Here is a 576716-nt window from a genome sequence, read left to right as displayed (position 1 = left end):
CCTGTCCCAAGAAACCTCAGAGGACAAAGTCAGGCAAAGTCCGGGAGGAGAAACAAGGGGAGGGGAGTGAGTACTCCCCGCAAAACCTAACCCCTCACCACAACAGGCAGAAAGAGTTAAACATAGGTGACAGACACAGGTGTGGCACTTCTGTGAAATAGGGAGCCTGATCTGAGTTGTTTTGACTGGGTTTTGCGGGAAACCCACAGTAAAAGGGAGGTGGTCATTGACTGCACAAGGTGGAAGCCTTTTCCAGTATCCTCAGATCACAAGAGCAGGAGCACTAATCCCAGTATCCTCAAGGAATCCTGCTGGTTTCTCCCTCCAGCATTGTGATCAGAGGACTGCCCTTCCCGAAACCGCCTCCCCTCCCCTGCCCCGTTCTCGCTGTTGCTCCCCCCACCCTCCCTTGCCAAAATCTCACTCCCTCACTCTGCCCACACCCACTTCTCTCCTCCCCCTCCCCTACACAAACCCACCCTCACCCACCTCCCTCAGCTCCCCTGCCCTGCCCCATCGCACTCCACCCCTCTTACCCAGTCTCCACTCATTCCCTCCACTCTCCCCTGCCCAAATCCCACTCTCCCCTCAGCTCCCCCTCCCCAGCCACATTGCTTGTCCCCACCGCCTCCCACCCTCCACCTCCTCTCTCCGCTCTCCCTGTACGAACACCATTCCTTCATTCTCATTCCTAGTCCAAACTCCATTCCCTCACAGCTCCTTCCCCTACACTCTCCTGTCCAAACCCTACTCCCTCCCCTTCCCTCTGGTTGCCTTCCACCCCTCCCCCACCCCAAGTGGGTGGTTGTCGGCGTGGACTTAGTGGGTCAAAGGGCCTCTTTCTGTGTGGCGTCCGTGACCCTCCAATGTACGTCCTTGGACAGAGGTCACGTGTGAACAGATATTACACACAGAGTGACAACTGACTCTCCAAATCTTTCCTCCATGTGTCTAGGTTAGTGGCCGTGGGATGGAAACCCGTCAGTCGTTGGTCAATGCTGGGTAAGCTGACCAGCCTGCAGTGCGCCCAATGTTGGGAGAAGGGTCAGTTCACCCAGAGTCCACACCTGATCACTGCCCAGGAACGTGGGCTTTCTACAAGGACAACTTATCCAAAGGGAACAGGACCAGAGATCCCTTTGCGCAACACCCGTGCGCTGCCGGTGAATGAGGCCTCTCCAGGGGCCCTGGAAGATGGCAGCCGTCCCAGCCCTTCAGCCCAGTATGAAATTCCACCTCGATCTTTTGGCCGAGCTCTTTGCACCGGCAGCTTTCATTCAGAGCAAAACTCCAGATAACATCAGTAGTGCAACAGGCAGTATCCTGACAGGTTGCATCAGGGTCTGGTACGGTAATTCGAATGCGTAGGAACGTAAGAAGCTGCAGAGAGTAATGAACCCAGCCCAATACATCACGGGCACATCCCTCCCCTCCATGGGTAGTATCTACTTGGATACTACCATGGATATGGATTATTGTTGTCACTTGTACCGAGGTACAGTGAAAAACTTGTCTTGCACACCGATCATACAGATCAACTCATTACACAGTGCACTGAGGTAGTACAGGGTAAAACAATACAGAATGCAGAGTAAAGTGTAACAGCTACAGAGGAAGTACAGTGCAGAGGAGTCCCAGGTCTTGGAGTTTGGTGATGAGTTTGCTTGCAATTATAGTGTTGAAGGCAGAGCTGTAGTCGATTAACAATAATGTTGGTGTCTTTACTGTCCAGATGCTCCAGAGATGAACATAGGGCCAGGGAGATGGCATCTGCAGTAGACCTGTTCTGGTGGTAGGCGAATTGCGGTGGTTCGAGGTTGTCTGGGAGGCTGGAGTTAATGCGTGCCATGACCAGCCTCCTGAAGCATGATGGTGGATGTCAGAGCCACCAGTCGGTAGTCATTAAGGCATGTTACCTTGTTTTTGCAAGGTCATTACAAGATAGATTGTGAGGTCAAGACTCCAGCTTATCGTACTAGGGGACCGTTCAATAGTCTTATCACAGCGGGATAGAAGCTGTCCTTGAGCCTGGTGGTACGTGCTATCAGCCTTTTGTATCTTCTGCCTAATGGGAGAGGGGAGATGAGAGAATGTCCTGGATGGGTAGGCTTTTTGACTATATTGGCTGCTTTACCGAGGCAGCAAGAGGTATAGACAGAGCCCATGGAAGGGAAACTGGTTTCTGTGATGTGCTGAGCTGTGTCCACAACTCTCTGCAGTTTCTTGTGGTCCTGGGCAAAGCAGTTGCCATTCCAAGCCGTGATGCATCCGGATAGGATGCTTTCTATGTTGCATCGATAAAAGTTGGTGAGCGTCAAAAGGGGACATGCCAAATTTCTTTAGTCTCCTGAGGAAGTAGAGGCGCTGGTGAGCTGTCTTGGCCGTGGCATCTACGTGGTTGGACCAGGACAGACTATTGGTGATGTTCACTCCCAGGAACTTGAAGCTCTCAACCCTCTCGACCGCAACACCATCAATGCAGACAGGAGCATGTGCTCCGCCCTCCTTCCTGAAGCCAATGACCTGCTGACGTTGAGGGAAAGGTTGTTGTCATGACACCATGTCACTAAGCTCTCTATCTCCTTCCTGTACTCCGACTCATCGTTATTTGAGATACAACCCACTACGGTGGTATCATCTGCAAACTTGTAGATGGAGTTAAAGCAGAATCTGGCCACGCAGTCATGAGTGTATAGGGAGTAGAGTAGAGGGCTGAGGACGCAGCCTCGTGGGGCACGAATGTTGGGGATAATTGTAGTGGAGGTTTTGCTGCCTATCCTCACCAACTGCGGTCTGGATCCAGTTGCAGAGGGAGGTGTTGAGTCCCAGGTCTTGGAGTTTGGTGATGAGTTTGCTTGCAATTATAGTGTTGAAGGCAGAGCTGTAGTCGATTAACAATAATGTTGGTGTCTTTACTGTCCAGATGCTCCAGAGATGAACATAGGGCCAGGGAGATGGCATCTGCAGTAGACCTGTTCTGGTGGTAGGCGAATTGCGGTGGTTCGAGGTTGTCTGGGAGGCTGGAGTTAATGCGTGCCATGACCAGCCTCCTGAAGCATGATGGTGGATGTCAGAGCCACCAGTCGGTAGTCATTAAGGCATGTTACCTTGTTTCTTAGGTACCAAGGTGATAGTGGTCTTCTTAAAGCAGGTGGGAACCTCAGACTGAAGCAGGGAGAGGTTAAAAATGTCTGCAAATACCCCTGCCAGCTGATCAGCATGGGATCTGAGGACACAGCCAGGGACACCATCAGGGCCAGGGCTGTCCGCAGTTTCACTCTCCGGAAGACTGATCTAATGTCCTCAACGGTGACCATGGGTTCAGGTTCATTGCAGGCTGTCAGGGTGGGTGGTGACATTCCAATCCCTTCTGTTCAAAACATATGGCAATAAATTCCACACGACTTTACCTCAGTGAGGTTCTCACCTTCCCTGTCCAACATTTACAGACAAGTATACAAATTAGGAGCAGGAAGAGGCCACTCTGCCCTCGAACCTGCTCTGTCATTTAATACAATCACAGCTGATCTGAATGTAACCTCAACTCTGAATTCCCACTTACCTACACTAACCTTTGATCAGTTGCTTATCGCAAGTCTATCTAACCTTGCCTTACAAATATTCTAAGGCCACTCACAATAAACAATAACATTCTGTTTGCTTTCGTAACCTTTTGCCTTTTGGGATTCTTGCCCTGGAGCACTCAGTTCCCTCTGCATCAGAGTTCTGCAGTCTCTCACCATTCAGATAATATGATTTTTTTTGTTACTTTTTCTGCTAAAGTGGACAACTTTACATTTTCCCACATTACTCTCCATTTGCCAGACCTTTGCCCTCTCACTTAACCTATCTCTTTGCCTTTCTAGCCTCCTTAAGTCTCTTCACAACTTACTTTCCTACCTAAATCAGCAAATTTAGCAACCATGTCTTCGGTACATTCATCCAAGTTATTCACATGAATTGTAAAAAGTTTGAGTCCCTAGAACTAATCCCCGTGGCACACCACTCATCACGTCTTGGCAACCAGAAAAAGACCCCTTTATGTCTGCTTCCTGTTAACCAGACAACCTTCCATCCAATACCCATAAGTCACCTCCTACACTGGAAGCTTTGTATTTTCAGCAACAACCTTTGATGTGGCACCTTATCGTATGCCTTCTGGAAATCTAAGTGCACCCACAAATTCCCCTTTATCCACAACACATATAACTTCTTTGAAAAACTTTAAACAACTGGTCAAACCTGATTTCCCTTTCACAAGACCATGGTGCCTTTACCTAGTTACCTTGAATTTTCTAAATGCCACATTATAATGTCTTAGTAATACCTATAATGGTTCCCCTCTGACAGATATTAAACTTAAAATTTTCTCTCCTTCCTTTTTTGAATAAAAAAGTTAGGTTTGCTTTTTTCCAATTTAATGCAACCTTCCCTGAACCCAGGGAATGTTGGAAAATTAAAATCATTGTTTTATACCCTGAAATGAAGGCCATCAGGTGCCAAGGACTTGATCGGCTGCAGGTCCAACTATTTACACAGTACCACTGACCTGGTGATTGTAATCTTCCTGAGTTCCTCCCTTCCTTCCAATTGCTGAGTTACAGCTATTTCTGAGATGTTACTTGTATCGTCTGAGGTGAAGAATGCTGCAAAATACCTGTTTAATTCATCTGTCACCACCTTGTTCATTCCCCAGACTCACTTTCCTCTGGACCAATGTTTTTAATACCTGTAGAAATTTTTACGACTTATTTTTACATTTCTGGCGAGCTTTATTTTATAGTCTAATTTTCCCTTCCTCATTAACCTTTTCATCACCTTTTTGCTGTGTTTTTTATATTCCATACAACTTTCTAACCTGCCACCTGTCCTTGTCTAATCACATGCATTTTCTTTAAGTTTAATACTTTTTTACCCTCTAACCATGGATAGTGGGTCCTCCTCTTGGATTTTTTTCTTTCTCACTGGAATGTTTCTATTCTGTTTTTGGAAATATCCCCTTCAACGCCTGCCACTACATTTTAACTGACCAATCCCTTAACCTAATTTGCCATTTCACTTCAGCCAGCTCTGTTTTGCCCTCATAATTGTCCTTAGTTAAGATTATTATACTAGCCTTGGGCCCATTCTTCTCTCCCTCAAACTGAATATAAAATTCAAATGTATTATGATCGCTGCTACCTCGGGGAGCCTTCACAATGAGGTTATTAATTGATCCTATCTCGTTGTGTATTGCCAGGTCTACTAAAAAACTGCTCTCTGGTTACTTCAGAATGCGCTGTTCCAGAAGTCATCCCAGAAATACTAGGAACTCCTCACTTAGACTTCCATAGCCCAGTCCCCACAGGACGATTGTCTTAGTTAGTCACAGATCTGTGGCCTGATATGAGTTCAAACGCAGCCTTACACATCTAACTGGACTCCTTGCGTGCGGTGATCAGGGTCATGGTCTCTCTCAGGACTATTCCAGGCTGCTACAGCTCATCTCTCAGTTTGCGGCTCACTGTTCCAGAAGAGGAGACATCACCTGCTTTTCCTCCAGCCCACAGGTAGAGTGGACGCTGGTGTTCCCTGAAACGCACCCATTCAGAGACAGCACATCCCATGTTATCCTTTGCAAAAAAAGACAAACTGCTGGAGGAACTCAGAGGGTCGGGCGGCATTGGTTGAGGGAAATGAACAGTTGACGTTTTGGGTGGAGACTCTTCGTCTGTCCATTTCCCTCTACAGCTGCTGCCTGACCTGCTGAGTTCTTTAAGCAGTTTGTTTGTTGCTCCAGATTCCGGCACCTGCAGTCCCTTGTGTCTCTAGTATTATCCTTTACTGTGACTTCCCTGGCACCTCCCTCCAGGAGACGCTCAGGAGGAGGGCAATGCTTGTTTACCAGCCTATCAGTGTCCCTCTGACTTTTGGGGGCACTCTCCCTTCCTTGTTCCATCATCCAACCTTGAAACACCAGCACTGCCCAGGAGCTTGCCTTATGGTTGGTCTGTTTAAAGGCTAGCAGCCGAGATCGCAGCTGTGAGGCTCAATGCCGGCAGCTGTGAGATCTCACAATAGAATGAAAGAGTCACACACTGGCACCCAAGAAGCATGTATAAACTATGTGGGGATTTGCGTAGATTTTGGCTGTAAACTCAACACTAAGGACAACAGAAACTAGGCGCAGGAGGCGGCCACTCGACCCCTCAAACCTGGCCCACCATTCAATATGATCATGGCTGATCTGACCCAGGCCTCATCTCTTCTGTGCTGGTTCCCCATGGCCCTCAATTCCCCAATGTTTCAAAAACTAATCCCCCTCCTCTTAAACTACCCAAATAATGTATCCTCCATAACCCTCCGGGGCAAAGAATTCCAGAGGCCCATCACCTTCTGTGAGACTTCCTGCAAGGACCCCATACCCCTGGATTCCCTTAACATCTAAAAATCTGTACAATGATACCACAGTACACAGAAACCGAACAACCCTGTTCACAGAGACACCCAACTTATAACAACAGTGAGAAGGAGCAAGGTAGTTTCTCGACCAACAACACTCGGTGCTGTTGGAAAGATGAAGTTGCAATTCTATTCTACAACACTACAGTTAATGAGGTACCTTTAAACTGTGATATGGAAACAGGACAGCCAATTTGCACAAAGCAAGATCCCACAATTAGTAATGCATTAATGGCCCACCTTACTGTTGAGGGACAAACCTTGCACAAGATGACAGGAGTTTTCTTCAAACAGTTCCAGTGACGGGGCAGACAGCAGAATCCCTCACTGCAATACAGCAGCATCGGTGCAGAGGGCTGTGTCTGAGTCTGCAGAGTGGGCCTCAGTCCTGTAACCCTACAATCCAGAAGGAGACTGGCAGCCACCAGACACAGCTGAGCTGGTGGGGAGCTGGGATGGGCTCGGCAGTGGGGTTTTTCTGCTGCGCCCACCAACATTTCCCCACACCACCGGCAACACGTGAGGAAGGTGGGCAGAAGGACATGGGCCCTAGGAAACCAGGAAGGGAGTGAGGAAGAGGAGAGATCATAGTAAAAAACTGGTCAGGGGTGGTTCAGGACCACAGGACAGGAGTGAACTGACTCAGAGAACTCCTGCCTCCGGTCAGGTGTGCCTTTAGCTGCATTTACTGAGAGGAGTATGTCACCGTACATTTTACACACAAACCTGACATTTCAGGCAGGATTTTAAAACCTCAGAGTGTCATATTGAGGTGAGCCATTTACCACCAAGAAGACTGAGGTTTTGGTTCAAAACCTTATGTGTATAAAGGTCTCAGTATTATTTCTATTATCTCAGCTGCTCACAGTCACCCAAACATCAGCAAACAGCGAAGATGGGGAACTCAGAATGGTGATTAAAGCATGCGTTCTTTTTAACGTCTAAGATTCCCCCTGGACCCTGACTTGATAATCCTGGTAAAAATTGAATGACCCCTAATACAGTCCTGTTTCATCACTAAGACCAGCCCAGCCTATACCCCTCCTTAAACATACGCCCTCTGGTTTTAGGCACTTCTGTTGGGAAAGGTTTCTTACTATCTGTCCGATCTATGCCCCTGATAATTTTGATCACCTCGATCAGGTGTCCCCCTACCATCCTTCAAACAAACTTAGCCTCTCTGGTGTCTCAACATTGGTGGAATTTCCATCCCAGGCAACATCCTGGTGAATCTCCTCTGCTCTCTCTTCATGTCCTTCCAATAGTGTGGTGACCAGGACTGTACACAGTACTCCAGCTGTGGCCTAATCACACTGTGAACAGCCCATTCTAAAGCCTGTCACAGGCCCTGAATCCATAATGTGATTATTGTTGTTGATGTGTTCCCAGGAACTGTCAGGTGGAGGGGTCACTATTCCAGCACCATCACGGTTTGATACCTATGTGGCTTCCTGTGTTGAAGAGGCTTTGTACGTGTTCTGTCCTGCTGCAGACTCCAAGAGTTGGGTCTCTGGACCAGCTCCCAGTCTTCACAGTGCTACACTGCATTGGCTAATGATGTGCCTTTAAACTATGATGTGCAAAACAGGCTTTCAGACACAGGGTGGAATGACATTCACAGCTGACTCACAGATTCCAAATTCTAACCCAGACACGAAGTGAGGCTCTGCCATTCCCCACAAATATCTCTGGTCTTTCCCTAACACACTGGGAATGATCTGATGTCATTGAAGTACAACAGGGACATGAGATCCCCAGCCAGGCAGTGAGACCAAACTCAGCTCACTGTGTCTTTGGCCCAGGGTGAAGTTCTGGGCTCCTGACAGCCAGACCTTCTATTAGATGCAATACAAGAGAATTGTTCCCATTCATGGAGAAACAAGAGATTCTGCAGATGCTGGAATCTGGAGCGACGCACACACAATGCTGGAGGAACTCGGAGGGTCAGGCAGCCCTCCATAGATGCTGCCCGACCCTGCTGAGTTCCTTCAGCACTGTGTGTGTGTTGTTCCTACTAGTGCAGCCGGCCTGGGTCACTGTCAGCGGCCAGCTGAGGCGAAACTCCTTCTCCTGCTCCTGCTCCCAGCAGCCATTTAAACTAACTGAGTGTCCACATATCTAGGAACACTTGTATTCAACTGTTCTCTCTTCTCTCCTCTTCCGTCGGGTAGAAGATACAGGAGCCTGAGGGCACGTACCACCAGACTTAAGGACAGCTTCTACCCCACTGTGATAAGACTATTGAACGGTTCCCTTATACAATGAGATGGACCATGACCTCACGATCTACCTTGTTGTGACCTTGCACTTTATTGCACTGCACTTTCTCTGCAGCTGTGACACTTTACTCTGTACTGTTATTGTTTTTACCTGTACTACCTCAATGCACTCTGTACTAACTCAATGTATCTGCACTGTGCAATGAATTGACCTGTACGATCGGTATGCAAGACGAGTTTTTCACTGTACCTCGGTACAAGCGACAATTATTAACCAATTCCAATACCACTGATGTCATTGCAAATTTCTTGAATAAAGCCCATCAGGTTCAGTGACATCTTCCCTGTTTATAAAGCTAGTTAAATCTACAAAATGCTCACAATTTATGTGTGAGTCGAACTTGTTGTTAGTTATACACGTCAGCCTCTGTCAATCTGAGCTCAGCAACAAAGTTTCACCTAAACACAAACTTACTGTGAGCAGCTCCTTATGATCAGGTTCTGACAGAGGAACCCCACCCCTCTCCCCACCGCCCAGCCCTCTCTCAACCCCCCATCCCTTTCCCCAACCCTCAGCCTTCTCCACACCCACTCAACTCTCTCCCTACCTTCTACCCCGATCCCAACCCTCTTCGCCCCCACCCTCCCTCCCTCTCTCCTCCCCCACCCCTCTCCTCAGCCCCCGATCCTCACCCATTCCTTAATGCACCTGATAAATTTTCCACAATCTGGGATGATCCCGATTTCCAGGGCTAGCTTGCTAAAGGATCTGAAATGTTAGCGCTTCTTCCTCTCTGCAGACCGTTGAGTGTTTCCAGCTTTTTCCCCTCTTGGTTCAGATTTCCGGGTGCAGCCCTGACCCAGGCATGGTAACGCCACCCTCCTGGTACTTACCATACACCAGGGAGTGGCCCACAGGTGAAGCCTCCCGCTTCATCACGCCCCAGGAGCTCAGAGACTGACCTGATTTCCACACCGATTCTGGGGTCAGACTCAGTGCAGAGACGGCGGGAGGTTAGTGGGGAAAATACAGCACAGTAAGAATGTTCAGCAGACACCAGGGACTGCCGATGCTGGAACCTGGAGCAACAAACCATCTGCTGGAGGAACTCAGTGGGTCGAGCAGCATCTGTGGGGGGGAAGGAATTGTTGATGTTTCGGGTTGAGACCCTGCATCAGAATCTTCAGCAACGTGTAACTGTGCCCGTGTACCGTAAACATGTGAATAATTACCACAGATGTGAAGCCATACTTTTAAAGCCAACTCAGGCACCATTTCTAACCATTAAAGTAACACAGCTCAGCTCGGCCAGGAGCACAGTGAGTAATGTGGAGCGCTGTGTTTGGGAAACTTGAGGAGCCCAGGTTGGTTGTGCATTTCTCCACATCAGCTCTTTACTCCCTCTTAGAACACAGAACATGTTATGCCCAACTAATTAGACTAGTAATTAAACACCTAACTAAACTAATCCCTTCTGCCTACACAATGTCCCTATCCATCCATTCTCTGCACATCCATGTACCTATCTAAGAACTTCTTAACCGCCTCTATCGTATCTGCCTCACCCCTGGCAGCACATTCCAGGCACCCACCACCCTCTGTGTAAAAAACTTGCCCCGCACATCTCCTTTGAACTTACCCCCTCTCACCTGAAATGCAAGACCTCCAGTATTAGACATTTCAACCCTGGAAGAAAGTTTCTGGCAGTCTACTCAATCTATCTTATCAGGTAGATAAATCCCCCGGGCCTAAGATATTTCCTCGGACCTTGAGAGAGACTAATGTAGAAATTGCAGGGGCCCTGGCAGATATACTTAAAATGTCCTTAGCCACAGGTGCGGTGCCGGAGGACTGGAGAGTAGCTCATGTTGTTCTGCTGTTTAAAAAAGGATCTAAAAGTAAACCAGGTAATTACAGGCCAGTGAGCCTGACATCAGTAGTAGGTAAATTATTGGAAGGTGTTCTGAGAGATCGGATATACAAGTATTTGGACAACCAAGAGCTGATTAAGGATAGTCAGCATGGCTTTGTGCGTGGTAGATCGTGTTTAACAAATCTTGTAGAGTTTTTCGAGGAGGTTGCCAAGAAAGTAGATGAAGGAAAGGCTGTGAATGTTGTCTACATGGACTTTAGTAAGGCCTTTGACAAGGTCCCACATGGGAGGTTAGTTCAGAAGATTCAGACTAGGTATCCATGGAGAGGTTGTAAACTGGATTCAAAATTGGCTGTGTGGGAGAAGACAGAGTGGTAGTGGATGATTGTTTCTCAGACTGGAGGCCTGTGGCTAGTGGTGTGCCTCAGGGATCTGTGCTGGGGCCATTGTTGTTTGTTGTCTATATCATGATCTAGATGATAATGTGGTGAATTGGATCAGCAAGTTTGCTGATGACACTAAGATTGGAGGCATAGTGGGCAGCAAGGAAGGCTTTCAAAGCTTGCAGAGGGATCCGAACCAACTGAAAAAATGGGCCAGAAAATGGCAGATGGAATTTAATGCAGACAAGTGTGAGGTGTTGCATTTTGGAAGGACAAATCAAGGTAGGACATACACAGTAAATGGTAGGGCACTGAGGAGTGCGGAGGAACAATGGGATCCAGGAGTTCAGATACATAATTCCCTGAAAGTGGCGTCGCAGGTAGACAGGGTTGTAAAAAGATCTTTTGGCATCCTGGCATTCATAAATCAAAGTACTGAGTATAGGAGTTGGGATGTTATGGTGAGGTTGTATAAGACATTGGTGAGGCCAAATTTGGAGTATTGTGTGCAGTTCTGGTCACCTAACTATAGGAAGGATATCAGTAAGATTGAAAGGGTGCAGAGGAGATTTTACTAGAATGTTGCCGGGTCTTCAGGAGTTGAGTTACAGGGAAAGATTGAACAGGTTAGGACTTTATTCCTTGGAGCACGGAAGAATGAGTTGAGATTTGAGAGGTTTACAAAATTATGAGGGGTATAGACAGAGTTAATGCGAGTAGACTCTTTCCACCTAGATTAGGAGAGATAAGTACGAGAGGACATGGCTTTAGGGTGAAAGGGGAAAGGTTTAGGGGGAACTTCTTCACTCAAAGAATGGTGGGAGTATGGAACAGGCTGCCATCTGAGGCTGCCATTTTAAGAATAAATTGGATAGATACATGGACGGGAGAGGTCTGGAGGGTTAGGGACTGGGTGCAGGTCAATGGGACTAGCAGAATAACATTTCAGCACAGACTAGAAGGGCCGAATGGCCTGTTTTCTGTGCTGTGGTGTGCTCTGGTTCTATGCCTCTCACGACCTTATAAACTTCTTTCAGTTCTCCCCTCAGCCTCCACTGCTCCTCTGTCCACCTCTCCACCCCACCCCCCCCCCCAATCCTCTGTCCATTCCTCTTAATTCTCCCCCTCCAGTGAGTTGACCAGCCAAGCCCACCAGGAGCTTCACCTCTACCAGCTCCTGCTACCTTCCTACTGGACCTCTCCACCCTCTGTAGAAACAGATGGCATCGCATCAGTAGCGTCACAACTAGTGTAACGCTGGCACGATGCATGATTCACAAGTATCTGCAATGCCTCTGTCTACAAATACTACACAATCTGTTTTAAGTAACTCACTACAACCTACGTCAATCAGCCTAAAGCTGGGAGTGTGTGGAAGGTGCGACAGTGTCTTTACTTTCTGAGAAGGTTACGGAGGTTCAGCCTGTCACCGAACACTCTAACAAACCCCTACAGATGTACTGTTGAAAGTATCCTGACTGGTTGCGTCGTGGTCTGGTACAGCAATTCGTATACACAGGAATGTAAGAAGCTGCAGAGAGGAGTGGACTCTGCCCAATACATCACGGGCACCTCCCCACCATCGGAGGTATCCTCAGGAGGCGCTGCCTCAAGAAGGCAACATCCATCATCAAAGATCCCCACCATCCGGGCCGTGCCATCTTCTCGCAGCTCCCATCGGGCAGGAGGTACAGAAGCCTCAAGTCCCACACCGCCAGGTTGAGGAACAGCTACTTCCCTTCAACCATTCAGTTCTTGGACCAACCGGCACAACCCTAATCACTGCCTCAGTATAGCAACACTGTGACCACTTTGAACTGAAATTGACATTTTTTTTGTTCTAATTGTGTTCTTTCTTGTAAAAATTGTGTATAATTTATGTTTTTCTTGTGAATGCTGCTTATCTGATGCTCTGTGCCTGTGATGCTGCTGCAAGTAAGTTTTTCATTGCACCTGTGCACACATGGACTTGTGCAGATGACAATAAACTCGACTTTGTGTGTTCAGCAGTGCACTTTCTCTGTAAAATATGTTCCCTACTCTCTCTCAATACTTTCAGGGGGCTAATTACATGACCAGCAGACACTTCATGTGATCAAACTGCCTCCACTCCCACATGTCCAACCATTTTAAAACTAATAAATAAAAATCTTCAAAGGAATTTGAATAATTTTCTCCCCAGACACTTGTCCCAGTGTCCAAAAGGTCATCTATGAATGACAGGAGAAGTTGAATGGTCTCCTCCTGTCCCTTGGTTCTTACACTGCAGGGTTGAAGCAAGTTTCCCCTGAGTTCTGTTCATGTGTGACTTGTAATAAAGCACTTGGACACCGCTGATAGGGGAAGGACCCAGAAATGATACAGATCTGCCTTTTTCTTAAAAAAAGAGATTTACTTACATATTTGCATAACTTTCTTCGGAACATTTACAAAATTCTCAAATTAAAACATGACCATCTGTGGCACCCACCAGATCCACTCAGTAGCCAGCTCTCAAATGGTGGCAAGTTTCCTTTGGAAATGGTATTGGTTGGACCCAGGGATGGAAAGACAATGCTGCACTCAAAGCATTAAAAACCAGTCTAATCTCAGCTCTGAGGAACCTTGAGCTGAGCTAATGTGGAGATTAGTAGTGTCAGTAGAAACCTGAGTAAGATTAGCACCTGAACAGGTGAGACCTGCCGGGCAGATCATCAACAATTGACAGCCAGTCACTCTGTTGTTACACAAAACAGGCCAGGCTCCCACGCTAATGGCTTGGGCTTCACTGCGTCTGTGTGTCTGAACAGGGAGCCCTGAGGCGCCGTGTCTGCACCAGCAAGAGGCGAAGCAGCAGAAATGGTCACTTCGACGGGCCCAGGGCTAAAAACAAAAAAGTAACAAAATGAAAATTGCTCCTACACTAACTCCAGGGAAACCTTAGTTTTAAAATTCCCTTCTCTGTGTCTATGGTTTCAACCCCCTCTCCATCCCTCCTCCAGAAGTCTATGCTCCTCCAATACTGGTTTCTTGATCACGCCAGATTTCCAACATCCATCACTGGTCCTTTGCTGTTGAGTCTCCCCCCTCCTCCTCCAGCTCTCTCAACCCACCTTTAGATTTTCTTAGAGACACATGAGACTGCAGATGCTGGAACTTGGAGCAAAAAAAACAAACTGCTGGACAAACTCAGCAAACTGGGAGGGAGGCAAAAAGGCAGCTCACTGTCGGCTGGTTAGCCGAGCATCTAATGTTGGAAAAATGTGAGGATCTGTTATTAGGGAGGTAATGCCGAACATTTGTAAGGTCATGATCTGATCTGAGACAAATGGTTTCATGAAGAGGATATCCTGTTTGATAAATTTATTAGATTTCTTTGAGTCAGAGTGGAGGGAGGGGAACCAGCAGGTCTAATATGTTTGGATTTTCAAAAGCTATTTGAAAAAGTGTCACACAAAAGGTCACTGCAAGATAAGATGGTGTTGGAGGTATGGATAACCGATAGATAGGTAGAGAATTGGCTGACTAGCAGGAAGGAGCTAGTGGGACCAAGGGGGTCATTTTCAGGTTGGTGACCTGTGACAGGTGAGGTACAACAGGGATACATACAGGGACCACAACGTATATTCATGACTTAGAAGGCAGTAAACGTACTACAGCCAAATTGTGAATGACACAAAGCCAGAGGAAGGCAGGCTATGAGGAGGGAGTCCCAAATGGGTGTCTCCCTTCTCCTGAAACCATGCTCCCAGTTCTACACCCACCCCCAATCAGGGAAACACCTCTGCTGCACTTATCCTAGGAAGCCCCATTGGGGTTCACAGAGGGATCTTCATTCTGACGTCAGCTCCACTTCCCACCCTGATCCTGTTGAGCTTTAATCACCACGCAGTCTGAAAATCTCTCTCCGCAGTTATCAAAAAGCAAAAAAACACTGTAGATAGTGGAAAATATGAAATGAAAACTGAAAAATCCTGCAAACACTCAGTAGGTCAGGCTGCCACATCCTGCCTGACCTACTGAGTAGTTTCAACATCATCTGGTTTTATTTCAGTTCCACAGTTCCTCAGGGTAGAGAATAGAAGAAAATTCTCAACACACTGAGGGAAGAAATTCTTCCCCTCGGCAGTCCTTAAATGGGTGTCTCCCTTCTCCTCGTACTGTGCCCCCAGTTCTACGTTCCCCCATCAGGGAAGCACCTCTGCTGCATTTTGCTCAGGAAGACCAATTGGGGTCTTATATATTTCGGTAAGGTCACCTCTCATTCTTCCAAATACCACGGAGTATTGACACAAGCTAGTGCATCACTCTTCGCGAACAAAGAACTCAGAACAATTCAGCACAGGAACAGGCCATTCAGCCCATGATGTTGGGCCAAACTAATTTAACCAGTAATTAAACACCTAACTGAACTAATCCCTTCTGCCTACACAATGTCTATATCCCTTCATTCGCTGTATATTCATGTGCTTATCTTAGAGACTCTTAAACCCCTCTGTTGTATCTGCCTCCACCCCCACCCCTGGCAGCGCATTCCAGGCACCCACCACCCTCTGTGTAAAAAACTTGCCCCACACATCTCCTTTGAAATTTCCCCCTCTCACCTTAAATGCACGCCCTCTGGTATTAGACATTTGGACCCTGGGAAAAAGATACCAACTGTCTACTCTATCGATGCCTCTCATAATCTTATAAACTTCCATCAGGTCTCCCCTCAGCCTCCGGCGTTCCAGAGAAAACAACCCAAGTTTGTCCAACCTCTCCTCATAGCACATGCCCTCTAATCCAGGCAGCATCCTGGTAAACCTCCTCTGCACCCTCCCCAAAGTCTCCAAATCCTTCCTATATTGGGGCGACCAGAATTGAACGCAATGCTGCAGAAGCAGCCTAAACAGAATTTTATAAAGCTGCAACATAACTTCCTGACTCTTGACCTCATTGCCTTGACTAATAAAGGCCAACATGCCATATGCCTTCACTACCACCCTGTCAACTTGTGCAGCCACTTTTCAGGGAGCTATGAACTCGGACCCCAAGATCCCTCTGTACATGAAACAACCCATCATCTCAGGAATCAGCCTGGTGAACCTGCTCTGAGCTGCTGGAGTACATCCTACTGTAAATAACAATAACAGAACCTGCAATACTCCACACACAGCCTCACCAAACTCTGCATGGTCACCACAAACCTACTCTGGCTAACATTCCATTTCCCTTGTTCCTTACTTTCTGTATCTGCATGTTAACTTCCTACGACTCCTGCAAAAGGGTATCCAAATCTCTCTGTAGACCATCATTTAATTGTCTAAATCCATCAACACACTCTGCTTTAATTCTTCTTACTGGATAACCTCACATTTCCCCACATTACGTCCACCTCACATTGCTTCGCTCTCTCAGACTGATGATAGAATCCTTGGGTCCTTCTCACGTCTTAATTCCTACCTGTTCTGATGAAGGGTCTTCAACCTGCAAAGGTTCACTGTTTCTCTCTCAACAGATGCTGCCTGACCTGCCGAGCGTTTCCAGCATTTTCTGTTTTTTTATTTTCTTCCTTCCTTTGTCTTATTAGCAAACTTGGATATTATGTTCCCTCATTTGTGCCATTAGCTAGACTGTAAGCAGCTGTAGCTCCTCTGCTGAGCTCTGTGACACACTAGTTTCAGCCATACCAAACCGAAAATGACTCATTTATCCTGGTTCTCTATATTCTGTCAATTAACTAACCCTCTATCCATGTTAGTATGTTGTCCTCCAAACCACAAGCCTGTATTTTGTTGAGTAATCTTTCGTATTGCACTTCATCAAATACCTTATGGAAGTCCAGGCCACAGCATCCACTGGTTCCCAAACAAGATGCTGGAGAACTCAGTGGGTCAAGCAGCATCCATGGAGGGAAACAGGCAGTTGATGTTTCGGGTCGAGACCCTTCATCTGGACTGAAAGATAGAGGGGAGGTGGCTGGTATAAAGAGGTGAGGGGAAGGCGTGGGGCAGGAGCTGGCAGGTGATAGGTGGATCCTGGTGAGGAGGGTGATAGGCAGACGGGGGGTGGGAGTGGAACTAGCGACCGAGGCTGGGAGGTGTTGCTCCAGCTTCCAGCATCTGTAGTCTCTTGTGACTCCAGTCCAGTGGCCAGTTACAAGAAGCAGAGAAGGCCGATTGAATTTGCCATCCACATACTGGGCCCACCATCGCTGGGGACGGAGATGTTACTGGTGCCTCCTCTACCCACGAGATACTTAGTTGCCACCATCATCCATACCTAGATATGGCGGGGCACTGATTTGATCCATTGGCTGTGCGGTCTGCTGCTGTTCAGTCCTGAGCAACACTTCATCAGACCACTACCTCATTTTTATGTACGCCTGCCATTGCTCCCGGCATGACTGCCAGCCCTCCACGTGGAACCAGGGCTCATCCTCACCTGATAATAATGATACAGTGAGGGCTATACCGGGCCAAATAGTTGTGGTGTCGATCCCCACCGCTGCAGATGGCCCACAGCACCCCATGGACACCCAGTTTTGAGCTGCCAGATCTGTTTGGAGTCTATCCAATTTAGCACATGCATTACTACACAACACAATGGAAGTTGTCCTCAGTATGAAGATCGACTCCATCTCCAGAAGGACTATAGGTGATATGATATATAAGATAAGATAAGATCTCTTTATTAGTCACATGTACATCGAAACACACGGTGAAATGCATCTTTTGCGTAGAGAGTTCTGGGGGCAGCCCGCAAGTGTCGCCACACTTCCGGCGCCGATATAGCATGCCCACAACTTCCTTACCCGTACGTCTTTGGAATGCGGGAAGAAACCAGAGCACCCAGAGGAAACCCACGCAGACATGGGGAGAACGTACAAACTCCTTACAGACAGTGGCCGAATTTGAACCTGGGTTGCTGGCGCTGTAAAGTGTTACGCTAACCGCTACACCACCGTGCCTGCACTAAACTCCTAAATGATGTTGTTGACCAATGAATCACCAGTGTGAGGACCAGGCCTGCAGGTTTATCTCACTACCTACTGGAGAGCCAGTCTGGGACCACTGTCCTTGGGCTCAGTTAATGGTGGGGCTACCAACCTGCCGTTGGTGTTCGGTATTGAAGTCTCCACCTGGAGTCCATTCTGTGGCCTTGGTGCTTTTCAACACCAAGGAGTACTGACTTATCCTGACTCGCCTTTCTCTGTCCAAGGGCTGGTGCAGCAGATGGTGCTGCTACCTGACAGCTCCAGTGACTGGACACTGAAGCTGTGAGACTTGTGGGAACGTCTGGCCCATGACTGCTTGAAGTGGAGAACAAGCCCTGTGTAGGTGAAGGGAGGAGAGCACCACCACACAGACTCCCCACCTACCTTTGGCCCTAGCAGTTGAAGAGTCTATGGTTCTCACATCAGCCTTGTCAACCACCTCTGAACTCACAAAAACAAACAGGAGGCAAGTCAACCTTGATTCCAAGGGACTACCTGATGTGATGAAGGTGATCTAAAATCTGGCAGGTGATCTTGGTGGTAAACACAGAAATCTGCAGAGTTTACAGAGAAGTGCAGACTTCCCCTAAGTTATCTTCATGGAAAAAAAAGTCTTCATTCTCCTTGACATAATCATGCACACACTTGGTTTCTCGTCCCCTCCCACCCGCATTTTACTTTGATATTTACCCACCACCAGGCCGATGACCAGCCCAACCTCAGAGGAATGGGATCAGTCAGCAGTCTGCATGTGTGCTTGAAAGCTAAGCGCAGTGTTCTGAAGACAAGGGGTGAATTCTGCACCAGTTTTATTGGTGAAGAGAAAGAATTTCCCCAAGTGGCAGTGCAGGTAAGAGCAGCACACCTCCCTTCCAAGGAGACGTTAGTGAACCAGATGGGTTTTTGAACAATGATCCAGAAGTTTCACGATCACCATCACTACAACTTACTTTTCTTCACATAGTTTTGTTAATTAAATTTAAATTCTCGGCTGGCTCACTGGGATTGTAACACAAGCCCCGACACTACTAATCAAGGTTACTCATCCTGTAAATAAACCACCACACCATCATTCCCACAATTTGCGCTGAAGATGCAAACTCTCTGCAGACTGGGAATGTCCCAGATTTGATCTGCTGAGTTGGTGGCTTTCAGCCGGGCTGCTGTTACTGGCATTCTGCAGTGACCCACTCTGATCACAATTACCGGCCTGCACACACCCAGGGGATCCCTGTACAGCAGGAGCTCACTGAGTCTTCCTGCTCCTCCCGGCCCACACGCTAATGGGCACACTTTGAGTCGGCCTCATTTACGGAGGATGTTAGCAGGGATATCGTGCCCCCTGCCCACACCCTACTTCCTCGGGTCTCAGGGACATTTCAGATCCCTATGTATGATGTGTAGCACCCAAACTGCCTGGAATTTTAAGGCATCAATTTGATTCAGGTGGGCCCCCAGTGGAAAGCCTGGTATTAGTGGAGTTTAGAATGTGCCAGTCAATTGTCCACCTCAGTTTCAACACATCACCCCCAAGTGAAGGGGGCTCTACACACACTCAAACACATACATACTCACATACCACCACACATGTGCACACATAAACACATGGTATACATACACCTTCACACGATACACACATACATGCACAAGTGTGCATACATAAACATGCACACACAAGAGTGTGCACTCTCACATGTAGGCACATGTGTATATATACATGCATGCAGACATGCACACACATACACATTGTCTGCTCAGTGGTAGCACTCCCACCTCCTGATCACTCACCTCACAGTGTATCAGCCATGGAAAACACTGGGCTCCAGCACTCCAGTGGAGTACTGAAGAACCATTGTAGGGATAGTTGTCCAAACTTTCACCCTCTCAGCTCATCAGGAAATATTCACTGGTGCTATTTGAAGAGCAGGACAGCTTATCACGGTGTCATGGACAATATTCTTCCTTCTACCTACTGGCTAAAATAAATCACCTGGTCATTTTGGTTGCTGTTGCCTGTACAGTGTTTACTTGTACCTTTGATGTAGTAAATCAGCCCAGAGCCTTCAAAGGAACATTACTGAGCAAAGGGTGCATCTGAGCCACAGGAGATGTTCAGACAGATGACTAAAACCTCGGTCATAGGGATTGTTGGGTCTTATGTTGGAAGGAGATGGAAGTAGGCAGAGAGGATTAGAGAAAGATTCCAGAACTAGATCCAGGCAGCTGAAGGAATGTTTAAGGCTGGGGATGAACAGGAAGCCAGAACTGGAGGGTATGGTGACCAGTATTACAATTGCAACTATGCTGGCTCTCACAAATTATGCTATTGAAATGTAAATCTTTCTTCAGCACAAATACGTAAGTCAATCTCTTTGGGGTTTTTTTCAGAGAACAAAATAGAACTGCAGATGCTGAAATCTGAAGCAAGGACAGAAATGCTGTCAGACACATCTGTGGAAAGAGAAACCAGGGCAGTGATCCTTCCGCATGAGCACAGGTACAAAATAATGTACAAAGTTATGAGGGGCATAGGTAGGGGAAGACTGTTGGAAACTTTGCCCCATGACAAAGATTTTTAAAACTAGAGAGCATATTTTAGAGTAAGGGCAGTGTGGTTCAGGGAGAATTTGAGGAAGAATTTTTCACAAAGAGGACATAATGCACTATCTGAGAGGGTGGTGGACCAAGGTATCCTCACATTTAAGAGTTATAGGGTAATACAGCAGGGAAACAGGCCCTTCGGTCCAACTCTTCCATGGTGCCCACCAAGCTAGTCCAACCTCAGAGACAGTCAGAGACTTTTTCCCAGTGCGACAGGGGATGTAATTTTAAGGTGATTGGAGGAAGGTATAAGGGGGATATCAGGGGTAAGTTTTTTACACAGAGAGTGGTGGGTGCGTGGAACACACTGCCAGCAGAGGTTGTGAGGGCAGATACATTAGGGACATTTAAGAGACTCTTAGATAGACACATGAATGATAGAGAAATGGAGGGCTATGTGGGAGGGAAGGGTTAGATAGATCTTAGAGCAGGAGAAAATGTCGGCACAACATTGTGGGCCGAAGGGCCTGTACTGTGCTGTAATGTTCTATGTTTTAACTTGCTTGCGTTTGGCCCATGCCTCTCTAAAATTAGCAAGGCAAAGAGTTGCATAGACTAAATGTTGGAAAAAGGTAGATGGTCGGCACGGATATGACGGGCCGAAGGGCCTGTTCCTACCCTGTATGACAGGCGATTTCTCGGCAGCCAGCGTTCACTGAGCTGCTGGAATGGAATGGGCACCGTCAGGATTGTGGAGAGGGGGATCTGTCAGCAGGGCATGACAGAAGTAGGGCATCCCAGCTTGCGAGGTGTGGAGATTCCACACATCAGCCGTTCACTCCAGCAGTGCAAGTTCGCAGCCAGGCACGTCAGGAATGCGGGCTGTGAAGCTCATTGTCGGGAGGGAGTGTGTGTGACGTCGGCCAGGCTGTGCCTTTGAATGAACGCTCAGCCTTCAGTGACCACGGGCCGCCTCTTAAATGACCACCTTTCTAATGCAGAGACGGGCGCCTGCAGGGGGAGGTCGCGGCAGGGGGAAGGGTCGTGTGTGTGTTTGTGTGCTGGGGAACGGACACACAGGCGCTGCCCCCAAATCACAGCCACCGAGTGGGACACGAACACCCTGTCCCGTTCTATCCGGAGCCCCGCGGCAATCTGTCCTCAACAGTTTATTGTTTGAAAGTGAAACTGAAAATTGCATCTTGCGTTTTCCCCACATACTGGAGGGAGTTTTGTCTCAGAACGGGCAGGGTGCCAGGGTTGTATTAATCAGGAGTTTTTACTCACTGCTGCCAAGCCTCAGACCTGGTACGATTCGGCAATTTGACCCTGGACTACAGGACTTGCCAAACAGTTTGTGAGCGATCACTAAACATTTCCCTGGCACCCAGAGGGGCTTAGAGCTCGCCAGCACCAGACACACTGCCCATCCCTTGTTCGCCGAGAGCTGACGTCGAGGAAACTGCTCCTTGACTGCGGGCCAGATTTACAGTACTGCATCCCGCACTTTTGAGTATTGTCGTGTCAGAGGGTCCAAACAAGAAAGAGTTGCATTTCTATAGTGCCTGTGGTGATCCGGGCTACGCCAAAGCCAAGGGAGTGTGTCTGACGTGGAACTATTGAAAGCAACAGCCCCAGCAAACTCCACAAAACACTCAGCAGGTCAGGCAGTATCTGTGGAGAGAGAAGCAGTTACCGTTCTGATGAGGGAAGTCAACCTGTTTCTGTCTCCACAGACGCTGCCCGACTTGCTGAGTGTTTCCAGCATTTGGTATTTTAATTTCAGATTTCCAGCATCTGCAGTTTTTAAAAAAATTTCATCCGGAAGGAACAAAATAGTGTCCAGATTATCCCTCTTTCAGGATTAGTGGTGGACAGGTTACTAGAGATACCTCCTCTCTCAAACAGTTGGGATACTTTACCTTCAGGGGGAGGGCAAGCAGCCCTTCAAAGGGCAGCATTACCCCTGCAGTAACAAGGCCCAGCCCAGATGTTGGGGCTCCAATCTCCAGAGTGTGACTGGGACTCCTAAACCCTCTGGCTCAGGGGCCTCAGTTCAACTCAATGAGCCTGTTTTCAGCCATACTTCAAAAGGAGAACAGTCTATCGTCTCCCCTCTCACAGACACACATTATACTGGGTGCAAATGACCCTGATGTAGAGTCTCAACCCGAAACATCGACCACCCCTTTGCCTCTTGTTCAACCCACTGAGGTTCTCCAGCAGTTTGTTTTTGCTCCAGATTCCAGCATCTTCAGTCTCCTGTGCCAAGTATTATACATTATGTGGTTCTACGTGTGTGTGTCTGTGTGTCTATAGCATGTGTCTGTGTGTGTAAGCATTTGTGTGTGTCTGTGATTATGTGTCTATAAGTGTGTGTGTATGTAAGATTGTGTGTGTCTGTGTGTGTGTGCATGTGTGTGTGTCTCTGTTTGTGTGTGTGTGCACATGTGTGTGAGTGTGTCTGTGTGTGTGCACGTGTGTGTGTATGTGTCTGTGTGTGTGCACATGTGTGTGAGTGTGTGTGTGAGTGTGTGTGTCTGTGTGTGAGTGTGTGTGTGAGTGTGTCTGTGTGTGTGTGAGTGTGTGTGTGCACATGTGTGTGTGGGTGTGTCTGTGTGTGAGTGTGTGTGTGTGTCTGTCTGTCTGTGTGTGTGTGAGTGTGTGTGTGTGTGTCTGTGTGTGAGTGTGTATGTGTGTGTGAGTGTGTGTGTCTGTGTGTGAGTGTGTGTCTGTGTGTGAATGTGTGTGTGTGTGTGTGTGTGAGTGTGTGTGTCTGTGTGTGTGTGAATGTGTGTGTATGTGTGTGTGTGTCTGTGTGTGTGTGTATGTGTGTGTCTGTGTGTGTCTGTGTGTGTGTGTGTGTCTGTGTGTGTGTGTGTGCGTGTGTGTGTGTGTGAGAGAGAGAGAGAGAGGGAGAGAGACAGTAAAGCAGAGCAGTAGACTCTGAGCAATGGTATAAGGAAGACATAGGAAGTGCAGTGACAGTTCTGAACCTGAGCAGCCAGTCGAAGAGATGGTGGAATGCCCCAGAGGCTGGAGTCGAGGGCAGTGGACAGGGTTAGAGGTGCAGAGAGAGGTGAGGCCATGGAGGGACCAGAGATCTAAGGTGAGGCAGGGACACACACCCTGAGCAAATGTTAGGGGGACAGAAGAAGGGAGGCCAGTCTCCAGCCGGGGGATTTCTTGACTATTCAGATGTCAAGGTATCAAAGGCTCTCAGGAACAGACCGACAGAAGAAATACGAGGAGGCTATTCAGCCCCTCAAACCTGTTCCACCATTCAATATATCATGGTGGATCTTTCAGTTCTTCAAAGACAGATGAGCAGAGCAGTGAGATAATGTTAATCATGGTGAAAATAAATTGTCTTGGTAACAACAAAGATGTGCATGTAGTCACGTGTGCACGTGTATGCCCAGCTCAGGGAAATTGTGAATTGTTCAACTGTAGTAAACAAGCTCTGTTCAACCCTGTGCTTGCAGTGGAGACATATTAAATGGAACAGGACTCTTACCGTAAAAGTGGGTAAATATGGATCTTCTGAGCATTGTCGGGGGGGGGGCAGAAACACACAGATCATCACGTTATCAGATGGTGTGAGAGTGGGTACATGTGAGAGATGAGAGAGAGAAAGTATTTGAAAGTGAAATTGTGTGAGACAGTGACCATCAGTTTGTGATGGTGAAAGTGTATGACTGAGACTGTGTTTGTGTGCGAGACCGAGAGAGAGAGAGAGAGAGTGTGTGTGTGTGTGTGTGTGTGTGTGTGTGTGTGTGTGTGTGTGTGTAAGAGTGCTGGGGCTTCATGTGTATGGGTGTGTGTGAGAAGGTATGCATCAGAGGGTGTGTTTGAGTCATTAATTGTACAGCATTGAAACAAGCCTTTCTGCCCACAGTGTCAGTGCTGACCACCATGCCTATCTGTACTAACCCCACTTGCCTGCATTAGGTCCATATCCCTCTGTGCCCTGCTCATTCATGTACCTGCCCAGGTGCCTTCGTTGTTACTGTTCCTGCCTCTACCACCTCCTCTGGCAGCTCATTTGTTCCTCAGATACTGTTTAAACCTCCTCCCTCTCATCTTAAACCTATGCCCTCTAGTTTTAGACACCCCAACCATGGGAAACAGACACTGGCTGTCTACCCTATCTATGCTGCTCATCATTTTATGTACCCCTATCTGTCCTATCTTGTCACTTTTCAGCCTCCTTCACTCCATGGAAAACAGTCCCAGTTTATCCAATCTCTCCTGATAACTCAAGGCCTCCAATCAAGGTAACACCCTCATGAATTGTTTCTGAACCTTCTCCAGCTTAATCGCAATCCTCCTATAGCGTGGTGACCGAAACTGACCACAGTACTCCAAGTGTGGCATAACCAACGTTTTGTACAACTGTAACCTGATGTCCCAATTCTTATACTCAGTGCCTTGGCTGATGAAAGCAAGCACGCCACATGACTTCCTTACCACCCTGTCTACCTGTGTTTCCATTTTCAGGTAACTGTGCTCTTGTATCCCAAGGTCTTGCTGTTCCAAAACAGTCCCCAGGGCCCTGTCATTCACTGTGTGTGCCCTGCCCTTCCTTTCACTTCTCAAAATACATCACTTTGCACTTGTCCAAGTTAAATTCCATCTGTCATTTCTTTGCCTGATTTTCCAGTTGATCTAAATCCCATTGTAACCTTAGACAAACTTCTTCACCCTACCATCAATTTTGATGTCAACTGCAATCTTTCTCCAAATAGTTGATATACATGATAAACAACAGGGGACCCAGTACAGATCCCTATGGCACACCACTGGTCATGGACATCCAATCTGAAAAACAGGATTGTTATTCTGATTGGAGACCTGTGGTGCCTCCTACCACCAAGCCAATTATGTATCCAATTGGCTAATTCACTCTGGATCCCATGTGTTCTAAACTACTGGATCAACCTACTATACAGAACCTTCTCAAAGGCCTATACTACCCTACTATCGTGAATGCTCTTGGTCACCTCCTCAAAATACTCAGTCAAATTCATGAGACTCTCCCATATCAGTCCTTTCCTTTCCAGATACAAATAAATCCTATCCCTCAGAATCCCTTCCAATAGGCAGAGGAGATTTACTAGGATGTTGCCTGGATTAGAGAGCATGTCATTAGAGAGCAAGGATAGGTTGAGTGAACTAGGGATTTTCTCTTTGGAGAGAAGCAGGATGAGAGGTGACTTGATAGAGGTGTACAAGATTGCTGAGGCATAGATCGAGTAGACAGAATTGATAGAGAAGTAGGGGGCGATGTGGGAGGGAAGGGTTAGATAGAACTTAGAGCAGGATAAAATGTCAGCACAACATCAGGGGTCAAAGGGCCTGTACTGTGCTGTAGTATTCTATGTTCTAGAACTTTCCCACCACTGACATTAGGCTCACTGGCCTGTACTCCCTGGTTTCTCCCTGCTGCTCTTCTGGAACTTTAGTTATCCTCCAGTATTCTGGCACCTCACCTGTGGCTAACAACCGTACAGAAGTCTCTGCCCATGGCCCCAGCAATCTCCTCTCTTGCTTCCGATAACATCCCAAGATACGCCAGGTCAGGCCCCGGGGATTTATCCACCTTCATGTCTTTCAAGAAGTCCAGCACCTCCTCCTTTGTTATTTTAACTGCTCCCGGATAGTATCGCTCCCTCCCTGAACCCACTAGCTGCCATGTCTTTCTCCATAAGTGTATTAGGTGAATGTGAGTACTGTGTGCATTATGTATTTGCTCTGAATGAGACAAGTGTGTTAGAATTCACATGTATGTGAGAGTGTATGTGGGAGGATCTGCATATATGACAGTGAGCATGCATACGTGCTTGAGTGTGAACCTGCTTCTGTTCTTACCTCTCCAGTCGTGGCAGAGAGCAAATGTCTTGACTTCCTGCCCCCACACTGTTACCCTGGTGTCACTCGGAGACACGTCCATCCTCGGCCTCCTTCCATTTCTCATCTACACCATCTGAAATAAATGACACCGTTTCCACAAAAGCTCTACCTCGTCACCACCCTTCTTGGATCTTCTGCTCTCTCTATATTCGTTTGACTCTCTGTCAGACATCCAGTTGGGAACAGGCCAACGTTTCCTCCTGATATAATGTTGGAAAGATTGAATCCGTTTCTTTGGTCTCAATTACAAATTCTGTTTCCTCACTGCAATTCCTTTATACCCCAGGCAACTGCCTGAAGTGTGTGTGTGTGTGCGTGTGTGTGTGTGTGTGTGTGTGTGTGTGTGTGTGTGTGTGTAATTGTGAATGTGTGCATATTTGTGAACGTGTGAATGTGTGTGTATGTGAGAGAGAATGTGTGCCTGTACATGTGAATGTGTGTATATGTGTGTGTGAATGTCCAGGTACCTCTGTATATGTGAGTGCTTGTGTGGTGCACTCTCTATGTGGGGATGTGTAGGAGCGTCCCTGTGTGCTGGATATATATACCAACCTCACAATCCTCCCCCGGGACAACATTCCCACACTGAGGTCCCAGTTACATTCAGTTCGGTCCATTGGGTCAACCAAGTGCCCGACACCACACTTCCAAATCAGCCATTCTGTTCCAAGTTCTGTCACGGCAAGAGTTTACCCGGTGGACAGAGTAAAAGTCTTCTTGGAAAAGTGTAACATCCTGGGAATCCCTGGCCTGGCCCATGAGATCTCAGAATGAGCAGGAGTAATCAGGATGGCACCGAGAGCCACCGGGCTCCCTGCCCAGGACCACATGGGAAGTTCTGTGGAAACTGCAGCAGGAGTGGACCACCTCACTAGCGGTCCACCTGCAGAGTCTGCACTTCCCACCTTGACCTCAGAACCCGTGGGAGCAGCTGGTCCTCGATCCCGGGGGACTGCCCAGGAAGAATTTCTGAGCGGCGTTAAGTGGAGGTGAGGTGTACCTGTATCTGAGGGGGACCCTTTAAGAATGTGTGAAAGGCGGCGAGGGAGTGAGGGCAACACTGGCTCGGTGTGTGTGGACGGGAGCACCCTCTGCCGAGAGTGTTCGGCATTAACTTTTCCCTCTGGATTTTCACGCGTTGAATAAATGACGCTCACATCAACAGACACAAATCGCCAAACAGCAATTATCTGCACTGCACCGGGCGCCCACGGCAAGCGCCTGGGTTTCATATATTTAAAAATGCGTAGTTCAGAGTCGGTCCAAGACAGAACTTAAAGGAAGCAGAAGAGCAAAATGATTAAACTCTGGTCAGTTTGGAGAGTTAGCTCGGAGAGGTGGCACTTCTCTGCAGCAGGACTCCCTCCGCCTGAGACCCCGAACCTAAACACAGCAGTCCCTTGTCTAAATCACTCCGTGTTTTCACTGCATTGTTATTTTTAAACTCGGTCGACCTGTGCAGACTTCAGACGCCAGCAACATGTTATTTACAAACATAGGCTGGGAGAGCCCGAGGTGTATTTATAAATCCCTCTCTCTGTGAATTCTAACACACGGTGGATGTGTGTGTCAGCATTGCCTGAACTTGTCCTGCGTCACCTTGGCGCGGTCCATCCGTACTTTTGGACGTGTGTGTGTGTGTGTTACTGCGTCCCCATGGAGACGGAGTAATCCTGACAGCTTTTAAGAAGGGAAGGCGCCGGGAGATGGTTCAGTGGACTTCTTTCTCTGCCGACCAGTGTTCGCTTTATATACTACTGCTATATTAGGACATTTACTCGCGTACGATTCTCATCCTGGACGTGTTTCCTGAGGCAGCTGCAATTGGCTCAAGCTGACGGCTATATCCTACCAATCGTAGGTCCCGCAGCACAACTCAAAAACCAGTACTTAATACGAGCGCGCACCGTGCGCTGCTAAAACTGTGCAGAGACTCTCAGACAAGTGTCGTACCGACTTCAACGTTCATGCAAACATTTTTTTCAAAAAAGAGAAACCTTTTTTGCCAGAGGCAGTGATGGCTTTTGAGCGGCACGATTTTGCCGTCCATCTCAACATTCACAACCCCCAAAGTCTATGACAAGCAAGAGTTTTGTGATGTAAGTAAACTTTTAACAAATTTTACACATGTACACACATGTACACCGACTTAAACACGTATCGGTTGCAGTGATTTTTTTTGAAAAAGAAGCATATATTCATGCAAGATTCTTGCACTGTTTCGGTGAGGAGTGGTGTTTAACGCAGTGCCTCTCTGATTCGTTTTCACAGAAGTGGAAATGCGACCCTGGAGCCAAACAGGCTGCAGCCCTGTGCACACTGACGGACCTTCCGCACAACTCGGGGGGTTTCACACGAGACAACAATCGCGACGACGATCTCAACCTCCTCGATATGGATTTTATCCTGTCCCACTCGACCGGCACCAATTCCGCCGGACACCCGGGACTACCTCCTGCCCACGGAAGATAACAGCCAATACTACCAGAAGAGTGACTGCGACGCCTTCGTCCCCCAAGATCAGTTCAACACCATGAGCTTCCCTCCCTGCAGCATGATGGAGGAACTGATGTGCCCTGAGGCCACCCCGGAGTACTGTCAGCCCCACACCATCCAGGGGGCACTTCGTGTTCACGCAGGCTTTCCCTGCTGAAGCTTTGACCAAGATTCCCAAGGCCGAGCCGAGCATGGGGAAACTACGGGGAGTCCATGGGCATGATGTCACGGCCCGCTTGCCTCAGGATCAAACCAGGAGACCCCATGTCGTGCATGGTGGCGTACAACGAGCAACCATCAGCAGCCGCGGCTGGGCAGCCCGGCCCCCGGCGGCGGCACCGTCACCCCCTCCGCTCAGCCCCGGCGACCTGATGAACTCCGAGGGCCACCAGTCCCAGATGATGTGTCCTCCCGGCTGCCCTACCAGCCCGGCTACACCTTTCCCCCACCACCAGGTGCACTATCCCAACCAGTACGGCCTCTTCGACGAGTCGGTCAGCCTGCAGCCCAGCCCGGCCCCAGGGCCATGCTCACTCCGCCGTCCTCGCCTCTGGAGCTACTGGACAGTAAACCCAAGCGAGGCCGGCGCTCCTGCCCAGGAAGCGGACAGCGGCGCACACCTGCACCTACGGCGGCTGGGGGGGGGGGAGGAGGAAGACTTACACCAAGAGCTCGCACCTCAAAGCTCACCTCAGGACACACACAGGTAGGCTTCTCCCCTGACCCACCCGTGGGAGGCGGAGGGAGTCTGTGCACGTTCAGTAACGGGAGGAATCTCCACTCTGCACCAGTTTAACATCCCAAAGGTGCCTCTGGAGCGGAGGTGCATTCAGTACCTTACTGTCAATCGGCGATGGTATTTGCAGAGATTTAATTTTAGTGGGAAACGGTTTATTTTTTGATTTCACGAGATTCTAACCAACTTGTGTTGCGTCTGTGTCTAGGTGAAAAAGCCCTATCACTGCACTTGGGAAGGATGCGGCTGGAAATTTGCCCGTTCCGACGAGCTGGACCCTCACTACCGCAAACACACGGGCCACCGACCATTCCAGTGCCAAATGTGCGAGCGAGCCTTCTCCAGGTCCGACCACCTCGCCTTACACATGAAGAGGCACATCTGAGAGAACAGAAACTCTCGCTTAACTTAAGAAACTTAAGACATTTACCAAATGTGTCTCTTCACAAGACGTTATTTAAGAACATACGAACGGCGAAAGCGAGGCGAACATTTCATTGGGGATCTGTAGCTGGTACTACCGCCCTAGAGATGGGCTACGATCGGAGACGTTGGGACGGAGGGAAGTGACACAGGGCGTGCTGTGGACAACTGGAGCTCGCCACAGTCCAGAGACCAGCCCGCAGGAGCCGGTCATTAAAGACGCGGTCCCCGAACTCGCTAGGTAAACCAGTGGTTGTACGGAACTGGGTCAGGAGTTTATATCTCCAAAGCAGACCCTGCTATTTGTTTGAAGGGCTTTGACGAGGTTACGCAAAGAAAGTTGGCGGTATTGTGCCACTTCCAGTAACTGAGGGAATTCCGTTCATGTATGGAACTCGGCTCATCTCACTGCCCCAGTTGTAGCCGCGTAATAAGCTTCGAAACGAATTTTTATCTTTAATGTGTGTTCTTTTGTCTTGAGTTTTGAGGTGACCCTACGACGGGTCTGAGCGAATGTTGACTTTGTCCGACGACCACTGGGTTGAAGTTTCCTTTGGACTTCAGCCCAGCAAAGAGCAGAGAGTATCTGTGGTGCAATAGAAACATTGCCCATCTGCCCACCTCCGAGTTACACTATACAGGGCTAGATGTCTTGTAATTGAGAATTGTATTTTTCACGTTTCTATAAATATATTATTTTCTATTAAAATTATTGTATTATATAAATATAAAGAGTGAGTTAATTTCAACCCCGTCTATCTTTTTTTTAAGAGCAACCACTACATTTCACATGAAATCTCCAGCACAACACCATGCACATTTTCTGCCTGCTTCAGAGAGATGTCAAAGCTTTTTTTTCGCGCCACTATCGATATAAATAAAGATTAGATCTCAGGACAATAGGCATTTATTTGGACCAGCTCTGTCAAAGAATAGGGGGTAAATCGACGGGCCGAATGAACGCCTGTGTTGTCTTCATCTGGGAAAGCCACAACGGCATTTATAGTCAGGGGAATAAACGTGGCCGGACAATAATGTGCAGGCCCTGGGTTGTCGGTGCAGGCGGCCGAGGGCTTGGTCATCTCTCTGGCCTTAGTGCGTGTGTCTCCCGCCGAGAAATCCACACATCCCCGGATCCTTGCACCGAAAGTCACCTCGGGCAGTCAACAACACTACTTTCTAAATTTAAAAATAGTCTCAAATGAGTGGCATCCACTCTTTGAACTGCCCATCCCATAAACTTAAATGTTCATTACACTCCTCCAATGAACTGAAAATAAGGACTCATACTCATAGTCAAAAATAACCTAAATCTATAAAGGTAGATGACAGCTTTCTATGAAATGGGCTGTGGGTTAAAGTTCAGAAGTAACATAACTAGTTAAAACATTTGTAGCTGATGTTTACTTTCGTCTACAAAAGCAAACCAAGATTATAGACGCCCCCGGACTGGTTAAAGGCAGGGGCAAACAGTAGGTTTGTGGGAGGGTTCACTAAACTCTTGAAATTGTTACAAACACATTTCTCCTATCGATAGCATCTCAGTTCTATCACTGATTTATTGTTGATCCCACGAGTGTGAAAGTGCGCAGATATTATTGTGAAGACTCACTTCCCTTTCTCACAATCTCCAGGTGTGGGCGATGGCAGAGGGACTGCCTGTTGAGAGCAACTCCACCTTCCCGCGGGCAAACCTGTGTAGAATTGCTCAACTTACAAGGAGGCCGTTCGCCCCGCAGTGCATATGCTGGGTCTTTGAAAGGGCCAGCCATTTTCTTCCACTTTTCCCCTCCATCAAGGCCATCTCCTTTGACAGCCGCTGCTGACCGTACCTCTACCGTCCTTTCTGACAGCCCGTCCACTGGGGTCAGCAAACCAGAGCCACCCCCAGTGCACGAAAGGAGAAGTTAGGGGTAAGAAAAAAGCTAATTTGCAAACAAAACTCACAAATATTTTCATTAATGATGACACTTGCAGTTTCAGTGGGATGTTTTTCGGGGTCAAGATCTCCGTGAATTTTAATGAGCCTCTATATTACAACTGTGAGTTAATGTAATCTGCCACTCTTGAATCTGGAAGCTAAGGTTTGTTGGGAGGCAGAGCGAACCTCGCCCTTTCTGAGATAAATGCTGCCTAGAGCAGAGCCACAAGAAGTTAACATAAAAGATTAGATCGCAAGATAAAGATCTCATCAGCAGAGAGTAAACAGCACGGTTACAACATGTAAAAAACACACAGGAGAAAGAGAGGTCCATTACATTTGTCACACATTTGACGAACCATTCTGTTTGCTGAAGTGTGGTCCTTCAATGCACCCAGGGATGATTTGGACCTCATGTGCCAACTGGAAATGTTCATGGAAATAGGAAAACGAACAGCAGAGAAAGGCATTCTGCCAGCTGTGCTTGGGACGGTTTCCTTGACAGACTGATCCCAGTACTCCCGGAACCCCAGCCCCCACACACCCCGCCCTCCCCTGCTCTTCCCCTATAATGCTGTTACCAATTCTCTTCGTGTTTTTCTAACTTCCTTCTGATGAGTACTATTGAATCAGCTTTCACTTCCACCCCGGGCAGCCCATTCCAGGTTACAACATTGTGTCAAAGAAAATCTCCATATCTACCCCAATCCATCTTTCCCCTCAGTGACCTGAAACTCCAAATCCCACACTTCAACCAATCCAAACATGTTCATGAGAATCCAGGATTTATCAAGCTTCTTCCTAAACTTCTCTCCTCCAAGGAGAACAGTCCAAATTCTCCAGCCCCTACACATGGATAAACATTATTTTTCAACCAATATTGCCAAAACCAATTGACGTCATCTTCCTACATAACTATCATTTATGGGATCTCACCGTGCACAGATAAATTCTCATATGCGATCCCAAAGCAACATTGACTAATCTTCAAAGAAATTGTAAAGTACTTTGGATTATTCTGAAGGTAGTCAACATGTGATGTTTTGGTGTTGTTAATTGCTTTAAGCCTAGGATCAGATCCCCCCAAAAATATGGGAAGACTAAAAATATCTAAGCCGTTTTTCACATTAAAATTTTAATTTTGGAGTTTAATTGTGGATCTCAGCCTGGAACAGACCTGTCAATCACCTCTGCCCAGATACAACCCCACTGCTACACCCATGTGTACGTTGACTGTGTGCATCACTCTGCCCCTAGGTGGAGTTACAAAATCTTTAACCTCATTGCACAGACAGGAGCCTTCTCTTGCTCTCAAGTACTTCATGATCTTGCATTACCATTCACCTTTATCATTCCTTCATGTGATACTTCCATCTCTCCACCATCTTCTGGGAGAAAGACATACTTATACAGGACCTTTCATAGCCCCAGAACTACCCAAAGCAAGCCTTTTAATGCTATCTCAATTGTTGTGGAAGAAATCTTGCAGCCAATTTACGTACAGCAACAGCCCCAAACGTTAAAGTGAAGACGGACCGATGTTTCCTGGCAATTTCGGGATTGTTCTAATGGTTTTGGTATCCTCCCACTGAAATTCCACTCAGACCAGCTGGCCAGGAAGTCCTCAGCAATTGGAAAGGATTCCTGACACCCTACCTATGATTGGCTGCGCCTTCATATCCCAAACTCTCCAGCCTTCTTTCAAAATTGGTGCCACCACACAAAAACAATATCACTGATGTTTCCAAGATCAAATCGATCACTGGGGAGGGGGGGGGGGGGGGGGGGGGGGGGGGGGGGGGGGGGGGGGGGGGGGGGTACGTGAAGGCAAGTTCAAGATGATACTGGATGCTTATGGTCCTCAGCCAAGGAATCACTGTGTCCACCTGCTGGGCAGGAGGGATCACTCACAGAATACCAGTCCACTATTGTGTACCTATACCCTGTTCCAAACACTTCAGTGACCTAATCTGTGAGGAGTTTTTTTAAAAAAAGCTATTTAAGTAACACAATGATAGCAAAATGTAAGTTAATTCAATGAATATAAAATTATAACTAGAAAAATCAAGTAACTAAAAAATCTCCTGCATTTGCAAACTTATACCAGCTAAAGATCAAGGTTTAATGACAGGTTTTCGGCATTTTCCAGACCCTGGAGTACATTGTCCCTCATACATACACCAGCACAAGCATTGGTTCAATCTGGAGAACGTCTCCTCTTGCAATTAAATTTGCATTTCCCAAATATCTATTTGATGTAAATTAACTTCAAGAACACTCTCACCAGCAAGTGTTCTTTCAAACATAAGTTAGAAGGTGGTAATTATTTATTTGCCCTGTGGTTGGGTCTTCACAATTCCTTCCCCACTAGACATATTATACCTTCAGTAAAATGACGAACAGCAGCTGAAATTCTGCTGCTGAAAGAGAGTTGGCTTCATTGCACACCTGAACCTTGTTGAGGAAGATCTAAACACACTTGTTAAGGAACATCAGTGAGGGAATATCTCAGGAACAGTGATCATAATACAAGGTTTAAAATGAAATGGAAAAGGATACATGTACAGCACCCCACAGTAAAAACGGTTAATTGCAGAAGGGGTCATTTCAATGGGATAAAAAGAGATACGGCTTGGGTAAAATGGAATGAAAGTTTGGCAAACAAAGACGTATTGAACCATGGGAGGCCTTCAAGGTGGAAATGTTTCATCGACAGTCGAGGTACATTTGTAAGTGGGATAGGGTGCGATAGTTAGAGCCAAAGCTCCATGATGGCCAAAACATTCCCCGAATCCCTCCAATGCAAGCTCTGGAAGCTCTGCCAGGTGTACATAAAACAAGAGGGACCATAGTTGGCCTGAAGATAACTGGACATCATATTAGTGAACAGCAAATTATTTGAAGTGTGGGGACTTTCTCCAGGTTATGTACCAAAGCTGGTGCTGGTGTATGTAGGAGATTTGCAGATGTCTGGAAAATGCCATCAACCTGCCATTACACCTTTCACTTCAGTTAGTTGGATCTTCAGAGCATTCCTCGGGTGCCCTAGAGTTGCAATCCAGAGAGAGCCTCCCACTTTGTTTACTGGCTTCTCCACAATGTGGACACAGTCCTTGCCCATTGATCGTCAGCACTTAGTGAAGAGTTAGAGGAAGAGGAAGATGAAGGACAGGGCAGGACGAGTTAATGTCAGGGTCCGGCTAATCACCCTGCAGTTCAGTTGATGATACCTACTCCAGTGAGAGCAACAGCGACAAACCAGGAAATTATAGGCCAGTAGGTCTTACATCCTGGTAGGGAAATTACTGGAGGAGATTCTTAGAGATAGGATTTACTTACATTTGGAAAAGCATGGACTTAATCGCGATAGTCAGCATGGCTTTGTCCAGGGAGGACATGTCTTACGAACTCAGTCAAGTTTTTTGAGGAGGTGACAAAAATGATTTTTGAGGACAGTGCAAGTGGGTGTTGTCTACAGGACTCGAGCAAGGCCTTTGACAAGGTCCCACTTGGTGGGCTGGTCCAGAAGGTTAGAATACACAGGATCCAGAGAGAGATAGTAAATTGGATACAAACTTGTCTTGGTGGCTGGAGGCAGAGGGTGAGAGTGGAGAGTTCAGATTGGAGACCTGTAACCAGTGGTGTGCCACAGGGATCAGTGCTGGGTCTTTTATCATTTTTCATACATATTAATGAGTTGGAAGAGAATGTGTGAGGCATGGTTAGTAAGTTTGCAGATGACACCAAAATTGGTGTATAGTGGGCAGTGGAAATGGTTGTCTGTTACAGCAGGATCTTGATCAACTGGAAAGTGGGCAAGAGACTTTAAACTCAGACAAGTGTGGTGATGCACTTTAGGTAGTTAAACCAGGGCAGGACACACAGTGAATGGCAGGGCCCTGGGGAGTGTCAGTGAGCAGCCAGACCTTGGGCACAAGTACATAGTTCACTGAAAGTGGTAACATAGACAGACAATGGTGAATAAGGCATATGGCATGTTTGCGTTCATCGACCAAGGCATTGAGTGTAAGAGTTGGGACATCATGTTACAGTTATATAAACCATATGTAAGGCCGCTCTTGGAATATTGTGCACAGTTCTGGTTGCCATGCTACAGGAAGGATGTGATTAAGCTAGAGAGGGTGCAGAAAAGGATTCACAAGGATGGAGGGCTTGAGTTATAAGGAGACACTGGATATCCTGGGGTTGTTTTCCCTGGAGCGAAGGAGCTGAGGGGTATAAAGCTTTATAAAAATATATGAAGTGCATAGATAGGCTAGATATCCCCAGTCTTTATGCCAGGGTAGGGGAGTCTGTAACTACAGGGCATAGGATTATGGTGGGAGGGGAAAGCTTTCAGGGAAATCTGAGGGGCAAGTATCTCACACAGAGGGGGTGGGTGTATGGAACAAAAAACAAACTTGTGGAGAAACTGATCCAATTGAGCAACAGCTGTGGGGGGGAAAGGAATTGAAGCATTTTCAGGCTGAGACCCTCCATCAGGTCTGAGAGTGGAGAGGGGAGATGGCCAGTATAAAGGGGAGAAGGGAGGGGGGTGAGACAGGGGCCAGTCGGCGATAGGTAGACTGAGGAGGGGTGAAGGATGACGGGCAGATTGGAACCGGGAGGGGTGGAGTTGGGAGACAGAGGCAGGTGGGTGATAGTTGGATGCAAACAAGGGGAAAAGGAGGCAGATGGAGGGAGGTGGGGGAGTGGAAGGAAGGGTGAAGGTGGAGACAGCTGCTCGAGGGAGATAGGCATGGACACAAAGGCTCCCAGTGCAGGAATCGATATGTAAGGAAGGTGAACCATTAGGGGAGAGGAGAAGGGCAGGTGAAACCAGAGGTTGGTGGTGGGTGGGGGGGGGTAGGGGGGGGATCCGGTAGGTGAAATGTGTGGGCGGTAGGTGGGGGGGACCAAGCGGGGGAGGGGGACAAGAATGGGTGATGGAGGATATATGGAATCTGCCAGAGGATGTGGTGGACAGACAACCGGATCGGAGAGCTTGAGAGGGATATGCAGCATAGATAGGCACCTTGGTCAGCATGGATATGTTGGGCTGAAGGGCTTGTTTCTGAGCTGCATACGTCTGTGAATGTCCATGAACCTCTATGTCATTATGAGCACAGGCTAATACATTGAGTCTTGGTGAGGATTAACACCATCTCTGAAGCATTTGCGGAGATATTCTCCTGCCATGTGTTGTGTTGCAGCACTCTCACACAAAGGGGAAAGTAGAGTGCTTCTGTTGATGGTCTGGGATGTCTCTCTCTCTCCCTCTGTAACCCCCTGCAACCCCTCAGTCTCTGGGAGCTCACTCTGGCCTCTTTCAATTCATCACTTTCGCACCATTGCCCATCAGCCCTTTAATACATAGAACATAGAACACAGAACACTACAGCACAGTACAGGCCCTTCGGCCCACAATGTTGTGCCGACATTTTATCCTGCTCTAAGATCTATCTAACTCTTCCCTCCCACATAGCTCCCCATTTCTCTATCATTCATGTGTCTAAGAGTCTCTTAAATGTCCTTAATGTATCTGCCCCCACAACCTCTGCAGGCAGTGCGTTCCACACACCCACCACTCTCTGTGTAAAAAACTTACCCTTATATCTTCCTCCAATCACCTTAAAATTATGTCCCCTCATGTGAGCCATTGTCGCCCTGGGAAAAACTCTCTGACTGTCCACTCGATCTATGCCTCTTATCAACTTGTACACCTCTATCAAGTCACCTCTCATCCTCCTCCTCTCCAAAGAGAAAAGCCCCAGCCTGTTCTCCAATCCAGGCAGCATCCTGGTAAATCTGCTCCTGGAATTATCTCCCCAAAACTTTGCACCTTTCCACCTCTCTTTCCTCCTTCCATAACCCCTATTTCTTTGGGAAAACCTTTCCTATTATCTCCTTTGGCTGGGTCCAGATTTTGTGATGCAGCCTCTGTGAACTGGCACGGGAAGTTTATTCAGGTTAAAGGTGTGATACTGGCTGCTGCCTGGTATTGACTAGCTTCATTCGGTGGGTGCAGAGTGACATTGGCTGACAGATCGACCAGGGATCAGCACTCTCAGAAGGAGAAGAAATGGGAAGGAACAGGAGGGGAAGGGAATTTGCGGAGGTCTCAAAAGCCCCTTGACGAGGCATTGGTTGTGTAGCGCTGTATTTTCAGTGGGAGTGGAGTAGGATACAGAAGCTTGTCAATGAGAGAGTTGGATGAGAAATTAGACTGTGTACCTTGGTCATGATGCCAGTCTGAGCCCTTCAGTCTCTGGTGTGGAGAATGCTATCCTTGTGCAATGCTCCTTACCACATTGTCAGGAGATGATGGTTCTTGCTTTCCCCGAGACCTGTCTCTGTCATCTGCCGATTGTGAACCCTTTTCCCATTCACCATAGCAGCTCTGTTAGTTCTACACAGAATCTCCCTGTGGTGAGGGCCCCTGTGGTGGTCCGTCAAGGTGTGTTGTATGAGCAGGTGCTCTGTCAGAGGCAGGGGACCCAGGCAGGGGCCCTGAACCCCCGCCTCTCCAAGGAGCAACCTCTCTGGTCTTTGAAGGTCATGGTGACAGAGATCAACGGCCCTGGAGAGGTGAGGGGGCCAGGCCAGTGAGTGTACCCAAGGGCTAAGGGGGGCAGGCAGGACAATGGAACTGAGATCATGATCAGATCAGCTATGATCCCACTGAACAGAGGGCAGGATCGTGGGGGGACAGGCCTGTTCCCATTCACATTGGCCAGCTGGTCACGGCCAATCCATGCCATTCCTCACAAGTTTCTCCTCTCTGCCGTAGGGAGGTGACTGAGGTTCCACCCTCCAGGAAGAGGGGGTGACAGACTCACTCACGTGGTGCTCTGGCTGCCCTTCAGGGACTGCAAGGGGCCCAAAAGTACAAGCAATGGTCAACCAAGGCACGGAATTTCTCATCGCCACTGCCAGGTATCTGGGAAGTTCCCATCACTTTTATATTCTTAGCCAATCCACGCCGTCTGCCATATTTTCGGGGCAACACCGCCCCAAAGGCTGGATCCCTCCTTGGACGGTGCCTGCCTCCTGCCTGTGCTCCAGTGCTAGAACAAAAGCCACAGAGGCTCCAGGGGCCTGCAGGAGGATGTCACTGGGCTTCCTGGAGATGTGGTTTTGGTGCCTGAACCAGAGGCTTTCCTACCTTATGCGTCTTTCTTTTCCTCCCCCTCTGCCTCTCCCCCTCCTCCTTCCTTTCCTCCCCCGTCCTCTCGAACAGACGTCTCACACACTAAAAGCTGAACTCTTCATCTCCCTATTTACCTCGCCGTGGCCCTTGCACTTTATTTATCCACCTGCATTTCTCGTTCTCTGTAACTGCAACATTATATTCTGCATTTTGTTTTCTTTTTACTACCTTGATGTACTTACAAATGGCACGATCTGTCTGGATGGCACGCGAACAAAGCTTTTCACTGTATCTCGGTACACATGACAATAATAAAGCAATACCAATACCTTCCATCCCTCCTCCTCCCCTTCCTCCTCTGTCCCCTGATCTTCCTTCTCCTCCACACACATGGTCCCACTCTCTCCAGAGTTTGGGATATCTCACTGGACCACGAAAAACATCAGTGGCTGGGCTTGCCCCAGTGGGTGCCAAGATGTGGTACCTCTTGTGGTATCACAACCTCAACATAAGGAGGCAGCTGTTTGGGACTGAAGTTTATTCACCCACAGAGGGGTGAATTGTTGGAGAATGCTCCACCCAGCACGGCTGTGGGCACTCAGTTGTTGAACATACTCAAGAGAGATGGATAGATTTTCAGACCTTGATGGAATCAAAGGAATATGGAGCTGTTGCAGGAATGTGGCCCTGAAGGTCAGCCAAGACATTACTGAATGGGCAGCAGACACAAGGGGAGGAATAGCCTGCTCCTGCATCGTGATTCGCTGCCTCCTGCACTGCCTGGATAGCAGGAGAGAGCAGCCTTTGCTTCTCTCTCCCCCCACCCCTTTGGAGAAGTGGGGGAGAGACCCTGCTCCATGGGCTCTCTGCCAAGACATTGTGGAACCCAGGGTCTGCACCAACCCTAACACAGCTCCAGTAGTCCTTGCATAGGGACCCTACTGTCTTTGCCTGCAGAGGAAGTTTCACAAGTTAGATGTGACTGATGGGTAGCTTGTACTGACGGAGCATCACCAGACCTCCTCAGCAAAGATCTGGAACAGATGAAGTGAGACATATGTTTACAACTGCTCTGCAGATCCTAACCAGTGTGGTAGCTGATAGGAGCTGGGCAGATCACCAGGTAATGTAAATCGTGTGAGGAGATGGAATGCTCTGTCCAGTGCCTAGGAATGGCGACCTAGTGTACTAGCTATTAGTTAATTTTACGGATAAAACTTACTTCTGAAAGGGAAGTGAAAGATGTCCTGGCTTGTTGCCCAGTTGATGTGGTGGTCCAGGCTTAGAGCATGACCAAATCCCAGGAAAACTGCAGGCCTGCATCTGTCCCAGTGGGCACATCAGCAGCAGTCTGCTGCTGGAGGGTCTGGAATGAGAAGAATCACCTCTCCTGATGCGAGGCTGTAATGTGCTGCAGCTGATTGTGAGAAGCGAAGGGGTTCCCCTGTCACCGGATACTCCAGATGGGTGTGTGGAACGGGTTGCAGATGGCTTCTCCCTCGGTTTCTGGACACACAGAGGCCACTCCACTCACTGATACAGACCACCATGGTTCCAGATACACCCCACAGACGCCAGTGGAAGCTCAGTGACAACGTTCCTCTCCACAGCCCACTCTCACCACTGCTGCTTCGTGTTAAAGCATGGATTCCACGGACATTATCTCTGAAGGATGATGACCTTCCAGCAGAAGGTCACTCTCCTCTCCACGGATGCTGCCTGACCTGCTGAGTGTTCCCAGCATTTTCTATTTTCATTTCTGATTTTTGGCACCTGCAGCTTTTTATTTCACCTTTACCTGCCCTATCAGTGGCGGCCTTAGATGAGCGGTTGTATCTTGGCTCTGTCGGATGGAGTGGGTATAGGGCATACACCAGAGATAAACTGAGGCCTCTCGGCCCTCATCAGTAGATGGAGAATGGTCCCATCATGCAGCGAGTATCCTTGATGTCCTGCCAACATTTGCCTCTCAGCAACCATCACCAAGATGGATCATCTATCTGCTCACATTGTGGGAGCTTTCTGTGTGCAACCTGCCTACCGCATACATATCCAACAGAAGTACCTCAATGACTGTAAAGTGCTTTGGAACACTGTGAGCTTGTTGCCAGAGCTATTTAAATGGAATCTCTTTCTCTTTCTCCTCGGTTGTGATCCCAGACAAACTTGTTGACAGACTAGTCAGCTGACCCTGTCTCCACTTGCACACTTGCCAGCACAGGCCATCGAAAGCGACCAGTGAGCAGGCTCAGACTCTCTGGTGCTTGTGCTGCTCAGAAGGTCACAGGGCCACACATGGATCTGGATCCCAAATGCTCATCTCTCTTGGCTGGGTCAGTTATCTCTGTTGACTGGTCAAGTATTCAAGGCTCCTCGGTGACAAGCTCCAGTCCTGACTGCACAAAGCACCACGCAGTACTGTGAAAACAAACAATATTTTTGCGGTTTGCTCAATCGGTCCCACTGAAACACTCTCTCCAGCTGTTCTGCAGGAAGCCAAACCAAACAGTCTGTTCTGACTTATCACCACCCCAATCCATGTGCCTGCAGGGTAACTAGAAGAAATTCTGGGGATTTCCTAATTAATCTGATTGTTACACACAATAAGCTGCAGTCACTGCCTGACAAAAACTCCTTTCAACTGGGCCAGAGCAAGTGTGGTCAGCTCCAACTGTGACCAGCTCAGTGTGATCAGTGGGGTGGGAAGTAATGTCACAGTAAAACTGTCTCCGCACAGCCCCTGTCCTCCATGTGGCTTCTATAGGGGTTGAGGGTGTCACTGTTAGCAACATCAAGTGACAAATTCAGCTGGAGGAGGAGTCAAAGTCAAAATCAAAGCCGAGTTTATTGTCATCTGCACAAGTCCATGTGTGCACGGGTGCAATGAAAAACTTACTTGCAGCAGCATCACAGGCACATGGCATCAGATAAGCAGCATTCACAAGAAATTAAACACAATTTTTACAAGAAAGAACACAATTAGAACAAAAAAAAACAAAGTCCATTTTAGCGCAAAATGGTCAAAGTGGTCACAGTGTTGCTATACTCAGGTAGTGATTAGGGTTGTGCCGGTTGGTTCAAGAGCCGAACGGTTGAAGGGAAATAGCTGTTCCTGAACCTGGTGGTGTGGGACTTCAGGCTTCTGTACCTCCTGCCTGATGGTAGCTGCGAGAAAATGGCACGAACCGGATGGTGGGGACCTTTGATGATGGATGTTGCCTTCTTGAGGCAGCGCCTCCTGAGGATACCACCAACGGTCCCGGTTAACATTTACTCAGGGAGAATAGTCCCTGAAATAGTGATGTGTCGCCAGGTGATTGTACAGGGTGGACAGGTGGTCCTTTGTGTGATGTATGAAGTGTGGGAGTTACCTGTAAACATCATTCTGTGACATGTGAGGAAGGGAAGTCTGGGGTCACTATACACATAATTCAATTACTGCAGAGGAGTCCCTGCAAACACTGACATGTGGGTTCTTGCAAACTTTGGTGTGCATGTGAATTCCTGTCAATATTGTTGTGAGATTTCTAGAAGAAGATTCCTCTTAACCTTACCAAGTGAGTTACAATATATCCAAGTGTACTTGTAAACATCACTGCACACTCTGAACAAGGCAGCTGACTGTAAGTAATGGGAATTAGTGGGAACATGTCGGAAATGTACGCATTTGTCTGGATAACTTTGACTGGAAAAATCAGGCAGATGAAGGAAGCCTGGATGAAGAGATCAGAGTGTATTCCAAAGAGTTTTGGTTTACTTCAAATTATACATCATTTGAAAATTCAACAGGACATAATTCAGAACATTCCATTCAACATTTTCAAGTTATTCTATTATTAGCAAGTCCTCAGTTAAGGGATGGGTGAGTTAACTACAAAATAACTACATCCTGATGCTAAAGAAAAAAATGGACCCACCATCTATGGTCAATTAAGAAAGTTAAAAGGAGTATCCAACTTAAAGAAAAGGCATGATTAAACAAAGATGGATGATGGATCAGAAGGTTAGAAACTATAAAACACAGCAAAAGTGACTAAAAGATTAACAAGGAAGAAAAAAATTAAAGCATCCGATAATGGCAGCCAGATAGAAAAGGTTTGTATAGATATTTAAATTAAAAAAGTTTTAAAGATGAACGAAAATCAAAACTCTTGCAGATGTTGTAAATTTGAAGTAAAAATAGAAAATGCTATAAACACTCAGCAGGTCAGGCAGCATCTGTGGAGAGAGAAAAACAGTTAATGTTTTGGGCCCAGGACCTTTCATTAGAAATGGGAAAGAGGGGAAAAGTGTTTTTTCTCTTTCCACAGATGCTATTTGACCTGTTGAATGTTTCCAGCATTTTCTGTTTTTATTTTAAAAAGTGAGTGCTGTTCTGGAAAGTGTGTTGGGAATTAATAATAGGAAACAAGAAACTGGACTGATGAATTAGACACAATAGAGCAAACAAGTGACAAGTAACATCTTAGCAGTAGCTGTTAATCAGGGGCTGGATAGGAGGGAGGAACTTGGTAAAATTACTAACACCATGGAAATGATACTGAGCAAAGCGTTGGAGATGATATCTCGAGGCTCTTAAAGATTACAACTTGCCTTTAAAAAAAGTGGCTGGCGAGAGAGTCAATGCAGTGAGAGAAGGTCTCACAGAACTCCCATCGGAGACAGTCAAGGCATTGGTTTTAATTTCCCCAAACTCCCTAGATTTGGGGTAGTTTCATTAGGTTGGAAAATAGTGAATGTAACATTTATTCAAAAAGGGAGAGAGAAAGAAGGACACTACAGGCCAGTTAGTTTGTGTGAGTGGTAGATGCCTGGAAGTGGTCGGTGCCTGGAACACCCTGCCAGGGGAAGTGGTGGAAGTAGATGTGGAAGCAAGGTTTAAGAGGCATTTAGACAGGCAAATGAACAGGCAGTGAACGGAGGGATGATGCCTAATTCATCGGCCATTTTCCTTGTTTTCCATTATTAATTCCACGAGCAGACAGATGGAATTAGTTTGAATTGGCATCACGGTTGGCAAAGATATTGTGGGCTGATGGGCCTGTTCCTGTGCTGTGCTGTTCTATGTTCCATGTTCTATGGTCCATGTTCCATGTTCTATGGTCCATGTTCCACGTTCTACGTCCCATGTTCTATGGTCCATGTTCCACATTCTATGTCCCATCTTCTATGTTCCATGTTCTATGTCCCATGTTCTATGTTACGTGTTCCATGTTCTATGTTCTGTCATGTAGAAACTTTTCAAAGCCAAAGGTAAAGACGTTGTAGCAGAGCACACAGAAAAGTTCAAGGTAATCAGGCAAAGCCAACATGGTTTTATGAAAGGAACCCATGTTTGATCCAGTTATTCAAGTCCTTTAAAGAGAAGACCATGCAGCAGATAAAGAGGAACCAGTGGACATACTATGCATAGATTTCAAGAAAATATTTAATAAGCTGCCGCATCAAAGGTTATTACTGAAAATAAAAGTTCACAGTGTAGGAGGTAACATATTGATGTGGATTGAAGGTTGGCTGCTAACCGGAAACACCAGGCAAAACTGGGTGTTTTTCAGGTTGGCAAGCTGAGACAAGCAGTGTGCCACAAGGGTAAATGCTGGGCCTCAATTTTTACAATTTACACGAATGACTTGGATGAAGGCAGCAAAGGTATGGTTGCTAACTTTACTGACGGCACAAAGATAGGCAGGAAAGAAGGTTGTAAGGAGAGATAAGAAAGCTACAGAGGGATAGAGGTAGGATAAGTGAGTGAGCATAACATAGTTAGTGGAGTACAATGTGGGAAAATGTGAAATATAAAAAAAGAAGCATATTATCTACATAGTGAAAGTTGGCAGAACTCTGAGGTGCAGAGGAACCTACATATCCGACAAAAGGTTTTGCAAAAGATTTTCTGGAGCTGGACATAACTGGTGAGGCTGGCTTATATTGGTTGTCTTATGGATAATTGATTTATGCAGAGTCCCCGTGAACATTAACAGGACTCATGCAAAAAAGTTCCTGTAAACTCTGACACCTCAGTTACATCGCGGAGTCTCTGTGAACACTGGCAGGTAATTTAAATTTTTTAAAAATTTTAGAATTTTAAAAAAATTTTATTTACAGCGTGGTAACAGGCCCTTCCGGCCCAACGAGTCCACGCTGCCCATTTTAAACCCAAATAACCTACCCATACGTCTTTGCAATGTGGGAGGAAACCGGAGCACCCGGAGGAAACCCACGCAGACACGGGAGAACGTACAAACTCCTTACAGACAACGAAGGGAATCGAACCCCGATCGCTGTGGAGTCCCTGTGAACACTGGCATGTAATCCACAGAGTGAAGTCTCTGTCAACACCACCATAAGATTTATACATGGGAGTCACAGGAAACATCACAGTGTGATTTACACAGAGAACTCGCTTTAAAAATTAGCAATTATTTATATAGGAAAGTGCCTGTAAACAGTCCCTTGTGACATCTACAGAGGAGACTCTATGAATACTGCTGTGTGTTTAAAACAGAGAAGTCCATGTAAACATTCCCAGATGATTTAAACAGGAGAGTTTTTGTAGACTCTGATATTGCATTTATAACTCAGAATCCTGTACAGATTGGCATGTGATTTATACAGGGTGCCACTGTAAAAGATGGAATGGGATTTGCACAAGTGAATCCCTTGAAACCATGCCATGTAAGTTATGCAGTGGGGTTCCTTGTAAACATTGGCATGTCATTTATACAGTGGATCCAGAAGTCAGACAGCTGTGATTTACACAGGGTGGTTATTCAAAACATGGTTATGTGATACATGCGGGGGAGTTCCTCTAAACACAGTCATGTACCCTGTGCAGAGGAGTCCCTGAAAACAATACCATATTGACTGGGACTCCCACACTGTAAAAGGGCTGGATAGCTTGGAGTTTGTCAAATGTGTTCAAGAAAGTTTTCTAAGTCAATATATAGAGGTACCAACGAGAGAGAATGCAGTACTTGATCTCCTATTAGGGAACCAGACAGGTCAGGTGACAGAAGTATGTGTAGGTGAGCATTTTGGGTCCAGTGACCATAATTTCATTAGTTTCAAGTTAATTATGGATAAGGACAAGTCTGGTCCTTGAGTTGAGGTTCTAACTTAGAGAAAAGCCAATTTTTTGGAAATGAGAAAGCATCTGGGAAGAGTGGATTTGGATAAGTTGTTTTCTGGCAAGGATGTGTTCAGTAAGTGGAAGGCCTTCAAAGGCAAAATTTTGAGAGTGCAGAGTTTGCATGTTCCTGCCAGGATTAGAGGCAAAGTTAACAAGCATAGGGAACCTTGGTTTTCAAGGGATATTGGCGATCTGGTTAAGAAAAAGAGAGAGGTGTATAGCAGGTATAGGCAACTAGTAACAAACGAGGTACTTGAAGAGTATAGAAAATGTAAGAACATACTAAAGAAGGAAATCAGGAAAGCAAAAAGAAGACATGAGGTTGCTCTGGCAGTTAATGTGAAGGCAAACCCGAAGGGTTTCTACAAGTATATTAAGAGTAAAAGGATAGTAAGGGACAAAATTGGTCCCCTAGAAGATCAGAGTGGTCGGCTAAGGTATGGAGCCTCAGGAGGTGGGGGAGACCTTAAACATTTTTTTGCATCAGTATTTTACTCAGGAAACTGGCATCGTGGATATGGAAGGAAGGGAAATGAGCAGTAGGGTCATGGAACATATAGAGATTAAAGAGGAGGAAGTGCTTCCTGCCTTACCGCGAATAAAGTTAGATAAATCCCCTGGGCCTGAGATGATATTTCCTTGGACTCTGAGAGAGACTAGTGTAGAAATTGCAGGGACCCTGGCAGATATATTTAAAATGTCCATAGCCACGGGTGCAGTGCCAGAGCCCTGGAGGGTAGCTCCTGTTGTTCCGTTGTTTAAAAAAGGGTCTAAAAGTAAACCAGGTAATTACAGGCCGGTGAGCCTGACATCAGTAGGTAAATTATTGGAAGGTGTTCTGAGAGATCGGGTATATAGGTATTTGGACAGCCAAGGGTTGATTAAGGATAGTCAGCATGGCTTTGTGTGTGGTAGATCGTGTTTAATGAATCTTGTAGAGTTTTTCGAGGAGGTTACCAAGAAAGATGAAGGAAAGGCTGTGGATGTTGTCTACATGGACTTTAGTAAGGCCTTTGACAAGGTCCCACATGGGAGGTTAGTTCAGAAGATTCAGACACGAGGTATCCATGGAAAGGTTGTAAACTGGATTCTAAATTGGCTGTGTGGGAGAAGACAGAGTGGTAGTGGATGATTGTTTCTCAGACTGGAGGCCTGTGACTAGTGGTGTGCCTCAGGGATCTGTGCTGGGGCCATTGTTGTTTGTTGTATATATCCATGATCTAGATGATAATGTGGTGAATTGGATCAGCAAGTTTGCTGATGACACTAAGATTGGAGGCATAGTGGGCAGCGAGGAAGGCTTTCAAAGCTTGCAGAGGGATCCGAACCAACTGGAAAAATGGGCCAGAAAATGGCAGATGGAATTTAATGCAGACAAGTGTGAGGTGTTGCATTTTGGAAGGACAAATCAAGGTAGGACATACACAGTAAATGGTAGGGCACTGAGGAGTGCGGAGGAACAAAGGGATCTGGGAGTTCAGGTATATAATTCCCTGAAAGTGGCGTCGCAGGTAGACAGGGTTGTAAAGAAGGCTTTTGGCATCCTGGCATTCATAAATCAAAGTACTGAGTATAGGAGTTGGGATGTTATGGTGAGGTTGTATAAGACAACGTGAGGCCAAATTTGGAGTATTGTATGCAGTTCTGGTCACCTAACTATAGGAAGGATATCAGTAAGATTGAAAGGGTGCAGAGGAGATTTACTAGAATGTTGCGGGGTCTTCAGGAGTTGAGTTACAGGGAAAGATTGAACAGGTTAGGACTTTATTCCTTGGAGCGCAGAAGAATGAGGGGAGGTTTGACAGAGGTTTACAAAATTATGAGGGGTATAGACAGAGTAAATGCGAGTTGGCTCTTTCCACCTCAATTAGGAGAGATAAGTACGAGAGGACATGGCTTTAGGGTGAAAGGGGAAAGATTTAGGGGGAACATTAGGGGGAACTTCTTCACAGAGAGTAGTGGGAGTATGGAACAGGCTGCCATCTGATGTAGTAAATATGGGTTCACTCTTGTTTTAAGAATACATTGGATAGATACATGGATGGGAGAGGTCTGGAAGGTTATGGACTGGGTGCAGGTCAATGGGACTAGCAGAATAATGTTTCGGCACAGACTAGAAGGGCCGAATGGCCTGTTTTCTGTGCTGTAGAGTTCTATGGTTCTAATGCCATGTAATGTGTGCAGGAGTGTCAAAGCAAACACTGGGGGTGCTTTATACCGGGAAGTTATAGTTAACACTGGCAGAGGGTTTAGACAGGGTAGTCTGTGTAAACATGTGATTTATGCAGGAGAACCCCTGTGAACGTCACTGTGTGATTTATAGAGGAGAGCGCTGTAAACATTGGAATGTGATTTCCACAGGAGAATCCTGTAACCCTCATCATGTGACTTATACAGGAGACTCCTTGAACAAATTGGTCTGTGATATATAAAGTAGAGCCGTTGTAAACATCTCCATGTGCCTCGTACAGGAGAGCCTCCGTAAACACTATCCTGTGTTTTATACAGCAGAGTCCTGAACATTACTGTGTGATTTACACAGGGCAGTCCCTGTAAACATCACAATGTGATTTCTACAGGACAGCCCTTGTAAACATTACTGTGTGGTTTATAAAGGAAAGCCCCTGTAAACATCACCATGTGATTTATACAGGAGAGCTCCTCCTCCTATAAACACTTATATGTGATTTGTACACGTGAGTCTCCGTAAACGTTAGCAGGTGACTTCCACAGGGGAGTCCCTGTTAACGTCGGCACATGAATTATCGTTGAAGAAAGTCTTCCTCAGTTCGGTCTGAAGCGATCTGTGCCTCTGCCGCTTTCTCTCGCTGCCTCACTGTAATCACTCTCAGAATCACTCGTCCATTCCCCTCAGAATTTTTCACTAAAATCTCTCCTCAGTCCTCAACACTCCACTGAGTATGGGCCCGATCTGCTCAAGCTTTCTACATGTGACAAACCCTTCACCCCAAAAATCGACCCACTGAACCCCCTCTCCACTACCTCAAATGCAACTACATCCTTCGGAGACCAGAATTGACCTGGTGTAATGTCCACATTTATTTCCTAGACGGGTGGCCCCTGAAGTGCATGTGATTTCGGCCGTGCTGCACTAGCTCGACATTACCACAGTGTTCCGTATAAACATCAGCCTGTGATTTGTAAAGGGACGGCCTGAAGTGACAGGCGATAACGTACAGAATCGCTGCTCGAAAAGTTTCTTGAATTATACGGGCGAGTCTCAGTTAACTTCATATGTGATTAATAATATGCGGCTGTGATAAGGTTCGTCTGAATTAAACAGGTGTTCCCCGCACACACCAACATATGCATTGTGCAGAACAGTCCCGAAAAGCAGTGCCAGGTTATTTATATACACGGGATTCGCGGTGAACATTGTCTAATACACGAGACACCCGGTTAATGTCGCCGGGCGATTTATTAGAGGGCAGATCACATTGCCTGTGATGTCAATGGGGCAGATCATCTCCGCATTACCATGTGATTTATACAGTAGAGTTCTTGTATATATTGTTATGTGATTAACTGTAAACTTTACCGGATGATTTCTGATGAGTAATGATTCCTTGAAATCACTCCCATTTGTACAGGAGAGCCCCTGACGCGATTTATATGGGGCGTGGGGGGGAGGGGGTGGTTATGTTTACATAGACATGAGACATATACAGGAAAGTCCCGGTGAAAATCGCCTCGATGTTTAATCAACACTATATGATTATATAGGCGTGCGCCTGTGAAGATTGGCACTTAATCTATACAACGTTTTCCCAATAAACCTCGACACGTGTTTCACACAGGAGAATCCTTGAAAACATTGGCAGGGGAGTGGAACACTGAAATATACAGGACATGTCCTGTACACATCGCCATGTGATTTATACGGGGTATTTACTAAAACATTGCAATGTGATTTCTTAAGCATAGAGGAGAGTCACTGTAAACACAGCGATGTGATTTACACAGGAAAAGCATCAGCGCGGGGTGTATACAGGGAGGCAGAGCGTTGTGATTTCTCAAGGGGAGTCCCTGCAGCATTGCCACGAAATTTGTCCGGGGGGAGTCGTATAATCATCGCCATTGGATTATACAGGTCCGTCCGTGGAAAGTCGGCACCTTGTTTACACAGGGGAGTCCCTATCGACATCGCCATGTTCGTTATCCGGGGAGACACCCTGAAAGTATTGGCTTGTGGTTTATCCAGGGGATTCATAGCTACAGTATTTCTGTAAAACTGACGCGTGTAGCATGCACTCGGCGTAAACATCGCTATCTGGTTAGTACAGGGATCCCTGGGTTCTTAAAGTCACCACCATGTGTTTCAGACGGAAGTGTCCCTGTAACCATCTCCATGACATTTATTCAGAAGGTGTCTGTAAGTTACGATTAATTCCTCATAAACCTTGGCATGTGATTGAAAATCCAAAATCTACGGATGTTGGAAATCTGAAATAAAAGCAAAAATATACTTGAGACACTCAACGCGTCAGTCTGCATCTGTGGGGGAGAGAAACAGGGTTAGCGTTTCAGGCGAGAGGCTATTCATCAAAGTGAACCGCCCTGAGTTTTATGTTGCCCACGTTTGTGGGCGGGATGGGCAAGGAAGAGAATATCTCCGGTAGGGCGAGACCAGGGCTGCCTGGATGATCCCGAAGTTTAAGGAGGCGTCTTTCAATAGGTTATCGACAACATGCCCAGCAGTTATAAACCAGCGAATGGGAGAGAATCATTGACTTGGTCTGTGACCGTGCACTTCAAACCCTACCGACGTCGTCATTGATTTACATTGGAGTGCAAACATCACCACTGAATTGTACAGGACGATTCCTCTGTTCACCAGCGCATGCTTTAAAGGAAGATGTCCACCAAATAACACTCCGTGTTTTAACCTCTGTAAACATCGGCACGTGGTTTACACATTGCACAGCGCCGGCAAATGGTTTACCTGAGGCTGGAGTGACTGATAGAAATCGCCGTCTGATTTGTACAGAGCGAGTCGCCTCCATCGTCACTTGGAGAGACCTTCTCTAAGGTCTATATTCTATGGAGGATTCTCTAGAGGATTGCCTTGTGTTTGACCCAGGGGAGCGGCTGCCGACATTGTCATGTGAATCACTGAGGGGGATTCACTGCAAACAATGCGGAGTGTTTCCTACAGGGAATCCCTGCAGGAATCTCCATGTGGTGCCTTCAGGTGAGTACCCGTGAAACATCTCGCACTGTCCCTGTACACCATGTCGTGTGGTTTATGTCCTGGAAACGCCGGCAAGGTATTTATACAGGGGCGTCCCTGGGAACATCGACACGACAGAGGAGGCCCTGCACACGACGCCATGTGATCTATACAGAGGAATCCCTCAAACAATTTCTCAAGAAGAGTTCCTGTGAATATTACTATGGAATTCAGTGTAAACGTTTTAATGTTGTTTCTAAACTCGAGCCCTGTCAGTATTGGTATAGAACGATAAATACCGCCACGTGGTATAGAGATAAAATCCTTATAACCATTGGCACAGGATTATACAACTGAACATCTTGTTGTTAACACAAGCTCATCCTTGTCATCAATGTTATTTGATTTATACAGCGGTGTCTGTGTAAATACAGCTGTATCATTACACAGGAACCTTTTATGTCAATATTCCATGTCATCAGTACAGGTGATCTTATGGTTTCCTTGTTGATTCTGCAAGGGGTCACTGTCAACGGGCCGATGCAATTTCTCAAGAGGAGTCAACACCGTCATGTAGTGGGTACAGGTCAGACCCCAAGGACAGGGTCATGCCTTAAACCTCGGCGTGCGATTTCTATGGGAGAGTCTCTGCACACATTGGCGTGGGATTTGTACTTGTGATCTCAGAAATTCAGCTGTAGAAATTGTAAGGACCTGACGCTTGATTTATGCTGCGGTTCCCCAATAAGCGTCGCCATCTCTGTTATACAGCTTCATGGCAGTGAGTGTCGACGTACGGATTAGACAGGGATTCATCCAGGGGGAGTCACCGCAAACATCACCGGTATTGCCGCTTGATGTGTGCCTGTAAACATCGCCGCCTGATTAATACGGGTGTCCCTGAATCAATTAAGGGGTCCCCGAAGCATCACCGTGTGATTTATACAGACGTGTCCCTGCAATCACCACCGTTATTTACACGGAAAGTGTCTGTGAGTAATGCCACGAGATTTATACCGAGGACTCCCTGTAAACATCAGCATGTGTTGCACAGGGGTTTGTTCAAAAACTGCATTGCCCCTGTAAGCTGCCAAGTGAACTCTACAGGCATGGACCCCACGTTCTCATTATCGGGGAGGGATTGGTATCGGTTTATTATTGTCACTTGTACCGAGGTACAGTGAAAAACTTGTCTTGCATACCGATCGTACAGGTCAATTCATTACACAGTGCAGTTACATTGGGTTAGTAGAGTCCATTGAGGTGGTACAGGTAAAAACAATAACAGTAAAGTGTCACAGCTACAGGGAAGTGCATTGCAGGTAGACAATAAGGTGCAAGGTCACAACAAGGTAGATTGTGAGGTCAGAGTCCATCTCAACGTATACGGGAACCATGCAATAGTCTTATCACAGTGGGGTAGAAGCTGTCCTTAAGTCTGGTGGTACGTGCCGTCCGGCACCTGTATCTTCTACCTGATGGAAGAGGAGAGAAGAGAGAATGACCCGGCTGGGTGGGGTCTTTGATTATGCTGGCTGCTTCACCAAGGCAGGGAGAGGTAAAGACAGAGTCCATGGAGGGGAGGCTGGTTTCTGTGACCACAACTGTGTCCACAACTCTCTGCAGTTTCTTGCGGTCCTGGGCAGAGCAGTTGCTGTACCAAGCAACTGCTCTGCCCAGGATGCATTCAGATAGGATGCTTTCTATGGTCCATTGATAAAAGTTGGTGGGTGTCAAAGGGGACATACCGAATTTCTTTAGCCTCCTGAGGTAGTAGAGGGGCTGGTGAGCTTTCTTGGCCATGGCATCTACATGATTTGACCAAGACAGGCTATTGGTGATGTTCACTCCCAGGAACTTGAAGCTCTCAAACCTCTCAACCTCCGCACCATTGATGTAGATGGGAGCATGTACACCGCGCCCCTTCCTGAAGTCAATGACCAGCTCTTTTGCTGACATTGAGGGAAAGGTTGTTGTCATGACACCATGTCACTAAGCTCTCTATCTCCTTCCTGTACCCTGACTCATCGCTGTTTGAGATACGGCCCACCGCAGTGGTATCATCTGCAGACTTGTAGATGGAGTTAGAGCAGAATCTGGCCACACAGTCATGAGTGTATAGGGAGTAGAGTAGAGGGCTGACAACGCAACCTTTTTATGGTTTTGCTATGGAGGGACTTCAGTGAAGGTTCTTCAGTGAAGGTTCACCAGGCTGATCCCTGGGATGGCAGGAGTGACATATGAAGAGAGATTAGGTCAGTTCAGTTTATATTCACCAGCGTTTAGAAGAGCGAGAGGGGACAGAAGCCAACACAATTCTAACAGGACTGGACAGAGTAGATGCAGGACGTTCCTGATGCCAGGCGTCAGGGTCTAAGGATAATGGGTAAAACTGAGATTTCTTCTCTCAGAGAGTGGGGACCCCACAGAATTCTCTGCTGGAGAAAGCAGTTGAAGCCGAATCATCGAATCAGTTCAAGAAGCAGTCGGATCTTGTTCTTGGGCCTAGAAAGACCAGTGGATATGGGACAGAAGCTGGAACAAGGGACTAAATTGGATGATCAGCCTCGATTGTTGAATGGCCGAGCAGGCTCAACTTCTGGTCAGTTTTCTATGTTCCTATGTGTGTCTCTATACACGAATACATTTGCTGAGAAAATTGCTATGTGGTGTGTGCGAGAGGCCCAGAGACATCATTTTTATTATACTGGAGGGCGTTCTCCTAAACATCACTATGTAATTTATACAGAAGACTCTGTGCAAACATTGACATGTGGTTTATACAGGGGGTCACTGCAAACATCACCATATCATTTTACCGTAGCACCCAGTTGGTGCAGAGAGAGGAGTTCCTGTAAACATCACCACCTGATAAATGCAGGGGCTCCCTGAATTAATACAGTGATCCCTTAGCAAGCACCATGTGATTTATATGTGGAGGGTCCCTGTAAACAAAGTAAAACAAAACTGCCAATACTGGAAATCTGAAATAAAAACAGAAACATCTGAAGCACTCAGCAGGTCAGGCAGCGTCTGTAGAGAGGGAAATAGAATTAATGTTTCAGGTCAATGATCTTCATCAGAACTGGGAAAATGAGAAAACAGGTCAGGTTTAAGATTGAGGGAGGGATGGATAAAACAACCAGAGCATCTCTGACAGGGGGAGGCAAGGGTTGCCTGGGTGACCCTGGTGTTTACAGATCCACTGGTTAATAGATTAATGATGGAAGTTGTACAGAGAAACACAAGAGATGTTAAAGTTGTGAAATGCAGGTCAGTGTTGTACCTAAAACCTGAACCCAAGGGAGCACTGGAAATGACTGGCAGATTGGGCCGTGCCTGAGGCAGTGACTCAGCCTGCAGTTGACACAGAGGCATCCCCGAAAGCATGTGATTTACATGGGAGGGTCAGAGAGAGGCATTGAGCCACACAACAGAACCAGGCCCTTTGGTCCAACTCATCCATGTTTATCTGCTCTAATCCTGCATTTGGCCCAGATCCCTTGATCCATTTCCCATCCACGTACCTGTGTAAATGCTGTAAATGTACCCACCTCCTCTGACAACCCATCACCCTCTGTGTGAAAAACCTGTCCCCTCGATCCCCTTTAAATCTTTCCCCTCTCACCTTAAACCTTTGTTGTCTAGTTTTAGACTCCCCTGCCCTGGGACAAGACAGTGACCATGTACCCCATCTATGCCCCTCATAATTTTATAAACTTCTCCTCAGGTCACCCCTCAGCCTCCAGTGCTCCAGTCGGAACAATCCCAGCCTATGCAATGTTGCCTTATAACTACAGCCCTCCAGTCCAGGCGATGTCTTGGTGATTCTCTTTCCAACGCTACCCCATCCTTCCGTTGTGTTGACCAGAACTGTAATATTCCACCTGTTTGACCTCACAATCTACCTTGTTTGACCTTGCACCTTATTGTCTACCTGCAATGCACTTCTCTGCAGCTGTGACACTTTGCTCTGCATTCTGTTATTGTTTTTACCCTGTACTACCTCAATGCACTGTGTAATGAATTGACCTGTACGATCGGTATGCAAGACAAGTTTTTCACTGTACCTCGGTACAAGGCACAATATTAAACCAATTCCAATACCAAATCGCCACCTGAATTATCCCGGGAGTGGAATTTGGACGTTGTGTTGCATCAACATTAAATGATTTACATGAGGACGGAGTGACTATAGAAAACTCCACCTGACAGGCGGGTCAACTGTAAACTTCGTCATAGCCGAAACATAAGGATGTATAAGGTTGTAAACATTGTCCTGGGATTTACACCCAGGGTCACGGTAAACATTGCCGTGTGAATTATACATGGATGGCATTGAATATAGCCACGTGTTTTGTACAGGGAATCTCTGTCAACATCACCCTGTGGTTTACACTGAGCCTGGACTCCGCGTCGCACCGTCCACTGATGTGGAGCAGGGCGGAGCGACGCTGCAAGCTCGGCGCCTGGGTTGTCCAGTCGGTCACTGGTGGTGTCCTCAGCAGGTGAAGGCGCCGTGTGACACCCGGTAAACATTGGCAGTTGAAATAGACAGGTGGTCCCCATAATCGTCTCCCTGAGATGTGGCAGAGTCCCGGTAAACACAGCCTTGTGTTTTATTCAGGGGATCTCCGTGTTGCGGTCCACACGGAGCGGTACCGCTCACTGGTTTACACTGGGGCGGACACAGACAGTTGCAGAGCGGGTCGCTGAGACATCGTCCTGAGCCCGTGTAAACATCGCCGTGTGATGTACACCGAGTGCCTCCGTTAACACCGCCACCTGATTTATACAAGGCGCTCCCTTTAAACATTGCCTTTATTTTAAACAGGGACGTCTCTGTTGGTTCAATTATGTTGCAATTGGTATACCAGATAGTAGATGCAAACATCGCCGCGTGATTTATACACGGGCATCTCTGTAATATCGGCATTTAAACTGAGCGATCGCTGTTAACATTGACAATCAGATTTCCTGCAGCAGTGACCCTGAGGGTTATACAAGGGAATCAGACGAAACATCGATGCCCAGGAGGATTCCGCTGAAGATTCTTATGTGGGTTTTGTAGGGTTGTACCTGTAAACATAGCCACGTGTTGTATCCAGGGAATCTCTGGGAACATCGCCCTGAAGTTCGCACAGCGCGGGGAACGCGCCCACCAGCAGTGGACTCTGTACAGTAAGCACCGCCGTGTCTGCTCACAGGGAGACCATGTGCGTAACACCACGAGATTTATGCAGAGGGGTGGGATCCCAGTTATCACTGCCCTGCCGTTTATACAGGGCCTTCTCTGTAAACATTGCCAACGCGGAGACCTTGAAACGATCGCCATGTGATTTCTATGGCTGGCCCTGAAAACATAGGCACGGATTTAGGGCACACACACACACACACACACACACACACACACACACACACACACACACACACACACACACACACACACACACACACACACACACACACACACAGGGAGAACCAGCGGGGTGTCCCGATTGTGTGAAGGGTAAAGCAGTAGGGACTGGGATAACGTAACGGACGGAAAATTGGTTCACAGGAAGAGAGTGGGATTGATGGTCTGTCCATGTGGTAGCTGGTGATTAGTGAAGTGCCTTGGGGATCGGTGCTTGGGTCCTAGCTGTTCACAATATGCATCGGCGACCTCGGTGAGGGAACTGAGGGTCATATTTCTTAGTTTGCCGATGACACAAAACCGAGCGGGACTGTGTGTTGTGAGGAGGATGCAGAGAGGCTTCAAGGTGATTTGGACAAGTTGAGCGAGTGGACAAATACACAGCAGATGCAGTAATAACATGATAAATGTGAAGTTAGGGAAAACAGAAAGACAGAGTTGTGTTTAAATGGTGTAACTGGGAAAGGCTGCAGCACTAAATGGCCAGTCACTGACAGCAAACATGAGGCGCAGCCAGCAATTAAGGCGGCAAATGGCACATTGGCCCTCATTGTAAGAGGATTTGAGTACAGAAGCAAGGATGTCTTACTACAATTATACAGGGACTTGGCGAGACCACACCCGGAGTATTGTGTGCACTTTTTGTTTCCTTGCTTAAGAAAGGTAGAGGGAGTGCACTGAAGATGTCGATTGAGGGTGAACACCACAGAACCAAAACCTCTCTCTTCAACTTAAATAAGGGCAATTAAAACAGCATGAAGGTACCATACTGGCAGAAGTATTTGCGGACATATTCAACCTCTCACTGCTTCAATCTCAGGTTCCCTCCTGTTTTAAGAAGACCATTATCATCCCAGTACCAAAGAAAAGCAAGGTAACATGCCTCAATGACTACCGACCAGTGGCTCTGACATCCACCATCATGAAGTGCTTTGAGAGGTTGGTCATTGCACGCATCAACACCAGCCTCCCAGACAACCTGGACCCATTGCAATTCGCCTATCGGAGAAACAGGTCTACAGCGGATGCCATCTCCCTGGCCTTACACTCAGCTCTGGAGCACCTGGACAGCAAAGGCACCTAGGTTAGACTATTGTTTATTGACTACAGCTCTGCCTTCAATACAATAATTCCAAGCAAGCCTGTCACCAAACTCTGAGAGTGGGGACTCAACACCTCCCTCTGTAACTGGATCCTTGACTTTCTAACAAACAGACCACAATCAGTGAGGATAGGCGACAATACCTCTGGCACGATTATTCTCAACACTGGTGCCCCACAAGGCTGCGTCCTCAGCCCTCTAGTCTACTCCCTATACACTCAAGACTGTGTGGCCAGATTCTGCTCTTACTCCATCTACAAGTTTGCAGATGATACCACCATTGTCGGCCGTAACTCAAACAGCGATGAGTCGGAGTACAGGAAGGAGACAGAGAGCTTAGTGGAATGGTGTCATGACAACAACCTTTCCCTCAATGTCAACAAAACTAAAGAGCTGGTCATTGACTTCAGGAAAGGGGGTGGTGTACATGCACCTGTCTACATCAATGGTGCTGAGGTCGAGAGGGTTGAGAGCTTCAAGTTCCTGGGAGTGAACATCACCAACAGCCTGTCCTGGTCAAATCATGTAGATGCCACAGCCAAGAAAGCTCACCAGCACCTCTATTTCTTCAGGAGGCTAAAGAAATTTGGTTTGTGCCCTTTGACTCTCACCAGCTTTTACCAATGCACCACAGAAAGCATCCTATCTGGATGTATCACAGCTTGGTATGGCAACTGCTCTGCCCAAGACCGCAAGAAGCTGCAGAGTTGTGGACACAGCCCAGTGCATCACGGACACCAGCCTCCCCTCCTTGGACTCTGTCTTTACCTCTTGTTGTCTTGCTGAAGCAGCCAGCATAATCAAAGACCCCACCCATCCGGGACATTCTCTCTTCTCTCCTCTTCCATCGGGTAGAAGATACAGGTGCCTGAGGGCACGTACCACCAGACTTAAGGACAGCTTCTATTCCACTGTGATAAGACTACTAAACGGTTCCCTTATACAATGAGATGGACTATGACCTCACGATCTACCTTGTTGTGACCTTGCACCTTATTGCACTGCTCTTTCTCTGTAGCTGTGGCACTTTACTCTGTACTGTTATAGTTTTTACCTTATACTACCACAACGGTAGTAAAACCAAAACCAATACCAATACCAATGCACTCTGTACTAACCCAATGTAACTGCACTGTGTAATGAATTGACCTGGACGATCGGTTTGTAAGACAAGCTTTTCACTGTACCTCGGTACAAGTGACAATAATAAACCAATACCAATAACATACCATCAAACCCAGTCAATATGTTTTTATGAAAGTTAAATCATGTTTGATAAATTTGGTTGAATTCTTTGAAGATGTGACAGGGAGTGTTGATTGAGGGGGACCTGTCGATGGAGTGTATTTAGATTTCCAAAAGTTATTACGTAAGAGGCTACTGAATAAATTAAGATGCCAAGGTACTGGAGGAAGTGTGTTAGCATGGACTGAAAACTGACTGTCACATCGAAAACAGAGAGTTGGAATAAATGGGTCCTTTTCAGGCTGGAGGGATGTAACTGTTGGAGTACTCCAGAGAATGTACAAGGCATGGTTAGTGAGGTTCCTGATGACACTAAAGGAGGTGGTATCATAGACAGTGAAGAAGGTTATCAAATAATTACGGGGGGAACTTGATCGGTGAGGTAAGAGGGCCGAGGAATGGCAAGTAGTGTTCAATTTAGGTAAGTATGAGGTGTTGGACTTTGGGAAGTCAAACCAGGGTTGGACTTTTACAGTGAATGGTAGGGCCCTGGGGAGTGTTGTAGAACAGAGGGACCTAGGAGGACAGGTACATGGTATCACACGTAGACAGAGTGGTGAGGAAGGCATTTGGCAGGCTGGCCTTCATCAGTCAGGGCATTGAGTATAGGAGTTGGAACATAATATTGCAGTTGTGCAAGATGCTGGTGAGGCCACACTTGGAGCACTGTGTACACTTTTGGTTACTCTGTTATAGGAAAGACATCATTAAGCTGGAAAGACCACAAATAAGATTTACAAGAATGTTGCCACAACTGGAGGGCTTGACTTACAGGGAGAGGTTGGGCAGGCTAGGACTTTATACCTTGGAGACTGAGGGGTGACCTTATGGAGTTGTATAAAATCATGAGGGGCATCGATAGGGTGAATGCACACCGTCTTTTTCCCAGGGAAAGGGAATCAAAAACTAGAGGGCGTAGTTTTAAGGTGAGAGGGGAAAGATCTAAAAGGGACATGAGGGGCTACTTGTTCACGCAGATGGTATCTGGAATGAGCCGCCAAAGGAAGTGGTTGAGAGAGGTTCGATAAAAAAAACATTTAAAAGGCACTTGGATAGGTACATGAATAGAAAGGTTTAGGGGGATTTGGGCCAAATGTATCGATGGGCAACTTGGTCAGCTGTAATACTCTCTACTCCAGTGATCAGTTCTCGGCCCCCAATTGTTATCATTTACATTACTGACTTGGAAGAGATAACAAAATGTAAGTTTTCCAAGTATGCTGATGACACGAAAGTAGATGGAAGAGCTTGTTGTGATGAGGACATTGTGATCTGCAACAGGATGAAGGCAGATTGAACAAATGGATGAAAACCTGGCAAAGGAGTTTAATGTGGGTCAGTAGTGTGAGGTCACGCTCTTCGGTAAGAGGAATCAAAATGGAGAGAGACTGCATGAGAGAATTACAGAGGGATCTAAATGCATGAATCACAAGAAGTTAGCAGGCAGGTCCAACAAGTAGCGAAGAAGGCAATTGGCTTGTTGGTCTTTATTGCAAAGGGGTTGGGGTTTAAGAACAGGGAGGTTTTGTCACCAGTTGTACAGGGTGTTGGTGAGGTCTCACCTGGAATACCAGACACGGTTTTGGTCCCCTCACCACCAGGACATGCCGCCATCCGATTTCTGAACAGTCCATGAAACCCATGAACACCACCCATTATTCCTTTGGTTTTACACAATTTTAGTCATTTATAGTAATTTTATGTCTCTTCCGCAAAACAACACATTTCATGACATATAAGTCTGTGATAATAAATCTGATTCTGATTCTGAAAAGAACACAGTAGCATTGGAGGCAGTCCAATGGAGATTCACCAGGCTAATTCCTGAGATGAGAGGGTTATCCTATCAAAGGAGGCTGGACAGTTTGGGTTTATATTCCTTGGAGTTCAGAAGAATAAGGGGTGACCTTATTCAATCTTATAAGATCCTAAGGGCTTGACAGTGCAGATGTTGGGATGTTTTCACTAGTGGGAGAGCCATGAACAAGGGGACACAGCTACAAAGTAAGGGGCCAGTCATTTAAAGTTGAGGTGTGTAGAAATTTCATCTCTCGAAGGGTGCGGAGTCTCTGAAATTCTCTGCCCCTGAGGGGGGTGCCGGTCAGATCATCAGATATCTTTAAGGTGGAGATAGGTAAATATTTGAAAGATCAAGGAATAGATGGTTATGGGGAATGGACAGAAGAGGAAGATTGGTGCAGCAAAGGTCAGCCATGATCATATTGACTGGTAGGGCAGGAAGGACTGTAGCGTGAGGAGGGACTGGGTCAACTCGATCTGTAATCACGGGAGAATGAGAGGAGTTCTCATCAAAACATAAAAAACTCTAACAGGGTTTAAATACTGGATACAGGGAGAACATTTTCACCTAAGGTTTACCCAAGAAGGATGGGTCATAGTCTAGGGTATGGCACAGGACATTCAGGGTCTAGGGTAAGGTAATTAGGGTATGGGGTACGATATTCAGGACTGAGACGAGGCAATATTTCTCCACTCGGAGGGTGGCAAAGCTGAGGAATTCTGTACCACAGAAGCTGTGAAGTCACTGAAGATATTTAAGATCAATTTCTAGACACAAAGAAATCTAGGTCTGGGGAGATTGGACGGAGAATTAGCCATGATCTTATTGAATGCTCAAATAGCTGTGCCTGCTCCTACTTTCCGATGTCGTTACACTTCAGTATGAATCCCTGTAAACATTGTCGTGTGATTAATATCACGGGAAGCCTAAAAATATATCGTTTATACAGGAAGTCCCTGCAAATACTCCCGGGGTGTTCCTGTAATTACAGGGCACAGGTCCCTGTGAACATTGCACCATAATGTATACAGGGGAGCTCATGTCAATGTTGCCAGATAATTTCTGTACTACATCAATGCACTCTGTACTAACTCAATGTAACTGCACTGTGTAATGAATTGATCTGTACGATCGGTATGCAAGACAAGTTTTTCACTGTACCTCAGTATAAGTGATAATAATAAACCAATACCAATTTACACAGGAGAGTTCCCATAAGTATTGCCTTGTTACTTATGCAGGTGGGGTTCTGCCCACATGATTCTGCCCACAACTCCCTGCAAACATCTGCAAGTGACTTATCCGTGTAAGTACTGCTGTGTGATTAATATGTATCATATTTTATATTTTCTCACATTTTCTTAGATCATTGAAGGAGGCCATTTGGCCCATTGAGTCAATGCCAGCTCTCAGAGCAATCCCATCAGTTCCATTCCTCCACTTATTTCCATGTAACCTATTCCCACTCTCATGCCCATCAACTCCCCCTCCCCCCCACCCCTTCTCCCCCACCCACCTACAGTATGGAGGGACTTACAACAGCCAATTAACCTGCCAGCACATGATTGGGATGTGGAGGAAACCCACGGGAAAACACGGAGACAGCGCTGGAGGTTCGGGTCACTGGAACTCTGCGGCGGAAGCATTAATAAGCAGCGTCTGCGATCTCCTGTGTCTCCCTGTGAACATTGCCATGTCACCTGTTGAGGACAATCCCAGTGAACATCACCATGTGCTTTTAACATGGTGGAGCAGGACGAGCACCATGATTGTTGTACTGAAGGGTGGATGAGGTGGAGGGGGCAGAAGGGAGAGGTGGTGACATTGGTACAAAGCCATTCACCATCCACATGGTGGGCTGAAACACAGGAGACAGGACGCCTCATTATAGGAAGGATGTGGAGGCACTGGAAAGGGTGCAGAGGAGATTTACCAGGATGCTGCCTGGATTAGAGAGTATGGATTATGAGGAGAGACTAAGGGAGCTAGGGCTGTTCTCATTGGAGAGGAGGAGGATGAGAGGAGACATGATAGAGGTGTACAAAATATTAAGAGGAATAGATAGAGTGGACAGCCAGCGCCTCTTTCCCAGGGCACCAATGCTCAATACAAGAGGGCATGGCTTTAAGGTAATGGGTGGGAAGTTCAAGGGAGACGTCAGAGGGAGGTTTTTCACCCAGAGAGTGGTTGGTGCATGGAATGCGCTGCCTGGGGTTGTGGTGGAGGCTGATACGTTGGTTAAGTTCAAGAGATTGTTAGATAAGCGTATGAAGGAATTTAAGATAGAGGGACATGTGGGAGGAAGGGGTTAGATAGTCTTAGGTGTGGTTTTAAGATCGGCACAACATGGTGGGCCGAAGACCCTGTATTGTGCTGTATTGTTCTATGGTAATTCATTACACGGTGCATTGAGGTAGTACAGGGTAAAAACAACAACAGAATGCAAAGTGTCACAGCTACAGGAAATGATTTATACAAAACAATTTGAGTTAGGAACATAGGCCATGGATAAAGGGAAACCAGTATTTAGATACCAGGACTAGAATTAGATCTCCAGAAGGAATTTATAAGGTTCTGCATCAAAAGTTATTGTGGAAGGTAAAGTTCCTGGTATAGGAGGAAACATATCGGCAGAGATGGTTGTTTAGTTGATTTACAGGAAACAGGGTATAATCATAAATGTTTTTGTTTCTAGTCAGGAAGATGTAATGACTGGTGACCCACGGGGATCAATGCCGGACTCAGCTTTTTTATGTAAATGACTTCCATGTAGGAACCAAAGTTGAGGTTTGCTAAGTTTGCCGATAACCCACAGACAAGTGGGAAATTATCCACAAAACTGCAGATGCTGGAAATCTGATATAATATCAGAAAATGCTGGAAACACTCAGCAGATCAGGCAGCGTCTGTGGAGAGAGAAGCAGTTCACATTTCAGTTAGACACCCTTCGTCATATCTGGAAAAGGTCATTTTAAATCACAGAATAGTTGGCAGGAGGGATGGATAGGAGAAAGGGAATATCTGTGATGGATGAGATCAGATAATATGGGCAAAGTGGACACCTAGTTATTCACTTTGTCCTCTCCATCTTTCCTGCCATCATCTCTGTGACTATGGGAGGAAGGGGTTAGATAGTCTTAGGCGTGATTTAAAGGGCGGCACAACATAGTGGGCCGAAGGGCCAGTATTGTGCTGTATTGTTCTATGGTTCTAAAATGACTTTTTTGCCTTCCTTGTCGGTTCTAATGAATGATGTCGGACTTGAAGCGCTAACTCTGAGGGAGTGAGAGAGAGAGTGTGAGAGAGAGAGAGAGAGAGAGAGATGTGAGAGAGAGAGAGAGAGAGCGAGGAGCGAGAGAGAGAGAGAGAGAGCGAGAGAGAGAGAGAGTGTGTGTGTGTGTGTGTGTGTGTGTGTGTGTGTGTGTGTGTGTGTGTGTGTGTGTGTGTGTGTGTGTGAGTGAGTGAGTGAGTGAGAAAAAGAGAAAAGCCAAACCCGGTCACCATCCCTGATCACCCTTCACCAGCGCAGACTGTGGAACAAGGCAGGTGACTGTGTGGTACCAATTCCTACCCCTAACGCAGACCTCAGCTGAGGTCCAGTACTGTAAGAAGATACCCGCTGGTCCATGACCACAGGCTGCCTTTGTTGTGTCAAAATCCAGTACGTAGGTCAATGCTCAGTTCTGTTTCTATCACTGGACTACTTCAGTTTAACAGCCAGCTGATGCCTGTACACAGGCTAAACCAACTAGCAACTGAAGGTTGCCTTCCTGAAGCATATTAGTGACCCCATGGATCTTAACAAGAATCTGATAATTACACAGCCAGCATTGTAACTACATATTCTCCAACCCAACGACAACCTCAGCTGGGGATGTACCCAAACCTGCAGCAACAACATCTGATGGTGAACTGAAGAGTTATGAGGAGTCGTTATGCAGAGAAACATACAAACTAACCCAAGGACATAAATTACTTACCTGCTACCTCCACAGAGCTTCTGCAGCTTGACTGGTCTGCACAGGCAGCAATGTGTGGACGTGGAAACACGCTCGGACCAATGTGGTACAACCAAAATGGAGTGGTTGGTGTCAATCAGTTTTTCATGGGTGTGGTTTTTTGTGTTATGAATTGGAGTGGTCTGGGGGAGAAAGCTTAAAGAAAGTTGGAAGGAAACTGGGCAGGATTGATAATCTGCACAGATGGGGATGGGTCCATTTGAGTGATCGCTAGAGTGAGTTGTGTTTAGAATTAGAGTTGGAGAGAATTACTCGAGTTGAAGTTACAGTTAAGGGTTAAGGTTGGTAGGTTGATTTACAGTAGGAAGTCCATCCCAGTACACAATATTTGGCAGTGTAGTATTTTTACATCACCTGATGCTTTTGTAGTTTCTTGTAATATTTTAAGTTTTGGTATTTGTAATAATTAAGATTACGTTGGTTGTAGTGTTTACTTAGTTTTGATAAACTTTGGGTTCTGGGCTGTGGCCTGACAAGTTTTACACCAACCGGTGGGTCCAGCTCCAAACTCAGAGAGTGGAGGCATGGACAACTAACCCCAGGGACTCACGTTGTAAGTATCTCCCTTCCCAGCCGCTGCATCATAACGTATGAACTGAAACCAACATTACAAGTACTCACCACTGCTGGCATACTCACACTGGATCCTGCACCCTCAACGTCACAATGTTGATCTGCAGACCCTCAACCTCACCCACACTGCCCTCTGACCCCTCTGACCCTCCAAATAATCACCCTCCTACTCCTGACATCACAAAGCTGCCTATTGGCGAAACAGGTCTACAGTGGACGCATGTCCCTGGCCCTACACTCAGCTCTGGAGCATCTGGACAGTAAAGACACCTACGTTAGACTATTGTTTATTGACTACAGCTCTGCCTTCAATACAATAATCCCAAGCAAACCTGTCACCAAACTCCAAGACCTAGGACTCAACACCTCCCTCTGTAACTGGATCCTTGACTTTCTAACAAACAGACCACAATCAGTGAGGATAGGCAGCAATACCTCCGGCACGATTACTCTCAACACTGGTGCCCACAAGGCTGCGTCCTCAGCCCTCTACTCTACTTCCTATACACTCATGACTGTGTGGCCAGATTCTGCTCTAACTCCATCCTACAAGTTTGCAGATGATACCACCACTGTCGGCCGTATCTCAAACAGCGATGAGTCAGAGTACAGGAAGGAGATAGAGAGCTTAGTGGAATGGTGTCATGACAACAAACCTTTCCCTCAATGTCAACAAAACAAAAGAACTGGTCATTGACTTCAGGAAGGGGGGGGGTAGTGCACATGCTCCTGTTTACATCAATGGTGCTGAGGTCAAGAGGGTTGAGAGCTTGAAATTTCTAGGACTGAACATCACCAATAGTCTATCCTGGTCCAACTACGTAGATGCCACGGCCAAGAAAGTTCACCAGCAACTCTGCTTCCTCAGGCGTCCCAAAGAAATTTGGCATGTCCCTTTGACACTCACCAGCTTTTATCAATGCACCATCCTATCTGGATGTATCAAGGCTTGGTACGGCAACTGCTCTGCCCAGGACCGCAAGAAATTGCAGAGAGTTGTGGACACAGCCCAGCGCATCACGGACACCAGCCTCCCCTCCTTGGACTCTGTCTTTACCCCTCGCTGCCTTGGTGAAGCAGCCAGCATAATCAAAGACCCCACCCACCCAGGTCATCCTCTCTTCTCTCCTCTCCCATCAGGTAGCAGATACAGGAGCCTGAGGGCACGTACCACCAGACTTAAGGACAGCTTCTACCCCACTGTGATAAGACAGTGATTATACGATGAGATGGACAATGACCTCACGATCTACCTTGTTGTGACCTTGCACCTTATTGCACTGCACTTTCTCTGTAGCTGTGACACTTTACTCTGTACTGTTATTATTTTTACCTGTACTACTCAATGCACTCTGTACTAACTCAATGTAACTGCACTGTGTAATGAATTGACCTGTATGATCGGTTTGTAAGACAAGCTTTTCACTGTACCTTGGTACAAGTGACAATAATAAACCAATACCAACATCGTCACAACCTACCCTCTGACCTCTCCACACCTGACACCAGCACCATCAATGATGACCCTCCCTACCATCACTATCTACAGTGCGTGACCCCTCCCAACACAGCATCACTATCTGCCCCCTCAGGCCTCGACCATTGCTAGCTCCCCTCAGCCACACTCCCTCCCACATCATCACTGCCGACCTGGTCCCACAGATCATCAGAACCAAACACCACCACCACACATCTTTGCTCTGACACCCCATATCATCATTATCTACCTTCTGAGCCCATCCACAACATCAGCACTGCCTCCTCTGGCCCCTAACCTCATCACGATCTACACTCTGCAGCCATCACAGACTGCCCGGACCCCACACACCATCACTACCGACCACCTGAGAACCACAGCTCCCTAACCTGGAGCTCACTGCCTCAGCCCACTCCCTCGCCTCTGCTCTCCATCCACACACACACCCTCCCCTCTGCTCACCATCCCACACACACCCTCCCCCTCTGCTCTCCAGCCCACACACTCCCTCCCCTCTGCTCTCCAGCCCACACACTCCCCCCCCTGCAACTTCAAACACTTTTCTCCTGTTCCGACGGCGGCCCGTCGACCGTGAAATGTTAAATCTGTTCCTCTCCCCACAGATGCGCCTAACCTACTGCGTTTCTCCAACATTTGCCACTTTAGATTTCCAGAATCTACATTTTATTGTTTTTCAATTACAATTAACTTTGCCAATGGACTTTGCTGCCATACCAAATTACTGTTTGTGGGATCTTGCTGAGCACACAATCGGTCACCACTTCACAACAGGTACTTCCTTTTGCAGTAAACTGTTGTGAGCAGCTGAAGGGTGCTAGGGGAATGCAAGTCTCTCCTTCCCTCTTCTTCACTTAGCTTTCAGTTACTGAGCTGCCCCAGGCTGCCAGGGCTCACATCTGTGGCTGGTTAACTGTCCCTTACAAGCTGGCCAACTGACTGTAAATATTTAGCTCTTATTGCACTGTCCAAGTGATTGGCTTCCCCTTGACAGATCTGAACAGCTGTGTTAAAACAACACCATTTATTGTCAGAACCTGAGGTCCATTGCTGATGATATCAATGTCTGGGAGCAACGATCCAACTGAATGAGTCAGCTGAGCCCAGCAGGGATTTGACAGCGAAGGAAGGGCAGCGAAGCCCAGAAATATCTGATGCAGTCCCAGAGCTCAGAATCCATGAGCAATGAGTTGATGAAGAGATGTTGTGTTGTCATGGTAACCAGTACCTCCCCCTTTTTACTTACGTCAGCCGGGGCCCAGTGATCTCACTCAGCTCTGAGAGAATGCTGAGGCTTCAAGTTACACTTTGCTAACCACTCGCAGTCTAGTGACGCTCCAGTGCTGCAGGGGCTGTCTTCTGGTTGAACTGTCAGCCCACCTGCCTGCTGAAGTGGCTGTAACTATGACCAGGGTCCTGGGTGTCGGATTCGACTGTTTTAAGTAGATTTTTAACATGTACAGTGTTTAATACGCCTCAAGTGGCTGCACAAGGAATGGCCACTTCCTAGCTTATTGGTTCGTCCATCAAGTGAATATGCGTTCTTCTTACTGGTTGGTTTTGCCACAGGTATCTAATAGGTTTTCTGATTAGACTATTGTTAGCTAAGGAGTACATCTTATCTCAGGTATAAAAGGTGTCATTTTTTGTTAATCTCTCTCTTGCTCTCTTTCACGCCCCCCCCGGTCCTAGCTCATTTTTAGTTCCTTTTGTCTCGGCTCATCTCCTAGTAGTTAAAGCGAGTGCCATGTGCTCTGTGACTGTTTCTTTGTTTCAAACTTTTCCAATAAAACTTTCTGAAGCACCAAGTTGTTTTCAACTCATTCTTGGGCTCCTGAAAGAACCTGCGGATTCGAAAATAACTGGATCTGACATGGGTGAAGAAGAGCTTGTATCCCAGACAGGAATTTCTCCTTCGCCTAAAACCAAAAATATATTATCCGGATCTTGCTGAGCAACTGCCTGTGTTCCTACACAGCAGCAGGGGCTATGACTCTGGGTGTGAGGTATTTTGAGGCAGGATGGGGAGAGATTTCTTTTCCCTGTTCGTTCTCCTGAAGACAAGATGTCCAAAGTTCCAGTGACCTCACTCAGACACCACGCCTCACCCAGGATTTGGATAGTCAGCATATTCTAGCTTTTCAAACAGGGTGATATTCCAGCTGAGCTGGATTCTGTTCGGCCAAATTCTACACTCCCAGTGTCTGTAACCAAGGTCATTCTACTACTATTGCCTCAGCTAATACCAGCTAATGTCCACATCTGGAAACTGATCCTGGGTTTCCTTGTGCTGGGATCTTGCCAGAGCTGAGGACTCAGCCTATGCACCCTCTCCACAGCTGCCCCCCCCCCTCTGCTTATACTGTTTGTTTTTCTCTGCATCACACTGGTTCACTATGTGTGTCTCCTCTCCAGCTGTTTCTACCTTGTTTCCTCTTCCTCCCTCACACCTCTCCTCCATCCTGTGTGCCTGCCCCTACCTCTCACACCCTCAGGCACACTCAGCCACAATTTCCCCAACTTCCTGCGACTGCTGTCGTTAAAGCCCCTTTTACAGCCACGAGTACAGTTCCATTAATTAGCAAAAGGCTTTTTCATCACAGAGTAATTCAAATTCACTTGAGATTCATGATTGTCTAACTTTACTAATGATGTATTTTAGATTATGCCAGTTTATTCCTATCCTGCCCACAAACACACACACACAATTAATGCCCACACACAGATAAATGCACACACTCAAATGCGCTAACATGCACAAACATACTAAAGATAAGCAACGTAAAATGCAAGCACACATATGTACATGCATACATCTCACACACATGTATCATGGTAAATTTGTATGAAAATATGCAAGAATTGGAGTCCATTATTCAATATTTCCATATGATATAAGCAGACCTTTTCGAAATCCCCTTCAATAACCTTTGAATATAGAGGAGTGGAGCTGATGACATAATACTCAGACATAATACATAATACTTAATACGACATAATACTGACGACACCAGCCTCCCCTCCTTGGACTCTGTCTTTACCTCTCGTTGTCTTGGTTGTAGCAGCCAGCATAATCAAAGACCTCACCCACCCAGGACATTCTCTCTTCTCTCCTCTTCCATTGGGTAGAAGATACAGGTGCCTGAGGGCACGTACCACCAGACTTAAGGACAGCTTCTACCCCACTGTGATAAGACTATTGAACAGTTCCCTTATACGATGAGATGGACTCTGACCTCACGATCTACCTTGTTGTGACCTTGCACCTTATTGCACTGCACTTTCTCTGTAGCTGTGACACTTTACTCTGTACCCTTACTGTTTTTACCTGTTCTACATCAATGCACTCTGTACTAACTCAATGTATCTGCACTGTGTAATGAATTGACCTGTACGATCGGTTTGTAAGACAAGCTTTTCACTGTACCTCGGTACAAGTGACAATAATAAACCAATACCAATGATAATAAATAATGATGTGTTTATTTTAATCGAAGAAACATCAGTCAGTTTTTTTCCTTTGAAGTTTTTCATCTGCTTTTGTCTATTATTATACTTTTTTTTTAAATTTGGGGGACTTCTTTTCATATAATCAAATTTCTTTTCAATTTTTTTCATCATGTACACTTAGCAAGCGAGCAGGAGGTCTAGATTACATATTTTTACTCCTTGTGAGTATAAATATTAACTGTCATTATTGTTACCCCGATCTCTTTGCATCATATGTATAATTATTGTTATGTACATCAATTTGAATTAATCTGAAATTCAATAAAAAGATTGAAAAAGAAAGAAAGAAAATATGCAAGAAAGTCATGTGGATATATAACGTAAGGAGATCATCGAATGTGTGACATAAGTACATGTGTTAGTTTGTAATGAAATACACAGCCTTGTTCCAACTTACCAGCCCATGAGACCGCTTCATAGATCACCTTCAAAACCTACAACTGGCAACAAGGTCGGTCCCAACTGATGTGACGGATCGACGTGGAGGAGAAACTCGCTGCGGTTGGAAGTTGTTCGCTGTAACACCATTCTTCACAGGGCCAACAATTCCACTGGCAAAAAAGGCAAAATGGTTCAGCCTTCTCGGGTTTACCATGAGTTAGTGAATTCACGCAGGCAATGGCTCGTTGAATGTTGAGAGAAAGTCTACAGGCAGCAACAGTGGAATGAAACAAAAGCAAGGAAGGCAGAGAGATCCTCAGCACGCACAGAGACTGGAATATTGTGTCACTGTTTAGGTGGGAAATGGGACAAAATGGCAGCTCAACCACAGACAGGGTACAAAATGGCAGCTCAACCACAGACAGGGTACAAAATGGCAGCTCAACCACAGACAGGGTACAAAATGGCAGCTCAACCACAGACAGGGTACATAGCCAGTGTGGGGAGGGGTGTGGAACTGGTAAGAGAGCCATCCATTGACCTTCTGGAAAGGATGCACCTGTTCTTGTGGCTAATAATATTCTTGAGGTAGAGGTTCAAGGTGCTGAATGCTGCAGTGAGAGCTCAACAGTAAACTGTCTCCAAACCATGAGACATCCCGCCAGTCTGGTTGCCCCACAGGAAGCCAATGGTCACACAGGTAAGCAGAGGAACAGTACTTTTGTCCTGCATACAACCAATGATGGAACAAAGAGTTGGTGACTAAGTGGTACATTGAAACACTGATCAAGACTCTGCAATTTTGTAGAGTTGTTAGACTGTCTGCTCTGGGATGGATCCATGTGTAGTTTAAATGATGAATATACTCAGTCTAGGCTGGATTCCAAAATTACAACCTCAGTGGAAATAGTCAAAACTGTGGTCGCCCATGGTCAAAAGGCAGCAGCCATCGTTCCATCCCAGAAACAGGGTCAGCTCCATGTGTAAGCAAGTGAAGCAATTTCTTGTGAGGATGTAATGGCAGCCATTTCCATATGCCTGTTCCTTTAAGAGACAACGTGCTGTATGTGCCAGGGAAAAGGGCACATAGTGACAATATGTAAAACCGAATACAGACCAACAAACCGGAACGCTGAGAACACAGAGAGGGAAGTTGTTCTACAACAGGAGCGAGACTAAAAACATCAAAACTGATGCAAACGGTGCAGATCTTGATTTGTGCACTGTCACAGGGGCAGGAGGGAAGCCACAAGATTGTACAGTCAGTGCTGACCAGCAGCAGGTTGTCAGTAATGCAGCTTGACACAATGGCACATTGTTCCATTGTGGGGAAGGTTAAGAATGGCAAGAAATTCAGTCACCTAACCAACTATGGAGAGCCATCAGTTTTGGGTCGAGTTCTTCAGTCACTGGGCCAAATGCAGGGTGTGGTATGTTGCAGGCCAGAGACTAGAATAGACCACAGTTGTAGATGACAACATCAACTGACTGAAATCGCCAGGACAGGATTGTTGAAGTAGACCAGAGATCACTTGGGCAGACGTCTTCCCTGCTCAATCTGATGTTCTATAATAAAATAGCGGGGCAGACAGCCTCTCATACCCGCATCGCCATTCAATAAGATCCCAGCTTTTACCTCAGCACCACTTGATTCCATTAATATTCCGAAATCTATCACTTCCCCAGCTCTCTTGGGTAGAGAATTCCAAAGATTTGTTGCCTTCTGCGAGAAGAAATTTCTTCTCACCTCAGTTGTGAATGGCAGGTCCCTTATTCTGAGACTGTGATCCCTGGTTCTAGACACCTCAGCCAGGAGAAACATCATCCCTCCTTCTCTCTGTCAAGCTCCATAAGAATATCTTATCTTTTAATGAACTCAGCTCCCACTCTTTTAAGCTGCAGGAGAATAGGCCCAGTCTACTTAAATCTCTGCTCAGATGGCAAACCCATCATCTCAGTAATCAATCCAGTGAACCGTCCCTGCACTCTGTGAACCTCAGCTAGGTCGTTCCTCAGGTAGGGAGACCAGACCTGTACACAGTGAGCCATCTGGTCTCACCACTGCCCTCTATAAATGCACAAGACATCTCTACTTTGGTACTCAAATCCTTTTGCAATAAAGGCCAATACAGCACTTCCCTTCCTAATCACCCACTGTTCCTACGTGATAATTTTCAGAGGTCTGTGAACGAGGATGCTCAGCTCCCTCTGAATAACAACACATTTAACTAACTCACTAATTAACAAATATTCCACTTCCTTATTTCTTCTACCGATGTTATGTCCTCAGGTCTTTCACATTATACTCCGCCTGCCTGGCCCTTGCCCATTAATTTAGCCTGTCCATATCCCTCTGCAGCCACTCTGCATCCTTGTATCACCCAGCAAACTTGGATATATTACACTTGATCCCCTCATTCAAATCATTGATCTAAATTGTGAACAGCTGGGCCCCAGCACCAATTCCAGCAGCAGCCCACTAGTCGGAGACTCTCCCAACCTGGGAATGACCTGCTCATTCTCATGTTCTGTTTACTGTCCCTTCACCCGCCAGCATTTTACCTCAAATGCCATGTGCTCTAGTTTTATTAACTGATCTCTGGTGTAGCTACTCATGGAAGGTCTTCTGGATGTCTAAACACACCAGATCAATCAGTTCCTATCTTTAGTTTGTTAGTTACAACCTCAAAAACCCTAACAAATTTGTCAAACATGATTTCCTTTTCATAAATCCGTGTTAACTCAGTCTAATCCTATGATTACTTTCTAAGAGCCCTGTTCACCCTGCCTTATTAACAGATTCCAGCATTCTCTCCACTACTCCCCAAATGGTCTGGAGTCCCCTCTTTTCTCCCTCCCTTCTTACTGAAATAATTTGATTACATTTGCTCCCTTCCAATTTGTGGGAACCATTCTAGAGTCTATAGAATTTTGGAAGATGATACTAGTGCATCCATAATCCCTGTAGACATCTCCTGGGATCTACCATCTTCCTGTCTCGTAAATTTCTCCAATAATATTTTTTTTACCAAAGTTAATTGCTTTCAGCTCTTCCTTTACTCTAGACCTGTTGTTCTCCACTTTTTCCAAAAGGCTTTCTGCGCCAGACACAAAATATTTGTTTAATTCCTCTGCCATTTCCTCATTCCCCATTTTAATTTCTCTTGTTTCAGTGTGTGAAGGAACCATGTTAACTGTTGCCAATCTTTTCAGTTTTTAAACATCTCTACAAGTTTTATATTTCTTCTTGATTGTTCATATCCAACTTTCCCTTTTCTTACCAAATTTTGGTTCTCCTTAATGAACTTCTGAAGCTTTCCCCATCCCTGAGGATTTTCCTCTTTTTGGTAACATTTTAAGCCCTTTCCTTTAATTTATTTCTATCTTTAACTTCCTTGCTAACCTTAAATTGGTCATTTTTCCTGTTTGGCATCTGTTTTATGGGGATATATATTTGCCATAAACTACGTTAGGCATTGCTCATTTTCTGTTATGGCTTTCAATGTAGTTTCCAAATCTACCATGGCCAACTCATGCCTCATACCTTAGAAGTTTACTTAGTTTAGATTTAAGACCCTAGTTTCAGATTGAACCAAATCACTTACAGTTCTGGAGTCATACCTCACAGAATCAGGCCCTTCCACCCACCATGTCCATGCTGACCTTTGAGTACCCATCTATCCTAATCCCATACCAGCAACTGGTCCATAGCCTTCTATGCCTTGGCAATTCAAGTATCTAGATACTTCTTACCTGTAGTGAGAGGCAGTGTGTTCCAGATTCAACCAGCTTGGAGTGAAAAAGTTCTTCCTCACATCCCCTAAACCCTGTCATCCCTTGCTCCAAACCTGCTCCAACCCTGATTGGAGGTACATCCTAATGTTTGCAAGCTGTGTCCCCTCCTGACAGACCCTGGCTAACATTACCATTTCACTACCCTGCACTATAGCTTGGTCCTTTCTCTAACTTACTCTCTCCAGAAGCTTCTGCCCAGGTTAAACCCTTATCTACAACCCTGGTATTCATCGGGTCAAGATGAAAGGTCTCAACCCGAAATGTTGACTGTCCATTTCCCTCCACAGATGTCGCCTGACCTGCTGAGTTCCTCCAGCAGATTGTTCGTTGCTCCAGATTCCAGCATCTGCAGTCTCTTGTGTCTCCTGGTATTTCATTTTACTAGAAGCCTGTCCCGGCCATCCCCCTTCCCCAGAACTGGTCCCAGTGTCCCAGCAATTGGAACCCATTTCTCCCAACACTAACCTTCCAGCCACAAGGTTCTTCACCCAGAGTACCACACTTAGTTCTGATGTGCACAACTTTCATATTATGACTCATGGATAATGAATTTTCAGAGACAGTTGAACAAATTGCTCAGGTAACTCAGCACAACCTGTTGGGACAGGTGACCAAATGCAGAGCTGGGACCATTTTGTTGCAGGAGGTTTGATCAAGTAAGTCAAGAGTAGAGACATGACACTGTTGACCCAAACACAGCACAGGAGAACATTCAAACTCTGTGCAGTCAGCACGGGGTCAGGATCAAGAGTTATATTTGGACATTGCACTGACATTGTAAATATGAAGGCCAGGGGCAGAAACTTTGTAAATTGGCTGAGTATGGATGAGTCAGGAGTGCAGAGCATGCAAAGTAGCTGAAACGTTCGCCCTCGAGAATCCATGTTAATTTTGGTCAGAAAGGCAAAGGCAACTTGCTGGTCCTTATTGATACAGCTGAATGGTCTGAAGGTGCTTACACTCCAGAAAAGTAGGAAGCCATTCATCCATTGTGTTCATGTTCACTCCCAGCAGAGTAATCCCCTCAGTCCCATCCCCTGCAACTTACTCCCCCTCACCAACTCCCCTTTGGAACTTTTACCATTAACCTACACTAGGGATAATCTAGAGTTGCCAGTTAATCTACCAGCACGTCTTTGGATGTGGGGGTATCCATGATCAGTAGAAACACAACACAGGAGAACGTGCGGTCAGCACATGACGTCAGGATCAAACCTGGGTCCCTGGAGCTGAACACAAATCACTGCACCACTACATCAGCTTGTTAGACAAGGGGGATCCTGTACAACCAGGAATATACAGCTAACAACTGAGATGGATCTTAGCAACACGTGGTGTACCTGAGTGGTTAGAATCAGAATACTGTGATAAGAAAAATCCGCCAGTGAGAGGAATCAAATAGCAGATTATTATGTAAATGAAAAGTGACTGCACAGGGCTCTGGGTGTTCTGGTGCATTAATCACAAAAATCAGTAGGCAGGTGCATCAGGTGGCTAAGAAAGCCTCCCCTGACCCTGGCACCAGGGAGGCAACAAACCACCCAGGAGTCTGTTCAAGGCCATAGAAATGCCTGCCTGTGGCCCTCACTATCGAGTCACCCACCACTGCAGCTCATCTGGACATTCTCCTCCCCTGGGGTCCAGCTGAACAAACTGTGGTGCCGTAAGTCTTGCTTTCCCCCACGAGGCCGTCCCCCCAAACATACCAGCACAGTGTATCTGTTTGAGAGGGGAAGGGCTACAGGGGACTCCTGCCTACACCTGCGGCTCTTCCTAGTGTCTACCCGCCAGCTTTCTGCCTGTGGTTGTGGTGTGATCGTTCACTGAGTGTGCTTTCCACTGTTGTATTCTGCATGCGGACGCTCCACAGAGAGTCAGTGCAGTCAGTCGGGAGCTACAGCTGGACACACTTCCCACATACATGGTCACCAGGAAGCGTTTTGAACACCAACAACTATGCTAGTGACCTTCCAATTTAAAAACTAACCACCACAATCTAAAGCCCCGAAATGATTAAAGAAAGGAGATAAATACTGTACCAGCCGGCTGGTCCATGTCACTTTCTGACCAGTGCCATCACTCTGAGGTTTCCAGGTGTTGTCCTGAGCTGGGATGGGTGTGTACGACTGGTGTTTGTTTTAAACTCTCACGCCGTTCCCGTCTCTCTTCCACATACTCGTTCCCACCTTTCCAGCTCTCTCCCACACTCGGTCCCACCGTTCCCACTCCCTCAGTACGGAAGGCTCGGATGCTCAGGCCGAACACTGAGTGACCCTTCCTTGGCCACCTTTCCAGCATCCTCTGCCTGCAGACAGAATCACACACAGCTGTGAACAGTGGCCACCATCTGCACATCTGGCAAATGGTCCTCTGAATGATCCGCCTCCCAGCAACTGGAAATACTCAGCCGTCAGCAGACATATTTTCCCTGGAGGTGACACAGCTTTGACCAGGGGACTCGGTGAGGTGAAGTGTTTGCTCTGTTTGAACCTCTGTAGGTAGCCTCAACCCTTGCGTTTCTGCATCTGGCCCCAGATCTCTGGTTCATCCCCGGCCAGTAGAATACTTCTCCCATCTCCTCCTGTTTGGCAGTATCCTCGCTCTCCTGCATCAGTGGCTGAGGGATTAGAATACCCCTCACCTTGTTGACAGTCTCCAGCTCAGATTCCTCAGCATCCTCCACGTCCGTGAGAGGGGCTCACTCAGAGTGTTATCCACACCTTTGACAGCCAGCACTGAAGCTTTATGTTTTCTGCCTGTATCCTCAGGAGTTACCTCTCTGTGGAGGGGTGTAACAGCAGTGATCTGGAGTGGGTTGTGATCACCAATGCACAGGCACAGTCTCCCATCCATTGCTGGTGAATCAGGAGCCCCTCCCCCAGTCTGTGCCCAGCCAGGGCTCTGCTCGTTGGCCGACCCTCCTGTGGGATCGTTGCTCCGCAACCCCGTCCTGAGACACCTGACCACAGCGTTCGCCTCCCCTTCCTCACCAAAGCATCACAACATGGAGTCCGCGGTGCCCACCTCCTTCATCCATTTGGTCCATGTTCACCAGTAACCGGCATTGTTCCACAGCCTGGGAAGCAAAAGTTTGCAGACGCTGGAAATCTGAAAATGCTGGAAACACGCTTTAAGTAGCGCAAGTAAGAATAGAGTTTGTTTTAAAATGGATTATCCAGGTTAAAAGTTTTAAGAAACTCGGCAATTTTTTTTTTTCAGAATAGGGAAAGGGATGTTACATAATTACAGGCATGATCTATATTGTCGTAGATGCAAGCATAAACTTGTAGGTTTTGTACCTCATCACTCACTAACACACTATATTCTGTGTAGAAAGCACATGTTGTACCCCATGGCAGCACGACTTTGGGATGTGGAAGGAAATCAGAGCATCCAGGGGAAACAGGGAGAATATGCAAACTCCGCACAGACTGCACCAAAGGTCAGGATCAACCCTGGTCACTGGGGCTGGGAGGCAGCACTGTTAACTGCCGCACCAATGTCCTTCTCTAGATAGGGATACAGAGAGTGGCATATAGGGAATGGGCATATCGTAGGGTTAAGTATAAGGCTGCCTGGAGAGTGGAACATGTATAGAAATGCAGAGAATCGGTGCAGAGGAAATGAGATAGGTAGGTTTCCAGAGGGAGTGGAGGATGTACAGGAGCTACAGTGTGCTGTGGGGAAGCAGGAACAGAGAGAATGGGCTTGCAGAGAAGGTGAGGTATTTATTAGAGAATGTAGGCCATGTATAAGCATGCAGCAGAATAGAGAGGTGACCACAGTTGGGCACAGAGAGTTGGGGAATATGTGAGGTACAGAGTGTGCGTGTACGGGGAATACCAGGGGGGATGAGGAAGGAATGTGGGATTACATGGAAAGTGAGCCTGTCTCAGGGAGACAGAGGGAGCTGTGTTGTCGCTGCAAACCAAGGTACCACACGTGTAACAGTGGGGATTTACAACTGAGAAAAACAAGTATTGAAAACTGCTTCCAGAGGTGATGCTGAAGTTGAGGTTTGTTGCTGGTTCAAGATTCAGACAAGTGAGGCGGAGATTGATGGGACTGCCAGACATGGTTTGCAGACAGCTACGTCAACGAACAGAGACACATAATCTTCAGATGTGGCTATAGATAAAATCCTAAACAGCACACCGCCCCACTTCTGCCTCAGCTACTGAGGGACCCAAAACAAGTCCCTAAAATCTCTGCTGAAAACAAAACTGAATGTTGAAGGTATTTGGCCATTGGGAGGATCAACAGAGGATTGGCCAACTAGGAGGATCAATAACTCACAGATGCACCCTTCGGGAAAGCAGATACTCTGGAGTACTAAGGAACAACAACCTTGCAGAGAGGATAATCAGATTGTATCTGTATTATATAGCTCCATTAAGGTAGCAAAACATCGCAAGGCACCATCACATGGGTGCTATCAAAATAAACCTGGGAGGCCGCACAAGTGCAGTCACAGAAGGCCGGTCAAAGAGATGGGCTTTAAAGCTGCTCTTAAGGAAGAAGAGGGAGGCAGGGCGTGTGAGGAGCGGAAGCGGTGGAATGTTGGTCAGTGGTGACCAGAAGGCCCAGGTACCATGGAGTGTGGTGGGGCTCGAGGAGATAACACAACAGGGTGGGCAGGGCACGGAGGGATGAAGATTGATGACAATGGGAGCCATGGAAGGTGAGGAAAGGGTGGGCACTGAAGTGATACATGGAGTGATCCGGCCATGCTGGAACAAGCAGCAATGACACATCGAGTGCCCTTACACTGCCGAGTGAACAGGTCACTCCACCACAGGTAAATACTGCGGCCACTGGAATCTGAAGACACTGGAAATACTTCCTGCGATGAAGGAAGGAAATTGAAACGTCTCAGGGTGCGACCGTGTATCAGAACTGAGTAAAGTCAGAAATGGGACAGCTGTTTAATGATGAGGTCAGAGAAGAATAGTATGAAAGGGAAGGTCTGTGACGGGGTGCAAACCACACACACACACACACACACACACACACACACACACACACACACACACACACACACACACACACACAAACCAACACACTCGCCCCCTCAAGGACACTCCACCATTTAATAAGATTTTGGCTGATCTGATTGTAAATCCAACGCCATGTCCCACACATCCATGGTGATCTTACACCACTTGCTTATCAAAGTTTTAGTCTACCCCTGCCTCAAAAATATTCAGACTCTGCTTCCTTTGAGGAAGAGTTTCAAATTCTCGTGATCCTCTGGAGGGAGAAAAGTCACCTCACTTCTGCCTTAAATGGACAACCCCCTTATTTTTAAGCCGTGACCCCCCAGTTCTATAATCTCCCATAAGAGGCAACACCCTCCTCCACATCCACACTGCCAAGACTCAAGATTTACTGTATATGTTCCGTCAAGTCCCCCTCTCACTCTTCTAAACTCAATCAGACACAAGCCCCGCCTGTCCAAACTTTCCTCACAACACATCCATTTTAGTCAAGTAAACTTCTCTGAACTGCTTCCAGCACAGTTACATTCTTCATGAGATAAGGGACCAATAGGTACACAGTGCTCCAGATGTGGTCTCACCCTGTGTACTGAAAAAACCTCCTATTTTTGTATTCAGTTCCCCAGCAATAAAACGATAACATTCTGTTAGGTTTCCTAATTACTTGCAGTACCTGTACACTGGCCTTTTGCAAACCACATTAGGACACCCAGAACTCCACGAACTTCTCCACTTGTACTTTTTTATTTTTTCCCTCAGGAGGGAAAGAGGAAAGATAAATGATGAACATGAGAACTAGGATCAGGAGTCGGTCATCAGCCCCTGAGCCTGCTCTTGCCGTTCAACAAGATGATGACTGATTTGTCTACCTCAGGGCCATTTCCAGCATTATCACCGTATTCCTTGATTCCCTTAATGTGCATAATCTATCCATCTCTGTTTTGAATGAATGTAATGACTGAGCCTCCACAGTCCTTCAGGACAGAGAATTCCAAAGGCTCAGCATTCGCTGAGTGTAGAAATTTCTCTTCATCTCAGTCCCACATGTTATTCTCAAACTGCACTTTCAAATGATGTTCCATTCAGAAAAGCACAAGGTGTTGCATTTTGGGAAGTCATACCAGGGTAGGACCTTCACAGTGAATGGTAGGGCCTAGGGAGTGGTGTAGAACAGAGGGACCTTGGAGTTCAAGCACATAGTTCCCTGGAAGTAGTGTCGCAGATGGACCGGGTGGTGAAGAAGCTGCGCTGGCCTTCGTCGGTCAGGGCATTGACTATAGGAGACAAGGGAGACTGCAGATGCTGGAAATCTGGAGTGCACACATGAAATGTTGGCGGAACTCAGGGGTCAAGCGGCACAGATGCTGCCTGACCTGCTGAGTTCCTCCAGCACTTCATGTGTGTTGCATCGAGTGTAGGAGTTTTGGCCATTATGTTGCAGTTGCATTGGTGAGGCCCACACTTCGATTATTGTGTATAGTTTTGGTTACCTTGCTAGAGGAAAGATGTCGTTAAGCTGGAAAGAGATCAAAGAAGAATTACGAGATTTGTGCCAGCAACTCAAGGGCCTGAGCTGTAGGGAGAGGTTGGGTAGGCTAGGACTTTATTCCTTGGAGTGTAGGAGACTGAGGGGTGAACTTATCGAGGTGTATAAAATCATGAGGGGCATAGATAGGGTGAATGCACACAGTCATTTTCCCAGGGAAAGGCAACCAAAAACTAAAGGGCATAGGTTAAGGTGAGAGGAGAAAGATTTAATAGGACCTGAGGGGCAACTTCTTTCACATGTGGAACGAGCTGCCAGAGGAAGTGGTTGAGGCAGGTATAATAACAACATATATAAAAGAACTTTGGACAGGTATCTGGATAGAAAAGGTTTAGAGGGATATGGGCCAAAGGCAGGAAAATGAGAGTAGCTTAAGTGGACATCTTGGTCAGCACGGATGAGTTGGGCCGAAGGGCCTGATCCCATGCTGTGTGACTCTATGCAGTCCCTGGACCAAGACTCCTCAGTCAGAGGAAACATCCTCCCTGCATTATAGCTTCTCAAACTCTTTGACAATTATCACCCCAGTCTCCCCTCTCTCCTCTTCAGACCTGCCATCCTGGAAAGTGACGATGCTAAGACAGAAATGGAGGCGATGAGACAAAGCACAGGGTGAGTCTAGAGGAGACACACGTAGCAACAGCAGAATCATAAACTGCTGCCTGATTACATAGGAGCTGCTTTCCTGTCTGAATGTGTTCAATCATTTTGAGCCTCAGAGAGTGTAAAACATTGAATCGAATGATACAGTGCTGCCCTTGAGCTTACGGTGAGAGATGGACTTGTTTGTACAGACAGGACTGGGAGTGATTCTCTGAGCGATACATGTACAGTAACAGCGCACAACTTCTGCCCCACTGAATATGAGAGATTGCTCATAATGGCTTAACCTACGGGAGAGAATAAAGCAAACAAAGCCTGGGGCCACAGGCCAAAATGGGATTAAGGACAACATTGATCATTCAACATAAAACCCATCACATCTGATAGTTATTTTTATGCTGGATCAGTCAAAATCACTGATCAGCCAGAGATAGCCTGGCGGCACAGCTAGTTTATGTGTCTTAATCTAAGTAGATAACTATCTTACACAATGTACCTCTGACGTGTCTGTACCTACCTACAACCATCCACGTTTCCTTCAAACACAGGAGGCCATTGGGCCCAACAAGTCAATGCCAAGGAAGTAATTCTATTCAACAGTAAAAATCCTTCACCACACTGACTTTTCACCTTACCATCTCTACCAGTGAACACACAAATACATTGGAATGCACACACAGATGCTATGCATCAAGATCCCAGCCTTGACGTTACATCAGTGCTCATTTTTCACTGCTGATCAGAAATAAATCAGGCACGTTTTGCCGTCTGTGGCGAGTCCATGACGTGCATCATTGCAACATCGGCCCTGTAGCCCATGCACCTGCACCAGTGACCAACTCCAAGAGTCCCAACAGAACTTTAAGATCTTAATCTTAAAACATTTTAAAAAGAACATCCACAGGAGGTGTGGAAGACAAGTGAATCCAAAACCCAACGTAACCCTTGGACCACACTGGCCTGAGGTGGGGGCCCCAAACTGTGTGGGTGTGAGGCCACTCTAGGTGCAGGTGGAGGGCCTAGTTGTCTGTTTGGGGAGCAGTCTGGTTGGAGGTAGGGGGCCCCCCAATTTGTGTGCCGGTCAGGACAAAGTTTCCCGTTCCTTTTAATGGACAGGATACTGAATCAATCTGGCTAAATAGATCAGCCATGATCCCACCAGATGGTGGGAACACTCCAGTGGTTTATGCCTGATTTTGCTTTAAAAAACAGAAATGACTTGGAATGAGTGCAGTTGAGCAGATGTCCCAGAACCACAGAACTCCAGTTTTGTCCTCAAGGTGACCTGTAAGGAACAGCCATCCACCACTGATCATTCCAGGCTCTGGGAATCTCCACCAGAGAGAGAGACATGGAATAACCTCTGTAAGCAAACAGGCATTTCCTGGAGTCATACAGCACAATATCAGGCCCTTCGGCCCACCAGGTCCATGCTGACCATCAAGTACCCATCTATGTTAACCCCATTGACCAACACTTGGTCCGTAGCAGACTATGTCCCAGTGATCCAAGTGCGCGTCTGGTCACTGCTTTAGGGTCTCTGCTTCCACTGCTTCCTGAGTGTGCTTCCTGATTCCAACCACCTTCTGGGTGAAAAAATTCTTCCTCAAATCCCCTCTGAACCTCCCCCTCACCAAACCTATGCCCTTTGATGCCCTCTGCTATGGGGAAATGTTTCTTATTATCTACCCTACCTGCATCTCTCATAATTTCAAGCCCCTCCCTCCCCCAGTCTCCTCCATTCCACGGACAACAGATCCAACCCTCCTCGTAACTGAAGCACTCCATCCCCGGCAACATCCTGGTGAATCTGCTCTGCACCCTCTCAGTGCAGTCACATCCTTCCTACAGCGTGTGGTGACCAGAACTGCACACAGTCCTCCAGCTGTGGTCTAACCAACGTTTTATAAAACCTGAATATGCCATCCTGAACATTAATCTGTTCCTCATTAATAAACAGTCTACTAATTTATAGCTTACGCCACAATTCACCTGAACTGAAGCAAAATATGGAAGGATATTTGATCCGAGCTCTCTGCCCAAGCACTATGCCTGAGAACATCATGGGAACAAAAGGATGGCCAATCAGCCCATTGAGCCTATTACCTAGAGACACAAGAGATGCTGGAATCCAGAGCAAAAAACAAGCTGCTAGAAGAGCTCTGTGGGTTGAGCGCTAGCATCTGTGGAGGGAGATGGAAACTATGGAGGGGCAGTTGACGTTTCAGGTCAAAACCCTTCAATCCGGCCTAAATGTCTTGACCCGAAGTGTTGAATGTCTATTTCCCTCTGTAGATGCTGCCTGACCCACTGAGTTCCACCAGCAGCTCATTTTATGAGCCTATTGGCTAATCATCTGGATGATAACTGACGTGCATCACCTTCCAGTTCCATCATCCAACCTGAATATCAGAAGGTCTGAGAATCTGATTTAATAATTTTACCGGGACTCTGAGGGAACCCCCCTGCCTTTCTTTGAAGGGTGTTGTTGTATTTTTTAGAAGCAACCTCATCTTACTACCTCACTCAGAAGCCAGGGGCACTCCCTCAGTCCTACTTTGGGGATGTTCTTGAGAGCCAAATACAAGGTAAGAGCAACGATCACCATTTCTTCCATCTGAGTTGTGAGATATGTAACCTCACACATATATGTTCCCCGACAAAGGATGAGAAGCCCCACCTTGGACCAGTTTGGTGGCCTCTGGCTGAAGGAAACAACCACTAAAGGTCATGACTTTGGTTCCTCCAATCACCATCTCCAAGTGGACAGTGCTGACCTTGGCCTTGTGGCCACAGAATTCCTAATCAATGGGCTGGCAAATCCAGGGGACCGGCACTGCACAACTAGCAAATCCCAAAACCTAACTCTCCACAATGCGAGGATGGCATTGGCCAATGTATCTGGGGATGGACACACAGGTTACCCACGAAAGCCTCTGAATTGTTGGCCAACAGTAGCCATTTAAGGATTTTGACTCACTCTGGGCTGCAATCGGTTACTAGACTAAAAGGCGTCACTCAAACCAACACTTCAAAAAACAACTCAAAGAAAACTCCACCATAGTTGAGGGCATAAAAGAATGTTTTAAAGGGATTTGATCTCTCTGTGGGATCTTGTGGCAATGAAAAATGAATGTGGCCCAAGGTAATATGTATGGAGCACACAGAGAGCATTCACCTTCTGCCTGTGGAGGATGTGTAGTCATCTCCCGTCACACCAGAGAGGGAGAGGCAGAGTGCTATGAGCTTCAGCCTGAGTGGAGCTTGAATCAGGAAGGGAAGAGTTAAAGCACCCACTTCCAGTCTCTGTGAAGTCAATTAATCACAATGGGCTGGGAAAATGATGATTCCTAAGGATCAGGACTGAACCCTTTCCTCCTCCAGTCCCAACAGACAATGAATGATCTGCAACCCCAATCACCATCTGAGAAAGATCTGCTGGCACAAGACTGGTGGCATCTGGAGAACTTTAATCCCAGTCCCCCTGAAACTCCAATGTAACTGTTGGAAAATCCTACTCTGTGCCAAGACTCTGAAACCTCCCTTTAGCCCAATTACTCACCAGTGACCAATAAACTGAAAGAGCAGCTGATTAAATACATGCCTGCACAGCGATTAACATCACCAAATAACTGGCAAAAGGCAATCTGCAAAAAATATTCAATTTTCAGCTTATTAAATTCTTTAAAATGTCATTAATGTGGAACATATGTTTGGATCAAATGGGAGATCTGGTGATTCTTGCCTCACCCAGAGTCCTGTAATCTTCAACTGCAGCCAGTTATCCAGTTCTTGTAATTCACAAGGATTTATTCCATTGTCATTTTCATCTGGACTAGTTCATCTTGTCGAGATGCTGGATTGTAATCCAGGTGCTAGGAATGGGCTCAAATCAGCGCAAAGGCTGACTGGAGCAGGGCCTACCGTGCCTGAAGATTTGATGTCGACGGGTAATGCAGGGAGAGTGAGAGGGAGAACCAGAGATGGTGTTTCTGCACTCTGGGAGTAGAAAGGACCTAGAGCTCCAATTTAGGTCGCGAGCAATCAAGTGACTCAAGGCCAGCTGTGGTAAAATGAAAGGGTATGGGCTGGAAATGTTTTCTCACCACAGATGCTGCCTGATCTGCTGGGTGATTTAAGCATTTTCTGTTTTTAATCCAAATTTATCCACACCCTGATGTGCTACTGCCTTGGTTGGCTGGGGAACTGAGGATCAGGTCCAGAGCCTGGGGTCAGTCATTTAAAGTGGAATTGCGTTGAAACTTCTTCTCGCAGTGAGTGGTGAATCTTTGGAGATCTCTACCCCAGAGGGTTGTAGAAGATGGATCATTGAAGTATTTAACGTTTTTGAAATATTGGTGAATTGAGGGCAATGCGGAACTGGTACAAAAGAGGAATTGAGGCCAGCGTAAATCAGCCATGATCATATTGAATGGTGGGGCAGGTTTGAGGGGCCGAGTGGCCTACTCATGCTCCTAATTTCATGTGTTCAGCACCAATTCCTGTGGCACTCCATGGTCATATGTTGCCAGCCTTAAGATCTTATCCCTATTCGCTGCAGTCAACCTATTCTGTATTCATGGAAATTTATTGCTCTAGCACAATGAGCTCTCATGAAGGAACCTTTCGTGTGGCACCTTTTGAATGCCAGTTGAAAATCCAGGCATATGGTGTCTACTGGTTCCCCTCCCTCCACTCAACTGATACTTCCTCAGGGAACTCCAATATATTTATCAGATATGATTTCCTCTTCATGGAACCACGCTGACTCAGATCAGATCGTGACTTCCCAAATGTTCTCCTATTACCTCAATAGCTGATCCTCACAATTTTCCAACATTAGATGCGAGGCTGATCAGCCTACAGTAAGCTGTTTTTTGCCTCTCTCCCTGTTTGAATAGGGCTGTCACATCGATGGTTTTCCAATCCTCTGGTTCTGCTCAGAATCTGAGGATTTTTGGAAGATTACAACCACTGTGTACACTATCTCCACAGCCACTTCTTCTAGGATCCTAGCATCTCACTAGTAATTGATGTTAATGTAATTGGACTTTTCCTATTTTTGTCTTCCTCCCTTCTTGAACAAAGGAGTCACATTTTCTGTTTTCCAATCCACTGGTACCCTCCCAGAACTCAGTGAGTTTTGAACAGCTTCAACCAGTGGGTCCACCATCTCTGCAGCCACTTCCTTTAAAACCCGTGGGTGCTGGCCATCCAGTCCTGGCAACTTATCTGTCTTTAGTCCCATGGGTTTTTCTAATACTTTGTCCTTTGTGATTGGGAATTTTACAGAGTCTTCCACGCTATTTGAAACTACCCATCAGTTATCTTCAGAATACCTGCAGTGTCCTCCACCGTGAAGACCAATGCAAAAACCTTGAATTAATGTATCTACCATTTCCTTGTTTCCTGATGTTAATTCCCCAGCCTCATTCTCTAGAGCTTCTGCATTTACCTTAGTCACCCTCTTCCTTTTTATACATCCGGAGAAATTTTTACTGTTCTTTTTGAAATTACATGCAAGTTTCTCTCAAAATCCATTTTTACCTTTCTTATGAGCTTTTTAGCCTTTAGCTACTGGGTCCTGAAAACTTCCCAATCCTCCGGTCCATCGCCAGCCCTTGCTAATTTGTATCTCCTACTTTTTGATCTAATATTTTTTTTAAATGTAAAAAAAAATTTTATTTACAGCGGCCCAACGAGTCCGCGCCGCCCATTTTAAACCCCAAATTAACCTACCCGTACGTCTTTAGAATGTGGGAGGAAACCGGAGCACCCGGAGGAAACCCACACAGACACGGGAGGACGCACAAACTCCTTACAGACAGCGACGGGAATCGAACCCCGATCGCTGGCGCTGTAATAGCGTCATGCTAACCGCTACGCTACCGTGCCCTTCTTTGCTAACTTTTGTGCTGCAGCTTTCTACATTTAAATAATAACCTGTTTACCATTCTTCCTTCCAAAGTGAAAACCTTCACTTTATGGTTTGGTTGACAGCTCTTATTCCTGCTCACTTTATCTGTCAACACCTCTCTGTAAACAGTTGGCCTTCCCCTACCTTTATATTATTTGTACGTTTGGTTACAGTAGATTCACCTTCCTAATCTAAATCCTAAGTATGCATTGTAACCAGTTGGAGACCCGTGAGTATTTGAGATGACACTGGGAGCACCAGAAGCACAGAATTAGTGGTGGATGGAGCACACCACCTCCGTAACTACCCACTCACCCACCTCCTGCCCCTTCTGTGGTTCCCACTTTGGCCTCATCAGCCACATCAGAACCCGGAAATTGGAGTGGATGAATGTCATCCTAGATTGGGAGAAGTGTGTCAGCATGTCTGAAGACGGAGAGATGGAATAAATGAGTCCTTTTTCACACTGGGAGGATGTAACTAGTGGAGTACACCAGGATCAGTTCTTGGTCCTCAGTTATTTACTATTTATATTATGGACCTGGAGAAAGGGGCAGGGTGTAAGGCATCCGGGTTTGTCATCGAGTCATACAGGCCCTTCGGCCCAACTCATCCATGCCGACTGTGTTGCCCAGCGAGCTAGTCCCATCTGCCCGCGTTTGGCCCAGAGCCCTCTAAACCTCTCCTCTCCATGTACTTATCTAGATGGCTTTTAAATGTGCCTGCCTCAACCACTATTTCTGGCAGCTCATTCCAAATAGACAATGACACGAAAACAGGTTCAAGGATAGGTTGCAATGAGAACATTTGGGTACAACAGGATACAGATAGATTGAGTGATCGAGTGGGTGAAAACTTGGCAGGTGGAGTTTAATGTGGGGAAGTGTGGGGTCATGCACCTCGGTAGGAGGAATCAAAATGCAGATGATCTAAATGGATAGAGACTGCATCTGGGTGAAGTTCAGAAGGATTCTAGGCGTTCTTGTGCATTAAATCACAAAACGTTAGCAGGCAGGTCCAACAAGTAGTTAAACATGAAATGGCATGTTGGCCTTTGTTGTGAAAGAGTAGGAGTTCAGAAATAGGGAAGTGTTGCTACAGATGTACAGATGATTGGCGAGGCCACACCTGGAGTCTGCACACAGTGTTGGCCTCCTTATTTAAGAAGGGACATAATACTGTTGGAGGCAGTCCAAAAGAAATTCGTTCAGCTAATTCGTGGGATGAGAGGGTTGTCCTATCACAGGTGGCTAATAATGTTAGACCTGTATCCTTTGGAGTTTAGAAGAATGACACCTGATCTTACCGAAACATACAGTATAAGAAACTGAGGGGCATGACAGGGTAGATGTCGAAATGTTTCTACCAGTGGGAGAATCTCAAGCAGGGGGACGTAGTTCCAAGATAAGGGACAATCATTTAATGTGGGGTGATTGAGTCATACAACATGGAAACAGGCCCTTCAGCCCACAAGTTTTTCCACTGTACCTCGGTACAAGTGACAATAATAAACCAATTCCAATGACCATGCTGACCATCAATTAGCCATCCACTCTAATCCCATTTACCCGCCTATGCTTTGACAATGCAAGTGCTCATCTAGATCCTGCATAATACCTTCTTCTGACAGAAGGTGGTGAGTCTCTAGTATTCTCTATCCTGGAGGTTTGCGAAGGCTCAGTCACTGAGGGTATTTAAGGAGGAGGTAGATACATTTTTGAAGGATCAGGGAATTGAGGGCTATGGACAACTGGTACAGGAGATGAGTTCTGAGACAGATCAGCCGTGGTGATATTACACAGAACAGTTCCTTCTGCCTACAAGTTTGTGCCAACCATGACGCCAATTTTAAACTGGATGACAGGACAGGCTTGAGGGGTCAAGTGGTCTACTCCTGCTCCCATTTTCTTATGTTCTATGATCATGAGCATCTGTCTAAAACTGAAGTGTGTAAGTATGTATGTGTATAGGTATGCATACATGTATGTCTGCTTGCACATATGTCTTCTTAAGGAGTCCTCCAGATCAAGGATAACTTTCTTCCCCTCTAGTTCTGTGGGTTTTTAAAACATTTTTTTAAAAATTTTATTGACAGCGTGGTAACAGGCCCTTCCGGCCCAATGAGTCCACGCTGCCCATTTTAAACCCCCAAATTAACCAACCCGTACGTCTTTAGAATGTGGGAGGAAACCGGAGCACCCGGAGGAAACCCACGCAGACACGGGAGGACGCAAAAACTCCTTACAGACAGTGACGGGAATCGAACCCCGATCGCTGGCGCTGTAATAGCGTCGCGCTAACCGCTACGCTACCGTGCCGCCATACCGTACTGTTCTGAGGTGACTGATGAGGACAGTGTGGGAGTGGCTGGTAGAACAGGAAGGAGGGTAGTTTGTGAAGTGGTACACTCCTCCTGCCACTTCTGCAGGGACTCTCTATCCTTACGACGCACAGGCCCAAGTTTCTCGGTCCCACCCAAATGCTCCTTCTCCATTTTGAGCGGTCATGGGCCAGAGATTCCCAGGAATCAGTGGGGATGTTGCATTTCTTCAAGGAAGAGCTATCCCACAGAGTGGTCAAGTTACAACCTGAATTAAGTCTAAAAGTCAATGTGCCGGACTGCTCCATCACAAACCCTGAGTACACCGTGCACCACCAACAGGTCAGGCCCACCAGGGATGGCAGCACAGAGGTGTACTGGTAGGAGGGAGAAGCCCTGGGAATTCTCAACACCAACTCCAGACTCCATGGTGAAACATGGGCAAGAAAACCTCCTGATTCAAACCTTCTGTCCTCCCTCATCTGATAAATCCATGCTCCTCCATGCTGAAGAACACTTGGAAGAAGCACAGAGAGCAGCAAGGGCACAGAGTGTTGCCTGGGTGGAATCTTCAATGTCTATCACCAAGAGGAGCCTGCAGCACTGCTATTGACTAAACTGCTTGAGTGCTGAAGGACACAGCAACTGAACTGTGTCTGTAGCAGGTAACGAGTGGATTAACATGAGGAATAAACCTGCTTGACCTCATCCTCACCAGCCTATCTGTGGCAGATGCTTCTGACCATGATAGCATTGGTAAAAGTGGAGACAAAGTCCCATCTTCACTACAAGGACACCCCATTGTGTTGTGGGCACTACACTTGTGCTAAGTGGGACAAACTCAGAACAGCTCCGGCAGCTCAAAACTGGGCATCCATGAGACACTGCGGACCATCAGGAGCTGCAGAAAAATCCACCCCCTCAATCTCTAACCTCGTGGTCCAACACATCCCTCACTCTGCCATTACTGTCAAACCAGGAATCAAGCTCAATGAGGAGTACAGAAGGGGATGTGGGAGCAATGCCAAGCATATCGAATAGTGATGAGGTCCCAGTCCAGTGAGGCTGCAAACCAGGAACACATGTGTGCTGAACAGCAAAAACAGCAAGCACTAGACAGAGCTTAGTGATCTCACTATCCATGCTCCACATCAGTCCTACCACATCTAGTCCTGAATAGTCATGGACAATTCAACACTATTGGGAACAGAAGATTCCAAGAATATTCCCATTCTCATCAATGGTGGAGCCACGGCTGACGTATGTTGAACAGATTACCTACCGTGGCTTCTCCGAGATGCCCACCATCACAGAAACAGATCTCCAGCCACTTCATAGTCAGAGTGACTGAGTCACACAGCATGTAAACAGTACCTTTGTCCTATAGAGTCAGCACTGGCCAGCAAGCACCCATTTACACAAATCCCATTTTAATTCAATTCACTCCTTGTGGTATCAAGAAACAGCTGTGAACACTGGATGTAGCAGAGGCTACACGGCCACTGGTACTGAAGGCCTGTGCTCCAGAATTAGCTGCATCTGACCAAGTTTTTCCAGTACGCTTACAACCCAGGTACCTACCTGACTATGTGAAAAGTACCCTGGTGTGTCCTCTTCACAATAAGTGGAACAAATCCAATCTAGTTATGACCATCTAGTCCATAAGATCATAAGACACAGGAGCAGAATTAGGCCATTCAGTCCATCAAGTCTGCTTTGCCATTCAATTATTTTTCAATCCCATTCTCCTGCCTTCTCCCTGTAACCCCTTCAAGAACCTATCAATCTCTGCCTTAAATAGACCCAATGACTTGACCTCCACTGCCCTGTGGCAATGAATTCCACAGATTCACCACCCTCTGGCTGAAGAAATTCCTCCTCATCTCAGTTTTAAAGGGCCGCCCCTTTATTCTGAGGCTGTGCCCTTGGATCCTAGACTCTCCCATTGATGGAAACATTCTCTCCATGTCCACTCTATCCAGGCCTTTCATATTTGGCAGGTTTCAATGAGATCCCCCCTCATACTTCTGAACTCCATCAAGTTCAGGGTCAGAGACGGCAAACACTTATCATACATTAAGCCTTTCATTCCCGGGATCATTCTTGTGAAAACCTCCTCTGGATCCTCTCCAGGGTCAGCACATCTTTCCTTAGATACAGGGCCCAGAATTACTCACAAGCAGTCATGAGCAAAGTGATGGAAGGTGTCATCATACTGCTACCAAGTGGTGCCTACTCACCAATAATCAACTCACCAATGCCCATTTTTTTGTTTGACCAGTATGACTCATCACAGCCTTGGTCACATTATGAATTCTAGAAGTGAGGTGAGAGTGACTGCTCTCAACCGCAAGGCAACATTTGAATGTGTGGTATCAAGGTTTCCTGGTAAAACCAAAGTCAACAGGTATCAAGAGGAGAACACTCCAGTGGGTGAAGTCACAACACATGCACAAAGGAAGATGGTCGTGGTTAACTGGAGATCAATCACCCCAAGACACGACTGCAGGAGATCCTCAGGGCAGTGACCAAGGTCCAACCATCAAAAGCTGCTTTATCATTGACCATTCTTGCATAAGGTCAGAAGTAGGAATGTTTGCTGATGATGGAACAATGTTCAATTCCATTCATAAATGCTCAACAAATGCAGCCCATGCCAGCAAGACCTAGACAACAGTTGGGCACTGGCTGATAAATGGCAAGTAACAGTTGAGCCACAGAAGTGCCAGGCAATGACCATCTGCGAAAGAGAGAATCTAATTACCCTTGGTGTTCAATGGCATTGCCCCAACCACCAACATCCTGGGAGTCACCATTGACCAGAAACTCAACTGGACCTGCCACATAATTACCACAGTGACAAAAGCAGGTCTGAGGAGTGACCAACTTACCTCCTGACACTTTGAGCCCTTCTACCATCTATAAGCAGAGTCAGGAGCATGACAGAGTACTCTCCAGTTGCCTGGATGAGTATAGCTCCAACATGTCTCAAGAAGCACAATACCATCTAGGAGAAAGTAGCCTGCTTGGCTGATACCCCATCAGTTGCTCTAAACATTCACTCCCTCCACCTCTGCTGCACCATGGCTGTAGTGTGTAAAAATACACTGCAGTTACTTGACTCAGCTCCTCTGACAGCACCCTCCAGACCCACAACCTCTGCCAATAAAAGGGACAAAGGCAGCAGGTGCAGGGGCACACCACCACCTGCAGGTTCCCCTCCAAGTCCAACACCATCCTGACTTGGAAATCTATCACCGGTCCTTCACCGTCACTGGGTCTAAATCCAACTCTGCCCAACAGCACTGAGGGAGCACCTTCAGCAGAAGGACTGCAGCAGTTTAACAAGGAAGTTCATCACCGCCTTCTCAAAGGTGATTAGGATTGGACGATAAATACTGGCCTAACCAGCAATGCCCAGATTAAGAAAATTACGTCACAAAAGCACACACATACGTGATGTCTACAAACATACACATATGCATGTAGATATACACATGTAGCTATACATTTGCATGCTTGCACACATATATACACAGATATACCTCATATACACACGTGCATATGACACATGCTGTTGTGCAGTAGCCAAGTGTTATGGTCAATGTCTACGCTGAACTAAATTGTGAATATTGTTTGAATTTGTGGAACAAAGATAATTGATTCAATTGGAAATGAACTGATCTATACTGGAAAGATTAACCACAGGAAGTGTAGAGACAGTAACACAACCATCAGGAGACATGATCTAACAGTGATTATTGTGAGAAAGGAATATTGAAAAAAAACACGTGTTCATGTGTCACAGCCTCATCCACCATCTCCGGATGAAAGATTCTGCCTTTTCAGAACCCAGCAGCCCTCTCAAGGTTATGGAAACTCTCCAGCTCTGGTTTCCATCGCTCCCCAACTTCTGGAGAGTTCCCAAGGCTGCCGAGATTCCCTCACGATAGGGCACCGGCCAGTCAGAACAGCCCATCGGCCCTTGTGGCATCAGAGCAGGCCAATCACTGCAGCCACTACCTGCCTCAGTAATAATCATTTTGTTGGTGCCTGGACAACATGCAAGATGAGACCATAAGACATAGGAGCAGAATTAGGCCATTCGGCCCATTGAGTCTGCTTCACTATTCCATCATGGCTGATTTATTTTTCCCTTTCAACCCCATTCTCCTGCCCTCTCCCTGTAACCTTTGACACCCTTATAAATCAAGAACCTATCAACCTCTGCTTTAAATAAACCCAATGACTTGGCCTCCACAGCCGTCTCTGGCAATGAATTCCACAGACTCACCACCCTCTAGCTAAAGAAATTCCTCATCTCTGTACTAAAGGGACGTCTTTTTATTCTGAGGCTGTTCCTCCTGGTCCTAGACTCTCCCACTACTGGAAACATCCTCTCTATGTCCACTCTATCCAGGCCTTTCAATATTCGGTAGGTTTCAATGAGACTCCCCCCTCATCCTTCTAAACTCCCGCGAGTACAGGCCCGGAACCATCAAGCGCGCCTTATACATTAACCTGTTCACCCCTGGGATCATCATAGGGTAAACCTCCTCTGGACGCTCTCCAATGCCAACATATCCCTCCTTAGATATGGGGCTCAAAACTGCTCACAATACTCCAAATGTGGTCTGTCCAACACCTTATAAAGATGTTGTTGTAACCCCACCAAGAGGAACATGAGCCAATCAAAACAGCCCTGCCAGCGTGTGACCAAAGCATGAGGTCTGCTCCAGTTCCTCCAGCCCAACAGTGGAAAACTGATCTCCACCGCTGGACCAGCAGCTAGAACACACACACACACGTGCACACACAGGCAGACCCATGCATATATCACACACAGTTGTAGTGAGTCTCCACGTGGCCATATGTGGGGCCAGTCATTACCGGAAGCAGGGAAGACAGGAATTTACAACAATCTCACAAACAATTACATCCAGAGTGAGGCAAGAAACAGTCAGGAAGAACAAAATGTCCAGTCAGCTAGTCTCAGCCTTCCCAAGTCAGCTCCTCCCTGGTGTGGAAGGACACCACCACCATGTCAAACATACATCCGGACTGGGATATTTATGGTCATTCCCTTCTCTGCCTTGCTGGCTCAAGGCTCTTGGTGTTGCTTTCTAACCAGCATTGTGGTAACACCCTCACCACAAGGGGGTCAGCTCCCCAAAGGCATCTCGAGATCAGTAGTAGTGCAAGTGCATAAAGCAGCAAAGGCACGGGGAACACCACCACCTTGAAGTTGCCCTCCAAGCCACATACCACCCCGACTTGGAATTATAATGCCATTCCTTCACCTTCACTGGGTCAAAGTCCTGGAACTCACTCCTTAACAACATTGTGGGTCCGCCCACACCTCAATGTTGTGGGTGGACCCACAATGCAGTGGTTCAAGAAGGCAGCTCACCTCCACCTGCTCAATGGCAACTAGGCATGGGCAATTAAATGCTGGCTCAGCCCGCAAAGCCCACACCCCTTGAATGAATATATAAATAAAACCATAACCCTGGAGTGAATTAAAAGAAACAAAGGTGAATCATTTATTAAATACCCAATAATTTATTCGACTGGAAGTCACTGAAGTCTCTCCCCGAACAATTAATTCTCCCAAAATCATTTTGTAATGCATGAGATTCATGTTAACAGACACCTCCCACAAAAGGGTCTTGTTTATGCCAATGTATCTTGAAAACAAATCTGTTAGTTTGACCAAGGCTGTGAAGCTTTTGTTTGGGGTAGGGGCAGCACGAGAGACCAGGAGCACAGGTCTCGTGCAGTACAAGAGCTGCTTTAAAAGTAAACAGGTGCAGCAAGTGTGGCTTTCAGAGCAGGAAGCAGGTTACGCATGGTTGGAGAGGAAGTGCGTACTTGACTGAACGAGGCCTTCTGCCTGAGACTAGACTTCTTTATTTTATTTGAACAGACGCTAAAATTTCAAAGCTAAAAATCAGAGGTGAGAAATGGGAAGGCAGACTTCTTGACATCAATCTGTCTCAGCACCCCTGTAACCGAGCCTGAACTAGATGTTGAATGTCCCCAGTAACATGAACCTCTCGCCCATATCAGGACCTGTCAATCCTCAGGTAAATCATTGTGGGAACAGCAGATCCTTCATTTGGTAAATTTGTCTCACTGATCTGCTCACTGATGCTTTAGGGAAATTGAATGCATGTCCCAAGACCTAAATAGATGGAAAATTATCCAGACTTGTAATTCCACTGATACAGAGCAGGCGGCATCCCAGTTGTGTTCCTATCTGCTAAAAACGATCTTTTGATTCAAACAGAAAACTCACTGAGTTAAAATTTAAATTCCTACCAGCAGACACAAACTGACAATCGAGCCAGACCCAGACCCTTTAGACTAGCCCATGGACGTGCATCAGTCGTAAGGGTGAGACACTAAAATAGTTCTCAGCTATTTTGGCCCATTGACCCTTATCCTGTGGTGTCTTGTCCAAGAGATTCTATAATTTAAAGTATTCAGGTTTTATCTTGCTTGAATAATTCAATAGTTTACATATTCCTATAAGCATTACCTACAGAAGAGGTTGTACACGGTCAGCTTGAGAGCCAAATGACATTCTAGATGCTGCATTGCTTCACATGAATCACTTCAGTGGTGTCATCAACTCAGTGGTGCAGGGACCCGCGGCACCCAATATATCCATGGCACGGTCTCACAAACAGCAATGAGATGAAAGACAAGGTAACGTGGATGAGTGCTGTTGATTGAGGAATACACCGTTGACTAGGGCATTTGAAAGACCTGCCCTGCTCTAATTCACATGGTGCCATGATAGCATGGCATACCCCTGAGGGAGAGAAGCAGGCTGTTGGTTTATTGTCCCACCTGAAAAATTGCTTCCCAATGGTGCAACACTGCACTGGGCTCAAGTACCGATGGCCTATGGCTCGGGGACCGGAGTGGTACCACTAAGCCAAAAGAAGCACTCCAGTTATTGTGGATTGGAACAATAAGACTCCAAGCATTAAACCAACTTTCCAAGAATTCCAGAATTTGGGCATGTACAGCCAAAGGCAAGGCCTCCAGTGGTGGGGTGTAGGATATCAGGATCCACCAGAGGCCCGAACTGGAGAAATGCAGAGTTTTGGGGATGAGGTTGAAGGCCTGAAGTAGTTAGGGGGGAAAAGGGAAGCTTGTACCCAGAGGTATGTGAATAGATAAGAAACTTAAATGCTTCAGCATGGCTGGGTGGGAGGCAGTACAGGTCAGAACGCACGGTGCACACAGGCTGTGCTGAAATGGGTAGCTGCACAAGTGTGATCCGTGCCAATTCTAGTATTTGAATACTTTCTGACAGCTCACCCACACACGCAGCCCTGAAGGGACCACATCTGATGGAGCAGTGCAGATCTGAACAGATGGCTTTCACTGTCGCATGTGTTGCTACCCAGGCCTTTCAGACATCATCATCCCTCTCACAGTACAAGTAGAGAACATGGGACAAATAGACTGGTTTCTCTTCATTATCATCGATTACACCACCTCCAGGAACTCCTACAAACCTCACACCATGCCAACTTTCCTTCAACAGTAGTCAGTCAAAATCCTGAAACTTCCTTTACAGTAGCATTGTGGGTGTCCTTTCATATAGAATGCATGATTAAAAACAGCAGCTCAGCACCTACTCAAGGTGTTGCCAGCGAAACATGCAACACCGGATGAACAAAAGTGAACGCTGAACTTTCATTCTCTTCCCTTCCTTCTATGGGCGGTTCCCACAATGAGTGGGATATCACCTGGTGCAGCCACTGGGTGGGAGATCTCAATCCCAAAGTTCAAAAAGGCTAGATCATCACCTTTTCACTAAAACTGAAGTATTGAGAATGGTGAGGTCCACCAATGTTTATCCATGAATTGAGAGTAAACTACCTGAAGGAATCCCCATCTACATTTCAGGAACTAAAGAGGAAATTCAAAAATTGGGCTTCAATCACGGAATTACTCCCTGTTCTATGGGCCAGTGAGAAATTAGAGGAATCAAACGTATTAATGCGTGACTAAAGACACAGTGCAGGAGGAAGGGGGTGGCACTTTATCAGGACTTGTCCAACGTTCTGTTGGGGAGGTTCCTAGTGTGGCTGGGGATGGTAGAAACTATATTGGCAGGGGTGGATACCACTGTATAATGGTAGAAAAGGGGATTAAGTTGCACAGAAGAATATTCAATAGTATTAGAAAAAGGAATTAGTTGAAAGATCAAACAATATAAAAAGACATTTTTGGACAATCATATCTTGGAATGGCTCCAGAATTTTCAGAAGGAATTTCAGAAGTTGCTTCTTAAAGAAAACTATTTGAGAAGGACATAAACAGGGTTAGACACCTGTGATCAATGGTGCACTACAAGGATCGGTGCAGGGACTCTCGATTTTTGTTATATACAATAATGACTTTGATGTGATGTGTGAGATATGAAAAGCGAATTTGCAAATGTAAAAACTGATGGTGTTGTAGATAGAGAGGAAAGTTGTTTACAGCTACAACATGATATATATTGGCTGGATAGTTGGGAGGAGCAAACAGCAGATGGAATTTATCCTGACAATGCGAGGTGAAGCATCTTGAGAAGGTAAACAAGGGTAGAACATCCACAATAAATTATAAAACTTTAAAAACTTTATTTGTACAGCACGGTAACAGGGCCTTCCAGCCCAACGAGCCCACGCTGCCCAATTACACCCACGTTAACCTACTAACCCATACATCTTTGGAATGTGGGAGGAAACCAGAGCACCCAAAGAAAACCCACCCAGTCACGGGGAGAACGTACAAACTCCTTAAAGACAGCGGTAGGAATTGAACCCTGATCACTAGCGCTGTAATAGTGTTACGCTAACTGCTATGCTACCATGCCGCCCCAAGAAGCATTGATGAACAAGATCCCTGAAGCTGACAGTACAGGTGGATAAGGTGTGAAGGAGGCTTATAGAATGCTTGCCTTCATTGGCCGTGGCATAGAATATAGGAGCTGCAACATCATGTTACAGCTTTATAAAACATTGATTAGGTCACACCTGGATACTGTGTGCAGTTCTGGTCATCACACTATAGGAAGGATGTGATTAAACTGGAGAGAATGCAGAGGAGATTCATCAGGATGTCGCCTGCATTGGAACATTAGTTATGGAGAGAAATTGGATTGTTTATTTTTCCTGGAGTAGAGGTGGCCTGATAGAGGTAGATAAAATAATGACAGGGATAGAGACATAGTAAAAGTGGGGAGTTGAAGACAAGGGGGCATAGGTTTAAGGTGAAAGGAAGGAAGTTTAGAGGGGATCTGAGGGGGAAATTTTTCAAGGAAGGATGACTGGATTGCACTGCCTGAGGAGATGGGAGACAGATATTCTCATGATCTTTATGCAGCACCTCGACAAGTACTTGAATTGCCAAAGCACAGATGGCTATGGGTAAATGGGATAGCTGTAGATAGGTATAATGGGCAGCTTGGATGTGCTGTGGCTGAAAGGCTGGTTTCTGTGCTGTAGGGCTCGATGACTGAGACCAGGGTTGTAACTGGGTTGTATAGAATAGGGTGTGTGTGCAAGAACTGAAAGGGGATAACAACCAATGGTGTCTCTGAAGATGTGTCCCTTTGGGTATTCTAAATGAGCCACTGTTCAAGGAGACAGAGAAGATTGTTAATCAGCCTCTGGTATGGTCCACCTCGTACCTGAAGGTGCTTAGCAGTCATGAAGTTAACCTAGGTCAGCAGAACTTATATCAGCAAACAGCCCGACATAGAAGTTTGTAAGTCCCGACTTCTTATGAAGGGGTGGGCAGTGACAAGTGAAAGAGAACTCTTTGGCCAAATTTGGTAATAGATGAGATCGTCAAATGTGGCCTAAGTGCTAAGGAAAAGTATAACACCTGCTGTTGTGGGTCACTAAGGCAGCTGAGGCTAGTCATCTCAGTCCAGGCCTAAACCCAGCGCTGGATGTCTTACCAGTGAGTGGCTGCGAGTTTCAGTGAAATCATAGATCTACTAAGTTTATTTTGAAATTGGAAACTTAAATTAACAAAGTGTAATGCTCAATTATTAACAAAGTGTAGTGCTGAATTAGAAGTTTAGCACTGGTCATTAGTTTGTTCCATCCACGCAAGTCTGAGGGAAGGTCCCATGAGTACAGTGCAGCAGCAGAATAATAGAGCCCATGAAGATTACAAAATGGGTTTAAATTGTATGTGTATAAACACCCAAACTGTGGTAAGTAAGTCAAGGAGCTGCAAGAACAAAGAGCTGTGCAGGATGCCTTCCTGAAGTGTGTTCAGAAGCTCCCTGATCAGTATGTTTCTGTCCCAGCGATGAAGGAAACATTGCTGGATCTGATACATGGCCCAATGCCAGTGGAAGAAGACAGAGGGAACAGTGAATTAACAATGGAGAGGGGCAAGGAGAAGTCTAAACCACCTCATTGGAAGTGGGCTGATTTTAATGGAATAAGAAAGGATCTGACCAGGACAAAGTGGAAACAATTATTTGACGGTAAAACTGTGACGGAACAATGGTGAGTCCTACAGAGTAGATACTTCAGGTGCAAACTAGGTACACTCCCACTTGCAGGGGGGATGGGTGCCAGCATAGAGGAGATTGTCCAGGAAGGTCAGGGAATCAAAGCAGATAGAGAGATGCGCATCAGGCGAGTAACTCCAGTGGGAGCCAGGCTGCATTTATTACATTGACAGAACTGAAAAGGAAATTAAGACAGGGAAGTATGAGAAAATAATCAAACGTAAAAGGAAGTGCGAAAGTCATAGTCATACAGCAGAGAAACGGGCACCATCAAGTACCAGTTACACCAATGCTTCATTAATCCTATTCTATTCTCTTACTTTATCCTACATTCTCTTCAACTCTCCTCAGGTTTCTACCACTAGGGGCGATTTAGTGGCAAATTAATCGACCAACCTGCACATCACTGGGATGTCGAGGAAACTGGAGCACCCGGTGGAAACCCACATGGTCACAGGGAGAACGTACAAAATCCACACAGGTAAGGATTGAACCTGGGTCACCGGAGCGGAGGCATTGGCCCTACCAGCTGCACTGCCGTGCTGCCTGTCTTCGTGAGGCAGGAGTGAGTAAAAGGAGACGGCGCGGCCAATTAGAGATAAAGAAAGTGACCCAAGCATTAGGACAGAAGAAACACTTGGTATTAGTCTTTGTTGAGAGGATGCTGTGAAAACCTCAGTAGAAAGGGAGGTAATAGAGGAAAAGGATGGGATAAACATTGATAAGGAACTGAAAAGGCCACTCACCCAGTCTGGATAAGGCCCATCCTAGGCTGCTGTAATGGTGAGAGTGAAGACTGTTTGCCATAATCATTCAACCTGCCCTAGAAACAGGGGAAGGGCTAGGAGTGGAAAACAGCAGATGTAACACCCTTATACAAGAAGACATGCCTAGTGTCTACAGATCAGTTGGATTAACCATGGCCATAGGGAAGCTTTTGGAAACAATAATCAGGGTAAAACTAACAGGCAATTGGTTTGAGTTAACAAAAGACAGTCAATATGGATTTATAAAAGGCCTTTTTTTTTGGCCAATCTGGAATTTTTAGTCATCGACAAATACAGCACAAGAACAGGCCCTTTGGCTCATCAAGTTCATGATGATCATCATCCACCCATTTTGCTGACCAGGAAGGTGGATGAGGGGAATGCAATAGATGTCTACATTGGCTTTTCAGAAGGTTTCCAATGCAGTCCCACATAAATTTAGCATAATTGAGGCCCATGAAATTATATGGGACTGATGGGAATAACCTCCCGGATTGAATGGTCACTTTTCGTGGAATTTCAATTAAAACCTTTTACATCATCCAAGGAAAGATCTCAACACAATTTTAGAATCAACTTAGTTTATCATTTCATTCAATTAATTTGCAACTACATGTTGTGCAAACAAAATAGCAGGTTTATATAGGTATCCCACTTAGCACAACTCTGCAGAGCATAGATAGGTTATAACACTCTTGGACCTCCAACTTGAACACTCACAGGTACATAGACACTGTACTTTAAAAAAGGTACATGCTTGCGCTGAGCACTGTTGTGCGGAGAATCCGACATGGATCTCTGCCCTCCACTGGTGTTCTACCAGCAATGAATTACCTAAGAGCTCAGTGCGGAGTGGCTGCCTCCAAGGGCTAATACTGGGCAGGCCAGGACAAATATACGGCCATTCAGTGCTGAGGCACACACTGAATGCGGCCATTGATGGGGATTGCAGCATGTGCTCCATGTGTTGATGGACCTTTTGGATCCTAAACAAAAACAGAAATGCTGGAAGAACTCAGTTAATCAAGCAGCATCCGCGGAAAGAAAAAATTATTAATGTTTCAGGTCAATGACCCTTCATTAAAGGTGAATCCTATGGTCCCTCTCACCACCTCCCCTTGAAGCTGCAGACTTCCCCTCTCTCCACTCAGTTTGTGACAGAAGCTGCTGCTCACCCTCTCTTTCTGCCTGCACAGTTCTCCCGTGCCTAGATAGTTCTCTCTAGTAACCTCCTGATTTATTCATGCCAGTCAAGACAAAAATTCCAAGAAGGGAAGTTGAATAAACGGAGAGGGGTGAGGAAACCCCAAGTAACTTTCATGGATAACATCAGCTTGCAGAATTATAGAAAAAGCAAGATGGTGCTGGAGCGTGGCGACACGTTGCAAGCTGCTCTCTGCAGATCTACTCATTACCCTTACTATGATCATTCTACACTTTTAAATTTAAACGCTATGTCACTAACTACCACACTCTACTCTGTACTGTTATTGTTTTTACCTGTACTACATCAATGCACTCTGTACTAACCCAATGTCACTGCACTGTGTAATGAATTGACCTGTACGATCGGTATGCAAGACAAGTTTTTCACTGTACCTTGGTACAAGTGACAATAATAAACCAGTACCAATATAAATAAATTCACAGGAGGCAGGAAAAGGTTAATGGAGAGAACTCGACAGTTGGAAGAAATCAGAGCAAGTGGAAGGGAGATGGGGAGAATCTGACTTCAGATGGAATTGAGCAGCAGAAGCAGCTGGGTCTGAACATCAATGTTTCCTTGCATGTTATTATCTAGGGGTGAGTCTGTGTGAGGGATGGAGTGTGAGGAGAAGTGTACAAGTTGGAGGGGTAAAATGAGCTGGACTGTGGTAGAGAAATAAAGTTTGGGGATATTTTGGATTATAGAACAATATTAAAATAGGAAAAACAGAATGAAACAGAAGACCACGATGTACTCAAGCTATTTCTCAGAAGGCTAAGTGAGTTATGGGTCAAGGACATTCAAATTTGTGCCTTTTGTACCGCAGAAGGTTGAAGATGGGCATGACCAATCAGGGGAACTGGTTGAGATGCAGTAACCAGGCTTTGCTGGGAGAAGGACTTGGACAGTGCTGGTGAGAAAGTGGTCAAAGAAATCAACAGTTAGCTTGGTGACTGAAGAGATAAAGTCAAGCATCCTCCCTTGCTGAAGGAGATGAACCCTTGATCTCCCAATCTACCTCGTCGTGGCCGTTGGAATATTGTGTTCAGTTCTGGAAGGATGTGGAAGCTTTGGAGAGGGTGCAAAGGAGATTTACAAGGACGCTGCCTGGATTGGAGAGCATATCTCATGAGGACAGGTTGAACAAGTTAGGGCTTTTTTCTTTGGAGCGACGGAGGATAAGGGGAGACTTTCTAGAGGTGTATAAGATTATGAGAGGCATAGACAGAGTGGACAGCCAGCATCTTTTCCCCAGGGTGGTAATGGCCAATACCAGAGGACACCCGTTTAAGGTGCGTGGAGGAAAGTTCAGGGGAGATGTCAGAGGTAGGTTTTTTTTTACACAGAGTGGTGGGTGCCTGGAATGCACTGCTGAGGGTGGTGGTAGGGGCTGATACAATAGGGTCATTTAAGAGACTATTAGATAGGCACATGAATGAAGCATCTACAAGTCTGCAGATGATACCACCACTGTAGGCCATATCTCAAACAGCGATGAGTCAGAGTACAGGAAGGAGATAGAGAGCTTAATGGAATGGTGTCATGACAACAACCTTTCCCTCAATGTCAACAAAACTAAAGAGCTGGTCATTGACTTCAGGAAAGGGGGCGGTGTACATGCATCTGTCTACATCAATGGTGCTGAGGTCGAGAGGGTTGACAGCTTCAAGTTCCTGGGAGTAAACATCACCAACAGCTTGTTCTGGTCAAATCACGTAGATGCCACGGCCAAGAAAGCTCACCAGCGCCTCTACTTCCTCAGGAGGCTAAAGAAATTTGGTTTGTCCCCTTTGACTCTCACCAACTTTTACCGATGCACCATAGAAAGCATCCTATCTGGATGTATCATGGTTTGGTACGGCAACTGCTCTGCCCAGGACGGCAAGAAACTGCAGAGTTGTGGACACAGCCCAGTGCATCATGGACACCAGCCTCCCCTCCTTGGACTCTGTCTTTACCTCTCGTTGTCTTGGTGAAGCAGCCAGCATAACCAAAGACCCCACCCACCCAGGACATTCTCTCTTCTCTCCTCTTCCATCGGGTAGAAGACACAGGATCCTGAGAACACGTACCACCAGACTTAAGGACAGCTTCTACCCCACTGTGATAAGACTATTGAACGGTTCCCTTATATAATGAGATGGACTCTGACCTCACGATCTACCTTGTTGTGACCTTGCACCTTATTGCACTGCACTATCTCTGTAGCTGTGACACTTTACTCTGTACTGTTATTGTTTTTTTTTACCTGTACTACCTCAGTGCACTCTGTACTAACTCAATGTAACTGCACTATGTAATGAATTGACCTGTACGATCGGTTTGTAAGACAAGCTTTTCACTGTACCTCAGTACAAGTGACAATAATAAACCAATACCAATACCAATAGAGGATTATGGGAGGTGAAATAGAGAGGGGGATAGATAGAATGTGGATAAGGTTAATATAGGTTGGCACAACATTGTTGTTTGAAGGGTCCGTACTGTGCTGTACTGTTCTATGTTCTACTCCAACAGAATATAAATTAAATTCTAACTATTTTAACTTCTGTACCAAATGAAATCTTCATAAAATGTTAACTTTGATATGCACACTTAGATCAATTAATCCTCAATCTAAAAGAGAGTCTAACCACGTATTTCTGATATTTCATTAAGGCATTGGGAGTCTCCAGATGGGAATGGGATTGCTCTGTGAGCCAACAAGAACTCAATGGGCTGCAATGGCCTCCTCCTAATCCATAAGAAAATATGAAATATGAATAATTACCTGGCCCTTCTCAACATCACTGATGGAGTGTTTAAAGACACGATTTTGCCATAAAGTGAACGTATTGAATTGTTTGTACAGTGAAGATAATGGCATGCCCTGACTGTATTACTGTGTACCTTATGAGTAATTTTTTAAATATTTTAAAATTAAGTTAACTGGTCCCACAGAAGCACTGTGAAATACTATGGCCACAAGAGTAGGTCAGAGGCTGGTATCCTGTATTGAGTGACTCACCTCCTGACATCCCAAACTCCTTCCATCACATGCAAGGCGTAAATGCACAGTGTGCTGTTCTAATGAAACTATCCAGCCCCATTCACTATCCTTCACATTCATTCCCTTCACCATCAGTGCATTACGGCTACATTGTGTACCATCTACAAAATACATCTACATCAAGGCTAATCCATCAGCACCTTCAAAATCAATAACCTCTAACCAAGGCAACAAGCCTGGTGGAGACACCATCAACACAAGGTTTCTCCCCAAATCACACATGATCCTGACATGGAAATATATTAATGCTCTTTCATCATCGCTGGGTTTAAATCTTGTAGCTACCAACTCAACAACACTGGAAGCATCTTCACTAGAAAGAAAGCAGCAATTCAAGAAGGTTGTTCACCACCAATTAATAAATACTGGTCTTGCCAGCAGCACCAAAATCCCATTGGAAAACATGTTTAGGGAATGGTTTAGTTCATCACATAGAATACCTGTACTATTAAACCTCTTAATTCATTGAGTAAAAGACAGACAGAAAGTATAACTATCAGAATCAGAGAGTGTAATAAATTACTGTAAGTTTGATCTTCCCCACCTTACCACCTCCACATTTCCTACAAATATCTAACATAGAGTCAGAACCTTTCGCACCAGTCCGACCACCTGTGCTTTGTCGTGACTCACTGAGTAGCTAGTCCTTGATTCTGAAAGTGCTATGAAGAAAATTTGAAGTTCATTTGTTATGGAAAGGATGTCATGGAAGAGGCCATGGCCATTGACGCTGCTCTTCGTAAGAGCTGTCCCACAAGCTCCACTTCCTCAGCCCTTTCCTCACAATCCTGTAAAATATCTCCTTTTGAAGATTTTCAATTCTTGAATTCCTTTAGAATCTACTTCCACTGTCTTTTCTACAGGTGTACTGCAAGTCACTTGGGCCACCTTCTCACACCTGAGAGAGGTTATTCGCACAGATTTGAGGGTCAATGATCTGATGAAGGGACATTGATCTGAAACATTAACTGCTTCCCTCTCCACAGACATGCTGAGTAATTCCAGCATATTGTTTTAAATTCCAGATTTCCAGTGTCCACAGTTTCTTGCTTCTCAATTACCTGAGAACTAGTGCGCTCCATGCAGATTAGTTTAAGGAATGTGGTGATACCAGAACTCCTTTCTGAATATTGAGAAGAAAAAAGATTAAAAGTGGAAATAGTGACAAACCATTAAACTAAAATCTTACTCTATAAAATGAAGGCATAACATAGTTCCTGAGGCTTAAAATTCAGAAAGAAATCAAAATCATCCACAGAAATGGGGATTGGTGTGAATGGCTCTGGAGCCTGTTATTAACATCATGCATATCAAAAAGATCTTGTAGAGATGGGTACAAATTGACCTTCATATAGAATCAACAAGGAGAATAAGCTGAGAAAGGTTTAACACAGAGTTATACAGCATGGAAACATGGTATCGGCCCATTGTGTCCATGCCGGCCATCAAGTTCCTATTTATACTATCCCATTTTTCACAGTGTAGCCTTCTATGCCACACTGTTTCAAGTGTTCATCTTAATATTTCTTAAATGTGAGAGCACCTGCCTCCATCAACCCCTCAGGCACTGCATTCCAGATTTCAATCAATCACTCTCTGGATGAAAAAGTTCTTCCTCAAATCCTTCTAGATCTCTTAGCCCTTACCTTAAACATATGCCCTCTGGTTATTGACACTCCTGCTAAAGGGAAGAGTTTCTCACTACCTCCCCTATCTATACCCTCATAACCTTGTGTACCTCAGTCATCCTGCTGAATCTCCTCTGCACCCTCTCCAGTGCTATCACATCTTTCCCATAGTGTGGCAACCAGAGCTGCACACAGTAGTTCAGCTGTGGCCTAACGTATGTTGTATACAGTTGTACCATAACCTCACTGCTCATATATTTATGGCCTGTCAAAGTCGAGTTTATTGCCACATGCACAAGTACATGTATGCACAGGTGCAATGAAAAACTTACTGTGCTGCTGCCTTCAGGAGTCCTTGCACACCTCTTCTAGTCCCTTTGTTCCTCAGTACTTCCTAGGGTCCTACCAATCATTGTATCTATCCCAACCTTATTTGTTCTCCAAAAAGGCATCAGATCACATTTTTCAGAATTAAATTTCATCTGTCAACACTCTGCTGATCTTACCAAATCATCAATATCATTCTGTGACTCTCTATCAACAGCACCACCAAGTTTCATGTCACCCATGAACCTCCTACATTCACATCCCAATTGTCAATGTATATAACAAACATCGAGGGTCCCAGCATCAGTCCCTGTAGTACACCACTGGTCATAGGCATTCATTCACAAAAACCCTTGACCAACAGCCTCTACTGTCTAAGCCAATTTCTGATCCATCCTGCTATTAGCGAAGTCTTTTCTAATAATCGAATCACTACTGCAAAAGTAACACACAATATCAAGTAGGAGTAAATGTACGTCAACAATGACAAGGACAGAAAGCAAAAACTTGTCACTTTTTACTCAAGTTGTGCAGGTACTGATATGAACGGTATTCTCTGGGACATCATCAGCATGCCAAAGTGGAAATGGAAGTCTCTGCACAGTATTCACAAACTTGAAAGTTCCTTACGAGTGAAACCTTAATCCTGTGAAGCTCCAGCCATGTCTGGTGAGAATATTTTGAGCGGTCCTAAACTGATGAATTGCATTGCACAAGAATTCCAGTCAATTCTAATAAACTACAATATTATTAATATCAAACACTTAACCCTGAAGCAACTTCCTCCCTCTTTAAAAATATCTGCAGCTTTGCTGTCTAACCCAGTGTGCACAAATGACCCCTGATGAGCTGAGGTTAATGAGCTATGACCAGGTAACCATCATTCATGGTATGACTAATCAGTTACACATATTATTAACAGCCACTTTGAGAGTCCTGCTGCTGAACTGGTGCAATCTGTTCAATGGAAAAGTGAGATAAGGAGTAACCAACAACATTAGATAATTCAGTAACAGGTCAGAGAATATTCATATTACAGTAGAGATCAAGTTGACTGGAATCAAGAACCTTTGAAGCTGTTCTTAAACATTATTCATCACTATTACATCACACAACGCAAAGGGAAATACTTTAACTAAAAATGCAAAGAAAAACAGTTTTGGAAGTGTATTGAAGCGCACAGGTACCAGAGAAGTACTTAATGCCACTTATTGATGGCAGAAGTAATACTTCAAACAGTAGCAAAGGCAACTTTCTGTATTGGAAGCATTATATTTAGAAAAGTTGTTAAACAATAGGTAGCACCTGACCCTAAATGGAGTTTCATCCCAGTTGTGCAAAGTTCAAGAGCAATGCCATACCTTTTCTCACAATTTTCTGCAGTTCACTACTGAGTGTTCTAGTTTCTATTATATTCAGGTTCCATCTGTTCTCTTTGCAAAAGGCTCAAAATTCTGGGCATATCACGTCGTAAGGTATCATACTGAAGACAAAGAATGCACACGTTCATATGGCATACCACAAGAATACACAGGACAATGAGAAAACTTGGTTACTCTGCACACATTTTCATTATGCTACAATCAAAAAATAGTGAAACTTCAGGGAGTTCACTGAATTATCCAGTTGTACAGGAATGTCTCCTCACATTTATTATATTAAAGAAAAGAAATGTGCAATGAATTAAATTGGATAGGTTTTTCAATTACACAACAGTGTATCAGACAAATATAACTGACATAATGTACAAGTCTTTGCAGATTAATAAGCTGCACTGGAACAGGGTGATTCCTGCCCAGGGTTTACTGCAGTCACGCAGTAACACTAAGGCATGTTTGATGGAAAGGTGTGGGAGGGTTATTATAAAACATGAAATGGGACACTGTACATTTAAAGTCTGTGAAAATACCACTAGGCATTTTGCAACACAAAGAGACTAACAAACCAGGCAGTTTATACATATATATTATATCATTTTCCTTTGGGAGAGAGTGTGGGAGGGGTTTGGCTTTTTTTCTCTTCAATATCGCAAATAAAGTTAGTTAGCATCAGCATCAAAGCTTTCAAGTCTTTCATGTGCATGAACACAAGAGCTGGGACTGCCGATTCACTGAGAATGGTAAAGGATTCTCTCTCCTTTTTAATTACACGGTACATTCTTTGTGCATCATCACCTTCTGCATCTCCAATGGAGTCCATGTAATTGATTCAGTACCATTTAGAGAAGAAGTGGGGTTTTGAGCCAGTTACTCTCCAGTACATTCAGAACACCCAGTGTCCAATCATTTCCTCTTCCCTTCCTATTTCTCTGCCCTTTGTTCTTACAGCTCGCATGCTTTTGATTGAGTGGGCCATGGCACTATTTACACATCTGACATTTCTGCTTTGCTGAGTGCTATGGCAAGCTCTAGGTCTTCTTGTTCTTGCCTGTGTAACCGCTCTAATCTCTCACGTTCTGCTCTTTCACTCTCCCTTTTTGCCCATTCCAGCTGCTCCTCTTCATTACCAAACTGGAAAGAAAAATACAAATGGGGAAAACATTAATGCATGTTTAAGTTGCTTCTGTTATAACAAAACACACACCACACTCCCACCGAGATAGAAGGATTAGTAACCACCTGTGTGACGAACACCAACGGTACAGGTCCTCCCCAGTTTACGAGCACCAGACTTATGTACAGCATATACATATGAACAAGCATTTGGGAGACTGGCGGGACGGAGTTGCCGGCTGCTGTGGGGCTGCAGGCATCTTCTGCTGTGTGGGAACTCAGTTTGTGACTGCATTTCCGTCTTACGAACTGTCCAGGTTATGAGCAGTTCGCAGGAATGAAACCCTGTCATAACCTGGGGGCAACCTGAAGTGAGATAGGAGCAGGAGAATTGTCTGCTCAATCTCTACAGCTTCCATACATTATCCAATATTATTCTGTGGACCACTGAATCTGACCCACATGAATTAAAAAGACAAGTTGAAGCTAATGAACATAATCCTGCTGCATGATCTTGGCAGTTACGGGTTATATTAACTCTACCCCACCTATCAGATTTTGTAAGTCTGTACAATCTGCTTTTAAACTACCTCTACCCTGTCCATTTTACTGTGGCAGCCAACTAACCACAGTTCAATGCCCAAATGATTAAGGTCTATTAATCTATCCCTAACACTTTATTTAACAAAGCTTTAGGACCACTCAAACTTTATGGAACTCTGCACAAAATTCATTCCACCTTTCCTATTTTGCTACTGTGACTGCACTTCAAAGTGTTTTAGGACAATCCCTCTGAGATGACAGGCACTATAAGCAATGTTTTCCTTTTCCTTATAACACCAAAGTATTCCACAAGGCTTTTTTTTAATACTTCTACTTAATTCTGTCCTAATCAAATATCAAGGTAAGATAGAATTGATCCTAATTTATTTATCCAGTTCATTGAAGGCCGGGCTAAAGATCAGAAATTCTTGCTTAAGGTTTAATTTGTGATTTCACTTCTGCAATCATATAGTCTTAAAATTTTCTTTCTTCAGGTTCCTACTTTTGCATCACTGAACAGAAGTGAAAGTACCAGTACACTGATCTTACTTTACTGAACACTTTGCACTTAAAATTATCTTAAGAATAGGAGTACGACATGTGGCCCCACAAGTCTGCTCTGCCATTCAATAAGATCATGGCAGATCCAACTTTCTTTGTCCACTTTCCCCATCTAATTTCCCACCCTCTCCCCATAACCCTTGATTCCTCCACTGATTAAAATCTATCTGTCTCAAGTTCGAATAAATTCAAGGATTCAGCCTCGGCAGGAATTCCAAAGATGCGCACCTCTTTGAAATAAGAAATTCTTCCTCATCTCAGTGTTCAATGGTTGCCCCCTTATTCTGAGAATATACCCTCTTGTTTGGGGTTCTCCCATGAAGGGAAACAGCCTCACAGCATTTTCCCTGTCAAACCCAATAATCTTTTATGTTTAAACAAGATCGGCTCTCATTCTTCTCAACTCCAATCAGTACAGTCCCTAGTGAACCTTCTCTGAACCACCTCCATTGACGATATCTCTTTCTTAAGTAAGGGGACTAAAACTGTATACAGTATTCTGCTTTTACCAAGGCAATCCACGGGGATGGAGGATGACTTGTTTCCACTTGGTCTGAGGGTTCCAGGGTGGCTGATGAGAATAGTGGACAGACGGGGCAGGAGGTGCCTGCTGGGGCAGGTGGACAGTTTGTGAGATGGTGCACTTCTTCCACTGCTTACCCAGGGCTTCTGGGTGCTCTTAGTGCATGGATTTAGTGTTACAACATAGAACAATATGGCACAGGAACAGACTCTTCAGCCCATGATGTCTGTGAACGTGACACCAAATTAAATGAATCCTTTCTGCCTGCACATGATCCAGATCCCTCCATTCATGTGCTAGATTTCAGCGGGGTGGTATCCCCGCTGAAATCCTATGTGAAGAGCTTCAGTCTCTGACAACATCTGGGAAGAGGAGGATAGACCAGGAAACCTCACAGATGCCATGACTGTAACCATCTCCAAGAAAGGAAACAAGTTTGACTGTAGTAACTACAGAGAGATCTCCCTGCTTTTCCCGGGACCTTCTGAATCTCCTCTGCTCAACGGCCAAAGAGCTGCTCCTCAAATCAGAGTGTGGACCCGTCCATCAAGATGCACAATGGACACAGTCTTCATGCATGACAATTCCAAGCAAAGCACAGGGAAGACCACCAACCATTATCCAAGGCCTTTTGCAACCTCACAGTACTCCAAATGTTGTCACATTTTTACAAAGTCTTCCCTACTTTTATACTCCAACCCTCCTTGAAATAAAAGCTAGCATTCCATAGCCTTCCTGATTATGCTAGCCTTGTATGTTTTATGTATGCAGACTTCCAAAGCCCTTAGTGCTGCCACTAAAATAATCTGCTTGATCATGTTTTTGCTCCAAAGTGAACAATTTCACATTTTCCCACATTACACTCCATTTGCCAACTTTTTTACCCACTCCCTCATCTTATCTGTAACTGTATTTTCTTCACAGCTCGCCTTCCCGTGATTTTGACAAACTGTCAGAAACCAGGTTCAGTTCACACTGCACTGTACCACGGAACAATATCCCAAAGAATTTGCTATGGCTTTGAATACCGACGTTTCCAACTTCACAGCCAACAGCTGGGTCTGAGGGGAAGAAATATTGGACTCTTTTATTCAAAACGAAACTCATTTATTATACGTGGAAGTTTTATGCAACCTGATCTAACATGCAGTTATCAAAGTTAAAACCTAACTGCATAACTTAGTCTCATAAATTTACTTCTGTAGGATGTTATCAGTTACTGTGAGCACTTGGTAGCTCAGTTTGGTGGTGTCAAACCTTGCTCTATTTCCCTTTTGAATTGCTTATTTGGATTCAGGTTTGCATCTGAATTCCAGACATTATTGTTCAGTACAATGGATGTTTGATTTCCACAAATAACTATATATATAAACATACGCAATTCCATTGTTACTCTACAACAGTGACGACAAATCTAAAGTACCTATTGGTATTGGTTTATTATTGTCACTTGTACCGAGGTACAGTGAAAAACTTGTCTTACAAACCGATCGTACAGGTCAATTCATTACACAGTGCAGTTACATTGAGTTAGTACAGAGTGCATTGATGTAGTACAGGTAAAAACAATAACAGTACAGAGTAAAGTGTCACAGCTACAGAGAAAGTGCAGTGCAATAAGGAGCAAGGTTACAACAAGGTAGATCGTGAGGTCATAGTCCATCTCATTGTATAAGGGAACCGTTCAATAGTCTTATCACAGTGGGGTAGAAGCTGTCCTTGAGCCTGGTGGTACGTGCCCTCAGGGTCCTGTATCTTCTACCTGATGGAAGAGGAGAGAAGAGAGAATATCCTGGGTGGGTGGGGTCTTTGATTATGCTGGCTGCTTCACCCAGACAATGAGAGGTAAAGACAGAGTCCAATGAGGGGAGGCTGGTGTCTGTGATGCGCTGGGCTGTGTCCACAACTCTCTGCAGCTTCTTGCGGTCTTGGGCAGAGCAGTTGCCGTACCAAGCCGTGATACATCCAGATAGGATGCTTTCTATGGTGCATCGGTAAAAGTTGGTGAGAGTCCAAGGGGACAGACCAAATTTCTTTAGCCTCCTGAGGAAGTAGAGGCGCTGGTGAGCTTTCTTGGCCATGGCATCTACGTGATTTGACCAGGACAGGCTGTTGGTGATGTTCACTCCCAGGAGCTTGAAGCTGTCAACCCTCTCGACCTCAGAACCATTGATGTAGACAGGTGCATGTACACTGCCCCCTTTCCTGAAGTCAATGACCAGCTCTTTAGTTTTGTTGACATTGAGGGAAAGGTGGTTGTCATGACACCATTCCACTAAGCTCTCTATCTCCTTCCTGTACTTCGACTCATCACTGTTTGAGATACAGCCTACAACAACGATGGTATCATCTGCAAACTTGTAGATGGAGTTAGAGCAGAATCTGGCCACACAGTCGTGAGTGTATAGGGAGTAGAGTAGAGGGCTGAGGACGCAGCCTTGTGGGGCACCAGTGTTGAGAATAATCGGCCGGAGGTATTGTTGCCTATCCTCACTGATTGCGGTCTGTTTGCTAGAAAGTCACGGATCCAGTTACAGAGGGAGGTGTTGGATATAAAGTCCTCTTGAGATATATGGTGCTCTTCTTGCTGGCATTCGACTTTGCATCCTCTGTAGATCTGAGTTCACCTAAAAGTGCTGTTTGCTCATCACCCGTGATCACTGATCTACACTGGTTCCTGACCTTGCAATGCTTTGATTTTATAATTTGGTTAATAGAGTTCAGTAAAGTACCTTGGAACATTCATTACTTTAAAGGCACCATATAAATGCAAGTTGTTACTATTGTAACAATATGCACTAGGTATTTGTTTAGATCTTGAATTTAACAGAGTGGAATTTACAGGAGCAGATTTTAACTTACCACATTTTGTGTCTGCTTATTAACTATGTAAAGAAATAAAGATTGCTCCTTACCTTGGCATCTGAAAGGACAAATTATTATTCAGGGTCAACACTACGATGCAGATATGCACATTCAATGTTCCATTCAGATACGTCATCACCCTGATACAGGGTACCGCAGTCTCTGTTGCTTTAAGAATATGTCAACGTGAGACAGCAGATTGTTCACATGATCTTCCTCCATCTTACTGTATATTTGCCCATTCATAGTGATGTCTCATTTCCTTCATAATGTTTTACAATATGGGAGGCCATTCGCCCCATCAAGTTTCTGCCAACTGTTGAAGCAACCCTATTCTTGCCCCCCACCCCACTAATTTCCCTGCAACCTATTCTCTCATGTACCTCTCAACTCTGCCCTGATTGTCCCACCACATCTACACTAGAGGTAATTTACAGTAACTAATTAACCCAGCAACCAGCATACATTGCAATATGATCACTTGAAAAGATTGCAAATTGGATCAAGTCTCCTGCACACCGTGCGATCACCATAGCCTCATATTTCCCCAGCAGGTGCTGCTTGAGCAGGGAGAATTCAGCTAAATTTATAATCTCAAACACTACAGTCAATACGCCCTTTGTTGAAACTGCAGGGAATACTCTGGACCTGTAAATATCTGCAAGTAAATGTCATTTTTTCCAACAGGAAATCTGACAAGGCAGCAGCAACACATTATCTCAGACAAATCTCAATAGCATAAATTTTCAATTATTACCAATAAGCTAAAAGAACCAGAAGTGCAGTGGCATATATATGTAGTGATGTATATACCACAGTAGGCAGAAGCTAATACTTATGTTGCTAACCTCAGCAGAAGCAAGGCGTTGGAGGTGGGCTGAATGCCTAGAAAGATGGTTCATCAACAATTGTTTCAATATGCCTATTTGCCTTGAAGTGGGTGAATCTTGCACGAGAAACAAGATCATACCAACACAGGATCTGAGATGACGAGAAGTTCAAAGGGAGACTAACAGGAGTTTGTGCAGAACAGTCTTAAATCCATGACCTCGCTTTTAAATATTTAATTTGCCACCTGCCTTTCACAAAATATTTTTACTATTGAAAGTTTACCAAGTAAACAGCTTTCAGAGGACTAGCGATTATTCACACGTTCTTCAAAGCCAGACCTACTTTAAGACATCAAAAAGATTTCCATTTTTGCAGAAATATTGTGCTGATACTTGTGCCGATTCATGTGGTAAAGACTGATTCTCTGAATCCCTTGTAGTTGGATCTTCTATAATTTAATATAGGTTACGACAGTCTCCTGGACTATTCTGACTATCTTAAAGGGCTTGCAGAGGAATGACTACTACAGTCTGAATAACCCTCTGTGCCTGCACAGTTCCTGTACAGTTACAACACTGGTATCTCCTGACAATGTGGAAAATTGCCTAAGTATGTCTTGTTCACATAAAGCAGGATAAATACAATCTGACTAATGGCTACCCAACCTACTCAATCATCACCAAAGTGATGGAAGGTGTCATCAACAGTGCTACCAAGTGGCGCTTACTCATCAATAACCTGCTCACCAATGCCCAGTTTGAGTTTTGCAAGGATCACTTAGAACATGGAACATAGAACATTACAGCACAGTACAGGCCCTTTGGCCCACGATGTTGTGCCGACATTTTATCCTTCTTGAGATCTATCTAACCCTTCCCTCCCTTCCACCATCACGAAGTACTTTGAGAGGTTGGTCATGGCACACATCAACTCCAGCCTACCAGACAACCTGGACCCATTGCAATTTGCCTATCGCCAAAACAGGTCTACAGTGGATGCCATCTCCCTGGCCCTTCACTCAGCTCTGGAGCATTTGGACAGTAAAGACACTTACGTTAGACTATTGTTTATTGACTACAGTTCTGCCTTCAATACAATAATACCAAGCAAGCTTGTCACCAAACTCCGAGACCTAGGACTCAACGTCTCCCTCTGTAACTGGATCCCTGACTTTCTAGCAAAACCGATGCACCATAGAATGCATCCTATCAGGATGTATCATGGCTTAGTACGGCAACTGCTCTGCCCAAGACCGCAAGAAGCTGCAGAGAGTTGTGGACACAGCCCAGCGCATTATGAACACCAGTCTCCCCTCCTTGGATTCTGTCTTTACCTCTCATTGTCTTGGTGTAGCAGCCAGCATAACCAAAGACCCCACCCACCCAGGACATTCTCTCTTCTCTCCTCTTCCATCAGGTAGAAGATACAGGAGCCTGAGGGCACGTACCACCAGACTTAAGGACAGCTTCTACCCCACTGTGATAAGACTATTGAACAGTTCCCTTATACAATGAGATGGGCTATGACCTTTGACCTCATGACCTACCTTGTTGTGACCTTGCACCTTATTGCACTGCACTTTCTCTGTAGCTGTGACACTTTACTCTGTACTGCTATTGTTTTTTTTCTTGTACTACATCAATGCATCCTGTACTGACTTAATGTAAGTGTGTACTGTGTAATGAATTGACCTGTAAGATCGGTTTGTAAGACAAGTTTTTCACTGAACCTCGGTACAAGTGACAATAATAAACCAATACCAATATCACATAGCCCTCCATTTCTCTATCATTCATGTGTCTGTCTAATAATCTCTTAAATGTCCCTAATGTATCTGCCCCCACAACCTCTGCCGGCAGTGTGTTCCACGCACCCACCACTCTCTGTGTACAAAAACTTACCTCTGACATCCCCCTGCACCTTCCTCCAATCACTTTAAAATTATGCCCCCCTCGTGTTAGCCTGGGAAAAAGTCTCTGCCTGTCCACTTGATCTATGCCTCCTATCATCTTGTACACCTTCAGTTCAGAACTGCCCTTGACATCTAGGCAGCATTTGACAGAGTGTAGCAACAAGGAATCCTGCTAAAACTGATGTCAATGGACACCAAGGAGAAAACATTCTGGTCACTGGAGTCAAACAACCATCCTAGCCCTTGGACATTACTGTAGAAACTTAGGGCATTATCCTAGGCCCAGCCATCTTCAGCTGCTTCATCAATAACCTTCCATCCATCATAACGTCATTGGTGATGTTCACTGATGATTACACAATGTCTAATTCTATTCGCAACAGCTCAGCAAATGAACCTATCCACACCTCCATGCAGCAAGACCTTGATGATCTTCTTCTTAGGCTGTCCCTTGGGATCAAAGATGATCCACTTCCACTGAGGAGTGGAAGGTGCCCATGCATGATTTCTTTTAATATGGGATGGCTTTTGCATACCAGCTGCCATATGGTCTTCAGGCATATGGTCTTCAGGCTGAGAAGTTGCAAGTAATATTCATGCCACAGAAGTACCAGGTAAGACCATCTATAACAACAGAGTTTAACCACTAGCATTGCCAATGCTGATCCCCCAATATCAAATGGTAAATGGTTTATTATTGTCACATGTACTGAGATACAGTGAAAAGCTATTTGTTCACATGCTATCCAGATCATTCCATATGTAAGTACATTGAGATAGTATAAAAGGGGGGAAAAAAACAGGATGCAGGATATAGTGTTACAGTTACAGAGAAGGTGCAGTGCAGGTAGACAGGGAAAGGGCCACGACAAGATTGAGAGATCAAGAGTTCATCTTTATCATATGAGGTCATATAACAGTGGGATAGATGCTGTTCTTGAGCCTGGTGGTATGTGTTCTCAAGGTTTTGTATCTTCTGCCCAATGGGAAAGGGGGAGAAGAGAGAATGACTGGTGTGGGAGGGGTCCTTGATTATGTTGGCTGCTTTCCCAAGGCAGCGGGAAGTGTAGACAGAGTCCACAGAGGGGAAACACAACCAGAGTCAGACAAGTAAGTATCATGGTTACAAGAGCAGGCCAGAGGCTGGGTATTCTGCAGTGATAAATGCATCTCCTGAAATCCAGAAAAGCCTTTTTACCATGTACAAGGCATAAGTCAGGAGATCATTTGCCTGAATGAATGCAGCCCCAAAAGTTCTCAATGAATAACATGATCCAGGTCAAAGCAGCTGATACACTATCCAAATCATTCAATTCTTACATCACTGACACACAGTGGCTGGTGTTTGTATCATCTATATAATGCACTGCAGTTACTTGCCTGATTGCATCTCCAAAGCCCATGACCTTTACTACCAAGGAGGACAAGAGCAGCAAGTACGTGGGAACACCACCTCACTTCAAACCCCACACCATCCTGATTTGGAAACATATCGCCCCATCCTTCATCCTGGAACTCCCTGCTCAAAAGCATGTGGGTCTACCTTCACCAGAAGAACTGCACTGGTTCAAGGTAGCACCTAATCAATACTTTCTCGAGGACAATTAAAGATGGATAATGAAATTGAGCCTTGCTAGCAACACCCAGATCCCAAAAAGTGAATCAATAGAACAAAATTTAGAACTGCTTATGCCTGAATGCGACACAGGTCTGATCTACGATGATGATGTGTTGTTCTATATTTAGAAGTGGCATACAATTATGAACGATACTGACTGAAGGTGTGATTACAATAGATGTGCCAACACTGTGAAGATGTTTCACTTTTCTCTGAAGTACTTGTTGTGAACATACGTAACGCTTCTGGGGTTGTGCATTAGTCATCTGGAGGACAATGAACAAAAAGCACTGAGGTGGTCCCCTCAATTCGGTGAGCAAGGATTTTCTACTCCTGATCATCATCCAGTGCCAACTGTATAAGTGTGTTTACTTAGATGCTGAGGAGACCAAGTCTTGGGACTGTTATGCTTCTATGTTCACAATAACTGCAGTTCAGGCTCATAAAGGACACCTTGGTACTCTTCATTTGCTTCATTCACTGAAGTATTATTTTAGTATCCACGGCATAGATTTAAACTTTACTCAAAAACAAAGCACATTATCTGGGTTAATCCTCCAATGTACTGGCAGAGTTGCTGTCTTTCAGATGACAAGGATCTGATGAAGATGGTACCTTAGTACCAATGAAAGATCAAGTGAGTTGTTCTCATGTTCTGGCTGACGCTTGATGCCCAACTACCATCACTTGCATGTTTAGCCTCTACGTAACCCCACATCAAAAGGTACTGTGAGATACCCTGAGACTTTGAAAGGCACTGCATAAATGCTAGTTCTCTTCTGAATGTCAAGCTGCTAGAAAAGAAGTAAAATACCCTATTACGCACCACACCCCCAACTGCCATGACACAATAAACAAAAATGTGAAGGCACAAATGTAATGATAGTTTTAAGTCATCCACAAAAGATGTACTTATCTCTAATCAATCACTGCGTAGTGTAAGAAAAACATTCACCTAAGTAACATAAAAACTATTTTATACCACAATGAGAACATACAGGTAACTCCGTGGCTACTGAGTGAAGAAGATCAAAACAACCAAGTATCATTGCATTCTACTGCCAGGGCTCATATCAGAACGCACATAAAAACCTTCATTATTCATAGCGGAGTAGAGATTTTGTTTTTAATACTCCCTCTAGGTCTCAGCGAAAAGAAAACACTGCCCCTTCCCCCACCATTTCAAAATCGCTGTAAACATGGAAACCCCATAAGGGAGTTCATGCACTACATAATGTTTTTTAAAAAATCTGTCTGCATGTGTAAGAGTCAGATGTGAAGGGAGAAGAAAAGTTTGGCTTGAATTTGAAGCAAGAACATGTGCAAAACTGGACAGATTGATTAAAGCTTTCACTTCGGGCTGCTGGAAGGGAGACCTACATTGCCATCCCTCCCCTGTCAGCCAACATCCAGACTGGACTGCACTATCTGGATCCCAACAAAAACCATCTTTCAGAACCAATTTGTTATAGAAAAGCAGTGCACTTTGACCTGGATTGTGAGTGGTGACTAAATCTGCACTATTAGGGAAATTGTTGTTGTTGGGACTGGTGAATGATCAAACGATTATCTTTATTGGTTTGAAACTTTGCTCTGATGGGTGTCGGTCCCCCAATAATAACACACACAACCCGTAACATGCGGCTTGGCTTAGCACACCGCCACCATCAGAACTTTACGGCGTTGTGTGTTACCACATTAAATTGTGGTCATGAGGCCTTATCACATTATACCAAATAACTGGGACTCCCACGCCAGATAGCTACAACCAGCTCGAAAGAATTTAATGCTAAAATGATGACAACTGTTAAGTCACCACAATGTTGCCTACGTGGTGAATGTTTACAACCTTCAAGCACATTTGGGGCCCCTCCATAACTTGAAATTTGGCTTGTCTTTTTGATTTGTTTTGTTTACATCAAAAAATTGATGCTTCAAATCTCCAGCTTAGTATCTTCACCAACAGATGAAAACCTGGTGCTTTCCCATACCACTGGTGATGTGAATAGAAGTTTTAATAACAGGTTGACAGGAGGAAATTCAGCTGGATGGAATAAATGTGTAAGCAGGCTCTAAAGCTTTGTTATGAAGTGCCATTCAAAGACTTGATACTTCCCAGTGGAAACTGTTCTTCGAGATACGGAAGGATCATTTATAAAGCATTCAGAATTTTAAGAACTCATAAACACTGAAGTGTGAACTGAAACATTAGTGATAAAACTCAACAAGGACCCAAAGGCAACCCACTGCTTCATGGTGGACAAGAGAACTTCTGAAACATCTTGCAAGTTCTTAAATAAAAACAGAAAATGCTGAAGACAGAAAGTTTTATACACCTCAAATGAAACTCCCTTCAGCTCCACAGGAAAAAATTCCAGGCTAGCCAAACTCTCCTCATAACTACATTCTACATTTTAACCACATAGTTGTTTTCTCTTTTTCCCAGTTCAGACAAAGTGTTTTGGACCTGAAATGTTATCTCTATTTCCTTTCCCACAGATGCTGCCTGACCTGCTGAGTATCTCCAGATTTTAGATTTCCAGCATCAGCATTTAAAAAAAAATTTAGCAAAGTCTTAGTTTTTTTTGGCAGGATAGAAAAGGGTGTAAAAAATTGAAATGACATAAAACAAGTTTCATGTAGAAAAGAAGAAACTGATAGTTCTGAAGGCTCACATATTCTCAGGTATAGTACTGACCTATTCAGATTTCAAGCTCAGCCACTGGAAGGTTAATTGAATGGCATGGTATTGGGGGCAATACATGTGGTCAGCATCCATGAAGAAACTACTGGAGGAACTCAGCGAGTCAGGCAGCATCTGTGGTGGCAGAGGGATGGTCACCGTTTCGGTTTGAGGCCCTGCACCAGGACTGAGAGTGTAAGGGGAGGTAGCCAGTATAAAGAGGTGAGGGGGATGGATGAGGCAATGGCTGGCAAGCAATAGGTGGATCCAGGTGAGGACAGGTTGATATGCAGAGGGAGACAGATGGGGGAGGGAAGCTCCACCTCTGTTCTCTCTGGGGGAAGGGGAGGGTGAGAGCAGAAGAGTGGGAAATGCTATAGCTGTGGGTGAGGTCTCCATCAACCACAGTCGAGTGGAAGTCATGTTTCCTGAAAAAGGACATCTCAGATGTCCTGAAGTGGAAAGCCTCAACTCAAGAGCAGATGCAGCAGACACAGAAAAACTAAGAGATAAGGATGGCGTCCTTACAAGAGATGTGGTCTAGCTGGCTGTCAGAGTCAGTTGGTTTGTAGTAAATGTCAGTGGATAGTTTGTCTCCTGAGATGAAGACAGAGAGATCCAGAAAAGGGAAAGAAGTATCAGAAATATCGGAGTGTCAAATTATGGAGGCAGCACCAATGCAGTCATTGATGTAGCGGAGAAAGAGTTGTGGAGTGCTGCCAGAGTAGCTCTGGAACCAGGACTGCTCCACGTAGCCAGTGAAAAGGCAGGCATCGTTAGGGCCCATGCAAGTGCCCAGGGCTACACCTTTGATTGGTTGAAAGTGAGGGGAATCAAAAGAGAAGTTGTTCAGGTAAGCACAAATTCCACCAGGCGAAGCAGAGTTTTAGAGGGGAACTAGTTGGATCTATGTTCTAAAAGAAACAGAAACTCGTAGGTCCTCCATGATAGGGTACGGAGGTGTATAGGGACTGGACGTCCATGGTAAAGATGCTGTGGTGGGGGCCAGTGAATTGAAAGCTGTTAAAATAGTGGAGAGCACGTGATGTGTCCTGGATGTGGGTGGGAAGGGGAGATTTCCTAATGGTTACTGGGTGCGGAGGGGAGATTTCCTAATGAGAGATCTGTGACAGTGGCCTGGTGTTTGTGGTGGGGCCATGATCCAAGGGTAGGTATGAGGAAGTGTCCGAGAGTTGCCGTCTAGCCTCTGCAAGGTAGAGGTCAGTCCACCAGACCACAAAGGCACTGGCTTTGTCTGCGAGTGTGATAATGAGGTTGGGATTGGTGTGGAGTGAGCGGAGAACTGCACGCTCGGAGAGGATGAGGTTGGAGTGGGTCAGGGGAGTGGAGAAGTCCAGGTGGGTGATGTGGCTGGCAATCATCCCTTGTAAGATATGGTAAAAATTTGGTTATCTAGAACTTCACCAATTAGTATGATCCAATAACTGGTACATCAGAGGGAGTGGCTGACCCAGGGATGGGACGACACCAATGGAATGCCTGGGCCAAATGAGAGATGAAAACTTATACACTATTTACTATTAACCTACTGACTCCCACAGCTACCTCAACTATACCTCCTCCCACCCTGTCTCTTGTAAGGATGTCATCCCTATCTCTCAGTTTATCCATATCTGCTCTCCAGACAAGGCTTTCCACGTGCTTCATAGACAACAGCCCAGCAATCGGGGTGACTTGCACATTCAAGGAGATGGGGAGGTGAGGGGTAGTTGAGGAAACTTTTGAGTATTTTAGCACTTTAAATGTCAAAGCACTAGAGTGTGTGCATGAAGTTTTACAAGACTGGAGAATTTTTGTTATGAAGAGAGTTTGGCTAGTCTGGAATTATTTCTTTTGGAACTGAAGAGGTGTATAAAAATTTGGGGGGCCTACATATGTTGAACAGGTAGTACCTATTTCCTGTAAGTCAATAACTGCAGAGGCATTCATTTAAGGTCATTGACAGAAGGTTAAGGGAAAAGAAATCTGCCAAAGCCTGCTGGTGGTCTGAAACCTAATCACCTGAAAGGGTGAAGGAGGCAGAAATCTTATCACATTTAAAAAAACACTAGGTAAGCACTTGATATGCCAGGGGTCAAAAAAGCTATAGATCAACAACTTGAAAGTGGGATTAATCTAAATAGCTATATTTTCTGGCCATCTCAGACACAATGGGCCAAACGGCCTCCTCCTAAGGCATTTATTTCTTTGATGCTGTGAATGAAAGTAGTTCTGTCTCAGTACGGCAGAGAGGAAAAAGAAATGAATTCATACATTTCTAAAAAGTAGCTTGAATCATGGCTATTAATACAATGGGTCAACAAACTTTTCAAACAACAACAGCAAATACACACCTAGTAATTGCGTAAATTTGGAATTTATTCACTTCTTAAAATATTCAGGTGCTAGTGTAACTAAGCCTTTTGTATTTTGAGAGTTTGCTTATGTATGTACAGCACAAGGAGCAGCCTGTTCACAACTTCTAGCCCCATGAAATTCAAACAAGACAAATCCAAATTAAGAAATATAAGCACTTGGGTTCAAGGGCTGGATACTTCTTAAACTATGAACTCCCCACACTCAATTTTGTTTGTGCACAGTTCCTGGGTTAGAGAAAAGTACACACACTTCCAACTGCTTTTATTTTTAAAATGATCAGCATTTTTGAAAAAGAGCTAAGAGACAAATTGATTCCAAGCATATAATCACAATAAAACATTATAAATGTACTTTTAAAACATACATTTTCCTGTATATATATGTCTATCCCTTTAATGTTTCTAAAATACTAATATAAAAAACTTTTTGACTAAGAAATCTGTATTATCTCTGGGCAAATATATTCCAGATTATTACAGAAAAAAAAGAGGATTTTTGTAGATTTTTAAAACTTAAGTAATGCACTCTTTGCCATTTATCCCAAATATTATGAAGTTGCACTTACTGATGTCTTAACACCCTTTCTCACATACAGAAAAAGCTCTGTTATCCAGTATGTGTCCTATGTGACAGATGTTGGTTAATCTAATGCTGGCCCAATGCTGACCCTCCATCAGTCAGAGTACTCTAATTGGTGAAATTTCAGGTAACCCAACTTTTACCACATCTTACAAGGGAGGATTGGGAAGCTGACACATCATGAACAAACCTGCCAGATTTGTGGTCACTTATGGGTATTGATGAGTATGCAAACAAGGTGGTAGGTGGAGTCAACAAACAAATGAGCCATGATCTAATTCACTGGCAGAACAGACTCAGAATGCAGAGTAAGCTACTCCTGTTCCTGTTCGTATTTTATGTGACATGTGACTTAGAAAATGGGATTTTCACTGCTGCAAACAATGCTCAGGAACAAACCGAATATTCTGTAAAAGTTAAGAAATTTGCAGAAACTGTCAAGGATGTTGCATTGCACCTAATTACAAGATATTGTTAAAAATCCTGAATGAAAATTCAGTAATACAATAAAATGCTGTTGTTGCAAATGAAAATGCTTAGACATCTAAAATCCTGACAAGTAATGATTATTTATTAATATGAAGTTTAAAATGTTTAAAATTTTGAAGACATACTTTGGACTTGGATGCCAAATTTTTGCTGCTCCCCATGGATCTCAAGAGATTTTTGCTCTGGTGAGATCATGGGTTGAACCTCTGTTCAAACTCACCACATCATTCAAGTTTGGCATGAAAAAAACTTTTCATTAAATAGAATTTAAGGAGAGGATTGGATTTCAGGATGATAGGTTTCAATATGGAACCTATCAGCTGATGGAATTTCAAGATGGAATGTATACAATTGGTCTTGTAGCTCACATGCTTCATTCCAGTATTGCAATTGAGTTAAACTATGGCCTACTTATCAAAAAACAGAAATTTCAGGAAAGGTTATGATCTTCAAGCACTAGGCAGAAATGGTTCATACAAAAACAATAGCTAGATAAATACCTAATTTTAACAAAATTCTCATGGGTTTGACAGGTGAGATGCAGAATTGATGTTTCTCCTGGCTGTGGTGTCCAGATCTAGGAGTCAGCCCCAAAACAAAAGGTTGGCTGCTTAGCACTGACATGAGATAAGATTTTTTCCACTCAGAGCAGTAAACATTTGGAAAACTCCAGCCAAAAGGGCTGTGGAGTCTTGGTCACAGGATATAATAAAGAGATCAACAGAGTTTTAGATCAAGGGACATAGTGGAGGAACATGGTGCTGAGGTAAAATATCAGTAATGATCTCGTTGAATGCTGGAGAAGGCACAAGGGGCAAAGTAATTTACTCTTTCTTCTATTTCCTATGTTCTTAATAAATATTTCATTCCCAGATATTGGTACAAATCAAGAGGAATCACAACAAAATGATCACGGTCCAACAAAAGAAAGGTGCCTTTCTCGTACATCCCTTTCAATACGTCCAAAGTGCTTTACTTCACTAAAGGTGATGGTAATCTCGGGGGAGTGTCCTAGACCCAGCTATCTTCAGCTGCTTCATTACAAGTATGAGCTTAGTCCTCAGTGACATATCAAGTTCAGCACTTTAAAGTCAGTTCAAAACTCTGTAGCAACACCTGTCAAGTATTGGATTTTATGTGGATCAAGTTTTATGCTGCAGCTCTTGTTTTGGTGTGATCTTTTTGTGAAGTAGAGTTTGTGTATTTTTCACTCACTGAATACCACATAGGCACTTAATAAGGATGGAGCCCTTTCTGCTGAACTGCATAATACAAAACATTCCAAACACTTAATTAGGTTTGACAAATCTTTAGTTTTGACCTAAGCTTTCCTAACTGGAGGCATAGATTTCTGCACTGGTTGAAACCAGGTTAATGTCCCCCAGGAATCAGACTAAAGGTAAATGTTTTTCTAAACTTCTTTAGAATTCCATTTCTTTAGATTTCTAGTCTCCTGGATTCATCCATCCTCTGCGCCATAAGCAGTTAATAATGGTCAAATGAAAACAGTACAAAGCTTGAAATAAAATGCATCAGAAAGATGGAGACACAAGAGACTGCAGATTCTGGAACTGGAGCAACACACAAAGTGTTGGAGGAACTCAGTGGGTCAGGCAGCATAGAAAGATGGATCTGAATTTGCTCATCCTCACAAATAGGTATTCCTAAAAGCTGTATTTGTCCCAGCACATGCTGCTCCTCAGGGGAAAAATATACTGTATGCAAAGAAGCATTTCAAGAACACAAGCCTGAAAGAAATAAAAATCAAGGATTTTTCTCCTTAACATGAAATTACTGTCAAAGTGTGTACTTTGACCATATAAATAGCAACATATTTCAATTGATTATCCTTTCAAAGATGTCAAATACCACAAAGACAAATAGGACAAACACAACATAAAATTAGAAATCGGGTAGTGGGGATTGCAAGGATGGATGATGTAACTTCTGGGGGAAGTAGGAAGAGACCGAAATCCAAGCAAACAGAAACAGTTTCACTTGGCAGATCGTGGCTGAGAACTACAATGTTCACAAGCTGCAAAAATTCTCATATCAGCACTACAGTTATAGTATGCACAAAACAGACATGAGATGTCTCAACAAGTTTACCTAATGAGTAGCTGAGCCGTATAAACTAGAAAAACACCAGATTTGAACCCTAGTCCATACTATATTAGCTGATCAGCAATCAAAGTTAATTCAACACAAGTGGTAACCCATTTAATTTAGCATGCTTTTCAGTGTCAACAAAGATAATCAATCTAACTGCATTCCCAAATGATGCACATTATTATTATACTTTCTTTCAATTTTTCTTGCTTAGTTGAATCAAGCAAGTCTTGGCAAATTAAGTTTTCCAAGTACCTGACCCAAATTCCCCTTCTTCATGTTTGAACTTGGAGATTAAATACTTTCAGACAACTTGACCCCCCACAAAAGACATTACAGCCAAGAACATTTGTGTCCTCACCCATAGTGATTTACAACCAAGGTTCAGTGGTCAGGAGCAGATTCATGGCCAATATTTAGCACCAAGAGCAACACACAAAGGCTCTGGAGGAACTCAGTGCATCAAAAGGAACTCAGTGTAGTCCAGATGAAGGGTCTCGACCCGAAACATTGACTGTCCATTTCCCTCCTGAGGTGCTGCTAGTCCAGATGAAGGGTCTTGAACTGAAAAGTTGACTGCCCATTTCCCTCTATAGATGCTGCTGTGACCCGCTGAGTTCCTCCAGTGCCTTCATGTGTTGCTCCAGATTTCCAGCATTTGCAGTCTCTTGTGTTTCCACTTAGTACTGAGACACAAGTACAGCAGTCAAAATTATCCTGGTACTCTGACTGAACTTGGGATCTTTTGACCTTTGTATCTTAATTTAACACTGCTATTTATGTCACTGGGGGAACTACTTAAGTGTCCTTTATTCTAACTCTTGGTGTAGAATCCTTAAATATGACTGGACTAAATACTTTCACACAGCATGCAATGATTTCCACAGCTGTTTTACTAAGGACCTGTAATCTTTAGGAAGTGGCACCAAGCATCAAACAGTAGAGAGGACCTTTGCAGCATCAATAATGTAACAAAGATAATTGTGCATTTAGAATGGAGCCCTAAAATGAATGGGCAGAATGAAGGGTGGCCTGACAAAGAAAAACTTAATAATGGTTAATAATGGATTATTTATTTCCACAAATTTCTGCAATGTTATAAAAAACTTTCAGAAACTGAAGTAGGGAACAAAGAATTTATTTTAAACTGCTCCACATGCCTTCAGTCACGTTAGCAGAAACTGTGGACCAGCTGTAATTAGTCATTTGCTCCATGCTGTCAACCGAAAGGCAGCACACATAGTTAAACTGCTGAGAGAGACAGAATAGGGCAGGACTTAAGTCTTATATTACCCTATTCAGCTATGAATTTCCTCGCTTACTGAAAGATATGCATCTTGCATATACAAACAAAAATTGCATTTTCCCACGAGAGATAGAACACAACTCTTTTAAGAAATTTGCAAAATCATATGATTGCTTGAGTTACAACTTCATTTTATTTGATGAAAAGATCTCACATATTAGCACCTAAATTTCTATACTCTAGCTGGGAGCACCAAGATCAGCAGGATGACACAAAAGATAATGGATATTCAAAAGCTATGTCAAACTGAAGCAATAGAAAAGGAAGAAAATGGTGGATTCTCGGTGCTTTATAGGGCAGTGGTCAGGGAAGAAAGACCATAATAATCAGTAGATAAGTTAATATTCTTAATTTGTTTGACCTCCAGGTACTAATGGAAACTGTTTCACAACTCAAAACATGGTACAGGGACTCAGACCTGCATGGACATCATCCTGAGTGTTATGAGAAAAAGTTCATGGATGAAAGTTAAAAGAAATAAAAACAGAAAATGCTCAAAATACTCAGTAGATCAGGCAGCATCTGTGGAAAGAAAACCCTTTGTCAGAATTGGATATTGAAAGTTAAACTTTGTGGTAATTTCCCCAACATTCCCTCGATGAACCTTTTTATCAGGAAGTAAAATGCACCAAGTTTGTCAGGGTTTTGCTTCTTTGGGAAGGAAAATCTCTAATGCATATCAACACATAACCTTGTCTCAGTGAAGAAAATCAAAAAGAGGTAAAATGTGGCATCTTTCTGAAATCAGCTTTTACTTTTCAGCAAAACTAAGAGAGGGGAATCTAAGACATACCATATCTCCATCAAACTACATCAGGGTTCTTTCATCTGTGCATTGACATAATGGCTACCAGTGATAGCTTTAAACGTTTGCATCCACAAATGGTGTGAAATACGTGTGGTCAGTGGGTTCTTAACCTCTGCCAAGTCCACATAAAGTGTACTGACTGATACACGTGAAACACAAGGAGCTCAAATGATGCGTGTAGTTTATTCAAGAGGCCACTGCATCGTTACATGTTATTGCAGCATGGAGAGTGGTCAGTGATGTGACAAAACCCTCAAAGGGATGACAACTGTATAGTATCAATTATTGTTTACACAAGTACAGACTGCTTCCCTTTTCTAAAACTAAGCCAACTGGCTTAGTAACATAGACACAGTATGCTTAGTATGGCTTAGTAACAGAGTACAACTCTGAGAATCCACTATCCAACTATTCTGAAGTCCTGATAGTTTGGCATCTGGCACACAAAGAGATATTGCCATGCTCCCCCCCAGCTCACAGAAGCCCTGGTTCCCACCTCCCTCCCCTCCAGCTCACCGGGGCCCTGGTTCCCACCCTCCCCTCCAGCTCCCTGTAAGTCACTGAGCCCGTTTCCCACACTCTCTTTAAACTTAGCTGGGTCACTGGAAAATGTTTTAATACTGTGTAACAACAAAAAAAAGTGAATTAAATCTGTTAATCTGGCTCCAACAAAGCCCCAAGCATGCCAAATTATCAGAGTTTATTGTATTTACAAATTATACAGGCTTTCACATTCTCCGGGATCAGTGCAGTGGTTCTGGTGTTACTTATGTTAAACTCAGGGATTTACCAGATGCTGCAGCATCTATCACTGAGTCCAATGATATTGCATCATCTTAATTCTCCACAGAAATATTATGGATTGCTTCTAAATGAAAAATTGTAGGATTCATGAATGGAATACCTTTGACCACACAGCCTTCTATGCTTCTCTCTCTGTATCATACAGAAAAAGCAAGTGGTCTACATGGACTCTGAGTTCTGCATGAGATAATTCTTTGAATGTACAACTCCATTATTTTTACAATAAACCATCTTCTATCTCCAACACGCTGTGAATTGCCTTTCCTCCCCTTATTGTTCCCAATCAGGCTGAGCAAGACTCAATCATGTCCCAAGTCTCCAGTGCATCAGTGGAATGTAGGATCCTTCGAAGAAACACTGCTTTGACATTTGTGGTTACATTCAATCACCCTCCCATGACCTGATCTTCAAAACATTCTTTGCGTGCAAATTGATCTTTCTGCTTCCTCATTTGGGTGGGAAGTAGAAGTGAAATGATGCTTCATTCCAAATTGCCTTCCATAAATTGTTCAACTTGAGATGATGTACGCTCTGGACTCTATGAGACAAAGATATTCCTCTATTGTGTGTGCTGTGGTGGTGCACAGCCTTCACTCTATTCAGTTTTGCTCCAACCACCGACAGTGCCTGTAGACTAATACCAAAAGATTGTCCACACCTTTTCCAGATAATCTTAATAGCTACACAGGAATGGTCTTGTAGCCACTTACAGACCTAGGCAGATGATATACGAGGCTGTGTTCTACTCTCCTGACATACAGCTAATGGTCAGGTCTTCCATATCATCCACGGCTTTCTCCTGGTCAATACACAAATACTTTAGTTACCAACTACATGTGGAGTTCTTCCACAAACTTGCTTTGCAGTTCCTCAGGTATCACCACTTCATCTCCATTTTACACATCTTTGCTTGGTGGTCAATTCACAGCATGTGAGCTGAATTCACTTTATATCTTTCTTCACACCTGTGTCTAAATCTGTTTGTACACTTGCATCAAAATTGGTTCGTGTTCTGTTCCTCTGCTGTGACAGGGAAATCATCTTCTACTGGCCTGTAGAGTAAGTATTTTGTTTTCCATGTGCATTGTGATTTCATTAGTCTTGACCAGATGTTTGCCATAGCATCTTGCTTGATTGCTCCATACTCCATGCCATAGGGACAATCGGATGGCTCACCTCTTCGTTCTTGATGCCACCATTGTTGCAATAAGTTTTGGTCACAGGATTGTGGTCAGTAACAGGTAAGTAAGAGAACTGACAGTGGGCAATTTCTAGCAAACAGCACTCAGTCAAAGAGTGTTCTGGGACTTTGGACTCCTAGTTTGGATGTAATGCAAACAAATGCAGAGAGAGAGGAATAATTGGAACAGATGGTCTTCTCAGCAAGAATTAGTGAAACTTGTAACTCCAACTATAATCGCCAGTGCCTCTTTCCCCAAGTGCAGTTTTTCTTCACTTTTGCTCAGCATACATGATGCATAGGCGGTTGGCCACTTGTGCCTGTGATGTGGCTACTCACTGCCTCAAGTCCATAGTCAGAAGCATCACAAGCAAGTTTTAGAATTTGGTTGGCATCACAGGCACCAAAAAGGACTCGCCACTGAGGTTTATCACCTCTGTTGATTTTTTTTCCACTGACATGCTTCCTCTTTCTTTCATGGTTTGACTGAATATGCTCAGCAGCTAGTCCACAAACTTACCATACAGCATGCAACCCAAGAATGCACCAAAGTTGTAATGACTCCAAAAGAACTTTTTTTTGGAATAAATAAGCTAATATCCCTCCCAGCCTCTGAATGTGTGCTCCAAATGTATAACTTTCTCTACAGTCTCCGGCGGTGCTTTCTTCTAATTGCTTATGGTCTCATTCCAAACATTTTCATCCTCAAGCTTGGTTTCGATGATGTTGTTTGCCCTAAAAAAAAATCTCTGTATTTATCAGAACTACCAAGATTTCAAGTGTAACCAGTCTGAGATGGGACATTTTGTACTGTTTCCCACTTTGAGTTGCTAAGCATATCTTTATATCAACATCAAATTCGGCAGGCAGCGCCTTTCTCCTCATGTCCAGTCCACACCTCTGAGCGGCCACAATCCAGGGTCAGCTACTCAGACTCACCCTACCAACACGTACACGTAATCACTCAACGCCTTCCATGACTTCATCCCTTTTGATGGCTGTGAGCCTTTGCCATGTCACCCCATCACCAGTACAGAATACGTAAATTCAGTAGGTGCTTAATTTCTGACAAAGCTCATTGTAGACTAATACATGAGAAACTCAGACAAGGTGCTTGTGTTTTATTCAAGGACTCTTCACAGAATGTCTCTAGAAATTCCTCTCCGTATTATTGAAGCACAGAGTGCAGTTAGTCATATGACAATCCTTAAAAAGGTGGCAGACTTAAAGCAACGATTGATGTTCACAACCAATATGTACAATGCAAATGGCAGCAGTATAAGCTTTTTCAAAGCACAACTCAAAACTATAAAGGAACTGCAGTAATGAGAAATATTTTGTGGGCAATTTGAAAACTGCAAACACATAGGGCATGCCAAACTAATACTACCATCAATCACAAACATCAAGAAAATGTGAATTTTCAAAAAACTGAGCCAGACCTCCTTAAGCAGGAAAATACAATCCAGGAGAGATGCCTTTTCCATTTTATAGATTCGCAGATCAGGCTCTTACAGAGCAATGTTACTACCTTGTACCAGGAATCTTGCTACTCCCCTCTTGTTATGCAATGAGGCTTTTATTAAAACAAGTCCACCCAGTGCTCACCATCACCAGTAGCAGTTACAATGAAACCTAATCTGTACACACCACTCTAGATACGCCAAACAGCTGTCACTGTAGAGATATCCAAGAGAAAAAACAATCATCCAGTTCAGGGTATACATATAAATCAAGATCTGAAATATTGCCTGAGACCTAGAAGGGTGAAGCATTCAATAAGTTTTTATATTGCAGGATGGGTTCCACAGCACTGGAGTACAGAAACTCTTCACATTCAGTTGGTTCCAAGTCATTAAGTTTGAAATTTCATTTCCAGCCACTGTATCTCCCTCTCCAATTCCCAGAGAAGTTTAGCACGGACTGGTTAGTGAAAGACCAATCTCTGTGGGTGGCCTGAACCACTCAGCCTGCCGGCACACAAAATGGCAGCCTCTGCTGGCAATGTTTGGAACATACAACGGTAATCATGAAACTTTCAAAGATTGGATTACTATGCTGTGTGCTGTGCATGTAAATGAGTATTTTTATTAAATAGAGCACTTTTAAATAAGAGAACTGACAGTGGGCAATTTCTAGCAAACAGCACTCAGTCAAAGAGTGTTCTGAGACTTTGGACTCTAGTTTGGATGTAATGCAAACAAATGCAGAGAGGGAGGAATAGTTAGAACCCACTTCCTTGTGGCAACAGGGGCTTGGACGGAGAGGACAACCCTCCCTTCATGTTCAGCAATGGAACACCTTCCTCTTAGGAATTTTATGTTCCACATAGCAGAGGTTACCTCTATCTCCTGCCAACAAAGCATTTCAGGCCCAAACTCAGAAGCATGCCGATTTATGCCCCAAATATGCCACTTAGACACAAATAATTATTACGGCACAGACAGAAGCCACTTGTCTCATCAGGTCCACAATTGGTTCTCTACAGAGCAGTCCTGTGACCCCTTCCCTTCTTGTTCCCCGTAACACTGTAATTGTTTTCACTGTGCCCATTCAATTCCATCTCACTGTTTCCATCTTCCCCACATGCAGTGCCAGATCAAAACTGATGAGGCCTACTGAATGAATTTGCCAAACTTAGCAATAATCTAAGTGCAATCTTGCGCTATACAACACCTATAACCAGTAGTTCCCCACCTGATTAGTCTTAGCTAGATTCAAAACCAGAGATGAAAGGCCATGGTCCAATACACTGCAAATACCAACAACCAAATTAAAGGTAGAAAGAGATTGTCAAATAAATAACAAAAAAAAATGTCAATACATACAGGGCTAAAGTTACATGCCCAAAATTACTTACTGGGGTTATTGGCAGACTTAGCTGATCTCAGCTTGGGTGCATTCATTGACCAGCGCTAAATCTATATCTAATCATATGCCTATGATCTGTCAAAGAGTCAAAGAATGAAAAAACAGCAGCAGTGGAGTAGGTAGAATACCCTGACATGAAGCACTCATAGTGCTGGTGGCAGTGGAACCCTCCAGAAATCAGGATGTATTGCTCTGTAGTGCAATCTCCTCAGAAAATATTTCGAAGAAACTCTGTTATTGTCAAATTTTCAACTTGTGGCTTGCCTAATAGCAGATAAAATCCCAGGATTTGAATAACTTGAGTTTTATCATTCTTGTCATCGGGAGAAACCTCCAGTGAAGGAGATGATGGCTTTGTTAAGTTTGCTTTTCTGACTTATGAGCTGATTTCACAACTCTGCAAAATATCCAGTGGCTGAAGACACTGCTAACATGAGCTATGTGTTGTACCATGACTCAGCTTTTCAAAACAGTACATTCAACTGAGACCAAAGATGAATCAAGGGAAAATAAACACATGGGTGAAGTTTTAGATAAGCTGTTCTTGGTAAAGAAAATAAGGCAGAGAAAATTAAAGGCTTCTCAAAGAGAATCCTGGGATCACCAGAACTAGATCTGTTTATGCTGACACAGCTCTAGAGCTGCTGCATCATATTTTCAGCAAACCGGATTCAACCCTGGCCTTCATTGATATCTGAGTTTGCAAATTCTCCCTCTGCCCATGTGGGTTTCCCCGGGTGCTCAGGTTTCCTCCCACATCCTAAAGATATGCAAATTAGTAAGTTAATTGGCCAACGCAAATTGCCCTTGCTGTGGTACAATCTGGGGGTTGATGGGAATATAGGGACTAGGTGCCCTTTGGCCCAACTCGTCCATGCTAACCAGGTTGCCTACCTGAGCTAGTCCATTTGCCCATATCCCTCTAAACTTTTCCTATCCATGTACCTGTTTAAATATCTTTTAAACAGTGTAATTGTACCCGCCTCTACTACTTCCTCTGGCAGCCTGTTCTATATATGCACTACTCTCTGTGTGAAAAAATTGCCCCTCAGGTCCTCTTTAAATCTTTCCCCTCTCACCTTAAACCTATGTCCTCTAGTTTTAGACTCCTCTTTCCTGGGAAAAAGACTACAACTATCTACCTGACCTATGTACCTCATGATTTTATAAACCTCTATAAGGTCACCCCTCAGCCTCCTTTGCTCCAGGTAAAACAGTCCCAGCCTGTCCCGTCTCTCCTTATAACTCGAGCCCTCCAGTCCCAGTAACATCCTTGTGAATCTTTTCTGCGCCCTTTCCAACTTAATGATATCCTTCCTATAGCTAGGCAACCAGAACTACACACAATACTGCAAGGCCTCCTTCTATGTTGAAAGGAAAATATGACATATGGAAATTTAGTGACAATTTTGATCAAAATGTTATTAGGCACAAAGTTTTGCGATGCTGTGAAAAACATTTTCACGCATTAAGGTGTGGAAGGGAGTCCAATCAAAACACAATGGCATGAAAATACTGAAGGCATTGTATCTTCAGGTGACATTTTCTGCACATGAAAAAATGTGGATGTCCTAAAGTCTTTGTTGGGGAGAGGGTAATGTGTTCAGGTTTCTCATTCGCTTATAGGTCTATGGACCGTTTCATTGAAGTGCTTAGTAACTTAAAGAACAGGACTTGTGCAGTCTCAGGGACAAGAGAAGTGTACTATAACAATTAGGCAGAACGGTCAATGGGGACTTAACAAATGCATCATGGCCACATGAAACTTGATCGCATAGCAAATATGGAAGAACCACGTCAGGGTAGCATCTCTTTTTCCTCTCTATTTTTCAATCATTATTTTTGTAAATAAATGTATGTTCTGTAAAGAACTGTTGATCTAATGCATATCATTAAGCCAATGTTGCATTGCCTAAAAATTGTGAACAAGATCATTATATATCAATAACCAGATCCTAATAAATGAAAATTGGAAGACAGGTTAATGGGAGCACAGGTCAAGATGAAAAATGTTAAAAATAAACTTGTTGCACATGCTATTGAGAACAGTTGTAGGTGGTTGAACTTGTGCACGAGTTCCCAAAATGAGATATATCTTGGAAAGAAGTAACATTCAACATCCAGCTACTTTTCCATAGACACATGTTTCTCAAGAGCCCTTCTCACTCAAACGCTAAGCAATGAACCCAAGATCAGAACATCAGAAATTTTGTTCTCAGATCATACCTCTTGCACTATCCCACACCACCTCCTCAAAGTCAAGCATGTTTTCTTCACTTAAAAAGGTGGAAGGAAATCATCTGCAAAAATGTAACCTTGCAGTAATAGGTAAACTTGTTATTGTATTTTCTAACCGTTTTTTTCAAACTACCCTGTGTGTCCTCTGTGAGGTTAACCTGTTGGCTGTTATAAACAACCTCAACTGACTTTTATTATCAGGAACCTCACCAAAGCACATTAAGGCAGTATCAAATGATTGCATTCCACTTCAGCTTTTGCACGTATGTGGATTCATTATTCAGAGCTTCAGGGTCAACAAAGAAGGGTGAAAGACAAAAAGTCAATCTCTAATAGAGCACAACAAAGAACAGCTTGGTGTTGACTTGTTTGTCCTCAGTCTGCCACACCCAGAGATAGAATTCTCCAGGTAGTTAATGTGGTTACCCCAAAGTAACAAGCCCTTTATGCAAAAGGCAATGCTTCTTAAATTTGCAGAACTCTCACGCATGTCAAATCAAAGCATCTTAACTTTGATCTGTCAGCTCAGCAATTCTAAAACCTATCTTGTAAACACCTTACTCAGGAAATCTCTCCCCTCCCAAAACATACTATCTTTAAAAGTAGGCTGAGGTGCCATCCTTGATAGCTCTAGTGAATGACTGAGCTCATAGGAACAGATGAGGTTCTGGCTTACATCTATTATTCAATAATCTGAGCAGCAATGACAAAATCGAATTGGTCTCAGTGTTTGCCACGTGAAGCACAGACCAAAGTTTTATTGCTGGCTTGTGCCTCTTTACTGGAAAAGAATACAAGTGGACAGTGGATCCTTATGACGCTAAGCTGTCCTTGTGCGCAGTTGTTGAGTCCACTTCTGCGGTTTCCTGGGAAAGGCATTCAGGATAAGGAAAGAGAGAGGGGAAAGCATCTAATTACATGGATCAGCCCCGTGTGTTTCTATTAGGAAATGAATCTGAAGTGTAAAATATCAAGCAAAAAAATGTCAGGTTGGGTATTCCTTGATCTCAGATAAAGGCATCAAATATTGAAATGGAGAAAAGAGCACATTTTAAAACCTTGATATGTTAAAATTAACAACTGGTAACTGTTTTCAAAAGGGAGAAGTGTTCTTCAGAAAGTTTCAAACTTACTGATTTAACAGCAAGAATGATTAAAGAAGCAGCTACATTCAATGTGGTATGCATAAGACAGATAAGATCAAGACTTTGCTGGGATCAACCTTTGCTTTGGTTAAAGCTTAAGTTGGCCTCACATGCTCAGAAGAGGTCTGCACATACTTTGAAATGCATTTCCTTTAAAATTGTCATGACTTCCAAGAAAGACAGCTGAATGAAACACAACTATCTTGTTGATGCACTCACCCTGGAGAAAGAAAAGATCTTCAGTGTTTGGAGGGGAGGTGGAGGTAGTGGGAGAGTTTGGGAGACATGGAGGTCAGAGTAGACGGGGATGGACATACCAAGTACATGGGTAAGGGAGGAGAGGGCCATGACCTCGAGAGAGGGAGGCACACATGAGGTTGCAAGCAAGGGAGAGCTGCACGAACCTGCAAGTGAGGGAATGGGTGCACCAGCCTGCAGAATGTTGGTCAGTAGGGTCATGGGGAAGAGCGGTGTGCGCAAGCATGCAAAGGGAGGAGTAGCAAGTCTACAAGGGTGCAAGGGTGGACAGGACCTACGTTCCTGGGGAAATACCTGCAGCTGGAAAACATTCTCCTCTCACTGCCTCTGGTTAACAGCATAGAAGGTGAACTGATCTATCCCAATACCTTCTGAGCTAAACAATGTGCCAGAATCCCAACCAAAAGAAACAAATGTTCTTTCACTCAAGTATGTCAAATCATCTTTCCACATTTCCTTCAAATTGTTTTTAATCTTCTATTAAAACATCACAAATCTTTTCTGTGACAACTCTTTGGGTCCCCGAACTCAGCTACTTTTCTTCACTGTTCTCTTCATAATATTTAGTAATTGTTGCTTTAGATCACATCACAACAAACATAAAAAGAACACAAGAAATAGAAGCAAGAGTAGGCTATTTGGGCTCTTACACAGACTCTTCCATTCGATATGAACGTGGCTGATGCTTTGCCTCAGCACTGCTTTCCTGTGTTAATCCCATAATGCTTAACTCCCCATATCTAGAAATTTAACCATCCCTGTCTTGAATATACTAAGAATTACAAAGGTGCACTGCCATCTGGGTGAAGAAATTTCTTCTAATATCAGTCCAGAATGGCCAACCCCTTAATTTGAAACTGTGATTCATGGTTCTATATAAGTCAACCAGGAAAAAGATCATCCTCACATCTGTCATCTCAAGCCCTGTAGGAATTATATACATCTTAATGAGATCATCTTTCATTCTTCTGAACTCAAGAGAGTCTTGGTCCAGTCTAGTTAACCTCTTGTTATATAACAAACCCACCATCCTAGGAATCAATCTGATAATCTTTGCTGCACTCCCTTTATGTTAAGTATATTCTTCCTTAGGTTGGGACACCAGACCTGTACACAATATTCCTGAATCAGTCTCACTAGGGCTCTACATAATTGGAACAAGATGCAGAGATGAAAGTAAGCCACTTCAGGCTGACATGGCACACTGAAGAGGCTGAGCTATGTCTGCAATATGACCGTACCGGTAAGATATTTTCACAATCACATCAGTAAATAATTTCAGTTTCTTTCACATTTGGAAATATGTCTCTGCTCTTGTACTCAAATCCTCTTGTAATGAAGGCTAACATACTGTTGGCTTTTGTAATTTCTTGCTATAACTGCATGTTCAGTGAATAATGTACAGGGACACTCAACCAATACAATTCAATCTCTCATTACTTAAAAAGTATTATATTTCTAATTTTTCAACCAAAATATTCCATGTTCTACATCTTTGTCCATTCACTTAACCACTCCATATCCCCCTCAAGCCTCTCTGCATCATCCTCAAAGCCCACACAGCACTGTACCAAAAGTTACCTAAACACTGTGTTAGAACAAACAAGCATGGCAAGTTCTCATCCTTGAAGAACACAAGAACACTGGTGAACCAGCTGAGAGTCTACAATATTCTGCACACTTTCATGGACATGTTTTGGTGCCTGTACACAAATTAAGAGAATTCAAATTCAAGAGTGGGAATTGAACTTGCTGTCACTGGACTACCATCCAGAGAATGCCAATTTTTTAAAAATTAGATTTGTTGCATGAAATACTTCTCCCCCTCTTTGATCCGAGTTTGCTATCAGCTGCACTTTATTAGACTTTGTTTAAGCTTAGAAGGGAAATGGTCGCAGGCATAAAGTACAATGATGATAATACACCTCTGCTTCCCCCCATCACTCTACGTTTATCCTTAATCTTATTATAGGCCAAAGTACATTTCTTTTCTCAAGAGCTGAAGTGGCACCAATCAGATGAAATAAGTGAGCAGGTGATAATTAATTAAAGAGGCCTTCTCTTCCAAATCAGATCATATGAGTTCCGCATTCTAACTATATACCATTGATTTTCTCCATTTTCCTTTGATAAACCATTGACAACATACAACTTGATAATGCATCAAAAAAAATTATCTTTGGTCTAAATCCTGGCACTGAAAGGACTGTGGGAGCACCTTCACCTTCAGAAGGATTGCAGCAGTTAAGGTGGCAGCTAATCATCCCCTCCTTGAGGGCAATCAGAAATCCTGCAAATAAACATTAATAAACACTCCACCTTTAGAAAATAGAGGTGTTAGCACATGTCCTAACAAATCTAAGAAAGGATACCTGGGGCTAGAAAGTGAATGTTACAAACAAGCACAGATTCTAAGACATCAGAGATATGGAGAACTGCAATGACAGAGGCAGGGATTCCTACAGAAAGTCTTGCATACAGGTTTACTGCAGAAGAAATATAACCTGTTCACACCTACTTATGCTCCTCCCATGTTTTCGACTGGCTACATTCAGTTCAGTAATAGCAGAAGTATGTTCACTAGCTTTAAATATATGCAGAGAGGACACTGATGCACACCAAGTTCACAAGCAATACACTCAGGACTGAGAGCTGAGTAGTGATACTGTTGGCATAGGTTAATTAAAAAATCCCAATTCATCATCAATGCCTCGCATGCACCAGGTAAATATTACTAGAGGCAACTGCACTGAAGCACAATCAGATCAGTTGTCTCAAGTAGTGCATGGTGGGGAAAATGGGGGGTGGGGAGAGAGCGGCAAAGAATAGAGGGGACAAGAAATAAATGTTAACACTCAGCCACCAACCAAATATGTGTTGGCCAAAGGCCTTGGTGATATACCTATGCTGGTTGAAGCTTTGTCACAATGGATACCACCAAAATAAACACTTCAAACCAGTCTATGACAGCAACATAACAGTCACCACATCCAGTTTAATTCTGGCTGGAATCAGTCAACCCCTTGCCAATGTATAATTCATTGGTTGCCAATAATTACTGTTATTAATTTTTGCCACTATGTCCAGCTTGTCAATTTTATTTTTTGAAAGGGCTGCTTGCTGTCATTGTAAGGTTGGCCACTGGTTCGATCTTTTTTTCCCATTACATTAGACAGAACGAGAGGAAAGGGCACAAGATATTGAAGAGATCAGTATTATTATGGAAAAATGGCTAGCATGATTTCCAAGAGAATGGTAAGAGAAGCTGGTGAGGCATCCAGTTGTAGGCTTTAGTAGAATGATCATACTAGCACAGAGTGGGAAAGGGGATTGGGAGGGAGCGATTGTGGACAGAGAGTATCACTGATCTCAACTTACAGAGCTGAAGTCTGCAAAACCCAAAGAAGAGTCTTTAGAAGTTTTACTTGAGGAAGAAGGCGTGAAGGGATCTTTACCGCTGAATGGGTCACCGAGCCCCTTTTTACTTTGAAACTGGTCACCGTCATCAGCGCCAAAGGGCTGGAAAGGATCGTGGGACTTGACAGAGTCGGCCGAGCCAGGCCTGTTTACAGGGGTACTTTTACCTGGAAAGTTTAGAAAGAAAAGCATTATTTCCCACCAGGAGGCAAAGTCAGCCTTTAATCCTTCACCAAAGGCACTTAGTTATATTGCATCTCTTTATTAACCTTCTGTGATTTGTTGTATTACTGAAGAGATTTTAGAGTTTTGCTAGGATCTTAAGGACGAATAATTCAACAGCCAGGCATGTGCTGGATGAAGTGCAGTACACTGACACTGCACTGTTGAGACAGAAGTTCAAAACTCCTTCTCTGCTGTGCCCCCAATCTCAAGGACATGTTTTTTCCCCAGACTGCTTCCTTTCGGTCACTGACTCTGACTGTCACTGACTTTTGGTCACCGACTCTGGAGGTTTTTAAATGACTGTTCCCAATAATGCAGGAAATGCAGTTGGAAGATGCCAGAAAAAAAACAGAAGACATTTACATGGTACTGGCTGAAAGGGTTTTGGAAACGTACTGTAAAGCTGAAAACAGATCATGGTGCTGCTTTGGTGAAATGGTGGTAAAGAGGTTAAGCTGACTTTCAGAAAATAGAGTCACAGCAAGTGTTATTCCTTAATCAAACATACCTAAAAAAATGCTTTGTTTTAACTGAAAAAATGTTAGAGCTTGAATTGTGATTTCCTCCAAGTGAGGTTTACGTTTTCAGACATAATTGATGTGACAATATTTTGAAAACAGCAACATCATCCAATATTAATTTCCAAATAGAATAACAAAAATTACAAAAACTATGATTGAATGGCAATGATGTGTTTTCACCATACTGTAGCAGAGCGAGAGAGTGGCCAGCTGACCTTTATCCACCGATGCATTACATCCAACTGTATGTTATTGCTCAAATCTTTCTGTACGTCCTTCCAAGGTAATGAGGACATGGTTTTTAACAGGGTGGAAACTTACAATTAAATATAAAATAGGTGTTTGCAAATATAACCAAAGTAAAGATGACGTTTAGCGATGGCAGTTAACTGAAGGGATTAGAATGTGGTGGTAGGGGCCATTTCTATCTGTTTCACTATCACCCAGGCTGTGACTTCCATCCCAGACATTTCAATTTAAGGATTAAAAGCACTGAGAGTATCCAAAACAGTCAACGCTGGGAATTAAAGAGTGCAGCATCAAAAGAATTACACTGAGGCAATGGAATTGATGTTTTTTACTCTCTATGAATATAGAGGGTAGAGGTAACATGATAGAGGTGAAGTTAAGAGAGGATGGGCAGTTGCAAAATTGATTAAAGAAAACATCACAGCAGTGCTTAGAGCGGATATTCTGTGGGGAACATCCAGCAAGGCTATACAGGTAGAACGAAGTAATAAGAACTGTGTGATGGGGTTCTTCTATAGGGTCCCGAACAGTCAGTGGGAATTAGAGGAGTAAGTATGTAGGGAAGTCATGGTTTGGTATAGGAAAAGTAGGATTGTAATCAGAGGTGATTTCAACTTCCTTTACATTGACTGGGACTGCCATTGTGCTAAGGGACAGAATTTATCCTGGAAAGTTTTCTGAAGCAACCTATAGATAGCCCTACAAGAGAACAGGCTACACTCAACCCCTGGAGGGCTAAATTACGAGGAGATTTTGGATAGGTTAGGGTTGTTTTGCCTGGAGCCAAGAAAGCAGAGGGGTGACGTTATAGAGGTTTGTAAAATTGAGTATAGATAGGGTAGACAGTCAGTCTTTTTCCCAGGGTAGGGGAGTCTAAAATTAGAAGGCATAGGATTACGGTGAGAGGAGAAAGATTTAAAGGAGATCTGAGGGGAAGGTTTTCACACAGAGGGTAGTGGGTATATAGAACAAGCTACGAAAGGAGCTGGTAGACGGGGGTAAAATTATAATGTTTAAATGCATTTGGATAGGTACATGGATATAAAAGGTTTAGAGGGAGGTGGGCCAAATGCAGGCGCATGGGATTGGCGTAGATAGGCATCTCAGTTGGCATGATCAAGTTGGGGTGAGGGTCTCTTTCCATGCTGTATAACTCAATCTATGAATTGTCACAGCCTTCTGCTTAAAACACAGAATACCAGCATACAATAATCAACATGACACATCAGTCTCTGTGGGCCCAGAAGCTCACCTGAGGAAGGTCAGTCAGAAGAGGTTACATGCAAAGCCTGGGGTCCTACATAAAAAGGAAATGCTGTGCAGTTGGAGGAAGTTGGTCATGGATGACTCTTGCGTACGTCTATGCCAGTTAACGATGTGTTTTGGTGAAGCCATGATGGAGGTTTGTTTGCGAGGCTGGGGCAAATAAATTCCTTTAAATAATCCCACACTCTTCTGGAACTTTTAGAAATAAATAGAAGCAAATAAATATGGCTGAACCAGTTCCCTCTGATGACTCAGAAAGTTTATCCTTCCGTGTTTCAGTAGAAGAAGCAGGGAGGTCCAAGATCCAGAGCAGCAGAAGGTACCAAGTGGAAAGGGGAGGTAAAAGGCAAGGTCCCTACACATGATAGACCTGGAGGGCCTGAGCAAAGTCATGATATTGCTCCATCATGAAGCTCTGCAGTTGAACAGCCTGCAGACGCTCACTTTCAAGGCTTGAATGATTAACTGTACCATATAAAGTCAGCATCTTAGGAAGACAGTTACAATTCACATTTAAAGTTTCTATGGTATCACACTATTATGACCGTTGCATAGGAATGAAGGTCCCATTCATTTCAATAGCTTCTTTGATGTTGCTTTGTCAGGAGTGACTCATTTTGAGGCAAACTCTCAGATAAACGTAATATGAAGAAGCAAACCAAAACCCAGAAAGCAATTTAACGGTTTTTGGAACCCTCAGTTCTGTCAATGGCGACTAAGCCATGGAAACGGCAATAAACTCCTGCTTAATTGTGCCAGCTTGGAGTGAAAAAAGTGGCAAAAGTCAATGAACTTTTATATATCACCAAACAGAAGACATTCAGGTAGCTGATTCTGAAAAGTCGTTTTAAAAATCAGTTATCTTCATCCGCTGAGAAGAGAAAATGTGAGTTCTGGGCTCCTCCAGAACTCCATCAGCAGTGAACTGGAGACACTGATGCAGGATTAAAATAATCATGGCCAGATATCACAATGCAGAGAGGTATAATTAACAGAAAGTTTAACATTTTGCTTTGTTATAGTGCATGAAGGAACACTCCTGAAACTCCAACTGTGGGTCTGTTTTTAATCAGAAACCAGGCTGAATTTAAGCAGACCGCATAAGCTGGAGGTAGCACTAAACATTGAAAAAATTCTTTAATACATAGTATATTTGTAGATCAGAATTGAATCATTACTATTTCCTTGGTAAATGAAAGCAGCAGGTTGGGGGTTGTATGCCATTATAGTACCTACTGTAACGTGCTATAAAGCCGCAGTGGTTTCAGAATCTCATTGTGAAAGTGGTTAAACTGCTCCTTTTGAACTGTGCATAAACACACTAGAAATGCAAGAAGAAGAATTTTTGAAAAATTATTTTACCATGATCACATTTTTAAACACCTCTTGAAAGCGGAAATATTAATTATTCAGAATGAAAGAGAACATTTCTGTTAAGATTCTGATTTTGTTCAGCTCTCCACAGTTTAATAGGTTAAGATAATGACATCCGACCACGGAGAGTCATACAGGAGAGTTTATTGGTTCAACGTTCTGTGGAAAATCATGATAAATATGCACTTTACATGCATGCAGAATCTCAATTCCAGAGCATGATTGACAACTTTTCTTTTAATGATTAAAAGCTATTTAAAGCAAATTTTCTAACAATTATTAACATTCCCCGATCATTTAGGGAGAGTTATTCAGGGTTCTAATATTATACATATAGCCTCTTTGTAACTTTTTAAACTCAGTTTACATCTGCAAGTATCTAATAGTAATTGGTGATTAAACATTGCTGACTTTCCAATAGCTTCGCAAGTTTAAAATGAGTCAGGACAAAAATCTCTAGATTGGATTCTCGTTCTTGATCAATATTTGAAGGGTCTAGTAGGCAGTGCAGATGTCAGGACATTTGGTAAGTGGGAAACATGCTGGAAGCAAGGTCACCTCAAACACTTGCTGTCAAAGCTCATATATAAAGATGTATCCAAAGTCCATAAATTTGTACCCTAGCAATGAATCAATGCTTTCAAAACAAAACGGGGAGAATATGAGAAGGTCAGCTGGTTTGAGGAAGGGTTGCCATATGGAGAAGGAAATCAAATCGCAGTTTAAAACAATAAATCCTGTAAAATTAACTTTAATTATGGGCATACAAGTAGCAGCATGGAGAGAAAATTGGCTAATTAGCAGGGAAAATAGAGCAGCAGTGAAAGTTGCCTTTAAACTGGAGAGAAATGTACAGTGAAGTTCTTCATAGACTGATACTGAAACCACTGCTTTTCTTAACCTGGACTTAGGTGAACAGAGTACAATTTCCAAATCTACATAACACAAAACCTGGAGACATAGCAACTATGAAGATGATAGTTACAGACCTGAAGGAGATATAGGCAGATTGGTGGAATGGATGGTAATGCAGAGAAATGTGAAGTGTTACATTTTGGTGGGAAGAATGAGAAGAGGCAATATAAACTAGAGGGCATAATTCTAAAAGGAAGGCTTGGAGGGACATGTGCATAGTTTGCTGTAAGTGGCATAGCAGGCTGAGAAGGTGGTTGAAAAAGCATACAGAATCTGGTCCTTATAAACAGAGGGATAGAATGCAAGAGCAAAGAAGCCATGATAAATCTTTATAAAACACTCATTCAACTACAATTGGTGTAAGTTACCCTGTTGCAAGTGCCACATTTCAAGAAAGATGTGAAGGCTCCAAGAGGATGCATAAGAGATTTATCAACATGATTCCAGGGAGGCTGGACTTTACTTATATGGATAGACTAGAGAAGCTGGGGTTGTTCTCCTTGTACAGGGGAGTTGTGAGAAAATCAGATAGAGATATGAATGCACTGCCCGCAGAAGTGGTGGATTCAACTGTGACATTCTAAACGAAGCTGGCCAAGTATCTGGGAGGAAAGAATATGCAATCCACTTAGAGGCAGCAGGAAAGTTGGATATCTAGAATGTTCTAACATAAAGCCAGTATGGACTCAACGGGCTGAACAGCATCATTCTACAGAGTTACTAGTCCATGATTCTGTGCCGTCACATAAAATTTCAAATCAATTCTCAATTACTTATACACTAAATGTTAAAGGAACTTTAGCAGCAAACAATTCAGAGTTTCAGAGCTGAGATTGCAATCAGATCAACCATGATCTTATCAAATGGCAGAGCAGACTTGAAGGGTGGAGTGGTCTATTCCTGCTTCTAATTTGTACGTTTGTAAGTAACCTATGAAGCCATAACTGTTACTGTGTGTACATGTAATTTCTCTAAAATACAAACTTTGATTTTTTTACAGTAAGACCTATTTAATTAAAATTTAAGGTTGCTCATTTTGGCCATTCGCTCTACTTCTCCCAGAAGGCATTGATTTCATGCCGGGGGTATTAATCTCCAGACCAAGATTATGTCAGTACCTCACGCCCAGCTAACCATAATTCATATGTAACTGTGCTGCCCATATCAAAATACAGCAGCAATCAATTTCAATGTGATAATGTGACAATGGGATCTTGGGGTCCAAGTCCATAGCTCCTTGAAGGTGGCTGCACAGGTTGATAGGGTACTAAAGAAAGCATATGGTATGCTTGCCTTTATTAGTCCAAGCATTGCATTCAAGAGTCAGGAAGTTATGCTGCAACTTTATAAAACTCTGGTTCGGCTTCATCTAGAGTATTGCATTCAATTTTGGTCACTCCATTACAGGAAGGATGTGGAGGCTTTGGAGAGCGTGCAGAAGAGGTTTACCAAGATGCTGCCTGGATTAGAGGGCACATGCTATAAGGAGAGGTTGGACAAACTTGGGTTGTTTTCTCTGGAGCGACAGAGGCTGAGGGGAGACCTGATGGAAGTCCACAAGATTGAGAGGCATAGATAGGGTAGACAGCCTGTACCCTTTTCCCAGGGTTGAAGTATCTAATACCAGAGGGCATGCATTTCAGGTGAGGGGGTTGGGGGGGTAAGTTCAAATGAGATGTGTGAGGCAAGTTTTTTTGTTACACAGAGAGTGGTGGGTGCCTGAAATGCGTTGCCAAGAGTGGTAGTGGAGGTAAATAAGATAGAGGCGTTTAAGAGGTTCTTATATAGGCACATGAATGTGCAGAGAATGGAGGGATATGGACATTGTGTAGGCAGAAGGGATTAATTTAGTTAGGCATTTAATTACTAGTTTAATTAGTTCGGCACAATATCGTGGGCTGAAGGATGTGTTCTTGTGTTGTACTGTTCCATGCAATCTCTAATTCTTCTAAACGCTAGAGAATATAGTCCCAGTTTGTTTAACCTCTCTTCATACCACAAACCCACCATCCCAGAATCTGATGAACCTTCATTGATCTCCCTCTATCGCAATTACATACTTTCTTAGGTAGGGAGACCAGACTCGATACAACATTCCCAATGTGGTGTCACTAAGGCCCTACATAACTGGAGTGAGACTTGTGTACTCAAGTCTTCTTGCAGTAAAGGCCAACACACCATCTGCTTTCCTAATTGCTTGCTGTATCTGCATGTTAACTTTAGACCAGCAGTGATCAAGGAGCAATAATACGTTACTACGTCAAGAAGCATGTGGATTAGAAGGATAACCTGACGGTGGTGGAGTGCACTTGTACCAGTCGCCTGCTTCTTCTTGGTGGTGAAGGTCATGGGTTTGGAAAGATGCTGTTGTAGTAACCTAAATAGAGTAACCAAAGTGCATTGTATAGATGATAACACAGAAGCCATGACATACCGATGGCAGAAAGTGAATTTTTAGGGTATAGGCGGGGAGCCAATCAAGCTGGCTGTTTCGTCCATCTTCTTGAGTTTTGTTGGAGTTGTATTCTTCCAAGTCACTGGAGAGCATTCTCTCATGCTGCTGATTTCAGGATGAAGCCAAGATGGATCGTCCATTTGGACCATCTGGTTAAGCATGGTTGCAAACATTTCACCCTTGTTTGGTACTCACATGCGAGCCCCTACCCTCACTGAGAGAATGGGAAGCCTGCTCCGCCATTCAACAAGATCAAGGATAATCTAACCTTTGGTTTCAACACCACATTTCAGCTTATTCTACATGACCCTGGATTCCCTTAATGTCCAAAAATCAATTGCAGTCTCAGATAGGTCTCTACAATTGTCACTCTCGGGATGCAGAGGTTACAAAGATCACAACCCTTTTCTTGAAAGAAGAAATTCATCCTTATCTCCAGTTTATATGATGAACATCAAATGTACGAACAGTAATTTCTTGTTGTAATGCAGCTCGGAATAGCACGTCCACTTTGGGACTCTGGTGTCAGTGTGCAAACTACATGACAAGCAACATGAAACTGACTAAATGTAATTAGGGTGTCAATGTTGTGATCTGGGAGAGGATGCCAACAACGGTTTGCTTATCCTGCCAATGGATTTGAGAATTTTACAGAGACAGCATTGGTGGCATCTCTCCAGTGCTTTGAGGAGCCTTCTGTAAGTAGCTCATGTCTCAGGGATCACTGGTGGCCAGTAGATCATGAGCTTTTGTGCCGAGTTTGAGTCTTGATCTTCAAACACACTGCCGCAGATGGTGCAGGTCAATACTGACATGAAAGCAGTCTTCCGAGATAAGACAAGAATTTCATGTTTTCCAAGGTCTCATTATTTACCTTTTTCCCTAGTGGGCAGGGGCAGTATTGAACTGCGGGGCCAGGTTGATAGAGGAACTTTGTTTTGCTGCATTACGTGTAATGCTCGTTCTCCCATATGCCTCAGCCAACGAGTCAATGAGTAGGAACTTGGCTTCTGAACCTATACATTCACAAGCATCATTTGCCTACTGCAGCTCAATGACTGAAGCTGGGTGCCCTTGTTCTGAAGTGGAGGTGATTCAGGTAGAAGTTTCCCAACTGTCCTGTAGATAAGCTCCACTTCAGCAGGAAATGTCAAAGGTGAAGTGCAACAATGCGGAGAGAAACACTGAAAAAATGTCAGGGCTTGGTACTGGTCAGCACATTAAAATCATGCCTAGCAGATGGAAGATGGGGACATTTTCTGTAGGTAGGCAACTTTGAGAATTCCATGGTCCTACTCAAGTGATGGAATCAAAGCCTTTCATGACATCAAAAGCTATTGTGTAGCGATTGGTGCTGCTTCTGCATTTCGGTTGCGCAGTGAAAGGCATATCCAATTGTAGCTCTAGGTGGACAGAATTCATACAATTTCTTTAACCACTAGAAGGCCGCAGTTGAGGAAAACCTTGGCGATAACTTTCCCTGCAGCAGACAGCAGAGAGGTCCCTCTATAGTTTTTATAAAGAGATGCTTTCTTTCTTGAAGATGACCACGTTTAGGGCATCACTGGGATCCTTTGGCATGTCCTCCTCTTCTCAGATGTTGGAGATAAGTTTGTGAACTTGTGACTGAAATTCCACTCCATTAAGTTTTAGAGCATCAGCATTAGTTAAGACCAAGAATGTCCAGCTCTAATTTCTGGTTTAAGTCAGGTTACAATAACAGTAGTGATACCAAAACTTGTTCCAGTCTCCCTGATTTAGTTTTGAAGACAGAGGGCAACATCAGGTGCAGCTGTGAAGCTGCAGCTGAGCTGCCAGTTGATGCGGACTGTTTAGGTAGGCACTTTTAAGGATGAACAATTGGGCAAGTTCAAAGAACGTTCTGCATTCGTGGAAATGTACCGCACTGCCAAACAGCACTCCAGGCAAGGAAGTGAGAAAGGGGATGGGAGAAATGGGAAAAGAAGTGAGAAAAACTAAATACCAACACTGCCAGAGAACTATTTCTGAGATTGGTCCAACATTTGTTTGTGATTAAAAATGCAAGGCTAGTGGATAATGACTAATTCACAATTAACTACACCTGCAGAAATGTTGCCAGACCTTTACTGACCAACATAAACACAGAGGGAGACCATTCTTGGCTGCTCACCAGCTGCTGATGCAATATCTATTTGCTAACAATTTGGTTCAAATATACAGTATTGTGTCACAGCACAGCTGAATTTAATGGGGTGGTTCAAGAGCTTTGATTATGACTAATGCATTTTCAGATCAACATTTCATACTTCTTTTTAAAAAAAATCCTGTTCCTTGCAAGATGAACAGGAATCAGCCACTACCAGTCACCCACAAACACCAACCAGATCTTGGCTGACACACAATCCACCCTCAAGAATATCAAGGACAAAACCACTCAATGTTGAACACAAGCTTATACAGCACCTAAGACTAGTTTGTTTAATTGTGGTGGATTTCTACTTGCTCTTTGTGAAAAGCAGCCTGAAAGGTATTCAGATTGCTGATACAATTTTGAAGGAAAGGAGAAAGAAAACAAGAAAGATACAAATGATTGAGATTGCAAATATTTGTGTACATGGGTGTTTTATCACCCTTTGGTCTGATGACAAAGATAACAGGATGATAAACTGCGAAGCATGGTGTCAGCCTCCCTTTTACTGACAGTGTTTATCAGAAGCCAGTGCCGAGCTTTTTCCCATGATGAAACAATTATTACTTGTGCCAACATGTACATTTCAAAATTTGCTGTATTTTGCACTTAAAACAGCAGCCACCATTCCACTGGGTAGGTCATGAAGAAAGAAGCAAAAAAGAGTAAAATAAAAGTATTGAAATAAAATATGCAAAGGACTGAAAAGTGGGAAAGCAAGCAAAAGATCAGGAAGGCAAGCTGGGGAAAGGAAGGGTTGCAAATGGGGAGAAAGAAAATATGAGAGTTGGAATACCGGTGCCTGTAAGGAGTAAGGGGGGGGGGGGGGTGAGAAGTGACAAAAGAATCAATTAGTCAGAGCATAGCGAAGAATTCAGAATGGGCAGCATGTGGAGGAAAGACAGGATGACTTGCACTAAAGCAAAGACGTAAGGTTAAAAGTAACCCGCCCAGCCTATTTCCTTGCTTGTTGAAAGGAGCCGTTAACGCTGCATCACAGAGCCATGAGCAGTAGCAGCAGCACGCCCTGCAACATGCCAGCTCTAGGTAGAAGTAGCTTTGTGGGCTATACTGGCAATCTCCCACCACGTCCCATCCCCAAAAAACACACCAACCTGTTCTTAGCCTCACAAAAAATAGTTACAACATGGGAGGCCATTTAACCCAGTGACTGTGCTGGTCAAAGAAAAGCTGCCCAGCCTAATCCCACCTTCTAGCACTGGCCCATAGCCCTGCATGGCACAGCTCTTCAAGTACATATCCAAGAGGGTTTTTGATTCTTCCAGCCTTGCCGGCAGCATGTTTCAGACCCCTGCCAGCATCTGGGTGAAAAGGTTTCTTCCCATTCCCTTTCTAATCCTACTAAGTTTACACCCCTTAGTCTTGGATAGAAAAGGCTCAGAGGAAATGAACAAACACAGGCAACTGAGGCTAGCTTGGATAGAAATCTTAGTCAGCATGGATGAGTTGGGTCGAAGGGCCTTTTTCTGCGCTGTATAACCCTGGTTCTACTTTGACTCCTCTGGCAAGGGAAATGGGTCTTTCCCATTCACTCAGTCTGACCCCCTCATGATTTTATACACTTTAATAAAGTCCCTCTTCAGTCCCCCAAAAAAACCCTAACTTTTCCCATCTTTCTTCATAGCTACAATTTTCTAGCCCTGGCCACACCATCTCACGTCTCATCTAAACTCTCAAGAGCAATCACATCTTTCCTGTAAAGCTGATGATCATAACTTTATGCAGTGGCCTAACTGGAGTTGAATGCAATCTTTGCATAACTCTCCGGCTTTTGTTAAACTTTGACTTTCATTACCCTTTCTGTCCTGTCGCCAAGCCAATTTTGGATCCTATTTGCCTTGGATTCCATGTGGGGCCACATCAAAAGCCTTGCTAAATTCCATACAGACCAGATTAAAAACTCTGCCATCAATGACCCTCCATGTTATCTTCTCAAGTTGGTCAGACATGATTTTCCTTGAACACTTCCATGGTAAGGGACCCTGACCAATCTGTGCCTTTTTACATGAAAGAAACTGAGAATGGATTTGTAATTTGCTAATGAAGGCCTGTAATTCCTTGTAATTAAACAACTGTACAATATTGCCAATCCTCCAATCATCTGGCACCACTCCTGTAAGCAGAGAAGATAGAAGGACTGTAGTCAGAGCACCTGCAATGTTTTAGCTCAGGTTGCAGATACTAGGGCTTTGTTCAATCTGAAGGCAAGTGCAGGTGCTGGACAAGAATGACATCTCTCAGGGGACATGGGTACGGCAGGCAAATTTTACACATAATCTTTTCTTGAAGGTATTTTCTATCTATTTTTAAAGAAAACACATCACAAAATTGTTGGAGAGAAAGGGGCAATGCAAAAATATAAAAACAAAACCCGTTTCACTGGTTAACTTCGTTGGAACCTGACAGTTATTTGAAAATATTTGCCACAACCACTGATGTGGAGAAAAATGTTTCTCGCAATCTTAGTTGAAATATTCATATTTAGTGCATGTACCAAATGCCCTGAAAAGCCACAGCATTGGTATTGGTACACCAAAACCACAAGTGCTAGGGCTTCAGGTTTTATACAGAAAAACATTTTGAAAAGGCATTAGATTCTCTTCCAGGCTTCAAAGAAATCAAAATATTGATCTACTCAGTTAAAAGTAACAAAGGCAGCTTGTTGGGGAGAGAGCAGACTTGCCCCTCCCTCCACCAAAGGCACTCCCCTCCCTCCCTCCACCGAGGGCACTGCCCTCCCTCCCTCCACCGAGGGCACTGCCCTCCCTCCCTCCACCGAGGATACTCCTCTCTCTCCCTCCACTGAGGGCACGCCCCTCCCTCCTCCCTCACTACACTGAGGTAACTGCCCTCCCCTCTCCTTCCCCCCTCACTGCACCAAAGTAACTGCCTTCCCCCTCACTGCCTCTGAGGATTTAATTCAAGAAGTTTGTACCTGAGTTCTTACAAAGGACAATGTGAACTACCCAGTAGCAGAATATGCCACTGCTATGTCTCAAAAGTAGCCAAAGTCTGCAACAGGATTGGGAGCACACAATCATCAGAGTGAAATACCACGTGACTACTGGGTAAAGCAATACCAAATCCCTGCAATGCACAGGGGGGCGGGGTGGCGGGAAGAGGGAGCCAGATTAAGGTTCGTCCCCTTGAACCTGTTCTGCCACTGAACATGAATATGTCTTATCTGTGCAGCACTACTGCTTCACCCCATAATGTTAACTGTTGGCCCAACATCAAGTGCCATTGAGGAGAAGTCCAACATCACTCCAGCTTCAATCAACTGCCCCTGTAATTCCAGAGGACAAATGCTAGACCAGCTGATTGGTAATTCCCTGCTTCCCATGAGTTTTCAATAGCAGGTTTTTTTTTTAGAAAGGTCATTCATGTCACATTTGCATCACTGCCAAGCCCAGTATTTAATATTCACCCAGAAATGTTCTCACAAAGGTGTTATAGTAAAGGTAGCTCCATAGGGCTAGGAACCTTGAACCCAATGAGCAATAGGTAACACACAGAGAAATGATTGTGCATAAAAAGGGCATGACATAGAAGGAATGCAGCTGCAGTGAAAACATGATGTTGGCTGCAGGGTTGCTTCTCTAGGAAGGCACAGACCTACATGGACATTAATAGGGCATTGAAATGATGTTCAAATGCAGGATATTGTGTATAATCTAATCTGCATGACTCCATTTCAACAATGAGGTGCTAATAATCAATTCCACCCTGTGTAAGTACTGTTGTCACTTGATGGATAATGAGGTTCTTTGATTTTATTTCACACACAGAATTGGAATGCATCGATCAGTAGGTTCTATGACATGAGTAACTGTACAGATCATGGACTTCCTGCCTTAATAAGCTAGAAATCTCCTAATCTTGTAAAGATATTAATTTATTGAAACCAGGTGCAAGCCTGTATTTCTATGAAAACTAAACCTCCTTGTTCCTTCAAAACTGAACTCTTGCCCACTTCCAAATTCCATTAGTCCATGCTTGTCAGTGGTACCTTCAGCTGCTAGGCACAATGCTTGAGAGCTCCCTACACCTCTTCACCTTTAAACTGCCTCTTAAAACCTAGCTTTTGATCATATCTGCTTAGTGATGGATAATACAATTTTATCTTTGAAACAGAGGTCGGAGTGGGCGAGGGATGGAGAATTAAAGTGAAAGGCAAATGGAAGCTTAGAATTATGTTTGTAAACTGAGTAACCCTGAGCTATCAGTTGTCTGTCACTTTAATTCTCTATCCCACTCTCATTCTGACCTTTGTCTCCGGCCTCCTGCACTGTTCCAACAAAGCTCAAGGAACAGCACCTTACCTTCTATCGAGGTGACTTGTAGCTCTCAGGTTTCTATGGTGAATTTACAATTTCAGATTACCAGTCTTCCAGTTTGTATCAGAAATCACCACTTCTGATGCAAGAACACCCATCCGTAACATTAACTCAGTTTTTCCTCTCTTCACAGATGGCGCTTGATCTGCTGAATACTTCACTATTCTCCTTTATTTCAGATCTCCAGCTTAATGCTTTGTAATGCACCTTACACTTCCAACATCTGTTTTTTGTTCCCCTTTTCTAACTTCCCTCATTCATGTTGCTCCCTTTACATTTCCCGAGGCAGATTAACCAGCACTCATTTCCCTTTCCTAGATGGCACTGAAAGCTACTGTGTCACTTGGACAACTTTGGTCCTCACTCCATCACAGGCATCCCCTTGTTCTCTCCACTCCTCCCATCTCTGTAATTTGAAACACACGTTTTCTAACTTTGCCTAGTTCTGACGAAAGGTCAGAGATTTGAAATACTGACTCTACAGGTACTCTGTGACCAATATTTTCTGTTCTTATTCTAAGTTGAGTAGTTTCTCATTTGTCCTATACAGTATATCAACTCCATTCCAGAGGGAAGCTTTATGGGCCAAGGTGAAAAATTCTGAAAAAGGTTGAAAATATTATCAGGGTCAAAACTTGCACAGCAGCATGAAGCAAACATAATTTGATGAGGATGCTCCACAATAACTCTCATGACGAAGATTTTGATAAGGTCAAAGATGTCCAGATGTAGTGGTTGGCGCTGCTCCTTGCATTTCTCTTGGAGTTGTTGAAAATTAAAAAAAACAGCAGAAACTGGAATTAAGACTGAGATTAAAACTGAAAATGCTAGAAATACTCAGCAGGTCAGACAGCACCTGCGAAAAGAGAAAAAAATTAGCATTTTAGGTCTGGGATCCTTTGTCATTTTAATTCTCGTGCCATGGATACTGCCTGAAATGCTGCATCTAGATGGATGGAATCCACTCTACAATTTGGGAAGCAAATCCTCAGTGATTGAAGAGGAGCCTAGTAGTACATTTCCTTCTGCTGAAGGCAGGGAGACCTTTCTATCCAATTTGTTTCCATTCTTGAAAGTGAGTTTCGAGATCAATGTGGTGTGCAGCCAATGAGAGAAATGCTATTTTGGATCTCGTATTGCACAAATAAAAAATATTTAATTAAATATCTGATCTGTATGAACGGTATGCAAGACAAGCTTTTCCACTGTACCCCAGTACAAGTGACAGTTATAAACCAATTCCAGTGCTTAGCATTTAAATGAATAATGCATGGATTGCAAAAAAATCTCCTGTAAGGTACAGAAACCCTAAAGGAAAAGTGATTTATTCGTGGCTAATAAGAGAAATTAAAGGTATTAAATAAAAGGTCTGAATATTGGGAACTTTTAAGAACTCAAAGGAGGACCAAGAAATTGATTTAAAAAAAGGCAAAATGAGGGTAAATTGCCATAATCATAGAATGGGACTGTAAGAGCTTTTATAGGTATATAAAAATGAAAAGATAAGTGAAAGCAAATGTGAGCCCCTTTCAGAGACAGGACGAATTATCATGAGGAATACAGAAATGGCAGAGGAATTGAACAATTACTCTGCACCTAATTTCATTTACTGAAGCTTGAAAAAAAGCAGTTAATTTTGTTTTTTTCTGAGGAAGAGCCATTTCCTTCCTACAAGCCACACACAATAACCTATCACCAAGAATGTACCAATACAGTGCTTTATCAGTTAGGCGAGTGCCCACTAAGTAGCTCTATGCTGCTCACGGGAGACAGTAAATTTCCCATCTCCTTTGAAGATATGTCTCCTTCCCCTTGGAAGAGCTCAGGTGAACTATCAATCCAACAATCTCTTACTATTATGGTGCAGGTAGCACAAGGTTATTGACTTAACTTTGTCCAAAATCGGTGTCAAAAACTTGCTAACTTTTCCTTCAGTCTTCATCTCACCCCAGTCCCAGTCCTTACCTCATGTCTCTCATTAATTTTACTGGCTCCCCTTAAGTTGATTTGTCAGAGATCTGTCTTCTTAGTCTCATGACTTCCATTCCCTCTAAATTGCTGCCCATCCATCTGGCATCAAAGCAACATGTCAAATGGCCATTCTTTCATTGATACAGCTCCCCACCTGTCACTTTCAAACACGCCACCATGCTGTCCAAAAGAAAATACATCATCAAGCTTTCTACCCTCATTATCTGCCCATCTCCAAACTTCTTTTTCTGGCCAAAGTCTTAGCCTTTGGTCTCTGTGCCCACTTCATGAATTACTACATCCCTCCAATATGATAACAATAGTTAACCACATACTTTTTTTCAACATCTTTCCCCATTGCCACTGCCCTCATGTGGTTACACCCTGAGCTTGCTGACTGTGTGCATTTGTTTACCCCTTGATGTGTTCAACAACTACAAAGACCCCTTTCTCTTCCCTATATCATTTTTGAATGTGCTCAACTTTACACAAAGTCCTATGATAAACAGCTCCAAGTCTTCATGGAACATAGAACACTACAGCACCTAAACCCACAATGTCTGTGCCGAACATGATGCCAAATTAAACTAAATCTTTTCTGCCTGCACATGATCCACATCCCTCCATTCCCTGCAGATTCATGTGTCTTTCTAAAAGCCTCTTAAATGCCAATATCATATCAGCTTCCACCACTACTCCTGGAGGCCTGTTCCAGGCACTTACCACTCTGTGTAAAAAGCTCGTCTTGCACATGTCCTTTAAACTTTCTCCCTCTCAGTTTAAATGCATGTCCTCTACTACTTTGACATTTCTATCCCAAGAAAAAGATTCTGACTGTCTACCTTATCAATGCCTCTGATAATTTTATAAATTTCTATCAGGTCTCCCTTCAGCCTCCGACGCTCGAGAGAAAACAACCCAAGTTTGCTCAACCTGTCCGCATAGCTCATACCCTCTAATCCAGGCAGCATCCTGGTAAACCTCCTCTGCACCCCTTCCAAAGCATCCACATCCTTCTTGTAATGCGGTGACCAGAATTGCACACAATACTCCAAGTGCAGCTTCACCAAAGTTTTATATAGCTGCAACATGACTCCCTGACTCTTGTACTCAATGTCCCCTGACCAATGAAGGTAAGCATGCCATATGCCTTGTTTACCACCCTATCTACTTGTATGGCCATTTTCAGAGAGCTACAGACTTTACATTAATGCTGTTAAGGGTCCTGCCATTAACTGTATACTTTTCCCTTACCTTTGACTTCCCAAAGTGCAACACCTCACACTGGCTCAGATTAAACTCCATCTGCCATATCTGCTTCCATATCTGTAAATGATCTATTTTCTGCTGTACCCTCTGACAGCCCTCTACACTGTCCAGAATTCCAGTCTTTGTGTTGTCTGCAAACTTACTAACACACATCTACATTTTCACCCAAGTCATTCATATATATCACAAACAACAGAAGCCCCAGCAATAATCTCTGTGGAACACCACTGGTCACGGACCTCCAGCCAGAGTAACACCCTTCCACCACTACCCTCTGTCTTCTATGGGCGAGCCAATTCTGAATCCAATCAACCAAGTCACAATGGATCCCATGCATCTTAAGCTTCTGGATCAGTTACCATGAGGGACTTTGTCAAATGCCTTACTAAAGTCCATGCAGACAACGTCCACTGCCCTACCCCCATCAACCACCTTTGTCATCTGCTTATTTGTAAGACATGACCTGCCCCACACAAAGCCATGCCAACTGTCCCCTGCTGTCCCATGTTTTTTCAAATGCATGTAAATCTTGTCCCTAAGAACCCTCTCCAGCAGCTTCCCCACCACTCACGTGAGGCTCATTGGCCTATAATTTCCTGGATTATCCCTATCTCCCTTCTTGAACAAAGGAACAACACTGGACCTCACCTCCAGTCTTCCAGGACCTCACCTGTTGCTAGTGAGGATACAAAAATCTTCATCAAGGCCCCAGCAATCTCCTCTGATGTCTCTTTCAGTAACCTGGGATATATCCCATCAGACCCTGGGGACCTATCTGCCATAATGCTCTTCAAAATGCCCTGGCATATTAGCATGCCCCACACTGCTCTCACTAACCTCCATGTCTTCTCCCTGGTGAATATTGATGCATGGCACTCATTTAGTAACTTGCGCACATCGTCTGACTCTTTGAGTGGTCCTACCTTTCCCTAGTTATTTTTTTGTCTTTAATGCAAGTATAAAATGCTTTTAAATCCAACACGCCAAGGATATTTCACAGCCCCCTTCCTTCTTCACTTCTCTAATCCTGCTATTGCTTCTTTTCCATCAGATTACTTCTCTGACATCCAATCTTCAATAAAGTTTAATTCCCTCCTGCAAAATATTGGGAATACTTAAGTTATCATCCTTGGCTCTCTGCCAGACTTTGCTCCCTCACAACTATTCACATCCCCGATCACTACATCAAAATTAATCACCCAACCTGATTATCAAAACTGATGCTGAAAATCTGAATTAAAAATGGAACACTAAGTCAGCATCAGAGGAAAGAGAGACAGTTAACATTTCAGGTGACACAAGGATAACTGCAGATGCTGGAAATCAGTTCAGGTTGAGATCCTCCATCAGAACTGGGAAACAGAGAAAATAACTTTTTGATCTGCAACATTAATTTTTTTCTTTCCACAGATGCTGCCTGACCAGCATCTTCTGGCTTTAATCACCCAAAGAACGTTTGCTATTGAAGTCCTCAGTAAGCCTTTGCTAGGTCTTCACTACACAACTGACTCCCTTGCTGGTCCTGCTCCCTCCACAATCTGCAGTTCGTACAAAACCATTGAAAGGAGGTTTGGTTACTGGGGTACCATCCAGAGATCTGGTTTTCTGATCCACTACAGCAACTGGGGAACTTAGTTTCAAGAAATACACCTGGAAGTAAAATACAATTTATACAGGTCCTCCCCAGGTTACATCATCACCTGGCTTATGGACAGCCTGTAGATATGAACAAGTGTTTGGGAGACCAGCACGATGGATCTGCCAGCTGCTGCAGGGTTGCAGCATCTTCTGCCGTGTGGGGATTCTTTTCAAGGCAAGATCATTGCACCTTGCAGAGAAATCTGAATGGTTGAGTTAAATGCCCTGGTTTAACTACATGTTGCCCTTGGTTGGCCTATGTTTTTATTTAAATATATTGCCGGGTGGCCACTTTTCCAACTTGCAAACTGTTTGGATTACGAGCAGCTCTCAGGAATGAAACCCTGTTGTAACCTGGGGAGGACCTATATCAATAATGGTGACCATGAAACTACCTGATTTTTGCAAAAAACACGTGTTCCTCACCAAAGCAAAAGGTTATAAACTTTGTACCAGTACCAATTTTCCATAATTTCATGGGCAGGATTCATATCAGCACAGAACAAGGCCACCTTCCAATTTACACCCATATCCATGGCCACTGAGCCTTGAACCATGATAGAGGACAATGCTATAATTCATTTGGTAACATCTTTAATGGAAATTATTTCCTCACAAGGTGGATTTTGTTTTCTCATTAGGTTACTTTGCTGTGGTAGCTGTTGCTTCCTCTGAAGATAATAGTAGTGTTAAGGCAATGAAGCTTGCACGTTTTAGCATTCAAGGCCTACAAATAGGAAACTCTTTTTAGTACCGAATTCTTTACACAAAATATAGCAGAAGCTTATGTATGATACTGCTGAACAGCAGGTGGACAAAAATTTTCTGCAAAGTTTGTGTCAGGGCATAATTGGAACAGAATGCTCAAAATTAGACCCCAAAGGCATTGCTCAAACCTTTGCTTGTATCTGTAAATCAAAGTCTAAGATCACTGATCAAAGTTCACTGACTACCCAAAATCCTACACAAAGATACTGATCAAAGTTCAGAGATCACCTACTATCAGGGCAATAAAGCCACCCAAGGTTTTGCACTATGGGTATCTCACCAATAAAGGGTAAAGGAAGGAATGAGAAAAGGAGTAATAAGGAAGTCAAATTAGGAGATGTAATTTCTGTAGCTCCAGACTGCATATTTTCTCCTTGGTGCAGGATCAAGGACATCAATGAGAACTTGTGGAACATTCTGAAATGAAGGTAGAGGGCAGGAGAGTAGCAGGATAGTTCGGTAACAGTAGGTAGGAAGGTGGAATGAGATCCTGTTGCCTGATTTTAGGGAGCTCGGAAAGAAATTAAAAAACATGACTTCAAAAATAACCACTACCTCATGCTGGTAAATACAGAAATAGGACGGTGATCAGATGAATGCACAGCTGAAGAGATGGTGCAGAGGGGTGGGCTTTAGATTCCAAGTTTCAGGAGGAACTCAGCAGGCTCAGCAGCATCTAGATGAAAAACACAATGATGCTGGAGGAAGTAAGATTCATCCAGATTTCAGTATCTGTAGTCCTTTGTTTTTCTACTATTCCAAGTTTCAGCACTGGGGTTGAACCTATACAACCTGGTTGCACTCCAACAGAACTGGAACCAATGCCCTTGTGGTGGGGCTCATTCAAACCGTCAGAGTGTTTAAGCCAATTTGGCAGAGGGATGTAAAATTGGAATTGATTTAAGCAATATGCACAAAGGACTGGGAAAGACTAAAGGAAGAAAGAGTACAATATTAAGTGAGATGAACAGAGAGAATACAAGAAGATCTAAGATAACTAGAGGGCATGTATGTAACACAAAGTGCGGTAAATAATTCTGATCAGCTGCAGTTGTAAGTTTCAGTTTATTATGTCGCTTGCACACTGGAACAGGACCCGTGTATTACTATGATTGCTCAAGGTCAAACAATGGGGAGTTTCAGAAAATCTGTCAACAATAAGATTCTTATTTCCGTGGCCCATCAGGGCACAATCATTTGCAAAGAGGACCTCAACAACAACAAATCTCTATGGTGTCTATGAATCTTCGAAGATCAAAGAGGGAACCATGAAGTCAATAACAGATCTGAGCCATTTATGACGCAACTATAGACACATGCAAAGTACAAACTGAACACCACCAAAGCAAATATGCAATCAAGCTCCTCTTTCAAAATTTCATGTGTGTAACATAATCATCTGTAAAAAGGGAAGTGAAATAATGGTACTAATAAGAATAAATGAATATGATTCACTAATGATTAGAAACATGGTTGGGAATTAAATATTCCAGGATATTTACCTGTTGGGAGGGATAGGCAAATTGGAAAAGGAGTCAGGGTAGTCCTGATAGTAAAGGACAGGATAAAGGCAGTGCAGACAAATGATATTAGCTCATAAAATCAAATAGCAAAATTAGTTTGGTTAGAACTAAGAAGGACCAATGTTGTCTGCCGTTTGCCAAGAGATGTACATCAGCCTCCAAACTGTAGTTGTAACGCATGGTTGAGTATAAATCAGGAAATTAGAGATACATAACAGGTATAATAATCATGGGGTTCTTGAACGTACATATAGATGAAGCAAATCAAATTAGCAGCATTAGTTTGGAGAATGAATTTATGGAGTGCATGTGAGATAGTTTGAGATCAGTATGTTGAAGAACCCAGACGGGAATAGACTATTTTAGGTCGAGTACTGTGTAATCAGACAGTTAATTGAGGAGATGGTAGTTAAGCAGCTTTTAGGAAACAGCCATCAATAATATAATAGAATTCATAAAAATTGAAAGTGGCTTACTTCAATCTGAAATTGAATCTCATTCCAAGTGAAAGAACAGCTCAAAGAAATTAAATTAGTCCTGATGCAGGGTCTCTACCTGAAATGTTGACTGTCCCTTTGCCTCCACAGATGCTACCTGACCTGCTGAGTTCCTCCAGCAGCTTGTTTTTTGCTTAACATTAGTGAATGCTCATTGGAGATATTAATGTTCTGAATGGATGCACCGATCTTCCAAAATTCCATAGATCAGTTCCCACAGATTGGAAGGTGACAAATGTAATCCCAGTGTACAAGTGAGGGGGAGAGAATCTATTATTAAGGAAGTGGTAAGAGGGCACTTAGAAAGTAGTAGCAGAACTGGCAGAATAGCGGCGAGACCAAGTGTAGACTAGGCGACCTGCGGAGCACCTGCACTCTACCTGCAATGGCCACCTTGAGCTTCTGATTGCAAGTCATTTCAGTTCAGCTTCCTGTTCTCACACCAACATGTCTGTCCTCAGCCTTCTCTGCTGCCACAGTGAGGCCAAATGCAAACTAGAAGAATACCACTTCATATTCCATTTCAGTAGCCTGAAACCCAATAGTATCAACAATGAATTTTCCAGTTTCAGGTATCTCACACCCAGTGTTCCTTTCCCACTCCTAGTGCCTCACCTCTATCTCCCTTTGTTCACCTTTTCCAATGACCCTCCCTCCCAGGTTACACAGATTCTTTACTCTCCCCCACCTAGTTCCATCTGCCCATCATCCCTCCCTCATCTGGTTCCACTCATCACTTTCCAGCCTGTCTCCACACCTTCCCCTTCCTACCTCCACCGGCCCAGTTTTTTCCCCCTTATCTGTTTCCACCTGTCATCCACCAGCCTCTTTCAAAACTCTCCCACCACCCTCTTCCCTACCTGGCTCCATCTGGCCATCATCCCCCACCTCACCTGGTTCCACCTGTTATCTACCAGCCCGTCTCACTCCTCCCTCTCACCTCCTTACACTGGCTATCTACTCCTACGTTCTCTGTCCTACTGCAGCATCTTAACCCGAAATGTCAACCATCCCTTTGCCCTCACAGATGCTGCCCGACCCACTGAGTTCCTCCAGCAGTTGTTTCTTTTTGCCAGTGTAAACTTGGATTTATGAAAAGAAAATCATGTTTGACAAACCTCTTAGTATTTATTTGGGTTATAATTACCTGGATAAGGGTGAACCAGTGAAAGTGGTGTATTTGGATTTCCAGAAGGCCTTCAATAAAGTGCCACATAAAAGATCATTAAATAAGTTAGAGTGCATGGTATTGCAGGTAATATTCTGGCCTAGATTGGGTTATCAGAGAGAATGTGGGAATAAACTGGTCATTTCCAGATTGAGAGGTTGTGTAGTGGGGTGCTACAGGCTTTAGTGATGGGGATCCAGTTTTCTTTACAACCTACATCAATGATTTGGATGAGGGGATCAAGTATAATATATCCAAGTTTGTGTTGGTGCCGAGCTGGGTGACAGTGTAGGCTTTACGAAGGGAGCAAATGGGCAAAGGCATAGCAAATGAAATATGTGGAAAACTATGAGGCCACCCACTTCAATAGAAAAAGAAATAGAAAATTGGAGTAGCTTTTAAATGGCAAGAGACAAAGGTACTGAGACGTGGGTGTCCTCATATATGAATCATGGAAGCTAAAAATGCAGGATCAGCAGGCAATCAGGAAGGCAAATGCAATGTTGGTCTTTACTGCAAGAAGATTTGAGTCTGTCTTGTTTCAATTACATAGGGTCGTAGAGAAGCTGCACTTGGAATACTGGCAGTTTTGGTCTCCCTGCCTAAGGAAGGATATACTTGCAAAAATGAGGGAGTACAGCAAAGTTGATTCCCGGGGGATGGCAGACTTGACCTATACTCTCGAGTTCAGATGAATGAGAGATGATCTAATCGAAACATACAAAATTCTTTTGAGGCTTGATAGGATTGGTGCAGGGCTGATGCTTTTCTTGGCAGAGGTATCTAGAACCAGAGGTCAGATAAAATAAAGGATCATCCATTCACAACAAAGATGAAAAAAAATCTTCATGCAGTATTTGGATGCTCCACCGAGAGGGCTATGGAAGATCAGTAGCCGAGCAAATTCAAGACAGAGATGGATAGATTTTCGGCTATTAAGATAATCAAGGGATATGAAATTAGTTCAGGTAAGTGGTGCTGAAGTAAAAGATCAGCCATGATCATAGTGAATGGCAGAGCAGGCACAATGTGTCAAATAGTTTGTTCCAGCTTCCAGTCTTACACAGCATTAGATAACACTTGATTGTCATGTGGTTATAGAATACACAGATGACTTTCATGAGCTTTTTTTTGGTAGTAACAGTCTGATAGGCTCAGGCATGTCGACCTGAGGAAAGAGGATGTGCTGGAACTTTTGAAAAGCATTAGGGTAGATAAGTCACCAGGGCCAGACGGGATATATCCAAGGTTCTTACAGGAAGCGAGGGAAGAGATCGCTACGCCTTTGGCGATGATCTTTGCGTCCTCACTGGCCACAGGAGTAGTGCCAGATGATTGGAGGGTGGCAAATGTTGTTCCTTAGTTCAAGAAAGGGAGGAGGGACAACACTGGGAATTACAGGCCAGTGAGTCTTACTTCAGTGGTGGGCAAATTACTGGAGAAGACTCTGAGAAACAGGATTTATGGGCATTTGGAGAAGCATAGGCTGATTAGGGACAGTCAGCATGGCTTTGTGAGGGGCAGGTCGTGCCTTGCGAGCCTGATTAAATTCTTTGAGGATGTGACAAAGCACATTGATGAAGATCGAGCAGTGGATGTGGTTAACATGGATTTTAGTAAGGCGTTTGATAAGGTTCCTCATAGAAGGCTCATTCAGAAAATCAAGAGGCTTGGGATCCAGGGAAACTTGGCTGTGTGGATTCAGAATTGGCTCGCCCATAGAAGACAGAGGGTGGTGGTAGATGGACAGTATTCTGACTGGATGTCGGTGAGCAGTGGTGTTCCACAGGGATCTGTTCTGGGACCCCTGCTCTTCGTGATTTTTTATAAATTACTTGGATGAGGATGTGGAAGAGTGGGTTAGCAAGTTTGCTGATGACACGAAGGTTGGTGGTGCTGTGGATAGTGTAGAAGGTTGCTGTAGGTTACAACAGGACATGGATAGGATGCAGAGCTAGGCTGAGAAGTGGCAGATGGAGTTCAACCTGGATAAGTGTGAAGTGATACACTTTGGAAGATCGAATTTGAAGACAGAATACAAGGTTAATAGCAGGACTCTTAGCGGTGTGAAGGAACAGAGGGGTCTTGGGATCCACGTCCATAGATCCCTCAAGGTTGCCATGTAGGTCGATAGGGTTGTTAAGAAGGCGTATGGAGTGTTGGCCTTCATTAGTCAGGGTATTGAGTTCAAGAGCTGCGAGGTAATGTTGCAGCTCTATAGAACTCTGGTTAGACCACACTTGGAGTATTGTGTTCAGTTCTGGTTGCCTCATTATAGGAAGGATGTGGAGGCTTTAGAGAGGGTGCAGAAGAGATTTACCAGGATGCTGCCTAGATTGAAGAGCATGTCTTATGAGGACATGTTGAGCGAGCCAGGGCTTTTCTCTTTGGAGCGAAGGAGGATGAGAGGTGACTTGATAGAGGTGTACAAGATGATAAGAGGCGTAGATTGAGTGGACAATCAGAGACTTTATCCCAGGGCGAAAATGGCTAACACAAGAGGGCAACATTTTAAGGTGATTGGAGGAAGATATGGGGGGGTGGGGGGTGTCAGAAGTAAGTTTTTTTTTACACAGTGAGTGGTGAGTGTGTGGGTGTGTGGAACGCACTGCCGGCAGAGGTGGTGGAGGCAGATACATTTGGGATATTAAGAGACTCTTAGATAGCCACATGAATGATAGAAAAATGGAGGGCCATGTGGGAGGGAAGGGTTAGGTAGATCTTAGAGCAGGATAAAATGTCGGCACAACATCATGCGCTGTAATGTTCTGTGTTCTAGTTATGTAAGATAACCCTCAGACCCTTACTCTTGACTGCATCAAAAGATTTGATCAAGTCAATGAAGACCGCATTCTCCGCCTTCTACTCTGAACGTTTTTTCCAAACCCACCTCATGACAAAAACCACATCTATACATTCAAATGGTTTTCCAACCTGGTTTGACACCAGATGGCCCTTTTTGCACAATGAGCCTGTTCAGAAGCATACAACCTAATACATTCCCTGCTGCACAGTGGAAGGAAAGACTCTAAAGTTGCTTAATCAGCTTTGCTGCATTTTGCTTTTGAACATTTCTATACATTATCATCCTTGAGTTTTGCAGGTTCTTTTTTTCTCCATCCAGATGCTCTCATGATATTCTGAAATAGATCTAAAGTTTCTGGGCTTGCTGCACTGAACTATTCTACTGGTGTTCCATCCTTGACAGAGTACATCTACTTGATGACTCTTTTTTTGCATCTAATACTTTGATCTCAATGTTCATTTAGTTAAGAGGGGAAGCAGGGATAAGCCAGGTAACTACAGGCCGGTGAGCCTTAGTCAGTGGTAGGGAAATTACTGGACAGGATTTATGTACATTTGGAAAGGCAGGGCCTGATTAGGGAGAGTCAAAGTTGAGTTTATTGTCATATGCACAAGTACATGCACAGGGCAGGCACGGTAGTGTAGCGGTTAGCGTAACGCTTTACAGCGCCAGCGACCAGAGTTCAAATCAGCCACTGCCTGTAAGAAGTTTGTACGTTCTCCCCGTGTCTGTGTGGGTTTCCTCCGGGTGCTCTGGTTTCCTCCCACATTCCAAAGGCATATGGGTTAGGAAGTTGTGGGCATGCTATGTTGGTGCCGGTAGCGTGGCGACACTTGTGGGATGCCCCCAGAACACTCTACGCAAAAGATGCATTTCACTGTGTGTTTTGATGTACATGTGACTAATAAAGATATCTTATCTTATATGTATGCACAGGTGCAATGGAAAACTTGCAGCATGGCTTTGGGGGTGGGGGGAGCAGGAATCACGTCTCACTAACTTGATTGAGTTTTTTTGAGGAGGTAACAAATGTGACTGATGAAGGAAGTGTGGTAGATGTTAAATCCACCCCTCGGCCTTGTCAAATGCCTGCTCTGTGTGGTACATGGAAGTTTTAATGAGGTAGGCACTTCAGACATATCAACAACATGCTGCACTCATAACTAACAATAAGCTTCCTAGCAGCTGCAAACATTGATGTACCTTTCAAAGTGGAGTTGATGGCTGCGAGTTGACAGGTCAAGGCTCCACACATTTATTAAAATGCCCACTGGCATCAGTTGCTAACCTTGTTTCGAATGAGTGAAGCAGGTAAGAAAATTAATAAGAGACACAAGAGACTTGAAACGTCGACTGTTCATTTCCCTCCAATACATGCTGCCTGACCCGCTGAGTTCCTCCAGCATTGTGTGTGTTGCTCCGTTAATTAATAAATCAGCGTTTTCACATCAGCTCATTAAACCACATCCATCTTATTCTAGCAATGAGAAATGCAGCTCAGCAGAATACTGTAAACCTTTACAACCAATACACTGTCATAGCTGGAACTGTTACGTTCAACTGTTACTCATCATACATAACTGGCAACTCCAGTGAAGCATCCTATGACAGAAAGTCCAGCCACAGACCATTATAGCAGGAATGGATGGAGCCAGGGTCTCTGCTTTACTCACTGCATCCTATTGCTCAGAGAAGAAGGCAGGCACAGACCACGTCCTAGGCACGGAACCTGACAGGGGCATGGTCAACACACAGCCTGACAGGGACAAAGATGGACTAATGTGGCAGCAATACTTGAGATGAGTCATCATGGAGTCTAACACAACATGTGGGGCCTGACATGAACTCTGACAGAACCACAGACTCAGCCAGTCGGAAAGCAAGTCAACACCAGGATCCTAACCAGACATGACCCCAAACAATAATACAGCCCATGGCAGACAAACTTGAACTCCAGCAAGCAAGTTTGATACGAACCCAAATGATAATGACCAAGCTTTACACAAAACTACTGAATACATGGGACAGTGAATGGTTTGACACAGACTGGGTTGTGAATCAGAATGGCTACAGCACAGGAAGAAACCATTCAGCCCATCATGTCTGAGCTGGCTTTCTACCACAGCTTTTCACAGTTCCAACCCCATAGCCTTCTCCATAGCCTTGCATTTTTTTTCTCTCCATATAAATATCCCATTCCCTTTTGAAGGTAACAATAGATATTGCCTTCACTACACTGACAGCCTCCCACTATCCATTCTATCCAGACCCATCATCAGTGTACATCCTTCAATCAAGTCTTCCCTCAGCCTTCAGTTCTAGAAAGAAGACAGTTCCAGCCTCTCTAATCTATCCTCATAATTGTTGTCACTCCTCCCATTTTCCCAAATCATTCCTGGGCCTTCCTTAATACCTTCACATTCGTCTCATAATGAGGCGACCAGAACTGAACACAATACCCCAGATGTGGTTGGATCACTGTTTTATAAAGGTTCAACATGGTCTCCCTACTTTTATACTCCATGCCCAGATTTCTCAATCTGCTCTGCCACTTTCAATGACTTGTATATGCACCTATGCCAGTTTTAGAACAGTATCGTTTATTCTATATTTGCCTGTCCCATTCTTCCTACCAAAATCCATCAGCTCACATTTCTCCACATTAAACTTCATCTGCCATGTCTGCCCATTCCACCAAGTTGTTTATATCCTGCTACAATTCATCACTATCCTCTTCACAGTGCATAATATTTCCCAAGCTTTGTACCATCTGCAAATTTAGAAATTATGGCTGCACCCATTCATCTAGGTCATTAATATCAATTAAAAAAAAATCAATAGGCCTAACACTGATCCTTGGGGAATGCCACTATTCACCTTCCTCCACCTGGAAATCAACCATTCACCACAATCCTGTCTGTTACTTAGCTTACTTTGTATCCATGCAATGTGCCTTTTATGAAGTGTAATAAGGCAGTGTATGGCCTGAGCACAGACATAAGATAAAGCACAGACTGCAATCGGGAAAGTGTGTTAGAATGGATTGAAAACTAGCTGTCTCATAGAAAACAGAGTTTTGGAATAAATGGATCCTTTTCAGACAGGGAGGTAACTAGTGGAGTATGGCAGTGATCAGTTCTTGGCTTGCAATTTTTCACTATTTACATTAATGACCTGGAGGAAGGGACAGTGTATGAAGTTTCCAAATTTGCTGATAATGTGAAAACAGATGGAAGGGCTTGTTGTGATAAGGATGCTGTGATTCTGCAATGGGATATAGACTGAGTAAGCAAAAGATTGGCAAATGGAGTTTAATGTGGGAAGTGTGAGGTCATGTACTTCAGTAAGATAATTCAAAAGGCATTTTATTATTTAAATGGTGAGAGAATATAAATGAGTTAAGTACAGAAAAATCTAGGTGCTCTAGTGCATGAATCACAAAAAGCTAGCAGGCAGCTCCAACAAGTAGTTAAGGCAACAAACAGCATTTTGGCCTTCACTGCAAAGGGGATGGAGTTTAAAAATAGGGAGGTTTTGTGGCAGGGTCTTGGTGAGGTCTCACCTGTAATACTGTGTACAGTTCAGGTCCCCTTACCCAAAAGAAATATGGCAACATTGGAGGCAGTACGACAGAGATTCATTAGGCCAGTTCCTGCGATGAGATGGTTGTGCTACCAAGAGAGACTATAATAGCTTGGGCCTGTATTTCTTGGAGTTTAGAAAAATGAGGGGTGACTTTATTCAAACATACAAGATCCTAAAGGGGCTTGACAGGGTGGATATTGGGATGTTTTTACTAGTGGGAGAGTCTCAGACAAGGGGACATAACTATATAGAGCCAATCATTTAAAACTGAGGTACATAGACATTTTTTCTCGCAGAGAGTGGTGAATCTCTGGAATTCTCTGCCATAGTGGACACTATGCACTATCCTCACTTGGACTCACATCACTATTCCTTCATTACAACTGCGGCAAAATGTATTTAATGCTATAAAAGGAGTTAGCTCACCAGCTCCTACAAAATCAATTAGTCAGGGGAATCACTGCTGGTCTTGACAATGACATCTACATTGAAGGAAAGATGAAGTACAGAACTATCTATCACACTAAGGGAGTGCACATATCATGCATGGACTGAGCCATGGACTGAAGGAGTACAATGATCATGTCAACAAAGTTGAGAAATGGATGAATAAGCCAAGCAATGTTATGAGAATGCTCTGACCAAACATGTGCCACGTTTGACAGGAGACATAGTCTATATGGACTTCAGTAAGGTCTTTGATAAGGTTCCGCACGTAGGCTGCTATTGAAAGTTATGGGATCCAGGGAGAGCGGGCTAACTGGATACAGAATTGGCTCGATGGTAGGAAGCAGAGGGTGATGGTGGAAGGTTGTTTTCCAGACTGGAGGTCCGTGACTAGTGGTGTGCACCAGGGGTCGGTGCTGGGCCCATTGCTATTTCTTATCCAAGTCACTGATATAGGATGACAATGTAAGTTTGCAGGTGACACTAAAATAGGTGGTGCTGTAGACAGTGAAGATGGTTATCAGGATTTACAGAGGGACCTTGAACAGCTGGGTAAGTGGGCTGAGGAATGGCAATGGAGTTTAATTCGGATAATTGCGAGGTATCGCATTTTGGGAAGACAAATGAGGGCAGGGCTTTCACAGTGAATGGTAGGGCCCTGGGGACTCTTGTAGAACAGAGGGACCTAGGTGTACAAGTACATGGTTCCCTGAAAGTGGCACTGCAGGTAGACAGGGTGGTGAAGGTGGCTTTTGGCACGCTGGCCTTCATCAGTCAGGGCACTGAATATAGGAGTTGGGATGTTCTGTTGCAGTTGTACAAAACGTTGGCAAGGTTGCATTTGGAATACTGTGTTCAGTTTTGGTCACCCTGCTATAGGAAAGATGCCACTAAGCTGAAAATAAATGCAGGAGAGATTTATGAGGATGTTGCCAGGACTCGAGGGACTGAATTATGGAGAGAGGTTGAGCAGGTAGGGACTTTATTCACTGGAGCTTAGGAGAATGAGTGGTGATCTTATAGAGGTGTATAAAATCATGAGCATAGATAGGGTGAATGCTCACAGTCCTTTACCCAGGGTTGGGGAATTAAGAACTAGAGGACATAGGTTTAGTGTGAGAGGGGAGCAATTTCCTAGGAACCCGAGGGGCAACTTTTTCACCCAGAGGGTGGTCAGTATATGGAATGAGCTGCCAGAGGAAGTGGTTGAGGCAGGTACATTAACATAATTTAAAATGTACTTGGACAGATACATGGATAGCAAAGGTTTAGATGGATATGGGCCAAATGAGGTTAAATGGGACTAACTTAGATGCGATTCTTAATCGGCATGGACAGTTGTGTTGAAGGGCCTGTTTCCATGCTGTATGCCTCTATGTGTTAAAATCCATCTTGTACCAGCAAAGAGCAGCATCGCATTTATATCAAAAGAATAAAGTTACATCACAGCACTGTAACATGAGAAATGGGTTCCAGGGAATCAAACAGGGTAGCAAGGCAGCAGATGTAACCTCAATTTGAAAACATCACAGTCATATGCAAAGGAACTGTGGAGTTTAAACCTAAGTTATAAAACATTTCCACTCACTGTAAAGCCACTTTCACTGCTGAGTCTCTTATATCCAGAACTTTTCGTAGAAAAGATCCATGCTTTGAAAAGCTACTAATATAAATAGAAAACCAAAATGCACCAGACTTTCAAAATGAATGTTGGAAAGTTAAACTAGTTGTATCTGTGCTTGATAGAATGGGTAATATTCCTTCAGCATCTAGAAGAAATGCTCAAAATAAAATGAAATTGTTTATAATGCAAATACTAAAAAACTGAAGTGAAAATTAAACTGTCACAACCTTCAGAAAATAATGGCGCAATCAGAAAATTTGCAAAAATAGAACGGTTGGCAAATGATATGAGCCGTTAACCTGTTCCTCAAATTGTAATATGTATGAAATTATGATGAGCAAGTTGCCATTTTACACACACAAGTAACAGCATGTGCCCATATGGAACAATTCTTTGGTTCAATTTAGTTTGTGTAGGGTCTGTCAATTAATAACCCTGTTCCATACTGGATGTCTATACAATACAAGTTTGCGAGTGAGCAAGAGATGTGCACGTGTGGGAGAGAGAGAATCAGAGAAGGTAGAGCTAAGTTTCGATGCCACTTCACAAATCATAGAGGGACAAAACCTTTCAATAAAATGTGTTTTGCTCTGTTACTCAAAGGTACAACTCTTCTAAAGTCTAAGTTTAGCTGAAATGTGCAACAATTTCTTTGACTACTCAACAATTTTTTTTCACATTTACCATAGGTGATGTTTTTTGATGGATGTGTTAACTGGAGGGCAAAAGGTCACTGTTAGAGGTGGCAGTAAATACTCAGCAATGCAAAGGTGAAAGCCTGGTCAGTATACTTCCACTAAGTCAGCAGCAAGCGGCATACCGAAAGCCACAGGGAGGAAAGTTTGCTGGTACACACAGGAAGTGGATTAGGGTGGGGACTTGCAGAAAGCTCCAATTTATCAAATACCATTTCTTCTATCTTCAATTACTAACACCAAAGCTGAGAAAAAGAAATTCTATTATTCAATATCAACCAGATGTTTAGCAACAAACAGCATATGCAGACAAGCTGACAGAAAATGTTGACTTATTAAACTAATTTTGGTTTCATTTTAGTTATTGACTTTCCTTTTACTTATTAAAAGTGCTATGGGTTGGCAGATGTAAATTAATGGTCCTGACAAATAGATTGCTGCCTTCTTTCTGGAGGGACTTCAACCTCAGAAACCACTACTGCACAGGGCACAGGGTTTGCCCACTTTGTCTAATCTTAACAAACACCAATTGCAGAGATTGATTGGTGCCAGTCACCACTGGGTAAACTGTCTCATTCTAATGTCATGCAAATCATGCTCTAGTGGTATCAGCTCCTAGTGCATAGCTACAGTCCAAGAGTAGACTACTGGAACACACCAAAGGCTGAGAAGATCCAGCACAAAGTGGCCCCCAGAAGCCAACCCAAGAGAATTTACTTTCAAGTTCAAGCTGACTGTGAGAGAACTGTATGTTGGGAGTGGTAGTATTTGCACAGGTCTCAACACAGCATGAGAGCAGATTTAAACTAAATGCTTGTTTAAACTTTGCTTGAAATCGAAGCCCTCATTAGCAGATGTTTAGAAGGATTTTCAGTTTGGAAAACATATACTTCAGAAATGTGGTGCTTCCAAAATGCAAGTTTCATTTAAAAAATAGTTTGTTTAACTGTATACTCATCGACATGTTTTTTGTGATAAATCTACAGCCTCCAACAGATCTCTGTTATAATAATCTTTATCTTTTGAAAGAGCTGCATGATTGTTCCAATTGAGCAAAATAAGGTCAATTTTACCAGTAAATTTTATCTTCAATGTAAGAACTGTTGAACTCCCCTGGCAGAATATCTACATGGACTTCCACATTCACAACTGAGCAACAGAGGGCTTAGCCTATATTAATGTTAAAGTGGTCTGAAATCTGAAATCTGAAAAAGATTCAATCTGAAAAGTCGATCAAAATGTCGAATATGTTTAATAGGGTTTTTGAATTCAGATGACTGTATAAGTTGTAATGTAAATTCCATTGATAGAGTCAAATGAATTCTTAAGATTTATTTTTAAATAATTAGTAATTGGTATTTATCAGTTTGTGGCTGCTGATTTCACTTTGCGTCTATTAAGGTGTGTAATGTCAACACTGGGAATGGAACTGCATACAGGGTAAACCTTCCACCACTTGCTGCCTTCACCACAGTTTTAGAACAACCCCTGCCCCACCCCGTAGTGTGGGCTGACTAACTCACCCTATGTGACAGGAAGTACATAGGGGTATTCATAATCTCACTCATGTTGATTATGCTGCATTGTGTGAGCATACATTAATACATGAAACAGAAGAAAGACACCACACAATTAAATGCTATTGTTTCCACTTTCAGCCCATTTAACAGGATAGCCACAACCCTCTGGCTATATCCCAGTGTGTACACACTAGAATGATGATGTTGAAGGTGTGGTTAGGATTTTAATGCAGTCTTACACTTACCCAGGGCAATGGAGCTGAACATCACGCAGTGCAAAACACATTTAAAGGCATCAAGCTTGTTACACAGTTTTGAATTTATTACTAATGAGACGACTCAAGGAGATAGCTCAACTGGTAATGGTGGTTCTGCGGGGGGTGGGGGGGGGGGGCGCATCCAGGGCTCAAGCCAGGAGAGGGAGAGTGGCCGGGGCTCCAGCCAGGATAGTGTGAGAGGGTTCAGGATAGCACGGGAGGGTTCAGGATAGCAGGATTGATCCATAACCCACATAGATCACTGCTGGATAGTCAAGAGTTGAATGCACACAATTTGCAGAAGGGAAATTGTCACCACATCACAACCTCACCGGTTAGAAAAAGCAAAGGGGAACTGGCGGAAAAATGCCAGAGAAGAAACAAAATGAATAAACTCTCCTATGAGTAATAATTCTGACACCAACCTGCCAGCATGACTTTTTAAAAAGTATTCTAGGAAGACAGTAAGTTTAATAGTAACCAACTCTGCACTAACTGTAGTTTTGGGCCTATCCAAAAAAACCTCTCACAGAATGGAATGGATCCAAAATATGGGACATTTTAATCACATGCAATCTGTTTTTACTGAACCAAAATACAAAGATACTGTTGGCATACTACTGATTGGTTAAGTACATGAAGAATCAGCCACAAATTTCATATGGAGGCCATTCAGCTCATGCTGGCTCTCAGGGCAATCTAACCCCCACCCCTTTACTTCCCTGTAACCCATCCTCTGACACATAGACATTAGCAAGCTCCTGATTCTCCAACCTCCCACCTGCAGTACAGGCAATTAACATAACAACCAACACACCTTAGGCATGTGGGAGGAAACAGGAGAGCCCTGGAGGAACCCACAGGGCCACAGGGAGAATATACAAACTCTACACACAACTGGAGTTCAGCATCGAACTGAAGTCACCGGAATCGTGAAATAGCTGCATTATCTTCTCAGCTTTTTTGTTATATTTCATGCCTTCAAATACAGCCTTCCTGACCACACCCAAGCACTAACATCATATTTACAGTTAAGGGCTGGCACCAGTGACATCAAGGGATAAAAACAGCATACTATAAGTACTCATACATGGGAAACCATAGCATTTAGAACATAGATAGAACACAGAACACTACAGGCCCTTCGGCCCACAATGTTGTGCCGACATTTTATCCTGGTCCAAGATCTACCTAACCCTTCCCTCCCACATAGCTCCCCATTTCTCTATCATTCATGTGTCTATCTAAGAGTCTCTTAAATGTCCCTAATGTATCTGCCCCCCACAACCTCTGCCGGCAGTGCGTTCCACCACCCACCACTCTCTGTGTAAAAAACTTACCCCAGTATCCCCCAATCACCTTAAAATTATGTCCCCTCGTGTTAGCCATTGTCACCCTGGGAAAAAGTCTCTGACTGTCCACTCGATCTACGCCTCTTATCATCTTGTACACCTCTATCAAGTCACCTCTCATCCTCCTTCTCTCCAAAGAGAAAAGCCCTAGCTCACTCAACCTACCCTTATAAGACATGCTCTCCAATCCAGGCAACATCCTGGTAAATATCCTTTGCACCCTCTCTAAAGCTTCCACATTCTTCCTATAATGAGGCGACCAGAACTGAACACAATACTCCAAGTGTGGTCTAACCGGAGTTCTATAGAGCTGCAACATTACCTCACAGCTCTTGAACTCAGTACCCCGACTAATGAAGGCCAACACTCCATATGCCTTCTTAACAACCCTATCGATCTGCGCAGCAACCTTGAGGGATCTATGGACCTGGACTGCAAGATCCCTCTGTTCCTCCACACTGCTAAGAGTCCTGCCATTAACCTTGTATTCTGCCTTCGAATTCAATCTCCCGAAGTGTATCACTTCACACTTATCCAGGTCGAACTCCATCTGCCACTTCTCAGCCCAGCTCTGCATTCTATCAATATCCTGTTGTAATCTACAGCAACCTTCTACACTATCCACTACACCACCAACCTATGTATCATCAGCAGACTTACTAACCCACTCTTCCACATCCTCATCCAAGTAATTTATAAAAAATCACAAAGAGCAGGGGTCCCAGAACAGATCCCTGCAGAACACCACTGGTCATTGACCTCCAGGCAGAATATGCTCCATCTACCACCACCCTGTCTTCTATGGGCGAGCCAATTCTGAATCCACACAGCCAAGTTTCCCTGGACCCCATGCCTCCTGACTTTCTGAATAAGCCTTCCACGAGGAACCTTATCAAACGCCTTACTAAAATCCATGTACACCACATCCACTGCTCTACCTTCATCAATGTGCTTTGTCCCATCCTCAAAGAATTCAATCAGGCTCGTGAGGCACGACCTGCCCCTCACAAAGCCATGCTGACTGTCCCTAATCAGCCTACACTTCTCTAAATGCCCATAAAGCCTGTCCCTAAGAATCTTCTCCAGTATTTTGCCCACCACTGAAGTAAGACTCACTGGTCTATAATTCCCAGGGTTATCTCTACTCTCTTTCTTAAACAAAGGAACAACATTTGCCACCCTCCAATCATCTGGCACTACTCCTGTGGCCAGTGAGGACGCAAAGATCATCGCCAAAGGTGCAGCAATCTCTTCCTTCGCCTCCCGTAATAACCTTGGATATATCCCATTTGGCCCCAGTGACTCATCTACCCTAATGTTTTTCAAAAGTTCCAGCACATCCTCTTTCCTCAAGTCGACATGCCCAAGCATATCAGCCTGTCATGTGCCATCCTCACAAACGTCAAGGTCTCTCTTTCTCTAGTGAATACTGAAGCAAAGTATTCATTAAGGACCTCCCCTACCTCTTCCAACTCCAAGCACGTTTCCTCTTGTATCCCTGATCGGTCCTACCATCTAGTCATCCTCTTATTCTTCGCATACATGTAGAATGCCTTGGGGCTTTCCTTGATCCTACTCACTAAGGACTTATCATGCCCCCTTCTAGCTCTCCTATGTCCATTCTTAAGCTCCCTTCTGGCTACCTTGTAATTCTCCACAGCCCTGTCTGATCCATGCTTTCTAAACCTCAGGTAAGCTTATTTCTTCCTCTTGACAAGACATTCTACATCTCGTGTCAACCATGGTTCCTTCACTCTACCATCCTTCCCCTTTATCAACAGTACAAAGCTTATGCTGGTAAACACACCACTCTGACAGGCTAGGCATGGGGAGGAGAAAACATTGAGAGTACTGGAGTCCTAAGTTTATAAGTGTGTGAATATCCAGAAAAGACAGGACCAAATTCAGCCATGGTGTTCCCAGTCCAAAACCTTTTTAAATAATCATCAATCATAAAGTGCTAATTTGAGAAGCACCATTCTTCCAGATTAAGTCACCAGTTTCAGGATAAGAGGCAGAGAAATTGTGGGCATAAGAGAACCGTTTAAAGATTTCTCATGGGTCTGTAAAACTGAACAATGATATTTTTGTCAACATTCTATATAAAGTTGAAAGATGTGACACATCCAAACCCGGGTACTTCTTGATAAGTGCACACTAATCCTATACTATGATGTAAAATTCATTTGTCCTATCAACATTCTCAACTACAGTTAGATATCAAAGGACCAATTTTCAAGGAAATTCATTTGTGAGCTGTCACAAATATTTATGCTAAAACAACCCCATTTCAAAGTCACATTTGGGTTGGCCAGTTCATCAACTGCAACAGGATGTGGGTTAGTGCCAGGCTTCCCACGAGTTTTCATATCTAAACCGAGCAGAAGAAAAGCATCAACAGCACGGGGTAAGAGGGGAGGGAAAACATCTGCACCCCAACTCTGCCCCAAGTCCAAAGACTACTTGCCCGTTTTCTTGACCAATGGATAGTAATGAGAGGACAAACTAAAGATAACAAATGAGAGCACAGTGGCACAGCCAGTAGCGTTGGAGTGTCATAGCTCCAGCGACCCAGGTTCAATCCCACTGCCTGTGGGGAGTTTGCACATTCTCCTCGTGACTGTGTAGGTTTTATCCGAGTGCTCCAGTTTCCTCCCATGTTCCAAAAATTCACAGGTTGGTAAATTAATTAGCCAGGCGAATGGTAGAATCTGGGGTAGTTTAAGGGAATGTAGGGAGAATAACATGGGTTAGGGTAGGATTAATATGTCAGGCACTTGATGGTTGGCATTGACTCAGTGGGCCGAAGGGCCTGTTTCCGTGATGTATCTCTCCATAATTCTATAAATAGGACCCTATAATAATAACTGAATCATTTCATTAGATCAGTGAAGTCCTAACATTTGGATGATACGTGCTTATTAATGTACAGTTTATGTACACTGAGATTCATATTAGTTTATTGTCATATACACCAGGGTGCAATAAAATTCCCTGCTCGCACGAAGCTCACAGAGTAAACAGTGTACATGGTAATAATAAATACAACAACAAGCGCAAAACAGGAGAACAGTGGAAAGATTGTAGTACAATCTGAAGTAGTTCAAGAAGAAATGCTAAATGACAATAACAGAATAACCGAGAGAGGTAAAATTAAAAGTCCAAGAACGTGGCAGCACCACCAGGAAGGGGATGTGAAAGAGGTGATTGGTTCGGGACTCTGTTAGCAGAGGGGAAGAAGTTGTTCTTAAGTCTGGATGTCCTGGCTTTCAAGCTCCTATATCTTCTCCTAGAAGGTAGAAGAGAGAAAAGGGAATGGCAGCCCCTACAATACTGTGAGCCTTCCTGAAGCAACGCACCATGAAGATAGACTGGATGGAAGGAAGTGACGAGCCTGTGATGAACTGGGCTGTGTTTACCATTCACTCTGCAGGTTCTGTCAGTCCAGAGCAGAGCAGTTGCCAAACCAGGCTGAGATACAACCCGTCAGGATACTTTCTATAGCGCATCTGTAGAAGTTCAAGAGAATCCTTGTGGGCAAGTCGAATCTTCTCAGATGCCTGAGAAAGTAAATACGCTGATGCACTTTGTTGATCACCTCATCGGTGTGGAGGGACCAGGTGAGGTTGCTGGTGGTATGGATGCCAAGGAACTTGAAGCTGTCAACCACCTCTACAGCAGCTCCAATGATGAGGATAAGGTTGTGTTCACGTTACCCACCCCGCACCCCCCCCCCCCCCCCCCCCCCCCACTCCTTTAGGTCAAGAACCAGCTCTTTCACCTTGTGACAGCTCTTTCCTGTACTCCATTTCAGCATTGTTGTTGATCCGGCCAATAATGGTGGTGTCATCAGCAAATTTAAAGCAAATGCATCTGGCCACACAGTCACGGGTATATATGGGAGGTCGAACACACAACCCTGGGGAGCACCAGTGTTGAGGGTCAGGGTGGATGAAATGTTATGACCAATTCTAATCGACTGAGGTCTGCCGCTCAGGGCAGACTTTCAGAAAAGGACTTTCAGATCTTAGAAGGTAATTTTTTTTTCATGGCTATGTCAGGAATGCTATGATATAGCAGGGGAAAAACACTTTCTACAATATGTGGTGACAGATCACACTCTGGAGAAAAATTCAAACCTCAAAATAACTCCCAGCACCATTCTTAACAATCAAGCATAAACTAATGATACCAACTTCATGTGAGATGGTCATATTGTGTAGATTTTTATATATCCCTGCACTGAGAAACTGTAATTAAGTAGGGGTGACAAACTGTTGCATTGAAAGGCCTAAGAGCATTTGTTGTCTGTTGGCAAAGGAACACTCAAAATAGAAACAGGAGTAGGCCATTCAGTTCCACGCCTGCTCTGCCATTTAACGTCATTACCACTTGTTCGCACCAACCCCCACATCACAATTTCCTTCATATCCAGAAATCTATCCATCTCAGTCTTAAATATACACAGTGACTGAACCTCCATTCCTCCTTGGGTGGAGAATTCCAAAGATTCACTACACTCTGGGGTGAAGAAATTTCTTCATATCTCAGTCTTGAATGGCCCAGACCATGATCTTCGGACTGTAAATCCTGATTCCAGACACCCCAGCCAAGGGAAACACCCTCTTTGAATCCACTCTGTCAAGCTCCATAAGGACTTTGTATGTTTCAGTGAGATAACCTCTCATTCTTCTAAACTCTGGAGAATATTGGTCCAGTCTCTGGAATCACTCCTCGTAAGACAACCAACCCTAAACCTAGGAATCAAATCTGATGAACCATTGTTACCTTCCCTCTGTCACAACTATATACTTCTGTGGGTAGGGAGACCAGACCTGTAGACAATATTTCAGGTATTTTTTTTTACCAGGGCATGGTACAACTGAAATATCTTTACTCATGCACTTAAGACTTCTTGCAATAAAAAGCTAACATGCCATTTACCTTCCTTGATGTTTGCAGCATACACCTAGGTTCCTCTGAATTCCTATCAATCTATCACCATTTAAGAATATAGCCCACACTGCCATTTTTTTGAACCAGTGTGAATAACATTTCTCACATTTCACTCCTTTTCCAACCTATTCACTGAGCCAGTTTATATCCCCTTGAAGCCTCTCTACATCCTTCTCACAACCCCTTCATCTGCTGAGTTTTATATCACCTGCAAACTTGGATAAATTAAATTTGGTTCCCTCAACTAAATCACTGATATAGATTGTAGACAGATGGTGTCTATCTTCACCTTAAATATATCTAATGATCTGGCCTCCATCACTCTCTGGACAGATTTCTAGAGAAGAAACTTCTGTGGCCCTCGGTTTTAAATGACTGACCCCTTAATTTGTAACCATCTTCACTCTAAACCTCATAACTGCCATTTATCACTCAAATAAACCGAAATCTCCTACACTGCACCCTACTAGAAACAAAACTCAATTATTTCCTGAACCTATGTAACATCACAGAAAATCTGCTTATATTTCTTATCCCAATATTATTAAATTTATATTCTGTTGTCCTTTCTACTCTTACTCTCATGCTCTGTTGCAACTCCTTTCAAGTTTTTCTGACTTTTCTTCATTTTGAATTGTTAACACTCTCTCCTTACACAAGCTTTACACCTTATTCACAATTATCACTTTTGCTGTGTTATGAACATGATTCACATTTTCTTATTTTCTGTTCATCAATCAAGTAGCAGCAATCTTTAGAAAGACACTGTAGATTTGCATATAAGACTAGGTTTAGTTGCCTTTAGCCAGAGAATAACTTCTAATATATTTGTACCAATACATAAAACGTCTCATGTCTTTCAGCAGTGGCTGGCTTCCTTTGTTAGGGACACTTTATTAAAAAACTACCTGGCCAAGTTATTTGATGGGGACAACATTATTCTAAAGTAATGAGCTGGTATCACTACACAGGACCTGTTTCCTGCACAGATGGTTCTAAATAAATGAAAAAGGAATTGGAACTGCCAATTACCTGTTCTTGAAATCTGACCATTTATTGAAGTAAAAGATTACATTGAGGTAAATTCTAAATTCCAAGTCATTCAGGAAAAAAAGTGCTTAAAATCTATCTTTTTGTTGAAGCTAGCTCTTCACACCTTCCCCTCAGAGGACAAACATTTCTGATTCTCCCAATTCAGACAGTTGGACACACTTCTTCCCTGCGTGTCCTCAATAACCACTATACTTCACAGCTTCAGTTCACATGCCTGGTCTCCATCAGGAGTAAAGCTGAGGAAGGAGACCAGGGCAGGGATGGTAATTCAAAGAATCTGAAGACCCATCATGTCTGTAATAGCTCTTTGAAAGAGCACTTTAAGACTGTAGCCAGTGTAAGACCTGTCCACCAATTTTATACAGCAACAATACTGAGCTCACTAGTACTGTACCCCAATGTTATAAAATGACAGATCTGTGCCTACTGGTACTGTACACTAGCATTATACAGTGACAGGCCTGTAGGCACCAATATTGTACAGTAATATTATACAGTGACAGAACTATTCCCACTAAAACTGTACCCCAGTATTAAGGAGCAATGGACCTGTACCCACTAGTGCAGTACCTGTAGATCTTTAATTGGATATGGAGCTGGATCTAGGCTTCAGGTCCAGCACAACATGGTTCCTGGGTCTCTGGTTCCAGATCCCAGGCTCAATCCAGTCCTTCTGCACCTCTTCTCAGGCACAGTTTAGCCCATGGTACAGCATCTGATGGGCCTCAGGTCAGCATTTGAGTGGACCCCAAGCTTGCATCGTGTGGCCCCTGGAACTGGGAGGGCAGCAGGGCTGGAGTCATTCTACCTCGGGTCTGCAGCCTCCTCCACTCTCCTCCTTGTCATTGTGCACTTCTAATTTACCAGTAAATAACATGGTGATATGACCAACCACTCCTCTTAAGGAGTTGTTGCTGGGCGAGGAATTCATGGTGTTGCTCCTACAGCTGCTGTTGATTTTGCAGCAAAATTGACATCCTGGAACAATGACATATGAGGCAGTCAATTGTTCTTTCAGATATGGGAAGTCCTGTACCTTCCAGGACTGGTGGCAACTTGTGTTGTCTTTGATCCATAAAGACATGAATAAGGATTCCGATTTTCAAATGGCAATAGAAAGCACAATCAGCTCACAATGCAATGAAGCTATACACATTTCCATGGGGTTCTGAGGTGGCCATTGAGGCCAATGTGGAAGCAGCAGACTTTTCCACAGGTGGTGGCTGATGGGGCAGGCAGGTGCTCCTTCACGAGATACGTGCTCCTTCTGTCACTTACACGGGGCTTTTGTGTGCTCCTGATCCCTGACCTTGAGGTCTTCCATACTGTTCTGAATGCTTCTTCTCCACATTGAGAAGTCGTGGGCCAGAGATTCCTAAGAGTCAGTGGGGACGTTGCATTTCTCAAGGAGGCTTTGAGCACATTCGTGAACCTTGTCCTCTGTCTGCATGGTAATTTCTTCCCATGACAGAGCTCAGAACAGAGAATCTGTTTTGGGAGTCTAGCATTGGCATGCAAACAGGAATGCAGTCACCTGCAGTTTACACTACAATGGCTGGCCCAAAAAAGGACATCTTAAGAGGAAGACAGTTGATGCCTCAAGACTGAACTAAACGAAAGCACCAACAGCATTTACTTTTTTTTGCCAAAAGTCAGATTTCACTGCATACAGTGAATCTGAGATGAGTACCCAACTTTTGGCAACATCATACATCACTAAAAGTCCAACTTTCCCCTAAAACCTCACTCAGACCAGCAATATTGGATTTGTCCCTTAAGGAGCTAATGACAGTGAACACAAAACATAGGGTATAGCACAGGAACAGGCCTTCACCTTATCATGTCTGTGCAAAACATGACGCCAAATTAAACTAATCCCTACTGCCTGCACATGATCCATATCCCTCCAATCCCTACATATTCATGTGCCTACCTAAAAGCCTATTAAATGCCACTATTGTATTCGTTTCCACTACCACCACCCTTGACAACATTCCAGGCACCCACCTCCCTCTGTGTAAAACTTGTCCCGCACATCTCCTTTAAATTTTTCCCCTCTCACCTTAAATCAAGTATTTGACATTTATACCCTGAGAAAAATATTCTGATGTCTACCCTATCTATGCCTCTCAAAGTTTTATAAACTTCTAAGATAAGATAACATATCTTTATTAGTCACATGTACATCGAAACACACAGTGAAATGCATCTTTCGTGTAGAGTGTTCTGGGGGCAGCCCGCAAGTGTCGCCATGCTTCCGGCGCCAACATAGCATGCCCACAACTTCCTAACCCATACGTCTTTGGAATGTGGGAGGAAACCGGAGCACCCGGAGGATAAACCACACAGACATGGGGAAAACGTACAAACTCCTTACAGACAGTGGCCAAAATTGAACAAGGGTCGCTGGTGCTGTAATAGCGTTACGCTAACTGCTACACTACCGTGCCTGCCCTATCAAGTCTCCCCTTAGTTTCCAACACTCCACGGGAGTTAATCCACATTTGTCCAACCTCTCCTTATAGCACATACGCTCTAATCCAGGCAGTATCCTGGTGAACCTCTTCTGCACCCTCTCCAAGGCCTTCACATCCTTCCTGTAATGGGGTGACCACAACTGCACACAACACTCCAAGGGCAACTTAACCAAAATTTAGAGTGCATCCCAACAATGGATCAAAGGGATGATTCAAAGGAAGTCAAACACTAGAGTTGTTGTAATGTGGATCATAAAGAAAATATTTGCAAAAAATATTTTTTTAAACTGTAGCCAGACTGAGTGGTATCATGGTACTCTCAGAAGGTATCTAGTGGCATCAAAATCACAAAACCTAGCATATCTCATACGCTCAATCTTGTTGCAGCAAAGCCATGGGAGCAAGAGTAGAAACGACCACAGAATCTAAATATTTTCCTCTGCTTTTAACAATGTTCGGGGTATGCTTTTAACAATATGGACCATTTCACTTGCAGATTTCCTGTGTTGTTATATGGAAATGAGGAGATGGGTGACCTTTGTTACTAGCAATGTGGAGGAGGAAGGCTGATTTGGAAGATCAAGGGCAGCTATGAAATTTATGATGAACATACGGTGGTCAACATCAAATATGAAACATGCGGTTAACACTAGTTTTTATGTTACATTAAGTGTCACTATGAAACACAAACCAATGCCTCCACACCCACGGGTATTTGAAAATTCATTACAACATGTATAACTCTAATACAGGCCCTTTGGCCCAACTGATCCATGCTGACCAAGACGCCCATCCAAGCTAGTCCCATATGCCCGCCTTTGGCGCATAACCTTCTAAACCTTTCCTGTCCATGTACCTGTCCAACTGTCTTTTAAGAGTTGTTATTGTACCTGCCTCAACCACTTGCTCTGGCAGCCCATTTCATAATACTGACCACCCTTTGTGTAAAACAAAAGTTGCCCCTCAGGTTCCTGTAACACCTCTCACCTATGTCCTCTAGTTCTTGATACCCCAACCTCAGGGAAAAGATTGAGTACATTCGCTCTATCTACGCCTCTCATCATTTTATACACCTCTATAAGATTACCCCTCAATCTCCTACACTCCGAGAAAAAAAGTCCCAGCCTGTCTGGCCACAAACAACTTCAGATATTAAACCAATTGAACCATTTCCTAAAAGCTGCAGCTGAAATTTTATTATTATGGGGTAATAACTGCCAGAATAGGTAAACAATGCTTTTTTTCCCCCCAAAAGTTTGGATCCTTATTGACAATGTCAAGCATGCTTAGCTAAGAGTCATGGAGTCAGAGAGCATACAGCACGGAAACAGGCCCTTTGGCCCAACTCGTCCATGCCAACTGTGCTGTCCAGCGTGCTAGTCCCATCTGCCCACGTTATTTATCAGGTATGCACTGTCAGGTTCCTTCCATTCTACTCAATGTGCCTTTGTGTTATCTTCAGAAAGGTAGTCTCTATTGTACTGAATGGACATTATTAGCCCTGAACAATGCACAGCTTTACCATGCAATTTAGAATCAACTATTGCCAAATTAGACATAGGTTTGTGGATGGTATGAAGCTTTTGTTCAAATAGAATTGATCTGCATTAAACTCAAACCCAAGTCTATCCAAATCATGCAAATTTTGATTTCCTGCTTTCAGTATTAATACAAAATACATGCAGCTGTTGTACTTTGTGCATAAATGAAGGGGTATTGTGAAATGTGTTACAAGAAACCTGAAATTCATTCTGAAGCATCTCTTGGAACTAGTAACTAACTTCAATGCTTTGCTGAAGTCAGTCAAATATCAAAGTAATTCAACCGATGCTTTTGCAAGTCTGCCTTGGCCAGTATATGATTCCTGTGTTTAACTTTATCGTTGCTTGCATGTTTGCCTATGTAGGTGATATTGCCTATGGTACAAGGATGGAATACTATTGTCACTATTTGTTCAAATGGATTTATTTAAGATTTTGTGACTCCATTGCCACATTACCACTATCTGGATAAATTGTGAGGTAGGAAACAAGCCTTTACTATCGCATCAGTGGAAGCTAATCACTAAAACATGACTCCCACCTCTGAACCTCGGAGATCATTCAAAACCTCGAAAATTTCTACATCTCAATTGCCACAGGAAATAACATTTACATGGGCAACATTCCAACAGCAATGAAGACATCCAGGGCAGTAATAATCTAACAGTCAGAACAGCAAAAGCTGGAGAGGCCAATGCTACTTTTAAACTAGTTCCTACCACAGGCATGCAGCCTGCACACTACTATTACTCAAACCTGTAAAATTGCAGTTACAGAGCAAGATATTCATTTGTGATTTTGAACCATTCTGAACTTGGAAGCAAAACAAAATTAAGGGTTGCTTTTGATGCGAGACTGAGCATTGGTACGTAACTGTATTTTTATGAGTGTGGACAATCAGTCAACCTGCCTGCTAAAAACATTTGAGGTGGACGACTTCCTCAGGATGGAATTCTTCCAGTGGCTCTAGATAACTTTGAAGGGCAATGTCCACGTGGATTAGAGAGGCAGTGGAAAGTTTTCTGATGAGCTGTGTTGGTAACCTATGTGGATTTTATGCCGGGTATACTTTGATCCTCTTCATCCTGGCTTTGCTAAACTACACCTGATATCTGTAGTATGTTTTGCTGTAGGGACAATGCGTGCACTCCACATCAACAAACACTGGATGAGTGTCATACAATCACCTGTATGCCCCTCACTCACTCCTCAAACACTTCTATGTCAACACCTCCACTCCACTCAAAAAAAAGGATCAGATCATACAAACAAAGCTTAGGCACTGCTGGCACGGTCAATGTATATTATACCTCCTTAGCTGATTTGAGCTGGTGGTATAGTTTTGTAAACTACTGAGCAGCACTTTGAGAACCTGAATGCTTGAAGACTGCTTCAGAGGGCTGCCAAGAGTCCATCTCAGTGGTTTGGGATTGAAATCAGAGGCCAGATGAATACGGATACTAGGTTTCTTTTCCTAAGATACATCAGTCAAGCAGCAAGATTTTTTTTTACAGTGCCAAGGTCATTTTTACTGATTTTCAAAAAGCATGAACGCAAAATATCATGGTGATATTTTAAACTTGAGTTCTGTAGATTACTAATCTAGGCCTCTGGATTGCTAGTTCAACAGGATGGATTATAACCCAGCCAAACCCCTTAATGCAGTGTTCACTGGCGGATAATTCAGTTAAAGTTTGGCAATATTTATGTGTTCTCTGCTATCTTTGCTCTACCATAGCCCAGATAAGGCTAGTCTGCCAGGCCAACTACTTTGTGGAAACAAGACAAACAAGATCACAAGAGAATATTTAGCACTGTTCCCGCAACAGAAAACTGTAAGAGCAGCTAAAGTTAACAAAAGTAACAGAAACAGGCACACCCATGGTTATTGCAGCTCTGTGTATTTCTGATCTGGACCGCAGAAAGCGCATCCTTCATCTTCTACAATAGCGATGAAGTTAGCACCATCATCCAGGCAGCATCTGCAACCACACTGTACCATTTAGCCTTCAGTCTGAAATATATGGAACCTGATAAGATCAACTGTTGAGCTTACTAAAGGGAGAAAATAAAAGCTGATAGCATGATCTTAACAAGAATTTGTAACCAATTTAAATGTGATTCCTATATTGGGTTATTTATCTCTTAAATCGGTTCTTCAAATATTTTTCATCCAAATACTGCAGGCATTTTTCTACCTCAGTATAGAAAGCTGCTTTTACCAATTATCATAGTTTATCGTATAAACCACTTGTTATTTTTGAAAATGGCTTGCTTGGTAGAATTATGTTAAATTACAATTTGGTTCCCAAAAGCTGCTCAGATGTTGAATATGAGCTATTGTTCAAATATCTTCTAATAAAACAGATCAAATTAGACAATGGAAGGCTGCAGACACATCTCCTCGAGTTTACATGTTTTCATCACATTAGGGCATTAATGACAGGGGGGCGATGTGGGGGGTTAGTTAAACATTTATTTCCCCTTGGTATTTTGGTTGTTTCCCCTTTCCAGAATTATATTAAACCTTCTTGCTTTGTCCATTTGGTCCAAGAACACAGGCTATGCTCTGCACATGTGAGCCAAAAGCATGCGGAAGTTTGCAAAAGTACTGCACAACCCACTTATTTTGCTTTGGCTCTCACTGTATTAGACCAAACCCTTCTCTATAACACTCCTCTTCAAGACCTGCAAAATTACTTTTATATCAAGGTCAATGCCTTAAGATTCGAATTCTCCTGTACTTAATAGAAACAATCAATGAATTAAATCAATCATGTGAGGTAGTGGCAAACAAAATATCTCCCAAAAACGGGATTTTGGCAAACAGTACTCACTCAAAAAAGGTGCAGTTGCTGGTGTTATTAGGTGAATGCTTCCTTCAACTCAAGTACTGATCAGGATAGAAACTGCAGCAGACCAACACTTATCACCTTGACCTGAACCTTGCCATTGCCATTGGAGTTTCACAGTCCCCTCTGAAAGAGGTGGACGGCCCGTGGCAACCACTTCCTTTTCTGTTCAGCCTACTTGACTGCTGCTCTTAATGATTTCAATGTCTGTGCGTAAGGACTGGGAACAATCAAAAACATTTTTGGCTAACATGGCAGAGTCTTGACAAAAATGTCCAGTAAGACCGTGAGCTTTACATCTCTTGTAAACTGGTGGTCTCAGAGGTCTATTTTGAGAACTTAGATAGAAAACGAAATGGCTGAAGATAAAGTTGACACTGGTCAAGTAGTTCACAAACATGAAAAAAACAAGATAGTACATTATTCTGCACTTCACATATGGATCTCAATAAAGATACCATGTCAACAAGCAGAATACACAATGTACTTGTGGCAAAGTAGAGTTGATACAAATATCAGGAGAGACTGAATAGTTTTGAGAGTTCAGCACATACTTTTTTAACAAGCAGGCTGGGCCTAAATGTACCATTGACTGAAATCTGAAGATTAGTGACTCTAGCAGACTTCTTAAAGTGTCTGTCCAGCAAGCCACATGAGTCAAATATGCCAGGATTGATTGTCTCTCTTTTATTATACATCCTCTTATTGCATGCAACTAATTTTGAATCCTTGTCCATGTCCCTGATTCTTTCCCATCCAACTTGCAATTCCCACATTTTATGTTTCAAAGGTCTTTTTACCCAATCCTCTCCTTCCCTGAAGCAATCAATCCCAGAGATTCCTGAGCTGTCATGCATGTTGTAAAAAGATTATTTATTAAGGAAAAGCACTTCTTTTTACTGGCTGCTACCACCCTCTATTTACCTATATGGCCAGAGGTTTACACTGTAAACAAGTTTAATTCAATTAAGGCAGGTTGTGTTTAGTAATTTGCAGATGTCCATGATTTCAAAGGATAGTTCTATATCTATTTACAATCTAAGTTATTTGGCACTGTCAATGAATGCTCATTATTCAATTTCTATAGGTTCTAATGCATTTCCTCTCTCCATTGCTTGTAAAGGTTATTAAGAAAAATAAATAATACTACACAATAAATGAAATTACAGGACTTGCCCCATTTTGTACCAATCAGCTGCGAGTAGTGAACTTTTTCTGACCTGCCACCTTTGAGTATCAAATCTAGAAACATACCCCATTCCCAGTTCCAGTGTCCTTCCCTTCTAGAAAGACAAACATATTAAAGACATGACAGTTCCTTGGCTTCAAATGATATTTCTGCCATGACATGCTTTATCACAGGTCACTTTCTACAAATGAGTGGTTTTAATGAACAGATATAATGGTACTACCAAATACCAACTAATAGAACACCCTTTGATCACACAAAATTGAGACCAATTTCAACCACTGACCAATTTCAAAATTTCATGGACTCAGAAGGTACGAGATGAGGTCAAAAACATTACATCAAACTAATAAAAGAACATTTGTTTTATGCGAGAAAGTATTTAGAGCAGATATGCCAATCATTTGTGGCTGTTTTGCATTTTTCTTTGGGAAGCATGTTCTTGTTCACACACAAATGCAAAGGTTTCCCCTTTCACATCCTTTTTCCAATTTCGTTTTAGCAATGCCATTCCGTGCCCATTTCCGTTCACATCTCCAAACACCACTTGAAAAAGGAACATTATTTCTAATTTTAACATGGGTTAAGATCATTGCAAAATACAGAGTACACTGAAGACAAATAGTAAAAAGTTAACAGGTAATGAAGCTTTCTGCTGCTTAACAGCATAAGTGGAAATGGGCAGAAACTGTGGTTAAGGTAATGATAGTGACCTCAGCCATACATGTTGGCAGCCCACTAGATGAAGCCAATGACCATCTCTCATCAAGGAAAAGGAACCACAAATATATCAACACTGGCAGAGCTTTTGACAAGATGGAAAACCAGGGCCAAGATAAAAGGATTTGTTACAAAATAAGGTATTGGATTCTAATTTTGAATTCCATCATCATGTACAGACCACTCTCTAAACTATTTACAGAAGAGATTAAGATGTTTTCACTAAATATTTGAGGATGGAAGTATAATGCTAGAGTTTTATTTTCTGAAAATCTGAAGTACATCCAGTTATGTTTGCTTGCGTGTTTCATCTCCAACGTAAATTTACTAATACGTATATAGCACTATGCGATATCTATTCTGTTATTTTTCAAAGGCAAGACATTAAAAAAATTACCTTATTTATCTATATGCAGGATATACTGATTAATAACAATACACCAACATGCTGGGATTTAAAGAAGTCAATGATTTGCTGCCTTCCCATATACTGGGAAAATGAGGGGTGAACCAAAGAAAAGCACTACTAAATGAGCCAAAACCGGCCCAACAGGTTAAATGTTCTCTTCCTATAATTGGGATCATTCTATGATTCTGTTATGGAGCATTGGCACAAGCAACTTTAAACAGTTTGCCTTCTTTCTTCTCAATGAGTTCCTTCTTTCTTTGATGAGTTCTGGAAGATTTGTGCTTAGCCATTCTGAGATTTCTTTACATTCTTCTTCATTCACAAGATATGGATGTGGGTTGGGATGGTGTATTTATTGTACAACCCTAACTGCTTAAGAAGTTGTGGCAAGTTGCTTACATGGGCCAACAGAGTCCCTGTTGTGCATAATTATCCTTAATACACCAGACTGGCAAGAGTGACAAATGGCCTAGGCCAAGGAAGAACTAAAGAATCTTAGTGAACTTAATACAATATTCTTATTCCATATTCAGTGAATTTAATTTCTCCAAGGCCACTGAACTACTAATCCTGCAACATAACCACAAGTCTACCAATCCCCTGAAGCAGTATCATGAGTAGTGTTTCACATCACCTCTGCACTGCACTGCTCTTTAATTCCATATCCAGCTAGTCATCTGCTAAATGCCAAGACAAAGTTCTTATTGAGCACATCTGTAGCATCATTTGTCCTGCCCCCACCCTACTACTTATGGAGACATTTTGTCACCTTTCCTTTGGCTATACCAAAAAAAATCACTTCTCTTGCTATTTTCAATTCAAGCATTTTCTTTGTCACTTATTTTAAACAACGGCTCTAAATATTGAAATCATCTCGGTTTTTGTACCACTTTCCTTCATAGCCAAATAATTTCTTGTACTTTGTCGTATGATATTCTTGCTGATCCAGGCAAGAGTACATTAAGCTTAGCACCTTGATTTTCTTGTGTACATTTTCAACTGCTGCATTCGGCACCATGTTTTTGAAGGAAGTTCATTGGTCCCCCACTCTCCAAATTGTAGATAAACATGCTAGATTCACACTGACAAGATGCTACGTATGCAGTTAGACGTTTTGTTTAGATTTAGTAAGCACTAATTTGTAATCTCAAACACGATTACATTCAGATTCAGTCTAGATGAAGGGTCTCAACCTAAAACTTTAACTGTCCATTTCCCTCCACAGATGCTGCCTGACCCGTTGAGTTCCTCCAGCATTTGTTTTTTTTTGCTCAAGATTCCAGCATCTGCAGTCTCTTCTATCTCCACATTCTGATACTGGCACTTTAGCCACCTTTGGTCTGGAGATTTCAGTACCCCTGTTAATCAGAATTACATCCAGAATGTTTCCTCCCCTTATTGTTTTTTTTAATAAAGTGGGTTATGAACTGTCATTCACTAACTATGGAAAATCCATCCCCGAGTTGAGACAATTTCATCCTAATTAATTATTGGTAGGTTAAATCTCCAACTACTATAGTTGATCTACTACTTGTTACCTTTCTTACCTCACCTCATCAGCACTTTCACGCCAGCCTGAGGGGGTCTATACAATATCCCCAGCAAGTTTATATCTGGCACTATCTGTTTACCCAAAACAGAATTAAAGGAATTGATTGAGTAGAGGTACACTCCAACTGCCCAGAAAAAGCTTTGGAAGTTATTTCAATCAAAACTTTCTACATTGAGTTTGATGGATTATGGTAGGCAAGGGTATTAAAAAATAAGAAACTAAGATGCTTTGATGGAACTAAGGACTAACTGGAAAAAACAAGCTCAAGAGACAGAACAATTTACTCTTGTTCCAAAAGTGATTGTGTCTGCCCTTTCTCTTTTTTTGTCTCACCTCAACAAGGGTGTACTGCACTTCTCTTATTATCCTGGATGATTTGGTTAAGGTTGCCTGGTACATGCGAAGTCTAATCTTACATTTCAGGAAGATACATCATGGAATTAAAATAATTCACTGCCATGTGAAGAACACCATTCACCTCTAGTAGTTTCATTGGCTGCTTGACCGGACCATCCATTTTATCTTATTTTCCCGATCTTTTCCTGTATCCCTGCAAGATCATCTTCTTTGTTTATCCAATTTCCTATTAAGAGCTGTTAGTGAATCTGCTTCCACTACGTATGCAGGCAGAGTATTCCAGATCACTACTAGCCGCAAAAAGTTTCTCCACATCTCACATCTGCCTCTTTTGCCATCTACCTTAGATCTGTCTCCTCTGATTACTGACTCTTCTGGCACTAGTTCTCCTTAGTTGTGCTTCGTTACTTTGAACTCCTCCATCAATCGCCTTCTTTCAGCCTCTGCTCACAGGGCAGCAATCCCAATCTCTCTAATGCATAACCAAAACTTCTCATCCTCTGTACTGCTTTGATAAATACTTCCTAGTATGTGGTATCCAGTTAGAGCCTGACCAACAAGTTACAAGTTGGCGCAAGTCCCTTGCTTTTGTACTTCATTCCTCTAATAATAAAGCCAAGGATACCAAAAACTTTTTCAACTTACTCTGCCACCTTCGAAGATTTGTAAGCATACACTCCTAGGCTCTCTACTATTGGTTCTCAGGAACCAACTGGGCTCAACTGGCAGGAGGTGATGAGAGGTGGACAGGGATCGATTTCGCCCTGCAATTTGAGCTGGGTATTTCAGCATGGTACCAGACTGCAATGAGGCTCCACCATCTCTTCCAGCAGATATCTAAACCTGCAGATTATACAAAATGGAGCAAGATGTTCTCCTGCTATTACTCACTGATGCTGAGATATAGCCACTCACAAAACAGCACCATTTACTTCACTGTATGAGTAGCAACTTGGGACATGTGATAATGTAGTGTTTGGACATAAATGCAACAAAATGATGAGATGCCTTCAATTTTTTTTCTTCCTTTTTTATGGCAAGGTCTACTCAGCACTTGCTAAGAAAAAAAGTACTCATCTTAGGAAGAGCTACAAATGTCAACCTGCACCCATCCACTTTGCAAATGTCAACATGGCACCCATGGGAAACTAACTACTAAAAATAGCAAAAAACAAATGTAACTGAAATTAAAAATAACTGTTCTGACTAATTCTGATTTTTATTGACTGTGCAGTGTTCTTATTCTATATCAGGTTAAAAATATGAAACACACTAAACAGCCCCAAAAAACATTGTATAGTTCATGAATATGAAATCAGACTGATATTGTGAAATACTAGGTAATTATTTGAACACTTACCAATAAGACAATTCAACTTACCACTAGGCGGCGCTTTAGGCCGTGGGGGTACACTTTTCTTTGGAGGCAGTGCTGGGGTATCCTGTTTATTTTGAAAAGGGTCATCAGTGAATCCTTGCCCACCAAACTGGCCCGAGCCGGAAGCAGCAAAAGGATCTGAATTTGAGGGCTATCGATACAATGCAAAGAACATGTAATCAATTCTACTGTACCTTCCATGGTCAGGTCATTTAAAAAAAATGTGACACTGGATTCCCTTAACAGGTAAGTTGAGTCTGTGAAGAGGAGTTTAGCTCCTTCAGTACAACAATCTGAGCTGTCAGTAAATATTATATCATATCAGTTGTATCACCATGCTTCTGTGGTACAATATTCATAAAAGCATCCCATTATGCTGTTCAATTATTACAAGGAACATAGGCCAGTTAAGATACTTGTGCAGCACTTACCTTCTAGATATATCTAAAAGGTTCTGAAAACTGCTCCCTGTTCTGTCAGAATTGAATTGAAGTGAGAACCAAGACATAATGGTTTACTATGTTACCTCTTCTCTTGCTGAATTAGCTCCCATCAGCCAAAATAATGACAGCTCATTACAGACATCACAGCAGGATCAAGCAATGAGCTTTAGATCCCCATTGTGCAAAGCATGCATGTGTAGGTGCATGTGAGAAAGACACAGAATGTTGAGTCAAGTTCATGACCCTGTTCAGGTTTGATGTTATCCAAGTACTCATTATTCTAACTCACATGGGAAGAATGTGAACAAGGCATAGGACTGTACTCATGCAACCACACCCAGAGAGATGGAAGGAAAAGTTAACGGAATGGGATGAGAATGAGAGAAATGGATTGAGTAGATGGAAAGATTAAAAAAAAGAGGCCATTGTAAGGCTTTTACCATTTTATTCACCACATCCACATTAGAATATGTACAAATTTTGACTATGAGAAAATTATTTAAAATGTGGAAAATGAAGATTGAAAGAAGTGCTCATCCTCTCTTCTAAGTACTGAAAGAAAGCCTTTAAAATCCCTGACATGAGCAGGGGATGAATATTTAAAAACCTTGTATTGCATAGAAGTAATGTTGATCTGAAGACAAAAGATTTGGTCAGAGTGAATTTGGAAGCAATAGTCTGGTAATGCACTGAAAGCAACTAAACTAGTAGGTATTAGCTACCTCATGAGAATCATTCATGGGATGCCCAATAGATCAGTTTGTTGTGCTAATGTAAAATATATAGTGAACTAATGAAGAGTTACAAGCAGGAAATTAAAAGCAGTAGAAGTCAAAGCTGTGCAGTGGAGCAGAATCCATAAAACAAAATCCTGGCCCTGCTTGCAACACTACTCAACCCTGTCAATAAAGGACCACAATAAGACCTTGGAAAATATGGACCACTTCCTATATCTCAGGAGCCTTTTCAATGCAGACAGAATCTGATAATGAAATTCACCTCCACCTTCTGTGCTCTAGCAGAGTTGTGATCATGACAAAGCAATTTCAAAGATCAAGACTTCAAGCTCAACACACAATACTCACACATGCCTCAGACATGTGAACAATCTACAGCAAGTATCTCAAACCATGGGGAGGTACCAGAACTGCTGCTCTGTAAAAACTTTGGAATCCAGTGGCAGATCACACAAACCACATCAGTATCCCCTTCGAGGCCTATATCCTTAGCATGGAAGCTCTAATAACACTCAGCTGGCTCCAGTGGGTGGATCACATCACTTTCATGAACAAGCGCCTGAAAAAGGCATTCTTCTCATAGCTCCGACACAGCCACAGATTACCAGGAGGACAAAGGAAATCCTGCTAGGATGTTCTCAAAACCTCCATGAGAAATCTCACCTATTCATAGGAATTTATGGGCTATGGCACTGAGAACCTTAAGTCTTTTTGTTAAGTATACAGAAAACCAGTGAAAAAGCCAAAAATAAGAGGACTATCCCCCAACTACTGACCCATTTGCCTCATTGAACACCTTCTATTCCACCTGTGGCAGAATCTGCTGATTGAATATTGGCTTCCTTAGGAACCCCAGTACCCACAGAACTGGAGAGGCAGATAATTGTCCTCCACCCCAAGGGACTGCCTGAGAAGAATAATTTGGGTAAAACTAAACATAATGGGTGAGGAAGAAATAAAGGCTTAATAAAATTAATAGGGCATTAGTGACCACAACAACATCACAGAAAAGACTAATAATCATAAGTTAAGGTGACATATTGGTAAAGTGACTAAAGCTGGAAGCTAACATTTTAGGATGCTTGATTTTATAAGGATAGCTAAAAGATAGAAAAGGAATGGTTGTAGAATAAAATATATATTAAAGATAATAGACAAAGGATTTTAGCTTGAAACCTCGATATAGAATGTTTGAATGTAGTTAAAAAAACGATAATGATCAGAAATATTGGTGGGGGTAGTTTTGAGCAAAATGCAAATCAGGAAATTAATTGGGGCACATAACCAGGACAAAGCTGTATTCATGAGGGAAAATCTTTGCAAAGACTGGACAAACCAAATTTGTAGTAATGGTGTGGGGAAAGTTGAAGTGAAACATAGTCTAGTGTTTTCTAGATAAATGCTTTGTGCTATGGCTTGGGCTAATTGACAGTCTTGCAGCAAAAGGTTCTCTGGGGTTTTTAATTTGATAACATTTTTTATATTGAACTTTGGAAGTGATTTAGTTAAGTCTGAAACTAGGGTTCTAAATCTGAACAAAGCAAACTATGCAAGCTGTGGGAGGAACTGGTTAAGGTAACTAGCACAGTACATAAGGGAGTATTATGGTGTTGTATATTTGGATTATCAAAATCATCTAGTAAGGTGCCACACAAGAAACTGTCCAATTTCACGGTTTCCAGGATAACATACTGATGAAGACTTAAGGCTGATTAATGCACAGATCAGAGAAATTAAGAATAAACAAATTACTGTTTGGGGTTGAACTATTGACAATCTATATCAGTAAATTAGATGATGGAGCCAATTGAAATGCTGTTGGAGAGAGCAAGCTGTAAGGAGGGCACAAAAAGGCAGGAAAAAAATACGGGGTGAGGGAGAGAGAAAACGGCAGATGGAATATAACATGAAGTTACCCACTTAGGTAGGAAAAAGATTTATTTTAAAATGAGGGAGACTGGGAAATCTTGTATTCAAACGGACCTGGATATTGTCATGAACAAAGTTAACAAACAGTTATAGTAAGCAAATAGAAAGGTAATTGCAAAGGACTGGACTACAAGAAGTCTTACTGCAATTATATTGAGCCTTGAGGAGACCATACCTTACTTACATGTAAAGCTTTAAGTCCTTTAGTGAAGGAAGGACATACCTGCCTTAGATAGAGTGCAACAAAGCTTCACTATATACAGTATATCCTGAGGATGAGCGATTGCCATATATGGAAAAATTGATTAGAGTAGGCCTATATTTCTTAGAATTTAAAAAGAGGAAAGTACTGCATTAAAATATATGAAATTTGGAATGGCCTCAGATAGAAAAAATTATGCCAAGAGGATAATTCCTTTGGCTGCAGAGTCTAGAACTAAGAATTAATGTTTTAAAATAAGAAATCAGCCACTTAACTCTGAGACAAAGAGGAATATCTGCACTCAATGATTGTGAATCTTTTAAATTCTCTACTCTAGAGAGGAATGACTGTTTAGTAGATTCAAAACATAGAATCACAGGTATTTTGATACAAAAGGAATAACTGCTTATGAGGAATTGTCCAGGAAGATAGAGTTGAGGTAGATCAACCATGATCTTACTAACAATAACAAGGCGGCTTTAAGGAGCAAAAACCTGCTTGTATTTGTGCTGTTATATAGCAACCAAGATTCTTCAACACTGCTTGCTTTTATCTCTCTCAAACAAACTATTCTTTAATGACTTGGGTATAAATGCTTCATGAAGTGTTACTCTGATGGTAATAAGCTTTTATGGGCAGATGACAAGCATTAGAAAGGCACACACCCATTAACTGAATGGAACTGCAAATAGGTGTTAATGTAGTAATACCGATGTAATATTACTGGAATGAGCATTATGTGCAATTAGTAGAAGTGTTTTAATTCAGTAGGGAAGATTTCAGAACCATTACTGATCATTCATTGAAACGGTAAGGAATGAAAAGCTGTCTTAACAGCCAATTTATAACAAATATTTCAAGGGCATGTCAAGGCCAGATTGAAAAGTCACACTTTAGGTTACTATTTGGGCATCCTGGCTGTATTCAACATTACAAACTCACAAATTCTGTATTTACATCAACATTAGCAAAAATCCTGACAGCACTGGGTACGTATTTTACATGGCCCTTTTGGGACTAATAAACCTGCTATTATAACTCGTATCATTTGACTACATGATTCAATTTCAGTAAGTTATCACAGCACTAATGTCACTCACCACACGTGAGATGTCAGACCTGCAAATGCAACTGGGGTGCAGGACGGTCTGTGACATATTAGAGGCAAATGTGAAAGTCTGGTACAGTTAGCTCATTCTACAAAACTCCTGATGCCAATTTAACATCAGCATAATATGCATTCTCTAGGGGTTTGGATGGCAGGAACAAAAGCAGTACTTTTGCAACAGGTTTTCACAAAGCAATAAACTGTTCAGAAAAGAAATCAGTATGCACAATCAGCATAGTCTCCACTTATGCCACACTTTCAAAGAGAAATTTATATCACGTTTACTGGGAAATAAATGTAATCAATATTCCTCATCGCTTTAGCTGCATGGAACTATCATGTGCAACATCGCACTCACAGAACTGAAATCCCACATGTGTGAGAATGCCAGGATCATTTCCTTAGTTCTGCAGTTTTCTGTAATTTGCAAATTGAGATTGTGTACATTATGTAAACATTTGGAATAAAAATCTCCCATGTAATCAGAAACCTGAGCATGTACTTGCTGCTGGTAACCACTAGATAGCACTGGAGAAGTTTCTGGAAACAATCATTTGGAACAATATTAACACATCACCTGGACATGCATGGATTATTTTTAAAAAAGTCAAAGTCCAGTTTACGGTCACATGCACAAGTCCATGTGTGCACGGGTGCAATGAAAAACTTACTTGCAGCAGCATCACAGGCACACAGCATCAGATAAGCAGCATTCACAAGAAAAACATAAATTAAACATAAATTATACACAAAGTAGCAAATCAAAAGGCTTAATTAATTTATTGAAGAGGTTTGAGATAGTTCATGAAGGAAATGGGATTGATGTACTACATATAGACTTCTTAATGGTATCTAATAAAGTGTCACACAACAGGCCTGTCAGCCCATCGAAGAAAAGGGACAGTAAGAGGAAGGACAAGAAATTGGCTTAGGGACAGAAAACAGTCTTGAACAACTGTTTATCAAATGAGAGGAAAGCTGACAATGATGTTCCCAGGCATTAATTCCCACACCACTGACTTTTGATATAAATAACAATTTCACAATTTGCAGCTAGAGAGCAAAGGTAAAGCAAACAGCGAGAAGAACAGCAGTGGACTTTGAGAGGACACAGATAAGATGGTAAAATTACCAAATGAGTGACGAGATTAAATTTAATGCCATTAAGTGCAAAGTGCTATATAGTGGTAGGAAAAAAAAGGGACAATATCATATAAAGTGTACAAATTTAACAGGGATGCAGGAACAGAGAGCTAGGTGAGTATGTGTATAAATCATTGAAGTGGTAGGGTAAGACAGGTTGAAAAAGCAGTTTTTTAAAAAAAAGTGCAGAGCCTTGCGCTTCAATAACAGAGCAGTAGTAAGGAAGTTATGTTGAACATTTTCCAATGCATTGAGGTCACCACTTGACTATTATGCACGTTTCCAGGACACTAGGAACAAACTGAATGCCATGGAGGGTCCAGTTATGATTTACTGGTATGGTTGCAAGGATGAATGACATATGGGGAAAGGCTGGAGAATCTGGGACTATGCTCCTTAGAGTACAAAGGTTAACATTCTTCCAGCCTTTTTTTTAAACCATGGTTTTGATTTGTCAGCTTAAGATCCCTACAGATCACTTCCTCAGAAAAATACACCAAGATGCTAGAAATGAAACAAAAATAGAATATACTGAAAAGACAGAGAGTGATCTCCAAGCAGTGTCCATGGAGAAAGAACCATAGTTAATGTTTCCAGATGATGACCTTTGCTGAAACATTAACTCTGCTACAACCTCCACAAATGTTTCCTGATTTGTGGAATACTGTGTCTTTATTACACAACTTTATAATCCTAATTACACAGCTCAGTAAAGAAATTCTGCCACTCCAGCAAATAAACAAAAAAAAGACCTCAAAAGAAGGACCATATACCTTCCCGAACACAGAACATTTTCACTGCTTAGACACTGACTTATAACTTATAATCGAAAATCCTCTGCTTAAACACAGACCTTAAATGTCATTGAGGACGTACTGATCAAGTGGAAAACAAAGATATCAAAAATTAGTGCTCACTAGTTGAGTGCTCCCTGGTTGGCTAAATAAAACAGCAGAAGGTCTGTAATAAATATCAGATTCACCACTCAGTAATTAAGCTGAATAAGAAAAATGCAGAGAAGAAAAAAAGGGAGACAAAGGGAGTATGAGCAGTGATTAGCTTAACACTAACAGAAAAGGACACCTTTTTATTTATATATAAATATTGCAAGGATAGTTCAAGAAATGGTGAGCCAATGAGAGATGATGGGATGCATGCTAGGGTTATGTAAGCAATGCCAGAATACTGAAGGCTAATGCTACCGTGTTTAGAAAAAGGGAAGATGTATAGGTCTCAGCATAATATAGGGGAATGTTTTAGGGATAGTTTTCTGGAACAAAATGAATTGGCATTTGGAAAAATATAAGCTAATAAATGAAAGCCAGCATAGGTCAATTTGAAGATAATTGCATTCAATTTTATTACTGAAATAAAAGGTTGATGAGGGTTGTGTACTGATGTAGCAGAAATCAAAAAGCAATTGATAATGAACTTTCTAATTTAGTAGACCAATAGGCACATTAGCAAAATTGAAGCTCGTGAAACTGAGGGTCACTGTCATGTGAATTAATAAAATTGACCAGGAATAAGAAAGCAGGTGGTAGGCAGGGTGGTGACCAGTTGCTTCTCAGATTGGAGGGAACAGTGCCATGGTGTCCCCCCCCAGGAATTTCTGCTGTAACTACTACATAAATAAATGTCCTGGTCTTGGGTACGTGGGGAATAATTTCAGAGTTTGCAGATACCATGAAAATCAGAAGTATATAGTGAACAAAGAGGAGGCCACTAAAAAATGACAGAAGAAACTTAATGCTTAAATATGATGTGATACACTTTGTTCAGGAAAAAGGTAAGATAAATTAAAAGGTACAACTTTAAAAGAACAATGATGATAATTAACTGTAATCATAGATTAGACTTAAAGCTGTTATGTGATGGTGCATTGAGAGCTCATAGTAACTTCCGTTATCTATAAACAAAAATGATAGCCATAAATGGGGATGGGGGCAAGTAAGGTCAAAGGGTAGATTTTAAGAACATCCAGAAAGAGTGAGAAAAAAAGACAGAGCAATTTAGAGGGGTTTAGGTAATCTGCCATTATCTAGGCAGATGAAGACATAGTGCCAACTGTGAACCTAGTTGGGATTGATGCTTCCTATAAATAAATGAACTGCCTGCATTCACTGTCAACGCTCACACATAATCATTGTCTCTTGGGCAAAAACAACAGGTGACTTTCAAATTGAATTACCTGTCAAAGCGTCAGAGGCTGGGAAGCCTCAAATGCTGTGTAATTAGTGTTCAACATACTTTTTTTGGGCAACAGTGTCAAAACTATCTTTAGTACGTCACTGACTTGCTCACATTATCATTTCTGGAACAATACTAGTGATTAGTTTTGTTTTTCTCAGAATAATGGTCAATATGCTCTGGAGCTGGGCTACAAATAATTAGATCTCATTATTGTACCATGGTACTTGTGCACTAAACTGGAGGCTTGTTGGTCCTGTACCATAACTAAGCTTTTAAACTACTATTTACATTAATGAGATTAACTGAAGATGTATTTCTTCTGCACTTCTTATCTGATTGGCAATGTTTTCTTGTATGTATATTTAACACTTGCTCATTTTCGGTAAGATATTAGATGAGGGCCATGCTAAAGTAAAGATAAAATACTCTGTGAAACCATGTGATGACAAGCAGAGAATTCTGCTGTGTTCTGGCCAATATTTTCCCCTCAAAAAGCACTATAAAAAACAGATAATCTAATCATTCAATCGTTTTTGGTTATAGGGCTTTGTGGTGTGCAAATTGGGTTTGCCAGATGTACCATTGCCTGCATTTCACTGTTCACCCATTGTACTTATGTCTTAACATGTCCCAAAGGTACTTTAATCATTTACTGCTGAACTGCTTAAAGAAACAAAAGTGCAACTCACAGAAGAGAATAAGCCCTCTTTTTTATGCATAAGAGTATAAAATTCAACTGCAGAGCTATGTTATAAAAGCACATCTCATGAACTGACCTGATGATATTGCATTGCAGAATAGCATGATCACAATAGATGGTGCAAAACAGTGGGAGAGATGTGCTAAAACCACTAGGAAATCCTGCTCTATTCTATTTGCTTGCCCTGTTTGTGATGTGACAATCTTATCTAATTTTAAACTTTCATTAATGCTGGGAACCTGTACCAATCAACACTCACACACAGTTCAACTATTAATATCAGAACCATCTTAACTTTCCAAATACGATCTTCAAATTTGAAAATTCTGTTTGTAGGGCTGCACCTACCCACGGCAAGTTGAAAGCAAGTCACACTTTTTGTACTTGTACAACATGTTTCAAAACCTTTTTATACTGGACAGAAAAAAAAACATTAGGTGTGAATATGCAACAAAATGTGAACATTCAATCAGCTTACTTCAGCTGGGATTAGTCCTAGTTATTGTGGACAGACCACAAGCAGGATAGTGATAAGCGTATTTAAATGCATACACAGCAAGAAACTAAAGCACTTACTGTAAGGTCAATTCTATATGGGAAAGTATCAAAGATGAGAGAAGGCAGAAATATTAACAATTTATCTAAAATCTTTTACAAAATTATTGGAATTCACTATTAAGAACTGAAAAGCAGTGAGAAGTTTAATTGTTAGAGTGCCAACATAGAGGGTAGATTACATCTAACTGCAGTAAAATTCTAATAATCTGAACTCTCGGGATTTTGGTAGTGCCAGACTGGCAGATTTTCCAGGCTACTGGATATTACGCCTATTAAGTTGCAATAGTTTACATTTACTTTTTTTATGGATGTTATACAGCAGCATAATAAATTTTCCAGTGAAACATTATAAGTTTAAAGGGAGCCATAGGAAGGATGTGAATAACCTTGAGAGCCTGCAGAGGAGATTCACCAGAATGTTGCCTGGATTGAAGGACTTTAGCTATGGGGAGAGATCAGATAAACTGGGATTGTTTTCCTTGGAGCGATGGAGGCCAAGGGGTGAACTGATAGAAGTATACAAGATAACGAGAAGCACAGCTAAGGGAGATAGTCAAAATCTTTTTCCCATGATAGGGGTATCAAAAACAAGAAGGTGTGGGTGTAAGGTGAGAGAAGGAGTTTTAAAGGGAATCTGAGGGGTAAAGTGTTTTTCTTTTACACAGAAAGTGATTAATAGCTGTAACACACTGCCGAAGGAGGTGGTGGAATATGATACAATTACTATGTTTAAGAGGCATTTAGATAGACACCAAAGTAGGCAGGATCTCAAAGGATACAGTCTTAATGTGGGCAAGTAGAATTGGTACAGATGGGCAAAAAGATCAGCATTGACATGGTGAGCCGAAGGGACAGTTTCTGTGCTGTGCATCTTCGTTACTCCATGAGCGGAGGAAACAGGATCCTAGCGAATTTAAAGGAACCATGGCAAATGGACCCCAGTGAGTTTAAAAGCGTGGGAGACAGGATCCAGAGAGCCAGCGGCTGAACCATCAGAATTTCTAAACAACCGTATAGTAGACTATTGGACTTTTACATAACAAATTGAATACTTTGAGTACTGGGTAGGAAAGCATCTATGATAATCAATAAAATTCCCCATGAGTCAAAGGGTGGTAGGCAGATGTAGCACAGAATCAGGCCCTTCAGCCCATCAAATTCTTGCTGACTATCAAATGCCCATTTTACATTAATCCCACACTAATTCCATTTTATTCTTCAACATTCTTATCAACTTCCCATGACTCTCGCACTTACCGACACACTAATCTAACATCTCACATGTCTTTGGGATGTGGAAGGTAACTGGAACACCCAGAAAAAACTCACACAGTCACCCGGAGAATGTGGAAACTCCACATTCCAGTTCAGGATTAGACCCAGATCTCTGAAGCTGTGAGGCAGTAGCTTTATTAGCTCCATCACTGTACTATCCACATGGCTAAAATTAAACATAGAAAAACAACATAGAAAATTAACCTAATCTCTCTTATTTTAATTCATTTGGGGGGGGGGGTAATTAAAAATTTATCGCCTATCCTTAATTTCCCTCGGGAAGGTGTTGGTGAGCCACCTTCTTAAACTATCGTAATCCTTCCATGGAGGTACACTCATGGTGCTGTGTAGGAAGTTCCAGGATTTTGATCCAGGAATGAAGGAACAGCAACATATTTCCAAGTTGAAACAGGGTTTGGCTTGGTTGAGGAATTTATAGGTGACCCATCCCCAACCCATGCATGTGTTGCCTTTACCCACCTAAGTAGGGGCAACTTTAATCTTCATACCAATTGGATAAACTAAATTTGCATAATCTTGAGGAAGTGTTCGTGAAGTGCATTTGGGACAATTTTCCAGTACAATAAATTGCAGAACAAAGAAGGTAACTGGCTAATTTTGATTTGGCCATGTGTAATAAAATTGGATTAATTAGTTACCTTTTGATAAAGAAACTACCAGGGAAGAATGATCACAACATGACACAATTTCACATTCAGTTTGAGACAAAGAAACTTAGATCTGAAATTGGTGTCTTAAAATTAAAATAAGCATATTATAAAGTTATCAAGGTAGAATTGGCCAAAGTAGATTGGGAAGATAATTAAAAGACAGGTAAGCAGTGACAGACATTTAAAGGAATATTTAATAATTCTTAAGGATATCTTCCAATGGAAATAAAGACCCTTTTAGGAAGTGGCCCATCCAAGGCATCCACAGCAAATGTTGGTCTATGAGAGGATGGTACTGAGGGATTAATAAAAGGAAATAGCACAGACATTGAGCAAACACTTGTATCAGTTTTCACACAGAAGCATCTCAATAATTGTAAAAATTCAGCGGCAAACAGAAGGGAAGAACGTCAAACTATTAACATAATAGAGAAATTACTATGTAAACTATTAGAGCTAAAGAGTGACTGCTGTAGATAATTATAAACGTTTGGACAGCAGGCATTTAGAAGATTAAAATGTAAGTAAGCGGAATCAACATGGTTTATGAAAGGGAAATCATGTCAAATTAGAATTTTTTGAGGATGTAATCAGTAGAGTGGACAAAGAGGAACCAGCAGATAGAGTTCATGTTTATCTTCAAAAGCTCTTTGCTAAGGCGTTACATAAAATATTATTGAGCATGGTAAATGCTCATGGGGACAATATACAAACATTAGCAGAGGATCAGATAACAGAAAGCAAAGTTAACAGCAATGTATCATTTTCAGGTTGGCATGCTGTAGCTAGAGGGGTGTCTCAGGGATCACATTGGGTCTCAATTCTATATTAATAATTTGGATGAAGGGACTAAAAGCATTGAAACCTTATGTGCTGCTACAAAGATAGGTGGGAAACAAAATCACGAGGAGTAGGAAAAGATTGATAAGGGATGCAGATGGGTTGAATAAGTGAGCAAAATATTACAGGTGGAGTTTAATGCGAAACACTTCATTCTGATTGTAAGAATAGAAAAGCAAAACATTGTTTAAATGGAGGGACTGCAGAATGCTGCAGCAGAGAGGGTACGGAAAGGATGTGATTAAGCTAGGGAGGGTGCATAAAAGATTCATAGGAATGTTGCCTGGACCGGAGGGCTAGAGTTATAAGGAGAGTCATAGAATCATAAAGATACAGCAGGGAAACAGGCCCTTCGGCCCAACCCATCCATGCCGACCATGGTGCCCACCAAGCTAGTCCCATTTGCCTGCATTTGGCCAATATCCCTCTGAACCCCTCCTGTCCATGCATTTGCCCAAATGTCTTTTAAAAGTTGTTATTAAAAGAGAGATTGGATAGGCTGGGATTGTTTCTATTAGAGCAAAGGAAGCTGAGGGATAACCTTATAGAGGTTTATAAAATCATGAGGGACAGCGATCAGGTAGATGGTCACAGTCCTTTTCCCCAGAATAGCGGAGTCTAAAACCAGAGGATATAGGTTTAAGGTGAGGGGGGAGAGATTTAAAGGGCATCTGAGGGGCAGGTTTTTCACACAAAGGGTAGTGGGTTTATGGAATGAGCTGCCAGAGGAGGTGATAGAAAGAGGTACAATTACAGTGTTTAAAAGACATTTGGACAGGTACATGGATAGGAAACGTTTAGAGGAATGTGGACCAAACACAGACAAATGGGATTACCATAGTAGGCATCTTGGTCAGCATGGACGAGTCAGGCCAAAAGGCCTGCTTCCATGCTGTACAGCTCTTTGAATCTATGAGAAACAAAGGACTGCAGATGCTGGAATCTAGATTAAAAACACTATGATGCCAGAGGAACTCAGCAGGCCAGGAGTGTCCTGAAGAAGGATCCTGACCTGAAACGTTGACTGCCTGCTTTTCTCCATGGATGCTGCCTGGCCTGCTGAGTTCCTGCAGCATCATCGTGTTTTTCATCTTTGGATCTATGAATCGACTGAAGCATTTACGATTCCGAAGGTGCTTTACAAGGGTTTATACTGTGAGGAGATTCTCCTTAAGGAATCTAGAACTAAGGGACATAGTTGCTGAGTAAGAAGTTGCTGGCTTAAGAGAGAAACAAGGAGGATTTACTTCTCTCAGAGAATCATAAACCTTTGGAATTCTATATATCTTAGACAGTTATGAAGGCTGAGCCATCAAATGGAGTCAAGGCAAAGACTGATTGGGTTTTTTGGCTACAGATGAATCAAGTGTCAAATCGGAATGTCCTGCTTAATGTGGATGGGACATACATGGGCAATTTTCCACAAGGTCAGATGTAAACCACTGATGTAGCTGTGAAACTTAGTTGGAGATATGATTAGTTCTGGAGAATGTCTTCAGTAATAAGCTGGGATGTTGTCTGATCCCACAGCCTTTGCTGTATCCAGTACTCTTATCCATTTTTTAATATCACATGGATTGAATTAAAATGACTAAAGGTTGGCTACTATGATGACAAGTTCCTCAAGAGAAAGGTAAAACACCATCCATTCAGCACTTTTGCAAATGTTTCAGCCTTATCCTTTGTCATTATGTGTTATGCTCCACCAACTTTGAGGCTGGGAATGCTCTTGGGTGTCTCCTTTTCTCATTAGTTGTTTAACGGCTCATTCACCGTTCCCAACTAGATGTTGCTGGACTGTGAATCTTTGATCTGATTCCTTGGTTGGATGATCACTTAGCTCGATCCATTGCAGACTATTTTCGCTGCTTACCACATGTTGTAGCTTTGCTTTGCTGGTGTCTATACTGCACCGAGCATGCCCTTCTACATTCCTCAATGGACCTGGGTTAGTCGGCTGACTGGAAGGAGGGATATGCTAGGTTCTGAGGTAATGGATTGTGGTAGAATACAATTCTGTTGTTACAGATGGTCCACGTGCCTCATGGATGCCCAGGTTTGAGTTTCAGACTCATTCTGCATTTAAAAAAATTAGTCTGATTGTAGTGCCTAATAATACAAAGACAATGTAAGAATAGTTAGTGTGTACTCAGGTTGTTAGAAAGTGACTAGCGCTTCACAAGTTTCTGTGCTGGGGTTTCAACTACGCACTATATTTATTAATGACTTAGATAACACAATACTGAGTCTGCCAATGACAAATAGTTAGGTAGGAAGATAAAATTAACAGCAAGAGATTGACAGATTGCGTGTACGGGCAAAACAACTGATACATTGCGTTACAGCTAAATGCCAACAAAAAGGGATACAGAGTTTTTTTTTAAATGGTAAAAAGCTCTGAACATTGAAGCTCCATGTCGACAGATTGTTTAAAAGTGATGGTCTGATTCAAATAAATTGTCAATAAAAAGTCATACAATATCAAAGTGCAGCAGATGCTGAAAATCTGAAACAAAAACAGGAAATTGTGGAGATAGCAGTCAGGAAGCAGCTGCTGAGAGAGAAAAAGAATTAACACTTCACATCAGGGACCTTTTGTTTGTTCTCCTGAAAGGTCATCAATCTGAAAGGTGAATTCTGCTTCTTTCTGCACTATTGCCACTAAGTCTAACCTTTTTCAGTTTCTTTTATACAACCTGTAGGGTATAATATGAAGAGAAAGAATTTTGCTATGCTACAGCTACACAAATTCCTGTGTAAATTACACCTGGGGTAAGTAAGGCTTTCACATCCAAGCACTACAACTTAGAGAAGAATAAATTGACCTACAGAGAGGTGCAGCTCAAATTCACCAGAACGTCACCAGAGTTACAAGGGTTTGACTAAGTGCTGTTTATAAAATCTGGGTTGCATTTTCTGGAATATAGGAAGTGAGGGGTTATTTACATTTTAGGACTTTAAGAAGAGTCGATGCAGAGAAACTTTATCCACATAGTGGTGAAATCTAGGATATGGGAATAAAAATCAGAGTCAAACTATTCAGGAGAGATGTTACAAAACACTTGGTATTGGTATTGGTTTATTAGTGTCACTTGTACCAAGGTACAGTGAAAAACCTGTCTTGCATACCGATCGTACAGGTCAACTCATTACACGGTGCAGTTACATCAGGTTAGTGGTTGTGTGGTTGAAGTGTAGATTTCCCTCCTACAAAAAGCAATAGTTGCTAACTCAGTTAGCAATTTAAAATTAGAGATTGATACATCCTTACTAACCAAAGGTTCTTTCAAATTAATGAGAAGCTGCCATTCAATGATGACTAGTACTTACTGCTAGAGATCTGGGTCCAAGTCAACAAACAGATTTAGCACATAGGCCGGCAGTTAGTGCTGAATTATCATCTTCAATAATGAAGTGAAAATTTACATTTCCACACTCTTTCATGATTTCAAGAAAAAGCCAAAACACTCTACAGACAACTGTACCTTTGAAATGTAACCAAAATTAGATATAGGGAACTCGACGGCAACTTTGTGCATAAGGCTGCAAATCAGCAATGTGGTTATGATTGGTTAAACTGTTACTTTAAGTGATGTTAGTTGAGCAATAAATACTAATTGAGATTACCAGGAAAAAAATCTCTTGCTCTTCTCTGAAATAGTGCCAAGCGAATTTCTATTCCCACTGAAGGGATGATGAGATTTTAGTTTGACGTTTCATCTCTAAGACACCAACTTTGGCAGTTGCCATACCTTTGCACTACACTGAAACAGCAGCCTAGAATACGTACTCAAGTCTCTAAAGTGGTGTTGGATACTGTGATCTATCAATTGAGTCACTACTAACCAAAAAGCACAACTGCTAATACTGAGAGCATGGAGAAACATATAATCTGTAACGCATACGACTTATTCTGTGACAAGTAATAAGTGAATGTCCTCGTAACACACCAACTAAAGCATAATTAATAGTAGTGTTACACAATTCTGCTTTCCAGCCTGAAGAGGATATGGAGAGTGAATAAAGAGATGTTATCAATAAATATAAGAGCTGCTCAAGGTCCATAAACTAAAAAGGTCAAGGGACGGCCAGTCAAATGGAGTAAACAGTTTGATGTCAAGATTAATGTCAAAGGAAATCAGACTTGTACACTGAAAATAGCGAATAATTAATTAAATAACTGATACAAGTTTAAGAAATGTTGAATATTTAATAGTGCTGCTTATTTTCTTATAAATCATTTCAAAGATATTCACTGTGATGCTAGGTTGGGTGTGTTGGAGGTATACGGGTTTAATTTTTGATAATTTAAGTGGCTTTTTCCCATACTCAACAAATATTAAAAATAATAAACAAAAGGTAATGCTTATACAGTGCATGCATTTGCCACAGACTTCAAGAATAGATTGTCAGTATACTAATTTTAAAATGGACAGATCTCAGCTAGGGCTACAATTACCCCGAGCATCCAATGGAGGAATGGGCAGAAAAAAGAATCTGACAAAAACATAATCCTACCTGTCAATGTACATATGTAGAGACAACAACCTACATTCAGAGTACCTTTAACATAGAAAATATCCCAAAGCACTTTATGAGAATGTAATCACACTAAATATTGAAAATTAGAGATACTAGGAAGTTTAGTCAAAGTAAGTTGGCTGAAGATAGTAATCATAGTGAGGTGAAGATATTGCAGAAGAGGCCAGACTTGGAAGAATGCAGAAATATTGTGGAAAATTATGGAAATGGGAAGGGAAGTGAACAAGGAGGGATTTTTAAAATCACCTTCACGAAACAGGCACTTGGACAATGTAGCAGATATAGACAGCATCTGAACAAGCAGCAAGATCTTAGCCACAAATAACTGCAGTTTCCAATGTCACACATCAATTTATCTTTTGTGACAGTGGTTGAATATTTCAATTAAGTATGGAGACCAATTTCTGCTGGATAGAGCTCTCATGTACTTTAACTATCCTGAATTTTCTATTTTACCAAAAATACATACACAATTGAATAGAAACTGAAAGTCCCAACATTCCTGCTTTTTCACAGGTTTACTATGCTGTTAACCACTGGGAAGTATTGTGAGCCTTTCAAGTTTAAATAAAGTGGCCGTAGCCATGTTTTTCACACTTTAGATACTGTAGACGGCTGAGAGCAAGGAGTGGCATCAATCACTGTACGCAATTTCTTCGACCTCACATAAGCCTTTGACTCTTTCAACTGAAAAGGATTATGAAAGAGACTTCTCAGATTTTACAGTCCCCAAAAACACGTCACAGTCCTCTGAATTCTCCACGAAAATATGCAAAGCACAATGCCAATCAACAGACCCAACAAAAGTGCAATTCCACAGCAGAAATGGAGTCAAGCAAGGCTGTGTCATCCCACCAACCCTTTTCCCAATACAACACTGCCTCCCTCACCTCAAAATCATGACCAATGATGAGACCCAACATGAATCACTGCCCATAGCTCTGGCCCCATCTCTCAGTAAGGCCAGACATAATAAAATTCACTACTCTCTCCACAGCACAAAAACACAAATCTGCCTTCTGGAGAAGAATGTTCAAACACTGAGACCTCAGACCCAGTACCAAGCTCACAGCCACTGCGCTGCAGTGACCCCACCTCCTGAATGCATCAGAGATGAGAACAGCTTGTAAAAGGAATCACAAAGCTCTGGAAAAGTACTACAAACCCAACTTCCACAAAATCCTCCAAATCCCCTGGCAGGATAGGCAAACTAGTCCCAACATTCAATACCAGGCCAATATCCCCAGCACTAAGGTTCCAATCACAATCAATGAGCTCCGGGGACACCCCATATCATCTGCATACCTGATACCAGCCTCCTGTAGCATGTACTCTATCCTGTCACAACAAGCAATTCCCAGCTGGTCAAAGAAAAAGTTTCAAGCACATCTTCAAAGTTTCCTTTGAAGAGATGTTGCACCATCACTGATATGGGAATCCCTGGTTCATGACTGCTTCAAATGAAGTAGCAGCGTTCAGGAAAACACTCAGCCTCTTCACCGGGAGCATATGGAGACCAAGTGCAAACAGCGGAAGGAGCGTGCAATAGTCCAATCAACACACCCACCCGCCCTGTCAAGCACCTCCTGCCCCACCTGTCGCAGAATCTGTGGATCTCGCATAGGGCTCATTAGTCACCTCAGGACCCACAGAACTGTAGTGGAAGCATGTCATACTTGACCCCGAGGGACTGCCTAAGGAGAAGAGGAAGAATGTTAAAGAGACAGAAATTTTTACAAGCAGCTTGGAAAATATTCTCTGTTCAATAACGGACAATAAGAAAACTAAAATTTACACAACTAATCTATTCAGATTCCTGATAAAAGATGCACTGCCTCACAGGAAGGACTGCAATGCATCACCTTGTGACATTTACCACCACCTCCATTATGGAACAGTGCAGGAGGGAATCAAAGTGGTTTCTCATAGAGTTAAAATATGGATGATGCAATTGATAATTACCTCAGCTCAAATGATAGTGGGACTTCACAATGCAAACACAGATCTCCAATGAAACAAAACAAACTAGTATTAGGACAATTTCACAGAGAAAAAGAGTGGTTCTGCCCCAAAACAAATTGCAGCCACTATAGTTGTAAAATTAAGACTTCTTGGGTGAACCTTCATAAGTATTTATTCTAATTACCTATCACAAAAAATATTTTCCATAAAATTCTAATTAAAGTCTGCACAAGAACATGAAACTAAATGATTTCACACAGCACTATTTCTTGACATTCAAAAAAATGGATTACACTACTTGCAATTTTATATGTAAGGTAGCACAAAAATTATACAGGAACAGCAAAGGTGTCAAGTTATGAAGAAAGTGCTCAGTGGAATGGTGTTATTCTGTATTTCTATCACTAAATATATAAAAATGCAACAAATTTCTGCAAAGACAATAGGTTAGCCATTTTCAATAGAGTCTTTTCTTAATTCAAATTGAATTTGAATATTGAAGCAGCTAAATCAAAAAGTTACCTGCAGATTAAGAAACGGAAAATAAAGTTTTTATTGCACATAAGACATCCACTCTGCCTCTACTGACTGAAGAAGCTTCTCACTCAGTCCCATTCCCATTGGACATCTGATTTTTAAACAAATCCGACTCAATTTCCCTTTTACAAGTAATTATGGATTCAGCTCCACCATTGTTTCTGGATGGATAATCATAACCTCACCTTTTGATGCTGATTTCAAATAGGTGTCTTCTAGTTACAAATTTTAACAGTTAAAATAAACTGTTCATTCTTTACTTCACCAAAACCCTGATATCCTCTTTTAATCTTTGCTCGATTGAAAATAGCCTGGATTCTTTTAATCCTTAGTCGTAATTAAAGTTTCTCTTCTTAACTATAATCTTTGGCCAAGAATTTCATCTTACAAAAAGTTGTAAATCCCAATCACCAAAAGCTTCAAATTTTGTAAAACTCAGAACATTCTGACTCCCAATTACATTTGGAATAGCCTCTTCCTAATGCTTTGTCATTGGCTGACTTAGGTGTTCGATATGATTTCAACCCATCACTTTTCACCATTCTGCAAATTTTTAAAAATCCTATTCAACCCATGACTTGCTCCATGATGGAAGCTGAAGGATCTATCTGTTGGATTTTACTCTTTTATTCACTGTGAAGGGGATTGCTGACCTTCTAGTTTCCATGCCTATCAATGAATCTACAACTTGATACTGGCTGTCACTTCCTCCTTTTGCATGCTGATTCAGTGTTGCCAGCGAACATTCAATATTTCCCACAAATGATGAGTCACTCAGACAGGAGATAAGCAGAAGCTGAGAAAAACTGCACAGGTGGAAACAATCCACCCCCTTCAACTCACTGTGTAACACAACCCCTTCCACACATACACATCTTACTGATGCAATGACAAGGCACTGAGTAGAATGGCAAGAGCTGGAAGCCTGATAAGTGTACCCACCAGGCTGCTCTAACACATCCGCTGCAGAGAGGTTGTCCTTTTCTCAGTCAAAGGAGTTATGGGGGTTGGGGGGGGGAGGGGAAGTATGGGCATTACAAGTACAAGATATTAATTTGCATGCATATAAACCACTCTCAGAATCACAGAATCGTACAGCCCAAGTGCTCATCCAAATACTTATTAAATGTTTTGAGAGCATCAGCTTCCCACCACCTTCTCTGGCAGTGTTCCAGACTGCAACAACCTCCGGTTAAAAACTTCTCCTCAGATACCCTCTAAACCTCTTGTTCTTCCTTAAACCTATGACCTCTGTTCTTAGAAAGCTTTGTCTCTGGAGAAAAATTTCTTACTACCTACCCTATCTATGCCTCTCATAATTTTGTGTACCTGTATCAGATCCCCCTCTACCTCCTTTGAAAACAAACCCAGCCTATCCAATCCTTCCTCATAAATGAAGCTTCCATCCCAGGCAGCACCCTGGGGAATCTCCTCGGCACCATTTCCACTGCAATCACATTCACCCTATAGCATGGTGACCAGAACTGCACACGATACTCCAGCTGTTGCCAAACCAACGTTTTATACACGTGTTATATGTTGCACCAGGATCTCCTTTGCCTTATACTCATTGCACTGACTAAAGAAAGCAAGAATTCTGTTTGCCTTCCTCAACACCCTATCTACATGTGCTGCCAGCTTTTGGGATCCTTGGACTTATATACCAAGGTCCCTTTGTTCCTCAATACTCTCTAAGGCGTTGCCATTCATTGTTCCTTATTAGACACCTACAAAATCATTCTCTCTTCTCCTCTCTCCCATTGGGCAGAAGATACAAAAGCTTGAAAGTACATACCATCAGACTCAAGGACAGCTTCTATCCTGTTGTTATCAGAATCTCTCATATACTAAAGGTGAATTCTTGATCTCCCAACCTACCTTGTCGTGGCCCTTGCGCTTTATTTGTTTACCTGCACTTTCTCTGTAGCTGCTACATTATTTCCTGCATTGGTTTCTTTTACTACTTCGGTGTACTTATGCATGGCTTGATCTACCTGGATGGCACGTAAACAGAAGTTTCTCACTGTATCTTGGTACAGTTGACAATAATAAATTAATTCTAATTGCATTACCTCACAATTATCTGCCATTAACTTTCATCTGCCATTCATTTAAGAACCTTGTGCACATCTTCTGACTCCACACACAGATTGCCCTTTTGGTCCCTAATGTAGCCCCACTCTTTCCCTGGTTACCCTTTTGCTCTTAAAATATTTATACAATGCCTTGATATTTTCCTTAATTTTATCTGCCAGTGATATTTTGTGGCCCTTTTTTTCCCCTTTTTTTTAAGCATCCCTCTTACACTCTTTCTGCTCCTGAAGAGCCTCCCCATTTTCCATGCTCTTTACTTACCACATGCTTCCTTTTTTTCCCTCATCAAGCCCTCGATATCCCTTGACATCCAGGGTTCCTGGACTTGCCATCCTTACCCTTCATCCTTGAAGGAACACATTGATCCTGAACTTTCACTAATTCACTTTGAAAAGACGCCCACTTCCCAAATGTAGATTCACCTGTTATTAGCTTCTCTAGCCTACAGTTGTAAGGTCCTATCTAATGATATTGAAATTAGCCTTTCCATAATTCAGACACCTTATTTCTGGACTATCCTTATCCTTTTCCATAACTACTTTGAAACTTGCCAAGTTACAGTCACTATACCCAAAGTACTCCCCCATTAACAATTCATTCACTTGCCCAGCTTCATTCCTTAGGATTAAGTCAACCAGTGCTCCATCCCTACTAGGACTATCTACATATTAGCACAAAAAGCTCTCCTGGACGCAATTTAAAAATTCCACCCCCTCTAATTCTTTCATTCTGCCATGCTTCTAGATGACATCTCTACAGGTTGTCAGTTATACTACTATCACAGTTGTATCTACATCTGCACATCCCTACTAATGTCACTTCCAGATGTAATTGATCCCTGCTCCTAATCCAACAGCATCACTGCTGCACTCTGAAGGGTATTCCCTATATTCCGAGTTTCTCTAGAAATTCCCTTGTTCAAATCTGAAGGGTTTAATTCAATAAATAAATGTACTATTGGTTCAAACTATATTTTACCTTAGACATCTGGGTGAAGTCAGCAAAACCTCCACTCCCAAAGGCACTGGTTCCAAAAGGATCCAACGTCCCAAAAGGATCTGTAAGCATTTACATAAACAGGTTAAAATATCTACTACTGATCCTAAATCCTATCATCATTTCAATTTAAGACCCAAAGTTTCTGCAACTGAAGACTTTTAAAAAGAAAAATCAGTTTTAAAATAAAATGGTATTTTCTAAGCATTTTCTACTTACTGTAAGTAGGAATACAAGGCTAAATATTTCACATTCATTCCATACTCCATAATACAGCCTGGTAGAAAGTGTACTCGATGTTACCAATGTATATAAAACACAATAACCATAAGACTGTGGATAAATTCATGTTGGAATTTAATGGATTGTTCACAATTCAGTATTTTTTGAACAAATGGTCACCACTGTTTTCATGTCAGCAAGAACCTTCCACAACCTTGCAGCAAGGGGCTTCACCTCTACTAGTGAAATATACCGTCAACACAGTAACAGCACACCACAAACTCTCAGAACAGACTCCGGCCAACTCTACCCAGGTCCACCATTAAATCTGGTCTTTACAAAACTGCAAAATTTACCATATTTGTTTTATAAACAAACCTCTCAGTGAATCACTGTAACTAGAGATGCAAAACATGACCCAAGATGTGAACAATTATACCAGTTTCCTGCAGCAGTACTCAGCCAGCATCCTGAATACTGGTGCAAGCACAAGAGGAAGAACGGGAACATGAACAACATATAAATGAATACACTTTTTTAAGTAAGTGATTTTCACTACAAGTAAAATGTCAAGTCCAGCCTCAAACTTCCATTTTCTTATTCCTCAATATAATTTCTCCCTCCAAAGTCCATAAGGGACCTCTATGAATTTTTGTAATCTTTTCTTTTTTACCTATAGAAACTTTACCTGCTCTTGTAGATAACGTTCCACCTCCTTGCCTTGGTCCTCCTTCACTGAATTCAGAAATGTTCTCATTCCTCAGGCTTTCTGCTTTTTTTTGGTAACATTACAAATCTTTTACTTTGATCCATGACTCTTTGTTCGTCAAGACTGGGTATCTTTTCCTGTTAGGTTTTTGTACATATAAATTATACCTTGTACCTGTATATTTCCTGTAAATTAGCCATCAATTCTGACTTTATGTAGTTTTTCAATCTATCACAGCCAACTGATGTTCCATATATTCGTAGCTTGCTAAGACCGTAGTTTCGAAGTAGTTCACTTTCCTTCACGAAATAACATTTTCTGATATCACTGTTCCCGGAAACCTAAAATTGTTTGACCACAGTTGGTTCCTCAGCACATTCATCCATGCAGTATCTCAGAACATCTGAGAGCAAAGGCTTTGAGGCCAGACAACACCCAGCCATAGTACTGAAGACCCAGCCTCCAGAACCAGCTACACCTCTCGCTAAGCTGTTCCAGTAGCATTACAACAGCATGATCTACCTGACAATGTGGAAAATTGCCCTGATACATCCTGCAGGACAAATCCAATCCATTTAATTACTGCCCATCAGTTTAGTCCCAAACATTAGCAATGTGATAGGAAGTGTAACCAACAGTACTACCAAGTACACATACTCATCAATAACCTACTCGCAGATGCCCAGTTTGGGTTTTTGACTCCAAACCTTACCACAGCCTTGGTCCAAACATGGGTTAACAATCTGAACCCCAGACGCAAGTTGAGAGTGACTAATCTTGACATCAAGATAGTATTTGACCAAGAGTGGCATCAAGATGCTCTACTAAACTGAAGTAAATGGCCATCAAACAAAAAAAAATCCAATGGTTGAAGCAATAACTTACACTAAGGCCCAATTATCTTCATCTGCTTCATCAATGACCTTCCCTCCATCATAAGGTCCGAAGTGGAAATGTTTACTAATGATTGCACTACGCTCAATTCCCACGTATAACTTGTTAGCATATGAATCAGCCCATGTCTACATGCAGCAAGACCCAGACAACATACAGGCATAAGTCAAGTGATAGTCACACCACAACAGGTGACAAACAAAGACCATCTCCAATAAGGGCAGGCACGGTAGTGTAGCAGTTAGCGTAACACTTTACAGCACCAGCGACTCAGGTTCAAATCCGGCCACTGTCTGTAAGGAGTTTGTACATTCTCCCCGTGTCTGCGAGGGTTTCCTCCGGGTGCTCCAGTTTCCTCCCACATTCCAAAGATGTACGGGTTAGGAAGTTGTGGGCATGCTATGTTGGCGCCGGAAGCGTGGCGACACTTGCGGGCTTCCCCCAGAACACTACGCAAAAGGATGCATTTCACTGTGTGTTTCAATGTACCCGTGACTAATAAAGATCTTAAAAAAAAGAGACAGAGTCTAACCATCTATCCTTGACACCCTAATGGCATCACCTTAGGTGAGACTCCACCAACAACATCCTGGATATCACATTTGATTGGACCAGCTGCATAAATACTGTGGCTACAAGACCACGTCAGAGGCTTGGTATCCTGCAGCCACTCGCTCCCTTCCTGACACCCCAAACCCTTTCCACCACCTACAAGGCACGTCAGGAGTGGCACATCAATGGAATACTCTCCACCTGCCTGGATACTTACAGCCTCAACAGGTTTCAAGAAGCTGGACACAGTCCTGATAAAGTAGCCCACTTGACTGGCACCCCATCAACCACCCTAAACATTCATTCCCTCCACCAGCAGCACACAATGGCTGACGTGTAACATCTGCAAAAGACACCATAGTTATTCACCCATGCTACTCTCAAACCCTTGCCTTCTACCACCAAGAAGGTCGAGGACAGCAAATACATAGGAATACCACCACCTGAAAGTTCCCCCATGTTGTACAATAGCCTGATTTGGAAGTACATTGCCCTTCCTTGCACTGTGGAAGAATTTCAGTGAGAGGGCTGCAGCAGTTAAGGCCACCACCTTCTCAAGGGAATTATGGAAGGGCAATAAATGCTGGCCTGGTCAACAATGTGTTGATCCCAACAAATAAATAAAAATCCAGAGAAATAACTCATTTACACTTCTTGATTTCATCCTCCACACGATTTGGTTTACCCAGTCCATAGGAAGGTTGGTCCCTTATGATTATGCGACTCTTGTCATATGTGCTTCTAATTTCCTGACTACATCCTAGACTACCACTCCTGTTTCATAGCTGATAATGCACCAACATTCTCTGACACCTGCTGTTTCTTATCTTTCCTCAAGCTGATTCTATTTCTTGATTTGAATGGCCCCGTGTGCTACAGTGCAGTGGCCAGTTTGCCCATCCTCCCTCTAGTTCTCTTTCACAGACTGAAAGAATTTCATACTTGTTGGACAGGGGCAGGGAAGAGGCTCCCACCTAAATTAGTCATACCCATCTGTAAGTCTTGACTGACCAATTTTGATTAATCTAGGGCTGTGACCATCTGTTGGAACAGTGTCCATGTAACCTTCATTACTCTCTGATGCATCAGTGTCTGAATCTCAGGCTCCAACTCATCATTTCCAAGCTGAAGCTCTTTCAGCTCCAGACACTTACTACAGATATTATGACCACAGATCACAATAGTTTCCATCAGCTTCCTCACAGCACAGCTACATACCACCTGTCCTGCTTTGCTAGTCTTAAATTACTGATTTATTTAAAGCCCTTGTCTCAAAGTCCCATAATCGCTGAAGTCAGCTCACAGTAACTTCAGTTAACCAGTTCCAGCTGGTTAACTATTAACTGGTTAAATGGCAGGCTATTTGTATACCATGTTTCATCAATTCCTAATGAAAACTACAATATAAAGAAAATCTAACAGTAATGCAAAACAAATTAAATACTTAAAACAAAATCTTTTTACTCACCAAAGTCCACATTCTGTAAACAATGCACATTCTGCAAAATGCAATGTGCTTTATATGAAGCCACAGATATATATTCCCTGGCACCACAAATTCATGCAGATTTTGACCAAAAATACCTTTATAACCATGACTTAGTTCCAAATTTTAAAAAGTCTGAATTCTAAATCACATTTAAATTTTCTCTCTTTAAAAACTGAATGGACAGGCATCGGGATGATACCAATGCATAATTCGGCATTACAGCCCAGTTTTTTTAAACAGTATACTTAATCTCATAGCTGCTCAATGTTCTACAAATGAACTCTATACAAAAGAGGTAACTCAGTATTAGAATTAACTTTAAGACAGAGTTATTACTTTCCCTTTTATTGTTATTTTTTGCACATCACACCTTTCCGTTTCTCAGCCAAAGATCAGAAAGTGTGAAAAATAGTTCACTCTGCTCTAACATAATCTGGTAGCTTTCACTCAGAAAAAAGTTCTTGATAAGGACATTGCTATAAGACCAAACACACTTATTTTTCATTCTATAATAAATCTACTGCAGGTTTGTGAAAAGTACAAATTTGCTATCCTTTCATGTCAAGAGGTGTGAACAGTCATGGTGTAAAGGTTGTGAAATGGAGCAGAGGAAGACAAGTAGGAACTTGATTAAATTCTGAAAGCAAAAGCTGATGTCAATGTGCAAGGGAGGGGTTGAGAATAGAGAGGAAAGGATGCGGAAAGAAATCAGAGGGGAAGGGGGGAGGTGGGAGCTGGAGGGACAGAGACTGGGGTTGGGGGTTGGAGTTATTCCAAAACATTCAAAACCTAAAAGAAAAAATGAAACCGAGAGTGGGCAGATGTGCACTTGTGCAAATTAGTTGAAAAATGCTCACTGCATTTATTATATTAAAACTAATAATTCAATAATAACTTCAGAAGTATATAATTAGCTACAAAATGTCATAGAACATCCTTTGATACCAAAAGCTGCCATACAAGCACAAAAAATTGTTTTCAGATGTTGAAACAAATGTGCAGCTTCAGTGTCCTTGGTTAGCAGATTAACAGTTTACAAGCTTCAAGTCTCTAAATTCAGGCTGTGGGATGGCAACAAAAGTAATTCAGCACAGAAGTACGAGGGTTTCTTTAAAACAAATAAATTTCTTTTAATTCACATATTTACAACTTATCCCTAGACTGAAAAAGAGAGTTTTAGGCCAAACAGCTAATCTCAAGGCTATTTTTTTTTCAAATGGCAAAACAACAGAAAACTCAGAGCCAGCATTTTATTGCCCATACCTAGCTGTCACCTTCCGGAGGCATTCCAGTCTGTGAGATGAAGTTGCTCCACAGTACTAAAAGGTAGGAAGTTCCAGAATTCAGATCCAGTGGCATTAAAAATGATATCCCAGTTGGAATAGTGAATTAGATGGGAACCTGGAGGTGATAATGCTCTCACACAATTACTCTCTTATACACTGTGGAAATCACAGATTTGGGAGGTGCTCTCAAAGAAATCGTGGTAAGTTTCTGAACTGCTTCTTGTAAATGATGCGATCTGAAATCTTATAATGAAGGGATTGAACAGATAGACTGGAGAATGATGAGATCATCAAGCAGGCTGTTTTGTCTCAAATGTCTTCTGAAAATGTGTGGTTTGCACCTATCCAAAGAAGTGGAGAGCACTCCATCACACACTTGACTTGCTTCTTTTGGCATAGAGAAGCTTTGGAGAATCAGCCCATCACAGCATGCCCTACCAATTGGTTGCTATATCAGCCCATCATAGCATGCCCTACCAATTTATGTGGCTATCCAGGCAAGTTTATGATCAGTGGTGGCTTCTATGATGTCAGTGACAGAAGAAGAGCATGTATAAGGCACCATTGGATTCACCAGGAAGATATGTACAGGAAGGAATCAATATAGAGAAACTGCTTCACTCACCATGTCCTAGGTTTGTTTTTGTCCATAATATCTCTCCAACCTCTGCTTTAGAAGGTAACTTATTTTGGTGCAAGTACCAAAATGCACCTGGTATCAAACAGGAGCTAATCCTTGTATATTAGCTCCGTGAGTGTACAACGAACAGCCTGGACATCAAAAGTTGAACCAGATAGCAGGGACAGAACAAAACTAGAGTGTGAAAAAAAATTCTTGCTCTTTCCTACCTTAATTAGAAGCACAAGAACTACACTGGTTCTGTTTACAAGGTAATGATCTCTGCCTTACTATCAGAGATCATTACCTTTGACAACATGGGGTCCCATGGGTTCACCCCAGGCCCATGTACAATTCCATCTATCCAACCCTATAAAGCAATCGGGGCCCCAGGAGACTGTGATGGCCTGTGCAACGTGAAAGTTGGTAATAAGAAAACTTAAGCCATGCTTATCAGAAAACTCACATTCACGCAGTGCATTTCAAATCTTAGGATGTCACAGTGCACCTTACAGCCAGTGGAGCACTTTACAGCTCACTCCCTCCATTAGAAAAGTTCTTGAGGGCTAGATTTAATATCCTCTGAAATTAGCCTCAGAGATTGCAATTCACCAATCTGATTCAGTATAATGCAAGCACTACGCCAACTTCAACTGTCTGTTCATCTGAATGATTTCAGTATCCAGCTAGTCTTAACTGCACTAGTCATCGGTTGAATGCTTTGGCAGGGAAACAATATGATAATACTGACAACAGTTAAAGCTTGCTGTAAAGCAAGAAGAAACAAAATACGGGAACTGGGAACACTCAACTGTAGAGAGAGATAAACTGAACCAACATTTCAGGTGAATCATCTGTCTGCAAACAGTTAAAGCTGGCCTGTAGTGCTTAAAGGGGTGGTACATGGTGGTCAGAGCAGGTATCAGCAAATGTTCTACAGCTAAAGGTGACCCAAGACTCTGGATTAAAGCTCAAAACAGAAAGAGCAGGAGCCAAAGTTTTAGGATGCCACTTGGAGGCCTTGGTGAAACAGGGGTAAAGGAGAGAGATATTGTTTCCACATGGGGCCTGGAGGACAGCAGAAGCAAACAGTGTGGAGGTCAATAAGTAGCACCAAGCACAGAAAGCTCAGACAGACAAAGAGTCCAATGGCTTCACACAAAAACTATTTTTCACCATATTGTGCACGCCTTTTATGCACACTTTGATTGGGAGAACCATAACACAGCCAAACGAGCCCCCACATCTCCCGATGACCCTGTAATTTCAGTCTCTGAGGTAGGCATCCAGACATCCTTCAAGACGGTGAATCTACGAAAGGCATCTGGCCCAGATGGTGTACCTGTCCGAGTACTGAAGATCTGTGCGGACCAACTGGCTGGAGTATTTATGAACATATTCAACCTCTTGCTTCTGCGGTGTGAGGTTCCCACCTGCTTCAAAAAGGCATCTATTGTACTGGTGCCCACGAAAAATGTGGCGACCAGCCTCAATGACTACCATCTGATAGCACTTACATCAACCATAATGAAGTGCTTCGAGTGGCTGGTTATGGCGCAAATCAACTCCTGCCTCAGAGATGACCTGGATCTGCTCCAATTTGCCTCCCGCCACAACGGGTCAACAGCAAATACGATTTCATGGGTTTTTCACTTTGCTCTGGACCATCCGGACAACAGGAACTCATACATCAGGCTGCTGTTCATCGACTACAGTTCAGCATTCAACACAATCATCCCATTAAAACTCATCATCAAGCTTCAAGACCTGGGCCTCCGTATCTCCGTCTGCAACTGGATACTCGACTTCCTCATCAGCAGACCTCAATCAGTGAGAATTGGTAACAACACCACCTCCTTGTTGATCATCAACACAGGTGCACCTCAAGACTGTGTGCTTAGCCCCCTCCTCTGCTCTCTATACACACATCGTGTGGCTAAGCACAGCTCCAATGCCATCTTCAAATTCACTGAAAACACCACTGTTGTTGGACAAATCACAGGTGGTGATGAGTCAGCTTACCAAAACGAGGTAGGACACCTGGTTGAGAGGTGCCCAACAACAACCTCTCACTCAACATCAGCAAAACTAAAGAACTGACTGTAGACGTCAGTAAGGGGAAGGAGGGCGAACATGCTCCAGTCTACATTGGGGGATCGGTGGTGGAGAGAGTCAGCAGCTTTAATTCCTGGGCATTGACATATCAAATGACCTGTCCAGCACATAGATGCAATCCTGAGGAAAGCGCACTAACAATTTTACTTTCTTAGGAGATTAAGGAGGTTTGGCTTGTCACTAAACACTCTAACAAACTTCTATTGCCACCACTGACATTGCAAATTCTCTCCAGTAAATGAATGAAGTCACTGAACCTGCACTAGGTCTACCCTGGTGGAGGTTCAGTGCCCAGATTTCTCTGCAAGATTTCTAGTTGGGAAACTAGACGTAGTGGCATCCTGCCACTGGAGTCCCTCAGGAGTTCAGTGCTGCGGTGCAGACAAAATTATGGCACCAGGGCCCTCTCAGGAAGCTAGAAACTTTCACCTTTGTGCGAGTGGCCCTCAAATGTTTAGGAATTATCAATGCGGCCATTGCCACAAAAGCATTGTGAATGACTGCATCAGTGAGTATAGAAATAGCACAGATGAATATGTGCCTCTTTAGATTCCTTAAGTATTCAGACAGGTTCTGCAGGAGGTAGAATACAAAGAAATGTAGATAGTGGAAATCTGAAATAATGAAGGGTCATTGGCCTGAAATGTTAAATTTATTTCTTTCTACCCTTTAAATATCCCCATGATTTACTACTTTTAATTCTGTGCAATGTGGGGCTTCAGCACATCCAATGGGTTGCACTTAAACAGAACTGGGAGTGTGGCCCTTGCAGAGGCATTTATTAATACTGTGGGAGGCAGTTTAAATTAATGTGGCAGGGGCAGGAAATCTGGATGTAGTATTAGAAAGGAAAAACAAAAAAGTGCTAAGATTGGATGACTGCTGGTATAGGTATGAAAAGTTGTAGATGGGATCAAATTGAAAGGGAGTACAAAAATATCTAAGAGACCATTACACTGTGTGTAAACACAACGTGTGCTAAATAAGGAGGGTGAACTGCAGGCACAAATAGCTGCATAATTGATGAGGGTAGTGCAGTAGATGTGGTCTACATGGATTTTAGTAAGGCGTTTGACGAGGTTCCGCATGGTAGGCTTCTTCAGAAGGTCAGAGGCCAAGGGATCCAGGGAGGCTTGGCCGTGTGGATTCAGAATTGGCTTGCCTGTAGAAAGCAGAGGGTTGTGGTGGAGGGAGTGCATTCGGATTGGAGGGCTGTGACTAGTGGTGTCCCACAGGGATCGGTTCTGGGACCTCTACTTTTTGTGATATTTATTAATGACTTAGATGAGGGGGTGGAAGGGTGGGTTAGCAAGTTTGCAGATGACACAAAGATCGGTTGTGTTGTGTAAAGTGTGGAGGGCTGTTGAAGCTTACAGAGGGATATTGATAGGATGCAGAGCTGGGCTGACAAGTGGCAGATGGAGTTCAATCCGGAGAAGTGTGAGGTGGTACACTTTGGAAGGACAAACTCCAAGGCAGAGTACAAGGTAAATGGCAGGATTCTGGGTAGTGTGGAGGAGCAGAGGGATCTGGGGGTTCATATCCACAGATCACTGAAAGTCGCCTCACAAGTGGATAAGGTAGTTAAGAAAGCTTATGGGATGTTAGCTTTCATAAGTCATGGGATCGAGTTTAAGAACCGCGAAGTAATGATGCAGCTTTACAAAACTCTGGTTAGACCACACTTATAGAGTACTGTGTCCAGTTCTGGTCACTTCATTATAGGAAGGATGTGGAGGTGTTGGAAAGGGTGCAGAGGAGATTTACCAGGATGCTGCCTGGATTAGAGAGTATGGATTATGAGGAGAGACTAAAGGAGCTAGGGCTTTACTCATTGGAGAGAAGGAGGATGAAGGGAGACATGATAGAGGTGTACAAAAGATTAAGAGGAATAGATAGAGTGGACAGCCTGCGCCTCTTTCCCAGGGCACCAATGCTCAATACAAGAGGACATGGCTTTAAGGTAATGGGTGGGAAGTTATCAGAGGGAGGTTTTTCACCCAAAGAGTGGTTGGTGCATGGAATGCGCTGCCTGGGGTGGTGGTGGAGGTTGATACGTTGGTCAAGTTCAAGAGATTGTTAGATAAGCATATGGAGGAATTTAAGATAGAGGGATATGTGGGAGGAAGGGGTTAGATAGTCTTAGGTATGGTTTGAAGGTCGGCATAACATGGTTCTAAGATTCTGATGTGGTAACAACAGAATATTTCCTTCATCAATTTTGTATCTCCAGGAAAGATACAAAATTGATGAAGGAGAATATCAGCATGTTGAAGAAGGGTCGTGGACAGAATCCATATGATCAGAATTAAGATACATTATCCTTCTAGGTGTATTTCAGACATCAACAGCTACTGGGTCGGATATGGAGGTGCACACTTGCAGAGAAATTACAGACAGGTTCAAAAACTATAGATCTACGATAACTGTTTTTGAAGGATGGTGCAGGGGAACACCTTAACAACTGAGGAAGTAACAGTGTAAAAGGCAATATGGGGGGAGAACTTCTTCAATATGTTCAGGAAAACTTTATAATATGTTTTTAATCGCAGTGATGGATCTGGATCTGAGGCAATGATGGATCTGGATCTGAGGAACTTGTGGAAAAAATGTACGTGGAGAAACATTCAGAAATCATAAAGTTTAGATCCTTGTGATTCCCTTTGGACTATAACAAGGAGTATTCTATAGTAAAATACTTACTTAGAAGTGTCAATTTCAGTGGGTTAAAAATGGATCAGGCTGCGATAAATTGGAATCAAAGATTGACAAGAAACATTGTATTTGAACAATGGGTAGCCTTTCAAGAGATGGTGCAGGTCTACTTGACATATAAATAGAGCAACCAAACCCAGAGCTCCCGAGATGATAAGAGGTATCATGTGGGATTACGCAGAAAAAGGGGGTGTACAACCAAAGTCAAGTTGATAACACCAGTGAGATCCAGGCTGAATAAACAGGATCAGGGGCCAAAATGAAGAGTGACACTTGCAAGGGTGGTGGGCACAGTACTGATGAACAATCCTGTTTTGTCTTTACTAAGAAAAATGACAACACTGGACAAGGTGGTTGCAATACCAGAATCTAAAATTTGATTGGCACTAGAAAGGCTAACTGTAAAGGGAGTTAAGTCACCACATCAGAAAGGAATACTTCCTTGGGTGCTTAGGGGCTGAAGTTCGAGAGGTACAGGCAATAATCTTCCAATCCTGCTTAGACATGGGGTAGAACTGGATGACTGGAGAATTACAAAAGTTGCATCTTTTTCGAAAAGGAAATGTTTTTATCTTCATTTTCAGGATCTGGCAAGGCCAGGTACCAAGTGCCCCTGAGAAGGAAGTGGTAAGCAACCTTCTGGAACCATTGCAGTCCATCTGGAGAATGTAATCTCACAGTGCCACTGGGAAGGGAGTGCCAAGGTTCAGACCCAACAACAATGAAGTAACAGCCATATGTTTCCAAGTCAGGGTGGTGAGCAACTTAGAGGGGAACCTGCAGACGGTTGCGTTCCCGCACACCTGCTGCCCTTGTCCTTTTAGATGGTAAAAGCCCCAGGTTTGGTGCTGTTGGAGGACCTAAGGTGAGTAATTGCAGCACCTTTTGAAGATGGTACGCACTGCAGCCACTGTGCACTGGGGGTGGAGGGTATGAATGTTTTGGGTGGTTCATGGGGCGCCAATCAAATGGGCTTCATCCTGTATGGTATCAATCTCCTTGAGAGTATTGTTGCTGTATTTGTTAAAGCAAATGAAGAGTATTTCATGAAAATCCTGAGTGTTGCCTTGTAGATTGTGGAAAGGTTTCAAGGTTCAGGAGGTAACACACTTGCCACAGGATTCCCAACCTGCTCTTGTAGCCAAAATATTTGGATAGGTGGTCCAGTTTCTGACTAACAGTGAATGCCAGGATAACAATGGTAAAACTACTAAATATCTACGGTAGCTGGTTTGACTCTATCTTGTTAGGCCTGGTCATTTCTCGACATTTTTATGGCATATATGTTGTGTGTCCACGATAAGATGTTGTCTGGGTTTTGATGTGTGCAGGCATGAGCTGCTTCATTTGCTGAGCTGCAGCAAATGGAATTGAATATTGGTTACTGATGATTGTACATCCCCACTTCTAACCTTTTGATGGAAGGAGGGTTATTGCTGAAGCAGCACAAGGTGATTGAGCCTAGGACAATACCCTGAAGAATTCCTGCTGTGACATCCTTGAGCTGGGATGATTGAATCCTGGAAAAGCACAACCATCTTTCTTTTGTCCAAGGTATGACTGCAACCAGTGCAGTGCTTGTCTTTGATGCCCATTAACTTCAGATTTACCACAGAAACTTTTGAAGATGGCAGGACTGACTTAGAAAGCAACTAAAAAATTATATAGGATCCTGGTCTTTATAACTGGGGACAGAGCACAAAAGGGAGGTTACATAGGACCTCCACAAAACAATAGTTGCTGTGCTAGAAGAGAATTGTGCCCGATTCTAACCAAAGAAAGATGTGAAGACCCAAGAGTCAATGCAGAAAAGGATTAAGAGAAGGAGGGATATCACTTATGTGGATAGCATGGAGAACGAAGATTGCTCTCCTCAGGATGTGTTTTTATAGATGTATCCACAATCCAAAGGATCCTGATAAAGTGAGTAACGATAAAATGTTCCCAATGGTGTAAGAGTCAAGAACTAAAGGACATACATTTAAAACGATTTGCAAAAGAACCAGACACAACAATGGCAGGAACTTTCTCACTTGGTGAACAGTCCTGATCTTGAATTCAGTATCTGAATGAATGGTTGATACAGATTTAATCCTTGGTTTCAAAAGCAAACTGGATGGAATCCGTGAGGTAAAAATCTAAGAATAATGGAAAGAGGTGGGGAATGGAATATTGCTTTTGAAGATGAACTGCCTCAACCTCTGAGCCAAAAGGCCTCCTTCCATGCCATGATGATTCTATGATTCTAACTGTGCTATTTACTTCAGACATATCCCATTGCATCAAATTAACATTCAAATATCAACATTTTCAATCATTCAGAATGTGTACACAATGTTCAAATTTGGAATGACACCTTCAGAAGTACTGTTCCTGGCTTCCCACCCAGGCACACAGCCGGCACATCCTGCCAGCTATTTAATCATGACAGCCACAGCGTAACACTAATTTGTTTGCATTTCTTCCAACCTAGTGTATTACAATTGGTGCTCATGATGTGCTCTCCTCTGCATCAGAGAAACCAAACACAGATTGGGTAACCACATTGTCGAACACCACCATTCAGACTGCACAGAGACTCTGGACTTCCAGTTGCTAATCACCTAAGTTACACAGTTCCAACAAAGCCCAACACAAGCTTGAGGAACAGCACCTCACCTTCCATCTAGGCATATTGCAGCCTTCAGGAATATATGTAATTGAACAATTTTAGATAGACAGCCTTTCATGTTTATATCAGAACGGGCCAGTTCTGTTGCAAGGCCATCTACATGTAACATTAACTCTGTTTTTCTCTCTCCACTGATGCTGCCTGATCAGGGTATTTCCAGCTACTGCTTTGTTCTGCATCACACAGTTCCAGCATGCTTTTTTTGTTTCCCCCCCCCCCCCCCCCCAAAATCTCCTTATTCATTTATTAACTAAATGGCACGGAAAACATCATGTCAGCTGGACAATCTTGGGGAGGAATTTAAAATAGGGGGATATGTGGGAGGAAGGGGTTAGATAGTCTTAGGCGTGGTTTAAAGGTTGGCACAACATGGTGGGCCGAAGGGCCTGTATTGTGCTGTACTGTTCTATGGTTCTATGGTCCACCCTATCAAACATTCCCTTTGTTCTCTCCACTTCTGCAACTTAGAAAACATTTGTTTTCTCTCTTTTCAAGTTCTGATGAAGGGGTAACTGCAATTTTCAGGTCACCATTACTGATGCCAGGTTTTTAAATTTCTGTCTTACACTTTTATTTTCAAATCGTTGTTCCAGGCCTCTGAATTAGTAGTGCAGTAACTGGACTGCCACACTGCTGTCATCATGGGAAATGTACAGTAACTGTGAGTTACATTTCCCATCGCCATCCCCTCCCAACTACAGACATGTTTTGGCACATTCAATGGGTAAGCATTATTCATTACATAGTGAAAGTTACAGAAATAAAACAAACCAAGTTGTGCTTCAAATTGCAGACCATGAAATGAACTGTGCAATACCAAAGTTTTTGTCACAGTTTCCTATGAATTTGAATAGCATCATGAATAAAATTGACCTCACTGAAAAGGAACACAATAATCTCACTCATGACCAACTTATTACAAATCACTATTAAATCTGTACAGCCATATCACTGTAGGGTTTTGGTGCAGGTAATAAATCACTGTCCATTCCTATCATTTCACCAATTTAGTTTCATGTAACAGTCAATATTAACCCAATAAATGAAAGAAAACTTCATAAAGATAATAAAATATCACACATAATTAAAACCTATAACCCCATAGTAAATTTGGCAAATTCAATCCTTATATAAACAGAACCTTTAACAGAACAATTTGCGATACTGGTACACTCTGTTGTTATGTAGTGTTAGTGTTCCAATTCATGGATTATGTCCCCGGTTGCTCAGTGACTGAACAAGGTTCATAGCTGACCAGGAATATACAAGCTTTTATCTGCAACATTTTCTTTTTGGAAGCTTTCTTTCATCCTTACTTTGAAGGCATTACTCTTTACTAGGCTACAATATGTTCAGTTTACAATTTGTCCATGTCTGTGCATAAGTCTCAATAACAAGGCTAGCTGCTAAAAAAAAATCAAAAATCTGTATAAATTGAAAGAATCAGGTGCCATTTACCATGCAGTGTATTTCTCAGTATTTTGTATGATCAACTATTATATTAAATTCTTAACACCTGTGCACACTTCCTGCTTCCAAAACCTTATTCTATCCCAAATGCTCAGTCATATGTACAGACTGTAAATAAGTTGGGCATTTGTAAACTGGGGAAGACCTGTATCACTTATCACTATTATAAATTCCTCTCTATCCTTAGACCCATAGAACAATACAGCACAATACAGGCCCTTCAGCCCACCATGTTATGCCGACCTTCAAACCACTCCTAAGACTATCTAACCCCTTCCTCCCACACATCTCCCTATTTTAAATTCCTCCATATGCTTATCTAACAATCTCTTGAACTTGACCAACGTATCAGCCTCCACCACCACCCCAGGCAGCGCATTCCGTGCACCAACCACTCTCTGGGTGAAAAACCTCCCTCTGATAACTTCCCACCCATTACCTTAAAGCCATGCCCTCTTGTATTGAGCATTGGTGCCCTGGGAAAGAGGCGCTGGCTGTCCACTCTATCTATTCCTCTTAATCTTTTGTACACCTCTATCATGTCTCCCTTCATCCTCCTTCTCTCCAATGAGTAAAGCCCTAGCTCCTTTAGTCTCTCCTCATAATCCATACTCTCTAATCCAGGCAGCATCCTGGTAAATCTCCTCTGCACCCTTTCCAACACCTCCACATCCTTCCTATAATGAAGCGACCAGAACTGGACACAGTACTCTAAGTGTAGTCTAACCAGAGTTTTGTAGAGTTGCATCATTACTTCGCGGTTCTTAAACTCGATCCCACGACTTATGAAAGCTAACATCCCATAAGCTTTCTTAACTACCCTAAACACTGTAACTACAATAAACATTGTAACTACTTACAATGGAAATGACCTATTTCCTTACAGATATTTTAATTTATTTTTTGAGACACAGGCATCACTGGCAAGGTCAGTATTAACTGCATATCCCTAATTGCCCCTGAACAGAATGATTTCCTGGTCCGTTTTGAGGACATATTGCTGTAGATCTAGAGGTACATATAGGCCAGACTGGACAAGGATGGAAGATTTCCTGGAGACACAAGAGACTGCAGATGCTGGAATCCGGAGCAACAATCTGTGGAAGGAAAGACACAGAGGAGACACGAGAGCAGCTCCATCCACCACAGCAGAAGTGCAGGGTTTCGACCCGAAATGTTGACAATTCCTTTCCTCCCACAGATGCTGCTTGACCTGCTGAGTTCTTTCAGCAAATTGTTTGTTGGAAAGTATCCTTTCTGAAAGATGTTAATGAAGTTGATGGGTTTAAATGACAATCTGGTAACTTCATGATTATTAATACTAAGACTAGCTGCTTTTCTTTTAAAAGTTGTGATTTTTAACTGAATTTAAATTTCACAATGATGATTAGTACTTCAGTTTTGCTATCATGGTTTCAGAACTTGTACTGCAACACTTATGCGCTGACCAACTCTACTTTGCAAATTACATATTTTCACTCAAACAGCACGGAAACAGGTCCTTCGGCCCAACTGGTCCATGCTGGCCAAGACGCTCCATCCAAGCTAGTCCCATTTGCCAGCCTTTGGCCCATAACCTTCTCAACCTTTCCCATCAATGGACCTGACCAACTGTCTTTTAAAATTTATTATGCCTGCCTCAACCTCTTCCTCTGGCAGCTCATTCCACAGAGATATCACCTTTTGTGTAATAAAGTTGCCCCTCAAGTCCATATTAAATCTTTCCCCTCTCACCTTAAACCTATGCCCTCTACTTCTCGATTCCCCAACCCTAGGAAGAAGATGCCCCTTTTTGTACACATCTGAGTGCATTCATCCTATTTATGCGTGGTTTTATACAAGTCTATAAGATCACCTCTCAGTCTCCTATGCTCTAAGGAATAAAGTCTAAGCCTGTCCAACCTCTCCTTCTAACTCAAGTCCTGGCAACATTCTTGTAAATCTTTTCTGCACTCTTTCGAGTTTAATAACATCTTTCCTATAGCAGGGTAACCAGAACTGGACACAGAGTTTACTATTTAACTACAAGCTCAAAATAAATATTATTATGTGCTGGAGCCTTGATCCAAGTATCTCCTGCCTTACACTTGATTTTCATTCACCTTGTCCAGTGCCAATGAAGAATGATGTATATTTAACATATGTATGCATCACAACCTTTATAACTGCCACATGACAAACTTTTTGACCTGCCAAAATTTAACAACTGTCCAATCAATATCAACACACTTTGAAAATCTTTCCAAACAAGAGAGAGCACAGGAGATGGTACAGAAGGAGAGAAGGGAGAGAGAGGAGAAGGGATGGAGAGTGGGGGAGGGATGGAGGGAGAAAGGGAGGCAGAAGAGGAGGGAAGGGAGAGAGAGGAGGGAAGAAAGGAGTGGGATGGCAGTTCAGTTCTTATGGAACTCCTACTGTCACATCACAACAAAATATGCAGAGCTTGCTCACTAAATCAGCTGCTCAGAAAAACCACAACAGTTCCTTTAAATCACACAGAGCAAGAGATTTCTGAAATAAGTTAACCTTGCTTACTCAAGAACCTCTTTCAATCATCAATAGTTCCCAGCACACCCAGTTTTTGAAAGGAGCCTGGTTGTCTAAGGGGAAGTCACATGAAACTTGTTTAAAATCTAGTGAAGTATTTTTAGTGCACGGAGGCAACACATGGCGCACAGACACAAACTAACCTTGTTCACACATATTCTAATCATTTCATAAACAAACTTCAAACCAACACAAAGCACCTCATTACTACTTTACTGAAGTAACATTGCAATATAATCCAAATTTATCTGCTTTCTAAATTATACAAATGCTTTTGTTTAGTTATTGAACGAAAGGAGTGAGATGGTCATACTGAGTAAAAGATCAGCCATGATCTTTTTCAATGGTACAGCAGGCATAGGGAAGGGCAGAATGGCCTACTCCTGATTCTACTTCTTATGTTTGTAATAAGTGATAATGTTACTTCAGTCACTGCCACAAACAGGACTACCATGCTTTGTGTTTGAAACACCACTGCTTCAGTTGCCTCCAATTCCCCCAGAATGATCGAGCTCTAACTTTAGGCTCATCCCATCTTGTTCTTTACTCCCACACCAGAGGAAGTAAAATACTTGAAATATAAAATTTATATGTGACACTTCCACAATTTTGCCTGTGTAACTCCATGGGGTGTGGTTTCTTGCACGCAACTGTTAGAACTTAGCATGAAAGACGGGGGTGGGGGGGAGAAGGAAGGGAATGACAAATAGCTAAAAGCCTAACAATTAAAAACTAACTTGTTGAAATAAGGGAGCAACCACACTGGGAACCATGGCAAATCTAGTACCATTAGAATGTACAATTAGAGAAGAGAGATCGGAGTTTGGAAGAATGAAGCTTTGTTACTTTTGCTTACTTGTGTGGTACCACTGGTGAGCAACATGTTAACAGCTAGAAAAATTAAGGGGTTACAAATCCAGGAACTTAACTAACAGTAGCCTGGCTTGTATATGTTGTCCATCTGTAACTGGAAAATGGAAGGTTAGGTGCAAGTTGATTTTTGAACTAGCAGAACTCCATTGGCTTCACAGCTTGGTGGACACATAGGGAGGAAATCACGAAAGCAAGAGAACACAGAAGACATCAGGTAGAATCTTTGAGACACCCAACAGACAAGCCAAAGAACTAAAGTATGTAGATATCTGTAATTTCAGACTTTTAAGTGCCTGTAATGGAGTAATACATGTCTCCACTGTACTCTGAAAACTAGTGTTCAGATACTAGAATGTATCAATTCTTGATTATCTGAAGTTATATAATAAAATGGAATATCCATGTCCCGCATATAGCTCAGTAGCAAAACAACCTAGAAATCTGAAATTGTGCATGCATTAGGTTTAGCATAAGAATGTGCACTACACTCTTAGGTTTCCAAAACCACACCCCACCCTCCATAGTTGGACTTCTATAGCCCAAAGGGGGCCTAATTTTAATTTTCCCCATTGAAAATTGATGAGATATATTTGTCTTCATCCCTCAGATACCAATTATCTCGTCAGGTCTACCTTTCCAATCCAAGCAGTCTCAGTTCCTTGTTCACTCAGTTTTGCTATGAGCATTAAAGTTGTTGGGCTTAGTCTCAAAACTCAATGTTTTTCCCATGGTCAGCTACATGTTGGTTGTCCCAGAGTTGCAGATAAAAATAATCTATACATTTTAACACTGGATTCAAAAGAATGAAACATAATATATACTGAATTACTTCAACATTGAAATCAAGTAAACTTACACATTGTCGATAGATACATAACGACCTAAAGAACTATATTAAATGTAACTTTTGTAAACATATTTATTTTCAGTTTGTATGTTTTATTGGTAACATTAGTTAAACTACATAATTTTAACCCCTTAATTATATGATTCATGGAATAATTATATATTTAGATTTTAGTTAATTTGCAAGTGTTATAAAGCCCAATTGCATGGAAATAAATGCAAACATCAGCATTATAACGTGAGCATGCCAGGTATAGGAGCAAGTGCTAAATACAGATCAACATCCAACCATGAAAAGTTAAGCCTCACAAGCATTCAAGGCAAAGCAAGCTTTGTCAATGCAAACTGTCCTCATTTAGTTCTCTTAGTCCCAATACCAGCGATATGAGAAGAAGGGTGGTGAATACAGGACTGAAGGTGTTATATATGAATACACGCTGTTACGTACCAGCAACAAAAGAAACACCCCTGAGTCATGGATAAGTGTCAGAAACTATTTTATTAGTAACTACTTATGATAATAAGAAAAATAAAAGTAAAAATGTTAGAATGTTAAAAGTAAAAATGTTAGATCTTAAACATTAAGCCCAAAAACTACTCGAAGTGTGTGTGTGGCAAATTCCCAAACTCCAAGTCCAGGAATAGTTCTCAAAGTTCAGTTCAGCAAGCCATAAGGTGAAACGTGAGCAAAGGCTTTCGCAAAACCACTGCTGACTGAAGAGAAGATGTAGAGAGAGAACAGAGAGAAATTACAAAATCCAAATGTTCCACGACACCTCAGTCGCTGATGATCTTCACTGCTTTGTTTTGATATCTGCCACCCCGAAAGCATTCGAGACATGGCCGTCCGCACAAATACCTGTTTCCCTCTACAGGTTAACGACAAAGTGGATTCCACTGGATTATTCCAAAAACCCATACGTAGACTGTAGTGACAGACACAGTTATTGTTTCTCATCCATCGATACAGAGACCAGCAGGCAGGGTGTCTCTCTCCCTTCTCTCTCTCTTCTAACTGACTGCTCCAAAACGTCAGCACGTCTATATCTCCTGTTGTTGTCGTAATCACGCCACACACACACTCTTCTGTACTATGTCTTAAAAGGACAGTCACCAAATAGTAACCTCATCCGTAACAACGCAGTATACGAAATAAGGTAGATGAGCTCGTAGCGGTTAGAAATTGGCAGGTATAATGTCGTGGGCATCACAGAGTCATGGTTGAAAGAAGGTCACAGCTAGAAGCTAAACATCCAAGGATACACATCCTATCGAAAAGACAGGCAGGTGGGCAGAGGGGGTGGGGTGGCTCCGTTGGTAAAAAAAATGAAATCAAATCCTTATCAAGAAGTTACATAGAATCAGAAGGTGTAGAATCCTTGTGGGCAGAGTTAAGAAACTGCAAGGATAAAAAGACCCTGATGGGAATTATACTCAGGCCTCCAAATAGTAGCCAGGATGTGAAGTACAAATTACAACAGGAGATACAAAAGGCATGTGAAAAGGGCAATGTTACGATGGTCATGGGGGATTTCAATATGTAGGTAGATTGGGAAAATCAGGTTGGTACTTGGATTCCAAGAGAAAGAATTTGTAGACTGCCCATAAGATGGCTTTTTAGAGCAGCTTGTGGTCGAGCCCACTAGGGAAAAACATAAGTCTGGATATGGTGTTGTGCAATGAATCAGATTTGATTAGGGAGCTTAAGGTAAAGGAACCCTTAGGAGCCTGTGATCATAATATGATAGAGTTCACCCTGCAGTTTGAGAGGGAGAAGCTAAAATTTGATGTATTGGTATCACAGTTGAGTAAAGGTAACTACAGAGGCATGAGAGAGGAGCTGGCCGAAGTTGATCCTAGCGGGGATGATGGTAGAGCAGCAACGACAGGAGTTTCTGGGAGAAATTTGGAAGACGCAGGATTAGTTCATCCTAAAGAAGAAGCAGCATTCTGAAGGGAGGATGAGGCAACCGTGGCTGACAAGGGAAGTCAAAGACAGCATGAAAGCAAGAGAGGGCATTCGATATTGCAAAAATTAGTGGGAAGCTAGAGTACTGGGAAGATTTTAAAAACCAACAGAAGGCAACTGAAAAAGCAATAAAAAGAAAATGAAAAGATGAAAGATGAAGGTAAGCTAGCCAATAATATAAAAGAGGAAACAAAAAGTTTTTTCAGATATATAAAAAGAGTAAAAGAGAGGTAAGAGTGGACATCAGTCCACTGGAAAATGACACTGGAGAGATAGTAGTAGGGAACAAAGAAATGGTGGACAAACTGAACAAGTATTTTACGTCAGTCTTCACTGTAGAAGACACCAGCAACATACCAGAAATTCAAGAGAGTCAGGGGGCAGAAGTGAGTGTAGTTGCTATTACTAAGGAGAAGGCCCTTGGGAAACTGAAAGATCTGAAAGTAGATAAGTCACCTGGACCAGATGGACTACACCCCAGGGTACTGAAAGAGATAGCTGGAGGCATTAGTAGTGATCTTTCAAGAATCACTAGAGTCAGGAATGGCTCTGGAGGACTGGAAAAATCACAAATGTCACTTCCCTCTTTAAGAAGGGAGGAAGGCAAAAGACAGGAAATCATAGGCCGGTTAACCTGACTTCAGTGTTGGTAAGATGTTAGAGTCTTTTATTAAGAATGAGGTTTCGGGGTACTTGGAAGCTCATGTTAAAATAGGCCAAAGTCAGCATGGTTTCCTTACAAATTTGTTGAAATTGCCTGACAAATTTGTTGGAATTCTTTGAGGAAGTAACAGGCACAATAGACAAAGGAGAGTCAGTGCGTGTTGTTTACTAGGATTTTCAGAAGGCTTTTGACAAGGTGCTGCACATGAGGCTGCTAAACAAGATAGGAGCCCGTGGTATTACAGGGAAGATACTAACATGGATAGAAGATTGGCTGACTGGCAGAAGGCAAAAAGTGGAAATAAAGGGGGCCTTTTCTGGTTGGCTGCCGGTGACTAGTGGTGTTCTGCAGGGGTCGGTGTTGGGTCCGCTACTTTTCACGTTATATGTTAATGATCTGGATGACAGAATTGTGGGCTTCGTGGCCAAGTTTGCGGATGATACAAAGATAGGTGGAGGGGCAGGTAGTGTTGAGGAAGTAGGGAGTCTGCAGAGGTATTGGTATATTATTGTCACTTGTAGCAAGGTACAGTGAAAAGCTTGTCTTACAAACCGATCGTACAGGTCAATTCATTACACGATGCAGTTACATTGGGTTAGTACAGAGTGCATTGATGTAGTACAGGTAAAAAAACAATAACAGTACAGAGTAAAGTGTCACAGCTACAGAGAAAGTGCAGTGCAATAAGGTGCAAGGTCACAACAAGGTAGATCGTGAGGTCATTGTCCATCTCATTGTATAAGGGAACCGTTCAATAGTCTTATCACAGTGGGGTAGAAGCTGTCCTTAAGTCTGGTAATATGTGCCCTCAGGCTCCTGTATCTTCTACCCGATGGAAGAGAAGAGAGAATGTCCCGGGTGGGTGGGGTCTTTGATTATGCTGGCTGCTTCACCAAGACAGCAAGAGGTAAAGACGGAGTCCAAGGAGGGGAGGCTGGTGTCCGTGATGCGCTGGGCTGTGTCCACAACTCTCCGCAGTTTCTTGCGGTCCTGGGCAGAGCAGTTGCAGTACCAAGCTGTGATACATCCAGATAGGATGCTTTCTATGGTGCATCGGTAAAAGTTGGTAAGAGTCAAAGGGGACAAACGAAATTTCTTTAGCTTCCTGAGGAAGTAGAGGCGCTGGTGAGCTTTCTTGGCCGTGGCATCTACGTGATTTGACCAGGACAAGCTGTTGATGATGTCCACTCCCAGGAACTTGAAGCTCTCAACCCTCTCGACCTCAGCACCATTGATGTAGACAGGTGCATGTACACTGCCCCCTTTCCTGAAGTCAATGACCAGCTCTTTAGTTTTGTTGACATTGTGGGAAAGGTTGTTGTCAGGACACCATTCCACTAAGTTCTCTATCTCCTTCCTGTACTCTGACTCATCACTGTTTGAGATACAGCCTACAATGGTGGTATCATCTGCAAACTTGTAGATAGAGTTAGAGCAGAATCTGGCCACGCAGTTGTGAGTGTATAGGGAGTAGAGTAGTGGGCTGAGGACACAGAGAACGGGCAAAGAAGTGGCAGGTGGAATACAGCGTAGGGAAGTGTACAGTCATGCACTTTGGTAGAAGGAATAAAGGGACAGACTATTTTCTAAACGGAGAGCGAATTCAGAAATCAGAGGTGCAAAGGCACTTGGGAGTCCTAGTGCAGGATTCCCTAAAGGTTAACTTGCAGGTTGAGTCAGTAGTAAGGAAGGCAAATGCAATGTTAGCATTCATTTCAAGAGGACTAGAACATAAAAGCAAGGATGTAATGCTGAGGCTTTATAAGCCATTGGTCAGACCACATTTGGAGTATTGTGAGCAGTTTTGGAAGGATGTGCTGGCATTGCAGAGGGTCCAGAGAATGTTTACAAGAATGATCCTGGGAATGAAAGGTTTACGTATGAGGAGCATTTGATGGCTCTGGGCCCGTACTCACTGGAGTTTAGAAGGATGAGAGGGGATCTCATTGAAACCTACCAAATATTGAAAGGCCTGGATAGAGTGGACATGGAGAGGATGTTTCCAGTAGTGGGAGTCTCAGAGCAGAGGGCACAGCTCAGAATAAAAGGATGTCCCTTTAGAACAGAGATGAGGAGGAATTTCTTTAGCCAGAGGGTGGTGAATCTGTAGAATTCTACAGACGGCTATGGCGGCAAAGTCATTGGGTATATTTAACGTGTAGTTTGATAGTTTCTTGATTAGTAAGGGCGTCAAAGGTCACGAGGAGAAGGCAGGAGAATGGGTTTGAGAGGGGAAAGTAAATCAGCCATGATCGAATGGCGGAGCAGATTCAAAGGGCCGAATGGCTTAATTCTGCTCCTATGTCTTATGGTCTTATCATTCTGATGAATCCAGACAGCAACCTTTCCAGAATATCAATCCTGAAATGCAGTGCATGGAACTAGATAATTTTCCAGACGCAGGCTCAGCCGCACTTCACAATTCAGATATAAAAAATTCTGCATCCCAGGCTCTTTAAGATAAAGGATAATGTCGATAACTGCTTGGTCTCAATAAATAACTACATAAAGGCAGTACATAAATGCAGAGTTAGATATTTTAATATTTACCTAGCAGTTTCAATAATTCAAGTCAAATTAGAAAAGCATTTATTAAGTTACATGCATGATATAATTCAAAGTACAATTCCTTTGTTCAGTTACTGGGTCAGATTTTCTGGCTAGTGCTAATGGCAGGACCTACCCATGTTTCCCTGTGGAAGTCCCAGTCTCCAGTATTGGCACGGACTTAATTTGCAAGCAGGATCATTCCCTCATGCAGGTGGACTCTTCATGGACTCCAACAAGGGAACATGAGCTTCTGAAGGCTTTCCAGCTCCCAGATGGAAACTACACTGCTCAGACTGCTTCAGGTTCAAGCAGAGCAATCCCCTTTCAAATGATTGGAGAGTTATGGAGAGAGGTTGTGCGGGTTGGGACTTTATTCACTGGAACGTCAGAGAATGAGGAGTGACATCATAGAGGGTGAATGTGCACAGTCTTTTTCCCAGGGTTGGGAAATCAAGAACTAGAGGATATAGGTTTAGGGTGAGAGAGGAGCTTCTCTGAGGGGCAACTTGTTCACCCAGCAAGTGGTCCATACATGAAATGACCTGCCAGAGGAAGTTGTTGAGACAGGTACATTAACCACATTAAAAAGGCATTTGGACAGGTACATGGATAGTAAAGGTTTAGAGGGATGTGGGCCAAACGCGGGCAAATGGGACTAACTTAGATGGGAACCTTGGTTAGCATCCACCAGTTGGGCCAAAGGGCCTGGTTCTGTGCTGTATGACTCTATGAATGGGAGAAATCGATTGCCTGGAGAGCTTATATTGTTTAATTGTTAGTTCCAATGCTTTTAAAATGGGTATGTTATTTAGTTTTAAATACAAAATAACTTGTAATTTTAATATTTTTGTTTCTTGACAGGTCTCTGGTATCTGTAAACGCCGAAGACATTCACAAACATTCACTATGACTGATACTCAGTGAGCCTGTGTGAGCTCTGTCAGCTGTCAAAGACTTCCGTAATTGCACCACTCTGTCAGCTGAACTGCTGGGACACAGACTCCCACTGAAAGGTGAGCACAGGCCCATGTTGGAACAAACAAACAAGCCCAAGGACTGATGGCCAGAAACTGAACCAATGAACAACCTTCTCCATGAACAAGAAACATTTGCTAGGAACCATATCAATTACTCAATGTCCAAGGAAAAGGAGGGCAGAGGCTGAAGTTTGCATCCCAGAGCCAACTTTGTAACTTCACTGTAAGATTGAGAATACTTCTCTAGTAAAGTGAAGAGGGATTTCACCTGATGCTAAAAAGCTGACTCATTTACTGTTGTGGGTAACCATCAGCTTGGGAACATTATTAAACTCTTTTAGGTTAGTTTCAGAATGAATATTTAACCCAGTTAAAGGCTTCTGGGGTTTATTAAAAAATCTTTTATTCCAGAAACATGTTGTTCTTTCAGCTTGCACTCAAATGTATCACATTATTTACGTAATATGTATGCATGAGTCAAATGTAAGTCTATTTTAAGTGAACCTCCATTCTCACGGTGTCAACTTGCTGTGAAAGGTTACTTACACTGTGAAATAAAGAAATCACCATAAGAGATTCAGATTTTAAGATACTAATTGATGGCTAACTCAAGGAGTAAACTATATGGAGTGTATAAGTGGAGGAACAGAAGATTAATAGTCAGAAACATCTTGGCAAAGTAATAACACTTTCACTTCTCTTGTCATAACATTGATGTTCATGAGATATAATGGTCAGTATCAGTGTGTTAAACAGAAAAATGTCATCAGAATCAGGCAGCACCACTTGTGCAAATTTCATGAAACATTTCTCCCAGTAGTCTTTGTGAAAAAAGTTGGAATATGCCACAGCACAAGGCTAAATCTCAGATTCTATTTGAGATGGTGTGTGCCAGATTGAAGATTAATATAAAGATGAAAGATGCTTCTTTAAAAGAGTAATGAGATAAGGCTATCCAGTGCCACACATGACGCTGTACATAGTGGATATGTTCTTAGCTATTTATAAAACTATTTCAGCCACTGATACCACATTGCTGGTAGAACTACCTGGAAATCATTACTCTCACTCACTTTCTTGCATTATGAACCAACTGGTGGAACACGGGAGCCTGTGAAGTAGTTTTCCTTCACACAGTTCAAAAGGAGGCCTCAAATGGTTTAGATTATAAAATTCACGTTAGTACCTTGGATTTGTAACGGCACCATCCTTGGCAACCTTGAGGCTGATAGGCCTTTTGGTCCACCTCCACTGACAGCAAATCATTATACAAATTAATTCTCCAGCCCATTAGACTAAACTACGAATGCTTATACCACATGAGAATAAGTTTTTTTTAATCATTTTGCCAAGGAAGGAAGCGGTTACAGGTTGTGAGGGCCCTGGGCTACATCAACATGTGATCAACAATCCTGGATCCAAAGTTAACCTCACAAGAACATGCATTTGCTAACCTTAATGTGCATAACTGGATTAAGAATTGGTGTAATGCAACCTGTCCTTCATTCTGCCACATAGAATCTTATTATATGCCTATTATGAGGAAATACCAAGTCATGAGATCAAAGCTCCTGGTAAGTATTATCTACAGTGGTATGCAAAAGTTTGGGCACCCCCGGTCAAAATTTCTGTTACTGTGAATAGCTAAGCAAGTAAAAGATGACCATTCCCACTGACCACTGGCTGCAACATAGCAAACTTTACTGCATCCTCGCCACAAAATTCAGCGTCAGAAGTTTGCAAAGGAACATCTAAACAAGCCTGATGCAGTTTGGAAACAAGTCCTGTGGACCGATGAAGTTAAAATTGAACTTTTTGGCTGCAATGAGCAAAGGTTTGGAGAAAAAAAAGGGTGCAGAATTTCATGAAAAGAATACCTCTCCAATTGTTAAGCACAGGGGTGGATCGATCATGCTTTGAGCTTGTGTTGCAGCCAGTGGCACGGGGAACATTTCACTGGTAGAGGGAAGAATGAATTCAACTAAATACCAGCAAATTCTGCAAGCAAACATCACACCATCTGTAAAAAAGCTGAAGGTGAAAAGTGGATGGCTTCTACAACAGGATAACGATCCTAAACAAAATCCACAATGGACTACCTCAAGAGGCACAAGCTGAAGGTTTTGCCATGGCCCTCACAGTCCCAACCTAAACATCATCAAAAATCTGTGGATAGACCTCAAAAGAGCAGTGCATGCAAGACAGCCAAAGAATCTCACAGAACTAGAAGCCTTTTGTAAGGAAGAATGGGCAAAAATCCCCCAAACAAGAATTGAAAGACTCTTAGCTGGCTACAGAAAGCGTTTACAAGCTGTGATACTTGCCTTTTTTTGTTATTTTGAAACTGTAAAAGATGGAAATAAAAAAAGTAATCTTGCTTAAAATATTAAAGAAATGTGTCATCTTTAACTTTATGCCTTTTCGAAATTAGGTCATCTTTTACTCGCTTAGCTATTCACAGTAACAGAAATTTTGACCGGGGTGCCCAAACTTCTGCATGCCACTGTATAGCAACAAACTGGAGGAACTGTGCTGGGGGAGCTCAGCGGGACATGCAGCATCTGTAGGAGGAAAGAAATTGTCGACGTTTCGGGTCGAAACCCGAAGGGTTGGAAGTATTATCTATAGCCTGGGTATGATCACATTTGTTCATGTGTCTAGAGCAGGTTGCCTTGGGACTCATGACAGAGCAGAATACTGTGTGCCTGAACTGTTGCTGGCATGACTGTGCATTTGCTTGCATGATAGAGAATGAAGCCCTCCTGGACAGGGGCATGAGAACATAACTAGAGGATTCAGGCCTGTTTTCGCATTAAAGGACTTTACATCTGGTCCAGTGCCAGAGAACACAAGGTATCCCACCTCTTGCAAATAGATGCAGTCCTTAATTTCCCATTGTTACTGATCACTCCATGCCAACTCTTCATACATGCACCTGTCTACATCAACGGTGCTGAGGTCGAGAGGGTCAAGAGCTTCAAGTTCCTGGGAGTGAACATCACCAACAGCCTGTCCTAGTCAAATCACGTAGATGCCACGGCCAAGAAAGCTCACCAGCGCCTCTACTTCCTCAGGAAGCTAAAGAAATTTCGTTTGTCCCCTTTGACTCTCACCAACTTTTACCGATGCACCATAGAAAGCATCCTATCTGGATGTACCACAGCTTGGTACGGCAACTGCTCTGCCCAGGACCGTAAGAAACTGCAGAGAGTTGTGGACACAGCCCAGCGCATCACGGACACCAGCCTCTCCTCCTTGGACTCTGTCTTTACCTCTCATTGTCTTGGTGAAGCAGCCAGCATAATCAAAGACCCCACCCACCCGGGACATTCTCTCTTCTCTCCTCTACCATCGGGTAAAAGATACAGGAGCCTGAGAGCATGTACCACCAGACTTAAGGACAGCTTCTACCCCACTGTGATCAGACTATTGAACAGTTCCCTTATTCAATGAGATGGACTGATCTCACGATCTACCTTGTTGTGACCTTGCACCTATTGCACTGCACTTTCTCTGTAACTGTGACACTTTACTCTGTACTGTTATTGTTTTTACCTGTACTACATCAATGCACTCTGTACTAACTCAATGTAACTGCACTGTGTAATGAATTGACCTGTACGATCGGTTTGTAAGACAAGCTTTTCACTGTACCTCGGTACAAGTGACGATAACAAAACAATACCAATACCATCTCCATGACCATCCCATCCTGTTATTATCTGCCCTGAGGTCCCAATCCCCCTCCAATACTCTCCTCCCCTGGCAATTCTCTTCCTAACCCAATACCACAATCCCTCTTACAATTCTCACCCAACTCACCCCACACCCACACCTTGGATATTCTGCCCTAGAATATCCAAGCCTCTCCTTTACTGACACTATCTAAGATTACTAGGTCACATTCTCTACCTCAAACCAGTGCAGACAATACTCACTCATATCAGTGCAAGCTGATGCTAAGGCCAGGAACATGGCAGCAGCCTACTTAAATATCTTATTAACGACACCATCCTTTGGAAGTTCCCTTTGCCTACCAGTCACCATGTAAAAGATTAATTATGTTGTTGAATGATCAGCTAATAATTGGTCTCTTTGAAAGCAGAGGCAACGGCATTCTCTGTGGGTACGTGTAGCCTTCAGAATCACAGTTAGGCTGCTGCAGTAGATGTAGTAATTTGAAGCAGACAAATTTACCGCATTACACTGTGTTGTCAAATGAGCAATAAACCAGCTTGTTCTTTATTAGAATTTGGATGTTTAAGGAAGGTGCAAGGGCAGGCACGTACAGCTGAACTCCACATTCATTCAATAAATTATAGCAAGCAATTATATAGTGCCTATAACATGGTTAAAAATTCTAGAGCGCTTCACAAATACTCATCAGACGAATATTCCTTTGAACTACATTTGGATATATTAGGCAGAAAGGCTTATTCAATGAGGTAGCTTTTAAGGAAGGTGTTAAGCAAGCAAAGAAAGATATGGAGAGTTTAAGGAGAGAAATTCAGACCTTAAACCCTAGACACCTAAAGACATCATCACTGGTGGTGGGATGAAAATCAGAAATGAGCAAGGTGACAAAATATTGAGGAATGCTTAAATGTCAGAGCATTGCCAGGCTGAAGAATCCAGATACTGTATACGGAAGAGCAAGGTTGTGGAGGAATCTGTAAAGGAGAGAGGATGAATATCTTGAAATCAAGATGCTGCAGAACAGGGGACCAACATAGGTTGGAAAGCCGAAGGTCTCTCGGTGAACAGGTTGTGTGTCCAATGGGCAAGGGTGCACTATCACTTAGGTTCCAAGCCTTACACCTGCCTGTCGAGGTTTACCCATGTTACTGGCTAGTTTTGTGCCAGTCGTGGAATATGCATTTACATCACTGGCTGTTACGCAATTATACTTTTTCTATTTATTCATTTTACAGGATATTTGTGTCACTTGCAAGGTCAACATTTATTGAATATTTTTAACAGACTTTGAAGAGGAAATAGTGAACTAATTTTGTGATATGCTGAATTTCTTCTGGCACAAATCATTTACTCTTTAAATCCCATGATCATTTGTCTAGTTCATCAATTTGGCCAGACTATGATTACATGATTAATGTAAATAAGCAAAATTCTACTCCAACAGAGTTTAACATCTCCTAGTACGGGCTGCAATTCATCAGCTGGATACAACACAGAAATATTTATCAATCTTTGATTATAGGATTACGATCACTCCTTGGGACAAGACAGTAGCTGGCACATGAAGTTGAACTATGGTGACTCATAAAACAATCACAGTACAATATTTCCTCACGATTGCATTGAAATCATTGAAAATAGGTAAGTCAGTGCTCTGTGACAACTCTGAACAATGAACAGGAGTCCAGTGTTTCATATCAAATTAGTTATGTGAAAATCTATTCGACACTGATAATGAACTTAATTACTGTCAACAAATATTACCAAGGATGCCCAACTTTCCAATACAACCCTATCTTAACAATAGAAATTTTGCACATTGCTAGTTGCCAACCAAAACAACCGTTAAGCAATACAATTACTAATGATAAAATTAAACTTGGAAAACTGTAGAACATAGAGAATGGCATCTGCATCTTTCAGTTTTGTAAAAATGTTTTGAGAGTACATCAGGGCCCCTCCCTTCACACTTACCCCCTTGCCTCCTCTTTCCTCTCATCTGCCCTTGCACCTTTCAATCCCTTCTTCCCCTGCCCCCAAACCTATATTTCAGTCAACCGAGCGTGTAAATGGCAATGGACAACCTATCTGTGAAAAATGGTTGTTACAGTCCCTACACAACACTTGTGATTATATGACAAGAATGCTTCTTTTGGCACAAAGTCCGGGATGTCCTGAAAGAGATGCAAAAAGTTTGAATTGAAACCGTATTTTCTGATATTTGCTGTTCTATAGCCAGGGAAAATGTATAATCACCATTCAGTAACAGGCAGTCACATTATAAGAGAAAAACTAAGCATCAGCTCACCTGGGCCCTTGGAAGCTGCCAGTGCAAAAGGATCACTACTCCCAAAAGGGTCGGCCTAAAATTAAAAATAAAATTAATTAAAATGCTGTGTTATGTCAATTTCTTTACAACGCTGATCCAACTGTCGATGTCAGAGTAACAAAGTGTTGATTATCTTGAGGTATCTTGGTAAGTTAAGCAGTGCACATCTTAAAGAAACAGCCACTGGAAAACCAGACTGTGAAATCCTCTCAGCACCTGCCGAGCCCTATCACACACAGGTTTTCCATAAAGTTTTGAGTTAAGATTAGGCAATTTATGTAACAAACACAGAAACTTCTGGAATTTTGAGAGAAGGATTATTCATGCAACACTAAAAATACTCAAGGTTGAATTCATATTTCACTCCAGAAACCAACTACATTAATATTTTAGTGAGGTACTGAGGGAATGCTGCACTGCTGGAGATGCCAACTTTCAAACGACTAAATCTGTGTAAGACTAGTGGACATACAACCCAATGACACTATTCTGAGCCAGCGCAAGGGAGTTCTTCCTAGTGACCTTGCAAATATTCATCTCTCTCTCACTAGTCATTGACTCATTGTTATTTTTGGGAGCCTGCTATGCATAGGTTAGCTGCTAAATTACCAACGCAACTAAAATGGATATACAAAAAGTACTTAATTGACTGCAAATTACTCAGGACATCTCAAGGTCCCGAAAAGCTGGAAAGACTGTTCTCCCCAGCCATCGTTGACTGAATGCCGATATTTCTAATATCGCATTGCTATTAACCTCATTGTTATAGGCACCAAATTGGCTGCACACAAGTCTATCTGAACACAGACCTTCTCCAGATGTTGGGATCTGTAGACTCTGCTACTTGGGGCACACTTCATCCCCATGGGATCATAGGTATCACTCAGTATAGGATAAAAACTGTAGTAGAAAATGAAGCAAACAGCAAAGCTTCTTTGCATTTCCCCATATACAACATCCTTGATCCATCTGAGAAAAGTTAGATATCAAACATGTTTTAAGTTGTAGAGATGGGGTGGGTGGGATATACTTGTAGTGGAGAGAACAAAGGGAGCATCTGTGGCAGAAGACCAAGACAGACTAAATGAACTGTAATGGTGGTGTCAGCTGAAAGAAAGTGGCAAAGATTTATTCATCTGTTTGGAAGAGATATAAATAGAAAGAAATGAATAAAAACAAAAAAATGCTGGAAATATTCATGTCAATTAGTATCTGTGGATAGAGCAGTATGTAGAGAGAACAAGAGGCATTTGGATAGGCACATGAAGGGGAGGGGCTTGGAGAGTTATGGGCTGAACACAGGCAACTGGGACTAGCAGAGAGGATGCTGTGGTCGGGATGGACCAGATGGGCTGAAGGGCCTGTTTCTGTGCTGTATTCTTCTACAACGCTAACTATGAGGAAGGAGGCTATAGTTCACCTTATCTTAGGCTATGAGGATGGGCAGGTTGATGGAAGTGTCTGTGGAGAAAGCCTTTCAGAACAGTAACCATAGTTTAGTAAGCTTAACGTAGTTATGGAAAAAGATAAGATTGGTCCTCAAATAGGGCCCTAAACTGGGGGAAGACAAATTTCAATAGTACAACACACAGGACTTGGCAGAAGCAGATTGGGAGCGACTACTGGAGGACATAACATCATCCACTAAGTGGGAGGTGTTCAAAAGTGAGATGGTCGGAGTTCAGAGACAGCACGTCCCTGTAAGGGTAAGAAACAAAGATGGTAAGTTTACGAAACCTAGGATAACAAAAGATATTGAAAGTTTGATCAGGAAAAAGGAGGAAATGTATTTCAGGTATAAGGAACTGGCACGGAACAAATCCTGAGATTTATAGTGGATATAGGAGAGAACAAGAAAGAAATTAGGAAGGCGAAAAGAGGCCACAAAATGACCTTGACAAATAAGATCACGGAGAATTCAAAAATCTTTTTATAAATATATTAAGAGCAGGAAGGTAGCTAAGGAAAGAGTACATCCCTTCGCAGACCAAAGGTGGAGCAGGGGATAAGAGCCAGGTCCTAAATGAATACTTCTCATTGGTATTCACCAGGGAGAAGGATGTGGAGGCTGGAGAGTTAAGGGAGGGGTATGTTAATACTTTGGAGCACACCTGTATCAATAAGAAGTGTTAGAAGTATCGGCACACATTATAAATAGATGGATAAATCCCCAGGGCTGGTCAGGATCTATCCCAGGGTGCTAAAGGAAGCAAAGGAGGAGATTGCTGTGGCTCTGACAGAGATTTTTGCATCTTCGTTAGTCACGAGCAGGGTACCAGAAAACTGGAGGATAGTTAATGTTGTCCCCTTGTTCAAAAAGGGCAGTAGGGATAAGACTGGAAACTACAGGCATAACATTAGTGGTACAGAAGTTGTTGGGGAAGATTCCAAAGGACAGGATATATGTTCATTTGGAAAGACAGGGACTGATTAGGAAGTATCAGCATGGCTTTGTGCAGGGGAGATCACGTCTCACAAATCTGATCGAGGTTTTTTGAAGAGCTAACTAAGGCGGCCAACGTACAATCTGCTCTACCTGCATGTTTACTTTTAGTAATTGGTGTTGAAGAACACCTAAGTCACCTTGTACATTGACACTTTCCAATCTAAAACCAGTTAAATAATAATAGGCCATGTTTACAATTATCCAGGTTACACTGCATCTACAATATTTTTACTCAGTCAGTCAATCTTTCCAAGTCGCCTTAAGCCTCTTTGCATCATTCTTACAGTTCCTAATTACATTAGTTTACGACAAACTTAGAAGTATTACATTTCATCCTCTCACCCAAATCATTCATATATGCTACAAATATCTGAGGCCCAAGCACCTGTCATTATGGTATACCCCTTGTTATTGACTACACATTGAAAAAGACCCATTCATTCCCACTCTGTTTCTTGTCAAGCATCTTCCAATCCATGCCAGTACACTACCTCCAATACCATGGGCTTTAATTCTGCATCTTATTTTGCACATCTGACGTGGAGCTTTATCAAAGGTTTTCTGAAAATCCAAATACACCACGTCTATTGGTTCCCCTGATCTATTCTACTCCAAAAATGTCAGTAGCTTTGTCAGACATGATAACCCTTGCAGAAATCCATGCTGACTTTGTCTAATTCTGTTTATATTTTCTTAGTATCCTGCTATCTCATTCTTTACAATAGCCTCCAGCATTCTCCCCATTACTTATGTTAGGTTAAACCAGTCTGCACTTTCTTGTTTTCTCTCTTCAATTTTTAAGAAGTGACAGAATACAAACTGACGTTAACCTGCTGGTATTTATTGCTTAGGTCTCAGATCAAATAAAGATTAGTTAGACACTGGAAAACTAAATGGAAACAGAAAGCTAAGCATTAGTTTGGCTGAGTGATAAGATGCACATGGTTCACTAATGTAGGTTCAAGTCACGTTCCAGGTAAATTAAAGCAGGTACTGCAGTGTATAGCTAAGGCAGCATTGCACTGTAGACAAGCTATCCTTTGGATTAGACTTCATACCATGGTTCTCTTTGTGTTCAGATCCATGGTTAAGACTGCTATGTGCTATTAATTGGAGAGCATGTCTTTTGAGGATAGGTTGAGTGAGCTAAAGCTTTTCTCTTTGGAGAGGAGGAGGATGAGAGGTGACGATAGAGGTGTACAAGATGATAAGAGGCGTAGATCGAGTGGACAGTCAGAGACTTTTTCCCAGGAGACAATGGCTAAGACGAGGGGACATAATTTTAAGGTGATTAGAGGAAGGTATAAGGGGGATATCAGGGTAAGTTTATTACACAGAGAGTGGTGAGTGCATGGAACGTACTGCCAACAGAGGTTGTGGAGGCAGGTAGATTAGGGACATTTAAGAGACTCTTAGATAGACACATGAATGATAGAAAAATAGGGGGCTATGTGGGAGTGAAGGGTTAGATAGATCTTAGAGCAGGATGAAATGTCGGCACAACATTGTGGGCCGAAGGGCCTATACTGTGCTGTAGTGTTGTATGTTCTACGTTAAGCTGACATCTTTTCCCATGAGCAATGACAGCATGAAAAATAATTCAACTGCTGTTGTACATTTTGGAGTATTGTAACATAAAAGACAATTATTTTGATAAAAATTCTACCCTCCATTTTTGCAAAGGAGGCAAAAAAAAAAGAGAATCACATTTAGATCAATTGCCTCACTGTTGAAAGGACAGTGCTCTAATGAACAGCTCCACCTCATCCCTCAAAAGGTTCACTTTTTGAATGATCAAAAACCATTCCTACATTTTTAAACTGTGGTTTATGGCTCATTTGCTTACTGGAGATATGCATCCATTCGATTAATGGATGCCTGCTTTGTATGGGTAGTTTCAGTTAAAATTCTATTCAGCAGAAGTACATACTGAGAAAATAACTCTGAATCTGAATAATCCCTCCTAGTTTCACACCTGATTGTAATGATTTCTATGACAACAACTCTGCTGAATTTTCATTTGAACAAGCTCGATAAATTTACAATCTAGAAACGGAAATAGCTGGAAACACCCAGCAGTCAGGCAGCAAATGGAAAGAGAAACAAAGTTCACATTCAAGGTTGGAGACATGTCATCAGAAATGGAAAAGAGACAGGAAAAAAAGGTAGTTTTAAGTCACAGAGTTGTAAGGAATGGATAAGACAAGGGGAATATCAATGAGAGGGTGAGACCAGGTCAAATGGGTTAATGGAGGAACTTCAAAGGTAATTACGTTCCTTTTTCTGTGTTATGTGTTGCTAATAACAGAGCCGTGGGACATGCCCAGCAGGTCAGGCTGTACTAATGGAGAGAGAAACACCAAGCCGATATCACAGATGGATGATTCACAGCAGAAATGGCCAGCTCTGATACAGACAAAGTGAGTTACCCAGAGTTGGAGAAATTGATATGGAATCCAGAAGGGTGCAATGCGCCCAGATGGAAGATGAGGCGTTGTCCCTCAAGCTTGCACCATGTCTAGTTGCAATAGGAGGCCACAGACAGATAGGTCAGAGTGGGAATGGGGTAGAGAATTAAAAGGACCCAAACAATCTTTCCAGATGAAGAGGCAAATCACTTGTACTTCTTCTAATCCAGAGTACTGCATTCGGTGGTCACAATGTGACCTTCTCTACACTGGAGAAACCAAACGCAGTTTGGATGATTGCTTTATGGAGCACCTGCTCAATTCACTGAGCAAATCTGAGCTTCCCGTTGCCTGCCACTTTAACTCACAGTCCTGCTATTAGCAAAACAGAACAAAAGCAAAGAAGCATAATCACCCTCTCATCACTCCAATTAACCCATCTGACCTGGCCTCATGCCATCACAGATACTCCCTGTCCTATGCACCCTCCAGCCACCTTCTCCACAACTTAAACCACTTTTTTTCTCTTTCCCAGTTCTGATGGAGGGTCTCCAATCTGCAACATTAACTCTGTTTCTCTTTCCACAGATACTGTGAGGCCACGTCTGGAGTATCGTATTCAGGTTTGGTTATCCTGTTATAGGAAAGATGTCACTGAGCTGGAAAGAGTGCAAAGGAGATTTATGAGAGTGTTGGCAGGACTCGAGGGCCCGAGTCATAGGGAGAGGTTGGGCAGGCTAGGACTTTATTCCTTGGAGCGTAGGAGACTGAGGGATAACCTTATAGTGGTGTGTGAAATCACAAGAGGCATAGAGAGGGTGAATGCACACAGTCTTTTTCTTGGGGAAAGGGAATCAAAAACTAGAGGGCATACGTTTAAGGTGAGAGGGGAAAGATTTAAAAGGAATCTGAGAGGCAACTTCTTCAATCAGAGGGTGGTGCGTTTATGGAATGAGTTGCCAGAAGAAGTGGTTGAGGCAGGTATAATACAACATTTAACAGACATTTGGACAGGTACACGTATAGGAAAGGTTTAAAGGGATATGGGCTAAACAAGGGCAAATGGGGCTAGCTTCGATGGGCATCTCAGTTGGCATGGACGAGTTGGGCCAAAGGGCCTATTTCCATGCTGTATTTCCATGACTCCGCTGCCTGACCACTGAGATTTTCCATCATTTTCTGTTCTTATTTCAGATTTTCCTACACCTGCACTTTTTTTTACATTTTTATTTACAACATGGAAAATCAATTAATGGGGGTATGGGCCCATATTTTCAAATGGGAGACCAGAGCAACGCAACAGTTGTGTACAATTCACTCCTTCAATGGTAAAAAAAATTGAGATCAGGACTGGATTCATTCATGAGGAGAAATTAGTATCTGAGGTGCAAGGGCTTTGGTAATGCCACTCTCCAGAGAGAGAAAGGGAAGACTGCTATCATTTCCTGAGGGCAGAGGGTAGCAGTACCTCAGAAGGAAGATCAGCCAGACCACTGGGGAGGTTGATCTAAATAAGGAATCACCTAGTGAACTGCTGACAGGCAAATTTCTTTCCTGATGGAAAAGCTTCTGTTCACTCTCACAAGAGTCACAGTACAATGCAGAGAGACAGCACAGAAACAGGTCATTCATTCAGCCTATTGTCCGCACTGACAACGAACACCCATCTACACTAATTCTACAAGAATCCCATTTTATTCTCCATACATTCCCATTAAATCCTCCAGATTCTACCACTCATCTAAACACCACGGGCAAGTTACAGTGGCCAGTTAACCTGCCAACCTGCACATTTTTGGGATGTGGAAGGAAGCTGGAGCACACAGAGAAAACCAACGCAGTCATAAAAAGAACATGCAAACTACACACAGATAGCTCCGCAGGTCAAGATGGAACCCAGGACACTGGCTCCGTAAGGTAATAACTCTACTCTCTGTGCCACTGTGCCACCCATTGTCAGTCAAAGACTTAGAGTTGATGACAAATTCCATGATGACATGGAGTTAAATTAATATTTAATGTTTTTTCTCCAAGTTGTCAAATGAAAAACAAAGCTGGCAGAGAGTAAGGAGCAGGTTACAATGGAACTGGGTTTTAATTTTGTTTTTAAACAACTGAGCAAAAAGACAAATCTTGGTGGGTGAACTGAGGTACAGGCAACACTTCAGCCTACGGATATGAATGCTTGAGGACACATGAAGACATTACAGAGCAAGTGGTTAGGGTGTGGAATGTACTGCTGAGTTAGTAGTGGAGGCAGATTCAACTGTGATGAAACAGGAGCTGGCTAAGTATCTAAAAGTAAAGGACTGAGGGAGAAGGAAGGGGAGTGGAACGAGCTGTATTGCCCTTGATTAAATCCATACAGACTCAATGGGTTGACTGACTTCCTACATTGCTGCAACCATTTTGAGACTGTGTGGAGACCTAAGGGTTCACATTTATCAGCCATCAATGGCTACAGCCATAAGCTTAAAACTAAATTAGCTCGTTAGTGATGTAAAATTGAACTCCTACAATTCCTTTTATTAAATACATACACATATACACAGAAACACACATATATACATATTCCCTTAAGTATTTAAGAGTAATGAGATCTATTTGGAGAGGGTACAGACAGAGAGAAACCATACTCTTTGTTGGGTGGAATCCAGCCCAGGAGATACAACTTTAGAATTAGAATAAGGTTGTTCCACAATCAAGAACCAGTTTTTCACTAAAGGATAGTTGAAATCTGAAAAACAATCATCCAAACATCAAGGTTCATGAAAAATTTCAAAATTTAGGTTGATTTTTTTTTTAGGCAAGACTTTAAGGGGACAGTCATTTCCCAGCAACAGAATCATGGGCTGTGTGGCTATGATGAGCAAGGTAATACACATCTGTTGGCTTCAAACTAAACAAGTACCAATATTAAAGCAGTTTTTCCTACGCTCTGTGCTGTAAAAAAGATTCCAACACTATACTTACTTTAGATGGCATGGCATGCTCCCTGCTGAAAGGATCAGAGGTTGATGATGATGTGAAAGGATCAGTCTTTGGTGGCTTCTTGAAGAACTCATCAGATGATGTATTGTGGAACGGATCACTTTCTTTAAATGGATCAGCACCAAATGGATCTGCAGAGAAAACCAAAATGAAAAGAAAACATGAGAGCAATTGGCAAGCAAAGGGCAGATGAAAGTTTGGGAATTTTCACTGGACAAGTATGTGGAACGTTAGGAATTCATTGACACAAACAAAATGAATGTTTGACAGATACTGAAAATTAGAAATGAAAGAGTAAGGTGCAGGAAATAATCAGCTGGTCAGATATTATTTGTCACGAAAAAAATAGGGAGGTGACCCTCCATTATGATAAAATGAAAGCAACCTAAATGTTAACTATTTATTTCAAAACGTATGCTGGGTGGCTTATTAAATGCTTTCAGCACTTTCTGCTTGACATCATAAATCAAACTAAATATTTTAGGAGACTGGTCTGGTTATACCACTGTGCCTGAAGCATCCTATATGTAAGAGCATTTGGGTAAACCACTGAACAAAACCCACATGGTTAATTGCTTATTCCTACTCAGAGAGAAATAACATAAGAAATAGAGAAGGAGCCTATACAGCCCTTCCAGTCTGCACCTCCATTCAGAATATCATGACTGATCCTGTGCCTCGGCCATATTCCAAATCGTACACCACATACCTGATTCCCACCATGCTCAAAAATCTATCAAGTTCAGCCATGAATATCCACAGCACTCTGTGATAATGAATCCCAATGATATACAACTCTGCACACAAAAATTTCTCCTCACTTCAATCCTAAGTGTCCAATCCTTTATCCTGAAACTATGACCCCCAGGCCTGATTTTCTATTAAGAAAAGTTGGCTTTGATTGATTGGGAAAATAACTTAAAAGTATAAGAGCGAGAATAGCTAACAATTAAATTAATACAAAATTTACAAGTAATCCTTAAGGCAAAAAAAATCCATCAGGAAATGTGGCTGAGCTATGGCCGAGAGAAGTCAAAAGATAGTATTAGATCAAAGGAAAAGGCTTATAATGTTGTCAAAATAGCAGCAAGCATGAGGACTGGGAAAATTTCACAATTCAGTTGAGGAGGCTCAAGGAAGGGGTAAGTAGAAGATGAGAGCTGGCTAACAAGAAATAGAAAAACATACTTTAAAAAAGCTTCTATAGATATGGAAAAAAAGATTGGCTAAACTTGATGAGGGTCCTTTACAGACTGAGATGTGAAATTATACTGGAGAATAATGTTTAGTCTACCAATGCCATTGGCATCAATTGGGGTTCAGATACTGCTCTGTGTGGGCTTCCTCCGGGTGCTCCGGTTTCTTCCCAAATTCCAAAGACGTACAGGTTAGGAGCTTTGGGCATGCTATGTTGGTGCCGGAAGAGTGGTGACACTTGCGGGCTGCCCCCAGCATATTCTCAGTAATGCAAAAAGATGCATTTCACTGTGTGTTTCAATGTACATGTGACTAATAAATAAATATCTTATCTTAACAGGATCTGAGAGATGATCCACCAACACAATCTCAGCAAGATTGAATTCACTGCTGGACTTCCACAACTCAATTTGGAAAGCTAGATCCTACGAGGGTTTTAACTGCTGAACACCAGTGCTTTCATCAGAACCACCAACAATAGTCAACACAATCTTGCTAATTAAATTTGGCATACATGAGATTACCCTCAAATTCAAAAAAAATCTCTTTGGAGACTGGTCCAATTATGCCACATCTAATTATATTAATATTTTCTAAGTGCCCTGTAACGTTGCAGCATGTTTACAACAACTTATGTTAGGTTAACAGATCTGTTGCTCCCTTTTCTGACTCCCTTGAATAGAGGCATGATACTTGCCCTCCAAAATATTGTGGTGAGATGTGCAAAAAGGGTAGAAAGCTACAGGAAGACAACATGAAAAGAAATTCACTAGATTTATCTGTGAAGTTCAAGCAGAATCTTTATCAAGTGCGTTGGCTTCAAAGTGTTCTGACAGGCCTTTCTAATAGCTTGGCAGCTAAACCACATGTTGCTCCACTCAACTCAGGAGGCACACATGCTTTCAGGTGGTGATCATTTGTTAACAACCAGAGCTAGGAAGTCAGACTATTCTTCAAGTCCAAGAACACAGAATCCATATTGAACATCGCCATCAAATGCCTTCTTAACCATCAAGGCAGGTATAATATATTAGGGCTCCTCACAGATGGAAGGCTATACCGCAGGCTAAATAGATTAAAAGTGCAGACAATATAACCATAGATGTATTAAAAAAAATACACATAATGGTTGCATACTGTGTAACCAATCCACTTTCCCCTTCAATGTAGCTCTACACTATATAGAACAGTACAGCACAGGAACAGGCCCTTTGGCACACCATGTCTGAGCCCACCATGATGCTAATTTAAACTAATCCCATCTGCCTGCACATAATCTACATCCCTCCATCCCCTGCCTGTTCACGTGCCTGTCTTAATGCTCTTATATGTTGCTATTATATCTGCTTCCATCACCTCCCTCGGCAGCACATTCCAGGCACCTTCCACTCCCTGTGCAAAAAACTTGCCTCGCAAATCTCCTTTAAACTTTCCCCTTCTCACCTTAAAATCTATGCCCTCTAACATTTCACATTTCCATCCTGGGAAAAGAAAGGCTGACTACCTATCCAATATATGCCTCTCATAATCTTATATACTTCTGACAGATCACCCCTCAGCCTCCCACAGTCCGGGGAAAACAATCCAAGCTGTCCAACCTCTCCTTATAGCTAATACTGTCTAATCCAGATAACATCCAGGTGAACCTCTTCTGCACCCTCTCCAAAGCCTCCACATCCTTTCTGTCATGCAGCAAACAACTGCACACTATATTCCAAATGTGGCCGAACCAAAGTTTTATATAGCTGCAACATGACTTCCCAGCTCTTATACATGATGCACCTACAACTGGATGGAAAAAAAGTCCAAGTGCTGCGATCAACCACCGCACTGTGTTATCAACAATATTTGGGATGTAGGCTCTACTCTTTGATCTATCAGTCTCAATATGAGGTGAATTGCACCATGGATTCCTAATATTTGAGATGCAAACGATGCTGAACTATCACACTGCCACATATGTACTCTGTCTAGCCTTGGCAGGGATCTGAAAAGGTCTTAGGATGAAGGAGCAGGGAGTTTCTTTTCCAACTGAAACCCAGAAAGAAAACTTGCAAGGTAGACAACATTGCAAGAGGAGGAAAGTTAAAAGCCTCCTTTCCCAGAGAATAAGCAGATGACAAACAGGATAGGAAGCTGAATACCAGACGGCATACCTGTTGAAGCTGCTGCTTGCTGATGGGCAAAAGGGTCGTTTTGGAATGGATCACCTGTTCAAGAAAAAAAAACAAACGAGATAACTTGTTCCCTTAATTAATGTACATGGACTCTTAAAAATTGCCTCCCAGTGAATCTTCAGTTTTAAAAGCTACTCACTGTCTTTGAAGGGATCACCTCCTTTGAATGGATCTGTCTTGAATGGATCTTCTGACTGGAATGGGTCTGTGTGCAGTTCTTGAACATTATTATTGAATGGTGATGCTTTGCCCCTGAAGGGGTCATCCTGAAAACAAAATAAACAAAAGTTCACTAAAACTCACAGTCCACTGCAATCTCTCTTTTATACAGTACATGAAGGCTGAAAAATGATTCTTTAAAAGAAAATGTGAATGTTTGTTTGGACCATCACCACCCATTTACACTCATGCCACTTTCCTCCTTTTTCTTTATTCTTTCTACATTTTCAACTCCCCCCACATTCTACCACTCACCTATACACTAGGGGCAAATTTACAGCGACTAATTAATCTACCAACCCGGATGTGTTTTGGATGTGGCAGGAAACCAGAGCACCCAGAGGAGATTCATGCAGTCACAGGGAGAACATGCAAACTCCACATAGACTGCACCCGAGTTCAGGAATGAACCCTGATCTCCAGTGCTGTGAAGCGGTGCCAGCTGCGCCCTATATCCCCCAACTTTATGGATGACTTTTTATCCCCTAACTTAAATATCTTATTAAAGATTAAATCTGTGCAAACAATTCTTGTTAACAAACCTTACTTTTTGCATCATCGTATCATTCACATGTTAGCACTTGTTATGAAAACAATCATAAATTATATCCTGCGAGCAGTGATAGTGTTTAATCATGTCAGTCTTGACGAAGTACTGAAGTAACCATTGACCTTTCTACTGCCAACATGCCACAAGTTTTTTTTTCATTTTTTTTATATAAATCAGATTATTGTAGGGAAGAATTTATGAACTTAAGATGTGGGCTTAACATACGTAGACAAAAGCGACAGCAGGTGCTCGAATCCAGAGTAACAAGATGCTGCAGGAACTCAGCAGCTCAGGCAGCAACTGTGGAGGGAAATGGATTGTCAACATTTCAGGTCAAAACCCTTCATCTGCACTGAAAGATAGAGGGGAGATAGCCAGTGAAAAAGGGTGAAAGGAAGGGGTGGAGCAAGAACTGGTAAGCCTTCCACTCCAGGACATCTAAGATGTCCTCTTTTTTCAGAAAATGGGGCTTCCCATCCAAAGTTGTTGACGGAGCCCTCACTCGTATCTCATCTATTTCTATTTCTGCTCTTACCCCATTCCCCCCCACCACCCAGTCAAAACAGGGATAGAGTTCCCCTGGTCCTCACCTTTCACCCCACTAGCCTATGCATCCAGCACATCATTCTTCACAACTTCTGCTAGCTACAACATGACCCCACCACCAGCCACATCTTCCCTTCCCCACCCTTTTCTGCTTTCCTCAGGGACCACTCTCCCTGCGACCCCCTGGTTGCTCATCCCTCCCCCTCCCCAGATATCTTCCCTGTAACTGTACAAGGTGTAATACCTGTCCCTACACCTCCTCCCTCACCACCAGCCAGGGCCCTAAACAGCCCTTCCAGGTGAGGCAAACATTCACACACATCTCCTCTGACCTTGTTTAATGCATCTGATGCTCCCGATGCGGCCTCCTCGACATCAGTGAGACCAGGTGCAGACTAGGCAACTGCTTTGTTGAGTGCCTGTGCCCCATCTGCCATGGCCTCTGAAGTTCCCGGTTGCCAGCCATTTTAATTCTCCTCCCCACTCCCACACTGACATGTCTGTCCTCAGCCTCCTCCACTGCCAGGGTGAGGCTAAATGCAAACCAGAAGAACAGCACCTCATATTCCACTTGGGCAGCCTACAACCTGACGGCATGAGCAGTGAATTCCCCAATTTCAGATAAACTGCTCCCCCTCTGCCCCTTTTCTCTCTCCTCCTGATCTATCCAGTTCCTCCTACACCCAACCTAGTCCCCCCCCCCCATCACCCCATTCCTTTCCTCTCCTCTACCCGTTCCACCTGCCCTTCACCCACACAGTCCTCCCACTGGGCCCCTTCCCCCACAGTTCCCATCTGCCCTCCCACATTTGTTACTTGATTCCATGCTCCATCTTCCTCACCTATCAGATGCCATCATCTGCAGTCCTTTGTGGCCTCCACTTATCACCAGTTCCACTCTTCCCTTCTCCATCTGCCTATCACCTCTCCTCACCTGGATCCACCTATCACTTGCTAGCTCTTGCTCCACACCTTCCCCCCATCTCTACTCTCAACCCGAAACATCAACTGTCCATTTCCCTCCACAGATGCTGTCTGACCTGCTGAGTTCCTCCAGCATCTTGTTTATTGCTCAATATACGTGGGCTATTAAAAGTATTATACATTGTGTCCAATCATTCTCCAACCTCAAGGCTACACTGGCCTTGGAATTCCTGCATGCATGGTTACATGAGTCCCATTCATAACCTTCAAAAGGAATGAATAGTTTGAAAAAAATTAGGCTTGAAGAAAAGGCAGGTGAATGTTCTAAACAAATCACTTTCAGAGAGGATGCACATGTGTAATGGTCTAAAAGAATTCCATCTTTGTTGTAAAACTGATCACTCCTGTTAGTTTGAGTGCAGTATTAACTGAAAGCTGAAATGCAGGGCCCTCTTTCTGGGTTGGGAATGTTGCCAAACACAAAGTAAAATATACAGGCAGAAACAAACGTATTGGACGACTTGATCAAAAACTGAAGCATGAATCTACTTTATCCGGTATGCTGCCTGCAGGAAGTGTCTTTTGGTGGCAAGGAGCAGGAAGGAAGGAGATAATAAAAGGATAAAGGGAGCCTCTGAAATGACTCTGCACTTTTTCTCCCTACCCACCATTGTTGTGAAGCCACTGTCTCTTTCTGCAATGCCATCACTCATGTCTGCCAGGTTGGTCATACTGCCACCATGACTGGTTAACGAGCCATTCAGTGCGTTACTGTATTGGTCAATGCTTTTACTAACTTCTTGCTGCGAGTCTTGTAATTGGGTAAGTTTGCTTCTTGCCTGGAGTTAAAAAAGCAGAAGTAATCACTTTGTTGACTTTGTACAAGTTATTCACCTTAAATAAGAAGTTTAACTAAATAAACAGTAGGTCAAATTCCCATAGCTGAACCATGATACTTGACAACAGTAGTTCACTAGGTACCATGCAGTGGCAACTGATTTATTCCACTTATCCCATAAGATCAGTAATTCTAAAACTGCAATGCCCATGCAGTTCAATCAGCGCACTGCTGTAGCCCAGTGATAGAAGGAACGAAGCACTTTTAAAATAGAAATGCAGGAAGAATATTGTATGGATGCAACCAACATAACATACAGGGAACTACAGGTGTAGCTCACTACAGCAAATACTCAGTCAACCACTGCATTAAGTTATTTATACACCACCCATAAGAAACGCAAGGTAGTTAATTTGTAGCTTTGCTAAACAGCTGTCAGTGCATCAGAACAGCCTTACATTCTGTACCAAATCATACTACTGGAATAACATGCTATGAAGCCCATGTAAAAGGTTATGAATTTATGATAACAATGTCATGAAACAAAGGAAGCCATGGCATGGCATCTAATGCAACTATTCTGCCTCCCAGTGGTCAGTTTGCATTACAGCATTTGAAGACACCATTAATTATCCAGCAGGATGAATCTGCGCAAGCACTTCAAGGTTAAAGTCAAATAGAAAATATTAAAAGGGACAAGTAAAAGGCCAATAAAATTGTGAACTTCATTACATTCTGGCTCACCTTCTGATGCCGGGGGAGAGTGGGGGGTGGGGGGGGGCAGGGGAAAGGGGAGAAGCAGATGGGGAACTGAAAGTTTGAGGTGGGGTAGGAGGACAGTAGGGTGAATAAAATGTAGGTTTATAAAGGCAGGATGACTGGAGGCGGAGGCAAGACTGAGGAAGAATATGTTAGGGGACTAAGTTAGTCTGGAAATGGTGAATGATATACACAGCAGATAACGGTGATAGTCTAGACAAAGGACAAGTGTTTTGGCATCAACGATATCAAACAATGCCATGATTGAATTTGCTTTGGAATTACAGACCAATCATGCCAATGGACAATAATCATTTGATCTGAATAAAATCCAGGGAATGTTTAATTAAAAAAATTACAATCTATGCATGAAATCAATAGTTCTTTCAAATTATATTTTAATCTTAATTTGCAGAGGCTCTTTAATCTGTTGTCCTCTCTTGAAGAAGTTATCGACACAGAGGGAGAAAAAGAGGCTGAGGTACAGAAAACAGCAACAGATAACAATGATACGCACCTGATTAATTTCATCCTGTGTAGATTTCAGTGATTTAATGATTGTCTCAAGCTGGACCTTGCCAGCTTCAATGCTCTGTTCTAACTGCGACTCTTCTTGCTGCAGTTTATTCAATTCTGTTTTGGCTTTACTGAGCTCCTCTTCTTGGGATTGCATGTCTGATTCCTGATTCGCAATCTGAATCTTCAACGATGAAATCTATCACACATATTCAGTATAATTAATTACACAATGTTAGCAATGTGACAAATACTGGCAGATCCTGAAAAAAATACAGTATACATCATTCAAACAGAAATCAAAGACATCAATGTATCTGAGGCTTAGTTACATCACGTGTAAATGCAACTGTCTTCAAAAATTACAGAGCATTGCTTGCTGGACGATGAATCTATCATTATGTCACGTGGAACTTATACAACAATGATACACCCCCACACGCTGAAAGTGCCTTGAGCTCAATAACAGCTAAGGAAGGATTACTCGATTGAAACGACAGCATTTGGTACAGCCTCTCAGGAAAGATGCTAATAAAGGTCTAATGGATACCAGAAGAATTAATCAATGGTTTTAATTATTTGCTAGATACATACATGCACCTAGTGATTCAGAAAACATGACACATTATATAGGCCAAAGATTTATAATGGCGAATTAAGTCAAATTTGCAGTTATTAGATTAAAGCAAATTCAGTGATTCTTTTGGAATCTTTCATTTCTCCAGATAAACCATTAAACATACATCAGTGACCAAACATTTAACTGATCTCTTTGCATACATTATTCCATCTTCTCCTGGTTAAACCCTGTGCCCAAAAAGGCTGTAGTCCCTCCTTTAACATGTTTTGAAGTTATTTGAATAATAATTCAATCTGCTTAAGTGCTAAGTCTGGAGGAAAGACAAGGTTAGAGTTGCTGCAGAGATTGTTAAGGAGCTACAGAGGAATCTATGTCAGATTCTCCACAGCTGAGAATAATAGTTCCTCAAACCAAGATAATGACTTTGAACATCTTCAAAGCAATCTGATTGTATTTCCCCTTGCTAATAAGCAGGGTTTATTTTATATGTAGCACCCACAAAAGATTTTTTTAAAACTGCTCAGAGATCAGATTTCAAAACTCTCTAAATATAAATGATGAGCCATTCACTGCTTATTGCCAGAAGTGAGAGAGAATGATCAAAAGAATGGAGCATCGCTTACTATAAGGTAAATCTGCTGTCCTCAGGAAGACTGTTAAGTACTTAGACAAACTGATGGAAATGTGAAACAATGAAAGGCAAATTTTATTTGAATGACTAATACAGTATAGACTGGTACGGAATAGCAGCAACAGGGAATTAGAAAACAGCTGCAGTTAGGGAAGAATGCAGAGTGCCTCTGGTTTGCCAGTTGCAGTGTGGATTAAAATCAAAGAATGAGAAGATGAGGGTGGCAGACGCACAATGTAGGACTTGAGAGATCTGACTGGCAAAAAATAGGCATTGCAGCTTCAAAATCCAGTGAACAAATGAGTTGACAAGATAACCTGTTGGCTGGTGACCGAGCCGAGGAAGGAATCAGATCATGAAGTCATCAGAAAATTAAAGAAGAGCTCGACAATGGAAAAGGCAGGAAATGACCACTAGTGAACCTGATTCATGAAGGTTTGTGTACGGAGGGGCAAGTACAAAAGGTTTGCAGCAAATAGTGCAAGGAAGAAAACGGTTTTAGGGTAAGTTGCAAAATGGAATGGGAACTGGGGAATTCACAAATGAAACTGAGGATGCCTGCAAGTGGTTGTATGCATACGTGTAGCCATGCACACTAGTGGTTGTTGAATGTTACATTGCCACGGGTCAAGACAATGGTACCTGTTTAGTACCAGATTTAACTGCAGCAGGTTTATCTTCAATCATTACTTCCAACCAGATACTATTTGGAATACGTATTCTGTCATTCTTCCTCACAACATGCAAGTGTGAAAAGTGGATTGTTACCTCAGAATAATGGCAGAAAAGCGATGCCAGTTAAAGCTGAGAGGAATACTGCAATCAGCATACAAATTAGCAGGAGTGGACCATTTGGCCTCCACCATTTAAACAAGATCATAGCTGATCAGATGGTAACCACAACTCTACATTTCAGTCTTCCATCATTAAGCTTTCACCCCCTTGCTTACCAACCATCTACCTACCTCTGCCGAGGGAAGAAAGGGCCAAACACTCAAACTTCTTCGAGAAAAAAACAAAGCCTCATCTGTCTTAAATAGCCAACTGCTTATGTTAAAATAAGGATCCCCAGTTCTAGATTCTTCCACCAGAGGAAACAACCTTTCTGCGTCCATTCTCTCAAGACTCCTTGGGATCTTGTATGTTTCAGTCAAATCCTCTCCCATTCTCTGAACTCCAGCAATACAAGCTTAACCTGTCCAACCTTTTCTTGTAAGACAACTTGCCCATTCCAGGTATTAGTCTAGTAAACCTTCTCCGAACTGCTTATGTCCTTCCCTAAAAAGGGAGATTAATACCAGATATGTCCTCTCAAAGCCTGGCATAACTGAAGCAAAGCCTCCCTACTTTTGAATTCAATTACCCTTGCAAAAAACAATAACATTGTTAGCTGCTGTATCTGCCTACAAGCCTTTTATGTGTACTGGGATACCTAAATCCCTCTGCATCTGAAAGCCCTGCAGCCTCTTACTATTTAGATATTCAGCTTATTTTTCTTGCTAAAGTGGACAATTTTACATTTTCCCACATTATATTCCATTTGCCAGATCTTTTCCCACTCATTTAACTTATCTGTATGGTTTTGTCCTCTTCACAATTTACCTTCTTACCTACCTTTGGCTTATTAGTAAACCATACCTTTGGTGTCTTAGCCATTTATATAAATTGTAAAAAGTTGAGGCTCCAGCACCAATCACTGTGGTACCAACCAGACAACCACCCACTTTTATGTTCTGTTTCCTGTTGATCATTCAATCTTCCATCCATTGTAATATGTTACCTACACTATAAGCCTTCACCTTGTGAAAACCTAAGTGTAGTTCCCCATCATCCACAACACATATTTCTTCAATTCACTCCAAGAAATTGTCCAAACAAACTACAATTTGGGCAATGAATGCAAAACGGGGGTCCAAATCAAAGATGGAAAATTTATAGGGATATATAAAAGGATAGGAGGAACAGCATGAGCAAGAATAAAGTCAGTACTATGATTTGTGTAATATCTATATTCGAGTTAAAATAAAAATTCTGATCAAAGTCAGCAATGTCAACCCTTTCAATTTACCATGAAGGGATGATTGCAGACTAAGGTTGAGGTCTCCTCAGGTGTGAAATTAAAACCCAACCTGAACCTGTCTAACCAAGGTCAATTCTAATCCTGTTCAAACCCCACCTGAACCCAATGACTTGCTTTTGTTGATACTTTTTTCAATCTGTCCCAATCATCAGCAAGAATCCTGTTCAGACTGAACCATGCATCCCATGGTGTGAGCATGCTCGCTCTCACACACACACACACACACACACACACACACACACACAACAGCAGGGCTCCCTTGTGTTCAAGTTTTAAAAACCTTGGTTCCATATAGTGAGGGTGTTTCTTTACCTCTCCAGTTAAAGAGATTAATGGATAATCATTACAAGACACGAGCAGCATTAGGCTATTCAGACCATTGAGTCTGCTCTGCCATTCAATCATGGTTGATCTTTATTTCAACCCCATTCTCCTGCCTTCTCCCCGTAATCATTAACCTCTTTACCAATCAAGAATCTATCAATCTCTGCCTTAAGTAAACCCAATGCCACAACCTTCTGTGGCAATGAATTCCACAGATTCACCACCATCTGACTGAAGAAATTCCCCCTCATCTCAGTTTTAAAGGGATGTTCCTTTATTCTGGGGCTGTGCCCTCGGATCCTAGAGTCTCCTACTAATGGAGACATCCTCTCCACGTCCACTCTATCCAGGCCTTTTAGTATTCAGTAAGTATCAACGAGATCCTCCCTTATCCTTTTGAGCTCCATCGAGTACAAGCCCAAAGCCATCAAATGCTCCTCATATGTTAAGCTTTCATTCCCAGATCATTCTTGTGAAAACCTCCTCTGGACCCTCTCCAGGGTCAGCACATCTTTCCTTAGATAAAGGGCCCAAAATTTCTCACAATATTCCAAATGCGGTCTGACCAACTCTTCATAAAGCAGTACATCCTTGCTTTTATATTCTAGTCCTCTTGAAATGAATGCTAACGTCGCATTTGCCTTCCTTACTACCAACTCATCCTGCAAGTTAACCTTAAGGGAATATTGAATTCAGACTCCCCAGTCCCTTTGCACCTCTGATTTCCAAATTCTCTCTCTACTTAGAAAATAGTCTAAACTTTTATTCTTCCTACCAAAGTGCATGATCCCATACTTCCCCACGCTGTATTCCATCTGCCACTTCTTTGTCCACTCTCCCAACCTGTCCAAGTCCTTCTGCAGTCTCCCTGCCTCTGCAATACTACCTGTCCCTCCACCTATCTTTGTATCATCTGCAAACTTGCCCACAATGCCATCAGTTCCTTCATCCAGATGGATGAAGTGAAAAGTTGTGGTCCCAACACCGACCCCTGCGGAACTCCACTGGTCACCAGCAGCATCCTAAAAAGGTCGCCTTTATCCCCACTCTCTGATTTCTGCCAGTCAGCCAATCTTCCATCCATGCTAGTACCCTTGCCTCTAATACCATGGGCTCTTATCTTGTGTAGCAGCCTCGTGTGTAGCCCTTTGTTAAAGCTTTCTGAAAATCCAAGTAAATAATGTCCACTGCCTCTCCTTTGTCTAACCTGCTTGTTACCTCCTCCTCAAAGAAATCTAACAGATTAGTCAGGCAAGATCTCCCCTTAACGAAACCATGCTGACAATGCCGTATTTTATCACATACTTCCAAGTACTCTGAAATTTCATCTGTAATAATGGACTCTATAAATCTTACCAACCACTGAGGTCAGGCTAACCAGTCTATAATTTCCTGTCTTTTACCTCCCTCCCTTTTTAAACAGCAGTGTCACATTTGCAATTTTCCAGTCCTCTGAGACCCTACCTGACTCCAGTAATTCTCGAAAGATCACTACTAATGCCTCCACAATCTTTCAGCTACCTCTTTCAGATCTCTGGGGTGTAGCCCATCTGGTCCAGGTGATCCATCCACCTTCAAGCATTTCAGCTTCCCCAGCCTTCTGCTTAGTAATGGCCACTACACTCACCTCTGCTGCCCGACTCTCTTGAATTTCTGGCATGTTACTGGTGCCTTCTACTGTGAAGACTGATGCAAAATACTTATTCAGTTCCTCCACCATTTCTCTGTTCCCCATTATTACTTCTTCAGTGTCGTTTTCAAGCAGTTCAGTGTCCACTCTTGCCTTTTTCTTACCTTTTACATATCTAAAAAGAAACTTTTGAAATCTTCTTTTACATTATTGGCTAGTTTACCCTCATATTTCATCTTCTCCTCTCTTACAGCTTTTGTAGTTATCCTCTGTTAGCAGTTAAAGGCTTCCCAATCACCTTCACCATATCATATACCTTCTCTTTTGCTTTCATGCTGTCCCTGACTTCCCCTGTCGGACATGACTGCCTTGCCCTTCCCTTAGTTTGCTTCTTCTTCCCTGGGATGAAATCCTGCTGTCTCCCCCAAATTACTCCCAGAAATTCCTGCCATTGCTGCTCCACCATCTTCCCTGCTAGGATCCCCTTCCAATCAAGTCAGGCCAGCTCCTCACTCATGCCTCTGTAGTTAACTTTACTCAACTGTAATGCACACTGACTAACATAATTCTGCATTATTCTCAACACTGGTGCCCCACAAGGCTGCATCCTCAGCCCTCTACACTACTTTCTATACGCTCATGACTGTGTGGCCAGATTCTGCTTTAACTCCATCTACAAGTTTGCAGATGATACCACCGTTGTAGGCTGCATCTCAAACAGCAATGAGTCGGAGTACAGGAAGGAGATAGAGAGCTTAGTGGAATGGTGTCATGACAACAACCTTTCCCACAATGTCAACAAGACAAAAGAGCTGGTCATTGACTTCAGGAAAGGGGGCAGTGTACATGCACCTGTCTACATCAATGGTGCTGAGGTCGAGAGGGTTGACAGCTTCAAGTTCCTGGGAGTAAACATCACCAACAGCCTGTCCTGGTCAAATCACGTAGATGCCACGGCCAAGGAAGCTCACCAGCGCCTCTACTTCCTCAGGAGGCAAAAGAAATTTGGCTTGTCCCCTTTGACTCTCACCAACTTTTACCGATGCACCATAGAAAGCATTCTATCTGGATGTATCATGGCTTGGTACAGCAACTGCTCTGCCCAGGACTGCAAGAAGCTGCATAGAGTTGTGGACACAGCCCAGCGCATCACGGACACCAGCCTCCCCTCCTTGGACTCTGTCTTTACCTCTCGCTGTCTTGGTGAAGCAGCTGGCATAATCAAAGACCCCACCCACCCAGGACATTCTCTCCTCTCTCCTCTTCCATCAGGTAGAAGATACAGGAGCCTGAGGGAACATACCACCAGACTCAAGGATAACTTCTACCCACTGTGATAAGACTATTGAACGGTTCCCTTATACAATGAGATGGACTCTGACCTGACGATCTACCTTGTTGTGACCTTGCACCTTATTGCACTGCACTTTCTCTGTAGCTGTGACACTTTACTCTGTATTGTTTTTACCTGTACTACATCAATGCACTCTGTACTAACTCAATGTAACTGTACTGTGTAATGAATTGACCTTAAGACAAGCTTTTCACTGTACCTCAGTACAAGTGACAATAATAAACCAATACCAATACCATTCAAGTTCAACGTGCATGCATTCAATGTCATAAAAGAACATTGGAAACAGGAATCAGGGAAAGGCCTGCTCCACCATTCAATAACCTCACAGCTGAACTTTTACTTTCCTGGTTATCTTCAGATTTGTAGGGATCCTTAGCATCCAAAAAATACAAATTGACCTCAATCTTGAAAATACTTATAGATGGCAAACCCCAACCCTCAGGAAAAGAGATGTGCAAAGGTCCATAAAGCTTTAAGTCAGAAAATGTTTCCTCATTCTGGGTAAACTCTTTGCTTGAGAGTGGACCGCTAGGTCTAGAATCTCCAGCCAAGGAACCAGCCTCTCAGCATCAACCTTGTCAATGTCTCTTCTTTTTTTTTAATGAGATCGTCACTCATTTTTTCTAACTGGTGGACCTACTCTATTCAAACTCTTCTCACAAAACAATCCCACTAATCAATCAAAATAACTTTCATGTCACTCCACTAATGCAAATTCATTATGTCAAGAGATCAAAGCTTTAATAGAAAACAACAATGGACAACAACAATAGCTACTACACATTATGTTTACCACCTGCTACTCACGACGACTCAGATCTAAACTGGAACAAGGGGCAGGAAACTGACAATGTACAAAATGAGAGCCAACAGTCAAGATGAATCACCACAGTGTTATCTCTCAGACATGTTCAACAGTAATCTGGCTGTCCTTTTTTTTGTGAAAATGTTTATCTTGTGCCTTAACCCTTTCTTACCAATAAATAGAAGCAGCATTTAAAAAACAGGTAATACAGCCAATTAGTACACCAGCCTTTTCTTTAAAATATTCTGGGTCCTCAGCTTGAACTGAGTTTAAAATTACAGAGATTAAAAAAACTGAACCAAAATGGAAAAAAGTGTGTGGCTATACAACAGGTAATTAATTATCCACTACATGATTATGCAAATATTCAATGTACTAAAGTGGCTATTGTTGCTGTTGAAGAAGGGAAGCACATATAAAGGGCAATCTTCTCAGACTGGCTGTTAAAGCTGTTTGGAAAAAAATAAGTTTCACCTTTCATCTCACTCTTTGAGTGCTTGGCAACAAAAAAACTCGTGATTAAATTTGAAAATATTCCATTCCTTGGCCCAGTATTCTTTAACTGAATAAAAATAAAATTTACAATTGGAAAAATAGATGAGTAAGAATTCTGCACACACTCCGGATCAGTCAATAAACCTGCCAATTTAACCAGACACCTTGATTTTATTCCACCATCTTGCAATGGTTAATATAAAGAGAACATGCAATACTACAGGGAGAATTCTTCAAACAAGCTGAAATATGTGCACATATTTTTTGGAATCGTGTAAAAAAAAAATGTAACACTCTCAAGGTTTATCTGGGAACACAGCCACAGCACTGCGAGCTAATGGCTGACATTTAGAAATGGACAGAAAAACATTTGTGCGAAGGGAGTGGTCTACCTCATGGGGAAAGGAAAACTGGCTGCTGGGCAATTGCTGAACAGCATTGATGGTGGCCGTGTACAAAGCAATGACCTGGACCACCCTATCCCCTCCTCCCAGCTCACACAAGCTGCCTATTAAGCCAGAAGCCATGTGGGAACAATGTTTTGAAACTAAATTACAAACTCACTGATTTATTGGAACAGTATTCCTGGCATGCTTGGTGATAACATGTAGCCGAACTGAGTTGGAAGGAAGGATGTAAGAGCAAGTTGTTTTCTTCAGAGTGTACAGTAATTCTATACACTGAACAGCTGGCTGGAAGAATTACTTTGCTTCAGCCATCTCAAGGGAGTTAGACAATAATACAAACCACACAACTGGACCTTAAGTGGCTTACAAAGTCATTGGAACCAGACGCATGATTTAATTCAGAGAACTCCCAAACCACTTTTCCTTTCCAATCCTATTTTCTCTTCCCCAGATTTAAAATCCTTTGACCTGTGCTATGGTGTAATTCCACCATCACTGCCTGCACTGCAGTTCCTCACCAAGGTGGTCATTCTTGATAAATGAACCTGGACAACAAGGGCAATGGACTACTTAAGCAAGCACATTGGGTTACAACTGAAAACTTTGTATGGATATGATGGAAAAATCCAAAATGCACTCAAGATTGCAGCTAGCACTTGGAGATCAAATGACTAACATAAAATCTGACTCATTGACAGCCACCTATAAATATTGAGAAACATAAAGGTTATTGATTTTTGAACCATCGTATTTACTGCAATTCAAACTCTCAACTTGCAATTCAAACTCTCAACTTGACATTCTTTTCTGTTGAAATATGGACGTTTGCATTATGTACATTTGGCCAAGTCAATGTGAACTGACGTACAATCCTCACATCGCTCTGTTTTGTCCACCCTACAGCCTGTGAACAAATCCTCTTTTTCCTCCTAATCTGCAAATACTCCATCCTTTTAGGATTTCTTTCATTACTTTAAAACATCACTACTTTCATTGTATTGAAATCAAACCATATCACAGTGTTTCCCACACAATTCATTTTCTCCCAGCATTTCAAATCAACCCTTGGAAACACGTGGGGTAAAGTGCTTATAAAATCAATGATTTTTCAGAAAGTCGATCATTGCTTTAAAGATAAAAACCAAATAAATAACTAAAAATCTGCTGAAGAGATGCGAGCATGAATTATAGGCTTGAATTTTGTCTTATTTTCCTTCTTCTACATGAATATTCAAATTTATCACCTATTCATGTTCTATTAAAATGTGCCTTTATTCTTTCTCAGCCTGTGTTATTGTAGGCCTTACCCCTTACTCTCAGCATAACATGCTTCATGTATGTAGACAACCACTACAGTCTAGAAATCAAAATTGTTGAACCTACATTGCCCAAAACATTTAACTACCCTTTGGAGAAAAAATGTATGTACCCCAATCAAAAGTGAAAGCTCCATATTGTGAGAGAAATACACAAATTAAATCAGGGACGTCCTCAAGCCTCTTGGATAGTTCAAGGCCATGCTGCCATGTTATTGAACATTCCAAATTTACCACATTGTTTAAAAACATTATTTGCCAACTAAGTTGAAGGACTTTGGTACTAAAGTAAAACTCTCACTCACTTCAACTGCTTACAATATCCAGGCCTCATGTTTTCCCTGTTCTTACCGTCTGGTTCTCCTCTTGACATTTCTGCCGGATATCACTGAGCATGTCCTCAAGCTTGGCCTTCTGCTGGTCCATTTCATCCAGTCTGTCCTGGGCAGCCTGCTTCTGAGACTCCAGTTCCTGAAGGTTGTTATTTTCTCTGTCCAGGTCATTTTGAAGTTCCTGCCAACAAAAAGAACAACCTTCAGTAACATAACCATCCCTGATGATGAAAACACTCAGCCCCAGACTCAAACTAAGACAGGCTTTCATCACACAAGTCATACAACCACAGTATATACCTGGTACAAACAGGCTATTCTGAATAATTAAACTACATCCAATTATAGATGGTTCTGCTATAATGCGATAGCTATATTCCTAAGAAACCTTGAATTATAGAAAGTCACGTTATAGCAGAACAGGCTGTTGTTGCCTTCAATGCACAGATTTAAATAGGTTTTCCCAATCACGATAGTGCTATAACCAATGTGGCCTGCATAATGCAAATAGTGCTCCCTAATCAGAAGATAAAACCAGAGTGAAAATTATATTCCTTATAACAACAACCACTCAGATACTCCTTTGATCCACCTGCCAATGAAATGATTCCCAGGATGATTAAGACATTTTACACTTATTAGTGTAAGACCTCCCTCTGTTCTTACTATCTTTCTACTGGCCCAGTATCCTAATCATTCATTTGAAAACAGTTCCAACTTCAGTTGAACTCTGATTAGAAATCAAGCTTTCGACTGACTGTGCAGGTGGTCTGTTTCAGCTCATGTTTTTAAAGATTAAGGCACAGGGGAAAAACCCTTTCCTCCCCCCATATAAATGACATAAGATCTGTTACATCCACTTGAAAAGCTCAAGACTGCAGTTCTGGGAAACAAGAGCTCAGGGAAAGATTCATGGCACACATGGTACGTACACACACAGAATTTGCACTCAGCAAAGTAGACAAACTAATTTCTTTTATTTCCTTGATTTCCTTTATTACCCGAGGAGGCTGATTCAAGCACAAATCTCAAAATGAAAAAAACATGTTGAGCCTACACCACCCAAAGCATTGAACTACTCTTGAAAAGATTTTTTTATTTTCTTGGAAAGTAAAAGCTCAGTGTTCTCTTAGAAATGCAGAGGAGAATTTAGGGATGCTGGACCTGTTGAGTGCTTCCAATATTTGTTTTTTTATTGCAGATTTCCAGCATTCTGTTTTGTTTTATTTTCAATTTCATTTTGGTGCTGACTGAGAAAGTAAGTGTTGCCAATGAACTGGGCAAACTCTCCATCTGTTTTCTCCAATATATGAGATAATTTGCATCTGTCTGAAGACAGAAATTGAATCCTAGCTTAACATCTCATCTGAAATATGCCATCTTTGTCAACATAGCTCTCTATTTGTACTGCACTGAAATACTGACCTACATCATGTGATCAGATTATGAGAATCGGGCTGGAAACTATGATCTTCTGACTCCATGGAAAGCCAACAAACCTAGAAATCAGGTGTTGACTTAGCAAAGTTGCAACACGGGAGTAAATGTAAGCTGGACAGCAAAAGCAGCATGCAATAAATGGTCCCACAACCAATGTTTTACATCAAACCTTTGCAGCTCTGCCATGACTAGTCATGAATAATGGTGAAGGAGGGCACCAGAATGTCCTTATTCTCAGTGACAGCATGGCCCAGAATAAAATTACCAAAGAGAAGGCTGAAACATTTGACAGCTTCTTCAGCTAGAAGTGCAGAGTGGATGTTCCATCTTGGCATCTTCCTGAGATCTCAGCCATCAAAGTCACCAGTGTTCAGCCATTTCAATGCACTTCACATGATTAAATGCGCTAGAAGCAGCAAAGGTAATAAAACCAGACAGCAACTTGCATTCCAGAACCAGACAACATATTGCTGTCTTCTTGTGGTAAAAAAAAGACTAATAACTGTTGGTTTTGCCAGCGATGCTCACACCCTACATGTCCAGTGTCCTACTACTGAGGCAATCTGACATAATTAATAGAAGCATTTCCCAAAAAGCAACAAGAAGAAAAATCAGTGAGGAGGGTTATAAGTTCTGCAGTATTCAGTCCTAGAAAGAATAAATTACAGTGCAAATCTGCATTAAATAGGTATTTCAAGCTGGGGGAAAAGATTAAATAGTGTACTTACAACTCATGAGAAACATGAGTGGAAGCTCAGTGCAGGAAGAGAGAGTATTATATGGCTGTAACAAAGGTTGAAGGCTAGAAGTGAGAAAGGGATATCCAGGCAAGTTTCATTGTACTCAGCACAAGAGGCTTCTAGTATGTGAACAGTATTCAAACTCGTCCAGCTTCAAGAATAATTCATTGATAAAACAAATACTGTGCAAACTGAAGAAGCCCAAGCCCTGCCAAAATGTCTCTGTCAATTTTTAATTAATTATGACTCTAATTAATATTTCTCGTCACCTTGCTTTATGTTGCCTTTGGAAGGGGGCACCGAGTGATAGTCTCAGTCTTACTTAGTGGTTCACAGCTAATAGTCAGAGAGCTCAACAGGTCCCTTTGAGAGATCATTGCCATGGGTTCTCCAGGCCTTAAACAATATCCTTTATGTTCACGACTGCAAGAAAATCAACACACTGAAGGCATTAAGATTCATAAAGGCAACACACATACCTGTACCTCATTAGTTTTCTGCCTGATGGCCTCCTCTTTCTCTCGGATGTCCTGTTCTAGTACATACTTCTCCCTGTAACAAACATCAGTGTTCTACGTAGCCATAAATATTTTAAAAAACATGAACTATTTCTTGGAAAGAATACACAGTAGAGTGGTGTTAAACTGTAAATAAGAAAGACTAAATAACTCACAAATAATGAAACTCTATATTCAAGTGCTGGTATTGAATTCAATAAATCTATTAATGCTTGGACGAGCACCAGAAAAAAACAGAAGAGCTGCCTCTAGCTATAGGAACCCAAATGATTCAGAAAAATTGCAATGTGATCAAGCAGAGTCAACAAAAATTTATAAAAGGGAAGAGGACTCAGCTAGCAGGATGGATAAAGAAAAACAAGTGGATGTGGTGTATTTGGATTTCCAGAAGGAATGTGTTATAGTGACACATAAGACATGGGGAATGGAGATAATGGCGTAGACAAGGGATTGAGAAGAAGTAAATCAATCACTTTCAGGGTGGCAGGATGTAAATAGTGGATCACAACAGGATCAAGTCTTGGGCCTCAGCTGTTGACAATCTACATCATGGATTGGGTGAGGGAACAAATTGGAAAGCAAATGGCCTGTTAGTCTTTACTGCAAGGGGGTTGTTATATATGAGTAAAGATGTATTGCTGCAACTGACAGGGCTTTGGTGAGACCACACCTAGAGTACAGTAGACAGCAGCTGTGCACAACATTTTTGGAAGGACCAGACGATAATTTGAATCACTTCTGAGGGCTATGCACATGAAATTGGTCTTACTTAAAATATGCACAAGAAATAGGAGCAAAATAGAGCATGCTCGTCAGCTTTGCTCCACTATTCAATCAGATACTGGCTGAGGTGACCTTAGCAACTGTATTTTCCTGCCTGGTCCCCAACAACTCCTGAAGCCCCTAAAGACCAAAAAATCTCCTGCCTTAAGTGTACTTAATGACAGCCACCATAGCTTTCTAGGGTAGACAATTTCAAAGGTTCTCAACCCTCTAAGTAAAAAAATCTCCTCACCTTGAGTGGTGGCAACCTGAGACTCTCATATACGTAAAATCACAAATACTAATGTTTATTAACAGCCAAGTTTATACCCAGATTATATCAAACAACAAACTAATAATGGTTTCCTAAATCAAATGCAATGTCTTTCTGTTTCTGACAGCACAATCTGTTGGACCATTTTTAAAGTCCTTACCCAGTCTTGGACACTCTATATCAGGCTGTTTTTTTCAAACCTTTCTGGCACCTCTTCATGGATTTTAGTATTTTCACTGTTTGTTAAATTAAACATTGCTTAATTTCACAAAACTTCCTTCAGTTTTTATTCATCTGCTTTCAACATTTTTATCTATATTTATTCTCTACTAAACAATCATCCACCTCTTCATGAGATATGATTAATTTTCTTTCATGTATCTGATCCATTTTAAGTTGAAAAAATACAATAGTCACCAACACCTGTGGAGAATTCACAACGACAATAATTACTTGTATTTTATATTGCTTACTGTGAAAATGCAAATATTGTTTGTATGTAGTGGAATATGTTTGCGTGTGTGTCTAAACTTATGAAACAAAAAAAACAAATTAAGTTAATGTGAATATTTAGTGGTAATATTTCTTAAGGTGAATGCATTAAAATTTTGATAGGAAATGTTAGATGAATGCAAGAAATAGAAGCAATTCATTCAGCTCGTCACACCTGCTCCACCATTCAATAAGATCATGACTGAACCTTTACCTCAACACCACTTTAACTAATCCCATAGTTCCTCATTTCCCCTGATATCCAAAAATCTATCAATCACGGTCTTTAATTTACTGTGACTAAACCTTCACATCCCTCTTGAGTAGAAAAATCCAAAGATAAACTATACCTTGTCTGAAAAAATGTCTTGAATGGCTGGCCCCTTATTTTGAAACTGCAAATCCTGGTTCTAGACACCACACCCTGTTCAGCTTTGTATGAACTTTGTAAATTTCAAACAAAATCATCTCTCATTCTTCTAAACTCAAGATAGTACAGGTCTGGTCTGCTTAATCAATCCTCAAAGAACAAATTCCCCACCTAGGCAATCTATCTGGTAAACCTAATCAATCCAGTGAAAGTATGTATCATGTTCATTAAAAACAAAATGCTAGAGATAATCAACAGATCAAGCAGCATCTGTGAAGAAAGTGTAAGAGAACTAATGCTTCAAGATCAGGTTTATTAGAAAGGTCATCAAACTAAAATGTTAGTTCTGTTTCTCTCTCCACAGATGCTGCCTGATCTACAAAGTTCCTCCAGCATTTTATGTTTTTATTTCAGATGGCCTGAATTTGCAGTTTTTTTTCACTTTTCAATTACTTTATATTAAATTTATTTTGGACTTCATTTCAGGTGGATTGCCAAACCACAAAGAAACACCCTTCACCTTTACAAGGTCCCAATTCCAACTTCTGAAAAAAAAATCTCAACATGAACTTCAATTTATCTGATATGCTGCATACAATCTCCCCATCAGCCTTGGTTCTATCAAACTGCAAGTAAGTTTTCTGAACATAATCCAGCAACATTATAAGTAGGTTGTCAGAAGAATTAGAGACAACCAAACAATGCTAATGAAACTAAATGCCAGTGGAGCAGTTATAAACACCCTTCTAGTGCTTAGTAGGATTATTATAGTCAATATCTTCCGTTCTAGAGGTAGGATTATTTGAACCCAGGGCTTGGAACATGGATAGTTTCACAGCTGGACCCAGGTATCAGGAACAAGGGTAGGTGTGTGGCTGAGGTCAGAGGAGGGGGTGGGGTTTGTTAAAGAAACATGGGACAGGGTGCAGAGGTGCAGCCCAAGCTGGGAACAGGAACTTAGGTAGGTGTGCATGTGGGGCTGGGGCCAGAACATACAATAAGTGTGTGGCCCCAGCCAGAGTACGGGAACATAGGCTAGGAGTACGATCTGAGCCAGAGAGGCAGGAACATGGTTGGTATGCGGCTGGAGCTGGAGGTCAGGAATGAGGTCCGGTGCGTGGCCAGAGCTGTGAATCAGGAATGTGGCCAGATGGCACTATGTGTGGGAATTAGTGCTCAGGAGTAGAACCTGGTCTTCAGTCATCTAGGTCCACCTTGCCTCTGGATCAAGATCTTGTTCTGTGAAGTCTGCATGGAAGCTGGTGTGCAACATTTGCCCCACATTACAAGCAACCATGCACAGGTAACTTCCACTCCACAATATGAAGTTGGGGAACTGTAACGTCAGAATCCTCGTGGACAATCCCATCAGCAACAGACTTGAATGCTGCTTTGTGAATATAGCTCAGGAACTCAAGACACTTTAAGATCAATGCCACTGCACAGATTAGGACAGAATGGGCAGAAGATGACTGGTTTTATGGAACAAAGTGCCCCTTCTTCTGGAGAGGCAAACCGGAAGAGAAAGCTATCTTCAAGGAGTGAGCTTCACTACCAAGAATAAGCTAATGTGGAGCCTCAGCAATTCCCCTGTCAGAGTCAGTGAATGTCTTCACCTCACTCTGACAGAGAGCCAACACGATCATCAATGCACACCCCTCAACCATAGGAGCTACAGATGAGGACAAGGGGGGTTTCAATATACTGACCTTCCTAGTCTTGTCAGAGTGGAAAGAGACGTAACCCTCTGGTAAATCATGACTGGCAAATGAAGAACAGGGAAGGCAACTCCAATACAGTCGCCTTGACAAAATGCTTGGAGTACAATAATGAAAAACACCCTGTTTCATCACAAAGGCATGGCAACATCCCTGTCCAAACACTGGCAACTATTGAATTATAGCATCATTCAAGCAAAAATACAAATAACTGGTGGGCTGACCACGGCCAAATCTGCTCTTTTATCCCCAAAACTTCAGCATTAATGAAATATTGCCATAAAAAGACCAATGTCAAAGCTCTCAAAGACCCCACAAAGCAGGATGTTCTCAGTGTTTCACAGATAATGAGTCAAAACACAGTCTACAGCAGCTGCAGTGCATCCATAGTTAATGGACTGCCTTCAAGTCTTGGCTTCTCTACCAACAAGAACCAGAACTGGTTTGAAGAGAAAGGCTATGAGATTGAGGAACTAATAAACCACAAATGTAAGGTGTTCCTGGATTGGAAGTTCTGCCATTCCTCGAGGGAAAGTATATAACTCTAAGGGTACTGAAAGGTAGAGGCTCAGCACAAACCTTGGACCTAAAGAACAAATTTGGATGGAGAGAGTACTGGAAGTTTAGAAGTCATGACTGTTGGTGAGTTCCTAAGTTTTCTTCAGTGTTGTTGAGGCTATCTATGGCCCAAATACCCAAGCCCACCCCAAGAGTAGGGGTGAACGCATCAGGGGGAGAGAGGCAGTCAAATTCACTGGGAGGAACTCTTAGGAGACCTCCTCAACTTTGTCCTTGACATGTGCGCTGTTGACTCCATTCCAAAGCAAACTTGCCCTCAACCTGATCAACAAGAAGTTGATAATGCACCAAGCAGCAGATGGTAAGCTTTCTGAAATCTTAATACCAAGTAGTGAAGCTTCAAGTCACAAATCGACAACCTCATCATTCACAGATCAAAATACACTAAAGGACTTCAGTGATGCAGCAATTCTGGCCATTTTAAGAAAGGAGACAAATCCAACAGTGGCAACTACAGAGGAGCCTCCCCGCTGTCTGCCCCAGGGAAAGTCATTGCCAAGGTTCTTTTCAATCACTTCCTCCCAGTGCCAGGACAGCTACTCCCCAAAGGCAGTATGGATTCTATCCATCCAGAGGCACAATGGATATGGACTTCACAATATGACAGTTCCAAGAAAAATGTAGGAAGCAGCAGCAGATATTATAATCAGCCTTTATCACTAAAGCCTTTGACTCAATCGTTGGGAGGAATTATGGAAAGCCTTCCTATATTCAATTCCCCACAGAAATTCATTTCCATTTTCTCCATGATAGCATGCAAATAATGAAACTAACTAACAGGTCTACAACAGAACCAATCTCAGTGAAGACCAGTGTCAAACATTTTTTTTTAATCTGCAATGTTGTACTTCACCAACAAATTTCCAGTGGGAGTGGAGCTGATCTTCAGAACTAATGGAAAACTCATCAACTTATGGTAATTATGCTCCAGGACTAAGGTCTCCTCATCCCTCAGGAGCTGAGCTACAGTATGCAGACAACACTTGTGTGTGCGCACGGTCAGAGGCCAAGTTCCAAGCCATCACTGGCTCAAGTATATGAGACGATGAATCTTACACTCAATGTTTACAAATAATTAATTCCTCAATCTCCTGGTCTTTCTTATCCAACCAGTCCTGGTTCTTATTGGTGGAGAAGCCAAGACTTCTAATAAGCTATGGACACTGCAGCTCCTGCAAGGTGGGGGTTTTACAGATTGTCTGTGAGATGCCATCTGAAATACCTACCTCTGTGGAGTCTGCAAAAAAAGGTCCCCTACCAGCCTGCCTTTGGTGCACCACACTGCCTTCCACAAGATTCATGGTAAAACCCTGGAAAATGTGGATGGCTACCCATATCTCACAAGGACCATTTTCTTCAATGTAACTGAAGGTCAATTCCTCAGTCTTGGCACAAAACCTCTGGTCTACCAGGTGGCAGTGATCCCTGCCCTCCTATATGCTTCTGAGACCTGGACTACTGCAGGAGGGACCTCAAGGCATTAGACAAATTGCACTAACACTGTCACTGTAAAATTCTCCAAAATTCACCGGAAGGGTACATGATCTAATGTCATTGTGCCTTCCCAGCCAAAATCCCAAGCATCGAGGACATGGCTGCACTTACTCAGTTGGCTACATTGGGCAGGCCATGTCATTCATGTGCCCGACACACTTCTAAAACAGACACTATTCTGAGCACCCTCATGGGAAGAGATCACCAGATGGGCAGAGGAAAAGATTCAAAGTTATGCTCAAAGCCTCCTTGAAGTGCAACATCCCAGTGGCCCCAGGGAATGCATGGCCCATGACCACTTACAGTGACAGCGGAGCATTGTGGATAGTTTAAGAATTTTGAGTCCATGCATTGGGAGTACACAGAAGTCCTGTGTAAGTGACAGAAGGACCTCCTACCTCACAACCTATCCACCTACCCACCCTGTCAGACAACTCTTGCCCCATCTGTGGAAGGGTTTGCAATTGTTCTCATTGGCCACCTCAGAATCCTTTAAAGTGAACAGATGTCATGCTTTATCCCGAGAGACTGCCCCAGAAGGAACACTACCCCTCGCAACTGTGTCTCAGGCTCTAGGGCAGGGCAGAAAGAAGCATCCAGTGGCTCACCTGATGTGCATCCCTGGTATATAGTTTTGATCTCCTTCCCAATGAAAGAAAAAACTTGGCTTAACTGGAACTGAACAAAGTTTTACCGGAATGACCAAAGTCAAGTTTATTGTCATATACAAATTCACCAACGGATTGTTAGACGAATCACAGGTGGTGATTTTCAACTGCTGCTCTTATACAAGAGATTTAATAAGACTAGGCATACATTTCCAGATGCTTCAAAAATTGGGAGATAATATTTCTGTCACACAGGTGTCAAACAAGAGTCTAATCACCCCTCCTTGACTCTGTAAGGCGAACATGCAATTTTTAATCCAATTTTTAAAAAGCAAAACCTTGAAAAACTGAAAGAAATCACTGTGCAAAACCTCAAATAATTTTCTGACTTTTACAAGTCCATAACTAAACCTAGGACCTTCCTGGTTTATAAGAGTCAGTACATTCATAAGGGGATCTACAAGTTTGACATTTACCTGCACTGTTATCACTACTCTCCAGAAAGCAAATAATTAACAGGTTTACATTAGCATTTCAAACCAGAGTCTGACAAAAAAACATGTTTGTTTTCAAAGTGTAAGCAAGGCAATTCACTGTGGGTCATGTGGCTTGCACCACATTGGAATACAAGAGCGGCTCTGTCGTGGTTTCTGTGGCTCTTGAGTTCATGAAACTTGCTTACAAATAACCCTGCATGAACCATGTATATAACTACCAGTCGCTTAAATATAGTCACTGTGGTAAGTTTGTTTTTAAGTTAAGAGTACTTCTTCATCTATACTAATTGCCCTGTTGGTTACAGAACCACCAGTCAGGGTCACGTGGAACTTTCAGTGCTTGCCAGAGGTAAGTGCAAATGAGACGCCAGAGCCAGCTACCTTTGTCACTGTGCTGCAGGAAGTGGCCCTGTCAGCCTCCCCCCACCACCCCCCCCCCCCCCAATCATTCTGACAAAAATTTGCAAGTTGCCTAGTTTTGAGGAAGGTTCAGTTAGGAAGAAATGAGGCTGCACTGGGCCTTACTGTTCCCACAAACCAACTTAATGTTCCAAGCTGTACACTTGCAGCTATTTCACACATAGCATGCTGGAACACAAACCAACAACATGGAAATTGCAGGAAATAATTAGCTATCACAAAATACAATGTATACAGAGCCATAAAAGGGTGGTTCTCTCTTCCCAAGGTCTCACTCTCATCTCCCACATGAGAGAGCTAGGACTACATTTATATTTCAAAATCAGTTCACTGAACTAACTCTAGTACTTATAGAAATCCCTGCCCTTGCTGCTCAACAAGCACAATCCTGACTTCATAAGTCAGGGCATTGAGTATAAAAGTTGGGAGGTCATAGTGGAGTTGTACAGGATGCTGGTGAGGTCACACTTGGAGTATTGTGTTCAGTTTTAGTTGCCCTGCTATTGGAAAGGTACTATTAAACTGAAAGGAATGCAGAAAAGATTTACAAGGATGTTGCCAAGACTTGAGGGACTGAGTTACAGAGAAAGGTTGAACAAGCTAAGACTTTAATCCTTGGAGACTGAGAGGTGATCTTATAGAGGTGTATAAAATCAAGAGGGGCTTAGATAGGATGAATGCACTCAGTCTTTTCCCCAAGGTTGGGGAATCAAGAACTAAAGGGCACAGGTTTAAGGTGAGAGGGGAAAGATTTAATGGGAACTTGGGGGGGGGGGGGGGCAACTTTTTTTTATACAAAGGGTGGTATCTATGTGGAACAAACTGCCAGAGGAAGTGGTTGAGGCAGGTACAGTAACAACTGTCTTTTACAGTTGGACAGATACATGGATTGGAAAGGCTTAGAAGGTTATGGGCCAAACAGTGGCAAATGGGACTAGCTTGGATGGGGCATCTTGGTCAGCATGGACCAGATGGGCTGAAGGGCCTGTTTCCATGCTGTATAACTCTATGACACTATAACATATGCACCTGGCCAGAATCAGCTATGTTCTCTCCATTGAACATTTTCATTCAAATATATGGAACTGCATAGGGTCCAAATCTATACAGCTGCTTAGCTTATATATTTTATTGTAACATGCATTCCAGATTGTACCAAAATTTAAAGAGACTTTTGTAGCATGTTACACTAGAGACAATGAACAATGAACAGGGGGAGACAAAAGAGACTGCAGATGCTGGAAATGTGGAGCAACACACACAAAATGCTGGAGAAACTCAGCAGGTCAGGCAACATCTATGGAGGGAAATAAACAGTTGAACCTTCAGGCCAAGACTCTTCATCAGGCATTGTGTGTGTGTTGTTCAATAATGAACCAGGATCAGTTACAACACATACATAGAGTGACAACAATTAGTGAATCAGGATCATTTGCATCATATACAGTCAATGATACTGAATAATGAACGTGGATTAGTTGCGCCACAACATGGACCGACACCAAATAATGAATTAAGAAAGGACCGACACTGAAGTGTGAACTAGGATCAGTTATATCACATAGATGGACTGACAATGAATAGCAAACTGGGATCAGTTGCAATATATGTATGGAACCTCCACGAATAATGAATTAGAATTACATGTACCACATACACAGACTGACACTGAACAGTGATCAGTTACACCACATACACGCAACAATACTCGATAGTTATCTCTGATCAGTTACGCTGAATAGTGAACTGTTATAATTTCCACCATAAATAAAGATTAACAATAATTAGTGAACTTGGATCAGTTACATCCCATGCACAGACTTACACTGAACAGTGCACTAGGATCAGTTATACAATTTAGCTGGGTTGATTTTCAGTAGTGAACCGGGATCAGTTCCATCACATGGCTGAACAAAATACTGAACAGTGAATTAGGGTCAATTACACAACATACACAAACTGAAACAAAAGAGTAGACTGGGATCAGTTATACCACACAGCAGCACAGGTTTTGACTAGTAAGCTGGGATCAGTTATACTGTATGGCTGGACAAATATTGAATAGTGAAGTCACACATACACGATCTGACATTGAACAATGAAGCAGGATCAGTTAAACCACATACAGGCCATCCCCAGGTTATGAACGGGTTCCATTTTCACAAGTCCATAAGTCATAAAATACACAAAATCACTGGATACGGTAACCATACCTCCACAGTGTATTGTAATGAATGGTGTTGACGAGAGCCAATAACATCAACATTTATTTATTGTCTTCCCCTGGCTAGGTACAGTGGTGCAGAATCAGGACGTCCCACGCTCAAAGGCTGGTTTCAATAGGCTTGAAGTATCAAGTGTTTAATAGAGTATCGTTGTACAAGCATAGAAGTGATTGCTTGTCAATTTTCAAAGCAACTATCTTAAACTGCCTCCCACGGTGAAACCAGCAGCCTGTGTTCATAAGGGACACTGGAGGGAGGTGACATTCAAACAGATTTTTACTTCAAGACTGGTTCTCATTTGAATTTAATAATATTTATGGGAGCTTGTTCATGTGGGTGTCCATAAGTCAGGCATTCGTAACCTGGCGGCGGGGGGGGGGGGGGTTAGTGCCTGTACATGGACTGACACATGAATAGTGAAGTTTCTATCATTTGCACCACAGACATGCAATGACGATGAATAATAGACCTGCATCAGTTACACCTCATACACAGTCTGACATTTGAATAGTGAAGTGGATGAGCTACACCAGACAGTAAGTGGGACTTGGATGGTGCTGAACAGCAGATTTTCCGGACTGTTGGATGTCACTCCTATCAATATCCAAACACACTTTTATTTCACTATTTTTACATGTTATGTGGTAGTATAATAATTTTTTTCAATAAACCCAGTGAATTTAAAGGAAGCAGAGAACATAAAAGCACTCCAAACTCTGGCTCCAGCCACAGATCTATCCATGCTCCTGATGGGACCATCTGCTGGCCTTGCACTGATTAGTAAAATAGGATCAATTATACCACATGGCTGGAAAATGAACAGGGATCAATGGCACTATGCAGCTAGCCTGACACTGAAAGGTGAACTGAGGGCAGATACTCCATGTCCATGGGTTGACTGAATAGTCAACTTGGATCTGGTACACCTACAGTTCTATAACTTGGTCACTGCGTGGACATCCAGCAATTCCATACTCAAAAATAATTTCTTCTTCTCTTGAATATTTGAGTATTCACCAATTGCTCACACCCTTTATGGCAGGCCTTGCCCTTTGCCCAAGATAACTTCCCATCTCCGTCCCCTTGCCCCGCTGCCAAATCCTATTCCACCTCCTCCCACCCCCACCAGTCCAATAATGTGCCCCACTCTCCAGCCCTGCTTTTCCTGAATACCATACATGATCTTAATTTAACCACATTCAACACCATGAGAGATTAACTAGTAGTACTATATTTGCTTTAGCATATAAAGTAGCATCAGCCTACACTAAACACACAGTAAGAAGATAAATTCAAGAGGGATCTCTGTAAGCCCTTTGTGTAAATAATCAGAGAACACACTTTGGAAAAGGCTTGGATATTTACAGACAAAACCAGCGCTAGTCATGAGGAAAAGCACATTTTGCATCGCACCTATTCCTCGATTCATTGCATTTACCAAAGTATGACAATTAGCTTGTTTTACTTTTGGGCAAAAACATTAAGGGATATAGAACCAAGATGATTCCTGGCCACTATCTAACTAAACGGGACTTTTTGTTTAAGGTAAGTTATTACTTTTTAAATTCTCTACTAGCTTACCAAGATAATAATGATTAGTTCCCAGTGTCAGAAGCATCATTATTCCTGATAAGCATGAGCGTGAAATGTTACCAGGGGTAGGCAGGAATGTGGAGTTGAGTCTACAGTCAGGTCAGCCATGATCTTATTGAATGGCAGAGCATGCTCACAGGGCCAAGAGGCCTACTCCTGTTCCTAATCCATTTGTTGACAGCTTTGACAGTTTTTGTAGCTGGGGTTTATTCTGGCTCACTATGATGTTATTTAACCAGTTTTGTTTCACAAATTTTCAATGGGAGAATTATGTTAAGTACATTTGAACTTTTCTCATGGGTCACTGATGAGCCCAAGAGGCTTCTTTTCCAATCATTTGGAAAATGCATAAACTAACTTATAGCAGATGTCATACATTTATAACTCTGAATGACTGAGCACTTTCCTAATGCTGACTGTTTTATCCTTGAGCAAACAGAACTGGAAAACCATTCTGACCTGGAGTTGGCCATTAATGAAATACTCACCTTTGCAGTTCACTAATTTCGTTGCTAATTGCATCTAGTTCTTTGATGCCAGTGAAATCACCTGAGCCAACTGAACTTGTGCAATCCTATTGAAAAACAAAAATTAAAAAAACCATAAGGAAGCTGAAAGACAGAGCAGAAACAACAACAGAAAGAGTGAAAACATAAATGTAAGAAGTGATGTGAAGCCCAAATCAATGAGTACAGCTCTCCAATGTAATCCATCACTGGGGGTAGACCTTGCGATGGCTTTTCTTCAGATCTAATTGCGTTCATCCAGCAGGCTTTCCACTACAAAGCTGAGCTCTCCATAGAGCTTAGCTTTCCAGCAAAACTTCAAGCCCATGCAACTGGACTGACCTTCGCCACCCATAACCCAGACACCACCAGCCCGAATCAACCTGACTGCTGGAGGGCAGGTACACCCACGCTTTCCACCTGACCTCAATTTAAATGATTATACACAACTTTTAATATCTACCTCTAAAGAGCCAGCAGTAAATAAGCAACTGTTGAAAACATTGAATCGGATTATGCTTAATGTTGGCAGGTACTGTTTGTGTTCTTCTGACTTCTGCACCTGCACATTTCAACATGGAAGTCAGAGATAACACCAAGTCAGATGCCAACACATCTGAAATCGCACTCCACCACTGGGCTCAGATGTACTGAAGGACTTGATATTCAGCCCCTCAGATTCAGGCTAAGGACGGCTGGTGGGTGTGACACAATCTCATTCACTGAAATGAAATCACCCACCTTCATTAAAAAGGCAAGTGCTTTGTTTGCTTTTCTTTGTTTTATTTTATTTTTTGATTAATTTCCAGTGGTTTAAGCTATTGAGCAATTTTTAAAGAATAATTTCCAGTTTTTCAATTTATATCTATTAATACTGCTTTTAAATATCATTTCAAAAGGTATCTGACAGTAGTGGGCAGCCAGAAGTCCAAGGGTTTTCTGAGTGAGGCCCAGACCTCAGGGTCCACCACTTTCGTTCTTGTTGCCTCCTGCAAGGTGCTTCCCCTCACAGGGTGAATGCAACAACCAGGCTGAGATGTCAACTGTAACAGAGGAGCTGTAGGTGCAGCTGTGAGAAAAGCAGGACAAGAGTGGGTGGCAGCTGCATCAAGCACCACCTGTTCACCTTCCTTTTAACAAGGTCTTTTATGTTCCTAACCTTTGGATTGTATATTTGGTAGGAATCAGCAGATTAAGTCACTCTCACTCCTACATGTTCTCTTAGACAGGCCTCTTTGAAGACTACAGGGAGGGAGAGGACATTGCACACCAGCTGTGAAAGCAATTCTGGAATGGCTCGCCAGTCACCGGAAGATCTGCTCCTTTATGGTTACGCTACAAGAGGCAGCGCAGTGGTGCTACAGGTGGGGGAGAGTTAATGGGCATGTGTGAGAGAATAGCTTATTATGGTAAAGTAAATGGGGAATGAAGTTGATCTGAGAGCCTGAACAGAAGTCGGCCATTCGACCTATCCAGTCTACAGCATGGTGGAATATGAAAAAAGAGACGCTCAACAAGTCATTTCAACTCAAGGGCTCCCTCTAATGCAAGAAGTAGGTGCTGCAGCCATTCAGTGGATTATTGTCTGATGTGCAATCTAACTCCATACAGGATCAGCAGCTGGCCTTAAAGCTCCTCGAACCTGCTCTGCTATTTACAAAAACACAAGAAAATAGCAGGGGCAGGCATCTGGCCCCTCAAGCTCATCCCACCATTCAATATGATCTCTGGGGGTCTCAACTAGTCTTCAGCACCAGCTCCCCATTGCCCTCAATCTTTCAACTATTTATCTATCTCCACCTTCAATATTTCTAATGATCGGCCTCCATCACCCTCCGGGGCAGAGAACCCCAGAGATTCACCACCGTCTGAGAGAAGAAATTTCTAAGCACCTCAGTTTTAAATGACCCACCTCTATCAGTAGTTGATCAAAAGGATCAGTAAGATCATGGTTGATTTCACCTTTCCTGCCCTTTTCCCAAAACCCTTGAATCCCCAGAGTTCAAAATTCTATCACAGCACTAATACAGTCAATGACAGTTCCCTGGGTTGAAAATTTGAATGATTCACCACCCCCAACAGAAAAGATCCCTCCCAGTCTCTATCCTCCTCTTTATTCTGAAACTATGCCCCTAGTTCTACATTAGACCACAAGGACAAACATCCTCTCATCATTTACCCTGTCAAGTTCCTTATATCAGCTCTCATTCTTCTAAATACTAATGAAAAGGTCCAAGCTACTCAAATCTTTCCACCAAAAGACAAACATTTTATCTCAAGAATCAACCAACTGAACCTTCTCTGATCCACTTAATTTGTAATTTCATTTCTCTTAATTTGCCAGAGCTTTGTCAATTCACTTCATATATTAATATAAAACACTGGTTAGACTGCAGTTGGAGCAATGTGTGCAGTTCTGGTCGCCACACAATAGGAAGGATGTATTGCACAGGAGGGAGTGCAGAGGAGACTCACCAGGATGTTACCTAGATTGGACAACTTTAGTTAAGGGGAGAGTTTGGAATGGGATGGGTTTGTATTCCCTAAAGCAAAGGAGTCTGAAGAGTTGCCTGACAGAAATATAGGAGTATGAGAGACATAGATAGGGTACATAGTCAAAATCCTTTTCCCATGGAGGGGTATCAAAAACAAGAGGACTTATAAGGTGAGAGGAAAGAGTTTTAAAAGGGATCTGAGGGGCAGTTTTTTTTTAAAAAACAGAGAGTGGTTGACATCTGGAACATGCCGGAGGCCATAGGGTCCTTTTCTGTGCTGTACCACTCTATGCCTCCATATCTCTGGAATTTTACGTTCCAATCCACACAGCTTAAAGTGTGACCTTTTTACCATTTGCAAGTTTGGATATGTGACATTCTGGATAGTAGCCTTTCTATCCATTATCTCAGTTATTTATAAATATGGTGACCTCAACACATATCTTTGTAGGACACCATTATAGTCACATCCTATCAATCTGAGCAACTACTTGTTATCCCAAGTCTGCCTCCTGTCTCTCAGCCAATTTCCTAACCACATCAATATAATTGATCATAAGAATAACGGCAGGAACAGACCTTTAGATTCCTCAAGCAGCTCTGTCATTCAATAAGATTAGGCTGATCTCCTCCCTCAAACACCAGTTCCCTATCCTATCCAAAATCCCTTGATTTCTTTACAATCCAGAAACCTATTGATTTTTATTCTGACTACAATCAATGACTTGAGTTTCCACAGCCATCTGGGGTAGAAAATTCCAAACAATTACCAGCCTCAGAGTCAAGAAATTCCTCCTAATATCAGTCCTAAATGGCCTATCTATTATTTTGAGACCACACCCAGGAAAAGGGGCGAGTCTCTGTGCTTGTGAGTTTAACCTTGCAAGAGTCAGGACTTGAAGCGAGATTTGAAAAGAGGTGAGTCTTTGTGCTTGGGAGTTTCACCTTGCAGGAGTCAAAAAGAAGCACATTTGCAAGTTGTTAATATTTGATTGGCTCATTGACTAATTAACAGCAGCCAATAAAAAGTAGTAAGGGTCAAGCAGAGTGGCCATTTTGAAGCAACCATTGTTGGAGTGCCAGTATTAGAGTGGGGAGCTGAGGCAGTGGCTAAGGAGTTGGTGACTTGGGGTAAAAGATTTGAAAACAAGTGAGTCTCCTTGCTTACTTGAGTGTTAGTTGTAGGAATTTAAGAGGCAAGTCAGCTAATTGTTAGTTACTAGGTGATTGGCTAATTAACTTTTTTTGATAAAAAGTTCGGGTCAAGTGGCGCAGCCGTGTTGGGAGTAAATATCAACCTTTGAATACCAGGCTTCAGTGAGGAGGGTGAGCAACACTAAGGTTAGGGTAGGTTCTTATTCACTTTTTTCTGTCTCTTTATTTTCCCTCAAAGCTTTTTTGCTCATGTCAGGTAAGCTCAGACCTGTGTCATGTTCCTCCAGTGCAATATGGGAACTTGGGGAGGTTACCAGTGTCCCTGATGACTGTGTGCAGGAAGTGTGTCCAGCTACAGCTGCTGACAGACTGCATGATGGCACTGGAGCTGTGCATAGATTCACTTTGGAGCACCTGTAATGCTGAGAATGTTGTGGATAGCACATTTAGTGAGTTGGTCACACCACAGTTTAAAGGCCTAAGGCCTAGGTAACCAACAGGCAGGAGTCCCCTGCGGTCATCTCCCTCCAACAGATTTACTGCTTTGGGTACAGCTGGGGATGACTCAGAAGGGGAAGGCAACAATAGCCAGGATCATGGCACTGAGTGGCTCTGCTGCACAGGAGGGCAAGGAAAATAGTGGCAGAGCTACAGTGGTAGGGGAGCCTGTGGTAAGGGGAATAGACAGGAGCTTCTGTGGCTGCAAATGAGACTCCCGGTTGGTGTTGCCTCCCAGGTGCAAGGGTCAGGGATGTCTCAGAGTGGCTGCAGGACATTCTGGAAGGGGATGGTGAGCAGCCAGTTGTCATGGTGCATGTAGGTACCAATGATATAGGGGGAAAAAAAAGTGGGATGAGGTCGTACAAACTGAATTTGGGGAGCTAGGAGATAGATTTAAAAAGTAGGACCTCAAAGATAATAATCTCAGGATTACTATCTGTGCCACATCCTAGTCAGAGTAGGAATAACAGCATAGTTAGGATCAATATGTGACTTGAGCTATGGTGCAGAGGGAAGGTTTCAGATTCCTGGGGCATTGGAACTGGTTCTGGGGGAGGTGGGACCAGTACAAACCAGACAGTCTACACCTGGGCAGGATTGGGATCAATATCCCAGGGGCATTGTTTGTTCGTGCTGTTGGGGAGGGTTTAAACTCGTATGGCAGGGGGACGGGAATCCATGCAGAAAGACAGGGAAGCAAAGCAGAGACCAGAGCAAAAGTTGCTAAAGAGAAGTAAGAGTGGGGTACAGGATAGTCAAATGCAAAGGACAAAGGTTACTAGATTCTAAGAGGACAATGAGTGTAGGGCGATATTATTTGAAACCAGGTCAGTGAACTTGTGGCACAAAGGGGTATGATTTAGTGGCTATTACAGAAATGTGGTTGCAGAGTGGAGATGAGTGGAAATTAAATATCCAAGGGTATCAAGTAATACAGAAGGATAGGTGGTAAAGGAGGTGGAGTAATGTTCTTAATTGAGAATGAGATCAGGGTGATAGTGAGACGATATAAGATCTAGAGAGCAGAATGTTGAGTCCATCTGGGTTGAGATTAGGAATAGTAAAGGGAAAAAAATCACTGGTGGGAGTTTTCTATAGGCCACTGAATAATAACATTACAGTGGCACAGGCAATAAACCAAGAAATAGTTGATGCGTGTAAGAATGGAACAGTCATCGTCATGGGGACTAACTTCCGCACTGGGCAAATCAAGTTCTGTGAAGTCCTCCTCAGTCGTGAACAACTTTCTCCAACAGCATGTTCGTGAACCTACGGGGGGAAATGCTATCTTAGATCTGGTCCTGTGCAACAAGACAGGTAAAATTAATGATCTTGTAGTTAAGGATCCTCCTGAAAAGAGTGATCATAGTATGACTGAATTTCTTATACAAGTGGAGGGTGCAATAGTTTGATCCAGAACCAGTATTGTGCCTAAACAAGGGAGACTACACCAGGATGAGGGAAGAGTTGGCTAGCATAGACTGGAAACATAGGCTATATGGTGGGACAGTTGAGGAACAATGGAAGACTTTCAATGAGATTTTTCATGGCACTCAACAAAAGTATATTCCAGTTAAAAGCAAGAACAGTAAGGGTGGGGAGAGCCAGCCTTGGATAACTAAGGAAATAAAAGAAGGCATCAAGTTAAAAGCTCATGCATACAAAGTTGCCAAGAGTAGTGGGAAACTGGAAGATTGGGAAAACTTTAAAAAGCAACAAAGAACCACTAAGCAAACAATAAGGAAAGGGAAGACAGATTATGAACAAGCACAAAATATAAAAACATAGTAAAAGTTATTATATAAAGCAGAAAGTGAATATAGGTCCCTTAGAACATGAGGGGAAATTAATATTGGGTAACGTGGAAATGGCTGAGACCTAGAATGACTACTTTCTGTCAGTCTTCACTATGGAGGTCATGTCTAACAAGCCAAAGATCTTATGGATGCAATAAGAGATGAGGACCTCCTTACAACCACTGTCACTAAAGAGGTAGTGATGAGCAAACTAGTGGGTCTAAAGGTAGACAAGTCCCCTGGTCCTGATGGGATGCATCCCAGTGTACTGAAAGAAACGGCAGAAGTTATAGCAGAGGTGTTTGTGATAATTTACCAAAATTCTCTGGGCAGATTGGAAGAAAGTGAATGTCATCCCTTTTTTTTTAAAATGTAGGCAAAAAGTGGGTAACTACAGGTCAGTTATCTTAATGTCTGTAGTCAGGAAAATGCTTGAAGCTATCATTAAGGAAGAAATAGCAAGACATCCGGATAGAAGTGGTTCCATCAGGCAGATGCAGCATGGATTCAGGAAGGGCAGCTCCTGTTTGACAAACTTACTGGAGTTCTTTGAGGATATAATGAGCGCAGTGGATAGAGGGGAACAGGTGGATGTTGTATACTTGGATTTCCAGAAGGTCTTTGATAAGGTGCTGCATAAAAGACCTATTGATACGATAAGGATGCATGGAGTTGGGAGAGAGAATCTATTAGCATGGATAGGTTAACCAACAGAGGGCAGAGTTTGGATAAATGGGTGTTTCTCTGGTTGGCAATCAGTGGTGAGTGGGGTGCCAGGGGTTGGTACTGAGCCTGCAACTGTTCGCTATATAATGATTTGGAAGAGGGGACGGGGTGTGGTGTATCTAAGTTTGCTGATGACACTAAATTGAGTGGAAAAGCAAATTGTGCAGAGGATGCAGAGTCTGGAGATGTAGATGGATTAAGTGAGTGGGCAAGGGTCTGGCAGATGGAGTACAATGTTGGTAAATGAGGTCATCCACTTTGGAAAGAAAAATAAAATCAGATTATTATTTAAATGGTGAAAGATTGCAGCATGCTGTTGTGCAGGAGGAGTTGGGAGTGCTTGTGCATGAATCGCAAAAGGTTGGTATGCAGGTGCAACAGGTTATGCTGGCCTTCATTGCTGGAGGGATTGAATTTAAGAGCAGGGAGGTTATGCTGCAATTGTACAGGGCACTGGTGAGGCTGCACTTGGAATACTGTGTGCAGTTCTGGTCTCCTTACTTGAGGAAAGATGTACTGACTTGAGGCAGTGCAGAGGAGGTTCACCAGGTTGATTCTGGAGATGAGGGGGTTAGCCTATGAGGAGAGATTGAGTCACCTGGAATTCACAAGAAAGAGGATCTTATAGAAACATAAAATTATGAAAGGGATAGATGAGAGGCACGAAGATTGTTTCCACTGGTAGGTGAGACTAGAACTAGGATATAGCATCAAGATTCAGGATGCAGATGAGGAGAAACTTTTTCCCTGAGAGTAGTGAATCTGGAATTCTCTGCCCAGGAAACATCCACCCTATCAAGTCCACTGAGAATTTTATACATTTCAATGAGATCACCTCATTCTTCTAAATCCCTACTCAATCTCCCCTCTTACAACAGACCCACCATCCCAGGAACCAGTCTGGTGAAGCTTAGCTGTACTCTACAGCAAACCTTTTGAAAGTAAGGAGACCAAAACTGTATGCTTCAGGGCATGTGTATACCAATATTACAGTAATATTTTTTCCTTCAATTCCATGAAATGTAATTTTATCTAAGTTTCTGATGAAAGACTTCCTTAAATGCCTTTTGGGAGGCCACATGAAAAGGCATCCACAGATGTTCTCACCTGCTATTCAATTATTTCATCAAGAAAATTCAATTGATCATTCTTGTAAAGCATGAACAACCAATCACAAATCCTTGCTGGATCTCACTGATCAACTGAAAATTGATCATTCTCACTTTAAATATAAGTTCCTGTCCACAAATGATGGGCTAAGAATCTCTAATTCCCTGGCTTTCCAATCACCACTTTTCTTAAGTCACAGTGATGCGTGCAATTTCCAATTTAAAGGACAGGTGCTGAATTTGGACGAGAACATTTGGGGTAATGCTCTCAGCTAATCTTAAAAATCTAGGATGGCAACCAGCTAGGTCATACAGCATCTGTGAGGTAAGAGAGAGTCAATGTTTCAAGGACCCTTCATTACGTTAAAAGCAAACCAGTGAGCCTTGCATCTGTGGTGGGTAAGCTGTTAGAAAGGATTCTAAGAGATAGGATCTATGAGCATTTAGAGAACCATGGACTGATTAGGGACAGCCAGCATAGCTTTGTGAAGGGAAGATCTTGCCTCAAGCCTGATAGGATTCTTTGAGGAGGTGACCAGGAAGATTGTTGAGGGTAGTGCAGTAGATGTGGTCTACATGGATTTTAGTAAGGCATTTGACAAGGTTCCACATGGTAAGCTGCTTCAGAAGGTCAGAGGGCAAGGGATCCAGGGAGGCTTGGCTGTGTGGATTCAGAATTGGCTTGCCTGTAAGAAAGCAGAGGGTTGTGGTGGAGGGAGCGCATTCAGATTGGAGGGCTGTGACTAGTGGTGTCCCACAGGGATCGGTTCTGGGACCTCTACTTTTCGTGATATTTATTAATGACTTAGATGAGGGGGTGGAAGGGTGGGTTAGCAAGTTTGCAGACGACACAGTGTTATGGATAGTGTGGAGGGCTGTCAAAGCTTAGAGGGATATTGATAGGATGCAGAGCTGGGCTGACAAGTGGCAGATGGAGTTCAATCCGGAGAAGTGTGAGGTGGTACACTTTGGAAGGACAAACTCCAAGGTGTAGTATAAGGTTAAAGGCAGGATTCTGGGTAGTGTGGAGGAGCAGAGGGATCTGGGCGTCCATAACTACAGATCACTGGAAGTTGCCTCACAGGTGGATAGGGTAGCTAAGAAAGCTTATGGGATGCTAGCTTTCATAAGTCGTGGGATCGAGATTAAGAGCAGTTCAGGTCGCCTCATTATAGGAAGGATGTGGAAGCATTGGAAAGGGTGCAGAGGAGATTTACCAGGATGCTGCCTGGATTAGAGAGTATGCATTATGAGGAGAGACTAAGGGAGCTGGGGCTTTACTCATTGGAGAGGAGGAGGATGAGGGGAGACATGATAGAGGTATACAAAATATTAAGAGGAATAGATAGAGTGGACAGCCAGCACCTCTTTCCCAGGGCACCAATGCTCAATACAAGAGGGCATTGGCTTTAAGGTAATGGGTGGGAAGTTCAAGGGAGATATCAGAGGGAGGTTTTTCACCCAGAGAGTGGTTCGTGCATGGAATGCACTGCCTGGGTTGGTGGTGGAGGCTGATACATTGGTCAAGTTCAAGAGATTGTTAGATAAGCATATGGAGGAATTTAAAATAGGGAGATATGTGGGAGGAAGGGTTAGTCAGTCTTAGGTGTGGTTTAAAGGGTGGCACAACGTGGTGGGCCGAAGGGCCTGTATTGTGCTGTATTGTTCTATGGTTCTATGAAACTTGATGGATTCAAAATCTAAATCATTTGGCTACAGTAAATAAAGAAAACTTGCTTTCAAATAGAAGATTGGCTGATAACCACAGAACTTATTTAAGAGATTGGATTAAAAATCACTTTTCAAAAAAAAACAGGTTAAATAATAGTGATTTGGAATCCACATTGAGAGTACAGATTCAATAGTAATATTCAAAAGGGAATTAGATAAATTACAGAAGGAAGAAAAAATCAGGGCTATAGGGAAAGAGCAGGGGAGTGGTTTTATTTGGATAGCTCTGTCAAACAGCCAGCACAGGCACATTTTCATTGCACCCTTGCACTTCGGATACAGAGATCAATAGTGAACTAGAATGGAGGAATAGGAACAAGTTCAGAAAACTTTTTTTTAAGTGACAGGAAGAGATCCCTGAAATGTATTTCAGAAAAAGAACCTAAGAAGTTAAAGATTCCCATGACAGTGTTAGCACAAATAGAGGAACATTCAGTAGGGGAACAGGGCTCATGGCTTAGTGGGACAGTGCATAAAAAATGCATGGAGTTTTGGAAAATTTAGAATATGTTGTGTGGATGACTGGGAGGTGAAAAAATAAAATTTTATTCAAAACTGAGGGTGTAAGAATTTTAGTAGTTATAAGACTTTTAGCTGTTCCATGTTCAAATGGACATTGACCAAACATTCTGCAGCTGTCAATCAGCTACTAAGTTCACAGTGGAATTAGCTGCAGTTGGCTTGCTGCAATCTGAATCTAGACCTTTAAACAAAGATTTATTAATGATGCATTATGCTGGGATCACATCCCACTCCCAGTCAAAATAATTACCATCTGACTGTTGATTTGACCGAGATGTTTGTTCACCAGGTATTTTCATGGTCCATCACCAGGTATGATGCTTCAATTTGAGCTTGCATGCAGATAACTGACCCAAACAGTAGAATTTAACAGTTCATTGTGATAGGTTTAAAGCAAAGTATAACTCATTAACTCCTATATCAGAGTTTTGTCAGGTACTTACTGATACTGGCGTAGTCCTTTCTGATGGTGGAATCATATCTGGGGTCAGCACCTGCGGAGGGTCAACCCCTTTGCTGACCTTCTGCTGGATAAGGTACATTGCTAAAGCAAACTGTTCTCTGTTCAGTTTCCCCATCTGTTTCGTATCAGCTAGGGCCCTGTTGGAAAAGAGTTTACTAAATAAATGCAGCCTCAACGATGCAACAACAGTAAAACCATTATATTTAATATCATAAACTATTAAATGAAGCTATATGATGATAAAACAGCAATGTAATTTCACAAACAGAAAACCAACCCAGCTGCAGATGCACTGATGAACACAGGAGGACACACACAGGTAGCTGGGGAAATCGTTTGGCAATGGCTCCAGTTTCAGCTGCATTGCTGTGGATTCTCATCTCTCTACAATAGGTGATAAAGAAATCAAAGACTGTTGCTGCTGGAAATCTCTCCCAACTAAAGTGTCAGAATGGGAACCCTGCTCAAAATCCAAATTCAAGGGCACTGGGGATTAAACTTACTTGTATTGGAAAAACCCTTTTTCCCCTTGAAGCTCATTTTGCAAGATAAAACTAGAATGTAAAGCAGTTCTAGTTAGTGGATTTCTTTATAAACATTGGACATTCATGGCTTTTGTAGCAGACTGCAGCAGAATCCAGTAAGAGTGCTACATAAAAGTTTGTATTCAATTGGTTGCAGACTGTTCCCTTGGCATCATTTGATACAAGGATGTTGTCACAGCATTAGAAAAGGTACAGAGAACACTTGTACCAACAGTACAATTCTAATTATAATGACAATAGTTTGCATTCCCACTCAGATGAAGGTCATCAGATAACTTAATACTTAAGATTAAGTAAATTGATCGAGTAGATAACCTATTTTATTCTCAAATAAAATAGACAATGCTGCAAATACTGAATCAGACAGTATCTGTGAAAAAGGAAATGGAAGTAATATTTCAGGTCATGATCTTTCATCGGTTCATCGGAATCATGTTTAATCATTTAACTGAATTGCTGAACAGGTCTGAGGAGCTGAATAGTGCACCCCTCCCATTGGTTCCTATATGTGACTCCATTATTCACATCATGTTGGATGCTATAAAGTTACTAACCTGAAGTTGCTTTTACCTCTCATCAGCATGGTGTGGGCATGGTAGGACAAACTATAAGTGCCGCTGACCCAAATATGAAACTAAACACTCCCAACTCAAAGTGGGAAATTGCTAAACCACATACAGTATCTTTTGTATTGGCAATATGATGTCTGTAATACATATTTCAAGGATATTGTCCTCATATTTCCAAGTGAAAGTGGCCTCATGATGTTAGCATACTGATGCAATGATTTCGACTCAATGCTTTTAGAAGTCATCAGGGAGGCTGTAGGCCAGGGGTGGCTTAAAGTAAGGGCTAAATTTGCACTTCTGCAGTAATTGTTTTAACTAGTGCTGTTCAATGTAAAAGGTTCACTTCACCAGTTAATGGCACTGAAGAGTCTTCAGTCTTTAGCTTAACACACATGAACTAAGGTGTCCAAAACACTGACTATGGCTCTCACATTTTCAGATGATATGAAAATTTGTGATTTTGTAGATAGCCAGGAGGATTGTCTTGGGGTATAGCATGATGCTGATCAGATGGAAAGTTGGGCAGAGCAATGGCAGATGGAATTTAATCCTGATAAGTATGAAGTGATGCATTTTAGAATAAGAGTAGGACATACACAGTAAATGATGGGGCCCCAGGGAGTGCTGATAAACAGAGGGACCCTGGAGTACAAGTCTGTTGATCCCTGAAAGTGGGAGCACAGACAGATAGGATGGTGAAGGTGGCAAATGGGATGCTTGACTTCATCAGCCGTGGTGTAGAATATAAGAGAGCAGGGCTGTCAGTTTACAACGCCATGAAATATGGGTTAGGACACACCTGGAGTACTGTGTGCAGTTCTGGTCACCACACTGTTGAAAGGATGTTTGTGCTGGAGAGGGTGGAGGATGTTGCCTGGATTATAGCATTTCAGTTTTAAGGAGAGGTTGGGTTTATTTCCCCTGGAATGCAAAATTATGAAGGGGGTAGATAGTAAGAATCTTTTGATATGAATTGTATGTCTCTTACCATATGTGAGCCAAGATATTTTGATGAAGTGCAGATTGCATGAAGATATCTTTTACTTCCAATCCACTCACATACCCATCCATATCCAAGTCTATTTTGAGAAAGATGTCATCATACCGCATCTTGTCATTAGTTGGCACAACCCAGTTTATTGGCTGCAACGAACAATGTTATTTTCCAGATCACTACAATATAATCACAATGTAAAAGTAATCCAGCATAAAGAATCTCAAATCATCAGAGCCCTGTGAACAGCACTGCCTTTATTCAACAAATTCTCAATCAACTGCGGTATGAAATACCTGAAAGGACCGTTCCCACATTGATACCTGTGTTGGTAATGGGAGTGTGGCAGCCACAACAGTCATGAACTAAATCAGTCAAATTAAGAGGCTTTATCCAGTTGAAACTCTACTGATTTCAGATTTACAACTGGTATTTTCCCTGTCATGCAGAGAAGCACTAGTTGTAGATTTATGAAACATGGTTCAGTTATTCAAGGTCCTGGAAACTGCTACAACACAAATTAAAGGTCTGCCACTATAGCACACTCTAGTGGAGTGTTTGAAAAGAGTTTTGACAGAGCACTGGGAGTAAAGCACCCAAAGATGTCTTAGCTGCAGGAAGAAAATACTTTCATAATCAATGTGATAATTGCAATCAATTCCAGAATAAATCACAGCTATTGCAAAATGTTATACTTCTCTAAAAGCACAGTCCAGTCAAGTATAATATCATTATAAATTCCTTTGTAGAGGTCTAGCTTTAATTCAGGTCTGCAACTACAGGACTGATTTATTTAACACAATAATGACTGAACCACACAATTTGGCAAATATCCGCACCCTCATTTACTTGGAGACATGGATGGAGACTATTCAGCCTGTCAGGTCCATGCTATCCCCCAAGGGAGCAATCCTATTAGTCCCTTTTCCCTATTTTTATTTCCCTGAAGCCCTGCAACCTATTCTTTTTCACTCTCCCTTTTGTTTCTTTTTGCCATTCTCCTACACTAAGGGATAATTTACTGTTGCCAATTAACCAACCAACACATCTTTGGAACACTGGAGAAAATGAGAACACCCAGGAGTGTTCCCACATCCAGCTCCACAGAGACAGCACACAAGGTCAGGATCGAGCCGGCAGCACTAACTGCTGCGCCATCATACCACTCAGGATACTGGTCAAAAGAGCATATGAAAGATAGGAACAGAAGGAAGTCATTCAATCAAAGATGATTACAAATGCTCAAATTCCTAATGCAAGTCATCAACCTAAATCATTAACTCTGTTCCTCTCTTCAGTTTCTGCCTACCTGTGGTGCATATCCAGCATTTACTGTTTTCAGTATGTTTAGTAATGTGCCCAATTCAGGTGGCCCCAGAATTAACATCTGCACAAGTAAGCTTCTTTTGAAATTACTCCCAAAACAGCAGAGTGAAATCCCAACGTTAATCTAACCTTAACTGAACAAACTCAACCAGCTACTCATCCAGTGCAGTATTAGTGCATGAACCAGTGCAGTCTCTAAAGAACACACCCATCTGTGTCCAACAACAGAACTTGGAGCAAAAAATAGACACACAAAAGCAAAACATTGCAAATACTGGAAATCTGAAATGAAATCACAAAATGCTAGAAACAATCATTGTATCAGGCAACATTTGTTAGGAGAGAAACATAGTTAACTTTTCAGGATAACAACCTTTGATATTCCTGCCCTACCAGCTGTACTCCCAGAAATGGTTGGCAATCCATTCTAAATAGATAAGGCAGCCCTTTTATCCTGTTGTTCAATACCTGTGTGATCACGATGTACATAGACAGCAACTCTGATCCATTTTAACCTATATTCACCATGTTTGAATATTTGGGGGAAAAACAGAGGGTTTCTAAATGATCATTTGATTTATTAAGAAACAACATGCAGGATTCAATTTTGTGGGAATGTGAGAAACAATGGGGAATTGGTCTTCAGTTGACAATAAGTCATTGCTTCCCTCAGGTAATGTTAGCCACATACAGAAAACTAACTGTCTCAGAGAAAGCATAATAGTCAGAAACAATCAAGCTTCAGCTGAACAAGGAACACATTTTGAAATTGATTTTTTTAAAAAAAAAGTCCTACCCAAAGTAGTTATGAAACTAAATTAGCTGAAAATTTAACAGATTTCAGTGTGCATGTGACTGACACTAGCTAACAAGAGCAGTGTTACCACAACTCGGAGGAAAACAACATTTAACCCAGTGCTCTGGGGCCTCAAAGTGAATTGCTAGAGTGAACAGTGAAGAAGCAAAACCTCACGGATTAGTTTTTTGCAATGTTTGCGGAATTTTTAAACGTAGAATGGCTAAACATTTTGAAAATTTTCAGCTGATCAAAGACAGCCTGTAAGGGGCAAGTCATGCCTGATGAATCTTACTGAGGCCATGCAGCAAAAGCACACAAGAAACCCTGCATAAGCAACTGAAGGAACTGCCCACCTGCCACACCTGCAGTTTCCACATTGGCCTCATTAGCCATTTTAATCCCACAAAACTGAAGTGGAGGCAAATCATCTTCAATCCTGAGGGACTGCTTAAGGAGGCGGACAGGGACCTATATGCATTACCAAAAGGCATTTGACATGTGACACTGCTAGCTAAAGTTGAAGCTCATTGAATTGGAGGCAAACTATTAACCTGGCTAGGCATTTGACTGAGCATCAGGAGATAAGAGGTATTAATAGTCAGGTAATTAAATTGATGGAATGTGACTAATGAGATCACACAATAATGTTGTTTTGAGGCTTTGACTATTTATCTACAAAACACCTAGATGATGCATTAAAAGGTCTTGTATCCAGATCAGCCAATAGTACAACTGTAGGCAACATTTCATGCAAGGTAAAAGTGCTAGGGTTTGGGAGGAATATATACTAGTACAGTTAGGCAAGTGATTATCTAAAAGTGTTAGGGTAAATGGGTCACTCTCGGGCTAGCAATCTGTGACGAGTGGGGTACTACAGTGATCATTGCTAGGGCCCAATCAATACTAATGAATTGGATGAAGAGACAGAGACAAGTCATAGCAAGTAACCAAGGTTCAATCCCAATCTCTGGTGCTGTCTGTGTAGTTTGCACATTCTCCCTGTGACAGTGAGAGTTTCCTCGGGTGCTCTGGTTTCTTCCCACATTCTAGAGACATGTGGGTTTACAGGTTAACTGTCCACTGTAGGTTGCCACTAGTGTGTAGGTAAGTGGGAGAATCTGGTGGTAAATGGGAGAATCTGGTGGGAGTTGATGGGAATGTTGGGAGAGTAAAATAGGATTAGTGTAAATGGGTGTTTGATGGTCAGCATAGACCTGGTGGGCCAAAGGGCCTGTTCCCTGCTGTATGTTTGCTGATGAAACAAGTTGGATTAACAAGTTGTGAGGAGGACCCAAAGAACTCGAAAAAGGATACCCACTGGTTGAGTGACTGGGCAAGAAATCAGGTAATGTAAGGTTATCCATTTGGAAGGAAAAATACACAAACAACATTATTATTTAAATGAAGTAAGGCTTTAGAATATTACAGTACAAAGGGGTCTGGAAGTCTGAGTAGTTAGCACACAGTTACAGCAAATAATTAGAAAGGCTAATGAAATGTTAGCCTTCATTACAAGAGGTATGAAGTATAAAATTAGGGAGGTTTTGATGCAACTTTATAAAGTGCTGGTGAAATGGCACCTGGAGTACTGCATACAGTTTTGGTCTCCATATTTAAGGAAGGATATCCTTTCCTTACAGTAATGGGTTTACCAGGTTGATTCCTGGGCTAAAGGGACTGATATATGAAGGTTAGGCCTGTACTAATTGGAATTAGTACAGGAAGAATGAGAGGTGGTCTTTCTGAAGGAGATTGACACAGTGGATGCCAAGAATGACTCTCATGAGGTATCAAGAACTAGGGGGCATAGTTTCAGAATATGGGCCATCCATTCCAGACTGAAATGAGGAGGAATTGCTTCCCTCAGAAGGCCCCAAGTCTTTAGAACCCTCTATCCTAGAGAGCTGTGGAGGTGAATATATTCAAGGTGGAGATCGACAGAGTCAAGGGAAATGGGGAGAGAGAAAGAAAGTGGTGCCGAGGCCCTGATGTTACTGAATGGCAAAGTGGTCTTCAGGGAATGATTGGCCTCCCCCTGCTACTCATGGAAGGAAGCAATTGATGTTAGTAAAGTGAGGAAATATTGGCAAATGGATTTCAACATAGCCAGATGTGAGATATTCTATTTAGGATCCTAAAAGGATTGAAGCAAGTATTTTTTTTTGAAATGATTAAATGCTAGAAACAGTGGGGCTCAATGTACATTTATCATTAGAAATTCAAGGACAGTAGCTGAAAATAATGACCAATGGCTGACCTTTAAGTCTACAAAACTGGAACTTATGAGAAAAATGTTATGCTACAGTGATACATAGCCTTGGTTAGACACACTTGGAGTACTGCAAGTTCTGGGTACCACACCTTTGTATAGGCAAATTAGTCTTAGGAGATGTGCCAGAGTAATACTTGGACTCGCAAGAGTTTAAATTATGAGGAGGTTTATTTCATGATATCAATGACTTATTTGATTTTAGTTTTCAAGGTATTAAGGGAAACAAAATGGAAATTTACAACAGCTATTTCCACTAACTTCCAAGTCTACAACTGGGGACATAGGATAAAAGTTAGAGCAAGTTCTAACTTTAGGATGAATTTAGGAAATATTAGGTGGTGGAAATCTGAAATTATCCCCCATTAACAGGTTAGAGCTAAGTTGATAATTTAAAATTCAATGTTGAAAAGATTTTTGATAACCAAAGGTACTTGAGACAAGGGCTTACTAAGGTAGGTTATAGAACATCTACAATCTCAATGAAAGGTAGGGCAGGTTGAAGGGATTAAAAATAGCCTGGTCCTGTTCCTACTTAAGAGTAGCAAGGATCAAGCAGACATCCAACTTCCAAACAAAAAATTTCTGATTCTAATCACACTGTTGTGGCAAGAAAGTGCATTAAATAGAGTGGAGTAAAAGACAGACAAACCACTGAGCTGCTCACGTGAAGCCCTGTAGAAACTTGAGACTACATACATCCTCTCACTGGTTAATGAGCTGTGACAATACAGATTACCTCATCAAGACGCAAGAATGATTCCTGTCAGTCACCTGTTTGATGTGCTTTGGAGAAATGCTTCCCGCACTATTTAAGCTGTTAATACTGCCATGTGATGGAGTGGATCGCAGACTATCTTTAGGGGGAGGACTGGCAGGTAAAACTGGCACAGAACCAGCAAGTGATGGCCCTTGCTTTTTCCTCTTGGATGGTGGCAGAAGCGCAGATGGTAGAGTAGGGGGAACTGGCTCCTTCTCCAAAGCTCTGTAAACAAGATGCATCGCCTGCAAATATAACAAAGGGACAGTCTTGTCAACAGTTCAGCAGTAAAAGCAGTTCTACACTTGCAATCCGAATGCCCCTTTTAGATATTGCCCCGTTTCTACCTGTAAGCGACTGCACATTTTTTAATCCAAACTTTATGCTTCTGGAGGTGAGGATGGCACAATTGGGAAGTTGAACTTTCTCCCCACCATTAATAATTATTGTTACATTGGCTAAGTGTCTGGCACTTTGTCTAAATGCACACAATATAGTGAGACCCCACAAACAGCAAGTGAGATAAATAGCCACTTGTAGTCTTTTGGTTATCAACTGAATCAAGGTTTCAGAAGTATTTGCTTTTCAAAGGGAACTTTTACATTGGATAAGATATTAAATCAAAGGTCCATAGCATATGGGACAGATTTTAGTGAAGAAGTAACAGAAGCTAAAAGATGTTAATTTAGCAAAATTTGGACAGTAACTTCTTGGACAGCACATACATTGCAAACATGAGAATAAGAAAGTCTGAGAAGTTCTCCCTCACCCACCTCCAAAAGCTTTTGAAAAACAGCAATTCGATATCTGACTCGCGATTCAATTTCAGTAACACTCAGATAATGCATTATCCAACTATTCAGAAATCTAGATGAATTTGGCTCACCAGGTGCTGGTTCCCGCTCTCCCTCTAAACTTACTGGGTTCACTTGGAAAATTTATTCCACTGCATAACATCTTTAAGAAAAGTGAATTAAGGGTGTGGAGTAAATCATTATAATAGTCCAGAAAATCTGCTAGTTCAGTACCAAAGTCACATACATTAAACGGTGCCTCAGAATAAACTCTCAGCAGAAAAAGTCAAAGCCTAATAGTTCATATATAACCATCTCCTTAACAATACAGCAAGTCTTAATTATTGCTAAACAAACCCTCTGCCACTCAAAATTAACTTTAACAAGTGTGGAACTCATTATTTCAGCTTTCAATTATTGGAGATTTTAAAAACTTAAATTGATAGTTCTTAATTCTATTTTAATTTATTTCCTTTTTTCTCTCTTTAATTTGCTTCATGAATTTCAATTAACGTTGAATTCAATACCCTAGATGTGACTTACTAGTTCTTCATGCAATCTTCGAACAAAGAGGAGCATGCCAGAAGGCCCCTCAATCCCACTCTGCTATTCAATTAAATTACGGCTTGTCTGGGCTTGGTCTCACATCCAGTTTATTGCCTGTTCCCCATTACCCACCCGGTCCAAACATTTCTGTGTTTCACCACTGAATATACTCAGCATCCACAGCTTTCTAGGCTACAGTATTCGAAAGATTCACTACCCTCTAAGGAAAATAATTCATTTTCAACTCTGTCTTAAAAGAGTAGCCCCTTATGTGGGGAATCTGATTATTTAGGGAGTCACACAGTTGCTTTCATTACAAGTTCCAATTGTCAGTGAGGACAATGTGTCTTTTTGGATGCACACACATATTGGAACTTTGTCCAAAAACCCTTACCAATTTATAGACATATTCAAGTTCAATAAATGCATTCATTCACCATTTAAAATAAATTCAGATTTGTGACCTATCACCCTAGCTCAATATAAATTGACTGAGAACCAATGATTAACTTTTAAGACTTAATCTACTGGTGGGTGTTCAGAAAAGACAAAAAGTAAAGAAATTAAAATGAGTTCCATAAGTGAATATTTTTTCAGATTAATTCTTTCACAGTGGCTTCATATCAATATTTTAAAGCCCCCATTTGAAAATAACCAGCAAGAGCCACTCCATGTGGCCTATCAAAGACTACAAGACTTACCACAGCAAACTCGTCTCTGTCCAGGTGGCCATCCTTATCAACATCACTAAGGTCCCAAACCTGATTCAGATTAAAATAAGAATGTAAATTCATACCAAGGAATTAAACCTTTTGCCTTAACCATAACATAGCAAAAGGATAGGTAGAAATAAATCTAGAAAATCAAAAAACTACAGATGCTGGAAATCCAAAATAATACAGAAAATGCTGGACACACTCAGCAGGTCAGACAGTAACTACAGAAAGAGAAAGCAGTTAACATTTGAGGTCCGAGACCATTTGCCATTTTGCAAAAGGCTCAGTGACTCCAACCAAATGAGGCTGCTGTTCTATCCTCCCTGGCACAGAAATGAGGAGTGCAAGCAAAAGTGCATCTGAAACTCTCTCTTCAGGAAGTTAGTGCTTTGCTACTGGAGTCAATGGCGAGTCCAACGATGAAGCAGACAGTCAAGTGCATCAGATCCAAAACTTTATGAACATGGGCAATAGATAGCCTGTTATTCCTTTCAGTAATGCTAGCTATAAAGCCAGCAAAATTTGGGCCTAATGCCTCTGGAACTTTTGATTAGATAGCCATGCTAATAAAAGATAACTTTCTATGCAAAGGGTACATAATTTATAAAAAAATCATAGTCCAAAGTTTTTGCTTCTGAAGAATTAGAATGATTTTCAGGGATCAAAAGTGCATCTTAATCCCAAAAGGTATCTCAAACATTCCCTCCAGCAAGGTTTCCAAAATGTCTAAATAAAGGAATTAAGAATTAGGTTCATTGCTAGAGGCTAATATATGAGAAATTAGACTGGTTATCTATAAGAAAAAGACCGCAGATGCTGGAGATCTGAAATAAAAACAGAAAATGCTGAAATGACTTAACTAATCAGGCAGCACCTATGGAGAGAGGAACACCTAACATGTCAGGTGGCCTTTCACCAGAGGTTATCTCTGGATTTTACTTCACAGATGCTGCATCACGTGCTGAGTATTTCCCACATTTTCCATTTTAATCAAACTTCAACTGTTTGTTTTGTGTCCTCTTCTGATAAAGTGAGCAGCCCGGGTGCCATACCACTTCACAAAGCTGTTCTGATTTTAATAATCAGCCTTTGAACAATGTATTGATTTAAACAGCATCATTCTCAAGTATTTATTTTAACAGATGCAATCTTAAAACTACATTCACAATGAAAAAATTGCTCAGATATATACTGTATCATTGCTCACCCTTCCCAAGACATCAAGAGGTAGGTTTGAATTTATCAACACAGGTTTGACCTTGTCACCTGATAGGAGGCCATTGAGTGGGGACAAGCTTTCAAAAATTCCATCAAATTTGGCTTTTTCTTCAGGCTATTAAAAGGGAGATAAGGATAGTTAGCACTTCATATTAAAGAGATACTTAAAATATTCATTCCAATTTTAGAATTTGGACCAATTCCGCAATTATTACTTTTCCACCATGGCTATTCCAGAGCAAATGTGTTTTGTTAGGCACCTTTTAAACTCTTAAATATTTTGATAGGTTACAACAGCACCATGCACAGTTCAGTTAGTTTTCGACTATGATTTTTCATTAATATTCAAAGTTGTATAGCTTCCTTTTAAATTTCCACATTGTTGAGTTTACCTTCACCATTGAAAACTGGCCCCAAACAATCTCCATAATTGATGACCCAGTCCATTTATTTTCTTACCCTGCTGTCGATTTCATTCTAACTTCATCGACTTCTTCAATTCACAACACATGCAAAACTTCTCTCTCCTGTCGTGTAGTGGTTAAAACAAATGATCATCCCTACATTCTCCAGAGACAGTGCATAATCTGGTTTCTTTCACTGCCTCACTTCCTGATTGCTTTGCTCAGACTATCTTCAAAAAGTTGTTCAAATGCCAAGTAGAACTCCAAAAATCCCTTCCAGTGTTTCAGTAACCTCCAGGATGTTCACATTCCTCATCCCATGTCCAGTAGCTGCTCCTAATCTACTTTTGCCACATCCTCTTATGATATTGAAGTCGAGCTTCCCCCAATTCAGGACTTTAATTTCCTCTCCATCTTTGTCCTTTTCCTTATCATCTCTCACACTTCAATAAAAGGGATAAGACATTTCTTATAGGATCCTTTTCTTCTTTTCTGCCATCCTGCTCCCACCAATCACCATCTTTCATTTATGTAACTATAACAAAATATTTAGGTGTTTACCCATTTTCCTCAGAGGACAATAAGAAGAGCTCTACCTACAATTGTCAGTAGTGTTTGAATCCTTCTCCATTCTCTGTCTCATTATTGTTCACTTCAACACTCTATGTATTTTCCTTAAAGGTTAAATCAAAGTAACGGAATGATTATGTCTCCATCCAACTTATCTATTTGCCAAGGTGAGATCCAATGTTACAGGCAAGTTTTCTCGGTCGTATTCCTCATTTCCCTATGGTAAACATCTATTATCTTCTAAGCACTTAACTAAACAGTTAAAGTTACAAAAGTGCTACCCCTTTATTGCTGTGCACTACAATTCCAAAGCTTTGCAGCACTGTATCCTCAAAAATAGTTTAAAATAATAATGTATTCCCATCTAAAGTGAATGCAAGCTCAAGCCTCACCAGAATATAAATTATGCCTCATTCTTTTCATGGTTACCAAAAGTTAGGGATTAGCTGCCCTGTTGTGCTTCCAATGCATTGATTCTAATTCATAATTTTTCCATTTATGAATTAGTTTAATTAGTCTGTGATGAGTTTCAAAGTCCATACATAGTCCTTCTAAATTCTATGCATCTCATCTTAGTCCTTTCCCTTCCTTTTATCCCCCTCACATACACGGATGCCTTCAGAGAAGACAATCTGTCTTGGGTAACAAGTCCTCAAATTCTAAACAATCCAGGTAAAAAAAAAAATTCCCTCTATTTCCCTATTTGATTTATGAGCAATTGGAGTAACTGTCTTATATTTAGCAACACCTAGTTTGGGATTGTCACATTAGGGGAGGTATTCCCTTCATGTGTACCTCAATCAAATTAGCTTTAAGTCTTTTTAGTATGAATTTTGAAAATCTGTCTTCATATGGCATCATTCCAACCCATTAGAAGAGGAAGATAATGAAAATCACTGGTACAAACCTAAGTATCCTATGCCACATCATGGTTACCCAAGCACAGCTCTCTGAATTTTTATCAGATGCCTAGCATCAGGATCATATATTCCCAAAACAGACTTCAATGTGGAATAAAGTTCTCCTACTCATTCCAACTTTATTACAGCACCCTCTCTACACTATTACATTACTCCATTTCCCTTCTCCCAGACCTTTAACAGATGTCAAGCTGGAACAGCTGTGTGCCACAAGTCATTTCTCATTAGGAACATAGCTGAGACTATCCAAATTATTTTCGTATAGGTCAATTACAGAAAGTGAATATCAACCCATCCAATCTGGATTGGATTTCCACTCTATAAAACCTAACCCATTCAAATCAACCAAAATTGTATGGTCAGTTACCCAACTCACCCTTACAGCCCAGTGCACATCTGAAGAGGGAGAGGGCGCTATTAATAAGGGACTGCTGCTGTCATGCTGCCAAAATAAAACAAAAGGCAATTCATTAGTTAACAAAGAACAGAAAGTTCCGAGAGTGAGATCTTGCATCAAATATTCGAGCACTTGCACGTCCAAAGAACCAGCCATGAAATGAAAACTGCAAATTACCGTAGAGATTACTTTTAGTTACACAACAAACTCGTGAGTAAACACCCAAGGCCATTAATAAATCATTACTGACCAATAGCTAATAAAAGTAGCCCAGTGAAGTCCAGCAACAACTCACAATTGAATAATCACACTGATACTCCTGCTACACAGAGCATTACAAGCAACTCTTTTTAAAGCCCTGGTACAGGCTACAACTGGAGCATTTAATAGCTGAGCACCACACTAGGATATCAACAGAGAATGTATTAGGTAACTACCAAATAGGTAATAGGGATGATGGGCTTTATTAGCGGGAGAGGAGGAGAAACACAGAAGAAAACTGGAGCAGGTGTAGGCCAAGCCTGCCCCACCATTCAATATTACCATAGCTGTTCAGTTACAAGATTAAACTCCTCTTCTATACCAGTTCTCACAGCCCTCCATTCACTGATTTTTCAAAAATGTATCTGCCTCCTCTTTAAATATCTCGAACGATCTAGTCTCCATGACCCTCCAAGGTAGGGAATTCCAGAGATTCACCACCCTGTATGAAATCAAATTCCTATACATCTCAGTTTTAAACGACTGCCCCTATGTCTTGTAACTACGTCCCAATGTAAGACTCTCACAGTAGTGGAATATCTACCCTGTCCTGCTCCACCCCTCGAGCATTTTATGTTTCAATACAATCGTTCATCGTTCTTCTAAACTCCAAAGAACCCTGATCCAATTTCTTTAGCTGTTTGTGATAGGGCAACCCTCTCATCCCAATCTAATCAACTCCCCAGAATACTCTGAATTTTGAAATACTTCCACCAATGGCTCTACAATATCTACAGCCACTTCCCTTAAAGCTCTGGGTGCAGGCATCAGGTTGTGGCCATTTAGTCCCATTAGTTTTTCCAATACTTTGTACCTTGTGACACAGATTGTCACAAGTTCTACCATGCTATTTGAAAACAGGCCATCTGTTACCTAATAAGCCAAGATTATTCTTCTCCAAGATTTAATAAAGATGTTTGAGATCATGAATGCTTTCGATAGCAAAATGTGAAGCAGCTTCGATGGCAGAAAGGTTAAATACATCGATTTAAGATGGCTAAAGGAAAAAAAAATCAGAGGGAACAGGATAAAAGATAGCCTTGGCAGGTTTATAAGATCTGACTTTCAATTACACGTTTCAAAGGCAAAATGGATAAATAATTAACAGGAATAAAATCAGGGCTCTGAGAAAAGAGCATGGGTGTTGGACTCATCTGTTTTAAAGAGCTATCACAGCCATAATGGGCTATAGTCTCCTGCGCTGTTTTGGTCCATGATTCCAATTCATTACAACATTACCAGTACATAACAAGGGTACTATCACATTCAAAGCTGTTTTGATAAATGAAATAATGCACATTGTGACAACATACCAGCATGTATACAAAATTGGCTAAGAAACTGGCAGCAGAATGCTATCCATTTTCAGACGGGGAAAATTAAGACAGTGGTGTCCCTTATGGGGACAGTATTGACATCACAATTTTTCAGCATGCTTGGGATTTAGAGGTACCAGACAAGCAGATTTTCCAAACTACTATTAGTTCACTTTAAGATGTTACAGTGTATCTTAATAAATTTTTCAGGGAGGCCAATATATTGAAAGGGAGTGTGGGAAACAGGGCCTCAGTCAATTTAAAGATAGTGTGGGAGAAGGGGCTTCAGTGAACTGAATGTAAGCACAGGAGCCAGGGAGGTGGAAGGGAGCATGGAAACCAGGGCCCTGGTGACACTGAAGGATGCAAGAACCAGGCCCTTTAGCCAGCAGGGATCAGAGGAACCAAGTCCTACAGAGTCAAAAAGAACAGCCTTGGTGCTCCGAATGAGTCAAGGGAGCATGGGAACTGGGACCCCAATGAATTGAAAGAAAATACAACAAACACCACCTGGTGAGCCAGATGCAGAGCCATCAGGATTTCAAACAGTCACATAACGAATTATTGGAATTTTACTGTACGTAATGACCTGGTCTTGGATATACAGAATTATTTTAAAGCTAATAAATGAAAAAAAATTCAGATATGTATTAACTGGGAGAATATTAACAGAACTGGGAGAATATTAACAGACCTGGAAGACAATCTGGTGAAATGGGCAGTCATGGCAGATGAAAACTAAACCAGAAAAATGTGAAAAGATACAGTTTTGTAGAAAGAATTTGTTATTCTTTCAGTAAATTGCAATTTTGAACGAGAGGCTGGAAAAGATACCTCCACAAATCTTTGGAAGTGGTATGTCAAGTTATGATGGTCATTTAAAAAGTTGTTGAACCACTAATTTATTAATAGAGTAATAAAGCAAGGAAGTTATGCTAAAATTTGATAGCACAGTGGTGTCAGGAAGGATGTTGAGGTCTTTGAGAGGGAGTAAATTTTAGTGAAATGGTACTAGAAATGAGAAACTTCAGTTGTGTGAGTAAAATAGAGAAACAATGGTTGCTCTGCTTCAAGCAGAGATGGCTAAGGGGAGAATTAACAGAGACATTTGAAATCATGAAAGGTGTTGAGAGTAACAGAAAATAGGCGCAAACGCTAGGCTCTTTCACTCTGAAAATTGCTCCACCATTCAATACAACCATGATTACTTCAGTACAGTATTCCTGTTCTCTTGATGCCTTTTGTATCTAGAAGTCAATCTATCTCCATCCTAAGTATATTCAGCGACTAACCCTTCACCGCCTTTTGTGGCAGAGAATTCCACAAATTCACCACACGACAGAGTAAAGAAGTTTTCCCTCTTCCCAGTCCTAAATGTCTTACCCTAAACACTGTGACCTTGTGTTCTAAACTCCCAGCATCAACCCTGCATCCAGTCTGTTTAGTCACGTTAGAATTTTGCGTATTTCAATAAAATCCCCTCACAGTCTTCTAAATTCCAATCAATATCGGCTAGTTAACCCAAACTCTCCTCATGGAATAGCCCTTACCATCTCATCCAAATCACTGAGTATATTGTGAAAAGCTGAAGCCCAAGCACTGTTCCCAGCAATATCCACTAATCACTGCCTGCTACTCCAAAAAACTTATTTATTCTTAATTTGTTTCCTATCAGTCAATTTTTGATCCATCCCAGCATATTACCCCAAATCTCACGTTTTCACTTTGCACTCTAAGATCTTATTTGGGAATTTACCAAATGCCTCCTGAAAATCCACATCTTAGTTCTCCCTTATGTATTCAACCTGTTATTTTCTCAAAAATCTCCAGTGGGTTTGTCAAACACTATTTCCTATCCATAAATCCATGTTGACTTTGTCTAATCCCATTGACATTTTTATGGGAGACAAGAGAGACTGCAGATGCTGGAATCTGGAGCAGAAAACAAACAGCTGGAGGAACAGATGGTCAAGCAGAATCTGTGGAGGCCAGGGATGGTCGACGTTTCAGGTCGAGACCCTGCATCAGGAATGAGTGTAGAGGGGAGACAGCCGATATAAAAAGGCGAGAGGGGGGCTGAGGCAGGGGCTGGAAGGCAATAAGTGGAACCAGGTGAGGAGGGAGATAATGAGCCTGGTGGGTGGGGTGTAGTCAGGAGAGAGTGGCTGGTGGGTGATTGGTAGAGACAGAAAAGGAGCAAGAAAAAAAGGGGGTGGATGGAGCCAGGTGGGGGAAAGGGAAGGGTGGAGGTAGAGCTAGAGGCTGGAAGGTGGATAAGTGGAAACGTAAGAGGCTGCAGATGGTGGAATCTGATAAGTAAGGAAAGTGATAAATGGAAGCTGATATGGGAGGAATGATGTGCCTCAGGAACCAGATGGCGGAAGTGAATGAAACTTATATTTTTAACGGTCCTGTTAATACATTCTTTAATAATAAAACTCTAGCATTTAACCTACTACTAGAACTGATTGTGGACTTCAGGAAGGGGAATTCGGGAGAACACACACACCAGTCCTCACTGAGGGGGTCATCAGTGGAAAAGGTGAGCAGCTCCAAGTTCCTGGGTGTCAACATCTCAGAGGATCTATCCTGGGCCCAACACATTGATGCAATCATGAAGAAGGCACGCCAGCGGCTCTACTTCATTATGAGTTTGAGGAGATTTGGTACGTCTTGCAAGCTTCTATAGATGTACGGTGGAGAGCATTCTGATCTGTTGCATCACCACCTGGTATGGAGGCTCCAATGCACAGGATCGCAAGAGGTTGCAGAGGGTTGTAGACTCAGCCAGTTCCATCACGGGCACAACCCTCCCCACCATCAAGGACATCTTCAAGAGGCAGGGCCTCACGAAGGTGTCATCTATCATTAAGGACCCTCACCATCCAGGACGTGCCCTCTTCTCGTTACTACCATCGGGGAGGAGGTACAGGAACCTGAAGATCCACACTCAACATTTCAGGAACAGCTCTTTCTCCTCTGCCATCAGATTTCTGAACAATCCATGAACACTACCTCGTTATTCCTTTATTTTTGCATAATTTATTTATTTTTTGTAATTTATAGAGTTTGTCTTTGCACTGTACTGCTGCTACAAAACAATGTCATATGTCAGTGATAATAAATCTGATTCGAAAGATTCTAACCAGTCTGTTGTTCCCCGTTTTCTCTCCCTCATTTTTTAAATAGTGGAATTATATTTGGCATCCACAATTGCAGGACTGTTCCATAACCTCTAGAATTTTGGAAGATGACTACCAATGCATTCACTATTTTCATGACTACTATTAGCACTCTGGCATGCAGATTATCAAGCCCTGGGGATTTTTTTGGCTACCAGTATCACTATTTTCCCCTGCACCATTTTCTTTTACTAACTGTAGTTTACTTTCATTGCTCCCTTTTGTTAAACTTTTGGTTCCCTCATTTCTGCAAGGTTATTTGTGTCATCTTGTTTAATTGCTCTATAATTTCTTTGTTCCTGTAGGTAAACTGGAACTGTCCAATGCCTGTGGTTTAGTATCAAAGAGATCTAGGACATCTGGCAAAAGAACCAGAGGTAATATGAGGAAATAATTTTCAAGGTGCTCATGAGGAGAAATGTACTATCCAAGTGGAAGATGACCACTGATTCATGGGAAATGAATAAATGGTCAGGGGAAATTTTAAGTGGAAATGGGGCAAGAGTAGTGGAGTGAAAACAACTGAATAGATCTTATAAAGAGCAGCCACTGTAAGAATGGGCAGTCTCCTTCAATGCTATTTGATTCTATAACCAATTCCCCCCTTCACCACTCTCCCAAATACCTCATCACAACAGTTTACACAATTAATCCTTATGTAGCATATAACAGAGGAAATAAATAGAATAGATGACAAGAGAACAAATGAATTTGCATTGATACACTTCTCAGAATTACACAGCACAGCAAAACAATCCACAGCCAATGAAGTGTTTGGCACTACTGTAACATAGGAAACATAGCATCCAATACAGCAAAGATCCACAAACAGAAGTGAGATAAATACCAAATAACTGTTTTTGTGATGCTGGTTGAGAGATAAATATTGGTCAAGATGCTAAAAGTATTCCCCTCATATTCTTCAAATGGTGCCACTTAACATGCATCTGAAAGGGCAAACAGGGCTGTAATTTAATGCCTTGACCAGAAGAACAAATGCAGCACTCTCTCAGTACTGCACTGACACAAAAGGATGAATCATAGAATTGGGCTTGGTTGCAAAACCTCCTGACTTAGGAGCAAGAATGCAAACTGCTCCTACATTCCACTGATCTCCCTGTAACACCAATATAGATTCCCATGAAACAGGCAGCATTTGTACATTGATGCTCCTGTGAAAGAAAATGACTCCCTACTTACACAAAATGCTGCCTTTGTGTTTTACAACCCTACACCGTTGCTGGACCTCATGGAACATACATTGAATAATTAACCCAATGTTCTAATACCAGATGTGAAATATGCTTGATCGCAGCAGCAACAACAGAAAAGGCTCATATTCTACAATTATAAGCACAGGTCTATAGAATAAGCAGTTCTATTCGACCAGTTTATATGGAAGATACAACAGAAATAGTCTGTAAAATAGTATGTCATTTTCATGTTGGATACAAGACCATAAGACACAGGAGCAGAATTAGGCCATTCGGCCCATTTAGTCGGCCCTACCATTCGATCATGGCTGATTTATTTTTCCCTCTCAACCCCATTCTCCTGCCTTCTCCCCGTAACCTTTGACGCCCTTACTAATCAAGAAACTATCAACCTCCGCTTTAAATATACCCAGTGACTTGGCCTCCACAGCCATCTGTGGCTATGAATTCCACAGATTCACCACCCTCTGGCTAAAGAAATTCCTCCTCATCTCAGTTCTAAAGGGACGTCCTTTTATTCTGAGGCTGTGCCCTCTAATCCTTGACTCACTACTGGAAACATCCTCTCCACGTCCACTCTATCCAGGCCTTTCAATATTTGGTAGGTTTCAGTGAGATTCCCCCTCATCCTTCTAAACTTCAGCGAGTACAGGCCCAAAGCCATCACACGTTCCTCATACGTTAACCCTTTCATCCCAAGGGTCATTCTCATAAACCTCCTCTGGACCCTCTCCAACGCCAACACATCCTTCCTTAGAACATGGGGCACAAAACTGCTCACAATACTCCAAATGTGGTCTGATCAACACCCTATAAAGCCTCAGCATTATTTCCTTGCTTTTATTTTCTAGTCCTCTCAAAATGAATGCTAACATTGCAATTGTCTTCCTTACACCCGACTCAACCTGCAAGTTGACCTTCAGGGAATCCTGCACTAGGACTCCCAAGTCCCTTTGCACCTCCGATTTCTGAATTTGCTCCCCATTTAGAAAATAGTTTATGCCTTTATTTCTTCTACCAAAGTGCATGACCGTACACTTCTCTACGCTGTATTCCATCTGCCACTTCTTTGCCCATTCTCCCAACCAGTCCAAGTCCTTCTGCAGACTCCCTGCTTCCTCAACACTACCTGCCCCTCCACCTATCTTTGTATCATCTGCAAACTTGGCCAAAAGCCACCAATTCCATCATCCAGATCATTAACATATAATGTGAAAAGTAGCGGACCCAACACTGACCCCTGCGGAACACTACTAGTCACCGGCAGCCAACCAGAAAAGGGTCCCTTTATTCCTACTCTTTGCCTTCTGCCAGTCAGCCAATCTTTGATCCATGCTGGTACCTCTCCTGTAATGTCATGGACTCCTATCTTGTTCAGCAACCTCATGTACGGAACCTTGTCAAAAGCCTTCTGAAAATCTAAGTAAACAACATCCACTGATTCTCCTTTGTCTATCCTGCCTGTTACTTCCTCAAAGAATTCCAACAGATTTGTCAGGCAAGATCTCCCCTTAAGGAAACTATGCTGACTTTGGCCTATTTAACATGAGCTTCCAAGCACCCTGAAGCTTCATCCTTAATAATGGACTCTAAAATCTTACCAACCACTGAAGTCAGGCTAACTGGCCTGTAATTTCCTGTCTTTAGCCTCCCTCCCTTCTTAAAGGGTGGAGAGATATCAATGCTAATAGAATAAGGAAGGTCAGATGAAAATAGATTCATTATATTAATAGAGTACAAATTAATTTCCAGTTTCTACTGCACACATCTTTAATGAAATACCAGTCAAATTATACACATTTAGAATTTTGTTCAGTGGCTGAGACACTTACAAATTTGGGTGGTGGTAGCGTCACATTTAGACTGCTCAGGCTAACATCATGGCCATTCTGTGCACACGCAACCAGACGTAACGCCACATAAAAGCCCTAAAATGTAAACAAAGGGTTAGGTGCGTGATGAATTAGTGAATAATCAGCCTGTCAGAATCAGTAAAGGCATGACTAACATACCTGCTTATCCAGGTAGCCTTTGCCTTCAGGATCTGCCACATCCCAAATCTGCAGAGACCAATACAAAGTTACATGAAAACTGTACTTAAAAGATCTCTCCCATCCCTTCCTCCAGCATGTTCAAGTACAGAGACAGGTTCATTCACTCTTGCTATCTTCAACACAGTAACAGGATTTAGATGTTGGACAGTCTATTTACAGTATTAAATTATATGCAAATCCTTTACATCTATAGAAAATATTAAAAGGTGGAGTTTCCAGATATATGCTAAAATATTCTACCAATTTGAACAGCGTCACTATAAGAAACAGTAAAACTCCAGGCAGCACCAGTGTAGTAACAGATTGAGACAGTAAGAAACATGGCAAGATTAATTTTCTGTAAGCACTGTTCTAGAGCAGCGCACTGTCTCATTAATAAAACATTCAGGTCCAGAAACACAAGTCTGAATCCCATCAAAGCACCTGGAACTTAAATTCAGGTAATTATACAACTCGATCACAGCAGTAAAACATTGATGATATCTAAAATAAAAACTAAAATGCTAGAGATACTCAAGGTCAGGCAGCATCTGTGAGGAGTGAAGATGATGATGCAACATATCATCAAAAATTTATTAATTTACATTTAATTTATAATTAAATAACCTGAAACTAGAGCAAAATAAATTAGAATCAGTAATGACAACCATGAAGCCATTGGCATCGCAGAAAAACTCATCAGGCTTTCATACTTACCTAGTCTGGCCTATAGGTGGCTCCAGACCCACAGCAATGGGATTAACTCAGCTGTTTCAAAGACCTGGCAAGCTCCAGTACTCAGCTGTACCAGAGAGATTTTCTGGGAAGAACCTGGACACTAGATGCGAACACAGAAAAGTTGTTCCCAACCCACTAAGCCTTGTAGTCCTCCTCATCTGAGAACCGGTGTCTGAAGTGGGAGAGATAACCACAGACTAATCGAGCAGTAATTTGACATCATCCTGCTCACAAAATCATACACTTCAACCAATATCCCATTCTCCTTTCTCGGCCTGTCCCCTGCAATCAGATAGCAGCAGGGAGGTTTAAAGAAAGGAAGAAATCATAAACTACACACTCCAGACTCCATGAAATCACATAGGTCACACAAGGGCAAGGAAACTTCCTGCCGATTACCATCAAGTGTCATCCCTCAGCTATAAATCAGTACTCCACATGTTAAGCAACACTTGGAATTGTACGGAGAAGCTGGGGCACAGAATATAATCTGCTTTGGGAACTCTAATATTCATAATCAGGATGGTTCAATGAATGATTGATTGAGCTGGTCAAGCCCTGGAAGCTGTCCGAATGGACCTGCAACAGTTGGTGAGGGAACTATCATGTGGGATAACCTACTGCACGTCATTCTTACCAAACTGCCTGCTATATTTGCACTTGTCCATGAGTGCATTGTGAGGAGTGGTCACTGCAGAGTCCCTGAAGAAACAAAATCTCATCGTCACACCAAAGGCAACCTCCCATTGTGTTACACAGTAATATTTAACACAATTGTACTGCTGAGACAGATCTGGAAGCTCAATACTGGGCCTCCATTAAGCATTGTGAGTTATCAAAGCAGAATGTTTAATTCCACCACAATATGTGACATCAAGGTGGAGCATATCCCTCATTCTACCATTTGCATCAAACTAGGAAACCAGTCTGATTCAATGTGCAGAAGGGCACACCAGGAACTGTATTTCATTTTTCTTTTTGATGTAGGAGGCCATTCAGCTCATTAAGTCCACGACAGCTCTCACAGCATTCCCATCAGTCTCAATCCCCCACTTAATTCCATATAACTTTCATATGTTCATCAAGACCACCCGATTCTCCTGTCACACACCTACATTTGGGGTAATTTAGAGCAGCCAATTAACCTACAACTTGCATATCCTTGGGATGAGGAAAGAAAACAGCATCTGAATGGGGAGAAAGGGCAGACTCCACACAGACAGCAGCCTAGGTCAGTTTGTTGGACTGTGCAGCAGCAGCACTATCTGCTGCATCGCTGGGCTGCCCCCAAAAACTGCATACCCTAAATGAGGTATCAACATGGTGAAACTGCAATGTGTGATCAGGTCCCTCACATACAGTTGCAACCTGCATCGATCCAAAATGCTTCAAACTAACATGCTAAAAGATCTAGACTATATGCTAAGCTTGCAGCTACTGCAAGGATTTTTACAGGGAAGAGCACAATTTAGGGCCCTCCTGGCACTGCACACAAATTAGTTGAAATCTGTTCTAAAATCCCATGAACTATTTGCTTTAGGATTGTAAATGAAAGATAATTCAGGTAGTTGGGTGACCACCAGGGAGCAGGCAGACAGGGCAGGGGTCCCCTGTGGCCATTCCCCTCAGCAACAGGTACATCTCTTTGGATACTGTTGGGGGAGATGATATTTCAGAGAGTAGCAGCAGCAGCCAGGACAGCAGCACCATTACCAGCTCTGAGGCTCACCAGGGAAGGGTGAAGTGATAGGGCCACAGAAAGGAATTTCTGTGGCCACAATCAAGACTCCAGGTTGGTGTGTTGCCTCCCTGGTGCCAGGATGTTTCTGAGCAGATAAAGGACATTCCAAGAGGAGAGGGTGAGCAGCCAAAGGTCGTCGTCCATATCAGTACCAATGACATAAGCAGCAAAGGAGATGAGATCCCGCAAATTGATTTTAGGGAGCTAAGTTAAAAAGCAGGACCTCCAGGGTTGTAATCTCAGGAATACTACCCATGCCACGTGCTAGTGAGGCAAGAAATAGGAAGATAGTGCAGTTCAGCACATGACCAAGGAGCTGGTGCAGGAGGGAGGGTATCAGAAATATGGATCATTGGGCTCCCTTCCAGGGCAGGTGGAACCTGCATGAGAGGAATAGGTTGCACCCGAACTAGAGGGGAACCAATATCCTTGCAGGGAGGTTCACTAATCCTAGTCAGGAGAGTTTAAACTAGAGTGGCAGGGTGGTGGGAACCAGACCAGCAAGTGGAGGGGTTGAGGAGGTAGATGTTATGCCAAGTAAGTCTGAAAGGGATGACAGGCAAGGACTGGTTAATGAACACAGTGGGACTGATGGGCTAAAGTGTGTTTATTTTAACGCAAGGAGTATTATGGGTAAGGCAGGTGAACTTACAGCTTGGATCAGTACATGGAATTATGATGTCGTGGCCATTACGGAGACTTGGTTTCAAGAGGGATGGGACTGGCAGCTCAACGTTCCTGGATTTCAATGTTTTAGACGAGACAGAGAGGGAGGTAAAAGAGATGGAGGAGTTGCATTACAAATCATGAAGAATGTCACAGCTGCGCTCAGAGAGGACACACTGGAGGGCTCATCCACTGAGGCAATGTAGGTTGACCTCAAAAATAAGAAAGGTGCAATCACTCTGATAGGGTTATACTAGAGGCCTCCCAATAGCCAATGGGAGATGGAGGAACAGATGTGTAAACATATTACGGAAAGATGTAAGAGCAACAGTGGAGGACTGTCAAAGGATAGAGCAGAAAATATATCAGTTACAGATACAGGCAGAGAAATGACAGATGGCATTTAATCCAGCAAGTGTGAGGTGTTGCATTTTGGGAGATCAAAGTTAAGGGGAAAGTTCACAGTTAATGGCGGGACCCTTAAGAGCATTGATGTATAGAATGATCTTGGGGTCCAAGTCCATATCTCACTGAAAGTGCCCACGCAAGTTAGAAGGGTGGTAAAGGTGGTGTATGGCATTCTTGCCTTCATTGGTCAGGGCACTGAGTACAAGTTGCAGCTATATAAAACTTTGGTTACACTGCACTTGGAGTATTGTGTGCCATTCCGGTCACCCCATTACAGGAAGGATATGGAGGATTTGGAAAGGGTGCAAAAGAGGTTTACCAGGATGCTACCTGGATTAGAGGGTATGAGCCATAAGGAGAGGTTGGACAAACTTGGATTGTTTTCTCTGGAGCATCGGAGGCTAAGGGGAGACCTCATAGAAGTTTATAAAATTATGAGAGGCATAGATAGGGTAGACAGTCAGAACCTTTCTCCAGTGTAGAAATGTCAAATACTAGAAAACATGTATTTAAGGTGATAATGGAAAATATTAAAGGAGATGTGCAGAGCAAGTCTTTTGTTTTACACAGAGAGTGCCTAGAATGCACTGCCAGGGGTAGCGGTGGAAGCAGATACGATAATGGTGTTTAAAAAGCTGTTAGAAAGACACATGATTATGCAGGGAATGGAAAGATATGTATGGATCACGTACACGCAGAAAGATTTAGTTTAATTTGAATTCATGTTCAGCACAGACATCATGGGCCAAAAGGCCTGTTCCTGTGCTGTACTGTTCTATGTTCTATAACTGATAACGTGCTAATGCTAAGTAATGGGAATTATTAATATTTCTTGATGACATTGGACAAGGCTATCTGGCCCACAGAGAAATCCCATCAATCCATCCTCTTATTCCCCTACAACCTATTCTCCTAGCAACCACCAGCACTAAGAATAATTCAAAATAGCCAATTAACATAACAACTAGCACCTCTTTGCGATGTGGGAGAAAACCCAAGCATTTGGGGGAAAGCCACATGGCCATAGGGAGAATGTACAAACCCCACATGACAACTCCAGAGTCAAAATAGAACCTGGATCAGTGAAGTTGTGAGACAGACACAAGGTCTGCAATTCTACTATGATACCCATAACACAATATAATGAAAATGTTGACTTGAATGCTCTGTATTACATACTTTTGAATTTTTCATGAATAAACTTTATTTCAAAATTTTAAAAAATTTACACAAGGAAAATTGCCTCATTATGCCTTATCCTCAAAAAGCTGGACAATTCTGATCTGACTAAATATCGCCCCATTAGTTTACTCTCAATCATCAAATTAATGGAATGAATCATCACTAGTGCTACCAGTGGGCACTCAAAAATAACCCATTTGCAATTAATTGTTTGGATTTCATTAGTACCACTGGACCCCAAACCTCATTGTAGCCTTAACCCAAAAATGCACCAACACAACAGGAATCAAATGAAAAACTCTCCAATGGTTGCAGTGATAGATCACACCAAGGAAAATGTCTATGGTTGTTGGAGGTCAATCATCTCTGCCCCAAAACACCATTGAAGGGGGTCCTCAGGACAGTGACCCAGTCCCAACTGTATTCAGCTACTTCATCAATAACTTTCCATCAAATGACAAGAGGTAGAAATGTTCACTGATGATTGCACAATATTCAATTCCTACCTGCAGTAAAACCTAGACAACTGAACTGGTAAATATAAGTAGCATCCATTCCACACAGGTGCCAGGCAATAGCCAGCTTCAGCACAAGAGTCTTATTAATCTGCCCTTTATATTCAAAACCATTCCCATACCAAGTCCTCTATCATCATCCTGAGGGGTCACCATTGATAAGAAACTTAATTGGACTGATCATATAAGTAACATTACTTATTCTCCACTTGCCTCTTTGAATACAGGTTTAACAACATTCAAAAAAAACAATACCATCCAGATGAAACAGCCCATGTGACTGGCATCACAGATATTCATGCCCTCCAGTACCATAATGTTGTGGCTGTAACATGTACCATCTACAACATACACCACAGAAACTGAACAAAACTACTTCAAAAGCACCACCCAAACCCATGACCTCTACCACCAAGGGCAGCAGATGTATGGGAACACAGCTACCTACAAGTTGCCCTCTAATGCATCAATTTTTCATGTCACTGGATCCTGAACTCTTCTCAAAAGCACTTGGGAGTACTTTCACCAGAAGGACTGCAACACTTCAAGGTGGTTGTTCACTAGTAACTTCTCAATCAGCGATTAGGTATAGGTAATAATTGTTGGCCTTGCTAGTGACGTCACACTCCCATAAATAAATTTTTTAAAATGGTTCACAGGGTTCATCTAGGAAACAGATGTAGAGCAAATCAGGAACAGGTTTTACTGCAACATGGGCGTCAATCAGGGTGCCACAATCCATTTCAACACCCCTGGGCTAGGGAGCAGAGATTCTGCCACTATTACAACAATCCCCATGTTCAACTAATTTGTCAGCACACTAAATCAAGGCTTGCTGTTGACTGGTGATCATTTGGGCATAGCAGTAAAGGGTGGCTCACTACCCATAGAATTGTCTTCCAGCAATAACACCACCATTGGGAAAGGGGAAAGGAGGGGCCAATAACATTGAAATGATATAAATCTGGGTATTTCTAGCTTTCTGCACATATATCAAGGAGTACAGTGCATGATGTTAACGCACAGATTTATATTACAATTCTCAGTATTCCATAGGTGTAATGGAAACAAAATCCTGAGCCATCAGGTTTATAGACTAAGGTCATTAGGATGTTTGAATCCAAGCTTATTTTTGCTGGGAGGTATTCACAAAAGCAATAAAAAAAATAGGCCAGGGATGCATTCTTACCAATATTCAAACTGAAGAAACTGTGGGGAGACAAGAATCCGAAAATAACAGAGCTGCAGTAGGCAGGCTCCCTGAAGCTAAACGCATCAAGCTAATCAGCAAGTTTAATGGAAAAGTGTCAAGGACAGGCCAGCTATTTCCTCAGGGTAAAGGATTGGAAATAATTTGATGAGCATCACTCGGGTTACATTTGAATACCTCCTTATTCCCAACTGTAGATAATTAATGTGAGATTGAGAAAGGAAAGAGAGACAGCCACTTCCATGGAAAGAACGAGGAGGCTTGTTAAACTACCCTGCTTCAGCTGTATCTCCTATAGATTTGTAGAAATTCATGTGCCCTGCCTTGACACGTGGGCAGTGAGCAAGTGCAGGTAAGCTGTAAGGCTACAATGGCATCACAGCCAAATTCTCATGCTGTGTCATGTGTCCCAACAGTCACATTTGCATTTCTAGCAGAGGGTCCAGATGGTGATCAAGAGTAAAACAGTTGTCTGACTTTATTCCTTCTCTCACGCCCAAGGATAGAGATGTCAATTTTATCAGTGCTTCTGACCATCCCACAGCTGTCAAATCAAGCAGCTCAAGCACAAACTGGAATTAACTTTGGATCTCAGTAATAAGTTCCATTTTTCACAGAGTAGAGTTACACATACAAGTTATGTAACAGCAGTTAATGACTGTAGAAGATGAATACATCTTAAGCAGTGGGGAAAATTCACACTCTCATATCTGCATCTATTAAACCCTATCATTACATTTAGAAGCCAAGTTTGAAGCAAATAATACAGTACATGGGGAGGAAATTTACATAACAGGGAGTATTAACAGATACAGTTCAGAACATTACCCTGCAATCTTTAATACATTAAAGCAAGTGAACCGTATGCTACATCTCAATGGAGGCACAAGGGAGACTGAAGATGCTGGAATCTAGAGCAAAAATCAAATTGCTGGAGGAACTCAGCAGGTCTGGTCCTAATGCAGAGTCTTGATCCAAAATGTCGACCATGTCTTTGCCTCCACAGATGCTGCTTGACCCACTGAGTTCCTCCAGCAGTTTCCTTTTGCTACAGAATTCACCATCTATCAATAAAAGGGAAGCATCTCAATATCCAGCATTGAGAAAAAGGCTGGATAGGAAGAACAAAGCTGCACAGTTTCTGCAGACTCTTCATCCGTTCACTTTAAGCTCTGCACTTGGTAGTACTAATCAATACAGACACCAAGAGCCCCCAACCTCAAATCAGGAAATTAGCAGGATTCAAATGTAGTATTAGTAAAAAAACAAATTCACTATGTTTCAAAGTGGAAGTGAAAGCAGACTCAAAAAGAAAAAAAAGGCAGGACCACAAAGAACAGGTAAGTGGAACTAATTTGACATCCCACAGCCTCCTCCTGGGCTGTCCAAAGGAAACAACTACACAAAGGGAAGAGGCTATTGAGAAAAAGAACTGGAGTGCAGACCATCCCCAGAGACAAAGCCAAGCAGATTAATCTTACTGTCTGTCTGTCCAATCAGTTTATACAGTTATGAGGCCACAACAGTTAAGCTCATTCATGAAATGCTGACTCTATCCCCCCCAACCCCCCCCCCCCATTAATGTCTACTTTAGCCACCATTTAATAATCTAATGGAAATAACTTACTGTTAATGGAATACTAAAGAGCATGTTTATGATTTTCTAAAGTATCTTTCACAGCAGGTTGCAGCAATTATATTCCATTAGTCACTTCCTGTATCTATCAAAACATGAAAGCCCGTCTTCTGTTCGGTACTGACTAATTTGTGGCTTTTGATGAAATATTTAAGTTAGCCATTCAGCATCAGTATTACAGTTTAATTCTGGTCCAGTTTAGGATTCCCCAGAGCAGCATCTCTGTCTCACCTGGAAGCAATGAACTTGTCTCCTTGGAAGTCACAGTTCTGCAGCCAATTTAAAAAGTTCCCACAATACTCCAAATTTCAGAAACGTTAGCATATCCTCCACGGTTACAGGTGCGGGTCAGAAGCTTCATATTAAACGGCAATTGACATGCCTCCTAACTCACCATTAGCGCAATAGGAGTGGATGAATGCAGCTCCAACAACACAAACAGCTCAATATCGTCCATAGAAAGCAGTCTAATTTACTGGAATCCTTCCACCACGATAAGTATCCATTTCCTTCATCACCAACACACCACAGTTACAGTACCATCTCCTGCAACCACTTATCAAGGAGACATCCAACAGTTTCTCCAAAGCTGCAATTTCTACCACCAAAAAGGACAAGGTAGCAAGTACATGGGAACACCTGCAGGTTCCCTTCTAAGGCACACAACATCCTGTCTCACGTGTATACACAGCACCATTCCTTCATCATTACTAAATCTTGGAATGCCCAAACTAACAACCTTCTCCATAAGAACTGCAGCAGATCAAGGTGTCAGCTGACAATCACTTTCTCACCACAATTTAGGCAAGTGCAAAAATGCTAGTCTTGTCAGTGATGCCCACAATACAAAAACAAAAATAATATATTATAACTAGCAATTCATTTTAATGAAGTTAGCTAAGTACACAAGAAAATAGGAGCACGGAGCCCCTAAAGCCTACCCTGACGTTCAGCATGATTGCAACTGATCTATGCTAGTTTGAACTCTTCTTCTGTGCCAGTTCCACATAACCCTCGATTCCTCAATCTTTCAAATACTTATTCCTCTCCATTTTAAATACGTCTAATAATCTTGCCTAATCCACCCTCGGGGCAGAGTCAAAGCTAATTAATGAAAAGTAACAGCATATAATGAGAAAAAACAATGTTTTGAATTAACCTTGAACTACTTCCTCAAAAATCACTGTGGTGCTTTTTTTTTATATAAGTTATACTCTTCATTTTACAGAGCTGAATTCTGATTTTTTCCTGTCCCTATATTAAACAAAGTGAACTTAACACACTTGTAGTCTGCTTTGAGGGCATTCACACAAAAGAACAGAATCATCTGGAAATAACCCGCAGTGAATTCCAAGAAAAATATACCCAAGAATACTTGTTTGCCCACAGTGACCTCAACAACTACCCCCAATATCTAAGGTCACAGATTTCACAACAGATTAGCACACAAAATTGTTCAATAATTCCCACCAGTGCAAGTAGTCTACTTCCTCTGGAAGTGGAGGACGTCCCCCTGCTCTGCATTTCACAGCTCCCACACTCTTACGTCTACGTTCTCACCCTCTAACTGCTCACATTCACTCACTGACCAGATAACCTTCTTTATGGCCTATCGCCATGGTCACCCTGGTTTTACCCTTTCAGACACACCTCTGTCCCCCACCCTCCCTGCAGTTTAACAAGATTCTTTTGTCTCCTTCCCTGTTCTTTTGACCTGAAACATTAACTCTGCTTCTCTTCCCATAGGCACCGCCTGACCTGCTGAGTATGCTAGCATTTTCTGTTCTTATTTTAGATTTCCAGTGTGTAGCTTTTATTTGTTGATTTCCAGGGTTATCAAGGATTGGATAAAGAAAAATGAAGCATTTGGTAAGTACAAAGAACTGAAAACAGGGAGGCCCAACATGAGAAGTGTAGCAGGGTACTTAAAAAAAAAAGAAATTAGGAGGCACGAAATATCACTGATGGACAAGATGTAGGAAAATTCCAAAGTACCTTGTAAGAAGATCCAGGGCAAAATCGGAGGGGCAAAGGGACTTGCGAGTCCTCGTGCAGGATTCCCTACAGGTTAACTTGCAGGTTGAGTTGGTAGGAAGGAAGGCAAATGCAATGTTAGCATTCATTTTGAGAGGACTAGAATATAAAAGTGAGGATGTAATGCTGAGGCTTTATCAAGCATTGGTCAGACTGCATTTGGAGTATTGTGAGCAGTTTTGGGCCCCATATATAAGGAAGGATGTGCTGGCTTTGGAGGGAGTCCAGAGGAGGTTTACAAGGATGATTCTGGGAATGAAAGGTTTACGTATGAGGAGTGTTTAATGGCTCTGGGCCTGTACTCGCTGAAGTTTAGAAGGATGAGGGAGGATCTCATTGAAACCTACTGAATATTAAAAGGTCTGAATAGAGTGGATGTGGAGAGGATGTTTCCAGTAGTGGGAGAGTCTAGGACCAGAGGGCACAGCCTCAGAATAGAAGACCATCCCTTCAGAACAGAGATGAGGAGGAATTACTTTTGCCTGAGGGTGGTGAATCTGTGGAATTCATTGCCACAGATGGCCGTGGAGGCCAAGTCATTGGGTATATTTAAAGCAGAGGTTGATAGGTTCTTGATTAGTAGGGGCATCGAAGGTCACCGGGAGAAGGCAGGAGAATAGGGGTTGAGAGGGAAAAATAAATCAGCCATGATCAAATGGCGGAGCAGACTCAGGGCCCAATGGCCTAATTCTGCTCCTATGTCTTATGGCCTTATGGTTTTAAAAGGATAACCAGAAAGAGTAGGGCCCATTAAAGACAAAAGGGAAAATCTGTGTGGAGCCAGAGGACATAGCTGACGTTTTATGCAATATTACTCATCTGCATACACGAAGAATTACAGCACTGGTAGTTGGAGGATTCAGGGAGGGTACAGTGAAAGTCTAGAACAGTAGAAAGGAGATATCTGATGTCTTAGCAGGTTTAAACGTAGATAATTCCTCAGCATTAGTTAAAGGAAAATTGTAGTAGAGAATTTCGTAGGACTGAATCCCCAAGACCTGATCACCTGAAGGAGGTGGCAATGGAGACTACAGATGCACTGAGATGAGAGAAATGATGAGATATCTTTATTAGTCACACATACATGGAAATACACAGTGGAATGCACCTTTTGTGCAGAGTGTTCTGGGGGCAGCCGCCAGTGTCACCACGCTGCCGGCGCTGGTCGGCATCTTCCAAAATTCCACAGATTCCAGATAACCTTTCCACCCAGGCTCCAATTCCCGCAATCCCTCTAATACACCAAAGGTACATCGAGGCCCCCGTTCCTGTGCTCTCTTCCACTCACTGGGGCCTTTCAATTTACCTGATTCACAGGAAAATTTATCTCACTGTCTAACATCTAATAAAAGTGAATTAAGAGTGCTGGGGTATTAATAGAAATTACTTCTAACAATCCAAAAAATCTGTCTGGCGCCACCAAAGTCCCAAACATGCCAGATTATTGGAGTTTTATTGCAGATCTCTTCTCATTCTTCTAAACTCTGGAGAATACAGGCCTAGCCTAACCAATGTCTCCTCGTATGCCATCCCAGAAACTAGTCAAGTGAATCTTCGCTGCACTCCCTCTATGGCAAATGTATCCTTTTTAAGGATATCAGAACTGTACACAATATTCGAGGCAACTGTACACAAGAGTCTATATTATTACAGTAAGATCTCTTTAGCCCAAACTCAAATCTCAAAAGCCGACATGCCATTTGACTTCCTAACTGCTTGATAGCTTTCAGCAATTTATGTACAGGCTACACAGGTTACTTTGAACATCAACATTTCCCAATACATCACCATTTAAAAAAAACACCGCTTTTTTGTTTCATGCACCAAAGACAATGGCCCCGCACCTTGTTCCACCTGCCGTATTCTCACCCGCTCAATTAGCTTGTCCATATACCATTATTGCCACTTTTAGCTTTCTATCCATAAATGGATTCTCAGTCCCTGCCAGCTCCTTATCCCCAATCCAACTCACTCCAACCTCCTGTATGAAACCGTAGAGAAAGCCTTCTGAAAATTTAAATAGAGTAGCATCTCTCTCTGATGTCATTTAAACATAATAGCTTCCAACAGACTTGGTCAACAAGAGAAAGGAAAACAAGAGAGAAGCAAACACATTGATTAGAAGTATCCATTTTGAACACGACCAACAGAGAACATACAGCACAGGAATTGGCACCTCAACCAATGATGTCAATCTAACTAATCCCATCTGCCTACGCATGATCTGTATCCCTCTATTCCCTGCCTGTTCACGTCTGTCTAAATGCTATCATATCTGCTTCTACCACCTCCCCTGGCAGCGTGCTCCAGACACCTACCACTCTCTGTGTAAAAAGCTTGCCTCACAAATCTCCTTTAAATTTTCCCCCTATCATCTTAAACCTATCCCTTCTAGTATTTGACATTTCCACCCTAGGAAGAAGATTCTGACCCCTCAGCTTATGGCGCTCCAGAGAAAACAATCAAAGTTTGTCCAACTTCTCCTTATTGCTAATACTTACAGCTTATTTTGTCATGCAAGTTATGTATAATTTATATCAATTTAAGTTCATATTGGTAATGTACTATGCTGCTGCTGCAAAAGCAAATTTTCATGGCATTTATACCCTGGGTATGCCCATGACAATAAACTTGAACTCTCCAATCCAGGCCAAATCCAGGACAATTCCTTTCTTCTCACAGATGCTGCTCAACCTGCTGAGTTCCTCCAGCGGATTGCTTGTTGCTCCAGATTCCACCATCTGCAGTCTCATGTGTCAACGTCCTGGTGAACCTCTTCTGCATCCTCTCCAAAGCCTCCACATCCTTCCTGTAATGGGGCGACCAGATCTGCAGATATTATTCCAAATGTGGCCTAACTAAAAAGTTTTGTACTTCCCGACTCTTATACTCAATGCCCCAACTGATGAAAGCAACCATGCCATACCCCTTCTTTACCACCCTATCCACTCTCAAGGAGCTATGGCCTTGCACCCCAAAATCCCTCTGTATATCAATGCTCCTAAGAGTCCTGCCATTTTCTGTAGATTGACCTCCCAAAATGCAACATCTCACACTTCTCTGAATTAAACTCCATCTGCCATCTCTCTGCACAAATTTTCCAACTGATCCATATCCCACTGTATCCTCTGACTACTTTCCACATGGACCCTAACAGTCCATGCCGCTCTGACTGCTCTTCTGTTACTAAAGAAATACCTATTGATCAGCTACTTAAGTAGATAAAACAAGCGTGCTTTGGACACAGATATCAATCAACATGTGTCTGCAGGATCTGGATAGTAGACAAAAGAGAACAAAACATTCCCAATAGTGCAACAGAACTCTGTCAAAGCTACCATTTTGAGCAGACATGGGGATAAGTAGGATTTTAGTTACTGGAGAAATATTCCCACCAAATTTCCAAGAATGGTAAAATTTCAACAATGTGCATACTTCATTAAATATCCATAACTTGTTTGCCCAACAAATAGTGGCACACTTTCAGTTGCACAGGGCTTAATCTGATTTCCTGCCTTAAACCTTTCCCCTTTCCCTTACTCACCCGGGTAACAGAACACCACCGTCCCTTTCCCAAATGCTCTTGGCAAACATGAGGCAAAAGCTCCAGGTACAGAGCTTTGCCATGTGACAAATTGTTGTAGAAGTTCAGAGCTCTTAAACGTCTATGACATCAAGGAAGTTCTAAAACTATTAAGGTGTACATAAATCATCAAAAACATACAAAAAGCTCATTAGAAACACAAGGTTGGTTACATATCATCACACGGAACTGAAATAATTACTTTTAAAATCCTCTGTCCTCATAGCACAGTACAGAATTCTAATTCAAAAGAATGAGATCTCCAATTCTATGCCATTTCAGCTTGGCATGGTATCAGAGAAGTGTTTCACCGGGATAAATCTGGGGAATCTCAACAAGAGTGGGCACTGCCACTGAACATCACATGGCGAGGAACCATAATGGCAGATGCAACAATATCTGTCACTGAGTAAGTCACGCACACCCATGACTTACTTCAGAGCAAATGGCTGAAGGTTGGCAGTTCCTTTCAGAACTGTGTTATTCTATTCTCCCAGATAAGCTGCACCCACCTTTCCAGCTCACTGCATGTAAACACAAGCAAAAAATGCCAAATACAATGTCAACATTCTTGCCTCTGTACAGTTTTCAGTCTTAACCAGCTTCTACTGGATTTTGATACATCATAATATAAATAAATCCCCAGCATTAATTTGTTAACATTGGACACAAAGTCAAAAATATGTTTAAAGGTGGGTATAATATTGTCACTTTGAAGTCCCTTCATACACAACTTTTATAGAACATGTAAATTGACATATGAAAACATTGCCAGCATCTTAGATGTTCCTTTCATTGTTTTATTACATTACAGGGACAGCTAACAATCTTTTTTTGGGATGTAGTTACCTTTCCTAGGATAACATCAGAGAGCCCTGATTTCTTCAGAAACAGCGCTGCCTCATTGGGCCCAACTTTTCCTGTATGAGCTGGATCCACCTAAACAAAACAAGATCATTCAGAACACATCAGTCACTCGCTAGTCAAACACTTTCTTTCCCCAGGTAAAAACACACTGTACAGATTGCTTGTCAAGTTAAGCAAAAAAATCAGAATGCAAAGTTCAAAACAAATATACATTGTAAAATAAATTTAAGTTTCACCCTTGACTCAGCCAAGTCTGAAGGATGTGGGTTCAGGTTCTGCTCCAGGGACTTAAGCACATAACCTAGGCTGGCACTTCAGCACACTGCAGTGATTGCTGCACCAATGGAGAAGCTACCCCTAACAAGCCTTTTAAATTGGTCATAAAAAACTTCCACAGCACTATTTAAAGAAGCAGAGGTGTGCTTTCCTAATGCCCAGGCTAACATTTATACTCTAAGCAATAGCTAAATGAAATGACAAGGTCATTTATTTTAATGCTATCGTGGGATCATGATGTACACAAATTGGGTGTCACATTTCCTATAATGGTGAGTAAACATTAAAATGATTAAATTAGCTGTAAAATATTTTGAAACATCAAGAATTGTTGAGTGTTACTATATAACTGCAAGTTCTTTCCTCTTAGAGGCACAAAGGCAAGATTAGTAGTGAAGTAGCCAGGTGGGTTGGGGAAGGCGAAAGCAGGATAATAGATAAGAGAAGCTTAAAAGGCAAAAATGCATTCCTTATCCTACCTTCAAAGAGAAGAACAAGGGAGGAGGAAAGGGTAACTGCAAAACAGCCTGTATTTTAAAATAGTTACTGTAAATTGCTCATACATGTCGAGGAAAGAGCAGGTGAGGCAAGGCCAGGATGGACTTGGATAGAAAGCATCAAAGGCAAAAACCAATAGGCCCATGGCATTATGGCAAACAAGAGCCAGAAACACCTGTAGTGAAGGAGCCAGATGGAAGGGTATTCTTTTACTTAGGCAAAGCAGGACAAGGAATATGGGCAAAAATAGAGAAATGGGAAAATGATCAAAGATGGTCTTGTCCATCACTGACAGCTGTACATAAGTGCTAACTACTCACAAACAGCAATAGGAGTGTGCGAACTGGGGCACAGGCAAGTTAGCAGGGAGTGCAGGAACTGTGGTGAGAAAAAAGAGAAGGTGGGAACCTGGGGCCTGGTGAATGGATGGGGAACCAGACACCAGACCATTGGGATTTCCGAATAGTTGGATTGCAGATTATCGGAGTTTTACTCTATTTGTTAAATGATGAGAGATTGATTAGTGTTGATGTTCAAGGTGACCAAGGTGTTTGTGCACAAGCCATTGAAGGCCAATATAGAGGTGCAGCAGGCAATTAAGAGGACAAATGGTATGTTAACCTTTATTGCAAGAAAATCTGAGTACAGGAGCAAAGTCCAGATGCAATTGTACACAAGCTTAGTGAGACTGCACCTGAATACTGTATACAGTATGGTCTCCTTACAATAAGAAAGAATGTATTTGCCATAGAAGAAGTGCAGCAAAGATTAACTAGGATTGGTTTAATTGGAGACTGTATTCCCTCAGAGTTGAAAAGAACCAGAGGAGATCCCATTGAACACTCTTAAAGGGCTTTACGGATAGAGATGATGTTTCCCTTAGCTAAGGAGTCTAGGACCAGGTGGCACAACTTCAGAAATAAGGGACAGGCTGTTTAGGACTAAGCAAGGGAGAATTTTTTTCCCCCCACTCAGTGGTGAAACTTTATCCAGAGAGTGGTGGAGGCACAGTCATTGTATTCATTCAAAATATAGATCAATAGATTCCTGGACATTCATGTAATCAATGGTTATGTGAATAGCTTGAGTAAATGATGCTGAGGTAGAAGATCAGCCATGTTCTCAATCAACAGTGTAGACGGCTCAAAGACCTAGCTACTCCTATTTCTTACGCAAATTGATAAAATCATGGATCGTTTTGAAACCACTTCCAGTGGCAAAAAGTTTGGCACACACAGGACACAGACTGAAGAAAAGCAAATTGAAGACACTTTTCTTTTGAACAGTGATTTGTGATCTGGAACACAGAGGTTGAAAGTAATCTAAGTATAGTCAATAGTAACATTCAAAAGAAAACTGGATAAACATCTGAAGGGAAAAGAGAATACAGAATTAAAGAGCTGGAGTGGCATTAACTAGATACCTATACCAAATGACCTCGTTCTGTACTATACAATCACGTTTCCACAAATTTAGGACCGTAGTATTTCAGACATTGTATTTTTGCCATAGCCTCATGTAATTTTCACAACAGTCTGATTACAAAAGTAAAGGTGCTCACCTGCCGGTAGTATGTTTCATACATAGGATTTCCACTTGAAAGCTATGAGTGAAAGAAGAATACCAATTAAAATCTGTCTTTTTATAAGCATCTGTCATTTAATCACCACAAGAGATTTAAATAATAATTAACTACTGATTTATATTGATCTCTGACAAAGATGGTAAACAAGTTGCAGCTGCTCAATCAATGAATTGCACAAACTGGATACTAATACACAAGGATATGGGAAAATGGGTAGATCTAGGAGCTGCTAATGCTCAACAAGTCAACCAATGCATGCGCAATTTAACTTTTAATCATATACCCATTACAGAAAAATAATATGAAAATAATAAATGGAAAGAAATAAATGAAAAGAATGAAAAAAAATACAGAAAAGAATGTAATTCTCAAACCCCATGGCATTGTGTTAAGAATGCTGACCCATCAAGGGGCTGGAGTTATCAGGACTGAGACTCCATTGCCCCAAAAGCTGATGGCTGCCTCCCCTATATTACATTACTTGTTCTAGAATGGCCCCCTGCACAGACCTCTGCCAGAAGCCCACTCCAGACATTCAACAATGGTGTATGCAGCATATGAACTGTCACACAGAACCAGTTTGAAGATGGTGAGTCCCCGCCACCCCACCAGACCAGATTCACAAGCTGGCAAAGCTGGCAGTGTGATGGTGTTGTTGAACGTTTGTCAAGGTCCTTGACAAGCATAGAGATTCATAAACATTGGGACAAGATAATTTTTTTAACATTTAAGTCTTGCTACTTGCAGATGATCCATCTGGAGGAGATGCAAGTAGGTAGTGAATAATGACAGAAACCAGAGGGGAAAAAATGCTGGAACTGAGAAAAGAACACTGCAAATGCTGGAAATCTTCCAAAAAAGAGAATGCTGGAAATGCCCAGCAAATTTCCTAAATCATTATTCACACTCATAGCTAAAAATAATTTTCAAGAATAGACTTGCTTATCCTAGGATCCAAACCTGATAATCTTGGGAATGTTGTGAATAGAAAACAATATTTACCACTTGTTTTGGCATTTGTGATTAACCATGATGTTTACAGGACTGCTTTGAATCAGTAGACTGGACCATATTCAGGGATTTATTTTCGGATCTGAATGAATATGCCACCGACTTCATCAAGACCTGCATGGATGAGTGTGTGCCATTGAGAACATACCAAGTTTTCCCAAACCACAAGCCTTGGATGAACAAGGAGATTCGCAGTCTGCTGAGGGCTAGATCTGTGGCATTCAAGACCAGCGATCCAGAACCCTACAAGGAGTCCAGGTACAACCAATGGAAAGCCATCGGGAGAGCGAAAAGGCAATTCCGTGTGAAGTTAGAGACACAATCGGATGCACAACAGCTGTGGCAGGGTTTGCATGCCATTACTTCATATAAGGCGAAACCTAACAGCATAAATGGCAGTGATGCCTCACTCCCTGACCTTTTATGCACGCTTTGAAAGGGAGAATAACACTACACCTGTGCGAATTCCCACAACATCTGACAACCCTGTGATCTCTGTCTCGAAGGCTGACATCAGAACATCCTTCAAGAGGGTGAACCCTCGCAAGGCATCAGGCCCCAACGATGTACCTGGCAGGGTACTGAAAATCTGTGCTGACTAACTGGCTGGAATGTTCAAGGACATCTTCAACCTCTCACTGCTGCAGTCAAAGGTTCCCACCTGCTTTAAAAGGGCATCAATCATACCGGTGCCCAAGTAGAGCAGGGTGAGTTGCCTCAATGACTATCGCCCGGTAGCACTCACATCTACTGTGGTGAAGTGCTTTGAGAGGTTGGTCATGGCTAGAATTAACTCCCGCCTGAGGACCTGGACCCGCTGCAATTTGCCTACCACCACAACAGATCTACAGCAGGCACAATCTCACTGGCTCTCCACTTGGCTTTTGAGCACCTAGACAACAGCAAAACATACGTCAGCCTGCTGTTTATCGATTACAGCTCGGTGTTCAATACCATCATCCTCTCAGTACCAATCAAAACCTAGGCCTCTGTACGTCCCTCTGCAACTGGATCCTCGACATCGGGAGACTACGGTCAGTGCAGATCAGTAGTAACATCCCCTCCTCACTGACAATCACACCTCATGGATACGTGCTTAGCCTACTGCTCTACTCTCTCTACATTCATGACTATGCAGCTAGGCACAGCTCAAACAATATCTATAACTTTACCGACGACACCACTGTTGTTGGCAGAACCTCAGGTGAGAGATAGATTGGCTGGTTGAGTGGTGTCACAAAAAACCTCGCACTCAACATCAGCAAAACCAAGGAATTGATTGTGGACTTCAGGAAGGGGAAGTTGGGAGAACACACACCAGTCTTCATTGAGGGGTCAGCGGCGGAAAGGGTGAGCAGCTTCAAGTCCCTGGGTGTCAACATCTCGGAGGATCTATCCTGGGCCCAACACATTGATGCAATCACAAAGGTGGCACATCAGCGGTTCTACTTCATTAGAGTTTGAGAAGATTTGGTATGTCACCAAAGACTCTTGCAAACTTCTACAGATGTACGATGGAGAGCATTCTGACTGGTTGCATCACCACCTGGTATGGAGGCTCCAATGTGCAGGATCAAAAGAGGCTCAGCCAGCTCCATCACGGGCACAACCCTCCCTGCCGTCGAGGACATCTTCAAGAGGTGGTGCCTCAAGAATGCGGTATCCATCATCAAGGACCCTCACCACCCGGGACATTCCTTCATGTTTCTACCATCAGGGAGGAGGTACAGGAGCCTGAAGACCCACAGTAAACATTTCAGAAACAGCTTTTTCCCCTCCACCATCAGATTTCTGAATGGTCCATGAACACTACCTCGTAATTCCTCTTTTGCACTATTTATTTATTTTTGTAACTTGTAGCAATTTTCACACCTTTATGTCTTGCACTGAACTGCTGCCACAAAACAACAAATTTCACAATATATGTCAGTGATAATAAACCTGATTCTGATGACACTCCTCAAAAGAGAGAAAAGTGCCATGTTGTCCAATTATTCAATTTGAACTTACTATTTTTTTTGCATGGGTTGTCATAGAAGAGACAAAATGATAAGATAATCAGTGATGTACTGCTAGCTTTTCACAACACTAAAGCAGGATGTTAAAGCTTGCTTGTTATTGTGCACTTCTAAATAAATTGTGGCACCAAGGAAGATAAACAAAATTATTTTACCCATGCCATGCTGTGCTAACACTTTTAGTATTTTCACTTAGAATTTTTCTGCTAATGAAGCAAACTAAGCCCCAGACAATCATGGGCTCCAGAGATTCTAATAGGACAAAGTGAGCGTATAGAAGTACAAGTAATCAGTCACACTGGCTTTGAACGTTGGATTACCAGGATTCAGTTCAGTTTACGTGGCACACTTTCCACGGCTCTACTTTAAGCTATCATTAAAATAGTGTCTTGAAACTTTGAATCCTTTGCAGAATTTTATGATTATGTTTGTTGAAATCTAAAGTGGCTATTTCAGCTTCACAGAGCTCTTCCTATATCTACAATGTAGATTTGAATCACGGAAATGGGGTAAGTTATCATTCCAAAATCTTGATAAACTCATGACTTTCTTCGAAATGGAGGCCACTTCTTTCAAAGAAAATTTCCTATGAAATAAAATAGATCAAGGAGTTTGAGTCAGAATAGGATTTAAAAAAAGGATACATCCAGGCTGCACTTCAATTGATCACTTAATTTTTAATTCCCTGAACACTGTCAAAGTTCAACTTCACGCAACATAGATAATTCCACAATATTAAAAATTGGGGGGGTGGCGTCAAACTAAAAGGTTGTCTCTTCTCGTTTTACAAATTTCTATAAATAAGTGAAAGTTCAACTTCAAAAACAGTTTAAATGCAATTTTAATAATTTTGCTGTGGGGGTTATCTGAAATAAATTACTTGAATTATCAGCACTGACAGAAATTAACCAGAGCAATTTGATGCTGTGCTCATTATAGCTAGAAGCATTATTTCAACACCTTAGCCCTATTATCATTTGATAGCTTATTAGCCCTACAATTTCAAAACAGATACAAAAAATTAGAACCATTTTTAAAAGGCATAAAGTAGCAATATTGAATTAATAAATACAGATACAAAATTCACCTTGAGAGAATTCACAAATCACTACCCAAAAATCTGGGATATGGAACAAAATTCACCATTACAGAATTTGTGTGGAAAAGAAGTAAATAAACACAGCATTTTTTTTTTAAAACATGCAGGCGATGCAGCTTCACTTTACGGAAAATTGCAATACATCTCCTCAGAAGGCAACCCCCCCCCCCCCCCAACACTGTAACACGGGGTTTGCCTGTAGACAGTCAATTCCTTCATCATCTTGGCCCATTCAAAAGTACAGAGTTGAAGTTACGTTATATTTAAATATAGGAAGACATATTCTTCATAAGTACATTGTCATAGTTCAATGAAGGGCCAACATACAGCATTAGGAAGTAGAGATAAACCAAAAATTCTCTTCCTGTATTGCTATTCTAAATCTACAGGATTTAACAAATGATGTACAGAACCTAACAATTTGGCATCTCAATGGAGAAATTCATCCTTTGAAGTAAATACTGATTTTATTCCTGTAGGCCCAGTAACTCCAACAATAAAAACCCACAATATTTCCATAGAGCAACTAAGACACTAATCAAAAATATAATGAAAGATAAAATCATCATTCAGCTTACTCAATATGCAGTTAAATTGCACTACCTAAACAAATGGGAACAGATCTTGCTGCCATAAGCCCATTACCCACAATTATCATTTGCGGTCACCACACTCATGAAATTTACCTAGTCTGCAGGAGCATTTAAAAGCTATTAAAAATGAAATAAACAAGAATTTATAAAAGCATTATTTTTCTAAAGCAAAATATTAGCTCAAAATACAGATACATAAATAAGTCACGAAAAATTAATCAAAACTGAAATGACTAAAAGGAACTTGCCTTCCACTTTGCTTTACTCTCTATAACTTTTCATTTCTTACTAAAATCAATGGGGGTGCCAATCCTACACCAAGTGGACTGACTGCGTAAGTTTAAGGCTGGACACTGAAGTCAGTTAGCACTCCACACTTGACCACGCACGTGCAGAAGTCACATTCACTAACAATTAGTAAATGCTGATGGGTTTGTTCCATCCACAAACAAGATTCATCTTTACAACTCTATCAGCTGTAATTTTCAGTTTCTGCTGTAAATAAAGTAAGCCAATCTATTTCATACCTTGAGTCTACTCTTCTGTCTTGTCTCAAACTCTGATGAAATATCTGCTACAAAGATACCATTAAATCATGCTGTCAGTTTTTCAATGATCTGCCCAACTGCCACTCTGTTGGTAACGCCAATTACAAATTATATTCAGCCAAAGAGCTCGCTCTTGTATTCCTGGAATTCTGTAAGACGCACATATTCCTGCCCTCCCTACAGAGTACACTCCCACAAAGCAGCAAAGATTAGATTGTAGCACATAAATGCAGTACATCAGTGGTTTACTCTGTTTCCATTCCTCCAACCAAAGTTTTCCCATTAAACAACTGCCTCTAAAAGGATATGGTATTAAGATAAGATTTCTTTATTAGTCACACGTACATCAAAACACATAGTGAAATGCATCCTTTGCATAGTGTTCTGGGGGCAGCCCGCAAGTGTCGCCACACTTTCGGCGCCAACATAGCATGCCCACAACTTCCTAACCCGTATACCTTTGGAATGTGGGAGGAAACCTGAGCACCCGGAGGAAACGTACAAACTCCTTACAGACAGCGGCCAGAATTGAACCCGGGTCGCTGGCACTGTAAAGCGTCACGGTAACCGCTACACTATCGAGCCTGCCCTTCTGGCAATTTCAACAAGTAACATAATACCTGCTTTTGGTTAAATGCTGCACAAAATAAAATCAAATACTAGATGCTGGGATTCATAGAACTGTAGAAATAGGATCAGAAAAATTACAGCAAAAAATTCAGCTTATTGTAACAATGCCAGGCAAAAATAACACGTTAGCCTATTCCCACATCACAGTCCTCATCCATGTACTTTTTAAATATATTGAGTGCAACTGCCTCTACCACCAGGTAATGAATTCCAGACCCCATTTCTTTGGATGAGTTTTATTTCCACAACTCTAATCCTTTTTCAATAACCTGGTTCACTGACCTCCCTGCTACAGGAAATACATCCTTACAATTCACCTTTTCCTGGCCTCATAACATTTTTTATACCCGAATTAAATCTTCCCCTTCTTCCAAAGGAAATAACCATAACTGTAAGTATCCAATTCTGATAAATCTCTAGTACCATCACATCCTTCCTGCATGCAGTAACCACAGCTGAACACAGAACTCTAGCTGTGGTCTAACCAGTTTCGGCATGATCTCCCTACTCTTATTATTTAAATCTTGGTCCCCATGCCCATCTCCATTCTTCCCATCATTAAAACTCCCACTGACCTTTACTTTCTGAGCAAAGTTTGGAGTCATTCTGCCATTTTCTACTGGGCCCCTTGGACTTTTACTTTTCTAATCAGTCTGTCATGTGAGACTTTGTCAACAACTACGGAAATCCATACAGACTACATCAAATGTACTATTCTTATCATTTGTAACTGCATCAAAATTTAATCTTTGATCGACAAATTCCTGCCAATTTTCTTCCAATTACTTGCATCTTTGTAAATGGTGATTTATACTGTTTCTCAGAACTTTTACCAATAATTACTTTTACCAAGACCCCTTAGCATCTTGTGTTTCAATTGAGACCCTTTCCACTCTTCTAAACTCCAGTGGATACAAGCCTAGTCTGTCCAACCTTTCCTCATCGGACAACCCAACCAATCCCAGGTACATCTAGTAAACCTTCTCCGAACCGCTTCCAATACATTAACATCCTTTGTTAAATAAGGCAACCAATACACAGTAGGCAAGACGTGGTCTCACCAATGCCCTATTTAACTGAAGTACAAACTCTCCACTTTTGTATTCAATTCCCCTCACAATAGGGGAGAACATTCTGTTTGCTTTATACAAGCCTTTTCCAAATCATGCACTAGGACACTCCACCTCTTCTAGATCTCAGAACTCTGCAATCTCCCATCATTGAAATAATGATTCCCTTTTCCATTTTCCCTGTAAATGACTGCATTGGTGCTGCCTCCTGTTCTCATGCAGAACTCAACAACTTCATTGCGCCTGCTTTTACCAATATCCATTCTGCCTTCACTTTCACAAGATCAGTCTCTGACTCCTCCCTTCCTTTTCTGGATCTCCTCATCTCCATCTCACAAGATAGGCTTATAAAGGCTTAGAGATAGCCTATCAACTCCCACAACTATTCTTTCTCCCACCCTGCCTCCTGTAAGGACTCTATTGTGTTCTCCCAGTTCCTCCATCTCTGCTGTATTTGCTCCACTGATGAGACTTCCCGTACAAGTGCCTCTGAAATGAGGCAGCTTCCTTCTTCCTGAACCATGGCTTCTCCTCTACCATTATTAACAAAGTCCTTGACCACATATCATCCATTTCCCACATGTCTACTCTTATCCCCTCGCCTCGGAGACAGAACAAGGATAGAGTTCACCTTGTCCTCGTTATCCACCCCACCAGACTTTGCATTCAACAGATAATTCTCCGCAATTTTCGGCACCTTCAAAGAGATTCCACCATCAGACACATTTTGTCCTCTCCTCCCTTTTCAGCACTTTGCAGAAACCATTCCCTTTGCAACTCCTTGGTCCACTCTTCTGTTCCCACCAACCACACCACTCAACCCTCAACTTCTTATGGCACTTGCCCTTGCAACCACCACCAATACACTTGTCCTTACACCTCTGCCCTTCCCACCATCCAGGGAACCACATGGTCTTTTCAAGTGAAGCAGTAGTTCACCTATGCTTCTTCCAATTTAGTGTACTGCATCTGGTGTTCACAATGTGGTCTCCTCTACACTGGAGAAACCAAACGCTAATTGGGTGATCACTTACTTTCTGTCCACAGTGATGACCCTTAGCTTCCTGTTACCTGCCACTTTAATTCTCCATCCCACTTCCACTCTGACCTATCAGTCTGTAGCCTCCTCCTGTATTGTCACACTGAGGCCCAATGTAAGCTTGAGAAACAACACATCTTCTGTCTGGGCACATGCAGTATTCTGAACTCAATATTTAATTCATAACTTCAGGTAACTTGATTTTGCTGTCTGTATCAGTCGTCTGTCTGTGATAGTGGCTCAGCTTGTTTGTTTTTTTTCCCCCCTTTTTCCCCTCTGGGAGTGGAGAACATGCCCAGCCAGACCTGCTCTGAGTTTTGCAACCCCTACATTCTTTTATTTATGTCTTAACTCCCTAATTGCTCCTTTTCTCTCATTGACCAGATAACCCTGTTTACAGCTTATCCTCATGGTCACCCAAGTTTTACCTTTTGAGAGACATCCCCCTCCCCCACCCTCCCTGCAGATTAACAAACTTCTTTTGTCTCCTTCCCAGTTCTGATGAAGGAGACCAAAACATTAACTCTGCTTCTCTTCCTCTAGATGCCGCCTGACCTGCTGAGTACTCCAGCATTTTCTTTGAAGTTTCCTGCTTTCTGTCTCCATCACCTTTTGAATAAAGAGAGTTAAAATGCCATTTCGCAATCTAATGGAGCCTTTTCCAAATGTAAGGAATTTTCGAAAATTAAAACTAATGCAGCACCTATATCACCAGCTACTTAAAAGAAAACCCTAGTATAAAGTCCATCAGGACCTGGAGGCTCGCCAGCCCACTGTTCCACAATTTGCTCAGTACTATCATAGAGTCATAGTGTCAAAGAGCAATGAAGCACGAATGAAGCCCTTCGGCCCAACCAGTCCATGCCGACCACAGTGCCCACCCAGATAGTCCCAATTTTCTGTGTTCAATCAATATCCCTCTAAGCCCCGCCCCTCCATGTAACTATCCAAGTGCTTCTTAAATGACTCTATTGTACCTGCCTCAACCACTTCGTCCGGCAGCTCGTTCCATATACTCACCACCCTCTTCGTGAAAAAGTTGCCCCTCAGGTCCCTTTTAAGTCTTTCTCCTCTCACCCTAAACCTATGCCCCCTAGTTAAATTACCCTGGTGATTTTAATTTTCCAGAATTCCTCCCCCCTTTCCAATTCATAGACATTTCTGGGATGTAACTTGTATCCTCTATAATGAAGACTGATGCAAAATAAGTGTTTATTTCATCTGCCATCTCCTTGTATTCCATTATTAATTCCCCGGACTAAGCTGCTGTGGGATGAGTCCTTCAGGACACAACATCAAGTTCAACAACTTCAGATAAATCAGTCATTCCAGTCTTCTAGCACTTCAGACGTCATTCTTCGCCCTTTTACCCTCACTCGAAACATACCTTTACATCATCTTTTAGCTGACAGCACCACCGCTCTCCTGCTCCACAACACATACCATATTATTTGTTCTTTTTACCCGTTCTCTGCAACTTAAAATGCATTTTGAGTGATCCCAGTTCTAATGAAAGTTCATTGTTTCTGGAACATTAATGCTGTTTCTCTCGCCATATTTGCTGACTGACCTATTGAATATTTCCAGTATTTTGTGCTTATTTCAGATTTCCAGCATATGCAGTATTTTGCTTTTGGAAAATTAAAAGTAACATAAGCTCATCAGGCTATCACCTTATAGATGCTGAGGTCACACACCGAGATTCAAATCTGATTTCGATCATGTTTCATGACATCACCATTAAGAATCTCCAGAATTTTTTTTTATTTTAGAAATCCAGTGCTAATCATTTCTAAGGCAAATCAAACATTCCTCTCTACTATCACACATGCCAGATAAAGACTGAAGTTCACATTGCTTTGCTAACAATATTCCATTATTAGAAAACCACAATTGCACTATCATCCCAGAGCAGTTACTGTTGTCATTTCACAAGATTCTTCATCTAGCCATAAACTATAGACAATGCCTGCCCTAGGTAACCAGGGATCAACTTGCCTGACCTAATTTCTTTCAGCTGGTATTTCAGTTGAAAGTATATGTTCAGCAGGCAGAATAAACTTTCAACCTATAAGTTAAAATGTAATTATATTTTATGAAAAAAGCGGTTTGCCTGTACCTCCCCAACAAAAATCCATGCGGGCTCAATAAATTCTTCATCTTTCACCTGTCCTTGGCATTGTCAGCCCACATTGACTCAAAAATAGATCCACTGTGGTATCTTGGCAAATCTAAAATGTAACCCAATGTGGGAAACTTCTTATCAGCCACAGCAATAAGATAAAGCATTAAATGACCATTTGAGTCACATCACCTGAGGTAACATAAAAATAAAATTCTACTGAAAGAATTTTAACTCTGCAAGCCGCTGTGTAAAAGTGAAAATAGAGTCCAATCATGCCAAACAAACAGATGAGTGTGAAGTAATCATTGACTGACCCAGATCAAAACAACAGAACCATTCATTGAACAATTTTTGCTGAGTCTGAAAAAAATAAGGTCACAGATTTCAGGTTTGTGTTACAAGAGTCACAGAACTTTGATATAATGTACAATATAAAAAAAGATGCAAGATGTTGCAGTAATAAATGTTACACAAAGTTTCAATTCATTTATATCAGATATCATATACAATCACAATAGGAGGCATTAACCTTTGTGAAGTAAAAGCAAGTTTTATCACTCTTGAAATCTGCCAAAGCTGCTCTTCAGTCATTTTATTTTCTTTAACCTGTACAAAATTTGTGAAATATTAATATAACAGAATGCTGATATCATCAAAGTGTAGGTTAAAAATACTGACATCCGACCAAAATTGATACTATTTCTATTCTGTAACCAAATACAATCACCCTTATGCCAAATTTTCTCTAAAAAAATGTTAACTTTAAAGGTCATTTTACAAAACAACCGATCAGTTCCTTTCATAACTGGACAGCAAAGCCTGGGGAAGGTTAGAGTGAAGGTTTCCACATTTTTCTGTTTGTACAGCAACAGTCCAGACTAGGTATGCCAGCTGGAAAGCATAACAGAAAATAGGAGTTTGGGACTGTCATAGCTCCTTTCCCAAAAGTGTGGCCCTTTTACACTAAACTGTTCAAATTGGTAGATTCACAAAACTATACTGGAAATGCCACAGTGACATCTATGCTTGCATTAGGAGCACAAATCTTGTTCACAACCATTCCATAAGGGATGGACCTGCCTCCAGTACCAGTCTTTCTCATCTTGAAACTTATAAAAATCTGCATTTCATTTTGCACTTTTAACAACTCCTGTGAAGTAGATCAGCATACCAACATTTTCGGCACTCTGAGTAACTTATTCACAGTACATTAGAACTGCTCATTTGGAAGGTACCAAGTTTCTTTAAAAAAAACTAAAACTCTATTAGAGATATTACACTAAAGTTAAGAACAGAAAGTTAAGAACAGATTTTTTACTGTATGTTATTGATGTGGAGGAAACGATAGAAATCTAAACTGCCAAATTCACTGCAGATGTTATCACACTTCTAAGTTAAACAAATTGAGCAATTCTTAAGATAAAATTATCTGCACATGATAAATTCTTCATACTTTCCGCTTTGGCAAACATGACCAAAAGTATGGAAACAGGCACTTCCCTTCAATTGATATGATGTTCTTCATCCTTTAGCTAAAGTTTATAGTTTACAAATGTTGGAACAAGAAAAAGAGGGGAGGAAATCATCAGTACAGCTTCAGGTTAAGAATTAGAGACATGTAACCTTTGCACAAAATAATGCAAACATCAGCCCTCAAATATTTGCTGTATTGTCAAGCAACCTGATATGCACAGGTTGTCCCAAGGTTACGAATGCCCGACTTATAGATATCCTGTAGATATGAAAAAGCACCCATAAATTCAGAAGTCCAACTTGTGTTCACACATTCATTCCTATGAATGGCAGTTTCCTTCGTGCACTGGGAGAATGAGAACACTTGATGGGAACACACCTTGAGCCTCCTGCCATGCCAGACATCATGAGAGTGCTGTACTGATGGCAATGTTTGTGATTCTTTACGAAAGCTGTACAGGTACTGTGCTGTATAATTCTTAGAGTACTTTGCCATTACCATGCCTCCCAAAAGCAAAAAAAACATACATGTGATGGTAGTGCATCTAAAAAAAGGAAAACCATCACAATGGGAGTTAAAATTAAGCAACATGAAAAGGGAGAAATGCTATCGAAAATGGGAAAAGCATTGAGATGCAACCTTTCAATGATAGGGTACCATTGTAAAGGTTCGCATTCTTGAGTATGTTAAAGGATCGGTCCTGATGCAGGCTACCATCATTACAAAGCAGCAAAGTGGTTTAATGATTGAGATGAAAAAACAACAGTTAGTGATTTGGCTTAAATATCAAAATCATTGCCGAATACTCATTAGCCTGATGATTATTCAAAATAAAAATTAAAGAGGATTTATTGCAAGTAGAGGGTGAGTAAACAGATTTAAAGCAAGGGCTAATTTGCACAACATTCAAGTACAAGGGGAAGCAGCAAGTGCTGACCATGTTACAGCGAATGCATTTCCTGATATTTTGGCTCAGATAATTGGGATGGTGGTTATCATGCTTAACAAATGTTCAGTGTGGATGAGACTGAATTATACTGGAAACAAATGCCTGAAAATACATATGTTGCAAACGAGGAAAAGACTCCACCAGGACATAAAGCATCAAAAAAGACACTGACCCTTTTGCTTGGCAGAAATACTGTGGGAGATTGAAAACTCAAGCCTTTGCATGTTTATCCATTCAAGTAACCTCAGGCTCTTCAAGGAATTTGGAAGGCATCTCTTCCAGTCATCTGGACATCCAACAGAAGAACTTTGGTGATATTTGCCCTTTTTAAAGATTGGTATATGAACCATTTTGTTCCTGAGGTGGAGAGCAATGAAAACTTTATGGTTAGTGTAGAGGGGCAGGCACAGTAGTGTAGCTGTTAGAGTAACACTATTACAGCGCCAGCAAGCCAGTTTCGATTCCCGCCACTGTCTGTAAGGAGTTTGTACGTTCTCCCCGTGTCTGCGTGGGTTTCCTCTGGTTTCCTCCCACATTCCAAGGACGTACAGGTTAGGAAGTTGTGGGCGTGCTATGTTGGCGCTGGAAGCATGGCGACACTTGTGGGCTGCCCCCAGAACACTCTATGCAAAAGATGCATTTCACTGTGTGTTTCGATGTACATGTGACTAATAAAGATCTTATCTCAGCTGGAAAAGCAGCTGTTAGAAGAGGAAAAAGAACGAGAAGTTGAAACCCCAGAACCTGAAAAGATTCACTACAAAAGGATTAACAGAAGCTTTGAAGAAATTTGGAGGAGGTTTGGCAATGATGGAAGTGTAAGACCCTAACTTAGCAAGGTACACCTTGGCATGTAGTGGTGTCAACAAGAATATTCCATCCTATAAAGAAAGTTTAGAAGAAAAGAGAAAAAAAAAGTTCAATCTTCACTTGATATGCTTTTTAAAGTTTGAAAGGAAATCAGAACCAGTCACCTTCACCTCAGCAGCATGTCTAGTACCAGATGGTAAATGAACCAACTAGAACCAGTGCTGTGGAGATATGGTTACTGTATTGAGTGATTTTGTGTACATATGAACATATTTTCCAACTTATGGACACAACTTATGGACATCTCTAAAAATGGATCCCATTCATAACCCAGGTATGACCTGTACTTTATTCTCCCAAAGTCAGAACTAGAAACAGTGAATTCAGGAGTAATGGAACTGTGTGCCTGAAGGTTAAACCACATTGAAAGAAAATGTAAAATCAAGCCAAAGGGTCAACAAACTTAATTATTTTCTTGTTCATCTTTCATGAATAAACCAAACAGTACCAAGGGGATAGGTTAATTCTGAATTCACATTAAGTTGTCCACAAAAGATGAAACATCAATATTGTGTGCACTAGGAATGGTGAAAAGACATCTGTGTACCTGAAAGGAAGTCATTCTCGTGGAATCTGTTTTCCATTTAATAAAATAAAAATCATATGTAACGACTACTGGTCATTACATTGAGAGTGAAGTGTGCAAAATGTTTTCTTGCAGACTATGCAGTTTTGGAATTACACAATAAAACTCTAAAAACCCAGCACCTTTTGGCTTTGGTGATAGGCAGAGTTTCAGGACTATTGGATACTATTCCTAATATTATTTCAATACACTTTTAATTATGTTTTTTAAATGCTACACAGTAATATGATAACGTTTCCAGTGAACCTGATGAGTTTAAAGGGACACAGAAACTTGGGGACTGGTGATTTTAAAAGGAGTATGGAAACCTGGGCCCTGGTGAGCTTAAGGGGATCACAGGAAATTGCAGCCCGTGAGCTAGATGCCAAACCATCCGGATTTACAAACAATCAGATAGTGGATAATCAGTGTTTTACTACAGATAGCATTGTCATTCCATAAGTTGACCTTCCTGGTTTCACATTTGGCCAGCTGCATCTGGGAGTCAGTCCATACTTTATTTATACCCTTCACCCAGCTATCAAGGATGGCTTTAGAGCTGCAAGTATGAATGCCTGGTTGCTGCTTGTATCAGATTGGTATCACAGCTTTGAAATCAAAATAACATGTACCAGATCACCAGCTCATCCAGTGTTCTCATAACATCAGTTCCCTGATGTGTTCTCCAATACAGGGCTTTATAGTTAACCAGACTTGCGGTCAAGTGTTACTAAATTATAAAGATATGACTACTTTTTTAAAAAATAACAAGAGCATATAATGGTAAACTTCGAAATAAAAACAGAAAACACTGGCAATCCTCAGCAGGTCAGACAGAACCTATGCAGAGAGGAACAGAGTTAATGTTTCAGTTGATGAGCTCTCATCAGAACTGAAAAGATGAAAGCTCTGCTGAGAGGTCATCAACCTGAAACATTACCCATTTCCCTCTCCACAGCTGCTGCCTGACATGCTGAGTATTGCCAGCATTTTCTGTTTTTATTTCAAATTTTCGGCATAATTTGTTTTTTGAACATATAAATCTGAAGTTCATCAGAAACCTTTTTGGACAGCTTGAACTAAACCAAAATAACCTTGGTAACGGGGACAAATTATTTTTTTCAATTCTTAAACTAATTCAGATACATTTATTTAGTTTTTGGATTCTGAATCTGAATTTAGATTCATTATCTGCCCAAACCAAACCTTCTTCCCACCACTAATCATCATCTGCCCAACCAGTTCCATCATAATCCAAACAGTTTTCCCAGCGATCCTCTCTCTTATCGTCCTCCATCGCATTAATATCAATCATCCACCCAACCTTTGCAATGGTGGGTGGCCACAGAAAATTCAAGCCTGCATGTCCCCTTTGACATTCACACACAAGAGAATATTAGAGCAGTCACCTTCAGCGGGCCAAAGCAAGAGTTGCCGCAGGCCACATTTGGCCTGTGGGCCTCCGTTTGACACCCCATTTTCTAAATAGTGAATGTCATGGGTTTGGGGGAACAATTGAATAAATCCTGACAAACAACATGCATTCAAGTGTGTGAAGAACTACAGCCACAAATCCGATTAATTTCCTGCAATAATTTTAACATCAGCTTTTTTTTAAAAAGACATGAAAATGTGAAATTTTCTATTCTGCATTAAATCAATCTCTTGTTTCAGCCTGAACTGAATAGCTTGTCAAACTTTGATCTAAGTTCTTTTCATTAAAAGTCTAATCTCATTACCAGCAGTAGTCTCTCTGTTTAGTTATATTGAATTATGCTGTCTTTACACCCGCCAGAAACAAATATCACCATCTTCACCATCAGGCACATAGCAAATATGAAAAGCCACAATCAAAGAATTTCCAAAACCAGTTCAACAGATTTAGGATTAATCTTTCCTTAACCTTGAATGCACCAATGTTCTTTCCACTCAGTGAGTTTTGATAACATCACAGATAATCTGCGGTGCAGAGTACATTTGTCCTATTAACTCCCCACAGTGATTCTACTAATTCAAGCATCAGAGTTACTGCCCGAGGACTTCATTTTGTTTTGAAGATACTTCACAAATTGCACTACTCACCCCTGAGTCTTCCCAGGAGAACAGCTGTCACAATTATCCAAACATTCTACCTTTTGTAATCTTTTAGCTCAGCTGAATCAGTTTTAGCATGCTTTCAGTTCTCTGGTCTACTCCTGTTAACTATCAGCTGAGCTCTTCAAGCAAAGGAATGAGTGGCATAGTGCATAATATCAAATCTGAGCCTGGTTAAAGATAGCAGTAATGCATTTTGTTACTAATAGCAAGCAAATTTTGTCTTACAATTAAAACCCAATAATCAAAATATAGCAAGACAGGAATAGAATACAAAAACTGAAATAGAATATGTAGACCTTATCAGCAGGATTTCCATGGTTGTTGGAATGTCCCACCATCACAGAAAACAGTTTTCAGCCAATTCGATTTGTTCAACATAATACTCCCCAATAAATGGCCAAAAATATTGGATACAGCAGTAGCTACAGAACCAGACAACATCCTAGCTGTGGTACTGAAGACCCTTGCTTCAGAACCTGTTGCACCTGTAGCCAAGTTGTTCCAGTACAGTTACAACACTGTTATCTACCTGACCATGAAGAAAATTGCCTAGGTATGTCAAGTTCACAAAAAAACAATTTAGCCAACTACAGGTCCTCTCCAAGTGACAAACACCCAACTTGTGGACAGTCCATACATACGATTGAGCATTTGGGAGATCAATGGGATGGATTTGCCAGCTACTGTGGAGCTGGAGACATCTTTTGCTGAGTGGGAACAGGGCATTTCCATGTTCCTTCCCTCCCTACCATCCCCCTCCCGCGAGCCACAACTAAGCTAAACAGAGCTGGGAATGCTGAGCAGATTCATTCGCTCACTCACTGAGTCAGTGAGGCTGGCTGGCTGGCAGCTGCTCTTCCTGCACCTACTCACTCTCCCGTCAAGTGAGATACACTCCACACGGTTTTTGTTCATTCCCAACTTACAAAATGTTTGGTTCCTAACAGTTCTCAGGAAAGGAACCCTGTCAGAACCTGGGGGGAACTGTATCACCCAAATGATCAGCAAGGTGATAAGAAGGTGTCAACTATGCCATCAAATAGCGGTTACTCACCAATAACCTGCTCATTGATGCCCATAAGAGGTTTTGCCAGAATCATTTTGCTCTAGACCTCATCACAGCCTTTGTCCCAACTGGGACCACAGAGCTGAACTCCAAAATTGAGGTGACAGTAACTGACCTCGACATCAAGTCAGCATTTGACCAAGGAACCCTGATTAAATTGAAGATAATGGGCATCATTAAGGTGAAAACGTGCTAATGGTTGGAGTCGTACCTCAGACAAAAGAAATTATTTGTGGTTGCTGGAGGTCCATCATGCCAAACCCAGGCACCATTGCAGCAGTTCCTCAGGGCAATGTCCTAGGCCCAACCAACTTCAGCCATTTCAATAATGGCCTTTCTTCCTGTACAAGGTCAGAACTAAGGACATTTGCTGATGATTGCACTTTGTTCAATTCCAGTCACAACTCCTCAGCAAATGAAGCAGAGCCTATTCCTGCATGCAGCAAAACCTCAACAACATTCAAGCATGGTCAGATAAGTGACAAGTAACATAGAAGTGCCAGGCAATGATCATCTCAAGAACATCTCTAACCACCTACCTTTGACATTCAATGGCATTACTATAGCCAATCCCCCAGCATCAATATCTGGGAAACATAGACCAGAAACTCAACTGGATCAGCCACATAAACACCATGGCTACAAGAGCAAGTCAGGAGAAGAGTGTTCTGCAGCAAATACGTCATCTCCTGATATCCTGAAGACTTTCTGCTATTTACAAGGCACAAGTCAGGAATGTGATGAAATACTCTCAACTTGCTCTACTGTACTGGGATAACAAAATATAAAGAATGACTAAGTGTCTAATGTAAAAAGTAAGGAGTTTGTATTTTCTCCCCATGTCTGCGTGGGTTTCCTCCGGGTGCTCCGGTTTCCAGCCACATTAGGTTAGTAGGTTAACATGGGTGTAATTGGGCAGCGCGGGTTCATTGGGCCAGAAGGGCATGTTACCGTGCTGTATAAATGAAGTTTTTACAAAAATGTTTTTAAAGTTTAAAAAAAACTATACTTCATTATTAAAATGAGTCATTAAATCAATCTATTAGGGGGTACTGATGGAGTTTGGCAGCTATACATATCTTACCAGCATGGAATAATGGAAATCTTTTCACCACTTGCATAACCATGAATATACTGCATGTGAAAACACTAATTTGTATTATCTGGCTTCTAATCAGTGATAAACCTACTTCTCTGGTTCCGCTAGTTCACATTCACAAGGCTAGCAGCACAATTACTGAACTCCAGAATGCACAAACCTACCCAAATTGTCTTTTGTATTACTTTGTGTATCAGAAGGTTGTCATCGCCCTTGGAACCATCCTGAATCAGAGATCACCTAATATTTCTTCTTCTACCTTAATGAAGAATAGCTAATGTATTAAATTTAATCCCCTGCTTGTTGAACATCTTGAATAATGTGTGGGAGAAATCACCCATTTTATCTGGAGACTGCTACACTTTTTGTCACAAGGATCCTATAATTTGTGGAGATGCTTCTTAAATTGACTATAGATTATGTCCTGTATTAGTTCTGCCTGCTTCCTATTCTGGCTGATACAAGTGCCAACGTTGCTCTCTGGCACTTAATTTATACTGCTTGGCTCGCAAAGGAAAATGCAAAATAAGTGTTTATTAATTAATTTTACTAATCCTTGAGATCAAGAATCAATTGAGACCTTCTAAAAATATGTCACCACAATATGCTCCCATCACTGCCTCACTCATACAAAAGCCTAATAAACACAAATTATCATGCCTCAAATTTCATTCACAACAGACACCATCATTCTAGTTATTTTGCTTTCTTTTCCTATCAATTTTAGACTTTGGCTAAAACTGCTTTGAATCTACATAATGCATGTGGCTTTCCTATCATTTTCCAACTGGGAAACACCTGGGTTCCATTTACCACATGCCCACCACAACTGCTACAACTAGGAAATAAACATACAGGCCAAAAGCAAAGTACTGCCAGAAATGTGAAATAGAAAATACTGGAAATCTTCAGGTCACAATGGGTGCATAGGAATATGTTGCACAATACTCTAACTTGGAAATATACTGCCATTACTCCACCATCACTTGAAACTCCTTACCGAATTATATTATGGGACTATTTCATCAGAAGGACTATAGCAGTTCAAGGAAAAGGCTCACCACCACCTTCTCAAGATCACTTAAGAATGGATAGAAATGATGGTCTTTCTAGCAAAGCCCAGATACCAAAAAAAAACAAATATCTGCCTTACCAGCAGAGTATTTACAGCTCTGGTTTTAATTCAGACTTGCAGCATCTGCAGTATTTTATTTTTAAATCTACTGAAGAGGAATTGGTTAAGACTTAAATTTTGTATAGGACCCAAGGAGAATTTGTCTGCCTTCCTTAAGTGATGCCACAGGTAAAACCATGGGATAATACCAAGGAATAGAAGGCTATAGACCAAGTGCTGGTAACTGAGATTAGAATAGGTGGGCAATTGATAGTCATCATGGATATGGAGGTCCAGTTCCAGTGCTGAATGACTCTATGACACTAATGCCTGAGCCAAAAAATACTTTAGGCCCTCCCCATCTTACAAACACCCAACTTGAATGCAGCCCATACATACGAATGAATGTTTGGGAGACCAGTGGGAAGGACAACCAGACACCGTTTATCCTTTCAACTTATAAATGATTCTTCTTTTATTTTTCCTAGCAACATGGGCAATTTCACATTTTCCCACAATATAATCCATTTGCAACATCTAGGCCCACTCACTTAACCTACTTGTACTCTTCTTTGTAGCCTCCTTATGTCCTCTTCACATTTTTTACTTATGTTTGTGTCATCATTAAATTTAGTGACCACACCCTTGGATGTTGTCATCCAAGTTACTTATATAAATTGTGAAATGTTGAGGTCCCAGCACTGATCCCTATAGCATACCAGTTGTCACATCTTGCCAACCACAAGAAGACCCAGTTATGCTCCCCTCTATATTTTGCCTGCATATGGTCCATATCTGTTACCAGCCTGTTCATCTGACTCTCTGAATGCCTCTTAAACATTGCCATCATATCTGCTTCTACCACATCCCTTGACAACATGTTCCAGGCACTTTCTGTGTAAATAAAAAAAAATCTTGCCTTGCTCATCTTTAAACTTTCCCCCCTCACCTTAAAGGCTAATATAGGCCAAGATATGTTAAAATATTTTTATTTGCAGCCGTGAATTTCCTATTTATAAATCTGAATGCTACACAAGGCCCAATTTTTCAACTCTCACAAAATTCAAGTGCATTTCAAGTGTGAAGTGGTTCATTTTGGTAGGTCAAATATGTTGGTGGAATATAGTACTTATGGTAGGACTCTTGGCAATGTGGAGGATCAGAGGGATCTTGGGGTCCGAGTCCATAGGACGCTCAAAGCAGCTGCACAGGTTGACTCTGTGGTTAAGAAGGCATATGGTGTATTGTCCTTCATCAATCGGGGAATTGAATTTAGGAGCTGTGAGGTATTGTTGCAGCTATATAGGTCCCTGGTCAGACCCCACTTGGAGTACTGTGCTCAGTTCTGGTCGCCTCACTACAGGAAAGATGTGGAAGCCATAGAGAGGGTGCAGAGGAGACTTACAAGGATGCTGCCTGGAATGCGGAGCATGCCTCAAGAAAGCAGGTTGAGGGAACTCGGCCTTTTCTCCCTTGAGAGACAGAGGATGAGGGGGGACCTGATTGAGGTGTATAAGATGATGAGAGGTATCGATAGGGTAGATAGTCAGAGGCTTTTCCCCAGGGCTGAATTGGTGGCCACAAGAGGACATAGGTTTAAGGTGCTGGGGAGTAGATATAGAGGAGATGTCAGGGGTAAGTTTTTTTACTCAGACTGGTGAGTGTGTGGAATGGGCTGCCAGAAACGGTGGTGGAGGCTGATACGATAGGGTCGTTCAAGAGACTGTTAGATAGGTACATGGAGCTGAGTAATATAGAGGGCTATGAGTAAACCTAGTAATTTCTAGGGTAGGGACATGTTCGGCACAGCTTTGTGGGCCGAAGGGCCTGAATTGTGCTGTAGTTTTTCTATGTTCTATTTCCTGTTAGCCAGTCCATCTTCTAACCAGTCCAATATGTTACCTCCTACACCACAAACGTTTATTTACCTACAATAACTTTAGATGTAGCACCTTATCAAATGTCTTCTGTAAATCTAGGTGCATCCACCAGTTCTCCTTTGCCCACAGCATTTGCTTCTTCTTCAAAGAACTCCATTAAGTTGGTCAACCATTATTTTCTTTTCACAAAATCAAGGTAAAGTCAACATGACTTTTTCTAAATGCCCTGAAATAATGCCTTTAATAAGAGTTTCTAACATTTCCCCCATGATAGATATAACTGGCCTGTAAGCTTTCCATCTCCATCCCTTTTTTTTAAATATGGTGGGCCGAAGGGCCTGTATGGTTCTATGGTTTAAACAGAGTTCTAGTTGTTATTTCCCAGTCTAAGAGAACCTTCCCCAAATCTAGGAAATTAAGGAAAATTAAAACCAACAATTCAAATATTTTACTGGCAACTTCCTGTAAGATCCCAGGATGAAGTCAATCAGAGAAATGTCAGCCCACAGCTCCAACATTTGTTCAGCACCACTTCCCTGGTGATTGTAATTTTCCTCAGTTTCTCCCTCCCTTCCAATTCCCAATTTACAGCTATTTCTGAGATGTTGAATTGAGTTACAAATATTTAAGGTGATCTTTCAGATTACATTTTATACCTTGTCCAATCTTCTGACCTGCCACCTGTCCTTGCACATTTATAGTTCTTTTCTTTTAAGTTTGATACCTTCGTCAACACTTTTCATTAACCATGGATGGTGTCGTTTTTGTTTCTCATTGGAATGCATCTATTTTGTCCATTCTGAAAGATCCCCTTAAATATCTGTCGCTATAATTCAATTGACAAATCCCTTAACCTAATTTACCAGATGAATTTAGCTTGCTGAGCTTTCAGGCAGGCAACACAAAATTTGGTAGAGTTGTAGATAACGAAGAAGATTGTTTAAAGGTAGATCAGATGGAAAATTAGGTGGAATAGTGGCAGATGGAACTTAATCCAGATAAGTGTGAGGTAATGTACTTTGCAAGGTCAAATTCTGTTAGGACATGGTTAGCAAGTTTGCAGATGACACTAAAATAGGTGGTATCCTAGACAGCAAAGATGGTCATCAGGAATTAGAGGGATCTCGATCAGCTGCGTAAGTGGGCCGAGGAATGGTAAATGGAGTTTAATCTGGATAAATGCAAGGTGTTGCATATTGGGAAGACAAATGAGGGTAGGACTTTCACAGTGAATGGTAAGGCCCTGGGGAGTGTTGTAGAACAGAGGGACCTCAGAGTACAAGTATGTGGTTACCTGAAAGTGGCGTCACAGGTAGACAGGGTGGTGAAGGTTTTCAGCATGCTGGCCTTCATCAGTCAGAGCACCGAGTATAGAAGTTGGGATGTTATAATGCAGGTGTACAAGATATTAGTGACGTCACATTTGGAATACTGTATTCAGTTTTGGTCACTCTGCTATAGGAAAGATGCCATTAAGCTGAAACAAAAAATGCAGGGGAGGTTTACGAGGATATTGCCAGGACTTGAGGAACTGAGTTATGGAGACAGGTTGAGCAGATTGGGACTTCTTTCATTGGAGCGTAGGAGAATGAGAGGTGATCTTATAGCAGGTGTATAAAATTATGAGGGGCACAGATAGGGTGAATGCGCACAGTGTTTTTCTGAGGGTTGGGGAATCAAGAACTAGAGGGCATAGGTTTAAGGTGAGAGGGGAGAGATTTAATTGGAACCTGAGGAGCAACTTTTTCACCCAGAGAGTGGTCAGTAGATGGAATAAGCTGCTAGAGGAAGTGGTTGAGACAGGTACATCAACAACATTTTGAAAGGTACTTAGACAGAGACACAGATAGGAAAGATTTAGAGGGATATGGGCCAAATGCAGGCAAATGGGACTAGCTTACATGGGAATCTAGTCAGCATGGACCAGTTGGGGCGAAGGGCCTGTTTCCGTGCTGTATGACTCTATATAGAGTAAATAATACCCTTACATACTTGTTTTGGTCTCCTAAATTCTTATAACTGCTTCAACTGAGTTAGTAAAAGAAGTTTTGGCAACCAATATTAATTTTGAAACACTGGTTAAATGCAACTTTCCTGCAACTTCTACTTCTGGAAGGTTCTCAAACTCAGACCCTGATTGAGCAGCAACTCTCAATTCCATCAGTGATACTGACATGCTCCTTAAAAAACAAAATCAAGCCCATTAGCTCCACTAGGCCAATGTCCATTTGTTTCTTCGACTCCAGGTTCATGTGTACAATTTCGTTCTTTCTTTCACCCATCCGGGTCTTCTAGAATTACGCAGTTTCAAAAATGTCCTTAATCATCCCTCATAATCTAAGCATATAAAACTGATGGACAGCAAAAATGTTCAGTTGGCCCAGTCTGCCCTTCAGAAACTGTAAACCTGCAACTTCAACAAAATCTTTTGTCCTGATCCTTTTCCTTCCTCTGTGCAGGGGATGCATCAGTTTATAAATACAACATCTTGCAAAACAAATCAACTGCACTCCACTGGTTAAAACCCACACAGCATTAATCTTAAAACTTCTATAAGTCATCAAAACAAATATATCAGAAACTTTGATAGCTGACATGAGTCAAGCATTGGTTGGAATTCTTGGTTAAAGTAGCTACCATCACCACAAAATTATTTGTCTCGTGATATGATCCTGTAGGATAAAACAACCTTCAAAGTTGAGCTTTTTGCCTGGAAGATTAACTGCTTAGAAGGGGGTTTAGAGCCATGAGGAAAATGCAGCTACCAATTGCAAAAGCAGCAAGGCAAACATGAACAGCCATGAACTATCATAGAGCAATCTGATCTTAGCAACATCACCATATAAAAAGCTCCCACACTCACACAATTGAACTTTGGAACCTGTTGGTAATCTGAGACAATTCTATCGTAAAATCTTCCCTCTCTGCTAGTGCAAATAAAATAAAATATACAAAAATCCCAGCAGTAACCTGCTTATACTTAGCATCAAGTTCTAAAATGTTAAAGTAAAGAAGAAATAACTCAGAGTCACAGCCAAGAACCAAATCTCTTGTCAGGGTTACTATGCATAATAGCTACTGAACTGAAGCACTCAGTTACTGCAACTTCACCAAAGAGAGATAGAAGAGACTGCAGATGCTAGGATATGGAGCAAGAACCAAGGTGCTGGAAGAACTCAGCCTGTCAGGTAGCATCATAGAACCATACAGCACAAAACAGGCCCTTCGGCCCACCGTGTTGTGCCGTCCATCAAACCACCCTCACACTACCTAACCCCTTCCTCCCGCATATCCCTCCATCTCACGTTCCTCCATATGCCTATCCAACAAGCTCTTGAACCTGTTCAATGTATCTGCCTCCACCACCACCCCAGGCAGTGCATTCCATGCACCAACCACTCTTTGGGTGAAAAACCTCCCTCTGACAACTCCCCTGAACCTCCCACCCATAACCTTAAAGCCATGACCTCTCGTCTTGAGCATTGGTGCCCTGGAAAGGAGGCGCTGACTGTCTACTCTATCTATTCCTCTCAATATTTTATATACCTCTATCATGTCTCCTCTCATCCTCCTCCTTTCCAGTGAATAAAGCCCTAGCACCTTAAGCCTCTCCTCATATTCAATACTCTCCAATCCAGGCAGCATCCTGGTAAATCTCCTCTGCACCCTCTCCAACGCCTCCACATCCTTCCTATAATGAGGCGACCAGAACTGAACACAGTACTCTAAGTGTGGCCTAACTTGAGTTTTGTAAAGCTGCATCATCACCTCGCGGCTCTTAAACTCAATCCTGCGACTTATGAAAGCCAACATCCCATTGGCCTTCTTAACTGCTCTTTCCACCTGTGAGGCAACTTTCAACGAACTGTGAATATGAACCCCCAGATCCCTCTGCTCCTCCACACTGCCAAGTACCCTGCCGTTTACCCTGTACTCTGCCCTGGAGTTTTCCCTTCCAAAGTGTACCACCTCACACTTCTCCGGATTGAACTCCATCTGCCACTTGTCAGCCCAGCTCTGCATCCTATCAATATCCCTCTGTAAGCTCCGACAGCCCTCCACACTATCCACAACACCGCCTATCTTAGTGTCGTCCGCAAACTTACTAACCCAGCCCTCCACCCCCTCATCTAAGTCATCTATAAATATCACAAAAAGTAGAGGTCCCAGAACCGATCCCTGCGGGACACCACTAGTCACTGCCTTCCAATCCGAGGGCACTCCTTCCACCACAACCCTCTGCTTTCTACATGCAAGCCAATTCCTAATCCACACAGCCAAGCTTCCTTGGATCCCTTGGCCTCTGACCTTCTGTGGGGGGAAATGGACAGATGACATTTCAGGTCAAGATCCTTCATCTGGTCCCTTCCTTGGGTAGAAGCATCTCGGATTATGAGATGTATAGATACAGTAGACAGTCAAAAACTTTTCCCATGGTAGAGGTATCAAAAACAAGGTGGCAAAGGTTTAAGATGAGAGGAAGGAGTTTTGAAGATGATCTAAGGACTTTTTACACAGAGAGTGAAACAAGCTGCCAGAGGAGGTAGGGGAATCAGATATAATTACTTCAGTTAAGAGGCAATTAGACACTTAAATAGTCAAGGTATAGAAGGGTATAGTCCTAATGCAAGCAAATGGGATGTGTGTAGATGAACAAAAGGGTTGGCATGGACGTGGTGGGCTGGAGAGCTCATTTCTGTGCTACACAACAACTCCATGACACTTCAAATTGTGTTTCTTTAACTCAGCATATAAACTATTCTGATTAAGTGAATACCGGTCTCTCAAATCCGTAACCTTTCATATTCATATATTCCCTTAAGACAAATGCAAGGGTTAATAGCAATATAATTATCTCTTCCCATTCTTCCCCCCCCCCCCCCCCACCCCCCCCTCCCTGACTGCTGCATATTACCTCTTACAATTTGGCTTTTTTGGTGGATATTCTCATTCCTAGCTTCAAAATGTGCTATTTCATGATAATTTGATCATCGTAATTCTCTCTTTTATTGTAAATCAAACCTGGTCTGCAAAACATGTTGCAGTTTTTGAAATAACACTATGTTGGAGTATGTTGTTATGGAAAGGTCTGAACAATACATGGCCTGGAAAAGAGAGAGGTGGTTGGCCTGGAAAGGGGAGAGGCAGTGGTAGGGCTTGGAAAGGAGTCTCTCATTTCACTGGTACCAACTCGGCTTCACAATGGCCTTGGCAATGGTTGCTGATTATCAACAGGATATTCAGCTAGAGAGAGAGTTTCACAGTCTTCAGCTAAATGCGAATATTCCATGAACAGTCAAGGATTACTGATCGAGTCCAGCTGAAGGCTCTTGACTCAAAACATTGACCATCCATTTCCCTCTACAGATGCTGCCTAACCCACTGAGTTCCTCCAGCAGCTTGTTTTTTTTCCAGATTCCAGCACCTGCAGTCTCTTGTGTCTCAATCTTATTAATATTCCCTTTTTCTCAAGGCTTGGGACATAATTATACCATCACATTTGAACAAAGAAAGAGGATACAAAATGAAACTTTCTGACAATGTCAGAAATAGATTTATACACTCAACAACCCCACACGATGCTTTCCCTCTTTTACTTATTGTACAAGATGCTCCTTCCACATGACACATCTTCCATTTCTAATCTCTAATTACTGTTCTCTACATTTCTTTGCAGTCAATTCAGGATGAACAAAATCTAACTGCTTCTGTCATATTGTAGCTTGTTACAAAGAAATTGAAGGACATTTCAGCTGCAGTGACTAAAATAGCATCAACATAACCCAAATCTACAGTATGTTAAGGACATTGACTTGGGCCGAATTCAATGCATAAACAGCAGTTCAGCATTAGTTGGTCAATATGTTTAAAAATCATGAAGGCATGCAATATGAAAATTTTCCAGGAAAAGAAAAGAAAATTGTGAACCAAATTTTTAGGAAAATTACTGAAACAGAGACAAGTGAATTATTTTGTAAAAATAATTGGAACTACACAATGCTCATGGAGCTAACTCCCATTTTCACATGGTTCACATTGCATTGAGAGGCACAACTACTTCCCCAAATGGAATAGATTCAAAAAGGTTCTCATTGCTCAAAGGAGCAAATCCATAAACTGTTACAGGCCATCAGCAGTAAAATTCCGTTTCACCACTATCTATAAATCTCCTGGCCTGGCACATCTCTCAGCCTACAATTATCATCAATCCAGGAGCAGTACCCAACATATACACTGTATATGAAATGAGCTAGGCACAGGGTTATTTGCATACTAAACAGCAAAACCAGCATGAACTAGATAGCGATGAGCAATCCCACGACCATTAGTCCAGATCAAAGCCCAAAAATTCTATAACATCTTGTCATAAATGATGATGGACAATTAAACAACAGAAGAGGCAGCTCCATGAACATCTCCATCCTCAATACAGGTGACCACCTCATTACAACATCTTGGATAATGGAAAATTGCCCTTTCTGAATTAATAAATCACTACCCAAAAATTTGAGATAAGGAATGAAATTCGCTCTAACAGAATCTACACACAAAAAAAACATAAAATTTATTTTATTTTCAACTCATGATCCTTGATGAATGTGCAGATGACACAGCTCTGTTACCAAAAATTGCTAATACGGACCCATTTCAGGAATGGAACCACCCAGCCACCAGAGTCCAATGCAGTAACACAAAAGTTGCCTGTAACGGCAGAGCCCAGAAGTATATAATCCACTCCCTGAAGTCTGCACCATCACAAAGCCAATTTGACTCACTCAACATGATATTAAGAACCGGCTAATGAAACTGGATATAGTGAATGAATTGGTACTGGACATCATTTGGGCTGTGGTGATAAAGACATTTACTACAGAGCCATTTGCATATCTAAAAAAGCTGTTCCACCACAAATAGCCTCTATGTGACAGCATGGGAAATTTCCCAAGCTTGCAAGCATCCAGAAAAAGCAGAACAAATTCACACCAGTTGATTACTATCTTCTCCTAAACTCTCCCTGCAACCTCGTTGGTCCCCTCCAAGTGCTCTGGTTTCCTCCCACATCCAAAAGATGTGGGTTGGTAGGTTAATTGGTCAGTGTAAATTGCCCCAAGACTGTAGGCAAGAAGTGGAATCTGGGGACATTTGATGGAAATGTGGGGGGAATAAAATGGGATTAGTATAAATGGGTGCTTGATATTGGTGTAGGCTGAATGGGACCACTTCCATGCTGTATGGCTCTGTGACATCTAGATATCTATAAGCTATCATTCAAGTACGGTGACTTTGACAATGCTATCAAAGAACTCTTACCAATTTTCTACCCAATGAACCATTTTGACAGGATCACTTTGTCCCACATCTCCATAGAGCCTCCAACTACAGAGTAGAGGCAAGAGTGACTGCTGCTAACATCCCTAACTGGGACCAGAGTCATACTTAACACAAAGGAAAATGTTGCGATTGTTGGTGGCAGAACTTATCATCATCCAGGCATCAGTGGGCACGCCTCGAACTCTCCTTGAATTACTCAGGTTAGTGTCCAATGCCAACAGTCTCCAAATGCATCCCTCTATCATAGGTCAAAAGTGGCTCTGCTCATTGATGATTATGTAATGTTCACTTCCAAATGCAATGATTAAATAATTCATGCCTGCATGCAGCAAAATCTATACAACTTTCATATTTGTAACAGTAAATGGCAAGTAATTATTTTAACAACAGATAACTACTGATTCCAACATCAAATATCCCGGTGGTTAGGGTTGTATTAAAAGTCAGAAAACCTAGTGGACCGACACACAAATATCAACGCTAAAATATCATGCCAGAGACTGACTATATTGTAATAAATGACCTCCCACTCCCCAAAGCCTTTGCAACATCTACAAGGCACAAGTCGATACTAGAATGCTCCCTACTTGTTTGGACAAGTGCAGCTCCAACAACATTCGAGACACATGATACTAACTAGGACATTGCAACAGCTTGACTAGTTCCTGATTAACCACCATAAATATTCACCCCCTTCACAATTGTTGCAGAGTGTTCCGTTCACAAGGTGCACTGCAGCAACACACCAAAGCTTCTTTGATAACACCAGACAAAACTACAACCTCTGCTGCCAGGTACATGGGGCCATCAATGCCTTCAAGCTTCCCTACATATCACATCTTGATTTGGAAATACATCACTGTTCTTCATCGTCACTGGGTTAAATTCCTCAACTCCCTACCTACCAAACTGTGCAGGACTACATGGGTTCACAATGGCAACTCACCACCACCTTTCAAGGACAATTAAAAACAGACATGATAAACTTAGAAATCTCCTGACCTCCTTTATTGAACTAATGCTATTTATGATTTATTCATTCATGGGATGTAGGTGGGTATTATGCAATTAATTTCAAAACAATTCCATTGGTAACTTTCCTGACATTTCATAAAATACAATTCTATCTGATTGATTTCATGTTTTTTGTAATTGTTCCACCACTGTTTCCAGTGTTATTTTCATTATCAATGTCAAATTGCTCTTGATAATTTAACTCTTTCATCAATTTCAACATAAGATTGAGGATGCAGAATTAAACAAACTAATTGTTGTAACTCTGCACCTTTTGTATTGTTTTAAGTGGTATTAGTGCAACGTTAGCCAGTTCTCACTAAGAATTTCATGACAAACTATGAGAGTAGATTGGAAAGAAAAATAAAAATGCATGTATACACTTTTGCAGGTACACAAAAGGGAAATAACTAGCAAAGGCAGATATTAGGCCCGAACAGAGACAGGAGAATTTATGATGGAGATGACAGAAGAATTAAACAATTACTTTACATCTGTCTTCACAGAAGACACATAAAACCTGCCAAATACATCAACAAATCAAAGTTTAGTGAGAATGAGGAACTCAGGGATCTAACCATTAGTCAAAAAAAATTCCAAAAAAAGTTGGTGAACTTGAAAGCTGATCTACATCCCAGAGTTTGAGAGAGGTGCCTTTGAGTTAGTAAGTTGTCATCTTCCAGAGTTCTATGGATTCTGAAATTCTTCCTGTGGATTGAAGGGTAGCGAATGTAACCCTACAATTTAAGAAAGAGGCACAAAGAAAACAGCAAACTACTGACCTGTTAGCCTAACATCAGTGCTAGGGAAAATGCTGGGATCTATAGAATGAAAGCTATAGCACCATGGAAAGAATGATAGGATTGAACAGAGCCAAAGTGGACCTATGAAAGAGAAACTATGTATGACAAACCCGCTTGGAGTTGTTTGAGGATACGACTAGCAGAATAGAAAAAAAACCAGCAGATGTGATTTATCTGGATTTTCAGAAAACTTTCATTGAAGTCCCACAGAGAAGGTGGTCAACAAGGTTGGAGCACATGCAATTCAGGGTGATATGCCAACATGCGTTACCAGACAGAATCATAGTGGGAATAAGTGGATCCTTCTCAGGCGAGCAGACTGTGTCTAGTAGGGCACCTTGGGTATCAGTGCTTGGTCCCCAGCTATGTACAATCTGTCTTAACAATTTGGCTGAGGAGATCAAATGTCATAATTCCAAGTTTGCTGACAATCCTAAATGAGGCTTGAGTACAGGTAAGGATGTGGAGAAGCTTTGGGGGATATGGACAAGCTGAGCAACTAGCCAAGAATACAACTGATGGAAAATTACATGGAAAATTGTGAGTCATCGACTTTGGTGACCATAACAGAAAAGCAGAAAATTTGTTCATAAGAAATTGAACAGTGATGTTCAAAGGGACTTTGGTGTGCTTGTACACAAGTCACTGAAGCCCAACGTGCAGGTGCAGCAGGTGATTAGGAGGGCAAATGGTATGCAAGCTTTTATAATGAGAGGAATTGATTACAGAAGTATGAAATCTTACTGCAATCATATAGGGTCTTGATGAGACCTCACTTGGTGTACAGGGTACAGTTTGACCTCCTTACTTAAGGAAGTATGTACTTGCTATAAAGAAAGTGCAGCAAAGATTGGTTCCAGAGATGAGAGGTTTACCATATGAGGAGAGATTGTATAGACAAAAACTCAACGAAACTAACAAAATTCTTGAAGTACTTGATAGGTTAGATCCAGAGAGAATGTTTCCCCTCACTGAGGAGTCTAGGACCAAAGGCACAATTTGAGAATAAGATGTATAAATCAGAAATTTCTTCATTCAGTGAGAGAGGGGAGATTAACCTTTGGAACTGTCTACCACAGAGGGCTGACAGTTCAAGCAATGAGTTCATTCAAAACAAAGACTGATAAATTTCTGTATATTAAGGGAATCAAGGAATATGGTGATAATGCTGGAAAATGTTTCTGAGGTATGATCTTGATGAATGGAAAGCAAGCTCAAAGGGCCTACTCCTGGGCCTATTGTTTATGCTCTTAGAAACCTGTGAAACTTCAGGGCCAGCTGGAGACTCCTGTATTTAATTCTCTGAATTCCTTCAAGTAAGTGCAAAAACCATTGCAGATTATGGTGGAGTTCACCCATACAAAAGGCAAATCAGAGGCAATCAGGTTTCCAGAACTAGTTTCATTGCTTAACATACGTCATTAAAATACCATGGATAACAACAGAAAATAATCTAAATAGCTAACAAATTGCCACTGCCCTATGGCTAGGGAAGCAGTCATAATTTGACGTCAAGGTTATCAGTGTGAATGGTACAATGTCAAATCAAATAGATCTTCCAGTGCAAGAATTAAATATGCAGCCGATGTCTGACTTTGGTGGCCACAGTCACAGTTCGGGTTGTTTCTCATGTTCCACAGTAGAGCAGGTGACCAGATAACTGAGTTGTCTAGATTTTCCTTGGAAAGTTGAAGCCTGAGCCTTCATCAATTGGGTCAGTTATCAGTTCTCATTTGGTGATATTTGGGATCTGTCAAGAGGTGTCCCATCAAGGGGTGGGGATATCATTAGCTGGTAGACTTTGGAGTGTGTTCCTGTAGGGGCTGTGGGATTTCAGACAGGGATATAGGTTTCTTTCTACCAGTTTCCTTGTCAGTGACAGTGTTTTACTGGCTGTCAGTTGCTGGCTTTCTTCAAGGATGTTTTCCCCACAGACAACAGAAGGTTCTATGTGGGTAGAACAGTAATCCACCTGAGCTGGTCCCAGAACTTCAAAGATGATTTTCATGGCTTCCCAGAGATGGATAATGCTGGGCAGACCAGCGTGCTGTTCTAGTGTTCCTACACCCCTCCACCCTAGTTTCCGTATGAGATTCACTTGCCTTGAACTTAACTCACCCATGACCAAACATCAGCATATCTTGACTGTATGGTGCCTTTCCTTGAACATTGCTGGCATCAATGTTTGGTCATGGGTGAGTGGCCGGCTGCAGAACTAGGCACAAAGTTCCTCCCTGGCTTCAAGATGTTCAGCTAGAAGGCTGAAAAAAAGTCTTAACATTATTTGGCAGAAGTATCAATCAAGTAGGTCTCCAGAGAATACAGGGCTTCAGTAAGTGTATCTTTCAACATCCTGGTGTTTTTAGCCTGCAGCCAGAGCCAAGTCATCCACATATTTGAAGAGCCACGAGGAAGATTGCTGGACATGCTGAAGAGGGCCAGTGTCAGGGTTGATTCCTGGGGAAGCCCATTATTGATCCTGCACAATGGCTGACTTATCTCCAAACTACAAACAGAACTCTTGGTTGTTTATGATGAAATTAATTAATTGTGGAGTTCACCCAGCAAATAATTAGGAGAGTTTCAACAACATACCTATGCACCACAATCTGTTATAGGCACAGAAAAATTCAACATACGTGGCTCCTAAAGGAATGTAATAGTTTAAATTTTATTCGTACAGCACGGTAGCAGGCTCTTCCGGCCCAACAAGCCTGTGCCACCCAATTACACCCACGTTAATCTACTAACCCATACTTTGGAATGTGGGAGGAAACCAGAGCACCCAGAGGAAACCCATGTAGTCACAGGGAGAACGTACAAACTCCTTACAGACAGCGGCAGGAATTGAACCCTGATCGCTGGCGCTACGTTACTCTAACCACTACACTACTGTGCCATGGACAGAAATTACAACAAAGCTAGACAAAACTCTAGTAAGGTTATACCTGGAGCACTCTGAGAAGTTCTGGACACCACATTTCAGGAAGGATATGCTGACCTTGAAGTGAATGCACTGTACATTCACAAAGGTTACATCTCCACTCCAAGGGTTAAATGGTGAAGTTGAGGCATATTAGACGATTTGATTAACTTTTCAAAATATTAAGGAGAACGAATAAAGGTAAAAAGAGAAACTATTCTGCTGGTGGAGAAGTTTGCAGTATAATAATTGGAACTAGATCTATCAGCAACAGTTTGCAAACTTGATAACATGTGAAATATAACAAAAGTTTGGAAGTCCCTTTGCTAGGCTGCAACTGATGCTAGGTCCTGAAAATCAAAAAAGATAATTGCAAATGCTAAAAAGTTGAAATGAAAACAGTAAATGCTGGAAAAGGTCACCTGCTCAGGCAGCATCTGTGGAAAGAGCAACAGTTAATGTTTCAGGTCTGGCAACCTTCATCAGAACTGAGAATGTGGGGGAGGGTGTTTTCACCCTCAGAGAAATTCCCTTTGTCCCACCCATTACCCTCCCTATCTTAAACTTACTGCCTTAAATTTACTTCTGAATTTTACCAAAATAAGACGGAGCTTGGCGATAATAAAATGTGTCAGCTGGTGGTTACTGAACACAAGGCAATTTCAAGGCCATTCATTAATCTCAGCTAAGGCAATAGTCACAACATATCACATTCAGTAGTGGTCAGTTAAAGAGAGAAAAAGAAACACTTCTAGCCATTATCAAGCAATCACTGTGCGCATATGGGTGCTTCAGGTGAAGGCAAAAATCAGGCTTGGCTGTGATGACTTCAAACAACTGGACCACACATTGTTGATTACTCAGTCATGAAGAACGGCCAACCTGGCAAGAGATAATGCATTCAGCAGAGATAAGGGGGAAGGAAAAGACAAGCATGAAAGGTTACCCTCAATTAATTTTTTTTAAATTCTACAATACACTAGTGACTGATCAGACTACACCTAAGCCTCTGCCAGTATGGCATCGCTAGACATGTGCATCCAACTTTTAAAAGGTCAACAGCCAAAAATAAAACACAGAGACTTAACTGTTAAATATGGCAGAACAGTCACCTGAAATGTGAATTTTAACATAGTTTCCAAATATTTATTCTAATTTATTCCCCTTTCTCCCCTTTAATACTCCTCTCATTTTCATCACCCTCCAATCCCACTAAAACCCTCAAATCATCTCAATACCTCATTGATTTCATTCTTTCCTTTTCATTGCTTTTTCTTTTTTTAAAAATCATCCCTCCTCTGGTTTCTAAAATATTAACTACCCATTTGTTTCACTTCATTAATGGCCAATACAAACAGTGGCTATATTTTGCATAGATATAACAAAACTATGAAAATAATTCTTGAGGTAACAGCAAAATGACAGCTCATAAAAGCTCAATAAACTGTCATTTGTGCAGTTTCCAGCACCTTCTTATATATTCTGTAGCAGCAGAATGGTATCCTTTTAAACATTTATTGAAGTCAATGTGATCTTTTCAAGGTTCAGCACAAACTGAACCAGAAGCTGCTGTGCTCTCGCATTTGGAACTTAGGATGCAGATCGTGCTCTCAGATTTTCTGCACCTCTTTTATCTGGACTGAATATATGAGCTGCACAGCTAAAGCAACCAATTAACCACAGTTTGTCCTTAACAGAGATGGATATACCTCGCATAATATCCATTGTCTAACATCAGCAATTTGCTTCCACTACAAGTAACATGCAGTAATATTTTCAACTCAAGAAAGTACACATTTGATGGATCATAAAGTCATTAACTGACATGGAAATGTAAGAAACAACTTTTTCTGTGTTACTACAGGGCTTTCTCAGCCACTGACAGTTGGATTTTATTCAGAGAATTTTCAAAACATCAAATGGATTCCATCCCTTCAAATAATTATAGACTCCAAAACAAGTGTGAACCCATGACTGGAACACCTCTAAATGTCAAAACCTCATCAAAAAGGTAAATTTCTATAATATCTGCTTTCACTGATAGTGATATAATAGCCAAAAAAACACACATTAATCTGGTTCCTGATAGCTATTATAAATTAAATCCAATTATCTTCTAGTGAGTACTTTCTGGCCCAAAGCTTTAACTAACGCTGACATCCACATTGCTGGTTAAACCTGTTACTGCACTCCTCCTGTTCACAATGTCCTTTTTCACTAGCTTTACTTTAACTGGATTTTCTCAAATTTTATGATCTCAGCTTTCATTATTTCTCACATTTCATATTGGATACCAATAGATTCCAATACAAACATGCATAATGTACATGTACAGTTCTACCATGGACAGGCTAAGCTCAGTATTACCCTTTTAGGGTACTGCAAACATTACAGACTTAAAACTTTACCTCTTATATGTGCACAGAAGACACTTATAAAACACATTCGACTCTCATCGTAGATTAGGAACAAACATATTAAATTCTGAATACAAATTAAGAGCGTACACCTAGTAGTCATAAAGGTGATTAAATCTACTCCTTTCTCACCAGAGTATGACGATGATCATACCTAAAATAATATTCACTGTCACAAAACAGGTATGTTGCTATTACAAATAAAAATGGTATAAGACTTAGATAACGTCAGTATTGGAAATTTTTTTTTAAGAACTAGCAGCTTCACCACTGTTTGCAGCAATTTTGGCACAGACTCTACAGTTCATAAAAAAATCAATTATAACCCTTTGATCTTAAAACAAAATCTTTCGTTGACAGTATTTCACAGTTTGGGGGGAAAAAAACGACAGAATTTCAATTGCTGTGGCAAAATTTAATATATATCACCACCATAGAAATCAGCTTTCTGTACTGATGGGGAAACAAAATACAGTTGATGTATTTAAAAATCTAAAAACTGAAGTTGTTGTACACAATTATGCAACACAAGTCAAAACTTAATCAAACATTAATGCAAGGTTATCAACCTGAAACATTAACTTTTGCTTCCCCCTCCACAAGAGTAATTCCAGCATTTTTCATTCTTAGTTCAAATGTGTAACATTACCTGTTTCTCTTTCTACACTGCTTCAAGACCTGCGAATGTTGCTAGTATTTTCTATTCAATCTTTTACTTATAATTGATTTTTACGCAGAGATCTAAAAAATCTCACTTCTATTACCTGCCTTCTATATCAACATATACAATTTACAAACTTGAAAAACCCATACACGTTTTCATTATAAAATAATAACCAGTCTTATTCCAGTGGACCATGCAAATCAAAATGGAAGCCTCCTGTGCATTAGAATACTACTAACCCAAAAACTACAAAAGCAGAAAGAATTTTTGTACAGATTTAGAACAGAATACACATAGTGCTGCCATAATACAAATGTTATAATGACGACACAAGAGACTGCAGCAAAAAACAAACTGCTGGAGGAACTTAGTGGGTCAGTAAACATCTGTGGAGGCAAAGGGATAGTCAATGTTTCGGGTCTAGACGCTGCATCAGTCCTGACGCAGGGTCTAGACCAGAAACGTCGACTATCCCTTTGCCTCCACTAACGTAATGATATTCTTTTAACCGGGTCTCACTTGCAACAATGTTAAATTGGCTTTAAGATCCACATGTAGATCTGAGAGGTTGCTAACTTGAGCCGGAAGCCAAACATTTCTTATTAGCAATACTTTCTCTGTAACACTTGAAGTAAATTGCCTGTACACGATATTTTTTCCATTAAGTTTCTAAACAGAGTAAGAATGGTCACCAACCTGACAGAGCTACCTAGGCAAGGGAAGGGGAAAAACAGCCAAGTTTCCTGCACTTCTCCATTATTGAGTGACCCCTGCTGGCTGCGTTTATTTTTTTATGGATGTCAGGCGCAATTATGAGCCTTAAATTGTCAATGAAGCGCCAGCTCTCACCAAGGCTTTATCATTTTAAAAAATCGTGACATTGCTACAAATATTTAAAAGGCTAACACTGCCCAATACCCCCATTTAGAACTAAAAGGTAATAAACGGAGAATGAAACCTTTTGAGGATCCATATTGTGCCTTGTAGCACATGCGATTTCCTAATGAATGTCTCTGGGGTGAGAAAACGGGCGTCACAGCAGCAGGTTTATGTACAAAAGGCAGAAGCAAACGTTAAAGGGGCGACGCCTGGGCGCACCGGTCTGTCTGAGGCGGTATTAGCCTCAGGGACAGCGCTTCCCTGCTTCCGCCGGAAACGTCCGGACCCAGCGCCGATGTAAACACTGGGGGTACAGACGGTGCGGGGCCGGGGGGCCGCTCCACGCCGGCCGGCCGGCCGCGGGTGGGGAGACGGCCGGCGCTCCCCGCCCCGGGGACGTGTTGCGGCGGCTGCCGGCAGCGCACACACTGGGCTGGAAGCTCGGCCCGCCGCCGCTCCGGCTCTCCGCGGCCGCGGCCTAGCCGCCTGCCGTCCGCCGGGGCCCTGCCCGCTCACACAGACAAGGCGCGGTGCTCGCCTTCGGGGGCCGGCTGCGGGGCGGAGGGAGCCCGGCGCCTCCCAGCCCCGCTGCCCGGCCCTCGGATCGCTCCGTACCTGGGTGAGGGAGAGCAGCGCCGCCATCTTCGCCGCGGAACAGCAGCCGCGCACCCACCGACCGACCGACGGCCAGCCAGCGCGCACGCGCGCCGCGAACACACCCACCCGCGCGGCGGGGGCGCGCGTGACGTGTCCCGGGTGGGGGCGCGCGCGCGGGCCGGGGAGGCGCGCTCGCCACGCGCGGAGAGCGGCCGGGCGACCCTCGTCCCGCCGAACCAGGCCCCGGCGCCTGGGCCTCCCGCACCCGGGCACACCGCCTCCTCCGCTCTGCTGACCCGCACCTGTCCCAGCGTCGGGCCGGGCTTCCCGTCCGACGACAGCCATCACCGTCTGCCTCAGAGCATCTGGTCACTGAACACCCACAACATATACCACAAGAAAGCAGGTTTGATTATCTTGTTTTGGTCAGTCAGCCCGCAACACACACACGCATTTTAAATGTTCGTTGCAAGTGTTTTATCTTCCAGCCAAGTTAAGTGCCAAAGACATCCTACTGCACCTTTCATTATTTCAAAGGACTTATTAGATTATAACAGCATTTGTGCTTAAAGTCTGCAGCACAGAACAACGCTTGCAATAAGATAATCGCCAGGTAATGTCTTAATTATAATCATTGAAGGACAAATATAAGTTTGAACATCAGGGATAATTCCAGAGAACCATACAGCACAAAACAGGCCCTTCGGCCCACCATGTTGTGCCGTCCATCAAACCACCCCCACACTACCTAACCCCTTCCTCCCGCATATCCCTCCATCTTACATTCCTCCATGTGCCTATCCAACAAGCTCTTGAACTTGTCCAATGTATCTGCCTCCACCACCACCCCAGGCAGCGCATTCCATGTACCAACCACTCTCTGGGTGAAAACCTCCCCCTGACATCTCCCCTGAACCTCCCACCCATAACCTTAAAGCCATGCCCTCTCGTCTTGAGCATTGGTGCCCTGGGAAGGAGGCGCTGACTGTCTACTCTATCTATTCCTCTCAGTATTTTATATACCTCTATCATGTCTCCTCTCATCCTCCTCCTTTCCAGTGAATAAAGCCCTAATCATCAAATTTGAGGAATGGGATCCATTATGCACACTTAAAAGTTGTCATTTATTGCCATCATCACCAATGGCTGTGAGGTATAACTCTCTACTCTGCTTTAAATATTGTGGATTCAAATTCCACTTCACAGTCTTCAGCAGAACATCGTGGTACAGTTCTGTACCGTCAGCAGTGCTGTGTTTTGAATAACCTATTTAACCAAGTAATGAGTCAAGTAGACACAAGAAACTCTATGCATGCCTTTCCAATTGTGAGCAGAGAGTTTGTCTCTGGTATCCTGACTAACATACTTCACTCATACAACATCACTAAAATGGATCATCTGGTTATTATCACAAAGCTTCCAGTGGGAATGGGGTGCACAAGTTGGCTGCCATGTCGGTTACATCACAACAGTGATTAATCTACAAAGCATTCAGTTGGTAAAGCACTTTGTGATATCCTGAGGTCATAAAATAAACTGTATAAATCCAATCCCTTTTGTATTGTGTATTATTTTCAGTTGGCTTAATCCCTAATTTGGCATTATCAGCAAAATTCATTATCACTTATCTTTTGCTAATCTACAAATCCAATCTACAAATGGAAAACAAAACAGTTCCTAATACAGTACTTGTGCTACTAACCACATACCATCAACCTAAAAAGATCCAGTTCTGCTTTCTTCACTCATCATGTCTATCGTATAACAATCATTTAAAATCATAAAGCAGAATCTTTGTAACAAATCTTTCAAGTGGCTCTTTATCAAGTACTTTATGGAAGTTCAAACAAGCATATACATTAACTGTTCTATATTATGATTTTCATGTAAGAAATAGCTGAGATTAGCCTCTTAACTAATGCACAGGAACTGTTCCTCATTAGCATATTTTATACATGTGAGGTAATATACTTTGGGAGGACTAAAAGGCATTCCATATTCAATGGGGAATAGGGCCCAAAGGAGTAATGAGCAACAGAGGGAGTCCAAGCTCAAGGATCCCTGTAGGTGGCAGCACAAGTAGAGAACATGGTTAGGAAGGCATGCGGGATATTTGCCATCACCAGCCATAGAGCATTAGAGCAGGGAAATGAAATAACTTCATAAAAGAACATTTTAAAAATGCCAGATGCTGGAAATCTGAAAGTGCTGATGGACCTGTTTCTGTGCCGTACAGCTCAATGACTGAAAACACTCATGTAGCATATGTGGAAACAGAATCAAGGTTAACATTTCAGGGCAGACACTTTAAAGGAACCAAAAGTGGATTTAGTATAGTTACTGAAGTCATGGAAGATGCTCTTTGATATATATTGCCTCAGTCCAGCAAGACATCTCAATTCATCATTTGTTCTTGTTATAGCTTCATCTTTAGAGATTTAGAGATCTTTAGAGATTCATGCCCAATTACCCTTTGGACTCTTTGCTACTCAGCAGACTTTGGACTCTTCCATGAGCCTAGTATTAGCCCTAACCAGAAGCATGGTATATTGATCTGCATAACATGTCATGAGCAGGCACATCCAATCCTCTGTCACATCCAGATCTTAATAATCCTTCATTCTTAGCAGAAATCTTTGCATCATCTGTGATGACAAATTGTTCCCTGAACAGCTTCATCCAGATCATTAATGTAGACAGTGAAGAGTAACAGTCATGGGGGACTTGTAACTGATTCCCACGCAGAAATTTGTAGCATTTAATAACAAGCTTCCACCAACAAAGAGGTAACCAATTCTTTATCCAACCAAGCACTTACTGTCCAATTAACACTGTAAATTAATCTACATTGCGGCAGTTTATCTTGCTTTTGAAAAATCTAATCATACAATCTCAACAGGTTTACTATAATTCACCAATCCTGAATCATCAGTCCTTCCACAAGACCAACAAAATCCACTTTCAGCCCCTTTAAACATTGGGTGATATATTAGTTTGTTCGACTTATATATTATTGAGATTATGACCAGAATAACCCCTTCTTTGACCAAATGGTTAAATAGATCCATTGATTTCTGCTAGCAACTTCATTGGTAGCTAATGGGCCTGCAATAAACTCTACAGGAAATAAAAACAGAAAATGCTGGAAATGCTCATCAAGTCTGTGAAGAGAGAAACCAAGTTAACATTTCAGGTCAATGCCACTTCATCAGAATTGGGAAAAGTTAGAAAACAAGCATATTTTTAAGTTGCAGTGAGAATAAATGTAATGTGATAGGCTGCAGACTAAGATAAATATTTTGGGGGATAGATTGGAAGCCAGTGGAGCAATGAACTGCTTTGATCTGGATAGTGTCAAGTGTTATTGGAGCTACATTGATCCAAGTAAGTAAGAGTGTTTTTTAATGACATTCTTCACAGGTTCCTTGTGGATGACATTCCTTTGGGATGTCAGGAGATCAGACATTCACCACAGGATACTTTGCCTCTGACCCAGTTTTTCTAGTCACAGTATTAAGTAGCTTATCCAGTTAAAAGTCTTGTCAATGGAGATCCCCCAGATGTTGTTGGTAAGGACTCAACATAGAATTCCACTGAATGTCAAGGAGTGGTGTTTGGACTCCATTTTTTCTGGATCCCAAGCAGACCAATATCCTGGTAGGGAGGTTTGCTAAGGCTACTGGGTTTAAACTAGAATTGTTCGGGGGTGGGATCCAAACTGGAGGGACTGGGGAGGAGGTGTTTGGCTTTCAAATAGAGAAAGCTTGTAGATGGTACGATAGGCAGGTGATAGAGAAGGGACGTGCTCAGACCAACGGTTTGAGATGTGTCTATTTTAATGCAAGGAGTATTGTGAATAAGGCAGATGAGCTTAGAGCTTGGATAAATACTTGGAGCTACGATGTGGTGGCCATTAGAGAGACTTGGATGGCTCAGGGACAGGAATGGTTACTTCAAGTGTTGGGTTTTAGATGTTTCAGAAAGGACGGGGAGGGAGGCAAAATAGGTGGGGGAGTGGCACTGTTGATCAGAGATGGTGTCATGGCTGCAGAAAAGGTGGATGTCATGGATGGACTGTCTACGGAGTCCCTGTGGGTGGACATTAAGAACAGGAAGGGGTCAATAACTTTACTGGGTGTTTTTTATAGGCCACCCAATAGTAACAGGGATATCGAGGAGCAGATAGGGAAACAGATCCTAGAAAGGTGTGATAATAACAGAGTTGTTATGATGGGAGATTTTAATTTCCCAAATATCGATTGGCATCTCCATACAGCGAGGGGTTCAGATGGGGTGGAGTTTGTTAAGTGTGTTCAGGAAGGACTCTTGACACAATATGTAGATAAGCCTACAAGAGGAGAGGCTGTGCTTGATTTGGTATTGGGAAATGAACCTGGTCAGGTGTCGGATCTCTCAGTGGGAGAGCATTTTGGAGATAGTGATCATAATTCTATCTCCTTACAATAGCATTGGAGAGAGATAGGAACAGACAGACTAGAAAGTCGTTTAGTTTGGGTAAAGGGAACTATGATGCTCTCAGGCAGGAAATTGGAAGCTTAAATTGAGAACAGATGTTCTCAGGGAAAAGTACAGAAAAAATGTGGCAAGTATTCAGGGGATATTTGTGTGGAGTTCTGCATAGGCATGTTCCAATGAGACAGGGAAGTTACGATAGGATACAGGAACCGTGGTGTACAAAGGCTACAATAAATCTAGTCAAAAGGAAAGGAAAAGCTTACAAAAGGTTCCGAGAGCTAGGTAATGTTAGAGATCTGGAAGAGTATAAGGCTAACAGGAAGGAGCTTAAGGAAATTGGGAGAGACAGAAGGGGCCATGAGAAGGCCTTGGCGGGCAGGATTAAGGAAAATCCCAAGGCATTCTACAAGTATGTGAAGACGAGAAAGAATAGGACCTATCAAGTGCAACAGTGGGAAAGTGTGTATGGATCCGGAAGAAATAGCAGAGGTACTTAATGAATACTTCACTATGGAAAAAGATCTGGGTGATTGTAGTGAGGACTTGCAGCAGGCTGAAAAGCTTGAGCATGTGGATATTAAGAAAGAGGAGGTGCTGTAACTTTTGGAAAGCATCAAGTTGAATAAGTCGCCGGGACTGAGTGAGATGTACCCCAGGCTGCTGTGGGAGGCGAGGGAGGAGATTGCGGAGCCTCTGGTGATGATCTTTGCATCATCAATGGAGACGGGAGAGGTTCTGGAGGATTGGAGGGTTGCGGATGTTGTTCCCTTATTCAAGAAAGGGAGTAGAGATAGCCCAGGAAATTATAGACCAGTGAGTCTAACTTCAGTGATTGGTAAGCTGATGGAGAAGATCCTGAGAGGCAGGATTTATGAACATTTGGAGAGGTATAATATGATTAGAAATAGTCAGCATGGCTTTGTCAAGGGCAGGTCCTGCCTTATGAGCCTGATTGAATTTTTTGAGGATGTGACTAAACACATCGATGAAGGGAGAGTAGTAGATGTAGTGTATATGGATTTCAGCAAGGCATTTGATAGGGTACTCCATGCGAGGCTTATTGAGAAAGTAAGGAGGCATGGGATCCAAGGGGACATTGCTTTGTGGATCCAGAACTGGCTGGCCCACAGAAGGCAAAGAGTGGTTCTTGACGGGTCATATTCTGCATGGAGGTCGGTGACCAGTGGTGTACCTCAGGGATCTGTTCTGGGACCCTTACTCCTTGTGACTTTTATAAACGACCTGGATGAGGAAGTGGAGGGATGGGTTAGTAAGTTTGCGGATGACACAAAGGTTGGAGGTGTTGTGGATAGTATGGAGGGCTGTCAGAGGTTACAGCGGGACATAGGATGCAAAGCTGGGCTGAGAAGTGGCAGATGCAGTTCAACCCAGATAAGTGTGAAGTGGTTCATTTTGGTAGGTCAAATATGATGGCAGAATATAGTATTAACAGTAGGACTCTTGGCAGTGTGGAGGATTAGAGGGATCTTGGGGTCCATAAGACGTTCAAAGCAGCTACACAGGTTGACTCTGTGGTTAAGAAGGCATATGGTGTATTGTCCTTCATCAATCGTGGAATTGAATTTAGGAGCCGAGAGGTAATGTTGCAGCTATACAGGACCCTGGTCAGACCCCACTTGGAGTACTGTGCTCAGTTCTGGTCACCTCACTACAGGAAGGATGTGGAAGCCATAGAGAGGGTGCAGAGGAGATTTACAAGGATGCTGCCTGGATTAGGGAGCATGCCTTATGAAAGCAGGTTGAGGGAACTCGGCCTTTTCTCCTCGGAATGACAGAGGATGAGAGGTGACCTGATAGAGGTGTATAAGATGATGAGAGGCATTGATCGGGTAGATAGTCGGGCTGAAATGGTTGCCATAAGAGGACATAGGTTTAAGGTGCTGGGGAGTAGGTATAGAGGAGATGTCAGGGGTAAGTTTTTTACTCGGAGAGTGGTGAGTGTGTGGAATGGGCTACCGGCAACGGTGGTGGAGGCGGATATGATAGGGTCATTTAAGAGACTTTTGGATTGGTACATGGAGCTGAGAAAAATAGAGGGCTATGGGTAAGCCTAGTAATTTCTAAGGTAGAGACATGTTCGGCACAGCTTTGTGGGCTGAAGGGCCTGAATTGTGCTGTAGGTTTTCTATGTTTCTATGAACTGTTTATTCATTAGCACTTCTGTGGCATATATGATATAGCCATTTCTTAACCCCTGCCTGAATGTTGTTTAGACTTCACTAGATGGAGATACAGGCTGCCTTATTATCTGAGGATTTCCAATTCTCTAACCATCAATGAACATCCCACTTCTACTCCGTTATTATTATTCTTTGTAGATTGAGACAGGAGAAATTATATTAGAGAATAATGGTAGAGATTAAAGATTTGTGTCCGTCTTAAAAAAGACACAGAAACTCTTCCAGAAATGGTAGAAAACAGGTCTGGAGTTTATTTAATTAATTCATAATTTACATCAATGATTTGAATGAGGTTTCAAGTATTATGTATCCAAGTTTGCTGAGAATACTAAGTTTGATAGGAATGGTTTGTGAGGAAACCATTCCTATAAATGATTGGGCAAGGACACAGAAGATGGAATATAATGTCAATTAATGTGAGGTCATCAACTTTAGTAGAAAAAAATAGAAACGTGGAGTATTTATTAAATGGTGAGATTGAAAGGTATTACTGTTCAGAGGAATCACCAAAATCTAACATGCAGGTTCAGCAAGCAATTAACAAATCAGACAATATGCTGCCCTTTATTGTAACAGGGTTTGATTACAAGAGTAAAGAGATCCTACTGGAATCGTGTAAGGCTCTGGTGAGACAGCACTTGGATTATATATAACTTTGGTCTCTCTATGGAAGGATAAAAAGTTTACCAGATTGATGCCTGGGATGGATAGATGTCCCATGACGATAGATTAAGCAGACTGGCCTGTATTCTCAAGAAGAATGCGAAGTCATCTCATCAAAACATAAAATGCTCAATGGCTGGACAGTATACAAACAGGAATGATGTTTTTCCCATAGCAAGGGTGTGCAGTACATGCCTGAAAATAAGGGTCAACCATTTAGGACTGAGATGATCAGAACTTTCTTAAACCTGTGTCCATGGAATCTTTGGAACACTCTACCTAAGGGGGCTGTGAATATTCAGTTGCTGAGTATATTGAGATTGATAAAATTGTGTGTATTCATAAAATCAAGGGATATGGCTCTAGTGGAAGAAGGTGTTGAGGGAAAAGTTCAGCTATGATCTTATTGAATGGCTGACCAGATACAAGGGGCTTAATGGCTTAATCCTGGCTCCACTTCTTAGGTTCAACACATGTGGGTTTAATGAAGGCATTCAATTATGATAACAGGAATGATTGCAGGAAACTGCCCATTTTAGGAAACCATATAAGCAGAAGTTACAGAATTGCCTCTGCAACTTGCTTTGTTAATGATCCAACTAACAAAGACTTGTTCTGGCAGGGTTATAGTTTGGCATTTTTTTTAATCATCAATGCGTTCAATTATTTTGTGAAATTGCAACCAGGATATGACCTATTAACTTCTGTGCAAATTGCAATGGAGCGAAACTTCCATTGTGATCTGTGATATAAATGCTTTAAAATGGGGTAATTCCTGGACAAAAGGTTGTAGTCCAGCTTTACACTGAGCAGTGCACCAGCCTCTGGATTACTACACTGCTTCGTTGGACTTCTCACAGAGGCACTGAGAATCTCCTCAGACTTCCCAGCTCTCAGACTGGAAATCCACCCACTGAACCTTCTTCAGGTTAACCCAAGGCAAGATCTATTACTACCAATGGGAGAAATCAGCTGCTGTGAGAAAAGTAATGTAAGGATTTTGTTTGATTTAATTCAGATATTGTAATTGCTGTAAGTGTGTTTTAGATCTTTCAATTTTCTATTGCTTTTCTTAATGTTTTTTTAAATTTTTGGCAGTTCCTGAGTGATAGAGAATATTTCTGGATATCAGATGTTTGACAGCTGATGAACTTCATGGATTCTCACCACGCTAACACTGCACCTTGCAGAGGCAGAGACTGCCTGACCTGCTGGAAGGCAGACTCCCAGAGCAAGACTGCACCCTGGATCATGCTGGAAGGTGCATGAGACAAGGCACAGAAACTTGGGGTGGTAGAATATCTGCCCCAAGCTGTTTGACCTTCAACATCTGAAAAATAAAGCAAAAAGTACCAGGTACAAGTTATAAGACCTGCTGTTCGCTGATGGCTCTGCTGTGGTGATGAACACAGTTGGAGAGTTAAAATATCACAGGGACCATTGGCAGGAGCTGCACACTGGTTGACTGTCAGTCTGAAGACAGGTATTATTTATTGCACAGGAGACAGTTCTTCCCATCACGTCCACACTTTCCACAAACAGAGGTTTTTATGTTCCTAGACCAGCTTTTCATGAATGGCCTTCTTTAGATAGAAATGAAGAAAATAGCAGGGTAAGCCACTTGGCCCTTTGCATCTGTTCTGCCATTCAATATGGCCCTTTGCATCTGTTCTGCTCTAATGTTCTATTCCTTTGTCCATCAGGGCAAGTTTCCCATATATCAACCATCTTATCTACCCATCCACCAAGATCCCTCTCCTAAACTTCACAGAATCGTAAGGTAATGTAGTTAAATTACTGGACTAATAGATACAAATTCTGGATCTTTGAGTCAGACACAAAAGTTTGAATCCTGCCATGGCAACTGGGAAATTTAACAACAAAACTACTGGATTGTTGATTGAACTCTGCTATCTTTGTCCAGCTTATATGCAACTCCAGACCCTCAAATATAATTGATCTTTAGCTGCCACCTCAGTTCAGGAACAATTAGGGTTGGACAATTAAATGCTGGCAACATTCACATCCTGTGAACAAATAAAGTAAAAATCTACTTATTCCCTTATCTTGTTTGCACTCCATAAATTCCCTCACAAATTCCCTTAGCCATTTTTGGAACTACCTGTTCATTGATACCATCCTACACCTAGAACTTACTAGATAAACAAAGGACTGCAGATGCTAGAATCTAGATGACAAACAGGAAGAAAACTTGTTCACCTGGAAGAAAATTTTTTCACCTAGAACTTATTTCCTGCTAATCACACTGCCAGTTTTGGAATCGTTAACAAATTTCTTAATCATAGTCCTCATTTAACTCGTGAATAAATGTCATGAAAAACAAGAGAGCTCAGACTGAGCACTGGTTACTAAAACTCCCTGTGACCAATACCTTTGCTTTCTCCCACAAAGCCAGATTTTCATTCCACAGCACTGAAACATGCGATTCTGATGGGGCTTGACTGGATTCTGTGCAGATGTTTCTCTCGATGAGCAAGTCTGGAACTAAGGGACATGGTTTCAGGATAATGGGTTGACCACTTAAAAGTCAGAGCCATACAGCACAGAAACAGGCCCTTTGGCCCACTTGGTCTGTGCCAAACCTTTTGCCCATCAGCTAATCCCATATCCTTCTAAGCCTTGCCTTTTTAAGTGTCTGTCTAAATGTTTCTTTCAGGGCAGGCACAGTAGTGTAGCAGTTAGCATAACACTATTACAGCACCAGCGACCCAGGTTCAATTCTAGCCACTATCTGCAAGGAGTTTGTACATTCTCCCCATGACTGCGTGGGTTTCCTCCGGGTGCTCTGGTTTCCTCCCACATTCCAAAGACATACGGGTTAGGAAGTTGTGGGCGTGCTATGGTGGCGACACTTGTGGGCTGCCCCCAGAACACTCTGCGCAAAAGATGCATTTCACTGTGTGTTTCGATGTACATGTGACCAATAAGGGTATCTTATCTTAAATGTTTTTGATTCCATCACCTCCTCTGGCAGTACATTCCAGATATCAACCACTCTCATTGTAAAAAAAAAACTTAACCCTCAGATTTCCTTTAAAAAAATCTTTCCTCTCACCTTAAACCTATGCATTTTTGTTTTTGATACCATGGGAAAAGATTGACTATCTACCCTATCTATGCCGCTTATATCAGGTCACCCCTCAGCCTCCTTCACTCCTTCCAGTGTATCCAATCTCTCCCAATAACTAAAGTCCTCCAATCCAGGCAACATCCTGGTGAATCGCCTCTGCACTCCCTCCTGTGCAATACATCCTTCCTATATCATGAAGACCAGAACTGCACACAGTGCTCCAAGTGCAGCCTAGCCACTGTTTTGTAAAGTTGCAATGTAATTTTCCAATTTTTATAATCTATGCCCTGACCTATGAAGGCATGCGTGCCACATTCCTTCTTCACCACTTACTTCAGGTCTCTCTGTTCATCAACATTCCTTAGTGCCCTACTTCTATTGGGAGATCTACAGTACAACTCCAGCAAGGTTTCTTGCTCCTAAATTCGACCCATATGGCCTCGTTAGACAAACCCTCCAGGATATGATCTCTACATATTGCTGTGACGTTCTCCCTAATCAAAGGTCCGACTCTCCGTCCTCTTTGCTTTTCCCTGTCACACCTGAAACTTCTATACCCCAGAACATTAAGCTACCAATTCTGCCCTTCACTCAATCACATTTCTGTGGTTGTAATTCCATGTGCTGATCCATGCTCCAAGCTCATCTGATTTACCCATGAGGTTCCTTGCTCTAAAGTTGAACCTACCGCCCTCCTAAAATCCCTAACCTGCTTCTGACTGCTCCACCCACTGGACTCGCTTGATTTATCCTCCAGATTTGGGTCAATCTCCTCAGACCTGTAGACCGAGGTAGATGTCTCAAATCATGCTTACACTATTGCACGTCTCCAAGTCTTAGATTATACATCATGCTCAATGTTGAGAAACCAATTAGGGAACAGATATTATGGAGCTAATGCTGCACAGCAAGAAAGGGTTCATTGACAATCTTGTTGTAAAGGAGCCAGTAGAAAGGAATGACTATAAGAACAAAAGAATTTTACGTTAAGTTGGAAAATTATGTAGTTCAATTTGAAACCAGGTTTATCAATCTGAATAAAGGAGTCAATGAGGGGCAGTTCAGCTGTGGTAGACTGCAAAACCACATTGATGTGTATAACAATGGTTAGTACTTTTAGTAATAATGCACGATTTTCAACATGTATATATTCCTTTTAATGCAGAAAAATACAACAGGATAAAGAGTTAACCATGGATTTCAGGGAAAACTAAAGATAGCATGATATTTAAATAAAAGGCTTAAGGTTGTCAGAAAAAGCATGAAACCTGAGGTATGAGAATGTCTGAGAATTCAGCAAGTGATGACCAAAAAATTGATAATGAAAGGGAAAACAAAATATGACATTAAACCAGCAAATATAAATATGGTATGTAAGCACTTCCATAGGTATATGGAAAGGACAAACATTGGCCCCTGAAAGACAGAAACAGGAGAGTTCATAATGGGTAATGAGGAAATAAACAAGTACTTTGTGTGTTCACAGAAAAAGATACCAAAAAACCTCCAGAAATACTGGAAACTCCGGGGGCCAATGCAAATGAGGAATTAAAAATAAGTATTAGTAAACAATTACTAGTAGAGAAATTAATGAGTCCAAATATTGATAAATCCTAAGAACCTGATGATCTACATCCCACATTTTTGAAGATGGTTGTAGAGATGATAGACACACTGGTATTCCACCAAAGTTCTATAGGTTCTGGAATTGTTCTTGCAGATTTAAGGTAGTAAATATGACCCACCATTTAAGAGAGAGAGACAGAGACAGAGACAGAGAAAAAAGAGAAAGAGAGGGAGAGGAGAACCAGGAATTACTAACCCATAACACTGACATCAGTAATTGGAAAAATGCTGGAATCTATGAAACAGGATGTCATCCCAAGGCACTTAGAAAATAATATGATTGAGCAGAGTCAGTATGGATTTATGAAGGGAACATTAGGATACAACTCAAAGTAGATGAGGGGCAACCAGCTGATGTGGTGTATTTGGATTTTTAGAAGGCATTTGGTAAGTAGCCACATAGGAGTTGGTGTACAAGGTTAGAGCACATGAATAGGGGTAAAATACTAGCATGGATTAAAGGCTGGTTACAGTATGTTGACAGGCCGACTAGAGGGAATACCATATTAGATCAAGGTAATGAACTGGGTCAGGTGACAGATCTCTCAGTGGGTGAGCATTTGGGGGACAGTGACCACCGCTCCCTAACCTTTAGCATTGTCATGGACAAGGATAGGAGCAGAGAGGACAGGAAGATATTTAATTGGGGAAGGGCAAATTATGAGGCTATGAGGCTAGAACTTGTGAGAGTTAATTGGGATGACATTTTAAGGGAAATGTACTATGGGGATGTGGTCATTGTTCAGGGATCTCTTGCAGAATGTTAGGGATAAATTTGTCCCGGTGAGGCAGAGAAAGAATGGCAGGGTGAAGGAACCATGGGTGACAAGAGAGGTAGAACAACTAGGAAGAAGGCAGCATCCATAAGGTGTAAGCAGCAAGGATCAGGTAGGGCTCATGAGGAATATAGGGTAGCAAGGAAGGAACTTAAGAAAGGACTGAGGAGAGCAAGAAGGGGACATGAAAAGGCCTTGGCAAGTAGGGTTAAGGAAAATCCCAAGGCATTTTTCACTTATGTGAAGAGCAGAAGGATGACGAGAGTGAAGGTAGGACCGATTAGAGACAAAGGTGGGAAAATGTGCCTGGAAGCTGTGGAAGTGGGTGAGGTTCTCAATGAATACTTCTCTTCAGTATTCACCAAGGAGAGGGGTCTTGATGACACTGAGGACAGTGTTGGTAAGGTTAATGTTCTACAGCATGTAGGTATCAAGAGAGAGGATGTGTTGGAGCTGTTAGAAAATATTAGGACAGATAAGTCCCCAGGGCCTGGCGGAATATTCCCCAAGCTGCTTCGCGAGAAGAGGCAGGAGATTGCTGAACCGTTGGCTAGGACCTTTGAGTCCTTGTTGTCCACGGGAATGGTACTGGAGGATTGGAGGGTGGCAAATGTTGTCTCCTTATTCAAAAAAGGTAGTAGGGATAGTCCAAGGAATTACAGTCCAGTGAGCCTTACGTCTGTGGTGGGCAAGCTGTTGCAAAGGATTCTTAGAGATAGGATCTATGAGCATTTAGAGAATCATGGAATGCTTAAGGACAGCCAGCATGGCTTTGTGAAGGGAAGATCATGTCTCACAAGCCTGATAGGATTCTTTGAGGAGGTGACCAGGAAGGTTGATGAGGGTAGTGTAGTAGATGTGGTTTACATGGATTTTAGTAAGGCGTTTGAAAAGGTTCCACAATGGTAGGCTTCTTCAGAAGGTCAGAGGGCATGGGATCCAGAAAGGCTTGGCTGTGTGGATTCAAAATTGGCTTGCCTGTAGAAAGCAGAGGGTTGTGGTGGAGGGAGTGCATTCAGATTGGAGGGCTGTGACTAGTGGTGTCCCACAAGGATCGGTTCTGGGACCTCTGCTTTCGTGATATTTATTAATGACTTGGATGAGGGGGTAGAAGGGTGGGTTGGCAAGTTTGCAGACAACACAAAAGTTGGTGCTGTAGTGGATAGTGTGGAGGACTGTCGAAGATTGCAGAGAGATGTTGATAGGATGCAGAGCTGGGCTGACAAGTGGCAGATGGCGTTCAATCCAGAGAAGTGTGAGATGGTACACTTTGGAAGGACAAACTCCAAGGCGAAGTACAAGGTTAATGGCAGGATTCTGGGGAGTGTGGAGGAGCAGAGGGATCTGGGGATTCATATCCACAGATCACTGAAAGTTGTCTCACAGGTGGATCGGGTAGTTAAGAAAGCTTATGGGATGTTAGCTTTCATAAGTCGTGGGATCGAGTTTAAGAGCCACGAGGTAATGATGCACACCTACAAAACTCTGGTTAGACCACACTTGGAGAACTGTGTCCAGTTCTGGTCGCATCATTATAGGAAGGATGTGGAGGCGTTGGAGAGGGTGCAGAGGAGATTTACCAGGATGCTGCCTGGTTTGGAGAGTATGGATTATGAGGAGAGATTAAGGGAGCTAGGGCTTTTCTCTTTGGAGAGGAGGAGGATGAGGGGAGATATGATAGAGATATACAAAATATTAAGAGGAATAGATAGAGTAGACAGCCAGTGCCTCTTTCCCAGGGCACCAATGCTCAATACAAGAGGGCATGGCTTTAGGGTAATGGGTGGGAAGTCCAAGGGAGATATCAGAGGGAGGTTTTTCACCCAGAGAGTGGTTGGAGTATGGAATGCGCTGCCTGGGGCGGTGGTGGAGGCTGATACGTTGGTCAAATTCAAGAGATTGTTAGATAAGCATATGGAGGAATTTAAAATAGGGGGATATGTGGGAGGAAGGGGTTAGATAGTCTTAGGCGTGGTTTAAAGGTCAGCACAACGTGGTGGGCCGAAGGGCCTGTATTGTGCTATATGGTTCTATGGTAACAGATGGAAAACCAAGCATAGGAATAATCAGAACTTTCACAGGATAGTGGGCTGAGATTAATGGGGTACCACAGGAATTGGTGCTTGGGCCCCAACTGTTCACCATCTTAACCAATGATTTGGCTGAGGACCAAATGTGAAATGTCCAAGTTTGCTGATGATAGGAGATTAAGTGGGAGCATGAGGAGTGCTGAGAATGCAAATCTGCTCGAGGGGATATAGACAAGTTATGTGAGTAGAGAGCTGGAGTAATTGGAGAAAAATGTGAGCTTAACCACTTTGCTGGAAAAATTGAAAGATTGGGAACTGTTGATGTTCAAAGGGACCTGGGTGTCCTTATACACAGGACACCGAAAATTACCATAGAGGTGCAGCTGTAAATTATGAAGGCAAATTGTATATTGGCCTTTATCATAAGAGGACTAGAGACCAAAATAGATGTCTTAATACAAGCAACCCCTGCATTAGAAAATCATTTGTATCGCAATTTTCTGTAACACAAAACCCTATTTCCCATTGAATAGCATGTTATAAGTGGAGATGCATTCCTAAGGGACGTTATTCCCTCAGCAGTAATGATGACTATTGCAGCTGCTGGTTCACTGCAGTGGGGCCACTTAAGAGATTTGCTTTGGAAAATGACAAGGCAATCTCTTAAGTGGCCAGTGGCTGCATTTGGAGACAAGTAGATGCTTATCACCTTCCAGCCTTCAGTCTGAATAGAGACATACACTTTTAAATGCACAGCAAATATAGGCAAGGTAGTTTAATGATATAACTCTCAGCAAACAACAGTGGTTATTTAGGTTTACAACTTGCACATAAGTAGCTGGCCCTGTTTCAGACATCTTGAGAGTAAAAATATGGAAAACTCTTGGGGGGGAGGAGGGAGGGAGGGAAAGACTGCTAGACAGCAAAATGAACCTACCGCTATAAAACCCTCTGCATGTGTCAAGAAATGCAAGTTGAAAATAATAATAGACAAAATTTGTTTCTTCTTTCACATTGTGTTTATTTAATTTCCCCACATAAATGTTAGTACAAATTTTATTCCGTATCTTGAATTTTTGGGAAGTGACTTGTGAATTCTGTAAGGGCGAATTTCCATAACGCAAACAGCCGTAACAAGGTAGCTGCCCATACAATTACATAGGGCATTACTGAAACCACACCTGCAGTCCTGTGCACAACTTTGGTTTCCTTGCCTAAAAAGGATATAGTTGTTGTAGAAGGATTGCAGCAAAGATTCACCAGACTGGTTCCTGAGTTGGCAGGTTTGTCTGACAAGGAGATATTGAGCAGACTAAGCCTCTATTCTCAAGGGTTTAGAAGAATGAGAGGACAGGGCAACAGGGTGGTTTTAAAAGATGCTTTCCTTTATTAGTTGAGGCAGAGAATATAAGATCATGTAGGTTATAATAGAACTACATTACAGGAAGGTGTGATTGCACTGGAGGGTTTAAGAGGAGATTTATGAGAATGTTCCCAGGACAAGAAAATTGTAGCTCTGAAGATTAGATTAGATTAGCTAGGGATAATTTAATTGAGGGGTACTAAATTACTAATTGAGGAGGACCAAGAGAAATAGGAAAGACCCATATCCCTCAACAGAATGTCAAAACCAGAGGGCAGACATTTAAGATAATTGATACAAGCAGTAAGTGGTTTTTTTCCACCTAGGCTGTTAAGGCTCTGAACTCAGTGCCTGAAAGGGTAGTAGAGGCAGAAACTCACCACATTTATAAACGACTTAGACTGCAGATGAAAATCCATGACCTCCAGGTCTATAGCTTCAAGCACCGGTCTATAATTAAATTTGGCATCTCTTTTTCAACCAGCACAGATATGAAGGGATGAATTGCCTCTTCCTTTGTCATAGATTTTTGATTCCAAGAATCAGAGTATTGTCAACAGGCAACTGAGTCACCAGTGTGTGTTATCTGTGACCATTCTTGGATATCATACATTGGCTATACATCAGAGAAGTTTAGAGATGGATAAAATCTATTGTGTCTGTGCTACAAGAACATCTTCAGCCCAAAGTGTGAAGAGCAGATCATCATCAGCCTTTCCCGAGATCCCAGAGGTTATTTCAATCTACTTCCTTCACCTGGAATGCCTGAAACTGTTTTAAGAGTGGCTAACTGCCACTTTCAAGGGTATTCAAACAGGATTGAGAGTCTGTGATAGCAAAACACTGCAGAAGGCTCTCCTACCCGAGGCATTGGTCAGGGATAGCATCAAAGCCACTATTCCCAATAAAGGAACGACGCTAACGTACACTGGAAGTGCAACAAGTTTTTTTTGAAAAAGCAATGCCTTTAACGATGGACAAGGAGTAGATGCAATACAAATTACCCGCCCTGTTTCATTTATTAGATTTAATTTTGACCAACTTGTACTGTGCATTCTCTCATTTTCAGAGACAAGACTGAAACATTCTCATACATCTTCAGTACTAAGTGTGAATGGCAAAATATTAAGTACCATACTTGCATCTGTTCATTTTAAATTTATGACCTCTAAAAGACACTTATCTTCCTTTTCTATATTTATATATCATCATTGAGTTTTCCTTGATGTTACTTGCCAATTTTTTTTTATTCTACATGATCTCTATTAACCCAATTTCATTTCAAGTATAATCCATGAACATTTTACTCCTAGAACCATAGATCTATGGCTTAGATCATTCACTCTTCAGATTGGCTCCCTGTTGGGCAATCCGTTCAGTTCCATTTCCCTTGTTATTTAGTTTTCCCTTATGCCCATCCAATTCCACTTACCGCTTTGTCTCTGCTTCCACCAACCTTGCAGGCAGCAAGTTCCAGATTACCCTCACCCCCAACATTGCAAGGTTTTTCCTCGCATCGCCCTTTAAATCTGCGTCCCTAGTATTTTGAAATGTCCACTTTTAGGAATAGCTTCTCTTTACCCTATCCAAACTTGTAATGATCTTCTTTAGGATTGTTACGTTGTTCTGAAGTGTGGTATCCAGAATGGGGACATAACATTATAGTTCTGACTTGATGTGAGATTCAGCGCAACCTTGTGTTTGCACTCTATGCCTTAATTTATGATTCTCAGGATCCCGTGCTACACTAACCACTCACTCAACATACCCTACCACTTTCAAAGTTTTATGCACATGTGCACCCAGATCCTTCCGTCCGTGATCGCTTTAGAACTGAGCCATTTGTTCCACATCTTCTTCCTTGTTCTTTTTGCTAAAATATATCAGTTCACACTTCCCTGCATTAAACTTCATTTCCTATTTGTCTGCTTCTTCTGCTAACCTACGTCTCGTTTCTGCTACTCCCTTCCTCAGTTAAAAATTACACCCCCAATTTAAGCTCAGAAAGCTTGATCAGATAGACACTACACACATGATCCCCAGGACACAAAGCACCCTGATGTTCCCACATAACGTCTAGAATTCATGCACTAAATCTCCATTGCCTGACCACGTTTCAAGAAATTACATTTGCCTTCTATTCAAAATTTAGATACTTTTACTAACCTATTACCCCAATTGGACAATCCCTATTCTTCTATTATCCATTTCACCATACAATTTTAATCATACATTTCTTCCTATAAGTTGTGATTCAGCCAATGTCCCCAACTCAAAGGGAGAAAAGCTACAATACGTACCAGCCAATCACCCACCTGCCTTTCTCTGATGTTCCTTAGCTTCTCCAGTCTTTAACAATCGCGTCCACTCTTGCCATCTCTCTCAAACAGATCACGCCTGAAACTCACATGAACCACCACGTGCTTTTCCTTCCTTCATCCTTCTACTTCCGATTTTGCTGATACCAGGAACAACCCTACCTTTTTGGTCCTGTTTCTTGCATTCTTTTAAAGCTCCCCAAAATCTGTTTTCCCAGATGTTACTTCAATCCACTGCTCCACCTTCGGCAGAAAAGTAAATTCCCATTCACCTCTTATGTAACTGCCATCTTTGAGCACAATGCTTCAATTTTTGGGCCAGCCTAGCTCACACCCCTGCTCTTGCCCAGAATGGCTCTTTTGTCCCTGCTGGTGTCTCAGTTCTTTCCATCACAAGTGCTCCTCTACACCCAGCACTCTGCTGTTCTCAGAGCTCTCTTCCCTAGAACAGAAACGTCAGCTCAGAGCTGCACACCACATCGAAGAATGTAGCACTGTTCTTCCTTTGAAGCATGGCTAACATCCTAGAGCTCTGCCAACAGCTGAAAGGAGACACAAGACTGCAGATGCTGGAATCTGGAGCAAAAAACAAACTGTTGGAGGAAGTCGACGGGTTCAGCAGCATCTGTACAAGGAAATGGTCAACATTGAGCCGAGAACCGGCATCTTGCTGCCTCCCCTCTCCCGTCAGCTCCAGCCCCCTGATGCTCCACAGGAGCCCTCTTACTCTCCCTCTATGCTCCAGGCCCCCCACCACGCCCCTGCCGTGGACTCCACAACCCCCAACATCTTCCTCTATCCTTCTCCCTCCTCTCTGAAATCTCTCCCATTACCCCCTGCCCTCTCCTGACTTTCACAGCAGCTCCAACCCATATCTTCACCACCCTCTCCCCTAGCCTCCCCATCTCCCACACAGAGCAGGCTGCCATCAGAGGCCTCGCCCCTACACCCATGCCCGAACCTCAATAGGTTCCAGGCCTGACATGTCGTCTAGATCTTCTTCTGTTGACTCCCCACCTATCTTCTGTGGTGAGAGTCCTCACCTCCCACTGACGACCCACTTGAATCTCCAATGCTCTTTATCCTCTTGGCCCCCCACCCCCACCCAGTCTTTCACCATCTTTCGACCTCTTCATTTCCAGTTGTTGACACTACATCAACTGCCTTGGCTTCTCCACTCCCCTCACCCCCTACGAACTTGGTGCTCTCTGCTCAGTCTGCACCAACTCCAATCTCGTCATCAAACCTGCAGACAAGGGCAGTGCCACTGTGGCATGGTAGACTGACCTCCCCCTTACAGAGGCTAGATGACAGCTCTCGGACACCTTTTCATACCTCCCTCTGGTTCCTGACCCCACCAACAAACACCAGGCCACCATCCCTCATACCACCACAGATCTCATCACTTCAGATCTCCCCTCCACAGCTTCCAACTTCAGTGCCCCAACCCCCACTGGCCACTTCTGTCTTAGCCAAGATCCACAAACAGGACTGTCCTGGTAACAGTGTTTCAGCCTGCTCCCATCCCACCAAGCTCACCTCTTCACGCCTCAACCCTATCCCATCTCCCCTTATCCAGTCCCTTCCCACCTACATCCCAGACATCTTTCATGTCCATGATTTTGATAACTTCTGATTCACCAGCCCCAACTGCCTCATCTCCACCATGGACGTCAGCATTTACACACCTCCATTCCCCATCAGGGAGGCTTTGAGGCCCTCTGCTTCTTTCTGGAACACAGTCCAACCAGTTCCCTTGGACTAACTCTCATCCACCTGGTAGAACTTGTTCTTACCCTCAACTTCTCTTTCCATTCCTCCCACTTTGTAGAATCAATGGGCACTCACATGGGCCCCAGTTATGCCTTTCTTTTCTTTGGCGAGTTCTGATGCAGGGTCTTCACCAGAAACATCGACCATCCCTCTGTCTCCACAGATGAAGGGTCCATTTCTGTGCTATACAACTCTATCCAATCTCATTCTTTTGCCAATTTTAAATCTTTGCTCTCTGGTAACCAACCATTCCCTCATGTGGAAAGTTTGCCTCCATTTATTCTACTATTTAACTTTCATAAAACCTTCCCTGTTGTAATAATCCATCTTCTCCAATCTCTCTACATACAATGAAGTCTCTTGATCCTAATAGGGCGGGAGAAAAGTAGAATTCTTTCTCTAAATTTTAAACCTGAAACCACAATGCTCCAGTTAAGTTTTTAAATGATTTAGCATGCAGGGTCTTGACCCGAAACATCGACTGTCCATAGATGCTGCCTGACCCACTGAGTTCCTCCAGCATTGTGTGTGTTTCAGCATGACATCCTGCGTTTGTACTCTTACAGAAGCCCCAGACTATCCACAAGAACTAGAAAGGCAATACATTTTCTTGTCCACATTTGAAATATTTCCCCTCTTCAAAAGGCACTGGTTCAGTTGGGATATGGTTCTACAGGTACGAGCAGGCCTTTGTTATCTCATTCAACTAACCAAAGAACCAAACTAAATCTGATCCCTTTCTCAAACATCCACTTTACAAGATTACAGTAGAACCATAGAACACTACAGCACAGAAAACAGGCCATTCGGCCCTCCTAGTCTGTGCCGAAACTTTATTCCGCTAGAAGTCCATAACCCTTCAGACCTCTCCCATCCATGTATCTATCCAATTTATTCTTAAAACTTAAGGGTGAGCCCGCATTTACGTCAGATGGCAGCTCGCTCCACACTCCCACCACTGAGTGAAGTTCCCCCTAAACCTTTCCCCTTTCACCGTAAAGCCATGTCCTCTCGTACTTATCTCTCCTAATCTAAGTGGAAAGAGCCTACTCACAATTACTCTGTCTATACCCCTCATAATTTTGTAAACCTCTATCAGATCTCCCTTCATTCTTCTGCGCTTCAAGTCCTAACCTATTCAATCTTTCCCTGGAACTCAACTCCTGAAGACCCAGCAACATCCTAGTAAATCTCCTCTGCACTCTTTCAATCTTACTGATATTCTTCCTATAGTTAGGTGACCAGAACTGCACACAAGTAAAACTCAGATAATCCAGCACACCCAGGACTTTGGAAAATCTGCTAATCCCAATACCACCAAACTCTTGGATGTTATTTTTGATTCACTTCTTGTTTTTAAAATCTTACACTGTCTTACAATAAATTCCATAATGAACCTGGTACATTTAAAGGGAATGTGGGAGCTGGGACCCTGGAGAGTCAGAAGGTAGCATGATAATCAGACCCACAGAGTTGGAAGGGCGCACAAGAACTGGGGTCCCAGTGATATAAAATGGAGTGCAAGAACCAAGGCCAGAGTCAGAAGGGAGTCAAAAAATGTTGTGGTGAGCAGATGACAAACCATCAGGATTTCCGAATGGTCAGATAGCAGATTATTGGAATTTTACTATTAGGTTATCACCAGAGTTTCCCCCACCCCCAAACAAAGCTGACTCGTGTCAATTGTATTGCTTCTCACTGCCAACCAGGTGTGGACCAATAGCAGAAGCCAGGTTCGAAGCTTTGATGGTGTATATCACAATATTAAATGAATGTGATGTAGTTGAACAGTTTAGTACACAAGTTATCATTTGATATGTAACAGTAACAATATTTTTTAATGGCTTTGAGTAATGTTGTTACCTAAAGTGAGGGGTGCCCAAGCATGGGAATAGTTCACCATCAATCGCATCCAGGAAGAAGTATGCAGAGCACCACTTTAGCACTAATAATCTATTTTTCAAGATCTGAAGAGCAGCTCTACCACAGTGGTGTTAAGTTCCTATACTAGTGAGCAAATTTATAAATCCATCCAAAATTAGGACATCAATGGAAACTGCATCAAGACTAATAAAACTCATTTCATATAGGAACCTCACAGCCAGTGGCAACTTCTATTCACCAGCTAGGATTATATTAGATCCATGTACCCAGAGAGGAAAGGTGGGTGTCAAGTAATTCATCTCCAATACAGTGCTTAAAAATCAATGTCACAAGTGTTCAGACAGAAAAATTACAATAATAAAGCTTTGTAAAAAGCCTTTATTGTAGTTAACACTGAAACATTATGAATCCCAGGAACATTCAGCAAATCAGCTCTATGTCAAAGGTACCTGATGCAAGACTGGGGCTGACAATTCATTTTGACTCAAAGTGATACAAGGGAAAATTGAGTCACAGGCTGTAAATAAGAGGTCAATTGCAAAGGTTACCAGTGTAAAAATATGAATTGTGGTTGTGCACTGGTCCAATAGTGAATTAATAAAACAAAGAACAGGATAAATAAACCCCAACTGATTGGCAGAGGGGAATGAGCAATAGTCTTGTCAATTGCACCCCACCCAGTCTTCAGCTGTGCTGCTCTCCAAAACTGTGGTTTAATCTTTCTTGGAACAAAATGGTTCTGGAGAGTTGAAAGAACAGAGCAAGACACGACAGGAGGCAAAATAACATCCCCTTGTGTCTCAGCAACAGTGAACCAGCACAAGATCTTCACCACCAGACCCGTGGAAAGGTGGGTGCACACGAGGGAAACAGCACCAGTACCAAACAGATGATGCTCCTTCCCACCACACCCCCTCCCGAAGCCACATTTCCAGTTATTTTTTTGAGATGTAGCTTCTGATTTGGAACTAAAAGATGACACATTGGAGGAGTTTAAAAAAGGCCTTGAAAAGTGAGCAGAACTGAGCCTTACTGTTCTTGGTTTTGCTTTATTTGATTCTACTGTTCCCACATCTGTTTCTGTCAATGACATTTTAGGTAAATGGGGCAAAAGACTCCAGTAATAATCGATAGTTCTTCTTCCAAGACCTGTTGTGCTTAGATTAGAACTGAACTATGAATCACCCATCATTTTACCAATGTCCCCCTGCCCACTTCAATCCAGCAGTCAGCACAAAAGAAATCCATCAGAAAAACAAGCAAAGAAAAATCAGTTAGGTATTAACCCTTACTGATCGCTATGTCAAGGTATAAACACAGATGCACAATGGGGGAAATTGCTGATGCCCGACTAGAAGTACTGAGGCCAGCTATGAATTACTCAACCACACATCTCCATGCTGCCACTTCTCCAGCTTTGGAGGTTGAACACCATTTGGTCTTAAAAATTCCTCCTTTAATTTAATTGTTAACTAAATCAGGCAACTGGTTACTTCTGGTCCAACTAGGTGAACAATTCAAGGCTGTCCTAGCTGAAAATTACACTGCATTTGTTTTAATTTTTTTTTGATGCAGACTTCATATAGAAAATAAAATCAACTTCAGTGCTCAAAATATTCTTTGTTTCACACAAATTCCTGAGGCACAAGTCAAATGACTGTAGTGAGATGGCAACAAAACTCACCTGCCTACCAGGTGAGATACAATGGTACTATTACCTGCACCTCAGACAAACACTCTGCCAGTATGATTTGAAGATAACCAAATTCAACAATGCCTCGTGAAATTCTGCACAAAGTAACTGCGCCAATGATTCAAATTCTGAGGGTTAAAATTCAGTTATTAAGTTTCGTGGGAAAAGATACAGAGGGCAAGAATGGGTGGCTGCTCAGGACTGTCCTTAGCACAGCAGATGTTTAGTGCAGAGAGGAGCAGAAATGCAAATCCATGTCCTTTCTGAAGCACCTCAAAGCTAGTTTTTCCACTGGAGCTGGAAAATATACAATGAAAAGATTTCCAGTTCTATTGTATTTCTCGGTGACCGCCTTTGGGCTGCTCGGATTTTAAGACTAGTGGTAGAACAACAGTGTTGCAATCTTTAACCAGAGTAAAGGTAAGCAAAGCATACATCATGCACAAACCACAGGGACCTTAGAAGAAAACACATTAGATATTCACCCCCTGAACCAAATTATGGCCAATCCATCCTTATCCATTCAGAAATGACACTTAATTGTGAAAGGTCCTACAGCGCATCTTGTAAATAGCCATTCAACATTTCCATGCACCTTACAATGCTGCTCAACTTCTGCGTTCAGGACAAGTACGGATTCATTTCCCATAATCTGTCTTGAGGACAGCCAGTCTCTCTTCCTCCCACTAGACTGATCCACACTAATTTAACTGCTGAAGGTGAATTTACTGTATTGACTAGTCTGTGGGATGCATCAGTATCATGTAGGCTCAGTTTCTGAACATCTTTTCACGCCTATCCATGAAATCACTGTCCTTGGTCAAAGCCTGTAGATGATCCATTTGACGCTCTTAACTGGGGCCAGTTAGCAATATTAAGAATTGGTGCCAAGGTAGTATAATATTAAGAAACAGCTGCGTGCAGTACTTGAGAGTGAGGCCAACTCTAATAAACTTAAACTGCTGCTACTTACTCAAGACAAGCTAAAGATTCCTGCAGTGATTGCCAGCTGCTGTTTAATACCGTGCTTCAGTTTTTTTAAATAAAGATACAGATCGCAATACACTTCCTAAACAGCAATGCAAGACAGGCGGCTTTTTTTTTAAATACAGCAGTTTTCAACAATGGGAACTTGGTTTTTATTTAAAATAAAATATTTTGCTGCCTTACTATGGGTATGGTTGCATTTCTAGTAGTTGGCAGAGACAAATCAAGCAATATCTTATTGGGCATTACATCAGCTGCCAGTTTCATTCCAGAACAGCAATCTCACATCTGCTATTACTACTTAAATGATTGTACATTTCTTTCCACTAGCCCCTCTTCCCCCTCCCCCCCCCCACCATAAACAGAAAAAAAAACTACTGAAAATTCTGATTGTAGGCAAGTCTGAAACATTATGCTGCAGAATCACTTTGACCTTCGGTCTCTCCCACCATGTCCACACCCATATTCACAAAAGGCACAAATGTAAAATTGCTTGCTCTAAGATTTGGGGGCTAGGAAATTTTTGGTGCACACTGCATAAACTTTTGTGAATACAGGCTCCTCTCCCACCCGTCACCAACATCCCTCCCACCCCCTCCACTGGCTAGTTGTCGTGAGCTGTCAAATGTCACCTAGTGTAGACTGACCAAAGGGGTATGGCGTCTGATTGTTTAAATATGTGCTTTCCAGTGCTGCACTTCACAATGTTGATACAGCCAGGTAACCCACACTTTGCCTGGCCTTTCCAAAAACCATCCAATTAGATAGAAAGTGAACCAAGTTTTGTTAAAAAGAATGGGGGGGATGGGTTGTGGAAGAAGGGGAGGGAGGGAGGGAGGGAGGGAAAGAAAAATCATTCATCATCGAAGTTCTGCTGGAGAAGGAAGTTTGCAGCGAGATTTTCATTCTTCTCACAGGCAAAGTAGGCCTGAATGACAAGTCCCTCAGGGAAACCCAGCGCCTTTAACTGAAACAAAAAAGATTAACGAGTTATTCATCTTTTCCCCCAGAAACACATCCAAATTTAAACAAAAAATTCCTGCCAGAATGAGTGCAAAACGAGCTGTACATATGAACAACATTGCATACCACATCTGCTGCATGCGCTTCTCAAATAGAGGTGGTACTGAACAGAATCACACTGCAAGGAGAAATAACATGACAGATCACTCTGTCAAGGGGGAAGAGGTCACGGAGGGTGAAGCAACAAATGAATACTTGTTTCAGAGATATTACTGGATGGCCAAGAGTCCATTATCTAGCGATAGGTTACAGCTTTGTGCCTACTTGGAGGCCTCACAAACCCAATTCTGCAAATAGAGGACAAGCAACAACTCTATGCTGAAATCTGCCTTAGAGGAAAACAAACTGACAGTATAGCTATCCAAATTAATCACAGTAATCAGGTGTTTATTTTGGGGGGGGGGGGGGGGGGGGGGCGGGGCAGAAGAAGGTAAGTTCTAAAAAGGACTATAACAAGTTATTTCACTTTGTCCCGAAAAGTAAAACCAGTGGGCATGGTCTGCACTTGGGTAAAATGTTAAACTAATCTCTGCAGACAATATCCCACAGAATGTGTTGTCAATCTATAGAATACACTAAAGGAAATAGTGGCAATTGGAACTATTTATTCAAATACAAATGACTTGCATTCATAAAGTGCATCCAACATAGTGAAATGTCTCAGTGTTTCAGAGAACCACAACCAAATATTAAAAGTTCAACCCAAAAGGAAGAAATTCAATTGATTAAAAGCTTAGGCAATGAGGTACACGTTAGAGTGACTTAAAAGGGGCAAAGCATTGTAGATGCTTAAAGCAAATTCCAGAGGTTAAAGGCTGGAAAGCTCAGGGCATGATTCCCAATGCCAATGTAAAAGTAGTTGGGGGTGGACAAGTTGTCAGAAGAGTATAAAAAAGATGAACTCAGTGGAATTTGAACATGAAAATCTTAAGGAGTTTGTATGTTCTCCCCGTATCTGCATGAGTTTCCTCCGGGTGCTCCGGTTTCCTCCCACATTCCAAAGACGTACAGGTCAGGAAGTTGTGGGCATGCTGTGTTGGCGCCAGAAACGTGGCGACACTTGCGGGCTGCCCCCATAACACTCTACCCAAAAAGATGCATTTCACTGTGTGTTTCAATGTACATGTGACTAATAAAGATATCTTATCTCATCTTAATAGCTATACTGTGCACCGATGCAAGTCAAGCAAGCATATTTGGATGCGAGCAGAGATTGGAATAAATTCCAAGTTTAGGAGATGGTGAAAGATAGAGGCCTGTCAGAAAATACTGGAATTTGCAAGTCTGAAGGTATCAAAATCTTGAAAGGTTTCAGCAGCTGATGATGCGCAGATGATGGAGACAAGCACAGCTGTCTGTCGCCCTAACTATCGAATCTCCTATCACTGCAGCAAGGGACACTCCAGATGGTCTGCTGTTTCCTGGGTGTCAGGGTGAAGGACGTCTCCAAGCAGTTGCAGAACATATTCAAGGGGGAAGTGTATATATTAATACCAATGACATAGGTAGAAGGGATGAGGTCCTGCAGATTGAATAGAGAGAGTTGGGCAGAAGGTTGAAAAGCAGGAGCCCAAGGGCTATAACCTCTGGATTAGTCCTGGTGCCACATGCTAGTGAGGGTAGGAATAGGAGGATAGGGTAGCTGAATGAGTGGCTGAGGAACTGATGCTTGGACTACTGAGATCTCTTCTGGGGCAGAGGTGACCTGTACAAGAGGGACATGTTGCACCTGAACAGGATGGCAGGGGGGGAACCCAAAGCAGTAGTGTGGCAGATGAGAAAGTTGAGGCAAATATAGAAGTTAAAGCAAGCAAGTTCAGTAGGCAGGACAGGTCTGGCATAGTAAACTGCATTTATTTTAATACAAGAAGCCTGACAGGTAAGGCAGGTGAACAGGGCATGGATTGGTACATCAGACTGGGATATTATAACTATTCCAGAAACACGGTTGAGGGACAGGCGGGGGTGCAGATGCTACAGATGTGATAGAGGTGGAGGTAAGTGGGGGAGTTGCATTTTTGATTAGGGAGAACATCACAGTAATACTTAGAGGGGATATTACTGGGGGATTGTCCAGTGAGGCTATATGGGTGGAACTCTGAAATAACTGGGTCTCCTAACAGTCAGCAGGATTTAGAGGAACCAATATGTTTGGCAAGTTAAATCAGGGCAGGACATGCACAGGAAATGGCAGGGCCATGGAGAGTATTGTAGAAAAGAGAGAAGGGTACAAGTACATAGTTCCCTGAAAGTGGTGAAAGTGGCATTTGGCACACTTGCCTTCATCAGTCAGGGTACTGAGTACGAGAGTTGGGACATCATGTTACAGCTGTGACCGTACATGGAGTACTGTGTGCAGTTCTGGTCACGCTGCTGTAGGAAGGATGTCATTGAGCTGGAAAGGATGCAGAAAAGATTCACAAGGATGCTGCCGGGTCTGGAGGGCTTGAGTTATAAGGTGAGACCGGATAGGCTCTTTTCTCCCTGGTACGTAGGAAGCTGAGAGGTGACCTTATTAAGAGGTTTATAAAATCACGAGGGGCAGAGATGAGGTGAATTGTCACAGTCTTTTTCCAGAATGGAGGCTGGTGTGCTGCAGGGGTCAGTGTTGGGACCCTTGTTATTCATTATTTATATAAATAAGTTGGATGCAAATGCACAAGGCTTGATCAGTAAGTTTGCAGATGGCACAAATTAGGAGTTGTTGATAATGAAGGTTATCATAGATCACAGGGGGATCTTGATCAGTTGGGGAAGCGGGTCAAGGAGAGGTAAATGGATTTCAATACACACAAGTGTGAGGTGATGCATTTTGGAAAGTCAAACCAGCGTAGGACTTGTACTGTGAATGATAGGGCACTAGGGAGTGTAATGGAACAGAGGGACCTAACAGTACAAGTGCATAGTTTGTTGAAAACAGCATCATAGGTAGATGATGGTGAAGAAGGCATTTAGCATGCTAGCCTTCATCAATCAGGGTATTAAGTATAGATGTTCGGGCATTACACTGCAGTTCTACAAGTCATTGGTGAGGCTGTACTTGCAGTATAGTTTTGGTCACCCTGTTATAGGAAAGACGTGGTTAAACTGGAAAGAGTGCAGAGAAGATTTACGAGGATGTTGCCAGGGTGAGAGGGCCTGAGTTACAGGGAGAAGTTGGCCAGGCCAGGTCTTTATTCCTTAGGACGTAGGAGAATGAGGGGTGACCTTATAGAAGTGTTTAAAATTATGAGATGCATAGATAAGATGGATGATAGCAGCCTTTTCCTCAGGGTAGTGGAGTCCAAAGCCAGGGGGCATTAATTTAGGGTGAGAGGGGAAAGATTTAAAAGGGACCTGAAGGGCAACTTCAACACAGAGGGCAGTGAGTTTATGGAATGAGCTGCCAGAGGAAGTGGCTGAGGCAGGTACAACAGTACTACTTAAGAAGCACTTGGATAGGTACATGGTGGGGTGGGGCTTAGAGGGATATTGGTCAAACACAGGAAATTGAGACTAACTGGGTGGGCACCATGGTTGGCATGGACTGGTTGGGCCGAAGGGCCTGTATCTGTGCTGTATTGTTGTATGACTGTAGGGGGCATTGATTTAAGGTGATAGGGGAAAGATTTAAAGGGGGCCTGAAGGGCAAATTCTTTTAAAAAAAAACATAGAGGGTTGTGGGTATGTGGAACAAGCACTTAGATACTTGGAAAGATTTAGAGGGATATGGGCCAAACGCAGGCAAATGGGACTAGCTCAGGTAGGTACCTTGGTCAGCATGGACAAGTTGGGCCAAAAGGCCTGTTTCTGTGCTGTACAGCTCTATGACTCCATGATGAGCCACGACAGATGAAATATATTAGAGGCTGAGGTAGGTAATGAGAAGTGCAGAAGTTTTGAAGTCTTGCTGAGAGTCAAACAGCGTGACATGGTATTGGAGAGAAATTCATTTATTTAAAAAATATTTGGAGACAGCACGTGAATAATCCGGCAAATGGGAGTATAATGTGGGGAAAATGCTAGTCCATTTTGGCAGAAAATGAGACCACATCTGGAGTACTGTGTAAAGTAATGGTCTCCTTATTTACAGAAGAATGTTAATGTGTTGTAAATAGTTCAGTGAAGGTTTGCTGGTCCAATAGCTGATACGAGGAGGTTTTTTTTGAGAAAACGTTGGATTGGCATAATTTATATCTGGAGTTTAGAGAATGAGACATGACTCAATTGAAACACACAATATTTCGAGAGCTCAAGGCAGGGTTGATGTAGAGAGGATGATTTCAGTCGTGAGAGATTCTAGAACTAAGGATCACTGTTTAAAAATAAGGGACTGCACATTTAAGATAGACGAGGCAAAATTTTCTCCAAGGGTCACAAGGCTGTGGAACTCTTCCTCACAGGATGATGGAAGTTGGATCCTTAAACACTTTAAGATAGAGACAGAGGCAGGCTCAATAAGTAGGTGGGTGAAAGTTTGCTGTGGGTTGGCAGGAATTAGGAGTTGCAGTTACAATCAGATCAGCCATGATCTAAATGGCAAAGGCTTCCAGGGCTGAGTAGCTTGTGGTGTGTAGCAAGTTTAGGATGTTTAGAACAACCATTTTGGTCTCAATTCCCAAATTCTCACATTGGGGTTTTCCTTGTATACTTTCTGGGGTTTTTTTTTGTAGAGTTTGATTGCCACAATATGTTGACTAAATTACTGTTGCATCACATCTGTCAGAAGGTTATAGATGAAGATGGGCACATTCCTTTAGGCCAAAAACTATATTCCTAACAATCCAGTGAGCTCTGCTCATTAACTTTCCACCAGGGAACCACTGAAGGCAAGTAAAGGATTGTTTGTGTAGGTGAGTGACAAGACAAAGTGACTTGTCATAATTTGTTAATTCCTGATTGTTGTAATAATATTTATTTTTTATATTACAGGAGTGGGAGGAAAAGTGGTAGAAATATTTTATTCAAACTATAAAAGGCAATGCAGTTATAATCCTTTCTAGTATTACAGTAACCATTTTGGGGTTCAAGGCAACAACGGCTCCCTTTTGGTATAAAATCAATACAATCTTTAAGTGTATGTAGATGTGCTTTCAAACTAGTCTTCATTTCTTACAAACTTTGACCCGAAGAACTTTAACGCTCTCCCCCCACAGATGCTGCCTGATCGGTTCAGGGATTGTAACATTGTTTTTATTCTTCAATGTTTACATTCTCAAAAAAACCCGAGTATTTGAAAATGGGAACAGTGTGAGATGGACAGGAAAGTCAATTTACTGAGAAAACAAAATTTAAAAAGCAAACAGAAACCTCAACCATTCCCAATAAAAGCAGGATTTTTATCCCAGAAAAATGCACTGAGGAAGTTTGCTTATGAATTATGTGCATAAAATCAATCATAACCACTAACAGCAGTGTGGTCACCAGGCTTACTGGGAATTATCCATTCATCTTCACTCTGGGTGGCCAGTGTTGTCACTATAAGCATCCAAATTGCGTCTCAAGTTGCCCTACTCTTACCTCCCTTTCTTTCTCTTAGATGACAGGAGATTGAGAAATCAGTGGAGTCCATAACCCAGTAGGATATTAATTTAGTTATCATCTTTCTTTACTTAAGTACACTCTCATCCTGCCAAATCTTTACCCTGCACTCCCATGTGGGAAATAACCTGGTCACCATTTACCACCTGTGCTAGACTGAAATTGAAAGTTGTAGTTTTGTATCCAAGTGTGATTAAGCTCTATTTCAAACCACTATTTTGTACATGTGAGATAAATATCGCTGCAGGCAACACATGACAAGGATAATGATGGATTTAAAACATTTCCAGGATGAAGAATTGCTGGAAGTCTACCACTTGCTGCTCATGCCTGGTGACCCTTCAGAATGTAGGAATAGTCCCTTCAGCCTGCTCTGCCACTGAATATGATCACAGCTCTTACCTTACTTCAATCACACATCCCTGCACTAACCACATATTCTCAATTTCCTTAATATACAAATATCTAATTATGTCTTCATATCCCGAGTACAAAATTCCTAAGATTAATCACACTCAAGTTCAAAAGGGCCAACCCCTTATTTTGAGACTGACTCCCAAATACCTCAGCCAGAAGAAATATCATCCCCACATGCAACCAGTCAAGCCCCATAAGAATTCTGTATATTTCCAATAAGATTATTTCTCAATATTCTAAATTCTCATAGGGGCCCAGCATGCTTAATCTCTCAGCAAGGTTGAGAGATCTAAAGGGCACTTGAGGAAGAATTTTTCCACCTAGTTGGTGACTGAAGTCTGGAATACACTGCCCAAGCAATTGGTGGAGGAAGGTATTCTCTGAACATTTAGGTTCTTAATATGACCACCTGCAATGCCGTGACATAGATGGCTCTGAACAAGTGCTGGAAAATGCCATTGGTACAGATAGTACTTGATGGCCGACACGGACATGTTGGGCTGAAGGGCCTGTATCCATGCTTTATGACAATGACCTAATTTTTCTTATTATATTTCATTTGCCATGTACTTGTTCATTCACTTAGCTCATCTACATTCCCTTGAAGCTTCTGAGCATCCATTTCAACTCTCACTGCCACTTAGCTGCATTGGATATATTACACTTGGTCCCCTCATCCAAACTAATGTACATTGTGAAGAGTACAACACTGATACGCTGACAGAGGATTGGTATTATCCCTAATCCTACATCCTAGTTTTGCTTCATAACCTCTTTTATGGCATTTTATTGAAGGCTTTCTGAACATCCACATTCACTAGTTTCCCCAACTATACTGCCCTTTTTACCAATTCAAAAAACAGATTTGTCAAATGTGATTTTTCTTTCATAAATGTAGGTTGACTTTGCCAGTCCCAGTGTCCTATTATCACTTTCAAATTAATAGATTTAATATTAGGATAACTGGTTTTAGCTCATTTCCTTTTCTTCCCTTTGGTTTTAAAACAAAATAGTAGGGTTATATTTGCTACTTTCCAATCTATGGGAGCCATTCTCGAGTCTATGGAGTTGTGGAAAATGACAACCAGTGCACCTGTCTCCATTGCAGTCTCTTCCAAAATCTTGGATGCAGGTCATCAAATCCTGAGGTTCATGGCTTTCAGCCCCATTAATTCCTCCACAGCTATTTTTACATTTTTACCAATACCGAATTTTTTTCAGCTCCTGCATTTTCCTGGGGCTTTTGCACTTTTTTCCCCATAAAGACAAACACAAAATGTGTTTAATTTCTCTGCTATTTCCTCAGTCCCCAGAATAATTTCTCCTGCTTCAATCTGTAATGGATCCATGTTAACATCTGTTAATTTCATGCTTTAATTTGGATATAAAAACTTTTCTCCTTTTGATCCCATTGATTCTCGCTGACAATCAACATGTGCACCTCAAAGGATGTGTGCTTAACCCACTGCTCTGCTCTACTCTACACTCATGACTGTGAGGCTAGGCACAGCTCAAACAGCAGCTATAAATTCTCAGATGACACCACTGTGGGCAGAATCTCAGAAGGCAATGAAGTGGTGTACAGGAGCGAGATAGATTGGCTGGTTGAGTGGTGTTGCAACAACAACCTCACACTTGACATTGGCAAGAACGAGGAACTGATTGTGGGCTTCAGGAAGGGGAAAATCAGGAGAACACACACCAGTCCTCACTGAGGGGTCAGCAATGGAAAGGGTGAGCAACTTCAAGTTCTTGGGCATCAACATCTCAGAGGATCCATCCTGGGCCCAATACATTGATGCAATCATGAAGGCAGCACACCAGCAGCTTTATTCATGAGTTTGAGGAGATTTGGTACGTCACCAAAGACCCTTGCAAATTTCTACAGATGTACAGTGAAGAGCACTCTTGACTGGTTGCATCACCACCTGGTATGGAGGCTCCAATGTGCAAGATCGAAAGAAGCTGCAGAGGGTTGTAGACTCAGCCAGCTCCATCACAGGCACAACCATCCCCCCCCACCCACCATCGAGGACATCTTCAAGAGGCTATGCCTCAAGAACGCGGCATCTATCATTAAGGACCCTCACCATCTGGGACATGCCCTCTTCTTATTACTACCATCAAGGTACAGGAGCCTGAGGACCCACACTCAATGTTTTAAGAACAGCTTCTTCCCTTCCACCATCAGATTTCTGAACAGTCCATGAATCCATTGCACTACCTCGTTATTCCTCTTTTGCACTTTTTTAAAAGCCTTTTTGGTAACTTATAATTTTTATGTCTTACACTGCACTGCTGCTGCAAAACAATCTCACAAAATATGTCAGTGATAATAAACCCGATTCTGATTCCTTTTAATGCTTCACTAGATTCTCATATTCTTCTATTTCTAATCTATTAGAATCAATTCATTAGCTCTCTTTTGTCAAATTGATTTTCCCCCCCTAATCCTCTGCTATTGTTCTTTTTGTCAACATTGTGAGCCTTTTCCTTGGATCTATTATCATTAATTTCTCTTATATGCCACAGTTGGACCACTTTTCCTTCTGGGATTTGTGCCTAAATTCTTTAAACGTTTGTACATTGCTTGTCTACAGTTATACCTTTTAGTTTCCCCAATCTACCCTGGTAACTCTTACCTTGTCCTTTTGCAGTCTGCTTTGTTTGGAGTTAAGACCTTGGTTTCAGACTGTGTGAAATCACTTTCAATCTTTACACAAAATTCTATCATATGATCACTTTTCCCTGAAGCCGAACCACAAGATTATTAATTGGCATTTCTCATTGCACAATACTAGATCCAAAACACCTTGTCACAGTTGAGTCATTTCTGTATCTGGAGTTCTAGGAAATTTTTTCAGGCTAGGTTCTGCGATAATAAAAATCTCAGATGGACCATTTCTGGTTGAAGATGGATACAAAATGGCTCAGGCTTGTCCTTAGCAATCTCATGCTGTGCTCTGCCATAGCTAAGGAGATGATGTTTTGAAGCTTCATCCTCTTGTTATTCATTTGTCTACCACCATTCACAAATGGATGTAACAGGATGACAGAAATTCAATCTCATCCATTTTTTGTCTGTTCCATGTTACTTTTGTCATTTAACATTCACATACACAAGATGTAGCTGTACAAGCATGGCACCTTATTTTTATGTATGCCTGCTGGTGCTCTCGGGATGCCTTTCTACACGATACTGAACCAGGGTTGGTTACTTTGCCCAATTGCAAAGCAAGGTATATCCCGGGCACTGAGTTGACAAATTGTGATTGAATAGAATTTTGCGGCTGATGACCTGCAACACCTTAAGGATGCTTCGTCTGAGCTCAGATCTATTCAGAATCCACACCATTTGGCAGATTTTCTTTTCTTGAGGACATTAAAAAGAGCAGCTTGTGTATTTGATACAAATGTGGAAGCCTCCCTGAAGTTTAAGCAACCGTCTACTTTGTTCCAATTTTAGCCTTTATATGGGACTGATCTGACCATACATCTGTGGTGACCACATGGAGGAAACCAAGCTGTAAGCAACATAAGTGCACAGGACTAGGCATGAAGATTTGCATGGGTTATTTCGCTTGCTATTTCATAAAAGGACTGTGTCCTAACATAAGCATATTAGGTAGAATCTAACTTTCCAAGTCAGAATCGTAGAGCACCGAAACAGGCCCTTTGGCCCACCATGTCTATGCTGACATTATACTAACCACATTTACCAGCACCTGATCCACTTGCTTACTATGCCCTGGTGATTCAAGTGCTCATCCAGATGCTTATGAAATGTTGTGAGTATATCTGCCTCCACCACACCCTTTCTGTTGGAGAAAGGAATGAGAAAGAGGAAAACATCTTTCCAAAGACTGGAAGAGTGTTTTAAGTACATACAATTGGAATTAATGATATAATTAGAAAATTGAAGATTTCATTTTGTTTCAGTATTAAAACGTATATTCCCAATTTAAACATTATCCTCAATAAGAAAACAGTAATGTGCAACTTTAGAAAGTGTATCAGACTGCACAGGTAGCTGAGGAAAGTATGATAAAAGCATTTTCAGTGATGACTTTTCTACATTAAGAAAATATTATATTTTAGTTTAATTCACAAACATCCTCAGATTTTCTAAACTGTATTACCCTCTCTATTGCTTCCTTCTCCTGGGGTGTAACCTGGATGTAGTTAGTGTGTGGTGACCCGTGACCTTCTGCTCCTTCACTTCCAGCCTCTCCCAAAGGATCATTCAGCATCTGAACAAACTGCTCCTGGTGTTGAGTTATTTGCTGAAAGATAATCAAACACAAAATAAGGTACCAGAGGAACAGGCATAACAAGACAATGTTCCAATCTATACGCAACTCCTTAGCCTTGGAGGTTCTGTATAGGAGACAAAGTACACAATCCGAAACATTTCAAATATCCTCAGATTTTCAAAAGTGTATTACTGTATTCAAAACTGTTCAGAAGATGATCTGACACTTCTTGTACTTATCATGGTGACAATTGTTGGTACTGGGAAACAACACGAAATCTAAGCACCGAAGGTCAACATCAAACATTCCAGATCAGATACAGCATTAACAGACTTCTCTGCACTTCCCTAGCATAGTAATATCCTTCCTACCAAAACCATATGTTCATATTTACATGCGTGTTTTTAGAAGGAAACTTATTGCTAGGTGGGGCTTCTCTGGACAACATTCATTAAAAGCCAATCTAGGATGATCCACACTGGAGCAAACACTGACTAGTAAGTGGAAAAATAAACTGCTCCACTGACATTGCCAATTGATAAAAAAAAATCAATGACCCACAACTTCTACTCAGTTACCTTAATCAAGGCTGGACAAGCATTTTGTACACATTGTGGGCAGGTAATTGAGAGAAACTCAAGCTGGTGCTTTGTTTAGAGAGACCAATAAAGTTTAAGGTCAGTCTTTGCAGAAAGATTACACAACCCATTAACTTTTGAGCCTTCCGTCAAAGGGCCTCAACCAATATTTGGAAAAGTTGTCAAAAACAACTTCATGTCTTTTGACAACAAAAACTCAAAGAAAACTCAGGAAAAATGATTTTCTCTACTGACGAAAGTATTTCAATATTGATAGCAGAATATGTGGCCATTTTTCAGTCCAAGGTCATCAATCTGTGATCTTGAAACAAGCATTAGAGAAAGCTTGAAAAGCAAAAAAAAAACTGCAAATGCTGTTAATCCAAAGTAGTAAATGTTGGAACCCTTGATGCCAGGCAGCACCTACCTGTGGAGGGAGAAACCGAGTTAACACAAGAAAATAGGAGCAGGAGTAAGCCATCAGCCCTTCAAGCCTGCCCTGCCATTTAATATATTCATGGCTAATCTAAACTGGCCTCAATTTGGCTAATCTAAACTGGCCTCAACTCGTCTTCTGTGCCATTTCCCTACATCTCCCTATTCCTTGACCTATCAAATATTCATCCACCTCCACTTTAAATACTTCTAATGATCCAGCTTCCACCACCTGCTGGGGCAGAAAATTCCAGAGATTTACCAAATACCTGAGTTTTAAATGACATTCATTATCTTGTAGTTATAGCCCCTTGTTCAAGACTCTCCCATTAGTGAAAAAGCCCAACATCTACCTTGCCATGATTCCACCCCCCACCCCCAAGGATCCTACATGTTTGAATAAGGTCCCCCTCAATCTTCCAAACACCAAGGAATACAAGCCCAAACTATTTAGTCTCTCTTGATAGGACAACCCTCTCATCCCTGTAATTAGCCTCGTGAATCTCTTTTGTACTCTCTCCAATGTTGCTGTATCTTTAAGGTAAGGGGACCAAAACCAGGCGAAGTATTCCAAGCGAGGCCTTAACAATTCCCAGTTCAATTGCGTAAAATCTATTTTAAAATTCCAACTGCTTTGCAACGAAGGCCCAAATTCCAGTTGCCTAAACTACTGCTTGGACCTGCCTGCTAGCTTTTTTGTAATTCATGCACTTGGAACACCTGGATCCCTCTGTACTTCATTCATGTACAGTGTCGCTCCATTTGAATAATCAGACTTCTTTGATTTCTCTTACTGAAGTGCATGACCTCACACTTCCACAAGTTAAACTATTTGCAGCCTTTTGCCCATTCAATCTAATATCCCATTGCAGGATCACAACATCCTTACCACTTATCTCCTTATCAGCAGCAAACTTGGAAACCTCACATACAGTTCGTTCCTACAGGTTGTTAGTGTAAATAGTGAACAATTCTGAAGCAAGAACTGATCCCTGTTATACACCACTAGTTACCTCCTTCCAATCTGAAAAGGACCCATTTATTCCAACTCTGTTTTCTATGAGACAGCCAATTTTCAATCCTTTCTAACACATTTCCTCTGATACCATGGGCTTTTAATTTATGCACCTGTCTCCCATGTCAAATGCCTTTTGGATATCTAAATACATAACACCTGCAGGTTCCCCTCACTCAACTCTCCCTCATATCCTCAGAATTTGAGGAAAATTTGTCAAACATAATTTATCTTTCATTAAACCATGTTGACTAGGTTTAGTTATATCCACCTTTCCTAACTAATTAGCCATTTCCTCTTTGATTATTGATTCTAGCATTTTGCCAATCATAGCTGTTAAACTAACTGGCCTGCAGTTCCCCACCGTCTGCCTTTCTCCTTTTCTGAACAATGTGGTCACATTGGCCGTTTCCTAATCATCTGGTACTCTCCTGGAATTTAGCAAGTTCAACCGACTTCAACCAATGGGTCCACCATCTCTGCAGCCACTTTGAAATCTTAACATGCAGTCCATCAGGTCCTGGCGATTTGTCAACCTTCAGCCCCGAATTTCTCCAATACTTTATCCCTTGTAATTGAGATTTTTATAAGTTCTACCATGTTATTTGAAATTAGCATGTCTGTTATTTTAGGAATATTAGCAATGCCTTCCACAGTGAAGATTGATGCAAAAAATGTATTCAACATTATCTGCCATTCCTTTGTTTGCTTTTTATTAATTCACCAACCTCGTTTTCTAGAGGTCTCACATTTACCTTAGCCATCCTTTTCATATTTAGAACGATAGAAACTTGCATTTATATATAAAAACAGACACACTATATTAATACGGGACCAGTACAAACCAGGCAGTCTATACCTGGGCAGGACTGGGATCAATGTCCTGGAGGGACGGTTTGCTAGTGCTGTTGGGGAGGGTTTGAACTTGTATGGCCGGGGGGGGGGGGGGGGTGGTGGAGGGTGGTGGAATCCATGCAGAAAGGCAGAGGGAAGCAAAACTGAGACCAGAGTAAAAGTTAGAAAAGAGAAAGGTAAGAGGGAGTACAAAAAAGTCAAACACAAAGGTTACTAGATTCTAAAAGGACAATGAGTGCAAGAGCCGTATTATCTGAAACAAGGTCAGTGAACTTGTTACACAAATCAGTACAAAGGGGTATGATTTAGTGGCCATTACAGAAATGTGGTTGCAAAGTGGAGATGAGTGGGAATTAAATATCCAAAGGTATCAGGTAATACGGAAGGATAGGCAGGAAGGTAAGGGAGGTGGGGTAGCGCTCTTAATTAAGGAGGAGAGCAGGGCAATAGTGAGAGACGATATAAGATCTAGAGAGCAGAATGTTGAGGCCATCTGAGTAGAGATTAGAAATAGTAAAGGAAAAAAGATCACTAGTGGGAGTTGTCTATAGGCCACTGAATAATAACATTACAGTGACACAGGCAATAAGCCGAGAAATATTTGATTCATGCAAGAATGGAATGGCAGTTGTCATGGGGGACTTTAACTTCCACATAGATTGGGCAAGTCAAGTTGGTTGAGGCAGTCTTGAGGAAGACTTCATAGAATACATCTGTGATAGCTTTCTTGAACAGCATGTTAGTGAACCTACAAGGGAATATGCTATCTTAGATCTGGTCCTGTGCAATGAGACAGGTAAAATTAATGATCTTGTAGTTTGGGACCCTTTGGAAAGAGTGATCATAGTCTGACTGAATTTCTCATACAAGTGGAAGGTCCAATAGTTTGATCTAAAACCAGTGTATTATGCCTAAACAAGGGAGACTACGATGGGTTGAGAGAGGAGTTGGCTAGCATAGACTGGAAACATAAGCTATATGGTGGGACACTTGAGGAACAGTGGAAGACTTTCAATGAGATTTTTCATGGCACTCAACGAAAGTATATTCCAGTTAAAAGCAAGGAGAGGAAGGGTGGGGAGAGCCAGCCTTAGGTAACTAAGGAAATAATAGAAAGCATCAAGCTAAAAGCTCATGCATACAAAGTCGCCAAGAGTAGTGGGAAACTGGAAGACTGGGAAAACTTTAAAAAGCAACAAAGAACCACGAAGCAAACAATAAGGAAAGGGAAGATAGATTATGAAAGTAAACTAGCACAAAATATAAAAACAGATAGTAAAAGTTTTTATAATTATATAAAGCAGAAAGGGGTAGCTAAAGTGAACGTAGGTCCCTTGGAAGATGAGAAGGGGGAATTAACATTGGGCAGTGTGGAAATGGCCGAGGCCTTGAACGACTATTTCATGTCAGTCTTCACGGTGGAGGACACATCTAACATGCCAAAGAGAGATGCTATGGATGCGATGGGAGGTGAGGACCATGATACAATCACTGTCACTAAAGAGGTAGTGATGAGCAAACTAGTGAGCCTAAAGGTAGATAAGTCCCCGGTCCTGATGGGATACATCCCAGGGTACTGAAAGAAATGGCAGAAGTTATAGTAGAAGCTTTTGTGATAATTTACCAAAATTCTCTGGAACCTTGGCCCATCCCAGCGGATTGGAAGACAGTCATGCCAGTATTTTTAAAAAAAGGATGCGAGCAAAAGGCAGGTAACTATAGGCCAGTTAGCTTAACGTCTGTAGTCGGGAAAATGCTTGAAGCTATCATTAAGGAAGAAATAGCGAGACATCTGCATAGAATTGGTTCCATCAGGCAGACATAGCATGGATTCAGGAAGGGCAGGTCCTGTTTGACAAAATTACTGGAGTTATTTTGAGGATATAATGAGCGCAGTGAACAGAGGGGAACAGGTGGATGTTGTGTACTTGGATTTCCAGAAGGCATTCGATAAGGTGTCACATAAAAGACATCCATAAGGATGCATTGAGTTGGGGGGAATGTATCAGCATGGATAGAGGATTGGTTAACCAATAGAAGGCAGAGAGTTGGGATAAATGGGTGTTTCTCAAGTTGGCAATCAGTGGTGAGTGGGGTGCCACAGGGGTCAGTGCTGGGCCTGCAACTGTTCATGATATACATTAACGATTTGGAGGAGGAGACCGAGTGTAGCGTATCCAAGTTTGCTGATGACACTAAATTGAGTGAAAAAGTAAATCGTCCAGAGGACGGAGAGTCTGCAAAGAGATATAGATAGGTTCAGTGAGTGGGCAAGGGTCTGGCGGATGGAGTACAATATTAGTAAATGCGAGGTCATCCACTTTGGAAGGAAAAATAGATCAGATTATTATTTAAATGGTGATGGATTGCAGCATGCTGTTGTGCAGGAGGAGTTGGGAGTGCTTGTGCATGAATCGCAAAAGGTTGGTTTGCAGGTGTAATAGGTTATCAAGAAGGCAAATGGAATGTTGGCCTTCATTGCCAGAGGGATTGAATTGAATTTAAGAGCAGGGAGGTTATGCTGCAACTGTACAGGGTACTGGTGAGGCCACACCTGGAGCACTGCGTGCAGCTCTGATCTCCTTACTTGAGGAAAGATATACTACTGGCTTTGGAGGCGGTGCAGAGGAGGTTCACCGGGTTGATTCCAGAGATGAGGACGGTTAGCCTATGAGGAGAGATTGAGTCCTTGGGGCTATACTCCCTGTAATTCAGAAGAATGAGAGGGGATTTTGTAGAAACATATAAAGTTATGAAAGGGATAGATAAGGTGGAGGTAGGAAGGTTGTTTCCACTGGTAGGTGAGACTAGAACTTGGGGACATGCCTCAAGATTTAGGACAGAGATGAGGAGGATCTGCTTTTCCAGAGTAGTGAATCTGTAGAATTCTCTGCCCAGGGAAGCAGTAGAGGCTACATCATTAAACATAATTAAGACACAGTCAGGTAGAATTTTGCATAGTAGGGGAACTAAGGGTTATGGGGAAAAGACAGGTCGGTCAATCTGAGCCCACAGCCAGATCAGCTGTGATCTTATTGCATGGCGGAGCAGGTTCGACCAGGTGGCCTCCTCCTGCTCCTATTTCTTATGCAAGTTCTCTCTCAAAATTCATTTTCTCCCTTATGAGCCCTTTATTCTCCCGCTGCTGGATTCTAAAGGCTTCCCAGTGCTCTGGTCTACAGCTTGCCCTTGCCACTTTATCTATCCTACTTTTCAATTTTACATTATCCTTCACCTCCTTTGTCAACCACTGATTGTGCAGCTTTCTTGTGCACTTTTTTGATTGGGATAAACTCTTGCTGAGCATTATAGACCAGCTGTTGAATACCTGCCAATGTATTCAACAATACTCTACCAACCTGTCTCTTAGCTTGTTTACCCAGACAACCTCAGACAGCTCCTTCCTCATACCATTACGATTGCCCTTATTTAAATTGAAGACACTGGTTTAGGACCTATGACGTTCATCCTCAAACTGCATTTGGAATTCTATCAGTACTCTCTAGGGAATCTTTAACCACAAGATCCCTTGTCAATCCTTCCACATCTCACACCACCAAATCTAAAATAGCCCATTCCCTAGTAGTAGGCTATGCTATGTAGTGCTCTAAAAAGCAACCCCTGACACATATCACAAATTCTTCCTCTACAATACCCTGGCCAGTTTGGTTCGTCCAATCAATACGCAGGCTAAAATCTCCCATGATAATTGTAGTTCCCGTCAAACACACCCTTAATATTTCCCTTTTTTTTGCTTCAACCTATTAAGAGGTCACATTTTTGTGGTGTACAGACTTCTCCCACTCTTTTCTTCCTTCCCCTGCTATTCACAGTTTCAACTCATCCAATTCACTATCCACTGCCTTTATATCATGACTCACCACTGCTCTGTTACCATCCTTGATTAGCAACACCACCCCATCTCCTTTCCCCTTTGTCCTGTTCATTTGAAACAGTGTATAACCTGGAATACCACTGAGCTATCACAGTCCTGGTCACCCTGCTACCATATTTCTGTAATAGCTATTACATCATACTCATGTGTTGCTATCTGTGCTATCAACTCATCCATCTTGTTGCAAATGCTACATGCAGCATTCAAATAAAGACATTAAGCTTTGATTTTTTTATATCTCCAGATTTACTGTTTTGCATACTTTTGCTTACATCTTCTACCCTGGCCCATGACACTATGGCCACCACCTTCCCGTGCCACTGCTTTCATTTCCTCCTGATTTATTGAACCTTCCATTCTTGGAACCTTCCCTCTTCCTAGGTAGTTTAATCCCTATATATAACCTTTGTTGTGTAATTTGCCAGGACACTGGTCCCAGCTCAATTCAGGTGGAGCCCATCCCAATGGAACAATTTTCTCCTTCCCCAGTGCTGGTACCAGTGACCCATGAATCAAAACCCATTTTTTCCATACCAAACTTTGAGCCAAGCATTTAACTCTTTAACCCAATTTATCCTTTGCCAGTTTGCACATCTCAGGTCATAATCTGTAGATTACCCTTGTGGTTCTGCTTTTCAATTTTGCCCCAAGGTCCTCATTAGCCTTCAGCAGAAACTCCTTCTTCTTCCTAGCTACGTCATTAGTGGCTACATAAACTATGTCTTCTGGATCCTCCTCCTCCTCCAAGTTCCTCTAGTACAGAAGAGACGTCCTTAACCTCAGCACTAGCTGATGTTAGGCTCACAGGACAATAGTTACCAAGTTTTTGCCTGCTGCCTTTCTTGGAAAGGAATACCATGTTTGTTGTACTCCAGTCATTTGGTACCACCCTTATGTCCAGTGAAGATTTAAAAATCTTAACTGGAACCCCAGCGATCCCTTCTGTTGTTTTTCCAGAGCAGCCAGAGATAAATCTCTGATAAAGTCCTGAGGATTTATCAACCTTCAAGCTCACTAAGGCATCAAGTATGTCCTCTATGGACACTTGCACCAGACCTTCACCTACCCTTTCACTGACTTCTCCAGCTACTAAGTCTGTTTCCTTTGTGAATACCAATGAAAAGTATTCATTTGGATGAAAAATATTCATTTGGGACCTTGCCTATATCTTCTATCCATGCATAGATTGGCTAGGTTGTCCTGAATGAGCCCTACCTTTTTCCCTGGTTATTCTTTTGCCCTTAATACATTTATAAAACACCTTTGGATTTATCTTAATCTTGCTTGCCAGCGATTTTTCACAACCCCTCAACCTTCCTAATTTCCTTTTTAAGTGCACTTTTAAGTGCAAAAAGTATACTTCTTGTACTTCTGACAGGCCTTTCCCATCATTAATTCCCAATAACTGTCATAAGCTTTCTTTTCACTCGTTATCCAACCCTCAATATCCCAGGTTCCCTATTGTTATTGCTGGATTTAAATTCTCCATTGTACTCCCATTTCCAATGTCTGTGTCTTTTGTGTTTTTTTTACAAAGTTCCAACAAAGCCCAATGCGAGCTTGAGGACCATCTCATCTTCCATGCTGCAGCTCTCAGAGCTCAATGAATTCAGCAATTTCAGATAATCAGTCTTTCCTGTTTGAAAGAGAACTGGCCAGTTCTGGTGCAAGAGCAGGGAATGCCAGGGGTCCTCAGTACGTCAAAATAGATCTGGAGGATGTGAGGCTATGTTGCTGACCTTGCACAGTGGTGGTGAGACCGTCAATCTGGGGAGTTGGGTTTTACTTCTCTCTCTGCAGGATGCTGACTGGCCTCCTGAGTGCTTTCAGCCTTTTCTAATTTTGGTTCAGATTTCCAGCATCTACATGTTTATTTGTTTTTCTAATCCCTGACCAGTTCTGATCTAGCTCAACTTCTCTCTCCAGCTATGCTGCCTGACTTGCTGAGCCTTCCCAGCATTTTCCTGTTTTCAGGTTTCCAGTTACGGCAATGCTCTGTACCTCACAGTTCTAGCACTTTTTTGGTTTCTCTTCTCTATTCACCCTCTGTTTATACCTCCTCCAGACACTTTAGCTATCATTAACAAGCATTCACCACCCTCTCAGTTGACACTCATTTTCTTTTGGTCCCCATCCTATCACAGATATTACTTTGTTCTCTCTCCGCCCTTCCTTCTCTGCTATTTAAAAACGTATGTTTTCCAAAATTTCCCATTCCAATGAAAGATCTTTGCTTTAACTGTTATAAATCTGTTGTACTCTATAACAATATACATTAACATTAGAAACAGAAGAATAAAAAAAAATCACTGGATTAGTGTTACATTTCCTACTAGAACCACCAATTATGGTCAGTTTCATGTTTTTATTTCCCCAAAAAATTTAAGTTACCCATTCCATCTTAGGCTCATTCAGCCAGTGAAATTTGCATGAAGCTGCTTAAGCTGTACCATAAAATAATTAAAATATGATAGAGAGTCTCATGCTAAACTAAAGAACCATAATTCCCATCCTTTATAACCGAAGAGTAAATTGCCATTTCTGCTCTTTTTCTATCTAGAGGCACCTGTTGGAAACCAGAGCTGATCAGACATCATGCAAAGTTATAGGGTTTGTTGTGATGTCCCTAATAATAGTAACTTTCCAAGGCTTCTAGTTTGGGTTTGCACGGGAACAGTAGCCACTTGGATCAAAGAACCTTTGGTAGTCAGAAACCAAAACCATGTAAAATTAATCAGATTAAGGAGGAGACTACAGGAATAAAGGAAAGTCTGCTTTGCACATGGTGGTGCTGATGCAAATAACAATAGATAGACAGCACACCTGTAGGAGTGTTGGGTTGTCTCTACCGAGCTGCTGGAGAAGGGCTGGCAGTAATGCCGGGTTCTGTTGTATTATCTGACGCATCTGCTGAAACTGGGGTTGAGTTCGCAGAAATTCCAGTGGATTACCTGGAACAGACAAATAAAGTTAGGAACCTGCACAAACCAAAACCTACAGTGAAGTGAATTTTTATTGCACATATTGATCTTGACTCCATATTACTACAAAGTATTTTACAACAATACTTACCATGCCACTCAAACTATTAATGTGACAGCTCAGTACTACCTGCTACATTCCCCACATTAACTACAATACAAAACACTTGTACTCACTGGCTGGTGTAGACTGTGACGATGGCTGTGACGGTGGTTGCGTTGTGACTCGAGGCTGTGGCTCCTCTGGGACTTCTGGCTCTGCTGGGATTCCCTAATTGAAGAGTAAAGCATACATATTACACACTTTCCTTTATATTCAGGTGTGTGGAGGCAGAGGAGCTAGACAAAATTCTTATTTGGGCAGTACCATGGCACAACAGGTTCAATCCTGACATCGGGTGCTGCCTTTGTCGAGTTTGCATGTTCTTCCTGCATCTGCATAGGTTTAAAATCTAGATATTTGGTCTTCTCCCTCCTCCCCCCCATCCTAAAGATATGAGGGTTGCTAGGTTATTCAGCCACTCTAAATTGCCCTGAGTGTGTAGGTGAGTGGTTGAATTTGTTGGGGGAGCCAGGGGGCCGGGGGGGGGGGGGGGGGGGGGGGTTGGTGGAGAGAGAGTTGAAGAGAATGTGGAGAAATTTTTTTTAAAACGGGATTAACGGTAGGATTAGTGTAAAGTGGGTAGCTGATGTGCTTAATGGGCAGAAGGGCCTATTTCCGTGCTGCATTACTCTATGAATCTCACTCAATCTTATTGAACATTTTGCAACCATCTTTACAAAAGAGGTGGATGATGCTGACGTTGAACACAAGGTGAGAGAGAAATATTGCATGAAGTATTATAGGGTTTTATCATATTTAAGAAATGCATAAATAGCAAAGTGCCAGTGAAACATATCCTAGGCCGTTAAAAGCAGCAAGAAAAAAAATTGCAGTTGCTCTGCTTACAATTTTTCCCAATCCTCATTGGCTACAGCAGATATGCCAAAGGATCAGAGGACAGCTAACCAACCCACTGCTCTTTAAAAAGGAAAGTTGGGAATAAACCAGATAATTATAGGCCCGTTCTCTTCACAACACTGAAGCACTATGTACAAGTGGGTGCAAGCATGAGAACTTCTTGGACAGCTTACCAAATAGGCAACTGTAACATTAATTATCCTTTCCATTACCGAATCTGATGACAGACAATAGGAGATGATAGATTGTATTATTGTCTAACGGGAGAGAAACTGGTCAAGTACAGGCAGTTAGTTCAACTTTGAAGGGCAACTTTTGAAATCCATTCCAAGGGACAGTACGAACTCTCATTTGGAATTCACAGGCTGATAGGTAGAGGCAAAAACATCATCACATCGAAATACAACTATCTGGATGCACACTTGGCTCAAGATGTGCAGGGCTATGGACCAAGTGTTGGAAGATGGGATTAGGCTAGAGTTGTTTCCAAGTGACAAAACTACAAAAGGCCAAATGGCCCCCGTCCATGTCAAAATCTTCCATGATTCTACGTTCAACTGCACAGACTAAAGGCAGCACCATAAACCAACCCAAAAATTGTGTAGCGAGAGCGCGCGAGAGAGAGAGCGCGCGAGAGAGCGAGCGAAGCTTTATAAAGTTTGGCACCCCCCTCCCACTGAATGGGTACCAATGGTGATAGTCAGGGAAGAAAAAGGTCTCCAAAATGTAAGCATTAAAAAACCAAGCCAAATCAAAATCCAGTTGGCCAGGTCCAATGCATGCTTCATTCTAGAACAACTGACAAGACAAGTTTTTAATCTTGGAATTGTTGCTCCATGGCCTAGCCAGGAAGAGACAGGCACACAGTTCCCTAGCGACAGCTGTGTAGCATCTGAAGAGAAATTATACTGGAGTCAGCCTAATCTTAAGGTAAATGTAGCAACACAGTTAAACTCCAATTACCGCAATTTCCCAGATCATAACTTGCCATTGACAAACCACAGACAGAAATTTAGATCCTTCTATTATTCTATTTGTGGCAAAATAAACCCCAATATCCTGCACTGTTTAGATACTGTTTACTCCTTTGGTGACAGTCAAACAGCAAAGGGTCACGTACTTGGATGTATAACTTATTATCATGCAGTGTAACTCTGGAATTCTACTTCAAGTCTAGTAATTGTTCTCCAAGAAAGTGGTGGCATAGAGGACAATGAAGAAGGGTGTCTAAGGCTACGACAGGATCTAAAATCAACTGGCAAAGTGAGCAAGGGAATGGCAGACAGACTTTAACTTGGACAAGTGTAAAGTGATGCATCTTGGAAACGTTTAACCTTGGCAGGACATACTCAGTCAATGGCTGGACAGGAACTCAAATGAGCAGGGCATAGAGGGATACAGAACTATTGCAGGCAAGTGGGATTAATATAAATAGTCATGATAGTTTGCATAGATACGGTGGGCTGAAGAGCCCATTGCTATGCTGTACAACTCTATGATTCTAAAATCATGTTCTAAAGCATGCACACAGTAGATGGAGCGAATGACATTACCGCCAGACGCCACCAATTCATTACTGCAAGGCCTACTTCAGTGGGCTGCTTCCACAACATTTTGTTTGAATTGCTTTTCCTTTCAGAAGTCCCAGCTCCATGTGGTGTAGAGTTCAAAAGCATTCACTAACATAATGTCATCGAGATCAGAAGAGACTAAAGCTCAGCAAATGGAGGACTTCAGTTGGCACCCAGGCAAGCAAACACATGGGATTAATTTGGTTGTAATGCCCAACATCAAATCATTTATTCAGGCTTGCAAAAACAAAGCATCTTTGGAACTCCAATGCAGCAAAGTTTGGCATCAACATAAAGTGTAAATCTACATTGTACAACTAATATCATTACCAAGATGAAGGAAAAGAATAAAAGGCTATTCAGTTACTTTGCTCATCCTTATTCTGATGCATTATAATAAGCTCAAAAGCATTGGAATTAAGCCAAGGCCTCCATCCAAGGGTGAGCATGAAGATTTTGCTATCCAGAATTCATTCGCAACTCACCGTCAGAAGATACTCCACAGCTCTGTCTGGGTTGTTAAAGCTTGCCCGTAGTGCTGCAAGAACTTGCTCTCGTTCATAGCCCATTGACATGATCTCCGCCACCAGGTTTTCATAAGCTTGTCCTGTAACTGAAGTAAATTCTCATAATTGAAGATATTCAACAGGAAATCAAATTACTGACAGAATAAAGTTTCAGCAGACAAAACTAGCATATTTCCCAAATCGTTTTAACCAAAAAACTTACAATTCCAGTCAGTCTTTGTCAAGTAAATTTAGCAACCTGAATACATCAGTTAAGAGAGAAGGCAAATCCCAGTTCCATTTTATTTTAAAGCAATACATAGGTTGTACATCCCCATGTCATGCAGCCAAAGCTAAGTAGACTTGATGGAATGAGTTAAACTAGATTACTTCGGTTTTTCAATGAGTCTGTTCCAGAGAACCAGCACTTTCTGCTGTAATGTTAACTGCATGCCAGAAGAATGTCTACAACAGACGTCAGAAATTTGAAGAAAATAAACTGGAAACATGGATAGAACTGTTACTTCTACAGTAGGATCCAAAGATCTCCCCTCTTCCACATCCCACCCCCCCCCCCCCCCCTGTTCCATACAAGATTCACATTTCCTCTGCCCAATTCATTACCTGTCCTGGGCACTTCATAAAGAATAACTTGAGACTGTTTAACTGCTGGTTATTGAAAGCATTAACTATTCTCAATATAGTTTGCCCTACTTATTTTAATCCCGTATTTAAATATTAGTAATTTTTCTGTGGAATATCTTTTAATAAATGAGTGATCATTAAAAGCAAAGTTATGAACTTAACAGCCATATTTTGATTTTAGCAAGCTCTTGATTCAATCATCGTCCATACAATATTTAATTAAAATTTATATTTACCCTACATATCCATGTCACACCCATTTCTTTTACTTATATAGTCTTTCTCCCCATCAGACAATGGGTTCCAAATACTGCTTTAATAATTTAAAGAATTATACAAAACTTATGACCCGAGGCCACTTAGTCCCCCGTGTCTGTATTGGGCAAAAAGAGTCACCCAACCTAACCCAAATTTCCAGCACGAGATCCACAGGCCTGCTGGTCACAGCCCTTCAGACACACACCCAAGTACTGTTTGAATAAGAGGGTTTCTGCAGCAAGTTCCAAACCTCCACCACCCTTTGGGTGGGAAAACATTTCCTCATCACCCCTCTAGTTCTTGTATCAATCACTTCAAATCTGTTCCCTGGTTTCTAGTCAGGCTATTAGGGAAACTAGCTCCTTTCCATTTGTTCTGTCTCGACCCCTCAGTTTTATATACCTCAATTAAGTCTTTCAACCTCTTCTATGTTAAAGAAAACAGTGCTGGATTATGCAATTTTTCGTGACGGCCACAATTCATGATTTCTGGCAACATCTTTGTAATTTTTCTCTCTAAAGCCATCACATCTTTCCTGTAGCATCTCCAGTTATATACAGGTCTGGCATTCCCTCCCTCCTCTTACCCCAGCTAACTAAGGAAAGCATCCTGGATACCTTGTTGACTTGCCCTGCTATCTTCAAGGATCTGCGCATGTACACAAATGTCCCCATGTTTCTCCACACCACAAAAATATCCTCCAGTTTACTGTATATTCCCTTGCCTTTTGCACTTCCCCAAATGTGTTAACTCACACTTCACAAAATTCTATTTACCATTTTTCTTCCCAACTGACTAAATTATCTATATTTTCTCCAGTCCAAAGCCTTCCTCCTCATCACACATCCAACTCTTGAATAATTTTCAAACACCTTTATCAAGCCCTAAACAAGTCTAAATTATTAAAATACATCACAAGAAAAGTGGGGAAGCAAGGACTGGACTCTGTGGAACCCCAGTGATAACAGCCTGGCAGTCACAAAAACATCCATCAAACAGTTTACATCCTGCCAATTTTGAATCCAATTTGCCGCACTCTTGGAGTCCAGGGACTTTTGATCAGTCTATCATGTGGGATTGTATCAAAAAGTTCACATGCAAACTACATTTCCTTCTTTGTCGCCTCAAAGAATTCAATCATAGCTGATTTTTCCTAAACAAATCCATGACTCTCCCCGAATAATCTGAGCCTCTCTAAATAAAAGCTTATATGTTACCTAGAATGGTTTCCAATAATTTGTCTGCCAAACTAACTGGAATTTATTACTTGGCTTATTCTTCTTCACCCAATCTTTTTAAACAAGGTTACAACATTAGCAGTGCTCTGGGACCTCGTGATAATGGAAAGGATAAACATTGTATTGCCTGCCCAGTTGGTAACTCAGATACAAGACGAGTTCAATAAAATTCTTCCTGCCGTCCCAGAAAACGCCATCCTTCCTACCCACTTGCATTCTTCTGGGGTCTCAATGCTGTCAACTGTTCCCACCGCCCGTATGATTGGGTAACAAGAGGTGCAATTGATTACCTATGTTGACTCATGAAATACATTAACAAGATTTTCCAGTAAGACTTGCATTTAAATTCAATGCACGCAAAAATTTATGAATGGGATGTTAACATTTTATTCAGATGCAATTCATTAATGGAGTAACTACAACATTCAGAATTGTTCCAATATCTCAAACAGCCAACAAGATAACCTATCTGCAATGCATGCAACTGGATACCAAAATGCTGACATAACAAGAGGAGAAAGACAGTTAATTGCTATTGGCTAGTTAAGAGTCACTGGAAGCATCTTACAAATTAGTTGTCGATCATTTTAGGCTGAAGAAAAGAAACCTAGAAAAACCCTAAAGATGTGAAAAGAAGGAGCAACAAAATTATACCTACTATAGAAAACCCTTCGAGTTAACACAATACCAGGTTACATACTGTCATTATTCTTTTCTAGTTTCATGCATACAAAACATTTTAGCCAAGAGACTAATATATGCAAATAGAATGTTCAATAAAGCAGAACAAAGCAGTTGTTCTTTATGAAGTGTCCAGTGACAAATGAATACAAACTATTCCTATTAAACTGGATCAAACTTACCTAACGTGGAAGAGGCAGTTTCTACCAGATTCAAGTCGATTTCTTCAGCCACAGATCTATAACAACATCACAATTAGGCAATGAAACCACTCGTCACACTGGCACATCAATGTAGAGATTAGATCACAGCATTGTTCCAATATTACACCTCAAGTATTCACAATACTTAAAGGGGATATCCTAGAGGGATTGGCAAATGAAACCACATGGGTAGAACTTAGAGAGGGTCGACCACTTTGGCTTAAAGCAGAGACCTCCCAATAGTCAGCAGGAATTAGAGGAAAAGATATGTAAACAAATCGCAGAAAGATACAAAAACAATATGATTATAGTTGTGGGGAATTTTAACTTTCCCAATATCGAGTGGAATTGCCTTAGTGCAAGAGGCTTTGATGGGGCGGAATTTGCTAAGAGCATCAAAGGTAGTTTTTTTGAGACAACGTGTAATGATATGGTTTATTATTGTCACTTGTACTGAGCTAAAGTGAAAAACGTCTTGCATACTGTTCATGCAGATCAATTCATTACACAGTGCATTGAGGTAGTACAAGGTAGAGCAATAAGAAAATGCAGAGTAAAGTGTCACAGCTACAGAGGAAGTGCAGTGCAGGTAGACAATAAGGTGCAAGGTAATAAACAAAGTAGATTGAGAGTTCAAGAGTCCATCTTATCGTACTAGGGAACCATTCAATAGTCTTATCACAGCGGGATAGAAGCTGTCCTCGAGCCTGGTGGTACGTGCTTTCAGGGTTTTGTATCTTCTGCCTGATGGGAGAGGGGAGAAGAGAGAATGTCCAGGGTGGGTGGGGTCTTTGATTATGCTGGCTGCTTTACAGAGGCAGCGAGAAGTGTAGACACTGTCCATGGAAGGGAGGCTGGATTCTGTGATGTGCTGAGCTGTGTCCACAACGTTCTGCAGTTTCTTGCAATCACAAGCAGAGCAGTTGCCAAACCAAGCCATTATGCATCTGGATAGGATGCTTTCTATGGTGAATCGATAAGTTGGTGAGCGTCAAAGGGGACATGTCAAATTTCTTTAGCCTCCTAAGGAAGCAGGGGCACTGGTGAGTTTTCTTGGCCATGGCATCTACGTGGTTGGACCAGGACAAGCAATTGACGTCCACTCCTAGGAACTTGAAGCTCTCAATCCTCTTGACCTCAGCACCATTGGTGTAGAAAGGTGCGTGTGCACCACTCCCCTTCCTGAAGTCAATGACCAGCTCTTTTTTGCTGATATTGGAGGGAAAGGTTGTTGTCATGACACCATGTTACTAAGCTCTCTATCTCCTTCCTGTACTCTGACTCATCATTATCTGAGATACGACCCACTGCGGTGGTATCACTTGCAAATGTAGATGGTTAAGAGTAGAATCTGGCCGCACAGTCATGAGTGTATAGGGAGTAGCGGGCTGAGGACGCAGCCTTGTGGTGCACCAGTGTTTAGAATAATCATGCCAGAGGTGTTGCTGCCTATCCTTACTGATTGTGGTCTGTTGGTCAATAGGTAGATAGTTCTACTACACGAGGCAGTACTCAACCTTAGCCTAGGAACCGAAACTGGGCAGGTGGTGCAAGTGTCAATGGGGGAAACACCTTGGGTACATTGACCATAATTCTGCAAGTTTCAAGATAGTCAAGGAAAGATGATTGGTCATTAAGGTCCTGGGGTAAGGCTGATATGAGAGGACCTGGCAAAAGTAGATTGGGAGCAGATGCTTGCAGGTAAAACAACAGCTGATGACAAAAGATATTGAAAATTTGATCAGGAAAACAAAAGTATATGGCAGGTATAGGCAACTGGGATTTAGAGTTTCTTAAAGAATATACTGTTTGGAGAAAACAGATAAATTAGGAGGGCAATAAGGGGTCACAAAATATCCTTAGCAAGTAGGATCAAGGAGTCCTGAGACATTCTTTAAGTATATCAGGAGCAAGAGAGCAGCTGGGGAGTGGGTTCCATTAGAAACCGAAGGAGTAATCTGCGTGTGGAGCCAGGTGACGTGGATGAGGTCCTAAATGAATGCTTATCTTTATTCACCAAGGACATGGAAGATGGGGAGTTCAGGGCTGGGTACATGGATAATTTGGAACAGGTCAATATTAAAGAGGTATTGGGTGTCATGAGATGCATAAGGGTTGATAAATTCCCAGGGCCTGATGACATCTATCAAAAGTTACTATGGGAAGCAAGGGAGAAGGTAGCTGGGGCCTTGACAGAGATTTCTGTACCTTTGTTAGCCACAGGTGAGGTGCCAGAAGACTAGGAGAGAGCAAACATAGTTCCTTTTTTTGGAAAAGGGCAGCAGGGATAAGCCGGGTAACTATATGCCCATAAGCCTTAATAATATAATTGGAGACAATTTTAAGGGGTAGAATTTATCTACATTTGGAAAGGCAAGGGCTGATCAGGAATAGTCAGCATGGCCTTGTGCTTGGGAAATCCTGTCTCACTAACTTAATTGATGTTTTTTTTTGAGGAGGTAACTGAGAAAGTTGATAAAGGCAGGAGATTAGATGTTGTCTATTTGGACTTTAAGACATTTGATAAGGTCCTGCCTAGTAGGCTGGTCCAGAAGGTTGAGGCACACAGGATCCAAGGCAAACTGGCTAATTGGTTCCAAAATTGGCTTGGTGATAGGAGGCAGAGGGTAGTGGTGAAAGGATGCTTTTCTGATTGGATGTCTGTGACTAGTGGTGTACTGCAGAGACCCTTGGAGTTTGTAATATCAATGACTCAGATGTGAATGTAGGAGGTATGATAAGTCTACAGATGACACAAAAAGTTGGCGATGTTGTGAATAGTGAAGAAGGTTGTCCAAGGCTACAGCAGGATATAGATCAGATGGAAAGTTGGGCAGAGCCTTGGTAGATAGAACTTAATCTTGACAGTATAAGCTGAAGGGTCAAATAGGGGTAGGGCACACACAATAAATGGTGAGGCACCAATAAACCTTTCGCAAAAACTTGATAAATTCACATTTTGAAGCACGAATAATCAATGCAAATAATAAATAAAACTATGTATTCGCATTCTGCAGTTTAAAAATAACTGCAAGGTTCCTAGCAGCCTACACACACACACAGTCTTCCTGCAGCTGATCGAACCTTTCAAAAAAGAAAAATCAGATACATTGTGGGGAAAATTGAAGCATTCTGTGACTGCAGCTGGAAGGTCTCCCCCAAAAACTCAAATCCAGTACAACAAAACACTCATTACTGAATGCCCCAGAAGGAATTTCTTTCAGTCATGCCTAACTTCAGCATTATAAGCATGTTTTGTAACATTCTGGCCCTTCCCTACTCAACTATATTATACCTTGGGTTTGGTCCTTCAGAAGCAGCAGTGGTGTCTTCTTTTGTTTCTTCCTCCTTTGGCCTTTCCTCTGTGACTGTACTAGTAGGATCGGATGCTGGAACTGTAGCTGGTGGAGAGGCAGGGGCAAGAGCAGTGACAGCTGAAGTTGGAGCTGGGTTAGGGGTGGAAGCTTGATTTGAAGGAGAAATTGAATCTGCAATTAAGGTTGGAAATGAAGTTGAGGCTGGAGTTGTTGAAGCTGGAGTTGCCGTTGAGGTGGAGGCAGCTGCTGTGGTACTCAATGAAGCAGGTACTGGAGCAGGTTGTGTTGTTGGTTGTGTAGGTGCAGGGGCAGCTTTAGGCTGTTTTTAAAGAACAGAAAGTATTAATTATGATTAGGTCAGCTGCACTGAATAATACAAGTAGACAAGTAGCCAAGCATCACTGCACATTCAATCAAGACACACTGTAAGCCTCATCTCAAGTGAAGCATGCATTCAGGCTTCCTCCAGGATTCTTATTTTGCCATGTTCTTCCACTGCATCGGGCACCTTCTAGTACATCACGAATATGATTATAGACCTGTCCATTTGAATATGCAGGGTAGATGAAGAGGGAGCCTGACCTACTTGGCATGTCACACAGCCCCACCATCAGCAAAACAAAGTAGAATCACCCCCAGCTGCCTCACTAACCCAGTTGACCTATCTCCCTTCATTTTCACTGCAACTCCAAATCCTCTTTTGTTTAATATCTCTCTTCCAGTTCTGATGAAGGGTACTGGACTCAAAATGTGAACTCTTTCTCTTTCCACAAAAATTGCCTGATCTCCTGAGTGTTTTCAACATTTTCTGTTTATATTTGAGATACAGGAGTATGGGGTGAACTAAATGCAAGACATATGCCCCAATTCTTCAGAGTAATGCTACAGCTATATTCCACTTCTACTACTAGACTAAGGCTGGTAGCTGTCATTCAGATTTAAGCCAGCAACACCCTGTTCATACTACCTGACTGAAACTTTGATTCTGCTCCCAGGGAAAGAACTTTGCAAGCACACCAATAGCTAAACCAACACCTCTCCTTTCCAAGGTTTGCTTTTATTGTTTAGACTGATCAAGTTAATCAAAAATTGAAATTCGTTCCAAACTGACTCCAAAGTGTTATCAAACAGGTTACGAGCATCGCACCTGCCACCTTGGCAGCAAATGAAAGAGCCCAAGAAGATAGGAAGGGAAACAAAAATCTAGGGCAATATATATACTTTTTTTTAGATGCAGAGGATGAGGGGATGTTTAAGAAAAAAAATCACAATGGAATTTTCAGGACTGATTTTGTACTTCAATGTCTAATTGTCAAGATGACTGAAGTTTGGATCCAGGAGTACTCTGGATTTTCTTCCGATGGGTTTATGCGTGGGAAATACTGTCTCACGAATTTAATTGAGTTTTTGAAGAGGTGACTAAGACAACTGATGAGGAAAGGGTGAGAGGTTATCTACTTGGACTTTAGCAATGCCTTTGAACAAGGTCCCACATGGTAGACTGGTCCAGAGGGCAAGATCACATGGGATCTAGGGTGGGCAAGCCAATTGGAAATAAAATTGGCTTGGTGGAAGGAATCAGAGGGTGGTAGTACAGCACTGTTTTTCCAAATTGGAGGCCTGTGACCATTGGTGTGCCAAGGGACCAGTGCTGGGTCCCCTGCTGCTTGCCATATATATTAATTTGGAATGAGAACATAGTTGGCATGATTAGCAAGTTTATGGATGCTGCCAAAATTGAGCTGTAGCATGGACAGTGAAGAAAATTGTCTCAGTTACAACAGGATCTAGATCAAGTGGGTAAGTTGGCAAAGGAACGTCAGATGGAATTTAACTCAGACAAGAGTGAAGTGATGCATTTTGGGACGTGAAGCCAGGACTAGCACAGTAAATGACAGGGTTCTGGGAATTGTTGTAGAACAGAGAGACTAGGGATACTAGTTCCCTGAAATTGGTGACACAGGTAGGGAAGGTGGTGAAGGTTTATGGCATACTTGGCTTCACTGGACAGGACATGGAGACCAAGAGTTGGGACATCCTGTTACAGCAGTTTCAGATGTAGCTGAGACCACATCTGGAACCTTGTACGCAGTTCTGGTCACCATACTATAGGAAGGATTTGTTTAAGCTAGCGAGGGTACAGAAAAGATTCACAAGGTGTTGCCAGGACTGGAGGGCTTGAGTTACAAGGAGAGACTGGAGCGACTGGGACTATTTTCCATGGAGCAAAGGAGGCTGAGGGGTGACCTTATAAAATCACGAGGGATATAGACAAGGTGGATGGTCACAATCTCCTTCCCAGGGCAGGGGAGTCTAAAACTAGAGGACATAAGTGAGAGGGGAAAGATTTAAAGAGGACCCAAGGGGCAGGCTTTTCCACACAAAGGTGGTGGGTACATGGAACAAGCCGCCAGAGGAAGTGGTAGAAGTGGGTACAATTACAATGCTTAAAAATATTTTTAAAAAAAACAGGTTCATGGATAGGAAAGGTTAAGAGGGATCTGGACCAAATACAGGCAAATGGTTCTCGTGCCTTGCCTGGCATGGATGAGTTGGGCCGAAGGGCCTGTTTTCATGCTGTACAACTATGACTGAAAACCTTGAAAAGTCAATGGGTATTTCATAAATTCAATGCCCAAGTAACTAGTTTCCTTTTACAAATGCTGTAAATATTTACATAGATAACTGCAGTTTTGAAATCAAAACCAGAATCAAGAGGTACACTCAGAGTACAGAACAAATGTTCATTGTTAAAAGCCCAAGTTTTATAATTTCAGCAGGACACGACTACATTTCTGCCTCAGTGATCCTTGAAATTTGAGTTGTTTCAGTCAAGGTTTCAAAACTGTTTTTTGATTAAAAGAGCAAATCCATGACCAAATAACTGAGCTGGATGGTGCTGGACCCAGCTTGCACCTCACATTCGCCTCTTGTTGGCTGCCCATGGTCGTATCTTCTTTTATACTTGTAACGGCACAGGAGGCCAATCAGCCCATTTAGTCCATGACAGCTCCCATGAAATAAATCCATTAGTCCCATTCCCCCTTTCCTTATTCCCTGTACCCTCTACAACATGGCCTCTTTTACACATTCCCATCAACTCCCCTTTGATTCTTTATAAAAGGGGGAAATTTACAGTAGCCAATTAACATACCAGCACTTCTTTCAGACATGACAGGCAAACTCAGGAAACTCACAAGATCACCAGGAGAATGGTACCAATCAGGATCAAACCATGGTCACAAGTCTAACCAGCAGCATTAGCTGCTATACCTTTAATACCCCAACATGCGTCACTGGAAGGTTAGGGGGGCACAATTTGATGCCAAGCAACACAAGGAGACCAAAAGCTTGGCCAAAGATATAGGTTTTAAGGAGCATCTTAAAGAAGAACTGAGAAAGGGAAAGGTGGTGAGGTTTTGGGAAGAATTCCAGAACTTAAAGGCACCACGGTTAAAAACTCCACACAGACATTACCCAAGGACAGGATGTAAGAAAGCCTTTTCCATTTCTTAAAATTTATGGAGACATTTAGAAATGGTTAAAAGATATTTAAATAAAACATCTATAAATTACACTGAAACAAAATAATAGATGCATTTTAAACTGCATTCAACTTACGTAATTTAAAAACCTTCAATATTAAAATGAAAATAAACTTTTTACATTATCACTGACAAAGCCAAGGGGCCAGAGACAGCAATTGCAATTCAACTCGGTTTGTTACAGGGAATTCAGCTGAATTCTCTGCTAATTCCAGTTGCCACATTTCCAATGCCCAGTGCAAAAGTCCAAAACATGCTGTCATGCTCACTGCAGTTAGCCAAAACTTCTCTACAAAACTGCTGGCTAACTGTCAGTACGATCTGACCATAACCACATTAACAGAAGAACCTGACAAATTTGAATGTACATACACCTTGTTCCTTTGAGGAAGGAATTTATGGCTGTTTGTTGTGCAAAATATATACGTAATATTAGAGGGGTACTTAACATAAAAGCAATTGAACTCAGTGGAAACTGATCACAAGTTTGTTTTATATATTTCACACAAAGATGATCAACTAAAGGTTTGAGATATAACCTGGAAATGCAACTTCAGCATTATTCATTACATATCCATGAATGAGAATACAACTTTACAGGAGGATCTCTCTCACCTCCCTGCAAGCTTGCCCACTCACATTTGAGTATCCAGATTCAAGCAACTCCTCTCATGCCCTTTTACATTTGGACCTGTCTCATTATATCAAGTAGTACTCAATACCAGGCATTGATAAATATGGTTCTTCAACTGGGTGTTAACAACTGAAGGGGGAAAATATAAACAGGAAGCTACCACTCATCTTGCATGGGAATTCTATCGTGCATCTTTTATAACATTTAAAAAATGCATTCAGGAACATTGAGATGTATTGAGACATTTTCCTTTGATGGATGGTTGCAAGATTCTTTTTCTTCCACAAGAAACAAGCCCAATTAGGGAAAAAAAATTTCATATAATTAAATGTCAATTATTTTTTTAAAATCAAGAATGTCAAGTAATACTGCAGAGAACTTCTCAAATATGTTTCAGAATTAACTGCATTTGCCATCTGCAAGCTGTGCTATATTAGGCTCTTATTGCCTATTAAAATATGGGTCAGTCTAAAAAGATGAAATGGAAGAAAGCTCATTCTTACTTAGCTACAATAAATACTTAGCACAATGCCAGTCCAAACTACAACCTCCTTACGTAACCATACCCTAACTGACTTAGAGCTTTCTTAGTTACCCAAATGTTTTCCCTTAGCCTTCTTACAAGTAATCATCTCCACCCCAGCTACAGTTGTGGAAACCCTAATCCACGCTTTTATCACAAAGACTTGATGTTTTTATCTTCAAACTTAACTATTAACACTATCCATGAACAACGCACTCAGAATTCCACATTCTCACCTGCCTGTCTCCACACAACCAAAGGACCAACTCCAAAACCCTACAAGTCTTATCCATGGCTCTGTGCTACACCTTCCTTCCGGTATTTCATCTAACAAATGAAATCTCTGCTCTTCTTTTACCTGACCTGATCATTGCTTGCTTGTTGCTCTTGACTGACAACTGTTTATTCACCCACTTTTCTCCCTTTCCCACCCTCACCACATAAATATTTTCAAAACATACAAATTAGGTGCAAGGATAGGCCATTTGGCACCTTGATCCTGCTCTGCAATTGAGCAAGATCATGACTGATCCAATTGTAACCTCATCTCCTTATTCCTGACTCATCAGGAATGTATTGACACCTGCCTTAAAAAATATTCAAAGACACTACCTCTACCACTGAGGCCCAAAAACTCATGATCTGAGGGAAAAAAAATCACCTTGTGTCCTAAATGGTTGACCCTTTACTTTTAAACCGTGACCCTTGGTTCCAGTCTCACAAGAGAAAACATCCTCTCCACATCCACCATGTCAAGACCTCTTGTATGCTTCAGTCAAGTGGTATAGATGAGAATTCAATCGTTCAATCACTGAAGTCCAACCTATATAACCTTTCCAACTTTCCCTCTGGAGACCAACTGTCCACTCCAGTTATTCATCTTGTAAACCTTCACTGAACTGCTTCCACTACATAACATTCTTCCTTAAATAAGATCAATACTGCACAGTACTCCCAGATGTCACAGGTCTTATCAATGCTCTATAAAACTGAAACAAAACCTCTTGATTTTGATATTCAATTTCCCAAGCAATAAATAATATTGTTAACTTTTCTAATTATCTCAGTGCATGATTCACTAAGATACAGATACAAAGACAAGTTAGTTACCTTTCCATTGTTAGCCATTTACTCTCCAACACACAACAGAATATTAAGTTGACTCTCTTCATGAGGAGCTCATTGAAATAAAGATATCAATTTACCTCCCACAAATAGAATGCAATTTAAATCATTGATTCTGTGATTTTGCAATTTCCATGAACAACGCAGCACACTGAACCTCAAGGTAGTACCAATGATTGACCCAAACTGGATTTGCAGCTATGATCCTCCATACACACAAATTATCAACCATACTGCTCTAACGGGATGAATGAGGTTTATGTTGAGGCACTTCACTCACCAGATCCTATCCCCATGAAACTGCTTACCTTTGTTACCATAACCACTACGAAGTTCTTCTCATCTATTTTGTAATCTTTTAGTTGTGTGTCATCGTTGAGGATTTTACCTGCAATAAACAGTCAACAGTGAGCTTTAACCTTAATTGACACACATTAAGGACCAAGGCAGAGCCATGCATGGACAAACATACCACAGTACAATGTAGAGAGTAGCCAAATACAATTGACGGTATACAGCGCAGAGCAGAGAGTTCAAATCCCACCACTACAACTTAAAGTGAATTAAATAACTGTTGTAACATATAGTGATATAAAACACTATAATGTTGAGAGCTGTTGGTTGGTCATAAACTTATAAATAGTTCAGCAATGACCTTCATGACGTGGATAAATACAGATTTTTGTGTAGCGATCCAGAAACTTAGAAGGACAAAGATATACGCAAAGTTGGCTAGTTAAGTGTGGAATGACCAAAGACAAAATGTGAAGATACTTAAAACATCAACAAAAGACAAGGGCCCTTCTTCCTCTTGTCTGCTTTAGATTTATTTTCATATTTCCTTACAACATAGATCAACATTCAGCTCAACAGGTCACTGAGAGCAATCCCATTGCCCCACTTCCTTGTAACCTGTTCTTTCTCATATGCCCATTAATAACTAGCCCATTGCTCCCACTCTCCTGCCACCAAACAATTCTCCTACCACCATCTATAGTAGTAGCAACTTACAACTTAACCTAACAACCAGCACATCATTGGGAGGAAACAGAGCATTCAGGGAAAACCCATACACTCACAGGGAGAATGTGCAAACTCTGCAGCCCACTAGAACTATGAGACAGTTACACTGGACTGCCATGCAGTGCCACCATTCCTCTTTCACCAATATTGTGAATCCAGTTACACAAGAACCATCTACGCACATAGACACCACACTTTTGTAGTTTCATGTTATCTTACTAAGTGCCAAACCTGAAATTGTTCCACCTTGAAATAACACACTTTCCAAAAGAATTCAAAGATTCTTCCAGACTGCCATGGGACATAAACCATATCCAGGTTACTTAGGTCACCATGCAACTCAACCACCATATTTTTATTATTGGAATGACAGAATATTAGGTCATGACAACAATCACTTTATAACTCAGACCCTAGTACTTGTCTTGCTATCAAGGGGTGAAAAAGTTCAGAGGCTTTTCCACCATGAAGGAATTCCACCATACAAAGAAAGCAAAAAAACCTGCCTTCTCAGTCTAGTAGGCAGAAAGAACCAAACTCTACAAGCATATTTCCACTAATGAATCATATCCACAGTTCAATATTAGGAATTCACCAGGACCTCCAGGTAAACCTTGACCAACCTACATCAGAAGGAAAACTCTATGGCCAAGGTTCCTAACATTTTTCATCACTTGAAGACAATTTCTGTGGTAGATACCTAGGGACATTTCAATATAATTCACTTTCAAAATTCTGTTTAAGAACAGCATAAAAGTTTTGATAATAGATCACCAACCTGAGATGTCAATTTTGCTTCTCTCTCCACAATGCTGCCTGACCTGAGTATTTCCACCATTCTGCTTTTTAAATTCAAATTCACAGTATTTGCAATACCTTGTATTTGTGTGAAAGATAACTTTATTTGGGAAAAATGATACATTCTAAATTTACTTTGGTTATCTCACTTTGTCACTTCTACCAAATAGCTGGTGGTACGTTAGGAAGCAACCGAGTCAGTTAATTGGTACATAACGGTCAACAACCTCAATTATAGAGACTATTTATACATTTCACATCTTGTGCACTTTCAAAGCTGGACATGTTTTTGCACAACTTCATTGATGTGTATAATATCTATTTCACAACACATACAGACAGATTCTACGAGATCTAATATGCAAGGTTTAAATAAAAGTGCATTAAAAATGCTTAAGATTAATGCCAACTTGGAATCTGAATACTTGTTATCAAGTCAAAATGTACTTATTATGAAAGGTCATCAACCTAAATCTAGCACTTTGTTTTTCTTTGCTGAGTGATTAAAAAAGATCCAAAACATTTTAAAATCAGTTAAACAGGATCCAGTATTTGTGAATGTTCAAATGAAAAGGAAGTTTTAAAAATCCTATATGTAATTTATAATTCTCATTTTGTTCAAATTTCTCTAGGGCTTACCCTTTCCTATCCATGAAACATCTTCCAGTCATACAATCCTCTGATATGTTCCTCCAATTCTAGCCTCTTCCATGCCTCCTTAACCCCATTTTAGGTGACTGCATATTCCATTGTCAGGTAGCTTGGTTACACTGATTGCTAAGCTCGCACAAAGTTTTGTTTTTACACTTATCACTAAGCTTGTACACAAGGTTTTCTTTGCATGAGATACTGGCAGGAAAATACAGCGAGAAGCCCAAGAAGAGCAAAAAGCTGGGATAGAGCAGCAAACCACCTGGGGTAGACACATCTAGATTTGAATGCCCTTGCCCTCCACTGAGTGTTGATGACTGGTCCAAAATTAGTTGCGGGGAATGTAAAGGATGAGGCACAACCTCAGGGGTTGGGAAATCTCTAATCAAGACAAAACAAACTGTCTTGTGAAGCCCACACCTCTCGCTCCAGAGGGGTCAAAGAAATCAAACTTCATCCAGAAGCCACCCTCACTTTGTCACTTCCCAACATCCCACCAGCACAAGTTGGCAACAGGAAGAAATTTATTTTTAAAGTATTAACTACGCAATTAATGCAAATACATTAATCACACTTTAATGGCAATGCACTGATAGCCCTAAACTTTTACTGAACAGCAGAATCTCAGATTTTTTTTTTCATTCAAGCAGATTAAAGAAATTAGATGTTTAAGATGTTCTGCATTGAACCACATGGAAGCCCTTGTTAAAGGAATGTTTCATACAGTGACTAAGACCCAGAACAAAATGGGAATTATAAATTACATATGGGTGGACAGAAGAGTATGCCGAACTCAGGACTTGCAGCACGTCTACCTGCTGAATCCAAATGTACACTCCATAGGAGTAGAGAGAGTGTTCTGTTTTAAAATTTAATACATTAATATCATGTTAATGTGCCAACTCTGATTGTTATTGATCAATTACCCTTAACATTAACCTTATCTGATTAATTGACAGTCCTAACTTGTACCAATGAAATAAGGAAACCTAACATGGGAAAGGCGAAGAAGATAAAGGCATGTAATAAAACACAAAATTCTCATCATGTCAAGACAAACACACAAATTCTTTTATTTTGTACCTCAGCCACACATCTCCAGTTTTGTGCCAGTGTAAATACACCCTAAACTGCTCATGCTTGTGTACACCCAACATTTTGATGAAGTAGAGAAAATGCATCTTACCTGCATATATTAGCTTTTGCCCAGCAGCTGGGAAAGCATCACTTCCCTTCTCTGCTTCAATTTTTTCTTTCAGTGCCTTTACCTAAAAGAACAAACAGAAAAGGGGATAAGCAGTCACTATGCAAGTTTCTTTGCCATTGTTAATTAATTTCAACAGGCCATTTGATTCACAGAACCAAAACTGAAGACCTGCCACAATATACATTTGCTTTGGGGCTTTTGCTATCTTCCCAGACATCATTATTTATTAAAATCCAGGTTTACAATTTAAAACTTTTCAGAAATGAATATAAAACTGGGATAAACACAATCACAACTATTCAGATTAACATCATCCACTTGAGACAATGATTTCATCAGCCAGCAATAGCCTACATAATGCATCTCTTTGCCTGTACTACTGACAGTTCAGCCTCAAGCACAGGATAAAATAACTGCACATTCACAATTTCAAAGCTTCAGGATCAATTTGGAAATATGACCCAAGATGATTACTATATCTTGCCAGCTCAACTCGCCTCTGAACTTAATTGACCTTCCACCAACTACAAAACATTTAGGGTCATATGACGAACAGGAATAACTAGGAAGAAAATAAATAGCTCATAAAGGAACAGACTTGCATGAACTCTCTAACTGCATAGTCTCCATCTAGCAAACTAGCATTTTATTTAAAATTTATCAGAATGCTGCTCGCCATTTAAATTGGACTTCAAATTTGGAATTGCTTGCTTTGTTGACAATTACTTTCTCCCACTTAATATTTCAAAACCTTCATGCTGTATGCTGTGTATCCAAATGCAGCAAGTTGTCAGGCTTCAAAGTAGGTGTCTCTAATTGTATGTCCCTTAACATTATTCTCAAATGACCAAAAGCAACAGAAAATCTCTAGCAAGCAATGTAGTAGTGACATGACTCTTAAATACCTTGCGAAATGGCCCAGCAAGCTACTCAAATGCACCTTTAGCACTAGTTCAAACAGAGCAAGAATAAAACCAGAAGCACCAACCAGCATCGATCAAGGCAGTCAGTGAACAAACCAACCCGAAGGATAAATCTACCACATCCTCACTGATGCACTGAAAGCAGTAAGTACTTTAGATGAGGGATATCAATGTCCATCATCAAGAGTGGCTTGGCAGCACCACACTGACCAAGCCCCATGGAACAGAGTTATCAGACTGGGTCTGCAGCGAGCAATGAACAAAAATTGAAGGATAAACTTACTTGAGCTCATCCTTGCTAACTCATGTGTTGCAGATGCTTCCATCCACAACAGCAGTCACAGAAGTGATGACTGCATTGTCCATGTAGGGGGTGACCTTGGTGTGAAGTCCTCTCTTCACAGAGGACATTCTCCATAATGCTGTGCTAAATGGAATACTCTCAAGAACACAATCAGCAGCTCAAAACTGGACATAAGAGGACCAGCACGAGAGCACTGGAGACAAGGCCGAAACATTTGCAACCACCTTCAGCCAGAAGTGCTGAACAGAATCCAGCATTGCTTCCTCCTGAGATCACAACAATCACAGAAGCCAGTCCAGCCAATAAAATTCACTGTGATATCAAGAAACAACAGACAGTATTGGCACAACAAAGGCTCCGGGGCCAAACATGATCCCAGCTGTAGTACTGCAGACATGTTCCAGAGCTGTCTGACCCTCCAGCCAGTAGAGTTACAATGTGGAAAACCGCCCAAGTTTGTCCAGTTCATGAAAAGTGAGACATATTGAATCCAGCTAATTCCCACCCAATCTGTCTACTCCAAATAATCCAAGTAATGGAAGATGTCACTGATAGTGGCATCAACTTGCACTTTCACCTCACCTCTAGAATTCAGCTCGTTGGTTCATCATGGATTCCTGGTAAAACTGAAGTTAATGGGCATTCCAGTGGCTGGGCATTCCAGTGGCTGGGCATTCCTCACACAAAGAAAATGGTTGTAGTTGTTGGAGGTCATTCACCTCAACCCCAGAACATCAATGCTCGAGTTCCTCAGAGCAGTGTCCTAAGCCCAAACATCTTTAATTGCTTTATGAATGATCATTCCAAGATTGGAAGTAGGAATATTTGCCGATGTTTGCACAATGTTAAATTACATTCCAATTCCTCAGCAAATGACGCAGTCCATGCCTGCATGCAGCAAGACCTGGAGAAAATCTGGGTATGAGCTAATAACAAACAACACTTGCACCACAGAAGTGCCAGACAATAACCAGCTCCAATAACATCCAGAAACTCAACTGACCAGGCACATAAATACTGTGGCTACAAGAGCAGAACAGGGCAGGGTGTCCCACAGCAGGTGACTCAGCTGCTGGCACCCAAATGCCTTCTGCCATCTACAAGGCACATCAGAAGTGTAATAAAATACTTTCCACTTGCCAAAAGTGCAGTTTTAATATCTCTCAAGAAGTTTGACATCATCCAGGACCCAGCAACCCACATATTAACCATTAGAAACATTCATTCTCTCCAGTGCTGGGGCACAGTATCTGTATTGTGCATCATCTACAAAATGCACTTCAGTTACTCACCTAGCCTACTCCAACAGCACCTCCCAAACTACCACCTAGGACAAGGAGAACAGTGGGCAAATTGGAACACCACAAACTGTACATTCCCCTCCAAGTAACACACCACCCTGACTTAGAAATACATTGCCAGCCTTTCATCATCAGTTGGTCTAAATCTTGGAAGTGGCTATCCAAAGGCACTTTGGAAGTAACTTCATTAGAAGGATAGTAGCAGCTCAAGGCACTGGCTCATCACCTATTTTTAGAGGCAATTAGGGATGGACAATAAATGCCAGCAATTCCCAAATTCCAAAAAAATTAAAGTAATTTACAAATGGATCCAAAAACTGCACATGCCAATGCACCCAATCCTACCTACAAACTAATTCTGACCAAAAAGTAATTTGTAACAGGTCAATCAGCAGATACGGACAGTATAGAACATGCATATTTCAAGTGCAAATATTTCACCAGAACCAAGGTCACTGCTGATAAACATCATGTACCCAAAGAAATGAATGACTGCTTTCTCTATATACACACACTAACCTGCAGGGTATTTCCACCTCTTATGTTTCAGCTTTCCAATACCTATAGTAACCTTACATAGAAATAGTCAAAAAGTAAAAGCAACAGTTGTTATCACATTCTTTTCTCTACTTGCACAACTTTGACTTGTATTGTTTTCTAATAAATAGGAAAAGTTAGATTTGAATGTAGGTCTGAAGAAGAAAGACCAAACCATCCTGGCATCTCTGTGGTGCAACAGAACTGGTTTATAAACATCTATGCAGCTTTCATGATCATTTTTCAATGTCTGATCACAAAATTAGCAGCTTCATAATTTTCCAAATCATCTCAGAGTTGCTAGTTACAAACCACTTGGTTCTAGAACCAAACAAATATCAAACTGCAAATTTATTTTTCAATAGACTTCATATTTTGTTGCTGCTACTGATCCTGTAAGACCTAATACAATACCACTAAGTGCCAATCATATCTTTGTTCAAATTAGTGTATTTGATTTTTTTTAACCAAATTGGATAAAAGTTAACTTTTGGTAGCCAGTTTTAGCTTTTCTTCTAGCTTAAATTCAATAAAATGGGCTACACAATTGGCATTTCATACCACCCAACATAATTTGAATACCACGTTACTTTTCAAATGGACGCACTGGCTCTTTGCTTCAGGTGTCCTGACTCAAAAGAAAGCAAGCAAATGTACGTATAATCTTTAACAAAACCCTGACCATGGAAAATACAACATTATTCTACACCTGAATAATCTGCATGTTAAAAAAATATCCCTGATCACAACCACAGAATGTGGTCTAAAAAGAGGAAATCTGGGAGGTGCTGATTTATTTTTCTGTAAGATTTTTTATAGTAGACTATAGCACTATTTAAACACAAGGTTCAAACAGCAGTTCTGTTATATAATGACGTGATAACGCTGTACATTAGCCCCAGAAAAACTATAGCAGCACGCCAAAAAGCTTGACCAGAAAAGCACTAGCACTCCACCCGCTGTGTTCCTTTTCGTCTCCACCCCTCCTGCTGAAGAATTCCAGACACATACAGATCACATCTCATGAATACTTCTACCATGACTAGACAGCCTACCAAAAAAAAAACAGACCTGTCACTTGTGACAAATCTGGTGCACCAGGGAAAGCAGCTGCAGTGGGAGCACTGTGACAGCAACTCATCCCCAGTTTGTTCATTGTTGCACAGCAATTCCTACTCAAGCTGGAGTGAAAGCATGCTGTCTTCCACCCTATTCAACATATGCAAAAGCTCCTCATTACTGCCTCACTGACCCCAGCCATTACCTCACACCCAACTGTGAACCACACATCAACAAAGTGACTTGTTTTTCATGGTGGACATTGATTCTTCACCAATGCTCCAATGAGACTTTGCCATTCAAAAATGCAACACCTACAGGAGCTAAATTATGGATCAAATTAATGAGAAATCAACAACTCACATTTATATAGCACGTTTAAAGAAAAATAGAGAAATGTTGCTACAATTTAATAATGGTAAACAAGGTGACTAAACTTGGTTGACAAGAAATAAGATGGTTTTTAAAGATGGGAATGGAGATGGAAAGATTTGGTACTGAAATGGAGCATGACATAAACCAAATTAAAACTATAACATTCAAAGTTATAGGTAAAGGAAGGGATGGTGAAAAATGCCAAATCAATGAATACCAATGGGTTAGAGGATGATGTGTAAAAAAAACAAGTGACAGAGTTACAGGGATTTGGTATTTCTAGTGATTCACAAAGACAATTGACAAGCTTTTGAGAGGGTGCAATAAAGGCTGACAGCGTGGTGGTGGACAATATTTGAAGCAAACGGTCTTGGTAGTTTGCAAATCAAAGGGAATAGTACATTCTATCTGCTTTAGTCTTCAATGAAGAGCAAAGGAAGTTACAAACAATGGCAACTGTGTAAAGGTTTTGGTAGTGGCCAAAAAAAGTGGTTTCTATCTATTCCTTACTCAAAAGGCATTCTAGTTTACCCAGCATAGCTTCACACATGAAACTTAATAGCATTAAGTAGTCATGGGGCTGAAAGATGTGGAAATACAACTGGATGTCAGCAGTCAGGGAGATGATCCAAAGTCTACAAATAACAAAGTGCAACCTGCAGTCAAAGAAGAAAAGGGCTACAGAGGCTGATTGAAAACAAGAACAGAAATTTTTAAAATACTCAGGTGTGGCAAGAAAACCAGTTAATATTTTAAGTCAAAGACCCTTCACCAGAACTGATAATTGAAATAGACCTGTGCGGACCAACATTGCTGGTCAAGCAGAAATAGTTGCTGCAGATGTCCAGACTACATCATTCCAATGCAGTAATAAAGATATATGGCAAGATGATCCATGCTGAAAGCTAGAGAAACTGACAAGGACAAGGACTAAGCATCAAAGTCTCACATGGGCCATTGACGACATTTTAATAAAGGTAATCTTAGCTCCCCCCAAGATGGTAACATTTTGAACACCAAGCCAGCATTAGCAGAAAATCAAATGCAGAAGAATCAAATCATTTCACTCTTGGCCTCACCTACGTCTACCCATTTTGGAAGTAACTTGGGTTAAAGTAATGCTAATCCAACTTATTCCAAACATAACCCAAGTATGCTGAGCCCAAAGGTACCACATAGTTGTCGTCCCATCCACGTTCTCTGTACAGGTCCTCCACAAGTTACGACATGGGTCCGTTCCTGAGAACTGTTCACAACCTGAAAGGTTCTCAAGTCAGAAACAAACTAAAACACTGTGGGAGAAAATAAAAGAAGCAACTGATGAGAAAGTGAGCAGGCATGGGAAGAGCAGCCGCCAGCCAGCCTCACTGACTTGGTGAGTGAGCGAGTCTGTTCAGTGATCCCAGCTCTGCTTGGCTCAGTTGCTGTGGTTCGGGGAGGGGGTTAGAAGGTGCACGGAAATGCTGCTTTCTCACCCAGCAGAAGATGCTTGCAGCCCCACGGCAGCGAGCAAATCCATCCCACCAATCTCCCAAACGCTTGTTCGTATTACGGCTTGTCCGTAAATTGGGCATTCGTAACCTGGGGAGGACCTGTACTCTGAACAAGCTGCAATTTACAAACCCATTCAACACTGCCCTTCTCTGATACTTAGGACAACTGGTAAAGATGTGCTAATACTTTCAAACACCACTACTATTTTAAGGACGATATTTTATAAATGTATCCTTCTGCACCATTTAATTTTTTTCCTGAGATCTTTTACAATAAGATTTTAAGATATTTATTAGTTACACGTACATCGAAACACTCTCAAGATCAAGCAAAGCACAAAGATTAGGCGTTTGTTTTAAACCACTGACTAGTTAGAACATGAAATTCCCTTGCAAAAACAATCAAATTAGAACCCATAGTTTTAAAAGAATTATCCCATATGAAATTTAAAACAAAAAATGCAGATGTTATTCCCCCCCCCCCCCCAAAGTCGTTATTCTGAGCTGTATAGTTCTAATCTTTCTAGTGAATGGCAAACCTTATTCAAAAAAGATGCACTGCTCTGCACGTTTCAATTCTATTAAGGTTAAAAACTCCTATCCTTCCTCAGCAATAACATGCTAACAGAAAACTATGCCTCAAAAACACATAAATCAGGATAAAATTGACAAGCAAATATCTTACTTAAATGTCTTCCTCCTCTGAAGCAACCCTACTTCAATTGTTCCTCTATTTTCTGTGCTTCTAATAATTAAACTTGTGGAGTTAATCATAATATTTATGGCACAAACACAGGACATCCAACCCAAAAGAATCTTGCTCAACACAAGGCTGAGCAACCATTTGATTTACAGTGCAGTGCAGCTCCATGGAAAAGGAATGAAAATTGTGAGCAATGTCTATATTGCTACCATCCAGCATTCTGTTATATCCAACTGAAAACTGCCCTCTCAGCTAATAACAACAGAATACATTTTAAATCTCAGGGCGAGTCTGGCTCTAATATGTTTTACTTCCACGCCCCGCCACCCCCCCCCCCCCAATTTCTCCACTCCTTGAAAAAACACCTGGCAAATTCCACCTCCTGCACCCCCCCCCCCACAAAGCTAATACTACCATTCTAATGCATCAAACTAACATGGTACCATGTTTGAATTTAATTCTAACATCTTAAAAAAACACTAAAATACTTGTGAAAATGTGTTTGATGCCATGAACATTAAAAATGCATAATAGTATTTCCAAGGTTAGAAAAACATTTCAATTGGTAAGAATGACATCATTAAAATGAAAAATCCCTTAGCAGCACTAATAACTGACAACAGTGTGAACGCAATCTGTGCACGCAATTTCACAGACTACACTTACAATTTCCTATCTCAAAATTGCACTAACACAGGAACCCCAATTTCTCCTGTACAAAGTCACCAATAATAAAGCAACAATCGTTTCAGTTGTTTTTGAGTACAGAACTGACACGTTAACATTGCCAAGGTATTTGGTGATTTGCTCAACGGAAAACCAGAGAATCCAGCTGATTACATTGGAGCTCCCACAGAATCAGTTTTGGTGCTATATCCATAGAAGTCTGTTTCAATTGAACAGCGATTTATTCTAGTAAATGACCAGATCTGTAGTTGAATATCTTCATTATCAGAAAGAGAAACAAACTGGCAACACCAGTGAACCACCCTCAGAAGTAAGCAACATAAAACCCTTAAGGGATGCCCATATACTGAACACAAGAAAATAGGAGCAGGACCAGGTCACCAGGAAGCCTTCAACATCCATTAAAATCGCACTAAGATTAATCTCTTCCTCTGGGGTTACTAAAATAGTATGTATTTGGTGCTAACCTAACTGCACAGTCAAACCCAAGTTTACATCTCAGTGCTTTGGACAGTTAAGAGTTATGTTTTCTGAACTCCAACACGAGAACTCACTAACCACTCACAAATTAAAATCTAGTTAATGTGCACGTATCTGCAGTCAGATTCTTCTCAAGGAAGAGGTATTAAGTTGCCCATTCACAAAAGTGACATTGAATTACATGCGCATCCTTTACTGACTAAGAAATAGCAGTAAGCCATTCAGGCATTTGAGCCTGCATCACCAGTCAATAAGATCATGGCTGAAATTTTCCCTTAACACTTTCCTGTACTCACGCCTTATTCCACGATTCCCTTAAAATACAAAAGTCCATTGATCCCCTTTTGAATATACTCAATAACTGAACTTCCATAGCCCTTGAACAGAGAATACCAAAGATTCATCATTCTCCAAGAATTTTCTTCTCATCTCAGTGCTAAACAGCCATCCCTGTGACTATGACCCATCTGTTGATACCCCAGCCAGGGGAAAAATAGTCTGAGTCAACTCTGTCAAAACTCATAAGAATTTAGTATATTTCAATGAGATCATTTCTCATTCTTCTTAACCCAAGACAGTAAGCCCAGAATGCTTCATCTCTTCTCACAGCACAGACTCTCTCATACTACTCCCCCTCCCAAATCCCAGGAACAAACCTGGTGAAACTTTGCTACATTCCCACTGTCGCAAGTACATCCATCCTTGGGCAAGGCACCAGACCTGTATACAATATTCCAGGTGAGATCTCACAAGGGATCTGTGCAATTCCAGCAAGATTAAAGATATCTTGCACTCTTACACTCAGATGCCTTTGCAATAAAGACCAACACGACATTTGTCTTCCTAGTCACTTGCTGTATCTGCATTTTGATAATTCAAGAACACCCAGAACCCTCTGAACACCACTTTTCAGTTTGTCACCATTTAAAATTTACTCTTAGCCAGGAGAGTGATGTGCAAAGGGAACTGCGTAAATAAAAATACTCCCTCTCTACACCTGCTAATCTAATGAAGTTTTGAATGACTGCCAAGCCAAAACATAAAGAATTCAAACTGCAGAAACTTGACCAAAACAATTGTCCAGTTCAAGGTAAAATAGAAAGAGTCTGAACAACATTCTTAGCTTGAGAAACTTCCAATCCTGATTCTACATTCTGTATTCAAGTATTCAAGGATGGAGCCATGAACCTGTATGCACTGCTTCATGTTTAAATAATGATTGCACATGCTACCTAAACAAAAGGCAGGATTAATAGGCAAAGAGCAACACAAATACAATGAGGTAGCATTAAAATGACTTTTTTGGGGGAACATGCTAGATCTTAGTTTCACAGGGTGCGAAGGCATCAATTCTTGCTGATACATGAACCTTTATCTTACTAAAATAGTCATTCTTCATCACAAGCCTGCATAGTGAAGGGCTATGCCTATATCAAAGCCAGGCCCAATCCAGGTGCCAGAGGCATACTTTCCAGCAGGGGTCACTGGATAGCAATCAACAGGAATCCTGACTCAAGTTTCCCTTCTTGTTGCTGAGATCAGTTGCAGGACCCCAAATGCTACCCAGGTTGAGATAAACTAAAGCACAAACCAGGAATTAATCCATACAGGAGCCACTGCTCAAATGCTTCAATGTGGTCCATGGTCCATTTATCAAATAAAGCAAAAGCAGCAATTTTTCAAACAACTTTCCAAAAAAAATGCCAGTTTCCCACAAAATGCAAATCATCAGTAGCCAATTACACACAATGGTCCAAATCCTGTTCTCCCCTCCTTTAAAACCCACTTTCCTGACCAAACAGTTGGTAATTTGTCCTTGCATTTCATCTGGCTCAGTAACAAAGTTTATTTGATTACATTCCTGTAAAGCATTTTATCACACTTCAGTACATCAAAAGCACTGTATAAATACAAGATGTTATTACAGCCGAGCTGATTGTATTAATAGGCTATCAGAAAACGACAATTTGTTACTTCAGAATTTGGTTTGACTTCAAATTAAATGTTTGTAACTAGTTTAGATTTCACCTTTCTTCCATTCTCATTGCTTCAAGCTCTAATACTTCTCTTTCTTGATAGGTATTCCATATTTTTAGCATTCTGTCCTTAGAAAAACTAATAATCAAGTAACTTCACAGTAAATGTTTTTAAACACTGGCTTTTCAACTGCTCTTGTTCTGAACAATTTTTTTTATTCTGAAAACAGACCCTCCCCCACCCCAAGACACACACAACCCCAATTAAAAACTGATAATATTGCATAAAGGGACTTAAATGCTCTTAACACAGTTGTAGAGATTTTCACAGAAACAAGCATGCATTTTTCAAACTGTGATAATGAGCAAAAGCTAATCTTTGCTCATTAGAAAATCTTGGCAGAGTCTTCAAACTGAAATATTAACACTGACCTGCTGAGTGCTTTCCGCACTTTGTCTTTATATTTGCTCTTCGGAAGACTAGGTAACAGCTATTCCTTAGTAGTAAGAATTGCACATGCAGGTTGTCATTTCAGTTTTCTGGGACTGGCTTCAGACTATGCTGCCCCTACATACTTAACACCATAACCGTGTGCACTGCTGTGTCATGGTTGTTTTGGATCTGCTGCCAGTGCACGTTTAACGTTACTCTTTCTAATTTGATGCATCATACCCAGTCCTCCTTGTGAAGAGCTCCAGACTGTCAGAAAGAGGATTATTAACCCACCAAAGGCGGAAAGTTCTCACTCCTCTCTGCCCAGTTAAAGACCACACGGTATAACCATCAGCCACTCAGCAGGTAAACTACCCCTGCAGCGAGGCAAACAGATATTTTGTTGGTCGATATGGGCCCGTGTCAACAGTCCGTTTGCAAAAGTATCGCGGGTCGGGGAAGGAGAGTCCCTCGGACCCACTGACGCCTGTGGAAGGGCTGAAGACCTACGAGCCGGCTGACTGGCTTTCGGCGGCCTAATGCTCCCGGGATCCCCGAGGTTTCCTATGGACACACGCGCCCCCAGCCCCTGAAGAAGGGAAGCTCCGGTTTCGGCCAGCCGCTTCCACGGGCCCTAAGCCAGTCCGGCGCTTCCAGGCTTCTCCTCCCGTCCTCGCTCCCTCCACACAGGCTGCACGGCTGTGCTCCAGGCCCGGGCCTACACCGCCGCTCTCCTCTCCGCTCCCGCGGCCTGCTCCCAGCGCGCCGCGTCTCCTCTCCCTGCCCCCGCCCTCTGCTCCCGCTTCGCGGCGTCCTGAGGCCGAAAGGCCGGGCCCAGCGCGGAGCGCACGGACTCACCGTCTGCTCGGAGTCGATGTCGATGCGAAAGGTTTGCTGCTGGAGGGTCTTCAGCGTGATCTGCATCGTCTCCCTCTCCCGCTCTCGGTCCGTCTCACCCCTTGCAGCCGCTCAGTCACTCAGTGTCAGCGTGCGCGCCCTCGCTGCCACCACGCGTCCCCGCGCCCGAAGTGCTGCGTCATCACGCTGGGGGCGGGTGTTTTCTGTCCTCGCGCCGCGGGAGCGGGACGTGCGCGCTCCCGGCGCCCGGCCGTCCGTGAACGCGCCTCCCCGCCGTCCGCAGGCGGCACGTGACCGAGACGCCGCCGCCATCTTGGTGACGGAGGCCGTTTGCGGTTGGGTGTGTGTGTGTGTGTGGGGCTGCTCAGCCCTCCCGGTGCGGCGTCCGTAGACCGTCTCAGGGCGTGTGGACGGATCCGGCAGGAGCCTCTCCTCCCACCTCCGGCACAAGCGGCTTCGGCTCTCCGACAGACAGCGAGCGCTCGGCCATTTTCTCGCTGCCGCCGCTCGGCAGACTCCGGGCGTGACGTCATAGCGGATGACGCGTGTGGGTCTGACGTCACCGAAGCGGGAGCTGGGAATCCCGGCGTGACGTCAGCAGCAGCAGCAGCCGGCGGCGCGGGGGAACCCCCTTTGGCCAGCTCCAGATCTTACAGCGTCTTCTTTCCTACGCCCAGCCACTCTAACTGGAAGTACGCATGTTCATCACTACTTGAAGGAAAAGCCGCCAAAATAACATTTTTACTACTTTTACCTTGTCCTGTTCTGCAATAACACTGTAAATATATATCATTGTTCGATTTCCCCATGCCACATTATAAAATTGCCTGGCCGATAATATTGAGAGTAATTTTCCAATTCTTTCCCTCTGCTCTAGAGACCCAGGTTCAATCCTGACCTTGGATGCTGTCCTTGTAGAGTTTGCACGGTCTCCCTGCGACGGTGCGAGTTTTCCCCCATGTTCCGGTTTCGTCCCACATCGCAAAGACCTGTTAATAGGTTACAGTAGTTGGCAGATGTGAAATTCCCCTATTTGTAAGTAGCTATCAAAAGAACCCAAATGTAGTTGATTGGCATACGTTGTGGGGCTAGAAGGATTAAAGTAAGGGTAATGCGACCATTGAGATTCCTCTACTGGACCCGATGGGCCGAATGAGCTCCTTCTATGTAACTGAAACCTGACATTGGAAATATTGACATTTGAGACATATAAAATCATTGCTCACCTTGATTTATATTTTATCGCAAAGGCGTTTAGCACGCTGGCCGTCATCAATCAGGGCGTTGAGTATAGCAGTTGGGATTTTTATGTTGCAGTTGTATAAGTCGTTTGTAAGGCCACACTTGGAGTACTGTGTACAGTTTTGGTCGCCCTGTTATAGGGAAGACGTGGTTAAACTGGAAATAGTGCAGAGAAGATTTACGAGGATGTTGCCAGGACAAGAGGGCCTGAGTTATAGGGAGAGGTTGGCCAGGCAAGGTCTTTATTCCTTGGACGTAGGAGAATGAGGGGTGACCTTATAGAAGTGCTTAAAATTATGAGAGACATAGGTAAGGTGGATGGTAACAGTCTTTTCCATGGGGTAGGGGAGTCCAAAACTAGGGGGCATAGGTTTAGGATGAGAGGTGAAAGATTTAAGATGAGATAAGATATCTTTATTAGTCACATGTACATCGAAACACACAGTGAAATGCATCTTTTGCGCAGAGTGTTCTGGGGCAGCCCACAAGTGTCACCACGCTTCCGGCGCCAACATAGCATGCCCACAACTTCCTGACCCTTACGTCTTTGGAATGTGGGAGGAAACCGGAGCACCCGGAGGAAACCCACACAGGCACGGGGAGAACGTACTAAACTCCTTACAGACAGTGACCGGAATTGAACCCAGGTCACTGGCACTGTAAGAGCATTACACTAACTGCTACACTACTGTGGATCAACTTTTTCACGCAAAGGGTGGTGAGTATATGGAATAAGCTGCCAGAGGAAGTGGGTGAGGCAGGTACAATAGTATCATTTAAGAAACACTTGGATATGTACATGGAGGGACAGGGCTTAGAGGGCTATGGGCCGAACGCAGGAAATTGGGCACTGTAGTCGGCATGGACTGGTTGGGCCGAAGGGCCTGTATCCATGTTCATAGAGTCAAGGGCCTGTGCAGCACAATACAGGCCCTTCGGCTCACCATGTTGTGCCGACCATTGAACCTCGCCTAAGACTATCTAACCCCTTCCTCCCACATATCCCTCTATTTTAAATTCCTGCATATGCTTATCTAGCAATCTCTTGAATTTGACCAATGTACCTGCCTCCACCACCACCCCAGGCAGCACATTCCATGCACCAACCACTCTCTGGGTAAAAATCCTTCCTCTGATATCTCCCTTGAACTTCCCACCCATCACTTTAAAGCCATGTATTGCTCTATGATTCCATAACTCTATCAAATTAATACTTGCACAATTTGGTGTATCCTATTGGAAGATGCATACTTGATATTCTGATCTGCTCATCTTTGGCTACCTCAGGTAGAACATATTATGGGTTGTTCTATAAATGCCATCAGTAAAAAGCAAAGAGTAGTGAATGGTGAATCACTTACGGTCATTCCTCATGTTTTGTAATTTTAAAACCAGATGATGCTGCAACCAAAAGGGATAATAATGACCGCTCTTTACCCATTATATAAATGGAGTTACCTTTATTTAGTTGTTCATCTTCAGCACATCAGCACTCTACCTCCTATTCAGTCGACACTTTAAGAAAATGATCAGCTTGCTGGTTGACATTCTATCCCTATTCCCATTAAAATGCTCACCATCCGACTTCTCTTTGATTCTTTCGTTGGCTGATATCATTAGTAGTTCACTTCCTTCACCATGGTCCATATCTGCTGTCATCACACCCCTTCTCAATAAAGCAACCCTTCACCCGTTCCACCTTTGCAAACTAGTGCCCTATTTCCAACCTCGTGTTTCTCTCCTGTGCACATTGCCTTCCAAATCTATGCCGTCTTTCATTGATCTCCATGTCTGAAAAGTTCCAATCAGATTTCCATCTCTGCCACAATACTGAAAGAGCTGTAAGTCACAAGTGACATTAAATGTTCAAGTTAAACTCTCCCACCTTCTTGACCTTCGGTAACTTTTGACTTAATTAATCGCAAATCCTCCTCAGATGATTCTCCACTGACATAAAACTGGAAGGGGTGATTGTTGCCTGGTCAATCACTTTTTATCCAGTTGTATCAGAAAGTAACTAGTAGTGTAGGGCAGGCACAGTAGTGTAGCGGTTAGCATAATGCTATTACAGCACCAGTGACCTGGGTTCATTTCCGGCTGCTGTCTGTAAGGAGTTTGTACGTTCTCCCCGTGTCTGTGTGAGTTTCCTCTGGGTGCTCCGGTTTCCTCCCACATTCCAAAGACGTATGGGTTAGGAAGTCATGGGCATGCTATGTTGGCGCCAGAAGCGTGGCGACATTTGCGGGCTGCCCGCAGAACACTCTACACAAAAGATGCATTTCACTGTGTGTTTCGATGTACATGTGACTAATAAAGATATCTGTTGTGCCCAAACACCTCCTGTTTCTGATGTACACATGGTACCTCAGTAATATCACCCCAAACAATGTATGCTAGTGACATCAAGCTTTACTTCATGTTTCCCAAGACCATCACTGCAAACATCCTGTCCAATATCTTGTGCAGGGTGAGCAGAAATATTCTCCAGCTATGTATTAGGAAGCCCCAAAACATTGTCTTTGATCAGAGTCATTAACTTTATTTCTAGAAAAAACTGTCAGCTGCCCAAGGCTGAACTAGACTGTCGGCAAAAAACAAACTGCTGTAGGAATTCATTGGGTCGAGCAGCATCTGGAAGACACAGGGTCTCAACCCAAAACGTCAACAATTCCTTTGCCTCCACAGATGCTGTTCGCCCACTGAGGTCATCCAGCTGTTTGTTTTTGCTCCAGATTCCAGCGTTTGCGGTCACTATTGTCTGTAGACTGTTTGCAAACTCAGTGTCATAACTTGGGGAAAAAGCTTTTCCCCAAGAAAAGCTTTAGATTGCATATCCATCTCTTTCCACTCTCATTCATCTTGGCTCTATTCATCTGCCGCTCAGTTCTTGATCCATACCTTTGTTTCCTTCGGACTTGACTGTTTTAGTGCATTCCTGGCCAGGGCCCTTGTTGTACCTTTCATAATCTTGAAGTCTGCCCTAATTCGCGTGGGATCCCATTCACCCTTAACCTACATTGACTTCCAGTTAAGCAATACCCTTGATTTTAAAATTATGATCCTTGTTTTAAATTCCCTTCCTTGGTATCACTCTTCATCTCTCCAACCCCTACAACTCTCCATGATATTTGCAATCCCTTGGATAAAAAATTAACAAAAAACCTAAAAACAAAGAGAAATGTACTACAGTAAATGGATATTTCACTTACTGTTGAGTGAGTACCGCCTTTAATCTTCCCGCAGACATGTTCTATATTGGTATTGGTATTGGTTTATTATTGTCACTTGTACCGAGGTACAGTGAAAAACTTGTCTTACAAACTGATCGTGTAGGTCAATTCATTTACACAGTGCAGTTACATTGAGTTAGTACAGAGTGCATTGAGGTAGTACAGGTAAAAACAGTTACAGTACAGAGTAAAGTGTCACAGCTACAGAGAAAGTGCAGTGCAATAAGGTGCAAGGTACATCGTGAGGTCATAGTCCATCTCATCGTATAAGGGAACCGTTCAATAGTCTTATCACAGTGGGGTAGAAGCTGTCCTTAAGTCTGGTGGTACGTGCCCTCAGGCTCCTGTATCTTCTACCTGATGGAAGAGGAGAGAAGAGAGAATGTCCCGGGTGGGTGGGGTCTTTGATTATGCTGGCTGCTTCACCAAGACAATGAGAGGTAAAGACAGAGTCCAAGGAGGGGAGGCTGGTGTCCGTGATGCAATGGGCTGTGTCCACTCCAGGTACTGGTGGACACCAATTTGGGAGGAGTATCAAGTTGCAAGGAAATATGCAGAGAGCTAAGGGGGTTGTAATCAGCCATATGTTACCTTTTGAATAATTCCAATTTTATATGTTTCAACATTGGCACCCTGCCTTGAGGATCCAAGGTCCTGAGATACTATCCCTACATCTCTCTGCTTTCTTCGTGATGCTTCAGACAGACCACTTAGATGTAGCTTTTGATTATATGCCCTAATATAATTGTTTTTGTGGGTTTTAAGATAACACTCATGTAAAGCATCTTACTATATTTTGGTTTGTTAGAGATTCTTTATTAATGCAAGTTGTTTTTGTTGGTCTTCATTTTTTAATTACTGAATGTTACTGGAATACAGTAATCATATGTGGATGTAAAACTGGTGTCATGATGTTGGAGATAAAAGTCAAGTTTATTGTCATCTGCACAAGTCCATGTGTGCACAGGTGCAATGACAAACTTACTTGCAGCAGCATCACAGGCACATGGCATCAGATAAGCAGCATTTTCAAGAAAAAAACAAATTATACATCATTTTTACAAGAAAGAACACATTTAGAACAAAAAGCACGAAGTCCATTTTAGTGCAAAGTGGTCACAGTGTTGCTAAACTGTAGGGATTAGGGTTGTGCCGGTTGGTTCAAGAACCGAATGGCTGAAGGGAAGTAGCAGTTCTTCAACATGGTGGTGTGGGTCTTCAGGCTTCTGTACCTCCCGCCCGATGGTCACTGTGAGAAGATGGCATGGCCCGGGTGGTGGGGATCTTTGATGATCAATGTTGTCTTCTGGTGGCAGTGCCTCCTGTAGATACTACCAGTGGCAGGGAGGGATGTGCCCGTGATGCATGGGGCTGGGTCCACTACTCTCTGCAGCTTCTTGCGTTCCTGTGCATTGGAATTGCCGTACCAGACCGTGATGCACCCAGTCAGGATACTTTCAGCAGTACATCTGTAGAAGTTTGTTAGAGTGTTGGTGACAGGCCAAACCTCCTTAACCTCCTAAAAAAGTAAAGGTGCTGGCGTGCCTTCCTTGTGATTGCATCTATGTGCTGGGCCCAGGACAGGTCATCTGATATGGAATCATAGAACAATACAGCAAGGATACAGGCCCTTCGGCCCAACCAGTCCATACTGACCATGGTGCCCACCCAGCTAGTCCCAATTTCCTGCATTCGGCCCATATCTCTCTAAGCCCTGCCCCTCCATGTACCTATCCAAGTGCTTCTTAAATGATACTGTTGTACCTGCCTCACCCACTTCCTCTGGCAGCTTATTCCATATACTTACCACCTTTTGCATGAAAAAGTTGATCCATGGTAGTGTAGCGGTTAGCGTAATGCTATTACAACGCCAGTGACCTGGGTTCAATTCTGGTCACTGTCTGTAAGGAGTTTAGTACGTTCTCCCCATGTCTGTGTGGGTTTCCTCCGGGTGCTCCGGTTTCCTCCCACATTCCAAAGACCTATGGGTAGGTTAATTTGGGTTTAAAATGGGCGGCGCAGACCCGTTGGGCTGGAAAGGCCTGTTACCACGCTGTAAATAAAACTTCTAAAAAAAATTTTTTTTAAATAGAGTACATGCATCAAGAAAGGGAATAAAAATACTACTGAATACGTTGTATTAAATTGTACTTAGATTACAATACTCTAAATTAATAATCACATATAGTAGTTAATAAAGGAAGAAAAAAATTGAAATATTTTATTCTAAAAAAAAATCTACTCCCACTACCAAAACCTGAAGCTGTTAGATGGAAAAAACAACAAGGAAAAACTTTTAAAAATGTAACCGTGTCAGCCAATATCTGTATTTTAGTCCCCAAATCAGAGATTTTGAAAATAATTCAAAAATGGTCCCCACAGGGTTTGAAAGTCTAGGTTAGATTCAAAAACTGAACAGCGAATCTTCTCTAGATTCAAGTATGACATAACATCCCGTAACCATTGAGCAGGAGTAAGCAGAGTAACTTCCTTCCATTTAAGCAACACAGCTCTCCTGGCTATAAGAGAAATAAAAGCCAGAATATGTAAATCAGAAGCCTTCAAAGTTATATCTTTTTCTCCAACAATCCCAAATAGTGCAGTCAAAGGATTAAGTTTAAAATTTATTTTGAAAGGTACAGAAAAAGTATGAAAGACCTCTGTCCAATATTTTTTAAGACTCTGACACGTCCAAAACATGTGAATTAAAGAAGCCACTCTGTTATTGCATTTGTCACAGTAAGGAGATATGTCAGAATAAAAACGGGATAATTTATCTTTAGACAAGTGAACTCTATGGACCACTTTAAATTGAAGGAGAGAATGACGGGCACATAATGACGAAGTATTAACCAACTTGCAAACTTCATTCCAAGTTTCCTCAGAAATTGACATCTGCAAATCTTGTTCCGAAGCGTTTTTAATTTTATCCAGTGGCACCTTACTCATTCCTAGTAATCTGTCATAAATATTAGATATTGAGCCATCCTGAAAAGGTTCCAAATTAAAAATTACATCTACTAAATTCTTATCAGGACTCAAAGGAAAAGAATGTAATTGAGATCGAAGAAAATCTCCAATTTGTAAATATCTAAGAAAATGAGTTTTTGGCAAATTATACTTGGTAGACAATTGTTCAAACGAAGAAAGGTTTCCTCCAACAAACAGATCTTGAAAACAAGTAATACCTACTTTGTCCCACTCTTTAAAAACGACATCAGTCATAGAAGGTTTAAAAAAGTAATTAAAGAAAATGGGACTGGACAAAGAAAAACTCAATAGACCAAAATATTTTCTAAATGGTAACCAAATCCTCAAAACATGTTTAACTACTAAATTATGTTAGTTTATTTAATGAAATTGGAAGTGAAGAGCCAAGCGGAGAGATAATAGAAAATTTTTTAGGATTCAAATATTGTAGAGAGGAAGTTGCGGGCATGCTATGTTGGCGACACCCAGGAATTTAAAGCTGTTGACTCTCTCCACTGCCGATCCCCCAATGTAGACTGGAGCATGTTCGGCCACTTCCCCTTCCTGAAGTCAACAATCAGTTCTTTAGTTTTGCTGGCATTGAGCAAGAGTCTGTTGTTGGGGCTCCACTCAACCAGGTATTCTGTCTCGTAAGTTGACTCATCACCACCTGTGATTAATACTTTAAATAGATTACTAATGTCATATGCTATCAAGGTTTAGAACCTGAGTCATTCTACTAGTTTGAGCTGATGCTAAACTAACATAATCATGAAGCATATATGTTTTACTACATCATTTATCAAGTTCTTTGCTGCTAGTTATAACAACCAGCAGGTTATAAACCACACTCACCTTCAGACCAGGCCCAGTATGGTCAATCTCTGCATATAGAAACAATTTATAGAGTGGGAAGGCCTTGAACTGCGTGGGTTAAATCCCGCCACTGCTCTTTGATAGTTACTTGCCCAATAGGTCATTCAAAACATTTAACAGAATCAGTGAATTTTCTGGGAATGAGTCAAACCACTCTGGTCAAATACAAAAATTCTGCAGGCCTGATTACATTGCAGGAATGTGTAAGCAGACATTGTTTGATTACAGTGAACATCCAATCAGATAGAAACAGTTGAGACTACTAGTTTTTAATTTCATTTGGTCTGGAAATTTTTAATAGCTAAATATTGCAGCCAGCAGCCAGCTTAAGTCACTAACGACGGAGAAAGTCAGAGAATGCAAGATCAGTACACAAGCAAACTGTACTGTTTCAAAGGTTAATTTTCTGTTGACAAGTACTGGAGGAAAAACACCGCTCTTATTCAGGATGGATATTCTATTTATTCTGTTTAACTGTTCTTTAGCTTAACTGTTTTATAGTACTCATCCAGGATATCGAAAGCGGAAATGACAGAGGGACTAACTGATTTTTCAAAATTTATTAGCAATGGCAGCAGTCCCAAATCATTGGCAAATTTCATCTAAAGGGGAAAAGCCAAGTCATTAAGTGTCTAAATTTATATTACTAGTCAAAAAACTTACTGGGAGGTGAACTTAGTGAATAAACTGTGAGGCAACATGTACTAATGAAGTTTAGATGATGCTGGCAAAATGTTATTTTGCCAAATAAGAAATGAAAGAATCAGTCAGGAAATGTGACAGTTGTAGTTGTTATGAACTCCTAGAGAGAATTTGATAGCATGCATCATATGAAATTAGTTAGGAAAATCAAGTCCTGGTAATAAAATTGGCTGTGTGAATAGCGAGTGGCTGAAGCACAAGTTACACATCCTGCCAAATGGAGTCCAGCGCAGTGCCCTGAAAATTTGTGTTGCCACCACTTTGGGTGTCTGTGTATATTTGATCCATATTTAGAGATGAAGGGCTGAATATAGAAATCTGGTGAACATGGCAAATTGGGAAAAGTACCAAAACACCAAGTAGAATGAAGAAAGCACGTAACCAGGGTAGAGTCAGCAGATGAATGTTACCATATAATACAAAAAAAAACAGTAAATTTTAGGCACTAGAACAAAAGAAAATTGACATGTATTAAGAAGCAAAGAGACCTAGATGTGAAGAGATGCAAATTAAGAGTATAATCCTTAATATAAAAAGCCTTTAAGGTGAATTGGAGTTTTGGCTTAATGGTAGAGATTGACTACAAAAGCAAAGGTCACAGTGATCCTGTAATAAATAATGTAAAAGGCTAGAAAAGAAATGACCAAAGTAAAAATAAGCAGAGATGATTTGTGCTATTAATTTCTGTTTCTTTGATTATATCCCTCTTCTTCATCTCAGTCTGCAGGCCTTTGCCACACCTCCATTGGGGTCCTCAGGTTGGGAATGGTGCTGAATCTTGAAGATTGCTCAGCTTTGCTAAGAATTGCTAAGTTCAGCTTCCTCTTCCATGTTTGTTACTAAATTGATTTTCATTTTTCCAACATTGCTGACTTCCGTCCAGCCTCCAGCATCTTGAGTGACAGCCTCACATCTTCTTTCCCTTCTTAAACACTCTTCCAAAATGCTGCATTTCCCATTTTCACGCTGTGCAAACATCACAGTGGATCTTCCTGTGTGTGTGCATTCCACACTTTGTTTCCACAGAATCTAATAAAATATAAACCGTGCTCAATGAATAATATCTGGGTTCAAGCCCCACACAACTTGAGCACAAAATCAAAGCCAAGTTCAATGTAATACTTAAGGAGTTTGGAGTATTGTTTGTGGGATCAAGTTTAAGATGAAATCATATCTTCTTATTTAAGTCTAAAAAAATTCCACATATCTTCAGATATTTCATTGTGGGCTGCAAATTGCCATATTTCCAATGGTACAATGATGACTGCACCAAAAATTATTTAAGTTCTGATGAATAGTCGTCAACCAAAATGGTGACTCAAATGTCTCTTCACAAATGATGTCCCACACAGCAAATATTTTCCTATCAGAGATATTCCTGCATTTTATCCATCACTCCCCACCATCACTGTAATTTAAAACTAATTTGTTTTCTTTTATCCAGCTCTGACAAAGCCAGGCTTGAAACATTAACTTGTTTCTCACTCCACAGATGCTGCCTGACCTGCCGAGTGTTTCCAGCATTTTCTGTTTTTATACATGTATTGCTAGCACTTCATTTTTTTTTACCTCAGAAATACATTGTTAGTTGTGAACATTTCGGGAGGCAAATGCTCCTTTCTGTTCATGTAGGAAAGAAGAATACTGTGTCACGGCAGTTACGTTAGTTGGAAAAATATCAGCCAGAATTTGTAGGTGAAATGGCAGCCTTCCTTGCTAACCATTACAGATGCCAAGAATTTGATCACTTCTCTGCAGTCCAACACAAACAAGTGTTGATGCTTTGATCACTCCTTCATGGCTATGCTGCTGTTAAAACAGAACACTGGAAACAGGTCAGGTGGCAACTGCAGTGAGAGAAAAACAGTATTTTCAGGTTGATAACCGATCACGTTCTAATTCTGATACATACTGGAAGGGATGGTTATCTGAAATTGAATTTAATGTGGTCCTCCTCCTTTATAACTTTTCACTCATTTCCTCCAAATCAAAGGTGTTGTTATAGGGACTTGCATAGGTCCAAGCAGTCCCCATCTCTTTGTGGGATACACGGAACATTTCTTGTTAGACACCTTCCACACCCATTTCTGTTACATTGATAATAGTGCTGGTACTGATTCCCTACTCTCAAATATTGTATCACTGTTGCTGCCAACTTGCATCTGTGGCTCTTACTTTTCCCGTCTCTCCACTCCAGGGACTCCACAGCTATCTTGATTACAACTCTTTCCACCCTTTTCCCATTGTTTCTGGCTGTCATATTAGTTCTGATGATGCCGCCTGACATACCAAAGCTTTTGAGTTTCACCTTCCCTCAGTCGTGGTTTCCCCTCCAGGCGTCTTCACCAGGTCTGTACCATTTACTGCACATCTGCTCTCAGCCCCACTCCCACCTAGAGCAAATATGGGTTTCTCTTGCCCTCACCTTCTACCTCACCAGAATATTCCTGTACTTGTCATGTCCAACACAAACAAGTGTGTTGATGCTTTGCTCACTTCTTTATGGCTATGCTGCTGTTAAAACAGAACACTGGAAACAGGTCAGGTAGCAACTGCAGTGACAGAAAAACAGTATTTTCAGGTTGATAACCTATCACGTTCTAACTAATTCTGATACATACTGGAAGGGATGGTTATCTGAAATTGAATTTAATGTGGTCCTCCTCCTTTATAACTTTTCACTCATTTCCTCCAAATCACGGTAGTGTAGCGGTTAGCGCGACGCTATTACAGTGCCAGCGACCGGGGTTTGATTCCCGACGCTGTCTGTAAGGAGTTTGTACATTCTCCCGTGTCTGCGTGGGTTTCTTCCGGGTGCTCCGGTTTCCTCCTACATTGCAAAGACGTACGGGTAGGTTAATTTGGGTTTAAAATGGGCGGCGCGGACTCGTTGGGCTGGAAGCGCCTGTTACCATGCTGTAAATAAAAAAATTAAAAATTAAATTAAAACACAATGTTATCAAACACTTCTCCCCTTTCCCTTTCAGCATTCGAGAGGGACCATTCCCTCCACATTTTTCTAGTTGATTCTTCTACCTCCACCAATACCTGTGCTTTTGCCTCTTCCCCATCATCAAAATTCAGAATCAGATTTATTGTCACTGACTTAGATGACGTGAAATTTGTTGTTTTATGGCAGCAGTACAGACATAAAGTTACTACAAATTACAAGTAAATAGTGCAAAACAAAAAGGACTAACAAGGTAGTGTTCATGGAGCACTCGGAAATCTGATGGCAGAGGGGAAGAAGTGGTTTCTGAACCGTTGAGCGTGGGTCTGCGGGCTCCTGTACCTCCTCCCCAATGATAGTAACGAGAGGAGGACATGTCCCGGATGGTGAGGGTCCTTAGTGATAGTCCTCTCACTTCATCTGTACCTCCTCTGATTTCAGGTTACTACATTTGGTGCTCATGCTGTAGTCTCCTCTACTTTGGAGAGACTAAGCATGGATTGGGTAAGCACTTTACAGTTCCGATTCCAAAGGTGCCTGCACTTCTTGCCTGTCCCTTCAATTTTCCATCTCACCTCCAGTCTGGTCTGGGTCCTTGGCCTCTTAACTGTTCCAAAGTCTAACACAAGCTTGAACAGATCCCATCTTCTGACTTGGCAACATTACAGCCCTCAGCACTCTACATTGAATTCAACAATTTCAGACAACCAGTCTTTCCTGTTCGCATTGGAACTGGCCAACTCCAAGTTCATGAGCCTGTAACATTAACTCTATTCCTCCCCTCATAGACACTGCCTGACATGCTGAATATTCCCATCAGTTTCAGATTTCTAGAATTTTCAATTTTGTTTTTGCTTATTCCTTGTTGGTGAATGCTTAGTATGTGCTTTATTGAAGTACACTTTTTTTGGGTAGTGTACAACTTCTGTGTAATGATTTCAGGGATCAGCTGCAGATTATTGATAGTGACACATGATTTATACAAGATCAAACAGAAATATCACTGATGGATCGGGAATAGCAGTTATTAATAATCTGGCACAAAAGCCCACGAATTGATTTTCAAATCACATGAATCGCCACAGGCCACAGCAGGGAGAACAGAATCCATAATAATCCTTTTGGCCATCTTTGTACAGGTTTATTTTAAACAAAATGTCTCTCTGGAAATACATTCAGCTTCTACAAAATCATTTAAAGACATACTTCATTTTAAATATAAAAAGGTACCAAAAATAATTAAAAGACCTCAGTTGAATAAAGGATCTCGAGATACAATTATTTACACCAAGTCCTGACAATAGTTTGATGGTAATGTAGTTCAAATATGATGGTTAATCTACTCATCAGTTCCTCATTCATTAAAAAGAAAAACTCTCCTGATTCACTTTTCCTGAATATGCACGGATTGCTTTTTTTTTTGGTTCTGGCATCCTTTTTGTGCAATAATTTTTTTTTTGAAAAGTTGTCATTTTTACACACCAGTCACATTTCATCCTTAGTCTTTGAGGCTTTACACCCTTAATGTTCCAATCTAATGGGTCAGGCAAAGGATCCACAGCCTGTTTAGTTCAAGCTGATACATTCACCATGTCTGACGAGACATGCAGCAGCGCCAGAGAAACTAACATGTGAGAAGTGTTTAAGAACGTTCTCCCCACCCATCCCAGGAACATCTCTGCTCACAGCAGGAATAAAACTATCTGCTGTGGGGATTCTTCTTGTCTACAAATTTGTTTTCTACAAGATGAAAAAAAATTGGTATCCCTACAAATAAAAACTTAGATGCTGGGACAATTTTTTTGAATGATGGATAGACAGGGTGGGGTGGGGAAAGGTGTATTTGTAGGAGGAATAAAGCAGCAAAGAAGAGACTCCCTATGAGCCAAATCTCAGCCAAGGATGCAAATGTCTAGAGCATGTAAATCAGCAGGGTCAGCTATAACCAATTCTAGGTTCCATTAAATACTGATGGCATAATAAAGTGGTTCTGGTTCTCAACTGGAGGGCTCAGTTCTCCAAACAATCTCCCAGGACACCAACAACACAATGAGATCGTGCTGAAGCTGTTCCAAAGTCTTGACAAGTCAATTCTGTAGTACAATGGCTGGTAGTTTCAAGATTGTAATAATGAAGCTTTCAAGTTGTAGGAGACATTTCAATTAGGAGTTTTGTAAGGGATGACACTGTTGAAAGGATTAAGTCAGAGAAAAATCAGTGATGAGTGGGCAAGGCTAGAAATACATAGATCTCACAATTCATCCTTTTCTGGAGTTTTATCTTCTGTTTCTTTTTCCTCCTCATTTTCTTCATCCTCGTTTTCTTCCTCCTCCTCATCATTTTCTTCCTCCTCCTCCTCGTTTTCTTCCTCCTCCTCGTCCTCATCTTTACTTTTCTCTTCCTCAGCATGACGTTTCCTTTCTTCTTCATCCTGGCTTTCCTTCATTTTCTTTTCAGGTTCCTGAAAGAAAAGGTCAAGCAGCTCAAGTAAAACTGCAGTCAAGGCCAGGCCCAAATCAAAGACAACATTTGCACAAAACACACATTTACCTCCCCCACGAACAAATAAAATCACCTAATTAAAGTAATTGGAATTGGTTTATTATTGTCACTTGTACTGAGGTACAGTGAAAACTTGTCTTGCACTACCTCAATGATGCACTGTGTAATGAATTGACCTGTATGAATGGCATGCAAGGTAAAACAACACAGAATGCAGAGTGAAGTGTCACAGCTACAGAGAAAGTTCAGTGCAGGTAGACAATAAAGGTGCAAAGTCATAATGAGGTACATTGTGAGGTAAAGAGTCCATCTTAATGTACAAGGGAACTGTTAAATAGCCTTATAACAGTGGGATAGAAGCTGTCCTTGAGCCTGGTGGTACGTGCTTTCAGGCTTTTGTATCTTCTGCCCGATGGGAGAGGGGAAGAGGGGAGAAGAGAGAATGTCCTGGGTGGGGTCTTTGATTATGCTGGCTGTTTTACAGAGGCAGTGAGAAGTATAGACAGAGTCCACGGAGGGGAGGCTGGTTTCCATGATGTGCTGAGCTGTGTCCCCAACTCTCTGCAGTTTCTTGTAGTCCTCCCAGGCAGAGCAGTTGCCATACCAAGCCGTGATGCATCAACAAAAGTTGATGAGTGTCAAAGGGGACATGCCAGATTCCTTTAGCCTCCTGACAAAGTAGAGGCACCGGTGAGCTTTCTTGGCCGTGGTGTCTACGTGGTTGGACCAGGACAGTCTAGTGATGTCCGCTCCTAGGAACTTGAATTTGTCAACCCTCTCGACCTCAGCACCGTTGATGTAGACAGGTGCATGTGTGCCACCCCCCTTCCTGAAGTCAATGACAAGCTCTTTTGCTGATATTGAGGGAAAGCTTGTAGTCGTGACACCATGTCACTAAACTCCATCTCCTTCCTGTACCCCGACTCACCGTTATTTGAGATACAGCCCATTATGGTGGTATCATCCGCAAACTTGTAGATAGAGTTAGAGCAAAATCTGGCCATGCAGTCATGAGTGTATAGAATACAGTAGGGGGCTGAGGACGCAGCCTTGGGGGGCACCAGTGTTGAGAATAATCGTGCTGGAGGTGTTGCTGCCTATCCTCACTGATTGTGGTCCGTTGGTCAGGAAGTCAAGGATCCAGTTGCAAAGGGAGGTGTTGAGTCCCAGATCTCGGAGTCTGCTGATGAGTTTGCTTAGAATTATAGTAATTGGAGGGCAGAGCTGTAGTCAATAAACAATAGTCAAACGTAGGTGTCTTTACTGTCCAGATGCTCCAGAGCTGAGTGTAGGGCCAGGGAGATGGTGCCTGCCGTAGACCTGTTTCAGCGGTAGACAAATTTCAGCCTGGGAGGCTGGAGTTAATGCATCCCATGACTGTATCTCAGTTCATTGAGCAAAAAGTGTAAAAATCAAACTTGAAAGTCAGCAGAATATTAAAATAATTACTTTTTAACACTGCTCTACATACTGCATTTGACAGTATCCCATTATGTTCCATGTAGGTGAGATTTCTCACTCAGTTATGACTAAATATTTCTGACCAAAGGAAATCAGGACCCAGCCATGTCAGCTGGTGGTGGTGCTGTCTATTTTGATCATTGACATTGAAGTTCCCTTCCAAGATCAGATTCTGTGCCCTTACTATTTTCAGTGCTTTTCCAAATATTGTTCAAATTGGAGGATTACTGATTCAGCAGCTTGACGGAGGCCAGAAGGTGAGAATCAGTGGGATATTTCCTCATTTAACCTGATACCATGTCATCTAGACTGCAGTCAGTGAAGACAGCTCCCAGGGACACTCCTGCATGGTTGCATACCATGTGACTCTGTCCTACCATTCATATCAGGCATTTACTCAGTAACTGAGAACGGAGAGGATTGGGACGTTAGCTGAAAAAAAATACAACTGCTTGTGAAAGATATCATTTAGACAACAGGCATTGATTGTGACAATACTGATAAGATAGGGCAGGGATTTCTGCAGTTAACACACATGTTCTGACTCCATTTTGTAAAATAAAAGAGCCCATTACTGAAATACAACATCCAGGATTTGATTACTCTAGGTTTTGATTGACATTAGTTTGCTATTAGGGAAAGCTGACTGAAGTCTAAACAGTATTGCCAAATTTCAAGTGAAGTCTTTGTGAAGTCTTAATAAAGTTGACAGACAGACTTGACAAAATATGTTGCAGAACGAACATATCAAAATTAAGGTAACTGAGTATGCACACACCTTTCCCATTCCAACATCAAATAACAGATACCTCACCTTGGTCTTTTGCCAGGTCTCATTGCCAAATTCTTCTGCATATTTTTCATCGTCAGTAATAAGAATGTTGTCAAAAATAGTTCCCGACTTCACCTACAAAACAACACATGGAGTAAAATCACTAGCTGGAGTTGCAAGCCTGCACTTGCTGTATGCCGATCTTCATGCAAATGAATTTCGGTACATTCGGTGTCAAGCTATTTCAAGGTGGTACTGGCCCACTTTATAAGCCAGACAATCCAAAATTCAGCATGATCATAATATATCACCACAGTTATAAAACAGTACTGGGAATAGACAGAAAATGCTACTATTAGCATTCTAGACTTTCAGAATTGTTGCGTGGCAACGCCTGAATGATGCTACTCAGGCAGAGCCTCAGTAATTAAACATCAGTCTACATTAAATGGAGTGCATCCATAATTGTCTGACTCCGAAGTGCAATTAGTATCAACACTGAGACAAGGATGACGTAAAGAGCTGACAGGGTAGTGCCATCCTCAATGCACTGGCAGCTATGGTCAACCTTTTACCTGAAAATGAAATGTCACTGGAATAGGAGAACAAAACTTCAGCTATACGAGACTATATAAGTGAGAGTTGTTTTCTTTCCACATCTTATGCCAACCGTTCTTTTCATCTTTAAAATAAAACTGTTCATTTTTGAATCGTAATAATGAAACAGCATGTCAAGATTACCCAAGGACTCTTAGATTTTATTAAGTGTGTTGGATTTGAGCCTTGACCCCAGAGGCTTTCTATATGCCAGGATAGAATGGATGGACTGGACTGGTGGATGGACGGCACCAGACAAACTTAACAGAAGAAGCTGAGGGTGGGGAGAGAAGCAGGAGCAAGAGGAGGAGAACTGAGTGGTGAAAGGGGTGGTGATGTGATAAAAACCAAAAGAAATAGAAGGAATATATTGGGGGGGGGGGGGTGAAATTATATACATCACACCCAGCAAAGATGGCCCAGGGTCAAAAATTACAGCACAGACCTAATATTACGCAATCCACAATACCGCTATTTAGGCAAGGTCTTAGTCATGCTCTTATGCAATGACAGAGCATGCTTGAGGAGCAATATAGCCTGACATACTTCCATTTTTCATCCTTACTGCAATGCACTCCCTGCAGCACAAGCCAGGGTTTGAAATATCAATCTGTTTGCATCAGATTGCAGTTAAGCAGAGCTATCAGAGGTACTGGACCTGATTTTTTCTGATAAATACAGACATAACCCTGAATTTGCAGTATTATAATAAGTGTACAATTTACCCTGTAAGTAAATTAATCCATCTCCCGTGGTATCAGCGACTTCTCCAAGCCAGTTATGGAGATTAGGTTGTCGGCACTCAGTGTTCCAACTGGATTAGATGAACAAGGATGCCAATTACTAAATTTTTTCCCCTAATTGGTTAGGAACACTAGCGATTACTGACCTGCCACAAGTCCAAGCCAATCACACCAATATTCTGAAACTTGTAGATGTTGGCATCAGGAGCATATTCTGGGTTGTCGATCTCTGGGTGGACCCAGGCACCTTTGTAGTTGGGGTTTTTTGACTGTTTTGGTTTCCATTCACCCTAGGCCAACAATAAGCAATGAGTTTATTACCACAAGAAACAACCAGTCTGCCATTTTTAATGCAATATACAAAAGTTCCCAAGTGTTTAAAGTAGAGTATTAATACACATTAATATGACTGAAGCAGCGACAGCCTTTGAGAGTATTCAGTTTATACAGTTTCAGCTGGGTGATGTTCTGCTCCACACAGCTGTGAGAAACAACAGTCTTTAATATATCAAAATAAAGCTTTCCTACTGCACCTCCCCTGCTAGAAACAATTGAAAGGACTTCATTTTCCACCCTGGGAGAAGTAGGGAAGGATGGAATACCTTGAGAGGAAAACAGCAGAATGCCAGTGCTTTTTTTGTAATCAACAATCCATAATGAAAACTGCATTCTGCAGGTTTCAAACTAATACTATTGTGGAGATGTGTATTTCATTCATAACTTACTAAAATGAGCATCTTATTTCTGTTAAAGGGAACTTTAGGGGTGAGATTTATTCATTAAGTGACTACTTTAAGTTAATCACCAAGGCACTATATCTGGAATAATAATAAAACCCTACAGACAACAGGGAAAGGAATAAAAAGAAATGTATTAACCACTCTATTTGGATGGTTTGGAGATCAGCTAGTATCATTTAATATCTGGTCAAAGTGGAGGGTATCTGTATAATTCTCATCTCCAAATTTATAAAATTAATATACAGGCACTGGTAAAAGGACACAAGATTTACAAGTATAATGCCAGATTTGAGCAGATTTGAGAGTAGACTGGGTTTTCTTTCCTCTAGAAAGATATCAGGGATAACCCAACAGGTCTAAAATTATAAAGGGTTTGAAATGGTAAACCCAGAGAGGACTTTTGTGTGGTTGTCCACAATGAAAAGCCAAAAATATAAAAGATAGTCACTGATAAATGCAGTGAGGTATTCAGGAGAAATGTCTTCAGTCAGAATCGGAACAGTACAGCTCTTAGCCCGACAGATCTTCACCTGCACTTTCTAAGACCAATCCAGTTGTTCCACTCTCCTGCTCCTTCCTTGATTTAAAGTATTTATCCAATATCTTTTGGATAACATTGAACCCTGCACCTCTTCAGGCAGTGCATTTCACACACTAATCACATGTTGCATCAAATGTTTTCCTTGTGTTGCCAGAGACCTTAAATCTGTGCTCTCTGGTCATTGAGTCTAAAACAGGTTTCTTTTCACTTACGTTTTCTAAATCCTTCACCTCTCATCAATTTTCTATCTGCTCCAAGTAAGATAATCCCAACCTCTCAGTCTATCAACACAACTGTAATGTTTTTTCCTTAGAACTATTCTAGTAACTCTCTTCTGCAGCCTCCCTAAAGCTTCCACTCCCTTCCTGAAGTGTGGTACCAAGAACTGGTCAGCCAGCTGGCAAGACAAATCCTTATAAAGGCTAGCAAAATATCCTGGATTTTGTACTCGATGCCGTGTGTTATAACGTGGAATAGTTTAGGCAAAATGTAAATGGATTTAAGGAAAGGTAAGTAAGTACTAGAGAGAAAAGTAATAAATATGTTGATACAGTTAGAAGATGGGAAGAAATTTGTCTGGAACACAAATATTAGAATAAATGAATGGAGACACAAGACTGCCGATGCTGGAATTTGGAGCAACACAGAACCTGCTGGAGGAACTCAGCAGGTCGACCAGCATCTGTAATTGTCGATGTTCCGGGTCGAATCCCTGTGTTCGGTCTGGGCTGAATGGTCTGTTTCTGTGTTGTAAATTTTACGTAATGCAAAATGTTCATCACCAAGAAGTTTCACTGCCATACCTTGTATTCTGGGTTGGGGATCATTGCAGGCTCCCATTCGCCGTCCATTTCTTCATCCCAGTCTTCTGGTTTTTGAGCCTCAGGATCAGGAATGTTCTCTGGCTTATCCCAATCCTGCATTTGTTAGGAGAGAGATGTTTTGATCAGATCAGATAATACCCTCTGCAGCGGCATTCATTTTGAATATCTTGCAACACCAGAAATCAGGCTTTATCACCATTTATCAGTGATGGCACTTTATTCCTAGGTCAGGGTTTCTTTTTATTCCCCACCCCCTCCCAGTAACTTTTCTATAAATCCATTGCTAATAACATCGAGGGGATCATAGAACAATACAGCACAATACAGGCCCTTCGGCCCACCATGTTGTGCCAACCTTCAAACCATGCCTAAGACTAACTAACCCCTTCCTCCCACATATCCCCCTATTTTAAATTCCTCCATATGCTTATCTAACAATCTCTTGAACTTGACCAACGTATCAGCCTCCACCACCACCCCAGGCAGCACATTCCATGCACCAACCACTCTCTGGGTGAAAAACCTCCCTCTGACATCTCCCTTGAACTTTCCACCCATTACCTTAAAGCCATGCCCTCCTGTATTGAGCATTGGTGCCCTGGGAAAGAGGCGCTGGCTGTCCACTCTATCTATTCCTCTTAATATCTTGTATACCTCTATCATGTCTCCCCTCATGCTCCTCCTCTCCAATGAGTAAAGCCCTAGCTCCTTTAGTCTCTCCTCATAAACAATACTCTCTAATCCAGGCAGCATCCTGGTAAATCTCCTCTGCACCCTTTCCAACGCCTCCACATCCTTCCTATGATGCGACCAGAACTGGACACAGTACTCCAAGTGTGGTCTAACCAGAGTTTTGTAAAGCTGCATCATTACTTCGTGGCTCGTAAACACGATCCCACGACTTATGAAAGCTAACATCCCATAAGCTTTCTTAACTACCCTATCCACCTGTGAGGCAACTTTCAGTGATCTGTGGATATGAACCCCCAGATCCCTCTGCTCCTCCGCACTACCCAGAATCCTGCCATTAACCTTGTACTCTGCCTTGGAGTTTGTCCTTCCAAGGTGTACCACCTCACTTCTCCGGATTGAACTCCATCTGCCACTTGTCAGCTCAGCTCTGCATCCTATCAACATCCCTCTGTAAGCTTTGACAGCCCTCCACACTATCCACAACACCACCGATCTTTGTGTTGTCTGCAAACTTGCTAACCCACCCTTCCACCCCCTCATCTAAGTCATTAATAAATATCATGAAAAGTAGAGGTCCCAGAACCGATCCTTGTGGGACACCACCAGTCACAGCCCTCCAATCCAAATGCACTCCCTCCACCACAACCCTCTGCTTTCTACAGGCAAGCCAATTCTGAATCCACACGGCCAAGCCTCCCCGGATCCCAAGCCCTCTGACCTTCTGAAGCAGCCTACCGTGTGGAACCTCGTCAAACGCCTTACTAAAATCCAGGTAGACCACATCTACTGCACTACCCTCATCAATCTTCCCGGTCACCTCCTCAAAGAACCCTATCAGGCTTGTGAGGCAAGATCTTCCCTCCACAAAGCCATGCTGGCTGTCCCTAATCAGTCCATGATTCTCTAAATGCTCACAGATCCTATCTCTGAGAATCCTTTCCAACAGCTTACCCACCACAGACGCAAAGCTCACTGGTCTGTAATTCCCTGGACCATCCCTACTACCTTTTTTTGAATAAGGGGACAACACTTGCCACCCTCCAATCCTCCGGTACCATCCCCGTGGACAACAAGGACTCAAAGATCCTAGCCAATGGTTCAGCAATCTCTTCCCTCGCCTCACGGAGCAGCCTGGGGAATATTCCGTCAGGCCTCAGGGACTTATCTGTCCTAATATTTTTTAACAGCTCCAACCCATCCTCTCTTGATACCTACATGCTCTAGAACATTACCCTTACCAACACTGTCCTCAGCATCATCAAGACCCCTCTCCTTGGTGAATGCTGAAGAGAAGTATTCATTGAGAACCTCACCCACTTCTACAGCTTCCAGGCACATCTTCCCACTAATCTTCCGTCTCTAATCGGTCCTACCTTTACTCTCGTCATCCTTCTGCTCTTCACGTACAAAAAGGGAGCCTTAGGATTCTCCTTAACCCTACTCGCCAAAGCCTTTTCATGTCCCCTTCTTGCTCTCCTTGGCCCTTTAAGTTCCTTCCTTGCTACTCTGTATTCCTCACGAGCCCTATCTGATCCTTGCTGCTTACACCTTATGGATGCTGCCTTCTTCTTCTTAGCTAGTTGTTCCACCTCTCATCACCAATGGTTCCTTCACCCTGCCATTCTTTCTCTGCCTCACTGGGACAAATTTATCCCTAACATCCTGCAAGGGATCCCTGAATATCTACCACACCTCCATAGTACATTTCCCTTCAAAAATGTCATCCTAATTTACACTCTCAAGTTCTCGCCTTATAGCCTCCTAATTCGCCTTTCCCCAACTAAATATCTTCCCGTCCTCTTTGCCCTATCCTTGTCCATGACAATGCTAAAGGTTATGGAGCAGTGGTTGCCGTCCCCCAAATGTTCACCCACCGTGAGATCCGTCACCTGACCCAGTTCATTACCTAATACTAGATCCAATATGGCATCCCCTCTAGTCAGCCTGTCAACATGCCTTGACAGGAATCCGTCCTGGACGCACTTAAACTCTGCCCCATCTAAACCTTTGGCACTAAGCAGGTGCCAATCAATATTTGGGAAGTTGAAGTCTCCCACGATAATAACCCTGTTATTTTTGCATCTTTCCAAAGTCTGCCTCCCGATCTGCTCCTTCGAAAGTTAAGGAATTTATCATATCGGAGTAAAGGAGTTTTACAATGACCAGCTATATCGTGCTTAAATTCTGCCAGTAAATGGCGCAAAGACCTTGGTTAACTCATCCTTCATGCTTAATGGAAAAATTTACTGTTGTAGCGGTTGCTACCGCAGAATAAAACAAGACGCTAGTCGGAGGATTGTCGAACAAGAACTGGTTTATTTTCCCGCCTTGCGCGGGCCCTTTAAGGGAGACTGTTCCCGCCCAATGAAACCGGCAATGACGTAAGTATTACGTCATCAAGACTTTCCCGCGCGCGGGTTCTCCCCGTCGCTCGGAAAGACGAGGCCCGCCGCCATCTTAGGCCCGCCGCCATCTTAGGCCTCGACTGCCGAGCCAGTTCGCCCGACTAAACGGTGAGTCGCCACACAACCCCCCCAAGAACCAGCGATACAGTCCCCAAGGTCCGCGGGCTGTGCCAGCTGCCGCTTAGGGGGCCGGCCTCTGTGTCACGGCGTTGCAACCTCGACAGGTTGTTGCAGATCCAAATGGGCCGGTTTGAGGCAGTCCGCCGTGAAAACCTGTTCCCTGCCTCCAATGTCCAAAATAAAGGTGAATCCGTTATTCCGTATGACTTGGAACGGTCCCTCATATGGTCATTGCAATGGTGCCCGAGGTGTGCCCCTGCGAACGAAAACAAACTTACAGTCTCGTAGTTCCTTGGGCTGGCAGGATGGGGCTTGACCGTGCCGTGAGGTGGGAATGGGGGCCAAGTTGCTAAGCTTCTCGCGCAGTCTTTGCAGGACTGCTGGGGGTTGTTCCCCTTGGTCCCGAAGGGCAGGTATGAAATCCCCGGGGACAACTAGGGGCGCCCCGTACACAAGCTCAGCTGACGAAGTGCGGAGGTCTTCTTTGGGGGCAGTGCGTATGCCGAGCAGGACCCAAGGCAACTCGTCAACCCAGTTAGGACCCTTCAGGCGGGCCATCAAGGCTGATTTCAGATGGCGGTGAAAATGTTCCACCAACCCGTTTGATTGAGGATGGTAGGCCGTGGTGGTGTGCAGCTGCGTCCCTAGCAGGTTCGCTAATGCAGCCCAGAGACTGGAAGTGAATTGGGTGCCTCTGTCTGAAGTGATGTGGGCCAAAACGTGAGAACCAAGTTGTGAGCAGCGCCCGGGCACAGGAATCAGTTGTGATGTCAGTCAGGGGGGTTGCCTCAGGCCACCTCGTGAACCGGTCCATGATGGTAAGGAGGTACCGTGCTCCTCTTGAAACCAGCAGAGGGCCCACGAGGTCGATGTGTATGTGGTCGAACCTCCTACGGGTAGGCTCGAACTGCTGTGGTGGGACCTTGGTGTGTTGCTGGATTTTTGACGTCTGGCAGTGCGGACAAGTCCTGGCCCACTCACTGACCTGTTTGCGCAGACCATGCCAGACAAACTTGCTGGCGACCAGTCGGACGGTAGATCTGATGGATGGGTGCGCCAACCCATGTACCGAGTCAAAAACACGTCTCCGCCAGGCTGCAGGGACTATAGGGCGGGGCTGACCAGTCGCAACGTCGCAAAGTAGGGTCCGCTAACCTGGACCAACCAAGAAATCTCAGAGCTGCAGACCCGAGACTGCGGTTCTGTAGCTGGGCAGTTCGTCGTTGGCTTGCTGTGCGTCAGCTAGGGCCGCGTAGTCGACACCCAAGGATAGGTTGTGGATGGTTGGTCTGGAAAGTGCATCAGCAACGACATTATCCTTTCCGGAGACATGTTGGATGTCAGTTGTGAATTCGGAAATGTAGGATAAATGTCTCTGCTGACGAGCTGACCAGGGATCGGAGACTTTGGAGAAGGCAAAGGACAGAGGCTTATGATCGGTGAAAGCGGTGAAAGGCCTGCTTTCTAGAAAGTACTGGAAATGCCGGACCACCAGATACAGTGCTAGAAGTTCCCGATCAAAAGCGCTGTACTTCAGTTCGGGCGGTCTAAGGTGCTTGCTGAAAAATGCCAAGGGTTGCCAGCAGCCTTCGAGTAGCTGTTCCAGTACCCCACCCACCGCGGTGTTGGACACGTCCACCGTGAGGGCAGTCAGGACGTCAGTCCTAGGGTGTACAAGCATCGTGGCGTCTGCCAGGGCGTCTTTGGCCTTAACGAAAGCAGCTGCAGCCTCACCAGTCCAGGTGATGTCCTTGCCCTTACCAGCCAGCAGCGAGAACAGAGGGCGCATGATACGGGCTGCTGCAGGGATGAACTGATGGTAAAAGTTGACCATCCCAAGGAATTCCTGTAGGCCTTTGACTGTGTCGGGGCGGGCAAAATGGCGGATAGCGTCCACCTTGGCGGGTAGAGGTGTTGCCCCATCGCTGGTGATTTTGTGGCCGAGGAAATCGATAGAGTCAAGTCCGAATTGGCACTTGGATGGGTTGATCGTGAGGCCAAAATTGCGGAGGCGGGAATACAGCTGGCGGAGGTGGGAAAGGTGTTCCTGGCGGTTACAGCTGGCGATCAGTATGTCGTCTAAGTAAATGAACACGAAGTCCAGGTCTCGGCCTACTGCGTCCATCAGCCGCTGGAAGGTCTGCGCGGCGTTCTTAAGGCCAAACGGCATCCGAAGGAATTCGAACAGGCCGAATGGGGTGATAATCGTAGTTTTGGGGACGTCATCCGGATGGACCGGGATTTGGTGGTATCCCCGAACGAGGTCCACTTTGGAAAAGATGCGGGCCCCGTGTAAGTTCGCTGCGAAGTCCTGGATGTGAGGGATGGGATAGCGGTCCGGGGTGGTGGCATCATTCAGCCTGCGGTAGTCGCCGCAGGGCCTCCACCCTCCGGTGGCTTTGGGGACCATGTGCAGGGGGGAGGCCCAGGGGCTGTCTGACCTGCGAACAATCCCCAGCTCCTCCATGTGACGGAACTCTTCCTTTGCCAGGCGGAGCTTGTCTGGAGGTAATCGTCGTGCTCGGACATGAAGGGGTGGCCCTGTAGTAATGATGTGGTGTCGTACCCCGTGTTTGGGCCTAGAATTTGTAAACAAAGGTGCCAAAATTGATGGGAATTCGGCTAGGAGCTTGGCGAAATCGTTGCCAGAAAGGGAAATGGAGTCCAGGCGCGGGGCTGGTGGGGTGATTTCTCCCAGGGGATAGGTCTGGAGAGTGCTAGAGTGGACTAACCGCTTCCTTCGCAGGTCGACTAACAGGTTGTGGGCCCAAAGGAAATCGGCTCCTAGGAGTGGTCGGGCGACGGTGGCAAGGGTAAAGGTCCAGGTAAAATAGCTGCTGCCAAATTGTAATTGAAGTGTACGGGTGCCAAAAGACCGTATCGTTGTACCATTAGCGGCATTGAGTAGAGGACCTGGTGGCCTGGCACGAGTGTCGCGGCCGGTCGGGGGCAAAATACTGACCTCCGCTCCAGTATCAACGAGGAAACGCCGTCCAGATTTCTTGTCCTGAATGAAGAGGAGGCTCTGTCAGCGGCCAGCCGCCGTAGCCATCAGCGGTGGCTGGCCCTGGCGTTTCCCTGAAACTTGCAGGGTGGGTGGCATCGACAGGCCTCCGCACCCCACCTCTGATGGTAGAAGCACAGCTGGTCACCCATGTCGTCGTCTGCGTTCCTGGGGTGTGGCTGGTCAGTTGCTGGGGCCGGGCGAGGTGGGCATTGGGCTTGCGGCCTGGTGATTTGACTGACGGACGAGCCGCTCTCGCGCTTGCCCCTCCACAGGACATCTGCCCGGGCGGCCACCTCACGGGGGTTGCTGAAGTCGGCGTCAGCTAACAACAAGTGCATGTCATCGGGGAGTTGTTCGAGGAAGGCCTGTTCGAACATCAGGCATGGCTTGTGTCCCTCGGCCAATGCCAGCATCTCATTCATTAGGGCGGATGGGGATCTGTCCCCCAGGCCATCCAGATGAAGCAGGCGAGCGGCGTGCTCACGACGGGAGAGGCCGAAGGTCCTAATCAAAAGGTCTTTGAAAGCCGGGTACTTATCTTCCTCCAGAGGCGACTGGATGAAGTCTCCAACCTGGGCAGCTGTCTCTTGGTCCAGAGAGCTAACCACATGGTAGTACTTCGTGGAGTCGGAGGTGATCTGCCGAAGGTAGAATTGCGCTTCGGCCTGGTCAAACCAGACGCTGGGCCGAAGTGTCCAAAAGGTGGGCAGCTTGAGGGCCACTGCGTTGGCTGCTGCGCTGTCGTCCATTGCGCGGGTCCAAAAGCCGTTTGGACCATCATGGTCACCAATGTAGCGGTTGCTACCGTGGAATAAAACAAGATGCTAGTCGGAGGATTGTCGAACAAGAACTGGTTTATTTTCCCGCCTTGCGCGGGCCCTTTAAGGGAGACTGTTCCCGCCCAATGAAACCGGCAATGACGTAAGTATTACGTCATCAAGACTTTCCCGCGCACGGGCTCTCCCTGTCGCTCGGAAAGACGAGGCCCGCCGCCATCTTGGGCCTCGTCGCTCCGACACCGCACGACCCAACTGCCGAGCCGGCTCGCCCGACTAAACGGTGAGTCGCCACACTGTGAAAAATTTAATTTTAAAAAATTCTGCACCATCGATACAATGTCAGTAAGTTATGTACGTTCATCACCTGCAAGACAAAAAGAGGACCTCTTCCCAGCAATCACAGATGGATCAAGGCAACATCAACGATGGTTACTGGATCTTACCTCTGGTTTTTTATCATTTTCATCATCAATTGTCTCTCTATCATCCCAGTCCTCTGGTTTCTTTGCTTCAGGATCTTTGATCTTCTTTGCTGGCAGGAAATCCCAGTCATCCTCCAAAGTACCCGACTCCACCTTTTCATTGTCAATTTTAACTTCATACGTCTGATCAGGTTTGAGGATTAATGTGTAGAGGTGGGTTAACTCATCATCCTGCCAAGAAAAGTAAATAGTGTTCAGCACAGTACTGATTACGTGGTACCTCAAGCAAACTATTCCAAAGCCCAGCGCTGGATCAAGTAGTGTTGTAGTGCCAGAGTGCCAGTTTGTGCTTGCACTCCTCTTTTATACAGGGATGAGTCAAGTTGAAGGCAGATCTGTCTAGTTAAGAACAAGGGGGGATAAAAAACATAGAAACTACAGGTAAAAATGAAAAATAACAAAAAAATTAAGTTCTTTAATGAACACGGTTTGTGGCATAGCACTTCTGTTTCATCTGTCCTTCTGTCAGTTCAATACAGGTTGGAAATAAAACTGGAGGTCATTCCAACTCCATGTAACTTAATAGTTCTTACTTTTGGGTTTCCCAGAAAACATATGGTTCCTTAACCAGATACCAGGCAGACAAGGCCACTCCCAGGCTCCATTTAAAACTGACTAAAATTAATTAGCACTTAATGGTAATAGTCTGTGTGGATTTACATGTTCTCCCTGTGACCACATGGGTTCCTCCAGGTGCTCTGGTTTCCTCCCACATCCCAAAGATGTGTGGGTTGGTAGGTTAATTGGCCGCTGTAAAGTGCCCCTAGTATGTCGGCGAGTGGTAGAATCTAGGGGGAATAGGTGAGAATGAGGGGGAGAACTTTAAAAAAAATTGAATTAATGTAGGATTAGTGTAAATGGCTGGTTGACGGTCAGCACAGACTAAGTGGCCTGTTTCCGTGGTGTATCTTTCTAGTGTACTATAACCCTGTAAACTTTCCATACGATCTCTTGCCTCTTGTACGTTCCACCACATTAATTTGCAGACAGTGCTTCGGAGCCTGATAATAGATTATTAGAATTCCATTGTCAAGATCTTCCATAAAAGCTGATCTTGTGGCTACCTCTCCTAATCCCCTTAGGGTCAGTTTCTCTCAAACTGCTGTGAAATGCTTTGCTATAGTAAATTGATGCTATACAAATATTTTTATCAATACCCACCTTACATTTAATCTCTTTCTTGATGAGATGGTTTTTGCCTTTATAGTTGAAAATTACATGTACTTTCTTTGTTAAATATCCACAGATATCAGGACCTAGGACACCATGCAAACAGACAAATTCAGGTTCAATTTGGCTATTGCTTAAAAAAAATGCTTCATTTGCATCTGTTAGAAAATCTGTTGTTTATGAGATTTCATTGTCTTTAAATGCTTATGCACTAGTAATTACTAGAATAGTTCATTGGATTCAAGGTGCTTTAGAAGTGTTCAGGAAGCATAAAGTACTATACAAATAAGATGTAGCACAAAGCATGCTGTGCATTCAGTGCACTGTATGGTGAGGCACAAAGAGTGCTGTACCCACATTGTGCATTGCAGAGCATCACACTGTGGACCTGAAGTTGCCCAACAGAATGCCCAGGTATTAAAAGTGCTTGTAGATGATTCCTGGATACAGTGCAAGAAATTGTGGTAAATCCACTGAATTTTTAATTATCAAATGATCCGTGAAGTAGTGCAGTAATTTACTCTACTCCACCATTAACCAGATGACTGAGATACAATGGGAGAGCTCAGCTGGTCGCATGCATTTCTGACTAGCCACCCAACTCAAATCACAATTTAGAGCTTTCAATTCTAATCTATTTCATATTGATATAATCAGTTTATAGTCAATTTACTTCCTTACAAAACCAAAGCACTATCAATGCTGGAAATCTGAAATTAAAACACAAAATGGTGAAAATATTCAGGTCCGACGGTATTTATAGAGAGAGAGAAACCAATGATCATCATTCTGAAAAGTTCTCTCTCTCTCTCTGTCCCTCCCCACGGATGCTGCCTGTCCAGCATTTCCCGTTTTCACCTCCATACAGTGTTGGCTATGCTAGAAGGTTCAGTGAACTCACCAAACATGATATAATATTCAGTTTCTCCGTGAATGGCTTCCTGATCCACGTCTGCTGGAAAGAGCTTAACGTAACCTCCGCCGCAGTCAATCTTCTGCTCGTGTTTCACAGTGAACTGAATAACAAGGGTTTTCCCCTCGTTGCTAAATGGTTCAAACTTTGCAGACCGGGCGTAAAATTTAGCGTCCTGACTGGTCTGAATACCTGCAAAGAATTGAAACAATGAACTTTGAAGTTATTGTTCACAGCCAATTCTAAAATGGCAATGAATACAGTTGATGCACCCATGCGAAATAACAGGTGATTGATGAAAATGGAACCATATCAGTACAAGCAGGTATCCATCTGGGTGAATAGTAGAGTGTGATATCACACACGCGCGCGCACACACAGAGAGGCAGTGAATTTAGATCCTCCTGATGCGTTGGAGTCAAATTTACTGATGACACAAGGTAGGAAAGCAAATTAGGAGGAGGATGCAGAGTACACAAAGTGACATACATAGGCTATGTGGGTAAAAATGTGAAGGATGGAGATTAGAGATTATCCACTTGGTAGGAAGAATGAAGAAGAAGAATGAAGAAAAAGAATGGCGTTAGGCTGTTTAAATGGAGCTAAAATGTTGTGATAGCGAGGCATCAGCGTGTACTGATACATGTACATATACTGTAGGTAGTTGGAAAGGCAAATGAAATGCTGGTCTCCACTACAAAGAGAAGAGAGTTTAAAAGCAAGAAAGTTTAGCTTCAACTGCCACGGTACAGGAACTGCGGTGTACAAAGGCTGTAATAAATCTAGTCAAGAAGAAAAGAAAAGCTTACAAAAGGTTTAGAGATCTGGAAGATTATCAGGCTAACAGGAAGGAATTTAAGAAGGAAATTAGGAGAGCCAGAAGGGGCCACGGGAAGGCCTTGGCAGGCAGGATTAAGGAAAACCAAAAGGCATTCTACAAGTACGTGAACAGCAAGAGGATAATACATAAAAGAATAGGACCTATCAAGTGTAACAGTGGGAAAGTGTGTGTGGATTCGGAGGAAATAGCAGAGGTACTTAATGAATACTTTACTTCAGTATTCACTATGGAAAAGGATCTTGGTGATTGTAGTGTTGACTTGCAGCAGACTGAAAAGCTTGAGCATGTAGATATTAAGAAAGAGGATGTGCTGGAGCTTTTGGAAAGCATCAAGTTGGATAAGTCGCCGGGACCGGATGAGATAGACCCCAGGCTACTGTGGGAGGTGAGGGAGGAGATTGCTGAGCCTCTGGCGATGATCTTTGCATCATCAACGGGGATGGGAGAGGTTCCGGAGGATTGGAGGGTTGTGGATATTGTTCCTTTATTCAAGAAAGGGAGTAGAGATAGCCCAGGAGACTATAGACCAGTGAGTCTTACTTCAGTGGTTGGTAAGCTGATGGAGAAGATCCTGAGAGGCAGGATTTATGAACATTTGGAGAGGTATAATATGATTAGGAATAGTCAGCATGGCTTTGTCAAGGGCAGGTCCTGCCTTACGAGCCTGATTGAATTTTTTGAGGATGTGACTGAACACATTGATGAAGGGAGAGCAGTAGATGTAGTGTATATGGATTTCAGCAAGGCATTTGATAAGGTACCCCATGCAAGGCTTATTGAGGAAGTAAGGAGGCATGGGATCCAAGGGGACATTGCAGTGTGGATCCAGAACTGGCTTGCCCACAGAAGGCAAAGAGTGGTTGTTGACCAGTCACATTCTGCATGGAGGTCAGTGACCAGTGGTGTGCCTCAGGGATCTGTTTTGGGACCCTTACTATTTGTGATTTTTATAAATGACCTGGATGAGGAAGTGGCGGGATGGGTTAGTAAGTTTGCTTATGACACAAAGGTTGGGGGTGTCGTGGATAGTGTGGAGGGCTGTCAGAGGTTACAGTGGGACATAGATAGGATGCAAAACTGGGCTGAGAAGTGGCAGATGGAGTTCAACCCAGATAAGTGTGAAGTGGTTCATTTTGGTAGGTCGAATATGATGGCAGAATATAGTATTAATGGTAAGACTCTTGGCAGTGTGGAGGATCAGAGGCATCTTGGGGTCCGAGTCCATAGGACGTTCAAAGCAGCTGCACAGGTTGACTCTATGGTTAAGAAGGCATACAGTGTATTGTCCTTCATCAATCGGGGAACTGAATTTAGGAGCCGAGAGGTAATGTTGCAGCTATACAGGACCCTGGTCAGACCCCACTTGGAGTACTGTGCTCAGTTGTGGTAACCTCACTACAGGAAGGATGTGGAAGCCATAGAGAGGGTGCAGAGGAGATTTACAAGGATGCTGCCTGGATTGGGGAGCATGCCTTATGAAAACAGGTTGAGGGAACTCGGCCTTTTCTCCCTGGCGCGACGGAGGATGAGAGGTGACCTGATAGAGGTGTATAAGATGATGAAAAGCATTGATCAGGTAGATAGACAGAGGCTTTTTCCCAGGGCTGAAATGGTTGCCACAAGAGGACACAGGTTTAAGGTGCTGGGGAGTAGGTATAGAGGAGATGTCAGGGGTAGGTTTTTTTACTCAGAGAGTGGTGAGTGCATGGAATGGGCTGCCGGCAATGGTGGTGGAGGCGGATACGATAGGGTCTTTTAAGAGATTTTTGGATAGGTACATGGAGCTTAGAAAAATAGAGGGCTGCAGGTAAGCCTGGTAATTTCTAAGATAGGGACATGTTTGGCACAACTTTGTGGGCTGAAAGGCCTGTTTCTTATGTTTCTAACTATATTGGATGTTGGTCAGACCACTACCTGCAGTTTTGGTCTGCTTACTTAAGGAAAGGTACATGTACATTTGAGGCAGTTCATAGAAGGTTAACGAGATTGATTTCTGGGTTGGTGGTGTTGACTTACAAGGAAAGGTTAAACCTATACTCAGTGCAATTTAAAAGAATGAGGTGAAACACAAGATTCTGAAGGGCTTGAAAAAGTGGGTGCTGAGAAGATGATTCCCGTCATGAAGGAATCTAGAACTGGGGGTCACTATGTAAGGTAGAGATGAAAAATCTGGGGAATTATTTACCTTAGAAGGCTGTGAAGGCCAAATCTTTGAATGTGTTCAAGGCCAAAACAGGCAATTTTTATTCTACAGAGAAGAGCTGTGGATAGCAGGCAGGAAAGTGGAGCTTAGATCATGAGCAGATCAATGAAGATTTTCATGAATGATAGAGTAGGCTTGTGGGACATGTGGGCAACTCATCTCCCATCTAAAACTTTTATAATAACTCACCTTTGTTTTCTTCTGGATCCCCGAAAAATTTTCCAGCTGTCAACTTGAATTTCCCATAGTCTGATTTATGTTTGGATTCAATCCATCGGCTTTCCCAAGCATCTGAAGTTAGACATGACGAGAGGCAAAACCATCAATAACATATTCAAGTTACGTGTTCTGCTGCACTGACAATTCAGATCAAACCCCTTTATTCAAATGTGCCAACCAACTCAGGTAATGTTAGAAAACAAGACTTGTGTTGATTTGGCACCATTCGGACACCCCAAGGTGCTTTACATTTAATAAAGAACTGTCACTGTTGCAATCCAGGAAGTGTGGCATCATTTTGTACTCAGCGTGGTCCGACACACAGCAATGAGATAATGACCAGAAAGTCACCTTTTACTTGAGAGCTGAGGGATGTCTATTGTTCAGGACATTGGAAGGAAACTGTTCTTCAAATGCAATCATGGAGCATTTTACGTCTGTAAGTACCGAAAATGATAGAGGCAGTAATCTCAGGGAAGAGTTTCCTACTTGCAAGCTTCATTTTTAACCTTACACAAAGTCTAGTATACAAAGTTTAAAAAATATTCTCTCCGTTCTGCTGAAAGTTTAAATCTTCATTTGGTTCTAGGATGACTGTAGACAGAATCAAATCATAACTCCATACACAAGTTTAGGCTCTATGAATGTCATTATGCTATTTGACTACACAAGGGTTGCAGCCGCCATGTCTTATCCTACCCTCACCTGCTATTTACTGAAGCTCCATCAGAGTTTACTGATGACAAGGATTCATTGTCCCTCTGCCAAGCCAAGGTCTCTGACAACAGAGCCTGTCATCTATTGCCTACCCAGTTACCTAGCTCTGCATAAGCTGCCGGTCAAAAGTAGTATTTTTTTCCTCCCCTGCACCTGCATTAAATTCCTCCAACCCCGTAATCCTTGGGGCTCCCTGCACTCAATCAATTTTCACTTCTTGCTCAGAAATAATTGTCCACCACTGACTTCTGCTATCTTGGCTCTAACGTCTGAAATTCCTTCTTAGACCTCTATCCTTCTTTTAGGAATTTCTTTAACCTGTTTTCCATTAATTTTGGACTCCCAGGAGATGAAGGAATATAGCAAACTGCGTGGAAGTGTGAATACGTACATGGGATTAGTGAAAACAGTCAACAATCAACTGTGACTTTACTGACTGAAGCTGCAGACTTCTTATCCACATCTTTGACCAACTTTGTTAGCTGTGCTTATAATTCTTTACAGATCAGGCATCATTTTATGTTTGATAATGCTCCTGTAAAACACCTTGGAATGTTTTACTCTGTTCCTGTTGTGCTTTTCAGACTTCAGGATATTCTAAGTGGCTTTAGAGCTGATTACTTCTAAAGCCGAGTCACTGCTGCAATGTAGGAGGCACTAGTGTAGGAGTTGTTAAGAGAGAGGGAGGAAGACTGTAGATGAATGGATTGAGGTTGACCAAGTGGTTTCACTCAGCAAAATTAACTTGTGATTTTATGTCCTTTGATGTTATGTCATCATCAAATTGTTACCCACAAATGATTGTCTGTGATTCAAAGACACTTAATCTGCCATCCAACACCATGGCATATCCTGAGATTATAACACGTAACACAAGCGTGTTTGTTGCAGATGAGTAGAATCCTAGTCCTTTACTCAAGATAGATGCACCAGTGTGCAAAACATAGAGTCCTCACATCAGAGCAGTCCACAGGTGTTTCGTGCTATGCCTTTCGGCAGTACAAAACCCAACGACCAATCCTGCCAAGGTCCAAACCAGTAATCAGCTCTGACATTAGCTTCACTGAGCACTTGGGGGAAAAGCTTGGCATTTTCACTTCATGAAACAGAAAGACCCGAGTAACCGGCAGGGTTAAGTTAACCAGAAAGTAGTGTCACTGTACGGCGAGATTCAGGAACCCACGCAGTTTAGGAAGAAAAACAAAGCGAAGGTCGCCACACAAAGTAACGACAGGGTAATTTTCCTCGTCCGAAGATGTAATGAAGTGACATCAAACGCTGTTTAGTTAAAACGGGACTAGATTAATGGGAGTTCAAACAACTGATTTGGCAGCGTTCATTGGGAGATTGGGAGCAGAGTTAAGGAAAGGCAGTGAGGTTAGCTTTTGAAAACTAACAGCAGACAGTAAGTTAACTAGTTAGTTGCAGTAGTTAGTTAACTCGTTAGTTAGACGATTTTGCAAACCCACGAAGTTCATCAATCTCACCTCCGTCCGCGAACTGCTCGATGAAATGGACGGTAGGGTGGGCGAGGGCGACCACCGCGCACAGCGGCAAGAGCGGGAGCAGTATTTCCATTGGCACCAAGCCGGGGGGTGCTTCGGCAGCGATCAGTCGAAGCAGCAGCGTGCTAGCGGCAGCAGCGATGATCCTTCACTGAGGACAGTGCCTTCTCACCACACGGCTTCAAGTCATTGGCCGCAGTCAGCAACTGCCCCGCAAATCAGCTCCAAACACGTTTTTCCGTCTCCTTCTAGTTCCTGGATAATCCCATGCAACCCACTCTAATCCTCTCTCAATTCAACCACCCACTCCTACACTAAATACGTTTTCTCTTGTGTGGTATGACAGCCTAATCATTAACTTGATATCATCAACCAATCCAAATCAAATAAATAGAATCCCGAAATTTTAATGTTCGACACAGTTTAGTGGGCCGAAGGGCCTGAATTGTGCTGTAGGTTTTCTATGTTTTTATGAAAGGGATTAACTATTAGGATAGCAAAACTTCGATCCATACATTCACTGAAATTTGAAGTGTAATCCGGTATTAATGGTTGTGTTACTGGCGACTAGACTGTTTCACTCTAACTTTGGACAGAGTATATATTACGAAGAAGTAAATGATTTTTAGGTAACGTGGATTTAGTCCAGCACAGAAACGAATGATACAAAGACACGAGTAAAAGTCCCGCCACCGCAGCTGGGAGATTTAAATAGATTTGTTACTCAAAAAGAAAGTCTATCTGTAATCCTGACCATTAAACTACTGGATTGTTGTTAAAAAAACATAAGTTTTATTAAAGTTATTCAGGGAAGAAAATCTGCTCAAAGCCACATATTGGTGGGCCTATATGTGACTATTATTTGGGATACAGTATATCGAGAAGAACAAAGCCATTATATTTAGTCACAAACACCCATTTCCAAGAAGCCAACTCCATCCTTCCATAATAATAAAAAAAGTAGAAAATCTGGCAGAATTCAGCAGGTCAAGCAGTATCTGTGGAGAGAGAACGTTTCAGGTCAAAGACCTTTCATCTTCCACCTGAAATGTTCACTATCCACAGACGCTGCCTGACCTGTGAGTTTTTCCACTATTTTCTGTTTTCATTTCAGATTTCCAGTATCTGCAGGGTTTGTTTTTCAACTTCATCCTTCTTCCCCGCATCTTTCTGAAGCTGAAACAGACTGTTTGCAACCTTGTAAAATCTGTCTGGGGGTGCAGCCTCTCAGCTGAACTGTCCTAACACACTCCTGACTGCCCCTACCTTTCTAGAGTCATGGAAATAGTACAGCATGGAAAGAGGCCATTCGGTCCAACTTGTCCACGCCAATCAGTATTCTGTTATAACCCCATTTCCTAGTACTTGGTCCATAGCCTTTTATGCCTACAGGGGCATAACTGCCTGCTTGTTCAGACTGGTGGTCACCCATATCCTCTCTTTCTGCACCTGCAGACTGACTAGCTCACTAACTGTATTGTCTGCTTCATTCTGCACATCATGGATGCTCCATTGCAAGTCTGTCCACAGCTTCAAATGCTCTAAGTGGTCTGCCAGGAGGTTCAGCTGGACATTTCCCGCAGGGTAGTCGTCAGGGACATTGGGAAACGTCCCCAATCTCCCACATCCTGCAGAACAAGCATACACTGCCCTCGCCTCCATAACCTTTATGACTGCTCCCTTCAACTAAAAGAGTAAGATAGAGAATAAAATACTTTACCTTGTCACTGTTCACGCTAGTCATTGAAACCTGGTGCTCAACAAAGCCCAGACTTTGACCTCAATAGCAGCAATTCAACCTCAAGGCAGCCTCCCCTGCTAGAGCTTGCCTCCCTTTTATATGCTGCCAGTAGGTCAGGACAACCCGTTCTCCTGCCAGGAACCTGCCTTTTTAAACTGTCGGTGCCTGCCGGCAGGAAAAGCTCTGTTCTCTATAAACCTAAGCATCCAAAATTCTGCTGCTGTATCCTGACTTGCTCTTTCTAATTAATAGCTGATTTACTTTGGCTCCCAGTTAAGCAACAACTCGATTTCAAAGTTCTCATCTTTGTTTTCAAAACCCCCCATGGTCCTGGCCCATGTTACCTCTAATCGTCCTAGAGCCCTCCAAGCTATCCATGCTACAATTCTGTCCTTTTGTTCATCTCTGAATCTGGTAGCAGTCCGTCCTTCTTTTTAAGGAATGCCTTACTGACCCCCTTTCTGACCAAGCTTTTTGACACCTGCCCTGATGTCCTTATATGTCACTTGGCTGGATAGTGTTCATGAAGCACCTTGAGATATTTTAGCTATGTTAAAAGTGAATTCTCTGCATTTCCCCAAGTTGTTAAAGGTGCACTATAGGTAAAAGTTGTTGTCATAATTGGTGTTTGAAAAGTCTTAGGGTAACTACGTGCAAACGTTTAAAAGCAAAATGCAAACAAAACCTTCTGATTTTACTTCAAATTAGAAAATACAGGAAATTCTCAGCAAATCAGACAGCATCTATGGAGAGAAAAGTAAACAAATGAGAGTTCAAAGAGATTTTATAAGTATACCAAGGGAAAAAGAGTAACTAGAGAGAGAATAGGCCCCCTCAAAGACCAAAGTGGACATCTTTGTGTGGAGCGGCAGGAGGTGAGCGAGGCCTCCTCTGTTTTTATTGCGGAGAAGGACATGAAGACTTCAGAACTTGAGATAGTTAATGGGGATGTCTTGGGGATAGTCTGCATTACAGTAGAGGAGGGGACTGGATGTCTTAAGACCTATGAAGGTCTCCAGGGCCTGATCAGGTATATCCAAGAACACTGTGGGAAGCTAGAGAAGAAATTGCAGGAGCCCTGGCTGAGATATATGCATCAACGTTAGTGATGGGTGAAGTGCCGGAAGACTGGAGGGTGGCTAATGTTGTGGCTTTATTTAAGAAAGGCTGCAAATAAAAACCTGGGAACTATAGGCCAGTAAGCCTAACGTCTGTGGTGGGTAAATAACTAGAGGGGATTCTGAAGGATAAGATATACAAGCATCTGGAAAGACACGGTTTGATTAGGGATAGTCAGCATGGCTTTGTGCGTGAAAGATCATGCCTCACGAATTTGATTGAGTTTTTTGAAGAAGTAACCAAGAAGGTCGACGAGGGCAGGATGGTAGATGTGGTCTATATGGGCTTCAATTATGCCTTTGAAAAGGCTCCGCACGGTAGGCTGGATGGAAGGTTAGATCGCATGGGATTTAGGGAGAGCTGGCTAACTGGATACAGAATTGGCTCGATGGTAGGAAGCAGAGGGTAATGGTGGAAGGTTGTTTTTCGGACTGGAGGCCCATGACCAGTGGTGTTCCCCAGGGTTCTGTGCTAGGCCTATTGCTATTCTATATCAATGAACTGGATGAGAATGTACAAGGCATGGTTATTAAGTTTGCAGGTGGTATTAAAATAGGTGGTGTCATTGACTGTGAAGATGGTTATCAGGATTTACAGTGGGATCTTGATCAGCTGGGTAAGTGGGCCAAGGAATGGCAAATGGGGTTTAATTCTGATATGTGCAAGGTGTTGCATTTTGGGAATACAAATGAGGGTAAGACTTTCACAGTGAACAGTAGGGCCCTGGGGGGTGTTGTAGAACAGAGGGACCGAAAAGTACATGATCCCCTGAAAATGGCATCACAGGTGGGCAGGGTGGGGAAGAAGGCTTTTGGCATGCTAGTCTTCATCAGTCAGGGCACTAAGTATAGAAGTTGAGCTCCAATGCCAAATTCAAATCCACCGATGGCACTACTGTTGTTGGACGAATCATAGGTGGTGATGAGTCAGCTTACTGGAGGAGATAGAACATCTGGTTGAGTGGTGCCAGAACAACAAGCTCTCACTCAACGTCAGCAAAACTAAAGAGCTGATTGTTGACTTCAGGAAGGAGAAGGAGGGGGGACATGCACCAGCCTACATTGTGGGAATCAGCAGTGGAGAGAGTCAACAGCTTTAAATTGCTGGGAGTTAACATATTGGATGAACTGTCCTAGGCCCGACACATAGATGGGCACAAGGAAAGCGCACCCGTGTCTTTGGTTTCTTAGGAGGTTAAAGAGGTTTGGCTTGTCACTGAACACTCTAACAAACGTTTACAGATGTACTGTTGCAAGTAACCTGACAGGTTGCATCATGGTCTGGTACGGCAATACAAATGCGCAGGAATGTATGAAGCTGCAGAGAGGAGTGGACTCTGCCCAATATGTCACGGGCACATCCCTCCCCACTATCGGAGGTATCTACAGGAGGCGCTGCCTCAAGAAGGCAACATTCATGATCAAAGATCCCCACCACCTGAACTATGCCATCTTTTTGCAGCTACCATCAGGCAGGAGGTACAGAAGTCCCACACCACCAGGTTCAAGAACAGCTACTTCCCTTCAACCATTCGGTTCTTGAACCAACTGGCGAAACCCTAATCACCACTACAGTTTAGCAAAACTATGACCATTCTGATCACTTTACACTAAAATGGTCTTTGTTTTTTATTGTTCTAATTGTATTTTTCCTTGTAAAAATTGTGTACAATTTATGTTTAATTTATGTTTTTTTGTGAATACTGCTTATACGATGCTATGTGCCTGTGATGCTGCTGCAAGTAAGCTTTCCATTGCACCTGTGCACACATGTACTTGTGCATATGACAATAAACTCGACTCTGACTTTGAGATGTTATGTTGCAGTTGTACAAGACGTTGGTGAGGCTGCATTTGGAATATTGTGTTCAATTTTGGTCGCCCTGCTATAGGAAAGATGCCATTAAGCTGGAAAGGGTGCAGAGGAGATTCATGAGGATGGAGAAAGGGTGAGAATTTTTTTTTCCCATTAGAGCATAGGAGAATGAGGGGTGCTCTTACAGAGGTGTATAAGATTATGAGGGGCAGAGATAGGGTGAATGCAAATAGTCTTTTTCCCCAGGGTTGGAGAATCACAAACTAAAATGTTTAAGGTGAGATTGAGGAGGTTTAATAGGACCCTGAGGGGTAACTTTTTCCCAGGCGGTGGTCAGTATCTGGAAATGAGCTGCCAGAGGAAGTGGTTCAGCCAGGTACATTAACAACATTTAAAAGGTACTTGGGCAAGAACATGGATAGGAAAGGTTTTGAGGGATATTGGCCAAACGTAGGCAAATGGGACTAGCTTAGATGGGAATCTTGGTCAGCTTGGACAAGTTGGGCTGAAGGGCATGTTTCCATGTTGTATGGCTATGATTCTAATTCAGTTTGGTGACCTCTCACCAGAACTGAGAAAAGTTAAACAGGTTTTAAGTTGCAGAATGGGTGAAGTGGAATACGACAGTCATGATAAGAAAATAAAAGGGAAGGTCTGCAATAACCTTGGGTAGAAAGTCAGTGATACATTAAATGCAAACGTTCCCACATATAATTATAAACAGCAACATGAAAATCAATAAATTCCAAATAAAAGAAGTCAAAGGAAGTCAATTTTGAAAAAGTAATTTGGGAATTGAGACCACAACAATTTCATCCTATCTGGATGCATCACAGCCTGGTATGGCAATTGCTCCACCCAAGACTGCAAAAAAAATTGCAGAAAGTTGTGAGCACAGCCGTCTATCATGAAAACCAGCCTCCCCTCTATTAGCTCTGTCTACACTCCTTGCTGCCTTGGGAAAGCAGTCAACATAATCAAAGACTCCTCCTATCCTGGTCATTCTCTCTTCTCTCCCCTTGTAATGGGCAGAAGATACAAAAGCTTGAGAACACGTACCACCAGACTCAAGGATAGCTTCTATCCCGCTGTTATAAGACTCTTTAACAGAGACCTTGTACGATAGAGGACTCTTGATCCCTCAATCTACGCCATGGCCCTTGCACCTTGTTTGTCTACCTGCACCACACTTTCTCTGTAACTGTAGCACTATATTCTGCATTCTGTTGTTGTTCCTTTTGTACTATCTCAACGTCCTTACCTATGGAACGACCTGTCTGGATGGCACGCAGACAAAGCTTTTCACTGTATCTCGATACAATAATAACCCAATTACCAAATTACTAATTTCTGCCTCTGGGAGCCTGCCATGCACAAATGAGTTGATGTCACTCCTACCACAGCAGCTGTGAGAGGTTTGGACCATCCGAGGTCGTGAAAGGCGCTATATAAACGTAAAATCTAACTTTCTAATTAAATAAAAGATTAGATATTTAATTGACGCTGACGGATCACCGCACAGTTGAGCCAAATGGCTTCCCTTGCCTACAATATCTTGTGATCACGGCCGCCAGCGCAGGCACCCTCTTTCTATAAACCACATTTAAACCCAACGACGCTTTCTATAAACCCACATTTAAATCCGATGCTGCATCTGCTGAGCGCTCCGGCAGGTCTCTGGTTCGAGTCATTCAGCGACCGGACTTCACACCAGACCACAAGCCACCTCACATAACACGCTCCCCTCAGGCGGCGGCGGCGGACAGCCCGGAATAAAATCCCTGTAGCACCGGGAGGCGGAGGCATTACGGCGTAACACCGGGGACGGTAACCAGGCAACACCTGAAACGTGGGCCGGGGCGTCAGGCAGGTAATGGAGGCTGTCAGACTTTGTCCTCTTAGTTCGATCTAAAACCCCGTGTCAATGTAAAATATTACGTTCTCATTTTAAGTAACCTACACACACGGCGGTGGGGAGAGCAGACGGGGTGAGGTTCGGGCCCATGCTCCTTACCCATTCTGGTGAAGGCTTTGACTTTGACAGGGAGCTGCTCTATGCTGAAGTGTTGTCCGATGGAGTTTGTATTTTCATATTTTCTATTGCAGATTTTTGTCACCTATAATTGTTTGTTTTCCATTTAATTGTGTTTAGGATGGGTTTATTATTAGTCTTTTTGATTACAAGCATCACATACAATGCTGATTCAATCTCTGCTGGTTGACGTGACCAAGATTTCAGCTTGCTTGACCTGCAGTACTTGTGCTGAGAAGTCACTTTGAAAGTTTATACGTCTGACCTAAATGAAGGGTCTCAACCCGAAATGCCGACTATTTCCCCCCACAGATGCTGCCTGACCCACTGAGTTCCTCCAGCACCTTGTCCTTTTTGCAATATGTCTGATCAGCTTCTTGAAGTTCTGATCTGTCAGATCATCACATGTGTAGCTTGCAGCAGCTCCCTGTGGGAGTGGATTGGCAGAGAGGTACAGTTTGAAGGAGGTTGTACCCCATGTGCACAGTTTACTAGCTGATGATGAGCATCCTCAACCTATCATACCCCAGTGCCTCAAAGGATTTGGGTTCTTGCACAAGGTGGTGGGAAACATTTGCTGCCTGTTGGAACAGCTGTTGAGTGGACTAATTGGTCATGTTTTAATAGTGGCTGGTAAAGTCATAACTGCCCCCGCTTCTGGTTCCAGCTAGGATCTGACAGGTTTCGTTAGCAGCACACAAATGTGTAACCCGGGTGATGATACAAATGTGTAACCCGGTTTGTCATGATAGGCAATCAGGTATACTTTTCTTGCAATAACACTCATCAGAGCAACTCTGGCTGACTTCCCACATGTTCAGGATGAATTCAACCCCACGTAAGTGATAAGGCACTCAAATTATCTAGAATTATTCATAAACTGCAAAGGCATTAGAATTAGGCTTAGGGTTAGCTGTGTGCAAATTCGCAGGCAGTTGCCATGATCCAACCTTTTGAGTCTATCTCATTGCACTTCAAAGCAGACTTTTTAGCTGGCTGATCAATGACAATGGATGCTCACTTAAAATGTGTTTAAAGTACCTGTGAGGATCCCAACCAATGAAGTCCATGACCACAATGAAAGAGACAACCAGAAGTATTATTGAGGAATCCCTTGGCATGTTGAATTTGTGCTCCTGGTGCACAGATGGAGAAACATAATGCAGTTAAACCACCAGGAATGTGTATCATACTGACTGGGATTCCCTCTTCTTTGCAAGATTTATTTAGATTTCATCAGCCCTTTTTTTTACAGGGGAAGCACATGTAAAACCAATCCCACCCACTACTCCCCCACCCCTTTATTTCACCAGCAGGCTTATTTCCTCTCAGCAGTGGAGACGAGCATCTCCTTTAGAATGCTTAAAACCCTGAGCATTACATCCAGGAAGGGTTCATCAAAACAAGGTGCAGACATTGAACATTTAGACTTGCTTCTGGCAATTCTTTCTGTTGTGTTTGGAGTGTCGTTGAATTGAAATCGGCGCAAGCTTATTGTCATCACAATTGCTAATTTTATTCAGAAGAGCAACTGGGAAATAAAATCCATGGTAGCTGAGTTGAAAAGCCATTGGCAAAATACAGCATTTCACACGTGCTGCTGGACCCCACTCCTTCTTTTCAGTCAGACATTGTCACATTTGTGTCCCAGATCTGTAATAACTGGGAAGAAATTGCACTTTATAGAAAAGCAATTTGGAATATCTCAAATATAGGTTGAAATATGGAAAATAGTAGGAACAGTAGTTAAAGCTCAATGTGAAAATTATGTGTTAAGATGTTGACTAACTACTACTCTAACTCTGCCCCGGTAAGTATATAAAGCCATGGGGGACTTCCTTTATCCATTTTCAGTTAAATTCTGCAACTATAGTAATTAACTCCACTACAATAACAGCTTTTATTAACAGGGCACTTTCTATTGTACCAAAAACATCTTAAGAAACTTCACTGGAGTGTTTTCAATGAAAATTGATGCCAACCCACATAATAGCATTTTAAAGCAGATGGCTAGAGAGGTCTCAAAGAAGGAAAGACACTGGGAGGCAACTCCAGAACTTATGGGCTTGGCAGCTGAAGGCATAGCTACCGAAGTTGGAAAGATTAAATTTGGGAATGCATATGTCCAGAATTGGAAGAGCACAGATATCTCCAAGTTATCCAGCTGGAGGTGATTATAAAGAACTATAAGGAAAAGACAATGAAGGGTTTTAATTTTAAAAGCCTCATCCTTGTTTTCAAGTTATTGCTTCACCTGGAGCAAAAATTAGTCAGTAAGCACTGGGATAATGGGAGAGCAAGACAGTGCAAATTGGGATATAGGCTGCAGAATTTTGGTCCCAAGCTTATGGAATGAGGGAAGCCAGCCAGCAATACATAGGAATAAACTCTGGAGGTCAAACAACATGAATGAAGGTTTCAGCAGAAAATGACCAGAACAACTGGGGAAATGGTTGATGTTACACAGATAGAATTAATTTGCTTAGTGCTACCATGGATTTGAGGTTTGAAACAAAGGTCTGAGCCAATAATGACATGAGGGTTGCCATTGTCTAATTCAATTTCAAACAGTTGTCAAGGAGAGGAGAGCTAGTGACTAGGGAATGGAGTTTGTGACAGGACAAAAAAAAAGAAAAATGGCTTTAGTCTTAATACTTAATTGAAGGAATCTCCTGTTCATCAAGTCCTGGATGTTAAAAGAGCATAATGTGACAATTGATTACAGTGGCAGACTCAAAAGAGATGGTGCTAAGGTAAAGCTGGATGTCATTAGCATATGTTCAGTGTAGATGAGAAATAGGAGGTGGCCAAGGATAGGTCCATGGGGAACTTCAGATGTCATAGTTGGGGCTAGAAAGTGAAATGGAGTGATTCAATGGTTACAACTGTACTGGCTATTGTTAGCAGCCAACCACCTGAAACTGTAAGAGCTGCTAGAGGCGGCTTTTTTGGGGGCAAGGAGATGTGCAATATGTTTGCAAATAATCATTAATTTATTGTTGAAAGGAAGTCATTCAATAATGCATCTCCCGACTAGGTGTTCTGTTTTTGTTAGGATGTTTAGAAGAAGTGGACTGGGGAGTTCTGCCTTAGTAAGAGCCCAGGCCCAGCTCTCTGGGCAGAGAATATTGGAAAGCTTCAATGTCTATGGAGATGAACTTCAGGTAATGAAAATCTTGATTCTTTTCATAACCGGGTCTGGAGTCTCTGGAATCTTTCCATTTTTGTTGTTTCCTTTCCATTTTGCATTCATCCTCAAACCTTCTGACTATTCACACACTGTCTCAAATATCAGTTCTTTGATCTTTCTCATTATGATCATTATTGTCTCATAATGATATAATTTTCCCCATCTCCTTTTCTCCACATAAAGCATCTTCCAGATCATTCTATTTCTTTTCCTCCCCATTAACTTTTTGTCGGGCACCAACTGCTACTTATGACACAGAAGGTGGCCCTTATTTGTGGCCACCTTTAAACCCAGTAGAGCAATCCCATCAGTCCCATTCCCAATCTCCTTATTACCCTGTGGTACTACAATTTGTTCTGTTCCACATATTCCCCTAGATTCTTTATCATGGCACAATAGTGCAGCGACCCTGGTTTGATCCTGACTAAGGGTGTTGTCTGTATTGAGTTTGCACATTCTCTCTATAACCTTGTTAGTTTCCCCAGGTGCTCTGAATTTCTCCTGGATCCCAAAGATGTGTTGGTTGGTAAATTATTTGGCTGCAGTAAATTACAGATGGATGGCAGAAAATTCATGGGGGAGTTTATGGGCATGTGAGAGAGAACAGGTTACTGTTGGGGGAATGGAAATGCTCTAAGAGCCTGCATATACTCAGTGGGACAGATGGCATCCTTCTATGTTGTGAGTGAGCAAGGAGTAAATTTACATAAGCCAATTAACCAACCAGCAAGTACTTGGGAGGAATCCTGAGCATGCAGAAGAAATCCAAAGGGAAGATGCAAACTCCACACTGACAATACTTGGTCAGGGTCAAACCTGGATGCTGGATACTAAGGCAGAAGCACTGTGCTGCTACTTAACCTGAAATCAATTGGTGCAAAATGACTTAGATACTTTAATAACATATTGCATCATACAATGACATTTCCAGGAAAGCTCAAATACACAGTAAATGAAAATTTAAACAATCTGAAACTGGAAATCTAAAATAAACGCATAAAATGCTGGAAACACTCAGCAGGTCAGGCAGCATTCATGGAAAGAGAAATAGTTAAAGTTTAAGGTTGATGATCCTTTGTCAGAGAGAAAACAAATTAATTTTCCATAGCAGAGAAGGTGAGGGAGGGAGGAATAGGTAAGGAGAATTTCTCTGATAGAGTAAGACCAAATAAGTTAATTTGATATTTAGAATAAGATAGTGCTTCTTTGTCTATGTTACGTGTTGCTAATAGCAGTAATGTAGGGCAAGTCCAACAGGCCAGTCTATACTGATGGGAAGAGAAAGCTTGCAGTTGACTGCCACTTTAATTCCCCATCCCACTCTGACCTATCTGTCTGTGGCCTCCTACACTGTTAAGGTGAGGCCCGACGCAAGCTTGAGGAAAAACACCTCCTCTTCCATCTGGGCACATTGCTGCCTTCAAGACTCAATATCGAATTTTCCGACTTTAGGTAACCAGCTTTTTCTCTATCTGTATCAGAACTGCCCACTTGTGCTAGTCTTCCACCTGTGATTTTTGGTTCAGTTTTTTTTCTCATTCCAGTTCTGACAAAGTGTCTCGGACATAAAAAGTTAACTTTGTTTCTCTTTCCACTAATGCTGCCTGACCTGCTGGGTGTTTACAGCATTTTCTGTTTTTGGTTAAGCTCAGATACATATTTTTGCCCTCCATTTAAGCATATGGATTGTCTTAGGCTAGTCCTCATTCCCTGGCCAGAGGGCTTTGTGTTATCTCACATGAAAGTTTTGCCAATCAATTAATTAATCTCATTACTTAAAAAATGCACAAGATATTCCTCCCCCATTTTTTCCTCTCTTCCCCCTTTATGATGGTTTTAGATTTCCTCTTGAAGTTTGTTCAGTTCCTCACATAGAACTTGAAAGTTTCATCACCTTTGCTGCCATTTTCCAACTGCCTCTTACTTTCACATGGTCCATTTCTAACTCTTTCCCTTTTTCAACCTTTCTTTCTCCATCTCCAGGGATAAGTTAGAACCAATATCCATTTCAAGCCCAAAGGCTCCTGCAGCTACTGTGACCACTCCTCCTTCCCACCTATTCCACACTTTCCTCATTAGTGCCTTCAAGATGCCTTCCTTTTTCCTTAGCCATGGCTTTCCCTTCACTATAGTTGACAGGATTCTCAACCATGTCTACCCTATTTCTTGTGTTCTCAGTCCCTCTCCTCTCACCCAGAGAAAGGATATGATTTACCCTGACCTCACCTCCCACCTCACCAGGTAGATTATTGGATTTCTGCCACCTTCAACATGGTTCCACTACCAGACACATCTTCCCTTCCCTTTTCAGCATTTCAAAGTGACTGTTTCCTCGTGACTCCCTGGTTCATTTTTCCAGCTCCACCAACATCCCCTTCTCACGACATCTTCCATGTAACCACAAGGGATGCAATACCTGTCTCTTGCCTCTTTTCCCACCAGCCAGGGACCCAAACATTCCTTCCAAGTGAAGCATCAATTTACTTGAACTGCTTCAGGGCTCTAGATGTGGTAGACTCTGCATTGGAAAATTTAAATGCAGATTGGGTGACCAGTCAATAACTTCACGGATAATGTTTAACCTCAGTGCTACCTTCCTGCATTAACCTCGTATACCTTGACATCCTTAATATCTAAAATTCTGTCTCTGTATTGAATGTACCTAGTGAATATCTACAACCTTTGTGTGTAGAGAATCCTGAAGATTCACTTATCTTGATGAAAAAAATTTCTCCTCATCTCTGTGCTGAATGGCCCACCCTTCATTGTGTGACTGTGGTCCCTAGTTCTAGACACCACAGCCACAGGCAAAATCAACGCCACGTCTATCCTGTCAAGATGTTAAGAATTTTGTCAAGATGTTAAGAATTTTGCATCGTCTAGGGATTCACAGCCCTTGGAACTCAACGTTGAACTCAACAATTTCAGATAACCAGCTTTTCCTTCTTATGTCATTATTTGCCAGTTCTGATGAAAGCCTGTAATGTTAACTCAGTTTTCATCTCTCCATATATGCTGCCTGACCTGCTGGATATTTCAAGCATTCTCTTTTATTCCAGATTTCCAGCAATTGCAGTGTTTTGCATCCTACAATAAAGCATTGCTTTTTCCCCTCGTCTGACCTCATTCATCAACCTCGTCATGGCCCTTATTTGTCTACCTGCACTGCACTTTCCCTGTAACTGTAAGACTATATTCTGCGTATTGTTATTGCTTTTCCTTTTGTACTACTTCGAAATACTTGTGTTTTGGAATGATGTGTACAGATGGCATGCAAAGCAGTTTTTCACTGTATCTCAGTACATGTGACAACAATAAACCAATTACGAATTATTTGCATCTCCTCCAAAATCTGCACTTAACAAGCCTTCACCATCCACTCTGTTACTGCTAGCACCTTTTTTTGTACTTCGTTCTCTCTTGATCCCCACCCTTTCAAAGGCATTCCCTTGTTCTTTCTACCCTCCCCCTTCCCTGCAATTTAAAACATGTTCTATTTCCAACTTTTTCTAATTCTCACAAAAGATCATCAACTTTGTTTCTCCTTTCACAGATGTTGCCTGACCTGCTGAGTATTTCTGGCCGTGGCTCTTTTCATTTCTTAGAATTCTTCCTCTTAGTTAAGATAAGGTATCTTTATTAGTCACATGTACATCGAAACACACAGTGAAATGCATCTTTTGCGTAGAGTGTTCTGTGGGCACCTGCAAGTGTTGCCACGCTTCCGGCGCCAACATAGCACGCCCACAACTAAGATTGAAAATTGAAGGTGTTAACCATTGTGATAGGTTCAGCCACTGGACCTACTTGAATCTATATGCTTTCTCTTTGAAGTGACAACAGCAACTATATTCTAATCTGCTACTATTGTATTTACAGGACTATATGACTGTCTGTAAGAAAAACAGTGCCCTGATGGTCAGCCCTTTCAACAATGAAATCAGTGACCTGAGTGATCTTTCCATAGAGGACACCATGGAAAGGAAATGGAAAAGAAAACAATATGCAAAACCTGCAGCCACTACAAAGCCAGCAGAAGGCATCAGTGAGCAGCCATTGACTTCTAATCGGTTCTTGAAGAAGGCAGACAAATTGGCAGTAGCAAAGAGTCTGAAAGTGAGCAGTTATGCATTGAAGGCTGATGAAGCAGACACAAGAAGCCTTAATGCTGCACCAGCAAGGGTCGGATCTTCCAATGCTGTGCTGGCCAGACTGGCACAAATAGAAAACAAAATTATGAACCGAAAACTGAATAAACATCGGATCAATTCTGATGAAAATTTGCCGGTGTCTGATGATGAACAACTTTCCCCCAAGTCAAGTACTGAGCTAAGTGGAAACGGGAGCAGGTTTTTGAAGAGAACGGTAAATACTGCAGCAAAACAGGAGTGTAATGCTGAAATTCAGAATAAAGAGGTGGGATCTTCAAAAAAAGACCAGCATCAAGCACATCTTAGTACTCCAGTCAGAGTGGCTACAATTGATAGCGATGAAGAAGAAATGAAAAAGATGTTGGGAGGCTCCCTTGAACTCTCTGATGAAAGTGAACTTATTAAAAGATCACAAAGGACGCCACCACATGGTTCCAAATTGCACAAACAGGTAGTGTATACACCTAATATTATTTCACTGCCAACATACATTTGCATCTTATTTTTAATGCAGGTAAGCATTTCCAAAACCTATCACAAGAGCTTTATCAGACAAAGTGTGAAACCAAACCGCATAAGAGAATATTAGGAATGTGATCATAAGCTTGCTTAAAGATGTAAAACTTAAGCAGGGTTCTAAGAGTGGAGAAGTTTGGGTGGGAATTCTAGGGTTGAGCTAGATAAGTAAAAGCAAAGCCACCAGTGGTGGTGCAAAGGATGTGGGAGATGCACAGGAGATAAGAAATGGAGAAGCACTGATTTTCAGAGAATCTTGGGGTTGAAAGAGGTTGCAGAGGTATGAAGAGGTGAGGGCATGGCAGTATTTGAATTCAGTGATGAGAATTTTAGAACAGATGCATTAGTCAACCCGATGCACTGATCAACTAAATGTCATTCTAGTGTAGTAAGCACAAAGGTAATGTTGCACAGCGCAAAGTAGGATACAACCAGCAGCATTTTAAATGAGCTGAAGTTAATGGAGGGTGGAAAATAGAAGGTTGTCCAAAAGCAATTTGAAGAGCAGTTACTACAGAATAATTTTACAACTCAACAAAATTGAAATAAAGTATAAAAATTCAGATACTGCAGATTATGAACATACATTTTTAAGTCAATGTTACTCATGAATTTACCAAGGTCTGATCCTTATCAGAAGCACTAGTCATACAGGAAAATTGAAGGGGGTGGGGTAGGAGTTGGTGGTGAGTGAATGGTTACCCTGTGGTACATATTTGGTACTTTTGGAAGTTGAGGGTATGATGGAGCCCTTGGGTGTCAGAGTTTGGGGCATATATGGGAATACCCTGGAGGAAGTGAGCCTCTGGCTTCCTCAACACTGGTTCAAATGTCAGTGACATTATACTCTTGTAGACACTCCACAGGTTCCTTAATGATGTGTATTTTGCAGAATTCCAGACTCCCGCAGTCTGATGTAGTAGTGGAGGATTTTAGGTCTTACAAATGAGTTCAGAAGGTGATTGAAGAATGTAAAGTGGAAGAGCTTTTGTGCAATCATATTGTACAGACCAGTCAGCTGGTTGGATTTGGCAGTCCTAAAGCAGTTGCTTCTCTAATGCTAAACCTTGAAGCCACTTCTGGCAAGTGCTGTTAGAAGATAAAATGTGTTTGAAAAGAATTAAATTTCAAAGGTGAAATAAGATCAAAGCTGCATCTGACTAAGTGTGGCATGAACATGGAACATAGAACAGAACAGCACAGGAACAGGCCCTTCAGCCCACAGTGATGTGCCGAACTAATTAAAGTAGTAATTAAACACCTAACTAAACTAGTCCCTTCTGCCTGCACAAGTCCATATCTCCATTCTCTGCACATTCATGTGCCTATTAAGGAGCCGGGTAAAACTAATCAATGGGTATTAAGGAGAAAACACTCCAATGATTAGTCATTACCTTGCACAAAGGAAAATGGTTGTGATTAACATATTTTTAGATTTTATATTTTCACACGACATGGAGCACAGTAGAAATAATCTTCTTGTACCTTGTTTCCTATTGCTGACATTATCCTGATTATATTATATTGTACTCTTTCTATGACTTTAAAGTCCTTATTATAGTTTGGTGCCTCTAAATTACAATAGAATTAATTTTGTATAAAAGCCTGTTTCTTTTTACGCATGTCGTCTGTGCCCCTATGTATGAAACCCACAACGCTATTCACTTTTTTTTTAAACAGCCTTGTACACCTGCATATACATCTTAACATTTTTTTTGAACTCTTGGATCTCAATGTTCATCTATACCTCTTCAGAATTCTTCTATTGATTGTATACACAAAGGGTTAGTAGTTGGTTCTCAGTCACTTGCACTAATCCTGTACCATAGTAATGGCTGTAGATCATACTGTTCTTCAGAAATTCAATTCTGTTGAAGACAAGAGAACTGAATGTTGGTTAATAGAATACAGAGCGCAGCTCCTACGTTGTGTGTTTAACAGGACTCTGGATGAATTTCAATCATTCATTCACTTCTCATTTGAAATTAATGAAAATGAATTTCTCATTTCACATTCTCCCTCCCTGAATGTATTGCTTCACACTTAACTATATCAAATTAACCCGCCACTTTTTGCCCATTCCACTTTCTCTCTCTTTGACACCCTTCATACACCTTCTCATTGGTTGCGAAACACTTTTGCGTAATTGTGTATTGTGCTCAATATTCCTGACTCGCCAGGTCTGTACCAAGAATCAGTGTCTTGCCTTTGCCTCGAAGATCCCCAACTTCAAATTTGGAATGAGAAGTGACCATCGGTAATAGTGACCATGAAGCTATCAGATTGTCATTTTAAGATAAAAAGCTGTGAGATTATTTTAATTTCTTCAGGGAAGGAAATTTGCCATCTGACCTATAAGTGATGATTCATAAATCCTCTCTGAAACTGCCGTTTTGTTCCTTGTTAGAGATGGACAATTAATGCTGATCTGGCCACCAACATCAACATGCAAAGAAGGAATAAAACACCTTTGCCATTCTGAACAACATCCATTTACTCTTCTTTTGCTTTCCATCAACCAGCTAATGTCCTGTACATGGTGCTTCATTTCCTTGTATTACATTTCTAAATTTTGTAACCAGCTTCTTTCAATACCACATTAAATAATTCCTCCAAAAGTCCCCACTATAAAGAAGTCAGGCTTCAGTCAATTCAATTCATGCTAAATGATATCATGAAATGGCTGAGTGCACTGGATATAGCAAAAGCTATGGGGCCAAACAACATTCTGGCTGTGGTGCTAAAAACTGTAGCAGCCATGCCTCTATTCCAAGCTGTTTCAACACTGGCATCTACACAGTAATATGTAAAATTGCCCAGAAAGGTCCTATCTGCAAAGTACAGGACAGATCCAATCCAGCTGGTTATCATTCCCTACATCTGTATGAATGCAGCAGCAATGTACTGGAAAGTGTGATCGATAGTTCTATCAAACAATACTTACTCACCAATAAGCTGCTCACCAAGAGCTCAGTTTTGATTTTACCAGGACCACTCAGCTCCAGATTTAGTTAGAGCCTTAAAGCATGAACAAAAGAGCTGATTTTGGGATTAGTGTTGTGTTTGGAGTGTCAGATGTGGGGCCCCTGGGAGACGACCAGACTACCTGATAACTACATCTGCGCAAAGTGCACCGAGATGCGGCTCCTCAAGGAACGGATTGAGAGTCTGGAGCAGCAGCTGGATGACCTTCGGTTGGTTAGGGAGAGCGAGCAGGAGATAGACAGGAGTTATAAAGATTATGTAGACAGCACCTCAGTGGCAGTCCCCCTCAAAAACCGATATCTCATTTTAGATTCGGTTGGAGAGGATGACTTCATAGAGGAAGACCTCAGCAGCCAGGACCTTGGCACCGTGTCTGATACTGTGGTCCAGCAGAGGAAGAGACATGCAGTGGTTATTGGGGATTCGATAGTAAGGGGTACGGATAGGAGATTCTGCGATAGCGATAATGAGTCTCGGATGGTGTGTTGCCTCCCTGGTGCCAGGGTACGGGATATCACAGACCGTGTCGAGAATATTCTGAGGGGGGAGGGTGAGCAGCCAGAAATCTTGGTACATGTAGGTACCAATGATGTAGGTAGGAAAAGAGAAGAGGTCCTGAAGGAGGAATACAAGGCATTAGGGAGAAGGTTGAAAAGTAGGACCTCAAGGGTAGTAATCTCAGGACTACTACCCGTGTCGCGTATCAATGACAGGAAGAATAGAAAGCTCTGGCAGTTAAATGCGTGGCTGAGTGACTGGTGCAAGGGGCAGGGCTTCAGATTCTTGGATACCTGGGACCTTTTTTGGGGGAGGCAAGACCTATTTGCTAAGGATGGGTTGCATCTAAACTCCAAAGGGTCCAATATCCTGGCGGGAATGTTTAATTTAGTTGTAGGGGAGGGTTTAAACTGATCTGGCAGGGGGATGGTAACCAGGATGCTAGGTTACAAGATGCTAAGGTGAGGGAGAAAGTGTATAGAAACGAATCCATTGAGGATGGCAAGAATGACAGGCAGGTGATAAGTCAGGATAATTTACTGAATAGTAGAAGTACAACAAATCAGGATGTTAGGATACAGAATGTTAGGATCGGGGATGAGGATGTTCGGATACCGAATGTTAGGATAGGGGATGAGGTCTACACGAACATGTCTAAGATAGTAGGTAGCGAAGATAGTAAGAAGGATGGACAGGTAGAAAGTCAGGATAATCTGCTGATCAATAGAAGTACAATAAAATCAATAGCAGATACCAGTCTAAACATACTATATTTAAATGCACGTAGCATCAGGAATAAAGTAGATGACCTAGTGGCACAACTACAGGTTAATAAATATGACATCGTTGCAATCACTGAGTCGTGGCTTCATGATGGATGTGATTGGGAACTGAATGTCAAGGGGTATACAGTATATAGGAAGGATAGGAGGGTAGGCAGAGGGGGAGGTGTGGCCATGATGGTTAGTAGCGATATAAAATCAATAGAAAGGAAGGACATTGGGTCAGAGGAGGTGGAATCCTTATGGGTGGAGCTGAGAAATAGCAAGGGTAAAAGAACAATAATAGCAGTCATATATAGGCCCCCGAACAGCAGTCAGGAAGTGGACCATAAGTTGCAGATTGAGATAGAAAAAGCGTGTCAGAGTGACAATGTGAAGATAATTATGGGGGATTTTAACATGAAGGTGGACTGGGAAATGCAGCAAGGCGGTAGTACTCAGGAGAGTGAGTTTGTGGAATGTCTAAGGGATGTTTTTCTGGAGCAACTTATTGAGGAGCCCACCAGGGGATCGGCTGTTTTGGATTGGGTGCTGTGTAGTGAACCCAAGGTGATTAGGGAACTAAAGGTAAAGGAACCACTGGGAACAAGTGATCACAATATGATTGAGTTTAGTTTCAAGTTTGAGAAGGAGAAGCTGATAACTGGTGTATCGATATTTCAGTGGAATAAGGGAAATTACAAAGATATGAGAGATGAGTTGGCCCAAATTGATTGGAGGAGTAAGTTAGCTGGAGGGACGGCAGAGGAAAAATGGAAGAAATTTCTACAGGAAATAAGGACAATGCAGGACAGATATATTCCAAGAAAAAAGAAGGTTTTGAATGGAAAAAAGGCACAGATGTGGATAACGAGGGAGGTGAAGGATAAAATAAAAGCAAAAGGGGCGGCGTACAAAGTAGCAAAAATTAGTGGGAAAACAGAAGATTGGAACGATTTTAAAAATCTGCAGAGAGAAACTAAGAAGGTCATTAGGAAAGCAAAGATGAGTTACGAAAGGAAGCTGGCGGACAACATTCGGAAGGATTCTAAGAGTTTTTTTAAATACATAAGGAATAAAAGAGAGACACGGGTTGACATAGGACCAATTGATAACGGTGCAGGAGGTATTATAATGGATGATAGTGAGATGGCAAGGGAATTGAATGAATATTTTGCATCGGTCTTCACCGTGGAGGACATAAGCAATGTGCCCGTTAGTCAGGAGTCTCACGAATTGGAGCTGAGTTCAATTGAGATTAATAGGGAGAAGGTGCTTGGAAAACTAAAGGGGCTTAAGGCTGATAAGTCTCCCGGACCGGATGAGGTGCATCCCCGGGTTCTGAAGGAGGTGGCTGTGGAGATAGCGGAGGCATTGGCGATTATTTTTCAGGAATCGATAGATTCTGGCATGGTTCCGGAGGACTGGAGGGTAGCGAATGTAGTTCCGTTGTATCAGAAAGGTGGGAGGCAGCACAAAGGCAATTACAGACCTATTAGTCTGACGTCAGTGGTGGGAAAATTATTGGAGTCTATCCTCAAGGAGGAGGTTACCGAATACCTAGAGGCGCAAGGCAAGATAGGACCTAGTCAACATGGTTTTGTGAAGGGGAGGTCCTGTCTGACCAACCTATTGGAGTTTTTTGAAGAAATCACAGGTAGGGTGGATAAGGGAGAGGCGGTAGACGTTGTGTATTTAGACTTTCAAAAGGCCTTCGATAAGGTGCCTCACAAGAGACTGATTAATAAGATGAGAGGTCATGGAATTATGGGCAGGGTAGCAAAATGGGTGGAGAATTGGCTGGTTGGCAGGAAGCAAAGGGTGGAAATAAAAGGATCTCGTTCTGGTTGGTTACCGGTTACTAGTGGTGTGCCGCAGGGGTCGGTGTTGGGGCCTCTCCTTTTTACCTTGTACATCAATGATTTGGATGATGGAATAAATGGTTGTGTGGCTAAGTTTGCGGATGACACCAAGATAAGTGGAGGAGTAGAGAGCATAGAGGAAATAGAAAGAATGCAGAGGGACCTAGACAGTTTAGGAGAATGGGCAAGGAAATGGCAGATGAGATTCAATGTTGAGAAATGTGCAGTTGTACACTTTGGAAGTAGAAATAAGCGGGTAGATTATTATCTAGAAGGAGAGAAGATTGATAGTGCGGTAGTACAAAGGGACTTGGGGGTACTCATACAAGATACCTTAAAAGTTAACCACCAGGTTGGATCGGTGGTTAAGAAAGCGAATGCTATGTTGGCATTCATCTCGAGAGGTATAGTGTATAAAAGTAAGGAAGTGTTGATGAGGCTCTACGGGGCGCTAGTGAGGCCTCATTTGGAATACTGTGCGCAGTTTTGGGCCCCGCATCTTAGGAAGGATGTGCTGACGTTGGAGAGGGTTCAGAGGAGATTTACGAGAATGATTCCAGGAATGAAAGGGCTTAAGTATGATGAGCGTTTGTCGGCTCTTGGACTGTACTCGCTGGAGTACAGAAGGATGAGAGGGGACCTCGTAGTGACATTTAAAATGTTGACAGGTAAGGATAGAGTAGATGTGGCTAGGCTGTTTCCCTTGGTGGGCGTGTCCAGGACCAGAGGGCACAATCTTAGAATTAGAGGGTACAGTTTCAAGACAGAGATGAGGAGAAGTTTCTTTACCCAGAGGGTGGTGAAATTGTGGAACTCCTTGCCACGCACAGCAGTGGAGGCCAGATCAGTGGGGGTATTCAAGGAGGAGATAGACAGATATCTAAATAGTCAGGGTATCAAGGGATATGGGGATAAGGCTGGCAAATGGGATTAGAATAGTTTTTTTTTCTCTCTTTTTTTCCCACCCCATTTCTTTTTCCCTTTTCCTTGGAGCAGACTCGATGGGCCGAATGGCCTGCTTCTGCTCCCTTATCTTGTGATCTTGTGATTTCCTGAGGCAAGGTGGGAGTGACTGCTTCATACCAGTATTTTACTGAGTGCGGCATCAAGGAACCCTGGGAAACTAAAGTATGGGAATCATTGCAGGACAAGGTTTTCAACCACTGAGATTTTTCCAATTCTCCACAATCCTTGGTCTAGGTAAAAGCCCTTAAATAATAAACAAATTGAAAAGTTTATCATCTTATTGGTTACAAATGTATAAATATTTAGTCATACTGTCCTTTTGACTCCTGCTTCATTTTGCTTGTAGTCTGTCTTGAGAAACTATCCAAGGAGCCATCTAAGAATGCCTTCTCCACCCAGTGTGGGCTCCCCTCAACTGAGTCTGTCTCCAAGAATGAAATTTGTAAAACGTATCCCAACTTCCTCAACTGAACGAAGTGAGATTAAATCCCTGGATGAGCTCTTTACTGAACCTTCTGTTGCTGAGGATGTCGGAAGCCTTGACGATGAAACCTCTGATGGTGAGTACCTATTTGCAATCTGGTTTGAATTGGTCAAAAACATAAAATTGGACATCTTTTCAAGGAGTCTGCTATTCATTCTTTTGTTATGCTGATCCTCACTTTCTATCTGTTTCTATCCATATCATGTAACAATAGTACAGTTGCATTGAAAATTGTAGCAATAGGAAAGGGTCATTTGGTACAATAAATATACCCCCTTTCTTAAAAATGATCTCAGCTGGAAATTGATTTCTCACCATATTCATCCATTCACTCTTTCCTGAAATATCTAATTGTTTCTTGAACTCATCCCAAGCTGGTAAATTAGTTTCCTAGAGTCCTACTGTATCAGGTCACCTGTTCAGCCAGGCCTTTGACCGTTTCCCATTCCCTGGTCCCAACAGGCTCATCTTTACCATGAAAATACAATCCCCTTACACCTCCATCCCACATCAGGAATAGTGTGAGTGTCCTCTATTTCTTCCTGGAGCATAGATCCAACCAGTTCCCCTCCACCATCACACTTATTTGTCTGGCTGAACTTGTTCTCACGTCGAACAACTTATCCATTAACTCCACTCACTTTCACCAGATCAAAGGTGAAGCTATGGGCACTCACGTGGCCCAAACTTGTGCTCGTCTTTTTGTGGGATATGTAGAACAGTCTTTATTTCAGTCCTACCCAAGCCCATTCCCTCAGCTGTTTTTCTGGTACATCGATGACTGCATTGGACTCTCTCCTGCACTCATGCAGAACTCGACAATTTCATTGCCTTTGCTTTTACCAATTTCTACCCTGCCCTCACCTTCACAAGGTCTCTCAGAAAAGGTAGGGAGGAGTCAGGCTAGCTACTAACATCCACTACAAGCCTACTGACTTCCACAGCTATCTCAGCTACTCTTTGTCCTACCCTGCCTCCTGTAAGCTCTATATTCATAGTTCCTCCGTCTTCATCATACTTGCTCCAATGATGAGACTTTCCATACAGGTGCCTCTGAAATGTCTTCTTTCTTCCTGAACCACAGCTTCCCTTTTACTATGGTTAACAAAGCCCTCAACCACATCTCATCCATTTCCTGCCCCTCTGCTCTCACTTCCTCTCCTCCTGCACAGAACAAGGATAGAGTCCAGGGCAAGGACAGAGTCCTCCTGGTCCTCACCTTACACGGCACCAGATTCCACATTCAATAGGTCATTCTCCGCAATTTCTGCCACCTGCGAAGACGTTCCACCATCACACCCATCTTCCCTTCTCCTTCCCTTTCGGCATTTCACAAGAACTGTTCTTTTCACAACTTCCTTGTACACCCTTCCATTTCCCCCTTCTCACGGCACTTTCCCTTGCAATCGCAGGTGATGCAACACTTGTCCTTTCACTTCTTCCCCTCCTACTATTCAGGGATCCAAACAGTTTTTTAAGTTAAGCAGCGATTCACTTGCACTACTTCCAATCTAGTGTACCGCGTTTGGTGTTCACAGTGTCTTCTCCTTGACATTGGAGAAAACAAATGCAGATTGGGTGACCACTTTACAGAGCACCAGGATTGTCTGCCTCTTTAATTCTACCTCCCTCTCCCACTCTGATTTATCGGCCTATGGCCTCCTGCACTATTACAATGGGGTCCAATGCAAGTGTGAGGCACAACACCTCATCTTTCGTCTGGCAAGTTGCAGCCTTCCGGACTTAATACATCTTTAGGTAATTTGATTTCTCTGTCTGTTTCAATCGCCCAACTTGGATTTTGGCTCAGCTTGTTGGTTCATTTTTCACCTTTTTTTTTCGTTTTATTTCTTCTGGGGTGGAAACGTGCCCAGCCTAACCTGCTGGGCATATCTTCATGCTCTGCATTTTACATTCTTTTATCTATATTCACACTCTCTAACTGCTCTCATTTACTCACTGACCAAATAACCTTGTTTACAGCTCATCCCCATGGTCACCCCAGTTTTACCCTATCAGAGATATCCCTGCTTCCCCACCCTCCCTGCAGCTTAACAATCTTGTTTTGTCTCCTTCCCAGTTCTGATGAAGGGGCTTTGATCTGAAATGTTAGCTCTGTTTCTCTTCCCACACATGCGGCCTGACCTGCTGAGTTCCTGCAGCATTTTGTTTTTACCTTAGTGACCTATTATTTATTGTATATGTCCTAACCCTCATTGACTTCCCAAAATGCATCACCTCGCATTTGCTGGGATGTACATAAATCCTCTCCCTTAAGATTTTCTCTAATTTCCCTATGACTGACATAAGGCTCATCAGCCTGTAGTTTCCTAGCATATCCCTGCTGCCCTTTTTAAATAAGGGAACAACATTTGCTATCCTCCAGTCTTCTGGTACCTCACCTGTGGCTAACAAAGATGCAAAAATCTCCAGGTCTCCAGCAATCTCCATAGCATTCTGGGTTCGATCTCATCCATCCCTGGGGATTTATCCATCCATATCAGTTCCAAGACATCTCACACTTTTACCTTCTTAATTACCTACATGCATGAGACAATCAACTTATCCTTCCCTGAACTGTCCTCCATGTCCTTCTCCTTGATGAATGCAAACAAGACGCATTCATTTAGGACCTTTCCCTAGCTACCCTCTTGCTCCTAATATATTTATAGAATGACTTAGGATTCTCATTAATCTTATTTGCTGAGGATATTTCATGACCTCATTTTTTGCCCTCCAAATTTCCTTGTTAGCTTCTCTCTGCATCCTCAAGGGAACCTCTTGATTGTAGTTGGCTATACCTACCACATGCTTCCTCTTTTTTTCCTGATCAAACCTTCAACAACCTTTTGTCATCCAGGTTCCCTAATCTTGTCATCTTTTCCTTTCACCCTTACTGTATCATGCTGTGCCTGAACTCCTGCTAACTTTCTTTGAAAAGACTCCCACTTTTCAGATGTTGCCTTACCCACAAGCATCTGCTCCCAATCTGCTTTCACCAGATCCTCGGTTGCGCTATCGAAATCAGCCTTCCCCCAACTTGAAGACCAGCTTTATCCCTTTCCATAACTATCTTCAAACTTACAGAATTGTGGTCATTGTTCCACATCCAACACTTCCACCACCTGCCCAGTTTCATTTCGAGTACAACCTCTTCTCCGGTAGGACTCTCTACATATTGTCTCAGAAAACTATTGTGGACGGATTTAACAAATTCCATTACATCTAAGCCCCTTGCACTAAGGGAATCCCAGTCAATATTGGGAAAGTTAAAATCCCCCACTACTTTAACCCTATTCTTTTATGCTTTTCTGCAACTTGCTGTTCCTCTGATTCCCACTGACTATTGGGAGTCCAAAAATATAACTCCAGAGAAACTTATCGCCTCTCTCTTATTTCTAAGTTCTATCCATATGGCCTCGTTGGATGATCCCTTCAGGATATGCTGTCTACATGCTGCTGTGATGCTCTCCCTAATCAGCAGTGCGACTCCCGCTCCCCTTTTGCATCCCCCTTTTAAAATCCTGATCCCCATCACTTATCTATGGAGTCACCATGGGGCATGTGGGTATCAGTTCTCTGGATAAAATATTTTAAAGAAAAAAAGTCAAACTAATTTGTAAGCTGCTTTTTTTCCTGATATAAAATAACATAAATATACTCTCTTGAGACCTAACTTTCCCTTTACTAGAATATTGCTTGACTTTCAGAGATCAGCACAGATGAATCTAACCCTGGTCACCTCTGACATATACACACATGCACTCTCCAGGAGGAGTCACTGGATACCACACAAAAGTGGCAATCTGATCTGGTGTAAACCAAAACTCTGGTCGTTCCCAGAGAACCATGCCAAGGGGCCACAGTGGCATAGCAGTTAGTGCTGCTGCTTTGCAACTCCCAGGGTCGTGGGTTTGAGCCTGACCTTGTATGTGGTGTGTGTGGAGTTTGCATCTTTGCCACATGTCAGTGTGAGTTTTTGCCAGCTGCTTTGTTTTCATTCCAAGGTCATGTTGATTGGTTAATTACTGTAACTTACCCCTTAATGTAGGTAAGTGGCAAAAGAACCAAAGAGATTTGACGGACATATAATAGGAACTATGTTGTGGAGCTACAGGGAAATAAGAGGTGGAAAGAAAGTGATGGAACTGTTCTGCTGGGAGCCAGACTGAATCTAGTGAGTCTAGTGGCTTCCTTCTGTGTCATAATGAAAAAATAAAGATCTTTCCTGGCTGGGTTTGATTGCCCTAGCACCATCAGTGATTAACCTGGAAACTCCTGTTTCTGCTATTTAATACCACATTGCACAATTTATTTATCCAGTACTACTTTCCAACATATATATTCCTTGTCTTTTTCAGAATTCAGACTAAATATCTTGACTCTGGAGGATCTGGTTCCAGCTACAGAACAAAAAAGTATAAAAAAATCACCAACTTTGAAGGTAACTCCTTTTTTCAGTTTAACTATTCTGTTATGTTGTGTCAAATCCACTTCAACGCTGACCTCTAAAAACAGCTATAAGATTTAAAATTTTTTGCAATAACTTGCAATTTCTTAGCTTCACTCTACCAACCAAATATATTTTAAGATCTCACTTAAACGTCACAATGAAACTTATCCCAGTAGCAGCAACTGAGTCAGCACTCAGGATTCCTTCTAGTCTGATTGGATCTTTCCTGATCTGCTCAGAAAAGTTAAACAGACAATACATTTAGCTAACATGCAGTGCACTGACAGTCATAGAAGGATACAGCAGTAAGCTGGCTGAAAGTTACTGAGAAATCAAAGGTAGTGAATGGCTGGATATTCTGGTTTGAGCTGGAAAATGGCAAGTTCAAGGCTGCACCTCAATGTTGGACCGCTCCAGGAAGTCTAGTGGCAGAGCACAACCTTCTGAAATCTGACCACCAAACCCTGCCCCAGTTTAGACTTGGCACAGGACCTGCAACCCAATTCACTTGAATGGAGAGAAACAGCTGCAATTTGGCTTCAATTTGGCAATTCAAAACTACTTGAATTTGGCTTCATGTTTTTAGTTATTTAAGAGTTTTGCACAATATTACATGGACTGCTTTTTTCTTGGTTGCAGATAGTGATAATCTTACAACCAGACAGAGTAGAGGTGATTGAGTAATTCTGCAGTCAATCACACTTGGTGACTACACGGTTGTAAGTGACTAAAGGTTCAGTTTATGCACATAATTCAGGTGTAACTAACATGTATTCACTGCATTTTCTGAGGATTTGCTGCAATTTCCTGCAACTTTTCTTTTATTTATGTATTTGCTGCAACTTTTATCTTCTGAGTGTAGACAGAAAATGCTGGAAACACTCAGCAGGTCAGGAGCATTGGTAGAAAGAAAAACCTAGTTCACTTTTCGGGTCAAAGACCCTTGGTCAGAAATGGGAAAGAGAGAAAGCAAGTTGTTTTTAAGTTGCAGAGAAAGTGGGAGGAATGGACAGGATAAAGAGAATAACTGAAATGAGGCCAGGATTGCCAAGGGGATAAGTTGCAAATCTGGTTGATGTTTTAATGGGGGCAGTTAGAGAGAGAACCTAAACGTAGGAACATTAAAGCTATGAAATATAGGCAATTTGAGAGAGAGGGCACAAACAAAAGAATGTAAAAGTTGTAGGACATGCCAGCAAGACAGGTAGTGCAAATGGAGAGAGAAAACTGAGCCACTATCACAGATGGAAAGGCCAGTTTTGATAAGACAGAGAAAGCATAAAGAAAATTGAGTGAGTAAAATGACTTTGTTTGCTGTGGATCTTTTGCCTCTCCCATCACCAATTCATTGGCTGACAGGGCTATCAATGGATTCTCTATTTATTTTGTACCATTATTGACTAATTCTTGTCATTTAAATCAGGAGTGGGGACTGGCAGATTTTTAACTTTTTTCCTTCCAAGGGCACTGAGGCCAATTGTTCTTTTGATCAGCTGACAAGACAAATTACTGATCTCATTCAAGAACTTCCTGAGTCTAAATGACCTAATTCAATACTTGTCAGTGCACTTAGCACCAAACTATCAACGAGATATAGTAGTCACTAGTAATGTTCGAGGAACTAGTCAGAACCAGATTTATTTTCACTGTCTTATGATGTCAAATTTGTTGTTTTGCGGCAGCAGTACAGTGCAAAGACATAAAATTACTATAAATTACACAATAAATAGTGCAAAAAAAAGGAATAACAAAGTAGTGTTTGTGGACCGTTTAGAAATATGGTGGTGGAGGGGAAGAAGCTGTTCCTGAATTGTTGAGTGTAGGTCTTCAGGCTCCTGTACTTCCTCTTGGATGGTAGTTAACGAGAAGAGGGCATGTCCCGGGTGGTGGGGGTCCTTAGTGATGGATGCCACCTCTTTGAGGCACTGCCTCTTGAAGATGCCCTCGATGGCGGGGAGGGTTGTGCCCATGATAGAGCTGGCTGAGTCTACAACCCTCTGCAGCCTCTTATGATCCTGCGCATTGTAGCCTTAATACCAGGCTGTGATGCAACCAGTCAGAATGCTCTCCACTGTACATCCATAGAAATTTGTAAGAGTCTTTGGTGATATACCAAATCTCCTCAAGCTCCTAACAAAGTAGAGCCGCTGGCATGATTGCATCAATGTGTTGGGCCCAGGGTAGTAGGGTGGTATGTTTATATATCTAATTACTTATTTGTGCGTTAATGTCATGCAATGTTTTATAAAGACTCAGTTTGTTGATGTGTTTCTTTTAAAGAATGAAGAGAGTCAGCACTTGGGTGATCAAAGAACACAGTCGGCCTTTCACAACTCAAGGCTGAATATGACAAAAGAGCTTGTCAGTCCCTGTCCCCAACCCACTAAACTTTCAAGAGAGGAAGATGCAAATAACTTGGAAAATGATATCTGGACAGAATTTGATGCAACTGGAAGTGAAATCTCTGAATGTTTAAACGGAGATTCTAATGTGTCAAGGAAGGAAAGAAAGTCTCCAGGGAAGGTGCCTGAGCAATTAGAAGAGCATGATCAGAGCACTCTGTGTTCCAAATACTCAGAAGACTTTGAAACTTCTAACTGTGAAGTATCCTCAGCAAAAATGGACCAGGATCAATCACATTTTGAGCAGTCGTCTGAAGAGGAATCAAGGACTGATTATTCTGATAACACTTTCTATTCAACATCCTCATCCCCAACTGCAGACCAGTCCAAGTTGGCCACCTGCACAGAATCCTCCTGTTCAGAGAGAAAAGTGCAAAAGTCCGAACTATACAAAGTAACTGTAAAAGATACAGCAATACAGACACAGCCATCTGGTTTTCATTACACCTGGCACAGAGGTTAATCTATGAATATTTTCATTTTTATTTGCAGATTTATTGCCCTCTTTCCTCCTCCTTCCCCACATTACCTCGGCTCCCCGATGAGGTAAAGATCATAATATTATAGAATTCCAGGTGCAGTTTAAGGGTGAACACCACGGAACCAAAACCACTGACTTCAACATAAATGAGGGCAATTTTTAATGATATTAAGGTGGAGTTGTCTAAGGTGAACTGGGAAAATAAGCTAAGAGACAGGTCAGTCGATGAACAGTGGCAGGTATGCAAACAGCAGGTCAGTAATGCTCACAAGGAATTTAACCCAATTAGAAAGAGGGATTCCATGAGATACAGGCACCATCTGTGGTCTACTAAGGAGGTCGAGGATAATGTTAAATTGAAAAGTAGGACATACAAAGCAACAATAGCTGGTGGAAAGGCAGAGGATTGGGAAGTTTTAGGGTCCAACAGTGAAAGCTCAAAGTGGGAGAAAATTGAGTTTGAGAGTAAATTTTTGCTTAATATCAAAATAAATAGTAAAAGTTTGTATGAAACTACAAATAGGAAGAAGGGAACTAGCATAGGTGTGGGACCTTCAGTGAACAAGGCTGGTGAATTAATAACAGGAAACAAAGAAATGGCAGATATGTTAAATCAATTCTTTGCATCAGTCTTCACCATGGAGGGCACTAATAAATATCCCCAATTAACAGATGGACTCATTTCAAATAATAGGGAGGAACTTGTAAAAAAAAAAATCCCAATCACAAGGGATAAACTCACAAGGCTAAAGATGGATAAATCACCAGGACCCAATGGCCTGCACTCAAGGGTTTTAAAAAAGGTGGCAGCAGAGATAGCAGACCCATTGGTTGAAATCTTTCAAAACTCTCTAAATTCCAGGAGGGCGCCAGAAAATTCAAGAACAGCCAATGTGACTCCCTTTTTCAAAAAGGGAAGAAGAAAAAAAGCAAGAAACTATGGGCTAGTTGGTTTAACATCTAGCTGGCAAAATGCTAGGTTCAATAATCAAAGAGAAAATAGCTAATCATTTAGGAAAGCTGACTATAATCAAACCTAGTTAACATGGTCAGTCAGCATTAAAGCCTTATAAACCAGGACCTTCATTGACTTCCAAAGGTGCATGTTTTTGAAGACATGTCTTTGCAGCTTTGAAAGCAGTACTAGAGGCAATTGACCCAATACCAGATTCCTTCATTGTTGACAGACTGTTGAGAGAGGTGACTGCTGAGATACAGAAAGTGTTCCACATATTCCAGATCCAGCCGTCTATTTGGATGACACAAGAGATATTCATCTGGCCTGGAGGAGGTTATCGGGAGACCTTTGTCTTGCTTATGTTCAAGGACAAGTCTTTTATAAGAAACATGGAAGGGATTTACTGTGTAGACTGAGCCAAACTGAGGTCATGGATATCCGTGGTCATGAGTTTAAGTTTATCCCAGACGCAACAAAAGTTTGAGTTTCTTGTCCAATCAATGCTGATACCAGGGGGTATACCATTTTGGACAAGGTAGATGATGACAGTCAGATAGTGAAGGGGGGGGGGGGGGGTTTGTCAATCACACCAACTTTCAAGGAGGATCTTCTCAGTGATGGTGTGAAGGGTGTTCAGAAAGATGCAGACCAGGATCTTGCTTGGAATAGAAAGGAGGCAAATCCCTCTGTGGTTCCCAAAGTCAGATTTGTCTCCCATCTTATAGGTTGCCACCATTGTCATTTTCTTGAGATCACCAGGAGTCAGAGGAGTCAGTCATTCAGGTCTGAGATTATATTTTTCACCAAGATGTTAATGATTTGTTGGAATTCTCTGCCCCAGAGGCCTGTGAGGGCTCAGACATTGAGTATATTCAGTACAGACACTGAGAGAATTTTGGATAGTAAGGGAATCAAGGGTTTAGCTTGGGAAAGTGGAACTAAGGTAAAAGATCAGCAATGATCTTACTGAGTAGTAGAGCAGCCCTGAGGGGCCAAACAGCCTACTTCTGATGCTACTTATAAAATTCAAAGATGTTGTCTCTTGTGTCTTGTACAATATTTCTTGATATTTCTAAATTTATCCAATCACCATCACGTTGCCATTTTGTGTGAATTTGCTATTTGTATCTTTGCTTCTGTGTTTATTGTTTTACTAATTCTTTAAAAATGACATTTATTGTAAATCCCTTTTTGGACATTCTGAAAGGGATGTGAGAGATCCTTTATAAATACAGGACTTTTTAGTTCTTGTGTTGTATTTGTAAGTTAGGAATTGATTATGCTTAATTCACCCTTCCACGGCACTTAAATAGCTTGTTTGCAAATAATTGCACCCTTAGAACAACTTAACAGCATCTAGTGTTGAGTGCAGCTGTTGGTTTGGTTGTCAAGTGTATCATGTAAATAAGCATTCATCACTCTTTTCACAGATGAAGGTGTGGCAGTACTTGGAGCATCTCTTGGGGCTGCATATGTGGACCCTACTCCTATTGCCAGTCACGTTATCAGTCCTGAGGCAATGGAAGGTAAACATTTTGCATGAAATCTTTTGAGAATATTGAACAGAAGTGTGTAGCACCTCGCAAATCTGGAATGGAAAATGATGTTTAGTAATCTATGATAAGTAAAGTGGCTTAGGGATATTCAGTTATTCTAAAGGACAGTGATCTGAAAGTAAGGAAAAATAGCCTTTGCATCAGAAGCTGATTGGATGGTGTATATTGTGTACTTAAAACAGAGTTTGAGCCAGTAGTTTAATCACCATAAAGTTTCATAAAGAACAAAGGAACAGGAAGCTGAACGTAGAATAGTAGAATTAATGAGATCAAAACAGTTGATGCTGTTCAAATCTGTACTTTTCTGAACAGGATGATGTAACAAAAATGTGGAAGCTGGGTTGAAGATTTCGTTAGAAATCTGAAATGCGGGACAGTATTCTCACCTTGAGCAAACTGCTTACACTTTCCAGCAACGCAGATGCATGCAAACTAATGTAGTCAAAGAAATAATTGCAGTTATATAGCACCTTATCAGTGACTGGGTATCTCAAAAGTGCTTCACATACTGTTTGAGGTGATTTCAATCACAATTCCACTAACCCCAAAAGAAATGGATAAAAGACTATTTGATATGTGATATTAGATGACACCGCAAAGACTGCTTTGATCTTCAAAAACAGTCTCCATGAAGACACAGCAGAGATTGTATTTGAATTGCAGCATTATATTGTGCAGCATGTGGAAATCTAATATTTGAAGCTTTGATTATGATTGTTTGAATAGTTCATAGTTTAAAAGGCAGTTCAGTAAAAAGATAGCTTAAAATGCTACAGGGAGCACAATCACAAATCCAGCAAGCCAGTGGCCTAAGTAGCAGGATAAATAAACAAGGAGGGTGAGGAGGCTAAAGTTGATATGGGAATCTGAAATTCAGCAATGTTTTTCTCAGTTCAACGTCTGTACCATTTAGTGAATCAGGTGTGTCGGCCAATGTGGCCGATCACTAGTACTCTGATTTTAATCAGTGACTTGATAATCAAATGTACTACATTCTGGGCACCGGATCCTCCAATCTATACTCTGGTGATAATGGTGATGGGGATGGTGGTTGGATGATTGCTGGGCATACAATGTGGATTAATGTTCCATTATTTATATCCAGGACACCTCTGACCTCACGTGGTTGTGGTATTAGAAAACAAAACAACGCAAGCATAAGTCCTGTCAATTTGTATCAAAAGTAGACACAATATATATATATATATGAAATTTAAAAAAAGTTGTGCAATAAAATTTTAAATTTAATAAAATTAATTGTGCTATAAATGAAACCTGCCTGTCCGAGATGACTGCATGATTATGGATCATTGTACTGCGGTGAAGTGTGCTGCTTATTCCTGCCTTTGCTTGTCAAATCCACAGCACTGACTGCATACAGCCCTGCCAGCTTAGCTCTGAATGACATGCTGAAACAACAGCTCGCTCTGACTCGCCAATTTATGCAAGTCAATCGACATCTGTACTTGTCCATTGTGGCCTCACTAGAACAGGATAAGTATTATTACACAACTTTGGAAGAAACTAAAGAGGTAAGCAAGCAGACCACATCTACTACTTTCAGTCAGTGCTGCTCGATTCTGCCTAATTTGAGGGGATTGGGTAATGCAATGCAGACTCATTTCAAGTTCGATAATTCTGTCTGCATTTGTTCAGCACTTTCAATGTTAGAAATATTTCAGCCATAGTCAAAAGTAGACAGAAAATCAAAAGAAAATATTAGGAAGGGGATTCACAGAGCAGGATATAAAGGAGAAAGTTAAAGAGGGAAGCAGTGTGGGGAACAAATTCCAAAATATGGTATCCAGGCAGCTGATGAGGCTGGCCTGCAAGGCACCACTGATTGGGATCTAAAGGTTGACCAGTAGACTGAAAATAGACTAGCATTTATATAGCATCTTTTATATGACTTCAGTACTTGAAAATAATGAGATACTTATGTATCCACTGTTATAATGCAGAAAATACAACTGCCAACTTGATTACAAGAACATGTTCAGATACTTTCATTAAAGAATAACCAATTTGAAGACGGTGGGAGAGGCAGAAGCAATATTCTTCTTTATTTACTCTAATTTGTTGTGTTGCCAGTTGTTAAACCTATGCCATCTTAACCTGTTGTACCCAACCCTTGCCTAGTTTGTCAGAAATCATAGATCACCACCGCTCACCTTGGAACAAGCGCTGAAGGAGGTGCAAGATGAAATGGAACAATATCACAACACGTGATTGCCTGATCTGGAAGCAAATACTGAACTGCTAATGACGGAGAGAAGAGCAACTGCTGCCAAGCTTGGTACTCATATCAATGTTGCCCAGTAAAGCAATCAGTGCGATCCTGCTGACCTGTTAATGCAGGTTTTCAAACTCTCTGTGTAAATCCAGGTATTTAAATCCTGCAGTAAACATATTTCAAATCTTTGCACAAATTACAAGCAAATATAGCTGAAAAAATGTACAGAATAACTCGCACACTTTGTGCAAGCAGACTGGTTATCCCTGCAGAGGCTGCTAAATTTTCAGTGTTTTTGTACAAATAATTGTCAATAAGCTGAACAATGTTCACTCATTAAATGTTTTTATTTTATCACAGTCCAAGTCCCCATGAGGTTTGTGTGTGAGAAGAATTTATACATGCCTCTAAGTACCTTACAGCCAATTAATGACTTTTAAAACCTTGTTGTGAATGCAATCCTACACTCAGCAAATTAATTATTAACTCATTAATTTGTTTCAGGGAGTTGGTTGAAAGAATATCAGGAAGGAGATCCAGTTCAAATGGTGGTGTGTGCTCATTAATAAAACTAGCCGGATCATGCATATGTAGCAGCATCACTGGAGAACTATAGTGTCAGTGTTTCTCAGTGAAATTTGATCGTTAGAAATTCTTGTCCAGGCCCAGTCTCTCCCTGTACTCTGCTTTAGATGCTGACTGAAAGTTAGCACTTAAAGTAAGTCCCTCTTCAATGACATTTCAAAACAAAATGAATGTTTTCAGTGAGATATCACTGGGTCTCTGAGAATATCCCAACACGAAGTTAATGCCTCTCCTAAAGTTTCCTGCTATATACAATTTACCCCGTTAAACTCTGAGATCACAGATGACAATGTTGCAGGCAATGCTGTTTTATCACATTGAACAACTCCTTCAACTTCATTCACTGTCTGGATCAAAGCTACAGCTCTGGGTACTTCCATGGGTCCAAACTACACCAGACACTTTGTGGGATGTTTTTATTTTATCACAGTCCAAGTCATGAGGTTTGTGTGTGAGAAGAATTTATACATGCCTCTAAGTACCTTACAGCCAATTAATGACTTTTAAAACCTTGCTGTGAATGCAATCCTGCACTCAGCAAATTAATTATTAACTCATCCTTGTTTAAGTCCTGCTCAGGCACTGTCCCTTAACACTTTTTCCAGTATATTGACAATTGTATTGATGCTGCTTCCTGCATTGATACAGAACTAGAAAATTTTATTACTTTGGCACCAGTTTCCACCCTGCACTCACTTTCACATGGTCCATTTTCCTTTCTGCATCTTCCTGTTTGTCTCAGTGGCGAGATTAGTAACCAGCATCCATTACAAGCCATAGACTCCCACAGCTACACTTCCTCCCACCCTGCCTCTTGTAAGGACTCCATTCCGTTCTCTCATCTCCATCATATCTACTCTGGTGACAGCACTTCCTGCACAGGTACCTCTGAAATGTCTTTCTTTTTCCTTAACTGTGGCTTCTTTTACCATTGTTGATAGGGCTCTCACTAGCACCTCTGCTCTCACACCCCTCTCTCAGACAAGAACAGAGTTCCTTTAGTCCTCACCTTCTACTCCACTAGACGCCACATCCTTTGCAATTTCTTCCATTTTTAATGAGACACGTCTTCATGTCCCCTCCGTTTTCAGCGTTCTGAAGGGATTGTTCCCTTTGTGGCTCCCTGGTTGCTCTGCTATCTCTACCAACCATTCCCACAGGAGATGCAATACCTTCTCATTTATCTTGCCCTTCCCATCATCCAGGGACTCAAACAGTTCTTTCAGGTGAAGGAGTGATTCATTTGCGTTTCCTTCAGCCTAGTGTATTGCATTTGGTGCTCACAGTTTGGTCCCCTCAATGATGGAGAAACCAAATAGATGGGAATTGGGAATGTGGGTAGGTTTACTGCTAGAGCAAAGGGACTGGGAACAGCCTAGGCATCTGACTGGGCTGGGGAGCTGGAGCCTGCAGCATGGCATGAGCTGTTGTGTAGGGGAGCAGCGTGAGGAGGAAGGAGAGTGGGCAAGGGCTCCTGTGCTTGAGCCCACAAGTTCATGTATGTATGCATGCATGTGTGCTCATGGTGCAGAAGACCAAGTGTTCAAGAATCAAGAGTTTTAAAAGATGACCAGAGCATTGTCTCCACAGCCACCTCTTTCATAACCTCAGGATGCAGGTCCCAGGGATTAATCTGCTTTCAATCCTATTAATTTTTCTGGCAATTTTTTTTAAACTAATGCTACTTTCTTTCAGTTATTCATTGTAGAGCTGCATTTCAAGAATGTGTCTCTTTTCATTTTCTCTTCCATGAAGGCAGACCCAAAGTATTTGTTTAATTTCTCTGCCATTTCATAATTCCCCACAAAATTTTTACCTCTATAAGGGATTCACATTAACTTTTGCTAATGTGTTCCTTTTCACTGGCTGTTTTTGTATTTCTCACTGGATTATTCTCTTATTCTACTTTACATTATTTTCTTGTTCTTGCTTAATTCTGATTTTTTTTTAGTCCCAGTTCTCAGGCTTACTGTTTTTGTTAGCCATTGCTGGACTTTTTTTTTCTGTTGAGTGCCATAAAGGGATATATTTTTATTGTAGATTAATACATTAATTTAGATGTTAGCCATTGCTTATTTACCATCATTCTTTTAATATACCTTTTGATAGCATTCTGTTATGGTGATGCGAGATCTGTGAATGTTGACAAGATAAACCAATGCATTATTCTTCTCCAGGTAATTCTGTGCAAGATGTTAGAGTCACTGACCTGGAAGGTGCAATAGTCTGTTAAATTTTCAAGTACAGTATACAGTCCTTAGAAGGTGATCTTACTGAGGCAGAAATTTCTGATCTGGTTAGCATTCCCTTCAGCCCTGCACTTTACATTCATTTGCTTTGTGTTTACATAGAATCATACAGCACAGAAACAGGCCCTCTTGGTCCACCTTGTCTATGCCAACCGTGACCCCCATCTACACTAATCCCATTTGCCTGCATTAGGCCTGTATCCCTCTACACCTTTAATATCTAATTACCTGTCCAAATGCCTTTTAAACATTATAATTATATTTGCCTTTACAACCTCCTCTGGCAGCTTGTTCCAGACAAACTTTGCCCTCTGTGTGGAAAACCTTACCCCTCAGACCTACTTTAAATTTCTCCCTCTCACCATAAACCTGTGCCCTCTAGTTCTAGACCTGTGTCCCCTGGGAAAAAGACTTTATCTATCTATCCTGTATTTGCCCCTTATAAATTTCTATAAGTTCACCTCTCAGCCTCCTACATTCCAGCGAGAACAAACCCAGCCTGTCCAATCTCTCCTAACTGCAGCCCTCTGTTCCAGGCAACATCCTAGTGAATCGTTTCTGCACTCTCTCTACTGTGACCACATCCTTCCTGTAGTGTGGCGACCAGAACTGTACACAGTGCTCCCAGTGCAGCCTAGCCAATGTTTTGTACAGATGTCACATGGCACCCCGACTTTTATACTCAATGCTTCGGCCGTCAAGGCAAGCGTACCAAATGCCCTCTTTATCTACCAGTGTCACCACTTTCAGCAATCTATGGACTTGCACCCCAAGGTTCCTCTGTACATCATTGCTCTTCAGGTCCCTGCCATTTACTCAGCATGTCCTGAGAGAATCCAAAATGTATTAGCTCACACTTGTCTGGATTAAGTTCCATGTACCGTCACTCTGCCCAACTTTCCAGCTGATCGATGTCCCATTGTTTCCTTATACAAACTTCTTCACCTTCCGCATTGCCACCAAGTTTCATGTTGTCTACAAACATACTACCCAGACCACCTACATTGTCATCCAAGTCATTTCCATACATTACAAACAACAAAGGTCCCTGCGGTACACAACTTGTTACAGACTTGCAGTCAGGAAAGCACCCATCCACCACTACCCCAAGCCAATTTTGGATCCAGTTTGCCAATACGCCCCAGATGCTTTGTGTCTTGACTTTCTAGACCAGCCTACCATGCAGGACCTTGTCAAAAGCCATGTAAACCATGTCTACCACTCTGCCTTCATCAATTTTACCTCCTCAAAAATTTCTCTCTAACTGCCCTCATCTCACAGTTTTTTTTCTTAATGAACTTGCATCATGAATCCATCGATCAAGTTCCTTCATCAGTAGCTTATGCCCACAGTCACTCCGCACTCACCTTATCAAAGATATTCCCTTTGTCCGATTGCTTCCACCACCCTCTCTACAACTTAAAACCAAAGTGTTTTCTCTGTTTCCCAGTTCTGACAAAGGGTCTTTGGTCTGAAGCATTAACTCTGCTTCTGTATCTGTGGAGGGTGACTGACCTACTGAGTGTTTCCAGCATCCATTTTGGTTTATATTCATAGATGTGGAGAGGCTGTGTCCTGTAACAGGAGGGTCCAGGGTAGGGGCCATTGTCTTCAGACCAGCTACTTTGGACTGAGGTGAGAAGAAATTCCTTTTTTTTTGGAATTCTGACAATCAAAAAGAAAATGCAGCTACTGGAAATTTTAAAAAATTTTTTAAAATTTTATTTATAGCGTGGTAACAGGCCCTTCTGGCCCAACAAGTCCGCGCCGCCCATTTTAAACCCCAAATTAACCTACCCGTACGTTTTTGCAATGTGGGAGGAAACCGGAGCACCCGGAGGAAACCCACGCAGACACGGGGAGAATGTACAAACTCCTTACAGACAGCGACGGGAATCGAACCCCGATCGCTGGCGCTGTAATAGCACCGCGCTAACTGCTACGCTACCGTGCGTAAATAAAAACTGAAATAAAAACTGTAAATGCTGGAAACACTCAGCAGGTCAGGCAACATCTGTGGAGAGAGAAAGAGCTAATGTTGCAGGTTGGAGACCCTTCATCAGAACTTTGGAATTCTATACCTCAGAGGGCTGTGGATCTTCAGTCACTGAGTATAGTCAAGGCTGTGAACAGTCGATGCTCAGACACTCAGGGAATGTGAAGGTTGTCAAGGTACAGATCAGGTTTTGTGAAAGGGCAGTGAAGGCTGGAGGAGCCATGTGGCCTATTCCTGCTTCAGTTCCTTATTTCCTTGTTTCAATGATTCTTATCTTGCATACAGAGTATAATCAGTGCTGAGTTTATCACCTGAGAGTGCACAGCGCCAGGGTTGTGGTGAAATCAGCCACTCCCAGTGCTGGGTGGAGGGGTTTTGTGAACACTTGCTGCCGAAAGGTGTGTAATGGGGCTAATTTCTTGTCCATCACACTGTAAAAGGAAATAATTCCGGCTTCAAAGTCGACGTACACACCCACCCTGCTGGGCATTTGAACAGTCAGTGTGGTCACGTTGTCATTGTGTAAAGCTGCAAGACTGCCGGGCTCCGAGTACAGGCACCACGACTCCTTGTTCTGTCCCAATGAACATTCTTTGCCCTCGCCCTTCCGCCTCAGGCTCTCGTAGCACACGCCGATATCCCAGCGCCGGCGCTCTCCACCCACCTCCACCTCCCAGTAGCAGCGGCCACAGCTCACTCTCTCCGAGCACACAACCTGCCACCAGTAGTCAAACCTCTTGGGACCATCGGGGTAAGGCTGCCGCTGCTTGGAACCTGACACGGACCGGTTCCCATCGGACAGGACCAGGTGTGGAAATGCTGTGCGAGGGTCCAGGCTCGGTGTCTGTCCGTCTGTGAACGGAAGGAGTAGCTGAGTGAGACAAGAGACTGTGGATGCTGGAATCTGGAGCAACAAACAATCTCCTGGAGGAACTCAGCAGGTCAAGCAGCATCTCTTGAGGGTAAAGGAGTTGCCGACATTTCGGGTCGAGACCCTGCATCAGGCAGCTGAGTGATCTCCAGCTGTGAACCCCTGACAAGGTCGGAGCCTGCCCTGGCGCAGCACGCACCCCTCCACTGCTGCCCCGTCACCGGGCACCAAGTGTTCCTCATACACGAGGAAGGACGTCGTTAAACTGGAAAGGGTGACTGGAGGGTTTGAGGACAGGCTGGACCGGCTGGGACAGTTTTCCCTCGAGCAAAAGAGACTGAGGAGTGACCTTAGAGGTTTATAAAATCCTGAGGGATGCAGATAAGGTGGATGGTCAGTCTTTATCCCCATGGTAATCCCCTGTAATCCATTACACCAGCCTTTCATTCACATCTGAATGCATGAGTGTGCTGACCTGGGGGTGCTCGGTATGTGTTTCTTTAGGTACTTACACATACTGACCAGGAAGTTACTCCCCAGGGTTGGGGGGGGTGCTGCCACGTACTGGCTCTGGACCCACTCTGCCAGCCTTTGCACAACAGTTTTACCCGGATCAGAAGGAGTTGGTGCCATGAACGGTTCAGATGCTTCCTTCATTCTAAAGAACAAAAAAACATCTTCACAGCCAATGAATTACATTTGAATGATGATGCTTTTTATAGTTTAGAAGATTGACTGCCAAGATGCACCAAAGCTTCCCAAACAACAAGAAGATCTGTTCTAGGTACGTTGATCGAGAGACAAATAATGGCTAACACGTTGGGAGATTGCACTCTTCTTTGAATGGAACCATCAGATGTTTTATGTTTACCAAAGGACAGAAAAGGCCTTGGTCTGATAGCTCGTTTGAAAGGGCCCTTGTGGAACAGGGCAGCACTAAGCTGGTATTTGCACAGGGAGTAGAGGCCTGTGTCCTCAAGTGTCTGGCTCGAGAGAGTGAGACCCACCCACTAAGCCAAATCATACTGGCCAGCTGGTCCAATTTCAGTCTGTAGTCAGGTTGCTCCATAGCCCGAGTGTCCCTTGTGTCTGCAGCCACAAAGTGCTATTTGGAAATGCTTTGCTGCATGTGGACACCTTGCTTTGAGTGAGCACAGAACTAATCCTTTTCATCATTAAAGGATCAGTGGACAATCACCAGATACTCAATTGCAAACAAACAAATATCGACACGTACTGAACTACAAGCACAAGAAATGAAGCAATGCAGAATTACACACTTACAAATTGATTAAGTGGGAATCGTCATGGTGAATTACATAAAACTCCAGCCTCTTACCTGTCTGCCATTGAATTAAGCTGCTATAATGAAATGCACATCAAAAACAGTGTAAATAAGTGTATCAAAAACATACATTTTATAAAATATCCTGTCTGGCAATTCAAATACTGATCATTTCAAGTAATTTCATGCTATTTTTTAACTCATGTTTATTTAAGGCAAAAATGAGGACACAGTGCTGAAGTAGGCAAGATAATTACCGAATTCCTTACATTTCTTGATTCTCCCAGTGTCCCAACACTTGTGTGGGATTGACAAACCCTAGAGAAGAAGTGTTGCAGGCTGCATGTAGTCATTTACCCCTTTCTCATATTTCCTTACAACATGGGGGCTGTCCAGTCAAGTCCGTGCAGCCTCTCAGAGCAATCCCATTGCCCTACTTGTATTTCCTTGTAACCTCTTCTCTTTTACATGTCCACCAACTTGCCCCACGCCCCCATTCTCCTGCTACCCACCCACACTAGGGGTAATTTACAGTGAACAGATAACCTACCAACATGTCTTTGGGATCTGGGAGGAAACCAGACCACCCAGAGGAAACCCGTGCAGTCACAGGGAGAATGTGTAATCTCCTCACTGACAGTACTGGAGGTCAGGATTGAACTCGGGTCTCCCAAGCTTTGAGGTAACAAGAATTTTTTGCTGCTCCTGTTTTCTGGGTTACAAGATGCATTTAGTCATTTACCCTGTTTTTTTAAACCAAAGATTGCTTCAATCTCCAGCCAGCCTGTCCAGGTGGGTTAAACTGCCAGGTGCCTATGTTAGTATAAAACAATGATTAATGGGAAACCTAAACATCTATATTTTATTAGATGAAGGAATTTAACATCTCTCTCTCCAGAAACCCATCTAATTGTTTCTTGAGCCAATTATTTTGGCCATCACTGTTAAAACTGATTCATAAACTCTTATCCTTTGGTGAAAAACTGCCAAGGTCCAAGAAGGGACGAGGCAGGTACGGTATTACCTGGATAAACGAAAGCTCCTCATTGTGCTTCAGAAGCTCACTGAGATCAGAAAAGGACTTTTCAAAGTCTCTCACTTTCCTTTCAAGCTCACTGATCTTGCCATCAATCTCAGTGACCATCCGAATCTGCTCACTTTCCAGGAATCGCAGAACTCTCCTCTCCTCCTTGTCAATGTGCTTCCTCAGTGTCTCGTATTTTGCTTTAATTTTCATCTGCACATTTCTTTTCACGGTCTTAAAAAGGCAGAAGAAGGTTTTTATCAGCTATTGTTGATCATTTCCTCAGAGCTATTGTTGAAAAAAGTTGAGTGTTACAGGTGAGAAGTGGTGCAGTCCTGCCACCTGTTTATCCATGGCAGAACTCACCAAAGTGCTGAGAGGCACAGATCGTTTTCACCAATTTTTCCCACTTTGCAGCCCCTCTGAAAAGTAACAGTATGATGAACAAATGTGATTCCATGGACATGGGGTCACATGGAAATCTTTGAGTGTCATTTGGCAACTCACTGGCATATTGGCCAAGTCCATTGTTCACTCACAAATCCCATACACTTTTCACTTGGATATTGGATAGCGAGGGAGAGGGAGAGACACCGACTGATTCAGAGGAATTAAGGCGAATTTTTGGTTCCCCAAACCAAGATCAATCAGCTCAGCACAGAGCAGATTCAATACTTGGGACCAAATATAAACATGGCTTCACCATACACAGCACAAGTCCACTGAGTCATCTAGGAAGATCTGTGCTTTGACAGGACCCTACCTGTGCATTCCTCTTCTCTTTGTGAAGATCACTCAGAGCTAATTGAACAGCTTCAACGTTATTTCGGATCTTCTGGAGCTGATGTTGCAAATGATTCTAAAGTGAGGCATCGAAAACATGATGAAAGTCAGGTTTATGTGCACAAGATGTATGTTAGGAACTTCACATTGATCCAAAAATATGTATTTAAACAAAAACAGGTGCATGGAGGAAAACAAAACACATACAGTTCATAACATTGTTCACCACTGAACAGAAATAGAGGCTGGCATCGAATTTGCAGGTGAGAGCACATCCTGGCGATGCAATTAGTTCCGGGAATGAGGAACCAAGTCATTGGACAATGACACACCACCTGAACCACTCAGCATCAAAGGACCACAGGTCCTCCAATATGACCAATAAAAAGCAATTTCCCCTCAAAACTCCTTCCTCTCAACTTAAACCCATGCCCTCATGTTTTTGATGCCCCTCCCATGGGGAAAAGATCATCTACCCTATCTATGCTTGTTATAATTTTATACATTTCCATCAGGTCACCCCTCAGCCTATCCACTCTGTCCCAAAGCTAAAGTCCTCCAATCCAGGCAACATCCTGGTGAATCGCCTCTGCACTCTCTCCAGCGCAATCACATCCTTCCTCTGGTGTGGCGGCCAGAACTGCACGCAGTACTTCAAGTGCAGCCCCACCAATGTTTTGCAAAATTGCAACATAATGTCACAACTTTTATATTTAATGTCCTGACCTATGCCTTCTTCAACACTGTCTACCTGTGTAGCCACTTTCAGGAAACTATGAACTTGAGCCCCAAGATCCCTCTGCTCATCAACATTCCTTCGTGCCCCACCATTTATTGTACATGTCCTACACCTATTTGACTTCCCAAAATGCATCACCTTGCACTTGCCAGGATTAAATTCCATCTGCTAATGTTCTGCCCAATTTTCCATCTGATCTATATCCTGCTGTAGCCTTAGACAAGCTTCCTCAATATCCACAAAACCAATTTTCATGTTACCTGCAAACTTACTAATCATTCCTCCTACATTCACATCCCACTTGTTAATATTTTTTTTCCACAAACAGCAAAGGTCCGAGCATCCATCTCTGTGCTACAGCACTAGTCACAGACTTCCAATCAGAAAAGCATCCTTCCACCACTACCCTCTGCCTCCTACCACCAAGCCAATTTTGGATATAATTAGCCAGCTCACCTTGGATCTGATCCGCCTGAACCTTCTGGACCAGCCTACCATGCAGGACCTGTCAAATGCCTTACTGATGTCCATACAGACAATATCTACCACCCTACTTTAACAATCTTTTTAGTTACCACCTCAAAAAAAACTCAATCAAATTAATGAGCCAGGATTTCCCCCATACAAAGCCACACTGACCATCTCTGATAAACCCCTGCCTTCACAAACATACACAAATCCTACCCCTAGGGCACAGAGTCAGGAAATTAAGCTCCCAGCACACTGTTGGAGGGGCAGGGGTCTGGTGGTGGGCACTTTGCCAGAAGGTAGGGGATCAGAAGATCAAAGATCAATGGGTGGGTGTTTGACGGTCAGTGCAGACCTGGTGGGCCAAAGGGCTGTATCTCTGTGTGAACTAATTTCCCTCGCACTGACGCACCAGCCTGTAGTTACCTGGCTTATCTCTGCTGCCCTTCTTAAATAAAACAACATTAGCTATCCTCCAGCAACACACAAAGTGCTGGAGGAGCTCAGCCAGTCAGGTAGCATCTGTGGAGGGAAATGAACAGTCAACGTTTCAGGTCGAGACCCTTCATTGGCCCTGAGGAAGGGGCTCAACCCAAAACATCAACTGTCCATTTCCCTCCATAGGTGTTGCCTGACCTGCTGAGTTCCTCCAGCACTTTGTGTGTTGCTCCAGATTTCCAGCATCTGCAGTCTCTCTTGTTTCTCCAATCCTCCAGTCTTCTGGCACCTCACCTGTGGCTAATGAAGATGCAGGGCCCCAGCAATCGCATGCCTTGCTTCCCATGGTATCCCGGGATAGATCTCATCCAGCCCTGGGTATTTAGCAACCCTTATACATCCCCTGTTTTAAATCTTATGGTTAAAACTGCCATTTCAGAATAGAACAGAAGAACGGACAGTGTGCACAGCCATATCAGTGTACAAGGGTGGTTAATGGTTTGTGAAGATCACTGAGAATGTTAAGGAAGTATAAGCAAGGGCATGATAACCACTTAATTGAAGGAGTGAATCTCTGGCTTTGAATGATGACAGGATGAACCAGAGCAGCACGGGATCAGGGACAACACCCTCTCAGCTTCCCGAAACAGCAGTCAGAAATTGGGAAACTAGTTCGGCTGACTAAATGGCCATTTGGTTGCAGTAAGAAACAATGAGTCCACTCCAAGGCATCTCTGGCTACGTCCAAGGCCTCACTGGCTGTTAATATGGCAATAAGAGATAGCTAGAGGCCCATGTTAAAACAGCAAATACCTAACTTTTGAGGCTTGGTCATGAGACCCATGTGGGGAATTGGGCCCTTGTATGAAGCAAGCAATTTTCTGTAGATACCAGAGACTTCAGATGCTCAAACCAAGAGCAAACCAAACTGCTGGAGGAACTCAGTGGGTCGAGCAGCATTTGTTGAGGCAAAGGGACAGTCGACATTTCAGGTTGAAATCCTGCATCAGGACTGAGAATGTAGAGAGGAGATGGCCAGTGAGGGGGGGGGGGGGGCGGTGAGGCAGGGGCTGGCAGGTGAGAGGTGGAACCAGGTGAAGAGGGAGAATGATCGGCAGATGGAGCCAGATGGGGGAGGCGGGGGGAGATTTGGAATCGGGAGACGGAGGCTGGAAGGTGCTGTAGAACCAGATAAGGGAGGGGTGGTGGACAGATGGAACCAGGTGGGGAAAAGCAACAAAGCTGGGAGATTGGGGGGGGGGGCACTGGGGGAACTATGTGGGTAGAAGGAGTTAGAAAGGTACACAGGGAGTGTGGGGCTTACCTGAAATTGAAGAATTCAGTGTCTGTTGGCAAAAACCATTGGGTTGCAGACTACCCAGGTAGACTATGAGGTGCTGTTATTCTAGTTTGTGTTTGGCCTCACCCTGGCAGTGGAGAAGGTCAGGGACCAACAGGTCAGTGTGGGAATGGGGAGGGGAGTTGAAGTGACATGCAACCAGGAGTTCTGGATGGCCGTCATGGACAGAGCGTGGGTGCTCCGCGAAACAGTCCCCTAGTCTACACTTGGTCTTGTCGATGTAGAGGAGGCCACATCAAGAACACCGAGTGCATTAGACAAAGTTGGAGGAGGTACATGTGAATCTTTGCAACATGTGTGGCACCGCCTCATTGGAGGGAAATGGGTTCTGGAAACAGGATTCAATTCTTTACTGAACCCTGAAATTGCAGAAGAACAAGGGATCATAGGGAGACCAACACTCACAAGGAGAATCCTTGCCTGGATCCCAGAAGCCACAAGACTGATCACCTCGTGTCTTGACTGCAGAAGGGGCGAGTATACTGACACACCCCTCACTCTGCCATTACCGTCAAACTCAGGTTCATTGAGGCGCATAGAAGGGCATCCGGGAGCAACATCAGGCATATCCAAGAATGATGAGATGGCAGCTTACTGAAGCTGCAACTCAGGACCACAAGCATGCTAAACAGCAAAAACAGCACGCAATGGACAGAGCTAAGTGCTCTCACAATCAGTGGATCAGATCAAAGCTCTGCATTCCAACCACATCTAGTTGTGGATGGTGGTGGAGAAACGTTGCCAGTCCTTCATTGTCATTGGGTCGAAATCCTGGAACTCCCTCCCCAACAGAACAGTGGGGGCACCTTCACCAGAAGGACTGTAGTGATCGAAAGCGGCTCATCACCACCTTCTCAAGGGCAGTTAGGGATGGCAATGAATGCTGGCCTCGACAGCAGTGCCCAAAATTTAAAACCCCTCGATTTCACATCATAACCACCCTAGCACCAACCTTCTGTTCTCTCCACTCTTCCTACATTTCTTCACATATTAATTCCTATTTTATCTAACTTTGCTTCTCGGATGAAAGTCCATCAGTGTAAAATGTTAACTGTTTTTCTCTCTGCAGGTGCTGCCTGGCCTGCTGAGCATTTCCAGAACTTTTTTGCTAGCTACTGCCTTATAAAACATAGACGTGTACAGCACAGGAACAGGCCCTTTGGCCCACAATGTCAGTGCCAACCATGATGCCAATTTACCTGCAGATTTGCCTACATGTGGTCTATCTCCTCCATTCCCTGTCATACATACATCTGTCTAAAAGCCTCTAAAATGTTGCTACCAAATCTACCTCTACCACCTCCCCTGGCAGCATGTTCCAGGCACCCACCGCTCTTTGTGTGTAAAAAAACTTGCCTCATAAACCTTCTTTAAACTTTTCCCCTCTCACCTTAAAGCTATGCCCCCTAGTACTTGACATTTCCACCCTGGGAAAAAGACTGACTACCTACTCTATCTATGCCCCTCTTAATTTTATATACTTCTGTCAGGTCACTCTTCAGCCTCTGGCGCTCCAGAGAAAACAATCCAAGTTTGTCCAACCTCTCCCTATAGCTACGACTCTCTAATCCAGGCAGCATCCTGGTGAACCTCTTCTGCACCCTCTCCAGAGCCTCCACGTCTCTCCTGTAATGGGGCAACCAGAACTGCGCACAATACTCCAAATGTGGCCAAAGCGAAGTTCTATACAGCTGCAACATGACTTCCCAACACCACAGTTCCTGCCTGACCTGCTGAGTATTTCCAGCATTTTCTGTTTTATTTCAGATTTTCAGAATCTCTGCAGTTTTATTTGATTTCCACAAAATAAACCTCAGCCTTTCAGCTCTAAGCACTCATCTTTGTGGGTTTAAAGGGTTAGAAGAACTTAAATGATACAACTACTCTGACATAAGGTATGGAAAGATGTTGGGATATTGCCCAAAACAAACCAAGGAGACCCAGTGAAATACTTTAACCTGCCCTTCCACCTCTTCCCCTCCCACCATCCAGGAATCCAAACAGTTCTTCCAGGTGAAGCAGTGATTCACTTGTACTTCTGCCAATAGAACATTGAATGGTACAGCAAAAGAACAGGCCATTTAGCCCACAGTATCTGTGCTGACTATGCTGCCAATTTAAACTGCTCATGTGCCTGCACCAGGTCCACATCCCTCCATTCCTAGCCTGTTCACATGTCACAAGATCACAAGACAAGGGAGCAGAAGTAGGCCATTCGGCCCATTGAGTCTGCTCCAAGGAAAAGGGAAAAAAGAAAAAGAAATGAGAAATGGGGCGGAGAAAAGAAAAACTATTCTAATCCCAATTTCCGGCCTTATCGCCATATCCCTTGATACCCCGACTATTTAGATATCTATCTTTCTCTTCCTTAAACACCTCCAATGATCTGGCCTCCACTGCTGTACGTGGAAAGGAATTCCACAAATTAACCACCCTCTGGCTAAAGAAATTTCTCCTCATCTCTGTTTTAAACCTGTACCCTCTAATTCTAAGATTGTGCCCTCTGGACCTAGACTCACCCACCAAGGGAAATAGCCTAGCCACATCTACTCTGTCCAGTCCTTTCAACATTTTAAATGTCTCTATGAGGTCCCCTCTCATTCTTCTGTACTCCAGTGAGTACAGTCCAAGAGCTGACAAACGCTCATCATACATAAACCCTTTCATTCCAGGAATCATCCTCGTAAATCTCCTCTGAACCCTCTCCAACATCAGCACATCCTTCCTAAGATAGGGGGCCCAAAACTGTGCACAGTATTCCAAATGAGGCCTCACTAGTGCCCCATAAAGTCTGTCTAAATGCCTCTTAAAATATCCTATTCTGCATTAATTGTTCACCACCTGATCTCTGGAACATCGGAGAAGCCAAACGCAGACGGGGTGACCACTTTGTGGGGAACCCACATTCCATCTGCAGAACCACCTCGAGCTTCTTGTTACCTGTCACTTTAGTTCTCCATCCCACTCCCACACCGACCTATCGGTCTGTGGCCTCCTGCTCTGTTACAACAAGGCCCAATGCAAAGTTGAAGAATGACACCTCAACTTCTCCCTGTCTTCTGGATTCAACTGGAGGCGACTTGCTTTCTCTGTCTGCAACAAATGGGCCCCGGGTCATAATCCACCTCTGATACTGGCTCTCCAATTGTTCTCATTTCACAGTTCTTATGCACAAGGTTTTCTGCCTATCTGCCCCCATTAACTCATTGACCAGATAACCTCATTTACAACTTACCTACACAGCAACCCTGTCCTCACCCTAGCGGAGATATTCACTTTGCCCTTCCCACAGCTCCAGACTAACTGGTTTTCTCTCCTTCCCAGTTCTGACAAAAGGGTTAAAGGGACCCGAGGGGCAACTTTCCACCCAGAGGGTGGTGGGTACATGGAGCGAGGTACCAAAGGAAGTGGGAGAGGCCGTACAATTCCAGCGTTTGGACAGGCACACAGACAGGAAAGGTTTAGAGGGTATGGGCCAAGTGCGGGCAAATGGGACCAGCCTAGACTGGAATGTTGAACAGCATGGACGATCCGCCGAAGGGCCTGTTCCCGCGCTGTATCACTATGGGACTCTCATTCCTGTATCTCTGCCTCATGTGATTGCCTGCTTGCACAGACTCTGCCTGACCTCCCGACCGTTTCCCGCATTTTCTGTTTTATTGCTGCTGGCAGGAGGACAGAAGTTGCTGGAAATGTAAACGTCCGTGAAAGGGAAACAGGGTTGTGACATTTCGGGTGTGTAATATTCCCCTCAAGTCTCTGCCTCACCCAACCCCATCGCCGGATCACCCATCGGTTCCCTGTCTCTGACCCCGGGACAGCCCCCTCCGCAAACCCTCTGCTCCGACTCCACCCCTCGGCCGCTGCTCCCTCCCCCTGAACATCCCTCCCCACACCCTGCCCCTGCTGTCCGGAACCTCTCGGTCAGCTCCCTCCTCTGCACATCAGCTCCGGGCTCCGTCCCCCCCCCCCCCCCACCACAACTATTTGAAGAGCCTGACGTTGTTTGCTGAGCCGGCGGCGCCCCCCGGAGCCGCAACATTCAGTATTTATACAGATTTGCAATTGTTTTTATAAACCCCAAAGACCGGGGAGAATGGATAAGGGTTGCATTTAATACAAGTCTGAAAGAGGTGACTGTTGACTAGGATTCCTTCATCGACACCAGCAGCAAGTCCGGGGTACGATCTCCCTCAACAGGTCCCGACCCCAGGTGGCCAATAATTCTCTGGGCAACACTTCACAAAAACTCCCTCTTTAACACACACGCAGTTCCCAGTTTAATTCCGCCTATATCAACGGACATTGAAACGAAACATAAAGAAACAAAAACACAAGTAAGCCACAATTATTTTTAAGGGTCATTAACCAGTAACCGACGATGGTGTCACACCGATTTCAACAGGTGAAAGTGAAAAGGCGCCTCGTCATCTTGTGCCCAGCACATCCTTACCCTCAGCTCCTTCTCGCCCTCGCTGATGGTCTCGCAGCTGTGGTCCTTGTGTTTCCCGATCAAAGTGCAGAGGGTGCAGACACACACCTGGTCGTCTTTGCAGTAGATCTTCAGCAGCTCCTGGTGCTCCGTGCATTTCCAGCGGGACACGTCGGCAGTGGGGTCGACCAGGAGGTGGGTCTTGAAGACGGCGCTCTCGGTGTGGTGCCTCAGGTGCTCGGGACACATCGAGGCTTCGCACTTGAGGCAGGTTTTCACGGCTGCCCGCGGCTTTTGGGTGCAGTAGTTACACAGAATCGCGTTCTTGGAGACCTCCAGAGCCAGGTATCTCTGAACAATGTTTGCCAGCTTGAAGTTCCTCTCCAACGTCGGCCTCTCGCTGTATTCTGCCCTGCATTCCGGACACGAGTAACTGGCCGCGGCCGAATCATTCCAGGTCTCCTCAATACAGGAGCAGCAGAAGCTGTGCTTGCATTCGAGAACCACCGGGTCCGTGTAGATCTCCAAACAAATCGCACAAGTTAATTCTTCCCCTAAAGCATCCTGGGCTAAACCGGTTGCCATCTTCAAGGCGGAGGTCTCTGAAGTGTGGAACGCTATTGTGTTTGTGACATTTGTTCGGAACAACAGCAGATTCAGCAAAACATCCAGTGATTGCGGTCCCGGGGGGGCGGGGGGGGGGGCAAGGGCGTGTAGAGTGCAGCTGTTCACACCACTCCGGGGCTGGCGCAGAGTTCTAGTCCTAACGCCCAGATCTGAGAACAAAATATTCACAAATTTACACCATGAGTAACTGTAAAAACAATTAAATTGTCATTTTATTGACGATCCGAATCAAGTTTAACTGTTCGGATGTAAGTACAGTCTGACTTGATTATTTTCCCGTTCTAACACCACCTGTAAAGAGAAAAGTGTTAATTATTCGGGCACGGTCATTGGTCAAACCCAGAGTTTGCAATGGGAAGTAGCAGCAGCGAGACTCGGAATCATTGTAGCGACGGAGGAACGGGTCCACCGAAAGGTGCATCTAATTTGGAACCCACAGAAGCCGCCGTCGGCACCTCACTGCATCTACAATTTCAGCGTTCGTGCTGATGTAATCAATGCAGATTCGATCATTCCGAGTTTTCTTGCCGTTAGAAAAGGCATTCAAGCTTAATTTTATCGCATTGGGTCTAATCTCTTCACATAACTATAAAATTCATTTTTAAAGCAGGCAATAACCATGGCCCACAGGACAGACTAACCACCGACCCTTGACATTCAATGGCTTAACCATGACCGAGTCCTCCACCATCCGTATCTCGGGAGTCACTGATGACAGAAACGCAAGTGGACCAGCTGCATACATTTCGTGGCTACAAGAGCAGGTCAGGGACTGGGGTATCCAATTGCACCCTGACTCGTCAATGACTCCACCATCTACAAGGCAGGTCAGCAATGTAAGGGAATACTTTCACTGGATGAACGCAGCTACAATAACACTCAAGCTTGACACCATTCAGGACAAAGCAGCCCAATTGATTGGCATCCATCACCCCAAACACTCACTCCCTTCGCCATAAGGGTAGAGTGACCGCCGGTGCCCCATCTACAAAGGGTACTGCAATTACTCACCCAGACTACTTCTGCAATACCTCCCAAACCCACAACTTCCACTCTCAAGTAGGACGAAGGTAGCAGGACTGCAGGTTCCCTGCAAGTCACTCACCATCTTCATTGTCCCAGGTCTAATTGCTGGAACTCCCTCCCCAACAGCACTGTGGGAATATCTTCACCGGGATTGCAGGGGCTTCACTGTGGCTGCTCACATTTTGTTAAAAAGGTGCAAAAAGTGTAGCTGTTAAAAAAATCACCCCAGAGTTGGGGTACAGGGCAATTATAGAAAAGCAATGAATGCCGGTCTTGGCAGTAAAGCAAAGATTCCAAAATATTTAACGTTATTACAAAAAATCATGTTTCAGCCTCTAGCTTAATCCCATAGGTGTGGTCCAATCATTCTACCACTTTCTTTAAAATGTAAGTTAATTATTTTTTTAAACTTCAGTTTGCAGTATGGCGACTTCCTCGATGTGATGCTTGATTATATCACTGCTGGACACTGCAGATCCCTGAAGCTGGTCGCCAACAGAGGGACCTTGGGCACTGACTTGATAAATTAGGGCAGTAGAATCAGAGGCTGAGACGACTGGTCTTCTACAGTAACAACCAGCCTCCCTTCTGATAGAAAAAGCCCAGACAGTGGAGATTTCTTTCTGACTCTCATTCATTGACATTGTTTTAAAATCTTGAGGATGCTAAGTAGTCAGTCCCGCCTCTGGAATTTGACTGTTTTGTCCACATTCAGACCACGTTTTAATGGTAGAACCCAAACTGAGCATCAGTGAGCAGTTATTGGTAAGTGCTGCTTTATAACACTATTGACAATTCTTGGGGTGCTAACTGATCAGGTTGTTTTGTTTTTTTGTCCACAGTTCTTCATTTTCAGTGAATGCCATCAGTGTTGTAACATATCAGATTTATTTGCCAACTGTAGTCTTAATCACGAGATCAAATGAGCTGCCCACTACATTTTCCCCTTTTGAAAGTTCAAATGTCCTAATTATATACAGATGTAACACAATGATACTAGTTTAAATATGGTCTGTTTACACAGAACTAAAATATATTAAGAGAATAGTTCATACACTTTGATAGGAATTTTTTGGTAAAATACTGCTCCCTGAACCTTCACAATATGAGTGGAAACGTGGCCGATACTAATCTTCTGGAATACAAAGCACAAGCTAATTTAAAACTGTAGCAGAAATCTTTAGTGTTTACTTTCAAACAGCAACATCTCAGAGAAAGGCTGGCAAGCATCTCTGACCAAAAGCACAACAACACTATTTTCCTACTTTGATAGATTATTTAACCTGTAAACAAATCTTAATGTTAGGTTCCGGTGGTTAGGTATTTAGTTATTTTATAACTAACAGGTACTTAGTTATTTTATAAATCTTAATGTTAGGTACTTAGTTATTTTATAACAGTGGGGAAATAGGAGAATCTCACCTGATGGCAGAGACTGATCCATCAACTGGAGGCTGGGGGCTCTAGCGGACACTTCCTTGCACAACGTATTGTCCAGCTGTTGAGAATCTGTACTTTATTCATTCCCTAAACTCGCTAGTCCCTTGTTGGCAATTGCAGGAAATATCAGCATTGTGGGTACATGTTCTTGTACACTCATACTTGTTATATTTGTTGAAGTGCACAAACCAGGTCCCATCAGCCAAATCAGTCCATTTTAAATGCCAAAATCCATCTTAGCAAGGTTCCTTCAACTGCATTCTGCGGACGAATCATCTGACGCCAAACCCAGTCCTCTCCAAATGGCGAGAGTCATACTTTAATAATCTCCCACAGTACTGGCCAAATAATAGAGATCCTTTAATAAACAGGTTTATTAATTCAAAAACAGTTGCAGAATATTTGACACCATTGACATGTAGCCCTGAAAACTCAGGGTTTTGAGGATTTATTGAAAAGGGAAAAAACATGATATACTGGCACCTGAAATAAAATGCAGGAAATACTCGGCAGGTCAGATAGCATCTATAGAGAGAAAGTTTTCTTGTTTCAGGTCGATGACCTTTCGTTCAAGACTTTCAGTCCCCACTCCAACAGGCACTTCCTTTGTTCCCTATATCTCTCCTTTCTCTGTGATGCAAAACATGTTTGATTTCTAACATCTCCTAATTCTGATGAAAGGTCATCGTCCTGAGACATTAGCTGTTTCTCTCTCCACGCGTCCGGCCTGACCTGCTGAGTGTATCCAGCATATTCTGTCTTCATTTGTTTGAGGATTTAATTATCCAAGTAAAGGAACAGCTCCTCTCAATTGTGCCACCCAATCAGTGCGAGTGGAAAACACAATTTGTGTCAGTGACAGGAGAATCAATAGCACACTTCAACAAGTACAAACAGTTACAATGGAATGACTGTTCACTTTATTAGTGTTCACTGACCTGCTAGCTCACAACACATGGATTTTATCTTATAAATCCATATTCTATAAACCCACTGGCAATACCTTACTTTGTGATTAGTTCACTTAAATTTTACCACAGCCTAATTTACTCTAGCCTTTTCCCTTCATTCATAATAGTGCCATAAAAGTTTGTACACAAAAACCTTAAGGGAAGCCAGAGAGTTGCAACATGATTGTATTACAGAACAAGCCAACCTGGGTGCTCGAGAGTCTAGTCAGTGGCTGAATCAGTCTACCTTTAAATCCAAATTTGCCTTCAGAGGAGCACATTTTCTCCACAACCCACCAGAACTCTTCAGAACAATTTCAACCCACAGCAACTAATCTCCTGTTCATGGTCTGACCTTTAGTTCATCTATCAACATTCTTGATTCAAAGTGCTGTGTTGCACACACCAGGAAGGTCCCAGGTCTGATCATTGGTCTGTGCCAAATTAATGATCACAATTGGAGAAATGAATGGTTCTAAATCCATACAGGGTTTAATTGTGGAGTTCATTGGCTCAAGTTATGTAGCCAAGAGTTTTGGTAAGCTTCCTCCTGAACATTCAGTCAGGTGGATGGGAATGTGACAGGGATGATTAAGTATCCCAGCCTCCTCTCCCTGCTGTTAAACTCATCCCCTTGTGCCACCAATGCTAGGCTGAATTACTGACTAAGAGGTCACTTACTGAATGACACTCCAGGTGTTGAGTTGGCTTCAATCTCAAGAATTTCATTGTACAGAGATCACTTGCTGTGCCCCTCTTGCAAGAAGATTAGTGATTGAGAAGTAGTGAGGTTTTTACTGAACTCTCCTGAACCAAAGGGTGATAAGATGTGAAACTCACTGCTCTGGCAATTAGTCAAACTGAATCTTACAAATGCGTTTAAAATAAAGGTTGGACAAACACAATGATCTGATATGGCACGTGGAGTGAAGATGCTGGCATGGACCAGCTGGACCAAACTACTGAATTCTACGGTGTGGATTCTGTATAATTTTATGACCACAGTCTGGGCACAGAACCATTTCTCATTAACTGCATAATTTCCCAGACAAGGCAGCTGAACACACCCACAAGTCAGGTCCTAGTCAACATTCAGATTCTTCAACTGTTTGCTATCCGGTCAAATGTCATCCCTAATGTTCTAAAAAAGGGTCTCAAAACCAGGCTTAACTGGGCAATATTTCTGTACTTGTAAATTACAATGTACTGGAATTACTGCATGGTCCATACAAACAAGCTACCTCCCCAAAACACTCAAAAATTTAATTTTAAAAGGTTTTTTGAAAATTTTGGGTTGAAAGCAGGAAAATATGCTGATAAAATGAAAGTTATTACAGATTATTAAAAACCATTTATGTATCATTTGTTATTCACAATTTGATGATGAAAACGCTGCAATAACCAAGTTTTTTCTTTCCCACTGCGTTGATGCTGTTAATGCATGCAACCAGGGTTTGGACCATGCTCTCAGAGTTTATGATTGGAAGGCAACAGATAGGTATATGGGCACCAGGGAGGAGCTGCACTGATCAGTACTGTACAGTTGGATTCCTTGGTGGCCATGCCTTTGCCCACATAGGCTCTACTCTGGAGTTGCATCGCTCCATCCTTTCAGCTCACTCCTCTAAAGCATTCTCAAAAAGCTCTCTCTGACCAAGGTTTCGATCACTTGTATTAATATTTCATGGCATGACATTTTGTCTGATTAGACCCCAGTATTGGATTTTCTGTTGTACTAAGTGTTACATAAATGCAAGTTCTGTCAATTCATTATCCTTCTATCCTACAAAGTAGTTTGTTCTGGTTGAGATATGGGGCTCTGTACAAGCTGCAGTATCATTTCTTGTAGTAGGTAGAATATTTTTTTCAGCATCAAATGGAAAATGCAAGTCTGCACAATAAACAGAATGTGTTTAATTACGAAGAAATTACCAATCGAGAACTTCTGCAGTTCAGGTGAAAATATTAAAATGGTCCACAGAAGTTACTACATTATGTCTAGTCTAAATGATGATCAAACAAGAGACTGCTAACAATCCAGATACACCTCCCTGTAACAGAACACAAAAGAGCAGGTGAAAACACTTCAAGAGTTCAGAGTCTTTCCTTTGAACATCACAGAGGAGACGGTCAAAATGTCCAATTTTAGGCCAACACAAACATTTACAATTCTTCAGTATAAAAATTCTCATCCTATCACTGATGCTCACAATTTCACACTGCTTCACTTAAAAAAAACAGGGAAAAACACATCATTGTATAAGCAGGTAACCCAAGTGAAAGAGACTATAGTATGTTCAGTTCTACATTGAGATTCTTTAGGAATCTAGTCCTTTGCTCACATCTCAGTCCCTCGAGCGTGAAAGCTCCCCCACCCCCCCCCCCCCCCCCCCCCCCTTAAACCCCAGCCCTGTGATCGACCAGTCCAGTACTGAGTAGCTTGGGTGCTTAAGTCCTTATTGAGTTTATGGGTGCGATGTCACCAACTAAAGCAGAAGAAACACAGCTCTGTCTTCTCTTGCATACTTCACTCAGGGGGTGGCTGCTCCTGTATCTCTTTCTTCACTGCAGTGACATGAAAAGATAAAAGCAAATATTAAAACAAAAATCTGAAAAGATTGGTTTATTATTTAATCAACTGGTAACAATGTACGTAATAAACTCCTGTGAAAATATGTTAAAAATCTGCTGCTGTCATGCAAGACAAAAAAACATTTCAAATACAGTACTTATTTTCTTGAATTTGCTAGTAATCCTTAGGTTAATTTTAGTAAACGTGTAACATTTAGGGTGCACCAGTAGCATGGTAGTTAGTACGACAGGCTCACAGCCCCAGTGATCCAGGTTCGATCCTGACCTCCGGTGCTGGCTGTGTGGAGTTTGCACATTCTCCCTGTGAATGTGTGGGTTTCCCCTGGGTGCTCCGGTTTCCTCCCACACCCCAAAGAGGTCAGGGTCGGTAGGTTAATTGGCCGCAGTAAACTACCCATTGTGTAAGTGGTTGGGAGAATTGGAGATGTTAATGGCAATGTGAGAGAGAATGGTTACAGGGGAATTAAGCGGGGAATGGGATTGCTCCCTGAGCTGGCATCGATTCGATAGGCCAAATGGCCTCCTTTTCTATTAGTAGGTTATATAATATATTAGGCAATAGTTAACAAAGAACCTCCACGATAATCATCACTAAACAAGTCAGTAAGAGGTGAGAGGGGATAAAATTGAGTTATACTGAAAAGCAACTGCTAGTGCTCTAGTAAAACCATTGGTCAAGCTGTCATTTGACTACAATAATAGGCACGTCAATTCAAGCTGGACTTCAAATGCTCACCTGATAAATTCCCAAGAGTAAGAAACGATCATGTTTCTTTTCTTTAAAGAATCCCATTCTTACTGTATGAACTGAATGGTTGTGTGGCTAAGTTTGCGGATGACACCAAGATAAGTGGAGGAGTAGGGAGCATAGAGGAAATAGAAAGAATGCAGAGGGACCTAGACAGTTTAGGAGAATGGGCAAGGAAATGGCAGATGAAATTCAATGTTGAGAAATGTGCAGTTGTACACTTTGGAAGCAGAAATAAGCGGGTAGATTATTATCTAGAAGGAGAGAAAATTGATAGTGCGGTAGTACAAAGGGACTTGGGGGTACTCGTACAAGATACCTTAAAAGTTAACCACCAGGTTGGATCGGTGGTTAAGAAAGCGAATGCTATGTTGGCATTCATCTCGAGAGGTATAGTGTATAAAAGTAAGGAAGTGTTGATGAGGCTCTACGGGGCGCTAGTGAGGCCTCATTTGGAATACTGTGCGCAGTTTTGGGCCCCACATCTTAGGAAGGATGTGCTGACGTTGGAGATGGTTCAGAGGAGATTTACGAGAATGATTCCGGGAATGAAAGGGCTTAAGTATGATGAGCGTTTGTCGGCTCTTGGAATGTACTCACTGGAGTACAGAAGGATGAGAGGGGACCTCGTAGCGACATTTAAAATGTTGACAGGTAAGGATAGAGTAGATGTGGCTAGGCTGTTTCCCTTGGTGGGCGAGTCCAGGACCAGAGGGCACAATCTTAGAATTAGAGGGTACAGTTTCAAGACAGAGATGAGGAGAAATTTCTTTACCCAGAGGGTGGTGAAATTGTGGAACTCCTTGCCACGCACAGCAGTGGAGGCCAGATCAGTGGGGGTGTTCAAGGAGGAGATAGACAGATATCTAAATAGTCAGGGTATCAAGGGATATGGGGATAAGGCTGGAAAATGGGATTAGAATAGTTTTTTTCTTTTTTTTTTCTTTTTCTTTTCTTTTCTTTTTTTTCTTTTTCTTTTCTTTTTTTTCTTTTTTTCCCACCCCATTTCTTTTTCCCTTTTCCTTGGAGCAGACTCGATGGGCCGAATGGCCTGCTTCTGCTCCCTTGTCTTGTGATCTTGTGAAATGGTGATGCAGAAGGCCTTTGGGACTTGTCGGCTAATTCATCAGTTTTCTCCTGCCCATACAGGACCAGGGAAGGGTTTATTTTGTAGCCTATCACTACTCAAAAAACAAAAATCAGGGCCACAAAGTGGAGATTCTAATCAAACACGCCAATCATTGGATGGGGTGTTTGCAAGGAAAGGAATGCATCACATCAGGCATCTCATGGTGTAAGATCTTGAGATGAGACGTGCAGACATGCCATTTGAAGCAAAGATTCTGAAGTTCCATGAAGACACACTGAACAAACCACCAGGCTGTAATTAAACACCGCACACCATCACACTAAACAAACTGAGATTCTGCACAGGTGTATTAATCAGTAAATTAAGGAGATATTAAGGCAAATGAGTAAAAGCTTGGATAAAAATGTAGCAGGAAGGAAGCCAGAGAGAAGTAGAGAGAGGGAACATAGGGCCTTGGCAGCTGAAGACAAGGTTGTCAACGGTGATGTTAAATTAGGGGCAATCAATAGGGCAGAAAATAAGCAGAGGTAAGCTGGAGCACTGTAGGAGGGATGAGATTACCAAAACAGGGAGTTGTGAGGCCATGGACGAATTTGAAAACGAGGATGAAAATTTTAAAACTGAGGGATCGCTTAACCAAGAGCCAATGAATATTGAGAGGTGTTGATGAATGATACTCATGGCTAGTTCAGGCATGAGCAGCTGAGTTTTGGATACAATATCCCTCAGATTTGACAGCAGCATAAGTGTTATCTCAGTCACAAGCACAGGACTCGATTCACCCATTTCACTTACTTTCATCTCTTGCTTTCATCCGAGCTATGAAGGAGTAGCTCTTATTTCTTCGATAATTCTCATAGGGATCATCGAGCGGGACCCCTACTCCTTTATACTGGTCCCACTTATCACGGATTTCTCCTCCTTTAATTGGGTCCTGGATACCTTGCTCCTTTGCCCCAAGTCCTCCTGATCCACTCCAACCTGGAAAAGACCAACTCAGGTGATGATCCTCTCCCAAGTATGGAGCACTTGTATGTTCAACCTGTGTTACATGCACACCAGTTATCAGCCTCCAATGTTCCAGTACCTTAGTTTGCATTGTATTTCTTATTTAGCACAGTTTGCTATTTTAACTTGCCGTATAAAGCTTGCTTTGAGATTGTGGGTTATTAGAGGTCTAAATACTCAAACTTGTGCTTTTTAATTCACAGTGTGTAATTGATGTTTTACATTGTTATGTGACTTCTTGGAGTGTACTAGTTTGGCTCACGTGCGATTAACTTTCTCAAAAGAAAACTGCCTTTCTGGTTTAGCGGTAACAACATGAGAGCCTGTGACCCTTGAAGAGAATTGCTGGGAAAACAATGATTGAAAGCAGAAAGAGTCACTCATACCCATCTTCATCAACAGCTGATGCCCTTTGTTTTCCTCCCCCAGTCTCTGATCAGGTGTGAGTGGGACAGAACCACCGCCAAGTCCAGTGGTGGCACTACGAGAAAACACATCAATACATTAAGCTAACAGTTAATTCTTGTGCAATAGCTTCATCAGCTAGAAAGGTGCTTAAACACTTGTTGCTTGCGAAATGGGGCTTGTTACTGGAGTAATCTGAGACCAAGCAGCCAAAAGTCATGGCAAAAAGTAGATGTCATTACAGAGTTGTGCAATTATAGAGTTGTGCAATTTTGGTCAAAAGCACAATGCTCAAGATAGCTGGGTTGGGATATTCTCAGAGACCGCCTCAAATAAAAAGTATTGATTACAAGTGAAAGTGAAGTATAAATCCAAGTAACAGAGTACTGCACATACATGCTGAACAGTGCAGTGTTTGAGCCTGGAAAGTGGTGCTAGAAGGTTGGTGCTTCAGTCTTCACCAGACTAGTCACTGGCAAATTAAATAAATGGTAAGATTTTGAAACATTACCATTTGTTTAATGGATGGAAATAATAGAGACGAAGATTTTTTTGAAAATATGTACATGATGGATGAAGGATTGTGAGTGCTGTATTGTCTTGAACCAGGAGGAATAAGGAAAACTATACAGAACACACCAACACAACCCAATCATTTTCTCCCAAGTGTGGAGCACATATGTTCAAACTTGAGGGGCAGATGTAACAAAGTCAAATTGGCTGCCTGGGGACAACGGGACAATAGTACACGGGCCATACTCAGGCTCACAGATTGACAAGGGGCATGCAACTCGGTCACCAAAGATCTACGGAGAGAGTTGGCCATCTTTAATGCAATATGATCAGCATGTTTTAACAAAAAACTGGTTAATTTTCTTCAAAAGTTAAGCCTCATCTGAAATTTTTGTGATCACTGGTCGGGTGAAAATGCTTGTCACTGTGGTTTGCAGTTATGGTTTTGGTACTACACAAAAGCACACTGCAGAGGAAGAAACATTGGAGCACAGAAACAAACCTCTGTAATACCTCATTCCCTACCAATCATCCAAGGAACGTTCTGCATAATTGAATGTTCAAATCAGAGAAACCTTGCTTCAAACAGCATGTACCATTAACACATACTTACGGTGGAGTCTGGCTACGTGACCTGGATACCCTTCTCTTTCCCGGTGAGAACGATCGTGACCGTGAACGAGATCTTGAACCTGACCGGCTGCGAGATGAACCTGACCTGCTACGACTAAAAGGTGATAACATTAAGACTTTAGATGTCATTATTTAGGTTTTAAAATTTGAATCTAATTCATGGTACTGCAGAACAATGTCTTGGGAAATGAGCCTTTAAGTATGATGGTCATAAATTCTACAACCAGGGTTGCATGATACTCAGGTCAACCAGATGAGCTCCAAAGTACTCTTATTTCAGGATGAAAAACTTGCACTGTGTTTTATGGACATGCAGGCACCCGGTCACCTCAAGGAAGTAGACTGGTAATGGCAACCGTACAATGTGATCAGTATAACTGTGTACGAACATATAATGAAGAGAAAATGTTCAGTTCAAATGGAAAAGAAATCAGATCAGGCAGCAACTGTGGAAAGAGAAACAGTCAATGTTTAAGACTGAAGGCCTTCAAATTTAGAAAATGTTTTAGTTCTGCAAAAGGCCTTCAATCTGAAATGTTAACTCTCTTTCTCTCTCCACAGATGCTGCCTGACCTGCTGACTGTTTCCAGCAATTTTGTTTTCAATCCTGCAGTTTGGTTTGAAAGATGATGGTTTGAATCAATTATGGAGGGGTGTCACTGGGAAAAACCACTGACATGCTAAATCATGTAATTTGTTTTATTTTATTATATAATAACCTCAGTCAAGAGTGGAGATACAGTTTCTAGGCATATTATGAATGAATGAAGCAGTACAAATCCTGGAGATTTTCACTTATTTTATTTTAAGGGAAGAAAAGTTTTGCATTACACTACACCTTCAGGATGTCATGAAAGCTTTGCAGCCAATGAAGTACTTTTGAAATATAAGCACTCTGCAGTGAAAGAAATGAGGTAGCTAATGTACATAAAACAAGCACCCACAAACAGCAAAGTGATAAAAAGCAGATTTGTTCTAGAAACGCTGGCCTTAGTAAACAGCACAGTGAAACACTGATGTGTCTGATAACGTCTAAAGGCCCGATAATACTTTTTTTAGTGGAATAATTTGGAATGTTTTTAAACAGCCATATGTGAAGAGAGAGTATGGTCATTTTCTGCTTGTTTAATTCATAGTTTTAAAACGTTTTCTCTGCAATTTTATTGTAGAAAAATATTTTGATCAACCACAATGCAACAAGAACACATTTCTAAGAGCCTCTGAAATATTTAGAAATGATATAAGTCAGAGGCGAAAATCTCAAAACTGACAACGCCTTCCATGAATGTGCTGTGCTGTGAATAACTTGCTAGATGTTTATATGACCCTGAACAGTTAAGGCTTGCTATATTTGTCTGCTTATCAATACTAACTGCATTTCTAAAGTAATGGCCAAATGGGCATCTGCTATGCAGAGTCAGTTCTATGATTCTAAGTCACTGGCTGTTAAAGTGCTTTGGGACAACCCAAGAACGTGCTATGGCACAAATTCTCAGTTGTCACATGTACATTAAAACTCCGATAACCTGCTATCAGATTGTTCAGAAATGTCGATGGCGCAGCAACTGGCTCATCTGGGTGATGTTTCTCCCGACTCCCTTTAAACTCACCGGGGCCCCCACCCCTAATCTCCCTTGAAAATCACTGGGGCCCTGTCCCCACCCACCCTTTAAACTCACTGGGATACCATTCCCACCATCCCTTTAAATTCACTGGGATACCATTCCTTCACTCCCTTTAAACTCACTGGGACACCATTTTCCACATTCCCTTTAAACTCACAAGGTTGCGTCTCCTGTGCTCTCATTAAACTCACCTCATTCACTGAACACTCATTATACTATTGGGTAACATGTAAAATAAAGTGAATTAAAAGTGTGTTGGAGTATAAACAGGAATGACATCCATAAGCCCAGAAAATCTGCCATTCCGGCACCATCCCAAGGGTGCAAGATTGGAGTTTCTCGAGGTTTTCCACCAAACTTTAGTAATAGGGGCTAAATACCTCAGAGGTATCAGAACAGGGAACAAACAAGTAGTTTGGTTAGAAAGTAGTTTCTTTGCTCTTACCTAGAACGTGAAGCAGAATATGAACGAGAACGTGAGCGGGATCGAGACCGTGATCTTGATCTGGAGTAAGAGCCAGAGGACCGTGAAGACCTGGAGCTTGAGCCAGAGGAAGAACGCCTGCTCCGTGACCGACTGCGGGATTTTGATCGCCCACTGTGGAAAAGTTACCCAATTCAGGTCTCAATAAATAATGTAAAGAGGAATTTTCTCCAATCAGCTTTGTAATCCCTCCCCAGCAAGTTAAGATGACCAGGCAGCAATCAATTATGTTCTAAATATGTGCTCCATAGAATTCAACTGGTGCATATCAAGCATTATAATTACACTCCTATATTGCTAACGTCATCAGAAAGTTGCAAACTGCGATGATTAAACACGTCATTGATCCTTCATTGTTGCTAGGGAGGAATCCTTGAATTTCGTGTTACCTAACCTAATACTACTGCAGAGGTCCACAAAGGCTCCAGCAGCTCAGAAGGCCCACCATTATCTTTTCTGGGGGTAGGTGATAGTGCTGGACTTGCTGGTATAGCTCAGGTAAACTTCAGCTGTGAGGCAGAAGTCTTCAGTTGGTACTGTGGTCAATCAAGTTATTGAAAGATGACAGCATACATCTCAGTCAATCCACAACAGGTAATTCCATGGCTCCACCTTGCTACTGCTGGCAGGGATTCTTAATATGAATAAGTTACTGGTCAACACCTTCCTTTCTCGGGGCACAGTTCTTAAGAGACAACCAGCAGAAGTGCATACATAGAGCTTCCTCATGTGCTTTATTTGAAAGGCGGAACATTAGAACAACTGGAAATATGCACATCAGAAACACCTAACATTACATCTATGTGAGCAATGGACTCTCCTTCTAAACAGAAGTGACCAAAGAACTCACAGTGTATTAACTACTGAGGTAGTGAATGGCTGAGTCACTATCCATCTCAGTTTGTGGAGAAGGCTGATATTTGGCCTCAGCACAAAGGTGAGGGAGTGGTAAACAACAAGAGCACTGAGCTCCAGAGTACATTCCACTGACCCCTGTTCAGTGTACAGGGACATTGAATAATGTCAGAATTCAGCAACTTTGCACAGGATGGTCAGTTGGGTGAAGTAGTGGAGGGTATACAGCAGCATGGGCTCAACCAAAGAGTTGGGAGAAAATGATGGAAAAATAAAAGACTGCTAGAGCAATGCACAGCCAGCTACCAGATGTTGCCACCTCATCGAATGGACACTACGCATGATTATCAGTGAACTTCACCAGGCTGATTGACCCAACCTACTGATGCCAGTATTTACCTAAATAAAAGTAGTGGCCCTAACATTGAATGCAAGTCCTTTTGTCTCTTTAGTCTGCTTTCTTTAACTAGTTACTAATCAATTCCTAAATATTGTTGTGATTTCTGTTTCAGTCATTAGCTCCAGCCCTGCATTCCAAAGCCTTATTACTGTATGTAATACTCTGTCATTAATCTCTTGTTCAGACTTGCTAAGCACAAGGCAGAATAACATGTCTGCACGAACCGTTTCTCCACTTTGACTCCACTACTGGCCTCATGAGATTCTGAACGGGCTCCTGGTTTCAGTGCCCCGGGTGTCGCCGTGCTTGGACCTCTGTATCACAAAAGGTTAGGGAAATCAGTGTAGCATTTTGTCAATAAGAACATCTCTCATATGCATACAAATTCAGAAACCTTTCTGCTACTTTTTCTGAACTCCTACAACTGCAACTTTAAAACCAAAGATATTTTCAGCACTGTGCCAACAAAATCTAAGAATGGAAGCCACGTAGAATATCAAACACTAAGTATTCTGGATTTTCTGAAGACATAATAAAGCAGTGATTAAAGGAATGTCAAGGGGTATTACTTACATGGATTTCTAAAAGGCATTTGATAAGGTCCCTCATGAGACTGCTTAATAAAGGTGAAGCTGATGGAACTGAAGGCAATTTGTTGGCATGGCTAACATTGGCTGAGCAGCAGGAAACAGAGTAGGGCTGAGTAGTGAAGGTACTCAAATTGCAAGGATGTGACATCTGGAGTCCTTTAAGGACTTACGTTGGGGCACCATATTTTTAATGAGTCACATGATGTAGACATGCTTATATTAAAACAACAACAGGGTAGATGTTATGCTACAATTTTACAAAGGTGTAGTTAAACACTTAGGCTACCAAGAGCACTTCTGGGTCTTGGTTACAGTAGAGCACAGAATCTTGACTTCAAGGGTGAAACTATGAGGAGAAATTTAAAAGACTAGGGTTGGATTCCTTGGATAAAGTTGTGGTGATTTGATATTAAAAGTTTTCAAGATAATAAGAATGTGTAGATAGAAATTATTTTTGTTGGTTGGGGAAATCCATGACTAGGGAGCATGGTCTAAAAACTAAAAGCAAGCCTTTCAGAAGTTAGGAAATACTTCCAAACACAGATGGTGACTAAAGTTTGGAACAATCTGTCACATGTAATAATAATTACTTTAAATCTGATATTTGCATATTTTTGTTGACCAAAGATATGTAGAGATATGAGGAAACAGCAGCTATGCAGAATTAGGGCTTAAATTAGTTATGACTTTTTTGAACGGTGGAACAGTGCTGAGGTATTAGATGGTCCAATTTTGTTCCTAACTATGAAGGTATCCAAGTTCACCAATTACACTAAAATAGGTGGCAGGGTATGTTGTAATGAGGGTATTTGGCCTTAATGTAAATAGATTGAGTGGCTGGGCAAAAACATAACAAATGAAGTTTGTGTGTCAAAGTGCGAGATCGTGCCCTTCAGTAAAAGGAAACAAAGGGGAGACTATTACCTGTATAGAGATAGATTGCAAATGACTGGAGCACAGAGGGATCTAGGTGTTTTTGGGCATCAATCACAAAAGGTGAGCAGCAAGTGCAGTAGGAAGTCAAATGACACATTGGCCTTTATTGCAAGGGGACTGGAGTTTAGAAAAAGGAAATATTACTACAAATGTACAGGTAATTGGTGAGGCCACACCAGGGGACTGCACACAGTCGCCTTAGTTAAGAAAGGATATACTAGCATTGGAGACAGTCCAAAAGAGATTCACAGTGCCATTTCCTCAGATGAGAGGATTGCTCTATCATGAGCAGCTAAAGAAGCTGGATCTGTATTCTTTGGAATTTAGAAAAATGAAGGGTAATCTTACTGAAACATGACAGAGTAGATGTTGTGATGTTTCCACTAGTGGGAGTGTCTTGATCAAGGGGACATAATTACAGTGAGATGGTCATTCAAAGCTGAGGCGCATAGATATTTCTTCTCGCAAAGGTTGGTGAATCTCTGGACTGTACACTGAGGGATTGTGGAGGCTTGATCACTAGAAGGGGTAAATACATTTTTTTAATAATTGGGGAACTTAGGGCAATAGAGAACTGGCACAGAGGATTAGATCAGCCATGAATGGCAGGGCAGGTTTGTGGGGCCTACTCCTGCTCCTATTTTTTTTTGTGGAACATAGATATTTGCAGATTTACAGGAATGGCTTGTTAAAAAATTACTAGGCAGCCACAAAAGGTAATCAAGAAAACCCAATGCCATCTGTATTGCCTTGGAATACAAAATGAAGTAAGTGCTGCTTTTGTTTAGTCTTGATCAGACTCCATCTCATTCTGGTTTTGATTCAACCCTCAGGAAAAGCCAAATATCACAACCTTGGCATGATAGGAGGGTAATTCGGGTAGATTTAAGTTTAGACTGATATTTAAAAAGACATAAGAATTTGATAGGGTACATGCAGAAACCATTTTCCTATGAAAGGAAAACAAGAACAAAGAGGCATAATCTCACAGTGAGGGTCAGACATTCAGCAATGAAAACAGCAAGCACTATTCCACACAATAAGCAAAAGACAATTGCAATTATATCCCTGACCGGCTGTCGATCCAGACGGTCAAATGCAGCTTTCAACACTGGTACCTTACTCCTGAAACAACTGCTATCATGACAGACTGGCGCAATGCTACAATAAGGGAAAAAAAACAAGATATTTGATATTTTTAGTGGTTTCCACTTTCACTTCTGTTGCTTCTAAATACTTACCTATTTCTCTTATCTTGCCCCTTTTTTCTCCGTGCTCGCATTTTGGCTCGGAAGAATTCATAGAGTCCATTCTGCTCCCAGCCTTCACTGCACAGGGAAATCAGTATTTAGCAAAGTCCAGGCAAGTGGATGAAAGTCAATCCAGAAACCAACAGAATGGATTTTCTTATTTCTTGCATGTAAATAAGTTGTAAAGGGCACAAAGGGACAAAAATTGCAAACTGTGATGAGAACTGCAGGAGAATGTGCACAGAACAAGGTCTGGGCAAAATGGCAAAAGTAGATTGATGAGCATAATTGTGGAAGAAGCACGATTTGGAGAAATAAAAATAGAACGGAAACAGGCCCCTGACAGTGAAAATAAAGTTCTCAGTGGAATGAAGGTACAGAAAAGTCAAGGGGTCACTGATACACATATCACAGACTGTGTAGTACATGGGAAGCAGTTTGACTCAGTATCACTGTGCAAGTTCTTTTTAAGAGCTATCCAATTAATCCGTTCCCTGTTTATTTCCTTCCTTGACAAAATATCACAATTCTCTTTTGCTAAGACAGAGAACTTTATACAGGTGAACGCGCATTACAGGTGGGGGTGGCAGAGTTTTGCATTCATAGAAAATGGTCCATATCATCATTTTTTTTTCATGCAAAGCTGTGACATTGGCACTTATGTCAAGAAATGCAAGTTGAACAGAAAGTTCTGTGTTTATTTATTCACTTCCCCCACCCCCATATAAATTCTGTGAGAGGAAATTTTATTTTGCATCTCAAATTTTTGGGTAGTGATTTGTGAATTTCGTAAGCGCTGATTTCTATTACCCAAATGGCCGTAACACGGGGGTTGCCTGTATAAAAAAAGCATCAAAACAAAAGTAATATTGTGATATTGAATTTGTAGAGTCACTAACTAGACCACGTGTGTAGAAGTATGTAGACCATGTGCATTAGAGCCTAAGAAAAAGATACAGTACAGATTTTCTGAAATTTAAAACAAAAGGAAAAAGTTATAACAAGAAAACTGGGGTTTTGTGCACAAACAAATGTAAGATTCAGTAAGTGCTTAAAATTTGAATAACTTATCGCCAGTTAGTGAAAAAGTATTCCTCAGAGTATGCAACATATTGTCACAAGCAGGTACTGAAGTACAGTCATCAACACCTTTTACACCAAATTTAGATATTTGAAGAAAATTAAACAATGGAGGGACAGAGCCAGAAAAAGGGATGAATATAATATGCAGTTGGCAGTGATAGGACACAGCAGTCTCTTTCTGTGCTGGAATTTCTACAATTCCAGAAAGACACTTGAAGTCTTAAATTTTAGAAAGACTGTGGCACAGAACTACTTTGCAAGTCATTGTGTACAACAGGGTAAAATTATGGGTAACGTCCGAACAAGCTGCAGTTTATGAAATTAGGATAAAAGATTTAAAAAAAAATACAACTGGCATTTATAACGGAAATCAGTATGGACCGCAGGAGGGTATGATTAATAAACAAACATGAACAGAATAAAATCTCTGTACAGAAATACACTCATGAATATTGAGATGCCAGGATTTATTTGTGGACCTCTGTACAAAGAGTAAATGAAATAAATAAAAAAAAGATAAATTTACATTGAACAAGAAAGGCACAGAAGCTATGCCGATAAGGGCTGAGTGAAGATGGTAGAGAGGCAGTTAATTTAATCCACGAATACGGATATGGTGCATTTAAGAAGAATGGTCTGTTTTAATAGCATTTTCCTTTCACTGAACCCAATACATGATCACCAATAACAGCAAACAGTTCTTACCAGGCAGAGGCAGAAGGGCAATGACGATATGTAATCTTTACAAGACGCCTACCTATTTCTTGGTCTGTCATGAGATGGTGGACTATAAAATGCCTCAACTGCAGCAAGCAACCTCTCATTAGGTGGCATTGGAGGTGGAAGGCGCATATCTTTAGGCTCCAGAGCCTTGTAGTCATAGTCTTCTAACTATTACAAAACAAATGATAAGTAATCCACAATCCAAAGTTAATTGCATGTTTGCAGTTGGTTTTGCAACTGCATATATAGCAAGTTGCTTCTCACCTTCACACATCGATGATTTTTAAAAACAAAACAGAGGAAGCAAAACAAAAACAAATGGGAGCTCACTACCAAAATTTTAATGAGGATATTTCAATCCATCTTTTAACAAAATACATGCGCAGTTCTGGTCAATTGAATGCAGTTCTGGTCACTGCACTATAGGAAGGACATTGGTTAAGCTAGACATGGTGCAGAAAAGATTCACAAGGATGTTGCCTGCATTGGAGGACTTGAGTTATCAGAAAAGAATGGATAGGCTAGGGCTGTTTTACCTGGAGAAAAGGAAGTTGAGAGGTGACGTGATAGAGATATATAACATTATGAGAGGCATAGATAGGGTAGATAGCCAGCATCATTTTCCCATGGCAGAGATGTCTAAACTAGAGGGCAGAGGTTTAAGGTGAGAGGGAGGAGGTTTAAAGGGGATCTGAGGAGTAAATTTTTCACACAAAGAGTAGTTGGTATCTGGAATGAGTTGCCAGAAGAGGTGGTGGAGACAGGAACAGTAATAACATTTAAGAGGCATCTTAACAGGTACTTGAATGAGCAGGGCATAGAGGGGTATGGAGTTAATGCAGGCAAATGGGATTAATACAGATAGGAATGATGGGCCTGTTTCTATGTTGTACAACTTTAAGAGTCTATAAATTGACCTTTAGACCAAGAAATATTTTGCACTTCTCACTCTGGATTTCGATAACACAAAACCAAATTAGAGTACAGTGTGATTTGTAACCGTAATCTGAACCCAGAAATTAAACTACATTTCAGTGCACATTAATATCGGTAACCTCATCACTTGCATTCCAGTCCATGGTTAATTTGTTCACTTTAGGGAAGTGAACACATAATTCTGGCCGACATGAGTGCAGTAGAGGGAATGCTAAGTGTTTTGGAGAGAGATTAAATCAAATCAGGTGGATATAAAATATACCATGACACTATTTGGAGTTCTCCCAGAATCATGCAAGAGTTGCACCTCAATCAATATTGCCATAATTGGCATTCGAACATTACTGTTGTTTATTTCACTGCTGTTGTACAATTTGCTATCTCACTGATTATTTATTTATTTATTGAAACCCACAGTGAAATGCGTCTTTTTGCATTACTGAGGATGTTCTGGGGCCAGCCCACCAGTGTCACCACTCTTCTGGCACCAACATAGCATGCCCACAACTCCTAACCTGCATATTTTTGGAATGTGGGAGGAAACCAGAGCACCCGGAGGAACCACGCAAAAACGGGGAGAATGTACAAACACCTTAGACACAGCGGCGGGAATTGAACCCAGGTTGCTGGCGCTGTAATAGTGCTACACTAACTGCTACACTACCATGCCGCTGTCTACATTCCAGTAATTACACTGCAAGATACTACATTGGTTGCAAACCACTTTGGCACATTCTGTGGTTGCAAAGGATCTTATTTAAATGCAAATTAAAAACAAACATGATACTGGAGACTAAGAGATGGTCGTCTAAACAATTATAAAACAAATGATAAGTAAACTACAATTTAAAGACAAAGATGGTTTTGCAATTGGTGCTCATGCATGCCACAAGCAAGACTGCCTAGACAATCTCATGTCAGTCACTTCCACCCTAGCCTCAATTCATTTGCTGCTGAAACTCTAACCCAAGCATTTTTCAAAAATCTACAGAATCAACTATTCCAATGCTGCCCAATTGGCGTAACATGTTCCATTCTCTGTCAACTTAAAGTTTACTCACAATTCTGCAGCCCACATCTTATTCCACTATAAAAAATAAATGCCATCCTTGCTGACCTAGTTTAAGTTCTCTGTCTACCAATATCTCTAAATATTTGATCCATGTTTAAATCCCTTTATGGCCTTACCTCTCTCTACTTCTGAAGCATCCTCCAACCCTACAATCATCACATAAATCAGTGTTCCTCTAATTCAGATCACTTGCACATCTTCACCTTTTCCACCATTGGTGTCCCTGTATTCAGCCAGCAATGCCTCTGAACTTTTGAATCCCAGCTCAAAGTCTCTACCCTTACCTTGCCTTTCCTTTAAGACTGTGCATAGAAAAAACCTTTGACCATTTTATCCCCAAAAACTCAGCCCTTCCAATATTTCCTTGGGTCTATATCAATGCTTGTCTGAAATGCTCTTATGGGGGCATCTTAGAACTTTAACTCTGTTTCAAGTATTATTCAATGTAGTTTGTCAGTATAAAGGTGGAGCAGTAATTGGCTTACCTTCACCAGAGGTGCCATTAATCCTGCTGGGAGATCAAAATATGGCACATTGGGCACCAAACTAGGGTCATCAGGACTGATCTGTGGTGGGGGTGGCCCTTGACGTCGGATATGTGGAGGCTGTCCATTAAAACCTGGGGGAGGACCACCAAAATCTGGATGCTGAGGTCCACCCCATGGAGGAGGTTCTCCCATTCCTGGTGGGGGTAATCTGTGCGGAGGATGGTGAGGAGGGCCCATATCTGGAAATATATGCATGAAGGTGTTTAAGTCAAATTTCTGTACCTGGTCAGGCCTTTTGGAAACACAACTATCACTCAACCTAGAGAAGGCGTCAAAGATATTGAAGTCTACTTTTATTAGATGCTCGTAAGGTTTGCAGGTGTAAAGGAATGTTAGCATTTTCTAATGTAGATTTGCTGAGATGACCAAGAATCTGGTTGACAGACAGTAAGCATACGAGGTGACATGGAAACAAATAGCAGGGCTCATATTGGCACCAAAACATGACTTTCATTAAAAACCTTTGTATTTGAATCATACATACAGTTCACAAACAAATATGAATAAAGGCGGCAAAAACCAAGGCTATATTTTACCCCTCTGCACCCAATTCTGTTCTCCATCTGTACCCAAATTTAATTGTTTCCTTATTCAGGACTGCCGTTAGTCCATACTTCCTTACATCATAGAAGGAGGTCTTTTCAGCCCATTAAATCTATGCCAGCTCAGAGGAATCCTATTCCCCACTAATTTTCTCTGTAACCTATTCTCCCCACATTCCCATCAACTCTTCCCAGATTCTGCCAATCACCTACACAATAGGGGCAGATTACAGTGGCCAATTAACCTACCCACCTGCACATTTTTGGAAAGTGGGAGGAAACCAGATCACCTAGAGGAAATCCACACAGTCACAGGAAGAATATGCAAACTCCACACACACATAGCAAGGAGGCCAGGTTTGAACTTGGGTCACTGGGGCTGTGAGGTAGTAGTTCTACTGGCTGTGTCACTCTGCTGCCGTAAATAGAGCCCAGTCAAAGACAGCAGCAATATCATTCCTTTACAGGTTTGGAAGTAGGGCTCCTGCCCTGGGGTCTGTAATGCACAAGGGAAACTGGAAAGCAAACATCAGCTTTGCACAGAATTTCCTCCAATTCTATGGCGCTGTTGCCAGAGGTCACATCTGTTTTGAACTGGAAGGTTGTAGGATCAGGTCTCACTCAAAACTTAAGCACAAAATCCAGACCAACATTGGCACAGTTGTGCTGCACACTCTCAGCAGGTTCCCTCCTTCGATGGGACATTAATGCATGTCTCTGTTTGTCCTGAGGATGCAGAATATCCCAAGACATTATTTTGAAGATCAGAGGAGATTTCTAGAGTCCAGAATGAGATTTATCCTCAATTAACAGCAGTAAAACAGTTAATGGTTAAACATTCTCACAATACTATTTATGCTTTGTGCAAAACGGTTAATGCATTTCCTACGTTCTAAAGGTAATTATGCATTAAAGGTACTGAATTGGGCTGGAGAGCTCTTTGAGACATCCTGAGATAGGGAATGCAAAGACTGGTACACAAAAATTTATAGAAATGAAGTAGTGAAATCTGCTTGAAAGTGACACTAATGCAGAGAAGAAAACCATTAATCAGAACAACTCTATATGGCTGCTAAGGATTGCTTACCTGGTGGAAAGTCTCCTTGTTGATAGTCAAAATGGTGAGGAGGATAGGGGGGACGATCAAAGTGGTGCCTGGGGGGGAAATCATCCTGCATGAACCGTGGTGGGATGCGGTTGAAGTTGTGGGGATGTGGTGGCTGGTTAAATGGTGGGTGCTGCTGGTGTGGCTGGAAGGGGGGCTGCTGGCGGAAATGGGGGGGCCTCTGCATTCTAAATGGTGGATCCCGCTGGCCTCCCCAGGGGGGCTCATGCTGGTTGTTCCAGGGGGGATCATACTGGTTATTCCAGGATGGCTCATGTTGATTGTTCCATGGAGCATCCCGCTGGTTGTTCCAATTTTGTTCCCGCTGGTCGTTCCACATTCCTTCATGGTTGTTATTCCAGGGCTGGCAATGAGGTGGTCCCTGGTGTGGAGCATTAAAAGCCTGGTCAAACTGGCAGTGGGGAAAAAAAAAGATACACTCCAATTGTTAACTGAACATTAAACTAACATGGCTTTAATTGCAATTATTGACTCTGTTCTGCATTTTTTTTGTAAACTATAGAACTAGTTTGAGCAAGAGACATAAGGTTGATGATGATTATTATCTTGGCTACATTCATTTAGTCCAATCCTGCCAGTTTTATGTCCAGCTAATGACTGCTTGGCCTCTTGAGTACTAAAACATAATTAGGGATGCAACAAGTGGCCATATCATTACAAGTAAAACCAATGGGCAATTAGTTGGATTAAACTTCTCCTCTAAAGCACTGCTAACTGCTGTAAACTCTTTACACTAAGTAATTTACTATTATAACACTGTAATGTGCAAAAAATACGAATACTGAAAGGCCTGGATAGAGTAGATGTGAAGAGGATGTTTCCATCAGTAGGAGAGTCCAGCATCCAAGGGCACAGCCTCAGAATAAAGGGACATCCCTTTATAACTGAGATGAGGGGGGTGAATCTGTGGAATTCGTTATCATGGAGGGCTGTGGAGGCCAAGTCATTGGGTGTATTTAAGGCAGAGATTTATAGGTAAAGGGGTTAAGGGTTACAGAGAGAAGGCAGGAGAATGGGGTTGAAAACAAAACGGCGGAATATACTTGATGGGCCGAATGTCCTAATTCTGCTCCTATATCTTATGGTCTAAAATCATAGTCACTTGAAAAATTGTTGGCAACTGGTGACTGCCAACCATGCTTGTTGTCTCCCATGAGTTACTAGTTTTTGAACACTCTGCCCTTTTATCATATAATAAATAATCAACTATTTGCTGGAGAAAAATACTAAAATTATAGCTCAAGATATTCAGATCACCTGCCAGTATGTAAATGAGATGTTGTAGAGTCTTGTGGAACACAAACCAAGAATGTTCACATATGTATAGACATTAGAAAAATACACATTTACAATTAAAAGTTTTCAACCTTACAATCATTATAATTACTTGTTTGTATAAATATGGCAGTGGTAGATATCAAATTTAAGTAGTACACAGTGAACTTAAGCAGCAGACATGTAGATTTGGGTGCAAGGCAAACAGAGTCAAGAGCAGAGCTTGAAAGGCAAGACAGCCGCACAGAGTGAAGGTGCCTTTAATTTCAAGTTTAGATGATCACCTTCATTAAATGTAATACAAATGCTACCTTACATCTTTATTTTAAGTCTTATTTACAGCGTGGTAACAGGCCCTTCCGGCCCAATGAGTCCGCGCCGCCCATTTTAAACCCAAGTTAACCTACCCATACGTCTTTGCAATGTGGGAGGAAACCGGAGCACCCAGAGGAAACCACACAGACACGGGAGAATGTACAAACTCCTTACAGACAGCGACGGGAACCGAACCCCGATCGCTGGCGCTGTAACAGCATCGCACTAACCGCTACACTACCGTGCTGCCCCTCTATCTTATGGGCTTTCGAACTCTGTAGGCAGCAACCAATTTCAACACAAGAATGCAAACGTGTCCAGAAACATGACTTAAAAGGTTCCAAATATTCTACTGCCCACAGAATCACCTGGTGAGGAAAAGGAAACTAATTTTGGCTCTGAACATGCATGATACATGCTCTGAACACTGTGGTGAGGGATGGGATGTTGGACATTGGTGGGGCAGGACTGGCGTTGATGTGTTGATTCCTCACATAGAGAAGAACCCATCAATGGTTTTAAAAAAATGAACAGACCTCCAAGGGAAACAAGCTATTAAAAGCCAGTTCCCCTCTGAACAAGTACCTGACCACAATATTCTGTTAGTATGAAAAGGCAGACTACGAAACATCAATAAAATACTAACTTATGGTGTCGTTTGAAGTGTGGTGATATTCCACACAGAATTATGGCATCGATATTACTGAAAGCAAGGCGTACGTTATGAATGATGAGTGCACAATGTCGCCCACAAATGATCAATTTTTATATAAAGGTAACTCTGATCAGCTTGATATGATTCAGTCATGAGCTTTCTTAACGTCAGCTCCCAGAGATTTGGGCACAAAGTGGAGGCTGACATCCAGTAGACTATTTACCATCCCAATCACTTAAAGGAAGTTGTTAAGATACAAATGCAGATTTCCTAACTCTAATCTTCCAAAGTATTTTCAATTTGGGAATTATTCCCCAAGATTGGAAAATTGACTCTCACTTTATCATACGTTAGGCAAGAACAAATATAGAAAAATAGGAGCAGGAGTAACCTGTTCTTTGATCCTGTTCTGCCATTCAACATGATCACGGCTGATCCTTTACCTCAAAATTATCTTCCAGCTCTCTCCCCATTTCCCTCGATGCCTTCTGTATTTATCTGTCTGTCTCTTAAACAATCCACAGCTCTCTATAGTAGATGACCTCTAGAGTGAAGAAATTTCTCCTCATCTCAGTGCTAAATATCTTACACTGTATCCTAAAACTGTGACCCCTGGTTTTGAGGATCCTCTCCCTCCCACCCACCACTCTGTCAGAGGGAAATTCCTCCTGTATCCTGCCTAAGCAGCAGTGTCAGAATTTTGTACACTTCAATTAGATCCCCTCTCAATCTTTATTGCAGACAGGCTTGGCTGACTCGATCTTTCTTCAGACGACAGACCCCAACTCCCCTCCCACCCCATCCCTAGAATCAGTCTGCTGAATGTTCATTGCACTTCCTCTATGGCAACTATATTCTTTCTTACGTATGGAGACCAAACTGCATGCAATACTCCACCTGCACATTTGCTTTCAGTGATTGCTGTACAAAAATACCCAGTTAGATCCCTTTATACATCAACATTTATAATCAATCACTAAAATGATACAGCAACACCCTGACATATGAATGCCGAATTTACAAACAGCTGCCATAATTTGCAGACAACTTACAATGTTTAAGAGGCATTTGGACAGATACTTGGACATGAAAGGTGCAGAGGGATATGGGCCTATTGCGGGCAAAATGAGATTGGCATAGTTGGGAAAGATCAGCATGGATGAGGTGGGCCAAAAGACCGCATTTCTATGATTCTAACCAACTATTTTCGATCACAGTAAGACATTCATCATAACATTTACAGTTAAACCCTTACAATAGTTTGAGGAGTCGTCGAAAGCAGTTTAAATATTAAATATTGTTATTTGCTGCTAAGGCGAAGTACTAAGCCACAGATTGTAAACTGTTACGGCCATTTCAAGCAGCCCCCAAACCTGCTTCTCACAGATGTACTTCTCCAAATTTTTTCCCATGCCTTCTTCTCCAAATAGTAATAGTAATGCCCTTCCAGCCCTTTCCAGTGACACAAGAAATCATTCTCCCTTGCTTTCAGAACATGTTCCAACGTGTGAACAAATCAACTTATGAATGGGTTTCAGGAACGAAGCATTCACATATCAGGGAGTTCCTACACTCTGCCTTTGTGTTTGCCCAACTGAAGTGAATAACTTCACGTTTATCCATATATGTACCTGCTTACTCACTCAGGAGAAATCATGGACTAGTCATCCCAAGATCTACGGTCAGAAAATTACTGGAGTTTATGAAATAATGACAGTGTGACTGAACACCTAGAAATTTTTCTAGCATTGATTTGCAAAGTGGAGATCATGCCTGACAAACTCACATGAAGTTTCTGTGGGGGAAAATTTATGTTGACTTCCTAAAAGCATTGATAAATTAGTGACTATTAGCTGAAACTATAGCTCACTGAATTGAAGACAAATATTTGACTGGATGAGGCAACTGCCTGCGGAATAGGAGACAGAAACTAGGGTAAAGGGCAGTTACTTTACTAGCAGGATGGGAACTAGTGCTGTCTCATGAGGATCTCTGTTGGGGCCTCAAATATTCACTGTTGTTATTAGTGACTTGGCCTTTGTCTCCCTGCACTGCACTTTCTCTATAACTGTATTCTGCATTCTGTTCTTTTTTTCCTTTTGTACTACCTCAGTGTTCTTATGTATGCAATGATCTGTCTGGATAGCATGCAAACAAAGCTTTTCGTTGTATCTCAGTACATGCGACAATAATAAACCAATTACCAAATGGTTAAATGGGATTTTAAAGAAAAATGTATACATCAGTGAGTGGTGAATAAAATAAAACCGTTGGAAATATTCATCAGGTCAGGCAGCATCTATGAAGGAAGAAAAAGAGTTAATGGTTCAGGACTGTTTATAAGAAGTAGAAAATGAGAAAATGAGCATTGACAAAGAAAGAGGAAGTTAAGAGGATAATAAACGGGAAAGGAGTGATGAAACCATGAAAGGAATGATGGTGCGAGGCAAAAACAATGTGATAATGAAACAAGTAAAAGAACCCAAAAATGGATCTGAAGGAAGTAACAGATTTATTATCGGACAGTGCTAAACTCAAATCTCCCATCCAAATGGCTGAAACATGCCAGTGGAACAAGTAAGGGTTAGTCATCAAGCTTATACTGAGCAGTAAGTACAGTATGCTAATCTAAAGCTACTGCTTTGTAACCTGCACACTGGAGCAGTGACAAAGGGCAGGTATTCTATCCTCTATCACTATAGGGTGATTGCTTTATGGAACAACTCAATAAAATTACTGGAGTTCAAGGGTGGGAAGTTCAAGGGAGATATCAGAGGGAGGTTTTTCACCCAGAGAGCGATTGGTGCATGGAATGCGCTGCCTGGGGTGGTGGTGGAGGCTGATACGTTGGTCAAGTTCAAGAGATTGTTAGATAAGCATACGGAGGAATTTAAGATAGAGGGATATGTGGGAGGAAGGGGTTAGATTGTCTTAGGTGTGGTTTGAAGGTCAGCACAACATGGTGGGCCGAAGGGCCTGTATTGTGCTGTATTGTTCTATGGTTCTAACTCCATTCAGACAGGATCCCAAGATTATGGTCACCTGTCACTTTGATTCTCCATCCCACTCACGCACTGATTCCTTCTGCACTAATCCACTGAAGCTTGAAAAACAGCAACTGACCATTTGATTAGACACATTGGTCTTCTGGACTTGACAAGTTGAACAATTTCAGATAAAGGTTCTTTTGCTCTGAATCCATTTTTTATTTCTTTTCTTGTTCCATTACTATCCCCTTTTAACATTCAATCTTTCGTATTCCACCTCGCCATAGACCTTCACTTTTGTTCTTCCCACTTTCATAGAATCCTAGAAATTTAGAAGACAGGAGAATACTATTCTGCATGGTGCAGCCATGCCAACCAAAAAGGAACCAATTGAGATAATTGAACTTTCCGGTTATGTTACGGCAGATTAAATACCCAAAGTACTTTCTAAATGGATAAGGATTTCTGCTTCCTTTGTAGTCAGCAAGTTCCAGATTCTGTGTGGGAAAGAAAAAGTTCTCAGCTCCCCTCTACTCATTCTACCATAGCCCATAGTTGTTAAGTTCCCTTCTAAGTGAAATAAGGTGAACAGGAAGGACCAATCTAGACAGCTCAACCTTATGCACCTCACTTAAACCTCTCCAGCCTTTTCTGTTCTCAAGAAAACTGTGCCAGCAAGCTAAAACAAAAACAGAAAATGCTGGAAATACTGAGCAGGTCAGGCTGCAGCTGTGGGAAGAGAAACAGAGTCAATGTTTCAGGTCAGAGACCCTTCATCAGAACTGAAAAGATGGCAAAAGAAGCTTGACTGCCTAAGAGAAGGTTCATCGAGGCAACTGCAGAGAATTCAATCACAATGCTGACTTGTTACATGTTGGTGGTGGAAGGACTGAGGAGCAGCTCCGAGTGACTCAACTCAGGATGTGCAGTCTCTGATTTACACTTTCAGTCACAGTATTCATGTGGCTGTTTCAGCTAAATTTCTTGTTTTCATAGAGTATTTTATGTTCTGTTGTCAAAGGTGACCACCAGGATATTGATATGGAAGACAGGTTGATGGTAATGACTTTCAATAAAGAGATGTGAGAGTCTCCCTTGTTGGGCAGAGTCACTGCTTAGCACTTGGGTGGTTCAAATGTCTGAGTTAAAGATATGGATGTGTTTCACAAACCTTCCAGCACAGTTTGTCAACTAAACACTGCCACTAGGAAAAGGCGATAATTGGGGAGTAAGTCATCACTGGTTGATATTACTTTGCTACAAGCAGCAGAAACATCAGAAGCATGGGAGTAACCTCAAAGACAAATAACGCAATACACCGCAAAAGGTCAAAGAGACCAAAACAAATTAAAATGTTAAAAAAGAGCAAGGGAAAAAACTGTTACATAGCAAATATGAAACCTTTTACATCAATAGTGGGAATTGCAAACAGTGCCAATTAGGCCAAGAAGAAGAAACCATTACCTTCGGACCCCACCACAAACTACAGTCCTATGCTTCCTTCACTCAGTAATTATCTCAAGCCAGTTTGCCTACTTATACATTAACATTCCATTTTGATCATGGTCTTGGTTTCAGACCACATATCCTGCCTGCCTTCTTGAGATCACCACTGTCAAACACACAAACCTATATAAGCTTGGGTCCTTCCATACTCAACTTGTCCAACATCCTTTCATTTATTAGTTTTATCCTCTTAACTCCAGTTTGTACAGAACACCTACCTTACACCAATCCACTTCCAATCCTGCCCTCATCTAATGTTCCCTGTTGCTCTATCCACTCAATTTAAGGATCAAATCTATAAAATCCTTCATGACCTCAGTCCACCGATCTCCACGAGCCCTTTCCAAAGAAACACCAAAACCACCAACTAGTTACCAAATTTACTGGGTTTCGGAAGCCCTTCTGGTAAATTAGGTTTTACAGGCATGCTCTACCTCATGTCCACCAGATGACAGCACATGGCTCATCAGAATGAAACTGGTCATTAAACCCATCACAAATGCCAAAACCCACTTAGAGGTTGCCAATATTTGTTGCCTCAGGTGGTTTGGGGGTAAAGATTGAAAAATTGCAAGATGTAAAATACATGTGTAATTTTATCACTAACTGGTGAATCCATGAAAGCACAATATTGAACAGTTAAGGGCAAGCATAAACATGATTTGTTTCCAGACTTTATCTTTCCTGCTTATTAGACAATCTGCCCAAAATCATTATCTTCCTTCCTGGATTTGACGACACAAGTGTACGAAACCCTTTAATACTCAGACAGCATCAACAACGGTAAAGGAACATTACTCTAAAAACTTGAATGGTCCCAAAACCTCCAAACACTTTATCTTAGAATACTCCATTTGATTATTAAAATGCATAATGCAAGTTACTCTAATAGTTAGGAGATAAATGACACAAGCACTCTCTCAACAGCTAACTTTACTATAAAGCATGGTATCAGAACAATGGACAAAGGACAGTGAATGGTGCCACATACAGGAACACACAGGCAATTGTTACAACTAAGCCTGCAACAACAAGATCTAACCCGTGGTTGCTTCCAAATAAAAAGGCTTCCCAAATAGGCTGCAAGCAAAGGTACCATGTGCAAAAGGATGTGTTTCATAAAGCTACTTTCATCTCATATGCAACAGAGGGCAAGTACATTTGATTAAAGCACTACTTCGGCAGAGAGTGTAACTTACACCAATGACAAGTCATTTCTCTCCTTCCCTTCTAGTGCAGTGCCTTGGCAACTCAGTATTATTCAAGATTTTGACAGTATTTAAAACACTGCAAAATCAGAGCAAAAGCAGGCAAATTTATTAAACATAATTGTTGAGTTCTGATTCTCAGTAACATTTCAAAATGGGATTGTGAAAATAGGGGATGAGACAAAGAGAAGGAACAACGACAGGGAACTTAAAGATAACAGGAAGGTATGAAAAAGGGATGAAAGTGAATAAAGTTAGGAGAAAATACAGTTCGTGCACCAAAAACATTTTTGTACATACGTATACAATGACCTTAAAAATAAGTATAATATTAAAAATAATTAATATTTTGCATTGTAGGTTTTATCAATTAAAAAGATCCAGGGAACAAAAGAAGAGCCCCAGCCAAAAAAACTTGTGCATTATTAATCTATTTCTGCAGTAATTAATTGGTCCTATTCTATCAGGTTCTTCTCCAATCACTGTTCTAGCAATATATCTTCCTACTCTTTGCTTTCATGCAATAAAGGTCACTCAAGATCCTCCTACTGGTTCATTAGTTCTACGTGTGTTGTCCTCAGCACGGCCGGAGATATTCCCTTAATCAGTACCTGTTGCTGCTGTCCCCAGAGTGGCATTGCAGGTCGTTCAAACCAGGGTGGCTTGGAAGAAGAGTGTTCATGCTGCCCAGGTCCTCGCTGCCCCCCTGGAGGGGGCTCCTGTCCTCCAGGTGGCACATTTTCAGGAAGGGGATGTGGTGGCTTGGCCTCCTCTGTAATACAGACAGAAGGTTTTGAAAATGAATTCCTCACAAACACTACGTAAACACATCCTCAGGATACCCAGTGAGGTCATACTCTGTCACAAGAAAATATACAAAAGCAAGAGATATTCAACCACAACTGACCAACAGGCTATGAATAATCCTGCCTTATGAAAGAGTGGCCTTTTGATCACACTTTGCATAACGGTACTTCAGGGTCAACTGAGATCACAGACACTGTGACCTTGCTCTATAGGACTCCAACATGGAGCATGAAAGTTTTAAGTAGAACAAGTAATCCCATGAGGGGATAAATGTGGGTCCTTCAAGCTGATGAGTGTATCTTTGAAACATCTTTACCATCACAAAATCCCCTCACACTACTTGTGTTTGTGACAACTGCAAATTTGTCCCATTTATTGCCCTGCTCAGTACCAGAAAACTGGAAGCATGCTCGCAGATTGAAAGGGACTCAATTGGTTCCTACTCATTTCAAAATTTAAAGTTTTGAAGGGTCAGTGGAAGATTTGCTGAACAAATATGGACTTCCAAGAAATGCACTTAGAAGCTACAATAGAAAGAATATCCATCTAAACTTCATTTTGGATACAGTTCTCTGACCTTTTCAATATAACAAAGAACATTTTGTCAGCTCCTTTCCTCCAAATTCCATATCATTTCTTCTGTTACTGCACCTGGTGAGTCTGTCGGAGAGAGTGCTGGCAGATCCTGACTCTGGGGCAGTGGGATGTGGGGTGGTGGTGCCTCAGGTTCCAGTAACGGCTGTGGTTGTGGCTGTGACTGCGGCTGGGGCTGTGGCTGTGGCTGAGGAGGAGGCTGGGTCTGTTGATGTTTGGTGAGACTGTCCACAAACTCCTGATGTTGAGCCTTCAGGGTTTGGATCTGCTGCTGGAATGCCATTTGAATAGGCTGGACCACGGCTGCAAACTCCGTGATGAGAGAGGCCTGTGGAAAGCATTATGCAGAAAGACATATTTAAAATTAGATGAAACCAAACCAGAGCAAGGGTCTCAGGTGATACATTCTCAGCAGAAAATTCTTTTCAATCTAATCTCTGAAAGACAAAGGTAACTTTAAATTGCAGATGCACAGTAAAGAATTTGAGTCAACTGCCCCCTTCCCAAATCTGTCAAAAGTTTTAATAAATAAGTTCAGCAGAGTGCGGTTTTTGATCAATTGCAGCATCTCTCAACCTACATTATTAAAACAGAAAACCTGGTCATTTATTTCATTTAATGGAACTTTGCCATTTCCAAATTTCCCTACTGCAACAATGACTACTCTTCAAAAGCTCTTCATTGGCTGAAAGTTATTGTAGGGCAACTAGAGGTCATGATACAAACAATAAAATTTGAACCTTCTTTCTCCGCAGAATTTTTTGAAAAATTTTATCCTACAGATTCCATTTATATGATGTAGTACAATCTCGTTTAATTCTCTGACCACACTATTTTATTAAAAATATATATGCTTCACTATTCTCAACATTCAGTGTCAGAATCAAGTATTCCTGAGCCAATTTAGCATGGCTAGTTGCAGAGTTGAAATCTTGCTGCACAAACAAGGTGCATTGACCTTACAGCAGTGTCTTCCACTGCATCACTGATTAATTTTCAATTTCTTAAGTTGTAAATGCAACCACCCTGCTTCAAACATCAGTTCAGTGGGAAACCTGTGTCAATTAAACTCCATTAGCCAATACCCCCAAGATGTGAAAACAAGACTGCTAAAACATCTCATAGATCATCTTGAAAGGCAGCAGAGAAAGGAGACTTTTCATGACTGCCATTACACCTCTGTGACCTGTGATAAAACACAGAACAGGCCATTGTCCAGGCTTACTGCACAATCCAGTCTCCAACCCTTTCAAGATTTAATTTTTTTTAAGCAATTACTGCAATGTTGGAAATTGGCCTCAGACTTTTTACCTCTCCCAGAGGAGCCCATTTAATTAAATGCATCTGATCTGCAATCTCTAATTCCCTGCTGGAATCTACAATAAACTGATGAACAACAACAGAGCCATATGTTAAACTTAACAGGTGAGCTGAATGAATTCAAAATTATTGCTCAATATACATTTCTTAATGGTGAAGAGCTCCAGAAATATGGGGAGAGGGCAGAAACCGTGTGAAGTGAATATCAGGCACAGTTGTGTTGAAGTGGAGCAAGCCTACTCCCACCCCTATTTCTACATTTCTAATACCACAACTCAACTGCTGGTTATCAGAAGTGCCATTAGTTACTAACTTGATATTGCCCAAGTCCAAGAGCAGGGCTCTGTAACTGTTGAATAATGGATTCATCGAAATAACCATTCTTCTCCCACAGTTGTAACAGCTGTGAAAAATCAACAAAAGTAACGTTCTGTTAGGGGATCATGATAGTGAAAGACAATGCAATATTTTTTCTGACATAACATGCACGTCACATCAAAAAGAAATGCCTGTTTGATGACTTTGTGTTCTTAGAGATGTCACTCACTGGTCTCTGTCCCCATTGTTTACTGTGCACCCAATGCAGGTGGTGCCCATCCACTGAACATTAGTGCATGCCTTGCACTGAAGGTCTTTGGCATTACTTTGCACCATACAATGCAAGCAAAAAAACCTTGCAAAAATACACCAAGCCTGTCAGCATTTACAAAGAATAAAAGGACAATTGATGACACTTCAGTATACATTTTGCCGTTTATTCTCAGAGATTTTAACAATTTTAGCATTTCCCAATTTTGTCTCATACTTCCTGGACTAATCTTCTATACTGAACGGAAGACTGAGATAGAATCTTGCCACTTGAAAGACATATTGCTTTTTATCAAATTGATTAAAATACTTCAAAGAATATTTAACGATTTTATCTCCTTCTGCTTTGCGCACTGAAAACTATGGCCATTCACAGTTAAAGGAACCGAATGGCCACACTTCACTGTGATATTTGTACTTTGTAACAGGCTGCCAACCCAGTGCCTTGATTGGATTCCTCCAATTTCTGAAAGGGTAAAAGAAAATCAGCTCTTGGTGTGATGACATGGTTTAGATAGATTACCCACTGAGTGAGCAGCTGTGTTTTCCAGCCCACATAGTATCAGCCTGTAGGATGATACTTTGATGTTACACCACCTCATACCAGCACTGCAGCACCATGGTATGTTTTTCCATTCTATTGCCCCCCAGATATAGGATTGTTTCATAGGGAATGGACAAAAAGGGATTGTTTCACTTAATCTCAAGTGATTTTTTTTTTTCCTGACCTTAATTTTTGCAAATTTCAAGGGCAGAAGCACAATCTGCTTCCCATTACTCTGTGATCCTTGCAAACTGGAGGGGGTGGGGGTACTGGGTAGGTACCACTCAAGAAAGACTCTTATTTGATTTTTTTGTACCTTTACATTCATCCCAATAGATATGGTATTCTCTCTACACTTTTCACTTCCTAGTCTCACCTTGCAGAGGGCTCAAAATTACACACAATCCAAGACATTAGGAATCACATTAATTACACAAAACATACAAAATGAAAATAGCTTATGTTTCTCTCTGATGTAGGTCCTAATTTTAGTGCCTTTCCTGCTCTCAGATCATTATTCTCTTTTCCTTCAACTACTTTACCAATCCGTTCATAAAAATTGCCCTGTTTGCATTCATCTCCAAATCTAGTTTTGCATTCCACAGGCTTTCAGCTCTCTGTGAGAATTTTCCTCCTGCTCTATGTAACACTTTAATTTTATACCTGTATAACACAATTTCTGGGAAGATGATATCAATCTATCTTGTTCCATTCTTTTATACCTTCAAATATCTTTTTCAAATGACACATCATCTCATTTTAACAAAAAGTTTCAGTTTCTCACATAGTTCACATTTATTTTATCCAGTACCAAGCAGTTCCCAATGCAACTGAGACACAAGAGACTGCAGTGGATCAAGAAGCATCTGTGGGGGGAAAGTCCGTGGGGTCCGCCTGGGTTGTTTACAACCCAATGGAATGGACAATGAATTTTCCAATTTCAGGTAATGTTCACATACAGCGTTACCCACACCCGTAGCCCCCACCCCCCCCCCCCCCATTTCCAATCCACCTCCAGTCCCCCTATTTTTGTCCTTTCCCCATACCCCCCATTATCCATATTCATCCCCCTCCCATCCACTTACCACCCACACATTTCATCCACCAGCTCTTCCTCCCCTCCCCTATTTGGTTCTGGTTCCATCTGCCATTCAGCACTCCACTAATGGGTCCCATTATAACCTTCTTTACTTGTCGGATTCCAGTACTAGGAGCCTTTGTGTTCCTCCTTATCCCCCTCCACCAGCTGTCTCCACCTTCACCCTCCCCCCACCAACCACTTGGCTCCGTCAGCCTCTTTTTTTGTGTCTGCCTCCATCTATCACCCACCTGCCCCTTTCCCCCAACTCCACCCCTCCCCTTCCCCTCCCTGGCTCAATCTATCTGTCATCCTTCACCTCCCATGCCCGCGCCCCACCCCCCTCCCCCACTCTGTCCACCAATCAGCTCTGGACTGCGTCTCACCACTCCCTCCTCTCCTCTTTATACTGGCTATCTCCCCTCTCCACTCTTAGTCCAGATGCAGGGTTTCGACCTGAAATGTCAATGATTCTTTTCCCCCCACAGAAGCTGCTCAACCCACTGAGCTCCCCCGGCAGATTGTTTGTTGCTCTGATAACAAAATACATTTTAATAGCTACAACATGTAAATGTTTTGATGTATTTTTCTAAAATATTAACTAAAATAAGGAACAACACCTCACTATCCTTCTCAGAAATAAGTTGACTTATGGAGGTAGGGAAAATTACCCGTGCAATCTTCTGTTGTTTGTCCTCTTCCACTGCAAGGAAGCTGGTGCAGTAAATGGGGACCACAACTTTCTGTAGGGCTGCGAGCAGGTCTCGAGCTTGTTTTCGTTGACTGTGTACATAAAACACACAGGAAGGGTAAGTTACTAAGGCCCAAGGAAACAATTCAGTTACTTACAACAGAATTGGAATGTTTGTGTACGCATACATCATATACAAATTAATTATGTATGAAGTATTTTAGTTAACAAACTCTTTGTCCTATCATCGCCTGGGAGCTCAAAACAGTGTTTCAGCCTTTGGGTGGTGCACAGGTTGTGCTCACTGGCAAACTAGCAGAAGCTGTGTCATCTTACCACAATTCGTACAGTTTGAGCACAAGAACTTCAGAACAAATACTCACTCGGAACTAATTACTCAATAAAATTTAAGCTTATGCTAATGAAGTTATTAAACATTTTACATAAAATGATATCTTTTTAAGTATATGAACCATGGCTCGATAAGAATTCTTAACAAATAATGTGACAACCTAGTGAAACTGCAATATACGATTACATGTGCACTAAACAATGTGCAATAGACATAAATAAGTGATCTCACAACTAACAGATCAGATCACAGTTCTGCAGTCATACCACATTATTGTGAATGGTGGTGGACAATTAAATTGAAGGAAGAGGCTCCAAGGACACCCCCATCCTCGATGGCAGAGTCCATCTTTTGAGTGTTAAAGGATGAAGCAGTCACAACTATGTTTAACCAGAAATGCCAAATAGATGAAGGTAGCCCAACAGCACAGCAATTAGTGCTGCTACCTCACAGCTCCAGGGACCTGAGTCCAATTCTAACCTCAGTGCGGTCTGTGTGGAGTTTGCACATTCTTCCTGTGACTGCCTGAGTTTTTGCGGAATCTCTGGCTTCCACCCATACCCCAAAAGCACACTGGTAGATAAGTGGCTATGGTAAATTGTCACTGAGTGTAAGTACGTTTCAAAACAAATCAAAAGGGAGGTGGAGGATATGTGAGAGAGAATAAGTCACAAACTACAGGGATATGAGAAAAGAATGGAAGGCATCATGAACTCATGGCTCTAATGGTCACCTACTGTGTCATAATAAGTAATCAATGAAGTCAATGGGTATCAAAAGGGAAAACACTCCAGTGGCTGCAATCATAAAGTCGCACAAAGTGTGGCTGAGATTGGCAGAGATGAGTCACCTCTGCCCCAGAATATCATTGCAAGAGTTCCTCAGGGCAGTGTCCTAGGCTCAGCCATCTCCTGCTTCATCATTAACCTCCCTTCCGCTATGATACCAGGCATATACAGACAGATGGCTTGGACTGAAGGTAAGAGGTAGGAAATTTAGAAAGGATGTGAGGAAGAATTTTTTTCACCCAGAGGGTGGTTGGAGTCTGGAACACACTGCCCGACAACTTTTAACAGGTATCTGGACAAGCAAATGAATTGCCAAGTCCTGGAAAATGGGATGGGTACCTGTTGGTCAGCACAGACATAGTAGGCTAAAGAGCCTGTTTCTGTGACAAGTGGGGATGTTTGCTGATGATTGTGTGATGTGTATTTGCATTCGCACTTCTCAGCAAGAGGCAAGCCAGGCCTGTGTGCAGCAAGAACTAGTCAACATTCGGGCATGGACTGAGAGCAAGGAACGTTCGAGCCAGGCAACGACCATCTCCAACAAGAGTGAATCTAACCAACTATCCTTGACATTCAATAACATTCCATTGTCAAGTCCCCCATTATTGATATTGTGGGTGTCACCAATGACCAGATATTGGGGAAGCCTCAGAAATACCATAGATATTAGAGCAGGTCAGAGGCTGGTTATCCTGTGGCGACTGACTCACCTCTGACACCCAAGGGCACAGGTCAGGAGCGGAATGGAATATTCTACCAGCTTGAACAAATGCAGTGCCAACAACTCTCAAGGAGTCAACACTATGCAGGACAAAGCAGCCCACTTGATTGGTGTTCTATCAACTATTCTAAATGTTTGTTCCCTCCACACAGTGGCTGCAGTACCATCTGCAAAATGCACAGTAGTGACTTGCCCAAGACTACTCTGACAGCATCTCCCAATCCTGTGACCGCTACCGTGACCTCCACCACCATGAAGGAAAAGGTCAGCAGGCGAATGGGAGCACCAACACTTGTAGGATCCCCTCCACATAACCCTCACTTGGCAAAGTATTATCTGTCCTTCATCGTCAATGTGTCTAAATCCTGGGACTCCACACCCAACAGCACGTTGGAAGTGCCTGAACCAAAAGGACTTTAGCAATTCAAGCTGGCAAATCACAACCACTTTCTCAAGGGCAAAAAAAGATGGGGAAATAAATGCTGGCCTTGCCAGTGACATCCAGATCCCAAATATGAACATAAGGATCTATCTGACTTCCACCTACATACATACTTCATTCTGCAAAGACAAGTATTATTCCTCCTAATCTGTAGCTCCTGTTTGGAAACAGTTTCTTGGACTATCATGGCAGTGCTTACTGTTCAGATGTATTCAAGGTGAGTTCATATACTGGGTAGAACAAAAGTGGCAGTTAATCTCAAAATATTACCACCCTCCATTTGGCATTTTGGGTTAAGAAACTAACTCAACACAAACAATGCAGCTCAGAAAGAATAGTTGTCCAATACAGAATTATACCAAGGCTTTTACGGCCAGAAGAGCTATATACACATGATATGGACAACTCAGCAATGTGGAATGGCAAGATATGCAAACAGCTAGCTTGACATGCAAGTACTAGTTGCATTTTTCACCTGTCCCTGCTCCCAGGCACTATACTGTGCTGTGCAAAGTTGTAGATTGAACAAGATACCCAGTACCTTTACAATTCCCTTCTTGTAGAAGACAGCTTCACCTCTTTGGTGTCTGCCACAATTGTACAGTTGGGATTTGCAACTGATCACGTAGGATTTACCCAAATATCCTCATTTCATGCAATAGCAAGATGGAAAAGGTGCTCAGCTCAACAGCTCCGTTGTTTGATGAACTGTTATAATATTGAAAAATGATGAGGGATTCCGGAGAATGGAATAAATCTGGGTAGCATTGGAACTCTTACTTGAATCCAGATAGGTCCTGGATTACTTCCCAACCCAATTTCTGTCTCCACCTATGCCTCCAACTTTGGATATCTTCAGTAATGTACTTAAGATACTAACCAGTGATGAAGTACATCATTTATCAAGTAGATTAGATGGAGCCGCAGTTCAAAATGGGCTCCTTCAGCTGTGATTCGGTTCCTCAGATGACCAGACATCAGCTCACAATGCTGAGGGGTTTTTGCATTGTTAAACATCCAGTTCTTACCAGCCTAAAGAAATAAGGAATAAGATGATTAACAAATTACGGAGAGCCTGGCCATGTCAATTGTTAGAAAGAACTTAAAAGCAAGGGCCACCTTTAACATTTTTCTGAGTAAAAAACTGCCAATATCCTTTTTTTTTTTATTTCTTTTGGCAGCTTTTCCCTTTTTTTTTAAAATCAGGAAGTGAATGTTACCTTAGAGCTGAGCTACTACGTATTAAAAAGAACTGTGTTCATTAAGTTGTGATGAAGTTTCAGGGGGTTGCAGTGATCTTCTTTGTGTCATTTGCTCTATTCAACTATACTCCAAACAGTGGTCTTTTGTGATAATTAAGATGCTCAAACAACAGGCACCAGAAAATATCATGAGAATCTACAATTATTCTCATTTGAACAACGCAATTTTGCATTAGCATTTTTTATGGTATTATGGGTGGAAAGTGAAGGATCAGATTGGTGGAAGACATTACTGGATTCGGTCCAAGTACCAGTAAGTTACTGGCACGACAATATTTACAGCAGTAGTTGAATTTTATGCAATATATCAGATATCATTAAAATTCTGGTAAATGGACAATGCTTGCTCAGTACATTTGCACATCAAGTCTACCCAAACTGAAAAACACAAGAGCTTTAGCAGTCTAAATGTTCTCTCACTCTGGGAGATCCCGAGAGGCAAATTTGAATTATTTGACACATGAGTAATCTGCAGATGGCTACAGTTATTTCTGGTGATTGTGGTGAGAACAATTATAATACACAATGATGTAATATTAAAACATACTGGTTTAGATGGAACTCTTCCCAAAAGGAGAAAAATAAGTAAGATGTAACAAAACACACTCATTTGCTTCGGTATTGCTAAAGCTGTGGCAATCCTCAAAAGAAAAGTCAAGTAATTATAAGATAAGATACTACCAAAATGGCTGCAATGGTGGTAATCATGTTATATTTTCTGATCTGATCTGTTCTGTGCCATCACAAACTGGAGCATGGGTGGCACATTTGACAAATGACCATAATTCTCCATGTGAAAGCCCATAATATAACTGTAGATATGTGGTTACTGCCAACTCTGAATGTCCATGTACACAAGCACATTCCAACATTACTGATCATAGTAATGGAATTTCAGCCCCAGCTACTGCTGGATAACACATTTTAGGGTCTGGACATATCCAAACTGTTTGCCTCAACATCATAAGTTATGATGAAAGTAGCTTTAAATTCTGCCCCTCACTGCATCATAAAGCCCATCAGTCTGAATGTCTTTAATTCCACTGCAACTAAAAATGCAGTATTTAGCCAAGTTGTCAATTTCATTTCTTTTAACCCAGAGCTAAATATAAAGATTGGATTAATGCCATTCCAGCAAAAAGACTGCATGTTCAGAACAAGATAAAAGGTACCATACAGAAATGGCATCTTTGGTACAGGTGTCAATAATTGGCTGTAAAAGACTGTCAAATTCGGTCATGTCCAGCTGCGTCTCTGACAGAAGCTTCTGAATTTGCTGTTCCATTGCCAAGGCGATCGCTGCAGTTATCTGCTCCTGAGGAAAAATAAACAGTTCCATTAGAGATGAAAAAGAAATGTAAAAAAGGCATTTCCGATGTAGGGTCACAGCAAGAATTGCTAGTTTTGTTTTCCCCATTTTAAATGATTGCCACCTCCACACCACTGCTTTTCTTCTTCTCTACAATCTCCAATTGTCAGCTG

The 576716-nt window shown here is 42.4% G+C and overlaps 7 protein-coding genes across 16 annotated transcripts in view; 2 read left to right on the top strand and 5 right to left on the bottom strand.

Annotated features, from left to right (window-relative positions):
• Positions 1 to 28899: 28899 nt before the first annotated feature.
• LOC127582695 (Krueppel-like factor 2) lies at positions 28900 to 31895 on the top strand (the record flags this gene model as incomplete). The annotated part of the gene is given in 7 exon segments (XM_052038255.1): positions 28900 to 29019; positions 29021 to 29146; positions 29149 to 29337; positions 29340 to 29415; positions 29418 to 29531; positions 30024 to 30225; positions 31619 to 31895. Coding segments are annotated over 7 exon segments (1104 nt in total), but the record flags the coding sequence as incomplete, so codon positions are not given.
• Positions 31896 to 109227: 77332 nt separating this feature from the next.
• On the bottom strand, positions 109228 to 373512 carry eps15l1a (epidermal growth factor receptor pathway substrate 15-like 1a). Of its 7 annotated transcripts, none has more exons than XM_052037608.1 (24): positions 373413 to 373498; positions 335495 to 335536; positions 333142 to 333231; positions 318559 to 318606; positions 318379 to 318474; positions 310553 to 310618; positions 308272 to 308397; positions 307050 to 307109; positions 305023 to 305253; positions 299849 to 300003; positions 297727 to 297883; positions 287231 to 287316; positions 275672 to 275744; positions 273032 to 273193; positions 263057 to 263254; positions 261611 to 261781; positions 258843 to 258969; positions 258683 to 258736; positions 255312 to 255460; positions 247464 to 247518; positions 216274 to 216353; positions 194365 to 194512; positions 141186 to 141391; positions 109228 to 110123 (listed from the first exon to the last, which is right to left on the bottom strand). In XM_052037608.1, exons 1-24 carry the CDS (start codon positions 373437 to 373439, stop codon positions 109977 to 109979), a joined length of 2754 nt encoding a protein of 917 aa, XP_051893568.1. In that variant the 5' UTR covers positions 373440 to 373498; the 3' UTR covers positions 109228 to 109976. The 7 variants fall into 7 exon arrangements, with proteins under 7 accessions (XP_051893568.1, XP_051893569.1, XP_051893570.1 ...); XM_052037609.1 differs by having other exon boundaries at positions 275678 to 275744; XM_052037610.1 differs by lacking the exon at positions 373413 to 373498 and adding an exon at positions 372877 to 373297.
• A 22443-nt stretch (positions 373513 to 395955) lies between these two features.
• Positions 395956 to 449435, bottom strand: LOC127582552 (UV excision repair protein RAD23 homolog B-like). The gene is made up of 10 exons (XM_052037905.1): positions 449263 to 449435; positions 438113 to 438194; positions 434763 to 434842; positions 428606 to 428946; positions 425290 to 425345; positions 422265 to 422392; positions 419425 to 419518; positions 419090 to 419217; positions 409375 to 409518; positions 395956 to 399242 (listed from the first exon to the last, which is right to left on the bottom strand). Exons 1-10 carry the CDS (start codon positions 449326 to 449328, stop codon positions 399129 to 399131), a joined length of 1233 nt encoding a protein of 410 aa, XP_051893865.1. The 5' UTR covers positions 449329 to 449435; the 3' UTR covers positions 395956 to 399128.
• Positions 449436 to 462351: 12916 nt separating this feature from the next.
• calr3a (calreticulin 3a) lies at positions 462352 to 484711 on the bottom strand. Its single transcript, XM_052037584.1, has 9 exons — positions 484449 to 484711; positions 482215 to 482316; positions 478970 to 479173; positions 478060 to 478154; positions 476860 to 477069; positions 469392 to 469505; positions 467454 to 467597; positions 466010 to 466102; positions 462352 to 463693 (listed from the first exon to the last, which is right to left on the bottom strand). Exons 1-9 carry the CDS (start codon positions 484537 to 484539, stop codon positions 463484 to 463486), a joined length of 1263 nt encoding a protein of 420 aa, XP_051893544.1. The 5' UTR covers positions 484540 to 484711; the 3' UTR covers positions 462352 to 463483.
• Positions 484712 to 490901: 6190 nt separating this feature from the next.
• On the top strand, positions 490902 to 520672 carry c24h19orf44 (chromosome 24 C19orf44 homolog). 2 transcript variants are annotated; one of them, XM_052037582.1, is made up of 9 exons: positions 490902 to 491011; positions 494229 to 494337; positions 498243 to 498965; positions 506449 to 506662; positions 510948 to 511030; positions 513320 to 513899; positions 516311 to 516406; positions 517802 to 517968; positions 518576 to 520672. In XM_052037582.1, exons 2-9 carry the CDS (start codon positions 494230 to 494232, stop codon positions 518663 to 518665), a joined length of 2061 nt encoding a protein of 686 aa, XP_051893542.1. In that variant the 5' UTR covers positions 490902 to 491011; position 494229; the 3' UTR covers positions 518666 to 520672. The 2 variants fall into 2 exon arrangements, with proteins under 2 accessions (XP_051893542.1, XP_051893543.1); XM_052037583.1 differs by lacking the exon at positions 494229 to 494337 and having other exon boundaries at positions 490978 to 491011.
• A 2594-nt stretch (positions 520673 to 523266) lies between these two features.
• On the bottom strand, positions 523267 to 536271 carry LOC127582694 (E3 ubiquitin-protein ligase TRIM11-like). Its single transcript, XM_052038254.1, has 6 exons — positions 536175 to 536271; positions 534921 to 535675; positions 527443 to 527538; positions 526680 to 526913; positions 524883 to 525060; positions 523267 to 524351 (listed from the first exon to the last, which is right to left on the bottom strand). Exons 1-6 carry the CDS (start codon positions 536269 to 536271, stop codon positions 523807 to 523809), a joined length of 1905 nt encoding a protein of 634 aa, XP_051894214.1. The 3' UTR covers positions 523267 to 523806.
• A 4565-nt stretch (positions 536272 to 540836) lies between these two features.
• Positions 540837 to 576716, bottom strand: part of cherp (calcium homeostasis endoplasmic reticulum protein) — a 58883-nt gene continuing 23003 nt past the window's right edge. The window contains exons 4-19 of one of the 3 annotated variants that reach the window (XM_052037624.1): positions 576412 to 576549; positions 574853 to 575004; positions 571650 to 571761; positions 569082 to 569171; positions 567506 to 567776; positions 566659 to 566819; positions 558063 to 558492; positions 556371 to 556612; positions 553912 to 554045; positions 552063 to 552149; positions 549520 to 549609; positions 548002 to 548154; positions 545912 to 546025; positions 544767 to 544861; positions 544168 to 544353; positions 540837 to 541507 (exon numbers count right to left, since the gene is read on the bottom strand). In XM_052037624.1, coding sequence (XP_051893584.1) covers positions 541470 to 541507; positions 544168 to 544353; positions 544767 to 544861; positions 545912 to 546025; positions 548002 to 548154; positions 549520 to 549609; positions 552063 to 552149; positions 553912 to 554045; positions 556371 to 556612; positions 558063 to 558492; positions 566659 to 566819; positions 567506 to 567776; positions 569082 to 569171; positions 571650 to 571761; positions 574853 to 575004; positions 576412 to 576549 — 2493 coding nt within the window. In that variant the 3' untranslated portion in view covers positions 540837 to 541469. Of the gene's footprint in view, positions 541508 to 544159; positions 544354 to 544766; positions 544862 to 545911; positions 546026 to 548001; positions 548155 to 549519; positions 549610 to 552062; positions 552150 to 553911; positions 554046 to 556370; positions 556613 to 558062; positions 558493 to 566658; positions 566820 to 567505; positions 567777 to 569081; positions 569172 to 571649; positions 571762 to 574852; positions 575005 to 576411; positions 576550 to 576716 lie in introns of those variants that run through there. The other 2 variants (XM_052037625.1, XM_052037627.1) reach the window with 2 other exon arrangements.

Source organism: Pristis pectinata, chromosome 24 (assembly GCF_009764475.1).
Source record: "Pristis pectinata isolate sPriPec2 chromosome 24, sPriPec2.1.pri, whole genome shotgun sequence".
Taxonomy (NCBI): Eukaryota; Metazoa; Chordata; class Chondrichthyes; order Rhinopristiformes; family Pristidae; genus Pristis; species Pristis pectinata.
The sequence above is the reverse complement of the archived record's forward strand: the minus strand, read 5'-3'. Positions and strand labels throughout refer to the sequence as shown.

Bases quoted from the DNA above. Each gene is read 5' to 3' on its own strand.
- calr3a (XM_052037584.1), bottom strand. From the start codon at position 484,539: ATGGAAATACTGCTCCCGCTCTTGCCGCTGTGCGCGGTGGTCGCCCTC. The intron at 479,174-482,214 runs GTGAGTTATTAT...AATTCTTTGCAG, and splicing joins GGATCCAGAAGAAAACAAAG to GTATTCAGACCAGTCAGGAC. The intron at 469,506-476,859 runs GTAAGATCCAGT...TAACAAATGCAG, and splicing joins AAAATGATAAAAAACCAGAG to GATTGGGATAAGCCAGAGAA.
- LOC127582552 (XM_052037905.1), bottom strand. From the start codon at position 449,328: ATGCAGATCACGCTGAAGACCCTCCAGCAGCAAACCTTTCGCATCGAC. The intron at 422,393-425,289 runs GTAAGTTTGATC...AATTTACTTCAG, and splicing joins AACTGCCTCTTCCACGTTAG to TTACAGGACAAGCTTATGAA. The intron at 419,218-419,424 runs GTGAGTACAAGT...TGTCTGTTCCAG, and splicing joins GTCACAGTCTACACCAGCCA to GTAATCCACTGGAATTTCTG.
- eps15l1a (XM_052037608.1), bottom strand. From the start codon at position 373,439: ATGGCGGCGCTGCTCTCCCTCACCCAG. The intron at 300,004-305,022 runs GTGACTGACAGG...TGTTCGTTGCAG, and splicing joins CTCCAAAGCACATCAAACAG to CCAATAAACTGGGTTGTGCC. The intron at 258,970-261,610 runs GTGGGTAGGGAG...TTTTGTTTTCAG, and splicing joins ACAGTGGCTTCACAACAATG to GATGACCCCTTCAGGGGCAA.
- LOC127582694 (XM_052038254.1), bottom strand. From the start codon at position 536,271: ATGTATGCAGCTGGTCCACTTGCGTTTCTGTCATCAGTGACTCCCGAG. The intron at 527,539-534,920 runs GTAAGGATGTGC...GCCTCACTTTAG, and splicing joins AGGGCGAGAAGGAGCTGAGG to AATCATTTGCAACATCAGCT. The intron at 525,061-526,679 runs GTAATACCGTAC...CAAATGTAATTC, and splicing joins AGGAGCTTTCGTTTATCCAG to ATTGGCTGTGAAGATGTTTT.
- c24h19orf44 (XM_052037582.1), top strand. From the start codon at position 494,230: ATGTTTAGAAGAAGTGGACTGGGGAGTTCTGCCTTAGTAAGAGCCCAG. The intron at 506,663-510,947 runs GTGAGTACCTAT...TGTCTTTTTCAG, and splicing joins TGACGATGAAACCTCTGATG to AATTCAGACTAAATATCTTG. The intron at 516,407-517,801 runs GTAAACATTTTG...TCAAATCCACAG, and splicing joins CAGTCCTGAGGCAATGGAAG to CACTGACTGCATACAGCCCT.